Source organism: Triturus cristatus, chromosome 7 (assembly GCF_964204655.1).
Source record: "Triturus cristatus chromosome 7, aTriCri1.1, whole genome shotgun sequence".
NCBI classification, from domain to species: domain Eukaryota; kingdom Metazoa; phylum Chordata; class Amphibia; order Caudata; family Salamandridae; genus Triturus; species Triturus cristatus.
Window position 1 is genome coordinate 1,048,006,880 of NC_140590.1, and position 576,716 is coordinate 1,048,583,595.

At 45.9% G+C, this 576,716-nt stretch overlaps 2 protein-coding genes and 2 non-coding genes across 4 annotated transcripts; 2 read left to right on the forward strand and 2 right to left on the reverse strand.

Moving 5' to 3' along the window:
• Window positions 1–8,522: 8,522 nt before the first annotated feature.
• On the forward strand, window positions 8,523–82,910 carry GRXCR2 (glutaredoxin and cysteine rich domain containing 2). Its single transcript, XM_085614488.1, has 3 exons — window positions 8,523–8,880; window positions 68,782–69,003; window positions 81,694–82,910. Exons 1-3 carry the CDS (start codon window positions 8,542–8,544, stop codon window positions 81,871–81,873), a joined length of 741 nt encoding a protein of 246 aa, XP_085470614.1. The 5' UTR covers window positions 8,523–8,541; the 3' UTR covers window positions 81,874–82,910.
• Window positions 66,078–66,149, reverse strand: LOC146811075 (small nucleolar RNA SNORD2). Its single transcript, XR_014967137.1, has one exon. It is a non-coding gene; the product is annotated as a small nucleolar RNA SNORD2 (small nucleolar RNA).
• On the reverse strand, window positions 66,529–66,599 carry LOC146811076 (small nucleolar RNA SNORD2). Its single transcript, XR_014967138.1, has one exon. It is a non-coding gene; the product is annotated as a small nucleolar RNA SNORD2 (small nucleolar RNA).
• A 13,639-nt stretch (window positions 82,911–96,549) lies between the features above and the next one.
• PRELID2 (PRELI domain containing 2) lies at window positions 96,550–470,854 on the forward strand. The gene is made up of 6 exons (XM_085618122.1): window positions 96,550–96,795; window positions 218,535–218,592; window positions 239,214–239,287; window positions 368,245–368,405; window positions 438,463–438,568; window positions 467,220–470,854. Exons 1-6 carry the CDS (start codon window positions 96,721–96,723, stop codon window positions 467,274–467,276), a joined length of 531 nt encoding a protein of 176 aa, XP_085474248.1. The 5' UTR covers window positions 96,550–96,720; the 3' UTR covers window positions 467,277–470,854.
• The last annotated feature ends 105,862 nt before the right edge of the window (window positions 470,855–576,716 follow it).

A 576,716-nucleotide genomic window follows, 5' to 3' on the forward strand; every position in this document is an offset into this window, starting at 1 on the left:
TATTCCAACATCCAGTGCCCCCCCTCTGCAAGTCGTTACGACCGAGTTGTAATTCCCTGCGGGGAAAAAGACTGCGGGATAACGAGGCATATTCGGTTGGCACGGATCGGAAGTGGCGGGCCAAAGGCTGGGGGTGAAGCGGTTTAAAATAAAACAAGAAAAAAACCTTATCTTCATGCCGCTTCCTCATTGCGTTTCTCCTCCTTAGTCCCTCGCTCCGGCCGGAACAAGAAGCACACCCAGGCTCCCAAAAGCCAACCACAACGCTACAATGCAGCATTGTGATTGGTCTGAGTGCCATGGTTCGATGCTCAGACAGGCAGTGGATGCCTGGAAATGTTCCCCACCCAGGCTGTAATACAGCCTGGGTGGAGAACATACAAAGTCTGCATGAATGTTTGGCCGGCTCGTGACGGTCGGCCAAACATTCATGTGCACTTACAAAATGTGCTTATCACCCCCCTGCTCCTGTCACAAGACCAGCCCCGCCTGCCCTGCAAAGCTGCCACAGGAGGAGCAAGTAAAATGATAATGCCATTAAGTTAGTATCATTTTATTTTTCCTTTATTTCACTGCAAAAAAGCAGTGGGGCAACGCTACTCTGCCTGAGCGGAGGAGCCGCCACTGGAATGGATACATACATGTTTATTTGATAACCGATTTACAGCTTGATTCAAGCATGTAACTTTCAATAATCTGCTAATAAACCTCCAGGGTTTTAAACCACCCTCTCTGTCATTCTTGTGGAGCCAAAATGGTTTCACTGTAATTCGATTTGTGTTGCTGATGTTAACTCCTTTCATATGATGTCAGTCGATAATCAAAGGTCCATACGAGAAGTGACACCACTTGTTTGACAACTACACCAGAACCTACTGGTATACGAAATTGGCTTGATCAATCGCTACAGTTCTTCTGGGATTGTTCTTGAGTAGAGCCTATTCTGCTTCTAGATGGACTCATTCCTCTTTTCATATCTAATTAAATAGTCACCAGAATATGGTAGATTCGATACATTTGATAAAAATGTGACCCATCCCTGCTCTCATACCTGCTTGCACTCACCAAAAGATAGTAAATTTGATAAAGTGACCAAAATAGGTTTATGCAAATGAAACTCTATCCCTTACACATCTCTTTGCTAAACACCAGCTTAAACTGCAAGCCTGGAGGACAAGCCTGGAACACTGCTTTGTTATAGCTCCCATTATCTTGGCTAGCTCCCTTTCTTTCAAGGGCGGCAGACCTTCCAACTCAAACTGTGCCACAGTGTGTCACGCGATATCAGCTCCCTTCATGCGGTCACACAGTGAAAAGCCGATTTCACATGGTGTGCACACAATTAGCTGGAAACCACTGCTGAGAGCGGGTTTCCAGCTCACTGTGATGGTCATCCCGAGGTGTAAAACATTTCCAGGACATTAGTCCCTTTTTTTATGTTGGAGGATGTGAGTAAAAGTGCCTCACGCTTTGCTCAGCACAAAGCTCTGCCCACATTTCAGAAGTAGGCAGGAATGGGGTGGTGTAAAAACACTTGGCTAGCACACCCTTTCTTTCATGGGTGGTGCACATACAGATATAATTGTAGTAATTTGAGGATTGCCAACAGCCGCACGGTACCAGCCTGGACTGTGCTCAAAATATTCTTCCTATTTACTCCGTCCCTCTTTGAGGTTTCTCTGGCTTGGCACCACGCAGTCAGTCCTGGTAGGTATAGCGCCCCGCAACCGGCCCCTCTTGGCTTAGTTACATGACCTGTGACAAAGTCCAATACTTTTCTCACATAGGCCACCCTAAAGGCATTTTATCTCACCATTCATAAAATATATAAATGGAGTACCTGCTTACTCAATCATCCAAAAACTGCTTTGGACCTTGAAGAGTTAGGGAAAGTGCCGCACAAAAACAACACAATACAGATCTGTTTAAATGGACCAAGTCTATAAATGGTTTAAACGTTCTGGCAATAGAAATTGAAAATAAATCATCATCACTTTCTCTTTAATAAGGTAACCAGATAAGTATGTCACCTTCATAGTTTTTTTTACAGTCCTAGGCCTTTCTTCTGCAAATTATTGCAGTCTCCCTTTTTTAACCAGAAAATCCAAACTGCGGCAGGATAGCTCCATGCGTTGAACACATCGGGACTGATTTATTTATTGGTGGACGGGGTTAAATTGGTCAGGGCAATGGAGTATCTTACTCGGTTGCCCTGATGGAGTCCCTGACTGCCAAATTTAGAAATGACCAACAAGTCGCTGGTCATTTCTAAAGCATTGACAGGAGCTGTCGTCACAGGGTTCCTGTCAATGGTTTTCTAACTTTGACACATGGCTCAGTCAAAATGACAGCCGTCCATTAAACGTATTCTTGTTTCTTTTCAAAAAGAAATTCCCTTGGTACGGGACGCATTTTTAGTTTTTCACTGCCCTCTATCACGAGGGTTAGCCCAGTGGTGATGAGCAGTCCGTCTATCTAAATTGGGTGAGCAGACATGCAGCCAGTTCTCTGACAGCTTTTACTCCGTCGGGCCCTTGGTGAAGTTTGGCCACGGCAGAGACAGAGGAGTCTCAGCCGTGGCCAAACTATGGTCTGCCTGCATTTAGATCAGGCAGGGGGACTATCATGTTGCTGTAGTGACGGAGTTTCCTTACTGCCAACATACAACTCAGGCCCTTAATACTGAAACATCTACAAATCACAGTCCCAGCAAGGCTGACTCTGCCTTTCTTAGTGCCGGTCAGTGCTTGAAATGGAAAAATAGAAGTGTGGGTACTCTGTACCAGAGTACCTGCTTGTTTCTGAGAAGTGCCGGTACTCGCCAATTGAAATTATTACATGTTTCCTGAGAAGTACATGTACACTCCCTATCAAAATAAAAAAGTGCTGGTACTCAGTACCGGACAGTACCGGCCCATTTAAAGCACTGGGGTTGGTACTAAAATACCTGTTATTTACAGAGCTGAGAAATATAAACGGTGCAATACAAAGTGCTATCTAAAAGAGGTTATTATAGTTACAGAGCACACAACAAAGTGGCTTTGTGTGCTCATAGTTTCCAAAGGTAACTAATTGTCAGGGTGAGGGCTTTTGGGAGAGAATACCATGGTTCTGATCCGCTGCAATCTTAAAATCCCAAGGCCATTAAAAATCAGTACGGCGACCCAACACCTGAGTGTAATTACTGAAACCACACTTAACTGTTGTTGTTCTCACACATGCATAGTGTACAGCATCAAGGATGACCTGAGGGCTGGGCTTTGGGTGGATCACCTTCTCCACAAAAGAGTTGTTTACAATCAATATTAATCAATATAGTCTTTATTTCGATTTGTTTCAATCATAAAAGACAATATACATCTATAAAAATAATTTAAAATGATCGTAATACAATAATCGGCGACCATCAAGGCTTCAATCCATTAACATCATATAATGTTCACAAATTTAAAAACATTATCACAATAAAATCACAACAAAATAAAACATATGATAAAATAATTTGATTGAATTTAAAAAAAGCTAAAAACAAGAAGAAAATTACAACCACGTACAACTTATCTGGTACAAAAACTGCTCAGCCCAGAATTCTACAGAAAGCAGACCAGTAGTAACAACCTGTGGGAACTTGCCAGCCAATACAAGGAATAAAACTACCACACCGGAGCATAATTCTCATGACCTCCTATGAACGATCTGACAGGGCTAAAGTGCAATTAGTTTATTAGCTTGAATAACCCACATCCAACTCTAAAATTTGGCCACTGCAATCACAATGGGTTCCTCAGTGTTGGTCTTTAAGATCCTAAGTGCCACCAAAGCACATCTAGTGCCCAAATTCATACAAATTGGTTTAAGCCATTTATTCCTGGGTGACTTATAGGCTGGACATACAAACAGGATATGGGCAAGTGACTCAATTTGGGCTGGACAGAAGGAACATTTATCATCCGTCGGGGGCTGCCATCTACTGGTGAGAGCTTTAATTGGAAGCGAGCCCACTCTGAACTGATGGTATAACTTCCTATCGTTCGGTCTGGTGATAAGATCCCAATAGCACTCAAGCTTGGACTCGTCTTTGTGCTCCAAGAATTCTCTCGCCATAGTTGGCATCGCGACTGATCGAAGACGCTTGGTTTTAACCATATTCCAAAATGCTGCCTTACGGACTCTTTTAGATGGAAATAGGCTGTCCTCGGGGGCCACCCATAGAGAACTCATCCCCATATTGGTCAAGGTGGTGATTAGGTTGGTTAACCAAGATATCTTGCATGAACAGCCCAACGCCCTAACTTCAGTGAAAGCCTTAGCATATAATGACAGCTCTGGAGTTGTCCAAAGCCTTCTCCAATATGCAGTAGGTCTAAAGTGGGCTAGGTCCTCTATACTATGACAACCCAGATCTAGATATAAAGGTGTGAGTTGGGTGGATTGTGGGAGGCCTATTAAAGATCTGACAATTTTGTTCTGTGCTAGGGCCAGGGATGATAATTTCTCGTGAGCCCAAAGTTCAGCGCCATATAATATGGAGGAACTGATTTTGGAACTGTAGATCTTCAGAGCTGGGGCGATAGGTTTGGACTGTGAAAGCCTCTGTTCTTTTATTAAAACACCAGCCAGTTGATCATGTTTAAGGGACAGCATATCAATCTGCGGCTGCCAGTTCAGTCTCCTACCTAGCGTTATCCCCAGGTATCTGAATACATCTGTCTGTTCCAAGGGGATGTTGTTCCTGTACACTCTCCCTTTTATAACTTTATGTTTGTGAAGCCCCATAAACTTTGTTTTCTCCACATTTAGCACTAACTCATGATCTTGGCAGAACACCTCAAAGCGAGTAGGGCTGCTTGGAGACCCTTTTGGGTCTTGGATATCATTAGGGTGTCGTCCGCGAACATGAGTAGGGGTATCTTCATACCCGCTAACGTTGGAGCATCTGTGGGATAGTTGGTATAATATTGAACAACTCTGTTTACAAATAGAGATAACAAGGTTGGTGCTAGGATGCACCCTTGACTAACCCCCTTGTTGACAGCAAACCTCTCAGTGACTTTCCCCTGTGTTCCCCAGTGAACCTGCGCGTAGTTTGATTCGTGCAGTTTTACTAGGAAGGACAATAGTTCCAACGGCATCCCCATATCCATAAAAGATCTCCACATTTTGGTACGAGGGACTAGAGAAAATGCGGATTTGAGATCAACAAATGCCGCGTAGATTGAGCCCCCTCCAATAATAACTACCTTCCAGTAAATAAGCACAAACCTAAAAACCTGGTCTATAGTACTTGTGTGGGCTCGAAACCCCGCCTGCAATGGTGTTAAAATATCCATCTCTTCCATCCAGGCCTGGATTCTACCTAAAACCAACCTGGCCACTACCTTCTGAATTGAATCTATAAGGCTTATTGGCCTATAGTTGCCTGTTAGTGAGCGATCGCCCTTTTTATATATAGGTAGGATCTCTTCACCTGCCCAAGTGTCGGGAATAGGAGCACCACTGGCTATAGCGTTGGCAAGTAACTTTATATAGATAACTCAGTGTTCCCTGTCAAGTATGAACAGGTCCACAGGTATACAATCGAGACCTGGGGCCCTACCTCCCGGGATCGAACGAAGTACAGATTCTACCTCGGCACTGGTAAAGCATAAAGTGATACTTGGGATAGCCCATTGGAGTGGTTCATCGCTATAGTGAATGGTAGTGAATTGTCCCTCAAAGTGAGAAACCCACAGTTCGGGTGAGACATGATTGATAGGAGTTTGGTTTAGTTCGCCTTTGACAAGTTGCCAAAATTTGACCATATTTTTCCCTTTGCTGGCATGAAGCAAATCTTGCCAAGGTGTCTCATGCCAATCCTTCTTGGCTTGCAATTGGGTTGTCTTGTACCTGGCCCTGGCCATTTTAATATCGCCCATAGCTTTAGATTTGATGGCCCTTGATAATAACTTATAGGCCTCTCTGCAGGATTTATTATACCAGGAAGCTGCCTCAGCACAGAGATTTTTCCTAGGTTTATTAGTTTTTATAAAAATATTGTTTTAATTGGAAAAACAATTCATTGTGGGTCTGAACAATAGTCTGGTTGATGCCCTCCTGAGAGTCGCAACTATAAAGAATGTGTATAGAGCGAACTACCAATGCCTTCATCTGTTCCAATTCCCTAACATTATCGGAAATCCTAGCCCATCTAACTCTCCTCATGTCATTTGTGAGCCTGGTATCAGCTGTTACATACTCCACAGCATTATAATTACAACCACTTAGACCTGGCACCAATAAGTGAAGAACCAGCGGGTTATGATCGCTTTCTGTCCGCTCCTGCACCACCATATCTATGAGTGAGGACCAGAATTCGACGTTTAAAAATATATAATTTATACGGCTACTTCTCAGACCATTGTTAAAGGTATGTACGCCCTTTCTATCAGACTGTGACCTCTCATTCATTGATTTACATGATGTAATGTTATATTATGATGTTATGTTATCAGAGCAACAGGCATATTTACTGTAGGTTAGGTGAAATTAAGTCAAATTAGGTTAGGCTATGCAAGGTTAAGAGATTTGGATCAGTTAGATTAGGAGATAAAGGACTAAATTAGGTTCAGTCAATTGGTTGGATTAGGTAAGGTTAGTTGAGGCCAGGTTAGGTTATACAATTGGGCTAGGTTAAAATAGGCTAGGATAGCTTGGTTTTGGTTATGTCAGGCCAGAGTAGGTTAGGTAAATAATATTAGTAGGTTAGATTAGGGGAGATTAGGATAGGCTAGGTAACATTAATTAGTTAGATTGGGTTTGATTAGGTTGAATTAGGTTCATGCATTAGGATAGGTTAGTTTAGGTTATGTCAGTTTACATTAAATTTGGCTATGTTAGGTTAGTAGGCTGGATTCGGTCAGATTAGGTTAGCCTAGGTTAGTAAATTAGGACAGGGTTTGTTAGATTATGATAGGCTAGGTTAAGTTAATTGGTTAGATTAAGTCAAATAAGAATCAGATAGGTTAGGATATAGTAGCTTCAACTAGGTTAGTTTAGTTTAAAAGGCTATATTTGTTATGCCACATTAGGTTAGGATGGCTTATAATAGATGGGTAATCTAGACTCATTGCTCAGGTGGATACATTTCTATGTGAAATATAACTTTGTCTTTTCAGTACATACAATACAAAGAAAGATGCATTAGTCGCAGTTGGGAAGAAGGGGAAATAGCAATTGAAAACATGTGTAAATGGGGGCAATAGAGTAGCAGGATTATGGATAAAGGGTGGGAGGAGGATGTATCAGGGGAAGCACACGTGAGAAAGGATACTTCATTAGGTGTTTGTCAAAAGGTGACTGAAGTGCGGAGCATTACAGACAGGAAATGTGGCAGATGGCAGAGTTCATGTTGTGGCTGATGTGCTTGAGGACAGCATTTCCTCGTAGTTTGGTGACTTTTAAATTAGGCTATGTTGTGGTAAATTAGCCTATTGTGTTGCCTTAATTAAGGGTAACGTAAGTATTTACACTGTGTCAAAACCCAGATGTATCCAGGCCCTCATATTGTACAGTCACCACGGGTCGGTGTTCAGAAGCAAGAACTTAAGGAAGACTTCCGGGTCAAGGCACGTACTGACACTAGAATCACAGACGTGCTTTACCACATGTCATTTCTATGCTTCAGAACCACAATCCATATAGTAGTTGTGCAGCATACAATGGAATTGTCCGTTTAGTCGAAGATTAGAAAGGGGCAGACTGTCCGCACTAAAGCGCAACTGCCATCTTTTAATCTACAATTCAGACGGGCATACATGCGAGAGCAAGTTTTCAAGACAGGCGTGTTCAGTGCTTAATCTGTTAAAAATACATGCCAGGGCCAAGCGATTTACTCAGAAGCCCACGGCCGGCGCTGCTGTGTGTCGGAGTTGCCGAATACCAAGGCTGATTCCCCCTCATGCCTCTTTAATCCACCACCAGACACTCCCTGCCCCTTTACCTCACTCTTATAGTTTCTTTTTCACCGGTGTTCTTTCTTCGTCACTGTTTTTCCGTCTTTCACTTCCTCCTTCTTTTTCATATTTTCCTCTCTTGCTCTGCGGTCAATAGCTGATGAAGAAAAACAAGTGCTGGTCTCCAAAAATGACTGTGGGAGGGCTCCATCTGCAAACACCGACTCAAATTAAGTACTCAGTGTATTCCTGGTTACCTGTGAAAGAACAAAAAAGGGAAAATCACATTTTAGCACAAAAAAAAACCATATCTCCACCCATTAAATTCCACCTAGGCCAGTTTCATTCACTTTATTGTCCGTACTGTAAACTGACGCCTCTCCCTGTAATGGGAACAGGTTGCAGAGTTCTTTGCAGTGGGCCACTGTGGTGATAGTTCTTTTATTGGCGGCTATCAATATTTCATAAGTCGGTGTTGAATACCCGGCTGCCCAGGTGACTGGATGCTAGGCCTGAATTATGCATCACCCAGCGAAACAAACGAAGAGACAGACTCTTACTAGTTTCATTCAGCAAGAGAGTCTTTGGGGAGACACTGAACCTGGAATAGATGGATGAACTACCAAGGATGTTGAGTCAGAGATACGAGGCTAGACCTCGCAAAGTCCGATTTAAGGTGTCCTCGGCCTACAGCGGGCGAGTGCTGAAGCAGGTCTACGAAGACGGCCAAGAGCTGGAGTCTCCAGAAGAAGACTACCCACACAGCTTCATCCACAAGTGCTTTGAGCCAGGCGACCAATTCTTCAGCAGCAGAGACATCTCAGACCCCAGCTTCTACCCCTCAGTCAGCCTCACGGCCAAGAGGATCAGCGTCTTCAGGCAAGGAAGCTCCTATAGCCTGGCCGGTGGGGCGTCACTCTTCAACGACTACCAAGGGAATGACCAGAAGGTATGTTAGCTCTGCCTCTCCTTGCACATATTTTGTGGCCATTTCTTTGAGTGATTGGACATGCTGGGACCATTAACCTGAAGAATGCCCTGTGCACTCAATAAAATAGGTATTTTTTAACCATGTAGTAATGAACCTGCGTCAGCGAACCAGTTCTAAATTTAAATGCGAATCACATGAACTTCCTTACCAGCAAAGCATCAGTGCAGTGTATGGTGTCTGTGTCAGATAAGGGTTATGGAGGCTATCCGGAACATTATGGAGGCTATCCGGAACAGCTCAGAACCAATTGTGTGCTTAAAACCTCGCGAGAATGTCTGCAGTTTGGGAACAAATCTGTACAGTTTGTCTTGAACACAAAATGACATTATGTTCCATGTCATTTATTTAGGAGACAAACAATTTCGTTAGTATTTAGATCCCTTTACATGCAAGGCTCAACTCTCCTATACTCCCTCCACCTTCACTTGAGATGCAAAGAAGTGGTTTGTGAGAGGGATGAACAGTGCTCTCAGTGGCATGAAAAGGATTGGGTGGGAGGTTGTCTTTAATGACAGGGGCCTAAGAACTAGGGCCCGTTTATAAGTGTTGATGTCTATCAAACAAAGGGAGTGGCATTGTACATGTGGTTTGCAGTTCAACACCTCACACATTCATAAATAAACTCTTCTTTACAAGGACAATAACTAGGATCAGTAGCACCGCCCTATTCTCGGCCAATAGGCGCAGAGCATTTGGGACTTTTGACAAATGCACTCAAATGATAACATTCTGTATTCGGGTACCGCCTTTGAAATCAGGCCTCCAGCACCGCCCATGTGAAAGCAGGACACGCCCATGTTAATGGGCACAGTAAATGACAGGTGTTGCTTTTACCCACCTCATTATCACTCATTTTTATCAAACTGAGACGAATGAAAGGCTGTGTTGTCCTCAATACCATTTAAAACTCTGCCCTTCACTTTGCCTACTAATGCCCACAGCAGGGACGTTAATGATCATGTCTGCTACCCACACCTATTAGCTGGTAATAAAGTTCAGCACCTTATGTCACCAGCTGAAGGGATGGCTAGGCAGCAAGTGTCAGCTTCTACCAGTGCTGCAGTGCACTGGGGGTGATCAGTAGTTGCAGGCTGGAATGCTGTAATGTTGCTCAGTGGGTTGTTTTTGAGACTCAGGTGTAACAATCAGATACCAAGTTCCAGTGATGGTAAGATAGCTCAGTTAGTTATGAACATGATGCAAAGATTTACATGTGAAGATACATGTCCAAAACCCTCCCGCACTAACTCAAGCTTTCGTTCTCCTGAGCATTGAGTTTGGTGTTAGTTAATTCCTCTTGTGAAGGGAAAAGAAACAAAGGTTTCTGTTGTGAGCTATGTGCATGGTCATTATTAGAATGGCTATTCACCTAGACCTACAGCAATCTCATATAGGGCCAGATGTATCATAAGAAAACTTGCTGCATTGTGTAAAAGGGTTAGGAGAGGAATGTGCCATATTTGCTAATATATGGCACATTCCTGCTCTCTGCCTGTGCTGGTGCTACCTAGCGCCAACTCAGGCACCCTTGCACCACGGTGCAAGGGTGCCCGCATTGCAGGCAGGATTGTTTTTGTGCAGGAAGAGACACCTTCCTATGCTAAAACAATCCTTAGAGGCGTTTTCCTCTTTCCTTGTTGCGCCTTCCCTGGGACGGCACAACAAGGAGAAATATAAATATTTCTCCTCATTACACCGCCGCTGGGAAGGTGTAGCATTTTGACACATTCCCAGGTTTACCAGTCATGGGTAAACATTCCCAGGTTTACCAGTCATGGTAAATCTGGGAATGCGCTAATATCCAAGGGTGGATGAGTGGGAACACCGACACTCCACCCAAGGAGCACCAGAGTATTGTACAGCAGCGACTTGCACTGCCTTGCGTTACGCCAGATTTACCAAGCATGGAGGGCCATGCCATGTAAGGTGGATTTGCATTGCTTGATAAATCTGACTTAAGACCATACGTGACGCAAAGGCACTGCAACACAATAATAAATCTGGCCCTTATTGTCGCTTCATGAAACAACCTGTCTTTCCTCCTGCCTTGAAGGTCAGCACAACCCTGGACGCGCCACCAAGATGAAGTTCTAAAGATTGAGAGGCAGGGTGATGCATAGGACATCTGTGCCACAATCCCCACCCTCCTCCTTATACTGCAGAACGACAAGATATCTAGATATCCAAAATACAATTTAGAAAGGGCTTAGAGTGATTGTCAGTAGGTGAGCGATTACACAGAGTGCTCCTGGCCACCTTCCTTTGCCGCACATGATAGGGAAACTCCTCATCTTCACTCTTCGGCCACTCTGAATTGTTTTTTGTTTTGGTCTTGGGCAGAAATGGAGGGCCTGATCGGGACCGGTTTCAAGGCTTGCTTATTTTTACTGCCATGGAAGAAACCAGCCCAAATGAAGCCCAGCGATTTAAACCCCAGCTCTTGAGCTAAGCTTGGAGACATAATGCATTATTTTAACAATGAACTCAAGACTCTCCTAAATCCAGTCTTGGATCACACCTCTCTAACCACTATCTGTAATACTCTAAAGCCATTGGATTTAAGAGTGAACAGCATACAATATACTCTTTGCAATCAGTAATGTCCTTCACAAGTTCAGTTTTCTGTCCTTGTGTAATTGTTATTGTTATTGTTATTTGGGTATTTATAAAGCGCAACATTCGCTCCGGAAGGAGCATCTTGGCGCTGAGCATGCGTATAGGGGATAAGCGGTGAAAAGATCTAGATGGCTGCTAGCACATAGGTATCTGATTGCTGATAGACCCAGGTCTTCAGTTGTTTCCTAAAGAGACATTCGGACTCAATCAGTCTAAGATTTACAGGTAAATTATTCCAAGCTCTTGCTGCTAGGACTGTGAACGTTTTTCCGCCCCTAGTTTTGTATTTATGCCTCGGGACCTTAGCAAGATTGGCCCCTGAGGATCGTAGACAACGTACAGGATCATAGCGGATAAAACGTTTAACAAGGTATTTGGGACCTATATTTTTCAAGGATTTAAAAACTGTGAGCAGGAGTTTGAAAAGAATTCTCTTATGCAGTGGCAACCAGTGTAGAGAATTTAATGCAGTTGAGGCTGAAGATTTCCTAGGGAGTTTTAACACTAACCGTGCCGCCGCGTGCTGTACACTTTGCAATTTCTTCAAAGTGGACTAATCTAAAGGCCTTCTACTAGACTTGTCAGTCACACACCTGGCAATGGAGGGCAACAATGTGTCTATAATGACATCACTGTCTGTGGTTTGTCCTTGTTTCCTCTGCAGCTTGATGTTCAAAATGGATAGTTCAGTGGGCCCAAGCAACTGCAGCTGGGTTGTAGCCAAGACCCAACAGCCATCCATCCAAAAGCGACCTGGAAGCCAAAACCACAAAAATAGTGTGCTACGGTCTGGCAAATGGAAAAATGAAGGAGTCCGATTTAGAGTTTGGTGGGGTGGCCCATCTGTCTGCCATATTTAAAGATCACCACTGGTGATGGCTGTTCCTCTGAAGGCACTGCAAGCTTGATGCATGCCGCGCACTAAGTTTTGTTTTTCAAAAACAAACTCAAAGTTTGCTAATGAAAATCAAAAACTAATGACCCCCACAACCTGAGTGGAGGTCATTTTTCTTTTTGTCTTTATGCTACAGCTGTTGATGGACATATAAAAGCTTAAACCATCTGCTCTAAATATGGTGGGCAGTGTGATATTCTGGCTATTACAGTCCCTACTCCGTCGGAGTAAGCTGTCTGACAGCAGAGTGGTCGGGGGCACTACTCTCAGAAACTTGATGGCCCACCCGGCTCACAATAGAGTATCTCAATGAACCAGTGGCATAACGCAGGCCCCACAGCCCCCGCAGTGCGAGGTGCCCCACAAGTTCCAGGGGGCTCCCTCAGCACAAAACTCTGCCGATAGAGCTCCTTAATGAGTCTGGAGGAGGCCCCTCCAGCAGCCGCGGTCTGTGCAGGTAACAACAGTGGGGTGGTGGGGCCGGCTGTGGGGGGGGGGGGGGTTCGAGGAACGATGCAGAGGGAAAGTTAGATAATTAATAAATTTTCCCTCTACATCATCCCTCGAAATCCCCCCCACCCGGCCCCTCCACCCCACCACTGTTACCTGCACGGACCGCGGCTGCCCTCCACGTGTCTTGCAGGGGGGCCCCCTCAAGTTTCGTTACACCGGTGCAATTAGCTTGATTATCATGAATACTGAGTCCTCCAAACTCAGGTATATCTAACAGTGGTCGCAATCGCAATTCAGGGAACTAGTGGTAATTCTAAACGATTCCACACCTTGCACATTGTGCTTATGTTCAACGGGAGACAGATATGTTCATTGCGATTAGAACAGAACTGGTGCCAGAAGGTACAGGAATATGAATCTTGAAACTCTTGCTCGCATTTTTCTGGTGTGGGAGTCAGAATATGGCCATGGTCACCAAATGGACTGTCTGATATTGTGGATAATGAGGCTCTTGGTTTAGGCTGGGTACAAATTGATTCCCCAACCACAATATCGTAAGAACAGCATGATATAGAACTTTGCTTCTCACAATTCTAAGTTATGGACAGCTGGGTCAATCCAATGGAACATGGCGCTAGGACAAAAGGGGATGAAACTTAAGGTTCCTCTAATGCTCAGTGATTGGTCAATAGAGGCCCACACAAGGTCAAGGGGGGGGTTCAGTGACCATATGTAGGTACCACTGCTATCAAACACATACGGTTATCCCAGATTCTCACATCCACCCAGTTAATCAGGTGCCCACAACATGAACTAAATGTGCAAGTGCAGACTCACCAGTAGGCCAAGCCATTGAGTGTCTCCCACACACAGTAAACCCTCCCACGATGCAGAAGTTGCAGAGATGTTTCAGATTCAATTCAGGCAACTGGAATTGCAGGCCCTTGGGCTCCTCCAGAGCAGGATCACTGCAAGAGGCTTCCTCCATTCAGACCGTAGTCCTCTGGAAATTGGTATGGGCCCTGAGGTCAGGGCCTGGTCTACATTAAATAGTACAGTGCCTCTTCTTCCAAGCCGGGCACAATGGCAGGAACTTTGCCTCTTGATCTATGATTGTTTGTATCCATTGTGGGGATCACCAACCCAAAGTTCTGGTGCAGATCCATCTTCCTCCTCTCAGCTGATGGCTTAGATATGCCAATACCAAACAATAATTCACCTCAAACCAGTTTCCACTACAGTAAATGACAAAAATACTGAGACATAATAAGAAGTCCTATTGTTAGATGCTCTTCTTTGCATAGGATATCTTGGATACAGATGCATTTGGGAGCTTGTTCTAGGATCAGAATGGAAGTCAGAATTGTTGCCTCTTGATGCCTAGAAATTCCACATATTATTTACGAATCTGAATGCCCTTCTTTATTTTTTCTTGGTCTTTCTCTTCATTGAATATTTTTAAGGAATAATAACAAAAGGACTATAAATGCAGCCTTAAATTGTATGTTTGTGCTATCTACACTAAATAGTTCATGTTTTAATTCCTTCCTAGAGACGCATTAAATAACCATATTTTAGTGTTTATTATATAGGCTTTGTAAAAAAATGATTGTAATTTTGTGAGCTGTGATGAGAATAAAATAAATCTGAATTTTGCTCCGCTCAGTAGTTGCTGTAAAACGGTTCAAAGTCAAGGTGAATTTAACGACAAGCTAGGAAGGAAACCGGCTCACTCACAGAAAGATAGGCTCAACAAAAAGGACTACCACCTTCAACTTTTCTGCGCTGGTTGGAAGAAAATGGACTGCTAAGTCTTTTTTTGCTGGACATATCAGAGGGCTAGGCTGCCCAGGCAGCCTAACCTGTTTCAATCACTGATGGTTTCAGATAGATCTTCAAGCATAGCAGGCTGTGGGTGTTTCTGCCCCAACCACACTCCCTTGAGCCCAAAGACCAGCAATAGGAATTCCAAAGAACAGTTTTATGCATATTGTCAATTCCTTAGACCAAAGCCATCATGAGGTGTTTAGTTCTATTCACCTACACCATCTACTCAACCAGCACAATGACTCCCAACACATACACTCAAGCACAGCCGCAGTGCTGAAACTCAGGGGGCGACCAGCACAATGACTCCCAACACATACACTCAAGCACAGCCGCAGTGCTGAAACTCAGGGGGCGACCAGCACAATGACTTCCAACACATACACTCAAGCACAGCCGCAGTGCTGAAACTCAGGGGGCGACCAGCACAATGACTCCCAACACATACACTCAAGCACAGCCGCAGTGCTGAAACTCAGGGCGCTCTAGTTATTGGAGACAAAGGATGTCCATTGTATACCACCAGACCCTTTCCAATGTGCCCTGTGAATAAAGACCTGTCCGATTGCAGCACAAATTAACCTCTGCCACCCGTCCTTTGCATGGTGAGGCATCTTCCTTTATAGGTTGCTGAATATGCAGCTTGCATGCACTCCCTGTCCAGCAAAGTCTTGTGCTTGTACATCTGTTCACATAGTGTGGGACTTTTGTTCCTGCACAGATCCATGCTATGATCATGCAGTGCTGGATTTAGATTACACTAGGGGGCATTCCCTGGGATTTGTCAGGCTAGTTGATTAGCATATGGGAGTCAAGTGAAGATAATTGTTATTCATTCAAATATTGCACAGCACTACTTACCCTACACATTTCTGTACAGACTTACTAATCAAATGGGAACGTGCCCCTCATGGTAACCAGATGTGCACTGCTGCCCGCAAGTACGCAAGATGCATGTAAAACTGGTATTTTGTTTGCCTCCAGAACACACAAAACCCTATGTGCAAGCTGAGGCCGGCCTGGCTCTAAGATGATGGGGCACCAAAAACGTAGTCTTTAGTGGACATTAGACTACCGTCTGTGTCAATTGGGACATGCACTGTGAGCAGTGGTGGCAGTATACCATTTTTTACTCCATAATGTTGGACAGGGCTTTTTACCTCCTCAAAGTTAGCATGAAAGGCCTCCAGATGTGTTCATGTAAAGATCCACTTGCACTTTATGTCCAGACCATGATCTGACATCCATGTATGTATGTCAAGTGCTTGTCTATGCATGCTGAATGACAGCAGGACTCAAAGGAAAACAATCAGGGCTGGGTGGACCTGGTTGGGTCGTACGATATCCTCTGTTTGCAGGAAACGTGGTGTACCAGTAAACCTAGTGTTGATGGCTTTGCCTGTTATAGCTTGGAAGCCATAGAATCGAGACATGGTAGAGCAAAGGGCGGTTTGCTTTTTCTGTTGTCCGTGGATTTATCACTCACAGTTGTTAAACATATAACTGTAGGAACACACTCACAAATTCTGTGGGTTAGAGAAAAGGACGGACACGAGGTGGTGTTATACATTTTTACAATAACATTTTTAATAATACCCGACATCTAGTTATTGAGGAACTAGAAAGGGCACTCATGAAGCTTGTTACCGAAGCAAAATGTTCTTTTAACTTCATCTGGTTAGGTGATTTTAATCTTACCATTTGTCCTTTGTCATTTTTTAGGGCTTGTGGAGTGTTAGACAATAGTGATAATTATATTTCACATTTTCCCCATAATGCATATGGTGACGCAATTAACAATCTCATGGCAACTTATGATTTAGAGCTACTGCAACCTGGGAAGGATGCAGATGGCCAACCTATTCCCACTTATACGAGAAGGAACTTTAATTCCCTCATTGATCATGTTATGGTGTCATCATTTATTGTGCCCAATTTTCAGACATCAGTAATACAGGACCCTACACTTAGTGATCATAATCGTATTGTAATGGTAACTGAGATATGGAAGTGTAGCAGACAACAGGTGACCAAAAGCCTGTGTAACGTTGAGCCGCATAGGCGAAATGGAACCCGGTTAAGATGGAAGGGGGAAAAATCGGCAGTTGTCATGGGCATGATCGTATCTAAATCCTTGGTTGAAATTGAAGGCATTCTGAATATGTATAGTACATCTACTGTCATCATGAATAACTTTATCAAAATCAATAAAACTATTGAGGGTGTCTTCACCACTAGTAGGATGGCCAAGTCCCATCAGGGAAAGGGTTGGTTCGATCATACATGTACCTCTATCTCAGCCCGACTGAAACAGGCCCTAGGAGCTAGGCCTAGGGATAAAACCCTAGTTGCCTATCTAAGATCTGAATATAAATTGGCATTGTTTAGAAGGAAGAAGGATTTACAACAAGAAGCGTGGGATAACCTATCGCAGGCGGCTGAAACTTCAGATAACTGCCTGTTCTGGTCCACGGTAAATTCTCCTTTTCTCAGGGATGATAAAGTACCATACCTTGTATCTAATGTTGGTAGCGAGGCCTGGATTTCAAGGAACAGGCCCTATTGATGTTGAACCAAGAATTTGGCCCATAGTCCCTCTAGACATTACTCTGTCAGAAGTTGAGAATAGTATTAAGTCTAGTAAGGGGGGGAAGGCGCAGGGCCCAGATGGAGTACCCATTGATGTTTATAAGACAGTACCACTGATGTGGGGACCCATACTCACCCTGGCACTGAATGCTGCCGTAACAACCCTGATTCCACCTACATGGGGAGATTCGATCATTGTCCCTATTTATAAGAAAGGGGACAAGGCGGTAGCTAGTAATTATCGTCCGATCAGTCTGCTTGACTCCTCAGTAAAAATTATGAGCAGAGTATTGTTATTTAGGCTGGAAGAGTGGGCGGAAGCAAATGAGATCCTGGCAAGCTCGCCATATGGGTTTAGAAAGGGACGTGGAACACTAGATCAATGCCTGAACTTAGACTTAATTATCGGAAAGTATACCAGGGCCAAGCCAGGCACATTATATCTTTGCTTTGCCGATCTAAGCAGCGCGTTTGACCTATTGGACCATTCCATCTTATGGCCAGTCCTGTTGGAACTTGGCGCACCAGAGGCTATCATTTTTTTCTTAGCAAGATTATATGATAGAATGCAAACATGTGTGCGTTTCGGGGTAGGAGGGGAGTGTACCCCAAATTTTGACGTAAAACGTGGGATAAGACAGGGCTGTGTCCTAGCCCCCTTTCTGTTTACTCTATTTATTAATGCGGTCGATTCGGTCCTGAAAACAGTTAAAGCAGATGCTCCCCAGATTGGTGGAACAGGCGTCCCAGTTCTGCTTTATGCGGACGATGCTGTGCTCCTGTCCTGGACCCCGATAGGTCTGCAGCGACTAATGGACCAGTTTTCAGACTTTATCAGTAAACGGAGGCTAGTCATTAATAAGAGTAAAACTCACACTATGGTTTGTGGTACTAGAGGTAAAAAAAATCATGCCTTTTTTATCGATGGGGTGAAAGTTCAGGACGTGGATAAATTCTGTTATTAGGGTGTTATCTTTTCTCATGATGGTAGTTGGTCCCATGATTTAATGAATGTTAGGTTCAAAATGAAGAAAAGTGCCTATGGTATTTTTAAATTTGCCACTAAGATCGGCGACAGAAGAATCAGTGACATGATCCAAATATATAATGCCAGAAGTGTTTCCATCGCATTATATGGGGCTGGGTTGTGGGGCCATACTAATGTTGACTCCTTGCAAAGGGAAGAAAACTGTTTTGTCAAAAAATTGCTTTGTGTCCCCACCTCAGCCTCCACTGATTTAATCCATAGAGAAGTTGGGGTCACCCACTTAAGTGACCTGATTTTGTTAAGGCCACTAATGGTATGGCGTGCAATCTGGACTAAGGAGGAGAGAGTTTTTAACCAGTCTGTCATTGAGGACTGCCTTAAACTGGGCTATTTTTCGAATATACCATGGCTCAACTATATTGTGGATAGCTTTGATACTATATTTGGACTCGATATAGCGGCAGATCCTGGTTCTACTGGCAACCTTTCAAAGTTAGATATGAAAATTATTTTCATGACGTATCGAGCCCAAAAACGTGCAGTTTTAAGCGGACGCCTCACTTCAGTTATTCTGTACAATAAATATATGCATAGTGATGGCTTCCAACTGTATTTGAGCCTGGTAACCAAACCTGCTCATAGGTTTGTTCTGACTAGACTCAGACTTGGGATGGCCCACGGGTTGGTGGCTTTTCCACAACTAAAGAAACAGCCAGTTGGACCGTGCCCATGTGATGGTCACTTGAAACAGAGCACCCTGCACTTTATGCTAATTTGCACTCTTTTCTTGAACATGAGGATTGTTTATCTAAAACCAATTTTTTAAAAATATGCGTTTTCTAATGTGGAGGATGCTATGAAATTGATTTATGAACTGAATTCTCCGGACAAATGTTTCTTTATTGCTACGTTTTTATGTAAGTCTATTCAGCTCAGGAAAAGCATGATTTTTTAATCTTTTATGTGTTTTGCTTATGTGCTTTTATGGTCATTGTTTCTTTGAATGCACCGAATAAAGCTTCATGAAATGAAATGAAAATGACAGCAGGACTCGATGTTGTTTGCAAATTTGGGAAGGCTGAAGCCAGCGGGGGGACCCAGTGAGATCCATTTTAGATCTCCCCTGGTTTGACATGCACAAAACGAAGGCTGTAATACAGCCTCCCAGGACAACGGACGTGTATTGCCTGCATTCCTAAGCTCGAGACTATAATCCTAGGCACTGATGTTTGGAGAGACTCAAGGCTACCTTTAGAAATTCTATGGTAACCTCTTTAGTAGGGGATTGTTTATTAGTCCTTCCAGAGCATTGCCGTTTGGTTATTGTTGGGGAATAGGGGTGAGCCAGTAGGTTCCGTTGTTAGAGAGATAGTAGTTTCTAGGCATGATTTGGTCCATTTGCCTTCGCTATCAGTGGCCCATGCAGGGAGGCTGATGACAGCCAGCTATCCGCAGAGCTTTACCATTATTGTGCTCATAATGTGGGTGCTCATGCTTGGATCCTGCCTCATCAGTACTTTCTGGGAGATCCATCACATACAGGGAATCTATAAGAACACAAAGTATGTGTCTGCACTGAACTCAGAAACTAAAGTATTAAAGGCACCCACACCTAACCTGTTCCTGTACTTTAGAGAGTGGATCCACATCCCCTGTCGGCAAATTGTGTTTAAAATTGGGACTCAAATGTTCCCACTTCAGTCCAGTTCCAGGCTCCTTCACTCAGTAATATCAGGGGTACTCTGCAGAGGTGCTGTGGTCCGGCACTCGTATCGCTGATAGTTAGTCTCAGTCTCACAGAGATGAGGGGACATCACCTCAAGATTATGCATCGCACTGGAGCCTGATACCTGGGAGCTTGCGCCTAGTGAGAGGCGAGATTCAGTGACTTGTCACTCCGGAGTTGTCTGCTCGAGAAGCAGAAGGCCAGCCACTGAGTCCAGAGAGGGGAGTGGCCAAGGTGTAGTTAACTGACATGGGATTGTGCCCGAAGTTGACCTAAGTGTGCCTCGGGGGTTGCCAGCCTCCCTAGGAGCCCAAGAACCTGCCATTCCCCAATGTGCCCACTTCAGCAACCGCCGCAAGAAAGACCAGGGGACACAGGCGGACTCTGCCTTTGCTGCCCGGAGGACCACAGCCCGGTGTCACAGACAAGAGGAAGGATCTCCTACCCAGGAGTGGCGGATCTGCCCGCTCGGTGTGCCTTCACCCATGCCGCTGCAGCTTCCCTTGGACCAGGAAGAAGGAAAACTGAACAGTGATGTCTTGTGTCCTAAAAAAAGTTCCCCTTTGGCAGCAGGTCCATCACCACTCCCTCCCACACATACACTGCACATGCGAAATCAGGGCAACATTGAAAGTGACCAGTACCTTCTATTTACTAATGGTTTGCATAACCTGCTCTGCATTCCTGCTGGTAGACTCTGGAGTGATATTGCAGCACAGAAGTCTCTTGCCATCTTCCTCCTCCCTTCCTTTCTGCTGGTGGAGATCCGCCTGAAATGCCCAATGGAGGAGATGTCACTGTATGGAATATGATTGCAATTATGAAGGAATGGATCCCACATTCCAACTGCAGCATTCACAGCAACACACACTGAATGGAGAAGCGACAGGATCTCGACCTCCCAGCTGGAGGGTGTGCAGTCGCAGTTGTCCTGCTGCAGTTTGAGAGGCCCTGTGCCCTCAAGTTGCCTATCGAGATTCTGGATTGGCAATATGCTGTTGGCCACAGGCCTTCATAGAGCTACACCGGTACACATCTTCCACTCTGAATGGACCCCGCAAAAGGTTTACTGGCTCCTGGTTGCAAACTCTTATTGCTTTCTCCTCCTCAAGGTGACTGCCAGCAGTGAAATCCGATTCCCAAGGGAGACAAGCCTCTAAATAGATCGAGGTACAGGTTCCCATTGTCAGAGTCTTCTGGAGAAACACAGTGATGTCAGGAGATCACCTGATTTCCGGATCAGTTGCCTTGCCCCATTTCCTTCTCCAGTAGTTTCTTGAGGAGGCCTATCCTAGCTCTGTTTCTCTGCCACTGCAAAGGCTCATGTATGTGTTTCTTCAGCCTGTGGAGTGGGAAGAGGACGGCTTCCTTTGAGGACAGTGACCAAAGCTGCACCAGCTCACTCCGATATGTGGGTTGTCCTCTGGGCTACTCCATGCCTTTCCATTTTGAGAAGGAGGGTAGATCTGGCCTCCCATCCAGATCTTTGAATGGTGTGTCTGGCATAATGAGCCGGACATCAACCAGCCCTGTCCTCCTGACTCAGCAATGGTCGATGGTCAAAACCCCACTGTGCTTTGTGTGCAGCCTACAAGTGGAATATTTACTTGAGCAGGAAGGAATCAGAGGTTCAAAGAGTGAGGCAAGGAGATAGAGCTGGGAAGCTAGAGACCCTTGCTCCACTGGAAAGGTAAGGTACAAATGATCCTAAGTTACTCTGGGCAGGGGCTCACCCTGGCACCACTCATCAGATCAGGGCCGGCTCTAGGGCAGTGCGACTGGTGCGACCGCACCGGGCTCCTGCTTCGGTGGGATGTCGTATTTGGAAGTATTCTTGGGTTTTAAAAGCAACTGCTGCCGCATTCCTGTCCTCCAGAAATGTACAGGTACAAATATAAATGTCAAGATAACTCTGGTGATTAATGTGCTTCTTAGAGAGAGATCGGAAGTTTGTCTTTTGGAAGTTTTGACTTGTGGTAAGGTAGCGCAGAGGGTTAATGTGCCTGCTGCAAAGAACGTGCACCATTCAGATCACAAAGCGTATATAATACAAATAGGTCAGTGGGTTACTGTTTTTATCCGGAGAGATCCTTTTGTGATTTGCAGTTTATAAATTATTATCCTACCATAAAACAATGAGCTATTAACTGTTACCAAAGAGCTGCATAAAAACTGCAAAGCATAGATTAGAACGTCATGATCTTATCCCGTCTTTCATTATCCTAATGTTGGAAAAACAGGTTCATTTGGATAGAAATCAATTCTGATTATTAAAAAGAACCCCCCAACCATGGTGTTAAGTTTTAAATTAAGAGTTTGAGCTTCTCCAGGTCAAGGTCTGTTAAACTATACTGTCTACCAGAATGGATGACCTGACACCTTTACCATGTAGTATTTCCTATACACTAATCTACACACCTATGATTGATTGTCTCTGTGTAGTGTGTGTGATGTAAAGTGCTCTGAAACCCTACACTAGTATAAGTGGCAACGGCGCTATAAAATGAATTAAACACATCTGAGAGAGAGTGGTTATGGAGACTTGAGGGGCACTGTTGAAGGGTGGCAGTGACGGAATCCGGAATGGAGGTGGTTATTGGGGGGCACCAACAAACATTGTTGCACAGGGCACCACCAACACTAAAGCCGGCCCTGCATCAGATGAAGTGCTCACGGACAGATGCCATTAAGAGAAATTTGAAACAGGTTGAAGGTTCACCATGTACAGAGTCCCAGTGGTCTTTGTACCACATAGAACACAGAGACCCAAAGTTGACCCTCGGGAAGTAAAAGAAGCTTCTCAACTCTACCTTTTATCCTTTTTCTTTGCATTCTGCAGTTTGAAAATCCGCTTTTTTCCATGGGTAGACTGGGATGCCACCTGCATCGCAGGTTACCTGAGGCTGCAGTCCACTTTTATAACTCATAATATACAGCTCTCCATAGGTGCCCCTGTGAACACTACTGTGCCCGCATGGTATGTCAACAAAGCTAGAGAATTTCAGTCCAAATGATCCATGATTTATTTCTGAAGTCATAGTTGACTTTTCCTAGCTGACTGTCCTTTAAACGATCGCCAGTAACTTAGTTGTGTCCACTGGCAGTCCACTGAAGAAGCAGGCATGGACTATGGACTGTATTGTACGAATGAGTAGCGCAGAAGATCCATTGTTCACCTAGAAATATTATCCACAAGTTTGCTTTGGCAAAGCTTGAAATCTTTACTCCTGCTCATAATGTATTACCTCACTTCTGCACTTCTGAGGACGTTGGTCATTAGCTTGATGGGGCGATGAGGGTGGGTGGTGACCACATGCAATGATGCAGCTTGGAATCAGCAGATGACCAGCCCTGGAGGCTCTGATGCAGCTACTGCTGCATGGTGCAGTACAAAATCCCTCCCTCCGTCACAGACCAAAGATCTCACAAACATACACTTATCCATACATTCGCTGGTGGGGCCCATAACACCCTCATTCACTCACCATCAATCTGTGTTTCTCGAGAGGCGATTATCTTCCAAACGCTGACATGAAAGGAATTACCTCTTAACCCTAATGAGCAACAAATCTACACAACCTTCTGATACTCATTAGGCCCTGAACTTCACACTTAGTATTCCTCTCATAAATCGGGATGGATCAGTTAGTTGCAGGTTTAGGTTGACTTCCAATTCTCTAATTTACCTTTAAATTAATACAATTTCAATGAATAAACAACCCAACTCATACTGTAGTTAATCAAATCAATTCAATCTTTATCTAATTAATGCAAATTAAATCATTCATTTATTCAAGTCGCCAATCGTCATATTTACCTATTCTGGCTAATTGTCGTCCTCGAAGTCAAATCCGGTAGTCTCGCAAATCTATGCCCATCAAATTTAGTAATTTCAGTTCATCAGGAGTTTGGGCATTAATTTAGTCCATCAAAGATTCAGGGAAACAGCTGTCCTGCAGCGTCACCCTCCTCTCCGTCAGCATAACGTCAGGAAATCGAGAAAGCCAAAAACAAACCAGCACCAACCTCTCTATTCTACCATAATTTATAGTAAAATCATTGACAAAATGTAACAAATAATGGTTTCCAGCTCCTCTGATTGGACAATCGAAGATCGTCTGACAGGGTTCTCACGAAATAATGTCTCTTAGATCATCAGTCTTGCTTGTTCCGGTTTTAAGAGGCGTCTTATTGTTCTTTTTGAAAAGCTGGCTTGCTTCCCAGGGCGACCTTGGTGGGTACAGTCTGGTTAGGGTCATGACGAGGCCACTGTAGCTGGCGTTAGCGCAGGCGCACTTCACCCAAAACCTCGTGTAGCGTCGACAGTCAAGTTAGGTACCGGAGGCAGCCATTTTGTGGCAGGCCCAAATGGTCAACTGAAGCAAAAGAAACACAAAACGCAATTAATACATAGAAATAACTAATAAAATGTTATTCCCTCGCTAATACCCATATGTGTATGTATTTATCTAGCAATAAGCAACACTCAAGCGGTTTATACTTACTGAATAAAGCACAAATACATCACAAAAGCGACATATATCATGCAATATTCTAATTGTCTATCATTAGTATGCGTACATAATTTAGTTTACAAATTAATAAAGTCATGCAAAGCAATCCCACGTGTATTTCAGTTATTAATAAGATTGATTATTAATTTCCACTTCAATCCATTAGTTCGATTATAATTGAGTAATTAATTTAATTAGCATAAACATGCAAAAATGGGGAGGGTATACAACATTTTTGCATTACCCGCTCCAGCAATCCCCCCTTTGGTGATTTTATCACCATACCAACCAAAAATTTTGTTCTGTCTTTTACGGAATCTTAAATGTTTTCTTGCTCTTAATCATAATTCAGTCTCACCCACATCTCCTTTTTTTGCTGATTCATACATACTTTCCTTCCACTCCTCCAATTCTATCTCCTCAAATTCTCTTTCTTGTTTCTTGTCTTTTCTTCTTAATTTTTCGCTTTTTACTCTTTTCTTATTTTTATTATTTTCACAGCAAATACAACCTAATCTTATCACTAATATTATAAAAATCACACATGTTAATGGAAACAATATTTTACCTATAAATGTACTACCAAGCTTTACTAGTAAATCTTTAATAGCAGCAATTATCTTTCCGATCTTTTCCCAAACACCTTCAACCTCCACTGGTACAATTTCATCATGCAATTCAGTAATATTCCTAATATAAATTTTCAGATCTTTACTTTCGTCAGGAATGTAAGTACAACAATGTTGAACTTTCAGCATTCCACAGACTCCACCCTCTTTTGCCAATAATATATCAGGGGCAAGTCGATTTTGCATTACCATAGCACGCATGGCAACCATTTCAGTGTCTACCAATAAAAATCCTCCAGCGGTGCTTGTTGACAAGTGATCCACTACTGTTGAAAGTCTTCTAATTTTTTTTGCATTCAGAGATAGTCCCACTGCTGGTATCAATGCTCCAAAAATGTCACCTACAATTTCTGTCCAAGATTCTCTCTTACTACGTACTAAATGATTACTTAAACTATTTACACCATCTTCTCCTCTATCCATATGAAAACTTTTCGGAAGAACCAGGCCTACGTAACATGTGCCATACCAATGGTCTGGCAAACGATAATATGTCCTGTTTCCACAAATAAAATATAATCCAGGAAAGACTGGATCTTTTCCGCCTTTAAATCCCCATCCACCCATGATTTGATATGTATCATGGCACTCACTATTACCTAGAAAGTAATTATCATACACAGTTTGATTCCTTTGAATACAAAATTTCCCTTTCTGAGGCCAATCTAAAGCTATAGTTGGACTAGCTTCTCCTTTCAAGTGTTTTTCTCTTTCTACATCCCAGACTGTTTTCTCCACTTTCCCTTCTGCTGCCTTTCTTTGCATTTTCAGTCTGCTTTCTTCAACCATGTCTAAGAATGTCCTTTCCTCTTTCTTCAAACTGCTCGTTAAATTGTTTCTAAAAATATATTCTAATGTTAGTTCTTCAGTTTCTAAGAAAAATACCCTAGCAGGTTTTACCTTGTTTAGTTTGTTAAAGGCAGGCACTTGCGCAAAAATGTTATCTACATCTGAAAAATAATATTCTAATTTTCCTGTTTGATAAAATAAACTAGCTATTACTCTACATGTTATTCCATACATTGCTGGGAGGTGATGATAAGTCACTCCTTCAGAAACAGAGGCAGGTAACTGCATGCATACGTAGCAGTCCCTTACATCCATTGTCTTTACATATTCATACAATAATTTTGAAAACACATTATTAGAAAAATCTGTTATTGACCTGTCTTTATGTAAATAATTGTTATCTATTCTAGTTGGAACTACCTTTTGAATCTTCCCTATATTAGTTTTGTTCTCACTATGTCCTTCTAATGTATCTATAGTGACTTTAAAAGAAATAAGAAGAGCAAGGATGCTCCATAAAAGCATTAATAATCCTGTACAACAACAACACATTTTACACCATCTTTTCATGAATGTACATCTACCTTTGCTACTATCTATGTTAGCCATCTTTGTTAAAAATGGACCGTGTCTTTTGACTTAGCCTCTTTCACTTCACAACTAATTTTCTAACCTAAGGCTCAAACACCTCTTTGGTTCTACCAGTATCTATCTTTTGACTTAATTTCTTATTTTCTTCATCAACAGCTTCCTTGATCTATTCAGTTTGGCATCTCATCGTTCTTCACTTTCCTCTCGTCATCCAAATACAAAATTTCCTGAACGTCCGTTTCTTCTTCTCCAATGTTGGACAAGAGAACTCTCAGGATTTCCGATTCTTCCTCTTCTTCAACCACTTTCAGTACAGCCTCCTCTGGATTTCCTTGACTATCTGCCTCTTCTCCCTTTTCAGGCAGAGCCACGTACGTCCATTCCGGTGACTTATACTTCTGGTTAGGTTTCCTTGTTCTTTTACTTTCTTTATTCTCAGTTGTTTCGTCTTCTTTTGATTTTTCTTGACTTGTTACTTCATTCACCTGTTCAGTTCTTGGTGAATTCACTCGTGTCAGTCGATATCTCAATTTCTTTATTTTATTGGGCCAAATGTCATCCTTTGCAACTCTTTTTACTTTACTTCCTTTGTCGTTCTTTTCATTCCTCCAAGCTCTCTTTCTTAGAACTCGACCTTCAGGTATTTCATTTTCACTCTCTTCAGACTCTGTCTCAACTTGCTTTGTCTTTTCAACAATTTCCTCTTCCACCACTTGTTTTGTTTTCCATACTTCTGTCCCTCCTCAGGTCTCCCACATGCAATCTTCCTGCTGGCTACTTGTCCCTTCACCTAACTGGATGTTGCAGTTCCCTACACCTCCTCGGGGGTCTTCCGCAGAAATCTGTCCCTCTCTCTCTGTACCTGTCCCTTGTTCACTTTAATTTGTTATTTCCGGTGGAATTTCTCTCAGTCTCTCATCTGGTACTTCCTTTTCATGAATTTCTTTTATTGTTTCTTCAGTATTTTTCCCTCTTTTCTTTCTGTGTTCTTTTCTAGAACGTTGCGTTTCTTGTTCGTTTCCAGAATCACTGGATTCAGAAATCTGCAATCTTCTTCTCAGAGAGCTACTTCTGGGAACTAAAGTTAGACTTGGTTCTGTTTCCCCCCTTTCAGAGTTTTCTCGTGTTTTTACTCTTCATCATCTGACTCAGTAATTGATTCTGATTCATCAAAATATTATTTTTCTGTGATATCCACTGGATTTGGAATTCTCAATGTGTGACTTGCATGGATCCAGTTTTTCAGACCAGCACACTTCACAGCTGTTGTCGTGGTCGGAATGACTTGTCTTGGCTTTCCCCACCTTGGAACTAAACAATTTCTTCTTCTGTGGACCTTTATCCTTACCCAGTCACCTGGGCTCAGATCATGGGCTTGCTTCTTTTCAAGGGTGGTGGCATCCGCTCCAACCTGATGAAACACAGAATGAACTGCGCCAGCCAGGCTTTTACAGTATTCCAACACCATGTCATCAGTTATAGTCATCCGCTTGTTGACTGGTATAAATACGTGTCTCATGGCTCGTCCCATGATTATTTCATGAGGACTTAATCCTGTAGTTCTGTCTGGAATTGATCTAATAGTCATGAGTACCAGAGACAAGACATCAGGCCATTTCACACCTGTGGGTAAACACATTTTCCCTATTCTATTTTTGATAGTACCATTCATCTGTTCAACCACACCAGAAGCCTCTGGTCGGTAGGCACAATGTAGTTTCTGTTGTACATTCAATGCTTCACAAATTAATTTTACAATCTCATTATGAAAATGTCCTCCTCGGTCTGATTCAATTGTCACTGGGAACCAAAACCTAGGGATGAACTCTCTCTGCAGTAGCTTGGCTACTGTCATCCCATCGTTTCTCCTTGTTGGGAATGCTTCCACCCACCTAGAGAAAAGGCAGACCACAACCAAAACATACCTCAGTCTGTTACAGGGAGGCATCTCAATGAAATCTACTTGCATTCTGGTGAAAGGCACTCCTTCTCGACCTATTGTTCCTAGACTCACTACTGTCTTTCTCCCAGGATTGTATTGCTGACATATTAGGCATCTTTAACAAAGACTTTCTGCTACAAGTCTAAATTTTGCATTGTACCAGGTCTGCTTAAATGACCTGATCATGGCGTCTCTCCCTATGTGTCCCTGGCAATGATACATCCGTGCCATGGTAGACATCATGCTATCAGGCATAACTGGTCTTCCATCTCGATAGACCCACACATGATCCTTCTCTCTTGGGGCACATCCTGCTTTTACCCACCGTTTCATTTCCTTCTTGCAACTGTCTTACCTCTTCCCAAGTTCCTACAATGTTAGTAAACATCAATGAGCAAGAAGACATTTCTCTTTCCTTAGCCCGATTGACCGAATTCTGATTACGTAAACAATACTGTGCCATGTCATTGGCATATCTGTTTCCTGTGGCAATATAATCACCACCTTGACTATGAGCAGCACATTTTACAACAGCCAATTGTCTAGGCAGCTGTATCGCCTCAAGCAATTTTCCAACCACTTCAGCATTCTTAATAGGAGTTCCACTCGAGGTTAGGAAACCTCTTTGTAGCCATAGTTGGCCAAAGTCGTGGACAACTCTAAAGCCATACTGGCTGTCAGTTATAACAGTCACTCTCACACTTTTCCCAATCTTGCATGCTCTAGTCAAAGCCACAAGCTCTGCTACTTGAGCCGATTTTACTCCTTTCAGACAGGATGCTTCTATGACTGCTGCGACTGTGCACACTGCATACACTGCACTCAGCACTCCTTCATCTGTTCTCAAACATGACCCATCAACAAACATCACAAAATCACTTTCTGGCAAAGGTACATCTTTTATATCTGGTCGTGGTTTTGTACAAAAATCATGTACATCCAAACAATCATGATCTGCTTCATCTCTTACTTCCAAATTCTCAGCATCAGGCAACAATGTTGCGGGATTTACATTCAAACATCTTGCAAGACTCACATTAGTTGCGCCTAATATGACCTTTTCATAATTAGTCAGCCGACTGTGTGTCATGTACTGAGTATGACTCCTTGTTAACAGGATCGCTACATCATGAGGTACAAACACTTTCAATGGATATCCCATCACAATTCATTCACTCTGCTCCAAACTTCGGCAAGTTGCAGCTATCGCTTTCAAACATCCAGGTAAAGCTACAGCTACTGGATCAAGCATTGATGAAAAATATGCAATTGGTCTCCTCAATTTTCCATGCTTCTGTATTAACACAGAAAGTGCACATCCATTTCTCTCACTGCAATTCAACTCAAATTCTTTCTCATATGCAGGTGCTTCACACAAACCATCTCTCAATTTTCTAAATGCTGCCAATTCCTCCTTGTTCAACTCAATGGGATCTCTCACATCACTTCTCGTCAGTCGTACCAAAGGTTTTGCAATCAAAGAAAAATTGCTGATCCACTGACAACAGTATCCAACCATTCCCAAGAACATTCTCACCTCTCTTTCAGTCATGGGAGCTCTCATTCCTTTTATAATTCTGATTCTGTCTATTGTTATTTTTCTTAGTCCTTTCTCAATGTTATGTCCTAAGTACTGTACTTCCTTTTTGCAAAACTGTAACTTTGATGGTGACACTTTAAGTCCTCCAATGATTTAGCAAGGCTATCGTGTCTACCTCACAAGCTTCACGTGTTTTTGACGCCACCAAAAGGTCGTTAATGTATTGAACTAACACTGAATTCTCAGGCATTTCTAGACTCTCCAAAGACTTCTTCAATAACTGATTAAATATTGAGGGGCTTTCTGTATACCCCTGTGGGATTCAACACCATGCCAAAATACGCTCTCGCCAAAACGAAATGCAAAAATGGACTGACTGTCGTGGTGCAATGGAATGGAAAAGAAAGCATGACACAGATCACTCACTGTATACCATTCTGCATCATGGGGAATCTGATATAGGATCACTGATGGATTCGGTACAATGGGGCAACATGATACCACAATTTTATTCACCTTTCTCAGATCTTGCACTATCCTGAATTTCCCATTAGGCTTTTTCAGTCCCATTAATGGTGAATTACATGGACTACTCATTATTACTTCAAAATTCCTTGCCTGATCATTTTCTCTGTTACAGGAGTTACTACTTCAATTATCTCAGGTGTCAATTTATATTGCGGGACATTTGGGTATGTTACTCCTTCCTTTACTGTTATTTTTATTGGATCTACATTTCTCATTAGTCCTACATCTTCTCCAGTGAAATCCCAAACTTCCGCTTTTAATTCTTTAGGTAATTCATAAGGGTTGAATACAGCATATGTTTCAGTAACCTCATTTTCTCTGTTAGCTATGGTCATCTTATACAGTACATCATCATCCGGTGTTTCAAAAGCTATTCCATCCGGAGTACAGAATATAGTGCAATTCATTTTGCACAACAGGTCCCTACCTAATAAATTCACAGGACTGGTGTCACACACCACAAAGCGGTGCATTTCTGAAAATTTCCCTATGCTAACTTTCACTGGTTCTGTAAGGTACGTTTTAATCTGTCTGTTGGACACACCAACTACTTGGATCGTTTCATCCGAGAGAGGAAGATTCTTAATATCAGCTGATCTAACAGTTGATCGAGTACCACCAGTATCCACTAGGAATGTATATTTTCATCATTAACCTTCCCATCTACAAATGATCCTGTCTGGTCTACTTCTAGAGTTGCACCAAGTACGCACTCTCCTTCCTCCCTTCGGCATCGTCAATAGCTTTCTTCTGAGTCACTTTCATCGCGTTGCAGCCAATACTGCGAAACAGCGCTAGCGCGTGGCAGCTTATTTACCTGTTCTTCATTGTAGAATCCCGATTCACTACTATACTTCTGTGAGTTTCTGCTCTGTGGAAAAGGCGGTTTTGGCACCTGATTCTGTGGGGTAACAACTTGCTGCTGTTGCTGCAGTTGACCACTCACCTCATGCTGCACCTGTGGGTTCAATGATGGATTTTCATTATTAGTACTTGGGGGAAATTTACACTCGGATTTCCAATGCCCTATCCTACCGCAATTATGACACGGAAATTTCTTTTTAGCTTCCTCAATATTCCCTTTATTTTTACCAGGATTAAATTTCGGCTTTGACCCTGCTTGTTCGACTAATTGTGCTTCTTGTCTCTCGGCTACTTTTACCTGCGCCCACATTGCCTTCTCTTATAACTTTCGCTGTTTTGCTTCAATTTCATCACTGAAATAATTAGCATGTCTCAATACTTCGTCTATTTTCTTGTTTTGCCAATCTACCGTATGCTGTTTAATCATTTCACCAATTTCTGGACGTAAACCATATACAAATCTGTATACAAAATGACTCAAATCCTTTTCACTCAGATTCTCATCTCCACTAAACTGCTTAAAAGCTAGTATTAGCCTCTCATAATATGCATGTACTGACTCTTTACTTTATTGATGTGTTCGATCAATTTTTACCCAATCTGTCTCTTTAGGGGGCACTTGGTTTTTCAAAAATACCATAACCTGTTCATATTTCTTCATTACCTCGGGGTCTGGAGCTCCTGTTTTAGGATCCCTAGGATATTCCTGAGTTGGCCAATTTATCATGAGCTTGCACTCTGTCCATCAATCTGCTGGTACAATTATGTCAAATAGACTATTCAAATAAATCCATAGCACTTTAGTCAATTTTACAAATCTGTCTACCTGCCTGTACCACTCGACGGGCTTCTCGCGCAGTCGAGGGAAATCATTCGTAAAAGACAAAATATCCTGCCTCGTCCATGGGACATGTACATATCCTCCTCCTGGAATCTCTCTCATAGGGCATTCTGTCACTACCTTTTCCTTTTCTCTTACAGGAAATGCTGAAAATGTCTTATCTGAGGCATCATCACGTTTTCTATACCACCTGCTTCTCCATTTATCCACATCTCCCCATTTTCTCAATAAAATAATTATGTCCTTAATCTGACCTATTCGTCCTGTGGTGTTCATGTTTTCAATATCTTTTTCAGTGAAATCTACTCAATATGGTTTCTGCAAGGCTTTTACCTTTTCAATATCAATACCCATCTCATTTGCCACTTCTTCTAACCTTTCATGTAAGTTTTTCGCTCTCCAGGTCACACTTTTGCACAAAAATAGTAATTCTTCATCCTGATAAGTTTTCAATTTTTCTGTTGGGATAGTCCCTACTATTAATTATTCCAATACCATTCATAACTTAGCCACATCAATTGATTGGGATTCTTTGTCTTTTCTCTCCAAGCTTCTTAACCATTCACTTAACTCATCTGTTGATGGTCCTACTGGCTTCTCTACATTTCCTTGTCCAAAATCTTTTTGTGTTTCTGACATTGTCTCTATCATTGTCATACGTCTCTCTGCACAGTTCTGACCTACAAACGGGTTATTTAAAAAATTCGGTTCAACTATACTCATAGTCTGTCTCCATGGATTCTCATTCTGACTCACTCTTGGTTGTTCAACCGGTTTATTACTTTTATAAGGGACTGTTAAACAATGCTCACTGTCTTTTTGTTTGTCAAAAATAGGCATTACTGGACCTATCGTTACTGGAACAGTTACTGCTTCTAGATTCTTAGTCAATTCTCTTATTTTCTCTGTTAATTCTAGGGTCGTTTTTGCTAATTCTTCAGAATTCTCTCCATCTGTTTTCTCTTCCGACCTCTTTTCTATCTCTCTAATGGCATTGTTTTTACGCAAACTTTGGAACTCTGGTTCCGATTTTATAATTCGTACTGTTTCTTTCATTGGGGCACTTGAAGTTAATATTTCTGGTTCTGGTCGATACGGTGGTGGATTCTTATAGAACATAGCATCAAGAACATCATCCCCAGACTCATTCACTCCATACCCTCTCGATTCCACATTATGTCTCTTTTCTACACACTTTCGTCCTTCATTCTCTCCAACAGTTCTTACAGGGAATACACCCTCAGTCATACTCGCATCCCGCCATCTTCTCATTCGATCATTATGCGTTTCATGTCCGTATGGTTTACCAAACAGGTACCTATATCCTCTACCATTTCTTTGTCTCTCTCGTTCATGCATTTCGTCTTCCCATTCCGTCAAAGCCTCAAACTGTGTCGGTCTAGGTCTTGGTTCCAAATTCATCATTTTCTCTCTCAAATTTCTCAAAACTGCCAAATTAAATGAACCATGTTCTGGAAAAGCGAATGCTCCGTCCTCTTTTGTATATCTCACCCAATTGTCTAACCAAATACAAGTATGATACCCATATTTCGCAATCATAAAGGATGCGGGGGTTTTCGGTGGATGAAGTAACCGTCCTTCCCTAGTTTTGACCGGTTTGTCCTTCTTAAACCGCTTCTTGATTCTTCCAAACCATGACTTTTTGTCCTTTTCTGGTGGATCGTAATACATTTTCTTGTCTTTCGTGTATCACTAATCTCTCTTTACAACTGTCCCGTTATTCTATCCAAACACAACGCACCAATTCAGAGCGTCTACGTCACTGTCACAATCCTCAAATCCCAGCGCGACTCATGCTAACGCACCAATAAGGAGCGTCTACGTCACCCTGTATTTCTCCACTCCTAGCGCGGCGTACACTAACGCACCAATCCGGAGCGTTTCACAGTTCTGACCGAATGTCCAATCCCAGCGCGGTCGTTCTGCCATCAGCAGCCGCTGCGGCAGCTCTTGCTCCTGTCTACCCCTCCTTTACAAATCTGCTCAGTACGTTTTTTGTTTCAATTTCTACACTTCTGTTAGTAACAACATAGAAACGTCTCCATTGTCCGCTTCGCTAACCAAAGAACAGCAAAAGACCTTTCTCACGAGAATTCCGTCTTTCCCGAGAGCAGCGCTTACCTCTGGCCTACCACGGAATCGTTACTTCCGTTGATAAAGTAGCACATCCCTCTACTTCACCCTTCTAACAAGCATTAGCTAATTGTTTCTCTAGTATTTAAGACACATAGTTGGAGACCCAATGCTCCTGAGAAATAAACCCAGAGTTTCGCAATTAACCCAAATGCTATTTCATTCACGCACTTTCACACTAGAAAATGTAGTACATTCATACAGAATCCTGTCTTTCCCGAGAACAGCGAACAGTCTGTCCTACTACAGAATTATGACATACGTTAACAAAGCAGCGCTTCTCTCTACTTTGTCCTTCTAACAAGCTTAGAGAGTACCTATTACCTTTCCAGTGATAAGCGTTATCGGAATGCCAGTTGGATCCCTGGTACTTAAGACCAGAACTTCACAGGTAACATTCGCTATCATACACTCTTCTCTCACACTATAAATGTCTCTAATGGCAACACACTACGATGCTACCGTATCGAACCCAGACAATGCGTCATGCAACTTCAATCGTTACACGTTTTCCCTGTGTACCTACAGGGCAAGAACAATTCCGTCTTTCCCGAGAGCAGCGCTTACCTCTGCTCTACTGCGGAACTGTTACAAACTTCCGACTTCCTACATCCCAGAAGCCGTGCTAACGACATAGAACTCGACGCAACTTAACATAGAATGTTAGTACATAAATCAACACCAATCAATAATCAATAATCAATAAGCAATGTACAAGCAAGAATCACCAAACCAAAACAATAACAACCATCATTCTGCTACCAGAAAAACTGCTGCAGCATGGAGTACAAAATCCCTCCCTCCGTCACAGACCAAAGATCTCACAAACATACACTATCCATACATTCGCTGGTGAGGCCCATAACACCAACATTCACTCACCATCAATCTGTGTTTCTCGGGAGGCGATTATCTTCCAAACGCTGACATGAAAGGAATTACCTCTTAACCCTAATGAGCAACAAATCTACACAACCTTCTGATACTCATTAGGCCCTGAACTTCACACTTAGTATTCCTCTCATAAATCGGGATGGATCAGTTAGTTGCAGGTTTAGGTTGACTTCCAATTCTCTAATTTACCTTTAAATTAATACAATTTCAATGAATAAACAACCCAACTTATACTGTAGTTAATCAAATCAATTCAATCTTTATCTAATTAATGCAAATTAAATCATTCATTTATTCAAGTCGCCAATCGTCATATTTACCTATTCTGGCTAATTGTCGTCCTCGAAGTCAAATCCGGTAGTCTCGCAAATCTATGCCCATCAAATTTAGTAATTTCAGTTCATCAGGAGTTTGGGCATTAATTTAGTCCATCAAAGATTCAGGGAAACAGCTGTCCTGCAGCGTCACCCTCCTCTCCGTCAGCATAACGTCAGGAAATCGAGAAAGCCAAAAACGAACCAGCACCAACCTCTCTATTCTACCATAATTTATAGTAAAATCATTGACAAAATGTAACAAATAATGGTTTCCAGCTCCTCTGATTGGACAATCGAAGATCGTCTGACAGGGTTCTCACGAAATAATGTCTCTTAGATCATCAGTCTTGCTTGTTACCTATCATGGATCCTCAGGTGATCATGCCATGGCTTAGCCCAATTGTTGTTCTGCTTTCATGCAGCATGACAGACATATTTTTCTTAAATTGTACACTTGTACATATTATGTTACAGATGGGTGAGGAATATTGTGTTTTAATAAAGGACTAAAAATGCGTAAAGTAAGCTGTGACTAACCTGTTCCTGAAGGGCCAGTCTTAGAGCAAGATATTGTCTCCTCACTTAGCTGAAATGTGATGTAAAACAGAGGGTTTCCCTTCTGAAAACTTTTGTGGAACATCTTCTTTATGCAAGACCAATACAATGCTGTTCACTGCCGCCATTTTAAAATTTTACAAAGTTGCCCACTTGATTTGAAAAAATGCTTGTTTCACTCTCCTCACATATCTTGTGAGGGTTCACGCTTCTACTCGCATCATGAATTAAAACAAGCATTGGCAAAGTGGATAATTTTTTCCTTTTGTGGAGTGGAAAGTGTTATACCAAGCTTCACAATAAAGGTACAACATGGGACACTGGAGCTCAACCTTCCCCAATGTGAATAAGTTAAGGACAGGTGGCAGCAGCAGAAGTAACATCACACGATTTCCTCACACATGTAGGACAGGTAGCTAATACACTAAAGAGTGAGTGAGAGGCATTAAAGGATTTTTGTATAATTAACCGATATAAACATACAAGAAGTACAAAACTCCTGCATGAGGGGGCATGGCCAAGCAGCGAAGCGCGATGGCCGCTTGATCCATCAGCTCCGCCGACTCTCTCTCCTAATCGGCTATCCGACACACTGATCCGGCTCCCAGAAGGGGTTCAATGCTCCAGAACGCAAGCGGCGCTGACTCCAGAAACCCCCGAGGCTGCGGACCGCGCATGATGGAAGTTAAGAGCCCCGTTCTCCTGCGGTCTGTGTGTGCGTTGCAGCCGGGGACTAAAGTGCTGACCTGACCCACCGAGGCGGCCGGGAGATGCGGCCTCGCCCAGCGAAAGATCTGAGGTCTCATCTGTGAAATAGACTGCTGGCATCGCTTGTCCCCATAGCGACTGCGGGATGTTCAACGAGAGGGGACAGGCTGCTGCCATGTGCAGACGGCGCTGTGGGTGGCGGCAGAGTGCGTCCTGATTACTGCGAGATACACGAGGATTCTGGCCTACCAGAGAAGGTAATCAACTGACTTTGTGCTGGGAACTACAGTGCTGCTCCCCCCCCCCCTGACCTCGCAGTTCTACTGGGGAACAACGCACTGGTGGCAGCGAGTGGGTGGTGAGTGCCCCACTCCCTTGTGGGCGGGACCCCACAGTCTATACCAAGGCCCCTGGTGGATTGATGGTGACAACGGGGACATCTGGCCTATTTAATGCTGAACATTGGAGAGTGCACACGTGGTGAAACTACCTGCGTCACAGGGCCTGGCAGCGCAGAGGGTTGTGGAGCACTGCGACTATCGTCTCAAATTGCCTATCAAACAAGGAACTATGTATTTGAAGCTGTGGTGGAGATACCCTCCTCCCATACCGCGTCTACAGCTCACTGTTCCGTCAGGACTGGGCTTTAAGTTAACGCCACACTATGTGGCAATTCACCGTGCACTACGAAGGGTAGCAGTTTGGGTGCGGCGATCTAGACCCTCACAGGAACATAATGGACAAGCCTAAATCTGCAGGGGCGAAAGGGATCAAGACAATCCAATCGAATAAATTGGATCGCTACACCCTTTCCGGGGATGCTCTACGGGACCTCCATATTTAAAACAAATCTGCAGCTGACCCCGGTGGGGAGAGCCAGGAACTGACTTTAAAGGACATCATGGATGCAATATATGGTATTAAAACTACAATGGAGTGCCCCCCCATGTCCGATGTTGGTGAGAGTCCTAAACTTCCGAGATAGGGACGTGATCCTCCGAAACGCACGGAAAGGTCCCCTGCTTCGCAGAAGCGGAGATGGACATTCCTAGAGGTCAAGAAGAAACTCCGGGAAGGCGGCTTCAAATATGCAATGCTGTTCCCGGCAAAACTTCGTGTGGAGGCTGATGGCAGGGCCTGGTTTTTCCAGCAACCGGAGTGACTGGCTGGAGAGCCGGCTAGTTCAGCATCTCAACGACCGGGACAGTGGCGAGGATTCATCCCCCCGAAACAGGAAGTGAGCAGCCCTAACGGTACGAAGGGACTCCAACAGATTTGGGCAGATCTACAGCTACATTGGGACAGGTACCCGGGGCACCCCTGGAGAAACAGCCGGGTGGGGGTACTCATTCAATTGTGTTAAATTGACCATGGAGCGAGACTCTACCTGGGGAACACACTGCTGCTATTGAAGGGGACTGGGCGGTGGAGTGGAACACCCCACATGGTTCTTTTTTTAGTGACATTTAGGGCAACAGGCACTCTGCTAGTTATTCATGGGCAGTTCGAAGCCCAGAGGGCAGGGAGGAGGTTTGTTGGATTGGGGGGTTAGATTTGTTTTCCGTTGAAGTTTTTTCATCGACCAGCTATGTAGAAGGCGTGACTGAGGCTATGAAGATTTTAATCAGTTCTAATGCATACACAGTGGGATAAGAGTGCTAGAATATTGAGTTGGAATGTTCACGGGCTTGGAGATAAAATCAAACGCAGTATAGTCCTCCAGTATATTAAGAAACAGGCCCCTGATAGTGTCCTTCTCCAGGAGACGCACTTGGTAGGAAACTCATGTAAAGCAATGTGCAGATGGGGATACAAACTGGTGGCGCATGCAGGGTTCACAACTAGTTCGAGGGGGGGATTGTGCTGAAAAACATGTTCCCCCTTAGTGTGACATCCACTTGGGCTGATGACAAGGGCCGCTACATAGGTATCACGGGTTCCTGGGAGGGGCGTACTATAACACTTCTGTCTACTTATGTGCCACCTGGCCACCAAGCTACTACATTCCAGGACTTAAGCACTATTCTCCTTTTACTGTCGGATAGTCTCTTGTTACTGGGGGATGATTTCAATTCAGTGGTCTCGGGTAAACTGGACCGCCATCCCCCACGTGAAATGGGGCATCCTCTAGATGGCTGCCAGACTTCCTTGAAGCCCTGGGGCTGGCAGACGGCTGGCGTACGTACAGCCCTGACAAAATACAACACATTTCCACTCTGGGGCCCACCACAGCCTTTCCCGACTAGACTATATTTTGGTCCCCAGCCCGCAAATATCACATATTCATGAAATCAGACACCTAGCTAGGGGCATTTCCGATCACTCATCGGTATGGGTATGTATACTCCTTGATCAGGTAAAAGTGGGAAGAATTGTCCCAATCAATCCCTGGTATCTCTGGGAACCCAAAATCCGTAGGGATCTCATCAAAATGATGGATAACTATTTTTGGGAAAACGAAGGCACAGTAGACTCATTCCAGACACTCTGGGAAGCCTTTAAGTCAGTAATCAGGGGGGAGGCTTTATCCCTCATATCTGGACAGAAGAAAGAACAACAAAAGGAGATATCTGACGTAGAAGACGAGATCTATCGCCTAGAAAGGGAAATGGAAACAGTGACCATACCAGAATCGCTCCACTTGCTGCGTCTTAAACAGGATAAATATAGGACACTGGTGATGGAAAAGGCTAAACGCTAGAGGATAGGGTACTGGATGGCCACCTCCCCGAGAAAACCATCTCACTAATATATAAAAAATGAATACATAATATGGATGACCCTCTTCAAGTTTTATGGAATAAATGGGTGGCAGATGGTATAGAAATGGACGATGAGGAATGGCAGTAGGCGGTCTCCTCTCCCAGAGTGGTAGCAATCCCGGCACGACTTAGGCTGGTGAAGCTCAAAATCCTACATAGAGTTTATGTCCCGGGACCCCGATTGGTACAGATGGGAAGGGCGAGCGAAGGGGAATGTCGGAGAAGATGCGGACAACAAGGCACCTTTATGCCCATCATATGGGAATGAGAACATATCCAATCATACTGGACAGAAATAAGTGAGGTAATAGGGGCCGTACTTGCAGTTGTTATTCGCCCGGAAGCACTTACATGTCTCCTGAACATATGGGAACTTACTGATTTGAGCACACACCAAACACAATGGGCCACTCTGGGGTTTATGCTAGCCAAAAGAAACATTGCTCAGGTCTGGAGAGCAGCGTCACGGCCCACAGTAGAGACATGGGAGGCAAATCTTGATTGGTGCATGTACAGGGAAAAGACAGTGTATGTGGCCCGAGGTTGCCCTAAAAAGTGGTCTCGTATATGGAGCCCGTGGAACTCGTATCGAGGAGACATATGTCTTCCCCCACGTAGTATTGACCTAGATGACCTGCTCACTCCATGATCTGTCCTTACTGTGTACAACTGTGAATGATGATTGTTTTATCCCGTCATGCCCCTAATGATGTTGATTTCTTTGTATGACTTGCTCTAAGTCGATGACTGTTAATAAAAAGATTTATAATAAAAAAAAACTCCTGCATGAAATAGCCAGACCTTTTACAGAGTTATCATTCCTTCATGTACTCATATAGGATGAACTCTCACCTATTTCGTGTAGTATGCTTTATCAGAGAGTTCCATGTCTTGAACTGGGATGCATTCGAGTACTAGGGTTCCCTGATCGTACAGTCTGCTAGTTATTAAGTCCCATAGTTTAGGTGAGGTGATGTTACTTATGTCAAAAACCAAAAGAAATGATGGACGGAGTGTTGAACATTGCAAGCACTCACCCCCAGTCAACTGAGCTGGGTTTAATCCATCACCGTTCTTTAGCCCACTTCACAGGGTCAGACTGATTTGCATATGGCCATGTCTGAACTGGGGTGGCAGAGTGGGCTAAAGAACGGTGATGGATTAAACCCAGATCAGTTGACTGGGGGTGAGTGCTTGCAATCTTCAACACTCCGTCCATCATTTCCTTTGGTTTTTGCTATGTTACTTATATCACCATTTATTTTTTTCATTTGTTAAACTATTACATCTATACTAAAATTCTAGCTGGATAAGCATAAAATGTTTTTTACAAGTGTCTCCGTACCACGAGATTAACAACAGGAGGCCAAGCAACAAACACTTCTGTTTTCCATTGACTTGTTTTGATGTTTGAATATTGGCCCTGTGGGGCCATGTGTCTTTCCCAGAAATATAGGTCTATCACATCAAATATTGTGAAACCACCCTGGCTTTATAGGGCATGTTCACCAACGGCAAAAGAGGGAGGAGTGATGGGGCAGGCTTCACAACAGGCTATTTGTGAGGTTGTCACTATGCAGCTCGTTTCCCAGGAGTAGTCATTGTAATCGCAGCCTGCACTCTGAAACAGATCGTGGCCAAATTGTCAAGCCTCACTCACAACAAACTGGGTGTGGGCAGCAGGAGTGCATAAGGCTTGAGACCGCACACTATATGCCGCATACCAAAGCATCTCTTGCCTCTCTGCTGCTGAGTCTCATAATTCTCTGCAGCCCTATCTGTGCCGCATCCGATCTGAAAAAGCAGTGCTACGGAGGATTAAAGGAACAGCTCTTATGGACCTGAACCTCCTGCTCTTCTGCAAATGTCAGTGAATGCCACTTTATAGGTGAGGTCGTAACGTTTGCATTAAAAGAGTGTATTGGATTGTTTCCCTTTAGAGCCTTCCTTAGATTATATCTCCACTCTGAGAGGCCTTTATTTAAATTAGTGGACCACACTCTTTCTGCTGTGACAATTTTAACAATAACTCAAAAGGCAAACCTGTTGTCTTGTTTCTTCAATATCATCCTTTTATTTTTAGGGATGAAACAACGTTATGGTCTATTCAACCATACACAAGAGAGGTTGTTGTACAGTGTGCATGCTGAAATATTTGAAGGTGCTCTCAAATGTGGCGCTCAAGGAAAGAGAGGGTCACTAGAGAAAAGTAATTGCTAGGGTCACAATCAGGGCCGGACTGGGAACAGCCCTGGCAGATTGCTGCTCGACTGGCCCTGGAGGGGAGGGGGCGCTAGTAAGATGCACTGCTCCTCCTGTTGTACAGGGGGCCGATATTGCAGCATTGCCCCCAAGTTACAAAACCAGCCCCACTGCCACACATTGTCCCCCACCCCTCCGGCCCCCCAGGGAAACGCCCAGTGCCCTCTACGGCCAGTCCGGCACTGGTCACAATATTTGGTCAAGCTTAGAAGCTGGGATGGAAACCAGATTTCCTGATTAGATATTGTGTAATTCAGATCCTGGATGGATATTGCATTTGTTCCCCCTTCTCCAATGATGAATATTGTATCAATGACCCAAGAGGCAAGTTAGTTGTCTAATGACTCCTGTACAAAGTCCTTAATTTCGCAACATTATGGTCTACTAAACCATATTCAAGAGAGGTTTTTATGCAGTGCAAATCCTAAACTGAATTACTTCAAGTTGCTCTCAAATTTTATGATCACTGACAGGCAGAGTGAAGAAAAGGAATTGCCCCGTGGCACACAGTCTGGCCAAGCTGGAAAGTTGTGATTGAAACCATGGTCTCTGGGTCAGGACCCAGGACCTAGTGTTGCCCTGGCTCCAATAACAATTTCTAACTGGCCAGGGCATGTTATGCAAGTGCAGTCAATAGTGTTGGTTTTTTCATAAGACATCAGCACTGGAAGAACCCCACTTCGTATAACAGCTCACCTTGGGCAGAAACAGGGAAGCATCTATTCTGCAGAGGACAGGTGCAGCTACGGTAGCATTAGCATAAGCAGTTACAAAATGGGTTACAGCAGTGCAAGCTTTAGTTCCTCACAGAAACAGCACGGCAAGCTTCTCTGTCTCACAGAAGGCAATAAGTGCAATCTTTAATTTCCTTAGAACGGCATTGCAGAGTTGGACATGCTTTCTTCACTCACAGAACATGAACGGTTAAGGCGTGAGTGATATGTAAGTTACAGACAGATGTCTGGAACAGCTGCTTAACTCACTGAGAGGAATGTATAGGCAGATGACTTAGTGAATATGCAAGCTCTGACTCCATTCTCACTTAAATGATAACCCATGTGAGCACCGTGAAAGTCCTGCTGCTGTCACTCTGAAACCTGTTTTTATTGACTCCATTTTTTCTCACCTATTGAGAAATTGCAGTAACCTAGTAGGTCGTTGCTTTTTTCGGAACAGGCTCAGCACATACTAAATAACTATGCTATAAACAGGCACACAGATGGCAATGGCAACCTCTTCTGAAATGTTTTAAATGCACGTGCATCAGGCTGTGAGCAATCCCGCCTCGGTGCTGCACCTGTTAAAATGCTGAAGGCCGCCAGTGCTTTCCCTACATTTATTTTCGTTCCTGAAACGTTTTGTGTTGAGACAGCCACAGACAGGTTTCATATGTTGTAGGACGGAGCAGGCTCCTGGTCTACAAACACGTGCAGTTTAGTAGCCTGCAGCAGCAGCACAATGTTACTTTAGACTTGTCAACAGTGCCCTCCTCAGGGCTTTGGTGGAATTTCAAGGAAGCAAATAAAAGAGGTCAATGAATTAATTGCTCTACTTCACGCAAGCTCTACATAAAGCCTTTGGCTACTCCAGGGATCATCGCGACACTGTGTCACACAGAACTGCAAAAACAAAAGCCCATTGTTATAAGTCACGGCAAGCAGAGTGCGTGGTTCGTCATGCGCATTGTTCATAGAGTACTCGGACATTACCTGCTTTTCATAGGACAGATCATACAGTTTATAAGTGGCGTAAAAAACAGGAGTTAGTATTACCCAATTTAATGGCACAGTGTAAGAAACTAAAGCTCTTCCAAAGTTTAACATTTGCTATTTTATAGTTTTATATTCTTTGGAACGTTTCCTTCTATTGTAATCATGTGTGTGGAAGGATTTGAACCACATGAACGTTAAGAACGATATATCAATGTAGCGTCTAATGTTTCCAACACTTGTTCTCAACTAAATTACTGACGGGGGCCAGTGTATCCATAATGGTGGGACTTAACTACCTCTCTTTGGTTTCCTGTATGCCCTGTTCCCATACGACAACTCACCAGACAACATATATACAACAGATTTTATAATGACACTAATCCACTTAACCCCAGTCATTGAGAGTTCCCTGAACCTATACATGACCCTACACCAACAGTACACAATAAACACACCCCTGGAATTCAAAGGAGTATCAAGGCCCAACCCCACATAGATGGGCAGGCCTCTGTCACCTTAACAACAAACCCATATCAAGTTATACTTCTGCCTTGCACCACAGATGTGGTACACGTTAGCTACACCGCATGCACCAGCAAGAGCACACCTTGGTTCCAATACATACTGTTGGCAAAGTGTTGCTGACACCTCATTAAGCACAATTATGTCAAGATATACCTATAGTTCCTCCTCCAACAACAATACATAGGTAAAGCCCTCCCACCATCATATGTACAATATATCTCACAACACGGCTTCAAGCCTAATAGCTGGCCCAGCGTTTGCCCACAGCACATCCATATTAAGTTATGCTCATACATCATTCTAGATCCACAACACACATTAGACACAACCTCCGACACCACCACACACAGACAACACGATTCTAATCCACATAATTAGCTAAGTGTGTGCCACCTCATCAGCACATCCATCAAAACTATATTCCTTCTTCACTTCACACCAAGAGTACTCACGAGAGACCACTCCAGCACCATGACCCACACAACAAAGCTACCAACCGTATAGTGGGTTAAGCATTTGCCACAACAACGCATCAGTGTCTACTGACCAATCTACACATCAACCAATTATAGAAGAAGATAACATAAATTTACCTCACCTGCAAGCACATTGCATGTCAAAAGCATAATTGTCAAAGATGGCTCACACACAGCAGACACCATAACCCAGTAACAGGCAATGGTAAACTCCAACAGAACAGAACAAACAGCAATGTTCTTCAGCATGCATACTGATGCACTGCATGTTCCACAAAGATCCATTACAGAAGATACCAATGACTATCCAGTCCATCAGAACATAAAAAATGAGTTCTGTTTTAACCTCACTGGCCACTACCCAAAATGACTCGCCGCTAGGCAATACGAAACCCAGCCAAACACAGCATCAGTGGTCTACTTTAAGCCCAAACCAAAACAGAAAGTCCCTAAATAGTATCTAAGTCACGTAGGTTATAAATAATGTTGTACACAGTGCTAGTAGTAAGGTATAATCAAAACAGGTCCATATAATTATACAATTTTAAATAATAACAAATCAGAGCAACACAGAGAAATAATACCAGACTTAATAAAAATGAGGATCTATAAAATGTATTCATTAATAATACACAATCAAAGTTTAAAAAGAGCATTTCATATTAAAATACATAAATCACAATATCATTAGAAAACAAAGAGTCGACGCTGTGTTTTGGGGAGTCGATAAATGATCACCTTCTTCAGGACAGTTTTCTAAACATTTAAGAAGTTGCTTGAATACGGTTTGTAGAAATAATATTCTTAAAGTAAGGGACTGAGATTATCCCATCTATTAAAAACCTCTTTAAATAAGGAATCTGATAATGGAGGTTGTGTTTGTTGTGGCCACCATAATGTATATTGTTCTTCAGGAGGTCCAAAGGCTCTAAAATTAATTGATATGGCAGTACCAATAGCTGATTAGCCACGATAGGAGGCACTGTATCTACAGTCCAAGTCTTTATCGTTGTTTTAAAACATTCTGGTGAGTAGATTATTCCGATTATTATGATGAGATGGTCATGTAATCGAAGAAAAAATTAAAAACCTGATAAAACCAATATGGCCTCCTTGCCAGCAAACAAACATTCAGCCATTGATTATTCCAGAATTGTAAAGGGAGTCAAGATTCCCACATCCCTACAGGACCATCCAAATGGGAGCAACAGTATATACAGGTGGCAATAAGCTTGTAGGCCAAATTCAGATCATAGGTCTTTTATGCGGATCTCATTATGATGAAATAACATCTTATACCTTCCTTCAAAGCTTTTTCAGTTGTTGTGGCCTTCAAAAAGCTGCTAAGCATTTAAAAGCCTGAGAGCAAACCAAATGTTGGCAGAAGAGGCTGATAGTTTATTGTAAGTAACTTAACATTTAAATCCGTTAAGTCGACATAGAAAACTACTGAGTACAATTCTTTTAAATAGAGCAATGCTCGTATGTATATCAAAAGCACAAGGAGGCTGAAGAGTCATTGAATATACGTTGCTTAAAAGGAACCGGATAGGACGGCCACCCATAGTGGGTCCTTGATCACCATGGTAATGCAAGGATGCAAAAAAACAAAAAAAAGACTTAAAAAAATAGTATTTTGGTGATATGTGTTGATATAAGCCAGTTCTACCTCGCAGGCCAATTACACTATTTTTTCTCAAGATTTTAAACTTACATGCAATCTCTCCTGACCAAGAGATATGTGTGCATTTATCAGGTCTCACCTTTCAAGATTGGCAAATTAGTTCAGGTGGTGAATGTCAGTGTTGATGTGCAATCCAGAGTTAAAGTGCAGGTCCTAGATTCCGTTCCTGATAAGATAGTTCATGGACTATGCACCTGCTGCAAAGATCTTCATGTATTGCACATGGCATCTATTTGAATCTCTGCTGGGCTGACTGAGACTTTCATTCTTCTGAGTGATATGCTGAGTACTACTAAATTGAGTTAAAAAAGCATCCATGATTAAGGAGCAGGACACAATTTTCTTTTGTGTACTATATAATGGCCATTGTTGTATATTTCGTCACTGCAATACATTGTTGTATTGTTATGTTCCTTGCTTACCCGCACAACAGGATGCAGTTTATTTTCAGCAATTTTTGCTCTGTTGTTGTTATATCCACACTTTGTTAAATATCATGTGGAAGATCAGTGGTCTTTTCAGAAAGCTTGAACATGTTTATGTCGCTATCACTTCAACTTTCTGATGTGTGAATTGATGCTCATTTTTTTCTCTGCTTATAGCGGCATCCCCTCTGTCCTGTCCCTTTGACCTCTCACATTTTTAACGATCCAAAGTAAAGTTGACAACGGATGTGATCTGCTCAGCGATTACAGAGAGGGCGGGGCGCCATTTTTTAGGTCGAAGCTTACCAGACAATGTCAAGCTTTTATAAATGAAATGCTTATACTTTAGGACTACACCGCCTCTGATATGTGACATGTCTCCCACTGGAGACAAAAGCCCCCCCCCCCCCCGCCCCAGGCACTCATGTTTGCTAGCGGGCTGGAAATTAGGCATTCAGGAGGCGTACACCCATCAAAGGCTAGCCATACCTCTAGGGTGGGCTAGGGGGTCTGTAAGGCCGAGGATGGTCCATGACATCTTGAAAACTCCTAAACCTAGTGGGTTCTGGGTAGTTTGGTGACAGACACCCCCCAGATGTGGTCACCTCAGGGGCAAGATTAGCCACAGGATTAGTAGCCTATTGACTTCTAGCCCTCAAACCCCTAAACACCCCTTAAATCCAGGATTAAAGGGACACCCCTGACACCAGAACTCCAGATCTGCTCTGAAGAAGAAGAAGACAAAGAGAAGCTGTGTCAGCACACGGCAGGACTCCATGAAGAAGAGGCATAAAGTACTGCACCTGTGGCAGCCCCCTGCACCTGCCAGACTACGACTTGTTTAGGACCAGAGACTGGTTCCAAAAGGAAGGTGTACCCCTCTGCAAGCCAAATACTTCATCAGGACTCCCCAGGGCTGGAGGGACAAGGCCCCTGCAGTCGGCAGGCACAAACCGCACTTCCACATTCTGAAGAAGCACTGACCCCCGGGCTCTGTTGTGTACTAGCCCAGAACTAACTGATCAGGTACCTTCTGGGAAGCGTAGTCCTGATCCTCACTGAGTGTCAGCCATCTACAGTGTTCTCAGGACCTCTGGTAGAAGATTGACACAGTCATGACCTTTGCCAGGACCAAGGCTTGTTGGTGGTCAAGCTGACTACCAACTGCTTCACTCGTTGCCCCATGCGGAGGGAACCTTCTCAATTGTCCCCACTCCACTTCTGTGGCACAGTTGTCGAGTTCTTGCATCCCAAAGAGAGCTTCGTTGGCACGCCTGGTAAAGTCAACATTCGAAGTTCCATTCAGCACCATGGATGACAGGTACACCTTAGCACCCGAGACTCCTGAGCTAGGCAGAGCTGTTCTGCCTGGTTATCCTGGTCCAGGGCCCCCTCCAAGCTTCACCGCATAAGGGGCTCTTCTGCAGTCGCGGCTGGCATGACTCGTGGGTGAGGGGGCGGGGGGTCACGCGGGGAGGAGGGATAATTTAATTTTAAAAAACACAAAATTAACATACCATCTCCTCCGGTCCTGTGTTTCCTCTCTCCTCTCCATACAGGAAGCAGGCAGTCTCTCTCCCCTCCCCTAAGCCAATCACAACGCTGCAATGGTAGCGTTGTGATTGGCTAGTACGCCGACCCCATAGGCGTCTCTGGGGAGGCCATTTTCTCTATATGGGCTGCATGCAGGAGGAGCCGCCCCCTGCTCTTCTGAACTCAACCAGCAAGCATCGCTTTGTCAACTGTTGTTTTTGACAGCTTCTACAGGTCCCGTTCAGCACCAAGGACAGCCAAGTTACCTCTGCACCTGGACTCCGTGGGCAAGGTAAGATTGTTCTGACTGTTGCAGCTTGGTCTGTGAACCAACAAGACCTGAACTCTTAGGGGGTTCTGCTGAACACACCCTGCAAGTGACCGAGTGCCATCTCGGATTTTCCCCATTGACCGCAATGGTAAAGTTTGACAGCTCTGCAAAGTACTGATTTCTGGAACACTTTAAAATTGATAACTCTGTTATCTGCCTTGTATTGACTTCATTTATGGTGTCTTAATGTATATAAAAATAAGCTCTATTTTTATATAAATTTAGGCAGGTCGCTCCCCACGCCGCACAGCACCACCTGTGTGCCCGTGCCCTTAGCCCAGCTGCCGCTGCTGCTGACGGTGTTCGAGGCCCTCCTCCACCCGCAGGCTACCACCTGCGCCTCATCCCTGGTGGCCAGTGGTAGGCCGAAGGTTTGCTCTTGCTCGTGTTCTCTGTATTTTGTTTTTATTTGTTTTATTGTCTTATTTTGTTTTTCCTTCTTCCCTCTTGTGCCATTACAGTGCCTTTTTGCCTTCTGTACCTCTCGCTGTTCCTCACTCTCGTTTTCCCGCCGCTGCGTCCCCTGCGGCCCTGCCCCCCCGCTCTCCCATTCGTCTGCTCCCACCTCCCAGTTGCTCCTCCCTCCCACCTCCCCTTCTTAAGGCGGCCGCGCGCTCTAAGGCACGCCCGTCTGCACCCGTCCGTGCCTCGACCGTGCCCAGCACCAGAACCCCTGGCCCTCGTGACCGCCACGACCCCGGTCTCAACTACGACGCCAACACCCTCCACGCACTCAACACCGGACGAGCACACACCTGTTTTCTGGCTGCCCCAAAGTGCACCAAAGGACCCTTCTCCTGCCGGAGCTGCAGCTTTACCAGTCTCCGAGCCGCCAACCCACCCTCCAGGACAGGATGCAACCACCTCAGATGCATACTACTGAACACCCGCTCCTCACGCAAACACGCCGTCGAACTCTGGGACCTGCTCGACACATCCTCCCCAGACGTCGCCTTCCTGACAGACACCTGGATGAACGATTCCTCGGCACTGGACATCGCCATAGCCATCCCGGATGGCTACAAGATCACCCACAGAGAACGCACCAACGGAATAGGAGGGGGAATCGCCATCATCCACAAGTCCACTCTCAAGGTCTCGACCAACTCCGACGACACCCTCAGCACAGCCGAACACCTGCACTTCCAGATCCACACTGATCCCAGCACCACCCTCAGAGGAACTCGGATCTACAGACCCTTCGGACCCCGGCCTCAGTTCAGCGACTCCATCGCCGACTTTGTCAGCACACACACCATGACCGCCACAGACTACATCCTCCTTGGAGACCTGAACTTCCACCTCGAGAACAACAACGACACCAACTCCACCACCCTGATCGCCAACCTCGCCAACCTCGGACTCCGACAGCTCTTCACAACATCCACCCACTCTGCCGGCCACACGCTTGACCCCATCTTCTCCGCAAGCTCCCACGTCTCCTTCAGCCACACCACCGAACTCCACTGGACCGACCATCGCTGCTGCCACTTCACCTTCCAGAAACCCACCACGCACCACCGCACCCAACAGATCCCCTGCCGCTGCTGGAGCAAAATCACCGAAGACCAGCTAAACACCGCCCTCGCCCGAAGCCCACCCGCCGACCCCACAGACCCCGACGCGGCCGCCAGCTACCTCAGACGCTGGATCGACAACTGCACCAACACCCTCGCTCTGATCAAGAAACCCTCCAACAGATACACCAACAAGAATGCCAGCTGTTTCTACGCGGACCTGCAGACCTCCAAACAAACCTGCCAAAGAATAGAGAAGAAATGGCACCGCGAACAGACACCGGAAACCCACATAGCCCTCAAGAACGCCATGCGCCAACACCCTCACCTCATCAGATCCGCCAAAAGGACCTCCTTCAAGTACCGCCTCGACAACAATGCACACAACAGCAAAGAGCTCTTCAACGTTGTGAAGGAACTCTCCAACCCCAGCTGCAACACCAACAACATCCCACCATCGCAAGACCTGTGCAACTCCCTGGCCACCTTCTTCCATCGCAAGATCACAGACATCCACAACAGCTTCGACAACCAGACCATCACGACAGCCAACGGCACCTCAGACCCCACGACCACCACCCACAACGACCACCTGCTCACCTGGACTAACATCAACGACGACGACACCATCAAAATCATGAACACCATCCACTCCGGCTCCCCGTCAGACCCGTGCCCACACCACATCTTCAACAAAGCCAGCGCCACCATCGCACCCCATCTCCGTAAGGCCATCAACATCTCCTTTGAGACCGCGACCTTACCGGAGAGCTGGAAGCACGCTGAGATCAACGCCTTGCTCAAGAAACCCAAGGCAGATCCGAGGGACCTTAAGAACTTCCGGACCATCTCCCTGCTCTCGTTCCCAGCAAAGGTCATCGAGAAAACCGTCACAAGCAGCTGACCCGCTACCTCGAGGAGAACAACATCCTGGACCCGTCCCAGTCCGGGTTCCGCAGCAACCACAGCACCGAAACTGCCCTTATCGCCGCCACGGATGACATCAGGGCCCTGCTGGACAACGGCGAAACCGCAGTCCTCATCCTCCTGGACCTATCAGACACCTTCGACACGGTCTGCCACCGCCCCCTAGGCACACGCCTCCACAATGCAGGGATCCGAGACAAGGCTCTGGAATGGACCACCTCCTTCCTCTCCGGCAGAACCCAGAGCGTCCGACTCCCCCCTATCCGTTCCAAATCCTCCAAGATCATCTGCGGCATACCCCAAGGACCATCCCTCAGCCTGACATTGTTCAACATCTACATGGCCCCGCTCGCCCACGTCGCCAGACCGCACGACCTCAACATCATCTCCTACGCCGACGACACACAGCTGATCCTCTCTCTCACCAAGGACCCCCTCACTGCCAAGACCAACCTCCACGAAGGAATGAAAGCCGTCGCAGACTGGATAAAGCTGAAGTCAGACAAGACGGAGGTCCTCATCCTCTGCTCCACCCCCTCAGCCTAGGATGACTCCTGGTGGCCGACCGCCCTGGGAGCAGCACCAATGCCCACCGACCACGCACGCAACCTGGGGTTCGTCATCAACTCAACACTCTCCATGAACAAGCAAGTCAACGCCGTCTCATCCTCCTGCTTCAACACCCTCTGCATGCTCCTCAAGATCCACAGGTGGATCCCCACCGACACAAGAAAAACGGGCACCCAGGCCCTCATCAGCAGCAGGCAGGACTACGGATACGCCCTCGGGAGCCCCGGCCAAACTGCTGAAACGACTACAACGCATACAGAACGCCTCGGCCCGCCTGATCCTCGACATCCCTCGACACAGCCACATCACACCCCACCTGAGAGACCTGTACTGGCTGCCCGTCAACAAGATGATCACCTTCAAGCTCCTCACCCATGCACACAAGGCACTCCACGACACCAGACCAGCATACCTCAACAGACGACTCACCTTCTACACCCCGAACCGCCAGCTCCGCTCCGCCGACCGCACCCTTGCCACCATCCCCCGCATCCAAAGAGCGACATCCGGCCGCAGATCGTTCTCCTACCTCACCACCAAGACCTGGAACACCCTCCCGATTCTCCTACGGCAGACCCAAAACCTACTAACTTTCAGGAGGCTACTCAAGACCTGGCTGTTAGAGCAGTAGCAACCCCCCCCAGCGCCTTGAGACCCTCACGGGTGAGTAGTGCGCACAAATTCCTTGATTGATTGGATTTCTTTCGAGTCGTGCCAATTACTTATCGTCACTGATGGCACTGTAAAATGCCTTGCACATGTTCCTCTAAGCCTGTCTGCTCTTTGCCACTCTACCAGGCTTGAGAGAAGAATTACTAGTGTGACTCCGAGGTCCACTTTTGGATATCATGTCAATATTACATGGAAAGGCCTCCCAGCCATACCACATAATATTATCACCTTGCTACAACTGTACTTCTATTAATTATTCACAAACTGCATTTTTCTAGTAACTTAAACTTCTGTAGTATCTTACACTTTTGTAGTAAGCCCATTGTTACACATGGCCAACCACTGATTGCACCCTTCCATACAAAATAATTAATGTAGGGACTTAAAGTAAAAACTCATAGGACATGATGATAAATTAAAGTACTTAAAATAGTTAAACATATATTTAAATTAAAGTTACAAAATATATAAAATTAGTAAATATTTATGTAATGTTAAATTAAAATAGTTAAACTATAAATAAGTATAAATTAATGTAAAACAATATACACAATTAGTACATATTGGCTATTTAATTATAACATATTTATCCCTATTTCGAAACTGAAAAATTATGTAAGATTATTGTTACATTCTTTTTTAAATTCGAAATAGATTAATATTCATATATTAAATGAAAATGTATTAATAATATGGAATAATCTAACAGTGATGCTATATTATGTTTTAAGTTCAAAATAGGTTAAAAACCGTTTTCTAATTGAGTAATAAATATGTACTCATTTTATTTATTTTTTAACATTAATGTACATTCATTTTAATTTTATTGATCCTGCACGCTCCAACTAACCACTTTGGCTTCTTGTGTTAAGAGACCCAGGGGGCTGCCTGTGTACCAGGGGCCTATGCAGCCATTTGGGCACTATACTGTGCCTCTCTACCTGTGTGGCAGAAAGGAGAAACATGAGATATGGCAGGGTGTATCTGGAGTGGACCCTATGTCCCAGAATTCATCACTTAATGCTGACGTGTTGTGTCACTTCCACCCTGAAAAGAAAACCTGGAAGAGGCCGTGGTCATTCTATTTCTCCTCACAAAAGAATTCAACCCCCGAGAACACTGCTATTCAATAGTATTCAATAGTATTCCTTGAGCGTGGCTCCTGATTCGATTCACTTTCCTGCTGGTCGATTCCTTGGTGTTTCCTGCACTTTCAGGTTTCAGGTTATCATGCAGGATCCTGATTAGGAGCTAGAATTTTACTACTGGTGTGCAGCTACATTATTTGCTGCTGGCTTCACTTTTAGACCTTGCCTACCTACCCGTGAGGATCTCAAGGCGCTGGGGTGGAGGATGGGGGGGGGGGGGGGGGGTGTGCAGTTCCGGGTCAGTTGAAGAGCCAGGTCTTGAGGCTCTTCCTGAAGGTGCTGAGTGGGGGGGCTTCTGATGTTAACTGGGAGATCGTTCCAGGTCTTCTGCCTGCTCTCGTTCTGTGGATGCGTGGGGTCTCCGCCATTATGTATGTAGAACACAAATATTTACAGAGGGCTTTGGATAAGGTAAGCTGATTGCTTATCATTGGTTGGCCTTCTTGTCAATTTCATTTGCTTGCTTCTTATGCAATGGGTTGTATTCCTCTTCTTGTGTTTGACCCTCCTCTTAAGCATAGATTCTTAAGAATCCTTTTGATTGGATCACTTACAATAACTGCTTACATTCAGGGTCCTACTTTTTTCTTTTTGTTCCTCCATTGCTTCCCCACATCTCCCTCTAAATACTTCCTCGAGCCATGCTGCTCAGCAGTAATCTGTTGCTCCCCCTCCGTTGCTCCCCGACGTCTCCTGTTCCATTTAATATTTCACTTTTTTTGAAGGGCAAGCAAGCTGCAATTTACTACCGGTCTACTTCTTTCTGAATAATGCAATCGTACTTACTTTTTATATTTTTTTTAATCCATGAACTAATGTGGAATATTAAATTAAAAAGAAAAAGAAATAGCTGCTGCAGTGTCAAGATACCTGTGGGCGTCCACAACTTAATGCATGTACGCGTATACGGCATCACACTAAGGCCCACCATAGCATTATGATGCACACATGTAAATGCATGATGACATGTTCAAGTACACATCATCATTGTAGGGCTTCTTTATTTTTTTGCTGCTACTCTTCTGCAATGTCAATTACCATTTGTTTTTATTTTGCTGATGCTAAACAGCAGCAGCAAAAAGCTTTTGCAAAGCAAAAAATGCAAGACTTATTGGCTTTGGCAATGCATGTTGAACCTTCTTTTTAGTGCTCCTTGGGACATCTTGGGTATTTCTTGTTTGGTTTTATCTCCATTCCATCCCTCTGCCAATTGCTACTAACTTTTTAGGTAGACATATTTACTTTTGCTAAGTAGTTTCGATTGTTTTTGTATCCTTAGTTATGGAGAAATGTAGTTGCACTTAGTGACGTAACCAGATTAGCTCTCTATTGAAGTGTGGTACCCTGCTTGTACCTGCTCCTTGGCCAATTTTCCATACCAGGAAAATGCAATGGTTCTTTTCCTTACATACGTGGTTTTACATGACATTACTTCTCCCTCTTATTGTACTCCGCCTCTTCTACTTCCAGACACTGACTGGAAGCAGAGGATTCTTGTTTATGTCCATGGCCCACTCTCCCCCTAGCAATGTCACCAACATGCTGCATGGTTACAATATTTATAGGGATTGTGGATCCATGAGTCTATGGGTAGAAGTCTTTCACTGATAAAGAACCAACATTTACACCAAGTACAGTCGTCGGCCCCTAACCCTGGCAGGCTGCCCTGAAGCCCTTGCGCATGAAAGGCGAATCAATCATTAGTCACAGGGTTGGTACCAGCAGCTTGGAAGAAAGCATTAGTCACACCATTACCATTATCCAATCTCTCAGCTCCCATATCTGGTCAAGATCGCTAAAAAAACATGCCAATAAAATACTGGCAAATTCATTATAATCTAACAAAAAATTTGAACCAGAACAGATGGGCTTTATCCCATGGCATGGAATCAGCCTTCATCAAGGCAACAGACGAGTTGAGGATGAGGGTTGACGGTGGACAGACTGCAGTCCTGATTTTGCTAGATCTGTCAGCAGCGATTAACACCGTCAGCCACCAGATCCTACTCAACATATTAAAGGAGATAGAGGAATAAGGCACTTTCTTAAAGTGGATTGAATCCTGCCTAACAGAGAGATGTCAAGCAATTTATCTTCCCCTTTTAGATCAGAATATAAAGACATCTAGCATGGAGTGCCACAGGGCTCTGCCCTAAGCCCAATTCTGTTCAATGTATACCTAAGCCCCCTGCTGACACAAATCAAATCATTTTGGCTGTCCTTCATAAACTATGCAGATCACACCCAACTAATAATATCTCTGGATAATGATGACCCTAGCCACCTGGATGAATTCCCCGATTGCATAACAGAGATGGCAATTTGGCTCAGCAATAATACAACAAAATTTAAAGGAAGTAAAACAGAGTTCTTCCTGTGCTGTTCCCCCAGCAAAGTACCATGCCAACTTCCAAATAACTTCTGACCATGGACAAATGTTACAGACTTAATTACAGCTCAGTTAGTGGGAAGTCTAGGAGTCCAGATAGATATAAAAACTCTCCATGGAAGTTTAGGTCAATAGGACAGTAGCCACATGCCATGGACTTATGGGGACTTTGAGAAAAACTGTTCCCTTACTTTCACAGCCAGCAATAAAGATGGTTGTACCGAGTACAATATAGTAAGTAGGATTCTCTACTGTAATGCCCTCTTACTGAGAATTCCAGATTTTCTGCTTAAAAATCTTCATAGCATACAAGTAACAGCGACCAAACTAGCACTTAATAAATCAAGGTTTGATTCCGCAAAAATATCCTAAAAGAACTCCACTGGCTACCAGTGAAAGAGAGAGGATTTTCAAAGCCTTGTGCATAGTCCACAAAGCCTTAAATGGCTCAGGGCCAAGACTCCTACAGGATAAATTTACCTATTACAAACCTGTGAGGAGGTTAAGATCATCTACAGATAACCTAGTTTGTGTACCCAGATTTAAGAAAACTAGGGTAGGAGGTGGTCTTTCCAGTCAAGGCAGCACAACTCTGGAATAATCTATCTATCTCCTTCAGAATACATAGAAATGTAGTAAGTTTTAGGAAGAGCCTAAAAATCTGGATCTTTCCTAAATAAGTTAGGGTGGTGCCTGCCTCCTTTAAAAAAATAATATTGGTCTCCCCCACTTAATCTTACTATTAATCGCTGATAGCGCTAACATGCCACCAGCATAACATGTAGGTAAAATGTAAATCATACTAAATACATTACTCCACTAAAGTACTATGACCCACTATTTCACTCTAAATGATGATATACATCTGTATTCTACCCAAATCTTGCATTAAAATAAATTTGACAAGTGGCCCTTACAAGAGCTTGAAGTAATGAAATACTGTTAAGAAAATAACTTTACAACATTCTTTCAATGGGTGTATCCAGGAAGGCCTTCTCTCGCTAGACTTTTTAAAAGAACAGAAAAGTTTTCTAGCATGTTCTGGTTACCTAATATTGATTGAATCATAAAGTCATCTGCGTAGGGTTTTTTCACTATATTAATTATCTTAAATATACACCTATGGATATGTGCACATGCTTTAGATTACAAGCTTGCCACCTGGTTTATGGTATTTATTTAAACATTCTGTGTTTTTAGCCATATTTATTTTTGGGCCATCTAATCAGCATTCATTCATATTTAGCTAGTATTTTTGGCTTAACTCGCGTATTTGCACATCTAGCTGATACATATGCACGCATACCGTGATGCCTGTTGAGTTTTACCACTTAAAGTAGCCAAATATAATTTTTAAAAAGCCCACACGAAAATTTTAGCAATATAGCAAATATTTTGAGATATGCAATTATTTAAGGAAATCTTAAACTTTTTTAGGTCTTACCTGCGTGAGCATGCGCTGCGAGACTCTTGTATTCTATAATGGGCTTTGAACCACACCATTACTTACCATTCGCTTGCAACGCTCTCACTCTTCTTTGCTGCCTTTTAATTGGGCAGCACTTGCCATGCGTCACTTCCTTTTCTTTCGGTGGTGCATGGACTTAGCACAGATTAAATAAACGTAATTAGTGTCCTTCTGCTGGCCATCTGCTGCTCGCACTGTGATTCAGCTAATATATCTTTTTTTTTAATGAAGACGCTATGACACTGTCAACTCTGGCTGCATCATAGTGCTTTTTTTTAACCTTCCACCACCTGCCCCTTTCCTGGTTCTTCTCCCATCCAGCCCCTGATTCTACTGTTCTCTAACAATCTCCCTCCCGTCTGTGTTTCTTTCCTCCTGCGCAGAAGTAAAAGAAATGCTATGTCATGGCAAACGCTGGCTGCTTCATAGCGCTTTTTTTAACTGTCCTGTTACCCACCTGTGCCCCCTATTACCCACCCCACCAGATTGCCAAAGCCAATAGGTAACCCATAGGCAAGAACTATTAGCTTTGCTAATGCTTGTTTAACTTCCCATGCTGTCAATCTGAAAACCTATTGTCCTGGAATTCATAAATGCCAGCTTGGAGAGTCACTCAAAAGAAGTCCAATTTTCTGTATTTTTTTCCCTTTTAGAACTAAAGACTGACACAAATTGCATTGTTTTCTCTCTATATCCTTGAAAATCTGTATAAACTGTAAACTAGAAACCTTCATTATAAGGCATTCAAAAAGCTCAATGAGTTAATCCATCTCTCGTAAAAATCTTTGGGCATCCTGAAGTATTTTGGTGGGAATTCTAGAAGTAGTTAATAATAACATGTGTTAATTACAGTGCTACAAAACTGCCTCTACCTGCATTTTACGTTTGTTGCCAAAAGACTACTGCATTACATGTAATAGTCTTTTGATAACAAAGGGGGAGATTTACGAAATTTCCATGCAACGCAACGCACCCTCCCGCGAGCTTTGAATTGCGCGACAGGAAAGGAGCAGGATAGCGCCATATTTTCAAAGATATGGCTCTCTCCTCCCCTTTCCCTTGCGCCGGCACTGATTACAGCTGCCGTGCACCACGCACCTCCTTAGCGCCCTAGCTCTAGGGTGTGTGTGTGAGTCTAGCATAGGTTTTGTACAGGAAGGGTATCCTTCCTGTACAAAATACTATGCCTAGACACGAGGGAACGCTTTTCCCACTTTGTATGCGTGCTGCACAGTGCAGTATGAATGCAAAGTCGGAAATGGAGGGAAAAATGAAAGCATTTATCCTTCCTTGTGCCTAGTTTAAAAGGGCGCAGGTTTCTCACGCTAAACCCAATCGACTGTATTTAGTAAATTGGGTTTAGCATGAGAAACCTTGGGTGGTTGCATGGGAACGCCCATGCACCACCCTTGACATGCCCCCATGGCGCAAAGTAATGCGAAGCAGCGCTATGCTTGTTTAGCGCTGGACAGTAAATTCGAAAAACCCGATTTTGCGCCATTTTGCGCCACTTTTGTGATACAAACATGGCGCAAAATCTTAGTAAATCTCCCCCTGAAAATGCAGCTTTCCCATTGTAATGTTTCCCAGGTTCTTCGCCAACTATTAGTGGCTTCACACTATGCTTGAGAGGCTGTGATTTATGGTGCGAGATGGCCACATCACTCAGTTCACGCAGTGATTCATACCCTGCAGTATGAACTGCTTGGTCTCTCTCTGCCAATCAGAGGCTTGTTTCTTACTGCAATCACAAATAAATATCAAATCAATCGTGACAAGAGAGTTATTTTTTAGGTCTCGCCTGACCCAGCGCATGCGCTGGTCTGGCGAGACTTATTGAGAGGGCTCCAAAAAGTGCTACCAGACCAGCCTACAGTGCATGTGCATGGCTAAACACTTATAAGGTCCCAAAGGCGGGACCTATTGGCTATGCCAATGCTTGTTAAATTCCTGACATCAGGCTCAGCAATGTTTAGGCTCAGCAATGCTAATCTTTAGACCTGGCCTTCTAGGATGTCACTTTCAAAGTGAGCAGAATCTGTTGGGACATTGGTGGTAATAAGGGGGTATTTAAAGTGATGATAAATAGGATCAGAGTATAGAATAAGAGGAGAAAAAGCAGAACACATGAACACCGACTGGATAAGACTTTTCTATTCAAATTCAGACTTTACTATTTTTGGGGGTGCTTCGCCAATTCAAGTGTATGCATACGTCTGTCTTTCTGTGGGTTTAGGAGTATTCAATATAAATCTAACATATATTCTAAGTGACATAAAAACTGAGAGTTTGCCAATTCGAACATGCCATCCAGTGAGTAAAAGTTGAGCCATGTAAATAATTCCAATTCAAGAAATGCGCCACCTACGTATAAGTGGCTGTGGCAGCCCCATGTATGCATAGACCGAGTAAGTGAGCTATTGGGAAGGACACTCTGATTATTTCCCACTTGTCATTTTGATGAGTCTGCTGGCTCCCTCAAGATGTAGGAGATGGGGCTTCCCCTCAGAACTCTACACAATGCTGTTTTTCACTCTGAATCAAAGGCTGCAGTCATGGAGCAGTTGCAGATCGATGCCATTCAGGGGGCCTTTAAAGACTATACGGGGGATCTGTATCTCAGAACACTTTGGAGTACTGGAGTCATTAAGACGTTGTCCCTGAGGCCACTACCTGCTCCTTAGAGAAGCAATAAGCAAACTCCCAGGAGAGTACAGAACTCCATGATATTACCATTCTGCTCCTTCTATTTAGGGAAATAGCAAACCGCGAGATTAAATGTCTTGGCAAATATGGGGCAGCTAGAGTATATGTGAAGAAGGGCATCCGAGTGTGACTCTGGGCAGACTAATGCGACCACCATAAGGTCCTGGTGACATATTAGGTATGAGGAGTGAGGAAGATGCATGGTCCTATGATCCAAAGTGTAACCGTGCAGCCCATATATACCAAATCTGTACTCATTGAGACCAGCGGGCTCTGACAGCGCAATAGCAGAATGCTTGAAATGGATTACTTTGGCATGGCTATAAGACAGTGATAGTGAGCCACTTATGGACCCCATAACTGTTGTTATGAGTTGCAACTCTATTGTCAAGCATGCTTGGTTCATGCGCTGGGTACGACGGGCTCAATGACTTCAATAAACAATACATTAATATACTCACTTCTCACCAGCTTTCTTTATATGAAGAGGCAAAGATTAATTACTCTGTACCCTCTACTTGTTACATCACTGAAGCTTGATGAGTCTTACAGGCCTCTGATTTTATTTAACACCAGAAACAAAATATTAGCAAAGATCCTTGCTGATAAGCTCCTCTCAGTCATGCCCTGTGTTATTCATGCAGACAAAGTGGATTTTGTTCTTGACTGCTCCACATCACATGCTCTTTGTGCCATAATCGCATTATTGCACCTTCTGCATTAGCAAGTGCCAGCATGGCTGTGTTCCTGGATGTGAAAAACACCTTTGACTCCCTGGAGTGAGCCATTATGTTTGCCACTTTACAGAGGATTGAGCTGGGTCTGAACTCATAATCTGAAATAAGGTGTTCAATGATAACCCTGTGGTCCACAGCAGTGTCAACCAGTTACTATTGAGTCAGAATTAGATATCGCGGAGAGCTCACAAATTTCCCTCTTATTCCAGTTTGCATTCCTATAGCCGTGGGTACTGCAGTCTCTATATATATTGATGAGATTTTGTTATAAGTATGCGACTCTGCTCTAAATTTGTCCCTGATAATATGTAAAGAAATTCTCTTTTGCGGCATCTCATATCTGTCCATTAATTTGATTAGTTCCATTGTTTCCCACTTATGTCGGCCAAACACGGTATCAATTCTCTCCTTAAGAGCAAGATTGACTTCTTCGATGGCAGGAGTCCTCTGTTTGTTATAGGGACTTGCAAATATATAGGGATCTGGTTATAGTGCTTAGTGGCAACCATAACATATACATCAGCAAGAATATGAGCCTGGTGGATTGTTGGACCTCGCTTACACTTTACTTGGAAGACAACATCATTCTCATGAAAATGATGGTTCTCATCTTTACTACCATTCCAATTCTACTGCTGAATACTTTCTTTACAGTCCTACAGGCATTGATGATAGTGTGGCGTGGTTCGACAAACAATCCTGCCAGGGTAGGAAAATTCTGACTATACCTTAGTGCAAAAGGGGTTTCTCTCTCTTTGATTTTGAACCAATTTTTAGCTCACCAGGCATATTTTAGCACATTTGTGCTCCATCCACAGCCACATCTTCCTCATCTGATAATAGAGAAGCATGTTGTATTGCCAGACCCTCTCGCACCTGTACTGGTGAAACCATTACGCAAACATCAAGTAGGTTGCCTGAACTGCATGGGGTTGGCTTGGCGTCATCTGGTCTAATACATGGCTACTAAAACACTTTGTTCCACAAATCTTCACTGGGGTAATAACCCTCTGCTTTCACTTGCTTTGGAACTTAAGGCACATATCGTGTATAAAAGACATTTTTCCAGATAGCCATTTTTAGACCACTCTCCAGTTCAGAGCTAAAGAGGGTGTCACCATCTGGATATATGTTTCTATTTCAGGTTGAATTGTGAAAACAAGCTTACAGCTGGTTCTCCTAGAATTACAGTAGCTTCAGGCTCTTTCCTAGGTGACCCTTCACCTGGACCCCTGACATTTAGTGTCTGGCACTTACAATGGCACTATCCTAGCCTGAAACTCCATTGGGTGAGGGGACAGTGAAGTAGAGATCGAAGATCACCGCTGCCATGAGCAATGGACATATTGCTGTGTGCAGACAAAGGCTATCTCTCTGGACGGTAGACAAAAGTGACTACAGTGTAAGTTTCAGCAAAGAATATACTATGCACCAATGGGCATTAAGGCCTTCAGACTGGAGGTTGATGCTAGCAGTAGGAGACCAGAGGCAGACTTCCTGTATCTGGCTTGGTCCTGTCAGGTGACTTCTTACGACAGGATGTATGTGCTAATATAAGTGCAATAATAGGTTACAAAGTCCAACCAACCCCACTTACTCTGCTCCTGGATTGTGTTTTTGATCTCAAGCTCATTCCATGAATACACAAATCTGCTGCTGCTGTGGGGTCTAGAGACCAATGATATGGGCAAAAGCCCTGCCCTAATGACCGCGGATGACGGACACTGTTTCCTGTAATGACATGGTGCTACCTCCTATCGGTAAACTCAGGGATATATGGTGTCCAGGCGTGCAGCAGAGAGAGTAAGCCTCACCCAATCTCCATTACATACAGAAAGACTATCGCTGAGGCCATGACAATTAGAATGGTTAGTGATTGTTGTATGACCAGTGGTATCGCAGGGATTAAGGCCTCTGGGAAATGTGCCCCCCTTATGTACCGCCAAAGGTTCTCTGACACATAATCCTCTACATTTCTGCCCTTTTATTTCCTACAGTGTGACTGTTCAGAAATGATTTGTGCTGTCTGCACCTGCTGAAGCTATATGCTGTGTTTTTGCTATAGTTGTTCTAACTATACTTTACAAAAGTGAATAAGGTTGAAAAAAGTGTGGCAGGTCAAAACCGTATCAGGAGTTCGGTTGACCCATCTATGTCTTGAGCCTAGTACGTATCAAGAGGTCTTATTAGAAACAATGCAGGTTTTTGTCACAGTGTCATGCATCCCATTAACAAGGTGCAGAAAAAGTAAAAATAAAAAGTGCAAACAATAACTGCCACTAAATGATTCCCCTCAAAGTTTCTCTTTACACATATTATCTCTCCATTGTGTAGACAATTTAGTCATTCTAGTTTATAAACCCACTCTGATTCCGAGTGAATGCGCAAGATCAGTACTGCTAGAGTAATAGATTTCAAATTAATACAGAGAAAATCAAAATTAAGATATTTGGGAGAAGGCCTGATAAATCTTTAAGGTGGCTGGATGGAAAAAACTGGAAAAAGTAGATAATTAAACAAGCATTGGCATAGCCAATAGGTCTTGCCTTTGAGACCTTATAAGTGTTTTGCCAGACTTATTGGCTTTGCTAATGTGTTTAGGCTATGTTGAAAAGCATTGTACCTGCTGTGCAGCATGTTGAGAAGTCATAATAAAGTAATAATAATTGTTGCCTTTTATGGCTATCCTGTGAATGATGTCACAATAGGTCTCAGACCCATGACAGACATAATCAGACATTGTTGGCGATTGCTGGATATGTAGTGCCAGTACTAGGTAAAGAGAACTGTTTTTCCCTTCCCTGGATGACCCCTTTTAAGTGCTAATGAGGCTAATCTTTTCCCAGGCAGTAGTTATTGTCAGAGATATTGTTTTTAGTAAAGCACTTTCACTCACCCCCTGGGCCTTTTGTGTGCATTTAAAGAAACCTCTTAAATATAAACATAGATGCACAGATAGACACACACAAACGTGCAAGCACAGAAACATAGAAACATCCATGCACAGACAGACATGTTACGAAATCAAAGCAGCATGTATCATGTTTGAGAACAAGTGTTTTGCTAAAGGGGAAGTAGCAGCAGCAGATGGAAGTAAATAGGACAAATATTGTTCAAGTGAGGCTACAAAGAGCTGTGCTACCTTATGAAATATTTACGCCCACTATTAGCAACTGGGATTTTACCCATGAGTAATATCTCCACGACAGGCTTGGAGAAGGTCCGCTATTTAGTCACTACAACAAAATTACCAAACACACAAAGCTCGTTTAAAGGATATTCCGAGGCGCTAAAGAGCCAATTATAAATTGCGTTGCTACACACCATATACACAGTATTAAGAATGTGCCAATTTTGGAGCTGGCCTCAAATGTCTAGTCTAGGTGAAGGAGCTAGCGAGATTGAAGAGCTAAACACTGCCCCCTTATTTAAACTATGTGTAAAACCTAGGGATGGGGTTCAATTTAATAAACCAAGCTTGTGTGGCTGCTGCAGATCCGGGATGAACAGTTTAACTGCGCTGGTACCATTAAGCAACTACTTTAAATTAGGCTCAGTTCACCTTCGGAAAACTACAACTCCCCATAATGTAATGGGGTTCAATTTCACACTTTTCCATGAATTATTAACTTTGGAGGTTTGCCAATGCTATTCACATTTAGGTCAATACAGGGCACAGTGACTCAGGGCTGGCTTTAGGGCTGGATTTAGGGCGGTGCGACCAGTGCCACTGCACCGGGCGTCAAGCTAGGGGAGGCGCAATGTGTGCTCATAAATCCACACCATTCGCATCGCCCAAAAGCTTGCAGTGCGCACCATTATCGCTCTTTCATTTCCGCAACGTGAGTCCTCGTAGAAATAAAAGAAAGACAACTGTGTTCATGCGTGCCATCATATATTAAGTCAATTTACCACCAGACCCCGCCGTTACTGCTCTGTATTCTCAGAACAAATGCTTGGAGCCGTCCGGGAGACAAAGAAAGCTGCGTTCCTTTTCGTGGATTAGCACTAGCTTTGTTCTTGGTATTGCATTAAAGGTCAGTTTCCTCACATTAATTGTTCCACCAAAGTGTTTTACGTGACGTTCACCTGTTTCGTTTTAAAAATTTGCAATTGGAATTCAGCTAGAAAAAAGCCATATAGTAAGTAACATTTTACATGGTACGGTGTTTAAAAGCTATACAGAAAGCAACATTCAGCTTGGTGCAGTGTTTCAGATTTGCTGCATGCTGTAAAAGGTTAGACCAGTGAATTAAAGTCACACAGAACGCGAAGATTGCAATTACATAATTGAATTAAAAACATTAGCTTTTCTGTCTTGATAAATGGTATGGCGACATCAAGTTTTGCATTCCTTACTTTCAAAAACATTTCACTAAATATGAACTACCAAACACCAATGAAAGTTTGCTTCCTAAAGTTTATATTTGCTAGCCACAAGACAGGAAAATATGCCTGCTGCAAAGAACCATACAATGCAGATTCCCAAATTGTATTTAAGGTATATCGCTCAGTGTGTTACTGCTTTTGTCACAGAGATCATTTTGTTACTTGCAGTTCATAGGTTACAATCCTAATAAAGCACAGTGACCAATGAACTGTCGTCTAGAGCTGCGTGGTATAGGTTAGAACATTGTTTTTTCCACCAGTCTTTTATTATTCTAATGTTGCTGAAAAGGGTTCGTTTTGGTAGAAATATATTCTTATTAGTGAAGCCAACCCCAACCACTGTGTTATGTTTTAAATCTCTAGACCAAATGATCTTAAAATATGCTGCTTACTGGTATGGATCACATGTGATTCCTACATCTTGTAATCCTCATTGTGTTATGCAACGTTTCCTATAGTCTGAATTCCTCACATATGATTCATTGTCTCTATATAATGTGTGTGTGTGATCTAAAGTGCTGTGACACCCTACACTGGTATGAGGAGTGCTATAAAAATAAATGTATGTAAAAGAGGGGCTATGGAGAGAAGAGGGTAAATGTTGAAGGGTGGTAGGGCGAGAATCTGTAAAGCAGGTGGTTGGGGGGGCACCAAAAAAGGCTGTCGCACCAGGCGCCACCAGCGCTAAAGCCAGCCCTGCAGTGACTGGTGTAGCCAGAGAAGACTATATTCATCAGAAGTATGAAATACCGACAGCGCCAAGTTTATGAACCACTGAGGCAAGCACCAGAGAGGTCCATGGTACTCTCCATAAGACATCAGTTTGCCCCCGCCCCCACACTAAATTCTTCACTCAGAATGCATTGCTCACGTGAAATGCCCTAGAAATACCTAATTCACCACCACTCATACTTACGACATGCTCGGTATGATGGGTTGCCTGGAAAAAGGGGGGAGGCCCAAAGTGAACAGCGTTCCATTTTATCATCATTTGGTTGTCAGTCCCGAAAGATGTTAAAGCCATCATTTCACTTTGCCCTGCCTTCACGTGTTGTACCACCCTGTAGTTCAGTTTGCCGTAAACGTTCCCATTTCAAGTTTTATTGTGTGGTATGTAATTAAACTACCACGTGTCACAGGCCATGCGACATGTAGAGACACTACAGCTGTGCTCAATACCACTTTTATTTATACTTTCTGGGTCAGGTCCATTTGACATATTTTGGCATCAGTGGACAAGCTTTGCATCAGGGCTGGCAATCCTCCCACCTCCCCTATGAAGAGTTAGGAAATACCTGAATTTTCAGCTTTCACTGATGTGCCGCTTTGCCCAAAAATCTAACCTTGCAGGAGAAAAAAATCCGCCATTAAACCCGGGTTTTAACAAAGACACGAGCAACGCAAGTCCGTTTTAAGTGATCACCGTGAGGTTTTATCATCAATTGGTTACTGTCCCGAAAGATGTTAAAGACATTATTTCACTTCACCCTCCTGGCGGAACGCAGCATTTCTCGAGTCACCGCATAATAGAAGGCGCGTGAATAAACTTAATTCAGACTGCCAAAAATGCGTATTTACCAGAGACCAATGTTGAGGGCTGTTCTATGCTCCATACAAGTTAACCCTCGACACTTCCTTCAAAAAACAACAAGAAAAAGCGAAAGCACGTGACCAAGGGGGAATGCAGCTGCCAGCCTGCTCGCTCCCGAGAGCAAAACGCCATGGGAGTGAACATTTTAAGAAGAGTAGGGACATGCACCCGCCTTTGGCCAATTGCGTGCTTTCATTTTTTGAAAGCCACAAGCAAAGGCCAATAGAATGTGACAACCACACGCGAAAGCTTTCTGAATGTCTGGAGTGATTCCAAGAGACCCTCTCCTAAGGAAGCGCATGCGCGCTGCGCTAGGCTCGACCTAAAAAATATCTGGGGATGATATGTTCCAATAATTTATCCTGGAAACTATAATGGTAACATACCATTTCCTGTACCTCATCTGGGATTCACCAAAATATATGTTGACTTTTCTATCAATCCGTTGTTTAAATAATTGGCAAAATAATTCCAATGGTCTTGCTTAGAAATTAAGCTGTGTTAAGTGACGTGAAGTAAAACTTTGAGTTATTAGAAGACAAATGTTTAAAATTTAGTCTTAAGCCTTCCAAAAACTCTATGATTGATCTAGGACTTTTTCCCCTGAAACTATTAGCAACTATTAGCTAGTAGTTCCTGATATTAGAGTTGAAATTTGAGAGTTATGATTTACATACAAGTTCCAATGCTACTTGCCAAGACTTAAAAGATGATCTATAAACTCAAGCTCAGCGATACTTTGAAGAAACTGGACGAATGTGTGCCAGCGTTTAAATCATGCTATGGTAAAGTCTGAAGAAAGTTATTTGAAGGGCTGTTTTGAAGTCAATGAGTAGTTTGTTAGTACTTTAAAAGATCTTCACTTCTTTGATAGGTTTAATTAGTAAAAATGACTATTCCACCTCTTGGGCAGAAAAATTCTTGTCATTGCCTACAGAACCTGCCAAATTCCTCTGAATTAAATTAGTTGAATGAAGTGCTGAAGTGAAGAATTGGTATTGATCCCGAATGGAAGACAGCAGGCTACATTTGGATACACATGCATGCAATCTGAATGTAAGCTATAAAATAGACCACCTGCTACCCCTAGAGAATGATTTTAGATCCAATATTCATCTGGCATTTCATTTTAACAAGACAGAGTGCCATTTTCCTAAAGATAGAGTTGTCTTAGGTAGTAATGGCTGAGGGTCTTTTATTAAAAACCCCAAAGATTTTTTTAATGAATTATGTATTTTTAAAAACTGTTAAGATCTCTTTGTAATTGTTCTGCTTATGTTTTTGTAAACCTGACTTTATGTGCTATGTTGTAAGTGTTTAATAACATAAGTCTTTATATTCATAGACAAAAAACCGTTCACTTCTATTTAGCTCTTTATGTGTCACAATACAATTCAAATAACACAATTTTATGTAAACTATTTTTGACAGAGGTCATAATCATGAAATTGAGTTGTTAATTGTGGAAAACTACTATAAACGGGTGCTGTGAATACATACCTTTCTAAATTCTTGGTATACCCCCCCCCACCCCCCACCCCATCCAAATCGCCCCCAGGGAGGAGACATACTCTAAGGCAGGCTGCAGTGATGTGTGTTTGGGCATGATTTAAATCCAAATGGTAACAAAATAAAAATGTTTTTCCATTTTTGAGACGGACATGTTAAACCCAGGGACGTTAGGGTAAAAGGTATTATTGCATCTGACACTACCACAAATTCGTCATTTTCTCACCAAATCAGAGGATTCATTTGTTACCACCACATCGAACATAAGGCACCTAGTTTAAATATCCGCTGATCCTCAGCAGGGAAGGCTCTATACCACAACCTGCAGATGTTCTTCATTGAGAATTGCCAGATACCTGTGCAATGGATTCTCCTAAATAGGATTGTCCTCTCCAGTGCTGAACATAAGCACCAGTAGGTCAAGTGGAGTTGCAAAATAAATAAATACATTTTTGTGCCATTTAAATCTGAAGTAAAGATGCATTGTACTGTGAATGATGCTCACAGCCTTTATATTTATAACCTTAATTGTATTCTAAACACCATCTTCTTTTTTTATTACAAAGCATTCCGACATTTTAGATTTTGGCAAAATTATCATATACACCCGAAATCTGAAGATTGTTCGCACACCGACAGAAAAGAAAGACAGGCAGAATTCAAAAAATCACGAAGACACAAAAGACGGGGAGCTTCTGTATGGAGCTGAAAGCAATGGAGATGGGGTTGAAGGTCACAGGCCATTGGAGGAAGCTCAAAGTCAATATGAGCAAAACCGATACATGACAGTAAGTGAACAATCCCCCCTCCTGTGCCCAACTGCTTTCTGTCTATGGTTTTAAGTGTCAATAAAGAATAGGGCACAGTACTAACAACCAATGATGAGTCCACCAACATCCCATTAAGTGTAACGTGTGAGTACACAGATTTTTCATTTCAACCTTTTCCTAGAAGATGTACCCTTGCAGATTATTCCCATTCATAGTGCCTTCACTATTGCATGGAACTAGAGAAACCCATAACACATGTTGTCTATAAATCCATCCTTATTTTAGCTGACACTATATAATAGCGTATCTTTCATCTATCTATCTTTTTATCTATCTATCTATCTATCTATCTATCTATCTATCTATCTATCTATCTATCTATCTATCTATCTATCTATCTATCTATCTATCTATCTATCTATCTATCTATCTATCTATCTATCTATCTATCTATCTATCTATCTATCTATCTATCTATCTAAATATTGTATTGTATTGTATTGTATTGCTGCATTTATGTACCACTTCATACCACTGATGAGGCAGCAAAGTGCTTCGACTGCAACTGGAATTTCTGAGCGCCCTTTTAAGTGTGTTGTTGGAAAAGGGTTGGATGTGTATAACATCATGTGTGGCAAATGTTGGGTGCAGTGCATAAGGTTCAAAGACATGCTTCAAACACAGATCAGAATATGTTGCATTAGCATGAAGTGTTGCAGTGTGACCTTAGACATATTCATGCATACCTACTTACCAACTGCATATAGATCATCATCTGTATCTCATCCTTATACAGAAGGGAAGATTCATGTTTTAGTGCTTTCAAGAACTCAAAGTATTTGTCCGCTTTTATTTGCCAGGCATACAGTTCCAAGGTTTTGCTGTCTGATTGGAGAAAGAGCTTGCATCAGTTAGATACTTTTAGAAGTGCAGCACAATCCATAGGAGTGCAGAGGTCTTGTTTGCCAATAGGTGAGATAATTTTATTGACGGAATTGTGGTGGAGTCCAGTGGCTTGCTCGATGAGCAATGTACATTGCTTTAAAGGTGATCCGTCAAGCTACTGCCATCTAGTGTAGGGATATGTTACTCAGGTAGATATGGATCCACATAGGTAGAGACAGACACTGTCCGGCCACTGCATTCTCGATTCTCTTTAATGTCCGTAGTATTAATTCAGGCACTTCAATCTGTAGTCCATCAGCAAAGCTAAGATAGAAGAATACTTAGGTAATGGAAGCATGAACTTTTGTGGGGAGGCTGGGGATAAGAAAATCTGTCAAAGACATCTCATAATGTGGAAGCTGTGTTTGCCCACTTGATTTGACGGAGGTCTATGTGATAAATTGGAGTCCATAATTAGCACCCGGTTCCACAATTCGGTGTCATTGATACTGGGGCTCCCAGTTTCTGAGGTCAAATGGTTGAAGGGTGATAGTTTGTCTATTTACCACATGCTAGTGTTTCAATTTTACTTAAAGTGGTTGGCTAATGCTTTGTGGTCAATTTCTTGTATTTACTATCCAACGGAGCAGGAGTCAAGGTCCGCAGAATTTTCAAGCTATAGGGTTATTTGCCTGTCACTGGCATAGTGATGGAAGCTGAGGCTGAATGAGGTGATAACATTAGATAGTGTACTTATGAAGACATTGAACAGGAGTGGGGCATTGGTTGAGATTTGTAGAGCATCATATGTGTAGTTGAACGGTTCAGAGGAAAAGGGATGAGGTGGAATGATGAGTGATCTTGCATATAGAATTAGTACCTAAATATATTGTCTGCTGCAGTACATCCCCTGTGGCTTCCTCCACATCTAAGTAGCCGCTAATTAATTTCCTTGAGCCACTATTGTGTTACTAAAGCCACAGCTGTGTCACTGCTGCACCATTAATTCACTCTTCCTTGTTCCTAGCACTTTAATCACTGTGACCCGTGACAGCTCACTCAATAGTCCGTCTGCATTTCGTACTAAAGAATACATGTTTAAACAGCCACATGCTAAGCCTTCAAGATAGAGTCTCCCAGCATATCCTTCCTGGCAATATGGTTCCGAATACCTTGAATTCAGGGGTGGTGCTCAGTAGCTGCTTTTTCACACCACCACACATGGCCACAGGATGGCAGCAAAGGGCATTCAGATTTTCTTTTTGCTAGTGGAGAGGGAGCACTCAAGTGGCAAAAAGCCATTCTACTTAGGATTTCCCAAATTCACGCAGCACAGCTGCCTGAACTAATACACCCTATCCTTTTATGCCCTTTTCTTCATTGTTAATGGGTACACTATGTCCTATTTGGAGCTAATTCCCTCTAGAACCTCTATGGGAATTAGACTAACGATATGACACATACAACAACCTTTTGCCACCCATCCCACAACAATGATTTGGTGTTTGCATCTTGTAGGGCAATTTAATAAACTCTCTTGGTAGTACTCTTGGAATCCACCTTAAATTTCCTCTTCAAAGAACCATTGCTTATTAAAAATCTGATTATCTTACACACACATTTGCTCTAAAGATTACGGCCATCCATGTTTCTTTCTGACACTTTCTCACAACTCTAGGACGTCTACTTTTTAAGTAAGGCTCTCTGTTTTCCGTTTTAACTGATTTTTACAGATAAATACAGAGATAAAACCATTTATTTTCTTGTCTGTATTTATTTTTAAATGTAGATAATAACGGAAATTGGATGCTTTTTGAGCGATTCTAAATACACTTTGCCATGACTGCCAGGCCAATAACTGTGTGGACTGATAGGTAACAGGGTTAAAAAAAGAAAGGCATTTTAGTAAAGAGGCTTGAACTGCAGTAGATATGCGTAAGGCTGAAACAGAAATGTGCATATTTTCATATAAGTGCATTGATTTATCTTCTGGGGGTGTTCATATTACTGAAACCTGGCAGACATTCAAGTCAAGACTCCATATTTATTGCTTAAATAAATGTGAAAATATACCCGTTTCAGCTTTATTTTTTCACATAACCCATTATAAATATGGATAAATACAGATAAAGATGACATAAAATAAATATGGATAAATACAGACAGAAATGTCAAAAAAATAAATACCATAAAACCGGGAGCCCTATTTTTAAATCTCTGGCAATCGCTACCATACACCCAGATACCAAGTTCCTAGCAATACCGCCAATTACCTTTTCTAAGCTATCATCCTGAAGTGTAGGCCATCATCCCAATTGTTACATGCACACCTTAATACCACCCAAACCAGTTATGTGGCACATAGATGTTGTTCCTCACAGCCACGGGCTCACAATTTAGTTATAGGAATGGTGTCTTCCACTTGGCAAAACCTTGGTCAAATTTCCAAGTCTTCTTCTTCAAGACGAGGGGGGTCTGAGTGGCAAAAAATACAAAGCATCTCATTCAGAAGTACTTCACTTTTCTTATTTTTATGGAATGAATCTCGTTAGTTTCCACACAAAGAGAACATGAAGGGCAGCTCCATCACAAGCTCTACAAACACCCTCTCTCAATCGTACCTCACATCCACTCTTGTGACACACCTTCTCCCACGGATCCAACAGAGGTCACTATGTGTCCCGCTTACTACACTTTCTTGCACGTTGGTAAATGACACTGTCTTTGGCACCACAGGTGTTAAGGATCCTTCACAAATCAATTGCTTTATTTTCTGTAGTTTAACCTTTTTGCCCTTCATCGAGACCCTCACCAGCAAATAGGAGTCTGTTGCTGGTGTAAGGTTGGGCAATGCTAGTGGTCAAAGTGTCCTAATGCCACTTCCGGCACCCGTGGCATTTTTATGAATTTATACTCTTGCCTCTTATTCCATTGGCCTACTGCCTGTAACATTCTCTGCACCTGGCCTTCTTCCTGTACAAAGGGCACCCTGGTCAAACCAGTTTTATCCAGCTAAAACCAACTCTTAGACACAAATGACCTTCCTACCAGAGGCACAACTCAGCCAGTCTTCAAACTCTACTAAGGCCACACTGCAGATTAAACACTTCCACTACAACATGTATTCTACAATATAGCTAATGGGTATGGCCTGGGACTACCGAACTTCCTCCTCCCCCGCCTTGTGTATAAACCACATCTATTAATGATGGACATGAGAGGGGAGTTTCTTTGGAGGCGGGGGTCGAACAACCCCTGGCCGTATTTCTTAAAACATGAAAACAAAACAAAATTGGATTAAACAATATTTACACAATTTACGCAGAAACGTAGCATGGCATTTGATTACAATTCATATGCACAGATATCAGATGGCTAACCTTAACATATTTCTAATACAGAGTATTTCCTATCCGAATCTAACATCTGGATCATAATCATACATTAATTACTTTCTGCGTATCCTATTTGGGCCTACGGCAAGGTCGCTAACCGGTGTCAGATCCTTATCAATTAGCCAAGCCCTCCCATAGGAGTGCGCCTGCGCAGAGGGTCCGTTTATCGAGAGGGTACTTCCCCCCCGGTTACCCCCATACGCTCCCTGAACTCCATTAAAAATGGGGGCTCTTGCACTCTGTGCCATTTTAGTGACGTCATCATGCCAGTGCAGGGTGGCCAACCAGCCTAAAGAAAGCGTGACTCCCCCCTTCCTCGCACCCATCCAGCCAACCGGATGTTCCACCCCTGGAGTTATAGGAGAGACCCCTTGTCCCTCCCCCTGGGCGACCCCATCCAAGAATGGCGCCGCCCCCTAAGGACCTTAAATTTACTGCTCACCAGTCATGACCTTACCGCCACAGGCCAGCGTAGTTGCCCGACTATCTGGCCCCCCCCTCCTCCTGCCCTGAAAGGTCATGCCCCGCCCTTACACTCCTTAGCCAAGCTATGATATTTTCCAGCATCATTTCATTACCTATCCTAGTCAGGTGGACTCCGTCTTTTAAGAAGCACGATTCTCCTCTGACACACCCATGTGCAATGTTTTGTAACTGAGGGGACCTGAACAATTTTCTAATTTTATTGTTGATCCTCCTTACCGAGTGATTCAACGCTTTCCCCGAATTTCCCCCCCTCCATTTGGATCTGGGAATCATCTGCGACCAAACTATGGTGCAGCCCTGGCACGCCTTAGCTAACCAGCCTACATTGGAAATTATGTCCTCCATCAATACCCTTCTCCCCAGTTTTACCAGGTCATTCCCACCTAAATGCAAGATAACTATTGTGAGTGGGGGGCTGTGTCTATTCAAAAGATCTGTCAGATAACCCCTAAGCTGATTGAGGCAGAGACCCCCTTTACCATGGAAAGAAACTTTAAAACCATCCTGCTCAGCTCTTTGTCTGTAATTACCTGAAAGGAAAACAGATTTCATACGCCGTACATAAGAATGACCAATGACCCATACATCCTGTGCTCCTTTGTCCCGTGATTGTGGCCGCCGTTGTGAAGAATCCTGGTGTTGTGCCGACGGCAGTTTCCCCCCTGCGTGACAGGTTCGAGAAACTGAAAGCAAACAAACAAAACAGGACAGGCATCAGTCTACCATTGTATGGCACCCTCACAACATGTGCAGCCGCACATAGCGCTTGTAACTATTAGAAGCCCATCGTCCAATCTTCTTTACACTGTTGCTATGCAATCCCCTAGCTGTTGCCTCTATGGCAGCCCCTATTCTGAATTAATGCGTCCCAAAGTCCTTTGGGTTCAAACCTGTCCTGCCGATCGCCATGGCCAATACCCTTTTAAATTGGAACATGGTAAGTGGGGTACCGTCCGCATGCAGTAACAATGTCCCGCCTACCACACTATTCCTCTGACGGAGGTAAGCTTCTAGGTGCATCACTGGGCAGCATGGATTGCTTTGTGCCCGGTGAAGTACCACCCCTTCGCCCCGTGCTTCCTGATCGGTTTGAGATTTTTTAATGGTTATTAGCAAAGCGTCTCCCTGTATCTTCACATGCTCCAGCAGTAGCCCACCTTGTACATCCTGTTTGTTGCGGGCCACAAGTTCCCCCACCCTAAATGCCCCATAAAAAGCTAGTGCAACGGCAGCCCTGAAAAGTAATGTCTCCCCTATTGAACTGCACATGGCACCCAAGGTTGTTAGCAGTGTAGTCAGCCGCTCCCAACCAATCGGCTGCCTGGTATCAGAAGCAGCCCCCTGAAGGCGCCGCCACCCCTTCAATGCCTTTCTTACAATGAAACTATTCGTGGGGCCTTCTGTGTCCCTGATCTGTGCAAAGAAAGAAACCGCTGCAACATGTCGCCGCGGAGAGCCCCTCCCTATTCAAAGTGTCTAAATACAAGATGAATGCCCCTGACTTATGCCAGCTATCCGCCCACTCACGCCCCAAATAAGTGCAGTAAGACCAAAACGCCCCTTCGTAAGCTTTCCTTGTCCTGGGTGTTAGGCTAGCTGCCACGAGGTTATGTAGCTGGGGGCACAAATCGGCCAGAGTACCTCCAGGAAGTGTGTTGGTGTTGCCTCTGCAGATGGTAAGTGTTCCCTGAAAACCTGCATCTTGAAGCGAGAGAGTGCGTCAGCAGCATTATTCAGCACCCCCGGGAAATGTTTAGCCTTAAACTGTATGTTCAGTTTCATACACAACAGCACTATCTCTTTCAACAGGCGGAGAATCATTTTGCACCGTGCAGCCTGTTGGTTGATGCATTCCACCACTGTCATGTTGTCTGACCAAAAAATCACGATTGATTTCGCAGATGATGCGGCCAAACAGTCAATGCCACCCAAATGGGAAAAAGTTCCAGGAAACCTATGTTGGCTGTCAGACCACTCCCCACCCACCAAGCCGGCCAATGTTGCGCCACCCACTCGTTCCCGAGTATGGCACCAAATCCCACACTGCCCGCAGCGTCAGTCCATAAACCTAACTCCGCGGAAGTAGTGGGGGGACCGGGCCACACTACCCTGCCGTTGAAACCCTCCAGAAATGCGATCCAAATCCGCATGTCCTGGCGAACCTCAGACGACAGTCTCGTGTGATGATGCTTTTCCTGCAGGACTGTCATGGCCTGTGAGATGGAACGGGAGAATGGTCGGGCCATAGGTATTACCCGTACTGCACAGTTCAACTGGCCCACCACCTGTTGTAGCTGGTGTAAGGTCACTTTATCTTTTGATAAACATTTTTGGAGTACTGCTCTAAATTTCATTACTTTTTCTTCCGGTAACCTAAAGCATCCCTGTACAGAGTCCAATTCAATGCCTAAAAATTCAATTGTGGATGCTGGACCCACTGCCTTCCCTGGTGCGAGAGGAACCCCAAAAGTACGCATGAGTACGCAAAATTCCTGCAATGCCACTGCGCATTCCTGGGAGCCCGCCGACCCCAGGAAGCGAAAGTCATCAAGATAATGCCCAAATACCCATTCCAAAAATGAACTGAATTTTTCAAAGTAACCGCAAGAAACAGAACAACCCATGGGCATGCACATATCCATGTAGAATTTCCCTTGAAATAAAAAACCTAACAGGTGGTGATCTAAAGGATGAACCGGCAGCAGCCGGAAGGCGGATTGAACATCTGATTTGGCTAGCAAGGCCCCTGGTCCCAAAACCCTTAGCATATCCACTGCCTGATCAAAAGAGGCATATTTTATGCTACAGAGTTCCTCACTGATGGCGTCATTTAATGAGTTGCCTCTAGGGGCTGATAGATTATGAATCAACCTGAACTCCCCCTCATCTTTCTTTTGGGACCACCCCCAGGGGCGAGCAGACAAAGTTGGGCACAGGGATGTGGTGAAATGGACCCGCTATTCTACCAAGGTGCAATTCTTTAGTAATTTTTTCTGTTGCTACCCCTGGGTTGGACCTTACCGACAGCTGATTTTTACACTCAGGTGTCCCTGTATAGTCGACAACTGGAATCCTAAAACCATACAAAAACCCCTCCTGCAACATCCTAGCCGTGGCATGGTCTGGGTACCTATTTAACCAGGGAGTCATAGCCAGTACGTCGATGGGTGAATGCGTTACCATTTTTTCCTTTTCGTTATTCTTGTTTCTTCCTCCCTCTATTACCTGAGAATGCATTCCCTTTCTTGAGGCATTTTGATTCTGGGTGAGAGGGGTGATTACATATGGAGCATGCATGTCTAAATTTACAAGTGCCTTGGGCTCTGGTGCATGTCTTTCTATTAAAATCCCAGCATACTCCTCTTCGACCCCCCCCCCCCATTCCCTGCACCCAGGGCCGTGCCCCCAGTTTGTGGTGGCCGAAAGGGCTGAGGTGCTTGAGAAGTGTGATTCTTTTGCCCTGCATTGCCCGGCTGCCCTGGGCCAAACTGATCAAAACCATGAGATTGAATCAACCCGGTCCCATGTAATTGATGGGTCAAATTCCTTCGCCTTCCTGAAATTCATGTCATATTCTCTCCAACCTACACCCCCATATTTATCATGCGTCATAGGAATCCTGCTCTGGTAAAACGCCTTTTCCGCTTGCAGATTAGGTGACCGCTCAGCTATTATGGACATAAACACTGAGAAAGCCCTTATCCAATTGGTCAGGGTCTCTTCCACCCTGAATCTCGACATTTCAACCCGCCATTCACTGGGAAGCATCCAATCCTTTTGCCTCTTGGCATACTCCATTTCCCTGTTGTCCACAAGTAAAGAAAAAATATTGACATACGCACCGGACCATATCAATTCCCTCACCTCCTGTGTTACATGCCTTGCTAAATGTTCCTTCCTAGAGGGTAGCACCCCCGCGCCCAGCAATGGCAGTGGAACCTCCTTACTTATTTGCCCAACTCCAGCTAGCTCCGCCATCTTGTCTTTTTCAATGTCGCTCTCTTGTTGCCAGGGCCGTTTCTAGGTGCTTTGACGCCCTAGGTGAGAATGGAAAAATTCCACTCACTCCCTTTTACTACCATCACTCTCTCCCCCTGTCATCCAGGCTTGAAGAATTAATGCATTAGATATTCCCAAACTCATGTTTTTTGCCGCCCTCCCCCTTTTGCTGCCCTAGGCGGCCGCCTAGCCTTGCCTAATGGTAGAAACGGCCCTGCTTGTTGCGCTGTTTGGGGTTGATTAGTATTACTCGGGCCTGGGCTCGGCAACCCGCTTGGGGCTGCCATAATCTTCGCACCATCCTTCGCGCCTCTGCTAACGGGTCCTCCCCTACTTCTTTGGCGCCCACAGAGGGTGGTAACATACCCCCTTTCCTAACCAAGGAAGGACTGCCGCTATCTGCGCTGCCAACTCCGGCGGGACCTGACTAACCTCTGCTGGCGCAAAAACCGGGATGGGGGCCACTGGAGTCAGGACCGGAACCCTTGGGGATGGCGTGGGCACTACTGGGATTATCATTGGTACCACCGGGGTAGCTGGGGGGACCGAACTTGGTGCAGGCACAGGCGCGAAAGGCACTGGGGTCAACGGGGCACTTGGCGCTAAATCTGGTATAGCTATAGGGCTCTCTGGTGTGACAGGAAAGCCTGAGGGACCCTTCCCCGAAGGAATTTCCCCTAAAGGTTGCCTTAGTGTGGGATCTTGGTTCTTCCCCTTCCTGTTTCTAACTCGCTTGGGGAGTGATTCTAATTCCCCTTTGGGTTCTGGGGGCACTATTGTTCGTGTAGGCCTGCCCGATGGGCCACCCTGGTTCTCAACCTTCTGTCTGAGCTCCGCTAGGCTATGCCCCATTTGCTCTACCTTTCCCCATCTCCTATCCATTGTCGCCATCCTGCGCATCATAGATTCCAACATGTGTTCCATGCGGAAACGCTTTGCACCCCGTTTACTAGCCATTTTTTGAGAGCCAACAATTGCCCGGTGACCCACACACTGATCAGCAATTACACCTCCGAGTACAATGCTATTTGTCACCTAAATGGGACCTCTCCAGGTCCTTACCTGTACGTTGGGGGTACACAAACTGGCCGTAAGCACCATGCAACTGGGACCGCGCCACACCAGCTAGTCTGGGCGGTAGGCGAGCGAACTCTAGCCCGGCGGCCCACAGAAACAGTGAAGTGCAGGCCTGTCTGTGTCCCCTTACAGGGATACCCTCTGTCTTGCCTCCTTTTGAGCTATATGGAGAGCAACCACTCCTATGATGAAAAAACAGGTTAGCATCAGCAACCGGTACTACAATAAATTTGTTACTTTTAAAAAATGACCACTGCACACAGTTGCTATAGATTTTGGCCATGAGAGATGACCTTGCCACCACTGCTGAGGAGTCAACCCCTTCTTTTTAAGGCCCTTGCCTTTTATGTACTTAAAACCCCAAAAACCGACGATGTGTCTCTAACTGATCAGTAACAATATAGATCAACTGTTAAGGCCCTTGCAAAGAATCAATGAATTGAACCTGCAACCTTGAGAGTAAGACTTTCAGACCTCAGCAGACACACGACAGTGCCTTTATTTCACTTGTAACAAAACGATCTATTTGACTGAATCAAATGTTAAAAAAAACCAAAAAAACCTTTTCCCAACCTTATTGAAGGAAGTACCGCTGCCTACGCTTTAAACTGAACAGACAGTGACTTTGCAATACCAGGGATTGAACGTCTAACCTTCACCTTAAGAATCTAGAACCTTAATCATTAGGCCAGAGAGATTCTGTCAGGCCACGCACAATGCTCCCCCCACTCCTCGAATGACCGACGTTCACAATTCCTTCTAGCCGGCTTCGAACCTGAGGGGGCCTGAACGTACCTAGGAGGCGCGTGCGCGCGCCTTACTCAAACCCCCGGTGACCGCTCGACCCTTTGCCCGGGAACCTGCTTCGACCCGGTAACTGCCGCTCCGTCGTTGCTCCCGCTCCGTGAGCCAACAATCCGCCGCAATCCTCCCAACAACGATCCGCTGCGATCTTCCGGGCGACAACGATCCGCTGCAATCTTCCGGGCGACCACGATCCGTCGCAGAAACGAAAGGGCAGGAACCGCCGGCAACACCTTCGAGCAAAAGACCTGAAAAACAAAAAGACAAAAAGGTTGACAGCCTCCTAGAGGCTGGGTGTGGCAGACCTGGGAGCGCGGGACAAAGAGACCGACTGCCGCGCTCCCCGGCCTTTTAACATGGATTACTGGGCAGGCCGGTTCTAACCGGCCTGCCCCCTGCTCCCCCTTGCCCCGGAAGCACCTCAATCGCTTCCGGGTCAAGGTGGAGCCCCCTCAAGCCAATCCCTGCTGCGACGCGTCCACCGTGTCATAATGACGCGGTGGAGCGCGCCGCACCAGGGAGAGCAGGCGAGGGGGGAGGGGGTCGGTGCCCCGCCATACTTGCGGCAGGGCCGATTCCGGCCCCGCCTTTTTCAGAGCTCCCTGGGCTTAATGCTTTCCGATGGCAAATGTGGTGATCTGAAGGTCACAAGTTTGAAACCCGGGAGTACGAACTCAGCTTAACACCCTCAGAGAGCAGTGTTTTAGGAACCATTAATTTGCTTTATTCACACATCGTACTTACTAAAGCTAGAAACAACAGTATATTGGAATGAAACACTAGATGGAAATGAGTTATCATAATTAATCTATAACCAAAAGCATCCTCGTGCGATAAATATTCATAATACCTGGCTACGCACTTTATTATGCCAGCATTATGTTCGAAACTTTTCAGATGTATGAAATCTTCATGGATGGTGTGGCTCTGTGGGGACGCAGGGCCCTATGAAATCTGGATTCGAGTGGCATGTCCAAATATTGGTGGATTGGGGACGGTTTTAACCGCAAAGTCTTTGAGGTTATGTGTCCCTTGAGATAAGTTTCAAAATAACATTTCAAAACAGTCCGTAAGAAAGGACTGAATCCAAAAAGGAAAATCAAGATTAAAATTTAGTAAAAACCATGGAGATGTATTACAAAATTTAAAGTACAATGCAGTAAATAGTATTTTCAGATGAAGCAATAAACTCCTTGAATTCCACAGAACTCATTTGCCATGAAGGCTATTAAATTCAGAATAATACAAGAATGGGCTAAATTCCGATAAGTGCTAAGTCTCAAATGTGCAGCAAAATCAGTAAGAAATCGGACAGCGTCCCTAGAGGCTCATGAAAGGTCTCTGTCTTACCCACAAACTGAAGGGTTTAAATGCAGTTTTCATGTATTGAAATTACTTACTAAATACTGCAAAATCAGCATGGTAAGATAATGGGTCCAACAAATCACATTTTCACAATTTAAACGTCACATAACCCTATCACCTTAGCAGTAACCCACTACATGAATATTGATTTGCCCCTTCTGACCTAATGGCATCCGCGGTGTTAGAACAAACTGGGTACATAAACAGTGAATCATTGTGAATGAACGAAATACAGCATGCAAGCGGAAAAACCTTGGATAATGTTGCAAAGGGTTTTCTTCTAGCAGGCTCTTCAAGAACAAACAGAAACAAACAGTGTTCGTCTTCCTTCACGTAGTGTCATGCAAGACATATAAAACACAGACTGAACATCGTAGTATGGCATCCATTTTGAACAACTGTGGCTACATAGCCCATGCCAACAAGACACACTTTAACACATCGTAATGATTTTGTTTCAATTGCATTAACTCCATGTCAGTATACAGCGGAATTGAAGTGCAGAATGACTAATATTAATGCACATTTTAGCTTAAACGTCCAAAGCTCCCTCAGTTCTCAAACAAAAATGTTAATATGCCACTACTAAAGCACTAAATTTAGATTGTAACTCTTTGGCGAACGTTGAATGAAGAATGCATCTGTAGTAAAATCTATAAATGATTAACAACACTTTTTTCTCTTTTGGTTGTTTCAGGGAGATGAATCGAGCCAGAGGTGTGTCCACTGCCTGGGATCAGGCTGTGCTCCCTGTTCTTTGTGTCACGGTAGCAAGTTTTCCATGTTGGCCAACAGATTTAAGGAGTCATACCGGGCCTTGAGATGTCCGGCCTGCAACGAAAATGGCCTGCAGCCCTGCCAGACATGCACTGTGTAATAGTGGACTTGATTCCTAAATGTCACGTTCAACAACCTTTCCAGCTGGCATTACATTCTTTTGATTACAAGCTCTTCAGCTTTGGTTGGTCTTTGTAATACTGCAGAAAAAAATAAAAATTAGGGAATGAAATGTGCCTAGAGTAGTTAGCATTGGTTCATTTGCATCCATCCCATTTTTGCTATCGCCACGCTTGTCCTTAGTGGAATGGGTACGGCGCACTGTTGGTCCCAAAATGAAGGTTTCATAGGGATTCAAGCAGCAACTCACTCATGACGCACAAAAAATCAAAAACATCTCATGGGTTACTTCAGAGGACACATAGAATGCCAGTTCGATTCAACTGCTCCTTTTAGAAATGGGAAAAACTAATTTTCATCTCAGTGGCTCCTCTCATTAATGGCATAAAATGAGCTAAAAACGATGCAACGAAATGGAACCACTGAGTTAGAACGATTCCCAGACACCATAAATAAATATGGATAACCATGGATAAAATAAGCAAAATATATTTGGCTACATAAAGATGCAAATGTAAAAAAAATAAAAAAATACAGAAAAAACCTACAGCACTAATTAAGAAAAAGGTGCATTTTCTATTCAATTAATGAATTGTTTGGTCTAATTTTATTCACCATGACATAGAAGCTGTTGAATCAATGAAGGGCAATGCAATGCTATTCCAACTATTTTCTGGCACCACTAAATTTTACACACCCAATGAAGCATATCCAAGAGAAAATTGGTTGCGGAACACATATTGATTCCCTCAAGTTCTTTTATTAGCTTGTTGTGTTTTTGATAGCAAAACCAATTGCTATCTTTATATTCTGAGCTCACTTCTCCAATTAACCTGTGTGAAACAATAAAGCCTTCTGTTTATAGTTGGCGTTTTAAGTATCTACGGAGTGTAAATTCCTGATGAATTGCTGGTCTCCTATGCAGAATAGTTCCTAATATCGGAAGATTGTTACTGGTGCACAAAAGCAGGCTGAATTAAGGAACCCACAAAATATGTCTCGTTTAAGAAAATGCAGTCTCAGTGAAATGTAATGTTTATTTCTAGATGTTTAAGTAACAGAATAATATTTAGTGACGACATTTTTAATAAAGTTTGGACAATCGTCGAATCCTATATTTACTGAATTGAACATTGGGAAGCCATACGCTTTTCCTGGAACAACTGCACTGTGGACAGCTAGATCTGGACCACTGACGCGGTGGGGCTGAATCTACGTGGTTTAAGTTATTATTTTCTTTTGAGTGACTATGCAAATAGCTTAAGCTTTTATTTAGTGACAACATTCTTAGGAATCTTTGTTGCTATATAACACAGGCACAGGACCAGTGGCAAGAGTAGTGCAAACTTCCACAACATAAAGAAAAGGTACAGGCCTGGTACCAATGTAAACCGCAGCAGTGCCTGGTTCTCTCTGTCTGACACAGAGCAGATACCATACATTTAGTAGCAGTGTGTGCATACATGTGCGCGTGCAAACATACACCAACATAAGAGGTTAAGCACATGCCTCAGCCTTGCATGCTTCCCCAATACACAACAAATTTGGGGCACAGACTTGCAAAGTACATTTTCTCTCTTTCTCTCTCTCTCTCTCTCACACACGCACACAAACACATACACACACAACATCGCAGAAAGTGTTGCAACAATTCAAGCTTCTCTTCCAAACACAGAACAGACAGCAGTGCACGTCTGTTAACATACACTGAAGGCTTAAATCATGCCCGTCAGTAGTGCAAGTTTCAGTGTGTTTGTGTGATGGTGCAGGAGTGTATGTGAGAAATTGTAAATTAAAATTGATACTTGTATAGCACACTACTCACCCGCAAGGGTCTCAAGGTGCTTGTATGAATACCGCTGTGGAACCCATCCTGGCTTTCCCTGTGAGGCGTCCACTCCTGGGCACCCCCAAGGTGGAGGCCAGGCATCCTTAGCGTTGTGGGGGCCGTTGTGGAGATTAAGCAAGCTATTGCCCAGAGTTGCAGAGTGGGACTCCATTATTGGAATGGCAGCGAGGCGAGAATTATCAGGTCCGTGGAATTTTTGAGCCCAAGACCCGCCGAGGCGGGGAATTGAACCCTAGTCCCGGGCTAGACCTCTGCATCAGGGTCTGCCGCTCTAATCATTGAGCCACACTTCTCCTGTGAGAGGGTGCTTGCGTGTGATGTGTCAGTTAAGCAACTAATAGTGTATCAGCTTTTGAGTGATAATGTGTTGTCCACCACAGGCCTTGTATATCGAGCGTGCCATGAAGCATCAACTTTTTCAGGCTATGATAAAAATGTTATTAACTGACTATAGAGAGCAAACACATCACCTCGGTTGCCTATTCTATATGTCAGACACATCTCATAATGTCAGGTAAGTTAATGTTGCAAAGAACAAATGATTCATGTGCAGAGTCATGGAAGTTCTACGCACGTGGGTGGGTTTTAAATCCGCATTGCAGTTCATTTGCACATTGATGAAGGATATTTTTTCAGATTCCAGGATGCGTCTTCACTGCTCTTCGATGGCATTAGTTGGATGAGGGCTTGGTTGGTGTCACCAACTACATTCACGACGTTGGCTAAGGGATTAAAGGAGCCTTTCAGAACTGTTACAGAAGGCCTGTACATGTGAAATGTGACATGATGTGACATGACGTGCTGCTTGATTCAAGGAGAATCCATAACCTGCAGCAATACATTGAAATGCTAGGTGTGAGAACCATGTGCTAGGGCAAGCATATGTTAATTAGGCCCGGGCATCTTTTAATTATGCTGACGTAATCTAAGTAATTCTGGAAATTCCCAGTTAATCTTGGATGTGTAATTACAGATAAAAATGTGATTACGCCTGCTCAAGTAATTAAGAATAATTAGGTGGTAAACAATTCTACCACAAGAGAACATTTAGCGACCGCAAACAGCCGCTCGCTATTTGTATTCTGCTGTATTTATCGTTATTTCTTAACGTCCCCATGTCCATTTTGGACGCCAGGGTGCATTTTGCACTGAGAAAATGCTTCTAGATGCCAGGAGTAAATTAGGGGAAAATTCTACCCCAACAGCACACTTAGCGCAATTTCTTAGCGCTAAAATGCCTTCTCTCGCCCATTTTGGACATGAGGGGGCATTTTGCGATAAGAATATAGCACGAAATGCGAGGAGTAAATTGGGTGAAAATCCTACCCCAAGAGCGCATTTTGCAAGCGCGAGCAGATGCTTGTGCTTGCCATTCTTGTTCTATTACATTTAGCACTATTTCTTAGCGCAAAATGCATTTTCGTCCCCATTTTGGACGCAAGGAGCATTTTTGCACTAAGAAATAGCTCTATACGCAGAATTAATCATCTTGTATAATTATGCATAACCTCGCAGAATCTTTGGGTACTTGCAGATGATTACGCTACACTGAATTAGGCGAGTTATGCCCACCCCTAATGTTAATAAGCATCATTGGAAAAGTAACATAAAACTGCAATCAGCTTCACAACTGGTGACATGGGCGACCTAATACCTATAATAGGTGCAAAGTCTTGGTCAAAGAGGGCCAATATCAACATGATGTTGTTAGTTTTGAATGTGTGTGCCATGATGATGTGCGCTGCACTCATGCTGTTGCTCTCTAAACTTTCCGCCCATCTCCTCCTCTTTATCTTTTGCAGTATCCTCTGCTTCTCAAAACCCTTCTGTGATGCAAAGAATACGGTAGAGTATTCACATATGCCGATTCTGTCGGACAAGCTTTTTATTACATTGACACCCTTTAAAGAGAAGTACTTCAAGATGTGGATTGCGACTACTTAGTGCAGGCAAATAACCACATCGTTTTTGGTTGCCTTTTACCAGCGACACAGGGGCTATCTGTTGAAGCCTTTTTGTATTGTAAGAAGATCAGAGAGGAAAAGGAATCCTTTTCTTGTTCAGCAGAAAAATCGGGGTGCCTTCCACACACTGTCCTGAGGAAGACCCACACAGATATTATAATAGCACACTATAATTAACAGGTCAAAACGTCAATGGATCATAAGCGAAACCTTGCACCACATTATAACATTGGAATAGTAACTAAGGAATATGGGGGCACATGCATCAAACCATTTTGCGATCGGAAATAGTGTGAATCGCAAAATTCAGCCATTTGCGATCACTAATTGGCCTTTTGAAATGCATGTACCTTTTTTGCAATCCGCAATTAAGGAAATCGCAATTTTTTGCGATTACCTTAATTGCGAATGCAGTTAGGGAATCGCAAATTGTGATCCCCTAAATGCAATGCATTATGCAGTCGCAAATTACGTTTTCGCAATTTAGAATAGCAAATTACCATTAACTTCAAGTTGATGGTAATTTGCAATTCCTTTGGAAATGCAAATAAATGCATTTTTCAATTCGCATTTTGGTGCACACACATGCCCTTAGGGGGCATACTTACCTTTTTTGGGACCCTTGCGTCCTTCAAATTGCATGCGCAATTTGCGAGTACCTATTTGGTACTAGCAAATTGCACATGCAATCTTATTCATTCCTATGGGCCTCTAGGCCCATAGGAATGAATGGGAAGCCATTCCTTCATTGCAAATCGCAATTTGCAAATCGCAATTAAGAAATGTGTAGGAATCATTAATATTATAGCGAAACCTACATGCACAGGCAATTGCGATTCCTAAATTGCGATTCCTTACAAATCGCAATTTAGCATTCGCAATTCCTTACTTTGATGCATGTGGCCCATGGTTACCTGTCCAACTGAATGAACTGAAACATTCTGTAGCTTAGCCACAACTTCAATCGTTTTCGATTCCTAGTTGATAGTTTTTTACCTCTGTATACTGTCACATGCTGCACAAGCACTATTGTCACTGCACACGAAGCTCAATGTGAGAAATTTATTTTTAGCATCAATTAAGCTAACTATTGTAAGAAATATATTCCATGAAACTGAGCAGCATTTGAGACTTATATTTTGAATTTGGAATGTTTTATTAATTCAACTAGTGAGGATTGCTGGATAACCTCTCCATAAAAGGCATAAATGTCATAAATAGCAAATCTGACAGAAACATTATATGTGAACAATGTAACAGACCCGCGCTCTGAGGAACACAGGGTAACCCCATTGATTATTATGGCTTGTAGAAAATAGCAGCGTGGACACATACCTCTACCCAGTAGAAAATAACTCAAACAAACCCATGTAATTCAAGCCACCCTTCGTCCAATGTTCGTCAGGTACTTCCATAGGTTTCTAAGGAGCTGTTTTCACCCCTCTGGACTTGTCATTAGTCACACACTGGATACAATCCCTGACAAAAACTTCCATGTATTTATCTACTGTAACCCATCAGTATTGTTCCATTACTCTAGTTTTGGCTAGATTGCTTCCTAAATGCCCTTGTGGCCAAAGTTTAGGATCTTTTCGCTAAGCTCTACTGCTGGTACTAACTGGTCACCACTGAATAGTCCTTCCACAGCAATTCTCTGCTCATTTTTCATATCTTCTCAAGATCAGACAAGTCGGCAAAGTTTGCCATCCTTCCTCTACATACCACATAACTTGTTGGCACACCTCATACTGGTCTGCCTCATGATCCTATTCTTTCAGACAGAGAGCCATTTTGTTGACCCACCTTCTTATTAGTTCTTCATCCAATATCACAGATGCATTCATGGGCATTCTAGACAGATAATCTGTGACTGCTTTCTTAGTACACAGGAGGTTATCTATATGAAAATTGAATTCCAATCCATTAAATCATCCATCCGCTTCTTAATTAGACTGAAAGGGTCATTTTCTTGCCCACCCTTGCAAGTAAAAAAAAGTAAAATCTAGACCAGAGGCCTATGATCACATCTCACCACAAATGTGGCCCCAGGGGAAGATTTTAAAATAGTGAACTGCTCATGCACAGGCAAGGGATTCTCAGTCAATTCCAGAATACCACTCTTCTGCTCCCTTGAATGAATGTGAGGCAAATGCAATCACCTTCTCTTCCCTGGCCACCAACTGGGGTCAAAACGACCCTATGCCCTTCATGCTGGCATCGTTGGTCAATATAGTATTCCTCGTAACATCAAAATTCCCAAAGGTTGTTAGGCATTTTGCTATTTCAAAATGTAGTCCCCTTTTTCAACGACCATCTCTGTGGTTGCGCTACACTAGCACAATTGCATATGAACTTGGAGTAGTACTCCAATAGGCCTAGAAAAGACCTGACACGATCTTAGTCTCTGGGAGTGAGTACCTTCACAATGGAGTCTGCCAAGACCAACTTCGCACTAAACCCTTCACCTGACACAGTATGGTCTAAATAAGACACCACCCCCACCCTGAATTTGTACTTCTCCGTAAGGCCTCTTTCCTTCAGTCTGTTCAAATCCTGCCATGCGATCTGATCATGGCTTGCCCTATCACTGCCATACATAAGAATATCGTCCTTAAAGAACATCACACAATTAATTCCTGCCTGGATCTTCTTCATCATACTCTGCACGTATATACTTGTGAAGGTCGAAACAAATGGTATCCTAACAAATCTATAGGGTTCTAGTTGTGTGACAAACAATGTTAATCCTCATGCAGGAATAGCTGGTGGTACGCAGCAGCAAGAGTAATCACTCATCCTAGCCTGGTTGCTCAGTGGACTAATGTGTCCACTGCAGGGGCCTGTGTTCAACCTCATGGTCACAGCAGTGGAGTAACAAAACTTGCCCCCCCCCGCACAGTACGTGGAGGGGCCCCCTCCGGGCTCAATCAGGAGCTCTTCGGCTGGAGTACTGTGCTGAGGGGTCCCCCTGAAGCTTGGGACCCCTCCACACTGTGGGGGCTGCGGGGGCCTTGTGATAAAGTAGAATCGGTGCACACCGGATGATGTTGACAGGAAGGTTATTTATTCAAGGTTGAGCATCTACAAGGAGAAACGTTCTACCCACGCAGCGCCAGCAGCAATCGAATCAGGAGTGTTCTAGAGCAACTCAAACTAGATGGAAACTCTAGAATGAGGAACTCTTAGACTCACAATGTAGTACATGGAAGAGCATGCCACGCAGGTCATTACACACCTTTCCCCTTTACATAAAACAAAGGAAAGAAAAAGACAGTGATATAAGAGTGTAAAAGTGCATTAATGCAAAACAAAATTACATAACATTGCTGGAAACGTTCCAGTGGGAGAACTCCTATGCAGTGTTGGCACGCTTTCGGAAGGTTTATTTTTGACTACTAACTTGGTTTGAGGATTAGTGTGCATGGGAGCAATCCTATTTAAGTTCCAAATACGACCATCATTTAATGTCACAGCATTTTGAAAGAGTTTTTTTTTACAACAAAAGGTGCGGAGAAGCTTGACACCCCACCGGACATCTGGGGAAGGCTTACTCTCACTCTGTCACCCACTCATACACGTGTGTGGGAGACAGCGTGCCTGGCATCGAAATACTCCTTCCTTTTGGCTATCTTCAAGTTCTGACTTTCTTGCCAGGACACCACACCAGAGTCTGCATTAGAGGGCATCACACTCGGATCTGCATTTAAACCCACACTTGCACCTTTGTCTCTCATCCATGCTTGGAACATGTGGGTGTTAGGACACAGTCCACGAAACAGGTCAAAGGGAACCTTACTCGTGGTGGAGTGAGGCGTGAGATGGTAAACCATCACACGTCCCACTATTTCTGACTTCCAGTCCTTGTTCTGGGCATTTGTCAGTTGAATGGACTCCTTCAAGACACGGTTAAACGTCTCCACCATTCCGTTGGTTTCGGGATGGTAGAGGGCGCAACGCTTGTGTCTAATCCCCCTTTTTGCCAGGTACTCCTCCATCTCGCTCGAGACGAATTGGACCCCATTGTCAGTCAGGAGACAGTCCAGGAGTCCTTCTCTTGAGAAGACTTTGTCAAGGAATTTGACAACATCTTTAGTTTCAGTGTTGTGTGTGATCTTAATTTCTGGCCACCTAGAGAACTTGTCTATTAGTACCAAGACATAGGACTGGTCAGAACTGCTCGTAATGGCACCCAGAAGGTCTAAAGCTACCTCTTGCCAACAGCGAGTAGGGACGTCACCCACAACCATGGGTTGGACTCTGGTATTACAGACCTTGTCACATGCACTACATTCTATGCAATCTCTCACCATGTGCTCGACAAGGAGATCAATGCCAGGTCACCAGAAGTGCAAGTGAATTCTCTCTTTGGTTTTTGAGATCCCTTGATGTCCCTGTTGAGCTTGGTGAACAATTCTTGACCTGACGGACAGCGGAGGAACCAGCTTTGTGCCCCTCCAAAGTAAACCAGAGCAGACAGACAGACAACTCATGATGCACTTTCCACAACTTGCGTGTTTCCTCATGCAGACCCCTTATGCCTCCCCACCCTCTAGTCACCAGTTTGCTGACTTCAAGGATCGTGGGGTCACCTTCTATGGATAACTTCCACTCTTCCTCACTCAGGGCCTCTGTCATGACCTTACACACTTTGTAATTGTCATCCTCCCACGAGTGGCTTGAGCCATTAGGCTCGGCATTTGGATTGGTCAGGACAAGGCGGGAAAGGCAATCTGAAACTTTATTCTGAGCACCAGGTATATAGCTTCGCACAAAGACATAGTCTTGGAATGCAACTTTCCACCTAGAGATATTTGAAGAAACAGCTTCTAAACTTTTTTTTTGTGAATAGGTCTTTCAATGGTTTGAAGTCGGAATGTACTACAAATGAACTTCCCCAAAGGAACTTTTGAGTTTCTTAATTGCCCAAAAGATACACAGGGTTTCCTTCTTTATGACAGAATATTGTGCTTCCGGCCCTACCAGCGCCCTCGAGAGGAACATAATGGTTATCTCTTTTCCATCCTTCACCTGCTTAAGGACTGCACCCAGGCCTTTGGAGCTAGCATCGGGGATGAGGATGGAATGAGCAGCAGTGTCGAAACTCTGGAGGGAAGGTGCCCCACTCAATGCATTTTTAATGTCATTAAATTCTAGTTGGCACTGGGGCGACCAGGTAAATCTCGCACCTTTCTTTAGCAGCGACCTTAGGTTGAAAGTGCGAGAAGCAAATTGTGGGACAAATTTATTGTAATATTCGGCCATACCCAGAAAGGTAACTAAATCATCTCTGGATTGTGGCATGGGAAGATTGTCAACGGTCTTAACTAGATGGTCCCTTGGTTTAACACCCTCCTTCGACAACTTGTGCCCCAAATAATCAATTTCAGAGAGGTTAAACTTACACTTATTTTCACGTAAAGTCAAACCACGTGGCCTAGACCTCTATAAAACAGCTGTTAGCCTCTCATCATGCAGCTTTTGGGAAGAGCCATGTACAAGCACGTAGTCTTGGTATATTTTAACCCCAGATAACCCACGTAGGACGTTCTCCATAGCTCGCTGGAAGATGGAAGCTGCAGAATTCAAGCCAAAGGGAAGCCTTGTATACTTATATGTCCCAAATGGCGTATAAACGCAGTCAGGTTCATGGAATCGGCATCAATCCTGATTTGGTGGAATGCGGCCCTAAGGTCTAATGTTGAGACGACCTTAGCGCCGTCCAGTTGCGTCAGCATCTCTGTAATATTGGGAAGGGGGTACTTGTCGGCAATGACGGCACGGTTGAGGAAACGCAATTCCACACATAGTCTCATCTCGCCAGAAGCCTTGCGGGCGAGAACCACGGGAGCCAGCCAATCGCTTGCCTCAGTCTCGACAATAATCCCTTCATTCTCCAACTTTTGTAGCTCATTGCGCATGGACTCCCTTAGCGCTAAGGGCACGCTATGCACCTTGCATGTGACAGGGGTGGCACCAGGCCTCAGGGTGATTCTATGTGTGTAGTCAGACAAGCAACCATATTTCTCACTTAAGACCTGTTCGAACTCAGTGCGCAAATCATTCACCTGATCAACATTGGCAGTCTCAGGCCCAGCAGTGCTGTTAGGGAATGATGATGGGAGGTCATCCTTTAGGACAATACATGGATCCCCACCAGGAATTAGCATTACTCCGAGATCAGCCTGATGGATACAGCTTACAATACTTACACCTCTTGAAGAGATGTAGATCTTTGCAGCGGTGAGTCTACCTCTGTATTCTGTGTCACCCTCAAAATAGCCAAATAACTTAATGGGTCGGCCTCCGTAAGCAAGAGGTCTGATATCTGGTTTGAAAACCTTGACTTTGCGCAATAAAGAAGTGTTGTAAAAGCTTTTTGGGATCAAAGTGATTTTTGCTCAAGAATCAAAAATCATTTTAACAGAGCGGCCATTTACTTGAACATTGTCAACGTGACTCCTACATTTACCCTGACAGACCCGAGCTAAGACCTCACCACAATGCAACTCATCAGAATCAGAATTGGACTTGTTTTATATCCAAACTTCTTTCACACGCTTGTTCTATTTGCATTTCAATGCTCTACACGCTTTCGCCTCATGGCCAACTTTCCCACACTTAAGACATTTTGAGTTCAAAGCAGGACATGACTTATCATTGGCCAGGTGACCAAGCATGTCACAGCGGAAACATTTCCTGAATAGGTGTTTTTAGTCTTCGAAGGATGAGGTTCAATTTGTGTGAATACTTTGGTCTTCGTTACAGTTTGTACCTTATCACTAGTAGTGCCATTATCTTTTTTCATGACCTTAACACAAGCAAGGGAGGGCTCGATGCGCTTGGCAATTAAGATGACCTCATCTAATTTGGGGTCATGCTTTTGCCATAGTTCATCCTTGACCTTCTCTATGTTACAACCCAACGTAAACTGGTCGCTAATGCATTCCTCAAGTGCGCCCTCAAATTTACAGGTGGAAGCCAGTTTGCGCAAGTGACTCACATATACCTCGACAGACTCTTCAGTTTGTTGTACACGCTTCCCAAAGTGATAACATTCTAAGATGGTACTGACTTTAGGGAGATAATACTTATCTAGTTCCTTCAAACAAATCTCAAATTTGTTGAGGCTATCAGATTCTGTGTCGTTAAGGTCCAGTAAGTGTTCAAAAACTTCTTGCCCCTCTGAGCCTAGCAGTGTAAAAGTAAAGTGGACTTCCTCTCAGCACTCAGTGATACTCCGCACACCCTTGCATAATTGATGAAGACCTTTTTCCACTTTGACCAGTGAATGGAAGGCTCACCTGGATTGGGTAGGAAAAAAGGGGGTGATGTGACGTTTTGCATTCTAGAAACAGAAGATGTCAGATAGTAACGTGATTTGCCTGTCACCGTAGAAAGGTTAAAATGGTCAAAACACTTATAGAAGTAGAGTGCTTATCACTGTAGCAGATCAAGTGAAGGCACATGAGAAAGTGACAAATATGGTGTGCCTGTCAACGTAGACAAGTAAGGGTGGTGAAAGCACTTTAAGTAGAAGTGTGCTTATCACTGTAGTAGGAACATGAGAAGATGTTAAACGTGGTGTGTCTGTCACCGTAGAAAACCAAAGAGAAACTTCCAAAAGAGTTTATGGGGTGTCTGTTGACAGACAGAATAGGCAGACACAGTGGAAGTACTCAAGTAACAGTGTGCTTGTCGCCGTTGAAAGTATAAGGACAGATCCGATGAGATGGCTTCCAAGTGGTTGTGCATATCAGTAAAGAAGGCAGAAGAGGAGATGAGAAGTTCTTAAACGCTGACAACAGTTGTGCCTATCAGCGAAGAAATGATGAGAAAGAGTTACTGTCTGTGTGAGGCACGGCAGAGGGCAATGCTTCGCTGATTGCGCGAGTGACACTTGTTCTCCATTGCTAGGAAAAGTAACGCGCTGTCTGTAGCCCGTATCTTTATTGAAGGAACAAAGGGGAGCGTCCTCTGTTGTCTGGTAACGTGACGCGCAGGAGCGTATAACCCGTATCTGTGTTAGAATACCAATGCGTCTTTGGTTGCCAGGCTAAGTGCCGTTGCCTGGGAGACACAGCAGGAGTGCGTCGGCAAGGAGGCAGAGCAGTAGCGAGGAATGGTTGTTGGGATGACAACAGGTTTACGCGAGGTAGTTGATGCGCGAGGGGTGCGCAAGGAGCAACGGTAATTCTTGAAGAAATTAAACTTTAAAAAAGCGAGTTTTGACAGAAAGTTAAACGAGGGGCTGGCGCAGTGCGCAAACAGTACCTTTAGTGCTTAGATGAGATGAGATTTTGTCATCGTGCAGATCGTTGTATTTGTCATCGTGTAGATCGTTGTGTTAGGACGTTTGTCGTGAAGGAAGTAGATGTGTGTGGGTCCCTTTTAAGCTTGTCGCCAGTGTGATAAAGTAGAGTCGGTGCACAGCATATGATGTTGACAGGAAGGTTATTTATTCAAGGTTGAGCATCTACAAGGAGAAACGTCCTACCCACGCAGCGCCAGCAGCAACTGAATCAGGAGGGTTCTAGAGCAACTCAAACTAGATGGAAACTCTAGAATGAGGAACTCTTAGACTCACAATGTAGTACATGGAAGACCATGACATGCAGTTCATTACAGGCTTGTGTTATGCCCCTGGGTCACAGGTTCAAATCCTGGTGGGTCCACTCAGCCTTTCATCCATCTGAGGTCTATAAAATGAGTACGATTGAGCTGGGTAACAATAAACATCTGTTAATCAGTGCCAAGATACCTACAGGTGAACCTGTTATGTTATACTGAACAGATTTACACCACCTAGTGTGGAGAGTGCCACCAAGATATTGGGTAAAGGCTGTCAATCATTCTAAATGCATAGATTTCGATCATGGAAGTTCATGCACATCCTTATCTGGGTGTCTCTATCTTTAGTCAAGACAAAACAATTTGTTCAAGTCCTAGCTCAATGGTTGCATGAGGTGAGGAAGTGTAAGGACGGATATCTAGTGGGAGTCAATTTTCGCTTCACCAAATATATTTACCAAATTCTTGTCATCCATGAAAGTAAATGGCTCAGCAAAGTTAGCCAATGCTATCGCAGTTTTACTTCCAACTTTAATTTCACATTCTGGTCTGGACAGGCACCCATCAGGTTTATTGGTTCCATCATCAAGCTGCAAGCACAGCAGTACCTGACTTTAACTCGCTAGAACCCCTAGCATACAGTAACTTATGGTTATGAATGACATAACCATTCCATGTTCCCTCACTTCCAGAAATTCTGATTAGCAAAGACGACCGTCATACTTCTTGAGTTCTCTCTGCGGTGGTAAAAAAACAGAACATTTAGCAAATAGCCTAAATTGCCCATGGTGTAAAAAATGTTGCAGTAATGTAGTTACTGCTGGTTTGTCCATGTACCAGCCAATCTAAGACCTACATTTAGCAGTGGTGACTAAACCTGTATAAATACTGCCAAAGTTGTAATCACTATGAGCGTGCAGTATAATTTCGGAGTTAGAATGTTTGGGTATGAATGCGAAAGAACCTGCAGAATTACCATTTGCCACGTTTAAAAACATTTACTTGTGCAGAATACCCAAAGCAATAAGCTGGTGGACCACTTGAATTTTTTTTTTCAAGCTGTCAAGTTCTCAAGTTTCCCAAATTATTGCAAAATAAAGTCATCTAGTTTATGCTTTTTGTGCATTTTTATTTCAGTCCTCGTAATTCCATTCTATATTAAGAATTGGGAGTACCAGAGTGCCAAGATAAAGAATGTACTTGAGAATAGAACCGGGAAACCTGAGAACTGAGAATTTCACGTAGTGTGTTGCGTTTCTGCTCGTGTTATTCTGTGTACATTTCTTATGTGTGTATGTCACAGTACTTGGTTTTAAAACGAACATTGAAGATTTGGCCAGCTGGAGTTGGACCAAGCTGGGTGTAGACGAGTGGTTTTAGAGCTTCGAGTGCTCCATTAAATGTTGTGTACTTATCTTTGATGGACTGTTGTTCTACCCAGGGAACACCACAGCCTATTGCATATGTGAATGTACACGATATGGGTTAACTAAGTAACTAAGCTTTTCTTTACTTTGCCCCCACGAAACAACTGGTAAGTCGGGTTTAACACACAACATAATAAATTACGCTTAGTGTTTTCTAAAATTACGTTAGACTTAGTAAACGCAGGCGCCACTAAAACTGTAGAAATTATTTAGTTGTTTGGAATTCTTGCTCTGCAGCCTACATTTTGTGTCAATAATATGAGAGTTCTACCGTTTGAAACAACAAGGACTATTTTTAGAGGAAGGCGGTTTTTGCGAACGATGCCCAAATTCTTTAAATATAACTTTACAATAGATTTAAACTACGTTTTACATTTGGTTTTCTTTTAAAGCAAGATTTGCCTCCGTACTAGCGCCACCGAGTGGGTTCCTTTCGTTTGTAAATATGGTGAGTCGAAATAGAAATAGACGAAGGAAAAGATTAGCAACTCTCCTCGGTGCGCCCGCTGAAGGACAGCTTCAATAAGGTCGCCATCTTGAAAAGGATTCAGTTCCTGGTTGAAAGTGGAAATATTCCCACTATAACACAGGAAAACTAATACTTTGAATCGGAAAACCACAAATTGTCAATTTTTTTAATATAAAGAGAACATATGTGAGAAATTAGAAGGATAAAACACAAAAAATATCATTTACTTGATGCGTTTTTTTCACATCTTTAATAGACTACAAAACGTTCTGCATAATTATGTAACGCATTTAAAAACATTACATTTACTTGGCTGCTCTGTAACTGGCTGTAATGTCCCTGTTGGAAATTCAGGCCCTATTGACACAATTCGGTCTTTGCACTCGTTTGTCTTCCATGTCTATGATCGCCCTGCGAGGTGGTCTCTCAGTTGGCAGCGAGAGGTGTGGAGGAGGCAGTACAGTAGCTGGACTTCTTCTGACTACTGCTGGACTAACAGCGTACACCAGGCCAAGTGGACAGCGGGAGCTCACTGTGCTCACCCGCAGCAATGGGCATTACAGTGGACTTGAAAACGATTTATCCATATCCGTTCGAACACGTGGTGAACAGCTACCTGAACAAGGTACAGAATAAAAGGGGCGTGCCAGTGTCTGAGACACAGCGGAAGAGACAGGGTGGTACAAGCTAGTGTGGGTTATAAGAGAGCAGCTGGAGAACGAAAGAATAGCACTGTAGGGAAAGAAGGGAACACCCAGTATGGTAACTTTTGAAGGAACAAGCACAGAAATTAAAACGAATGGCGTGATCGTGGAAATGAGTGTTAAATCAAGGGACCCGCAGGGACAGATTAGAACGAGTTTAATTGAACAACAACCACACCAGAAGGAAGTCTGAGGGGCTATGCTGGAAATGGGGGGAATAGTATTCTGGGAACCCTAAAATATGGGGCTCAAGGTGTGGCAGTGGAAAGGGTATGGAGTTACGAGAGGCAGATTCTCAATTTATACTTTATCTTTTTTTTAAAAAAACTCCTGCAAAGAAATGTGACGATCTGTTCTGGTTTACTTAATTTGTCACGAAGAGGTTGAATTTTAAGATATCTTACTGGGTTAAGGCACTTACTGCCGAGATGTTTGTGTGACAGCAATTTTCAAGGAATAATTCTGCTAAGCTAACCCTGGTGGTTAATGCCCATGCTGCAGAGCTTTGTGTCACAGTTCTGACTCTTAAAGTAGCCTAGACGATTACTGTGCCTGCTGCGAAGCACATTGTGTAACATGCAGATCACAGATGTGGATAAGTAAGTGGGTTATAACTTTTGACAAGGAGGGCCTATTGTTTCTTGCAGTTCACATGTTTCAGTCCTTCTAACTTAGCCCAATGAACTGTGGTCCAGCACCAAGGAGCTGCATGAAAGCTGCAAGGCATGGTTTAGAACCTTATTCTTTTTTTATCCCCTTAATATGTCATTATTTTAAGGTTGCTAAAATGGTTCCTTTGGGTAGTAATACATTCTTATTGGCACAGACAATCCCAACTACTGGGTTATGTTTTTAATCTTAAAAGTGATAGAAACAGTATGTAAACTGAGGGGAGCACTAAGAACGGAATGGTAATAATAAAACCCTGTTTTATTTTTCATTACTTTATTCTTCCCACTGATTTTACATTTTAAAAGAGTTGTATTTACTGGATGTTCATGCCAGCCGATTTTGTTATATTTATCGACCTGGTAGGATAAAAGGTATGAGATGGCAAATACTAGGCCATACCCATTGTCGGTAGCAAGTGCTTAAGTCACTGAGTCCAAATGTGAGGTGTTGAACTCAGCACAAACTAACGGATGCACCGAGGTCACAGGAAGGGGCAGCTGTGGAAGCCGAGGTAACCAACATACAAGCTGAATGGTACAGTAGGGTAGAGAACAGCAGGGAAACCAGATGGAAATGGAATGGAAAGTCAGGAAAACTGAAAGGAACGGCAGTGAGAATAAGAATATTTTTACTTCCTTTTATTGATGTCAGAAACTAACCCCCATGTGGCGATTCTCCACTCCCTCAAATTTAGGACTTCAATTGTGTTTTAAAAAAAATCCTAGTTCTATAGTATGATCTCGCATGATCATGTAACAACACATTGTTTTTATATCAATTTATATTACCTCCGTTCTGTTGCTTGGACATTAGAACACCAGAGAAACACTAAAGTTTAATATTTTACTACTCTTCATAACTATACAACCTTGCATTCAAACAAATAAGCATAAACTGGCCTCTTAAAACTCAGGGTTAAACAGAGTGGATTGCATTCTTTAAAGAGAGGTTGCGTGTTAGGAATACAAAACAAAAGTCACATTTGATTTGTCAAGGAAACGCAACAATGGATTGATTCCAGTGACACAATGAAATATAAGGGGTACATTATATAAGTGTACTATTAAACGGTTACATGCTTGGACTGAGTTTAAATTCGTTTTAAAAATAACCACTTATAAAAATTAAAAAAGTATCTTTTTGGTTTACATAAGGCTTCCCGCTAATATGATCTTCAAGTTTAAAAAAACACTCGGCTGTGCTTCAGAAACACTGGCCACATTTCTGCTGCATTATGTGGCTTGGCTTCTGCTTTTTAAGCCAAGGGTCAATTTCAGGCCCTGTGCACGTGACTTGATGCTTACGGTTGTTCTTCTGTTACTGCCTTTCGCAACTTCCTTCAAAATTGATGTGTTTAGGGTGAGGGTCTGTGCGCCCTCTTGGTTATTTCGTGGAACAATTAACTTTTGCATCTATGTGAGTGAGACACACTAAAGGAAATACTGCATGTATTTGAAAACCTACCACATTAGTCCGGAATGTTGTCTAGACTTGGCATAAGGCCTTTGGGGGGGGTATTCTTCAGTTCCCTTTTGTTCCCTTGTTCAAAAACATTAGACAATACATTATGGGTTGATTATATTAACTCATCTCTCGATGATTTTGTCCTCTGAAGTGCTGGATAGTGTTTTAGACATAACACTAAAAGATTCAGTCTGAGATACACTGTATGCACTGACTTGCATAGGACAAACATTGCTACAAAGTAATACAGCACAACACATTCAAAGTAATGTTGCAATAAGTCAAGGGTGTGCTTGTTGCCAAGAACCAGCAGGCCAAGTAAGTGCTCAGAGGAGACACTTTGTTGCATCCAGTAACTGAATTTACTCAGCGATGTTGTGTGGTTTGAAGAATGGGGTCTTGGGCTCTCTGGTGAAATAGAGGGAGGAAGGTGTCGTTGAGACTCAACTGATATGGAGGTCTTATCAGCCGAGATCAATCCCGAAAGGCATGTTGCCTTGTGCTATTATTTCCGCACATACTGATTTCCTAATCTGGCAAAGAGGCTGCACCTGTGAGTTTTACAGCACCTTCTGGATGTCTGGTGGGAGGAATTCTAATGCAGCATTTAACAAGTTGATACAGGAAAGGACAGGGAGCCAATATAGTTATTGGTGTTCCACCCCCTGCAGCACAAACCCTTTGGCTGCCAGTTTACAGCAGCAGCACAGTCATGATCTGTCAAAGAAATGGATGTATGAAAAGGATTGTGTCCAGCGGTGTCACTAGGGTTGGTGTCACCCAGTGCGGTAACTCATGGTGACGTGCGGTCCGCACCCCCCTAGTGATGCCACTGCCCCCCCCCAAGGGTTTGGCTCGTTCAGTGCATGGGTGTGTGTTTCATTGCGCCCCTGTTCTCCACGCACACAGACGTGTCTACCTGAACGTAGTGGGGAGGGAGGTATATTTTATTTACATGCTGTCTTTGTGCAAACACAGTCTGTTTTTTACTGTCGTTATAAAGCAGGCCAGCTGCAAATCTGAAGGTGGAATTAGTTTGTGCGTCCCAAAAAGCCTACGATGTAACAGGATTCTGGCTGTCTCCCCGAATTTACCTCAAATGGCTCTGCTTCCGGGGTGAGGGCAGGCATGTGCGGTCTGTGTCATGTCATTTTCTGCCCATTGGGATATGTTCGCCGGGTGTCGTTCTGTGTAGGGGTTGTTTGTCTGCCTGTGGCTGCACCTGGTTGCCTGCTGGGTGTCTGCCTGTCATTCACCCTGTCTGGGGGCTCCGCAGCCAGAGTCTCCGCCTGACTGCTTTTCTGTCACCCCGTCTTTCTGGGAAGCAGATTGTATGTGACCCTGTCTGCATCTCTGTGACCCTTCCACTGCCTGTCTGTGTGTCTGTCTGCGAGTGTCTCCTAGTGTGGGCCTGTGGAACTGTCACTGTGTCTGCTTGCTTTGGTGTTACGGTGTCACCCCATGTGATGGTGTCACCCGATGCGGTCGGCACCCCCCGCACCCGCCTAGTGACACCACTGATTGTGTCTCATTAAGGCAAGACTTGTAGCAATAGGATTACATTGTTCAAACGTGTGTTTGTGAATATTTTGTGTCAGGTCTTTACTATAAGGACGAGTGGGCTAATGAAGTGCTGTGAGCTCAGTTGACATTACTGACAGTGGTTCCAGTAGTAAAATGTGTTCACGTTTGCTAGATTTAACAATTTGAGTCTACTTATAATGCTCCCAAATTGCTCCATGATTATATGCGAATACACACAGAAGCCCGAAGTAAGATTGTTGATCATTTGCCATCATAATAATAAGTATATATAAAAAGTTGGCAGCTTTGAAAAAGAGTAATGTTAAATTGCTGTGTAGCTTGAGATATAGTTTCTCCCATGACATTGTTTAGTAAGCATTATTTTCATTATAAGCAATGTGAAAATAAATTAGGGCCCCAATTTTTAAAGAAAGGTACAAAAGTACACTTGCCAAGTCCTTGTACTGGTGCTGAATTACGAATTTCAGGAATTCACAAGAGTTTACATCCTGGAGACCATACTCCTAGCAAACATTTATTAAGAAGTGATTCTAATGGAAGTACTGGGTAGAATCCTGTGGATAATGCTGCTCAATATTGGCCTAATATTTTAACATACTGCTGTGCTTGATGTAGTGGGCAATGCCCATACACCCACAATGACAGATTCAGTTAAAGGAAGAGTTGAGCAGACAGTGGATTAGGTAAGTAGAATCGTTTAAAAAAAGGTACGTCTATGATACTCCGTGATACAGTAAGGCTTATATTTTACATTGTGAACATTCTGGAAGGCAAGAAGTCACTGGTCTGGCAGGAGGCATGCATTAATGATGATCAGACATGGCGTTAATGCAGCCTTGGCAATCTCCATCCCAGCTGATGACAGAATGATGCCTTTCTTCATGCAATACAGCCTTCAGGGATTACAGTTGAATCATCTGGTCAGAAGACGGGTATAGAAGGTAGACTATTTTGATGCTTTGGGTTGTGTGATCATTCCGAGGATGCTAGGCGTGGGTATGGTTTTCAGATCATATCTTCCTTGCCTCGAAAGTTTTTGAAGTTATTGATGGTTAAACCTTTCTTCTTGAAGAGAGTGGATGGGCGACGCAATGCGTTATTGATGCAGTTAATGCAGCACTTGATGGCTGTGAAGAGTTTGCTCTGTGTGTTGGAGGTCTTGGTCATGAAATGTTTTGTAGCAGTTTTGCCGTTGATGAGTTCCTGGGTTTATAATGGTGCAGATGGTTTGGGTTTTGCTTAGCAGTGGCTCAATGGGGTGTTATCTACTGTAGTAAGAAGAGGGTTGTCAACGTTTTGTAGCAGGGTCTTGATGTGCGTGCTAGGACTGAAGAAGCTAACATAGCTGTCGGGTCTTCATGGAGAAGATCTTGAAGGATTTTCCTGATTGATCAGCTAACTATCTTTTTGGCTGTGGGTTAGTTTCAATATATTGTGGTAGTGTTGGGAATATTTAGTTCTAGTGCGTTGCATGTTTTTGGGGTGTGTCATGTTATGGCTAGCTCCTGTTGCTCCAATTGATTTGCTGACATGACCATCACTAAACAACAAAATGATAGATGGAATGCGTGTATTAATCTCTGACACTGGTGGTCGCTTGGGACCACATTCCATTGACTTGAATCACACAAGGTGTTGGGCACTTTTTGTAACAGTCACTGTCCATTGAGATGTAGGATGGCTTTACATGTGTGGGCATTAAATAATTTGCATATAATTGTAGCGCCCATATGTGAGATTGGCGACAGTGTTGTCCTCGAGTAGATTAGGCAATGTGTCCCTAAAGGCAAGATTCAAAACTGCATTTTAAAATACAATCAGTAAGTTAAAATTGACTCAAAAAAGGGAATTTGAGATCAGTCATTAAAAAATGAAGGTTTCATGAAGTATTAAAGTTCAATACAGTAAGGTAAAAAATATCAATCTCAATAGCTTCAATCAAAGGACACAGAATCCAATTGCCATGAAGGCTGTCAGAGTATAAATCTGCAAAATAGCCTGAGTCAAAAATGTGTAGCAAATTGACAGAGAGTCTGGCAGCATCCTTAGTAAAGACCTAAATAGATGTGGCTCACCCCCTAATCAAGGGTCTTTTATAGTACATTTAAGCATGGTGTGAGCAAAAGTATCAGCATGACAACAAATCATTTTTCAGCATCAAAACGTGATTTAATCCCACTATCCTAGCACTATCCCAGCGCTATCTCACTACATGAACATTGATTTCCCCTCTTCATCACGTCTCATAACAAACTAGTTAAGTAAACATTGAAAAGACTCCTAAATAAACACAAAGCATATACGAATAGAAAGAGCCTTAAAAAGAATCTAAATTCTTTTTCCAGTTTTCTTCAAGAACAACATGTCATTAGAAAATACTCCATTCACGTTTAGGTGTGTGCGGTGTCCAATGAGAAATATAAACACATGAGGATTATTGGGAAACCTCAGACATTACATTTTAAAATGGAGTTGAGGCATAGTTGACCTATGCCAGGAAAATATAGTTCTTTATGCCTTAGCTTTATCATTTAAATTGCAAATGTCTACTGTTGATAAGCACATATAATTCTAGACAGAAAACAATTGCCACACATCTCTAAGTGAACGGGTACCCTTTCTGTGAGTAGTATCATTGCATGTTGTGACTGTTTGCCAAACATGTTCTTCCAATGTAGTTACATCAGAGATTTATCACAGAAGTCTTTTCTACTTGGGTAGTTTAATATGATGTGTGATTTGTAATGACTGTCAGTGTAGATTTGAGAGATGCTGGCAAATGTTATATTACATGTTGCACAGATTCAGTCTGTTTAATGTTTAGGGGTAAATTGCATATTTGCATCATGTGACTGATTTCTGTTGAGAGCTGCTCTAGGGGCTAGTTTTTCGGTGGGGGAACCTGAGATCCACCTTCTGATCTCGGCTACCCCACTTGATCAAGACCCACAAATAAACCCTTTTTATCGCCCTTGGCTTCTGATACTGTATCTACCATAGGCAAACTACCAGCATTAAGCGCTACTTAAAAAAAAAAAAAAAAAACACTGGCAATGTGTTATGGGATCACAGGAAAGTCCATAATCAAACCTTAAGTGGCCCTGAAACAGTGTTTGTAATTCTATTTAGACTTTAATCCTCTTACTTCGGTTACATTCCGCTCAGTACCCCTGGAGCCACTACTCTAAGTGGAATAAAAGCTGAGCTTCTTTGATTGTTGGTTACTGTTTTCACTCCAGTCCCAGACATTTCTTTATGTGAACTGATGAAGATCAGGCATGCCTTGGCTTAGACAGTTGCCAAGGAGAAATGTACTGAGTGCCAATTAGGAGCAAGGAGACTTTGACAGCCGTAGTCCTGCTGCTGTCTCACTGAAACCTCATCCTCTGCCCTTGGTTCATCTGAGTATATGTGACAAATAGCGCCCATTCATGTTACCGGTTTTAGTTGTTGCCTGTTAAATAATGACACATTTGCTTTTATCTGTATGTCCATTAAGGATACAAACCTATCTAGTTTGCTCCTTTCTCTGTCTGCTGTAAAAGTGTTGTGGCTCCCGGCTCTGTCTTTGGTCTTGCAATAGGTAGGTTTGTGTTCTTCTGTGACCAGACAAAAAAATGTACATCGTCCATGCTGTCATCTCTTGCAAGTGTCACCTCCCAAATGAGTAAGGTGGATATTATATATCACAGTGTCAGCTGCCACTGGGTAGTTAAAGTTAGGTCACTGTTTCTATAGGAAATGCATTTTTTGTGTTGCTTATAACATTGGCACCGTTTGACAAATCTGCACAAAATCTTCCCAAAAAGTGTTCTTTTTTGCCTAGTTTGTGCTTGGAAAGTTTCATTGTGCTCTGTCTAGCAATGGCCGAGAAAAATGTTGGTACCAAAATACAAAATCCCCATGCATTTTCTGTAGACGCTATGGCAAAAACTGCTGAACTGAATTACATCAGATATGTCATCAGTGATGTCATTTGAAATGTCATCAGTGATGTAATAAATGATGTCATTGAGAGTGTCATGAGTGATGTAATATGTGAGGTCATAAGCAGTGTGTGGTGGGGGCGCCAGTTATAGTTAGATCTTATAACTATAACTGGTGTTTTTTAATATTTCAAAAAGTTAATATTATTATCAACATATTCACCTAACTATAAGAAAAATCCTGCGATTACTGCAGAAAAGACGAGCCACTCCGGTTTGCAGTTGTGAATTTTGCGGGTTTAATCAGCAGACAAACGACGTGCTTCGATCTCAACCGAGATCTTGGTCACATGACCTCAAGTGAGTTCCACACATACTTAAAGGTGCAGTGTAGAGGCACGGCGCAGCTTGCACAACAGCATAAAAGAAATACTTTAAATGTGGCATCAAGTGTTGTTCAATTGAAATTATAAATAAAGTTCAAAACAAATGTTATTTTCACAATTGTTGCTCTTAGTTAACTAGTGCACTGTACAAATTAAAAAATGAATTTAGGAATGATTCTGTTGCAGGGGAAGAAATCAATGTATAGTACATTTTCCCTGCTGCCTTTATACAGTAGGGGCTTATGTGTCTATGGGTTGCTAGGTACTGTATCCAAACAAAAGGGGGGGGACCAGGAGCTGGTTAATGGTCCAGTGCCTGTGCTCCGGGAAGTCAATAGGGTAATTACTAGAAGGCACTGTTCCAGGGTCGGTATGGTTGAAAGTCAACCAAAACCGTACCTCAACAAAGGGAAAGTAAAGAGAAGGGTCTATGTGTTAGAGGTCTAGGATGGGGTACTCAGGATAGGGGGGAGACAGCATAAGTGTCTCTTGTTGCCCTCACACACCCCGAGGGATGTCATGCTTCATCATCGGGCGGTGCTCCTCGTCGGGCCGGCGGTGCACAGCCCTACGGGTCCCCCGAAGGGTCTCTTTAGCGGAGATCTTTTAAGAGAGCTGCCGATTGGTGCATGCGGGTATGTGGAGGGGGAGTACCAGGGTCGGTGGTGGCTGTAGTGTGTGCAGGAATAAAAATACCTAAGGGTTACCTGGGAAACAAATTTAATAAGAAGGCACCCTTGGTACACTAAAATACGTGGAAAAAATGTTACTAATCAAAACGTGATGTGTTTAGTAGTAACTGAAAGTACAGGTCAAATGGTCGACATGTTTCGCGCCTATTAGTGGTCAAAACGATCCATGGCGCTTCATCAGGACCAGCAGAGGTGAAGAGTGTGGGGAAAGATGCCCAGACTATGTGTGGTGGGAGGGGTAAAATATCACCCTCTCACTCGGCAAATAAAGGGGGGGGGGGGGAGAGTAAAGTGTCTCCTAAATAGGTAGTGTGTGCAGAGAGGAGTCTGTTGTGCCCCCTTTATGTTAGACCTAGACCAAAAGAAAGATAAAACAAAGAAAATACAGACGTTAAAATACATATGCGGACATGCCTTGTCGATCCGCACAAGTACACAGTGATCCGAGAAATCACATTTATACAATGAGACAGTCATAATGTAATGCACCCGGAGGTGCAGGTCACTCTCAAAGTTCTGAAAGAGCGGGCAGGTGTGGGTGTGGTCCCGTGCCAGTCAAAAGGTGGTAGGTCCCGGGTCCCGGTGGCGGTCACAGAACCCAGCTAGAGACTCGCTAGGTAAACTGCTGTACCCCGCGGGGCCCGGACAACTCCACTAGGCTGTGCAGCGGGCTCACCAGGCGTGTCGTCTACTGGGACAGTCAAATAGACACGTGTATTGTGTATCTAACTCGATTCGTAGGTTCAACACGCATGAAGTGCACTTAGAGTCGTCTTACCTAAGATCAGAGCTGGAATTGCTCCTTGAGTTAAAAAGCGGCGTAGGAGGCCCACACCATCTAGGGCTGTAAATCGGAAATAGTGCGTAACAGCAGGGAATACCCACAGGGTAAAGAGAGCAAAACAAAACAAAACAAAAGTGGAGCGTTAGATTTACTTACATCATTGCCAGATGTACAGCAGGAGAATGCTTACGTAGTGATCTGGGTAGCTGGATCGCCTCAAATCATACTCACGGGTTGCTCAGGTGACGGCACTGGAAACCTGCCCTGTCCAGACGCCTGCTCGAAGGTAATTGACTTTGCCTCGCCCATGATATTTAAAGACCGAGCCCCGTGATTGAAGGAGGTACCTGTTTCCGGTTTCGTGGCAAACTCGGTCGTAGGAGACCGGAGCTGCGCATGCGCGGTGAAACAGAATGTTTCAGTGTTCTCTTGTGCATGCGTGACAAGGTGTTTATAGCGCATGCGTGGTGTCTGTGAGGTGTGTTTCTATGCGCGTGCGTTGAGTGCTTGCGATGTGTTACTACAGGAATAATAGACTAGACCACATAAGTGGGTGTGTCATTGTCAGCCAATGGCCTGTTTATCCCGCATGTTTGACAAGTTTGATGGTGTGGCGGTGTAAGGGCGGGGCCATGTGGGAACTAGCTAATGTATGCTGGAGATGTAGAAAACACCAACTATTGCTGGATAATGTTTTTGATATAGCAGTATCTCCGTATAGTTGGAGTGGCCCAAAAAGGGGGCCCGGGAGGAATACTACAGAGCTGTCGAGACGAGCGCTGGTCTAATTATTCAGTTGTTTTGCTCCTAGCCGGAGGGACGATGTCCGAAGGATTACACATTATACACGCACCCAAAGGTGTCAGTTTTAGAGCTCTGTCCATGGGATATCATCGTTGAGCCCCTGGGTGTCTGTGTGCAGGCGGTGCACCCAGCGTTGTTCACGCCTAAAGAGCGACTCGCTAGTCCAGTTAGTATTGGATTCCAGGATGGTCCATTGGATCGCTTCACAGGCGTGCCCTTTTTCCAGAAAATGGTTCGTCAATTTAGTGGCTGCGCGGGCTCGCCTGATGGTGCTTTTGTGTTCGCTGATCCTAGTTTTGATGGGTCTGGTGGTCATGCCTACGTAGTAGAGATCGCATGGGCACGAGATCAAGTATACACAATTTGTGGTGTTGCAGTTCGTGTGCTTCCTTTGTTCCCATTTCAGTTCACCAATTTCCAAGACTTTCGTGTGTCGAGTCGTGGTGCAAGCACTACATGAGCCACACGGGTAATGTCCCTTCACTGCTGGCAGATCCCAGAGAGTGTTCTCTCTTCTCGCTTGTTTCTGGCGTGGCCGTGTATTGATCAGTTGGTCTCTTAGGTTACTGGTTCTTTTAAAGGCAAAGCGAGGTGCTGGGATGTTTAGTGCATCACTGTTGATGATCTTCCAGTTACGGTTAATAATTCTTTTGATTTTGTTGGAGAGGGGGGTAAAGGTTGTGACGCAGGTGATCACGTTATTGGTCTCGGGCTCTCTCGTTTCCAGGAGGCCTTCACGAGTGTTGTTCCTGGCCCGTTTTTTAGCTTGGTTAATCACTTTCACTGGATAGTGCCTCTTCGCCAGGTTCTCAGATAGGGTGTTGGCTTGTCTGTCAAAATCCTGTAGTTTGCTGCAATTGCGCCTGATCCTGAGAAATTGGCCATAGGGTAAGTTTTCCCGTAGAGCCTTTGGGTGATGGCTCTTAAAACTCAGGAGGCTGTTGCAGTCAGTCTCTTTTTTGTACGTGCTGGTGTGAAGTATCCCATTTTCTAGTTGGATTAATAAATCCAGGAAAGGGATTTTCTCGTCACTGGAGGTCATGGTAAAGCGTAAGTGGGGGTCCCGATTGTTGATCCACTCGAAGAATTCCAGTGTCTTAGATGCCTGTCCTCTCCATAGGATCAGCACATCGTCTATGTACCGTTTCCAGGTGACCAGATGTTGATGAAATGGGTTGGCGTCTGTGAAGATGTGGTTGGCCTCAAAATGTGACATGTATAGTCCAGCCAAGCTCGGCGCAAAGGTGCTCCCCATGCTGGTGCCTTGTACCTGGTGGTAGATGGAGGTTTTGTACATAAAATAGTTGTTGGTGAGAGCAAGGGCAATGAGGGCCGAGATGAAGCTTGCCGGTGTAGACGTTGGAAGTTCCGAGTTTTGTAACAAGTTGCTAACCACTTCAATGGTTGCCTCCTGCGGGATATTCGTGTAGAGTGCTTCCACGTCCAGTGTGAGCAGTAAGTTGATTTCCTCGGTGTTTTCATCATTGATGGTTCGGATGAAGTTGAGCACATCTCTGGTGTCTTTGAGGTAGGCTGGAGTAGCCTGGACCAGAGGGCGCAAAAAGAAATCACTGAACTGGCTCAAAGGTTCCAGAAGGGAGCCTATCCCAGAGACGATCGGACGGCCAGGGCACGGGGTAACCCCCTTGTGGATCTTGGGTAGAAGATAGAAGTAGGGCATCCTAGGAGATGGATTCACCAGAAAGGCTGCTTCTTTAGATGTAATCCATCCCTCTGTTGCTGCTTCGTTGACCAAGGTTCTGATCTGGTTCAGTAGCCTTGAGGTTGGATCGGTCTCTAGAATCTCATAGTACTCAGTGTTGTTTAGTTGGCGCAGGCACTCCTTCTCATAATCCTGTATGTCGAGGATCACAGTGGCACCCCCTTTGTCCGCCGGTTTTATTACGATGGAGTCATCATTCTGAAGGGTGGTAACCGCCCTCCGTAGTTTTTGGGGAAAGTTGTTGTAGGCGTTGGGAGGTACTAATCGGTTAACCTCCTTGAGGACAGCTTTTTCGAAACTACGGAGGGCGGTTACCACCCTTCAGAATGATGACTCCATCGTAATAAAACCGGCGGACAAAGGGGGTGCCACTGTGATCCTCGACATACAGGATTATGAGAAGGAGTGCCTGCGCCAACTAAACAACACTGAGTACTATGAGATTCTAGAGACCGATCCAACCTCAAGGCTACTGAACCAGATCAGAACCTTGGTCAACGAAGCAGCAACAGAGGGATGGATTACATCTAAAGAAGCAGCCTTTCTGGTGAATCCATCTCCTAGGATGCCCTACTTCTATCTTCTACCTAAGATCCACAAGGGGGTTACCCCGTGCCCTGGCCGTCCGATCGTCTCTGGGATAGGCTCCCTTCTGGAACCTTTGAGCCAGTTCAGTGATTTCTTTTTGCGCCCTCTGGTCCAGGCTACTCCAGCCTACCTCAAAGACACCAGAGATGTGCTCAACTTCATCCGAACCATCAATGATGAAAACACCGAGGAAATCAACTTACTGCTCACACTGGACGTGGAAGCACTCTACACGAATATCCCGCAGGAGGCAACCATTGAAGTGGTTAGCAACTTGTTACAAAACTCGGAACTTCCAATGTCTACACCGGCAAGCTTCATCTCGGCCCTCATTGCCCTTGCTCTCACCAACAACTATTTTATGTACAAAACCTCCATCTACCACCAGGTACAAGGCACCAGCATGGGGAGCACCTTTGCGCCGAGCTTGGCTGGACTATACATGTCACATTTTGAGGCCAACCACATCTTCACAGACGCCAACCCATTTCATCAACATCTGGTCACCTGGAAACGGTACATAGACGATGTGCTGATCCTATGGAGAGGACAGGCATCTAAGACACTGGAATTCTTCGAGTGGATCAACAATCGGGACCCCCACTTACGCTTTACCATGACCTCCAGTGACGAGAAAATCCCTTTCCTGGATTTATTAATCCAACTAGAAAATGGGATACTTCACACCAGCACGTACAAAAAAGAGACTGACTGCAACAGCCTCCTGAGTTTTAAGAGCCATCACCCAAAGGCTCTACGGGAAAACTTACCCTATGGCCAATTTCTCAGGATCAGGCGCAATTGCAGCAAACTACAGGATTTTGACAGACAAGCCAACACCCTATCTGAGAACCTGGCGAAGAGGCACTATCCAGTGAAAGTGATTAACCAAGCTAAAAAACGGGCCAGGAACAACACTCGTGAAGGCCTCCTGGAAACGAGAGAGCCCGAGACCAATAACGTGATCACCTGCGTCACAACCTTTACCCCCCTCTCCAACAAAATCAAAAGAATTATTAACCGTAACTGGAAGATCATCAACAGTGATGCACTAAACATCCCAGCACCTCGCTTTGCCTTTAAAAGAACCAGTAACCTAAGAGACCAACTGATCAATACACGGCCACGCCAGAAACAAGCGAGAAGAGAGAACACTCTCTGGGATCTGCCAGCAGTGAAGGGACATTACCCGTGTGGCTCATGTAGTGCTTGCACCACGACTCGACACACGAAAGTCTTGGAAATTGGTGAACTGAAATGGGAACAAAGGAAGCACACGAACTGCAACACCACAAATTGTGTATACTTGATCTCGTGCCCATGCGATCTCTACTACGTAGGCATGACCACCAGACCCATCAAAACTAGGATCAGCGAACACAAAAGCACCATCAGGCGAGCCCGCGCAGCCACTAAATTGACGAACCATTTTCTGGAAAAAGGGCACGCCTGTGAAGCGATCCAATGGACCATCCTGGAATCCAATACTAACTGGACTAGCGAGTCGCTCTTTAGGCGTGAACAACGCTGGGTGCACCGCCTGCACACAGACACCCAGGGGCTCAACGATGATATCCCATGGACAGAGCTCTAAAACTGACACCTTTGGGTGCGTGTATAATGTGTAATCCTTCGGACATCGTCCCTCCGGCTAGGAGCAAAACAACTGAATAATTAGACCAGCGCTCGTCTCGACAGCTCTGTAGTATTCCTCCCGGGCCCCCTTTTTGGGCCACTCCAACTATACGGAGATACTGCTATATCAAAAACATTATCCAGCAATAGTTGGTGTTTTCTACATCTCCAGCATACATTAGCTAGTTCCCACATGGCCCCGCCCTTACACCGCCACACCATCAAACTTGTCAAACATGCGGGATAAACAGGCCATTGGCTGACAATGACACACCCACTTATGTGGTCTAGTCTATTATTCCTGTAGTAACACATCGCAAGCACTCAACGCACGCGCATAGAAACACACCTCACAGACACCACGCATGCGCTATAAACACCTTGTCACGCATGCACAAGAGAACACTGAAACATTCTGTTTCACCGCGCATGCGCAGCTCCGGTCTCCTACGACCGAGTTTGCCACGAAACCGGAAACAGGTACCTCCTTCAATCACGGGGCTCGGTCTTTAAATATCATGGGCGAGGCAAAGTCAATTACCTTCGAGCAGGCGTCTGGACAGGGCAGGTTTCCAGTGCCGTCACCTGAGCAACCCGTGAGTATGATTTGAGGCGATCCAGCTACCCAGATCACTACGTAAGCATTCTCCTGCTGTACATCTGGCAATGATGTAAGTAAATCTAACGCTCCACTTTTGTTTTGTTTTGTTTTGCTCTCTTTACCCTGTGGGTATTCCCTGCTGTTACGCACTATTTCCGATTTACAGCCCTAGATGGTGTGGGCCTCCTACGCCGCTTTTTAACTCAAGGAGCAATTCCAGCTCTGATCTTAGGTAAGACGACTCTAAGTGCACTTCATGCGTGTTGAACCTACGAATCGAGTTAGATACACAATACACGTGTCTATTTGACTGTCCCAGTAGACGACACGCCTGGTGAGCCCGCTGCACAGCCTAGTGGAGTTGTCCGGGCCCCGCGGGGTACAGCAGTTTACCTAGCGAGTCTCTAGCTGGGTTCTGTGACCGCCACCGGGACCCGGGACCTACCACCTTTTGACTGGCACGGGACCACACCCACACCTGCCCGCTCTTTCAGAACTTTGAGAGTGACCTGCACCTCCGGGTGCATTACATTATGACTGTCTCATTGTATAAATGTGATTTCTCGGATCACTGTGTACTTGTGCGGATCGACAAGGCATGTCCGCATATGTATTTTAACGTCTGTATTTTCTTTGTTTTATCTTTCTTTTGGTCTAGGTCTAACATAAAGGGGGCACAACAGACTCCTCTCTGCACACACTACCTATTTAGGAGACACTTTACTCTCCCCCCCCCCCTTTATTTGCCGAGTGAGAGGGTGATATTTTACCCCTCCCACCACACATAGTCTGGGCATCTTTCCCCACACTCTTCACCTCTGCTGGTCCTGATGAAGCGCCATGGATCGTTTTGACCACTAATAGGCGCGAAACATGTCGACCATTTGACCTGTACTTTCAGTTACTACTAAACACATCACGTTTTGATTAGTAACATTTTTTCCACGTATTTTAGTGTACCAAGGGTGCCTTCTTATTAAATTTGTTTCCCAGGTAACCCTTAGGTATTTTTATTCCTGCACACACTACAGCCACCACCGACCCTGGTACTCCCCCTCCACATACCCGCATGCACCAATCGGCAGCTCTCTTAAAAGATCTCCGCTAAAGAGACCCTTCGGGGGACCCGTAGGGCATTGCACCGCCGGCCCGACGAGGAGCACCGCCCGATGATGAAGCATGACATCCCTCGGGGTGTGTGAGGGCAACAAGAGACACTTATGCTGTCTCCCCCCTATCCTGAGTACCCCATCCTAGACCTCTAACACATAGACCCTTCTCTTTACTTTCCCTTTGTTGAGGTACGGTTTTGGTTGACTTTCAACCATACCGACCCTGGAACAGTGCCTTCTAGTAATTACCCTATGGGTTGCTAGGTGCCATGTGACTAAAGAGATGATGGAGAATTAGGGGTGTAGTACCCTGTGATCCGTCCCATTCTGATGCTTCATGGGTTGGTTAAGGATCTAAAGTGCAAGTGAGGTGATGTCACTAGTGGTATTAATCAAAGTAGGGGGACTGTAACGCTCAAAGTACAAAAAAGGGGAGTGCTGTAGAGACGACAGTTCATATGAACATGCTGGATCTCATGTGCTCTTAACCATAATTCAGTGGCTATTCTTCTCTCGTATTGCGTTACCAATCTGTCAAAAAATAAAGTTACAAATCATTAAAAACTTTGTCAATAATTGGTACCTTACCTATATACATATCAACTTCCATCGACATTAATCACGAGGCAATTCAGTATAAAGCATTTAGACATTCAGAAATGTTTCCTGTGTTATATCACAACAGTGCACTACTGTTACATTAGTCAATTGGCAATATCAAGTGTATTGAGTATCCACAAAAAAAGCTGAACAACACAAAATAAAACCAAAATTAATAAGACAAGTGAGTTTAAAAGTTATTTTGAAGCTCAAATAGTTATCAAAAAAAGCTGGGAACTCGTGAATTGGTTGGCAGGAAGCATCTAGATGTTTATAAATGCACATATAATTCTTCATCATTATTCATGCCTGTAGGGGACATGCTACCGGCCAGCAAAATCAGTCTTGACTCGAGTCGGCGTAGGGCCTGAACTGTTTCCTCCTCTGGGATGTCTGGGGATAGTTGCTAGACCAAAGTACTTGCCCTTGGTCCAGTCACCCTCATGTGCCTCATTGAAGTGTCTCGATGTACTGTAACTGAAGTCGCGGTTGGTGACCGCCCTCCAGTGTTCCAGAATTCTTTTTTTTCCTGGAAATGTGATTGACCCCACATACCACTTGTCACACGGACAGGTGATTGCATAGACTACGAAGTCAATCCCACATGTAATGGGTTTACTGATCCTCCATTTCCTTTTTGACCTCCGCAGCGTAACTTCCCCTTACATTTACACTGTGGCTGCAGGCTTTGCATTTATAGAAGCCTCCCCTTTGTTCCAGCCAAGTTTTTTTGTTGGTCTGCGGGTGACTATTCACTAGTATGTCCTTAAGCGATGAGGTCTTTCTATATGTTACTGCCGGTGACTGCCCTAGCTTTGCCTCAAAGAGAGGATCTTGTGTGAGGATATGCCATCTTTTTTTCAGGATATGTCTGAGCTCATCTGCCTGTGTGCTGTAGGTGGTAATAAATCTGACTGGTGTGTCGGTGTCATCTGTTCTGTTGAGTGTGTTGGGAGGAGAGAAGAGGGCATCATTATGGCTGATAGTCCGCTTTAGTGGCGCCTCTCCGTAGCATCTTCGTAGGGTATCCCCTATTCTTAAATCTCACAACCATGTCTTGTTTGTTTCTCTCGTATGATGCTTCTGTGCTGCAGTTCCTTTTAGCTCTCAAGAACTCACCGTTGGAACACTCCATCTAAAATTGGGCGGGTGGCAGCTAGCTGAATTGAGGATGGAATTTCCTGTTGTTTTTTTTCCTGTATAGGTCTGTGGTCAATTTGCCCTCTTCTATTGTCAGCCTGATGTCAAGGAAGTCAATGCTCTGTTGGTTATGTTGCATCTTGAATTTCAAATTCATAGTATTACAATTCAAATAGTCCACAAATTCAAGAAGATCACATTCATTGCCTTCCCACACATAGAATACATAGTCTATAAAACTTGGCTCAACTAACTATAACGGGCAAATTTCTCTGGTTTTAAATGTGCAATAAACTATAACGTCCCTGAAACCTACGGTCTTTTTCAGTGAATTTGTAAGGTTTTTTAAATGCTAATTTCTAACTATAACATTCTTAAAACCTATGGTTTTTTCAGTGGGAAAAAAATAAAATATATATATATACGCACTGTTCCAGCCCCGCTGAATGCAGTCACAAGACTGGGATTTGTCTGGCGAGGACCTCTTAGCGAACATCCACGACATAATCGAGTGCAGGTGCATATTTATTCGGCAATGTAAAATCCAGGAAATTAATCGGACATAGTGCCCGCCATTGACGCGTTTCGCTCGCTTGATCACATGACACGCTTAGGGACGGGAAGTGCTAAATAACAAAAAATGCACTCTTTCCTGTAGAGAAGTGACTACTTCATGCACAACCATGGAAAACAGACTTAAAATGCGGTAAAATGCAGAGAAACTACCAACAGTTCAGATATTCATTGTAAGCGGTTTCAAAGGTATATAAAAATCATATTAATGTCACTTGATCAACATGGATGATGTAACAGCAAGCACTAAACATTTTTTAAGAACAAAGTGCATATTGTCCAAAATCATATGTTCATGATGGAGGTACCCAATTCGAATCCTTATTGTTCAAATAAAACAACCATTATTTAGCTCATCGTTAATGTCAATAAAGAGAACACTCACATATACAAATATATGTGGATCCTGTGACAATGCAAGTTACACATAAATACATTAATTGTAATGACCAAAGTCACACATTTATAACAGATGAGCATAAAGATGGCTAATGTGCAAGTGCAAGAACAGTTATTGAAATACTCAATGTCCAATAAGAACCATTGAAAAAAAAGGCAAGTGCCTTAATAATGCTCAAGAGAAAACTAACAACTACCGTTGAATAAAGTGCACGTGCAATTTGAAGGGGACGCCACTAACTCTTGCCTCCGGTGGGGACTACCTGTTCCAGCAGCAACCTGTGTATCCAGCCCCTCCTCCAGGAGGGCGGAGCTTCCTGACTGCAGCACTAAATAGCGCGAGCCCACAACGCGGCGCGGGACGCCACTAACTCTTGCCTCCGGTGGGGACTACCTGTTCCAGCAGCAACCTGTGTATCCAGCACCTCCTCCAGGAGGGTGGAGCTTCCTGACTGCAGCGCTAAATAGCACAAACCCATAACGCGGCATGGGACGCCACTAACTCTTGACTCCGGTGGGGACTACCTGTTCAAGCAGCAACCTGTGTATCCAGTGCCTCCTCCAGGAGGGCGGAGTTTCCTGACTGCAGTGCTAAATAGCGCGAGCCCACAAGGCGGCGCGGGACGCGCGCGGGCGAAGCCTGGGCCAAGGGCGGGCCCGTCCTTGCCCATCACCACCCGGAAGAGGCTGGGCTGGGCCAGGGCTCTTGGTTGGTATCTAGCGGCACCTGAGGTGAGCCTTTGATCAGTCGACTAGTCACTATAGCTTTGTGGCTAGTTGCTGCTTTAGGGGTGATTTCCTCATATGGTTGGATTAGTCCTCTTTATATGTTGACTTCAGCTGACAATTGCGCTTGTTGCTACAGACCCGATTGGTGTATCAAGAGACTTGTGGACGGAGTACAGCTCTATCGACACAGCGAGGTGTGACCCTTTTACCGCTGCTGTAAAACATTGGTGGGTTGAGGTCCCAGGGGTTAAAGGCCGGCAGCAATTTATTGTCATTTTTTCCGACACCCTGGGATAGGATTTAAACCCCCTGAGTATCCCCCGACTATTTCAGCTGACGTAAGTGAGAGGGAGGTGTGCCTCTTTCGTCGCGGCGTAGGTTGCTGCTCGGCGGTAGCTCGGAAGAGACTGAGCTAGGTATCTTACTAGGTGGGGCAGTTTAGCTTCATTCCCGGGTCATCATGCCCCCAGTCGGGGTTAGTCTCTTGGGGAAACGAAAATCGGGTGTAGGGGGCGGAGTGGTTGGAACCCTTGATGCGTTTCTAACTAGGGTTGAATCCGCGCTCATGCACGAGATCCAACTTACGGAGCGTAGGCTATCGTTGGAACCCCAGCCACCAATAAGTCAAGGTAACTCTGCCCCTTCGATCCTGCCAACCCAAACCAACGCCCCTATAGATGCTCCTATAGGCTTGCCGAGACAGGTCACTCCCGTCCCATCGGTGCCACCTGATTCCACCCCAGTTAGTCCAGATATTTCTCACATAGTCTCTCCTGTTACTACTAGGGGTCGTAAAGCTAAACAATCTAAGCTGGGGATGGTGGGAGTAGGGGGAGAACCTCTACCAAAGAAAAAGAAAGCTCGTGCCCTAGTGAAACACAATCTTACCAGACTGGAGGTATAACTCGGAAGGCTCCCACTAAGGGGGCTGGGGTGTGCCAGCAACCCCCTAGTTGTGGTAAATTTTAATTACCTAGACTTAATTTATGCGGTAAAATACAATACGAATAACTCAGTAAAAATAAGAGGCAGAATCCGTGGTATTCGAGGGTATAATAGGGTATTTATTCCTTACAAAGGAATGATGATGATGATGGTTCGAACCAGGCAATCGAGTTCCGTCACCACGAAGGTTCAGGAAGGGATCAGCAATACATTATTGACAAGTTGTCATATTTATATTGAAGTGCATTACAGTAAAGACAGATACAGGAGGCGTAACAGTTGATAAGAATACACATACGTAATGAAAAGGCGTTTACAATAGGCGTGCATAGAGGCGTATACTAAAAACGTCATTATGATGATGACACAAGTGGGTGGATCCATAAGAGAATCCTGCAAAGTCAGCGGAAATACATGGCAGAGATGCGCGCGCAGCCGCATGACGTGTGATTGACGTGTAACTAGAGGGTGAAGGGAACTTGACATTTAGCCCTACATGAGGAGACAGAAGTCTGGGGTGTCAGGACAACCTAGTCCTAAATCATATCTAATATCTTGTGTTTAAGGAACTATATTATCTGGAAGGAAATGTCTTCTCGGACAGATCCTATTCTATACTGACTGCTAGTGCGTGTACAAGCGTCTAAGTGTCTACATGAGATGCGAGGGGGCATGGGCCTACCATGGTAACGAGAGTCATGAATTACTTGCACGGAGACAGTAAGGCCGGGCCCTTTGCTCTGCAGCTAGAGGGATGTTTACCTAAGCTACTTAGACAGGAATGCATTTCTTGAGGAGCGGAACAGATAACTTGAAGGCTGAATACAGTTTTGGCAGGCAACAGGCCGGGCTAGGCACCGTTAGCCGCGCAGGAAGTAAGACAAAGTTCATGGATACAGATGCAGGTCCAGGCTGGAGCATTCAGAGGCAGAAGCAGGAAAAGGCTCGATGGCAGTATTCAGGGCCTACCTTGCCAGAGCTGGAAAACGTGAAAAGTATACCATATAAAGACGGTGGCAAGGCATACTTAGGAACGGAATATCTGACCCATTCATGGCAGATATGAAAGAGTACATATTAACGTTGGACACAATTGTATTTGCGTCTTCATAGCTTGAAGTGGAGGGAACATACATGTACTTGTAGCATGTACATGGAGCCATTGGGGTCTAGATAGGGGACACAATTGACCATAAAAATTCATATTTCCTCATTCCCTCCTTGTCCCCTACGGACCCTCATGAAATATCGATCTTCAGGAATCCATCAATCTGTTCATTTAACATCATTTGCTCTTCTTTCTTCTTCCGGGATCTTGAATGAAAACTTGAACGTGGAATACACGATGTGGCACACAGGCCGCAAATCGCTGGTCCACATTGTAGACATAGGCAACAACTGAATACTATGAGAAAGCCAATACCTAGGAAGGATAGGACTTTCCATCCCCAGGCTGACAATACACTCCAGAACCAACCGGACCATGTCCAGGTGGCTGCATTCTGATGTATTTGGTTAGCAATCTTGTGAAGACGAGTTATGGCTTTATATACGGATGGCGCGTTTTCTGGGATGAAAACACAGCAACTTGATCCGATGACCCTACAAGCTCCGCCCCTATCTGCTAGGATGACGTCAAGGACAAGACGATTTTGGAGAACAACAATCCGCATCGCAGACTGCTCCTCCGTTAAGTTGCCTAGGGCAGAGGTAGTTTCATTCACTACTGCTTCAAGGGTTCTGGTTAATCTACGTATCAGTTTACTGTTTGAGACAACACCTATGTAAGGAAAGAAACCTTTATTGAAGTCTGTATATTGTTCCCATGCGGTTTCAGTGTAGTCAACAATCGGGATATCTCTCTGGGGTCTATGGTGTACTAGATTGGTATTTCTATGATAATCAGGAGGGGCTAGGAAAACAGGTGGCAGAAGGAATGCAATGTAACAGGTACCATCCCAGTCTGGAGGTAGACGTATATATGCGGTATGACCACATATGAAGTAGGAATGACGGGAAGCTCTAAATGTAGACTTGCCTTTATCACTGAATTCGATCACAGTAGTACATTTACTATGACCCAGGGGTACTGAACCGTTCTTTCTTACACAGAATTCACCTTTGACTAGTAATACGGACATAGCAGGCAAGACTAGTGTAGCTTCAGATTCAACATTTAGAATCATGAGGTTAAGTGTAAAATTACCTAATCCATACACTTCATTTTCTAGGTCCGTTCCTGTTCTTTTGGGTAGTCCCTCCTTGTTAGGATGACAGGCTTTAAGCAAAACTAAGTTCAGGTTGCTCTGGTATACTACAGTGTTTGAGTCTAAAGAGTTAATCAAACTAAACCATGCTCCACAGGAACCATTGTGTGTAAATGGGTACGGAAAGAGAGGCAGAACTCCTTTGTATTTCTGATAGGGAGGGAGTCGGCCACATATCCAACAATTTGTAGCATTGCTAGTTTGATGGGAATGATGTAACATACTAATGAATGTGTTGTTGCGCAGCGCAAATCTGTAGGACAACTCATGTGGAGGTAGTTCACTAAAAGAATGTTCGGCAGTGACATTGTAAGCACGCTTGAAAATAGGATAGTACATATGTAACAGTATGCTTGCAGCAATAATAAAAAGACTTGGAAAAAACATAATCAACAATGTCACTATACAGTGACTATGAAGTGATTTACAGTATGCATGTTTCTTGAGCTGTTTCTGTCTATTTTTCTCTCTAATTCGGTCTAGAGGATACATGTCAAAGACTTAATTCAACCGCTTCACCTTGGAGAGGACTTAAACAATCGAATTGTCTGACTTGCTAGACCTTAGTTTCAGTTTGTATTCCTGTGTTTCGGTCTGTTCGACCAGGGGGAGTTTTGAATCAGTCTCTGGAAGGGGGCAGGGCTGAGAGTTCAGTTCAGATGGTAGTCCATGAAATTTCTTGATATGACTCGAGTGTAACCAACCCTTGCGACCCTCGACCTTCACTGCTGTCCTCGTCGTTAGAAGAACGAGCTTTGGTTGTTGCCAACGAGGCTCCAGCGGGCTCCTCCTGTCGAAGTTTCTCACGAGAACTAGATCTCCAGGAACCACTTCATGGGGCTTTACCTCGGTGTTGTCGGGAAAGGCTGCAGCTACCTGTGAACGGCAAGATTGTAGTGCAGACATCAAGGAAGCAAGGTAATCTGTCAGCATATTACAATCAACATCAGTTATTTTACGAGGTATAGGCGTCCCCCACATATTTGGCGGCCTACCGAAGACCACCTCGTACGGGGATAGCCCTGTGCGAGAATGTGCTACCATTCTCATGTAGAATAGTGCAACTGGTAAGGCTACTATCCAGTCGACGCCTTTCTCTCTACATATTTTAGAGAGTCGTATTTTCAGGGTCTGATTATGACGTTCCACGAGACCTGCTGCCTCGGGATGTCGGACACAGTGGAATTTCCATTGATAGCCTAACAAGAGTGAAATGTGTTTCATTAGCTCGGATGAGAACGGCTGGCCATTATCTGAATACACGATACGGGGCAAACCGTACCGTGGGAAGAATTCACAAACTAATTGTTTGGCAGTAGTCGGGGCAGTGTAATCTGAGACGGGATATGCCTCTGTCCAACGGGAAAGAGTGCATACAACTACGAGGACGTATTTGAATCCTCGACATCGTTCCATCTGGATATAATCCATCTGGAGGACTTCAAAAGGGTGATCGGGAGGTTGAAATCCACCCTGTTCTACAGGTACGCCTTTACCTGGATTGAACTGACAACATATCATACAAGTTCGGACTTTCTGTTTGGCTGCAGCTCGTAAGTGTTTGTTGAACCAAATGTGTTGAATACTGTCTAACATAGCTTTTTCTCCTAGATGTGCTGGACTATGTATTGTGTTAATGATAACTTGAACCATTGAGTCGGGGAGAAACCATATAGATTTTCCCTTCGTCATCCATCCCTGATCTGTTTGGATCCCCCCTAATTCAGTCCATTTCTTTATTTCCTCTGGTGTAGCATGTGTCTGTATGTCAATTACATCAAGAGCGGGATCCTTAACTGCCATGCAGTGTGTCGGCGTCGGAACTATTGTTTTTGTCAAGTCAGTTGCATGAGTCTGATTCTGTGCTGTTTGCTTAGCCGTTCGGTGTGCTAGGTCGTTACCCTGGGAAATAATATCGATGATCTTTGTATGAGCTTTACACTTCATGATGGATATTGAAGTAGGTAGATGTATTGCATCTAATAGAGCTTGAATGAGGAGACCGTGTTGAATGTTGGCACCGTGAGAAGTCAAATAACCTCTCTCTCGCCAAAGGACTCCGAAGTCGTGTACAACTCCGAAAGCATAACGTGAATCTGTGTATATGTTAACTTTTCTATTCTTGGCTTGAATACAGGCTTGTGTCAGAGCAATAAGCTCTGCTGCTTGAGCTGATAATGTGTCGATACAATTTGTTTCAATGACTTCGGTGTCCGTCGTGACTGCATAGGCGGCCACTAACTTTCCTGTACTTGTTCTCATACATGAACCATCTACATAAAGCGTCAGGTCCGGATCTGGTAATGGGACATCTGTCAAATCTTGTCTGGGTTTCGTCGTAATAGTAATGACTTCAATACAATCATGTGCCAGTGGGTCTGTTCCACTTAATGGCAAAAGTGTGGCAGGATTTAATGTACTACAACGTCTGATTTCTATATGTGGCTGGAACAATGTGAGTTCGTAACCTGTCAGTCGTGCTATAGTCAAGTGTTGTGTCTGTGTCCGGTTCAAGAGAACCTCTACTGCGTGTGGTACTTGTACTGTCAATTGATGTCCTAATACTATGGAATCGCTTTGTCTGATCGCTAAAGCTGTCGCTGCAACTGATTTCAGACACGCAGAAAGAGCCTGAGCTACGGGATCTAATGTGCTAGAAAAGTAAGCACATGGCTTGTGTGATCCTGCTTGTTCCTGCGTGAGTACTGACAAAGCAGTACCTTCACGTTCTGTAACAAAGAGTGTAAAAGGCTTACTGTAACATGGTGTCGCTAAGACAGGTGCTTGGCATAAAGCTTTCTTTAAGCTTTCAAAAGCTTGTGTATGTTCTGGAGTCCAAGGGAGGACAGTCGATGTCGCTGTCTCCTGGGTTGTCAACTTAATGAGTGGTTTAGCTAAAAATGCATATTGGGGAATCCACTGCCTGCAGTACGAAGTGAGGCCTATGAAGGCCCGTACCTCCTTTTGTGTCTTGGGTGGTGGCATGTTTACAATTAACTGGATGCGGTCAGGTGTGAGCTGTCTTCCCCCTTTGGACAGCAAGTGCCCTAGGTACACAACTTGTTGGGCACAAAATTGCAGCTTTGAAGGGGACACCTTGTGCCCCTTGTCGGCTAAGAAATGTAAAACCGTCAGTGATGCTTTTTCACATTCGGGTTCGCTTCGGGCGGTGATCAGCAGATCATCGACATACTGAAGCAGTGCAGTGTTAACAGGCATGTGGATACTGTCAAGTTGTCTTTTCAGTGCTTGACTGTAGATGCTAGGACTTTCTGTAAATCCTTGAGGTGCACGTGTGAATTTAAAACTTCGTCCATTTAAACTGAATCCGAACAAATATTGGCTTTCCGGATCGATTGGGACGCTGAAGAAGGCGTTCTTGAGGTCAATTACAGTAAAGAACGTTGCCTCTGAATCAATAGCTGTCAGTAATGAAGAAATATCCGGGACCACGGGATATTGTGGTACAATGCATTTATTTAATTCGCGCAGATCAATAACTAATCGATATACTGGGGGTGCTTTTGGGTCGGTTCGTTTAAGAATCGGAATAATCGGAGAATTACATATATTGGAGTCGGTTTCTACAACCACTCCTTGTGCAATGAGCTCGTCAATGATTTGCAGTAAAGCCACTACAGCATCTGGCGGTAACTTGTATTGTCGCATTCGTGGTAATACCACTCCTGCTTTGAGTGTAACTCGATATGGGGTAATGTGCATACAACCTACATCAGTGGGGCCTTTTGCCCATAAATGTGCAGGTAGATTCTGTAACCGGTGATCCATGTCTCTCGACACGTAGTGACCTTTAAAGTCGCGCAAAAATAGTCGTACTCCGTCCGGAGAACAACATATTATAGCTCCTAGAGCTTTCAATGTTTTAATACCTAACAAGTTTTCTGGACATGATTTCGTAAGCAATAGATCTGTAGTCCGTGTTAATGGACCGACTGTGAATGCAAGTGGTTGCGATACTTCGTTAATAGTGGGCTTTCCTGAAAAACCAAGGGAAATATTTTGTGAGCCTGAGAGGGGTGCCCCTGGAACTTCATCGTGACTTATAGTTGTTCTGCTTGCCCCTGTATCGAGTAGAAACTTTCTGTCTTTCCCTTATACTTGACTCTGTACATAAGGACCCTCTTGATCTACAGGAACCTCAATAAGGGGTAAGCCAACTTCCCTCTCTAGGCTATTTCATGTGTATCGCTGATACTCTGGATAGTCATTTTGTGCGTACTGGTACATCTGTTGTGTCGTGTTCTGTGTTGCGGCAAGAGGCTGTGGCTGTGGTACCGCTATGGTCTGTTGTGCAGCTTGCATAGGCTGTACATTCTGAGGTACTTGTTGTTGGATCTGATCCTGTCTAGGCAGACGTGGTCTCTCCTTGGTTTTACCCGTAGAGATATTATGTTTCAGAACTGCACAATCGTTTATATAATGACCTGGCTGTTTACAATAGTTGCATGTCCCTTTAACGGGAACTGCTGAATTACTGGACTGTGTCGCACCCTTTTTATGACCGTCAGCTGGAACTGACTGAGCGACGAGCATTTTCATTTTCGTGTCTTTCATACGTCTTTGTTAGTGTTCTTGTTCTTCTCTAATTCTATTCTGGTGATACTGTAACATTTGTAACATTTGTGAAGGGGTGTTAGCTTGCCAAGTGCTCTCAACTTTCATTACTCTGTTTTTAACCTGTGGCAGGGAATTCTTGACTAGTTTTGTTACAAAAAGGTGTGGATATGACTCACTATTTGCTTTCAGGCCGCTATTAATACCAAAACATTTTTCAAAACGGGAATAAAAATCAATAGTGTCTTCATCGGGTTTCTGTTTACAAGCTGAGATTGCTCCCCAATCTTCCTTTTTCGTAGTTAATAAACGTGGCAATACTTGTACTAATAGACCTGGCAATGCTTTTGTTTTGTCCCCAAGCCCTACGCCTGCAGTTCGGTTATTTTCTTCAGTTTCTAATGTGGTCCAATCAATCTTTTGGTCTCCCACCTCCCATTCTTTTTCCTTGAGTTTCTCATAAATACCGGCAGGCAATAATACTTTCAATATTTTCATAATGTCAGGATAGGTATAATCACCCATGAGTAACATGTCCTTTAGTTCACGGTGGAAACCTGCTGGATCTTTGTCATGGCTGGGCACTAATTTTTTCATTTCCAATAGTTCTATTTTAGTTATGGGCGTGTACACGAATACGCGTCTAAACGTATTATCATCATTCCTGACTGGGTGTACTTCGCGTAAGGGATTCTGTCTGTCTATGTAATACGGGTTTCTTTCCATGGAAGGAGCTGGATCATGTTCTGGGCACAAAAAGGCACTATATCTATGTCTGTATTCTAGAATTACTTTAATTAGATTGGTACCTAAACCTCTCCATTTATTCATGAGTAGTTCTATCAATATATCAGGTAGGGGACCAGGATCGGAGTGTTGGCCTTTATATAATATAAGGAGATATTGTATCATGTATATACTAGCTAAACGCTGTTCGTCTGGGGCGAGATTCAGAAACGTGTGTGCTAGCGCATCATCACTGTATTTCTCAGAGCTGTCAGCCCATTGTACTGCTGACCTGGCTAATTCTTGTTCATCCATAGAATCGAGCACATGGTACCCCCTTCGTTCTCGAAGTAATTTATCAGTAGCCTGGAATAAGTGTTCAGGGGTCCTTGGATTTGAGATAACTGTTTGAAAAATTTTGTTACATTCTGGACGTATCGGACGTATTGTTTTATTAAAGGATCTTCCTTTTCCAACATAAGCTATCGTTTGTCTAGCTGGTAATTCTAATTGTCCTGTGCTCATTTCTGACTGTTCCTCCTCCTCTTCCTCTGATTCAGTTTTGTCTGCTTCTACTCTGGTTTCATGTATTCGTTCTACTTCTTTTCTGATCCTTCGGCACATGGCTGCTATACACTTCTGTTTATCATGTCTCCCGTCTGTTATATTCTGACCCCATTTGGTAAGTGCTTGCATTTCCTCCGAATCTACCTCAGGCCTGTCTCTATTTCTGATCAAACAATTTATAAAAAAGCGTAACAGTAATTTTTGTATGTCCACTTTCTGGTATTCCATGGCTTCGGCAATACTTTCAGGACCTTGCCCTGATTGGATAAAGCGATATATTTTGTCTAGATGTTCAACCATTCCTGGTAACGTCATTAAATAGTTCGCAGCTCGTCGCAAACGTACTGAAGACAGCAACATTCTGTCGTGTCTTCCTGGCACTGGATCATATCTACAATCGGAAAGAGGCTCATTTAATATATTGTCATTAGCTCTTTGAGGTGTGCGTTGGTATGCTAAATCCCTATAAGTCAATCTAGTTGCTGGCGGTGGCGTGGAAAAACCTCCTGTCGCACCTCCCGAGGTGCCAAGTCCAAAAGGGTTTGTTGGGGGTAGGGTAGAGAGTGTGGGTGCAGGAAGGACTGTGGAAACAGATGGAATGGTTAGGACTTGAGTAGGAGTTTGTTGCTGCGGAGGTGGGTGCAGCTGTTCTTGGAGTTGTGCGTCGTCAACAGGTGGTGTGCGTGGCTGCGCACCATTAGTATATTCGGGGGCTGCATCATCTAAATAGGAAGAGAGGAAAATGTCCTTTGCGGTCTTGGGATGTACTTTAATCGGGAGTAATGGAGGTGGCAGATCCTTTGGTACCTCCAAAGTGGCCTTAGGCAAACCCTCGGCCAGAAGAGGATACATACCATTCATAAGAGTGTTCCGTTGTCTGTCTACTTGTTCTGTTTTTGCTCGGATACCTTCGCCAATTAATATGTTTTCTCGGGCCTTTTCTGAATCTTCCCTACTTTTCTCTTCCTTTCTGAGCGCTTTCTCTGTGCGCCTATGCGATTCTTTACGCCATAGTTCAATGGCATCTTTCTGTGACTGTCTGGCTTTCTTTTTCCATAACGCTTCTTCTATTCTCATGATGCAATCTGCATCCCATGTTCCAGCAGCGGGCCATCTCTGACTCTCTGCCAAATCCTTGGTGTAGTCCACCCATAGATCAAGATATAATACGGCATCTAGGCCATGTTTATGGTACATAAAGTACCCTGGAGTGTCCCTAGGTGGGATAGGAACAGCTTCCTCGAGTATCCCTTTTCTAGTTTTTATCTGTCTTAATTTTGAAAATAACGGCATCTTGAACCTTGTTACTTAATTCTTACTCGGTTTTGAACACAATAATTACAATAAACACAATAATGAAGGTCGAACAATCACTCACACCACGACATTTAAAACATATCAAAATATTTTAGAACGAACAATAATAATTAGAATAAAACAAGTTAACTGCATAATACTAAATATACTGTATATACTGCTAAACAGTACAGATACACTGCTAAAACAGTGCAGACCAGGTCTGTGTACCCAGACCCGTCTTGACCGGCACAAACTAATGTGCACGTCTAGATGCGTCCTCAGCAACGGTACTCACCGGGAAGCACGGAACGGAAGGCCTCGGAAGTCTGGACTGGACTAGACCAAACTGGACTCGACTCGTGACTTAGATACTTCGGAACTTCGGAATCTGGTGGGCCTCTGTATACCTCGGATCTTGCTCTCTCAGCTAGGCTCTGGTCGGGATTCTCCGCACTCCTCACCGCCTCGTCTGGGTGTTGATCGCAGCCTCAGTCGCCCCCGTTGGCCTGAGGGAGATACAGGAAATCCTGCAGGTACGCGTAATTGTCCGTACGGCTGTGGCAGGAGACCGGGTCTGCAACGCACCTCCGGCGCGTGGGGTGTGAGAGGAGTCCCTGTTCGGGCGCCAATTATGTGGTAAATTTTAATTACCTAGACTTAATTTATGCGGTAAAATACAATACGAATAACTCAGTAAAAATAAGAGGCAGAATCCGTGGTATTCGAGGGTATAATAGGGTATTTATTCCTTACAAAGGAATGATGATGATGATGGTTCGAACCAGGCAATCGAGTTCCGTCACCACGAAGGTTCAGGACGGGATCAGCAATACATTATTGACAAGTTGTCATATTTATATTGAAGTGCATTACAGTAAAGACAGATACAGGAGGCGTAACAGTTGATAAGAATACACATACGTAATGAAAAGGCATTTACAATAGGCGTGCATAGAGGCGTATACTAAAAACGTCATTATGATGATGACACAAGTGGGTGGATCCATAAGAGAATCCTGCAAAGTCAGCGGAAATACATGGCAGAGATGCGCGCGCAGCCGCATGACGTGTGATTGACGTGTAACTAGAGGGTGAAGGGAACTTGACATTTAGCCCTACATGAGGAGACAGAAGTCTGGGGTGTCAGGACAACCTAGTCCTAAATCATATCTAATATCTTGTGTTTAAGGAACTATATTATCTGGAAGGAAAGGTCTTCTCGGACAGATCCTATTCTATACTGACTGCTAGTGCGTGTACAAGCGTCTAAGTGTCTACATGAGATGCGAGGGGGCATGGGCCTACCATGGTAACGAGAGTCATGAATTACTTGCACGGAGACAGTAAGGCCGGGCCCTTTGCTCTGCAGCTAGAGGGATGTTTACCTAAGCTACTTAGACAGGAATGCATTTCTTGAGGAGCGGAACAGATAACTTGAAGGCTGAATACAGTTTTGGCAGGCAACAGGCCGGGCTAGGCACCGTTAGCCGCGCAGGAAGTAAGACAAAGTTCATGGATACAGATGCAGGTCCAGGCTGGAGCATTCAGAGGCAGAAGCAGGAAAAGGCTCGATGGCAGTATTCAGGGCCTACCTTGCCAGAGCTGGAAAACGTGAAAAGTATACCATATAAAGACGGTGGCAAGGCATACTTAGGAACGGAATATCTGACCCATTCATGGCAGATATGAAAGAGTACATATTAACGTTGGACACAATTGTATTTGCGTCTTCATAGCTTGAAGTGGAGGGAACATACATGTACTTGTAGCATGTACATGGAGCCATTGGGGTCTAGATAGGGGACACAATTGACCATAAAAATTCATATTTCCTCATAGTGATTGTTCCATTGCTGACGCTACTTCCGACCCAGAATACTGTAGTAAGGAAGATTTTAGCAAATTACTATTGCAGAAAATGTCTTTTCTAATTGATCCTGTGTTGATGAAATTGGCTTTAATTGAAGACAGACTCACTAAAATAGAGCAAGGGTTCCTTAGAAATCCCCCATCAAACCACATTACACTACCAAGCCATAATGTCCAACCAGGTGATGGGCGGGTGGACTATAATCGACTGGGGGGGTGCAAGCAAAGAGAGTGGCTTGCAAATACTTTAACTAATTCTTCCACTGAATCCTTCGCTAATAACCATTCAAACCCCCCAATTGTAGGTGGTCCTGACCCACATGGTGTCCCCCTAGCCCCACCGGCTCAGAGATTGGGTAGATTGCAATCATTCCACCTTTCGCCAACAGAGACACTCTACCCACCAACTTCTCTACACCTACCACCGGAGGCCACCCCTCATACTCTTGTTTTGGGGAATGTCCTGGAGCTCGTACCACAGGCAAGGGAAAACTGGTCCACCCTACGCAACAAGGCCCTACACTTTCTTAGCTTAAGAACTGGGCTAACAACAGATTTGTTTACCGAATTTAAAATGGTGCGCAGGGTTCCTTGGGTGGGGAAATCTCAGAAAATGTTTAGGGGGAATTGTGTGGTCTTGAGTTTTAGATCACCAAGCCTGGTACAATACATCTTGTCGAGGGCAGGGCATCGCGTTGTAAGGGATTCCATTTCCGTATTACCATTAGGCTTCTTTTACCAACCCACCATTGAACCTAGTGGTGTCAATACGAGAGGGGCTCCTCAATTACACGGGTTGTTTGAACATTTAGTGCCCGTGAGTAATCGATTCGATGCCCTCTCTACTCTGGATAGTAATGATTGACTCGGCTGTGAGGGGGGTCCTTTAACAACTATAGCAACCCCAACAGAGGGGGACGGGGGATTCGAACAAGGTTCCCCAACCAGAGATTTTTTTGATAGGCATGTATTACGGCCTATGCAGGCAGACTGGGCTGTGGTCCTTTCATTGGGCTCCTGGAACATCGCGAGGCTTTTGCCCAAAACTGAATCCAGTGACTGGTCAACTTTCATTGATTAGCATGATATCTGGGTATTTCAGGAGACATGGGCCATGGATCAAGTCCATCACCCTGGGTTTCTCAACTTTTTTAAACCAGCACTAGGGGGGCGAAAGGGGAGGCCTTCGGGCGGTTTAACATGCTGGGTGAGACAACAAGCGAGCTACACTGTCAAGGATGTATTTATTGACAGGCCCGACATCTTGGCCCTTTGTTTATGCTCGGGCCATGCTAGGGATATTTTGCTAATCAACATCTATGCAAGAGGCCAACCGGGGGGCAGGCGATCTGAGACTGTTGAAATCCTCGCTAGGTTTCTGGACAGTTGGAAAGTGGGGCACCATTTGATCATAGCGGGGGATTTTAATTGTTGTTTTGAACCCCTTGGCTTTGAGGATGGTAATCTCACCTCCGACGAGGACTCCCAATGGAAGATCCCCTCCTTAGAACTCAGACCAATTAAAAAAAGGGGATGTGTCTGGAGAAGGGAGTAAGGGCAGCAAACGGAAGGACCCAGTCGGATCGTAGGGGTGCACCTCCTTATAATAGCGGCCTAAGATCAAGTAGGATAGATTACATCCTTCTTAGTGTCGATTTTTGGGTTCACTTATATGACATGACAGTCGTTGAGTGGGCCGAAAGTGATCATGACCCACAAGTACCATCTTTATTGGCATCAAGCTTAATAGTCAATCCCAATATGGCTGAGACACACAACCTAGTGGAAGCCGCTGTCACAAATGATGAAAGAAGAGTTAGATGGGCCAGGCTTATCGAAAGAGAGGGGGATCTCGACGAGATAAAGTCTATGGTTGGTCACTCGGTTGCTGTTCTTAATAGTTGTCACTCTCAGGAGGCCATGAATCGCACTGCACCGATTGTACATAGGGAACTATTTACTAGTTTAAAACCATTTTTTATCAAATGTAACTCTAGGAAAAGCAATCCAAGTGCCAAGATGTCTACCTGGTATAATAAGACTTGTAGAGAGTCATATCGGGAGTTAACAAAAACTATTAGATCAAGAAATGTGGGCATGGTAAGATTGGCTAGGTCCAGGTACAAAGCAGCTCTAAAAGTGGCTAAGAAGGATTGGGATGAAAAACGTTGGCTCGACCTATTTGATGCTAGTCTCGAGAGAGACATAACTAAATTTTGGCAGTTAGTCAAGTGGGGTAGTAACGGGACACCACATATACCGGTGAACCATGTAGCACCTGACTCGTGGGTTGAGTTCTTTAAAGCCCAATTCTCTATTGCAAATACTGTTGATATTTACCAGCTACCAGGCTTAACGCCTAACACCTTACTGTTTGACAACCTCGAGGTTGAGAAGGTGCTCTCTTTGTTGCCTAAAGGGAGGGCTCCTGGTCCGGACTGTATACCGGCTGATTGATGGCAGTATGACAAAGAGAATTGGGTCAAATATATTACATACATAGCCAATGCCATAGCCGGTGGTGCACCTCTCCCTGATACCTGGTCTGGAGCTATTATATTACCGATATACAAAAAGGGTGATCGCTCATCTCCTGCCAACTATAGGCCGATTAGCCTTATTGACTCTGCAGAAAATAATCGCTAGATTGGTCCTTTGTCTAATCCAAGCGTGGATTGAGGGGAATGAGATTTTGTCACAGTTGCAGGCAGGCTTTCACCCTTTTACCAGCACCATTGACCAGGTTTTTAGGTTCACTATGATTTACTGGAAGGTAGTCATTATAGGAGGAGGGTCCCTATATGCAGCCTTTATTGACCTTAAGTCTGCTTTTGATCTGGTGCCTCGTAACAAGATGTGGCACGCCTTTTTGGAAGTAGGGATGCTCCTGGAGCTATTAGCCTTGATAATCAAGTTGCACAATATGAATTATGCTCGGGTGCGATGGGGCTCAAAGGGAGAGATTACAGCTAGTTTCCCCGTCCTAAAGGGTGTGCGCCAAGGATGCGTCCTGGCGCCGACACTGTTCTCCCTGTTTATTAACAGGGTGGTTCAATACTATTCCACATATCACACAGACGCCCCTAGCTTGGGGGGGGCTTAGGATGCCTCTGCTCATGTTCGCGGATGATACCCTGATCCTATCCAAGATACAGAAGGAACTACAGGCTGCATTGTCTAGGTACGAGGAGTTCTGCCGCGATCATGGGCTTGTGGTTAATGTGGACAAGACCAAGTTTATGGTCTTTCACCATCATAAGACCATTCAAAGCTCTGTATTTATGAAAAATGCCCTTTTAGAACAGACCGAAGCTTTTGCATACCTGGGGATTACTCTGGCTAAAAAACTTAGCTGGAAACCACATATTGATCTCTTAGCTTTGAAACATGCCCAGCTGGCAGGAGCCCTTGTTAAAGAACACAAGCTTTCATTTACCAAGCCTATGGCCCCTGTTTTAAAGTTATATAATACCAAGGTTATTACCTCAATTCTATATGGAGCGGAATTATGGGGTTTCGAGAACATTTCCACCTTGGCACTAGCCCAGAATAAATTTGTCAGAGCTATCACAAGTCTCCCGCAATCCACTCCACTATTGCCACTCTTTTTGGATCTGGGTTGCTTTCGAATCGAGGATTTAGCTCGCTTTAGACCAATAGCGTTTTGGTGGCGTCTTTGGGTTACTCCTGAGCTTTCCCAATTTGCGAAATGCCTTATGGATTTCAGGGGGGTTGGCTGTACTGGGAAGATTAAATGGTTACAGGATGTAAAAAACTCCCTGTGTGGGATGGGGATTAGTGGCCTGTGGAAACTATACCACCAGTTTCGGGTTGGTTCTCTCCCAATCAACGCCTTTACTTCCAATTGGCGGTCGAATGGGTCTGACCATTGTCCCTTCTGTCCAGCCTCGTTGGAATCCATATCCTGTTGGCGAGCCCGGCTTACAAATCCCCCAGGCTCAAATGGCTCAAACCAATTTGTATGAACATGGGTACTAGATCGACCATGGTGGCATTAAGGATTTTGCGGACATCTATTGATGTTCCTATAGTTGTAGCTGTGGCAAAATTCCTGAGATGGGCATGGCTTATTCGCTGCAAAAAACTAGGAGAAAAGCAGGCCCAGCTGTGGCCACAACAATGTGATATAACTTCAGTACGTTTTTTTTTTTTTAATTACTTTATTTTTAGCTACATGATTAATTGGTTTTACACTGTATTTTTGTATTTACATGGTTTTATAGTGGTCCTTGGATGTTGATTATTTTCATCTGATATACACACTGTATTAATTACTGATTTGTTATTTGTTTTTGATTATTCATATGGCACTGTGTTTTTACTCAAAAAGTTTCTTTTTAGCTTTTTTGTATGAATTGTCTTTCATGATTATTTTAATCGAAATAAAGACCTAATGAAATGAAATTTGAATGGTAACATTTTAACTGTGAAGTTAATGTATTGGAACTATTTGAATATTCCACAAAAAATTGGTATTGTCATATACGTTAGATGCTCAGTTGATAATGTGCAAAATTACACAAATTATAAAACGGCATCATAAGGGTTCTTTGTCATGTTATGACAAGTATAACAATGTTCAAATTAGCTTTTTGGTTGAAAATGTGCAAAATGTCGCAAGGTATATAGCAGCAAAAAAATTGATTCAAGTCATGAAATAATGTGCAAAATAGCTATTTGATCAATAATGTGCAGAATAGCTCAAGATATATAGCAGCAAAAAAACAAAAGAGGTCTAAGAGAGAGCTGTCTGGTCTATCATTCCGCATAAATACCTAAAAGAGGCTGTAAAGTGATCTAGTGCTTATATGTGCATAAAGAATAGTGCAAAAACATCTAACACATAATATATTTCTTAAAGGAAGCAGCTGGTAATGTCTGTTCAAGCCTGAACAGACATACCTAAGGGTGCACTCATTAGACATATTCATGATGGATACACGGTTATATAAAGTCTGATACATCACACAGTAATTAAAATCAGTACTGAGTCAGTGATTAAGTAAGCAACCCTCATATTGTGAGACACACAAAGCATGTGATAGAAAGTTGTATAGGTCCTCGCTGTTATTGAGGCCATTCGGCATTTTAGTGTCTAGGGACAAGATGAAATGAGTCTCCAACTGACGAAGAGTTTTTTCGCGATTACCACCTCTTCCAGAAATGGGAACGGCCCCTAGAACGGTGTATTGAAGATCCTTAAGTTTGTTATTATGGACCAGCTTAAAATGCCTAGCCACTGGGTAATTGGGGTCCGAGTTGACAATCGCCCTCACATGCTGTAAAATGCGCTTATGTACAGGGAGTTTTGTACTCTAAATATATTCAAGACCACAAGTGCAGCGAAGTTTATAGATTGCAAATTCTGTACGGCATGTTAAGAAATCCCTAATAGGAATTCTTTTATTGTTAAATGCCGTGATATAGTCAGTGCTGTTGATAGCAAAAGTGCACGCGCGGCAAGAATTACACTTGAAAAGCCCTTTTTAGTCAACCAAGTTGTATTTGGGGTATTTTCTGTGCTTAATTTAACAAGAGCATCCCTCATAGAGGCTGCCCTTCTAAATGTAATTGCCGGTATTTCTGGCAAAATAAATTTAAGTGTAATATCAGTTAACACAATAGGCCACTGTGAATATATCATGTTGCGTATCTTTTTTTTCTTGCTAACTAAAAGTGGTGATGAATCTCACATTAATTGTATCTGCCTCAGAATTATGTTGAACAAGAGGCATCGCTTGATCTTTTGTGGCAGTCAAAAGGTCTTCCCTGGGCGACAAATTAGCTTTAGTTAGGGCTGTGTTTAGAATCTCTCTAGTGTAACCTCGCTCAAGAAAACGGGCAAAGGCTTCTTGTTGACCTGTCATGCATTCTAATTCCTCACTGCAGATACGGCGAATTCCTCCGTATGTAAAATAGAATTCCCTGTGGTAACCTTCCGATGTAATTTGGTATGCAGCTTCCCCGCACTGACATACAGAGACACATCAAGAAATTCAACATTGGCATCATCAATATTTGCAGTGAGTTTCAAATTTAAGTCGTTAGTATTGATCGAGTCAACAAATTCACTGGCCAGCTGTCTACTGCCCTTCCATATCATACAGATGTCATCAATGTAACGGCCAAAAGTACATCACATTGTTGGCCCATTCAGTTTGGTAGTTGGCCCTGAGGACATGCTCCTCCCACCAGCCCACATGTAAACATGAATAGCTGGGGGAGAAGCATGCACCCATCGCCACACCTCTCAACTGCTGGTAAACCTCAGTGCCAAAACGAAACGGTTGTTATGAAGACACAGTTCAATCATCTTCAGCAACATTGTGTTATGTTGTTCTCTCATGCCAATGCCCCTTTCTGATAGATAGTATTTAGCTGCTGACAGACCATCTGAGTGATTAATACTAGTGTATAACGATTCTATATCCATTACAACTAGTAGGTAGTAGGTAGTCAGGCTGCCATACTACTATATATATATTGCAGAGAAGAGGTTCCTTCCGGGATCGAGCCCACAGTCAGGTGGTGCGTAGTGCCGGTGGAACCACCGCCGGACGTCACAATCCAAAAGTACTCCAATTAAGGACGCACACTCAAAAGTCCGTTGCAAAAGCAGAAAGCATTTTAATCCTCAACCGTTACGTGTTTCGACAACCTAATGTCCTGATCACACGTTGAGTTGTTGGGAATACGTCCATATTTATATATATATATGTGTACACAGTTTTTTTCAGTGAGAAACCGTACAAATATTTGTGCGGTTTTCGTTCATAATTATTCTTGGATATGAATTCTCAGAAAACCATGACACAAAGGGCTCTTCTTAACCTAGGGAAATTGCTGTTGAAGATGCCCCATTTGCCTATTCAGTAGTACACTTTTAGCTAAGTAGCATAGAGCTGCACGTTTGATATACTCCTGTTATAGTAATAATAACATTCAGCAGAATTACATAATCAAGCGCTAAGCTGTTTTGATATAAACCCTTACCATGAAAAATTCAAAAAATAATTTTCTTCAATTTGCTGATTACAACCTTGGAAATTCAGTTTAAAAATAAGACCTTCCTCCATGATGAGATGTACGTATACAAAAATAGTTAAGCCTGACGTTGCCAGCTTTAATGCAGACGTGTGTGTGGGCTGTAGAAGCCATTTGTTTGTGCAAGCGTGGATATAAACAACGTTCTGTGTTTTTTAATGGACCATTGGCAGGTTTCTTTGTTTGCTTATTGTTGACATGCCTTAATGAAGAGAATACGTTTAACATTTTTTTGACAGCCTTTGATTTTTTTGATAAAGTGTCTAATTCCCCATTGAGAAAACAAATGGGTGAATGGATTTTGTTGAAGGACGAAGAAAGATGACCGTTTCCAAATTTAAGTTGAGGGGTATGCTCATTAGTGGTTTGTATAAAATATATTTTTGTGTATGCCTGCATATTAAAAGCGGTGTTTTTCTTGAAAATGTTTGTTCTCTTGAGTAAGCCTTAGTCATATGTGGCCAGTAGCTCTTGTTTTGTGGGTTTGATATTAGTGCTCCTGTGGAGGTACATTCATTTCAAAGTATATACTGGTATTTGTTTTGTGAAGAGGACATGGAAACCATGCTAAAGTGGGTTTTATCTGTGCAGTTGTAGTTCCTATGGTTGCACCATGCCCAGCGGGTATTGATGGTCAACGGAGAGACGACTTTCTGGGGTGGGTGAGGAATATTGGAGGGCAGAGAATGAAAGTGATATTACTGCAGAAGATTATAGGTAAGAATTCGGGCCTTATTGCACCAGCAGCTCGAGTTGCACTGCAAAATGAACACACAATTCTCATCAGCATTTTTTCTTTGCACCTTTAGAAGGTAAAACATTGTGTAGGGAAAAAGAAGGCTTAAACACTGCAGGCAGAGTTTCGCAGCTATTACGGGGGAAACATGCCGCATTACTGTGTTACTGGTCATTCTGACTTGAGAAACTCCTAATAGAGCTATTATCTCCCAGGGAAATACTGCACCGTGCGAAATCGGTGTTTGCTGGGTGTGGTATTACCTTCCTAAGTCCTGGGCACTACCAATGAGGCCCATTGTAGTTTATTCCAGCTGAAGGTTACCGCTCTACTGCAGTTAGTACCAAAGAAGCATTCTAAATCCCTCCTTGTTACAACAGATAATTCCACCTACACCCAGCAGCCACACACAGAATAATTAGGGTTGTTTTTACAGAGAGGAAAGGGACCAGGGATACAGAAGTAAAGACTGCCTTTTGCTGATCTGCAATGCATTTGTTTGGGTTTAAATCTTTCTTTCTTTTAGGATGTATTCCCGTCTACTGAAATAATTTAACACATCTTTTGTTATCTGTGTATGCATTCTGTATCCTCATTACTCAATGTTAAAGTGATTCCTCTATTTAAATCTTGTGAGGGCTGAATTACAGAAACAAGCATTGGCAAAGCCAATAGGTGTCGGCTGTGTTTCAGAGCTTTTGGTTCAGGTTATTTTAGCTGTGTTGTAGAGCACTGTGGTTGTTGAGTATGTTTAAAATTGTATTCTAAATTGCTGTGAAACTGCCATTATTCTTTGGTTATTTATTAATGCGTGAGGGATGGTATGAGCTTCGAATTAAAATGTGAAATGGAAGGTAAGTAGCAATACAAACAACTTGTATAAAAAGGACACGGAAGCACACACTCTGCCGTTTCACTGCAATCCCTGATAAGAAAGTCCAATATGGGCATAGATGATATTAAATTCTTTTTTTTATTCACAACCTGGTTCTGTACATCTTATGACTGGTTTCTTCAACAAGAAGCAGCCAACACGTGTTTCATCCCTGGACATTTTCAAGGTGGCAAAACTATAAATTCCAATTAAAAACAGTTTGATTGTGTAAACCTGTAGCACACATCCAGTCCTTGTGCCACCGTGAGGAGAGAGCCCCAGAAATTGAAACCGGTTTAAAGTAAGGCACTATCCCACCATGTGCCTACTCAATAAAGATGTGCAAAGTAGTCCAATCTTCAGATAATACCATGTGCATCCCCCTAATAGAAAAGATCACCAGTGCAAGATCACAAATTGTGAAAAACAAAACGTGCAAAAAACCATGCCAGAAGGAATTCAGGAATTACCTAAATTTATGTCCAATAGATAGTATGTACCACAAACTGCGTCACCATGATACGTCTTATCCCAAATGTGCAGGCACTTTATATAATATAGTTTCCAAACAAAGCCTGCTGACATAAAGAGTAAGTACATATCTTTTAACCAGGGACACCAAAGTCTGTAAAGTCTGACCAACACTCACTGCTATATTTTAAATCAAAATTATACAGGTCCACTCACCCCCAAAAGTTAGTAACAACCTTGGAAATCTAAAGAGCAACCATCCCTTAGTAATTCAATGTAAAACCAAGCTGAATCAGGCAGCTCGTTATTTCTGCAGGATCATAAGCGTGCGTAAAAATCAATGGTTCGACAACATTCAGGGCAAATATATTTAGAAGTAGGTATAAATCTGAAACGAATTTGCATGCTGCAAAGTCTGCTACTCTCTTACCTGGCATTCGTCAGTGGCCCAAGAACGACTATATCGAAAAGCGGTAATGACAAGGGCGCATGCATACGAGTAATGGCAATACTAGGCATCTAAAAAGGATAATGTCGGTCATAAATATGGCACCACTCTTTTAGAAGAGTGAAAATTCTCATCAAGGGTAGAAGTGCGATCTGTCCTGTAAGCTATTTACCGAAATGTCTGTAAAATATGCAAAAATGAAATGTATCCATTACTCGCCCTTTGGCGTTTTGAGACCAAACAAGCCCTTATTGGAAAGGACAAATCATACAGTCAAGCTAGTTCAAGTTAAAGCAGCCAAGACTAAAAAATATCAAACTGACTGTCTTTGGATAAAGTGCTATGTTCAAAAATTTGTTCATGGGACCTTAAGGGTATTCCACTGTTCTGAGCCTCAGAACGAGTGTATTCATAGTCCATACAATGAAATGGCAAAAATAACCAATATAATCTCGCAAATAAGAGCAATCCGAAGTCCATTATCAGATGATGGGAATCGCAATGAAGACAGTTCGTCGCTCAGTTACTGATCAAGACACCAGAGTCGCTGTCATTGTAATGTTTAGTGAGGCGCACCACCACCCATGCGTGTCAGTGTACCTCTATTTTTCACCAAGTTTAGATAGAGCATGTATTTTTCAATGTGGTACTGTGGGTTTCAGTAGATCATTCACTTTAGGGATATGGATTGTGAGACAATCCATTATTCCGTTCGTTCATATTTATGTACATGCAAGTATTTAACTCATTGATGCGATAATTGTATAAATTACAATCCATAGCCTGTTCAGACTAGAACCAAGAGCAGATGCATCCTCGGTTGTTATAGACATTACCAAAGGAATAGATGCTTTGGCCACACGTGCCATCTGGTAATCTCTTCATTCTAATAACAGAATCATAAAGTCCACATAATGCATAACATATACATTTTGCAAGAATGAAAGCCCAGTGGTTATAAAAACAGGTGTAATTCCTTATCCAAGTTCAAACCCTAGTTTTACTGCCCTCCATTTCATGATCCATTTATTTTCCAATTGTCTGAGTAAGAGGGTTCTATCTCCTCCCCTAGGCAGACGACCGACCAATCCCATGAAAGCAAATGTTAACCTGTTCATTGGTCTTAGGCATAGTGTTAAATTGTGTAGCCACTAGATAATGTGCAGTATTGTTTCTAATGGCCCTCACTTGCTCTTGTATTCGTTATTTTGGTGGTCTTGCAGTACTCCCAATGCAGATCTGATTACATGTGCATCAAACACAATATACTACATATTTTGTGTTACAATAGATGAAACTGCGTATCTTGTGAGTCGTTTTGGTACTGTACATGAATGTGGTGGTTTTGTCCAAGGCAAAGCAGCAAATGTGCCACATTTGTAGAAGCCTCTATGTGGAGATGGTAGCCAAGTACCCCTAACACTGGGAGGTATGTAACTCGGGTGAAGATGTTGTCTGAGTGTTTTGCCTCTACCATGTGTATGCATAGGTTTGTCCCCAATGGCTTCTTTTAAAATGGGATTTAGAGTTAGTAGATGCCAGTGCTTAGTTAAGATACTATACACCTCTGAACTGTGTACCGAATAAGGGTTAATGAGGGCTATGTTTCTCTTTTTCTCTTTCTGTTGGTGATAACTCACAAACTCTCACGCTTGACATTAACCAGTTTGCGTCGTACTGTAGTTAGTACCTCTTTGGCAAACCCTCTCTTGATGAATCTGTTTTTCACTTATCCAGTTCCTGATTCAATTTATCTGCATCACTACAATTCCCTTTTGTTCTTAACATTTCACTGTAGGGAATTGTTTGTGGCTACGAAGCATGATGGGCACTAGTGGCATGTAATACCGAATTACATACAGTTGGTTTTCTGAATAAATGAGTCCCCAACCTATAACCGTCGATCCGGATGGTCACATCGAGAAAATGCGCTTCTTGGTTACTTTGTTCTTTTAAGCAAAAAATCTATTGAGACCGTTGTTAATTCCTGACCAAAACATAACATGATAATCCATGTAACGCCCCCAGGACAGTATATGTTCCAAGAATTCACCGGGAGGCTTTATCCAAATATGTACTTGTTCAAACAGACCCATATACAGATTAGCAAACAAGGGTGAAAATCTAGCACCCTTGGCCATGCCCTGAATTTGGTGATACCATTCACCATTGTGTGTGAAAATGTTATAGTATAAAACCAGACGTATCAAATCCAATAGCATTTTAATGTGTTCGTACAAAACTGCAGTTTTTGTGTCTAGAAAACGTTGTATTGCTATGATACCCTGTTCCATAGGAATACACGTGTGTAATGCACATACATGTAGGGATGCACACCTTAACAAATGTTCTTGCAGAAAGGGATGCACACCTTAACAAACACGTTTATGGGGAGGTTATGGAGCAAGAAAGAAGTGCAAGGCCACATGTCAAACCGAAATATTTAGATGATTTTGTGCAACATTACAGATGTAATTTTAGAGATTGTTTTTGTTTTATTGTGTTATCGGGTGGGAGATGTGTGGTATTCTGTATACTATATTTAACATGCCATTTTATCCATTGTAATATATCTATTTGTGATTCCTGCTTTAACATTGCAGCTGTGACATCAGAACCCTGGAATCTTGTAGTTACCAAGCTTCACTGTGGAATGTATTGTTTTGATTCAGTGAACAGTCCATTCATTCATTTAAATCTTTATTCGATCTAATTACATCAAGATCATAAAAGCACAAATTTATCATGTCAGACCATTAAAACCATAAAAACAATTTACAATCATATTTGCTTTTGGGTATTCTTTACAGTAATTCAAAACAGAGTGCCCATCAGCTTTCTTTTTCTTGTGCAAGCCCACAAAAAGGATGCTACCGAGAAGCAAACATACAGATTAGGTAAAGACTTTAAAAAGTACAGTGCCATCCTTTATTGTTCGAGGTTTTGGCATCTTAAAATAGGTCAAATAAAAGCTTCTCTTTCACTGTGATAAAATGTACAGAACAATACCAAATGTAGATCAGTTTGGGGGGAAACATTGTCGCAGGGACACAGGGTGAGGTCAGCATGCTTAAAATTCCACTCAGAAAACCCAAGCATCAAGGGGATGAAATTAAAACGAAAACGCACCAGGATTAATCTGTGTTGAGCCATGGTGATACGTGAAAGATCAAAATAATGATCGCCCGCAATTCTAAGCGGGACAAGGGCATAAGCGTTGAGCGCTTTTTGGTGGCAGTTCTTTTCCCTACGGATGAAACCAGCCCTCTGCATGTATAAATCAGTCAGTTTCTGTTTGGAGACATTCCTGCAGGAAGCTGGGACCCTGAAAAACTCCTCCTGCCTGATGGCACTTAGCTCCGCTTCCACGTAGCTATGCCAACCGATCCTGCTGCCACCCTCCATCTTCAGGCAGTCACCAATTATGCGTTGGGTTAAATTAACCGTCGACCTTCACCAGATGGAGAGCCACAGCAGGATCGGTGCCAGTCTAATGCAGTCAGACAAGTAGGGAAGCCCTAATTCGAGGTGTAAGACAGAGTTAGATGCTGTAGGTGGTAGTGAGACCCTAGACTTGAAAAAACTATCTTCCATTCTCTGCAATTGCTCAATATGGACCATCCCCCAGACTCCTGCCCCATAGGTTTCCGCCGCCTTTTTTTGGCTAAATGAATAGTTTTAACTGTGTCCACAGGACTAGCCCCCAGCTTCTTGGTGAATCCTTTTATAGCTAGTAGGCTTCTTTCCATGCCCAGGGCTCTGGCAGCCACCAGTTTCGACCAGGTTTGTTTACTGTTGAACAGAACACCCAGGTATGCAAAGGAGTCGACCACTTGAATTTTCTTGGAGGCCAGATGGAAATGAGGCACTTTTGCACCTCTGGCAGCACTAGCTATGATAATGTAGGATTTGGCTTCATTGACACAGAGGTCTAGAGAGGCCATGAATGAGGCATATGCAGTTGAAAGGCTCTGGAGAGCTACCCCTGGCTAATAGCACTACATCATCAGCATAGGCCAATAATGGTAAAGAGGAGTCATCGAATCTGGGCGTGTCAGGAGTTGAGTCAGACAGGGCCGCCTCCACCCCGTTAGTATAGATGGAAAAATGGAACGGGGCTAGGACACAACCCTGCCTGACCCCCTTCTCGATTTTAAACACGCATTTGCATTCCCATTTCGGGCGTACCTCACAGAGGCCGTAGCTTTCGCATATAGCTGATGGATAAAGTGGATAATTAGTGGGTCAATCCCCATTTCCGCCATCATGGGCCACAACGTCTGGTGGGACACTCAGTCAAACGCGGCTGACAAGTCCATAAAGGCCATGTATAGCTTTCCGCCCTTGACACTTGTGTACTTGTCTATGCATAGCGAGTGGTTTACACATTGTTCTACTGTCCCCTTCCCTTTCCGGAAGCCATATTGTGCCTGCATTAAAATGTTTTGTTCCAGTGCCCATTCCTCCAGCCTGGCTAATAATAGCCAACCCATTGATTTTGCCGTTGTATCAAGAAGGGAGATGGGTCTATAGTTTTTCGGACAGGCCCTATCTCCCTTCTTGAAAATGGGGACTAGAATACTGTGTTTCCAGGATGGGGGGCCCTCTATGGCTATGCTATTAAATACGTTTGTTATAAGTGGGACCCACATGTCTCCATTAGCCTGAAAGAGATCAATCAATGGGGATCCCGTCTGGTCCTGGGGCCTTTCCTGGAACACAGGCTTCCAACCCATTCTTACTTCGTGGAGCGAAAAGGTCAAGAAACTGTTGGGGTGGGGTACTGGGACGGGTTGCGTGGGCTCTGTTGTGGATTTTAAGTTTAAAATGCCCTCAAAGTGCCTTATCCATGCCTCTTCCTCTACGTGCGTATCCAGGGACGGGTCTTTTGTGTCTTTAAAATAGGAGGTATTTATGATTTTCCAGAACTCCCTGCTGTTTCCAAACCTGGCAGCTTGTTCAAGGTCCTCCCATGCCTTCTCCCTTATGTCCTTTATTCGTTTAGATCTCGCCTGCTTGTACTCACTTCTCAATATTCTTACTAGTACCAAGTCTCTAGGGTTATATTTTAGAGCACTTACTAGGGATCTCTTAGCTTTGGAGCATACTGTATCAAACCAGCGGCTCAAATAGAGATCTCTGGCTGGTTTGGGACAAGTAAGTGCAGCTTTTACTTTTAATAATAGTGCTCTAAACTGTATAATTATTTGAGAAGGAGACGAGTCCTCCACCAGACAATGTATAATATTGTCTTTTGCTTGGCCTATTATGCAATCAATCAGATTCAGTTTTACAACCTGTGTCCGTTTTAGTTGGTAACCTTTTTTTCTGGCTACTGCGATATCGTCCGCTACCTGCTGATCTCTTTTCGTTTTATAAGGGAGGACTAGATGGGAGTATAAAATAGCATGATCACTGTGAAATGTGAACAAGATAGCCAAGTGATCTACTCTGTCTTGTGTGGCCAAGGAAACTAAAACAAAGTCAATTATTGACTCTGTGTTTCTCCCGAAAGTGCACTCTATCTGACCAGTCCTTAAGCTATTGATTACGGTCAGCTGCCTCAAGTAAAGCAATCTGTTAAGAGTATCACCATATTCAGTATGTGAGAAGTGGCAAAGGGGATTTCCCTGATGATCGTCCAGCTCACACACCCTGGCCTCATTATACTTACACAAATGTATATTAAAATCTCCCATCCAGATTAAGGTGCAGCGGGGCTTGTGAGTGCGTGCGTTGAGGCGGTCCAGCTCTTTGTCCAAATCAACTACTATTCTTTACTATACTTTAGAAAGAAGCTCAAAACTCGGCTTTTCGGCATGTAAGTCCTCCTCTCTGTTGAAGCTTTGTGGTCTAGGGTCTGTCAGCGCCGGGACACTCTGTCTGAGTAGCTGAGCGCTTAACAAAACTCTGGATAACATAACATAACATTCTCTTCATGTTACCCCCAAACTCATTATTATAAAAATTTATTAAAATCCAATGATCATCCTTTATGAGCTCTAATCGAAATATTTGGAAATGATTATTCGGTGTGCCTATCTGCTTTATTTGGATCGGTAAGGTGTTAGAGATAAGGGTTAATAAGCCCCCCTTTCGCTCTACCTGACGCAGAGGGCACAGCCGATGTGTGAAAAGTACAGTACCCATCAAAATACACTGGGTCCTTAGCCCATTTCTCTTGAAAGCAAATGATATGCAGCTTTGACCAATAAATTTGCCACTCAACATTGCCTACCTTAGCAGGCAATCCCTGCCACATTCCAAAATGCCAATTTTATCTTGTTTCCATCCACCAGCCCCTGTAATAAAGGTGGCCCTGGAATTGCCTGTGGGGCAGGGATTAGGGACTCTGATATGATCTTGTCTCGCCGTGCTGAACAATTCCTGGCAAAGAACCCTGCTTACCACTCTGCCTGTAAAAATACTCCAATTCCAGAGGAATTATCTGCGTGCTCCTAAGAGATGTTTTATATAGATTTTTAAGAAGCGCGCTGCCAAAGTGCACTTGATTAAAATGTATTATCACGCAGTCTCCTGCAAAGGATTTGTTCGAATTGCCGACTTAACCCACTCTTCTTGCCATAATGATCTTATTGGCTACCTGATGACACCCCATGACCTGGTCTATAAGGTGATTAGATAACCAATGCAAGCATTTGTCCATTAGTTGCATGGTTGATTCGCGTTGCTGGTCCCGGAGAGGGGGAACATTTGCCAGGACCAACACAAGGGGTGAGGCTGCCGGAGGAAGATGAAGAGGTTGGTATTGGTGGATGTCCCCCACTTCCCGGGAAGGGGCTTGGGTTGCTAGTGAAATAGGTCTCGGACTTGTTTTGCCCGGTTCTTTTCGTGCCCGTTGATAATTTCTGCCTGTACCCAAAGGATTTGGGGGACATGCCTCCAATTGATCAATAGGAAGTGCACAGGCTAGGGGAGCAGGTGGCCGTGTTGGAATATCCAAAGGCGGTGGAAGGCTTGCGACACAACTAGGGGGCAAAGTAGATTTAGACTTGTCCGTTACTTTTGAAGAGTAGTCAACATTGTGGGTCACCATTGTTGGAGGGGCTCATGAATTTTGACCTTTAAGCCGGCTAGTCTCTCCTTGATTTGGCCCCACTTTAACATGATAGGATCAAGTAAAGTGGACATAAGCTCGGTTGCTTCCAGCCAAAAACCTTTATCCAAGGCTGCAACACGAGGCGGGGCATTAATCGGCGAAGGCAGGGCTGTTGTAGAACTATTTGTAGTGATCGTCTTAGCGCGAGCTGCCATTGGTTTTTTGGTGCGGGTCACTTTGGATACTTTGGTCTTCTCGCCTCCACGGCCCTTGGGTTGACTTGTAGGTGGTTCAGCAGCAAGGTTAGCGGGGTTAAAATGATACAACAGTCCTGCCGTTAAGAACAGGGGACGGTTGGTTGGATGGTGAATGCAATCGTTGACCAGGCGGAAGATCGCTGGTGAAGCCGATGAAGTTGGTGAGGGCTGCAATATGTTTTCTGGGGTGCTCAATAGGGGTGACCTGTTGGGATGTGGTAAGGGTTCAATCGATAAGCGTCTCTCTGTCATTTCAATCTCATGAGGGAGAACGCTTGCAGCTATTGACAGGAACGCATCGAGAGTTGTAACTACCTTCTCGCCCCCTTCCTTCTCCACCGGGGCTTTCCGTCTCCCCATAATATCAAGATATGGTGGTGATATAGATGTTTAGAAGGGGGCGGTTACCTTAGATCCGGAAGGAAGATGTTATGGGGAGGCCCAGCCCAGCCTCCTCCGGGCTACGACGGGCCTGCCCTTGGCCCGGCCTTAGCCCGTTCAAGTCCCACGGTGCGGGTGCCCAGGGCGGTTTTAAAGCGCCACCAGGCACGGTGATGACGCTGCGTGCGAATCCTGTCGCAGGGCGCTCTGAACCTTGATGTCCTCCAGGCAGGGAAAAGTGCGGTGTGCAGGGTTCAACAAAGGCTGTGGCTTCCAAGGGCTACAGTTACTCGGGACCCAGCACTGTAGCTGAAACTAGCAGGCTGGGGTGTGAAGTCCAAATTAAATAAAAAGGTGGTATCTACAAAACTTTGGATGTCTGCAGTATCTTTACAATGGCGACGAGGATGGGTCTTCTTATTTTCATGAAAGTTAGCGTTGGGGTGAGCCGATAAGTCCAAGATGGGTTCTTTCAATGTGTCCAAGATGGGTTCTTTCAGCTCATCGCCATTGTAAAGATCCCGCAGACACCCAAAGTTTTGTAGATAACACTTTTTATTCAAGTTGGACTTGACCCCCCAGCCTGCTAGTTTCAGCTACAGCGCTGGCTCCAGAGTAACTGTTCACTGAATCAAAACAATACATTCCACAGTGAAGCTTGGTAACTACAAGATTCCAGGGCTCTGATGTCACAGCTGCAATGCTGAAGCAGGAATCACAAGTAGATATATTGCAATGGCTAAAATGACATGTTAAATATAGTATACAGAATTCCACAGTGCCCAGTTGGTGTCCTTTCACCCATTCAATATCTGCAATCTTACTCATTAAATCATGAGCATATTTTTAAAACAAGCATTGGCATAGCCAGTAGGTCTCGCCTTTGGGACCTTATAAGTGTGTAGCCATGCAACGGTTGATGATGTTGCACCAAGGATATTGTGCTGTATAACTAAATACTTATAAGGTCACAAAAGCTAGACCTATTGGCTATGCCAATGCTTGTTTTAGAGTGAGTAGCAGGCTTGTGAGTGTTGCTTCTGTGTGTAGGTGTAATACTCTGGGTAACTGTGTCCCCATGTGCCCTTTGTGTGCTTGTGTAGTGGCAGCTGCTTGGTTAAGCTGTTTCCTAGTGTGTTTTTATGAGTACGTGTTTGTGTTGTATGTATTGTAGGCCTGTGTGTCTAGCATCTGTCGGTGGGTGCCACGTCGCTGCCTTCCAGTGTGTTTATTTGTGTAGTGTAACATGCTTGGTGAATCTGTCTTTCCTGTGCGTTGTGTGGTGCGTCTGTCAGTCGATGTGTGGGTGTGTTGCTGTTAGATGCTCTCTCTCAGTTTGTGGGTGTGTGGTTGTGTCAGGGGCCACAACAGTGGGCAGATGGCTGCTCTTAGTAGAGGGCTCGTTGGCGTGGCACCACCTGACTCGGTGTCGCGGGCGCATGTGCACAGCACAGCACACACGCACATTACAAACACCTACCCAAAGCCCTCCAGTTATAATTAATTTGTATTTGTGTCTGAGTCAAACTGGTGTTATGAGTTTTCCGGCGTATGAGAGGCGCAGCTTCCTGGCATTGGCGCTTGTAGTCTGAGGGGCTCTGGCGACGTGCAGCAGGTACAATGAGTAACACAGAGCAGCAAAACAACAGGGCACAACGTACGCACACAACTAATGCACCGCAACACACATCACCAGCCTGATTCAGGGGCAGTATCGGGGGGGGGCTAAATCTTCCACCAATAGGCAGAGTGCAGATGCAGGGGTTCTTAGAAGGGGTGAAAAAACAACTAAGCCTCATTAACATGCGAATGGTCTATTAAAGACCTGTAAAGAACTGGGGTGCGGCGGTGTGTGTGCCCGGGAAGCTCTGTCAGCCCGGGCTGCCACACACGACAGGGAAGGGGGGGGGGAGGCTGAAGCGACTGGCTACTTGTGCCCTGCTACAATGGGGCGCCCACCAAAAGTGCCCCACAAAGCTTACACGAGGGCGGATACTCCCCCATCAAATCAGGCTCCTAAACTATGGAGGCGGTGACAAAGGCTTGCAGTTTTAGAGCTACGGGCTGGTTTACATACACCCCTAACGGTGTTGCGCGAAAGTAATTAAATAACTAAACATGCACGTTAGAGGTGAACTGCGCAGAAAATGAAAGCACACTGCTATAGTGCTGCGAAACTCTACGTTTTGCCCTGCGTGGCAAATTAAATAAATAAATGTGTCCGAGGCGGACCGCGCAGTTAACCAGCTGCAGCACATATGGAGAGGAGAGCGGGCAAGGAGAATGAGAAAGAAAAATGCAGTCGGAAAATCTGAGGAGAGGGCGACGGGAAGAAAAACCAGCAGCAGCGACCCCGGGCAGCAAATGCTAAATTACAACAAGCGCGGCCGTGGAAGTTAAAGCGACGCGCACTCTTGTGGAGGTGTGGTTGAGGGGACGTGCTTGGGGACCAGACTCACACAGTTTCCCTTGCGGGAGCGAGCAGCGGCATCATCTGTTTTGAAGATAATTACTAACCGATAGTGGCGCTGCTCGTTTCTGCAAGGGAAACGCCAAACGTCCACGCGTAGCAATACAAAGCAACGCAAAACGTGCACGCATTTAGGCAAAAGTGGTGATCAACTGCTAAAGGTCCCCTCCTAAGAAGCGCTTGCGCGCTGCGTAGGCAAGACCTAAATTAGTGTAAGTTGCTGACAAACTGCTGACGGTTACATCATTGTACTCAGAGAGCCTCTCAGTGGGAGACCCCAAACCTGAGATTAGTGGTCTGCCTGGTGGAACTCCCCTCTCCTCCCCATGTATTTTAGGAAGGACATAAACAGATGGGCATGTTGGAGTACTGTTGTAAAGATATCTGAATTCCATATGGGCGATTAGGCGTAAATCCCTAATGTTTATGTGTGGTTTCCACTCTCATGTTTGTATCCTTCACTGGATTGCTATCCAGCTTTGGTAGGCTGAGGTATTTGACAATTGCCTATCGTTTTCCCTCCGATGGTCCACTTTATTCATGAGTATAACATTACCTTTGTCAGCCTATCTGATGACCAATGAATGGTCATTTGTCAACATGCCAAGTTCTTTTCTTTCTTCCAGGGATATGTTATATTTGAAGTGTCTGGCATTTGGGGTGTGTTTGTCCTCAGGTTTATGCTAGCCCGTACTGACTTCTTGTAAAAAATGTCAATCGAGTTATCAGCAAGTAGGCACAGAATAAATTCCGATCTATTTTTAAGCCCACCGTCACTCTCCAAGCATGATTCAGCGTTCAAATATGCCATTAATTCCTGCACTGTGGGGGGAATCTGTCTGGTCCTCCACGGATAACCGTATTTGTGAAGCCTTGAGATCCCCTCTTTATGTCCGCAAGCTTTGTTTGGACACTATTATACAAAGCACCTGTACATTTGGGATAGGACGTGGTGGCGAGGTTTGTGGTACATACTATCTATTTTTTTATATTTTCTGAATTACTTTTGGCATTATTTTTTGCATGTTTTGTTGTTCACGATGTGTGAGCTTGCATTGTTTTTTTTTTTTTTGTTTAATTTTTTTATTGAGCAGAGCAAAAAGGTACATACATATTTTTCGAGAGCAACATTTGAAACACCACAATTAAACCAATCAATGATGATGATTTGTGATAGGCTACTTACTAAGCAAAGTGCGGAATGCGATGCAATTTCATAATTTATAGATAGTCACATATAATTTCATTGTCTGTTGACAAGTTGAAAAATAAAGTGCAAATACAAAATATTGCCATAGGTTAACTTATAACTCCGCTAAGACACAAGACAGACACAAAATTCACTCAAGACAAGAATTAAAATCCCGATTAAAGTGCCCAGTGCGATAGCAGCCGCAGTTAATCTTGGCAAATACAGTACTCTTAGCATCACGAATAAAGTGCAAATGCAACATTTGAAACGCCAAAATTAGACCCACCATGATGTTGATTGTTGATAGACTACTTACTAAACAAAAAAGAGAATGCTATGCATTTTCATATTTTGTAGGCAGTCACATATCATTCCATTGTGAATGACAAGTTGGCAAATAAAGTGCAAATGCAAAATCTAACTACAAATTAACTTATAACTCAGCTGAGGCATAAGATTCATCTTAATCATTGAAATAGATTAAAGTGCCCAGTGCAATAGCAGTCAGAGTTAACCTTGACAACTACAGTACTCTTAGTATCAGATAAAACTATAGACGAATAAAGTGAAAATGCAAGATAAAACTACAGAGTTGCATATAACTCAACTCATCTTAGAGCTCTAAGGACCTAATTTGGTTCTAAATTAAGGTGTCGATGCATAAGCAACCAAAATCTGCCTTGTTAGAATACAGTATTATTAACATTATTACTGTTTAAAGTGCAGTTGTGCTAGCAGCAAAACTTAGTCGTAAAATACAAAATATCAGCCAACGGGGTGAAGTGCAAATACTGAGGACAACCATTTAAAAGCTGCTAAAGTCACATAAAAAGGAGAGCAACATTAACATCATTGACCCCAAAAAATTGTACGCTTTGAGTAGTGTAAAACTTATACAATTAGAAAATCATTGCCCCAATCCATTTGGGGATCAATGATAATTTAATAATCAAGACTGCACTACTCTTTAACAATTAGAGAGTCCGCGCCATCTCTAAGACTTATCCTTGAGTAGGAGTAATTCTTCAAATTTTTTCCAGTTTTTCTTATATTTCCTTATGCTCCCTACTCTTTTGGCATATGCCTCTTCGAATTTCCAAATCCTTTTCATTTTATTAAACCAATTTAGATGATTCGGAATCTCCTTAGATTTCCAATTTTGAAGTATCAAGGAACGCGCCACCATACAAGATATGGCTACAAAAACCCTGTCGGAGCTAGATAAATTGGCCTCGTCCCTTGAATACCCGAATAATGCAGTTTTACCTGGGGAAAAACACTCATGCCTATAACGGCTCCCAAATCGTTGAAAATCTCACCCCAGAACTGTACCAGTTGTGGGCAGGAAAAAAAGATGTGTAGCCATCCTCCTTCCTCCTCCTGATGACAGCGGAAACACCTATTAGGATGGTCCGGATATCGTTTGTGAATCATAGATGGGGTCCAATAAGCGAGCCATCTTGATAGAAAGGACATCCTTTTAAAATTAGCGGCTCGTAGAGACCTATGTCCTAGAAGGCATATTTTTTCCCATTCCCTAGGGCTAAATCTGCAACCAGTATCCCTTGCTATTTTTTCGATATGGGAGACTATCCCCTTTGTCTGTTCATCCTTCCGCAATACAGAATACCATTTCCCCAGTCCCGAAAGTTTGAAGTCATAGAGTTCTGCCATGGTATAATGCGGAGTATTCAAAATACCCTCAATATTGGAAATAAAATGAACTATCCGCATATATTCAAGAAATGTGGGCTTTTTACTACCTTCTGCCCTATCCATTATTTCTTGCCAGGATATTATTTTGTTATGGGCGATGAAGTGTTTAAGTTGTGAAAACCCACAATCGCTCCAAATCTCAATGTATCTTAGTTGTAAATATAGGCCTAGACTGTTGCATTCTCCCAGACCCAAAAATTGAAAGCCAGAGGAGTTATTTTTTTTAAAGACTGCTTGAAGCCTAGACTGAACTTCTCGTAGAGACTTGTAGCGAGTCCTCTTGGGTAATTTAGCAGTTTTTAAAAAGGCGGGCATTTGCGTTCCCCCTTCTATCATTTTATCAATAAAAAAACTATCATAGATGCACTTATAAAATGTTAGATCAACCACTAAGTTCAATAGGGCAGCCTGATAATATGTTCGTATCTGCGGAAGTGCTAGACCTCCTTGCTTTGTGGGCAGCTGTACTGTAGTTAATTTTACTCTGGAAACCTTTTTTGCCCATATAAATTCCCTGAACAGAGTATCCAATTCATTGAAATAGATTTGATTAAGGCGAATAGGGACGTTTAAGAACAAAAAGATTAATAGAGGAAGAATGGACATTTTAATCAAAGAGACTCTCCCTATAATTGTAAGGGGAAGTATTGACCATTGCTCGAAAAGGCTCTTAATCTTCTGTTTAGTTCTAAGATAGTTTAGTTCAAATAATTTCTGATACTGATTAGTGACGTAGATACCCAAATATCTAATTGGGTCAGTTTTCATGGCTTGGATTCTCAAATTATCAGGTAGAACATTTGGATCAATATTAAGAGCCAGTATCTCGGTCTTTTTTTCATTTATTTTATATCCACCGATTTGTTGAAACAAAGAAAATTCTTTAAAGGCAAGCTCTAGATTTTCTTTAGTGGGGGTTAAATACAAAATGATGTCGTCAGCGAACAACTTAACTTTTGACATCCCTGGTATAGGAGAAGAAATAGCAGCATTATTGCGCATTTTTAAAACCAAGGGTTCAATAAAAAAGGTAAAAAGTAGCGGGGAGAGCGGGCAACCCTGCCTAGTTCCCCGTTTTATTATAATTTCCCCTAATTGTTCCTGATTAATAACCACCTTAGCGCTTGCACCATAATAGATATTTTTTAACATTTTAATAACCTGTTGTGAAAAACCAATACTCCTTAACGTTAAAAACAATGTTTGCCAATTCACAAGATCAAAGGCTTTTTCAGCGTCAACCATGATTATTGCAGCAGGGATTTCATTTATGTTAAAGAAATCTAAGGCATGAATTAAAAATTGAGTATTAGTGGCCATAGATCGACCTGCTATAAAACCTGTCTGATCCTTATGTATTATTTCTTGAGCAGCAGGAAGGAAGCGCTGAGCCCATACTTTCATTAAAATCTTGTAATCAGAATTAAGTAAACTGATTGGCCGGAAGGAGTTCACATCTAAAGGGTTCTTATCTTTTTTCACGAAAGATATTATTATAGATTCCTTGAATTCAGTAGATATAGTTGCACCCTTTCTAATGTCGTTGAAAAGTCGCTTTAAAGGAGATGCTAATTCTTTGATAAAGACCTTATAAAATTCGATTGGGAATCCATCCTGACCACATGCCTTTTCCCCTGCAATAGACTTGATTGCATTTATGATTTCTTCTTCCATTATTTCATTATCTAGTTTTTTAATTCTGTCCTGTGAGAGTCTAGGAAGATCAATGTCCATCAAATACTTTAAAATGTGTTCATTATTAACCGGGTACTCAGTTGAATATAGCTGTCCGTAGTGGTGGAGGAAGACCTGTGAAACACTCTCCCTATCTGATACCACTAATTCCGTAACAGGGTCCCTGATGGAAGTGATTAGAGAGGATTCCATTTTTTTTCTGGTGGAATTAGCTAACAGCTTCCCCATTAACTGACTCTCTTCATATATTTTTTGCTGATATATTTTGGAGTTGCATATTTCCTCCAAGATAAAAAAATCTCTTAATTCCCGACTAGCTTTGTTGAAGGAATTGGGGGAATGATGTAACATTAAGGCATATTCTTGATCCGCCTTGTTTTGAAGGTTCTCAATTTGAGACTTCCGAGTTTTGGACTGACCGGCCATAACAGCTATTACTTGGGCCCGAGCTGCAGCCTTAAAACCTCTCCAGATAGCAAAGGGGGTGGCGGTGTTATCATTGATCTCAAAATAATGAACAATCCACTCCCTAAATCCCAAAATCCAATCTTCATTTTGCAGAAGGAGACGATCCATCTGCCACCTAGATCGTTCCTTGTCTCTCCCCCCCCAAAAGCAACGAGACCCCAACCAGTGCGTGATCGGAGAAAGAATTACTATGGATCCACGCCTTTGTCACCTGTATAGATCTAGATGTTAATAGATAATCTAGTCGGGAGGCTGAAGAGAAACGATTGGAGTAAAAGGTAAAGGATTCCGTTTCTTGATGGAGCTCCCACCAAGAATCAACTAACCCAAACTGTTCCATAATTGTCGCCATCGTTTTTTTGGTATTGGGCTTCGACTGTCTTTTATTTTTATTAGTGGTATCCTTCCTAATATCCATAATATAATTAAAATCCCCCCCTAGGACAATCTGTCCAGGAGAACTAATCAGCTTTTCGTGGATCTGGGTCAGGGGTAATACATTATCGGATAATGGGCCATAGTAGTTAATAAAGTTTATTATCCGACCCCTAATTTTAGTTGTTACCCAGATCCATCTCCCTAAAATGTCTCGATGTACTTGAAGAAACTCCCAATTCATTTTGCTCGAGAAATAAATTGCTACCCCCCTCATTGCTGCCCCCGAAGAAGAAAAAAAGGCCTTGGAGAATTTTTTAGGGATAAACAAGTTGGGGGAATTGGACTTAAGATGAGTTTCCTGTAGAAACAGAACATGGGGATCCAGAAAAGCGGCCCATCTTATAAGGGCACCATATTTCTTCTTATTTAGTATCCCATTGGTATTCAATGACAAAATCTTACAGCTACCAGTTGCCATGCTTCTTTACTTTGTAAATCATTCCAAGCCTTCTTGCTACTGCTCTTTTTCCTGATAACACCCAACCCCCCACCACCCTAGAAGTAACCCCTCCCCTGGAGATGTGGAACTCACCCCCCTACACCACGCAGGCCACATCTCCCACCTCCCATACTTATACCTGGGTGTCATGTTGTTACACCCCATAGGGCGATCATGGTCACACCCCTCCTCCCACACCAAATTAGAACAAACCAAGGAAAAACATATTTTTTTTTTTTGTCACGGATATCCCGCATCAACTTAAATACAGCCAGAAAATCACACTTGACCTGAGGAGCCTGATATCCCCTTTAAACAAGTCTGGGCCTCCTCAATATCTGAAAACATGAAAAACCTCCCCTTCACCAGTACTTTTAGTTTTGATTGCTGAACGATAGAGGCCTGAGCCCCATGTGCCTTGAAGAGATGTAGCATCTTAACAAATTCTTTTCTTCTTCGAGCTGCAACAGCTGTCATATCGGAAAAAATTCTACATTTCTGTGTCTCGTTGAGGGGGAATTGACGTTGTTGAATAGCCTTTGCCAATACTTTTTCTTTAACTCTATAATCAGCAAAGTTTAGAAGAATTGTTCTTGGATAAGGAGAATTTGGAAAGGGTTGGGCTGGGATTCGATGTGCCCTGGTGATTTACAAATCTCCTTCATAGTCAGGCAGAACTTGCTGTTTTATGAACGTATTAACCCAAAGGAGAGTCTGAGCACCTTCAATCCCTTCAGGCACCCCCACAAGGCGCAGATTAGACCTCCTGGAATGACTTTCCAGCTCCTCTACCTTGTTCTCAAGATATCTTTTCTTCTTGTCCGCTTCTTTTGTCGCGGTCATCACCGTCACCAATTGATCTTCAATGGTGGAAATTCTGGCCTCTACCTCAGAGAATCTGGTGGGGAGACCCATAATAGCTTCTTCGATTTTATCTAGGCGCTGGTTGAGGGTATTGATCTCGATTTGCTGAAGCTTTTTCATTTCCCTTATCTCTCCTAAAATTAAATTCAGCATATCACGGATGTCAATTTGAAAGTTTTCAGACTTCTCCGAGCCAAGTTTCGGTAGGATTCCAGCGTTGGATGGTGGTAAAGTTAAAAGTAGTTCATGAGATTTTGGACAGAGATCCAATAATTGCGGCTGAGGAGCTTGTGGACCTCCTGGAGTTTGATTTAGCTCAGATTGATCTGACGAAACTGGCAAATCCTGGACCAAAACAGGAGTATCTACCTGCACACCTAGTGTTGATGGGACCAAGTTAGGGTGGTCGGTGTCTCGTCCCCCGACTGTAGGCGCTGATCCAGTTGCTGGAGAAGACATGCCGAAATCAATAGACTGTAGAGATGCAGGGGAATGGGGAGGTGGTAAAACTTGTTTTTTAGTGAATAAAGGGAATTTTTTCACCTCCTTTTGCACCTCCTTTTGCACATTACCACCGGTGCAGACATCTTGGCTCTCCCCTTCCAGGCTAGCATTAAGTTGAACCACCAACGTCTCCTGTTGCAAGGTCTGATTAACGGCCACCATGGTGAAGGATGTATCCTCATCTGAGGTAATAGGTGAGCTGCGACTATCTGGTGAGGAAGGGACAGCCCCTATGTCGCTTTTTTGACCTGCTAGGCGTACTGACTTGGCGAGAGCGCGACGGCTTTTCTTCACTTTCTGCGCCTCAATTCTAGCCGTTTTATGGTTAGCGATACCCTCCCTCTGAGGTCTCACCATTTTCAACAATTAGGGAGGTAGGGTTCCCCCCCCCCGACGAACTCACCAACTCGAGGGAACTGGAAGTAATACCCCAGTATAATTGTTTATCTATTTAACGGTTTAAAACAACCCAGTCCATGCCAATAACCAGCAACCCCCTTTAATTCTCCTTACGTCTGGTGCAGACTCAAGGTGTGTAGAGCTGCCTTCAACGTAGTCGAAGCGGGACTGTGGAACTGCAGGTTTTGTATTTCTGCCAGATGGCATAATCAAATGATTCTCCTCCGTTTTCCTCCGTTTCACTCAATCCCCCATAAAAACGGCAGCTGAATGCACGGAACTCCTGCTCATATCATCTTGAGCGAGTTCGCATTAGCAAAGCGTTAACCTCGTTGTCCTCCCTTCGTTCGTTCAACGACTTCAATCAGCCATCAGCGCGGCGCCCGCGCGCTGCGTTTCGGCGAGGTAAGGAGGAGGAGGGGCCATGGACGCGCCTAGCAGCGTAGAGGCGTGGTTCTCCGCTGCATTCTTCTGATGTCCGTGAGCTTGCATTGGTAATCTTCTTTTTCCTTAGAGAGATGCACATGGCATTATCTGAAGATTGGACTACTTTGCACAGCATGAAATGTTTGAGTAGGCACATGGTGGGATAGTGCCTTCCTATAAATCGGTATCTTTTTCTGGTGCTCTTTCATCACGGTGGCACTTGGACACATGGACTGGAAGTGTGCTCTAGGTTTACACAATCAAATTGTTTTTAATTGTGAATTATGGTTTTGCAGCCTTGAAAAAGTCTGGGAAACGAACATGTGTTGGCTGCTTCTTGGTGGTGAAACCAATCATTAAATTTTACAGAACCTGGTTGTTAATAAAAAAAGAATTCAATATCATCTATGCCACTTTGAACTTTATCAGGGACTCGCAGTGAAACAGCAGTGTGTGCTACACTGTAATTTCTAGGTCTTGCCTAGGCAGCAATTGCGCTGTCTCTTCGAGACATGCTGTATTTCGGATATGGCACAATGTTTATTAACACCATACGGCCATCAATCTCCAGCAGTTTTCAAAACGCAACATCCGCTTGAATCCAATGTGTTCGAGTATTTATCTTTTGTTTTATTTTATATACTTTTTCGAAAAGGTATATTCATTTTAGATCAGTCTCTTCGTCTGCAGTCCAAAATACATTACAAATATAAACAACATATAGTACAATATACAGACAATTCATAACACTACATAAACATAAATGATTGTTGAAAAAGAAATTTCACAACAATTCAAATAGCTTCTTATGCAAAATCCAAAATGCTTAAAGTTCATGGGGTTGTACAGTGTCCAAGCAATATTTTTGAAACGCTACAATCAATGTGTTACCCTTCTGGGGATAGAGGTGTAATCCTGTGATTCCTTCTCTATTTGACCCAACCAATTATTTATGTTCAGATCACATGAACAGCTCTCGGGTATCAACACATGATACACTTAATTTAAATGTAGAGGAGGTTCCCAGTCTTCTTCCCCAGAACAAATGCCAACACATTTCGTCCTCTGTCTTTGTGGGGTATACATGAACTATTATTACAAGGTCATCATCAGGGCACTACATTCAATTAAAAATATCTGTTGAAAAATCTCACATAGATCTCACGAAGCTGAACAATTTTTTGTGCAAATCAAAGTATACTTTTCAATTTCGGCAGTCGAAGAAATAAAATCCCACCCAGCTCAAAAAAATACTGGGGGCTAAAAATATCAAGTCCTGCTGGTGTAGAGCCAACCTTTATTTAGGATATGGGCATTAAGCTCCGCCCATGTGCCACCCATCTTTACTATTGGCTCCTCTTCCTGTGTTTTATAAACAATGGCTTAGTAGTCCCTCCTTAGTAACTCCCTCTCTCCTGTTACCTCCCATAAGGTCAGCCCCTCTTACATGTGCCTTACTCTGTAGCTTTCATTAGCAGTTAGGGAGAAATGTTTGCTTAATGTCTTGCAGGAGCAGGCACGACATACTGTGCTGAGCATAGCAAAGGCGGACCCTTCTTTTATATCCAGCCCGACTCAGCACTGTCTCTTTAGCGTGGCGCACCCCCCCACTCAGAATTTAAATAATCATGTTTTTATTCATGTTCCCTACCCTCCCACTCCATGGCCGGCATGTACATGATATGTTTGTATTTTTTGTTAAGCAGCGCGGCACCCTCTCTTTAGCAGTGGCGGCTGCCCCCTTTCTTTTGTTATGCGCGGCTCGCCAGACTTTAAAAAACAATTTTTTTTTTCATGCAGCGCGGTATGCCTTAAAAAATGGCGGCCGTGTGCCTTTCTTTTCCTTTGCAAGGCTCGCCAAACACTTTAAAAAATATAGATATATTTCTTTATTGCTGTAATCTGAGCTTGATCTTTAAAAATACCAGCTGTGCGCCTTTCTTTCCTTTAAGGCAGCGGCTCATCCAAATTTTATGTGGCCGGCTAAGGGCGGATGAGCATTAAGTAGTCTAGTGTTTCTGCTACTCCCGTCCCACGTGACCTCTCTGTGTGGCTCCACTCCCCATCTGGAAAGGGGGCCATCCTTGCAATGACGCTTCTGCGGGTCATATTGTAGCTTAGTTATGCAGCAATTTCATTAGATAAGAATGACCGCTTTTCTCTTTCATACCCCTGCACCATAATGTTTGACCACAGGCATGTTAGATTATGAAACATCCCCTCAGTATCCAATAGCAGTGCAATAAAAGCACTCTTTTGGCAAAGCATACACGCTCTGCCCAATCTAATGCTGTCCTCGTGTCCATCATTATGTGGATAGAGTGAAAGCCCATCTCTTAAAGCTCTTTTTTTTCAGGTTATATACATAATGTATAACAGTTGTCAAGCCAGACCTAAATCGTCCGCCAGCAACAGAAATGCAAGTAGCATTGTCTCTATGGATCCTTCGGTGCTGACGTAATGCTGGTGCGCGAAGGCTCTGTTACTGACAATAGGAAAGGAGGCGGAACCCGGAGGAAGGAGTCGCAGCTTCCAGGAGGCTGCTGCTAGCAAGATGAAGAAGCAGATTGGTCCAGGGTCAAGAGTGGCCGCGGAGTGGCTCAGCGTGGCAGAATCAACTTGCCTGGTTGTTGCCAGTGCCGCTACTGAAGTTGAGCCTGCTGTGATCATGTGATAAAACGCTTGCAACCATGGATTGGACTGAGAGTGACAGGGTTTCTCAATAACTTGATTAAAGATATAAATGATGGACAGTCTCCCTCCCTGTCTTAAACAAGCATTTACAATGCAATAAGAACCACATTTGCGAGAGTTTGAACTATTGCCATTGTAAATGACAATGCCTTTTAATTGTGTTTTCAAAACCTGCAAGCAGTGCGTAAACGCACACTTTGTACTTGTAGTAGTTGCTTACGAGTAGCAAGGCTGGCAGTAACGGCGCCTCTTTGACTGCCAGCCTTGATTCTCATAAGCAAGACTATAAGTACAAAGTGCATGTTTACACACGCTTGCAGATTTTCAAATCATAAATTAATTAATTTATTAATTAAATTGGGAGAGGATGTAGCCTTATGGCTAGAGCAGTCGACCTCGAAGCTGGGGAACCGGGATCGAGTCTCGGCAGGGACTCTCAACTTGCTGTGATTCTGGGCAAATCACTTATTCTCCCTGCGCCTAACAAAAAATGAATGTCCATCTGTAATGAAACTGGTGCTCATGTAAAGCGCTCTGATCCCGGATATCTTAGGGTCGAGTTCGCTCTATATAAAACTCTAAAATAAAATAAAAAATGTGCGCATGTAAAAATAAATGTGAAGGAAATTTCCCACGTAAGCATTGCAAGTGAAGAGAGGAGGAAAGTATATTTTTTCCCAAAGAAAACGGAATGCAACTGTGCGTACAACAGGCAAGCAGTTCCTTGAATGTGATAGTGTGTGCTTAAGGTAAGAATGAATATTTGTTTTTAAAAGCACAGCAAAAGTGTATCCTTGAAGCTCTTTTTTTTGGCATAGTAAAGTTGAAAATACAACTTAGGTTGTGGGTAAGGTGCAGTCGCAAATATTGAATAATGGTGTCTTAACTAAAAAAATGAAAGGCAGAATTGTCGAAGGTGTAAGAAAGGTAAAATTAAAGCTAAATGTAAATGTTGCCCTCTTGGATGTCTTTTGGATACCTACGAGCTAAAATAAATGAAGGGTAACATTTTCCAGTATACCATGCACACATTCCCCGTTTTTGCAGTCACAACTATTGTTTAAAGCTGTCTAACCTAAGAACTGAAAGGCAGCATTGTCATTGGGAATAAAACTTACGTTGTAAATATTGTTTAAAGCGGTCTAATTTAACAAATTGAAAGCACACTTTCCAAGATAGAATATAGGGAAATTTAAAGCTAAATGTAAATGTTGCCTTGTTCGCTTTTTGGGCACCCATAAGCTAAAATATGTGAAGGGTAACATTTTCTCTTGTAGCTTGCACACATCCAGGGTTTTTGGAATAGCAACTATTATTTAAAGTTGGGGGCAGAGCTCGCCTTGTCTTGAAGATGGCCGCCTTCTAGGTGAGCGCCTTCGGCCGCTTTTAATATCCTTCATATTCCTGTGCCACAAAAGCAGCCGGTGCTGCCTTAAATGCCACCCTGCCTGCTGCACCTGATGATGCGACTGATCCTGCTGAAATTCCGCTGTAAAACAGCGCCCGGGACCCTGTAGCCGCCCATTGCCGTCTACCACGCTGCTGGGACTAAGCGCGGGCCGCGGGGCCTATTGCAGAGTGTACGTATTTGAACGGTGCCTCGCCTGCAATTCCCTAGAGCCCCCTTGCCTGAAAAGGGAGCTCTGCATTCCTAACTATTCTCTCCTGTCACGAACTGCACTCCTGTTAACGGGGCTGCAGGGTGCTGTGGGGGCAGATGCGGCCTCGACCGGGCCTCTCATTGCAGGGGGTGCCATAGGACACAACCCTTGTTCGACCTAGCCGTGAGGATAGCGCGGTGCTGGCTATTAATGATGAACAGGGTGTGCCTCTTCATGCAGCTGATCAGGTGGTGGATTGGTTCCGCAGTTACTATTCTGACCTCTATACCTTGCAGATCGCTTATGACGAGCAGGCCACGGCTGACTGCCTGTCCCATATCTCCATAAACGGCTGACAGTGGCACATAGGAAGCATCTCATTACAGCGCTCTCTGCCCTTCAGAGATCGACGTGGCGCTGAAAGATATACCAGGTGAAAAGGGGCCGGGTACGGACGGGCTAATGGTGACCTTTATAAGCCCTATCAGGAGAAAAATCTTTACAATGGCGGCGAGGATGGGTCTTCTTATTTTCATGAAAGTTAGCGTTGGGGTGAGCCGATAAGTCCAAGATGGGTTCTTTCAATATGTCCAAGATGGGTTCTTTCAGCTCATCGCCATTGTAAAGATCCTGCAGACACCCAAAGTTTTGTAGATAACACTTTTTATTCAAGTTGGACTTGACACCCCAGCCTGCTAGTTTCAGCTACAGCGCTGGCTCCAGAGTAACTGTTCACTGAATCAAAACAATACATTCCACAGTGAAGCTTGGCAACTACAAGATTCCGGGGCTCTGATGTCACAGCTGCAATGCTGAAGCAGGAATCACAAGTAGATATTTTGCAATGGCTAAAATGACATGTTAAATATAGTATACAGAATTCCACAGTGCCCAGTTGGTGTCCTTTCACCCATTCAATATCTGCAATCTTACTCATTAAATCATGAGCATATTTTTAAAACAAGCATTGGCATAGCCAGTAGGTCTCGCCTTTGGGACCTTATAAGTGTGTAGCCATGCAACGGTTGATGATGTTGCACCAAGGATATTGTGCTGCATAACTAAATACTTATAAGGTCACAAAAGCTAGACCTATTGGCTATGCCAATGCTTGTTTTAGAGTGAGTAGCAGGCTTGTGAGTGTTGCTTCTGTGTGTAGGTGTAATACTCTGGGTAACTGTGTCCCCATGTGCCCTTTGTGTGCTTGTGTAGTGGCAGCTGCTTGGTTAAGCTGTTTCCTAGTGTGTTTTTATGAGTACGTGTTTGTGTTGTATGTATTGTAGGCCTGTGTGTGTAGCATCTGTCGGTGGGTGCCACGTCACTGCCTTCCAGTGTGTTTATTTGTGTAGTGTAACAGGCTTGGTGAATCTGTCTTTCCTGTGCGTTGTGTGGTGCGTCTATGTCAGTCGATGTGTGGGTGTGTTGCTGTTAGATGCTCTCTCTCAGTTTGTGGGTGTGTGGTTGTGTCAGGGGCCACAACAGTGGGCAGATGGCTGCTCTTAGTAGAGGGCTCGTTGGCGTGGCACCACCTGACTCGGTGTCGCGGGCGCATGTGCACAGCACAGCACACACGCACATTACAAACACCTACCCAAAGCCCTCCAGTTATAATTAATTTGTATTTGTGGCTGAGTCAAACTGGTGTTATGAGTTTTCCGGCGTATGAGAGGCGCAGCTTCCTGGCATTGGCGCTTGTAGTCTGAGGGGCTCTGGCGACGTGCAGCAGGTACAATGAGTAACACAGAGCAGCAAAACAACAGGGCACAACGTACGCACACAACTAATGCACCGCAACACACATCACCAGCCTGATTCAGGGGCAGTATCGGGGGGGGCTAAATCTTCCACCAATAGGCAGAGTGCAGATGCAGGGGTTCTTAGAAGGGGTGAAAAAACAACTAAGCCTCATTAACATGCGAATGGTCTATTAAAGACCTGTAAAGAACTGGGGTGCGGCTGTGTGTGTGCCCGGGAAGCTCTGTCAGCCCGGGCTGCCACACACGACAGGGAAGGGGGGGGGGAGGCTGAAGCGACTGGCTACTTGTGCCCTGCTTCAATGGGGCGCCCACCAAAAGTGCCCCACAAAGCTTACACGAGGGCGGATACTCCCCCATCAAATCAGGCTCCTAAACTATGGAGGCGGTGACAAAGGCTTGCAGTTTTAGAGCTACGGGCTGGTTTACATACACCCCTAACGGTGTTGCGCGAAAGTAATTAAATAACTAAACATGCACGTTAGAGGTGGACTGCGCAGAAAATGAAAGCACACTGCTATAGTGCTGCAAAACTCTACGTTTTGCCCTGCGTGGCAAATTAAATAAATAAATGTGTCCGAGGCGGACCGCGCAGTTAACCAGCTGCAGCACATATGGAGAGGAGAGCGGGCAAGGAGAATGAGATAGAAAAATGCAGTCGGAAAATCTGAGGAGAGGGCGACGGGAAGAAAAACCAGCAGCGGCGACGCCGGGCAGCAAATGCTAAATTACAACAAGCGCGGCCGTGAAAGTTAAAGCGACGCGCACTCTTGTGGAGGTGGGGTTGAGGGGACGTGCTTGGGGACCAGACTCACACAGTTTCCCTTGCGGGAGCGAGCAGCGGCATCATCTGTTTTGAAGATAATTACTAACCGATGGTGGCGCTGCTCGTTTCTGCAAGGGAAACGCCAAACGTCCACGCGTAGCAATACAAAGCAACGCAAAACGTGCACGCATTTAGGCAAAACTGCTAAAGGTCCCCTCCTAAGAAGCGCTTGCGCGCTGCGTAGGCAAGACCTAAATTAGTGTAAGTTGCTGACAAACTGCTGACGGTATACATCATTGTACTCAGAGAACCTCTCAGTGGGAGACCCCAAACCTGAGATTAGTGGTCTGCCTGGTGGAACTCTCCTCTCCTCCCCATGTATTTTAGGCAGGACATAAACAGATGGGCATGTTGGAGTACTGTTGTAAAGATATCTGAATTCCATATGGGCGATTAGGCATAAATCCCTAATGTTTATGTGTGGTTTCCACTCTCATGTTTGTATCCTTCACTGGATTGCTATCCAGCTTTGGTAGGCTGAGGTATTTGACAATTGCCTTTCGTTTTCCCTCAGATAGTCCACTTTATTCATGAGTATAACATTACCTTTGTCAGCCTATCTGATGACCAATGAATGGTCATTTGTCAACATGCCAAGTTCTTTTCTTTCTTCCAGGGATATGTTATATTTGAAGTGTCTGCCATTTGGGGTGTGTTTGTCCTCAGGTTTATGCTAGCCCGTACTGACTTCTTGTAAAAAGATGTCAATCGAGTTATCAGCAAGTAGGCACAGAATAAATTCCGATCTATTTTTAAGCCCACCGTCACTCTCCAAGCATGATTCAGCGTTCAAATATGCCATTAATTCCTGCACTGTGGGGGGAATCTGTCTGGTCCTCCACGGATAACCGTATTTGTGAAGCCCTGAGATCCCCTCTTTATGTCCGCAAGCTTTGTTTGGACACTATTATACAAAGCACCTGTACATTTGGGATAGGACGTGGTGGCGAGGTTTGTGGTACATACTATCTATTTTTTTATATTTTCTGAATTACTTTTGGCATGATTTTTTGCATGTTTTGTTGTTCACGATGTGTGAGCTTGCATTGGTGATCTTCTTTTTCCTTAGAGAGATGCACATGGCATTATCTGAAGATTGGACTACTTTGCACAGCATGAAATGTTTATTGAGTAGGCACATGGTGGGATAGTGCCTTCCTTTAAATCGGTATCTTTTTCTGGTGCTCTTTCATCACGGTGGCACTTGGACACATGGACTGGATGTGTGCTCTAGGTTTACACAATCAAATTGTTTTTAATTGTGAATTATAGTTTTGCAGCCTTGAAAAAGTCTGGGAAACGAACATGTGTTGGCTGCTTCTTGGTGGTGAAACCGATCATTAAATTTTACAGAACCTGGTTGTTAATAAAAAAAGAATTCAATATCATCTATGCCACTTTGAACTTTATCAGGGACTGCAGTGAAACAGCAGAGTGTGTGCTACGCTGTAATTTCTAGGTCTTGCCTAGGCAGCAATTGCGCTGTCTCTTCGAGACATGCTGTATTTCGGATATGGCACAATGTATATTAACACCATATGGCCATCAATCTCCAGCAGTTTTCAAAACACAACATTCGCTTGAATCCAATGTGTTCGAGTATTTATCTTTTGTTTTATTTTATATACTTTTTTGAAAAGGTATATTCATTTTAGATCAGTCTCTTCGTCTGCAGTCCAAAATACATTACAAATATAAACAACTAATAGTACAATATACAGACCATTCATAACACTACATAAACATAAATGATTGTTGAAAAAGAAATTTCACAACAATTCAAATAGCTTCTTATACAAAATCCAAAATGCTTAAAGTTCGTGGGGTTGTACAGTGTCCAAGCAATATTTTTGAAACGCTACAATCAATGTGTTACCCTTCTGGGGATAGAGATGTAAGTAATCCTGTGATTCCTTCTCTATTTGACCCAACCAATTATTTATGTTCCGATCACATGAACAGCTCTCGGGTATCAACACATGATACACTTAATTTAAATGTAGAGGAGGTTCCCAGTCTTCTTCCCCAGAACAAATGCCAACACATTTCGTCCTCTGTCTTTGTGGGGTATACATGAACTATTATTACAAGGTCATCATCAGGGCGCTACATTCAATTAAAAACATCTGTTGAAGAATCTCACATAGATCTCACGAAGCTGAACAATTTTTTTGTGCAATTCAAAATATACTTTTCAATTTCGGCAGTCGAAGAAATAAAAGCCCACCCGGCTCAAAAATATTCTGGGGGGCTAAAAATATCAAGTCCTGCTGGTGTAGAGCCAACCTTTTTTTAGGATATGGGCATTAAGCTCCGCCCATGTGCCACCCAGCTTTACAATTGGCTCCTCTTCCTGTGTTTTATAAACAATGGCTTAGTAGTCCCTCCTTAGTAACTCCCTCTCTCCTGTTACCTCCCATAAGGTCAGCCCCTCTTACATGTGCCTTACTCTGTAGCTTTCATTAGCAGTTGGGGAGAACTATTTGCTTAATGTCTTGCAGGAGCAGGCACGACATTCTGTGCTGAGCATAGCAAAGGTGGCCCCTTCTTTTATATCCAGCCCGACTCAGCACTGTCTCTTTAGCGTGGCGCACCCCCCCCCACTCAGATTTTAAATAATCATGTTTTTATTCATGTTCCCTACCCTCCCACTCCATGGCCGGCATGTACATGATATGTTTGTATTTTTTTTTAACCAGCGCGGCACCCTCTCTTTAGCTGCCCCATTTCTTTTGTTATGCGCGGCTCGCCAGACTTCAAAAAACAATTTTTTTTTTTCATGCAGTGCGGTATGCCTTAAAAAATGGCGGCCGTGTGCCTTTCTTTTCCTTTGCAAGGCTCGCCAAACACTTTAAAAAATATATATATATATTTCTTTAATGCTGTAATCTGCGCTTGATCTTTAAAAATACTAGCTCTGCGCCTTTCTTTCCGTTAAGGCAGCGGCTCATCCAAATTTTATGTGGCCAGCTAAGGGCGGATGAGCATTGAGCAGTCTAGTGTTTCTGCTACTCCCATCCCACGTGATCTCTCTGTGTGGCTCCACTCCCCATCTGGAAAGGGGGCCATCCTTGCAATGACGCTTCTGCGGGTCATATTGTAGCTCAGTCATGCAGCAATTTCATTAGATAAGAATGACCGCTTTTCTCTTTCATACCCCTGCACCATAATGTTTGACCACAGGCATGTTCGATTATGAAACATCCCCTCAGTATCCAATAGCAGTGCAATAAAAGCACTCTTTTGACAAAGCATACACGCTCTGCCCAATCTAATGCAGTCCTCGTGTCCATCATTATGTGGATGGAGCGAAAGCCCATCTCTTAAAGCTCTTTTTTTTCAGGTTATATACATAATGTATAACAGTTGTCAAGCCAGACCTAAATCGTCCGCCAGCAACAGAAATGCAAGTAGCATTGTCTCTATGGATCCTTCGGTGCTGACGTAATGCTGGTGCGCGAAGGCTCTGTTACTGATAATAGGAAAGGAGGCGGAACCCGGAGGAAGGAGTCACAGCTTCCAGGAGGCTGCTGCTAGCAAGATGAAGAAGCAGATTGGTCCAGGGTCAACAGTGGCTGCGGACTGGCTCAGCGGGGCAGAATCAACTCACCTGGTTATTGCCAGTGCCGCTACTGAAGTTGAGCCTGCTGTGATAACGTGATAAAACGCTTGCAACCATGGATTGGACTGAGAGTGACAGGGTTTCTCAATAACTTGATTAAAGATATAAATGATGGACAGTCTCCCTCCCTGTCTTAAACAAGCATTTACAATGCAATAAGAACCACATTTGCGAGAGTTTGAGCTATTGCCATTGTAAATGACAATGCCTTTTAATTGTGTTTTCAAAACCTGCAAGCAGTGCGTAAACACACACTTTGTACTTGTAGTAGTTGCTTACTGGAAGCAAGGCTGGCAGTAACGGCGCCTCTTTCTGATGGATACATCTGCCAGTGGATTTCTCACCTTGTGAATATCGCCTGCGCCAGCAACATTCGGAAACTTTTGTAGCAGTCCACGCCTATGGGGTCGAAGGCGACGTCGCAGAGACATGGCTTCGCTCGCGACTCCGCTGACGTCACCGGCTCCATAAGAAGACCTCGTCGGCGTGATGATGTCAGTTCCCTTTTTTCCGCGCCGACGACGCCAACGGATTTCGGGAATCGTTACTAGTAGCTTTACTTGTTACTTTGTGTATTTTCTGGAATTTATCTGTCTTTCTTCGAGAAGATGTCGACAAGGAAGTCGGGTTTCAAGCCCTGTCGAGAATGTGGCAAGCACATGTCTATTACCGACCCACACGAAGATTGTGTTTGGTGTCTTTCATCCGACCACGATGTGGATGGTTGTTCCAGCTGCCGCAAGAAGAGCTCGAAGGCTCTTAAAGAAAGAGAGGCGAAGCTCTTCATCGCTCGGATGAAGAAGAAGGAAAAAAGAGGAAGAAGGAAGTCTGGATCCAGGTCGAGGTCGGCGTCCAAATCGACTTCGGGGCATGCTTCGAAAAGTAAGAAGCATAAGAAGAAGAGGAGGCATTCTTCACATCATCACTCCGATAAAGGTTCGGCTCCGAAGTCGAAGTCGCCTACTCGACGTTGGAGAGAGTCAGTGTCTCCTTCTCCAGTCCTGACTTCACCTCCAGCTCCTTCTTCTCCCGTGACTTCGCCGGTTCCGGCTGGGTCTCCGGTGCCGGTGTCATCCCCGACGCCGGTTCCATCTCCGGCTCCAGCTTATTCTCCGGCTCCATCTCCGTCTCCGGGCCCGGTTGAGGATCTTCAAGCACCAGGTGAGACTGTGACGCCGCTTGTACCACCGTCGGCGGCGGCAGGCCCGAGTCCGGTGATGCCTGACCAGTATCCTGCATTCCCTGGTCCAGGTCAGGACCCCACGCATTATCTAAATGCCATGTACGGGGTGTTTTCAAGGGCCATGTATACCTCTGGTGCACCTGTGGGTCCGATGGGTCCGATGGCTTTCAATTTGGGAGTGCCGCAGGTCTACCCTCAAGCTCCATTCATGCCTTTCTTTCCGGCGACGCCGTCTTGGCAGCTACCGGCGCCGAGAACATCGACGCCGCTTCCCTCTTCACCGGCGCCGACTCGACTTCGTTCGACGCCGGCTGCTCCTGCAGATCCGCGTTCGACGCCGGCGCTGTCTGATTCAAACACGGTGCCGCCGGCGCCGCTGGTACGGATTCGTTCCAGAAGGGAAGCACAGAGAGTGGTGGATGAGAGACGCTTTCATTTGGAAGAGGCTGAAGAGGGAGAGTTAGTTGAATCTGATGAGGTGTTTGAAGAGCTCAAAGAGGCGAGTGGACTGGATTTGTCTCCAGAGTGGGAAATCACTCCACCATCAGATGAGCCCTCTAAAGATGCAGCGCCGTATCATGCGTCTTCAGAAAAGCTGCGGAGTTGTTGGACCTTCAGTTACCAACCACGGAGTTCAGGTCTAACATTCTTACTGAGGTGCTGCATTCGCCTACTGCAGTCTCGGAGCCTTTGTTACCCTTTAATGAGGCTATTATGGAACCTGTGCTAGAGGTATGGCGCAAGCCTTTTTCAGCTCCTGCGGTCTCCAGGGCAGTCGCAAGGAGATATAGAGTGGCTCCAGGGGATCCTGAATTTTTAACTTCGCATCCTTCGCCTGAGAGCTTGGTAGTTCAGGCAGCTTGTTCGGGGAGGTCAAAGGGGGCCTTTCCTCAGGTTCCAGGAGACAGAGAGGCCAAAAAGGTGGACCAATCGGCCAAAAAGGTCTTTTCATCGGCCAGTATGGCTCTTAAGTCGACAAACGCGACGTGTTTGTTGGGGCGCTATATCCACGCGCTCATGGACTCAGCGAAGAAGTTGGCACCAAAGCTGTCGGAGGAGGATAGGGCCGGCTTCAATGAAGTTCTCACTGATGCCCAGGCGGCTGCTCGCCAAGTCATTCAAAGTGGACTGGACACAGCAGACTCAGTTGCCAGGGTCATGGGGTCTTCTGTCGCCACCAGGAGGGGTGCATGGCTAAAGTCCTCTGAATTCTCCTCGGATGTGCTGTCGACTTTATTGGACTTTGCTTTTGATGGGTCTGGTTTGTTCGGGAAGAAGGCGGATGCTGCTCTCGAACGCTTCAAGGAGAGTAAGGCTACAGCTAGGTCGTTGGGCCTTCAATCCCAGCCGAGAGGATCTTTCAAAAGATACAGGGGCTTTGGAAGGGCGACTTTTCGCTCTTATAGACCGACCCAGCAGCAGCAGCAGCAGCAGCAGCAACAACAGCAAGGCTCTTTGTCCAAGGGATACAGAGGAAGAATTAGGGGTCGCTCACGTGGCCGTCAACTCTCCTCCTCCTCCTCCTCCTCCTCTTCCTCTTCCGCAGCCCCTCCCACCACCGCAAAGCAGCCCTAGATTCGACATTCCGGATCATGCTGGTCCTGTGGGGGGCCGGCTTACCCATTTTCTACAAGATTGGGAGTCTGTATCTACGGATCTCTGGGTTCTGGATCTTGTAGAAAATGGGTACGCCCTTCCCTTTCGGGAATTCCCTCCAAATTACCCTCCTTGCCAAGGAGCTTGCTCGGAGGACCACCGTCTTCTCCTGCAGGAGGAAGTCCTGAAGTTATTTCAGAAAGGTGCGATAGAGGTGGTTCCAGAGCAGGAGAGGGGTCAGGGATGCTACTCCCGGTATTTCCTGATTCCGAAAAAGGACGGAAGGTTACGTCCGATACTGGACCTCAGAATTCTGAACTTTTACCTGAAACAGGAGAAGTTCAAGATGCTCACCCTTGCGCAGGTTCTTCAGGCGCTGAATCAGGAGGACTGGATGATGTCGCTAGACTTGCAGGATGCGTATTTTCACATCCCCATCCTGAAGTCGCACAGGAAGTATCTCCGGTTTACGGTAGGGTCGCAACATTATCAGTTTGCGGTCCTCCCGTTTGGTCTTACTTCGGCACCTCGGGTCTTCACGAAGGTGATGGCGGTGGTGGCAGCCCATCTCAGAAGGTCGGGGGTCTCGGTTTTCCCTTATTTAGACGACTGGCTGATCAAGGCGGAGTCGTCGGAGAAGGTGCTGCGTCCTCTGCAGGATACAACTCGGCTGTTGTACAAATTGGGTTTTTCGATCAACGTGCCAAAATCTCACCTGGTGCCCTCTCAGCGCAACCTGTTCATAGGTGCGGTACTGGATACTACTGTTTGTCGAGCATTCCCTCCTCCTCAAAGGATTCTCGACATACAGGAAATGATTCCTTTATTGTACAATGGAGCGGTCGTTCCAGTTCTGAAGGTCCTTCGTCTGCTCGGTCTGTTCGCCTCCTGCATCCTGTTGGTCAACCATGCACGCTGGCAAATGAGGGCGCTCCAGTGGTGTCTCCGCAGGCAGTGGTATCAGCACAAAGGGGATCTTCAGAGAAGCTGCAGCGGAGCTATCTTGGTGGAGCGTGGAGGGCAATCTGTCCCAAGGGAAGCCCTTCCATCTACCTCCATCGGTGGCCACGGTGATAACGGATGCATCCACTTTAGGGTGGGGTGCTCATCTGGATGATCTGGAGATCAAGGGTCTTTGGTCTTCAGAGGAAAGGTTGTTTCATATCAACCTTCTGGAGTTAATGGTGATACGTTTGTCGCTCAAGGCCTTCCTCCCTTCTCTTCGCGGTCAGTCTGTTCAAGTCCTGACGGACAACACGACCGCGATGTGGTATATAAACAAACAGGGAGGAGTGGGGCCTCTTTGTCTCTGCAGAGACGCCCTGCGTCTATGGTCCTGGGCTCAGGACCATCGGATTTGTCTGATGGCAAATCATCTGGCCGGGATTCTGAACGTACGTGCGGACAGTCTCAGTCGGCAGTTCACCGCCGACCACGAGTGGAGGCTTCATCCGGAGGTGGTTCGTCACGGCTTCCGGATGTGGGGAACTCCTCGGGTGGACCTGTTCGCTACTCACGAGAATGCTCACTGCCCGTCATTCTGCAGTCTCCAGTATCCGATGCAGGGAGCGTTGGGGGACGCGTTTCAGTTGAGTTGGGGATCACGACTCCTTTACGCGTTTCCTCCCATACCCTTGATTCCTCGGGTTCTGAGGAAGATTCGCCAAGACCGGGCCCAAGTCATATTGATCGCCCCGGATTGGCCAAGAAGGGTGTGGTATACAGATCTTCTCCACCTCTCCTCATGCCCTCCGCTCTGTCTCCCTCTGAGGGCAGACCTCCTCTCGCAGTCGGAGGGGCAGGTTCTACACCCCCACCTCCAGAGCTTACACCTTCATGCCTGGAGATTGAACGGGGCAACCTGAATTCTTTCTCTCTCCCGCCAGATGTGGTGGATGTTATTTTATCGGCCAGGCGACACTCCACCAAATCTATATACTCATATAGGTGGTCTAAATTTGTGCTTTGGTGCGGAGAGAGGTCCATTGATCCCTTGAAGGCTCGTTTGTCTAACATTCTACAGTTTGCCCTTTCACTTGCTCAGCAAGGCTTTGCTGTGGCTACTGTGAAAGGATACTTATCGGCTTTGTCGGCTTTCCTTTGTTTTCCGGATCAGCCGTCATTATTCAAGTCACCTATTGTTCTTCGTTTTATAAAGGGCCTTACAAACAAGTTTCCTCCAACTCCCTTTATTATGCCTCAATGGGACTTAAACCTTGTATTAACTTATCTTATGGGTTCTCCCTTCGAGCCCTTACACAAATGTCCCTTGACGCTGTTGTCCTTTAAGACGGTATTCCTTATTGCAATCACCTCGGCAAGGAGGGTAAGTGAGCTTCAAGCTCTTAGTTCAAAACCCCCATTTTTGACTGTGCATGCTGAACGAATGGTACTTAGGACCAGGGCTGCGTTTTTGCCTAAGGTGGTAACTCCTTTCCATCCGGGGCAATCCATTACCCTCCCTACTTTTTATCCTCCCCCTCACCCTTCCAAGGAGGAGGAGAGACTTCACCGTTTGGACCCTAAGAGGGCGGTGAGCTTTTACCTGGACAGGACAAAGGACATCAGAGTTGATGACCAGCTCTTCGTGGACTTTGCTGGCTGCAGGAAAGGTCGAGCGGTGCACAAGCGCACCCTTTCCAGGTGGATTGTCTTGTGCATCAAGATTTGCTACTCCCTGGCTGGTAAGGAACCTCCGGAGGGTCTGAGGGCTCATTCCACTAGAGCAGTCTTCCACTTCTGCTTTGTCTAGGGGTGTTCCTGTGGAGGACATTTGTAGGGCGGCAACTTGGGCCTCCCTCCACACCTTCGCGAAACATTATTGCTTAGACACTGAGGTGAGGAGGGACAGACACTTTGCTCGTTCCGTCCTTCAGGATTTTCTGGTATAGAAGGGTGGACACCCTCCTCCGGGAGTGGGGACTGCTGTGGAATCTATTCACAAGGTGAGGAATCCACTGGCAGATGTATCCATCAGAAGAACAAGTTACTTACCTTCGGCAACGCTTTTTCTGGTGGATACAGTATCTGCCTGTGGATTCCTCACTGACCCACCCGCCTCCCCGTTGTCCGTCCTTCTATACCTGTAATTCTATGCCTGTAATTCTATTGATGGGTTTCAAATGTGTTTATCACCGTCAAAGGCATTATGTTATTTCTTGTGCTTTGTTATTTATTTTACACGCTGGGTGTGTTGATATGCATATTGTGTACTGTGTATACTGTGTATATATATTGCTGTCAGTCTGTCCGTGTGCCTCGAAGGCACGGAAAAAAGGGGCGGAACTGACGTCATCACGCCGACGAGGTCTTCTTATGGAGCCGGTGACGTCAGCGGAGTCGCGAGCGGAGCCGTGTCTCTGTGACGTCGCCTTCGACCCCATCGGCGTGGACTGCTACAAAAGTTTCCGAATGTTGCTGGCGCAGGGGATATTCACAAGGTGAGGAATCCACAGGCAGATACTGTATCCACCAGAAAAGGCGTTGCCGAAGGTAAGTAACTTGTTCTTTACTGCCGGCCTTGATTCTCGTAAGCAAGACTAGAAGTACAAAGTGCATGTTTACACACGCTTGCAGATTTTCAAAACATTAATTAATTAATTAATTAATTAAATTGGGAGATGATGTAGCCTTATGGCTAGAGCAGTCGACCTCGAAGCTGGGGAACCGGGATCGAGTCTCGGCAGGGACTCTCAACTTGCTGTGATTCTGGGCAAATCACTTATTCTCCCTGCGCCTAACAAAAAATGAATGTCCATCTGTAATGAAACTGGTGCTCATGTAAAGCGCTCTGATCCCGGATATCTTAGGGTCGAGTTCGCTCTATATAAAACTCTAAAATAAAATAAAAAATGTGCACATGTAAAAAAAATGTGAAGGAAATTTCCCACGTAAGCATTGCAAGTGAAGAGAGGAGGAAAGCACATTTTTTCCCAAAGAAAACGGAATGCAACTGTGCGTACAACAGGCAAGCAGTTCCTTGAATGTGATAGTGTGTGCTTAAGGTAAGAATGAATATTTGTTTTTAAAAGCACAGCAAAAGTGTATCCTTGAAGCTCTTTTTTGGCATAGTAAAGTTGAAAATACAACTTAGGTTGTGGTTAAGGTGCAGTCGCAAATATTGAATAATGGTGTCTATCTTAAAAAATGAAAGGCAAAATTGTCCAAGGTGTAAGAAAAAGGTTCAATTAAATCTAAATGTAAATGTTGCCCTCTTGGATGTCTTTTGGATACCTATGAGCTAAAATAAGTGAAGGGTAAAATGTTCCAATATACCATGCACACATTCCATGTTTTTGCAGTCACAACTATTGTTTAAAGCTGTCTAACCTAAGAACTGAAAGGCAGCATTGTCATTGGGAATAAAACTTACGTTGTGGTTGAGGTGCAGTCGTAAATATTGTTTAAAGCTGTCTAATTTAACAAATTGAAAGCAGCACTATCCAAGATAGAATATAGGTAAATTTAAAGCTAAATGTAAATGTTGCCTTCTTGTTCGCTTTTTGGGCACCTGTGGTAAATAATTTAATTACCGGGACTTAATTTGATACAGAAACATAATAAAATAGCTCAGTAAATAAGAGGCAGAATCCGTGGTATTAGAGGTTCGGAATGGGCTTTATTCCAATGGTCGATTATAATCGGTTGCTCCAGGTTCCATCACCACGAAGGTTCAGGAAGTGAAGTACATACATTATTGATAATTATTCACTTTTATACAATAGGCATTACAGTGAAGTAAATGCGAGAGGCGTAACAATTGATAGCAAAGATAACATTTCACATGCGTAGCTGAAAAAGGCGTAATTGGGAGTAACAAGGAAAACGTCATTGGTTATGATGTCACATATGGGTGGACCCATGAAATAATTTCGCAATGTCAGCAGAAATACTTGGCAGAGATGCGCACGCAGCAGCATGACGTGTGATTGACGTGCAACTAGGGGGTGAAGGGGACTTGACATTTAGCTCTACATGTGGCGACAGAAGTCTAGAGGGTCAAGTCAACCTAATCCCAAATCATATCTAACATCCTATGTTTAAAGAACTATGTTATCCAAAAGAGAGGTCTCTTAGAGTAGAATCTTATTCTATACTGACTATACTGACTGTTAGTGCGTGTACAAGCGTCTAAGTGTCTACACTAGATGCGAGGGCAGGAATCTTCCATAGTAACAGGGCTATGAATTACTTGCATGAAGACAGAGAAGCCGGGCCTTTGCTCGGTAGCTGGAAGAATGTTTACTGAAACTACTAGACAGGAATGCATTGGGCAGGGATCGGAGCAGATAATTTCGAAGGTGAAATACAGTTCTTGGCAGGCAGCAAGCTGATGTCAGGCATCGTGAGCCGCGCAGGGAATGAGACAAAGTTCATGGTCACAGATGCAGGCTCGGACTGGAGCTTCAGAGACAGAAAGAAGGAAAAGCTTGATGACAGAATCAGGGCCTACTTGCCTGGACTGAAAAATAGCATAAGTGAACCATATAAAGGCGGTGGCCTTTTGTACTTAGGAATGGAATATCCGGCCCATTCATGGCTGATCTGAAAGAGGACATGTTAACGGTGGACGCACATGTATTTGCGTCTTCATAACTGGAACTGGAGGGAACATACATGTACTTGTAACATGCACATAGAACCGTTGGGGTCCAAGATAGGGGACATAACTGACCAGAAAAATCCATATTTCCACATTCCCTCCTTGTCCCCTACTTGCCCGTCAAGAGACATCAATCTTCATCAATCCATTGATCTGTTCATATAGCATCATTTGTTCTTCTTTCTTCTTCCGGGATCTTGAACGAAAATCTTGATGTGGAATGCACGATGTGGCACACAGACCACAAATCGCTGGTCCACATTGCAGGCATAAGCAGCAACTGAATAGTATGAGAAGGCCAATACCTAGGAAAGATAGGACCTTCCATCCAAAGGTAGATAATACACTCCAAAACCAACCGGACCAAGTCCAGGTGCCTGGATTCTGGTGTATCTGGCTTACAATCTTATGAAGGCGGGTTATGGCTTTATATACAGATGGCGAATTTTCTGGTATGAATACACAGCAGCTTGATCCGATGACCCTACAAGCTCCGCCCCTATCGGCCAGGATGACGTCAAGGACAAGACGATTTTGAAGCACAACAATCCGCATAGCAGACTGCTCTTCTGTTAAATTGCCTAAGGCGGAAATAGTTTCGTTCACTACTGCTTCAAGGGTTCTAGTTAATCTACGTATCAGTTTACTATTAGTAACGGTACCTATATAGGGAAAGAGACCTTTATTGAAATCTGTGTATTTTTCCCATGCTGTTTCAGTGTAATCGACTATTGGGAGATCTCTCCTTACTCTATTATATACTAAATGAGTATTTCTGTGATAATCAGGAGGAGCTAGGAAAACAGGTGGCAAAAGAAATCCAATGTAGCAGGTACCATCCCAATCTAGAGGCAAACGTACATAGGCCGTCTGACCACATATGAAATAGGAATGGCGGGAAGCTCTAAATGTAGACTTGCCTCGATCACTAAATTCTACTACAGTGGTGCATCTACTATGGCCCATATGTATGGAACCATTCTTTCTTACACATAATTCACCTTTTACTGGAAATATTGACATAGCGGGCAAAATTGGAGTAACTTCGGATTCGACATTTAGGATCATAAGATTAAGCGTAAAATTACCTAATCCATACACTTCATTTTCGAGATCAGTTCCTGTTCTCTGGGGAAATCCCTCCTTGTTAGGATAGCAGACATTAAGTAAAACTAAATTCAAATTTCCCCATACCCAGTTATCTTGATAAACTGCAGAATTCGAATCTAGGGAATTGATTAAGCTAAACCATGCTCCACAGGAGCCGTTGTGTGTGAACGGGTATGGAAAGAGAGGTAGAATTCCTTTATAATTCTGATAGGGAGGGAGTCGGCCACATATCCAACAATTTGTAGCATTGTTAACCTGATGGGAATGATGTAACATACTGATAAAAGTGTTATTGCGCAGCGCAAATCTGTATGACAATTCATGCGGAGGTAATTCACTAAAAGAATGTTCAGCAGTGATATTATGAACATGTCTAAAAATAGGATAATATATATGCAACAATATACTTGCAGTAATTATTAAAAGACTTAAGGAAAACAAAATTAATAACGTCACTGTGCAATGACTACGCAGTGATTTACAGTACGCCTGTCGTTTCAACATTTTTCGGGTGCTTTCTCTATTCAGGTCCAAGGGATACATGTCAGAGACAATTCAACCGCTTCACCTTGGAGAGGACTTAAACAATCAAATTGCTTGACTGATTGGGCCTGAGTTTTAGTTTATAATGTTCGGAATTACTCCTTTCAACAAGAGGAAGTTTTGAGTCAATGGGTGAAGACACACGAGGTGTGGTATTCACATCTGATTGTAGTCCATGAAATTTCTTGATATGACTTGAGTGAATCCAGCCTTTTCTGCCCTCGATCTTCACGGCTGTCCTTGTGGTGAGCAACACCAGCTGAGGCGACTTCCACCTAGGATCCAGCTGAGTCTTTCGATCAAAGTTCCTCACTAAAACGAGATCCCCCGGAATTACGTCATGGGGTTTCACCTCAGTGTTGTCAGGAAAAGCTGCAGCTACCTGTGAACGACAAGATTGTAGTGCAGACATCAAGGAAGCCAAATAATCTGTCAGCATATTACAGTCAATATCAGTTATTTTACGTGGTATAGGCGTCCCCCACATATTTGGTGGTCTGCCGAAGATCACTTCATACGGGGATAGCCCTGTTCGAGAGTGTGCTACCATTCTTGTGTAAAAGAGTGCAACTGGTAACGCTACTACCCAGTCGACACCTTTCTCTCTGCATATTTTGGACAATCTAATTTTCAGGGTCTGATTATGTCTTTCTACGAGACCTGCTGCTTCGGGGTGTCGGACACAGTGGAATTTCCACTGATAGCCTAACAAGAGTGAGACGTGTTTCATTAATTCGGATGAGAACGGCTGGCCGTTATCTGAGTAGACAGCACGTGGTAAACCGTATCGTGGGAAGAATTCTCGAACTAGCTGTTTGGCAGTAGTCGGGGCAGTGTAATCTGAAACCGGGTATGCCTCCGTCCAACGGGAAAGAGCACAAACAACTACGAGAACATATTTGAATCCTCGACATCGTTCCATCTGGATATAATCCATCTGGAGGATTTCAAAAGGGTGATCAGGAGGCTGAAATCCACCCTGCTCTACGGGGATGCTTTTTCCTGGGTTGAACTGGCAACAGATCATACAGGTACGAACTTTTTGTTTGGCTGCTGCTCGTAAATGTTTATTGAACCAAATGTGTTGAATGCTGTCTAGCATAGCTTTTTCTCCTAGATGTGCTGGACTATGTACAGTGTTAATTATAACCTGGACCATTGAATCAGGAAGGAACCACACAGACTTTTCCTTCATCATCCATCCTTGATCCGTTTGGATCCCTCCTAATTCAGTCCATTTCTTTATTTCCTCTGGTGTAGCATGTGTCTGTATGTCAATTACGTCAAGAGCGGGATCTTTAATTGTCATACAATGTGTTGGCGTCGGGACTATTGTCTTTGTCATGTCGGATGTTTGAGTTTGAGCAGTCTGTTTAGCTGTTCTGTCAGCTAGATCATTGCCTTGAGAAATGATATCAGTAATTTTCGTATGAGCTTTACATTTCATAATTGATATTGCAGTTGGTAGATGTATTGCATCTAATAAGGCATGAATGAGGGGTCCGTGCTGAATGTGGGCACCGTGAGAAGTTAAATAACCTCTCTCTCGCCACAGCACGCCGAAGTCATGTACAACTCCGAATGCATAACGTGAATCAGTGTATATGTTGACTTTTTTATTTGTGGCTTGAATACAGGCTTGTGTCAGAGCGATGAGCTCTGCGGCTTGAGCTGACAAGGTATTTATGCAATTTGTTTCAATGATTTCAGTGTCTGTTGTGACTGCGTAAGCGGCCACTAGTTCTCCTGTACCTTTTCTCATACATGAACCATCTACATACAACGTCAGGTCTGGGTCTGATAATGGGACATCGGTTAAATCTTGTCTGGGTTTCGTCGTGATTGTAATAACTTCAATACAGTCATGGGCTAGTGGGTCTGTTCCATTTATAGGTAAAAGTGTGGCAGGATTCAATGTGTTACAACGTCTGATTTCTATATGTGGCTGAAACAGTGTTAGTTCGTACCCTGTAAGTCTTGCTATAGTCAAATGTTGTGTTTGCGTTCGATTCACAAGAACCTCCACTGCATGTGGTACTTGTACTGTCAATGGATGTCCTAACACTATGGCATCGCTTTGTCTGATTGCTAAAGCTGTCGCTGCCACTGATTTCAGGCACGCAGGCAGAGCCTGAGCTACGGGATCTAATGTACTAGAAAAATAAGCACACGGTTTGTGTGATCCTGCTTGTTCCTGTGTGAGTACTGACAAAGCAGTACCTTCTCGTTCTGTAACAAAGAGTGTAAAATGTTTTCTGTAACATGGTGTTGCTAAAACAGGTGCTTGGCATAGAGCTTTCTTTAAGCTTTCAAAAGCTTGTGTATGTTCCTGAGTCCAAGGGAGAACAGTCGATGTGGCTGCCTCCTGTGTTGTCAACTGAATGAGTGGTTTTGCTAGAAATGCATACTGAGGGATCCACTGCCTACAATATGAAGTGAGGCCTATGAAAGCCCGCACCTCCTTTTGTGTCTTGGGTATTGGCATGTTAGCTATTAACTGAATGCGATCGGGTGTAAGCTGCCTTCCCTCCTTGGACAGCGAGTGTCCAAGATAAACAACTCGCTGGACACAGAATTGCAGCTTAGAAGGGGACACCTTGTGCCCCTTTTCGGCTAGAAATCGTAAAACTGTCAGTGATGCTTTCTCACATTCGGGTTCGCTTCTAGCGGTGATCAGCAGATCATCGACATATTGAAGCAAGGCAGTGTTAACTGGCATGTGGATACTGTCGAGTTCTCGTTTCAGTGCTTGGCTATAGATGCTGGGGCTTTCTGTAAATCCTTGAGGTGCGCGTGAGAATTTGAAGCTACGTCCATTTAAACTAAATCCGAACAAATATTGGCTTTCCGGATCTATTGGGACGCTGAAAAAGGCATTTTTGAGATCAATTACAGTAAAGAATGTTGCTTCGGAATCAATAGCTGTCAGTAATGACGAGATATCTGGGACCACAGGGATTTGTGGCACAATGCATTTGTTCAATTCGCGCAAATCAATAACCAATCGATATACTGGCGGGGCCTTCGGATCTGTTCGTTTAAGAATCGGAATTATCGGTGAATTACATACATTGGAGTCTGTTTCTACAACCACTCCTTGGGCAATGAGCTCGTCAATGATTTGTAGTAAAGCCACTACAGCATCTGGTGGTAACTTGTATTGTCGCATTCGTGGTAGTACCACTCCTGCTTTCAGTGTAACTCGATATGGTGTAATATTCATGCAACCAACATCAGTAGGGCCTTGTGCCCATAGATGTGTAGGTAAAGTCTGCAGTCGGGGATCCATGTCTCTAGACACATAGTGACCTTTGAAATCATGTAAAAACAATCTTACTCCTTCCGGAGAACAACATATTATAGCTCCTAGAGCTTTCAGTGTTTTTATACCTAACAAGTTTTCTGGACATGATTTAGTAAGCAATAAATCTGTAGTTCTGGTCAAGGGTCCTATCGTACGTGGAAGAGGCTGTGATACTTCATTGACAATAGGTTTTCCTGAAAAACCAAGGGAAATATTCTGTGAGCCTGAGAGGGGTGCCCCTGGAACTTCACTACGTTTTATGGTTGTTCGACTTGCCCCTGTATCAAGTAAAAATTTTCTATCTTGACCTAATAATTCACTATGTACATAAGGTCCTTCTTGGTCTACAGGGACCTCGATAAGGGGTAAGTCAACTTCCTTCTCTAGGCTGTTTCATGCATATCGTTGGTAATCAGGATAGTCATACTGTGCGGTCTGGTACAGCTGTCGTGTCGTGGTTTGCGTGGCAGCAGCGGGCAGCGCAGGTGCAGCTGGCACAAACTGTATAGACTGTTGTGGAGCTGGCATGGACTGTGCATGCTGCAAGGCTCCTTGTTCATTCTGATCCTGTCTAAGTGGCCGTGGTCTTTCTTTTGTAATACCTGTGGCGATATTACGCTTCAGAACTGGGCAATCGTGTATGTAATGTCCTGGCTGTTTACAATAGTTGCATGTCCCTTTTACAGGTCCTGCTGAATCACCGGAATGTGTCGTACCCTTTTTATGTCCTTCAGCTGGAACTGTCTGGGAGACGAGCATTTTCATTTTCGTGTCTTTCATGCGTCTTTGTTCATGTTCTTGTTCTTCTCTAATTCTATTGTAATGGTACTGTAACATTTGTAACATTTGTGATGGGGTATTACCTTGCCAGGTACTCTCGAATTTTAATACTCTATTCTTCACTTGGGGCAAAGAATTTTCAACTAATTTTGTCACAAACAGATGTGGGTATGACTCGCTACTTGCTTTTATACCACTATTTATACCAAAACATTTTTCGAATCGGGCATAGAAATCACTAGTGTCTTCATCTTGCTTTTGTTTACAGGCTGAGATTGCACCCCAGTCTTCCTTTTTCGTGGTTAATAAACGTGGCAGTACCTGTACTAATAAACCTGGTAGTGCTTTAGTTTTGTCCCCAAGCCCCGAACCTGGACCTCGGGCCTTTTCTTCATTTTCTAATGCTGTCCAATCTATCTTTTGGTCTCCCACTTCCCACTCTTTTTCCTTGAGTTTTTCATAAATGCCAGCAGGCATCAATACCTTTAATATGGTCATAATGTCGGGATAGGTATACTCTCCCATGAGTAACATGTCTTTAATTTCTCGGTGAAAACCCGCTGGGTCTTTGTCATGACTGGGTACCACTTTCTTCATTTCTAACAATTCTATTTTCGATATGGGCGTATATACAAATACGCGTTTAAACTCATTGTCCTCGCCTTTTATTGGGTGTACTTCTCGTAAGGGATTCTGTCTGTCCATGTAATACGTGGTTCTTTCCTTAATGGGCAGTGAGACATGTTCTGGGCATATAAAAAGAATGTACTGCTTTCTTGATTCTAGTATTTCTTTAATTAACTTAGTACCTGAACCTCTCCATCTATTCGTGAGTAATTCAGTCAATATATCAGGTAAGGGACCAGGATCTGAATGTTGGCTTTTATATAGTATAAGAAGTTGTTGAATCATATAAATCCCAGCTAAACGCTGTTCATCTGGGGTGAGATTCAAAAATGTGTGTGCTACTGTATCATCATCATACTTTCCGGGACTGTCAACCCAACGAACGGCTGACCTGGCTAATTCTTGTTCATCCATAGAATCGAGAAAATGATAACCCCTTCGTTCTCGCAGTAATTTGTCAGCGGCTTGGAACGAATGCTCGGGGGACCTCATATTTATTATAGGTGTTTGGAAATTCCTGTTATTATCTGGACATATCGGACGTATCGGGTCAGTAAAGTATCTAGTACTATTACAAGATCTTCCTCTACCTACATAGGCTATGGTTTCTGACTGTCCTGTGGACAGTCCTGATCCTTCCTCCTCCTCATTTTGTTCAAACTGGTCTACCGCTAATCTTTCTTCGTGTAGGCGTTCTATTTCTTTACGGATCTTTCGGCACATGGCTATTATACAATTTTGCTTATCATGTCTCCCTTCTGATATATTCTGGCTCCATCTGGTAAGAATTTGCATTGCTTCCGGGTCTACCCCCGGTCGGTCTTGATTTCTGATCACACAATTTATGAGGAAACGTAACAGTTCCCCCTGTATCTCCACTTTCTGGTATTCCATAGCTCTGTTAATACTTTCAGAATCTCGCCCTGTTTGGACAAAATGATATATATTATCTAGATGCATAGTCATTCCTGGTAACTTCCCTAAATACACCGCGGCTCGTCTGATACGTAATGATGCCAGGATCATTTCGTCCTCTTTGCCGGGCACAGGGTCATATCTACAATCTACAAGAAGTTCCTTAAGCGTGCGGGAATTTATGAGTTTGGGGGTACGTGGATGTGCTGACTCTTGAAAGGTAAGTTTATTTATTCTGGGTGGCGTAGAAAAAATGTTGGTAGCACCTCCCGTAGCCCCATCTGGGGTATCGGGCGTGAAAGGATTCGTTGAACGCGATACAGCAACTATAGGTGTGGACATAGCTATAGAAGTAGCTGTAGGAACAGATGAGGAAACAGATGTGCTTGCCGGAACTTGTGTCAGGATTTGTTGTTGTAGAGATACAGATACAGGATCTTGGCGTTGAACCTCCCCGGCCGACGGTCTGTGTGGGGCGGGGTTAGCATACTCGGGAGCTGCGTCATCTAAATATGAGGAAAGAAAAACATCTTCTGCGGTTCTAGGATGCCCCTTGGGATGTACTTTTATTGGAAATAATGGGGGTGGCAAGTCTTTTGGTATCCCCGGAGTAGCCTTAGGTAATCCTTCGGCCAGAAGGGGATACATACCCTTCATAAGGGCATGTCTTTGTCTGTCTACTTGTTCTGATTTCACTCGTGCACCTTCTTCAATTAATAGATTTTCTCGGACTTCATTTGAATTCTCTTTACTCTTCTCTTCCTGTCTACGTGCTTTTTCTGTACGTCTATACGATTCTTTACGCCATAATTCAATGGCGTCTTTCTGTGATTGTCTAGCTTTCTTTTTCCATAATTCTTCCTCTACTTTCACGATGCACTCTGCATCCCAGGTCCCAGCTGCGGGCCACCTCTGACTTTCTGGTAATTCCTTAGTGTAGTCTACCCATAAATCAAGAAATAATATAGCGTCTAAGCCGTGTTTATGATACATGAAGTACCCTGGAGTGTCCCTAGGAGGAATAGGAACAGCTTCTTCGAGTACCCCTTTTCTAGTTGTGATCTGTCTTAATTTCGAAAAGAGCGGCATATTGAGAACTGATCTGATACTTGATCTTGAACAAACTTAATACAGTAATCACAATAATGAACAGTCATTCATACCACAATATGCAGAACGTACTAAAAACATTTAACATTTAACATTTAACTGAGCAACAATGATGATGACGATCTAAGGAAAACTTAATCACTAAACATAATACTCGACTTGAACTGAATTATTCTGAATTTATATACTTGATATACTAGATATACTGCTAAACAGTACAGATACACTGCTGAAACAGTGCAGACCGGATTTGTGTACCCAAACCCGTCTGGACCGGCACAACTTATGTGCACGCCAGAACGCCTCCCCAGTAATGGTACTCACCGGGTAGCTCGGAACGGAAGGCCTCGGAAACTGAACTGAACTTGAACCGGACTGGACTCGACTCGACTCGAAAACTTCGGACACGTCAGGACATCGGAAACCTGGTGGGCCTCTGTATACCTCGGATCTTGCTCTCTCAGCTAGGCTCTGGTCGGGATACTTCGCACTTCTCACCGCCTCGTCTGGGTGTTGATCGCAGCCTCAGTCGCCCCCGCTTGACCGGAGGGAGATACAGGAAATCCTGCTGGTACGCGTTGTTGTCCGTCCAGCTGTGGCAGGAGACCGGGCCTGCAACGCACCGCCGGCGCGTGAGATGAGAAAGTGTCCCTATTCGGGCGCCATTCATGTGGTAAATAATTTAATTACCGGGACTTAATTTGATACAGAAACATAATAAAATAGCTCAGTAAGTAAGAGGCAGAATCCGTGGTATTAGAGGTTCGGAATGGGCTTTATTCCAATGGTCGATTATAATCGGTTGCTCCAGGTTCCATCACCACGAAGGTTCAGGAAGTGAAGTACATACATTATTGATAATTATTCACTTTTATACAATAGGCATTACAGTGAAGTAAATGCGAGAGGCGTAACAATTGATAGCAAAGATAACATTTCACATGCGTAGCTGAAAAAGGCGTAATTGGGAGTAACAAGGAAAACGTCATTGGTTATGATGTCACATATGGGTGGACCCATGAAATAATTTCGCAATGTCAGCAGAAATACTTGGCAGAGATGCGCACGCAGCAGCATGACGTGTGATTGACGTGCAACTAGGGGGTGAAGGGGACTTGACATTTAGCTCTACATGTGGCGACAGAAGTCTGGAGGGTCAAGTCAACCTAATCCCAAATCATATCTAACATCCTATGTTTAAAGAACTATGTTATCCAAAAGAGAGGTCTCTTAGAGTAGAATCTTATTCTATACTGACTATACTGACTGTTAGTGCGTGTACAAGCGTCTAAGTGTCTACACTAGATGCGAGGGCAGGAATCTTCCATAGTAACAGGGCTATGAATTACTTGCATGAAGACAGAGAAGCCGGGCCTTTGCTCGGTAGCTGGAAGAATGTTTACTGAAACTACTAGACAGGAATGCATTGGGCAGGGATCGGAGCAGATAATTTCGAAGGTGAAATACAGTTCTTGGCAGGCAGCAAGCTGATGTCAGGCATCGTGAGCCGCGCAGGGAATGAGACAAAGTTCATGGTCACAGATGCAGGCTCGGACTGGAGCTTCAGAGACAGAAAGAAGGAAAAGCTTGATGACAGAATCAGGGCCTACTTGCCTGGACTGAAAAATAGCATAAGTGAACCATATAAAGGCGGTGGCCTTTTGTACTTAGGAATGGAATATCCGGCCCATTCATGGCGGATCTGAAAGAGGACATGTTAATGGTGGACGCACATGTATTTGCGTCTTCATAACTGGAACTGGAGGGAACATACATGTACTTGTAACATGCACATAGAACCGTTGGGGTCCAAGATAGGGGACATAACTGACCAGAAAAATCCATATTTCCACACACCCATAAACTAAAATATGTGAAGGGTAACATTTTCTCTTGTAGCTTGCACACGTCCAGGGTTTTTGGAATAGCAACTATTGCTTAAAGTTGAGGGCGGAGTTCGCCTTGTCCTGAAGATGACCGCCTTCGGCCGCTTTTAATATCCTTCATATTCCTGTGCCACAAAAGCAGCGGGTGCTGCCTTAAATGCCACCCTGCCTGCTGCACCTGATGATGCGACTGATCCTGCTGAAATTCCGCTGTAAAACAGCGTCTGGGACCCTGTAGCCGCCCATTGCCGTCTACCACGCTGCTGGGACTAAGAGCGGGCCGCGGGGCCTATTGCAGAGTGTACATGCTTGAACGGTGCCTCGCCTGCAATTCCCTAGAGCCCCCTTGCCTGAAAAGGGAGCTCTGCATTCCTAACTATTCTCTCCTGTCACGAACTGCACTCCTGTTAACGGGGCTGCAGGGTGCTGTGGGGGCAGATGCGGCCTCGACCGGGCCTCTCATTGCAGGGGGTGCCATAGGACACAACCCTTGTTTGACCTAGCCGTGAGGATAGCGCGGTGCTGGCTATTAACGATGAACGGGATGTGCCTCTTCATGCAGCTGATCTGGCGGTGGATTGGTTCTGCTGTTACTATTCTGACCTCTATACCTTGCAGATCGCTTATGACGAGCAGGCCACGGCTGACTGCCTGTCCCATATCTCCATAAACGGCTGACAGTGGCACATAGGAAGCATCTCACTACAGCGCTCTGCCCTTCAGAGATCGACGTGGCGCTGAAAGATATACCAGGTGAAAAGGGGCCGGGTACGGACGGGCTAATGGTGACCTTTATAAGCCCTATCAGGAGAAACTCGTGCCACATTTTGTCAACTTCTTCAAGGAGATGATGAAGTATGGTCATATGCCCCCAATGATGCGAGAGGCAATTATTAGTTGCCTTGCTCAAACCGGGTAAGCTATCTGACCACTGCTTGTCTTATCGACCACTGTCACTATGGAATACTGACACAAAAATCTTTGTGAAAATCCTTGAGAACCACTCAGCGCCTTTACTACCAGGAGTTATAGGTCCTGAGCAGGCACGCTTAATACCTGGTAGATCTCCAGCCTGGTGTTTTGGCAGTCCAGCCCCTCGCCCATGTGATCCAGCCTGCTCGTGAGGGTGCCAAAGCGGGCATCTATAGACTGGAATCAAGCACAAAGTTCCCCCATAATTGCTGCGGTGTTGTCTGCAGCCCCGGATGCAGTATCTCCAGTAGAGACCTACTCGGCATCAGAGAGGGAGTGCTGACGCCGTGCTGCCTTGTGTTGTTGAAATAGGAAGTTAAGCTGCTTAGGAGCAGGAGGTCGCAATTCGCTAGTAAAGTAATGTTATGTTAAGTACTCTTATAACGCGCAACAGCTACTCCGAGGAGTGTCCCGGCGCGAATCCAAGAGGAGTCCCTGAACTACACCACCCTCAATTACAGAAAACAGGTACGTTTTTAAAAGTTTCTTGAAGGCTAGCGGATCATGAGTATTGCGCAGCAAAAACGGAAGGGCATTCCAAGCCTGGGCAGCCTTAACAGCCAGGGAGCAACCGCCCATCTTGTGATGGATGAAGCGGGGCACCCTAGCTTGACGGAGGGCTGAAGAGCGCAGTTGTCTCAGCGGGACATAGAAAGAGAACCGCTTCTGTAAATAGGCAGGCCCACGACCATAGAGGGCTCGATGAGCAATGACCAGGGATTTGAATTTAACCCGATCTGCCACGGGAAGCCAGTGGAGTACACGGAGATGTTCCCGCACGCTGCACTTCTTAGCGATTCCCAAGAGGAGTCTGGCGGCCGCATTCTGAATGACCTGGAGTCTATTCAGAGAATATCCAGGGATGCCTATGTACAACGCATTAGCGTAGTCCAATCGAGAAAGCAGCACTCTTGTGTGCAATGCTTTGTATCAATTCCCAGTCCCAGCCCCCGGCGGGGCCACCAGGAATGTGGCTCGTTACCAGGCGCTCTAGAGTTTGCCAGTGGTACGAGCTATTGGGTGGGTGGCCCTCTAACTATGCAACTTTTCCGTTCCCAACACATGGGGCATCGGTGTGCACCCACTTCCCTAGGCCTACAGCCTCTGCTAGGCAGGACACGCCAGGGTGGGGGGGGGAGGGGGCACTCATTTTCAGAGCAAACGGTTTGTTGCGCCCCACCCCTCGTTGATTCCAATCCCTGGTGGAGTGCAGGCACCCAGGCAACTGCAGTCTCTCAGGCCTACCCCAGTCACAAAGTTTTAACCCGCAGGATTATTTGTAGTAGGCTGACCCAGCAGTGGCGTAACACAGCAGGCATTTTTGAGCAGTGTTCAAGCAGCCCCTGAATCTCTTCCTGGCCCCCAGTCACAGAATCCCTGGGCTCACTTGTAGGCCGCAGGTCGCCTTGGCCCAGGGTTCAGAGGTCCGAGCACTCCGTCTTCACTTGTGTCGCTTCAGCATTCCAGCCCGCATCTGTCTTGCAAACAAAAGGAGATGATGGACGGAGCGCTGAAACTTTTCAGACACTCACCCCCAGTCACAGATCTGGGTTGAATCCACCATTGTTCTTTAGCTCACTTCGCCACCCCAGTTCAGACACAGCTATATGCAAATCAGTCTTGTTCCTGTGCCTCATGGGAACAGTCCAGCCGAATTGCCAAGCCATGTCTTCCCTGGACCAGAAACAAGCATCCTGGAACGGGTTTCGGGCTATCAGCCCTCATCAGCCAGGCTAGCTTGAATCCAGTGGCAAAGTGAGCAAGGGACCCACGTCTGGGCAAGAATGGTTGCTGATTGGACAGACCAGCGAGGCTTGGCAGCCTCTGCCTTAGGCTAAATCGAGCCCCCTGTCGCCGTGGGGCCTCCAAGGACTGTGCTGGACTGCTCCGACTGCATTGTTTAGCTAGCTACCGCCAGAATCACAGCGCTCCAGTCAGGAGTCTCCATCGGGCTGCAGCAGGTTAGGACAGCTGGCCCGACATCACCGATGGGTCTTCCTGGGTGGTAGGCTCCGAAGCCCGGTATAAAGAAGCCACAGGTGCCGGAGCTTCCCAGCCAGATGACCATCTTGGTCTCTGTGGTGGTCACGTCCCCAACAAAAACTATATTTTATTCTTACTATTATTTTCGTTGTTGGAAGAGTTTATGCAGGGCATCAATCATATTAACAAGCATTGGCATAGCCAATAGGTCTCGCCTTTGGGACCTTATAAGTGTTTAGCCATGCAACAGTTGCATAACTAAATACTTATATGGTCCCAAAGCGTGACCTATTGGCTATGCCAAGCGGACGTGAGGCCGCGAAAGTGATCGCGATCAAACATCAAAGCGGCCATGTTGCTGCGAAAGTGAAAGTAATCGCGGTAAAAGCGTTGCACGCGCCCGCGCACATGCACTGTAGCTCTAGGTTGGCCTGGTAGCACTTTTTGGAGCCCTCTCAATAAGTCTCGCCAGATCAGCGCATGCGCTGGGTCAGGCGAGACCTAAAAATATAGAGAAAAACTACTTTTAGCAGAATTTACAATGAAGGAAAAGAACTATACATATTCCAATCTCTGCAGTAATGAGTCGGAACAGGAGCCGTTCGATCGTGGCGTCCGTGCAGCTGCAAGCCATCTCAAAGTGCATTGCAGAGTGGGAGGTTAGGGAGGGGTTACCTAGTGGCCAGGCTAATGGGCTGCCTGCTTATGGGCTGCCTGCTGCCACCGGCAGCGTGGCCATTCTTCTCCCGGCCCACAGTCAGAGGAGCCCCGGACTCACTTGTAGGCCGCAGGTCGCCTCTGCCCCGGATTCAGAGAGCACAGCGCTCCGTCTCCGGTAGTGCAGCGGACCGCCTTAGCTTTCCGGCGCGCATCTGTCTCACCCGCGGCCTCAGTCGGGCCTCTGAGGACCATGCTGGGCTGCTCCGACTGGATTGTTCGGCCATCCACAGGCATTAGGCTGCAGTCAGGGGGCCCAATCAGGACTGCAGCAGGTTAGGACAGCTTCCCCAACATCACCAATGGCTCCTGATGGATGGTAGGCCCGAAGCCCAGTATAAACGAGCCGTTGGTGCCGGAACTTCACAGTCAAGGCGGACATATTAGTGGCTGTTGTGGCCACACCCCCCAACATCAGCTAGATTATTCCCATCCCTAGGCCTTTCCCTCCAAATAGGTTGAGGCTGGATGTTCTAGGAAGGCGAAAGGCCTTCATTGCTTTGACTTCGGGTGCCATTGCATCAGTGTAAACAAGGTGCTACAAGTCTGACTCTGTATACCTGTACATACGTGCAGTTTGGAGGTGCTATTCTCCACTCATCTGCTTGACCTCAGTGGTTTAATCATATTGTAAATGTAATACGTACACATGTAACATGTTTATTTGCTTTGAGTTCCCATGATATCAGTGTGTTTTTCAGTTTCATGTCCGGTCCATAGTTGTAAATGGCCAACAAGTCAGATTAATTATTCAGTGGAAATATTCATTCATCCATTTTGTGTATCTTTTGTGTGTTAGTAAACATCTACTTACACTGTGTTTATTGTAGTTGTTCTCGGCATGTAAATAAAACTTGCACTGCTCATGCTTGCTCTGTACCTTTTCTGTGTGTGTATGTAAATATGTGCTGCTGTTGCTTTCATGTGTGGGTAGTGCTTGCCCTCGTGCCTTTCAGGAAGCGTTTTACCTGCATTTGCTGTACATGCTCTGTATGAGGGAACCATGCACTATTTCTGACCGAGTTCTGCCGGTTCAGTGTGTCATTGAAATCCTCGCCCCAATTCTCATTTATCCCCCTTTTGCTGATTTAGCTGATGACGCTTGCCTGTTTGTTTTCGGATTTCCTTTCTGTTGGTTGAGACAAACAAAAGGAGATGGGTGACAATGCTTGAATCCACCTCTCTGACTAGTTATCAGCTGGGCAGGTTCCATTCCATAGGTTCTTTGCTTGTTTGACCTTATAGAAGCAACCATATACAAATAAGCCTGGGCCCCACTTAAAGGCTTGAGTGAAGAACACATGCATCCTAGACATGTTGTGTTCTTATTTGGCCTAATTCCTGAGGTACAACCTGAGTCAGTAGATGAAGCGGTTACAGTTTACTCGCTAATCTTTGAGAAAAAGAGGTTAGGGAAGCTCGCGCTCCTGCCAGCGCCATGGTGGGCTTGCTGGGGGTTCTGGATTTCCAATTGGCAGCTTGTTCCTAGAGTTACGTCTTCTCTCGATGCCAAAGAGTCATAATAACAAAATTAAGTTCTGTGGGTCAATGATTGTGCTGTAACCAGAAAGGTGCGTTTGTTTGGACTTTTACAGAGTTGACAGACCTTTCAGCTTTCTAGAGTAAATTGAATGAGTGCAATGAAGTGTGTGGGAATAGTAACATTGTTACCTACAGTGCTACAAAGTCATAAAGCGGTGTCTGCAGGCACTATAACCAAAACAAATTTAAAAACGGAAGAACTTCTAAGAAGTATTTCTGTCACTTCAACAGTGAAACTCTGGATATCTAGAGCTATGTTTTCTGATAAATTCTCATTGCTAAATAGTGCAGTTGTCATGTTAGTACTAGGGATGCTTTAAATAAGCAAAGTGGATTTTTGCTAACTTAATGCATATTGCTAACGGCCCATATGTCTAAAAAGGGGAATTGAACACTTATGCCAAAAGTAAGATTTTTAAGGGGGGGGGAGGGGGGGCTGAACTTAGTTTTTTCATAACAATTCTCTTGCACAATTTTTGTGTTCGGAAAAACACCCGCAGAATATTTTACGGTGAAGTGCAGAGAAAGTGACCAATTTAGCACTTTCCTGAAATTGTGAAGCTTGTCAACTTTGCAGCCATGATAATGCTTTAGCCAAACCCTGGGTAGCGCCGCGTTTGCACTACAATCGCCTCTGGGGGTGTGTTAATAGTGGGCTCAGCCGCGTGGGTTTAGCAGCACAGCAGCATGTTATCGGTGACAGCCAGCTACGTGCCATCTGTCGGTGATAAAGGCCTAGTTCAAGCCAAGGTGAAGTTAAATTTAAAAGAACAGGATTTCTTGGTAAATTCTGGTCTAAGGCGGCGCTCCCGTTTTGTGCACACTCCTTTAAAAAGCGATGTATCCTTAATGGCGCACATTCCCTTGGACGCAATTTAGGGGTAGGGGTCGCAGCGACCCCTAGCGTGCCCTTCGCTACCCCAGCAATGCTTTTGTAAACCTGGCCTCGGAGTTGACAAATTCAGTGTCAGGAACATGAGGGGAGGTGGGGCGTCACCCTCTTTATTTTCTGTCAATTTCTTATTACACTAATAGTGAATAAATAAAATATATCATTCACTAGAAATGGAGGACAATAAGTTGGAATATGCCGTTCCATGGCAGCTGTGGTGAGAAAAAAATGCATTTATGTCATGTGAATGCTTGCGGATGAGAGTGTTTGTGTGAGAGAGTGTAAATGTGTCAATTTGTGTGTGTGAGTGAAAGTGGAGGTCAAAGGGCATGTGATGTCACTTCCGCTACCCCTGGCTTTTTGGTGAATTGATGTCCATGCACATTCCCTTGGTTTATCATTTTAGTTAGTTGTAGTCCTGCTGTACACATCACCCTCGCAGCCTTGTACTTAAAGGAGCTGGTCTGCACCAAACGTCACTCTTTCCTGCATGCCGGTGGAGGGTTGGCAGTGGGCCTTGCACCCTCGTGCTATTCTAGCAGGTGCCAATGCACTGATACCTACAATTGGCTGATCTTATTCCAATAGCTACTGGAATTACGCAGCAATGGCAGACTAAATGATATGGTAGGATTGATTAAATTATGTGGCAAGAAAGGGCAAATTATGTGAACATGCAGCAGATTCAGTAACTATTGTGTAATTTGAACACCTCATAATACCGGTTCTACAAAAGTTTCACCTAATTAGAACCAGTCTAGCACTTGAACAAGGCAATCACGAACTGAAATGTAACCAGGTAACCATTTGAAAGGGTCGATCTTTGAAATGCCCGTTTTCTGGAAACCCGGAAAAATCAGACCATGAGATGGTGGCTTCTGCATGACGGCTGCTTAGTAGTAGGATGAATTACTGAAACAGTTTTGTTAACTCTATGCTCACATTAGGTTCATGAAATATATAAACGCTCACCTACTCCTTAACCTGTCTCATTCACATAGACCCGTGTTTTACAGTGCCAGAAAGCCACTTGTGGTAACCAGTCGTCTTCAGGGGTAAGAGACATCCCGTCTGACCCTGGAGGTCACAGGATGCTAGCCCAAGTCACCGCCACTGAGAGTGGCACATGGATGTCTGAAGCAAAATACAGATATTGAGTTTGAGGTGCCATGCTCTGCACTTGCTGGAGTCTCCTAGACCGACAAGAGGGCAACTTTACATATAGGTGGTTTGATAGCTATACATAAATGCATTAGCTTGTGCCCTTAGCCAAAAGAAATGGAGTTTAGCTACAGTGCACTTTAAAATGTAAACCCAATTTAACCGTTTTAGATAACTTGGTGCCCGTGTTTAAGCCACAGTTGCACATAAGTAACTTTATACTATATGCTTATAGAAAGCATACATATTTTTGGTTGCACCATTCTTTATGCCACTCTTGTAGTGAACTCTTGCCTGACCAGTTTGGCATTTATTTGAGAAGCGGAGAAGCATGCCCATTAATTTGTCCTACGTCCAAATGTTGTTGTCATGTGATATTGTGCCTTAGAGGTATCCTCCAGGCAGGGAGCCACTCTCTAAGGCACCTCAAAGGTTTCCTGGATTTTTTATTTGTGTAGTTATGGAGCATGAAAGCAAGCCGCAGAAGGTGCGTGGGCTATATATATGCTGTTGGGAGGATTTAAACATAACATTTATAGGAGAAATGGGGAGGGGTTTAAAGAATGTATTTTTTTTTTTTTTTTTTGCTTTTGCAGGGCTGAGAAGCTGGCTAACCCATATTTCAAACTTTTGACTTCTGGGAACCGAAGTTGTTTGACATGGTAGTTTACCCTTTTGGTGCCCTTTGCATTTGGCCCTTTAAGTACGTAGCCTTGTGGGTTATATTGGAACCAAACGGCTATTTTCAAATGTGCTGAGGCACTCCATATCCATTTATCTTTTATCCCTAGAATTGTTTTAGATTTCAATATCAGCTCCAAGGTTTCTGTCTATGGAAGTGAGTTTTGGTGCTGCTACCAAGAAACCAATGCATCGGCTCTAAAGCGTCTTTTCTGAACCGGCGCATCCCGCGAAATCGACACATCACTGCTGCCCGCACCGAAGCCCTGGTCACCGCTCGCCGAGTGCGAGACTTAATCAACCTTGACTTACAGCACAGCCCGACTTTGCCGCAGCACCCCAGAAGAAACTCCACTGCGTGAGTTTCGAACACCGCCTCACCAAAGTCTGTGACATACCTTTCCAACTCAGACACAGTCCTGGCCCTTCGTGGCTCCCAACTGACACTACGCCTCCAGCCCAGTGGTTCGACATGAATGCCGTGGAATTGAATTATTGTGCTATTGACATCTGTGCATCATCAATGCTGTGTCACCTTCAGGAACAGAGGCCTCACACCAGCAACCTACACATCACCTTCTTTGGCCTTTGCATTGTCCCTGAGCGTTAAATCTTCAGTAACCTTGCACCGCCTCAAGGAACCGACTCATCACCTGCATCTGCGACGCCTCACCTCCTCTGCACACATCATTGTTTTCGATTTACAGAGCATCCAAGGTACTGTCAGCAGGTCTGCGTGACTCTTGTATCTGGCCTGCTCTCTATCGAGGCTGGACTGACCTTTTGGATTTGTCCTGGTCGTTTTGGTCTTGTTTTAATCAGATAAACATTGATTATTTTTTCTAAACTGGTGTGCGGTACTTTTGTGGTGTTTTCACTGTGTTACTGTGAGTGTGTGCACAAATACTTTGCACATTACCTCTTTAGTTTAGCCTGACTGCTCTGTGCAAAGCTACCAGAGGGTGGGAAAATCATTTTAGTGTGTTCTGCACTTTCCATTACTAGGATTGTGGTTTCACCTTGGACAGGGTACATACCTCTTCCAACCAGAAACTCAGTTTCTAACAGGCATTCAGAGCCAAAGATGCACAATAGGGGTATTGCATGCCTCGAAGATGTATGCACTTCTGCAGCTCAGGTTCTCCAACTTCCACATTGTGGTACAAGTGGTGGCATGTAATAGATTGCATTGTAGAAAAGCACAGGATCTGCCCATCTAGCAACCAATCAAAGTGTTTCACTGCCTGCTACCGACCAGTTATGTAGCCTAATATGCTAGTGTGGAATGTTTGGCTCTTTATTGCATAAGCGTGACACAAGTTGCTTTCAGGTCATTCCTGGATTGGAAAATGTACTAGTAGACAGAGTGCCTATAAATGTCTTTTTTTTTTTCCTCCAATTTTCTTCATGACGATTGCAGGTATGTATTTTGAGGTTTATAAAGCGCATATATACACCATCAGTTTTGTTGGTGCTGTTTTGCTGTTCACGATAACATAAATTATATGATAAAATAGGCTAATTTGATTGGTGTCACTAAAGCATAGAGATCAAAAAGTATCAAATGTAACAAGTTGTGGCATGTGCTTTCCGTTTAGCACACACTGAGGATTTTTTTCTGTGAGTTTGACCAGAAATGATTATCCCATTTAACCACATTCAACAAAACAAAATGTCTGAATAAATGAACAAATAATTTTTGGGGCGGGACATGCACATTACAACCCGTTTCAAAGCATAGCAAATGAAAGCCGGTGACTGTTTTAATTAAAAAATATATAAAAGCATTGACAAGGCATGGCTTTGTTGTGCCAACGCTTGTAATCACCAGCATTCACAAATGCTGAGTAGATATGTTGGATTACACAAATGCTGTTCCACATGTTAAAGCCCGCCCCAGTGGCTATACCAATTTTGGGAAAAGTAACAGAAATGGACGGTTTTCTGTACAGAATACATTTAGATGATGGTAAAGAATTTAATGTGAGAAACTGTGTGAGGATTTCACATTGTATAATATCCCTATTGTATAATATCCCTGAATTCCAATGAAAGCCCTTCCTGGAAGGTAAAACGATATGTGAAGTAGCCAACAGCATTTTGTGAGAGGGTATTATTTATTTGGTTGAAGCCAAAGCGCACTAGCTATTTTAAAGATTTGGTAACAGTGCGTCAAAATGACAGGTGAGCTGTCAAGCCAGACCTACAACAGCTCTGCAGGTGACCCTTCTTGCTGCAGAGAGATGTTTAATCTGCGTGACAAATCTTTCAATCTTGACTAGTCTGTATTATCTTTTTATCCTTCTGTCACTTTTCAAATTTAGTACCACTGATTTAGGTAATAGTAATTCAGGTCATCAGAGTGCTGAGAGGAAATGTAATTTGACGTGCATATGCACTTGGTTACTGTATTGAATAAATAGATCACTTACCGATGGTCTTCATTACCTTTAAAATAGTCCTCCTCGTCATAGCCATGACGCATTGTACCTTCTTGCTTCCTGACAGAGTAATTCTACCCAAGCTTTCATTTATTTCTATTAAATTGAACCCGCCAATCGGGTAAAAGGCGCCTACCCATAACCACTTCCTTTATTGCGTTAAGCCGCATAGAAGTGTCTCTCGGGGACGGGTTGCTGCTATGACAAGCAGGACCATCCTAAGAGTAATGAAGATCTTCAGTTAGTAATCTATTCATTACCCCCAGGTATGTCCTCCTCGTCATAGTCATGACCCATAAGAATTTACCAAAGCTATAAATAACAGAAACAATTATACGATATAGAAATATGTATTTACAGAACTTAATGCACTGCTGATTTCAGCTCAGAAAAAAACTGATTCGCGTCTGAAGGAAATATGTCAATTTATAATGAGAAAAACAAGTATGTTGTGTAGCCTAGGTGGCTGCTTGACAAATTTCCTGCAGGGTAACTCCACCTGCTTCAGCCAATGAAGCCGCTACTGCTCTAGTATAGCTGGCCAAAACGTTTCACTGTAGCGTCACACCTAGAGTTTCATAAGCCTTTGCTATGGCCTGGCAGACCTATCTACTGATGGTAGTCGAAGAAGCTTTTTTCCCTTTTGCAGCCAACCCATAAGAGACAAATAGGGAACAGGAGGATCTGAAAGGTTTAGTCCTCTCCAAATAAATTAGTAAGGCCCTTTTCACATCCAGTGCTGATAGAACATCCTGATCAGAAATAAAGACAGGAAGAATTATGCACTGATCTGTGTGGAAAACCGATAGGATTTTTGGCTTAAATGCTGGATCCAGACGTAACACAACCTTGTCTGGAAATAATTTTAAGTATGCGTAAGTAACTCACCCCAACTTGCAGCTGAAGTAAGTGCCAATAAAAAGACTACTTCCGCAGACATCCAGGGCATTTCAGCTTACTCTAATGGTTCAAAAGGTTCTTTGTTTAATTCTTCTAAAACCACCGAAAGATCCCAGGAAGACATAGGAGGGGACTTGAACGGTTTTCTTCTGGAGGAGGAATATCGACAACATTTCCCCTAGTTTCTCTGCAGGATTTTATGGCGGCCAATTGGGAGGCTAAGGTAGAAGAAGAAAAACCTTTTTCTAACCCATCTCTGAGAAAGTCCATTATTTTAAATGGATCTCCTTACACTGGATCTAGACCTATTCGAGAACACCAGGAAGAATGTATTTCCCAGTGTTTTGCATTTGATTTCAATGTGGAATCTCTTTTTGCTGAAGGACTATCACATGCTACTTTTCTAGATCAACCAAGATTTTGCAACCCAGACCTATCCACTTCCAAGCTGTCAAATATATCTTATGGATTTGAGTTAATTTGAGGTCCGGGAACTGAAGAGGATTCGAGGACAAAGGAAGGTGAAGGCAAGGTTTTACAGCAAACTGTGTCAGAATCTGAAACCATGGGCGTTGTGGCCATAACAGAGCCACAAGATGGGCTGTGACTGTCTCCCTCCAATCCTCTGAAGCAGCCTCTGGAGGTGGGACAATGGAAGAAAGGTGTACAGGAGTCCCTGTGGCCATGGGAGAATCAGAGCATCTGTGCCCTAAGCCTGTGGGCATGGGTTCTCTGTGCAAAACAGCCTGAGAAGAGCATTTAATGGGGATGCAAAGAGGTCCAAGACAGGAAGACTGAACTGGTTTGTCACCAGCTGGAGGACTAGCGAGATAGATGAAAGTCTATGGAGGATGGAATATTCCTACTGAGACTGTCTGCTCGGATATTGGGCGACCTTGGAATGTACACTGCTTTGATAGAGTACAGACTCTTCTCTGCCCAGGTAAGGATTTCCCAGGCCAAAGATGCAAGAGTCAGGCACCATCTTCCTCCCTGTCTGTGTATATAAGCCTTTGCCACTTGGTTGTCTATTCTGACTAAGACAGGTTACCTCATCAGAACATTTGCAAAAGCTAACAACGCTCACCCTATTGCTGCTAACTCCCTCTTGTTCGAGGAACTGAGTCTTTCTGACTCCAACCACTTCCCTCGTACCTCCTGAGAATCAGGATGTGTAAATAGACGTTGTGTAAGCCTATGGTGGCTATTTAATCTCCCTGTGATGTAACCGGGAGGATCTGCTGCAGTGCCACCATTTTGAATGAAAGGTACAGTACCAAGGGTGGAGCTGTTTCAAATCTAGGACAGGCCGTAAGCTTCTGTTCTGTTTTGGCACCAGAAAGAGAGTGGAATAGTACCCTTGCCGACGTTGGTGGAATTGTAATGTGCTTGTCCCACCCACACAAAAAAATGTTTTGTTTATGCGTGCATTTTGTTTTGTTAAATGTGGGTAAATGGGATAATCAGTTTTTGTCGGACTCACAGAAACAAATCCTCAGTGTGTGCTAGATGGAAGAAAGCACACACCACGACTTATTGCATTTGAACCCTTTTGTTTTCTATGCTTTAGTGACACCGCTCATATTAGCCTATATTATCATACAAATCATATTATCCTGAATAGCAATACAGCGACAACAAAACTGAATCTAAATAAAGGAAAGCTTGGGTAGCATTTCCCTGTCAGGAGGAGAGACTACCTCATGGCTTTGACGAGGAGGACATAGGTGGGGTAATGATGCAAGTTCCACTTCACAGTTCGAAATGGAATGATAAAAATATTTTTTTTTGTAAAGGGGTGGGTTATTTTGTTTCTTATTGCCCTTTCAATTAAAATGAAGTTGCATTGCAGAGGAGTGAGAACAAATGAACATACATTTCTCTGCAGGTTGGTGGGCTGTGCAGTCCACGTTCTTTGGAAGCTCTTAGCAGTTTTGACTGACTGGCTACGAGTCATTTCTTTTTTGGAATGAAAAACGTTCTCCATCCAAACATTTACCGGCTTAACCGCTTTTAGTCCACCCTTGGATGCCTGATTACCAGGGCACGTTTAATCTTGCGTGAAAGTGTAGCACCAAGACGGAAGCCCCAGCCAATGGCGCAGCAAGAAAAAAATCGAATCACTGCCTTGTGGATACAGCGGAAGATTGGCCTGTATCCCTCCGCCGGCCAGTCGTAGAGCTCTGCAGACGAGCTGAATTAAGGAAATGGGCACATGAATTATTTCATCCTACCCGCCTGGTACCTCCTCGAGCCAGTCAAATGCATAAATGACAGACTAGAGGCAACGTTATAATCCTTTAAAAGCAACTATTCCATTCAAAAATGCAATTTCCGTCTCTCATTTGGCTATTAAAGAGTGTGATTACTCTTGTACCGCTTGCAGTGGTTTTATACAACAGTCATATTAGCGTGCTTTGAAATTTATTTTTATTTGTGATGCCACGTTTATCCATGAATTATGTGAGCCATTTAACCATGCAATAGTTAGGTCTCCGCTGCTGAAAAAGCTGGGAAGCAAGCCTCTGTGCCATACTGCAAAAACGAACTCCTCTCCACATGACACTCGAGAAGTGCCAGCACGTTGTCCTTTTAAAGCTTAACCTATCAGTAGTGCACGATGCAACGCGCCAAGGGATTTACCTTAAAGGTAACAGCAATGGACAGGGGTGTTAAAAGCAACCTTAGAGTGGACCTCCTCCTTCCCCCTCATCATTCACCGCCAACAGGTGTGGCTTGATCCACAGCTTGTCAAAATGAAGTACTTCTTTTTATATCAACCGAAGAGTAAGGATTGTTTGTTGGTGTCTTTTTTAATGAATAACCTGGTCAGTGACACTGGACAATGATCCCTATGTCCAGGATGTTCTTGGCTCGGACATGACGGTGGACGAGTTATCCATTCCACTCGATTGGAGCTCCTGAGTTGGCTGAAGCGCTCTCTGTAGGCCATACTGACATTGCAAAGCCTTTAATTCTAGGCTGACTAGATTCTAGTGATGAAGGAAACTCTGCATCTCAAAATGTAGGTCCACCAAAGGACAGGAACACAGAAATCCTAATACTGTAAACGACCAAATTCTTGTGACCTGTTGGATGTACAAGGTTCGTACAATGTTGCTGAACCCTTGACTTGCAAATCACTGATTTGCAGTCTTGCAACTGCACCACCCCCATTTCACAGAGGACTAGTCTTTCCTGTTTTGGTTTGCCATTTAGTAATGCTTTGTAATCTTTCACATTACTTACTTCCAGGAGGGAAAACTTTGAGTCCTGGTATCGTCGAGGCTAATGGTCATCCCAGATCTAGAATAACCCATATCGCTGGTGACCAAAAGCCATTCCCTTATGATGATGATTTCAGGGTCACTTTTTCACTCTAAGCAGGTGGAAAGGCCCCTACTCCCGGTGTTAGATGTAGAATTGCACAAGAACATTCGCTGGCAAGATGGTTGAGTGAATTAAACACTCCCACCTGACTCCTGCCAAGATCTGCAGGTCAAAAATTCAGATTAAGGGTGACAAAGCTATGTAGTCGATAAATACCTCCATTACAGCACTAGACTCCCACTGTCCGGCAATGAATGCGCACTGTGACTCTAAGTAAGTAACAGGCGAGTTAGGATCACTCTTTAACTTCCCAACGCAAAGTCTACCTCGGCGCATATGGGCAGTGATTCAGTGGATTCGTCTTTATAGGAGTGTAGAGCCTGCCCTGTCTTTCCTTCTAAGCGCCATGCAGAAGAGACAGAGGCGTTCCCTCATAAGCAAGGACTAATCAGATATCCATTCACAGGAGTGCCCACAACATGGATCGGGCACAGCAGCTCACTGTCATTGTTTCAGGAACTGCGTAAATGTACATTTCTGTTACTCGTTTCAAATCTGGTCAGAATTAATGATGTTTAACTCCAGCTATCAACCAGTTTCAGTTTATCAAATTTTATGTTCATTCTAGTAACCTTTCAACATCTGAGACGTGATTGGTTACGTTCTACCCATTCAGCCCCGGGAAAGAGGCTGGTTGACATTGTAGCTTCAACAGGGTTAATTAAAGAATGTATTTTTTTCTCCAGCCCTCCACGACTGGTCCAATAATTATAATATACTATTGTGCCGTGCATCTGTGGATTTAAAGGTTCACCACAAACCATAAACACTCAAACTATTAGTATAATCCAGACTTTCCATACTATTTCAAATTACGGTTGTATGCTTTGTGCAAGCCTTGTATATTGCCTGAAGCCTACACCCTGACTCTTTGGGGGTGTGTGGCCTTAGATTAATTTCGCAGACCTTCATATATAAGAAACACGTTCTAGGTGTCTCAGTTAAGTTGAAGATATATGTGAACTTTAACCATAAAAAATGTTTGTGGATATCTCTGTGCCCATCGTAATAAATAACTTGTTTCCGGCAGTATCCCTGCAGACAAAATGAGATGTTCTCACTGATGACGCTGTCTCCTTAATATATCTCAATCTGTCTGGTAAACTTTCCTTTCGGAAGGCTGCAATTATACCCAGTGAGACTCATCCTGTTTCTATACTTTGGGGCTTGGTGTATCCGGCATAGTATGGGAACAGTTACCACTTGTCTTATATTCATTCATACAATCCTACTTGCGGTTTCATCTGTCAGCATCTGGGAATCACCTTCTGTTAATCCGGCCAGCAATCAGGTGCGGCTCCTCCGCATTGGCGGTGGAGCGTCGCCCCACTGCTTTTTGCAGTGCGAGAGGAAAAACATAAAATGGTAATAACTTTTAGTTATTACCATTTCATGTTTGCTTTGCAGGCGGGCAAGTGGGCGGGGCTGCTCTGCTCTCTGACCAGGGGAGGAGTGGTTTTACCATCCCCGACAGCGCGAAGACCAATCATGCGCACTTTGCCCTCTCCATGCAGGCTGCAATACAACATGGGGAGGGAGCCTGGTTGCCTGCTTCCTGTTCCTGTCGGAGGCAGGAGAGCAGGAGCAGAGAATACGCGGAACCCGCTCCCGGTGACCTCCCCAATTACACCTTCTCTGACCCCCGATGCACTCCCACCCTCCCCCCAACAATGCTGGCTGCAACTGCCAGCAATCAATTAGCCAGAGCTCCGCCTCGTGCTAGTCATTAGAGGAGCCTCAAGTTGGTTTTCAAATCCAGTCACAGATCTGGATTGACTCTATCATCGTTATTTAGACAACTTCGCCACCCCAGTTCAGACCCAGCTATATGCAAACCATTCTTGACCCTGTGCTTCATAGGAACAGTCCAGACCAAACTGCCAGGCCAGGTCTTCCCTGAACCGGAAACAATAATCCTGGGACCGGTTTCAGAGCATCACCCCTCATCAGACAGGCTAGCTGTAATCCAGTGGCAAGGTGAGCAAGGAACCCACGTCTGGACATACCCTGCCGATTTAGGGCGAATTTACAGAGACAGCCCAGGATATAAAAATAATACCTCGAAAGAATAGTAATCAGTAACGTGCCGTGCATCGCATTATATGAAAAAATATATATTTAACACGCGCATTGCTGATCTATCAACAAGGCCTTAAAAACTCTCTCAGAGCGGTATTTAGATTCTTGCCTTGCGAATGGTTTTGATCATTACTAGCGTGACGATATCGCAAAATACATGCTTAAGAGGGCAACATTACGAAGTATTTAAACTAACAATAAATCGTGTTTGTGTGGTTTAAAAAGTGAATGTTATCCACTTATGTTAGTTAGTGTTTATCTCCTTACCCGTGTCTTTCTCCTCTGACCCAGTAAACGTATGGAAGAAAGTTAGTCCGCCTTTCTTGTAATCTACACATCTCTTGGGTTTGAGTCTCATGGTAGCAGATAGAGGGCAGTTTCGACGTCCAGCGCAGTAACTCATGAGGCCACAAGGTGGCAGCCAAACCTTTCATTCGGAGCGAAGGACTAGCGCTAATCAGATGCTGATCGTCTACTCTTCAGTTTAATTTGGAAGCTTTCTCTTTGCCTTGTTTTACCCTCATTTCCGCGGCTCGTGATGCTAAAAGGTAGTTAAGCACGGGCAACACTGCCCATCTGTTACTGGACTTAAACCAGAAGTGTGCCACGTATTTTCCGCCGTTGAGGCGAACGAGTGTGCAAATGACATCTACATCTAAGAGTATACTGTATGTGGAACTGTGCACATCAAAGGAGGGGTCAGAAGATATTATGGACAGAACGAACCGCGGGGCTCACTGCAGAATTAACAGCCCCTTGGGCATTGCGCAGCTTTGGTTGACAACTTGACCAAGACGTGAATTTGTTGACTACGCGTCATCAAGGCTGGCCTTCTCAACTCCGAATAAGGAATCGAATGAAAAATAGTACGATCTTGTCTCGCCTGTGACCCCCCCCCTACTTCTGTTTGTTTTTTTGTACGCACACTATCACTAGTAATGTAACCACATCAGTGTCTGTGGTACCGCTGCCTCCCGAGGACCATGCACACGAGTGCCTCCAGTCCACGGTGCAGCTAGCGAATGTCAAGTCAAGTCATAAGATTTGTATAGCGCACTACGTACCCAGAGGGTTTCAAGGCGCTTAGGAAGGGGAGGAGGATTATTTGTCAAATATCCACGTTTTAAGCTGCTTTCTGAATGTCGGCTGCTCGGGTGGCTGCTCGGGTGGCTGCTCGGGTGGCGTTTAGGAGAGACGTTGTTAGGTCAGGCTTGAGTGGATGACTTTGGGTCCTGGATGAGGCCACCTTTCAATTACCTATGGGGGCGTTAAAAACCAAGAACTGTTTGAATGACTGACCTCTCGGCTCTATTTTGCTATTTTAAACGGTTTCCTGCATTGAAAATTACATTTTTGAAGTACTTTTAAAATGTTTTCCAACAGCTTTAAGCTCAGTTGTCCGGGTAACCGAGTTTTCCTTGCAATCGCTTAATGCTCAGTTGCCTGGGTAACGCAGCTTTCATAGCAAATAACGCCCTCAGATTCTGGGCCCCATACCAATGAGCGTGTAAGACGCTTTCCACCATCATGGTCAACTTTACTGGCGGTTTCGTGAATGCCTTGTAAAGTTGCACAGTACGCCCCCTACGCATGCAGAGTGGCAGTTTTTTTCTCTTCTGTTTGGGATTTACCGTTGAATTTATATAGCGCTTTATACCCACTATGAGGTGCATAAGCACTTTCAGTGGACGGGATACTTGGTACTCAGTACATTTTGGGCCATGGCATGAGTGAGTTCTTGATGGGGTGAATATGGACTTTCATTCTCTGTCCAGTCGGTTCAAAGCAAAGTATCACACTGTAAAACCCTGCACACAACTGGAGGCAGTGGGTGCGAATGTAATTCAGTACCCCGTGGCATCCCTTTGGTGCACAAAAAGTTTCTATGACAATTTCGGACAAAGTTTATTGCATATTGTCCTGGAGGATCGATGTTTGGGGTGTTGGAGCTCCCACAACCCCGGCGTGTGTTGGAGGTGCCCCTCTAGGGTTAAAGGTGGCAAGACCGCATCGCTTAGTACCTCCCTGTCATCGCTGGGAGGATCAGCAGACATGAGGGCAGGCCAGGGGATGGAAGAGGAAGCTGGTAACATTGTGTCAATAAAGATAACGGGATTTTCCATGGATGTAGGTACCTGCTTTTTTCCACCCTTACTAACATCCTGCGGGGTTCCCCCCCAGCGGAGGAAGTTTAGCCAGTAGCAGCATGGGCGGTGACGGGGTCTCACAGAGCTGCAGATCTGCCCACACATAGGGTGCCACCGGGTGTCAAACCGTATCAGTGCTCGGTGCCCGACCTATTGCCGTTATGCCACACTGAACACCGGGCGATGTGGAACCCCCTTCACAGAGCTGGTTTTTCTCGTTCATTTGTGAAAGCTGTCCAAAGATGCAGCCCATTACCGTTCCCGGAGCAGCACCTAAAGCCCCATGTCCCAGGGTTGCTGCATCAGAAGCCTTTTTTTTGTTTTCGGGGTGGGATGTAGGCCAGAGGTCTTCAAACTTTTTTGCTCTGAGCCCCCCTAAGCAAAATGTTTTGAGGTTGGGGCCCCCCTCCAAAACTTAATGGTAAGGATTGGGGAGCAGGGGGGAGATGGTTGCATGCAAGTGGCAGGTCTTATGTGTTGATTTCAGGAGTACTTTTTCTATAGCTTATAAACTGCACTAAATATGAGACTAATAAAACAGCAAATGCATCAAACAAAAACATGCATTACCCCAAACATACATATCCCCTATAATTGCGGTGATGTGAGCCTCTCACACTCTTGGACCCCAAAGCTACTACACCTGCTGCGCTAATGATAACTGTAGTTCTGAGTAGCAGGCTACTCCTCTGCATCTTTTACCCCTTCCCCACCATGACAGACCATCACCTCGGACCTAATGCTAGAAAGGAAAATAAGCTGCCATGCCACCTTTTTTAAGGTAGACGGTCATAATTGTGATGCAGTGGGCCCCCCAAACCCCTGGGCCCAGTCCTGCTTAATCTGCTTCCTTAATGATAACCAGCAGTGACCACTTATACTCCTGGCAGCAGCGCCAGCTTCACTAATGAATGAACATTTAAAAAATAAATTTTAAAAACACTTATGTTGTCCCCTTCTTTGGGGTATATCTCTGAAGAAGCTGTCTCTGGCCATTTGTAAACATAAAAATTAGTCCCCATACAGTGCTCCCTATTCTGGGCCTTCTGTTTGACAATTCCTATGAATCTCGCTCCTTTCCTCTGTCTTCTGGACCATTGCTGTGAGGCCCCCAGGGATCGAGAGGATTCGGGCTCTGGATCTGAATGCAATCCTGCTGGCCTTCTACCTGCCACCCCCTGGACTCAACCTTCACCCAAAAACTGCCCCTGAATGGTTAATGTTGGCTCTGAGGAGCCTCTGCCTGAAAGTGAAAGGTGTGGTGGTAGTGCAGAAAGTTAAAAAAGAAACCAGCCGTTAATTGATTGGGTCGCTTAAAGCAAGGGCCACTGGAATTATTGGTTTCTGCAGCAGCAGCGTTTTCCACATAATTGAGTTTACCGCATTTGCTACATAATTCATAATCTGCAGATTCCAACAAAAGCAACTTGATTCTACCTCACATGGAACACAATTTACTTAAAACGTGGCAAAGTGCTCTGGAGCAGTGGAAGGCCCTTTGCAAAGATTGACTCGTAATCTTGTAGTTGCTTACTGCTGTATTTGGGTGTTTTATAGATTTGACAAATAATCCACCATCTGCTGCTTCATCTGCTGATATTACCCACAATAAAAAAATGGTTCTAGGTCAAACGGTTCCAAAGTTAGGCAAAATGCTATGACACATGGTGCCGTGCGGTGAAAGGCACTTTGCAAAGCTGGCCTGTCTTCTTTCTGTTGCTTATAGTTATATTTCGGTATTAAACTGGTCCTAATGAGGTGCAATCAATGCCCAGACAGTGTTACCAAGTTTTCAAATGAAAAAACAATGAAGCAATATTATTTAAAAAACGTGCAGCATAATTTGCCGCATCATTTACTCAACTCTGTCTCATAATTTGGCCCTCTTCTGTCGCATAATTCCAGTAGCCTTGCTTATACCCTGAACCTCAAGCTAAGCATTCTAGGTTTGTGTGAGGTACAGGCGCTTCCCAAGTCTAGAACTAGGCCTGGTAGCTCTCGGGCACCTATGACATGCCTACCGAATGTTAGAACTACCCACTCTTTGATGTGCGCATTTTAAATGTTAATAAAGTTTTTGAAACAAAAAAATTATTACCTCTTCATCCCATAATATAATATGACAACCGTGAACCGAGACAAGTGAAAGCCGCCGTCCCTCCTTATGCTCAAAACCAAGACCCAGACCAGCAAAACTCATCCTTGTGAAACACAACCAAAAGCATCAAAAAATAAACGATGGAAAACGCAAAGTACAAAAGTTGTATTTATTACTGCACAGTTAAAACGCATATTCAAACAAACTCTCAAACAAATATAATTTTCGCCAGGACAAACACACCACGAACTGATTTCACATTAAGTATTTGTGCAGCCTTTACTTATTGAAACATAGAGAAAATACATGTTTCAGGCAAAATAAGCCTGTCCATTCATAATTACACAAATTGCAAACAACGCAAAATTGGTTCCTCTGTTTTTGTTGAGGGTCGTTCATTGACCAGAGCTTCTTTGATAATATATCTATAACTCACTTAAAATTATGTACAGGGATCCATAAACATGCTCATGCGGTTTCAGACCCGTTTCTTCATTTCACCCTGGTGCAAAAACCTTTATGTAACATGGATTCATGAATGCCTCTTCATCTATGCAGCAGTAGGTGAGCAGAAAGAGGAGCAATGGTGAAGGTAGATTTGACATGTTTCTGCACCAGTGAAAATGTTCCGTGTCCCAGCCCCTGTTGGGTTTCATTTGCGTTGTGCTTAATACAATGCTATTCCAATTGGGGACATTTATGTGCACCCGAGAGTTCTTCTACTACGTCTGTTTAATAAAACAAATGCATTATTTCAAGGGAGTTTCAAAGTCTATTCACAAACGGTCTTTAAAGGCTAATTGTGAACAGTAAGCGCTGCAACGCCCAGGTTTCCTGGCGACACCCTCCTTTGCAGCATCAATCATAGCCCACCCCCAACCAAGTAACTGCTTATTTAAGTAAACCTGAATTGCAATTAGTGGCGTGAATAATAGATGAAATCTCAAAGTGAAGAAATAACGAGCAGTTGCAATGCAATAGGTCTCTCATTTATGCGATTTTGAGTACTGCCATTGTAAATGGCATTGCCTTTTATTTATGTTTTGGTTTTTAAAACATAAATAAAAGGCATTGTCATTTACAATGCCAGTAGCTTAAATTTCAGCAAATACAAGACCTATTGCATCCCAAATGCTTGTTAGTAATCTCTTTGGCCCTGCCAGCCACACTCAGTGACCCCTGCCCCCAGGGCACTCAAATCATGGCTCTGAATAAATGAAGAGAACCTGGAAATGCAGCAAATAAACATCGCTCGCACTTCCAGGCCATCTTCATTTACATATACTTGCAGACGCATTCGCGCCCCCCTGGGAACCCATCCACGCCCCCCAGGGGGGCGCGCCCCACAGTTTGAAGACCCCTGATGTAGGCAGTGCTTTAAATGGGCCGGTACTGTCCGGTATGGAGTACCAGCACTTTTTTATTTTGAGAGGGAGAGTACCTACTGCTCAAGAAAACATAATACTTTTAATTGGAGACTACCAGCACTTCTCAGAAACAAGCAGGACCTCTGCCACCGAGTACCTGCACTTCTATCTCTCTATTTGAAGCACTGGATGTAGGTAGTAGTGGGTCATGAGGCTGGGCTTGAAATCAAACTGTAGCAAGCCACCCGACCACTACCCTACAGTGTATCCACGTGCACGTGGAGGGCCGAGCATGACCCATAGGTTTAAATAAAGGCGCCGAAGCCCGCGCAAAGCTATTGTACATACCGTGAGTGAGTGTCCTGCCTCATCTGTGTCTGCCTAGTCTATGGGGTCTCAAGTGAGGCTCGCGCAGAGTAGTCACCAACACCACACAAACCCACATCCTCTCTCTGGTCCCACTCCCAAAACGCTTCTTAGTCAATGACTGGCCCTGTCGCCTTCTCAAAGGCCACTCATTCTCCTCATACAGGAAATTGGTTTTAAAGGTTGGCAGATCTGCACCTGGACTACTTTCTATATAAATTGTGGGTCTAGCTTTGCCTGTCCGGGTGTCTAGCCACTGGGACTATTCAGCCCGTCCGCAGGAAGCACAGCTGTGAAACTGGCCTATTTGTGACCAATGGGAATTCCCCATATTCTGGTCTTGTTCCTCAGATCCATTTTTAGAAATCTAAAATATCCGAACTAGGTTATAAACTGCGGATGTATCAGTCTACGGTATTTGATCACAAAATGCAAAGCTGTACATATTTGAAGCAGTAATGACAGACTGGTAATGCAGAAATAAAAATAACCGTATTAGACATCTACCTGTTATATATTCTCTCTCTCTCTATATATATTCATATATTTATATTAGAGAAGGAGGGGAGAGACCAACCCAGAGGTAGGCACTGCGAACCCGCAGGAGGGATCGATAGCCTAATTTGTCACATTGTTTAGTTTTCATCTTTACTGAAAGTTTACTCCCCACATCCCCTTTTTGTAGATGATTAGTAGTCTGTTTGGCTTTTGTGTCAAAAGTGCTGCTCTTGAAATACAAAAAAATGAGGTCTGCCACCTGCCCTTGTTTTGATTGACAGGTCTGTATTTCTATTGATGGTTTTGATTTTCTCTTTCAGCTGTGTTTTTTTTTCTCTTTCCTCCCGCGGGACTTCAGAATGAGATTGAAGTGTTTTGAGCTGTGAAACAGAGACGGGAACTCTCTAGAAAGCACCTCACATGGAGGGCCACCGGCAATGCCTTCTGCCGTAGAGTTGTCTTGGGAAGGGAGCATATTTCAGAATACAGAGGGGGCCCAGCCGGACACTGTCACTCCTTTCAGCATATCTCCAGAACTAGAAAGGCTTCAAGAGAAATATAGCGAGGAGAAACCAGGATTACATCTGTAGGCGCTATTCACGTGCAGTTTGGGCTAGCGTGGTCTTCTTGCTCCATGTCATCAAAAACATAATGTTTCCAGTCCTGGATATTTTGGGCACATACACATAGATCTATTCATTGTGTGTGAATAAGGACACTGCAACAGTGCGAGTCACTATTCTGCGGGTTTTAAGTGTGGATTTTGCATTATCAAACCTTTATTTTCATTCCCTGGTGGTCTGTTACTTGTACATTGAGAAGTCATTGGGTTGTCCTGATGGTATTGTCTCCCTGACAGTTTAATGCTGTCCTGCGGGTTATTGGTTGAGGCATTCTATCGGGGTCTCTCGCACCCATCCTCATCGTGAACGGAGCAGATGCACCCAATGGTGGTCCTCTCTACTAAATAAAAACTACCTCGAGGGTTCCTTTTTAAATACGAGACTCTGCAGTTGTGTCCAATCAGAACCGCATACCTCTTCTTAATCTCACCTTTTGGGCGAAGTGAACATCTTAAATCTGCCATTAATCAGAAGCTGCCCTCTGTCCCCCGTAGGACCTGCAGTTGTTGCCTGTCACTGAAGTTGAAGGTCACGCTGCGGAAATCTGCTAAATGTCAGGGTGCCACTCTGTGCCACACAGTGTGTGCTCTCTTCACAAGGCCTTATCAGTGCAGGGACATTGGTATGTGGTGAACCACAAGGGGAGCTCAGAAGCTCATTTGTGGAAGCTCTGTACAGCTGAAGTCCAGTACATATTTTGAAGCCTCCCAAAACATGGGGCGACACATCTCATACCTTTGTGCCTTTAGCAGGACAATCGTGGCTGCTCAGGCAGTGCTGGAGCTCCTAATCTCTGCCCCGCTAGGGCGCAGTTCCATCCATGGCCCCTCCTCTCCCGTAGGCTCAGATGGTGGAAATAATTCAATGTTCGACAGGTCTGAGAACAGGGAAGCCTACATGGTAACATGTTAAAGAAGTTATATGACAAGGAAAGCCTTTGAATGTGCCTACCTTATTTTGTTATGGGATATGTTGAAGGAAGTAAGCACTGTTGGATATGTATTGCCTTGCAAGGCTACATCAATGTAGGTAGACATTATTGAGAGGGAAGCGAGATCCATCTAGCGACATTTTTAAATGAATGACTGCCATATAGTTTTGTGTCTTTTCTGTTTTTGTCAAATAGTGTATTGCTGTATGAAGACACCTTCCCTGTAATTGCGCGCTATGCAAAATACATTTACTTTACATTACAAGAGAGTTTTGTGTTTAGCATGTGATTCCTATTCCCCACACACACAAGTTGATTGAATTTGGCCATACTTCTGCTGTGATCCTCCTGGATGGTTAGTTTGCCCACCACATATGAGTGTGTTTTAAGGTTAATTCAATTGTCTCCCACCTGCCCTCTCTTCTATTCCCTCCCCGCTGCACAGCAACCTGCACCCTCACAAGTAAGTGAACTGACAAGTACACATTTCCTAATTTCTTTTCTGAAGTTTAATGCAGAATTGTGTTTGTGTTATATGACCGTATATGTGCTTCCTTTTTAGGTTGTGCCTACTACACAGTGCGTGCACTGTCTGTTGCGAGGCATAATGTGGCATACCAAGAATATAGGAGGGCTTGGAGCCCACCATTGCTTACCATTGACCGGCTTTCCTTGTCACTCTAATTTGCCTGCTTCGTATTCGTGTACCAGCTTGTCAATCTTGTGTTTGTTCCTCCCGTGCAGGATTGCTTCCTTACGATGTCTCTGATTGGCTAGCTTTGCTGCTTCCAGTGCGTGCTTTTCAGGCACTACTTTTTAGGTCTCGCCTACGCAGTGCGCAAGTGCTGCATAGGAGGGGACCTCTTGCAATCGATCACCACTTTTGCCTAAACACGTGCACGTTTTGCATTGCTTTGTATTACAACTCGTGCACGTTTGGCGTTTCTCTTGCGGGAGTGAACAGAGGCGCTATCTGTTAGCAATTATTGCCCTGCTGCTGCTTGCTCCTGTAAGGTAAACACCAAACGTGCACGAGTGGCAAAACAACCCAATGCAAAACATGCACGCGTTTAAGCAAAAGTAAACGCTGTGCGTGTCTGGTCCCTGTTACCATGCAGAGACTGCTTGTTACTTTTCTTTGTGAGCCACTCTCACTGCAGGCCCGATGTGTTTTTTTTTTATTAACGGAGAATTGCCCTTTAATGCGCTTTAAATTTTAAATACAGTACTGGGCTTTACAGAGCCCTCATTGCTGTGCGTGCCCTACATGAACGGATATTTGTTTGTTGTGTGGTGTGCAGTACTGTGCTGTACAGAGCCCTCATTGCTGTGCGTGCGCTACATGAACGGATATAATAGGCTATTGCTCTACAAGGTCTGCTGGCTGTTTGTTTAGCAAATTCATACAGCGCAAACTGAACTCAAGAGTAGTAGAGACCTTTACAAGACACCCAGTTACATTACATGAGCCACTCTCACTGCAGGCACGACGTGTTTTTTTTTATTAACGGAGCATTGCATTTTAATGCGCTTTACATTTTAAATGCAGTACTGGGCTGTACAGAGCGATCATCATGCGTGATTAATCCATTAATCTCCCCATAGTCCCCCTGTTTACTTAAAATGGAGTGCTAAGGAACATTCACATGCACTATAAGAAGGGACCACCCCATTAAATCTGTTTTGTGTTCTATCTACTCGCCATTTTTTGTTTCTAATATTCGGCCTCTTTCTGCTCTCCCATGTGCCCCCTTCGAGATCCTCTTCTCCTTCCGCATTCTGCCAGCACTCTCCTACCCAAAAGCCGTCCACCACCACGTCCACCACCACGTCCACCACCACCACCACGTCCACCACCACCACATGCACCACCACATGCACCACCACATCCACCCCCACCACGTCCACGTCCACCCCACCACGTCCACCCCCACCACGTCCACCCCCACCACGTCCACCCCCACCACGTCCACCCCCACCACGTCCACCCCACCACGTCCACCCCCACCACGTCCACCCCCACCACGTCCACCCCCACCACGTCCACCCCCACCACGTCCACCCCCAACACGTCCACCACCACATCCACCACCACATCCACCACCACCACCACCAACACGTCCACCACCAACAAGTCCAGTTCCCGCTCGTGCCATTTTGTAGATGCAACCATGCATGATGAAGTGCTATCTTAAAGAGACATGTGGTATATACTTTGTGGGCTTCAGTCAGCCCATATGCTTCCAATTTGTTGGCTTCATTGTTGCTCTCCTAATCTTTCTCCCCATTTGTCCATGGCATGCATGTGTCATGCCTCTTGCTGTGTATAGCCTTCTCTGAGAGCAGGGACCAATTACTATATCAATCCACTGGTCACCATTTTACCACCTGTTTTAGGAACTACTTTGTTTGTTTTGAGCTCTTAACACGAGCGCTCATGTTTTCAGTCACTTGGAGCTCCAACTGCACTGTAAATCTTGTTTTTAAAGCGTTCAGAATAGCTGCTTTCAGATCTCACTGTCACAGGTGGGAAGGGGAAAAGACTGACGTTCTCCTGCCCTCCTTCCAGTTCCTGGGAGAAACATTTTAAGCTTCAGGAGAACGCCTTCTCCTTCTTTCATCTGATTAGCTTTTAGGTTTTTTGAATGCGGATTCCGGAGTTTGGGGGCTTTTTTTCATGCTTAAAGCTGTGGCACATGCGAGAATAGGTGCTGGTTCTCTTCTGCTGTTTTGACCCCTGGTGTTCGCAAAATCTGGTTTCTTTGTGCATAAAAATAAAGGAATATGGAGAAGAGCAGCGAGCATCAAAATCTCTGGTGAGTTGCCCGATAATCAAAAATAATTTTTTCCTCCTCAGCAGTACAACCCCTCTTGAAGGAATCTCATCTGTTTTTTTGTTTTACAACAATGCTTCAAATCCAAAACTGCAGTCATTTTCCTTGCCCCTGCTTTAAATTAATGGGCATTGTTGCAAAGTCATCCTGTGCCCTGGGCACCCCCAAACGTTTTGCTGACTGGTACTGGTGGTAACTGACTCTGACTGACCCTGGGCTCTGTCTAACCAGGCTCAGGGTCAGTGCCAAGCTGAAAGTAACACATTAGAATACAGTTAAAACACCCAACATACACTAGGGTACACTATGGTCTGGTGGAGTACCCCTGTAATTGGCATGACCTACCCCATAAGCCCCTAGTATATAATAGGGCAGGGGATTGAAACTACCTAGAAGTCCCCAGTACCCTGGGGCATGGCAGTTTAGAGGCCAGCAGCTTTTTCTTCACTTGCATGTGTGTACTGCAGAAGCCTGAGGTCAGTTTAAAAACAGCCCTGGGTGCCAGGACTGCTTTGAAAAAGTAAATTGTGCCCAAACTTGGTGGTAGGGGCGCTTAAAAATGGATAACCTACAATGTTTTGGCATATTAGGGACCCCCAGAGTCTCCCCTAGGTATCCCAGCGGTGGGTCATATATATATATATATATATAAGGTACACCCTTATAAAATGAGTTTTTATATCCCTGGGTAAAGTGAAATTTCACATTTCACTCCCCACATTGTGGTAAAGTGCTGTTCAAATTCAACTTTGATGCTAGAAGGACTGTGGAAGGAGGATCTGCAATATTTCTGCAGATTCAGAACCCCGAAAGTCTCCCCTAGTTGCACAGGGGGGTGGGGGTCCTGTAGAAATTAGGGAAATACTTATAAAATATGTTTTTGTAAGCCCTGGTGCTAGACAACTGGCCCAAGTCATTTTCCCATTGCAAATCCCATGCCCTATAGGTTTACATTGCAGGAAGTTATTAAATAATAACTCCTGATAGGAAGGAGATAGGGCCACCATTCAAAGACTTCTCAGAATAGTATTGCTAAATCCAACAATATCAGATTGTTGAATTTCTCCTAAAGTGCACATACAAGAAGTTATAAGATTTTCTTGTTTGTAAGTCCAAATTCAGCCTTCCAGTGGTCTGCCCTGATTGGTCAGGGTTAAGTGGATTAGCCAGGCCGCTTTGAAGAGGTGATAAAGAGCCCCTGGGGTTACCAACTCTGCTGGGAGGGCAGTGTGCTGTTCCATAGGAATGCCAGGGGGTAGAGTCGTAAACCATGCTCTTCAAAGGCAGAGGGGAGGCCTGGGTGTCAGTTACACTTTTACACTCTTAGCCCAGAGTCAGGGCTAGGCTTAAGGAAGGTATGTGCAGATGGTAGTGGGAGAGTCTAGAGAAATAAGCCATCCCTGGAGGTGTGTTTAGCCAGGTCTTCACTCTCTGCTGGAAAATCAGCCATTATGGATTTGGAGGATTTGATGCACTCTGGGACAAAATAATGCCACACTCTGCAGGATGTGGTCATCGCCTTGAGGAGTTACCCTGCTCTTATTGGTCAGGAATGACCTGCTGCTTGACCCAGAGAATTTCGAATTAGTATCTGAGAGGGGCAGAGCCCTCCAGATCTGCTGCTTGAAACTTACTGAAGCAAGAAGTGCCCTGCTGAGATGATTTTGCTGTGCAAAGAATTCCTGACCTCTGAAGACTGCACCATTTGAAACTGCAGCCCTGTGGATTACCTTTCTGCAAAAGAACTAAAGAGTGGACTCCCTGAAAGCTACAGGTGAAAAGAGCTCAACTGGAACATCACCAACTAAATCTACACCTTGGAAACCCATCAGTGGATTTGTAAAGGTTTTGTACCAGTGGGTTGTGGGAACTGACCTCAACTTTCAAGGACCATCTTGGAGCTTCCAGACCCTTGGAGTAAGTTTGAGACACGTTGGGACCCCTTCAGGAAGAAGTTCAAGAAGTTTGGAGAACTTTGGAGCACCTTTGGAAAAAAAGCTCCCTAGAGAAACCGACTCAACCTGGTCAGCCAGGCCGCTTGCCTTCAACCGCAAGCCTGCCAAGCCATCCAGGTTCGTCCCGCTAAAAGCTCTATCGCATTGACTTCCAGAGATTGACCAGGACTAGAGAAAATCTGAAGCCGGCGAACCCTCATCGGATCCGGCTACATGAGGAGCATCGAGAGACCCCGCGAGAAAAAGCTCCAGAAAAGTTTCTAAGTCTGCTCGTAGAAAAGTCGACCGGCAGCAACCACGAGAGCTAAGCTGCCTGCCTTGCATCCCGCCTGCCTGGATTCTTGGGTTGTCCCGCTGAAGCCAACTTGAAATATTTTCTAAGTCCGCTCCAGGGAAGTTCACTGGGACCTCATCACAAGGCAAGCTGGCGAACCCTCACCGGATCTGGACTGACTGGGAGCTTCGAGGGGCCTCGCGAGAAAAAGCTCCAGAAAAGTTTCTAAGTGTGAAGGTAAAAATTCTGACCGGGACCTGCCGGGAGCTGTAGTCGCTCATGGCTCCATCGCGCCCGGCCTGAAACTTTTACTTTGCCCCGGTCTATCGCGAGCAAGTATCACAGTATGGTGCTATAATCTTCTAAGTGCTATATTTTATTAAAACTTTAAAAATTCATATCTCCGGTTCCCTACATTGGATTTTTGTCATTATGGTGTCATTTTAAAGATAAAAATATTTCCTATTTTTATAAATTGGTGTTGGATTTTGTGTTGTGTCCTAATTATTTACTGAAATTGTGTTTTTAAATGCTTTACATACCTGTCTTTGAAGTTAAGCCTGTCTGCTCGCAGCCACGTTACCAAGGGTTGAGCATAGGAATAATTTTCTAAGACCTATGCTGAGTCCTACTATGTCTTAGTGGCCTTATTGCCAGTGGCAGACCTACATTTGCCCCTACCAATAACCCACTTTCCAACAGGCATGCATTAAATAAGTTTGCATCTTTTTTTAGGGGTGCTTGTGTTTTCCTGATGTTGCCGCAATCCCTGCTAACTGTCTCCATTTCTTGTTGCTGCCGTCTCTCCCGACAAGTTGCTTGTTGACCCGTCTTGTTGCTTGTTTGTTCAGTTTTTCTGGAAAAGCTCACACACACACAGAGCGCCAGCCCTCTTCTCCACCCGCACTCCTTGAGTCTTTGTAACATGATACAAAAGGCTTACCTGGTGTCTGGGGAACTTGCACCTTGGGCAGCTCCATTACGGAGGGCAGGCACCCTCATCTCTAACCCCCACCTGGCTTAGTGCTAAACAAAGAAGGTCTTGAGCTAAACTATTTCAAACCTTATATTGGGGGAGAGTGTAATGCAGATAATGTGCAAAGTCAAATCTGCAACAGACCTATGCAAAGACTGGTTCATCATCCATCCTGATGAAAGTACGTTTCTACCTAGTCTATACATTTAGCGCTGCATTACTGCATCATTCTTCACAGAAGACTACTTTACGTGCTGCAAGATTCACAGGTAACAGAAATTCCTTTTCGGTGTATTTATTTATGTGTGGCGCTCAACTAAATCCAAACTAAAGTGAGGCTTGCATCCTGGAGTTTGATTCCCTGCGCTATTGCGACAGGCTTAAATGGTGCATAACAGAGTTGAGAGGTGTCCTGCTCGTGAACACGGAAGGGAGTTATGGTCAGCCTATAAGATAAAAACAACAGTGACCCACAAAACACCATGTAGTAAGAAGAGGGAATACATTTAATAAAGGATCCCTGAATTTGAATCTAGGCATGCAATGATCTCTGCATTTTGATGATTGTTGGCCGTGGTATTTCTAGCCAGTCGGCTAGCTCAGTTGGTTGAGTGCCTGCAGCATGCATGTGTGTGTAATATGGAAGTGGCAAGTATGAATTGTACTAACACAGATGGTGCCTCCAGTTCTTGAGAGATGAGCAAAATAAGTATCATGATTTTACAAGGTAATTTTGAGAGCACTTGTTAAAGGGAATTGTCACATTTTGTGTTGTGTTTTGCTTTTTATAAAATGGTAAATTTAATTTGGGATGTCTTGTTCATGTATGCACAAAGGCATAACACCATATCAGCTGTGGGTGCTTGGGTGCTGCATCTGCCTGGGTGACACTTACCATCTGGCCATGCATTGCTGAAGCATATTGACATTGACAAAGCCAATAGCTCTTGCATTGCAGAGAGGGATTGGCTTTGCCAATACTTGTTTTAATTTACAAAGACAAAAATTGATTGGATAAAAATTAGAAAAGTAATGCAAAGGTGTTATGTTTTTTTAGTGGGGGACTGGCAGCAATTTGCCACTAATAAATAAAAATGAGGCTGTGTTTGAGGGGAAACTGAGAAGCGGTTGGGAGGGAGGATTAAACTAGAAATAAAGGTATGTGTGAGGTAGGAAGGGAAAAAAGAAAAACACAGGTGGAGAAGCACTTAAGAGTGAGAAAAACACAAGGATGAGGGGAGAATCATATGAGGGAGAGAGCAACACTGGAGTTTGTCGGAAAGAGAAGCATAAGGATGAGATAGAGCAACAGAAAGGTTTTGGAGCAAAGGGATGGGAAACATGTGAGGGAGACGACTGGAAGGCACATGCACTCTCTTGAAGTGCTTGATCAAAAAGGGAGAAAGAATTACTTCAAGTGAGCAGTGGAAGGACAGAAGCCAGTCAATCAGAAAGATGGTAAAAAGGCTTGACTCCCAGGGAGGAAAAACATAGAATAGACAAGGCGGGATAAGGAAAGCCATTGAATAAGAAGCAAGCAAAATGAGAATGACAATAAAGCCAAACAATGGTGATCAAGGGGAGGGCTGTAACTCTCTAAGTTTTTGGGAAGTGCAATAGATCTTTTGCAACCAGGCAGCTCGAGGTGTCTGGTAGGCAAGGCCTAAAAAACATTTGCAAATCTTATAGGTGTCATGGGTGAGACCTATTGGTTTTGCCAGTTTTACTTATTTTACTGTGGCCAGCCTCATACTGATGTTAAAGTCACACATAGAATGTATGCTCACCATGCTCTTCATGCCACAATACAGCACTTTCTAGAAAATAGTTTTTTAGGCACTGTGGGGAATGTGCGGGGTGGTATCTTGGGAACCACATGCTGTAATACACTTTGTCGCATGACCTGATTTCTTTGTTTTTTTAAAAACTTGTCTTGTGCACCCCACCCTAATTTAGATTTGATGTGAATTGATTTCAGTGGAAGATTGTGGTTGGTTAATAGACATACCCCTGTTGTCTGCCTGGCAGAGCTCTATACCCTTTTAAAGGGTTTTAGAACGAGGATCACCTTGTGTGTATGTATGTGGGGTTCAGTCTCTTTATCCTTAACACCTCTGCTGCGGAATCTAACCCATGCACTGTCTTATTCTACCTAGTATCCCACACCCTTGGAGAAGCATGTCACTGCAATAAAGACCGTGGAGGAAAAAACAGGTCAGTGCTGAGACATCGAAGATCTAGTCCATCTCGTTGAATGTTGCAGAAAAGAGAGCTTTGGTGGTGATTTTCTTTGAATAATGATCTCTGGGGCACACTAATGTGAGGGAAAACATCATGCATTCTTAGTAATTAATTTTGCATAGGGTGTGGATTTAAAGGTGTCTGTCACAAATAGGTCACTGATTATCCCGTACAGGACAGTAGGGTGAACAAAGGCAGACTCTAGTGGCGAGGTACTTCACTGTGAACCAGAGACTTTAGGTCCTGAAGAAGGCCACTGACCCTTAGGCATTTTGAAGATGGCCAAAACATATTGATGTTAATATAGGATAATAGGGTGAATAGTATCTTTTGTTATCATCCACTTTTGATTGAAATACTTTCAGGACATCCAATAAAAAATTGATGTGTGAGCTGTAGATAGTTTTAACAGTATGTGTATCATTTCTCTGGTTGGATTGTGTGGGATGCAAATTCTATAAATAAGAAATAAAAATAAAAAACTGCTCCAACTTGCAGTGGTAGAGCACACCTTGGACTCAATTGGGTCCACAGTGTGGAAATTCTGATGAAGCATGCCACATTTTTATGTGGGTGAGGGCCTTGAACTTCCCAGGGATAGCTCTGTCTGAGGGAAATAGAGAGGAAACTATAAATAGTCGTATGTTTTGTATGTGTATTTGATTTTTTTTAAATTTCTTTTTCAAATAGAATATGTATTTCATGATAATTGGAGATATTATTAAATTCACTAGGTAAGGTGTACCATGATTCCTACTACTAAAAATTGGCGTCCAATTAAGATTAATATTTTGATCAGACAGTCAGAAATCGGGATGCAGAATAAGGAGAAAGGAAACAGCAGCACTAGTGAGAACGGTCTACTTATTTTTTAATGGCCCCAATCAGCAGTTCATGGAGGAAATAAAGTTTACAGTCAGTCCCCCGCCCTGCATTATTTTTAAGCTTTGTTCTCAAGATCATGTCGGCTTTGAAAATTCAAGTAGTACCGATGAGATGGTAATGTTTTTGCCTTTTTTACTTTACAAAACAGCCCTCTGGGGTTCTGTTGTTTTTAACACTCCTAACGCGAACCTAGACATAGTTAGAACGTCCCAGCCTAGGTTTTGCCTGCCACACTAAGATGTAGACAGTGAAGACCTTCAGGCTCTGACCATTGAGTGAGAAGGGTCTACTGCATCCTGCCAGCCCGAGTCCAGCTAAAGACATGGGGCCAGGTGTATCAACATTTTGCCTGCTCTGTACTGTTTATTTTTTGTGCCTGTTTTTCCTCCTCCTTTCATTCCCCCTGACTGTTGTGCCCGTTTTGCCTTTTGTTCTTCGCCGGTCCCGCTTTCCCGCCCCTGTGTCCCCTGCGGCCCCGCCCGCCCGCTCCTATTCGCCCTCTCCTATTCATCCGCTCCCCCCTCCCAGCTGCTCCCCCCTCCCAGCTGCTCCCCCCTCCCAGCTGCTCCTCCCTCCCACCTGCTCCTCCCTCCCACCTGCCCCTCCCTCCCACCTCCCCTTCTTAAGGCGGACGGTGCGCGGCTGCGCCGCTAGCGTGCCTAAGGCAAGCCCGTCTGCGCCCGTCCGGGCTTGGACCACGCCCAGCACCCCTGGCCCCCGCGATTGCCACGGCGCCCGTCTCTGCTACGACTCCAGCACCCTCCATGCACTTAATGCCGGACGATCACGCACCTGCTGACTGGCCGCCCGAAGCGTACCCAAACAGCAGCTTCACCAGCATCCGGCCCGCCAACTCACCTACCAAAGAACCCAACTTCCTCAGATGCATTCTTCTCAACACCCTCTTCGCCCGCAAATACATCGCTGAACTCTGGGACCTACTCGACTCCAACACCCCAGACGTCGCCTTCCTGACGGAGACCTGGCTGAACCCCTCCTCGGCACCCAACATCGCCATAGCCATCCCGGAAGGCTACAAGATCACCCACAGGGACCGCACCAACGGAGTAGGAGGAGGAATCGCCATCATCCACAGGAACACTCTCAAAGTCTCGACAAACACTGACGATACCCTCCGCACTGCCGAACACCTGCACTTCCAGATCCCCACCGACCCCAACACCACCCTCAGAGGAACCCTCGTCTACAGACCCCCCGGACCCCGACCACAATTCAGCGACTCTATCGCTGACTTCGTCAGCACACACGCCCTCGCCTCCACGGACTACATCCTCCTCGGGGACCTGAACTTCCACCTCGAGAACAACAACGACACCAACTCCACCACCCTCATCGACAACCTCGCCAACCTCAGACTCTGACAACTCGTCACAACACCCACCCACTTCGCCGGCCACACGCTTGACCCCATCTTCTCCGCAAGCCCCCATGTCTCCTTCAACCACACCACCGAACTCCACTGGACCGACCACCGGTGCATCCACTTCACCTTCCGGAAACCCGCCACGCACCACCACACCCAACAGATGCCCCGCCGCTGCTGGAGCAAAGTCACTGAAGACCAGCTATCCACCACCCTCGCCCAGAGCCCACCCGCAGACCCCACCGATCCTGCCGCCGCCGCCCGCAACCTCAGTCAGTGGATCGACGACTGCGCCAACCCCCTCGCCCCGCTCAAGAAACCCTCCAACAGCCACGCCAGCAAGAAAGCCAGCTGGTTCACTGAAGGCCTCTAAGCAAACCTGCCGAAAGCTAGAGAAGAACTGGCTCCGTGAATGAACACCGGACAGCTACGCAGCCCACAAGAACGCCACCCGCAGACACCACCATTTCATCAGAGCCGCCAAAAGGGCCTCCTTCAAAAACCACCTAGAGAACAATGCACACAACAGCAAAGAGCTCTTCAACATCGTGAAGGAACTCTCCAACCCCAGCTCCAACACCAATGACATCCCACCTTCGCAAGACCTGTGCGACTCACTGGCCACCTTCTTCCACCACAAGATAGCAGACATCCACGACAGCTTCAACGACATGACTGCCACAGCAACCACTGAGACCCCCTCCCCCACGCCCACCAACCACCTACTCTCCTGGAGCAACATTAACGACGACAACACCATCAAGATCATGAACACCATCCACTCCGGATCCCCGTCAGACCCATGCCCACACCACATCTTCAACAAAGCCAGCACCACTATCGCACCCCATCTCCGGAAAACCATCAACATCTCCTTCGAGACAGCAACCTTCCCGGAGAGCTCGAAGCACGCCGAGATCAACGCCTTACTCAAGAAACCCAAGGCGGACCCCAAGGACCTCAAGAACTTCCGGCCCATCTCCCTGCTCCGGTTCCCGGCGAAGGTCATCGAGAAGGCCGTCAACAAACAACTGACCAGCTACCTCGAAGAGAACAGCATCCTGGACCCGTCGCAGTCCGGGTTCCGCAGCAACCACAGCACCGAAACTGCCCTCATCGCCTCCACCGATAACATCAGGACCCTGCTAAACAACGGAGAAACAGCGGCCCTCATCCTCCTGGACCTGTCAGCCGCCTTCGACACGGTCTGCTACCGCACACTACGAACACGCCTCCACGACGCCGGGATCCAAGAGAGGGCCCTGGACTGGACCACCTCCTTCCTCTCCGACAGAACACAGAGCGTCCGCCTCTCTCCCTTCCGCTCCGAAGCCACCGAGATCATCTGCGGCGTACCCCAGGGCTCATCCCTCAGCCCAACGCTGTTCAACCTCTGCATGGCACCATTCGCCCACGTCGCCCGACTGCATGACTTCAACATCATCTCTTACGCCGACGACACCCAGCTGATCCTCTCCCTCACCAAGGACCCCCACACCGCAAAAAACAATCTCCACAAAGGAATGAAGGCCGTCGCCGAATGGATGAGGAACAGCCGACTGAAGCTGAACTCGGACAAGACAGAGGTCCTCATCCACGGATCCACCGCCTCGGCCTGGGACGACTCCTGGTGGCCGACTGCACTGGCAACAGCTCCAACACCCACCGACCACGCACGCAACCTAGGGGTCATCCTCGACCCCACCCTCTCCATGACGAAGCAGGTCAACGCCGTCTCTTCCTCCTGCTTCAACACCCTCCGCATGCTCCGCAGGATCTACAAGTGGATCCCCACTGAAACGAGAAGGACGGTCACCCAGGCCCTCGTCAGCAGCAGACTGGACTACGGAAATGCCCTCTATGCAGGAGCATCGGCCAAACTCCTGAAACGGCTCCAACGCATCCAGAATGCATCCGCACGCCTGATCCTCGACATCCCTCGCCATAGTGTGATACCCCACCTGAGAGACCTGCACTGGCTGCCCGTCAACAAGAGGATAACCTTCAAGCTCCTCACCCGTGCACACAAGGCACTCCACAACACCGGACCAGCGTACCTCAACAGCCGACTCAGCTTCTACACCCCCCACCCGCTAGCTCCGCTCCGCCGGCCACGCCCTCGCCACTGTCCCCCGCATCCGAAGAGTGACCGCCGGCGGCAGATCATTCTCCCACCTCGCCGCCAAGACATGGAACACCCTCCCCATCCGCCTACGGCAGACCAAAGACCTACTGACCTTCAGAAGACTCCTCAAGACCTGGCTTTTCGAACAGTAGCAGCATTCCCCACCCCTAGCGCCTTGAGACCCTCATGGGTAAGTAGTGCGCTTTACAAATGCTATGATTGATTGATTGATTGATGTATCAACATTAGGAACTGTGATTTCCAAATTGTGATTCCTATCGAATTGCAGTTAGGAAATTGCAATTCCTAATTATGGCATCTTTATTTTTAAAATAACGATTGGTAGTGTGTCGCAAATCGACATACCTCATAAATATTAATGAGGTAGGTCGCAGTTTGGGGACTACTTTCCCTATGTTTAAAATCTTACCCTTTCATTTTTGAAGGAGCCACCAGCTCGCCAAACACTGCATTGCGACCATCGCTCCTGATTGCAGTGTTCTGAATCCTGTACGTGCACTGCTGACTGACGCTACCTTGGAGAATGGCTTTCTCAACCATTGCAAGATGATTGCCCATGTGCCACGTGGGCAGCCATCACGCAAGTCAAAATATCCACCTGTTCCTGAGCATATGCACTCATGCGTTTGTTCACATGAGCGGCATGAGGAAATTATTTTGTAATAAAGTTTTACAAACATTTCAGATTCATTGGAGCAAAACTTAACTTCCTCTGCAACTAAAGCAAATTTTCTTCAGGAAATTGCTAAAAGCACACTTGTTCTGTTAAAGGTACGGGTGGCTCTGCTCAAAACAGGGAACCTTTCTTGATAACACGTTAAAACTAATCAAATCAAATAGATTTACATAACATAAAGCATTGAATAGGCCAGTACATCTGTGGCCAATGCCAGGCCTTTTGGGAAAGCCAATGCTTGTTAGTTTGTGTCCTTCATGGGTGATATAATCCATTTAGTCTATAAAGTATCTGCTGTCAGGAATTGTGTAAACTTCACCGTACCAGTCAAATAATAATTTCTCCGTGCCTGGGCTTACCATAGGACTTATTGACCAACTATTTTCGAAATCACAGAGGTTTTGATGGAAGATGGGATTTGCGAGATCTTGAAAGTTGATGTCATGGACCATCTTTGCTCTTCTTTTGTTAGTCTGAAAAGGGAATAGGGACATAGAACAAAGACTCCAGAATCTATTCTAGTAATCCACGTGTCTGCCTTTTAAGAAAATGTTTTATCCACTGATTCCTAGCTATACATCTACTGCCCTCCTTGGACAGAACTCTGAAATAATGTAATAAAAAAATGTTTAAATAAAATGGTCTTGTGCACACCCTTTGACTCACTAGCATGACTTTCAATGTCATGTTGCAGACCTATGCCATTCTGTTTCACTTTGGTGGGATGCCTTGCTGTAATGATGCAGTTTGATAGATCTGGAAGAAAAGTGCATGCTTAATTTTCAAGTGAAGGTCACTCCCACCTTACAGCATATAAGTCCCACATAATGCCCTCATAATGAGTGTCCTAATGTTATGGGCAGTCGTACCCGTGGAATCACACATTTGTCCACAATAGCCCTATATAAGATGAGGAATAACAGTGTATATGCAGTGAATCCCTGATATGAACCCGCGATTCTGGGCATTTTCAAGTATTATGAGTGGATTTATTCCCAGTAAAATATGCACGATTAATTTACCAGGAAAATTGGGTACAGGAACCAGGCACCATTTACAATTGTGCACACATTCCGTCCTATTTGTATTACTGGGTTTCTTGGAATGAGGGATTTACAATTTCCTGGAAATGAGGACATTCCTTGGAAAGGTTTTTTAAAGTACCTTTTAAACAAAAAACTTTTTTAACCATTTTGCAGCTGAATTTAAAGGGAAAGTTTTAAGATTTTGCCCAGGCAGAATTGCCTTGGTAGAATTTGTAATGCTGTCAGATTCAGGACCATTCCCACGGAGAATAGACACAAGCCAATGAGGACCAACTTAAGATTTGAGTGTATAAACGTGTAACAATTTAAATGGTATGTACATATGTAATTGATAGAGCATTGGGCCTTACAATGTAATCTCAGTCAAGTCGTCAAAGAATTTTCCCCAATGGTCGTATGGACCTTTGTTAGCTGACGTGAAGCATTGAAAGGTAGGGAAAAAACACTTCTAACTTTTGAAGCCAATGTAACTCCACAATAAGGACCAGGAATCGCCAAATATAGTTGAGGTTTTATTTTACAATAATGATCAATCCAGTATATAAGGAAATCAAAAATAAGTTCAGTAAATGCAGCAATACAATCTGGAAGCTGAAATATCTCCATGGGTTAAGGCGTGATAGAATGGCATAACCAATTGTGATAATCATAATTGTGTAAACGCAGATTAAAGCAAGCACGAGTTCCATAAAGAAGCTTCCCTTCTCTTTTCTAAACGTAGGTCAAATATAGAGTCATCTGTCAAGGGTCTAAAAAATGGGATCGTAGAAGGTGTTGTCTTTATCACACTCCAATAGAAGTCTTGGACGAAGGAAATAAGTGTTTAGCATAAAACTTCACACTTGCAAGAATAGTGCAAGCAGAGAGGTCTGTTCCTTTCCAAGTCTAAAGGAAATCTCTCCTAACTCTAACTGTGAGAACACCAATTTAAAAGTAACAGTAGATTCAGAAACGTTCTTATTTCCTTCACACCACCAGGAACCAATCAAGTCGCTACTTGAGTGCATCTACAACATTGCTTCAGGTTCACATCGCATCAAACTGAAACTTCGGTTCCCAACCTTGAACATCTTGCTATCCTGGTACATGATGACCAGAAGGCCTCTTTCGACCATTATTTTCCCACATTCATTGTCATGTTTCACTCCAGGCTTCTCAATCAGCAGTCTAATACAGACAATAAGCCTTTCTCTAGGTAACGAAAATCATGACACTAAACCTGCAAGGAAAAGGGAAAATATGCTAGCAAAGCAAAATGTATTTCAACTGAGGCTTGTAGTCAGTCTAACTTTAGTTAAGCATATAATATGCACTTAGAATACATGGTTGTACATGCACACATGTCACTTGAGAAATAAATGTAAAACGTGAGTAAAAGAGTACATGCTTACATATGCAAATACAATTTGAAGAGTACGTGTAAAACGTGACTAAGAATACATGACTTCATTGTTTTAAGCTGAGCGTTAGTGCACGTTTATAAATCTCTATTCTCTACAGTGAATACATTCATTAATGCGTTAAAATGCTTCACACATGTTAATAAAGTTAAGGCACATAGTGGATTTAATGTCCAATGTACATATATAAATGCATTTCTGTGACATGTAAGGGCTGAGTCTAAATTGCACTGCTCTACATTTAATGTCGGCATCATTATGGTCTAACACAACATTAGTACATTGATGTGCGCTGGGAATAATTTGGCTGCAAGCCTGTAAATTCAGTGGGTTTTTTTTGTTTTTTGAGTCCCACGGTTCTGGCGGTGACGGACAATTTTACTGTTTTCACATATAGCCAGTTGCATCCTGGCTCTTAGTTTTAAGAAATGTACTTGCATGAGCCTCTCCTTTATCCACAAAATCATCTTTCGTTTTCCTCCTGCCGTGCACTCTTGGGCAAAGCTTCTGCTTATTTTTAGGTAATGGCCCACTTGATGTCAAACCAAGAAGAGACTTCAGAACTGGTCCACAATTGCTCCTCTGTTGCAGGCGTCAGACGTGGGTTTCTGAAAGCACCATGCCCTTTTTAGTATCCTGGTGTCGCACATAAATGAAGACCTGGATGATTAAGCTCTCCATGTAGGACTCTGCTTTTTGGCTTCCGTATTCAGAAATTCAGACTCTCCTTTTCGCTTATCTGACTATCACATTGTTGTTTTTTGAAACTTCCAATGTCTTTGCTATTGCTCCCAACTTCTTCGGCCAGTACGTATTAGCTGCCTCTCAGTACAAACTATTTTCTGTGCCAAGTCGCAATGTACGCCGTACTTCACCATGTACTTGGAATGGGCTTTGGCTCAGCCCCTTGGTCATGACTGCATGGCTTTCTTGTCTGTCCCAGTTCCCTGCTCGTTATTGCATGGTGTTCCTCCCTATTCTTGTTGTGTATCCCTCTTTATGTTCAAACTTGTTCCAAGGGCTGTCCTTATTCTCTTTAGGTTTTTCTCTTTCAGCCCTCCAGGGGGAGTGTATTTTTTTTTTTGCTGTCTTTCCCCCAAGCGCTGCTGCCCTTTCAAATCCCTGTGCTCCCGTGCTCTTAGTGAGTGGTTTTTTTTTGGTGTGGGGGGGGGAGCAAACTCGAATGTATCAGAGCGCTTTACGTGAGCATTAGTTGTGTTACAAGCGGACATATTCTTTTTGTTAGGCACGGGGAGATCACGTGATTAGCCTAGAATCAAAGGATGTTGAGTCCTTGCCAAGACTCGAACCCAGTTCCCCAGATTCGAGGTCGACTGCTCTAGCCATTAGGCCACATCCTCCGCCAACAACAGGAGTGTCTTTCCTAATCCCTCTTGTATCATCTGTAAAAGCACAGCAACTTTGATATTTTTCCAGGTTTTACTATAGATCAGACTCTGTGTTGGTTTCCTCTCATTTCCTGCCTTCCACGTGTTGCACAGACTCCCAGGCTTTGGCACACAAATGCAGCATTAGTGGGGCTGGGGAGAGCTGGGTGTATGCACTCAGCCGGCATCTAAGGCGGGTTCAGAGGGATATGGTAGGAACTGTCACCTCTCTCAAAGGGTAACAGTAACACATCTGCTGCCTGGGCTGCTGCAGATTACACATCGCCAGTGTCTAGTTGTGTCGAAACTAAATGGCAATCGTTTTGCCTTAAATTCTGACACTTCCCCCGGCAGCAGTTATGTTAAGTCCTCTGCTACTTTTAAGCAGGGTCACAGGCAACAACAGGCTTTTTAAATTCTGTTCAGAGATCCCTGTGCAAATTTTAAAAAACACACAATGGTGAGACCTATTGGGTTTGCCAATGTTTGTTCTGGTTCTGCCTCTTACTATGTATGTGACGTGTCGCGTGCCTCCTGCAAGTGTCGGCCCCCCTCCGAGCCCCTCTCTGAGCCCGGAACGTGCGTCTGCGTTGTGCCGCTCTCCATCTGCCACGAGGATCACGTCTGCTCATAACTAATCGCAGCAATAAGGCGGCCTTTCATGCTTTTTAATTTTGTTCAACGACACGCGGAATTAATTGCCAATGGATGCAATGTTTACTCTTTCCATTGGACTGTGGCACTTTGCGTCCCTCGTGTTTTCTTGCTTCCATTAAGAAACATTTGCTTCAAATGCAAACATTGGCCCCAGCGGTACACTGTGTGTGTGTGTGTGTGTGCACAGACCCAACCTTTACAGGTGATTGGAAATGGAATGCGCCGGCTGCCCCTGTCACAGGAACGCCGCGCTCGCGTTCATCCTGTTCTGCTCCGCATGCCTGGAAATGTGTGCTTGAGCGAGTCTGTGCTATGAGGTTGTCATCATTGGACCGCAGTGTTTACTTCCAGAAACTATGACCTTCTGTCCGTTTGTTTCTTGCCCTTTGACCGTGGTATACATTAGGCGCCATGTTTCTTTACGCTCACGGGCACTCACCCCCCCCCCCCCCCCCCCAATTAGCATCCATTAGTTTGCCTAATGTCCCCTTTCTGTGGCGCTGCTGGTTCACCTTTTTGCTATCTACCCCGGTTGCTACGTAACTGTTGCTAAACCTATATTTAGTAACTGTGTGTAACTCCTTACGTTTAGCCGTTTCTGATCGAGGTTAGAGGATTCTTTTAAAAAAAAAATTATGAGGTTTTGCAGTTTTTAAGTGCGTTTCTGGTAAATCTTGCAGCAGTCGTCCGACCGCACAACCCCCTCATTCAACCACTGTCTCCTGAGCGATGTGACATCCTCAAGCACCAAGGTGCAGGGCCAGGCTGCCCCCGCGGCGCTGGTACGTCCCTGCGCCGCTTCCCTCTGGTGTATGTCTCGCTCTTGCCTCCGGTCCCTGCCCTTGTACTGGTGGCCACATCGATCTGGAAACAAGATGCTGTATGTTAATGCACACCACATCCATGGCATCATGGCGTTAACCTCAGAACTTGGATTTTCTTAATGGGTATAATTGTACATAGCCTCCTTCCCCCAGTTCTTGCAAACTGAGGTTCGCCTCTTGCTATCGTTATAATTTACTTATCATGAACAAAATAAACAAATTACAGTAAAACGCAGGCCTCTGGTCTTTAGACATAGATTCTGCAATGTCCCAGGGAAATGAGATACCACCCTTGTATTTTTTCTGCATTCTAATACAGACAGTGCCTGCATAACTCGGTAAGCTGGTTTGGCAGTTATCACTTTTTATACAAAACATGCTTTTCACATAATGGGACTGTAGGTGCCAGCACAGACAGGACCAGGCACATGGTGTTTGGGCTGCACGCTCAGTAGAGGCAGGTTAGTCCTGCACGGGCCTTCCTGTGGGCAGCTGTTTGGGTGTTGTGGTTTGGCCTGCTCCACAGGCCTCCGCTCCCTGGCCTTAAGATCACCTCATCCCAAAATGGCACTGTCTTGCGAGGCTGTATTGTATGTCTTTTTTGCTGCTTCTACCACATTTACAGCATGGGCTGCGTGCTTCAGCTCTGCAACAGCGCTCACTCCCCGAGTCATTGTGGTTTCAATGGCTGGACTTGTTTCCTAGTCCTCTGGAGGCTTCAGAGGTGTTGGGGTCATACCTTCTGCATGGACGCTGACCTGAGTTACGTCAGGTCTGGCCCATTTCTTGGTCCCCTCACTGTTCAGGACCCCTTTGGCCCTGGCAACTGACTGCCCAGTCACAGGGTGACCTCCTCCTTTCTACACAGCGAGTGGTTTGATCAAAGGTCTGTTCCGGAGATCGCTAATAAGTGGGAAATAAAGTTAGATTCGATGGGCGTGCTAGGTTTATTTTGTACAAGGTCAACACCCGTCTGTTTATATCAGGATGTACAGATGTGCACAGCGCTGGTGTCTCCCATCTCTTGGGCATCAAACGAGTGGATTCGGCACCTCTGGAAATGTGCTGCGTTTCCACGCAGTGGGACTCTGAGCTGGCAGAATGGCAGCAGTCACTCAAGGGGCCTGTACTAGCACTGCCTGCAAATATGCTAATGTTCCTGATTTATAATGGAGACTGACACTTTTTTTTTTAGCATATACGTTATGTACATATTTGTTCGCTTCTATATGACTTGTTCTTCCTTGGACCTCTGTTTTGGCATGAGTGTCTGTTTTATCTTAGCCAGCTGGGGTGGATCCCTTATTCCAGCTTCCCTCTGCTGCATGTCGCAGCTGTGCCCTGCTGCATTTTCAGCGAGGTCCTGATTGTGGCGTAGTGGTAGGAGTCTCTGTTTTTCTAATACAGAATATTTATTTAAATTATTGCCAAATATCACTCGCTTTTGCTGCAGCAGTGTTGTAAGAACACGATTAATGTTTGGCAAACCTCTGCTATTCTAGTTTTTCCCAATCTTGTTCATGTTGGTGGAATTCACTATCTGATTGTATCTTCCTGTTCGACCCTACGTGATGCAAGAGGTATTCTTGCTTGTATATACGTGCTAAAATAAAATCTAGGGAATATATTTTCCCCATTCACGTATACTGAAGCAAAGGCAAGTTAAGGCAGGAGACACCTAAAATAAAGCCATTTGTGGCTTCAAAAATGTTAAGTGAACTTGTCACAATGTATACTTGCATCACGCCATTGGTGCCCTTGCTGTTGCACATTGATTTTCGGCAGAGGTTCTATGAACTATACTGGGCATCCTGTGGCCGCCACGCTTTATTAGCACACAGATATCTAAGCTACCTGTAGAAGTCCCCGTGCCTTTTCCGGCACGATCATGCTTGTGGATTCTGCCCGCTCCTAGGCTGTAGCTCCCTTGCATGCCTATGGGCTGTGAAGTCTGGTACTCTCTTCTCTTCGGCATCACCTGGTCTTTATTCCAACTAGGTCGATTTTCCAAGAACTTGTACCACAGTTGCCTTGCGTGGGAGCCTCACTGCTGTCACTGCCAGGGTGATCTCAGATTGAGATCCATGGAGGTCTGTTTGCCGATGGGTCTGATCTACTGCTGGTCTCATCGTCAACTAGGTGCTGTTCCACGATTTCAAGGTCTGCAGTGTGGTCGTGTACTCGTCCATGCTCCCCCGATCCCAATTTGTGACCTCTGCCTGTCTTACCTGGGCCATGCCAGTCACCATCTCCCTTGCTTTCTTCTAGAGTGCCTCTTTTTCCGATGAAGGGGTTCTCAGGGTGGTGAGGTTGGCTTCCGGTCTCCATCCTCTTGCTGCCTCTATAGAGTGATGATGTTTGATTCCGCTTTAGGGGACATCAATGTCTGTCCTGGGACAGAACAAAGGTCTCGTCTGCTGCTTCATCAGTTGCCTTCATGTTTTTTAGGTCTCACCTGACCCAGTGCATGTGCTGGACTGGCAAGACTTTTTGTGAGGGCTCAAAAAATGCTACCATGGCGAGCCTAGAGCTACAGTGCATGTGCGCGGGCGCTCACTTAGGAGCAGAGGCTGGCAAACTTCGTCATGCTCATTAAGCGCCTGTGATCACTTTCACTTTCGCCCACGATCACTTTCACGGTACCCCTTTGATGTTCTCGTTCAAAGAACATCAAACATCAAAGAACATGTTGTGTTAATGCTTTGCTGCGCCTGTTTGACTTACAATGTGCTTTCTCTTTCCACAAACTCGATGTTTGTGTTCCTTTATTTTGAGATGCTTTTATGTTTTGTGACTTAAAGAACATTAAGGAAATGTTACTGTGAAACTGGACAACGTTCACAGTGTTTATTTCTGATCGCAGCGGCTGCTTCATGTCCATTGCACCATTCAGGGAGTCCTTTCATTGGCGCTTTCATGAGAACATGAGGAGGAATCCGGAAACTTTTGGCACATTCTCTTTAAAAGCACAGCATGTTTGCGACTGGTTAATCGATAAGACCTATGTAGTGCTTTAGATCTCAAAGCGCTATGATGGGTGCAGCAGTTACAACTCATGAAATATGGGGTGCAACTCACAAGGAGGGGGCAGGTTTGAGTGCACATTGGCTGCAATCAAACTCTTAAGATGATGGGCTGTGTTTATCCATTATCAGCACTCAGCCTTCGCTAAGTGATCTTGTTTGTTTTGTTGTTGTGTTAATGCTTTGCTGTGCCTGTTTGACTTACAACGTGCTTTCTCTTTCCACAAACTCGATGTTTGTGTTCCTTTATTTTGAGATGCTTTTAGTATTACTGTCACACACACAACCACACACACACAACCACACACAACCCCACACATAACCACACAACCACACACACAACCACACACACAACCACACACACACCACACACACAACCACACACAACCACACCCAACCACACATCCACACACACACCCACAACTGCACCCAAACACACAACCACACACACACACAACCACATACACAACCACACACACACAATTATTATATATTATTATTATTAAATTTATAAGGCGCGACAGCTACCCAAAAAGGGTTTCCCGGCCCCAAGACGGCAGTGAAACAGACTAATGAGGTACACGGGAAAGATTATTGGTCGAAAAGCCAGGTCTTTATGGATCTTCGGAAACAGGAATAGTTAGTTTCTTTGTGAATGGTGAGTGGCAAGGAGTTCCAGAGGGAAGGGCCAAGGTAGGAAAAGGATCTGCCACCCATCCTGGCAAGACGAAAGCGAGGGATCGTGAATTTCTCCTGCGTGGAGGAGCGAAGGTGACGTATGGGAATGTAAGGGCTAACAAGAGAACGCAGATACGGAGGCGCTAAGCCCTGTCTTATCTTAAACATAAAACTTAATGCTTTAAATTTTATGCGACTAGCCACTCCGAGCCAGTGCAAATCACGAATGTAACCAGAAATGTGCGAACTTCTAGGAATTTTACATAGAAGTCTAACTGCAGCATTTTGCACAAGCTGCAGCTTACGGGTTACAGTCTTATTTGCACCAAGTAACAAGATGTTTCCGTAGTCCAGCCTTGAGGTTATGAGGGCATGGATCACGATTTTTTGAGTGGTAGGGGGTAGCATCCAAATGATTTTACGCAGCCATCTCAGGATGGCAAAACATGTTGCTGCGACCCTGACGGCCTGTTGGTGCCAAGACAGAGTGTCGTCAATGTAGACGCCCAGGTTACGCACATGACTAGAGGGTGTCGGTGGGGTACCCATCTCAGTAGGCCAATGAGAGGGACCCCAAAGGTCTTTCTCCTTACCAAGTATTAGAACCTCTGTCTTGTCACCATTAAGTTTAAGATGGTGTTTAGCCATCCATGCGGCGATATTAGTCAGGCCATGTTGAAGGTTAGGTGTTGAATGGGAATCCGAGGCAGAGAGGGAGAAGATGATTTGTGAATCATCTGCATAGGAAAAAAGAGTGAGGCCAGCTTGATCGGCTTTATCTGCAAGAGGTCTTACATAAAGATTAAAAAGCAGAGGACTAAGTATTGAGCCCTGAGGGACCCCATGGGGGAAGAGTGAGTGTCAGAGTTGTTAGTGGCTGAGAAAATTTGGAAAGTACGACCACTCAGAAAAGAGATGATCCAATCAAGAGCAGAGCCTGCTAGGCCCAAAGATTTTAAGGTTTTAATAAGTGTAGAATGTAGTATGGTGTCGAACGCTGCGCTGAGGTCGAGTGAAACAAGCGCCATTGTTTCTCCACAGTCAAGATGGTGGCGGATCTTCTCTGTGACGCCTAGGAGGGTAGTTTCCGTGGAGAAGTTGGGCCTAAAGCCGGATTGGGAAGGATGAAAGATATTATTTTGTTCGACGAAATGGGCAAAATGAGAGTGAATGTGTTTCTCTAAAATCTTGGGAAAAAATGGCAAAAGTGAAATTGGGCGGTAGTTGGACAGAATGAGGGGATCAGCAGATGGCTTTTTCAATAAAGGAGTCACCATAGCATGCTTCCAAAGAGTTGGAACTACGGATTCACTGAGAGATGCATTAAGAACATTCAGGACAATATGCATATGGGAAGACTCTAACTGTTGAAGAATAGAGGGAGGTAGAGGGTCGTTGGGTGAACCGGATTTTATTTCTGTTAGAATTAGATTGAGGGATTCCATATTCAAAAGGGGCCAGGTGTCAAGACAAGGAGCCATAGTAGTAGGCGCAATCGGTGACCCGATAGTAGGCTGTTCCTGGGTATCTTGATGCAAGGAGTTCTGAGCAGTAGTAAAAAATGGTATAGTAGAAAGGCTGCTATCAGATTGGGAATTCTCAATAGCAAGGTGGATTTTCTCAATCTTTTGTTAAAAAAATTGAGCAAGATCCTCGCATTGGTCACTTCCCAAAGGGGGAGGAACAGCTAAGTTTTCAGATCCGGCGAGCTTTTTGACCATGCTAAAAAGTGTCTTAGAACAGTTTGTAGCCGAGGTGATAGAGTTTGAAACAAATATAGCCTTGGTTGATTTACATAATTTGTGATGGAGTTTTTTTGCTTCAATGTATGCTGTCTTAAGTTCTGGCAGATAGTCTCTCCTCCATTTGCGTTCTAGAGACTTACATTTAGACTTTTCAATTTTTAAAATATCATTGAACCAAGGTGCCGGAGGACGATGGTTAGTGAATTTTTTCTGAGTGGGAGGGAGGCAGGAGTCAATGGCATTTGAAATCCAGTTATGAACATTATTGGAAAATGATTCAATATTAGAATCTGGTAAAGGACTATTCAAACGTAGGGCGTCGTTAAAAGCATTCATGTCAAGTTTTTTCCAATCTCTTTTGGTGGTCTTCAAAGAATGAGATAGAGATATGGATGAAGAGGGAGCTTGGATAGTGAATGATAATAGAAAGTGGTCAGACCAATGAATGGGTAGCGCTGGGTCACAATGAAGACTAGGAAGGTTGGAAAAGATGGGGTCGAGGAGATGACCAGCTTTATGAGTAGGACCTGAGTTACATAGAAAGATATTCATAGCGGCAAGATCAGAAATAAAATTGCTACAGGTGACATTGGCAAGATTTTCTAAATGCAAGTTAAAATCGCCGAGCATTGAAAAGTTGTTAGCATTCATGATCAGAGGGGTGAGGTAGTCCGGAAAAGATGTGGCCCAAGAGTTAGGCGGTCCAGGAGGACGATAAATAAGAAGGCCAGAAAAAGTAAAATGGGGGGTAAGGTTAAGCTTGAATAAGGCGGCTTCACATTGAGGAATGTCTACCGTAGTAAATTTACATTGAAAATTAGTTTTGTGGATAATGGCGATGCCGCCACCTGGGGAAGTCAATCTATCTTTTCTAGAAATAACATAATTGGAAGGTAAGGCTGCTGCGACATCTGGATCTGAGCTATCATGGAGCCAGGTCTCCGTGAGGAATAAGGCATCAGGCTTGACATCATAAAGGAGGTCAAAGATGTCGAGTTGATGTTTTGGAAGAGAGCGACAATTCACACTAAGGACGGAGAAGGCTGTCATAGTATTCCTGCGCGCGGAGCAACCAGTAACAGAGAAATAGCGTCCGGGACAGATATCTATTGTATCGTTCATCACTGAGCAGCAGGTGCAGTCAGGTTTCTTAGTAGTACGAAGGGCTAGCAATTGTTCTGAGGTAAAAGTTCGTTTTTTCGGTGCGTGCAAGGGGTGAGGGCCAGGGTTTATGGCCCTTGGTCCCGGTCGGGCGCAGACGGGCTTGCCTTTGGCGCGCCTTCGGCGCGCCCGCTGCACGTGTCCGCTGCGCGAAGTAGCTGCCATGCAAATAAGCCCTTAGTCAGGTGACCGAGGTCACGTGATGTGCCCCGCCTCCCCTCGCCTCTAGCCCGGAAATGGAAGAAATGTCACCGCGATCTCCCTCCACAACAACCGGGAGCACCCGTGGTGGAACGGGGAGGATGCTGTATAAGAGGGGCATCAGAGGTAGAGAGGTAGGTAAAAAATAGCGTTATGTATAAAGATAGAGTGCAAATTTCTATGTTAAGAGGCAGAGATTCTATCAGTGCAAACAGCAAAAATACAGTACATAATTGATTAAAAATTTAGATTCGTATTTAAAAATGCGGTACCAGCAGAAAGTCTGTCAGTTGAGGCTAGATTCACAATGTGCGTACACACAACCCCCCCCCCCACACACACACACAACCCCCCACACACAACCACACAACCACACACAAACACACAACCACACACACACAAACACACAACCACAAACACACAACCACACACACACAACCCCACACACACACACACAAACACAAACACACAACCACAAACACACAACCACAAACACAAAACCACTCACAACCACACACACACAACCACTCACACACAACCACTCACAACCACACACAACCACACAAACACACAGAATCACACACACAAACAACCACACACACACAACCACGCACACAACCACACACCCACCCACCCACAACTGCACACACAACCACAACCACACACACAACCCCCCACACACACACCCCCCCCCACACACACAACCCCCCCCCCACACACACACACAACCACACACACACACAACCACACACACACAACCACACACACACAACCACACACACACAACCACACACACACACAACCACACACACACACACAACCACACACACACACACAACCACACACACACACACAACCACACACACACACACACACAACCACACACACACAACCACACACACACACAACCACACACACACACACACACACAACCACACACACACACACACACAACCACACACACACACACACACAACCACACACACACACACACACACACACACACACAACCACACACACACACAACCACACACACACACAACCACACACACACACAACCACACACACACAACCACACACACACAACCAACCACACACACACAACCACGCACACACACACAACCACGCACACACACACAACCACACACAACCACAAACCACACACACACACACACACACACACACAACCACACACACACAACCACACCAAGCATTGGCATAGCCAATAGGTCTCACCTTTGGGACCTTATAAGTGTTTACCCACGCAACAGTTGATGTGGTTGCACCAAGGATATTGTGCTGCGTAACTAAATAGTTAGAAGGTCCCAAAAGCGAGACCTATTGGCTATGCCAATGCTTGTTATAACTTGTATTGCCCTCCTTGGGTCATCACACCCCAGCAGGCTCAATGACATATAGAGTGACGCTACAGATACTGATATCGCCGGGACTGATGTCTCAGCCCCATGATACCCCTCACTTTATTATCAATCAGCGTATTTATCGAGTCTAATGTAACCCGTTGCTGTGTGCGTTAGATGTGAATGTAAATGTGTATATATAGTTTATATTCATATCTAAACCACACATTCACTCTGTATACTTGTAATGTCTATAACTGCAAGCAAGTGAATGTTTTAAAACGTACATGAATTTACATTTAAAGGGTAAAGAGTGAGTTAACAAATACATAGTCATTTGCTTAGTGGGAAATAATTAAGGTGCACACCTGCCGTGCAATTAAACATTAAAGCAGTATATTTATTACTCTATTTAAGAGCTCCGCACTCCTAAAACGTTATCATTCACATTTCAGACTGATAAACTGAATAGCAGCGATGAGTAATAAAGCTGAATCTAATTATTTCTAACACATTTAAAAATGCTCCATGAGGTGTGTGATCATGGTCTGTATTAATTAACACTCAGAAGTAACCTAACAGTAGGCACAATATAGTTAAAAAATACGCGCTGTTTTACGATTCATTCTACTTTTGGTAAATAAAGTACGTCAACAAATAAAAGATAATTGAGCTTAGATATTAAATGTCTCAAAGCGACCATCTGTGTACAGAAATCACCATTCTTTGTAGTTAGCTGCTTCAAAAGGGGTCTGTGAGGAAGGCTAAAGGTACACTATTACTTGTAAACAGCGACCCGACAGAGACTCGGAACGCACCTGGTTGCGAATCCCCATAACCAACCAAACGTACTTTGTAGTTCGTTTTTAATTTTGTTAGTTTTTATTCAGCAACAAAGAGATATTTTGTTGTTACTGCATTTATATCCTGCAGTTAAATGTTTGCAGTTCCCTTTGCAGGGAAAAGCTCCAACAATCTTTCTAATAAGAGCAAAGATGCTGCCAGGAGGATAAGACGCCTTGTGACTCCACGCTGTTGGTGCGGTCGAGTCTGCTTGAGCACATGGACCTAACTTCCTATCAACCTTAATTCTGCTCTCAAAATAGTGGACTGTCATCAGAGAGGGAAACACATCATCCTCGTACCTACGCTAGGGATAATAGTCTGTTCTGTGCCTAAAGAAAACTAGGTTTTTAAACTGTAGAGTTCTGCAACTTGTTTTTCAACGAACATGCTTTTTTTAACAGTTTTTCGGCCATCAATTCATTTTGAAGAAATAATTTTCCAAAGATTAATTTTGAACAAGTTTGGGAATACCTCCTAGTTAATAACCCAACTTATGAGCTACTTTTATTTACGTCTTAAAAACCAGGGGAAGGGAGATGTGGAAACAGAAGTGCTCAGATGTATACTGCAAACAACACAATGTTCCTGGAGAAATTATTTATAGATTTCTTTTATGTTGGTCATTTGATCCTAATGTACTCTCAATAAATGCAAACAAAAGCAGGAGCGTACTGTTTCACAAAAAATATTGGTATATTGCATAGAACCAAAAAAATCAATCAATCAATGCACAAGCATTAATCAACTCTAACGCCCCAACCCCACAAACAAGATCATCCAATAGCATAATTCAAATGTCTTAAGGCGTAGACTCCCCTTAACTTGAACAGGTTCTTAACTCCACAGTCCCAATTATAAGTCAATTTTTTTTCAGAATATTAGGGACTCATCAGCAATATAATGACATTAGTACTGTTAAAGAGAAGGAACAGTCAACGTTTCGGTCTCAAGAGGCCACCAGTTCTGCGAGATTTGCTTGCTTTCGAAAAGTGGATGTGTTTATAGGCAATGAGGCCATGAAATTCTTGCATGGTGGTCTACAGTCCTAGTTTACTTTCTGCGTTGGGATTTTTGTTATATTATTTTTGACGAAAATTTAATAAATATATAAAAAAAAGTTTTCATCTTCAAACCAATCCTTCATCAGGTGACTGGTGTGTTTTCCTCCTTCAGATGTGTCCACTGGTGTCATCTACAGAAAGAGGATCGCCACCTGTAATAATGTTATTCCTGAATTTCTCAGAAAGGTAAATTTGTTGTCTGTTTCTTCGGGGGTTGTGTGGAAAGAAACAGAGCACTTGGGTGTGAGCATTTGAAATGCTTTGCTACTTTCTCTTTAAATGCTACTTTCAATAGCTGAAAAACAGGAAGCCAAGGTAAGACACGAAAATGTGTTATCAGACTTTTATTGATTCACAGCAGACTGGATTCCAAATGCAGTGACCGGCAAATTTAATTCTAGTGTACATTGTTTTATCATACATTAAAGTAATGCACCCGGATACCAGTGGGAACTATGATTGGACAGTCTCTTGGGGTAACCTGTTAGTGGCCGAACCATGTCCTTGTCTGATGGTGGCTTTGAACCTCTTTAAGGACTTCTGCGCCCTCAAAGCCACCTTTGACTGAACAGTGCGCCTGCAGAGTTGGGCAAGGCCCTAGATTGTGAAGGTGAAATTTGATCATACAGTCACCGCCCTGGGTTCACTGTTGTGAATTAACTGCAGCCTTTTTATGAGATACTTGGATCACTGCAGAAACGCGGTGGTGCATACGCCTAGCTTAGCCAATCTGAGATCCCTTGCTACTGACATACATTCTGCGTTTCTCAGTGAGTGCTGTATCCCCTCGAAATAGGGAATCAAGAATGAATGCCTTGCCCAATGTCACCCAGGTACCATATGCAGAGCTCCAAGATAAACAATTGTGTGTGTGATTTTTGGCTTCTATTTAGTGATATATCTTTAGTAATATGAGCTGATCATTTATCACCAAGAAGAATTCGGTTACATGGGTCCATGTGCATCCATTCAGACTCCTCCTTGCAGGGTCGTACAAGTTAGGGGACTTGGTCTCTGCAGTTGTATCCTTGTAGCACTAAAAACTATTTGGTGTGGTCAGTGGGGATCAGAAGCTGTGCTGTAAAGAAAACCCATCAATGTTTTTTTCTGTGCTGTAGAATGGTTCTTTCATGTGAAATGTTGAAGGTGAATGTTAGGGCCGGTGGAAGTGGAGGTTGATTGCAGAGGTTTCCCTGCTCTTAGTGGGCATATTACATGTGACTGGACCATGCCTTCTTTTTGTCGCCTGGCAGTTCTGGACAGCAGGGTCGATATGAGTTGCATAAGGCTGGCCTTTGTCTAAAGTGGCATGGTGGGTGAAAACAATGTACTGGAACGCGTCCTCAGAGTTCCATTGGCTGAAATTAATTCAAGCATTCTATCCATTATCTTATTGTTGTTGCAGTTGGCATGCTAAGTGAGATGGGTATTTCCAGACCTGGATCCCATGCTCACAAGTTACACCCTGCTGATGAGCCCCATGTAGGGCGAAACCTGTATGGGTTTGCTTGTGGTCCCTTCTTGGGGTGGCCTAATGAGCAAGTCAGGACAGATTGTTCATTTCTTTGTGGTGCTGGGTAGGTACTGATTTGCATAACGGGCCTTTGTCTAGAGTGGCACGGCCGGTGAAAAATGGATTGGAATGCGGCTGCGAGCAATTGCCAGTGGTTGAGATTAATTCAACTATTCCATCTATCATCTTGTTGCTGTTTTGTATCCGAGCACATGTATGCGGCTACTTCATTTGGTGAGAAGCAGAACCCGACTTGCTTCTGGATACAAGACACGAACAGAGGACTGTTGGTCCCACCAGTCTCATGGCAGTTTCAGGGCAGCAGTTCTTTGAAGACCAGGAAAAAAGCTTCTCTGAGGCACATTTTTAGCCGCTGAGTGGGAAGTGTCCAAGGAGCTGCCCGAGGAAAAATCACATCCTTGCCTATAGGAAAGTTCTGGGAGCAAAACAAATGCGAGGGAAAGAGGAACAAATAAGAGAGACTGAGCTCTCTCCCTCTCCGAATTGCTTCTGATGATTATTTTGTGGACAGGAGCTCGGCATGGGCAGTGATTCCGTGTTACCTCCTGAATATATGCAATTATGTGTGTAGAGTCTGTGTTATCAGCTGACAGTATCTAATTGTGTATGGATGTAAAGGTGCTCATAGAGATAGGCTACACTTTGTTACACTAACGGTGTGCCTAGAGTGTTATTTGCCTGTGATTACCTTGAAGCTTCAGCTGGTAATTGCCTGTTATCGAATTTGATTTGATCTGAATGTGTTTGCCCTTTGGGTAATCCTGCATGGGATACTGATTTCCGAATCGATTCCCAATGTTCTTTTATGTAGATGGTGTTTGGTTGTCGGCAGTGCATCTCTTATTTCCTTTGGGTGTGTGTATAAGTTTGGCCATTTATGCAGAAGGTCAGTCTCCCTTCAGCCATGGGTATGATGCACATACCAAGCTTGGTCCCATGTTTTTACACAGTTGCTGGCACCTGGCAAATGCTGCCAAGGGCCAATGCAGTTTGCATATGCTCTGTGATGGTGACACTAGTAACATGTGGACTTTTGTGCACCGCTGATTCTCAAGCTGTGATATTGTGTATCAGACTGGCATCCTTTATCTGGTAGTGGCTGTTGAAAATTGCGGGGTGTGCACCTCTGCGAGGAGAAATGCACTGTGCTTGTGCCAGTACCTATTGATCCAGCGCAAAGGGGTACATTTACATATTCTGCTTATGTCACAGATTCTTATTCATAAAAGGTTCATTCATACATTCATTGGTGGGGCCCATAACACCAACACACGTCACATTCACACTAACTCACCTGAATCTGTACACAGGAGGAGGGCTGCTGGACAAGTGGGTACCTTATTACCTATCAGGATTAACTTCTTACTACTTTATGTACACATTTTATACAGTTTCCGAAATCCTGACCTTATCATCACTGTTTGGTCGATGGACCAACTAGTTGGACTGGTTGATGGTGAATTAGAACTAGCTAAAACATTTGATATTTCCAATAATTGATTTAAGAACCACAAACTCCTTTATTATCTCAGTTTTGTTTATCTAAACATTAATCGAACTTTTAAATCTTGCATTTACTGACTACAGCTCTTTATTTATTTAAACTTTTATATTTATTAAAGAGAAAATAAACATTTAGAAATTACTCTTAGACATAGATTTAAGAAAAATTCAGTGTCCTTTACCCATAGACAGATGACGATAGCTTCAGCAGAAATTCAGCAAAGTCCATACATCAATCCGGACTACGGATCAAATCCCACACTCAGACTGATAGCATAGAATAAAATTTGTATTTTTGAAAAAGGAACAACCAACCAACAAGAACTCCTTCTTAAAGAAAATTTAACACAAAGACAAACGCAACCACGAAGTTATTTCCCCTTATTCAACGCCAACTGCGACACTAACTGCAACCCCAGCTCCAACACAAGCGCCCAATAATGACCGATGAGAGTTTCTTTATACCCTTTTTCCCCTTACTTCATACAAGATATGGCAACTTTAGGGGCAGACCAAATGTTCTGATTGGACAGTTTGTGGTTATCAATAGTTCATTACACTTTTCCTAGTGCAAACTGGTTCTCCATGGTGACTTGGCACAAGGGTTCACAAATTAAAAGTTATTTTTCAGTTTTCTCAGGCTAGAACGGCAAATGTATCTTTTCAAGGGAAAAGGGTCCTATTGACAGGTTCAGGTCTTTTCCCAAGTTCCCATTCGAACATCTCCTGGCTGGCGGTCAAATCCCCAACACATTGTCCTTGGCAGGGAACACAATGTCAGGAGTTCAGGTCACCACATGATCTCAAGAGCCGTCTGGGCATGCGCAGAAATCATCACGCGCACATGGTGGCATCTGCTTCAGAGAACGCCATGTTGGTACTGCGGCCTAGTAGGCCTGAATGTTAACTTAAGCAAAAATAAACATAACAATTAAAATGTAGAAGTGAAAGTTCTAATGTTTAAAACCCACACTAATCCCAATAAATATTAGTATTTCCCTAGCTGCAGCAACATTTAAAGAGATAATACTTACCATAGAATAACTTTAAGCCACCAGACAATCGCAAAGCAATATAAACCATGCAATTTCACTATTTTAACACAATCTAAGGTTAGTTCGCGTACCATTGTTAATTATTTAACTTTGGCATGCAATTAGCAATTTAGTCCCATGTGTATTTATGGTTATCAAGGTGTAAAAGTTGATTAGTAACACGTTCACTTCAAACAGGTTAGGTAAATTCATTTTTAGTATGATTATGTAATTAATTTCATGCAAATTAGAGGAGGTATACACAATTCTGTTTTCCCTGCTCCATCACTATCATATGCTTCATGTACCTCTCATGCAAATAATAGTAAAAAGCATTGCATAAGAGAACACAGCTGTTTACAATTATTTCAAATTGATTTTTTACTTCAAACTGTGTTCTTTCCGCTGGTGAATTAAAAAAAAAAAATCTCAAGCATACAACACACGCACACTGAAGCATTCCCTTGAGACAAATAATCATATTCCCTTGTGATAAATAATCGTTCTTTGATCCCAGCAGCATGAATTACCGAAAGAATTTCAGGTTCATATTTAAGATCGAAACCAATACAAGTAAAAGAAAGAGAGATTGGGGTAAAAGAGCAATCCAGTTAGGGGGGTTAAAATAACACAAATTGAAACCTTAGAGATACACTAATGGAAAAAAAAAGGTTTGATTAAAGAGATGATATTTTCCCTAGCAAAATCAAAATTTTATTTATTCCGGGCACAATTTTATTGATTGCAGATTTAACAAGTGAAGTGTTGCATACCTTTACAAAAATAAAAACATAACATGTCCAGTCATTTTGCTGTTGCTCTTGCAACTTCATTAAATCTTTTTGGAACTGATCTATACTTAATGTCTCGAAACCCGCTTGCAAACTCAACAGAATTAACGGTACAACTTTTCCTGTTCAGCTGTGAATAGCAACTCTTTCCATCATCCAGAAGCCTGCCTGTCTGTCTCCCAGCCACAGTTCCTGGACCTTCAAAACATGGATCATAACTTCTTTACAGTGTTGGTCATTACAAGAGTTCCTTCGTCCATACTCCTTTTATGCTTCTCGTTCCTTAACACCCGCTTCATGTTAGTTGACTCAATATGTCGGCCCCTAGGCCCAATGATGCACATTAGAACGTTTTGCTTCACCTGATAGCCTAAAAGGCCAAAGTAAAGGAGTTTGAAGGGTTGAAACTTGACTATTTGCATCATCGCTTCTTTCTGTTAATGGCTCACCTATGCTCCATGGCATTGACACTGCTCTGTGGGGCAGATGCACCTTTTCTGATATCAGGCAACTGAATGACTGAAGGAATCTTTTGAGACTCCCATTCCATAGTGAGGTGCATGGACCAGATCACAAGAGGTTGATGCAAGAAGTGATTTCAAGGGGTACTAGAAGGAGCTTTTGACTTCGCATATGCACCTTGCTGTAATGGTAACCAAATTACTCTGACTGTAGTACGCTTTCTAGTGAGGCTGAGATGTCTTGTGGGCACTGTAATAAACAGTTCATAGGGGATAATTATTACAAGGTGGCCACATTCAGATTTATGTGAAACCGTTCACATATGCCCAGTGGTATAGATAAGATGGATTGATCATTCCCCCCTACGAGCTTTATAGCATACCTAAATACTCTTTATTCTTATGAAGTTAATAAAGACTTGCAGACATATATTCTACACTTGTACCACAATATCAACAGTGCATGCATCATCACTGGTGTAGGTAGGGCTCCAAACACACATCTCCCAAAGCACTGCACAGATCCCTCTTTGTGAAAACAGGGAACACCATGCACAGAAAACTATCCCTCTATGAAAGGTCACAACATCAGAAAGGTGCCATGCCCTATAAACCTCGGCCACCTTACTCAGCACAAAACATATCTACTACTCAAACAAGAAAAACAAACCTTAAAAACAAGAACTAGAAAAGCCTTCCACCATACAAGAAACAGCAGTTCATCCTTGAGATAACTCTAAGCTAAATCATCAAACTGTAAAGTCAGCACAGCCAACATCCTGTCAGGCCGACCGAGGTGAAGCACAGGCCGGATACACCAAGGGGGTTAGCCTGGTCAAATTCTTTACTTTCCAACTTGGTCTCCAACTCCTCGGAAATGTTTTTGTAGTCAGCCCTGCAGCTTTGGAATCAGGAGTGCTTCTCCTTCTTTAGTTCCTGATGCAGGTAAATAGGAGGTCAACCACATGACCCTTGAAGAGCAGTTCCAATCCCTGGGTGCCAGCAGGATTCAGGAGATCTCGAGTCCTTGTGTGAGCCCTCTCCTTTCATCTGGAGTCATGGGGTCGGGAGTCAGGAGTCCAAAATCTTCTTCCAGCAGGGATGACTTCTTCAAATGGAATCTTTCTGGGGCCTGGAATGAGAAGGTGGTGCAGGTACGAGATTTATCATATGCATTAGCCAATGGCTGGATACATTCTAGCATTCATTCCTTTTGTGTTGTATTTTTTTTTATTTAAGTAAAAGCGTACAACAGGATTTCAATGCAATACATTTAGTAGTGAACAACATTGAATGGCACAGTTGCATATAAATGGGGGGAGGGGTGGGAAGGGAAGAAGGAAGGGATGGCGAGGGAGCGTCGGGAGTGCAAGAGGGAGGCGCAGGTCATTAGCGAAGACAGAATATCTGACCTTTCACCCTATTGCTGTGTGCCGGACCCCAGGCGACACCGTAGTGTAGTGGGCATAGGCATTTCTCCCATTACAATCCGCATTGAGGCCCATGTGCCGTGATGCCTTTGGAGGTGGGGGGTGGAGGGAGAAAGGAGTGAGTGTCCGGGGGTGTCCGTGCAGGGCCGGTGGAGGGGGAAGAGGGCAGGTTGAGGGGGAAGAGGGCAGGTTGGGAAGGGGGAAGGCCTTTGTCTATGCCTCAAGGTGGGGTGGACCACAGGCCCCGAAACAATGAAGAAAATGCTGCAGAAGGGGGGGGGGGGGTTACCAGTGGGGGTGCTCAGGGGGTCTGGGGAGTGGACCAGGGGAGGAAAGGGGGGTCCTAAGCCACCGGTTTGTTGGTGTGTACAGTGTTCTTGAAACAGAGGGGGAGCGCATGAGGGTGCGGATGTACAATGTCTGGGATCCCTGCAGAGGGGGAAGTATCCGTACATCAGCATGCCCAGCAGGGAGGGGGAGGAGAAGGGGGAGGCAGAGGGATAAGGATAGGGATAGAGGAGGGGACACTGAGAGGAAGGTAGGGGAAACGGGCCGGAGCGGTGGAAAGGGGGGGAGGAGGGAAGAGAGGGAGGCTGGGACGGGTGTGGGGACCGGGATCCCAACCAGGGAGGAAGGGAGAAGCCTAAACCACTGTACTAGCATCCATTCCTAACGATTTTCTCTCAGTCCAACCAGCATTTACTGTTTGCTCTGCTGTAAAAGTACTAAGGAGCCCCTGTTTCAAGATGCTGCGACCCAGCTGCCACTAGGCAGACCTGTCTTCAGCTTCTTAGCTACTCCCTTACGTGACCGGATAAAAACTAGATTTCCCTTTTATTGTCCCTGGGTCTGATTGTTTAGGAGGGTTCTGGGTATGAATATGAGAAACCCTCCATGGCATTTTCAAGTTTGATGGGATAGTAATAAAGCTGCCCTTTGCTCTGTCAAATTTTCTGGCTTACTCCCAGATAGGTAATCCCTGCTAAGTGGTCAGCGGTTAACATTTGTAGGCCTTTCCTGGGCAAAGAAGCAAGTCATTGTTCTCTGAGCCAGATTTGTTAAATCTCCCAGCCACGGATGTGTATTCCAACTCTGGAGGTGAGATAGGTTGCAGAACTTGCTTTTCTCCATACTGTGACTGAGGATGGGCATGCATTTAGATGAATTAACTTTTTGACAAAAGTTGTATGATGGTTACATACGGAAATAGTGAATAAGGATTTGCAATGCCAGTAGGTCTGGCTTACAACTGAAAAAGCAAGCTGTACATATTGCCTTCACCAAAGAATGGTTGTGGACTGTGACTACTGTCTGGGGGTAGGGAGACCTGTCAGACATGTTTATAAACAACTGCAATGGACCGCACTCCGCTAGCCCCTCCTCCGGGTCGCCCCAAGGGAAGCTGGTACATAAAGTTGTTGAGTGGTTCACCCCAGTGGGTGGAAGTAAGTACTTGTTGAACTGATGATCTCTGATGGAGTTCTTGAGTGGTTCACCCCAGTGGGTGCAAGTAAGTACTTGTTGAACTGATGATCTCTGATGGAGTTCTTGAGTGGTTCACCCCAGTGGGTGCAAGTAAGTACTTGTTGAACTGATGATCTCTGATGGAGTTCTTGAGTGGTTCACCCCAGTGGGTGCAAGTAAGTACTTGTTGACCTGATGATCTCTGATGGAGTTCTTGAGTGGTTCACCCCAGTGGGTGCAAGTAAGTACTTGTTGAACTGATGATCTCTAGACCCGATACATGTCCCGGGTTTTAAAATATCACCCGAGACATGGCTCGGGTTTCGGGATAACTTCCCTCCTCAGTAGAGAAAATAGTTAGGGGTGGAAGAGAGGGCCGCCAAGCAACCGTCAAGGGCCTCAGTGCCCGCACAGGCACGCAGGTGCGTCGTCCAGGAGCTCGTCAGCTCAAAGCTCGGGGGAGCCATTTTTATAAACAACCGCAATGGACCGCACTCTGCTAGCCCCTCCTCCCGGTCGCCCCAAGGGAAGTTGGTACATAAAGTTCTTGAGTGGTTCACCCCAGTGGGTGCAAGTAAGTACTTGTTGAACTGATGATCTCTGATGGAGTTCTTGAGTGGTTCACCCCAGTGGGTGCAAGTAAGTACTTGTTGAACTGATGATCTCTAGACCCGACACATGTCCCGGGTTTTAAAATATCGCCCGAGACATGGCTCGGGTTTCGGGATAACTTCCCTCCTCAGTAGAGACAATAGTTAGGGGTGGAAGAGAGGGCCGCCAAGCAACCGTCAAGGGCCTCAGTGCCCGCACAGGCACGCAGGTGCGTCGTCCAGGAGCTCATCAGCTCAAAGCTCGGGGGAGCCATTTTTATAAACAACCGCAATGGACCGCACTCCGCTAGCCCCTCCTCCCGGTCGCCCCAAGGGAAGTTGGTACATAAAGTTCTTGAGTGGTTCACCCCAGTGGGTGCAAGTAAGTACTTGTTGAACTGATGATCTCTGATGGAGTTCTTGAGTGGTTCACCCCAGTGGGTGCAAGTAAGTACTTGTTGAACTGATGATCTCTAGACCCGACACATGTCCCGGGTTTTAAAATATCGCCCGAGACATGGCTCGGGTTTCGGGATAACTTCCCTCCTCAGTAGAGACAATAGTTAGGGGTGGAAGAGAGGGCCACCAAGCAACCGTCAAGGGCCTCAGTGCCCGCACAGGCACGCAGGTGCGTCGTCCAGGAGCTCGTCAGCTCAAAGCTCGGGGGAGCCATTTTTATAAACAACCGCAATGGACCGCATTCCGCTAGCCCCTCCTCCGGGTCGCCCCAAGGGAAGCTGGTACATAAAGTTCTTGAGTGGTTCACCCCAGTGGGTGCAAGTAAGTACTTGTTGAACTGATGATCTCTGATGGAGTTCTTGAGTGGTTCACCCCAGTGGGTGCAAGTAAGTACTTGTTGAACTGATGATCTCTAGACCCGATACATGTCCCGGGTTTTAAAATATCGCCCGAGACATGGCTCCGGTTTCGGGATAACTTCCCTCCTTAGTAGAGAAAATAGTTAGGGGTGGAAGAGAGGGCCGCCAAGCAACCGTCAAGGGCCTCAGTGCCCGCACAGGCACGCAGGTGCGTCGTCCAGGAGCTCATCCGCTCAAAGCTCGGGGGAGCCATTTTTATAAACCACCGCAATGGACCGCACTCCGCTAGCCCCTCCTCCGGGTCGCCCCAAGGGAAGCTGGTACATAAAGTTCTTTAGTGGTTCACCCCAGTGGGTGCAAGTAAGTACTTGTTGAACTGATGATCTCTGATGGAGTTCTTGAGTGGTTCACCCAAGTGGGTGCAAGTAAGTACCTGTTGAACTGATGATCTCTAGACCCGATACATGTCCCGGGTTTTAAAATATCGCCCGAGACATGGCTCGGGTTTCGGGATAACTTCCCTCCTCAGTAGAGAAAATAGTTAGGGGTGGAAGAGAGGGCCGCCAAGCAACCGTCAAGGGCCTCAGTGCCCGCACAGGCACGCAGGTGCGTCGTCCAGGAGCTCGTCAGCTCAAAGCTCGGGGGAGCCATTTTTATAAACAACCGCAATGGACCGCACTCCGCTAGCCCCTCCTCCGGGTCGTACCAAAGGAAGCTGGTACATAAAGTTCTTGAGTGGTTCACCCTAGTGGGTGCAAGTAAGTACTTGTTGAACTGATGATCTCTGATGGAGTTCTTGAGTGATTCACCCCAGTGGGTGCAAGTAAGTACTTGTTGAACTGATGATCTCTGATGGAGTTCTTGAGTGGTTCACCCCAGTGGGTGCAAGTAAGTACTTGTTGAACTGATGATCTCTAGACCCGATACATGTCCCGGGTTTTAAAATATCGCCCGAGACATGGCTCGGGTTTCGGTATAACTTCCCTCCTCAGTAGAGAAAATAGTTAGGGGTGGAAGAGAGAGCCACCAAGCAACCGTCAAGGGCCTCAGTGCCCGCACAGGCATGCAGGTGCGTCGTCCAGGAGCTCGTCAGCTCGAAGCTCGGGGGAGCCATTTTTATAAACAACCGCAATGGACCGCACTCCGCTAGCCCCTCCTCCGGGTCACCCCAAGGGAAGCTGGTACATAAAGTTCTTGAGTGGTTCACCCCAGTGGGTGCAAGTAAGTACTTCTTGAACTGATGATCTCTGATGGAGTTCTTGAGTGGTTCACCCCAGTGGGTGCAAGTAAGTACTTGTTGAACTGATGATCTCTAGACCCGATACATGTCCCGGGTTTTAAAATATCGCCCGAGACATAGCTCGGGTTTCGGGATAACTTCCCTCCTCAGTAGAGAAAATAGTTAGGGGTGGAAGAGAGGGCCGCCAAGCAACCGTCAAGGGCCTCAGTGCACGCACAGGCACGCAGGTGCGTCGTCCAGGAGCTCGTCAGCTCAAAGCTCGGGGGAGCCATTTTTATAAACAACCGCAATGGACCGCACTCCGCTAGCCCCTCCTCCGGGTCGCCCCAAGGGAAGTTGGTACATAAAAATCTTGAGTGGTTCACCCCAGTGGGTGCAAGTAAGTACTTGTTGAACTGATGATCTCTGATGGAGTTCTTGAGTGGTTCACCCCAGTGGGTGCAAGTAAGTACTTGTTGAACTGATGATCTCTAGACCCGATACATGTCCCGGGTTTTAAAATATCGCCCGAGACATGGCTCGGGTTTCGGGATAACTTCCCTCCTCAGTAGAGAAAATAGTTAGGGGTGGAAGAGAGGGCCGCCAAGCAACCGTCAAGGGCCTCAGTGCCCGCACAGGCACGCAGGTGCGTCGTCCAGGAGCTCGTCAGCTCAAAGCTCGGGGGAGCCATTTTTATAAACAACCGCAATGGACCGCACTCCGCTAGCCCCTCCTCCGGGTCGCCCCAAAGGAAGCTGGTACATAAAGTTCTTGAGTGGTTCACCCTAGTGGGTGCAAGTAAGTACTTGTTGAACTGATGATCTCTGATGGAGTTCTTGAGTGATTCACCCCAGTGGGTGCAAGTAAGTACTTGTTGAACTGATGATCTCTGATGGAGTTCTTGAGTGGTTCACCCCAGTGGGTGCAAGTAAGTACTTGTTGAACTGATGATCTCTAGACCCGATACATGTCCCGGGTTTTAAAATATCGCCCGAGACATGGCTCGGGTTTCGGGATAACTTCCCTCCTCAGTAGAGAAAATAGTTAGGGGTGGAAGAGAGAGCCACCAAGCAACCGTCAAGGGCCTCAGTGCCCGCACAGGCACGCAGGTGCGTCGTCCAGGAGCTCGTCAGCTCAAAGCTCGGGGGAGCCATTTTTATAAACAACCGCAATGGACCGCACTCCGCTAGCCCCTCCTCCGGGTCACCCCAAGGGAAGCTGGTACATAAAGTTCTTGAGTGGGTCACCCCAGTGGGTGCAAGTAAGTACTTCTTGAACTGATGATCTCTGATGGAGTTCTTGAGTGGTTCACCCCAGTGGGTGCAAGTAAGTACTTGTTGAACTGATGATCTCTAGACCCGATACATGTCCCGGGTTTTAAAATATCGCCCGAGACATAGCTCGGGTTTCGGGATAACTTCCCTCCTCAGTAGAGAAAATAGTTAGGGGTGGAAGAGAGGGCCGCCAAGCAACCGTCAAGGGCCTCAGTGCCCGCACAGGCACGCAGGTGCGTCGTCCAGGAGCTCGTCAGCTCAAAGCTCGGGGGAGCCATTTTTATAAACAACCGCAATGGACCGCACTCCGCTAGCCCCTCCTCCGGGTCGCCCCAAGGGAAGTTGGTACATAAAAATCTTGAGTGGTTCACCCCAGTGGGTGCAAGTAAGTACTTTTTGAACTGATGATCTCTGATGGAGTTCTTGAGTGGTTCACCCCAGTGGGTGCAAGTAAGTACTTGTTGAACTGATGATCTCTAGACCCGATACATGTCCCGGGTTTTAAAATATCGCCCGAGACATGGCTCGGGTTTCGGGATAACTTCCCTCCTCAGTAGAGAAAATAGTTAGGGGTGGAAGAGGGGGCCGCCAAGCAACCGTCAAGGGCCTCAGTGCCCGCACAGGCACGCAGGTGCGTCGTACAGGAGCTCGTCAGCTCAAAGCTCGGGGGAGCCATTTTTATAAACCGCAATGGACCGCACTCCGCTAGCCCCTCCTCCGGGTCGCCCCAAGGGAAGCTGGTACATAAAGTTCTTGAGTGGTTCACCCTAGTGGGTGCAAGTAAGTACTTGTTGAACTGATGATCTCTGATGGAGTTCTTGAGTGGTTCACCCCAGTGGGTGCAAGTAAGTACTTGTTGAACTGATGATCTCTAGACCCGATACATGTCCCGGGTTTTAAAATATCGCCCGAGACATAGCTCGGGTTTCGGGATAACTCACTCCTCAGTAGAGAAAATAGTTAGGGGTGGAAGAGAGGGCCGCCAAGCAACCGTCAAGGGCCTCAGTGCCCGCACAGGCACGCAGGTGCGTCGTCCAGGAGCTCGTCAGCTCAAAGCTCGGGGGAGCCATTTTTATAAACAACCGCAATGGACCGCACTCCGCTAGCCCCTCCTCCGGGTCGCCCCAAGGGAAGTTGGTACATAAAAATCTTGAGTGGTTCACCCCAGTGGGTGCAAGTAAGTACTTGTTGAACTGATGATCTCTGATGGAGTTCTTGAGTGGTTCACCCCAGTGGGTGCAAGTAAGTACTTGTTGACCTGATGATCTCTGATGGAGTTCTTGAGTGGTTCACCCCAGTGGGTGCAAGTAAGTACTTGTTGAACTGATGATCTCTAGACCCGATACATGTCCCGGGTTTTAAAATATCACCCGAGACATGGCTCGGGTTTCGGGATAACTTCCCTCCTCAGTAGAGAAAATAGTTAGGGGTGGGAGAGAGGGCCGCCAAGCAACCGTCAAGGGCCTCAGTGCCCGCACAGGCACGCAGCTGCGTCGTCCAGGAGCTCGTCAGCTCAAAGCTCGGAGGAGCCATTTTTATAAACAACCGCAATGGACCGCACTCCGCTAGCCCCTCCTCCCGGTCGCCCCAAGGGAAGTTGGTACATAAAGTTCTTGAGTGGTTCACCCCAGTGGGTGCAAGTAAGTACTTGTTGAACTGATGATCTCTGATGGAGTTCTCGAGTGGTTCACCCCAGTGGGTGCAAGTAAGTACTTGTTGAACTGATGATCTCTAGACCCGACACATGTCCCGGGTTTTAAAATATCGCCCGAGACATGGCTCGGGTTTCGGGATAACTTCCCTCCTCAGTAGAGACAATAGTTAGGGGTGGAAGAGAGGGCCGCCAAGCAACCGTCAAGGGCCTCAGTGCCCGCACAGGCACGCAGGTGCGTCGTCCAGGAGCTCGTCAGCTCAAAGCTCGGGGGAGCCATTTTTATAAACAACCGCAATGGACCGCACTCCGCTAGCCCCTCCTCCCGGTCGCCCCAAGGGAAGTTGGTACATAAAGTTCTTGAGTGGTTCACCCCAGTGGGTGCAAGTAAGTACTTGTTGAACTGATGATCTCTGATGGAGTTCTTGAGTGGTTCACCCCAGTGGGTGCAAGTAAGTACTTGTTGAACTGATGATCTCTAGACCCGATACATGTCCCGGGTTTTAAAATATCGCCCGAGACATGGCTCGGGTTTCGGGATAACTTCCCTCCTCAGTAGAGAAAATAGTTAGGGGTGGAAGAGAGGGCCGCCAAGCAACCGTCAAGGGCCTCAGTGCCCGCACAGGCACGCAGGTGCGTCGTCCAGGAGCTCGTCAGCTCAAAGCTCGGGGGAGCCATTTTTATAAACAACCGCAATGGACCGCACTCCGCTAGCCCCTCCTCCGGTTCGCCCCAAGGGAAGCTGGTACATAAAGTTCTTGAGTGGTTCACCCCAGTGGGTGCAAGTAAGTACTTGTTGAACTGATGATCTCTGATGGAGTTCTTGAGTGGTTCACCCCAGTGGGTGCAAGTAAGTACCTGTTGAACTGATGATCTCTAGACCCGATACATGTCCCGGGTTTTAAAATATCGCCCGAGACATGGCTCGGGTTTCGGGATAACTTCCCTCCTCAGTAGAGAAAATAGTTAGGGGTGGAAGAGAGGGCCGCCAAGCAACCGTCAAGGGCCTCAGTGCCCGCACAGGCACGCAGGTGCGTCATCCTGGAGCTCGTCAGCTCAAAGCTCGGGGGAGCCATTTTTATAAACAACCGCAATGAACCGCACTCCGCTAGCCCCTCCTCCGGGTCGCCCCAAGGGAAGCTGGTACATAAAGTTCTTGAGTGGTTCACCCCAGTGGGTGCAAGTAAGTACTTTTTGAACTGATGATCTCTGATGTAGTTCTTGAGTGGTTCACCCCAGTGGGTGCAAGTAAGTACTTGTTGAACTGATGATCTCTAGACCCGATACATGTCCCGGGTTTTAAAATATCGCCCGAGACATGGCTCGGGTTTCGGGATAACTTCCCTCCTCAGTAGAGAAAATAGTTAGGGGTGGAAGAGGGGGCCGCCAAGCAACCGTCAAGGGCCTCAGTGCCCGCACAGGCACGCAGGTGCGTCGTACAGGAGCTCGTCAGCTCAAAGCTCGGGGGAGCCATTTTTATAAACCACCGCAATGGACCGCACTCCGCTAGCCCCTCCTCCGGGTCGCCCCAAGGGAAGCTGGTACATAAAGTTCTTGAGTGGTTCACCCTAGTGGGTGCAAGTAAGTACTTGTTGAACTGATGATCTCTGATGGAGTTCTTGAGTGGTTCACCCCAGTGGGTGCAAGTAAGTACTTGTTGAACTGATGATCTCTAGACCCGATACATGTCCCGGGTTTTAAAATATCGCCCGAGACATAGCTCGGGTTTCGGGATAACTCACTCCTCAGTAGAGAAAATAGTTAGGGGTGGAAGAGAGGGCCGCCAAGCAACCGTCAAGGGCCACAGTGCCCGCACAGGCACGCAGGTGCGTCGTCCAGGAGCTCGTCAGCTCAAAGCTCGGGGGAGCCATTTTTATAAACAACCGCAATGGACCGCACTCCGCTAGCCCCTCCTCCGGGTCGCCCCAAGGGAAGTTGGTACATAAAAATCTTGAGTGGTTCACCCCAGTGGGTGCAAGTAAGTACTTTTTGAACTGATGATCTCTGATGGAGTTCTTGAGTGGTTCACCCCAGTGGGTGCAAGTAAGTACTTGTTGAACTGATGATCTCTAGACCCGATACATGTCCCGGGTTTTAAAATATCGCCCGAGACATGGCTCGGGTTTCGGGATAACTTCCCTCCTCAGTAGAGAAAATAGTTAGGGGTGGAAGAGGGGGCCGCCAAGCAACCGTCAAGGGCCTCAGTGCCCGCACAGGCACGCAGGTGCGTCGTACAGGAGCTCGTCAGCTCAAAGCTCGGGGGAGCCATTTTTATAAACCGCAATGGACCGCACTCCGCTAGCCCCTCCTCCGGGTCGCCCCAAGGGAAGCTGGTACATAAAGTTCTTGAGTGGTTCACCCTAGTGGGTGCAAGTAAGTACTTGTTGAACTGATGATCTCTGATGGAGTTCTTGAGTGGTTCACCCCAGTGGGTGCAAGTAAGTACTTGTTGAACTGATGATCTCTAGACCCGATACATGTCCCGGGTTTTAAAATATCGCCCGAGACATAGCTCGGGTTTCGGGATAACTCACTCCTCAGTAGAGAAAATAGTTAGGGGTGGAAGAGAGGGCCGCCAAGCAACCGTCAAGGGCCTCAGTGCCCGCACAGGCACGCAGGTGCGTCGTCCAGGAGCTCGTCAGCTCAAAGCTCGGGGGAGCCATTTTTATAAACAACCGCAATGGACCGCACTCCGCTAGCCCCTCCTCCGGGTCGCCCCAAGGGAAGTTGGTACATAAAAATCTTGAGTGGTTCACCCCAGTGGGTGCAAGTAAGTACTTGTTGAACTGATGATCTCTGATGGAGTTCTTGAGTGGTTCACCCCAGTGGGTGCAAGTAAGTACTTGTTGACCTGATGATCTCTGATGGAGTTCTTGAGTGGTTCACCCCAGTGGGTGCAAGTAAGTACTTGTTGAACTGATGATCTCTAGACCCGATACATGTCCCGGGTTTTAAAATATCACCCGAGACATGGCTCGGGTTTCGGGATAACTTCCCTCCTCAGTAGAGAAAATAGTTAGGGGTGGAAGAGAGGGCCGCCAAGCAACCGTCAAGGGCCTCAGTGCCCGCACAGGCACGCAGGTGCGTCGTCCAGGAGCTCGTCAGCTCAAAGCTCGGGGGAGCCATTTTTATAAACAACCGCAATGGACCGCACTCCGCTAGCCCCTCCTCCCGGTCGCCCCAAGGGAAGTTGGTACATAAAGTTCTTGAGTGGTTCACCCCAGTGGGTGCAAGTAAGTACTTGTTGAACTGATGATCTCTGATGGAGTTCTCGAGTGGTTCACCCCAGTGGGTGCAAGTAAGTACTTGTTGAACTGATGATCTCTAGACCCGACACATGTCCCGGGTTTTAAAATATCGCCCGAGACATGGCTCGGGTTTCGGGATAACTTCCCTCCTCAGTAGAGACAATAGTTAGGGGTGGAAGAGAGGGCCGCCAAGCAACCGTCAAGGGCCTCAGTGCCCGCACAGGCACGCAGGTGCGTCGTCCAGGAGCTCGTCAGCTCAAAGCTCGGGGGAGCCATTTTTATAAACAACCGCAATGGACCGCACTCCGCTAGCCCCTCCTCCCGGTCGCCCCAAGGGAAGTTGGTACATAAAGTTCTTGAGTGGTTCACCCCAGTGGGTGCAAGTAAGTACTTGTTGAACTGATGATCTCTGATGGAGTTCTTGAGTGGTTCACCCCAGTGGGTGCAAGTAAGTACTTGTTGAACTGATGATCTCTAGACCCGATACATGTCCCGGGTTTTAAAATATCGCCCGAGACATGGCTCGGGTTTCGGGATAACTTCCCTCCTCAGTAGAGAAAATAGTTAGGGGTGGAAGAGAGGGCCGCCAAGCAACCGTCAAGGGCCTCAGTGCCCGCACAGGCACGCAGGTGCGTCGTCCAGGAGCTCGTCAGCTCAAAGCTCGGGGGAGCCATTTTTATAAACAACCGCAATGGACCGCACTCCGCTAGCCCCTCCTCCGGTTCGCCCCAAGGGAAGCTGGTACATAAAGTTCTTGAGTGGTTCACCCCAGTGGGTGCAAGTAAGTACTTGTTGAACTGATGATCTCTGATGGAGTTCTTGAGTGGTTCACCCCAGTGGGTGCAAGTAAGTACCTGTTGAACTGATGATCTCTAGACCCGATACATGTCCCGGGTTTTAAAATATCGCCCGAGACATGGCTCGGGTTTCGGGATAACTTCCCTCCTCAGTAGAGAAAATAGTTAGGGGTGGAAGAGAGGGCCGCCAAGCAACCGTCAAGGGCCTCAGTGCCCGCACAGGCACGCAGGTGCGTCATCCTGGAGCTCGTCAGCTCAAAGCTCGGGGGAGCCATTTTTATAAACAACCGCAATGAACCGCACTCCGCTAGCCCCTCCTCCGGGTCGCCCCAAGGGAAGCTGGTACATAAAGTTCTTGAGTGGTTCACCCCAGTGGGTGCAAGTAAGTACTTTTTGAACTGATGATCTCTGATGGAGTTCTTGAGTGGTTCACCCCAGTGGGTGCAAGTAAGTACTTGTTGAACTGATGATCTCTAGACCCGATACATGTCCCGGGTTTTAAAATATCGCCCGAGACATGGCTCGGGTTTCGGGATAACTTCCCTCCTCAGTAGAGAAAATAGTTAGGGGTGGAAGAGGGGGCCGCCAAGCAACCGTCAAGGGCCTCAGTGCCCGCACAGGCACGCAGGTGCGTCGTACAGGAGCTCGTCAGCTCAAAGCTCGGGGGAGCCATTTTTATAAACCACCGCAATGGACCGCACTCCGCTAGCCCCTCCTCCGGGTCGCCCCAAGGGAAGCTGGTACATAAAGTTCTTGAGTGGTTCACCCTAGTGGGTGCAAGTAAGTACTTGTTGAACTGATGATCTCTGATGGAGTTCTTGAGTGGTTCACCCCAGTGGGTGCAAGTAAGTACTTGTTGAACTGATGATCTCTAGACCCGATACATGTCCCGGGTTTTAAAATATCGCCCGAGACATAGCTCGGGTTTCGGGATAACTCACTCCTCAGTAGAGAAAATAGTTAGGGGTGGAAGAGAGGGCCGCCAAGCAACCGTCAAGGGCCACAGTGCCCGCACAGGCACGCAGGTGCGTCGTCCAGGAGCTCGTCAGCTCAAAGCTCGGGGGAGCCATTTTTATAAACAACCGCAATGGACCGCACTCCGCTAGCCCCTCCTCCGGGTCGCCCCAAGGGAAGCTGGTACATAAAGTTCTTGAGTGGTTGACCCCAGTGGGTGCAAGTAAGTACTTGTTGAACTGATGATCTCTGATGGAGTTCTTGAGTGGTTCACCCCAGTGGGTGCAAGTAAGTACTTGTTGACCTGATGATCTCTGATGGAGTTCTTGAGTGGTTCACCCCAGTGGGTGCAAGTAAGTACTTGTTGAACTGATGATCTCTAGACCCGATACATGTCCCGGGTTTTAAAATATCACCCGAGACATGGCTCGGGTTTCGGGATAACTTCCCTCCTCAGTAGAGAAAATAGTTAGGGGTGGAAGAGAGGGCCGCCAAGCAACCGTCAAGGGCCTCAGTGCCCGCACAGGCACGCAGGTGCGTCGTCCAGGAGCTCGTCAGCTCAAAGCTCGGGGGAGCCATTTTTATAAACAACCGCAATGGACCGCACTCCGCTAGCCCCTCCTCCCGGTCGCCCCAAGGGAAGTTGGTACATAAAGTTCTTGAGTGGTTCACCCCAGTGGGTGCAAGTAAGTACTTGTTGAACTGATGATCTCTGATGGAGTTCTTGAGTGGTTCACCCCAGTGGGTGCAAGTAAGTACTTGTTGAACTGATGATCTCTAGACCCGACACATGTCCCGGGTTTTAAAATATCGCCCGAGACATGGCTCGGGTTTCGGGATAACTTCCCTCCTCAGTAGAGACAATAGTTAGGGGTGGAAGAGAGGGCCGCCAAGCAACCGTCAAGGGCCTCAGTGCCCGCACAGGCACGCAGGTGCGTCGTCCAGGAGCTCGTCAGCTCAAAGCTTGGGGGAGCCATTTTTATAAACAACCGCAATGGACCGCATTCCGCTAGCCCCTCCTCCGGGTCGCCCCAAGGGAAGCTGGTACATAAAGTTCTTGAGTGGTTCACCCCAGTGGGTGCAAGTAAGTACTTGTTGAACTGATGATCTCTGATGGAGTTCTTGAGTGGTTCACCCCAGTGGGTGCAAGTAAGTACTTGTTGAACTGATGATCTCTGATGGAGTTCTTGAGTGGTTCACCCCAGTGGGTGCAAGTAAGTACTTGTTGAACTGATGATCTCTAGACCCGATACATGTCCCGGGTTTTAAAATATCGCCCGAGACATAGCTCGGGTTTCGGGATAACTTCCCTCCTCAGTAGAGAAAATAGTTAGGGGTGGAAGAGAGGGCCGCCAAGCAACCGTCAAGGGCCTCAGTGCCCGCACAGGCACGCAGGTGCGTCGTCCAGGAGCTCGTCAGCTCAAAGCTCGGGGGAGCCATTTTTATAAACAACCGCAATGGACCGCACTCGCTAGCCCCTCCTCCGGGTCGCCCCAAGGGAAGTTGGTACATAAAAATCTTGAGTGGTTCACCCCAGTGGGTGCAAGTAAGTACTTGTTGAACTGATGATCTCTGATGGAGTTCTTGAGTGGTTCACCCCAGTGGGTGCAAGTAAGTACTTGTTGAACTGATGATCTCTAGACCCGATACATGTCCCGGGTTTTAAAATATCGCCCGAGACATGGCTCGGGTTTCGGGATAACTTCCCTCCTCAGTAGAGAAAATAGTTAGGGGTGGAAGAGAGGGCCGCCAAGCAACCGTCAAGGGCCTCAGTGCCCGCACAGGCACGCAGGTGCGTAGTCCTGGAGCTCGTCAGCTCAAAGCTCGGGGGAGCCATTTTTATAAACAACCGCAATGGACCGCACTCCGCTAGCCCCTCCTCCGAGTCGCCCCAAGGGAAGCGGGTACATAAAGTTCTTGAGTGGTTCACCCTAGTGGGTGCAAGTAAGTACTTGTTGAACTGATGATCTCTGATGGAGTTCTTGAGTGGTTCACCCCAGTGGGTGCAAGTAAGTACTTGTTGAACTGATGATCTCTAGACCCGATACATGTCCCGGGTTTTAAAATATCGCCCGAGACATAGCTCGGGTTTCGGGATAACTTCCCTCCTCAGTAGAGAAAATAGTTAGGGGTGGAAGAGAGGGCCGCCAAGCAACCGTCAAGGGCCTCAGTGCCCGCACAGGCACGCAGGTGCGTCGTCCAGGAGCTCGTCAGCTCAAAGCTCGGGGGAGCCATTTTTATAAACAACCGCAATGGACCGCACTCCGCTAGCCCATCCTCCGGGTCGCCCCAAGGGAAGCTGGTACATAAAGTTCTTGAGTGGTTCACCCCAGTGGGTGCAAGTAAGTACTTGTTGAACTGATGATCTCTGATGGAGTTCTTGAGTGGTTCACCCCAGTGGGTGCAAGTAAGTACTTGTTGACCTGATGATCTCTGATGGAGTTCTTGAGTGGTTCACCCCAGTGGGTGCAAGTAAGTACTTGTTGAACTGATGATCTCTAGACCCGATACATGTCCCGGGTTTTAAAATATCACCCGAGACATGGCTCGGGTTTCGGGATAACTTCCCTCCTCAGTAGAGAAAATAGTTAGGGGTGGAAGAGAGGGCCGCCAAGCAACCGTCAAGGGCCTCAGTGCCCGCACAGGCACGCAGGTGCGTCGTCCAGGAGCTCGTCAGCTCAAAGCTCGGGGGAGCCATTTTTATAAACAACCGCAATGGACCGCACTCCGCTAGCCCCTCCTCCCGGTCGCCCCAAGGGAAGTTGGTACATAAAGTTCTTGAGTGGTTCACCCCAGTGGGTGCAAGTAAGTACTTGTTGAAATGATGATCTCTGATGGAGTTCTTGAGTGGTTCACCCCAGTGGGTGCAAGTAAGTACTTGTTGAACTGATGATCTCTAGACCCGACACATGTCCCGGGTTTTAAAATATCGCCCGAGACATGGCTCGGGTTTCGGGATAACTTCCCTCCTCAGTAGAGACAATAGTTAGGGGTGGAAGAGAGGGCCGCCAAGCAACCGTCAAGGGCCTCAGTGCCCGCACAGGCACGCAGGTGCGTCGTCCAGGAGCTCGTCAGCTCAAAGCTTGGGGGAGCCATTTTTATAAACAACCGCAATGGACCGCATTCCGCTAGCCCCTCCTCCGGGTCGCCCCAAGGGAAGCTGGTACATAAAGTTCTTGAGTGGTTCACCCCAGTGGGTGCAAGTAAGTACTTGTTGAACTGATGATCTCTGATGGAGTTCTTGAGTGGTTCACCCCAGTGGGTGCAAGTAAGTACTTGTTGAACTGATGATCTCTAGACCCGATACATGTCCCGGGTTTTAAAATATCGCCCGAGACATGGCTCGGGTTTCGGGATAACTTCCCTCCTCAGTAGAGAAAATAGTTAGGGGTGGAAGAGAGGGCCGCCAAGCAACCGTCAACGGCCTCAGTGCCCGAACAAGCACGCAGGTGCGTCGTACAGGAGGTCGTCAGCTCAAAGCTCGAGGGAGCCATTTTTATAAACAACCGCAATGGACCGCACTCCGCTAGCCCCTCCTCCGGGTCCCCCCAAGGGAAGCTGGTACATAAAGTTCTTGAGTGGTTCACCCCAGTGGGTGCAAGTAAGTACTTGTTGAACTGATGATCTCGGATGGAGCTCTTGAGTGGTTCACCCAAGTGGGTGCAAGTAAGTACCTGTTCAACTGATGATCTCTAGACCCGATACATGTCCCGGGTTTTAAAATATCGCCCGAGACATGGCTCGGGTTTCGGGATAACTTCCCTCCTCAGTAGAGAAAATAGTTAGGGGTGGAAGAGAGGGCCGCCAAGCAACCGTCAAGGGCCTCAGTGCCCGCACAGGCACGCAGGTGCGTCGTCCAGGAGCTCGTCAGCTCAAAGCTCGGGGGAGCCATTTTTATAAACAACCGCAATGGACCGCACTCCGCTAGCCCCTCCTCCCGGTCGCCCCAAGGGAAGTTGGTACATAAAGTTCTTGAGTGGTTCACCCCAGTGGGTGCAAGTAAGTACTTGTTGAACTGATGATCTCTGATGGAGTTCTCGAGTGGTTCACCCCAGTGGGTGCAAGTAAGTACTTGTTGAACTGATGATCTCTAGACCCGACACATGTCCCGGGTTTTAAAATATCGCCCGAGACATGGCTCGGGTTTCGGGATAACTTCCCTCCTCAGTAGAGACAATAGTTAGGGGTGGAAGAGAGGGCCGCCAAGCAACCGTCAAGGGCCTCAGTGCCCGCACAGGCACGCAGGTGCGTCGTCCAGGAGCTCGTCAGCTCAAAGCTCGGGGGAGCCATTTTTATAAACAACCGCAATGGACCGCACTCCGCTAGCCCCTCCTCCCGGTCGCCCCAAGGGAAGTTGGTACATAAAGTTCTTGAGTGGTTCACCCCAGTGGGTGCAAGTAAGTACTTGTTGAACTGATGATCTCTGATGGAGTTCTTGAGTGGTTCACCCCAGTGGGTGCAAGTAAGTACTTGTTGAACTGATGATCTCTGATGGAGTTCTTGAGTGGTTCACCCCAGTGGGTGCAAGTAAGTACTTGTTGAACTGATGATCTCTAGACCCGATACATGTCCCGGGTTTTAAAATATCACCCGAGACATGGCTCGGGTTTCGGGATAACTTCCCTCCTCAGTAGAGAAAATAGTTAGGGGTGGAAGAGAGGGCCGCCAAGCAACCGTCAAGGGCCTCAGTGCCCGCACAGGCACGCAGGTGCGTCGTCCAGGAGCTCGTCAGCTCAAAGCTCGGGGGAGCCATTTTTATAAACAACCGCAATGGACCGCACTCCGCTAGCCCCTCCTCCCGGTCGCCCCAAGGGAAGTTGGTACATAAAGTTCTTGAGTGGTTCACCCCAGTGGGTGCAAGTAAGTACTTGTTGACCTGATGATCTCTGATGGAGTTCTTGAGTGGTTCACCCCAGTGGGTGCAAGTAAGTACTTGTTGAACTGATGATCTCTAGACCCGATACATGTCCCGGGTTTTAAAATATCGCCCGAGACATAGCTCGGGTTTCGGGATAACTCACTCCTCAGTAGAGAAAATAGTTAGGGGTGGAAGAGAGGGCCGCCAAGCAACCGTCAAGGGCCTCAGTGCCCGCACAGGCATGCAGGTGCGTCGTCCAGGAGCTCGTCAGCTCAAAGCTCGGGGGAGCCATTTTTATAAACAACCGCAATGGACCGCACTCCGCTAGCCCCTCCTCCGGGTCGCCCCAAGGGAAGTTGGTACATAAAAATCTTGAGTGGTTCACCCCAGTGGGTGCAAGTAAGTACTTGTTGAACTGATGATCTCTGATGGAGTTCTTGAGTGGTTCACCCCAGTGGGTGCAAGTAAGTACTTGTTGAACTGATGATCTCTAGACCCGATATATGTCCCGGGTTTTAAAATATCGCCCGAGCCATAGCTCGGGTTTCGGGATAACTTCCCTCCTCAGTAGAGAAAATAGTTAGGGGTGGAAGAGAGGGCCGCCAAGCAACCGTCAAGGGCCTCAGTGCCCGCACAGGCACGCAGGTGCGTCGTCCAGGAGCTCGTCAGCTCAAAGCTCGGGGGAGCCATTTTTATAAACAACCGCAATGGACCGCACTCCGCTAGCCCCTCCTCCGGGTCGCCCCCAGGGAAGCTGGTACATAAAGTTCTTGAGTGGTTCACCCCAGTGGGTGCAAGTAAGTACTTGTTGAACTGATGATCTCTGATGGAGTTCTTGAGTGGTTCACCCCAGTGGGTGCAAGTAAGTACTTGTTGACCTGATGATCTCTGATGGAGTTCTTGAGTGGTTCACCCCAGTGGGTGCAAGTAAGTACTTGTTGAACTGATGATCTCTAGACCCGATACATGTCCCGGGTTTTAAAATATCACCCGAGACATGGCTCGGGTTTCGGGATAACTTCCCTCCTCAGTAGAGAAAATAGTTAGGGGTGGAAGAGAGGGCCGCCAAGCAACCGTCAAGGGCCTCAGTGCCCGCACAGGCACGCAGGTGCGTCGTCCAGGAGCTCGTCAGCTCAAAGCTCGGGGGAGCCATTTTTATAAACAACCGCAATGGACCGCACTCCGCTAGCCCCTCCTCCCGGTCGCCCCAAGGGAAGTTGGTACATAAAGTTCTTGAGTGGTTCACCCCAGTGGGTGCAAGTAAGTACTTGTTGAACTGATGATCTCTGATGGAGTTCTTGAGTGGTTCACCCCAGTGGGTGCAAGTAAGTACTTGTTGAACTGATGATCTCTAGACCCGACACATGTCCCGGGTTTTAAAATATCGCCCGAGACATGGCTCGGGTTTCGGGATAACTTCCCTCCTCAGTAGAGACAATAGTTAGGGGTGGAAGAGAGGGCCGCCAAGCAACCGTCAAGGGCCTCAGTGCCCGCACAGGCACGCAGGTGCGTCGTCCAGGAGCTCGTCAGCTCAAAGCTTGGGGGAGCCATTTTTATAAACAACCGCAATGGACCGCATTCCGCTAGCCCCTCCTCCGGGTCGCCCCAAGGGAAGCTGGTACATAAAGTTCTTGAGTGGTTCACCCCAGTGGGTGCAAGTAAGTACTTGTTGAACTGATGATCTCTGATGGAGTTCTTGAGTGGTTCACCCCAGTGGGTGCAAGTAAGTACTTGTTGAACTGATGATCTCTGATGGAGTTCTTGAGTGGTTCACCCCAGTGGGTGCAAGTAAGTACTTGTTGAACTGATGATCTCTAGACCCGATACATGTCCCGGGTTTTAAAATATCGCCCGAGACATAGCTCGGGTTTCGGGATAACTTCCCTCCTCAGTAGAGAAAATAGTTAGGGGTGGAAGAGAGGGCCGCCAAGCAACCGTCAAGGGCCTCAGTGCCCGCACAGGCACGCAGGTGCGTCGTCCAGGAGCTCGTCAGCTCAAAGCTCGGGGGAGCCATTTTTATAAACAACCGCAATGGACCGCACTCGCTAGCCCCTCCTCCGGGTCGCCCCAAGGGAAGTTGGTACATAAAAATGTTGAGTGGTTCACCCCAGTGGGTGCAAGTAAGTACTTGTTGAACTGATGATCTCTGATGGAGTTCTTGAGTGGTTCACCCCAGTGGGTGCAAGTAAGTACTTGTTGAACTGATGATCTCTAGACCCGATACATGTCCCGGGTTTTAAAATATCGCCCGAGACATGGCTCGGGTTTCGGGATAACTTCCCTCCTCAGTAGAGAAAATAGTTAGGGGTGGAAGAGAGGGCCGCCAAGCAACCGTCAAGGGCCTCAGTGCCCGCACAGGCACGCAGGTGCGTAGTCCTGGAGCTCGTCAGCTCAAAGCTCGGGGGAGCCATTTTTATAAACAACCGCAATGGACCGCACTCCGCTAGCCCCTCCTCCGAGTCGCCAAAGGGAAGCTGATACATAAAGTTCTTGAGTGGTTCACCCTAGTGGGTGCAAGTAAGTACTTGTTGAACTGATGATCTCTGATGGAGTTCTTGAGTGGTTCACCCCAGTGGGTGCAAGTAAGTACTTGTTGAACTGATGATCTCTAGACCCGATACATGTCCCGGGTTTTAAAATATCGCCCGAGACATAGCTCGGGTTTCGGGATAACTTCCCTCCTCAGTAGAGAAAATAGTTAGGGGTGGAAGAGAGGGCCGCCAAGCAACCGTCAAGGGCCTCAGTGCCCGCACAGGCACGCAGGTGCGTCGTCCAGGAGCTCGTCAGCTCAAAGCTCGGGGGAGCCATTTTTATAAACAACCGCAATGGACCGCACTCCGCTAGCCCCTCCTCCGGGTCGCCCCAAGGGAAGCTGGTACATAAAGTTCTTGAGTGGTTCACCCCAGTGGGTGCAAGTAAGTACTTGTTGAACTGATGATCTCTGATGGAGTTCTTGAGTGGTTCACCCCAGTGGGTGCAAGTAAGTACTTGTTGACCTGATGATCTCTGATGGAGTTCTTGAGTGGTTCACCCCAGTGGGTGCAAGTAAGTACTTGTTGAACTGATGATCTCTAGACCCGATACATGTCCCGGGTTTTAAAATATCACCCGAGACATGGCTCGGGTTTCGGGATAACTTCCCTCCTCAGTAGAGAAAATAGTTAGGGGTGGAAGAGAGGGCCGCCAAGCAACCGTCAAGGGCCTCAGTGCCCGCACAGGCACGCAGGTGCGTCGTCCAGGAGCTCGTCAGCTCAAAGCTCGGGGGAGCCATTTTTATAAACAACCGCAATGGACCGCACTCCGCTAGCCCCTCCTCCCGGTCGCCCCAAGGGAAGTTGGTACATAAAGTTCTTGAGTGGTTCACCCCAGTGGGTGCAAGTAAGTACTTGTTGAACTGATGATCTCTGATGGAGTTCTTGAGTGGTTCACCCCAGTGGGTGCAAGTAAGTACTTGTTGAACTGATGATCTCTAGACCCGACACATGTCCCGGGTTTTAAAATATCGCCCGAGACATGGCTCGGGTTTCGGGATAACTTCCCTCCTCAGTAGAGACAATAGTTAGGGGTGGAAGAGAGGGCCGCCAAGCAACCGTCAAGGGCCTCAGTGCCCGCACAGGCACGCAGGTGCGTCGTCCAGGAGCTCGTCAGCTCAAAGCTTGGGGGAGCCATTTTTATAAACAACCGCAATGGACCGCATTCCGCTAGCCCCTCCTCCGGGTCGCCCCAAGGGAAGCTGGTACATAAAGTTCTTGAGTGGTTCACCCCAGTGGGTGCAAGTAAGTACTTGTTGAACTGATGATCTCTGATGGAGTTCTTGAGTGGTTCACCCCAGTGGGTGCAAGTAAGTACTTGTTGAACTGATGATCTCTAGACCCGATACATGTCCCGGGTTTTAAAATATCGCCCGAGACATGGCTCGGGTTTCGGGATAACTTCCCTCCTCAGTAGAGAAAATAGTTAGGGGTGGAAGAGAGGGCCGCCAAGCAACCGTCAACGGCCTCAGTGCCCGAACAAGCACGCAGGTGCGTCGTACAGGAGGTCGTCAGCTCAAAGCTCGAGGGAGCCATTTTTATAAACAACCGCAATGGACCGCACTCCGCTAGCCCCTCCTCCGGGTCCCCCCAAGGGAAGCTGGTACATAAAGTTCTTGAGTGGTTCACCCCAGTGGGTGCAAGTAAGTACTTGTTGAACTGATGATCTCGGATGGAGCTCTTGAGTGGTTCACCCAAGTGGGTGCAAGTAAGTACCTGTTCAACTGATGATCTCTAGACCCGATACATGTCCCGGGTTTTAAAATATCGCCCGAGACATGGCTCGGGTTTCGGGATAACTTCCCTCCTCAGTAGAGAAAATAGTTAGGGGTGGAAGAGAGGGCCGCCAAGCAACCGTCAAGGGCCTCAGTGCCCGCACAGGCACGCAGGTGCGTCGTCCAGGAGCTCGTCAGCTCAAAGCTCGGGGGAGCCATTTTTATAAACAACCGCACTCCGCTAGCCCCTCCTCCGGGTCGCCCCAAAGGAAGCTGGTACATAAAGTTCTTGAGTGGTTCACCCCAGTGGGTGCAAGTAAGTACTTGTTGAACTGATGATCTCTGATGGAGTTCTTGAGTGATTCACCCCAGTGGGTGCAAGTAAGTACTTGTTGAACTGATGATCTCTGATGGAGTTCTTGAGTGGTTCACCCCAGTGGGTGCAAGTAAGTACTTGTTGAACTGATGATCTCTAGACCCGATACATGTCCCGGGTTTTAAAATATCGCCCGAGACATGGCTCGGGTTTCGGGATAACTTCCCTCCTCAGTAGAGAAAATAGTTAGGGGTGGAAGAGAGAGCCACCAAGCAACCGTCAAGGGCCTCAGTGCCCGCACAGGCACGCAGGTGCGTCGTCCAGGAGCTCGTCAGCTCAAAGCTCGGGGGAGCCATTTTTATAAACAACCGCAATGGACCGCACTCCGCTAGCCCCTCCTCCGGGTCACCCCAAGGGAAGCTGGTACATAAAGTTCTTGAGTGGTTCACCCCAGTGGGTGCAAGTAAGTACTTTTTGAACTGATGATCTCTGATGGAGTTCTTGAGTGGTTCACCCCAGTGGGTGCAAGTAAGTACTTGTTGAACTGATGATCTCTAGACCCGATACATGTCCCGGGTTTTAAAATATCGCCCGAGACATGGCTCGGGTTTCGGGATAACTTCCCTCCTCAGTAGAGAAAATAGTTAGGGGTGGAAGAGGGGGCCGCCAAGCAACCGTCAAGGGCCTCAGTGCCCGCACAGGCACGCAGGTGCGTCGTACAGGAGCTCGTCAGCTCAAAGCTCGGGGGAGCCATTTTTATAAACCGCAATGGACCGCACTCCGCTAGCCCCTCCTCCGGGTCGCCCCAAGGGAAGCTGGTACATAAAGTTCTTGAGTGGTTCACCCTAGTGGGTGCAAGTAAGTACTTGTTGAACTGATGATCTCTGATGGAGTTCTTGAGTGGTTCACCCCAGTGGGTGCAAGTAAGTACTTGTTGAACTGATGATCTCTAGACCCGATACATGTCCCGGGTTTTAAAATATCGCCCGAGACATAGCTCGGGTTTCGGGATAACTCACTCCTCAGTAGAGAAAATAGTTAGGGGTGGAAGAGAGGGCCGCCAAGCAACCGTCAAGGGCCTCAGTGCCCGCACAGGCACGCAGGTGCGTCGTCCAGGAGCTCGTCAGCTCAAAGCTCGGGGGAGCCATTTTTATAAACAACCGCAATGGACCGCACTCCGCTAGCCCCTCCTCCGGGTCGCCCCAAGGGAAGTTGGTACATAAAAATCTTGAGTGGTTCACCCCAGTGGGTGCAAGTAAGTACTTGTTGAACTGATGATCTCTGATGGAGTTCTTGAGTGGTTCACCCCAGTGGGTGCAAGTAAGTACTTGTTGACCTGATGATCTCTGATGGAGTTCTTGAGTGGTTCACCCCAGTGGGTGCAAGTAAGTACTTGTTGAACTGATGATCTCTAGACCCGATACATGTCCCGGGTTTTAAAATATCACCCGAGACATGGCTCGGGTTTCGGGATAACTTCCCTCCTCAGTAGAGAAAATAGTTAGGGGTGGGAGAGAGGGCCGCCAAGCAACCGTCAAGGGCCTCAGTGCCCGCACAGGCACGCAGCTGCGTCGTCCAGGAGCTCGTCAGCTCAAAGCTCGGAGGAGCCATTTTTATAAACAACCGCAATGGACCGCACTCCGCTAGCCCCTCCTCCCGGTCGCCCCAAGGGAAGTTGGTACATAAAGTTCTTGAGTGGTTCACCCCAGTGGGTGCAAGTAAGTACTTGTTGAACTGATGATCTCTGATGGAGTTCTCGAGTGGTTCACCCCAGTGGGTGCAAGTAAGTACTTGTTGAACTGATGATCTCTAGACCCGACACATGTCCCGGGTTTTAAAATATCGCCCGAGACATGGCTCGGGTTTCGGGATAACTTCCCTCCTCAGTAGAGACAATAGTTAGGGGTGGAAGAGAGGGCCGCCAAGCAACCGTCAAGGGCCTCAGTGCCCGCACAGGCACGCAGGTGCGTCGTCCAGGAGCTCGTCAGCTCAAAGCTCGGGGGAGCCATTTTTATAAACAACCGCAATGGACCGCACTCCGCTAGCCCCTCCTCCCGGTCGCCCCAAGGGAAGTTGGTACATAAAGTTCTTGAGTGGTTCACCCCAGTGGGTGCAAGTAAGTACTTGTTGAACTGATGATCTCTGATGGAGTTCTTGAGTGGTTCACCCCAGTGGGTGCAAGTAAGTACTTGTTGAACTGATGATCTCTAGACCCGATACATGTCCCGGGTTTTAAAATATCGCCCGAGACATGGCTCGGGTTTCGGGATAACTTCCCTCCTCAGTAGAGAAAATAGTTAGGGGTGGAAGAGAGGGCCGCCAAGCAACCGTCAAGGGCCTCAGTGCCCGCACAGGCACGCAGGTGCGTCGTCCAGGAGCTCGTCAGCTCAAAGCTCGGGGGAGCCATTTTTATAAACAACCGCAATGGACCGCACTCCGCTAGCCCCTCCTCCGGTTCGCCCCAAGGGAAGCTGGTACATAAAGTTCTTGAGTGGTTCACCCCAGTGGGTGCAAGTAAGTACTTGTTGAACTGATGATCTCTGATGGAGTTCTTGAGTGGTTCACCCCAGTGGGTGCAAGTAAGTACCTGTTGAACTGATGATCTCTAGACCCGATACATGTCCCGGGTTTTAAAATATCGCCCGAGACATGGCTCGGGTTTCGGGATAACTTCCCTCCTCAGTAGAGAAAATAGTTAGGGGTGGAAGAGAGGGCCGCCAAGCAACCGTCAAGGGCCTCAGTGCCCGCACAGGCACGCAGGTGCGTCATCCTGGAGCTCGTCAGCTCAAAGCTCGGGGGAGCCATTTTTATAAACAACCGCAATGAACCGCACTCCGCTAGCCCCTCCTCCGGGTCGCCCCAAGGGAAGCTGGTACATAAAGTTCTTGAGTGGTTCACCCCAGTGGGTGCAAGTAAGTACTTTTTGAACTGATGATCTCTGATGTAGTTCTTGAGTGGTTCACCCCAGTGGGTGCAAGTAAGTACTTGTTGAACTGATGATCTCTAGACCCGATACATGTCCCGGGTTTTAAAATATCGCCCGAGACATGGCTCGGGTTTCGGGATAACTTCCCTCCTCAGTAGAGAAAATAGTTAGGGGTGGAAGAGGGGGCCGCCAAGCAACCGTCAAGGGCCTCAGTGCCCGCACAGGCACGCAGGTGCGTCGTACAGGAGCTCGTCAGCTCAAAGCTCGGGGGAGCCATTTTTATAAACCACCGCAATGGACCGCACTCCGCTAGCCCCTCCTCCGGGTCGCCCCAAGGGAAGCTGGTACATAAAGTTCTTGAGTGGTTCACCCTAGTGGGTGCAAGTAAGTACTTGTTGAACTGATGATCTCTGATGGAGTTCTTGAGTGGTTCACCCCAGTGGGTGCAAGTAAGTACTTGTTGAACTGATGATCTCTAGACCCGATACATGTCCCGGGTTTTAAAATATCGCCCGAGACATGGCTCGGGTTTCGGGATAACTTCCCTCCTCAGTAGAGAAAATAGTTAGGGGTGGAAGAGAGGGCCGCCAAGCAACCGTCAAGGGCCTCAGTGCCCGCACAGGCACGCAGGTGCGTAGTCCTGGAGCTCGTCAGCTCAAAGCTCGGGGGAGCCATTTTTATAAACAACCGCAATGGACCGCACTCCGCTAGCCCCTCCTCCGAGTCGCCAAAGGGAAGCTGATACATAAAGTTCTTGAGTGGTTCACCCTAGTGGGTGCAAGTAAGTACTTGTTGAACTGATGATCTCTGATGGAGTTCTTGAGTGGTTCACCCCAGTGGGTGCAAGTAAGTACTTGTTGAACTGATGATCTCTAGACCCGATACATGTCCCGGGTTTTAAAATATCGCCCGAGACATAGCTCGGGTTTCGGGATAACTTCCCTCCTCAGTAGAGAAAATAGTTAGGGGTGGAAGAGAGGGCCGCCAAGCAACCGTCAAGGGCCTCAGTGCCCGCACAGGCACGCAGGTGCGTCGTCCAGGAGCTCGTCAGCTCAAAGCTCGGGGGAGCCATTTTTATAAACAACCGCAATGGACCGCACTCCGCTAGCCCCTCCTCCGGGTCGCCCCAAGGGAAGCTGGTACATAAAGTTCTTGAGTGGTTCACCCCAGTGGGTGCAAGTAAGTACTTGTTGAACTGATGATCTCTGATGGAGTTCTTGAGTGGTTCACCCCAGTGGGTGCAAGTAAGTACTTGTTGACCTGATGATCTCTGATGGAGTTCTTGAGTGGTTCACCCCAGTGGGTGCAAGTAAGTACTTGTTGAACTGATGATCTCTAGACCCGATACATGTCCCGGGTTTTAAAATATCACCCGAGACATGGCTCGGGTTTCGGGATAACTTCCCTCCTCAGTAGAGAAAATAGTTAGGGGTGGAAGAGAGGGCCGCCAAGCAACCGTCAAGGGCCTCAGTGCCCGCACAGGCACGCAGGTGCGTCGTCCAGGAGCTCGTCAGCTCAAAGCTCGGGGGAGCCATTTTTATAAACAACCGCAATGGACCGCACTCCGCTAGCCCCTCCTCCCGGTCGCCCCAAGGGAAGTTGGTACATAAAGTTCTTGAGTGGTTCACCCCAGTGGGTGCAAGTAAGTACTTGTTGAACTGATGATCTCTGATGGAGTTCTTGAGTGGTTCACCCCAGTGGGTGCAAGTAAGTACTTGTTGAACTGATGATCTCTAGACCCGACACATGTCCCGGGTTTTAAAATATCGCCCGAGACATGGCTCGGGTTTCGGGATAACTTCCCTCCTCAGTAGAGACAATAGTTAGGGGTGGAAGAGAGGGCCGCCAAGCAACCGTCAAGGGCCTCAGTGCCCGCACAGGCACGCAGGTGCGTCGTCCAGGAGCTCGTCAGCTCAAAGCTTGGGGGAGCCATTTTTATAAACAACCGCAATGGACCGCATTCCGCTAGCCCCTCCTCCGGGTCGCCCCAAGGGAAGCTGGTACATAAAGTTCTTGAGTGGTTCACCCCAGTGGGTGCAAGTAAGTACTTGTTGAACTGATGATCTCTGATGGAGTTCTTGAGTGGTTCACCCCAGTGGGTGCAAGTAAGTACTTGTTGAACTGATGATCTCTAGACCCGATACATGTCCCGGGTTTTAAAATATCGCCCGAGACATGGCTCGGGTTTCGGGATAACTTCCCTCCTCAGTAGAGAAAATAGTTAGGGGTGGAAGAGAGGGCCGCCAAGCAACCGTCAACGGCCTCAGTGCCCGAACAAGCACGCAGGTGCGTCGTACAGGAGGTCGTCAGCTCAAAGCTCGAGGGAGCCATTTTTATAAACAACCGCAATGGACCGCACTCCGCTAGCCCCTCCTCCGGGTCCCCCCAAGGGAAGCTGGTACATAAAGTTCTTGAGTGGTTCACCCCAGTGGGTGCAAGTAAGTACTTGTTGAACTGATGATCTCGGATGGAGCTCTTGAGTGGTTCACCCAAGTGGGTGCAAGTAAGTACCTGTTCAACTGATGATCTCTAGACCCGATACATGTCCCGGGTTTTAAAATATCGCCCGAGACATGGCTCGGGTTTCGGGATAACTTCCCTCCTCAGTAGAGAAAATAGTTAGGGGTGGAAGAGAGGGCCGCCAAGCAACCGTCAAGGGCCTCAGTGCCCGCACAGGCACGCAGGTGCGTCGTCCAGGAGCTCGTCAGCTCAAAGCTCGGGGGAGCCATTTTTATAAACAACCGCACTCCGCTAGCCCCTCCTCCGGGTCGCCCCAAAGGAAGCTGGTACATAAAGTTCTTGAGTGGTTCACCCCAGTGGGTGCAAGTAAGTACTTGTTGAACTGATGATCTCTGATGGAGTTCTTGAGTGATTCACCCCAGTGGGTGCAAGTAAGTACTTGTTGAACTGATGATCTCTGATGGAGTTCTTGAGTGGTTCACCCCAGTGGGTGCAAGTAAGTACTTGTTGAACTGATGATCTCTAGACCCGATACATGTCCCGGGTTTTAAAATATCGCCCGAGACATGGCTCGGGTTTCGGGATAACTTCCCTCCTCAGTAGAGAAAATAGTTAGGGGTGGAAGAGAGAGCCACCAAGCAACCGTCAAGGGCCTCAGTGCCCGCACAGGCACGCAGGTGCGTCGTCCAGGAGCTCGTCAGCTCAAAGCTCGGGGGAGCCATTTTTATAAACAACCGCAATGGACCGCACTCCGCTAGCCCCTCCTCCGGGTCACCCCAAGGGAAGCTGGTACATAAAGTTCTTGAGTGGTTCACCCCAGTGGGTGCAAGTAAGTACTTTTTGAACTGATGATCTCTGATGGAGTTCTTGAGTGGTTCACCCCAGTGGGTGCAAGTAAGTACTTGTTGAACTGATGATCTCTAGACCCGATACATGTCCCGGGTTTTAAAATATCGCCCGAGACATGGCTCGGGTTTCGGGATAACTTCCCTCCTCAGTAGAGAAAATAGTTAGGGGTGGAAGAGGGGGCCGCCAAGCAACCGTCAAGGGCCTCAGTGCCCGCACAGGCACGCAGGTGCGTCGTACAGGAGCTCGTCAGCTCAAAGCTCGGGGGAGCCATTTTTATAAACCGCAATGGACCGCACTCCGCTAGCCCCTCCTCCGGGTCGCCCCAAGGGAAGCTGGTACATAAAGTTCTTGAGTGGTTCACCCTAGTGGGTGCAAGTAAGTACTTGTTGAACTGATGATCTCTGATGGAGTTCTTGAGTGGTTCACCCCAGTGGGTGCAAGTAAGTACTTGTTGAACTGATGATCTCTAGACCCGATACATGTCCCGGGTTTTAAAATATCGCCCGAGACATAGATCGGGTTTCGGGATAACTCACTCCTCAGTAGAGAAAATAGTTAGGGGTGGAAGAGAGGGCCGCCAAGCAACCGTCAAGGGCCTCAGTGCCCGCACAGGCACGCAGGTGCGTCGTCCAGGAGCTCGTCAGCTCAAAGCTCGGGGGAGCCATTTTTATAAACAACCGCAATGGACCGCACTCCGCTAGCCCCTCCTCCGGGTCGCCCCAAGGGAAGTTGGTACATAAAAATCTTGAGTGGTTCACCCCAGTGGGTGCAAGTAAGTACTTGTTGAACTGATGATCTCTGATGGAGTTCTTGAGTGGTTCACCCCAGTGGGTGCAAGTAAGTACTTGTTGAACTGATGATCTCTGATAGAGTTCTTGAGTGGCTCACCCCAGTGGGTGCAAGTAAGTACTTGTTGAACTGATGATCTCTAGACCCGATATATGTCCCGGGTTTTAAAATATCGCCCGAGCCATAGCTCGGGTTTCGGGATAACTTCCCTCCTCAGTAGAGAAAATAGTTAGGGGTGGAAGAGAGGGCCGCCAAGCAACCGTCAAGGGCCTCAGTGCCCGCACAGGCACGCAGGTGCGTCGTCCAGGAGCTCGTCAGCTCAAAGCTCGGGGGAGCCATTTTTATAAACAACCGCAATGGACCGCACTCCGCTAGCCCCTCCTCCGGGTCGCCCCAAGGGAAGCTGGTACATAAAGTTCTTGAGTGGTTCACCCCAGTGGGTGCAAGTAAGTACTTGTTGAACTGATGATCTCTGATGGAGTTCTTGAGTGGTTCACCCCAGTGGGTGCAAGTAAGTACTTGTTGACCTGATGATCTCTGATGGAGTTCTTGAGTGGTTCACCCCAGTGGGTGCAAGTAAGTACTTGTTGAACTGATGATCTCTAGACCCGATACATGTCCCGGGTTTTAAAATATCACCCGAGACATGGCTCGGGTTTCGGGATAACTTCCCTCCTCAGTAGAGAAAATAGTTAGGGGTGGAAGAGAGGGCCGCCAAGCAACCGTCAAGGGCCTCAGTGCCCGCACAGGCACGCAGGTGCGTCGTCCAGGAGCTCGTCAGCTCAAAGCTCGGGGGAGCCATTTTTATAAACAACCGCAATGGACCGCACTCCGCTAGCCCCTCCTCCCGGTCGCCCCAAGGGAAGTTGGTACATAAAGTTCTTGAGTGGTTCACCCCAGTGGGTGCAAGTAAGTACTTGTTGAACTGATGATCTCTGATGGAGTTCTTGAGTGGTTCACCCCAGTGGGTGCAAGTAAGTACTTGTTGAACTGATGATCTCTAGACCCGACACATGTCCCGGGTTTTAAAATATCGCCCGAGACATGGCTCGGGTTTCGGGATAACTTCCCTCCTCAGTAGAGACAATAGTTAGGGGTGGAAGAGAGGGCCGCCAAGCAACCGTCAAGGGCCTCAGTGCCCGCACAGGCACGCAGGTGCGTCGTCCAGGAGCTCGTCAGCTCAAAGCTTGGGGGAGCCATTTTTATAAACAACCGCAATGGACCGCATTCCGCTAGCCCCTCCTCCGGGTCGCCCCAAGGGAAGCTGGTACATAAAGTTCTTGAGTGGTTCACCCCAGTGGGTGCAAGTAAGTACTTGTTGAACTGATGATCTCTGATGGAGTTCTTGAGTGGTTCACCCCAGTGGGTGCAAGTAAGTACTTGTTGAACTGATGATCTCTAGACCCGATACATGTCCCGGGTTTTAAAATATCGCCCGAGACATAGATCGGGTTTCGGGATAACTCACTCCTCAGTAGAGAAAATAGTTAGGGGTGGAAGAGAGGGCCGCCAAGCAACCGTCAAGGGCCTCAGTGCCCGCACAGGCACGCAGGTGCGTCGTCCAGGAGCTCGTCAGCTCAAAGCTCGGGGGAGCCATTTTTATAAACAACCGCACTCCGCTAGCCCCTCCTCCGGGTCGCCCCAAAGGAAGCTGGTACATAAAGTTCTTGAGTGGTTCACCCCAGTGGGTGCAAGTAAGTACTTGTTGAACTGATGATCTCTGATGGAGTTCTTGAGTGATTCACCCCAGTGGGTGCAAGTAAGTAGTTGTTGAACTGATGATCTCTGATGGAGTTCTTGAGTGGTTCACCCCAGTGGGTGCAAGTAAGTACTTGTTGAACTGATGATCTCTAGACCCGATACATGTCCCGGGTTTTAAAATATCGCCCGAGACATGGCTCGGGTTTCGGGATAACTTCCCTCCTCAGTAGAGAAAATAGTTAGGGGTGGAAGAGAGAGCCACCAAGCAACCGTCAAGGGCCTCAGTGCCCGCACAGGCACGCAGGTGCGTCGTCCAGGAGCTCGTCAGCTCAAAGCTCGGGGGAGCCATTTTTATAAACAACCGCAATGGACCGCACTCCGCTAGCCCCTCCTCCGGGTCACCCCAAGGGAAGCTGGTACATAAAGTTCTTGAGTGGTTCACCCCAGTGGGTGCAAGTAAGTACTTGTTGAACTGATGATCTCTGATGGAGTTCTTGAGTGGTTCACCCCAGTGGGTGCAAGTAAGTACTTGTTGAACTGATGATCTCTGATAGAGTTCTTGAGTGGTTCACCCCAGTGGGTGCAAGTAAGTACTTGTTGAACTGATGATCTCTAGACCCGATACATGTCCCGGGTTTTAAAATATCACCCGAGACATGGCTCGGGTTTCGGGATAACTTCCCTCCTCAGTAGAGAAAATAGTTAGGGGTGGAAGAGAGGGCCGCCAAGCAACCGTCAAGGGCCTCAGTGCCCGCACAGGCACGCAGGTGCGTCGTCCAGGAGCTCGTCAGCTCAAAGCTCGGGGGAGCCATTTTTATAAACAACCGCAATGGACCGCACTCCGCTAGCCCCTCCTCCCGGTCGCCCCAAGGGAAGTTGGTACATAAAGTTCTTGAGTGGTTCACCCCAGTGGGTGCAAGTAAGTACTTGTTGAACTGATGATCTCTGATGGAGTTCTTGAGTGGTTCACCCCAGTGGGTGCAAGTAAGTACTTGTTGAACTGATGATCTCTAGACCCGACAAATGTCCCGGGTTTTAAAATATCGCCCGAGACATGGCTCGGGTTTCGGGATAACTTCCCTCCTCAGTAGAGACAATAGTTAGGGGTGGAAGAGAGGGCCGCCAAGCAACCGTCAAAGGCCTCAGTGCCCGCACAGGCACGCAGGTGCGTCGTCCAGGAGCTCGTCAGCTCAAAGCTTGGGGGAGCCATTTTTATAAACAACCGCAATGGACCGCATTCCGCTAGCCCCTCCTCCGGGTCGCCCCAAGGGAAGCTGGTACATAAAGTTCTTGAGTGGTTCACCCCAGTGGGTGCAAGTAAGTACTTGTTGAACTGATGATCTCTGATGGAGTTCTTGAGTGGTTCACCCCAGTGGGTGCAAGTAAGTACTTGTTGAACTGATGATCTCTAGACCCGATACATGTCCCGGGTTTTAAAATATCGCCCGAGACATAGCTCGGGTTTCGGGATAACTTCCCTCCTAAGTAGAGAAAATAGTTAGGGGTGGAAGAGAGGGCCGCCAAGCAACCGTCAAGGGCCTCAGTGCCCGCACAGGCACGCAGGTGCGTCGTCCAGGAGCTCGTCAGCTCAAAGCTCGGGGGAGCCATTTTTATAAACAACCGCAATGGACCGCACTCCGCTAGCCCCTCCTCCGGGTCGCCCCAAGGGAAGTTGGTACATAAAAATCTTGAGTGGTTCACCCCAGTGGGTGCAAGTAAGTACTTGTTGAACTGATGATCTCTGATGGAGTTCTTGAGTGGTTCACCCCAGTGGGTGCAAGTAAGTACTTGTTGAACTGATGATCTCTAGACCCGATACATGTCCCGGGTTTTAAAATATCGCCCGAGACATGGCTCGGGTTTCGGGATAACTTCCCTCCTCAGTAGAGAAAATAGTTAGGGGTGGAAGAGAGGGCCGCCAAGCAACCGTCAAGGGCCTCAGTGCCCGCACAGGCACGCAGGTGCGTAGTCCTGGAGCTCGTCAGCTCAAAGCTCGGGGGAGCCATTTTTATAAACAACCGCAATGGACCGCACTCCGCTAGCCCCTCCTCCGAGTCGCCCCAAGGGAAGCTGGTACATAAAGTTCTTGAGTGGTTCACCCTAGTGGGTGCAAGTAAGTACTTGTTGAACTGATGATCTCTGATGGAGTTCTTGAGTGGTTCACCCCAGTGGGTGCAAGTAAGTACTTGTTGAACTGATGATCTCTAGACCCGATACATGTCCCGGGTTTTAAAATATCGCCCGAGACATAGCTCGGGTTTCGGGATAACTTCCCTCCTCAGTAGAGAAAATAGTTAGGGGTGGAAGAGAGGGCCGCCAAGCAACCGTCAAGGGCCTCAGTGCCCGCACAGGCACGCAGGTGCGTCGTCCAGGAGCTCGTCAGCTCAAAGCTCGGGGGAGCCATTTTTATAAACAACCGCAATGGACCGCACTCCGCTAGCCCCTCCTCCGGGTCGCCCCAAGGGAAGCTGGTACATAAAGTTCTTGAGTGGTTCACCCCAGTGGGTGCAAGTAAGTACTTGTTGAACTGATGATCTCTGATGGAGTTCTTGAGTGGTTCACCCCAGTGGGTGCAAGTAAGTACTTGTTGACCTGATGATCTCTGATGGAGTTCTTGAGTGGTTCACCCCAGTGGGTGCAAGTAAGTACTTGTTGAACTGATGATCTCTAGACCCGATACATGTCCCGGGTTTTAAAATATCACCCGAGACATGGCTCGGGTTTCGGGATAACTTCCCTCCTCAGTAGAGAAAATAGTTAGGGGTGGAAGAGAGGGCCGCCAAGCAACCGTCAAGGGCCTCAGTGCCCGCACAGGCACGCAGGTGCGTCGTCCAGGAGCTCGTCAGCTCAAAGCTCGGGGGAGCCATTTTTATAAACAACCGCAATGGACCGCACTCCGCTAGCCCCTCCTCCCGGTCGCCCCAAGGGAAGTTGGTACATAAAGTTCTTGAGTGGTTCACCCCAGTGGGTGCAAGTAAGTACTTGTTGAACTGATGATCTCTGATGGAGTTCTTGAGTGGTTCACCCCAGTGGGTGCAAGTAAGTACTTGTTGAACTGATGATCTCTAGACCCGACACATGTCCCGGGTTTTAAAATATCGCCCGAGACATGGCTCGGGTTTCGGGATAACTTCCCTCCTCAGTAGAGACAATAGTTAGGGGTGGAAGAGAGGGCCGCCAAGCAACCGTCAAGGGCCTCAGTGCCCGCACAGGCACGCAGGTGCGTCGTCCAGGAGCTCGTCAGCTCAAAGCTTGGGGGAGCCATTTTTATAAACAACCGCAATGGACCGCATTCCGCTAGCCCCTCCTCCGGGTCGCCCCAAGGGAAGCTGGTACATAAAGTTCTTGAGTGGTTCACCCCAGTGGGTGCAAGTAAGTACTTGTTGAACTGATGATCTCTGATGGAGTTCTTGAGTGGTTCACCCCAGTGGGTGCAAGTAAGTACTTGTTGAACTGATGATCTCTAGACCCGATACATGTCCCGGGTTTTAAAATATCGCCCGAGACATGGCTCGGGTTTCGGGATAACTTCCCTCCTCAGTAGAGAAAATAGTTAGGGGTGGAAGAGAGGGCCGCCAAGCAACCGTCAACGGCCTCAGTGCCCGAACAAGCACGCAGGTGCGTCGTACAGGAGGTCGTCAGCTCAAAGCTCGAGGGAGCCATTTTTATAAACAACCGCAATGGACCGCACTCCGCTAGCCCCTCCTCCGGGTCCCCCCAAGGGAAGCTGGTACATAAAGTTCTTGAGTGGTTCACCCCAGTGGGTGCAAGTAAGTACTTGTTGAACTGATGATCTCGGATGGAGCTCTTGAGTGGTTCACCCAAGTGGGTGCAAGTAAGTACCTGTTCAACTGATGATCTCTAGACCCGATACATGTCCCGGGTTTTAAAATATCGCCCGAGACATGGCTCGGGTTTCGGGATAACTTCCCTCCTCAGTAGAGAAAATAGTTAGGGGTGGAAGAGAGGGCCGCCAAGCAACCGTCAAGGGCCTCAGTGCCCGCACAGGCACGCAGGTGCGTCGTCCAGGAGCTCGTCAGCTCAAAGCTCGGGGGAGCCATTTTTATAAACAACCGCACTCCGCTAGCCCCTCCTCCGGGTCGCCCCAAAGGAAGCTGGTACATAAAGTTCTTGAGTGGTTCACCCCAGTGGGTGCAAGTAAGTACTTGTTGAACTGATGATCTCTGATGGAGTTCTTGAGTGATTCACCCCAGTGGGTGCAAGTAAGTACTTGTTGAACTGATGATCTCTGATGGAGTTCTTGAGTGGTTCACCCCAGTGGGTGCAAGTAAGTACTTGTTGAACTGATGATCTCTAGACCCGATACATGTCCCGGGTTTTAAAATATCGCCCGAGACATGGCTCGGGTTTCGGGATAACTTCCCTCCTCAGTAGAGAAAATAGTTAGGGGTGGAAGAGAGAGCCACCAAGCAACCGTCAAGGGCCTCAGTGCCCGCACAGGCACGCAGGTGCGTCGTCCAGGAGCTCGTCAGCTCAAAGCTCGGGGGAGCCATTTTTATAAACCACCGCAATGGACCGCACTCCGCTAGCCCCTCCTCCGGGTCACCCCAAGGGAAGCTGGTACATAAAGTTCTTGAGTGGTTCACCCCAGTGGGTGCAAGTAAGTACTTCTTGAACTGATGATCTCTGATGGAGTTCTTGAGTGGTTCACCCCAGTGGGTGCAAGTAAGTACTTGTTGAACTGATGATCTCTAGACCCGATACATGTCCCGGGTTTTAAAATATCGCCCGAGACATAGCTCGGGTTTCGGGATAACTTCCCTCCTCAGTAGAGAAAATAGTTAGGGGTGGAAGAGAGGGCCGCCAAGCAACCGTCAAGGGCCTCAGTGCCCGCACAGGCACGCAGGTGCGTCGTCCAGGAGCTCGTCAGCTCAAAGCTCGGGGGAGCCATTTTTATAAACAACCGCAATGGACCGCACTCCGCTAGCCCCTCCTCCGGGTCGCCCCAAGGGAAGTTGGTACATAAAAATCTTGAGTGGTTCACCCCAGTGGGTGCAAGTAAGTACTTGTTGAACTGATGATCTCTGATGGAGTTCTTGAGTGGTTCACCCCAGTGGGTGCAAGTAAGTACTTGTTGAACTGATGATCTCTAGACCCGATACATGTCCCGGGTTTTAAAATATCGCCCGAGACATGGCTCGGGTTTCGGGATAACTTCCCTCCTCAGTAGAGAAAATAGTTAGGGGTGGAAGAGAGGGCCGCCAAGCAACCGTCAAGGGCCTCAGTGCCCGCACAGGCACGCAGGTGCGTAGTCCTGGAGCTCGTCAGCTCAAAGCTCGGGGGAGCCATTTGTATAAACAACCGCAATGAACCGCACTCCGCTAGCCCCTCCTCCAGGTCGCCCCAAGGGAAGCTGGTACATAAAGTTCTTGAGTGGTTCACCCCAGTGGGTGCAAGTAAGTACTTGTTGAACTGATGATCTCTGATGGAGTTCTTGAGTGGTTCACCCCAGTGGGTGCAAGTAAGTACTTGTTGAACTGATGATCTCTAGACCCGATACATGTCCCGGGTTTTAAAATATCGCCCGAGACATGGCTCGGGTTTCGGTATAACTTCCCTCCTCAGTAGAGAAAATAGTTAGGGGTGGAAGAGAGGGCCGCCAAGCAACCGTCAAGGGCCTCAGTGCCCGCACAGGCACGCAGGTGCGTCGTCCAGGAGCTCGTCAGCTCAAAGCTCGGGGGAGCCATTTTTATAAACAACCGCAATGGACCGCACTCCGCTAGCCCCTCCTCCGGTTCGCCCCAAGGGAAGCTGGTACATAAAGTTCTTGAGTGGTTCACCCCAGTGGGTGCAAGTAAGTACTTTTTGAACTGATGATCTCTGATGGAGTTCTTGAGTGGTTCACCCCAGTGGGTGCAAGTAAGTACTTGTTGAACTGATGATCTCTAGACCCGATACATGTCCCGGGTTTTAAAATATCGCCCGAGACATGGCTCGGGTTTCGGGATAACTTCCCTCCTCAGTAGAGAAAATAGTTAGGGGTGGAAGAGGGGGCCGCCAAGCAACCGTCAAGGGCCTCAGTGCCCGCACAGGCACGCAGGTGCGTCGTACAGGAGCTAGTCAGCTCAAAGCTCGGGGGAGCCATTTTTATAAACAACCGCAATGGACCGCACTCCGCTAGCCCCTCCTCCGGGTCGCCCCAAGGGAAGTTGGTACATAAAAATCTTGAGTGGTTCACCCCAGTGGGTGCAAGTAAGTACTTGTTGAACTGATGATCTCTGATGGAGTTCTTGAGTGGTTCACCCCAGTGGGTGCAAGTAAGTACTTGTTGAACTGATGATCTCTAGACCCGATACATGTCCCGGGTTTTAAAATATCGCCCGAGACATAGCTCGGGTTTCGGGATAACTCACTCCTCAGTAGAGAAAATAGTTAGGGGTGGAAGAGAGGGCCGCCAAGCAACCGTCAAGGGCCTCAGTGCCCGCACAGGCACGCAGGTGCGTCGTCCAGGAGCTCGTCAGCTCAAAGCTCGGGGGAGCCATTTTTATAAACAACCGCAATGGACCGCACTCCGCTAGCCCCTCCTCCGGGTCGCCCCAAGGGAAGTTGGTACATAAAAATCTTGAGTGGTTCACCCCAGTGGGTGCAAGTAAGTACTTGTTGAACTGATGATCTCTGATGGAGTTCTTGAGTGGTTCACCCCAGTGGGTGCAAGTAAGTACTTGTTGAACTGATGATCTCTGATGGAGTTCTTGAGTGGTTCACCCCAGTGGGTGCAAGTAAGTACTTGTTGAACTGATGATCTCTAGACCCGATACATGTCCCGGGTTTTAAAATATCACCCGAGACATGGCTCGGGTTTCGGGATAACTTCCCTCCTCAGTAGAGAAAATAGTTAGGGGTGGAAGAGAGGGCCGCCAAGCAACCGTCAAGGGCCTCAGTGCCCGCACAGGCACGCAGGTGCGTCGTCCAGGAGCTCGTCAGCTCAAAGCTCGGGGGAGCCATTTTTATAAACAACCGCAATGGACCGCACTCCGCTAGCCCCTCCTCCCGGTCGCCCCAAGGGAAGTTGGTACATAAAGTTCTTGAGTGGTTCACCCCAGTGGGTGCAAGTAAGTACTTGTTGAACTGATGATCTCTGATGGAGTTCTTGAGTGGTTCACCCCAGTGGGTGCAAGTAAGTACTTGTTGAACTGATGATCTCTAGACCCGACACATGTCCCGGGTTTTAAAATATCGCCCGAGACATGGCTCGGGTTTCGGGATAACTTCCCTCCTCAGTAGAGACAATAGTTAGGGGTGGAAGAGAGGGCCGCCAAGCAACCGTCAAGGGCCTCAGTGCCCGCACAGGCACGCAGGTGCGTCGTCCAGGAGCTCGTCAGCTCAAAGCTCGGGGGAGCCATTTTTATAAACAACCGCAATGGACCGCACTCCGCTAGCCCCTCCTCCCGGTCGCCCCAAGGGAAGTTGGTACATAAAGTTCTTGAGTGGTTCACCCCAGTGGGTGCAAGTAAGTACTTGTTGAACTGATGATCTCTGATGGAGTTCTTGAGTGGTTCACCCCAGTGGGTGCAAGTAAGTACTTGTTGAACTGATGATCTCTAGACCCGATACATGTCCCGGGTTTTAAAATATCGCCCGAGACATGGCTCGGGTTTCGGGATAACTTTCCTCCTCAGTAGAGAAAATAGTTAGGGGTGGAAGAGAGGGCCGCCAAGCAACCGTCAAGGGCCTCAGTGCCCGCACAGGCACGCAGGTGCGTCGTCCAGGAGCTCGTCAGCTCAAAGCTCGGGGGAGCCATTTTTATAAACAACCGCAATGGACCGCACTCCGCTAGCCCCTCCTCCGGTTCGCCCCAAGGGAAGCTGGTACATAAAGTTCTTGAGTGGTTCACCCCAGTGGGTGCAAGTAAGTACTTGTTGAACTGATGATCTCTGATGGAGTTCTTGAGTGGTTCACCCCAGTGGGTGCAAGTAAGTACCTGTTGAACTGATGATCTCTAGACCCGATACATGTCCCGGGTTTTAAAATATCGCCCGAGACATGGCTCGGGTTTCGGGATAACTTCCCTCCTCAGTAGAGAAAATAGTTAGGGGTGGAAGAGAGGGCCGCCAAGCAACCGTCAAGGGCCTCAGTGCCCGCACAGGCACGCAGGTGCGTCGTCCTGGAGCTCGTCAGCTCAAAGCTCGGGGGAGCCATTTTTATAAACAACCGCAATGAACCGCACTCCGCTAGCCCCTCTTCCGGGTCGCCCCAAGGGAAGCTGGTACATAAAGTTCTTGAGTGGTTCACCCCAGTGGGTGCAAGTAAGTACTTTTTGAACTGATGATCTCTGATGGAGTTCTTGAGTGGTTCACCCCAGTGGGTGCAAGTAAGTACTTGTTGAACTGATGATCTCTAGACCCGATACATGTCCCGGGTTTTAAAATATTGCCCGAGACATGGCTCGGGTTTCGGGATAACTTCCCTCCTCAGTAGAGAAAATAGTTAGGGGTGGAAGAGGGGGCCGCCAAGCAACCGTCAAGGGCCTCAGTGCCCGCACAGGCACGCAGGTGCGTCGTACAGGAGCTCGTCAGCTCAAAGCTCGGGGGAGCCATTTTTATAAACAACCGCAATGGACCGCACTCCGCTAGCCCCTCCTCCGGGTCGCCCCAAGGGAACCTGGTACATAAAGTTCTTGAGTGGTTCACCCTAGTGGGTGCAAGTAAGTACTTGTTGAACTGATGATCTCTGATGGAGTTCTTGAGTGGTTCACCCCAGTGGGTGCAAGTAAGTACTTGTTGAACTGATGATCTCTAGACCCGATACATGTCCCGGGTTTTAAAATATCGCCCGAGACATAGCTCGGGTTTCGGGATAACTCACTCCTCAGTAGAGAAAATAGTTAGGGGTGGAAGAGAGGGCCGCCAAGCAACCGTCAAGGGCCTCAGTGCCCGCACAGGCACGCAGGTGCGTCGTCCAGGAGCTCGTCAGCTCAAAGCTCGGGGGAGCCATTTTTATAAACAACCGCAATGGACCGCACTCCGCTAGCCCCTCCTCCGGGTCGCCCCAAGGGAAGCTGGTACATAAAGTTCTTGAGTGGTTCACCCCAGTGGGTGCAAGTAAGTACTTGTTGAACTGATGATCTCTGATGGAGTTCTTGAGTGGTTCACCCCAGTGGGTGCAAGTAAGTACTTGTTGACCTGATGATCTCTGATGGAGTTCTTGAGTGGTTCACCCCAGTGGGTGCAAGTAAGTACTTGTTGAACTGATGATCTCTAGACCCGATACATGTCCCGGGTTTTAAAATATCACCCGAGACATGGCTCGGGTTTCGGGATAACTTCCCTCCTCAGTAGAGAAAATAGTTAGGGGTGGAAGAGAGGGCCGCCAAGCAACCGTCAAGGGCCTCAGTGCCCGCACAGGCACGCAGGTGCGTAGTCCAGGAGCTCGTCAGCTCAAAGCTCGGGGGAGCCATTTTTATAAACAACCGCAATGGACCGCACTCCGCTAGCCCCTCCTCCCGGTCGCCCCAAGGGAAGTTGGTACATAAAGTTCTTGAGTGGTTCACCCCAGTGGGTGCAAGTAAGTACTTGTTGAACTGATGATCTCTGATGGAGTTCTTGAGTGGTTCACCCCAGTGGGTGCAAGTAAGTACTTGTTGAACTGATGATCTCTAGACCCGACACATGTCCCGGGTTTTAAAATATCGCCCGAGACATGGCTCGGGTTTCGGGATAACTTCCCTCCTCAGTAGAGACAATAGTTAGGGGTGGAAGAGAGGGCCGCCAAGCAACCGTCAAGGGCCTCAGTGCCCGCACAGGCACGCAGGTGCGTCGTCCAGGAGCTCGTCAGCTCAAAGCTTGGGGGAGCCATTTTTATAAACAACCGCAATGGACCGCATTCCGCTAGCCCCTCCTCCGGGTCGCCCCAAGGGAAGCTGGTACATAAAGTTCTTGAGTGGTTCACCCCAGTGGGTGCAAGTAAGTACTTGTTGAACTGATGATCTCTGATGGAGTTCTTGAGTGGTTCACCCCAGTGGGTGCAAGTAAGTACTTGTTGAACTGATGATCTCTAGACCCGATACATGTCCCGGGTTTTAAAATATCGCCCGAGACATGGCTCGGGTTTCGGGATAACTTCCCTCCTCAGTAGAGAAAATAGTTAGGGGTGGAAGAGAGGGCCGCCAAGCAACCGTCAAGGGCCTCAGTGCCCGCACAGGCACGCAGGTGCGTCGTCCAGGAGCTCGTCAGCTCAAAGCTCGAGGGAGCCATTTTTATAAACAACCGCAATGGACCGCACTCCGCTAGCCCCTCCTCCGGGTCCCCCCAAGGGAAGCTGGTACATAAAGTTCTTGAGTGGTTCACCCCAGTGGGTGCAAGTAAGTACTTGTTGAACTGATGATCTCGGATGGAGCTCTTGAGTGGTTCACCCAAGTGGGTGCAAGTAAGTACCTGTTCAACTGATGATCTCTAGACCCGATACATGTCCCGGGTTTTAAAATATCGCCCGAGACATGGCTCGGGTTTCGGGATAACTTCCCTCCTCAGTAGAGAAAATAGTTAGGGGTGGAAGAGAGGGCCGCCAAGCAACCGTCAAGGGCCTCAGTGCCCGCACAGGCACGCAGGTGCGTCGTCCAGGAGCTCGTCAGCTCAAAGCTCGGGGGAGCCATTTTTATAAACAACCGCACTCCGCTAGCCCCTCCTCCGGGTCGCCCCAAAGGAAGCTGGTACATAAAGTTCTTGAGTGGTTCACCCCAGTGGGTGCAAGTAAGTACTTGTTGAACTGATGATCTCTGATGGAGTTCTTGAGTGATTCACCCCAGTGGGTGCAAGTAAGTACTTGTTGAACTGATGATCTCTGATGGAGTTCTTGAGTGGTTCACCCCAGTGGGTGCAAGTAAGTACTTGTTGAACTGATGATCTCTAGACCCGATACATGTCCCGGGTTTTAAAATATCGCCCGAGACATGGCTCGGGTTTCGGGATAACTTCCCTCCTCAGTAGAGAAAATAGTTAGGGGTGGAAGAGAGAGCCACCAAGCAACCGTCAAGGGCCTCAGTGCCCGCACAGGCACGCAGGTGCGTCGTCCAGGAGCTCGTCAGCTCAAAGCTCGGGGGAGCCATTTTTATAAACAACCGCAATGGACCGCACTCCGCTAGCCCCTCCTCCGGGTCACCCCAAGGGAAGCTGGTACATAAAGTTCTTGAGTGGTTCACCCCAGTGGGTGCAAGTAAGTACTTCTTGAACTGATGATCTCTGATGGAGTTCTTGAGTGGTTCACCCCAGTGGGTGCAAGTAAGTACTTTTTGAACTGATGATCTCTAGACCCGATACATGTCCCGGGTTTTAAAATATCGCCCGAGACATAGCTCGGGTTTCAGGATAACTTCCCTCCTCAGTAGAGAAAATAGTTAGGGGTGGAAGAGAGGGCCGCCAAGCAACCGTCAAGGGCCTCAGTGCCCGCACAGGCACGCAGGTGCGTCGTCCAGGAGCTCGTCAGCTCAAAGCTCGGGGGAGCCATTTTTATAAACAACCGCAATGGACCGCACTCCGCTAGCCCCTCCTCCGGGTCGCCCCAAGGGAAGTTGGTACATAAAAATCTTGAGTGGTTCACCCCAGTGGGTGCAAGTAAGTACTTGTTGAACTGATGATCTCTGATGGAGTTCTTGAGTGGTTCACCCCAGTGGGTGCAAGTAAGTACTTGTTGAACTGATGATCTCTAGACCCGATACATGTCCCGGGTTTTAAAATATCGCCCGAGACATGGCTCGGGTTTCGGGATAACTTCCCTCCTCAGTAGAGAAAATAGTTAGGGGTGGAAGAGAGGGCCGCCAAGCAACCGTCAAGGGCCTCAGTGCCCGCACAGGCACGCAGGTGCGTAGTCCTGGAGCTCGTCAGCTCAAAGCTCGGGGGAGCCATTTTTATAAACAACCGCAATGAACCGCACTCCGCTAGCCCCTCCTCCAGGTCGCCCCAAGGGAAGCTGGTACATAAAGTTCTTGAGTGGTTCACCCCAGTGGGTGCAAGTAAGTACTTGTTGAACTGATGATCTCTGATGGAGTTCTTGAGTGGTTCACCCCAGTGGGTGCAAGTAAGTACTTGTTGAACTGATGATCTCTAGACCCGATACATGTCCCGGGTTTTAAAATATCGCCCGAGACATGGCTCGGGTTTCGGTATAACTTCCCTCCTCAGTAGAGAAAATAGTTAGGGGTGGAAGAGAGGGCCGCCAAGCAACCGTCAAGGGCCTCAGTGCCCGCACAGGCACGCAGGTGCGTCGTCCAGGAGCTCGTCAGCTCAAAGCTCGGGGGAGCCATTTTTATAAACAACCGCAATGGACCGCACTCCGCTAGCCCCTCCTCCGGTTCGCCCCAAGGGAAGCTGGTACATAAAGTTCTTGAGTGGTTCACCCCAGTGGGTGCAAGTAAGTACTTTTTGAACTGATGATCTCTGATGGAGTTCTTGAGTGGTTCACCCCAGTGGGTGCAAGTAAGTACTTGTTGAACTGATGATCTCTAGACCCGATACATGTCCCGGGTTTTAAAATATCGCCCGAGACATGGCTCGGGTTTCGGGATAACTTCCCTCCTCAGTAGAGAAAATAGTTAGGGGTGGAAGAGGGGGCCGCCAAGCAACCGTCAAGGGCCTCAGTGCCCGCACAGGCACGCAGGTGCGTCGTACAGGAGCTAGTCAGCTCAAAGCTCGGGGGAGCCATTTTTATAAACAACCGCAATGGACCGCACTCCGCTAGCCCCTCCTCCGGGTCGCCCCAAGGGAAGCTGGTACATAAAGTTCTTGAGTGGTTCACCCTAGTGGGTGCAAGTAAGTACTTGTTGAACTGATGATCTCTGATGGAGTTCTTGAGTGGTTCACCCCAGTGGGTGCAAGTAAGTACTTGTTGAACTGATGATCTCTAGACCCGATACATGTCCCGGGTTTTAAAATATCGCCCGAGACATAGATCGGGTTTCGGGATAACTCACTCCTCAGTAGAGAAAATAGTTAGGGGTGGAAGAGAGGGCCGCCAAGCAACCGTCAAGGGCCTCAGTGCCCGCACAGGCACGCAGGTGCGTCGTCCAGGAGCTCGTCAGCTCAAAGCTCGGGGGAGCCATTTTTATAAACAACCGCAATGGACCGCACTCCGCTAGCCCCTCCTCCGGGTCGCCCCAAGGGAAGTTGGTACATAAAAATCTTGAGTGGTTCACCCCAGTGGGTGCAAGTAAGTACTTGTTGAACTGATGATCTCTGATGGAGTTCTTGAGTGGTTCACCCCAGTGGGTGCAAGTAAGTACTTGTTGAACTGATGATCTCTGATAGAGTTCTTGAGTGGTTCACCCCAGTGGGTGCAAGTAAGTACTTGTTGAACTGATGATCTCTAGACCCGATATATGTCCCGGGTTTTAAAATATCGCCCGAGCCATAGCTCGGGTTTCGGGATAACTTCCCTCCTCAGTAGAGAAAATAGTTAGGGGTGGAAGAGAGGGCCGCCAAGCAACCGTCAAGGGCCTCAGTGCCCGCACAGGCACGCAGGTGCGTCGTCCAGGAGCTCGTCAGCTCAAAGCTCGGGGGAGCCATTTTTATAAACAACCGCAATGGACCGCACTCCGCTAGCCCCTCCTCCGGGTCGCCCCAAGGGAAGCTGGTACATAAAGTTCTTGAGTGGTTCACCCCAGTGGGTGCAAGTAAGTACTTGTTGAACTGATGATCTCTGATGGAGTTCTTGAGTGGTTCACCCCAGTGGGTGCAAGTAAGTACTTGTTGACCTGATGATCTCTGATGGAGTTCTTGAGTGGTTCACCCCAGTGGGTGCAAGTAAGTACTTGTTGAACTGATGATCTCTAGACCCGATACATGTCCCGGGTTTTAAAATATCACCCGAGACATGGCTCGGGTTTCGGGATAACTTCCCTCCTCAGTAGAGAAAATAGTTAGGGGTGGAAGAGAGGGCCGCCAAGCAACCGTCAAGGGCCTCAGTGCCCGCACAGGCACGCAGGTGCGTCGTCCAGGAGCTCGTCAGCTCAAAGCTCGGGGGAGCCATTTTTATAAACAACCGCAATGGACCGCACTCCGCTAGCCCCTCCTCCGGGTCACCCCAAGGGAAGCTGGTACATAAAGTTCTTGAGTGGTTCACCCCAGTGGGTGCAAGTAAGTACTTCTTGAACTGATGATCTCTGATGGAGTTCTTGAGTGGTTCACCCCAGTGGGTGCAAGTAAGTACTTGTTGAACTGATGATCTCTAGACCCGATACATGTCCCGGGTTTTAAAATATCGCCCGAGACATAGCTCGGGTTTCAGGATAACTTCCCTCCTCAGTAGAGAAAATAGTTAGGGGTGGAAGAGAGGGCCGCCAAGCAACCGTCAAGGGCCTCAGTGCCCGCACAGGCACGCAGGTGCGTCGTCCAGGAGCTCGTCAGCTCAAAGCTCGGGGGAGCCATTTTTATAAACAACCGCAATGGACCGCACTCCGCTAGCCCCTCCTCCGGGTCGCCCCAAGGGAAGTTGGTACATAAAAATCTTGAGTGGTTCACCCCAGTGGGTGCAAGTAAGTACTTGTTGAACTGATGATCTCTGATGGAGTTCTTGAGTGGTTCACCCCAGTGGGTGCAAGTAAGTACTTGTTGAACTGATGATCTCTAGACCCGATACATGTCCTGGGTTTTAAAATATCGCCCGAGACATGGCTCGGGTTTCGGGATAACTTCCCTCCTCAGTAGAGAAAATAGTTAGGGGTGGAAGAGAGGGCCGCCAAGCAACCGTCAAGGGCCTCAGTGCCCGCACAGGCACGCAGGTGCGTAGTCCTGGAGCTCGTCAGCTCAAAGCTCGGGGGAGCCATTTTTATAAACAACCGCAATGAACCGCACTCCGCTAGCCCCTCCTCCAGGTCGCCCCAAGGGAAGCTGGTACATAAAGTTCTTGAGTGGTTCACCCCAGTGGGTGCAAGTAAGTACTTGTTGAACTGATGATCTCTGATGGAGTTCTTGAGTGGTTCACCCCAGTGGGTGCAAGTAAGTACTTGTTGAACTGATGATCTCTAGACCCGATACATGTCCCGGGTTTTAAAATATCGCCCGAGACATGGCTCGGGTTTCGGTATAACTTCCCTCCTCAGTAGAGAAAATAGTTAGGGGTGGAAGAGAGGGCCGCCAAGCAACCGTCAAGGGCCTCAGTGCCCGCACAGGCACGCAGGTGCGTCGTCCAGGAGCTCGTCAGCTCAAAGCTCGGGGGAGCCATTTTTATAAACAACCGCAATGGACCGCACTCCGCTAGCCCCTCCTCCGGTTCACCCCAAGGGAAGCTGGTACATAAAGTTCTTGAGTGGTTCACCCCAGTGGGTGCAAGTAAGTACTTTTTGAACTGATGATCTCTGATGGAGTTCTTGAGTGGTTCACCCCAGTGGGTGCAAGTAAGTACTTGTTGAACTGATGATCTCTAGACCCGATACATGTCCCGGGTTTTAAAATATCGCCCGAGACATGGCTCGGGTTTCGGGATAACTTCCCTCCTCAGTAGAGAAAATAGTTAGGGGTGGAAGAGGGGGCCGCCAAGCAACCGTCAAGGGCCTCAGTGCCCGCACAGGCACGCAGGTGCGTCGTACAGGAGCTAGTCAGCTCAAAGCTCGGGGGAGCCATTTTTATAAACAACCGCAATGGACCGCACTCCGCTAGCCCCTCCTCCGGGTCGCCCCAAGGGAAGCTGGTACATAAAGTTCTTGAGTGGTTCACCCTAGTGGGTGCAAGTAAGTACTTGTTGAACTGATGATCTCTGATGGAGTTCTTGAGTGGTTCACCCCAGTGGGTGCAAGTAAGTACTTGTTGAACTGATGATCTCTAGACCCGATACATGTCCCGGGTTTTAAAATATCGCCCGAGACATAGATCGGGTTTCGGGATAACTCACTCCTCAGTAGAGAAAATAGTTAGGGGTGGAAGAGAGGGCCGCCAAGCAACCGTCAAGGGCCTCAGTGCCCGCACAGGCACGCAGGTGCGTCGTCCAGGAGCTCGTCAGCTCAAAGCTCGGGGGAGCCATTTTTATAAACAACCGCAATGGACCGCACTCCGCTAGCCCCTCCTCCGGGTCGCCCCAAGGGAAGTTGGTACATAAAAATCTTGAGTGGTTCACCCCAGTGGGTGCAAGTAAGTACTTGTTGAACTGATGATCTCTGATGGAGTTCTTGAGTGGTTCACCCCAGTGGGTGCAAGTAAGTACTTGTTGAACTGATGATCTCTGATAGAGTTCTTGAGTGGTTCACCCCAGTGGGTGCAAGTAAGTACTTGTTGAACTGATGATCTCTAGACCCGATATATGTCCCGGGTTTTAAAATATCGCCCGAGCCATAGCTCGGGTTTCGGGATAACTTCCCTCCTCAGTAGAGAAAATAGTTAGGGGTGGAAGAGAGGGCCGCCAAGCAACCGTCAAGGGCCTCAGTGCCCGCACAGGCACGCAGGTGCGTCGTCCAGGAGCTCGTCAGCTCAAAGCTCGGGGGAGCCATTTTTATAAACAACCGCAATGGACCGCACTCCGCTAGCCCCTCCTCCGGGTCGCCCCAAGGGAAGCTGGTACATAAAGTTCTTGAGTGGTTCACCCCAGTGGGTGCAAGTAAGTACTTGTTGAACTGATGATCTCTGATGGAGTTCTTGAGTGGTTCACCCCAGTGGGTGCAAGTAAGTACTTGTTGACCTGATGATCTCTGATGGAGTTCTTGAGTGGTTCACCCCAGTGGGTGCAAGTAAGTACTTGTTGAACTGATGATCTCTAGACCCGATACATGTCCCGGGTTTTAAAATATCACCCGAGACATGGCTCGGGTTTCGGGATAACTTCCCTCCTCAGTAGAGAAAATAGTTAGGGGTGGAAGAGAGGGCCGCCAAGCAACCGTCAAGGGCCTCAGTGCCCGCACAGGCACGCAGGTGCGTCGTCCAGGAGCTCGTCAGCTCAAAGCTCGGGGGAGCCATTTTTATAAACAACCGCAATGGACCGCACTCCGCTAGCCCCTCCTCCCGGTCGCCCCAAGGGAAGTTGGTACATAAAAATCTTGAGTGGTTCACCCCAGTGGGTGCAAGTAAGTACTTGTTGAACTGATGATCTCTGATGGAGTTCTTGAGTGGTTCACCCCAGTGGGTGCAAGTAAGTACTTGTTGAACTGATGATCTCTAGACCCGATACATGTCCCGGGTTTTAAAATATCGCCCGAGACATGGCTCGGGTTTCGGGATAACTTCCCTCCTCAGTAGAGAAAATAGTTAGGGGTGGAAGAGAGGGCCGCCAAGCAACCGTCAAGGGCCTCAGTGCCCGCACAGGCACGCAGGTGCGTAGTCCTGGAGCTCGTCAGCTCAAAGCTCGGGGGAGCCATTTTTATAAACAACCGCAATGGACCGCACTCCGCTAGCCCCTCCTCCGAGTCGCCCCAAGGGAAGCTGGTACATAAAGTTCTTGAGTGGTTCACCCTAGTGGGTGCAAGTAAGTACTTGTTGAACTGATGATCTCTGATGGAGTTCTTGAGTGGTTCACCCCAGTGGGTGCAAGTAAGTACTTGTTGAACTGATGATCTCTAGACCCGATACATGTCCCGGGTTTTAAAATATCGCCCGAGACATAGCTCGGGTTTCGGGATAACTTCCCTCCTCAGTAGAGAAAATAGTTAGGGGTGGAAGAGAGGGCCGCCAAGCAACCGTCAAGGGCCTCAGTGCCCGCACAGGCACGCAGGTGCGTCGTCCAGGAGCTCGTCAGCTCAAAGCTCGGGGGAGCCATTTTTATAAACAACCGCAATGGACCGCACTCCGCTAGCCCCTCCTCCGGGTCGCCCCAAGGGAAGCTGGTACATAAAGTTCTTGAGTGGTTCACCCCAGTGGGTGCAAGTAAGTACTTGTTGAACTGATGATCTCTGATGGAGTTCTTGAGTGGTTCACCCCAGTGGGTGCAAGTAAGTACTTGTTGACCTGATGATCTCTGATGGAGTTTTTGAGTGGTTCACCCCAGTGGGTGCAAGTAAGTACTTGTTGAACTGATGATCTCTAGACCCGATACATGTCCCGGGTTTTAAAATATCACCCGAGACATGGCTCGGGTTTCGGGATAACTTCCCTCCTCAGTAGAGAAAATAGTTAGGGGTGGAAGAGAGGGCCGCCAAGCAACCGTCAAGGGCCTCAGTGCCCGCACAGGCACGCAGGTGCGTCGTCCAGGAGCTCGTCAGCTCAAAGCTCGGGGGAGCCATTTTTATAAACAACCGCAATGGACCGCACTCCGCTAGCCCCTCCTCCCGGTCGCCCCAAGGGAAGTTGGTACATAAAGTTCTTGAGTGGTTCACCCCAGTGGGTGCAAGTAAGTACTTGTTGAACTGATGATCTCTGATGGAGTTCTTGAGTGGTTCACCCCAGTGGGTGCAAGTAAGTACTTGTTGAACTGATGATCTCTAGACCCGACACATGTCCCGGGTTTTAAAATATCGCCCGAGACATGGCTCGGGTTTCGGGATAACTTCCCTCCTCAGTAGAGACAATAGTTAGGGGTGGAAGAGAGGGCCGCCAAGCAACCGTCAAGGGCCTCAGTGCCCGCACAGGCACGCAGGTGCGTCGTCCAGGAGCTCGTCAGCTCAAAGCTTGGGGGAGCCATTTTTATAAACAACCGCAATGGACCGCATTCCGCTAGCCCCTCCTCCGGGTCGCCCCAAGGGAAGCTGGTACATAAAGTTCTTGAGTGGTTCACCCCAGTGGGTGCAAGTAAGTACTTGTTGAACTGATGATCTCTGATGGAGTTCTTGAGTGGTTCACCCCAGTGGGTGCAAGTAAGTACTTGTTGAACTGATGATCTCTAGACCCGATACATGTCCCGGGTTTTAAAATATCGCCCGAGACATGGCTCGGGTTTCGGGATAACTTCCCTCCTCAGTAGAGAAAATAGTTAGGGGTGGAAGAGAGGGCCGCCAAGCAACCGTCAACGGCCTCAGTGCCCGAACAAGCACGCAGGTGCGTCGTACAGGAGGTCGTCAGCTCAAAGCTCGAGGGAGCCATTTTTATAAACAACCGCAATGGACCGCACTCCGCTAGCCCCTCCTCCGGGTCCCCCCAAGGGAAGCTGGTACATAAAGTTCTTGAGTGGTTCACCCCAGTGGGTGCAAGTAAGTACTTGTTGAACTGATGATCTCGGATGGAGCTCTTGAGTGGTTCACCCAAGTGGGTGCAAGTAAGTACCTGTTCAACTGATGATCTCTAGACCCGATACATGTCCCGTGTTTTAAAATATCGCCCGAGACATGGCTCGGGTTTCGGGATAACTTCCCTCCTCAGTAGAGAAAATAGTTAGGGGTGGAAGAGAGGGCCGCCAAGCAACCGTCAAGGGCCTCAGTGCCCGCACAGGCACGCAGGTGCGTCGTCCAGGAGCTCGTCAGCTCAAAGCTCGGGGGAGCCATTTTTATAAACAACCGCACTCCGCTAGCCCCTCCTCCGGGTCGCCCCAAAGGAAGCTGGTACATAAAGTTCTTGAGTGGTTCACCCCAGTGGGTGCAAGTAAGTACTTGTTGAACTGATGATCTCTGATGGAGTTCTTGAGTGATTCACCCCAGTGGGTGCAAGTAAGTACTTGTTGAACTGATGATCTCTGATGGAGTTCTTGAGTGGTTCACCCCAGTGGGTGCAAGTAAGTACTTGTTGAACTGATGATCTCTAGACCCGATACATGTCCCGGGTTTTAAAATATCGCCCGAGACATGGCTCGGGTTTCGGGATAACTTCCCTCCTCAGTAGAGAAAATAGTTAGGGGTGGAAGAGAGAGCCACCAAGCAACCGTCAAGGGCCTCAGTGCCCGCACAGGCACGCAGGTGCGTCGTCCAGGAGCTCGTCAGCTCAAAGCTCGGGGGAGCCATTTTTATAAACAACCGCAATGGACCGCACTCCGCTAGCCCCTCCTCCGGGTCACCCCAAGGGAAGCTGGTACATAAAGTTCTTGAGTGGTTCACCCCAGTGGGTGCAAGTAAGTACTTCTTGAACTGATGATCTCTGATGGAGTTCTTGAGTGGTTCACCCCAGTGGGTGCAAGTAAGTACTTGTTGAACTGATGATCTCTAGACCCGATACATGTCCCGGGTTTTAAAATATCGCCCGAGACATAGCTCGGGTTTCGGGATAACTTCCCTCCTCAGTAGAGAAAATAGTTAGGGGTGGAAGAGAGGGCCGCCAAGCAACCGTCAAGGGCCTCAGTGCCCGCACAGGCACGCAGGTGCGTCGTCCAGGAGCTCGTCAGCTCAAAGCTCGGGGGAGCCATTTTTATAAACAACCGCAATGGACCGCACTCCGCTAGCCCCTCCTCCGGGTCGCCCCAAGGGAAGTTGGTACATAAAAATCTTGAGTGGTTCACCCCAGTGGGTGCAAGTAAGTACTTGTTGAACTGATGATCTCTGATGGAGTTCTTGAGTGGTTCACCCCAGTGGGTGCAAGTAAGTACTTGTTGAACTGATGATCTCTAGACCCGATACATGTCCCGGGTTTTAAAATATCGCCCGAGACATGGCTCGGGTTTCGGGATAACTTCCCTCCTCAGTAGAGAAAATAGTTAGGGGTGGAAGAGAGGGCCGCCAAGCATCCGTCAAGGGCCTCAGTGCCCGCACAGGCACGCAGGTGTGTAGTCCTGGAGCTCGTCAGCTCAAAGCTCGGGGGAGCCATTTTTATAAACAACCGCAATGAACCGCACTCCGCTAGCCCCTCCTCCAGGTCGCCCCAAGGGAAGCTGGTACATAAAGTTCTTGAGTGGTTCACCCCAGTGGGTGCAAGTAAATACTTGTTGAACTGATGATCTCTGATGGAGTTCTTGAGTGGTTCACCCCAGTGGGTGCAAGTAAGTACTTGTTGAACTGATGATCTCTAGACCCGATACATGTCCCGGGTTTTAAAATATCGCCCGAGACATGGCTCGGGTTTCGGTATAACTTCCCTCCTCAGTAGAGAAAATAGTTAGGGGTGGAAGAGAGGGCCGCCAAGCAACCGTCAAGGGCCTCAGTGCCCGCACAGGCACGCAGGTGCGTCGTCCAGGAGCTCGTCAGCTCAAAGCTCGGGGGAGCCATTTTTATAAACAACCGCAATGGACCGCACTCCGCTAGCCCCTCCTCCGGTTCTCCCCAAGGGAAGCTGGTACATAAAGTTCTTGAGTGGTTCACCCCAGTGGGTGCAAGTAAGTACTTTTTGAACTGATGATCTCTGATGGAGTTCTTGAGTGGTTCACCCCAGTGGGTGCAAGTAAGTACATGTTGAACTGATGATCTCTAGACCCGATACATGTCCCGGGTTTTAAAATATCGCCCGAGACATGGCTCGGGTTTCGGGATAACTTCCCTCCTCAGTAGAGAAAATAGTTAGGGGTGGAAGAGGGGACCGCCAAGCAACCGTCAAGGGCCTCAGTGCCCGCACAGGCACGCAGGTGCGTCGTACAGGAGCTAGTCAGCTCAAAGCTCGGGGGAGCCATTTTTATAAACAACCGCAATGGACCGCACTCCGCTAGCCCCTCCTCCGGGTCGCCCCAAGGGAAGCTGGTACATAAAGTTCTTGAGTGGTTCACCCCAGTGGGTGCAAGTAAGTACTTGTTGAACTGATGATCTCTGATGGAGTTCTTGAGTGGTTCACCCCAGTGGGTGCAAGTAAGTACTTGTTGAACTGATGATCTCTAGACCCGATACATGTCCCGGGTTTTAAAATATCGCCCGAGACATAGCTCGGGTTTCGGGATAACTCACTCCTCAGTAGAGAAAATAGTTAGGGGTGGAAGAGAGGGCCGCCAAGCAACCGTCAAGGGCCTCAGTGCCCGCACAGGCACGCAGGTGCGTCGTCCAGGAGCTCGTCAGCTCAAAGCTCGGGGGAGCCATTTTTATAAACAACCGCAATGGACCGCACTCCGCTAGCCCCTCCTCCGGGTCGCCCCAAGGGAAGTTGGTACATAAAAATCTTGAGTGGTTCACCCCAGTGGGTGCAAGTAAGTACTTGTTGAACTGATGATCTCTGATGGAGTTCTTGAGTGGTTCACCCCAGTGGGTGCAAGTAAGTACTTGTTGAACTGATGATCTCTGATGGAGTTCTTGAGTGGTTCACCCCAGTGGGTGCAAGTAAGTACTTGTTGAACTGATGATCTCTAGACCCGATACATGTCCCGGGTTTTAAAATATCACCCGAGACATGGCTCGGGTTTCGGGATAACTTCCCTCCTCAGTAGAGAAAATAGTTAGGGGTGGAAGAGAGGGCCGCCAAGCAACCGTCAAGGGCCTCAGTGCCCGCACAGGCACGCAGGTGCGTCGTCCAGGAGCTCGTCAGCTCAAAGCTCGGGGGAGCCATTTTTATAAACAACCGCAATGGACCGCACTCCGCTAGCCCCTCCTCCCGGTCGCCCCAAGGGAAGTTGGTACATAAAGTTCTTGAGTGGTTCACCCCAGTGGGTGCAAGTAAGTACTTGTTGAACTGATGATCTCTGATGGAGTTCTTGAGTGGTTCACCCCAGTGGGTGCAAGTAAGTACTTGTTGAACTGATGATCTCTAGACCCGACACATGTCCCGGGTTTTAAAATATCGCCCGAGACATGGCTCGGGTTTCGGGATAACTTCCCTCCTCAGTAGAGACAATAGTTAGGGGTGGAAGAGAGGGCCGCCAAGCAACCGTCAAGGGCCTCAGTGCCCGCACAGGCACGCAGGTGCGTCGTCCAGGAGCTCGTCAGCTCAAAGCTCGGGGGAGCCATTTTTATAAACAACCGCAATGGACCGCACTCCGCTAGCCCCTCCTCCGGTTCGCCCCAAGGGAAGCTGGTACATAAAGTTCTTGAGTGGTTCACCCCAGTGAGTGCAAGTAAGTACTTGTTGAACTGATGATCTCTGATGGAGTTCTTGAGTGGTTCACCCCAGTGGGTGCAAGTAAGTACCTGTTGAACTGATGATCTCTAGACCCGATACATGTCCCGGGTTTTAAAATATCGCCCGAGACATGGCTCGGGTTTCGGGATAACTTCCCTCCTCAGTAGAGAAAATAGTTAGGGGTGGAAGAGAGGGCCGCCAAGCAACCGTCAAGGGCCTCAGTGCCCGCACAGGCACGCAGGTGCGTCGTCCTGGAGCTCGTCAGCTCAAAGCTCGGGGGAGCCATTTTTATAAACAACCGCAATGAACCGCACTCCGCTAGCCCCTCTTCCGGGTCGCCCCAAGGGAAGCTGGTACATAAAGTTCTTGAGTGGTTCACCCCAGTGGGTGCAAGTAAGTACTTTTTGAACTGATGATCTCTGATGGAGTTCTTGAGTGGTTCACCCCAGTGGGTGCAAGTAAGTACTTGTTGAACTGATGATCTCTAGACCCGATACTTGTCCCGGGTTTTAAAATATTGCCCGAGACATGGCTCGGGTTTCGGGATAACTTCCCTCCTCAGTAGAGAAAATAGTTAGGGGTGGAAGAGGGGGCCGCCAAGCAACCGTCAAGGGCCTCAGTGCCCGCACAGGCACGCAGGTGCGTCGTACAGGAGCTCGTCAGCTCAAAGCTCGGGGGAGCCATTTTTATAAACAACCGCAATGGACCGCACTCCGCTAGCCCCTCCTCCGGGTCACCCCAAGGGAAGCTGGTACATAAAGTTCTTGAGTGGTTCACCCCAGTGGGTGCAAGTAAGTACTTCTTGAACTGATGATCTCTGATGGAGTTCTTGAGTGGTTCACCCCAGTGGGTGCAAGTAAGTACTTGTTGAACTGATGATCTCTAGACCCGATACATGTCCCGGGTTTTAAAATATCGCCCGAGACATAGCTCGGGTTTCAGGATAACTTCCCTCCTCAGTAGAGAAAATAGTTAGGGGTGGAAGAGAGGGCCGCCAAGCAACCGTCAAGGGCCTCAGTGCCCGCACAGGCACGCAGGTGCGTCGTCCAGGAGCTCGTCAGCTCAAAGCTCGGGGGAGCCATTTTTATAAACAACCGCAATGGACCGCACTCCGCTAGCCCCTCCTCCGGGTCGCCCCAAGGGAAGTTGGTACATAAAAATCTTGAGTGGTTCACCCCAGTGGGTGCAAGTAAGTACTTGTTGAACTGATGATCTCTGATGGAGTTCTTGAGTGGTTCACCCCAGTGGGTGCAAGTAAGTACTTGTTGAACTGATGATCTCTAGACCCGATACATGTCCCGGGTTTTAAAATATCGCCCGAGACATGGCTCGGGTTTCGGGATAACTTCCCTCCTCAGTAGAGAAAATAGTTAGGGGTGGAAGAGAGGGCCGCCAAGCAACCGTCAAGGGCCTCAGTGCCCGCACAGGCACGCAGGTGCGTAGTCCTGGAGCTCGTCAGCTCAAAGCTCGGGGGAGCCATTTTTATAAACAACCGCAATGAACCGCACTCCGCTAGCCCCTCCTCCAGGTCGCCCCAAGGGAAGCTGGTACATAAAGTTCTTGAGTGGTTCACCCCAGTGGGTGCAAGTAAGTACTTGTTGAACTGATGATCTCTGATGGAGTTCTTGAGTGGTTCACCCCAGTGGGTGCAAGTAAGTACTTGTTGAACTGATGATCTCTAGACCCGATACATGTCCCGGGTTTTAAAATATCGCCCGAGACATGGCTCGGGTTTCGGTATAACTTCCCTCCTCAGTAGAGAAAATAGTTAGGGGTGGAAGAGAGGGCCGCCAAGCAACCGTCAAGGGCCTCAGTGCCCGCACAGGCACGCAGGTGCGTCGTCCAGGAGCTCGTCAGCTCAAAGCTCGGGGGAGCCATTTTTATAAACAACCGCAATGGACCGCACTCCGCTAGCCCCTCCTCCGGTTCGCCCCAAGGGAAGCTGGTACATAAAGTTCTTGAGTGGTTCACCCCAGTGGGTGCAAGTAAGTACTTTTTGAACTGATGATCTCTGATGGAGTTCTTGAGTGGTTCACCCCAGTGGGTGCAAGTAAGTACTTGTTGAACTGATGATCTCTAGACCCGATACATGTCCCGGGTTTTAAAATATCGCCCGAGACATGGCTCGGGTTTCGGGATAACTTCCCTCCTCAGTAGAGAAAATAGTTAGGGGTGGAAGAGGGGGCCGCCAAGCAACCGTCAAGGGCCTCAGTGCCCGCACAGGCACGCAGGTGCGTCGTACAGGAGCTAGTCAGCTCAAAGCTCGGGGGAGCCATTTTTATAAACAACCGCAATGGACCGCACTCCGCTAGCCCCTCCTCCGGGTCGCCCCAAGGGAAGCTGGTACATAAAGTTCTTGAGTGGTTCACCCTAGTGGGTGCAAGTAAGTACTTGTTGAACTGATGATCTCTGATGGAGTTCTTGAGTGGTTCACCCCAGTGGGTGCAAGTAAGTACTTGTTGAACTGATGATCTCTAGACCCGATACATGTCCCGGGTTTTAAAATATCGCCCGAGACATAGATCGGGTTTCGGGATAACTCACTCCTCAGTAGAGAAAATAGTTAGGGGTGGAAGAGAGGGCCGCCAAGCAACCGTCAAGGGCCTCAGTGCCCGCACAGGCACGCAGGTGCGTCGTCCAGGAGCTCGTCAGCTCAAAGCTCGGGGGAGCCATTTTTATAAACAACCGCAATGGACCGCTCTCCGCTAGCCCCTCCTCCGGGTCGCCCCAAGGGAAGTTGGTACATAAAAATCTTGAGTGGTTCACCCCAGTGGGTGCAAGTAAGTACTTGTTGAACTGATGATCTCTGATGGAGTTCTTGAGTGGTTCACCCCAGTGGGTGCAAGTAAGTACTTGTTGAACTGATGATCTCTAGACCCGATATATGTCCCGGGTTTTAAAATATCGCCCGAGCCATAGCTCGGGTTTCGGGATAACTTCCCTCCTCAGTAGAGAAAATAGTTAGGGGTGGAAGAGAGGGCCGCCAAGCAACCGTCAAGGGCCTCAGTGCCCGCACAGGCACGCAGGTGCGTCGTCCAGGAGCTCGTCAGCTCAAAGCTCGGGGGAGCCATTTTTATAAACAACCGCAATGGACCGCACTCCGCTAGCCCCTCCTCCGGGTCGCCCCAAGGGAAGCTGGTACATAAAGTTCTTGAGTGGTTCACCCCAGTGGGTGCAAGTAATAACTTGTTGAACTGATGATCTCTGATGGAGTTCTTGAGTGGTTCACCCCAGTGGGTGCAAGTAAGTACTTGTTGACCTGATGATCTCTGATGGAGTTCTTGAGTGGTTCACCCCAGTGGGTGCAAGTAAGTACTTGTTGAACTGATGATCTCTAGACCCGATACATGTCCCGGGTTTTAAAATATCACCCGAGACATGGCTCGGGTTTCGGGATAACTTCCCTCCTCAGTAGAGAAAATAGTTAGGGGTGGAAGAGAGGGCCGCCAAGCAACCGTCAAGGGCCTCAGTGCCCGCACAGGCACGCAGGTGCGTCGTCCAGGAGCTCGTCAGCTCAAAGCTCGGGGGAGCCATTTTTATAAACAACCGCAATGGACCGCACTCCGCTAGCCCCTCCTCCCGGTCGCCCCAAGGGAAGTTGGTACATAAAGTTCTTGAGTGGTTCACCCCAGTGGGTGCAAGTAAGTACTTGTTGAACTGATGATCTCTGATGGAGTTCTTGAGTGGTTCACCCCAGTGGGTGCAAGTAAGTACTTGTTGAACTGATGATCTCTGATGGAGTTCTTGAGTGGTTCACCCCAGTGGGTGCAAGTAAGTACTTGTTGAACTGATGATCTCTAGACCCGATACATGTCCCGGGTTTTAAAATATCGCCCGAGACATAGCTCGGGTTTCGGGATAACTTCCCTCCTCAGTAGAGAAAATAGTTAGGGGTGGAAGAGAGGGCCGCCAAGCAACCGTCAAGGGCCTCAGTGCCCGCACAGGCACGCAGGTGCGTCGTCCAGGAGCTCGTCAGCTCAAAGCTCGGGGGAGCCATTTTTATAAACAACCGCAATGGACCGCACTCCGCTAGCCCCTCCTCCGGGTCGCCCCAAGGGAAGTTGGTACATAAAAATCTTGAGTGGTTCACCCCAGTGGGTGCAAGTAAGTACTTGTTGAACTGATGATCTCTGATGGAGTTCTTGAGTGGTTCACCCCAGTGGGTGCAAGTAAGTACTTGTTGAACTGATGATCTCTAGACCCGATACATGTCCCGGGTTTTAAAATATCGCCCGAGACATGGCTCGGGTTTCGGGATAACTTCCCTCCTCAGTAGAGAAAATAGTTAGGGGTGGAAGAGAGGGCCGCCAAGCAACCGTCAAGGGCCTCAGTGCCCGCACAGGCACGCAGGTGCGTAGTCCTGGAGCTCGTCAGCTCAAAGCTCGGGGGAGCCATTTTTATAAACAACCGCAATGGACCGCACTCCGCTAGCCCCTCCTCCGAGTCGCCCCAAGGGAAGCTGGTACATAAAGTTCTTGAGTGGTTCACCCTAGTGGGTGCAAGTAAGTACTTGTTGAACTGATGATCTCTGATGGAGTTCTTGAGTGGTTCACCCCAGTGGGTGCAAGTAAGTACTTGTTGAACTGATGATCTCTAGACCCGATACATGTCCCGGGTTTTAAAATATCGCCCGAGACATAGCTCGGGTTTCGGGATAACTTCCCTCCTCAGTAGAGAAAATAGTTAGGGGTGGAAGAGAGGGCCGCCAAGCAACCGTCAAGGGCCTCAGTGCCCGCACAGGCACGCAGGTGCGTCGTCCAGGAGCTCGTCAGCTCAAAGCTCGGGGGAGCCATTTTTATAAACAACCGCAATGGACCGCACTCCGCTAGCCCCTCCTCCGGGTCGCCCCAAGGGAAGCTGGTACATAAAGTTCTTGAGTGGTTCACCCCAGTGGGTGCAAGTAAGTACTTGTTGAACTGATGATCTCTGATGGAGTTCTTGAGTGGTTCACCCCAGTGGGTGCAAGTAAGTACTTGTTGACCTGATGATCTCTGATGGAGTTTTTGAGTGGTTCACCCCAGTGGGTGCAAGTAAGTACTTGTTGAACTGATGATCTCTAGACCCGATACATGTCCCGGGTTTTAAAATATCACCCGAGACATGGCTCGGGTTTCGGGATAACTTCCCTCCTCAGTAGAGAAAATAGTTAGGGGTGGAAGAGAGGGCAGCCAAGCAACCGTCAAGGGCCTCAGTGCCCGCACAGGCACGCAGGTGCGTCGTCCAGGAGCTCGTCAGCTCAAAGCTCGGGGGAGCCATTTTTATAAACAACCGCAATGGACCGCACTCCGCTAGCCCCTCCTCCCGGTCGCCCCAAGGGAAGTTGGTACATAAAGTTCTTGAGTGGTTCACCCCAGTGGGTGCAAGTAAGTACTTGTTGAACTGATGATCTCTGATGGAGTTCTTGAGTGGTTCACCCCAGTGGGTGCAAGTAAGTACTTGTTGAACTGATGATCTCTAGACCCGACACATGTCCCGGGTTTTAAAATATCGCCCGAGACATGGCTCGGGTTTCGGGATAACTTCCCTCCTCAGTAGAGACAATAGTTAGGGGTGGAAGAGAGGGCCGCCAAGCAACCGTCAAGGGCCTCAGTGCCCGCACAGGCACGCAGGTGCGTCGTCCAGGAGCTCGTCAGCTCAAAGCTTGGGGGAGCCATTTTTATAAACAACCGCAATGGACCGCATTCCGCTAGCCCCTCCTCCGGGTCGCCCCAAGGGAAGCTGGTACATAAAGTTCTTGAGTGGTTCACCCCAGTGGGTGCAAGTAAGTACTTGTTGAACTGATGATCTCTGATGGAGTTCTTGAGTGGTTCACCCCAGTGGGTGCAAGTAAGTACTTGTTGAACTGATGATCTCTAGACCCGATACATGTCCCGGGTTTTAAAATATCGCCCGAGACATGGCTCGGGTTTCGGGATAACTTCCCTCCTCAGTAGAGAAAATAGTTAGGGGTGGAAGAGAGGGCCGCCAAGCAACCGTCAACGGCCTCAGTGCCCGAACAAGCATGCAGGTGCGTCGTACAGGAGGTCGTCAGCTCAAAGCTCGAGGGAGCCATTTTTATAAACAACCGCAATGGACCGCACTCCGCTAGCCCCTCCTCCGGGTCCCCCCAAGGGAAGCTGGTACATAAAGTTCTTGAGTGGTTCACCCCAGTGGGTGCAAGTAAGTACTTGTTGAACTGATGATCTCGGATGGAGCTCTTGAGTGGTTCACCCAAGTGGGTGCAAGTAAGTACCTGTTCAACTGATGATCTCTAGACCCGATACATGTCCCGTGTTTTAAAATATCGCCCGAGACATGGCTCGGGTTTCGGGATAACTTCCCTCCTCAGTAGAGAAAATAGTTAGGGGTGGAAGAGAGGGCCGCCAAGCAACCGTCAAGGGCCTCAGTGCCCGCACAGGCACGCAGGTGCGTCGTCCAGGAGCTCGTCAGCTCAAAGCTCGGGGGAGCCATTTTTATAAACAACCGCACTCCGCTAGCCCCTCCTCCGGGTCGCCCCAAAGGAAGCTGGTACATAAAGTTCTTGAGTGGTTCACCCCAGTGGGTGCAAGTAAGTACTTGTTGAACTGATGATCTCTGATGGAGTTCTTGAGTGATTCACCCCAGTGGGTGCAAGTAAGTACTTGTTGAAATGATGATCTCTGATGGAGTTCTTGAGTGGTTCACCCCAGTGGGTGCAAGTAAGTACTTGTTGAACCGATGATCTCTAGACCCGATACATGTCCCGGGTTTTAAAATATCGCCCGAGACATGGCTCGGGTTTCGGGATAACTTCCCTCCTCAGTAGAGAAAATAGTTAGGGGTGGAAGAGAGAGCCACCAAGCAACCGTCAAGGGCCTCAGTGCCCGCACAGGCACGCAGGTGCGTCGTCCAGGAGCTCGTCAGCTCAAAGCTCGGGGGAGCCATTTTTATAAACAACCGCAATGGACCGCACTCCGCTAGCCCCTCCTCCGGGTCACCCCAAGGGAAGCTGGTACATAAAGTTCTTGAGTGGTTCACCCCAGTGGGTGCAAGTAAGTACTTCTTGAACTGATGATCTCTGATGGAGTTCTTGAGTGGTTCACCCCAGTGGGTGCAAGTAAGTACTTGTTGAACTGATGATCTCTAGACCCGATACATGTCCCGGGTTTTAAAATATCGCCCGAGACATAGCTCGGGTTTCGGGATAACTTCCCTCCTCAGTAGAGAAAATAGTTAGGGGTGGAAGAGAGGGCCGCCAAGCAACCGTCAAGGGCCTCAGTGCCCGCACAGGCACGCAGGTGCGTCGTCCAGGAGCTCGTCAGCTCAAAGCTCGGGGGAGCCATTTTTATAAACAACCGCAATGGACCGCACTCCGCTAGCCCCTCCTCCGGGTCGCCCCAAGGGAAGTTGGTACATAAAAATCTTGAGTGGTTCACCCCAGTGGGTGCAAGTAAGTACTTGTTGAACTGATGATCTCTGATGGAGTTCTTGAGTGGTTCACCCCAGTGGGTGCAAGTAAGTACTTGTTGAACTGATGATCTCTAGACCCGATACATGTCCCGGGTTTTAAAATATCGCCCGAGACATGGCTCGGGTTTCGGGATAACTTCCCTCCTCAGTAGAGAAAATAGTTAGGGGTGGAAGAGAGGGCCGCCAAGCAACCGTCAAGGGCCTCACTGCCCGCACAGGCACGCAGGTGTGTAGTCCTGGAGCTCGTCAGCTCAAAGCTCGGGGGAGCCATTTTTATAAACAACCGCAATGAACCGCACTCCGCTAGCCCCTCCTCCAGGTCGCCCCAAGGGAAGCTGGTACATAAAGTTCTTGAGTGGTTCACCCCAGTGGGTGCAAGTAAGTACTTGTTGAACTGATGATCTCTGATGGAGTTCTTGAGTGGTTCACCCCAGTGGGTGCAAGTAAGTACTTGTTGAACTGATGATCTCTAGACCCGATACATGTCCCGGGTTTTAAAATATCGCCCGAGACATGGCTCGGGTTTCGGTATAACTTCCCTCCTCAGTAGAGAAAATAGTTAGGGGTGGAAGAGAGGGCCGCCAAGCAACCGTCAAGGGCCTCAGTGCCCGCACAGGCACGCAGGTGCGTCGTCCAGGAGCTCGTCAGCTCAAAGCTCGGGGGAGCCATTTTTATAAACAACCGCAATGGACCGCACTCCGCTAGCCCCTCCTCCGGTTCGCCCCAAGGGAAGCTGGTACATAAAGTTCTTGAGTGGTTCACCCCAGTGGGTGCAAGTAAGTACTTTTTGAACTGATGATCTCTGATGGAGTTCTTGAGTGGTTCACCCCAGTGGGTGCAAGTAAGTACATGTTGAACTGATGATCTCTAGACCCGATACATGTCCCGGGTTTTAAAATATCGCCCGAGACATGGCTCGGGTTTCGGGATAACTTCCCTCCTCAGTAGAGAAAATAGTTAGGGGTGGAAGAGGGGGCCGCCAAGCAACCGTCAAGGGCCTCAGTGCCCGCACAGGCACGCAGGTGCGTCGTACAGGAGCTAGTCAGCTCAAAGCTCGGGGGAGCCATTTTTATAAACAACCGCAATGGACCGCACTCCGCTAGCCCCTCCTCCGGGTCGCCCCAAGGGAAGCTGGTACATAAAGTTCTTGAGTGGTTCACCCCAGTGGGTGCAAGTAAGTACTTGTTGAACTGATGATCTCTGATGGAGTTCTTGAGTGGTTCACCCCAGTGGGTGCAAGTAAGTACTTGTTGAACTGATGATCTCTAGACCCGATACATGTCCCGGGTTTTAAAATATCGCCCGAGACATAGCTCGGGTTTCGGGATAACTCACTCCTCAGTAGAGAAAATAGTTAGGGGTGGAAGAGAGGGCCACCAAGCAACCGTCAAGGGCCTCAGTGCCCGCACAGGCACGCAGGTGCGTCGTCCAGGAGCTCGTCAGCTCAAAGCTCGGGGGAGCCATTTTTATAAACAACCGCAATGGACCGCACTCCGCTAGCCCCTCCTCCGGGTCGCCCCAAGGGAAGTTGGTACATAAAAATCTTGAGTGGTTCACCCCAGTGGGTGCAAGTAAGTACTTGTTGAACTGATGATCTCTGATGGAGTTCTTGAGTGGTTCACCCCAGTGGGTGCAAGTAAGTACTTGTTGAACTGATGATCTCTGATGGAGTTCTTGAGTGGTTCACCCCAGTGGGTGCAAGTAAGTACTTGTTGAACTGATGATCTCTAGACCCGATACATGTCCCGGGTTTTAAAATATCACCCGAGACATGGCTCGGGTTTCGGGATAACTTCCCTCCTCAGTAGAGACAATAGTTAGGGGTGGAAGAGAGGGCCGCCAAGCAACCGTCAAGGGCCTCAGTGCCCGCACAGGCACGCAGGTGCGTCGTCCAGGAGCTCGTCAGCTCAAAGCTCGGGGGAGCCATTTTTATAAACAACCGCAATGGACCGCACTCCGCTAGCCCCTCCTCCCGGTCGCCCCAAGGGAAGTTGGTACATAAAGTTCTTGAGTGGTTCACCCCAGTGGGTGCAAGTAAGTACTTGTTGAACTGATGATCTCTGATGGAGTTCTTGAGTGGTTCACCCCAGTGGGTGCAAGTAAGTACTTGTTGAACTGATGATCTCTAGACCCGATACATGTCCCGGGTTTTAAAATATCGCCCGAGACATGGCTCGGGTTTCGGGATAACTTTCCTCCTCAGTAGAGAAAATAGTTAGGGGTGGAAGAGAGGGCCGCCAAGCAACCGTCAAGGGCCTCAGTGCCCGCACAGGCACGCAGGTGCGTCGTCCAGGAGCTCGTCAGCTCAAAGCTCGGGGGAGCCATTTTTATAAACAACCGCAATGGACCGCACTCCGCTAGCCCCTCCTCCGGTTCGCCCCAAGGGAAGCTGGTACATAAAGTTCTTGAGTGGTTCACCCCAGTGGGTGCAAGTAAGTACTTGTTGAACTGATGATCTCTGATGGAGTTCTTGAGTGGTTCACCCCAGTGGGTGCAAGTAAGTACCTGTTGAACTGATGATCTCTAGACCCGATACATGTCCCGGGTTTTAAAATATCGCCCGAGACATGGCTCGGGTTTCGGGATAACTTCCCTCCTCAGTAGAGAAAATAGTTAGGGGTGGAAGAGAGGGCCGCCAAGCAACCGTCAAGGGCCTCAGTGCCCGCACAGGCACGCAGGTGCGTCGTCCTGGAGCTCGTCAGCTCAAAGCTCGGGGGAGCCATTTTTATAAACAACCGCAATGAACCGCACTCCGCTAGCCCCTCTTCCGGGTCGCCCCAAGGGAAGCTGGTACATAAAGTTCTTGAGTGGTTCACCCCAGTGGGTGCAAGTAAGTACTTTTTGAACTGATGATCTCTGATGGAGTTCTTGAGTGGTTCACCCCAGTGGGTGCAAGTAAGTACTTGTTGAACTGATGATCTCTAGACCCGATACATGTCCCGGGTTTTAAAATATTGCCCGAGACATGGCTCGGGTTTCGGGATAACTTCCCTCCTCAGTAGAGAAAATAGTTAGGGGTGGAAGAGGGGGCCGCCAAGCAACCGTCAAGGGCCTCAGTGCCCGCACAGGCACGCAGGTGCGTCGTACAGGAGCTCGTCCGCTCAAAGCTCGGGGGAGCCATTTTTATAAACAACCGCAATGGACCGCACTCCGCTAGCCCCTCCTCCGGGTCGCCCCAAGGGAAGCTGGTACATAAAGTTCTTGAGTGGTTCACCCTAGTGGGTGCAAGTAAGTACTTGTTGAACTGATGATCTCTGATGGAGTTCTTGAGTGGTTCACCCCAGTGGGTGCAAGTAAGTACTTGTTGAACTGATGATCTCTAGACCCGATACATGTCCCGGGTTTTAAAATATCGCCCGAGACATAGCTCGGGTTTCGGGATAACTCACTCCTCAGTAGAGAAAATAGTTAGGGGTGGAAGAGAGGGCCGCCAAGCAACCGTCAAGGGCCTCAGTGCCCGCACAGGCAAGCAGGTGCGTCGTCCAGGAGCTCGTCAGCTCAAAGCTCGGGGGAGCCATTTTTATAAACAACCGCAATGGACCGCACTCCGCTAGCCCCTCCTCCGGGTCGCCCCAAGGGAAGTTGGTACATAAAAATCTTGAGTGGTTCACCCCAGTGGGTGCAAGTAAGTACTTGTTGAACTGATGATCTCTGATGGAGTTCTTGAGTGGTTCACCCCAGTGGGTGCAAGTAAGTACTTGTTGAACTGATGATCTCTGATAGAGTTCTTGAGTGGTTCACCCCAGTGGGTGCAAGTAAGTACTTGTTGAACTGATGATCTCTAGACCCGATATATGTCCCGGGTTTTAAAATATCGCCCGAGCCATAGCTCGGGTTTCGGGATAACTTCCCTCCTCAGTAGAGAAAATAGTTAGGGGTGGAAGAGAGGGCCGCCAAGCAACCGTCAAGGGCCTCAGTGCCCGCACAGGCACGCAGGTGCGTCGTCCAGGAGCTCGTCAGCTCAAAGCTCGGGGGAGCCATTTTTATAAACAACCGCAATGGACCGCACTCCGCTAGCCCCTCCTCCGGGTCTCCCCAAGGGAAGCTGGTACATAAAGTTCTTGAGTGGTTCACCCCAGTGGGTGCAAGTAAGTACTTGTTGAACTGATGATCTCTGATGGAGTTCTTGAGTGGTTCACCCCAGTGGGTGCAAGTAAGTACTTGTTGACCTGATGATCTCTGATGGAGTTCTTGAGTGGTTCACCCCAGTGGGTGCAAGTAAGTACTTGTTGAACTGATGATCTCTAGACCCGATACATGTCCCGGGTTTTAAAATATCACCCGAGACATGGCTCGGGTTTCGGGATAACTTCCCTCCTCAGTAGAGAAAATAGTTAGGGGTGGAAGAGAGGGCCGCCAAGCAACCGTCAAGGGCCTCAGTGCCCGCACAGGCACGCAGGTGCGTCGTCCAGGAGCTCGTCAGCTCAAAGCTTGGGGGAGCCATTTTTATAAACAACCGCAATGGACCGCATTCCGCTAGCCCCTCCTCCGGGTCGCCCCAAGGGAAGCTGGTACATAAAGTTCTTGAGTGGTTCACCCCAGTGGGTGCAAGTAAGTACTTGTTGAACTGATGATCTCTGATGGAGTTCTTGAGTGGTTCACCCCAGTGGGTGCAAGTAAGTACTTGTTGAACTGATGATCTCTGATGGAGTTCTTGAGTGGTTCACCCCAGTGGGTGCAAGTAAGTACTTGTTGAACTGATGATCTCTAGACCCGATACATGTCCCGGGTTTTAAAATATCGCCCGAGACATAGCTCGGGTTTCGGGATAACTTCCCTCCTCAGTAGAGAAAATAGTTAGGGGTGGTAGAGAGGGCCGCCAAGCAACCGTCAAGGGCCTCAGTGCCCGCACAGGCACGCAGGTGCGTCGTCCAGGAGCTCGTCAGCTCAAAGCTCGGGGGAGCCATTTTTATAAACAACCGCAATGGACCGCACTCCGCTAGCCCCTCCTCCGGGTCGCCCCAAGGGAAGTTGGTACATAAAAATCTTGAGTGGTTCACCCCAGTGGGTGCAAGTAAGTACTTGTTGAACTGATGATCTCTGATGGAGTTCTTGAGTGGTTCACCCCAGTGGGTGCAAGTAAGTACTTGTTGAACTGATGATCTCTAGACCCGATACATGTCCCGGGTTTTAAAATATCGCCCGAGACATGGCTCGGGTTTCGGGATAACTTCCCTCCTCAGTAGAGAAAATAGTTAGGGGTGGAAGATAGGGCCGCCAAGCAACCGTCAAGGGCCTCAGTGCCCGCACAGGCACGCAGGTGCGTAGTCCTGGAGCTCGTCAGCTCAAAGCTCGGGGGAGCCATTTTTATAAACAACCGCAATGGACCGCACTCCGCTAGCCCCTCCTCCGGGTCGCCCCAAGGGAAGCTGGTACATAAAGTTCTTGAGTGGTTCACCCTAGTGGGTGCAAGTAAGTACTTGTTGAACTGATGATCTCTGATGGAGTTCTTGAGTGGTTCACCCCAGTGGGTGCAAGTAAGTACTTGTTGAACTGATGATCTCTAGACCCGATACATGACCCGGGTTTTAAAATATCGCCCGAGACATAGCTCGGGTTTCGGGATAACTTCCCTCCTCAGTAGCTAAAATAGTTAGGGGTGGAAGAGAGGGCCGCCAAGCAACCGTCAAGGGCCTCAGTGCCCGCACAGGCACGCAGGTGCGTCGTCCAGGAGCTCGTCAGCTCAAAGCTCGGGGGAGCCATTTTTATAAACAACCGCAATGGACCGCACTCCGCTAGCCCCTCCTCCGGGTCGCCCCAAGGGAAGCTGGTACATAAAGTTCTTGAGTGGTTCACCCCAGTGGGTGCAAGTAAGTACTTGTTGAACTGATGATCTCTGATGGAGTTCTTGAGTGGTTCACCCCAGTGGGTGCAAGTAAGTACTTGTTGACCTGATGATCTCTGATGGAGTTCTTGAGTGGTTCACCCCAGTGGGTGCAAGTAAGTACTTGTTGAACTGATGATCTCTAGACCCGATACATGTCCCGGGTTTTAAAATATCACCCGAGACATGGCTCGGGTTTCGGGATAACTTCCCTCCTCAGTAGAGAAAATAGTTAGGGGTGGAAGAGAGGGCCGCCAAGCAACCGTCAAGGGCCTCAGTGCCCGCACAGGCACGCAGGTGCGTAGTCCAGGAGCTCGTCAGCTCAAAGCTCGGGGGAGCCATTTTTATAAACAACCGCAATGGACCGCACTCCGCTAGCCCCTCCTCCCGGTCGCCCCAAGGGAAGTTGGTACATAAAGTTCTTGAGTGGTTCACCCCAGTGGGTGCAAGTAAGTACTTGTTGAACTGATGATCTCTGATGGAGTTCTTGAGTGGTTCACCCCAGTGGGTGCAAGTAAGTACTTGTTGAACTGATGATCTCTAGACCCGACACATGTCCCGGGTTTTAAAATATCGCCCGAGACATGGCTCGGGTTTCGGGATAACTTCCCTCCTCAGTAGAGACAATAGTTAGGGGTGGAAGAGAGGGCCGCCAAGCAACCGTCAAGGGCCTCAGTGCCCGCACAGGCACGCAGGTGCGTCGTCCAGGAGCTCGTCAGCTCAAAGCTTGGGGGAGCCATTTTTATAAACAACCGCAATGGACCGCATTCCGCTAGCCCCTCCTCCGGGTCGCCCCAAGGGAAGCTGGTACATAAAGTTCTTGAGTGGTTCACCCCAGTGGGTGCAAGTAAGTACTTGTTGAACTGATGATCTCTGATGGAGTTCTTGAGTGGTTCACCCCAGTGGGTGCAAGTAAGTACTTGTTGAACTGATGATCTCTAGACCCGATACATGTCCCGGGTTTTAAAATATCGCCCGAGACATGGCTCGGGTTTCGGGATAACTTCCCTCCTCAGTAGAGAAAATAGTTAGGGGTGGAAGAGAGGGCCGCCAAGCAACCGTCAACGGCCTCAGTGCCCGAACAAGCACGCAGGTGCGTCGTACAGGAGGTCCTCAGCTCAAAGCTCGAGGGAGCCATTTTTATAAACAACCGCAATGGACAGCACTCCGCTAGCCCCTCCTCCGGGTCCCCCCAAGGGAAGCTGGTACATAAAGTTCTTGAGTGGTTCACCCCAGTGGGTGCAAGTAAGTACTTGTTGAACTGATGATCTTTAGACCAGATACATGTCCCGGGTTTTAAAATATCGCCCGAGACATGGCTCGGGTTTCGGGATAACTTCCCTCCTTAGTAGAGAAAATAGTTAGGGGTGGAAGAGAGGGCCGCCAAGCAACTGTCAAGGGCCTCAGTGCCCGCACAGGCACGCAGGTGCGTCGTCCAGGAGCTCATCCGCTCAAAGCTCGGGGGAGCCATTTTTATAAACAACCGCAATGGACCGCACTCCGCTAGCCCCTCCTCCGGGTCGCCCCAAGGGAAGCTGGTACATAAAGGTTTTGAGTGGTTCACCCCAGTGGGTGCAAGTAAGTACTTGTTGAACTGATGATCTCTGATGGAGTTCTTGAGTGGTTCACCCCAGTGGGTGCAAGTAAGTACTTGTTGACCTGATGATCTCTGATGGAGTTCTTGAGTGGTTCACCCCAGTGGGTGCAAGTAAGTACTTGTTGAACTGATGATCTCTAGACCCGATACATGTCCCGGGTTTTAAAATATCACCCGAGACATGGCTCGGGTTTCGGGATAACTTCCCTCCTCAGTAGAGAAAATAGTTAGGGGTGGAAGAGAGGGCCGCCAAGCAACCGTCAAGGGCCTCAGTGCCCGCACAGGCACGCAGGTGCGTAGTCCAGGAGCTCGTCAGCTCAAAGCTCGGGGGAGCCATTTTTATAAACAACCGCAATGGACCGCACTCCGCTAGCCCCTCCTCCCGGTCGCCCCAAGGGAAGTTGGTACATAAAGTTCTTGAGTGGTTCACCCCAGTGGGTGCAAGTAAGTACTTGTTGAACTGATGATCTCTGATGGAGTTCTTGAGTGGTTCACCCCAGTGGGTGCAAGTAAGTACTTGTTGAACTGATGATCTCTAGACCCGACACATGTCCCGGGTTTTAAAATATCGCCCGAGACATGGCTCGGGTTTCGGGATAACTTCCCTCCTCAGTAGAGACAATAGTTAGGGGTGGAAGAGAGGGCCGCCAAGCAACCGTCAAGGGCCTCAGTGCCCGCACAGGCACGCAGGTGCGTCGTCCAGGAGCTCGTCAGCTCAAAGCTTGGGGGAGCCATTTTTATAAACAACCGCAATGGACCGCATTCCGCTAGCCCCTCCTCCGGGTCGCCCCAAGGGAAGCTGGTACATAAAGTTCTTGAGTGGTTCACCCCAGTGGGTGCAAGTAAGTACTTGTTGAACTGATGATCTCTGATGGAGTTCTTGAGTGGTTCACCCCAGTGGGTGCAAGTAAGTACTTGTTGAACTGATGATCTCTAGACCCGATACATGTCCCGGGTTTTAAAATATCGCCCGAGACATGGCTCGGGTTTCGGGATAACTTCCCTCCTCAGTAGAGAAAATAGTTAGGGGTGGAAGAGAGGGCCGCCAAGCAACCGTCAACGGCCTCAGTGCCCGAACAAGCACGCAGGTGCGTCGTACAGGAGGTCGTCAGCTCAAAGCTCGAGGGAGCCATTTTTATAAACAACCGCAATGGACAGCACTCCGCTAGCCCCTCCTCCGGGTCCCCCCAAGGGAAGCTGGTACATAAAGTTCTTGAGTGGTTCACCCCAGTGGGTGCAAGTAAGTACTTGTTGAACTGATGATCTTTAGACCAGATACATGTCCCGGGTTTTAAAATATCGCCCGAGACATGGCTCGGGTTTCGGGATAACTTCCCTCCTTAGTAGAGAAAATAGTTAGGGGTGGAAGAGAGGGCCGCCAAGCAACTGTCAAGGGCCTCAGTGCCCGCACAGGCACGCAGGTGCGTCGTCCAGGAGCTCATCCGCTCAAAGCTCGGGGGAGCCATTTTTATAAACAACCGCAATGGACCGCACTCCGCTAGCCCCTCCTCCGGGTCGCCCCAAGGGAAGCTGGTACATAAAGTTCTTGAGTGGTTCACCCCAGTGGGTGCAAGTAAGTACTTGTTGAACTGATGATCTCGGATGGAGTTCTTGAGTGGTTCACCCAAGTGGGTGCAAGTAAGTACCTGTTCAACTGATGATCTCTAGACCCGATACATGTCCCGGGTTTTAAAATATCGCCCGAGACATGGCTCGGGTTTCGGGATAACTTCCCTCCTCAGTAGAGAAAATAGTTAGGGGTGGAAGAGAGGGCCGCCAAGCAACCGTCAAGGGCCTCAGTGCCCGCACAGGCACGCAGGTGCGTCGTCCAGGAGCTCGTCAGCTCAAAGCTCGGGGGAGCCATTTTTATAAACAACCGCAATGGACCGCACTCCGCTAGCCCCTCCTCCGGGTCGCCCCAAAGGAAGCTGGTACATAAAGTTCTTGAGTGGTTCACCCCAGTGGGTGCAAGTAAGTACTTGTTGAACTGATGATCTCTGATGGAGTTCTTGAGTGATTCACCCCAGTGGGTGCAAGTAAGTACTTGTTGAACTGATGATCTCTGATGGAGTTCTTGAGTGGTTCACCCCAGTGGGTGCAAGTAAGTACTTGTTGAACTGATGATCTCTAGACCCGATACATGTCCCGGGTTTTAAAATATCGCCCGAGACATGGCTCGGGTTTCGGGATAACTTCCCTCCTCAGTAGAGAAAATAGTTAGGGGTGGAAGAGAGGGCCGCCAAGCAACCGTCAACGGCCTCAGTGCCCGAACAAGCATGCAGGTGCGTCGTACAGGAGGTCGTCAGCTCAAAGCTCGAGGGAGCCATTTTTATAAACAACCGCAATGGACCGCACTCCGCTAGCCCCTCCTCCGGGTCCCCCCAAGGGAAGCTGGTACATAAAGTTCTTGAGTGGTTCACCCCAGTGGGTGCAAGTAAGTACTTGTTGAACTGATGATCTCGGATGGAGCTCTTGAGTGGTTCACCCAAGTGGGTGCAAGTAAGTACCTGTTCAACTGATGATCTCTAGACCCGATACATGTCCCGTGTTTTAAAATATCGCCCGAGACATGGCTCGGGTTTCGGGATAACTTCCCTCCTCAGTAGAGAAAATAGTTAGGGGTGGAAGAGAGGGCCGCCAAGCAACCGTCAAGGGCCTCAGTGCCCGCACAGGCACGCAGGTGCGTCGTCCAGGAGCTCGTCAGCTCAAAGCTCGGGGGAGCCATTTTTATAAACAACCGCACTCCGCTAGCCCCTCCTCCGGGTCGCCCCAAAGGAAGCTGGTACATAAAGTTCTTGAGTGGTTCACCCCAGTGGGTGCAAGTAAGTACTTGTTGAACTGATGATCTCTGATGGAGTTCTTGAGTGATTCACCCCAGTGGGTGCAAGTAAGTACTTGTTGAACTGATGATCTCTGATGGAGTTCTTGAGTGGTTCACCCCAGTGGGTGCAAGTAAGTACTTGTTGAACTGATGATCTCTAGACCCGATACATGTCCCGGGTTTTAAAATATCGCCCGAGACATGGCTCGGGTTTCGGGATAACTTCCCTCCTCAGTAGAGAAAATAGTTAGGGGTGGAAGAGAGAGCCACCAAGCAACCGTCAAGGGCCTCAGTGCCCGCACAGGCACGCAGGTGCGTCGTCCAGGAGCTCGTCAGCTCAAAGCTCGGGGGAGCCATTTTTATAAACAACCGCAATGGACCGCACTCCGCTAGCCCCTCCTCCGGGTCACCCCAAGGGAAGCTGGTACATAAAGTTCTTGAGTGGTTCACCCCAGTGGGTGCAAGTAAGTACTTCTTGAACTGATGATCTCTGATGGAGTTCTTGAGTGGTTCACCCCAGTGGGTGCAAGTAAGTACTTGTTGAACTGATGATCTCTAGACCCGATACATGTCCCGGGTTTTAAAATATCGCCCGAGACATAGCTCGGGTTTCGGGATAACTTCCCTCCTCAGTAGAGAAAATAGTTAGGGGTGGAAGAGAGGGCCGCCAAGCAACCGTCAAGGGCCTCAGTGCCCGCACAGGCACGCAGGTGCGTCGTCCAGGAGCTCGTCAGCTCAAAGCTCGGGGGAGCCATTTTTATAAACAACCGCAATGGACCGCACTCCGCTAGCCCCTCCTCCGGGTCGCCCCAAGGGAAGTTGGTACATAAAAATCTTGAGTGGTTCACCCCAGTGGGTGCAAGTAAGTACTTGTTGAACTGATGATCTCTGATGGAGTTCTTGAGTGGTTCACCCCAGTGGGTGCAAGTAAGTACTTGTTGAACTGATGATCTCTAGACCCGATACATGTCCCGGGTTTTAAAATATCGCCCGAGACATGGCTCGGGTTTCGGGATAACTTCCCTCCTCAGTAGAGAAAATAGTTAGGGGTGGAAGAGAGGGCCGCCAAGCAACCGTCAAGGGCCTCAGTGCCCGCACAGGCACGCAGGTGTGTAGTCCTGGAGCTCGTCAGCTCAAAGCTCGGGGGAGCCATTTTTATAAACAACCGCAATGAACCGCACTCCGCTAGCCCCTCCTCCAGGTCGCCCCAAGGGAAGCTGGTACATAAAGTTCTTGAGTGGTTCACCCCAGTGGGTGCAAGTAAGTACTTGTTGAACTGATGATCTCTGATGGAGTTCTTGAGTGGTTCACCCCAGTGGGTGCAAGTAAGTACTTGTTGAACTGATGATCTCTAGACCCGATACATGTCCCGGGTTTTAAAATATCGCCCGAGACATGGCTCGGGTTTCGGTATAACTTCCCTCCTCAGTAGAGAAAATAGTTAGGGGTGGAAGAGAGGGCCGCCAAGCAACCGTCAAGGGCCTCAGTGCCCGCACAGGCACGCAGGTGCGTCGTCCAGGAGCTCGTCAGCTCAAAGCTCGGGGGAGCCATTTTTATAAACAACCGCAATGGACCGCACTCCGCTAGCCCCTCCTCCGGTTCGCCCCAAGGGAAGCTGGTACATAAAGTTCTTGAGTGGTTCACCCCAGTGGGTGCAAGTAAGTACTTTTTGAACTGATGATCTCTGATGGAGTTCTTGAGTGGTTCACCCCAGTGGGTGCAAGTAAGTACATGTTGAACTGATGATCTCTAGACCCGATACATGTCCCGGGTTTTAAAATATCGCCCGAGACATGGCTCGGGTTTCGGGATAACTTCCCTCCTCAGTAGAGAAAATAGTTAGGGGTGGAAGAGGGGGCCGCCAAGCAACCGTCAAGGGCCTCAGTGCCCGCACAGGCACGCAGGTGCGTCGTACAGGAGCTAGTCAGCTCAAAGCTCGGGGGAGCCATTTTTATAAACAACCGCAATGGACCGCACTCCGCTAGCCCCTCCTCCGGGTCGCCCCAAGGGAAGCTGGTACATAAAGTTCTTGAGTGGTTCACCCCAGTGGGTGCAAGTAAGTACTTGTTGAACTGATGATCTCTGATGGAGTTCTTGAGTGGTTCACCCCAGTGGGTGCAAGTAAGTACTTGTTGAACTGATGATCTCTAGACCCGATACATGTCCCGGGTTTTAAAATATCGCCCGAGACATAGCTCGGGTTTCGGGATAACTCACTCCTCAGTAGAGAAAATAGTTAGGGGTGGAAGAGAGGGCCGCCAAGCAACCGTCAAGGGCCTCAGTGCCCGCACAGGCACGCAGGTGCGTCGTCCAGGAGCTCGTCAGCTCAAAGCTCGGGGGAGCCATTTTTATAAACAACCGCAATGGACCGCACTCCGCTAGCCCCTCCTCCGGGTCGCCCCAAGGGAAGTTGGTACATAAAAATCTTGAGTGGTTCACCCCAGTGGGTGCAAGTAAGTACTTGTTGAACTGATGATCTCTGATGGAGTTCTTGAGTGGTTCACCCCAGTGGGTGCAAGTAAGTACTTGTTGAACTGATGATCTCTGATGGAGTTCTTGAGTGGTTCACCCCAGTGGGTGCAAGTAAGTACTTGTTGAACTGATGATCTCTAGACCCGATACATGTCCCGGGTTTTAAAATATCACCCGAGACATGGCTCGGGTTTCGGGATAACTTCCCTCCTCAGTAGAGAAAATAGTTAGGGGTGGAAGAGAGGGCCGCCAAGCAACCGTCAAGGGCCTCAGTGCCCGCACAGGCACGCAGGTGCGTCGTCCAGGAGCTCGTCAGCTCAAAGCTCGGGGGAGCCATTTTTATAAACAACCGCAATGGACCGCACTCCGCTAGCCCCTCCTCCCGGTCGCCCCAAGGGAAGTTGGTACATAAAGTTCTTGAGTGGTTCACCCCAGTGGGTGCAAGTAAGTACTTGTTGAACTGATGATCTCTGATGGAGTTCTTGAGTGGTTCACCCCAGTGGGTGCAAGTAAGTACTTGTTGAACTGATGATCTCTAGACCCGACACATGTCCCGGGTTTTAAAATATCGCCCGAGACATGGCTCGGGTTTCGGGATAACTTCCCTCCTCAGTAGAGACAATAGTTAGGGGTGGAAGAGAGGGCCGCCAAGCAACCGTCAAGGGCCTCAGTGCCCGCACAGGCACGCAGGTGCGTCGTCCAGGAGCTCGTCAGCTCAAAGCTCGGGGGAGCCATTTTTATAAACAACCGCAATGGACCGTACTCCGCTAGCCCCTCCTCCCGGTCGCCCCAAGGGAAGTTGGTACATAAAGTTCTTGAGTGGTTCACCCCAGTGGGTGCAAGTAAGTACTTGTTGAACTGATGATCTCTGATGGAGTTCTTGAGTGGTTCACCCCAGTGGGTGCAAGTAAGTACTTGTTGAACTGATGATCTCTAGACCCGATACATGTCCCGGGTTTTAAAATATCGCCCGAGACATGGCTCGGGTTTCGGGATAACTTTCCTCCTCAGTAGAGAAAATAGTTAGGGGTGGAAGAGAGGGCCGCCAAGCAACCGTCAAGGGCCTCAGTGCCCGCACAGGCACGCAGGTGCGTCGTCCAGGAGCTCGTCAGCTCAAAGCTCGGGGGAGCCATTTTTATAAACAACCGCAATGGACCGCACTCCGCTAGCCCCTCCTCTGGTTCGCCCCAAGGGAAGCTGGTACATAAAGTTCTTGAGTGGTTCACCCCAGTGGGTGCAAGTAAGTACTTGTTGAACTGATGATCTCTGATGGAGTTCTTGAGTGGTTCACCCCAGTGGGTGCAAGTAAGTACCTGTTGAACTGATGATCTCTAGACCCGATACATGTCCCGGGTTTTAAAATATCGCCCGAGACATGGCTCGGGTTTCGGGATAACTTCCCTCCTCAGTAGAGAAAATAGTTAGGGGTGGAAGAGAGGGCCGCCAAGCAACCGTCAAGGGCCTCAGTGCCCGCACAGGCACGCAGGTGCGTCGTCCTGGAGCTCGTCAGCTCAAAGCTCGGGGGAGCCATTTTTATAAACAACCGCAATGAACCGCACTCCGCTAGCCCCTCTTCCGGGTCGCCCCAAGGGAAGCTGGTACATAAAGTTCTTGAGTGGTTCACCCCAGTGGGTGCAAGTAAGTACTTTTTGAACTGATGATCTCTGATGGAGTTCTTGAGTGGTTCACCCCAGTGGGTGCAAGTAAGTACTTGTTGAACTGATGATCTCTAGACCCGATACATGTCCCGGGTTTTAAAATATTGCCCGAGACATGGCTCGGGTTTCGGGATAACTTCCCTCCTCAGTAGAGAAAATAGTTAGGGGTGGAAGAGGGGGCCGCCAAGCAACCGTCAAGGGCCTCAGTGCCCGCACAGGCACGCAGGTGCGTCGTACAGGAGCTCGTCCGCTCAAAGCTCGGGGGAGCCATTTTTATAAACAACCGCAATGGACCGCACTCCGCTAGCCCCTCCTCCGGGTCGCCCCAAGGGAAGCTGGTACATAAAGTTCTTGAGTGGTTCACCCTAGTGGGTGCAAGTAAGTACTTGTTGAACTGATGATCTCTGATGGAGTTCTTGAGTGGTTCACCCCAGTGGGTGCAAGTAAGTACTTGTTGAACTGATGATCTCTAGACCCGATACATGTCCCGGGTTTTAAAATATCGCCCGAGACATAGCTCGGGTTTCGGGATAACTCACTCCTCAGTAGAGAAAATAGTTAGGGGTGGAAGAGAGGGCCGCCAAGCAACCGTCAAGGGCCTCAGTGCCCGCACAGGCACGCAGGTGCGTCGTCCAGGAGCTCGTCAGCTCAAAGCTCGGGGGAGCCATTTTTATAAACAACCGCAATGGACCGCACTCCGCTAGCCCCTCCTCCGGGTCGCCCCAAGGGAAGTTGGTACATAAAAATCTTGAGTGGTTCACCCCAGTGGGTGCAAGTAAGTACTTGTTGAACTGATGATCTCTGATGGAGTTCTTGAGTGGTTCACCCCAGTGGGTGCAAGTAAGTACTTGTTGAACTGATGATCTCTGATAGAGTTCTTGAGTGGTTCACCCCAGTGGGTGCAAGTAAGTACTTGTTGAACTGATGATCTCTAGACCCGATATATGTCCCGGGTTTTAAAATATCGCCCGAGCCATAGCTCGGGTTTCGGGATAACTTCCCTCCTCAGTAGAGAAAATAGTTAGGGGTGGAAGAGAGGGCCGCCAAGCAACCGTCAAGGGCCTCAGTGCCCGCACAGGCACGCAGGTGCGTCGTCCAGGAGCTCGTCAGCTCAAAGCTCGGGGGAGCCATTTTTATAAACAACCGCAATGGACCGCACTCCGCTAGCCCCTCCTCCGGGTCGCCCCAAGGGAAGCTGGTACATAAAGTTCTTGAGTGGTTCACCCCAGTGGGTGCAAGTAAGTACTTGTTGAACTGATGATCTCTGATGGAGTTCTTGAGTGGTTCACCCCAGTGGGTGCAAGTAAGTACTTGTTGACCTGATGATCTCTGATGGAGTTCTTGAGTGGTTCACCCCAGTGGGTGCAAGTAAGTACTTGTTGAACTGATGATCTCTAGACCCGATACATGTCCCGGGTTTTAAAATATCACCCGAGACATGGCTCGGGTTTCGGGATAACTTCCCTCCTCAGTAGAGAAAATAGTTAGGGGTGGAAGAGAGGGCCGCCAAGCAACCGTCAAGGGCCTCAGTGCCCGCACAGGCACGCAGGTGCGTCGTCCAGGAGCTCGTCAGCTCAAAGCTCGGGGGAGCCATTTTTATAAACAACCGCAATGGACCGCACTCCGCTAGCCACTCCTCCCGGTCGCCCCAAGGGAAGTTGGTACATAAAGTTCTTGAGTGGTTCACCCCAGTGGGTGCAAGTAAGTACTTGTTGAACTGATGATCTCTGATGGAGTTCTTGAGTGGTTCACCCCAGTGGGTGCAAGTAAGTACTTGTTGAACTGATGATCTCTAGACCCGACACATGTCCCGGGTTTTAAAATATCGCCCGAGACATGGCTCGGGTTTCGGGATAACTTCCCTCCTCAGTAGAGACAATAGTTAGGGGTGGAAGAGAGGGCCGCCAAGCAACCGTCAAGGGCCTCAGTGCCCGCACAGGCACGCAGGTGCGTCGTCCAGGAGCTCGTCAGCTCAAAGCTTGGGGGAGCCATTTTTATAAACAACCGCAATGGACCGCATTCCGCTAGCCCCTCCTCCGGGTCGCCCCAAGGGAAGCTGGTACATAAAGTTCTTGAGTGGTTCACCCCAGTGGGTGCAAGTAAGTACTTGTTGAACTGATGATCTCTGATGGAGTTCTTGAGTGGTTCACCCCAGTGGGTGCAAGTAAGTACTTGTTGAACTGATGATCTCTGATGGAGTTCTTGAGTGGTTCACCCCAGTGGGTGCAAGTAAGTACTTGTTGAACTGATGATCTCTAGACCCGATACATGTCCCGGGTTTTAAAATATCGCCCGAGACATAGCTCGGGTTTCGGGATAACTTCCCTCCTCAGTAGAGAAAATAGTTAGGGGTGGTAGAGAGGGCCGCCAAGCAACCGTCAAGGGCCTCAGTGCCCGCACAGGCACGCAGGTGCGTCGTCCAGGAGCTCGTCAGCTCAAAGCTCGGGGGAGCCATTTTTATAAACAACCGCAATGGACCGCACTCCGCTAGCCCCTCCTCCGGGTCGCCCCAAGGGAAGTTGGTACATAAAAATCTTGAGTGGTTCACCCCAGTGGGTGCAAGTAAGTACTTGTTGAACTGATGATCTCTGATGGAGTTCTTGAGTGGTTCACCCCAGTGGGTGCAAGTAAGTACTTGTTGAACTGATGATCTCTAGACCCGATACATGTCCCGGGTTTTAAAATATCGCCCGAGACATGGCTCGGGTTTCGGGATAACTTCCCTCCTCAGTAGAGAAAATAGTTAGGGGTGGAAGAGAGGGCCGCCAAGCAACCGTCAAGGGCCTCAGTGCCCACGCAGGTGCGTAGTCCTGGAGCTCGTCAGCTCAAAGCTCGGGGGAGCCATTTTTATAAACAACCGCAATGGACCGCACTCCGCTAGCCCCTCCTCCGGGTCGCCCCAAGGGAAGCTGGTACATAAAGTTCTTGAGTGGTTCACCCTAGTGGGTGCAAGTAAGTACTTGTTGAACTGATGATCTCTGATGGAGTTCTTGAGTGGTTCACCCCAGTGGGTGCAAGTAAGTACTTGTTGAACTGATGATCTCTAGACCCGATACATGTCCCGGGTTTTAAAATATCGCCCGAGACATAGCTCGGGTTTCGGGATAACTTCCCTCCTCAGTAGCTAAAATAGTTAGGGGTGGAAGAGAGGGCCGCCAAGCAACCGTCAAGGGCCTCAGTGCCCGCACAGGCACGCAGGTGCGTCGTCCAGGAGCTCGTCAGCTCAAAGCTCGGGGGAGCCATTTTTATAAACAACCGCAATGGACGGCACTCCGCTAGCCCCTCCTCCGGGTCGCCCCAAGGGAAGCTGGTACATAAAGTTCTTGAGTGGTTCACCCCAGTGGGTGCAAGTAAGTACTTGTTGAACTGATGATCTCTGATGGAGTTCTTGAGTGGTTCACCCCAGTGGGTGCAAGTAAGTACTTGTTGACCTGATGAGCTCTGATGGAGTTCTTGAGTGGTTCACCCCAGTGGGTGCAAGTAAGTACTTGTTGAACTGATGATCTCTAGACCCGATACATGTCCCGGGTTTTAAAATATCACCCGAGACATGGCTCGGGTTTCGGGATAACTTCCCTCCTCAGTAGAGAAAATAGTTAGGGGTGGAAGAGAGGGCCGCCAAGCAACCGTCAAGGGCCTCAGTGCCCGCACAGGCACGCAGGTGCGTAGTCCAGGAGCTCGTCAGCTCAAAGCTCGGGGGAGCCATTTTTATAAACAACCGCAATGGACCGCACTCCGCTAGCCCCTCCTCCCGGTCGCCCCAAGGGAAGTTGGTACATAAAGTTCTTGAGTGGTTCACCCCAGTGGGTGCAAGTAAGTACTTGTTGAACTGATGATCTCTGATGGAGTTCTTGAGTGGTTCACCCCAGTGGGTGCAAGTAAGTACTTGTTGAACTGATGATCTCTAGACCCGACACATGTCCCGGGTTTTAAAATATCGCCCGAGACATGGCTCGGGTTTCGGGATAACTTCCCTCCTCAGTAGAGACAATAGTTAGGGGTGGAAGAGAGGGCCGCCAAGCAACCGTCAAGGGCCTCAGTGCCCGCACAGGCACGCAGGTGCGTCGTCCAGGAGCTCGTCAGCTCAAAGCTTGGGGGAGCCATTTTTATAAACAACCGCAATGGACCGCATTCCGCTAGCCCCTCCTCCGGGTCGCCCCAAGGGAAGCTGGTACATAAAGTTCTTGAGTGGTTCACCCCAGTGGGTGCAAGTAAGTACTTGTTGAACTGATGATCTCTGATGGAGTTCTTGAGTGGTTCACCCCAGTGGGTGCAAGTAAGTACTTGTTGAACTGATGATCTCTAGACCCGATACATGTCCCGGGTTTTAAAATATCGCCCGAGACATGGCTCGGGTTTCGGGATAACTTCCCTCCTCAGTAGAGAAAATAGTTAGGGGTGGAAGAGAGGGCCGCCAAGCAACCGTCAACGGCCTCAGTGCCCGAACAAGCACGCAGGTGCGTCGTACAGGAGGTCGTCAGCTCAAAGCTCGAGGGAGCCATTTTTATAAACAACCGCAATGGACAGCACTCCGCTAGCCCCTCCTCCGGGTCCCCCCAAGGGAAGCTGGTACATAAAGTTCTTGAGTGGTTCACCCCAGTGGGTGCAAGTAAGTACTTGTTGAACTGATGATCTTTAGACCAGATACATGTCCCGGGTTTTAAAATATCGCCCGAGACATGGCTCGGGTTTCGGGATAACTTCCCTCCTTAGTAGAGAAAATAGTTAGGGGTGGAAGAGAGGGCCGCCAAGCAACTGTCAAGGGCCTCAGTGCCCGCACAGGCACGCAGGTGCGTCGTCCAGGAGCTCATCCGCTCAAAGCTCGGGGGAGCCATTTTTATAAACAACCGCAATGGACCGCACTCCGCTAGCCCCTCCTCCGGGTCGCCCCAAGGGAAGCTGGTACATAAAGTTCTTGAGTGGTTCACCCCAGTGGGTGCAAGTAAGTACTTGTTGAACTGATGATCTCGGATGGAGTTCTTGAGTGGTTCACCCAAGTGGGTGCAAGTAAGTACCTGTTCAACTGATGATCTCTAGACCCGATACATGTCCCGGGTTTTAAAATATCGCCCGAGACATGGCTCGGGTTTCGGGATAACTTCCCTCCTCAGTAGAGAAAATAGTTAGGGGTGGAAGAGAGGGCCGCCAAGCAACCGTCAAGGGCCTCAGTGCCCGCACAGGCACGCAGGTGCGTCGTCCAGGAGCTCGTCAGCTCAAAGCTCGGGGGAGCCATTTTTATAAACAACCGCAATGGACCGCACTCCGCTAGCCCCTCCTCCGGGTCGCCCCAAAGGAAGCTGGTACATAAAGTTCTTGAGTGGTTCACCCCAGTGGGTGCAAGTAAGTACTTGTTGAACTGATGATCTCTGATGGAGTTCTTGAGTGATTCACCCCAGTGGGTGCAAGTAAGTACTTGTTGAACTGATGATCTCTGATGGAGTTCTTGAGTGGTTCACCCCAGTGGGTGCAAGTAAGTACTTGTTGAACTGATGATCTCTAGACCCGATACATGTCCCGGGTTTTAAAATATCGCCCGAGACATGGCTCGGGTTTCGGGATAACTTCCCTCCTCAGTAGAGAAAATAGTTAGGGGTGGAAGAGAGAGCCACCAAGCAACCGTCAAGGGCCTCAGTGCCCGCACAGGCACGCAGGTGCGTCGTCCAGGAGCTCGTCAGCTCAAAGCTCGGGGGAGCCATTTTTATAAACAACCGCAATGGACCGCACTCCGCTAGCCCCTCCTCCGGGTCACCCCAAGGGAAGCTGGTACATAAAGTTCTTGAGTGGTTCACCCCAGTGGGTGCAAGTAAGTACTTCTTGAACTGATGATCTCTGATGGAGTTCTTTAGTGGTTCACCCCAGTGGGTGCAAGTAAGTACTTGTTGAGCTGATGATCTCTAGACCCGATACATGTCCCGGGTTTTAAAATATCGCCCGAGACATAGCTCGGGTTTCGGGATAACTTCCCTCCTCAGTAGAGAAAATAGTTAGGGGTGGAAGAGAGGGCCGCCAAGCAACCGTCAAGGGCCTCAGTGCCCGCACAGGCACGCAGGTGCGTCGTCCAGGAGCTCGTCAGCTCAAAGCTCGGGGGAGCCATTTTTATAAACAACCGCAATGGACCGCACTCCGCTAGCCCCTCCTCCGGGTCGCCCCAAGGGAAGTTGGTACATAAAAATCTTGAGTGGTTCACCCCAGTGGGTGCAAGTAAGTACTTGTTGAACTGATGATCTCTGATGGAGTTCTTGAGTGGTTCACCCCAGTGGGTGCAAGTAAGTACTTGTTGAACTGATGATCTCTAGACCCGATACATGTCCCGGGTTTTAAAATATCGCCCGAGACATGGCTCGGGTTTCGGGATAACTTCCCTCCTCAGTAGAGAAAATAGTTAGGGGTGGAAGAGAGGGCCGCCAAGCAACCGTCAAGGGCCTCAGTGCCCGCACAGGCACGCAGGTGCGTAGTCCTGGAGCTCGTCAGCTCAAAGCTCGGGGGAGCCATTTTTATAAACAACCGCAATGAACCGCACTCCGCTAGCCCCTCCTCCGGGTCGCCCCAAGGGAAGCTGGTACATAAAGTTCTTGAGTGGTTCACCCCAGTGGGTGCAAGTAAGTACTTGTTGAACTGATGATCTCTGATGGAGTTCTTGAGTGGTTCACCCCAGTGGGTGCAAGTAAGTACTTGTTGAACTGATGATCTCTAGACCCGATACATGTCCCGGGTTTTAAAATATCGCCCGAGACATGGCTCGGGTTTCGGGATAACTTCCCTCCTCAGTAGAGAAAATAGTTAGGGGTGGAAGAGAGGGCCGCCAAGCAACCGTCAAGGGCCTCAGTGCCCGCACAGGCACGCAGGTGCGTCGTCCAGGAGCTCGTCAGCTCAAAGCTCGGGGGAGCCATTTTTATAAACAACCGCAATGGACCGCACTCCGCTAGCCCCTCCTCCGGTTCGCCCCAAGGGAAGCTGGTACATAAAGTTCTTGAGTGGTTCACCCCAGTGGGTGCAAGTAAGTACTTTTTGAACTGATGATCTCTGATGGAGTTCTTGAGTGGTTCACCCCAGTGGGTGCAAGTAAGTACTTGTTGAACTGATGATCTCTAGACCCGATACATGTCCCGGGTTTTAAAATATCGCCCGAGACATGGCTCGGGTTTCGGGATAACTTCCCTCCTCAGTAGAGAAAATAGTTCTGGGTGGAAGAGGGGGCCGCCAAGCAACCGTCAAGGGCCTCAGTGCCCGCACAGGCACGCAGGTGCGTCGTACAGGAGCTCGTCAGCTCAAAGCTCGGGGGAGCCATTTTTATAAACAACCGCAATGGACCGCACTCCGCTAGCCCCTCCTCCGGGTCGCCCCAAGGGAAGCTGGTACATAAAGTTCTTGAGTGGTTCACCCCAGTGGGTGCAAGTAAGTACTTGTTGAACTGATGATCTCTGATGGAGTTCTTGAGTGGTTCACCCCAGTGGGTGCAAGTAAGTACTTGTTGAACTGATGATCTCTAGACCCGATACATGTCCCGGGTTTTAAAATATCGCCCGAGACATAGCTCGGGTTTCGGGATAACTCACTCCTCAGTAGAGAAAATAGTTAGGGGTGGAAGAGAGGGCCGCCAAGCAACCGTCAAGGGCCTCAGTGCCCGCACAGGCACGCAGGTGCGTCGTCCAGGAGCTCGTCAGCTCAAAGCTCGGGGGAGCCATTTTTATAAACAACCGCAATGGACCGCACTCCGCTAGCCCCTCCTCCGGGTCGCCCCAAGGGAAGTTGGTACATAAAAATCTTGAGTGGTTCACCCCAGTGGGTGCAAGTAAGTACTTGTTGAACTGATGATCTCTGATGGAGTTCTTGAGTGGTTCACCCCAGTGGGTGCAAGTAAGTACTTGTTGAACTGATGATCTCTGATGGAGTTCTTGAGTGGTTCACCCCAGTGGGTGCAAGTAAGTACTTGTTGAACTGATGATCTCTAGACCCGATACATGTCCCGGGTTTTAAAATATCGCCCGAGACATAGCTCGGGTTTCGGGATAACTTCCCTCCTCAGTAGAGAAAATAGTTAGGGGTGGAAGAGAGGGCCGCCAAGCAACCGTCAAGGGCCTCAGTGCCCGCACAGGCACGCAGGTGCGTCGTCCAGGAGCTCGTCAGCTCAAAGCTCGGGGGAGCCATTTTTATAAACAACCGCAATGGACCGCACTCCGCTAGCCCCTCCTCCAGGTCGCCCCAAGGGAAGCTGGTACATAAAGTTCTTGAGTGGTTCACCCCAGTGGGTGCAAGTAAGTACTTGTTGAACTGATGATCTCTGATGGAGTTCTTGAGTGATTCACCCCAGTGGGTGCAAGTAAGTACTTGTTGAACTGATGATCTCTGATGGAGTTCTTGAGTGGTTCACCCCAGTGGGTGCAAGTAAGTACTTGTTGAACTGATGATCTCTAGACCCGATACATGTCCCGAGTTTTAAAATATCGCCCGAGACATGGCTCGGGTTTCGGGATAACTTCCCTCCTCAGTAGAGAAAATAGTTAGGGGTGGAAGAGAGGGCTGCCAAGCAACCGTCAAGGGCCTCAGTGCCCGCACAGGCACGCAGGTGCGTCGTCCAGGAGCTCGTCAGCTCAAAGCTCGGGGGAGCCATTTTTATAAACAACCGCAATGGACCGCACTCCGCTAGCCCCTCCTCCGGGTCGCCCCAAGGGAAGTTGGTACATAAAAATCTTGAGTGGTTCACCCCAGTGGGTGCAAGTAAGTACTTGTTGAACTGATGATCTCTGATGGAGTTCTTGAGTGGTTCACCCCAGTGGGTGCAAGTAAGTACTTGTTGAACTGATGATCTCTGATGGAGTTCTTGAGTGGTTCACCCCAGTGGGTGCAAGTAAGTACTTGTTGAACTGATGATCTCTAGACCCGATACATGTCCCGGGTTTTAAAATATCGCCCGAGACATAGCTCGGGTTTCGGGATAACTTCCCTCCTCAGTAGAGAAAATAGTTAGGGGTGGAAGAGAGGGCCGCCAAGCAACCGTCAAGGGCCTCAGTGCCCGCACAGGCACGCAGGTGCGTCGTCCAGGAGCTCGTCAGCTCAAAGCTCGGGGGAGCCATTTTTATAAACAACCGCAATGGACCGCACTCCGCTAGCCCCTCCTCCAGGTCGCCCCAAGGGAAGCTGGTACATAAAGTTCTTGAGTGGTTCACCCCAGTGGGTGCAAGTAAGTACTTGTTGAACTGATGATCTCTGATGGAGTTCTTGAGTGATTCACCCCAGTGGGTGCAAGTAAGTACTTGTTGAACTGATGATCTCTGATGGAGTTCTTGAGTGGTTCACCCCAGTGGGTGCAAGTAAGTACTTGTTGAACTGATGATCTCTAGACCCGATACATGTCCCGAGTTTTAAAATATCGCCCGAGACATGGCTCGGGTTTCGGGATAACTTCCCTCCTCAGTAGAGAAAATAGTTAGGGGTGGAAGAGAGGGCTGCCAAGCAACCGTCAAGGGCCTCAGTGCCCGTACAGGCACGCAGGTGCGTCGTCCAGGAGCTTGTCAGCTCAAAGCTCGGGGGAGCCATTTTTATAAACAACCGCAATGGACCGCACTCCGCTAGCCCCTCCTCCGGGTCGCCACAAGGGAAGCTGGTACATAAAGTTCTTGAGTGGTTCACCCCAGTGGGTGCAAGTAAGTACTTGTTGAACTGATGATCTCTAGACCCGATACATGTCCCGGGTTTTAAAATATCGCCCGAGACATGGCTCGGGTTTCGGGATAACTTCCCTCCTCAGTAGAGAAAATAGTTAGGGGTGGAAGAGAGGGCCGCCAAGCAACCGTCAAGGGCCTCAGTGCCCGCACAGGCACGCAGGTGCGTCGTCCAGGAGCTCGTCAGCTCAAAGCTCGGGGGAGCCATTTTTATAAACAACCGCAATGGACCGCACTCCGCTAGCCCCCCCCTCCTCCTCCTGTCAGGCATGTTTGCTGTTATTCTCACCGAGCATTTTTAGGTTTGGCTGTAGAACTGATCTTTGATGGTGCTTCTGATCCTGTGTGACTGCTACTCTGATTGGTGAGGTAATACTGTTGATATAGTGATATTGCTAGTATTTGAGGAGTATTTGAATGCTCCTGGTATTGTGTGACAGCTAATCTGTGAGTGGGCAAGTCTTATGTATTAAATAGCACTGCCGTAATTGATCCTAAACCAGAAGTCCTCCTTCTCCGCTTGCAATGAGTTGAGGAACAAGATCAACTAGGACGCAGGGCCTGAGACCCTCTCACACAACCAGTTTTGAAGCATTTATTGCGATTTTTATAAACTGTAACAAACAGCTGCAATGTCAAGCCAGATCCAAAAAATGGTACGTTGGTTATTTGAGCTCATGGGTGAGAAAATAAATTGTCTCCTGAAAGCAGAGCATAGATTAGTTCAGTATGGATATAGTTTACAAAATTTGTAGAAATTTGACAAAATGTCTTTGAAGAATTATAGATGCTTTTTCTGATCAGAAGTTCAACTATTATCAGAATATAGTCAGTATGGCTTGGAACCATACAGTACAGTATAAAAATGAAATCCTAACCAATTTTCCCATATATCTTCTGCTAATTTTGTTGACTGTTCAAATTTTATAGACCCTAACGCTTCACAATGAAATATAAAATGTAGAGGACAGCAATGAACAGGCATAGTGTATAGGGAATGGCAATTTGTTTAACCTTATTTGGTACAAATATAATTTCAATAATTACCACTTTATTTCTCTTTCTTCTCATGACCCTTAATCCTTCATGGTGACCCGGTTTGAGAGTGGCACCTTTTGCATAAATAAACTTCTATATTTTAACTCCTCTGCCCAGGAGGGTATAATTGGGTGCATCCTCTTTAGCTCATCTTCTTGTTCCTTCTTCCCTGCAGGACAGGTGACTCATCCGTGTTCCTCTAGTGAGTCAGGTATGCATTGATATATGTGTTGTTTTATCTCCTTTTTACGTGGGTTCTCTCATGATCGATCCGTGTTAGCTCCACCAGGGTGAGAATGGGAAATACCTTTTTGGGCCCTTCTCTGCATGGATGGTGAAGCCACCCTACTGAGGCTGAGTTGACCGATGTTCAGTGCTAAACTTAACTGGTGTTGCCACCTTGCCCACAACATTTAAGAGCAAAGCTTCCAGCTTCCATCTTATCACTGAAAATACTTTACTGTGGGCTGGCACTTCATCAGGACAAGAGATCTATCAAATTGGTGGATCATGAAAAGGTCTCGGAACCCTGGCATCTTCTCCAGTAGTTCCAGGTTGACTTCCTTGAATGATTCCTTCTTGCTGAGCTTTACTGCATGCAGGAATTTAGTTCAAAGAATGTGTTCAGATAAGCAGTTGGGGGAAATCTGCTCTCAAGTAAACCTTTGAAGCTTCTGCATTCATTCTTAGTTCTGACACAGACATTCCTTTTGTAACTTATCCCATCTTGAGGGATTTCCAGACTCTTTGGGATGCTCTGAACTAGGGCTGGGCGGAACTTGCGGAGTCGCGCTACGCAAAGCTCTGCGAAACGGTACAAAATCTCCGCGAACACGAGGAAATTCCGCGAACACGCGGAAATGCTTGTTTGCGATGCTTTTTTCCTGTTCACGATCGCGGTTTGCGTGCTCTGGGGGAAATATCTTGCGAACATGCATTTTGACAACGCGAACAAGCAAAAAATTCCGCAAAGCCGCGGAACGCAGATTTTTGGGCAACTCCGCGTTCTCCGCAAATTCCAAACTCAAATTCCGCAAAATTCCGTTAGCGGAACGGAATTTACCGCCCAGGCCTACTCTGAACACATCCTCAGATTCTGGTAATTTTCTAGGTCTTGTTGGGAAACAGATATATTTGGTTTCTGACTTGAGATTTTTGATGTGTCAAAGGTTAAGGAAAAAACTGGATGTGGACGTAGATAGGGACTCTTAACAAAAGTCAAAATCGATGAATCTGCCCTTTCTGGAGCAGCAACTGTTTTGTACCCACTTGGTCAAACTGTTAAATCGTGCTGCAAAGGATGACAAGCTTTAAATCTCTTTCTTCCCAAAGTTACTCACGACCATTGCAAAAGCACATTCCCCTGTACCTTTACCCTAAGAGCCTCCTGTTGCAATCCAAGATTCCAGACTTGGTAAAGGAATGAGGTACGATTCTTATGGGGAGCATAGAGTAGAGTCTTATCTGCTTCGGCTCTGCTTGCATTAAAAAAGATTCCATCTGAAGTGTTCATCTTTCCTACCTTTCTTGTTTGTCTCTAGACAAGGCAAGACAATGTCTCCTGGTGTCTTGCTGTTTAATGTAATATCTGGAAATTCGCCTATCAAATTATGTCACATACTCTGGGGTTCCACGGACAGAGGTCCAAGATCCAGACAAAGTACTGGCCTGGCAGTCCAGCATTTACCCACTTCCTAGTAGTGGAGCTATGGCCCTGATTCCCCAGTGAGTGTAGGAATTGACACATTCTCCATTCCTTTCTGATTTTAGCTAGGAAGCCTCAAGAGTTTAGTACTATGCTCACATAACCAATCGAAAATGGGTGACCGACTTCTTAAAAAATATTGTCTTTTGCCTTGTAGTCCTTTATCAGAGACTGGTATCCTTAGGAGACTCCTTGTGCCCCGATGGCCTGAGCAATGCTTATTCCATGTGTTTGTCCGTCTGACTCTTCATCAGTTTATGTGGTTTGCTGTTTAATTAGGATAGTACCAGTTCCTGGAATTCGAAGCGTTATCATTTGGTCTGAAATCTGATCCAACTCTTTTTACCCAGGTAATCTCTTCTGCTGGAACTACTACATGCCGGAGGCATATTGATCCATCCCTATGTCACCACCTGGCTGGTTAATGCAGGTACAGTACAATTCCTCAAAAGACACTGGTGGCTCTTAAACCTTCAGAAATCCTGCCTACTTCCCAGCGGGTACAGGGAGCTGTGTGGCCCTACCCAATGGGCTTTGCAAATTGGTGCATTTTTTCAATGCTTTCTTGACTACCAGGCTGCTCCTGCTTGCACTAACTCCACAGTTGCATCGCTTCCTCCGTGTCTGCAGTCCCAGAGCCTTGGGACCTACTGACACAAAAAATCGTAGCTTTTTTGCACCACTGGAGCCAGGCATCCTGCGACTAATATTTCTGCATGCCTAATAGACTTGCAGTTTGGTAGTGATCTTCAGTGGTGGCTGAATACCCTGCATCTGGCCCATCGGCCTCCATTATTGTATAGCATCCTAAGGGAACTGTGGCAGCATGTGGGTGCCAGTTGCCTTGAGGTCTGTCGACAATTGCAGAGGCAGCCCACGCCTCCAATAAGAGGGATCTGTCAGCCATGTACATAGCACTGTTTGAATTCAGAGACCATATGAGGGTTTGTCTGATGCTTCTAGTATAATCAGTTTCCCAGGCCTGTGTCAACTAGCAGGAAGAGTACCGGATCCAGGCCCCTGCATGACATCTCCTGCATATTCAGGATTCCATGAATAGAAATTGTGGAAAGGTAACAGAAGTTGCCTATCAGGGAATTAAGATGCAAGCAAATACCTACTGCATTGTGTCTTCTTTGTCAACCAAGTTCTTCCTGAGTCTGCACTGATTTTTCTAAATCTGGTGGAAGTTTGGAACCGAGCGCATGAAAATCTTCATCCAGTATTTCCAGTGCCTTCCTACCCACCTATTGCTCTATTACCACTGATCTATTGACTTGAAGGAATTGATAATCATTTCCTACCCTAGTCAGTAGGCCTCCTGTTTCTCATTCCACTTGTTCCTTTGACTCAGAGGGTCCTCAGCAGACACAGGAGTTAGGGAGCAAAACTGATTTTGGTTGTCCCTTGGTGGCTGAGTAAAATTGTTTTTCGCTTCTTCAGCAGATGGCAGCTATCCCAGAATGCATCTGACAGCTTGATCTCCGAACAGATTGGCTTGCAGCCGAAACAGATTTCAGGTTTTGTGGCTCCTTTTCTTCAGAAGACTGGGAGTCCTTCTACTCTTGAAGCCTATGCTGACACTGTGGCCCTTTTGTACCTGCAGCACTGTATCCTTCTTATGATTTATCTTTTTCTTCCTTAATCATGCTTCTCACTGGGCCTTTGCTTGCCGTTCCTAAGATGCTTTCAGGATAGCGTGGGCTTCATGTGTGGACCTGAATAACAATGAGGGATATGCCCCTAACTTGCTTCGCAGCTTTGAATCTGGTTTGGTCCCATGTCCATTCTAAGGATTCTCCCAGGGACCTCCAGCGAGCATCCCTTCAGCTCCCTAAAAAGATCTCCTTGAATTTTCTAACATTCAAGGTTATTTTCTTGGTGGTGAAGACACATCTGCATGGCATCAACCTCTGACCCTCGTGTGATATTTCCACTTACAACCTGAGGAGCCCATCCTCAGACAAGCTCTAGATTTTTTTCCCTAAGGGCTTGCCTGGTTTCTTCCTTCATCTGGAGGTGGTTCTGTCTGCTTTCAGCCTTAGCCCAATTCAGGCTCATGGATTCTGTCTTTGCCATGCCACATTAATGACAGCAGGGATGTATTAGAAGCAGTCGTCCTCCACCTTGAGTTGGAGGATCTAGTCAACCATCTCCATGGCTTATACCCAGGCACAGGCCTTCATCCATTCAGAGAAGGTCAACGAGAGGTATGGTGGCTTCTTAGGGTGAATGCAGCCCCATGGCACATTTATTTCTCACTTTAGTTGCTTGTGTACCCTCTCACATCATCCTTGGTCTAAATGCTTGGGCCAGCAATTATGTAATCGCTTGCTATGTTTTCTTTTGATAAATGCATGTGTTTCAGTCAGCTCGGTGTTTTGCTAGATCAAAGGCGTGTTTTGGTTTGTACATTTGCAGAAACACGAGTTGACTGATCACCCTTCAGTCTGATCGCCGTGACATTCTGGACACAAGTGCCGTACATGGCTTTTTCCTGGAACCTATCACCTCTCCTTGATGTGAAGGAGTACCTGATTTCGGAACGACTGCTAAGTACCACACTGTTAGACGAATCATATGTTTGGCTCTTATCCGAACCTGCGTATTCAGCCCTAAGATTATAATATCTCGAGTGGGAGACACCCTCTGAAGTGACACCTCGCACCCCAATATTCTGTTGGGTGGTGTTCACAATTCCCTGATGAAGCCCTGTTTAGGGAGAAATGCGTTGGCTGCAAGTGCACCGGATTGAAACCAATAAAGAACTCTTTTTACTGAAGACTCAAGAACATTTCTTTGGCTACTTAACTGCAGCCTCTCTTTTCTTTATGTTTTGTATAACCTAATTGTATGGTCTAGAAGCAGCAGACCTTCCAGGTGGGCAATAGCGTTACATGTGAATCTTCTGTTTCTATGTTAATTCAAGTGACTCTCTGGGCTGTGCGGCTTTAATCATCCCTAGCTGCTTGTGTTTGGAATTTAAAAAGTGTTATACATCAATAGTTACCTGGTTACAGCAGGGCAAGTCAAATAAGCAATACAAAGTCCGTTATTTAAAGGCATAAGTAAAAGTGAATGAAGATTCAGTTCACCTTAAGGGAAATTCCCAAGGTTAATCTAAAGTGACATTTAAAGTGAGGGTCTTCATAAACGGTAGGTGTCATTTATTTGGTATAGAATCTTAAATAGAACAAAATGAAGGTTCCAGCCAGTACTTAATTTGTAAAACATTAATTGCCGGTGCCCTCGTCAAGGGGTTACTGCAGCTTCCACCACCCATTGCCCTTGCCAGCGCTGCCAATTACAGTACTAACACAACTACTGCCATTTCACACTCACAATTGTGACAACTGAGACTATTCCAGGCCCCCAACGATATAAGAATGGCTTGGGCAACAGATATCAGTAATTTTGAATGCATATTTAATTAATTTACAACTGTTGTGGTGCTAATCTCTATATTAGACAAATGGCGCCACCATGTGGCAGACTGTCATAAGTGCCGGTTTTGGCAATTAAGTGCCAGTGTCTAGCACCGGAAAACACCGGCTCAAATTAAGCACTGGTTCCAACCAAGAACGGGGAAATGCACTTGCTCTAGAAACTAAGTCTGTGAGCTGAAATATGAGTAGTATTGGGACTCAAAAGAGAGCAAGAGAACGTTGCCTGCTACAGTGGGCAGGGGCAAGTGAGCTGACTAACTCATTTCACACAGTTAAAACATGAAATTAAGTCAAAGCGATACATTCCACAGGTTCCCATCAAATAAGAACTAATCAAATAAGTGTTCCTGCTGTTCTTGGTGTCCGCCTTGTAATACAGTGGCAGCTTTTTCCATCATTGGGTCCTTAACGGTATCTCACAAATAAGTGTTCACCTCCTCTGTCTCTCATCCCATAAAGGTGCTCAGTATCATCATCTAAAACTGTTAATTGCTAAACTTTGTCCTTCAAACTGTGAATTTACAAATGATAACATTACTAACGAAAACATGATTAGTGGTGCTTGAAACAGAAATGAGATGTCAGCAAGCAAAAATACAAAGTTTATTTTAAATGTAGTTAGGTGCCTCGGCCTAGTCTTGTTAATGTTACGATGCACATTTTCGAACTATTGTTATTAAACAAAAACTGAGGTTCTCTCAGTTTAATAAATGTAAAAATAAAGTGTAAAATAATGTGCGCGTACATGTCAATAATGGTTACGCATGTTACTGGTTAACATATCATTAAGCGCAAATAAATGATGGGGACACTGCGTCATCACCAGGCACCTTAACGGTCAGATTATTCCCCTGCATTTCGACCTCTTTAATCGTACTCAGTAGTGACAAGAATACAAAACTGTGAGATATTAGCTCGTTTTATTCTCTTTTGCACTGGTTTCCTATTCTGTGTTTGGCAGGATCCCTCGCTATTATTTCACAGAAAGTAGGACCAGAACGCGCTCTACTTTAAAATAAGTTGTAGCCCCCATTGGTTAAATGCCATAAACCAACTTGAGGAGGGGACCTGTGATGGAGCATGCCAACTACTTAAGGAAATGTACACATTTTTGGAATGTTGAATTCCCCATAAGGGCATCAGCGTTAGGATATGGGTTGTAATGCACACTATCACATGCCCCCTGCCCCAGAGTACTTGCTATTTGTGTAGTTACAGGAGGGAGTATGTACTCTTGGATCAGGTTTCCTCCTTTCTTCCCCGTAGTAGTTGGTGTACTCAAAACACAAAGACAACTACCATTAATTTCAACACTTCCCTTCTGTCATTAGTACACCAAACTAGGCTACATAACTTAAACGCTAAGGAATCAATAACACTGAGAAGAAATAGAAATACAATGCACCCAGAGATAATATCCACCGAATTTTATTGGGAATTTTAACAAAGTTCGTGTGTTTAGTCCGAAAATATTTCCATTACTTTTAGCCATCAATAAATGAAACCAACTGGTGTATGTGAGCTCCATAAAAGTTTAGGTGTTTGTTTGCACTTAAAAATGATTTTCTCAAAGACAGACATTTGTGTAATGCAGAGAATTTTCAGTGACATATTAGGCAAAGCCAATATTTTGCAGCTTATAGGTCAAAAAAGCAATTTACAAACTCAAAAAGGAGACATATCTAGGCTTGAGTGGCTCACATTGTAACTTTGTAGTTAAGGATCATACGTCACTGCTTGTAAATGTAAATGTGTATAGCACACTGCCACTCCCAACGGGGGTATCCTGGTACTTTTACTCATACCGCTGTGGAACCCTTCCTGGCCTTTCCCTGTGAAATGTCCACTCCTGGGCACCCCCATGGTGAAGCCAGGCATCCCAGCGCTGCTGGGGCCGTTGTGGAGATTAAGAAAGCTATTGCCCAGAGTTGCAGCGTGGGACCCATGATTAGAATAGGCACCGAGGTCCGAGGAAATTGAATCCAAGACCCGCCGAGGCGGGGGATTGAACTCTGGTCCCGGGCCAGAACTCTGCATCAGGGTCTGCCGCTCTAACCATTGAGCCACACTTCTCCACTGCTTCCAGTGGCAGATAAGTTTATGCTTGAATAGCTCGGTTATGTGCAAGGGCAAATAACCAGTGCATAAGTTAAAATTCCTTGTGACAAGGTGTACATAGAAGAATCCACACAGAAAGTGAAAATATACAACAGCAAAATCGGACTGAGAAACTTTAAAACACCGGTAATAAAACATAAGCAGGGTGGGGTTTCCAACAAGGTGTCATTATGTTCTGTGGTGCATCTTTACCTCCTCATAACTGTTCAGAGTGAACAGGGCTATCTTCAGGGTAAAACTGCTTCAGACGCACCAGGGAGCTGGTGTTTGCACGAGAAGGAAGCTCAGTCTTACTGATGGTTTGCACCCAACTGATGGTTGGCACCCAACACTTCCTCGTGGCTGGCATGGTATTCCTCTCAAGAGGACACACTCCCTGGGGTCTGGCACAGTAATCTTCTTTATGGTTGCCACCCGACTCCCTCGTGGACCGTGTGGGGCTATGCTGTAGAATGTCCTATACAAACACTTGGAAGACCTGGCAAAACAGCAATGAAGGTTTCTTGAACATGCTACGGTTACATACACCTTAACTCTGAATATAGTATGTGTTCTTTGAGAATATACTAAGGGCCACTGGAATTATGCAATTGTGCAGCTGTGGCTAATTTCGCATAATTATAGATTTGCCGCATTTGCCACATAATGCATCATCTGCCACATAATGTGCAGATCCTAAAACAAAATAGTTTGCAGCTCAAATGGTTCAAAAGTTACTAAGAATGCAGCGATGTGTTGTGCGCAGTGGAAGGCCCTTTGCAAACCAGGACTCGTCGCCTTTCTGTTGCTGGCTGCTATATTTGGGTGCTAAACTGGTACAAATGAGGTGCAACCAAAGTCCATACAGTGTTACCAAGTTTAAAAATGACAAAATAATTACGTAATACTATTGCAAGCTGTGCCGCATTTTACAGCATAGTTTGCATTTTTTTGCTGCACCATTTACTCAACCCTGCCGCATAATATGGTCCTCTTCTGTCTCATAATTCCAGTGGCCCTGAACAGACTCGAAGAGTCTATGCAGTTTAAGATTGTATTAAGCTACAGGTATAGCATTTTGTTTTCTTGGGATGCTGCCATTTGCAAGGAAAAATAAATTCTTAGCCTCTGCTCCGTTTATAGGGTGCTGCCTCGGAGAGGGCTGTAAGCAGCAAGATACCTTTTCAGGGCCGGACTGGCCAACAGGGCAATGAGTCAGTGCCCGAAGGCTGCTGGGTCTGATAGGTCAGTATGTGGGCCATTTTTAGAGGTTTATGGGTCTGTTTTATGGTCTGGTGGGCCGAGTTTTCCTGTTGATTTCCTTAATATTACCACACACATTGCCTGTAGCAAGCACATGTGCATGTAGTCTCCCATTCCTTGCAAATCATCTATCGAACTGTAATCATAAATTCAAAACTACTTTTTTTTTTCTCCGAATGTGGGCCATTTTTTTTTTTTTAACGATCTGATCTGCTAATGAAGGGGCCACTTTTATTTTGGTGCCCGGGTATATTTTCTGTCCTAGTCCGACCTTGTACCTGTATTCCCTTTTTTAGAAAAAATAACAAGTGCCTGGCTGTCTGGAGTCCCCACGGGCTTCACTTTCCTCTAAGGCAGCTGAAAAAGGCAGCATCACAGACTCGGCAGATAGGGAACTTGACAGCATGTCAGCTGCTGAAATCTACCCAAAGCGCAGCCCTGCAGAGAGCACAGACGCCTCCCTGAGAGCGCTGTACAAATCGTTAATGGCGTCTCTTGGGAGAATCGGCTCCCTTCTGCTGCGATCTCGTGACTTATGAGTGCAAATCACTCGGGCGCCTGTGATCTGCTTTACGCAGGTGGTTGCTTGGGGCAGTAATACCGTTGCCATATTGCTTGGATTGGTGTATTATAATATTTAGGTTTCCGTGTGGAGTAGGCAGTAGGGTTTTCATCAACCGGAACCAATGCCTTTATATACAACGAGTAGAACACTTTTTCCTGATAAAACACAAAAGCCAGGGAGCAGAGTTGAGTCTAGCCCTAACCCTCAGAGACAAATTCTACCTCAGCATGTGTGTATATTATGAGGTAATTGCTCATACATGCCAACATTTTCATATTGGGACGCAGGAGATGGGGGATGTATTTTTGCCACTGGTTTGTTTGGAGACGTAGACAATTTTAGGCAGGAGACACCTAAAGTAAAGACAATTTTTGCTTCAAAATTCGGGTGTCTCTCGCCTTAATCGGGTCTTGAGCCATGTATGATTGCTTCAAACACTATATAAATGATTTTGGTCCTTGAAAGTGACAAGAAAGGCCCATCCAAATACCGACGCATACAAACAACTAACTTATGATGGCCACAGTTATGCCTGGACCAGAGCCTGTTTCTAGAGATCAATAGTGCTGCACTTCTGCTACTACCATGATCTGTTTCATGCAGTCTTTATTGCAGCCTTCATGATGGAAAACTTTTTTATTTTTTTATTTTTTTATTTTTTATTTTTTGAAAACCTTTATTCGTGCATATTAAAAGAACAAATACGGGCCTACAACCTTCAGGCCGGCCACGATACGGTTAAGCACTGATACAAACATTACGGCCCCTGTGCTTCAACGGCCAAGATTAGCAACGATTTATGAATTATACACTGGAGAGATCCTTGACACCAGGGGTAGGAGAAGTGAAGGTTAATTTTAAAGTGTTTCAAAATAATTTTATCAGGAAAAAAGTCAGTGAAGAGTAAGAACCAAGGAGATTCGAGTCCGCACGATATCTTCACCACACGGGAGAGCAGCAGCATCATTAAAACAGCAATGGAAGTAAAATCTCAGGCAGTGGGGCAATGCAGTTATATAACAGGATAGTCACATGAGCAATTACGCACCCCTCCAGTGCCGCCCCCACTCAGTCAACCCCACACCCGAACCCAGAATCGAAACAAGTATAGCGCAGAAACATAAAAAGAAAAAAGGGCCCATAGAACTAATTAAAAACAGTAAATTACCCCCCCACCCTACACCAATGCGGAGGCTACGGCCTGCCCCCCCCCCAGCATAGTGCCTGTCGCCCAATAAACCCGAAATATAGACGAGAAAGAGAGTAAGAATAGAGTAAAGAAAGATAAGAAAAACATTACACCTATGATAAAGGGGGTAAGAAAAGAAGAGAACTATTCTAATCTAAACTCCCAAAAAGAAGAAAGTGGGGAGGAGCCTACGTATCATCAGAGCGCCCTAAACCATCGGCCATCTATGGCCTCCACACACTGAGAACCCACTACACCAAAAGCGGTCGTGTGAAAATGAATTGTCACAACAATTTAAATGAAGGAAGACAGATCGCGACGAGTGCGCACAACATATACATACAGTTCCAGTCCCAGTCCAGCCCATCCGTGAAACCATGGCGATATAAATCAGTCTAGCCCTGGCCCGATCGCGGGCTTGAGATTAAGCCAGCCCCTACATGAAGGCCCCGCATCCCGTGCAGACAAAGACAATATGGCCGCTTGGGAGAAGATGGTGAAGTAGAATCACAAAATGGCCGCCGACCATCTGTAGAGGTCCCTTTGTGCACCACATAAAGTCCAGACATGGCATGTAAAGTACAGGAGTTCCACAGAAAAGAAGCAGTAGGCCACCGTGAACAATTCCTCGAGGATGTTAGGTGTTGCTCAGCTGGATACTCTTGCAGACGCGGTGAGGCAGGCAACAATGAAGCCGGCAGCAATGAACGGGGAAACAAAGTATCCGCTGTTGAGCTGGAGAGCAATTGATCCTGGGTGCCGGGAAAGCCAGTTGCAGGCACCAGTGTAGCACGATCACACACAGCCGTTGCGTCCCCGCAAGAGGACAAAAGCACTGGCAGACCCACGCCGTGTTGATGACAAACGGAGCGCTCACGACCCGCAGCCGACAGCATGGAGTCAAACTGCTCACTCAGCGCCTGCAAGCCAGCACACATTTGTAGACAAAAGTCCCGCAGGACAGCCAGAACGGAGCCGCATGTCAGCGGAAGCTGCACCCCCACATCGGCAGCAATCCGGGACGGCACTGTGGAGCTGGTGTCTGGTGGAGGGAGGGCGAAGCGGGCAGCGGGCAAGACCGGAGTATCACCCCCCAGCCGCGAGCAGGCAAACAACGCCATGTTTTACCGCCGGACGGTACAATGGCCAGGGGGGGGGGTCGTAGCAAGGAGTCAGTTCCCCTCAGGTCTGCGCCGCAACAGGGAAAGCCAACAGTCGCCTCTCTTCCCTCGGGTTCTCTTTGCAGCCGACTAGGCAATGGAAGAAGGGGGTCGGCAGCCTCCCACAGCGCGGTCCACAGATCGGGGCAGGAGACCCGCCGCACCGGGGCTTACCTTACGGACCCAGCCCTTCGGGCGCAGGGTGCAGGAGGTGTCTGGCCGTCCCTCCCCAGGCTCAGCTGGCGACAGTCTGTGGTGTGAGGTGAGGTCGGGACCGCGCGGCTCGGGTTTGCGCTAGTGGGTCCGGTGACTGCGGAGCCTCCAGGTGGCCGGCAAAGGCAACAATGGAGCAGGGGTCCAGGGCGGAAAACAAAAGCACCAAGAACTCCGGCGTCCGGGCGGGCTGAGACTTCGGGGAAGCGGCGGCGTGGACAGCGCGTCGTCGCACACGTTTCACCTCGAAAATCGGCGAGGATAGGAATCAGGATGATAGTCCGAGGCCAAGGGCCGACGGAGCCGGGCACTCAAGCGTCTGCTCCGGTCGCCATCTTGGCTCCTCCCCCGATGGAAAACTTTTAAAGGTGTTTTGTATTACTTACATTTGCTGTGCCAATTTTTGTGGGATATGTTTTTATTTACCACAAACAAAATGGTTTTGCATAAGTTATACTGCACTGAAACCAGTTTGTGTTCATCTCCTACGCAATGCCATTGTGCATATAAAAGCTCTTAAAAGAGATAATATACAGAGAAAGAATTCAGACATTTACTATTGTGCAAAAAAGATCCACACACCTCTGCATAGCTTTTACAGCTTCGTTGGATTTGATTAGAGTAAAATAAAATCTCACAATATTGTTAAAATGATCACTGTGCAACAAAAATAATTATGCCAACTTTTCTGTGATCATAGCAATACATTTTCTCTTTCATTGGATTTGAATGCTAGTTTGCCTAGTTGCAAGGAGTGCACTGGAGTTTGATTATTGCTCTGCAGCTGAGATCCAGAATGCCTGGCAACTGTGTTTGTGAGATATTTATCTAGTCAGAAGAGTGGCATGCTGGCACAGGTGGACTTTAAAAAAAGAAAATCTCCTCCAGCAAATCTAATATCCGGGGTGAGTTCTTTAGGAGACGTTGGGAGTTGGTTAGAGTTTGGTGCACTCAATATTTGACCAAACTGTCTGTTTGCCACACTCTTTAGAGTGGCAAACAGACATGTTTATGCCGGCAGAGCCAATCTTAGACTAACAGCCCCACAGACATCAAGTTGTCAGTCTTAGTACTTTGGACCATCTACCCTACTTAGGGCGTATTATCAGATGGCCCTTTTTTTCCTGTTTGGAACCACCAGAAATCTGCCAGGTTGTTGGAGCCATTCGTTTTTTTTTCAAAGACAAACTTACACGTTTTGTTAGTTTGTTTTTTAAAAAGAAATGCTTGCTGAGTGGCCGCTTGAAAGCGGATGCTCAAAAAAGTTATAGTGCCTTCAGCAAAGCCAAACGTGGTGGCCTCTCCTCTGAAGACACAATGATCTTTATATGATGAGTGGTCATCCACCATGGTGGCGGAGGTTAGTGACTCACTATACTCCCTATGAACTTGATCACATCCGGGTAATGTTGTACTGATACTGGGCATTATATTTTCTTCTTTAAGGGCATGAGACATAATGGCAGTGATACTCAAAGTACGACTCGGACGCCGCATGCGGCTCCCTGGGCAACAGCAGCACTAGCTGTTTCCTCGACTCAGCACTAACATTAAAAAATTGTTAATATATAACCACCAAGCACTTATTTAAAAGTTAATTGCTGTTAAGGAAAGAAAGTAAAGTAGCTCTTAAATTTAGGAACAACTTCATTTTGAAAGACTGCAACATAAAAAAATATGATAGTCTTTTAAAAATTCTAAACATGATTTTTATTCACCTGTAGAATCGTTTCACCTTAGTAAATCAGATTATAGCTGTGCAATCAGAAGCATTTTTTTTGCAAGTGATAGTTTTCAAACATGAATTCAGACATGTCCATGCCCCCCGACTTACAACAATACCATTAGTGATTAAATCAAAACACAGGAGAAGGTTTTGTACAGTGCGCATACTGGAGACATGTATTTCTAGGTCCTCTTATATGTGATAATGAAGACAAAGGAGGGAAATTGAAATAAAACAATTGCCCAGGATCACACAATTAGGTCAAGTGGGGAAGCCGGGATCCATCTCAAATTTTCTGGTTCCACATTGTGCATTTCAGTTCGCCAGTAGATAGAACAGAGTCCAAACTTCAAGCTTTCCTACCTCCCCGTTCTCTCATAGACAAATTCACAGTTTAAACACTCATATTGTTGATTCCACATATCTGATTTTAGATGCCTTGTAGCAGCTAAACAATACCCCAAGACCTCTGATACTGGTGATTGGTGTGGGCAGGGGAAAAGTAAGTTTAATTCCTCAGTGGTTCATGTGTGCCTTCAGGTTGCTTACACCTTTACCAAGTCCATCCAGACCTTTTTACATGAATTATGGTACATGGCCACAACATTAGGCAACACTTTATATGTGTATGCTATCTTATATTTTGCCTAAATAACAAATGATAAGCTCTGTTACAATTCCCAAAACATCCTCCAGAAATAATTTGAATGGCTCTTTTTGGTTAAGTGTGATGGAGCGTGGGTCACCAGCTCGGGTTACACACACATATACCTAATACTCACCTGGGCCCAAACCATTCACACAGATAAGCTAGTATACCCCGCTGACATAAATATTGAGTTTTACCTGTAACTTGATTTTTCACCTTTACCAAGTCTTACCAATTTGATCTCCTTAATTAATTCCTTTACTCAATGAATCAGGTTGCTGAGATAGTTTAAGGTAGAATTTAACTCTAAACTTGAAATAACCACAAACACAAAAGTTTTAAAATCTTTATCTAAATCAATAATTTTGTGCGTCAGAATCAACTACAGTTTAAACACATTCTTTCAAGAGGCAAATTAAAGTCATATATATCAGTCATAATAATGATCAATGAAACGGTACCTGTAAAAAGGAAAACAGAGAGCGAGTGAGAGCAGGTACAAAGACAGGTCTCGCAGAATTATATTTACCTAAAGTGATAGATGAACCCAACTCCTTGAAGATGGGCCAGATAGAATCTCCAAAGACAGGATGTAGACGGAGGATCGGTCAGATTCAGACCTGGGAAGGTGACCTCTTCTAAAGTGCATAGCCAGCGTCGCACCCCTCTCTGGCACTACTCGCCTCGGGCGTCCCTCTTCCAATATCCCCTTCTAGATAATTAGATTATCGATCAGTATCTCGTTTCTCAAGCAGAGTTTCCTGCAGCAGCAAGGTCTGAGACAGCGTCTCGGACAGGATCTGTAGCAGCATACGTGTTGGGTCGATGACGAGTCGGAATGACGGATCTGACAAGTCTGACAAAATCTCTATCTAACTTGCCACAATTATACTATTCTGTATTTGTGTACCACTTCCAAAGTTTCAACATTCGTGTTTTCCCCTATTCTGATTGGTCTGGGCGAGGAGGCGAGTTCATCATACCATACTAAAAGTAATATTTTCTGTTTGGGCCATTGTTCTATGTTTCCGCCCCTTAATTTACTTTCCCTAAGCTTTATTCCCACCCGCATTTCACATTATGATCAATACAGATTATACATTTTATTCAAAATTGTTGCTCTTGTCCGGGTCATTAGTTTGCTTTCCCAGGCGTCTTCGTCCAATGTGGCCTTGGCTGTGATTCAAGTGTGCCATCATAGTTTCCGGTAAGTTTCTATGCACATGTGCTCGGATCAGGTTAGGTAAAGATTTCAGTCACCCTCCGAGGCCCAAATATGAACTAATAATAAAGTCAGAAAAAGACACGTTAGAATGTGACACTAAATGATTTCACTGTATACCACTTATCTCTACTCTATCCCCATTTACTTATTTTAATCTTTTGCATTAGTGCTTAGTAGAACTTATTGGTTTTAGTTTAAGCGATAGCATGTGCATTATTATGTGAGTTTCAAGCAGCTATATTTAAAGCTATTGCGCAGCTGCAAAGTTTTCTCCCAAGCACAAAAGGCTTCATACTACGTAGGTGCAGTAGACGCATGCGCAGTGAAGTTCCCGCGTTTTTGGTGGCCATCTTAAGACACTCAAGTTACTTGTTAGTTATACACGTAGAAAAGCTTTCCCTAGATACAGTATGTTTGTATGTAATGCAATATTAGTATTTTACAAGACTTGTTGGTTACGTGGTTACATGTTATTTGAGAGGATTGCATACAAGCAAGCTTCTTAAATGCGAAACTTTGCTCCATCAAGTGTGCTTCATGTTCAAAAAACACATCATGGTAGTAGAGCTTTCTGTTTCCAGGAGCACACCATCTGAAAAGCCATTCCTTTGTTCATATACAATTGAGCTGATTTGACCTTATTTAGAAAATGGTTTTAAACATATTTCTTTAGGTCTGTAGAGTTATATGTTGTTTGTGAAAGCAGGTCATTCTCCATTTTCTACTATAAATATAACATAACCTAAGTTAACAGTACTTATGTGGATAATGCTTTCAGTTCCGGTTTCTCAGGTAATGGACCATATTCCTTAAAAAAATATTCCTCTAAAACATTTGGCTTCTTTTTGAATGTGTCTGTGAAGCAGTAAACTCCTCCCAACTTTCCCCTTCTTCCACAAAAAACACAAAAGGTACAAAAACGTCACCATGGGCCCGAGCGCTCTCCAAAGATGTGTTCCTCCAGCCAGCCAATGTCATGAGCCCTCACTTTGATGCAACACTTGTGGTGTAGTCAGCAAATGTAATCCTCTTTTTTTGTCAGTGCTCGAATCTCTCTTTATTTCTTAACCTTTGAATAAATGTCATTTAGAATGCTGATTCCCTGGAGTTCTGTCGCTGAGAGATAACAAACATAACATGTACTTTTGTATAGCGCACGTATCACCCGAAAGTCTCAAGGCGCTGAATAACAGATGTATATTGTTACCCAACTCAATGGTACTCATTTTATCGACCTCAGATGGATGAAAGGCTGAGTGGACCCGCCAGGATTAGAACCTGTGACCATGAGGTCGAAACACAGGCCCCAACAGTGGATGCATTTGTCCACTGCGCCACCAGAGATGTAACTTAAATGACCCCGTATAGTGGCAATTTGAGTTGAGTGCTCATTCAGCACAGCCACTTGTGATCATTTCATTTTTAGCTTTCTTTTCTAGCTTTTCTTTTCTTTTCAACTTTGCTCCCTCTTCAATTCTTCAAACATGTAGAGGCCTTTTCAAATAAGGAACAGCTTCTCTGTTAGAAATACACTACAGGAAAAGTTGTGGCTGTTCTTCTTTTGCCCAAGGTTGGCATTAAACCAGTCCAGAAGAGAGCTGAAAAAGATGCTGTGTTAGAGGCAATTGATACAAATGCAAAATTCCTTTCAAGTCCAGAATCCATATAATAGAAATTGTTATTGTAGACAATCAGGTGAGGGATTTGGTGGTTATTTTATTCAGCTATAAGGCAAATGTAGGTTGTTTGGGTGAACGAGGTTTATGGTGCATAGTAAGTTGTGCTACATAATTGTTTCTAACCACAACCGGAGTATTGTCCAGATCTAGAAGCAACATTACTAGACGGTTTGGAGACGGCAGAGGCACACTACCAAGATGAATTAATGACATTCACAAAGCGCATGGCTACTCCCAACAGGAGTGTCCCAGCACTAATCAGTCCACAAAACTCCCCACAAATCGCAGCAGCTCAGAACCAAGGCTGACCTTTCTAAAATGCCAAGTTTCAAGGCTCTTTCGGAAAAAAGATCTGAATCGGCTAGTTTCAACTGACGCGAAAGAGTTCCTCACCTTCAGTATGAGGGAGCCAAACCCCCCCCCCCCCCCCCCTGATCTGAACTCATTTCACTCTGGGAACCTACGCTAATAAATCATCAGAGAACCTAAGACATCTAGAAGGAGAATAGGGAGAAATTAGAGAATGCAAGTAAACTGCACCTGTCTTCCTAAAAATCCTGTAACAAAAGACCAGGGTTTTAAAAAAAAGCCGTTTCTTCACCAGAAGCCAATGAAGTGTAGCAAAGTCTGCACCTCAAATCTAATCCTCTATTTTCTGCCCTCTCAGGTGATATTGTGATCTATACCAACAGACCAGCCATATTGGGTTGTGAACTGAATAGTGATTAACTGCATGAATTGACTGATGGCATACTAGAAAAGGAAGAAGTAGCTGCCATAATATAGAGTTGCCTAAATATCTAGAAATTTAGCTACAATTAGACAATTATGTTATGAACCAATATTTAAATATTGTTTCATTAACAAAAAAATGTGAGAAATCGATTGTTCCCTATTTTTTATGCTTACTTAGGTCATTACCCTTATTTACCACCTGACAGTTTTTTTGAGGCCTTGATTCTTACATATCGTCTGTTACATGATACTATCAGGAACAATCCTAGCATAGTCTCAAATTTTAACTGTGTGTTAGTTGAGAATGGATCTTTCCAGAATTTAAAATTTTGATATTGAACTGTTTTGAATTATGGGTGTATGTTAAGCAATAGTATGTTCAACTTTTAATTTTCTTAACCTTAGACTTGGCAGGAATTCCCAAAGAAATGTATCAGTGTTTTATTCTTTAAGATGGTGAGTTGTACACTTGTGCAACCATTTTGTGGGATCCGGACAAACACTACATTGGGATTTCTATGGCTTGACCTCTGTTAACAATAACCCACTGCTTCTATTTTTAGGTCTCGGCTAGCGAAGGCTGCGCTTGCGCAGTCTCGCTTGCGAGATTTAATGACTTGGAGAAGAGGGGCTTGAACCCGCCCCTCTTCTCCCCTGTTCTCCATTGGCTGGCCTCTTGAATGCTGGCCAGCCATTGGAGAAGAGGTCAGTCATTCCGATTAGGCCCCGTCCTTTTCGGATCGGGGGGCGTGTTTTTTGCAAGAAGTCTCATTATCTCCTCCAGCCAATGGCTGGAGGAGAGAAAAGACAAACACGCCCCCGAATCTGAAAATGCCGCTGCCTTTCTCCGAGGCATTTCTGCTCTGCCTCGGAGAAAGGCGGTGGTGTCCAGCATCAGGTTCGTGCAGCTCGCAGCTTCCTCCTTGTTCATTTTATTTTCTGTCAGTCTAATGCTTCCTTATTCTCCCTAAATTCGGACTCGGGTCTCAGTCTTACTCACTCGCTCTCTGTCCTGACTCTGAGGCCCTAAACCCCCCCTCCCTCTCCCCGTTTCTGGGAGTTCGGCGCTTGCTTCCTGTTTTCCGTGCTGTGTCGGTCTGACCCCACTCCCCTCCCCTCACCCCCATTTCCTTGTTGTTTCTATTTGTCATTTTGTGTGCCTTTTAAACTGTCCTAGTAGTGATTGGTTAATAGTGTCTTGAAGTCCCTCCTTTTCGACTGCCGGGCACGCCTGTGGCTATTGGCCCCTTTACTTGTATACATTCGGCGTTGTTGCTGTATGCTGCTGTTGTCGGACTTTTATGTTTAATTTGGGTTTTTGAAGTAATGCGATCGCTTACTCTAATGTGGGAATGTTACAGAACGTGTACTTTTGTTCCTTTATTTTTTTTGTTAGCTTTGTTTATTGTTTGAGGTGTTTTGAATTAGGGGACAAATTAAGGATGTGATGAAAAATCTCCACATGCTCCACTGGTATTGCTCCCAGCATTGATACAGTGACTGACTCAAACATACGGCACGTTTCTATCAACATACGGCTGGGTTAATGGCGGAAGGGTAGGACCCACTGTTCTGCTCCGCCTTTCAACCGCCGCCACAGAGAGCATTCGCCGCAGTTCCTCGACCCTAGAGAGGAGGCTGTGGTGACGAGTCTTTACTGAAAAGACCGCTGAGGGGACGCCCGTTTCTATCAACATATGGCTGGGTTAATGGCGGCTGGGTAGGACGCACAGTTCTGCTCCTCCTTTCAACCGCCGCCACAGAGAGCATTCGCCGCAGTTCCTCGACCCTAGAGAGGAGGCTGTGGTGACGAGTCTTTACTGAAAAGACCGTTGAGGGGACGCCCGTTTCTATCAACATATGGCTGGGTTAATGGCGGCTGGGTAGGACGCACAGTTCTGCTCCTCCTTTCAACCGCTGCCACAGAGAGCATTCGCTGCAGTTCCTCGGCCCTAGGGAGGAGGCTGTGATGATGAGTCCTTACTGAACTGAAAAGACCACTGAGGGGACGCACCAGGTGGACTGACAGACAGAGAACAGGCACCGCATAGAGCCGGGATTGCCAACCGCCCTTAACGAGATGGCGTCGACCGCATGAAAAAGGGCCGCAAACTGACCCTAGCTGTGCCCTGGATGAGCGACTCCCCGGGGAGCACACAAGACCCAGACAGCGTCCACTTTGCCTGCAACGGAGGGGCCCTAGTCAAGGTACGGCGCAATAGAGGATGGGGCCCGTACATAAAGCAGTGCTCCAGGGAACTGAGGGCCCAGTGGTAATGAGGTGAACTGCCCCGAGGCCGAGCTCTCTGGCAACCTTCAGTGCACTCAGCGGCCGCAGCAGAGAGATAAGTGAGCAGGGATCAGCCAGCGGCAGGGTGGTCTACAGCATGTGGGTCAGGGAGACATCGCAACAGCACGAGACAGAGCTCTCTGGCAGACTTCGGTGCACTCAGCGGAAGGCTGCAGACGGGCACCAATGCATTCCCCTTGAGTTTTTTGCTCGCGGTGTCTGGGTACACCCTGTCGCTGGTTTTATGATGCCCATCCCTGCCACACTTGAGTGCCCCTCTCCGGCCTATTCCGTGACTCGCATTTAATGCCCATGCCTACAGGTAGCCCCACTGAAACTCCTCTGTGGACTTCAGGGCGCACACTGTGGATGGCTTAAGACTGCTCCTCCAAGGGCTGCGTCCTCTTAGTATTCTCATATTCACTGTGGTTTAAATCGCGCGGTGCCCATCTATGCACAACTGTGCACCTGCATGAATGCACAAGCAGGGCTCTTCTCACACTGTTGCAATGACAGGCATATGAGCGCGGCCACAGGAATTATGCGGTATTGGTGGCTAAATTGTGCCACAAGAAAAGGACAATTATGTGGTATAAGTTGGCGCTTTTTTATAGTATGACTTACTTTGTAATTTTTACACATGATAATACTACCTGGACAAGGATTTCACCCCATTAATGCCAGTTTAACAACAATATACAAAAATAAGCGACACAGATGATCAGTTAAACTTTTTGGGAAGGGCCTTCCTCTGCGTGCAAACCGGTCACCACGTTTGTTGTAACGTTTGATGTTTAAGCTACATTTTGTTTCGAAAGTCTGCAGTTTATGCAGCAGATGATGGAATATGTGGCAAATAATTATGTAAATAAGAAACCACGATGCAGAATAGCATAATTGCAGTGGTCATGAGTATACTTTAAACTTTCCTGAGACACAAGTAAATACATGTCCATGGGTTATGTCAGTGGGCGTGGTTTTGGGAGTGAAAGTTCTATATTTTTTGTTCAGTGCTTGCTTCTGTAGTTTTGGTGCATCGTGGCGCTGTAATGATGGGTATTGCTCTGCCTTCATAGGAGTCCAGGTATCCAACTTGATCCCTGTTCACATTACAACCTAGGCATTGCACGTCACTCAAAGATATCCCAGACGCACTCTAACTTCACTGGGCCTGTAGTCAGGTTCTGAGCTGGGATGGTGCAGTGAGCTAAAAAACGGTGATGGATTAAAACCATGATCTCTTGACTTGGTAAGAGTATTCTGCATTATTCAGAAACTCTGTCCATCACCACCCCCTTTTTCCCAAATCGATTTTATCCACACTCAGTGTGGGAGGGTATGCTCAGACGTGAGTCCCTTGCTCATTGCGCCATCAGGATTCAGGCAAGCCGGGCCGACGAAGGCTGTGATGCCAGAAACCGGTCCCCGGAAGCTTGTTTCCTTCCCAGTATAAGAATTGGCTTGGTAGTTTGGTTTGCCCTGTTCCCATCATGCACTGGGACAGGTACAGACTAATTTGCATGTAGTCAGGTTCTGAGCTGGGATGGTGCAGTGAGCTAAAAAACGGTGATGGATTAAAACCATGATCTCTTGACTTGGTAAGAGTATTCTGCATCATTCAGAAACTCTGTCCATCACCACCCCCTTTTTCCCAAATCGATTTTATCCACACTCAGTGTGGGAGGGTATGCTCAGACGTGAGTCCCTTGCTCATTGCGCCATCAGGATTCAGGCAAGCCGGGCCGACGAAGGCTGTGATGCCAGAAACCGGTCCCCGGAAGCTTGTTTCCTTCCCAGTATAAGAATTGGCTTGGTAGTTTGGTTTGCCCTGTTCCCATCATGCACTGGGACAGGTACAGACTAATTTGCATGTAGTCAGGTTCTGAGCTGGGATGGTGCAGTGAGCTAAAAAACGGTGATGGATTAAAACCATGATCTCTTGACTTGGTAAGAGTATTCTGCATCATTCAGAAACTCTGTCCATCACCACCCCCTTTTTCCCAAATCGATTTTATCCACACTCAGTGTGGGAGGGTATGCTCAGACGTGAGTCCCTTGCTCATTGCGCCATCAGGATTCAGGCAAGCCGGGCCGACGAAGGCTGTGATGCCAGAAACCGGTCCCCGGAAGCTTGTTTCCTTCCCAGTATAAGAATTGGCTTGGTAGTTTGGTTTGCCCTGTTCCCATCATGCACTGGGACTGGTACAGACTAATTTGCATGTAGTCAGGTTCTGAGCTGGGATGGTGCAGTGAGCTAAAAAACGGTGATGGATTAAAACCATGATCTCTTGACTTGGTAAGAGTACTCTGCATCATTCAGAAACTCTGTCCATCACCACCCCCTTTTTCCCAAATCGATTTTATCCACACTCAGTGTGGGAGGGTATGCTCAGACGTGAGTCCCTTGCTCATTGCGCCATCAGGATTCAGGCAAGCCGGGCCGACGAAGGCTGTGATGCCAGAAACCGGTCCCCGGAAGCTTGTTTCCTTCCCAGTACAAGAATTGGCTTGGTAGTTTGGTTTGCCCTGTTCCCATCATGCACTGGGACAGGTACAGACTAATTTGCATGTAGTCAGGTTCTGAGCTGGGATGGTGCAGTGAGCTAAAAAACGGTGATGGATTAAAACCATGATCTCTTGACTTGGTAAGAGTATTCTGCATCATTCAGAAACTCTGTCCATCACCACCCCCTTTTTCCCAAATCGATTTTATCCACACTCAGTGTGGGAGGGTATGCTCAGACGTGAGTCCCTTGCTCATTGCGCCATCAGGATTCAGGCAAGCCGGGCCGACGAAGGCTGTGATGCCAGAAACCGGTCCCCGGAAGCTTGTTTCCTTCCCAGTATAAGAATTGGCTTGGTAGTTTGGTTTGCCCTGTTCCCATCATGCACTGGGACAGGTACAGACTAATTTGCATGTAGTCAGGTTCTGAGCTGGGATGGTGCAGTGAGCTAAAAAACGGTGATGGATTAAAACCATGATCTCTTGACTTGGTAAGAGTATTCTGCATCATTCAGAAACTCTGTCCATCACCACCCCCTTTTTCCCAAATCTGGCTCAGAGTGGGCTAATGTTCAACTCGGCCTCAAACAATGTAGAGCTGACGTCACACCGGGCGCTGAGAATGGACGCCCCGAATCTAGATTTGAACCTATGTACCTAGATGTGGAAGGCTGAACTCCTTACTGACGACCAACTACCTGTAACCCACACAGCTTACAACTCAGACCTCGGCATGAGGGGAGCAAGCTGACCCTTTACATTGCAACGGTCTCGGCATTGTTAAAGTTAGAGCTATTGGAATTGCTCATGACATTATTTGTGTTTGTTTTTAAAACATGTAAAGAAACGGCATTGTTATTTACAATGTCAATAGCTTAATCTGTGTGTGGGTGCAAATGCAATAGGTCTCGCATTTGAGAGTGATTAAGCTATTGACATTGTAAATAACAATGCCGTTTCTTTAAATGTTTTAAAAACAAAAACATAAACAAAAATAATGTCATGAGCAATGCCAATAGCTCTAACTTTACCAATGCTGAGACCATTGCATTGTAAATGCTTGTTTTTTAAATGGGACTGAGCACCAGAACATGCTGCAGGGAAAGTTTGTAAATCCTGGGAGATCCAATCTTTTGTTTAGATTGAAAAAGATTTCTCAGTACTATCCACCGGCTGAGGAAAATTCTCCAGATAAGGGATTTTCAGCTTTCTGTAATGTACAATGCTACTGATCTCTGTGGTACTGGATATCACATCCTTAAAGGGCTTTATGTGCAAAATGTTCATTGAGGTAAAATGTGCAGTCTATATTAGGTTTTTGTTGGGTGATGAATCTGAATCTAGCACAGGCTCCTCCAAGGAGTAGCTTGTGAGCTACTGGTAGCTCTCCAGCTTCCTGTAAGGAGCTCTCCTGTGTGCAGTTTTGAGTGGCTGAATATATATATGTATACCAGTATTGAAACGTGTGTCTTCCAGATGAAATTGTGCGTATTATAAGAACTCGTAAGCTAATGTCTTCAGATGTTATGTTATGTTATGTTATCATGATTTCTAAAGCGCACTGTTACCCTGGGGTGTCCTGGCGCTGTGCGCTACCTATCTAAGAAAGCAGAGGGCCGAGAATTCACGAGAAGAGCCAGGTTTTCAGGCCCTTTCTAAATGGGAGTAATCCAGGGGAGTTCCTGAGATAGGTGGGAAGGCTATTCCAGGCCTTAACGGCACAGTGGCAGAAACTTCTGCCGCCCCATCTCAGTTTGTAATAGCGGGGGAGAATAGCGCGTTTGGATGTCAAAGATCTCAGTGTTCTCCCTGGCACATACCACTGGATGGAATGTTTAAGGAATTCAGGGCCAATGCCATTGAGGGCTTTGAAGACTAGACATAGGGCTTTGAATTGAATTCGAGCTGCAACCGGTAACCAGTGTAGGGATCTAAGCCCTGCCCTTACTGATGTGAACCTGGGTATACCGGTGAGTAATCTGGCTGCGGCGTTTTGCACGGTCTGAAGTCTCGATAACTGTTTTGTTTGAATGTTGATGTAGAGGCTGTTGCAATAATCCAACCGTGATAGGATTAGTGCCGTTACTGCGATTTTTAGGCAATCTTCTGGAAGGAGGGATCTGATTTTGCGTAGGAGCTTAAGAGTAAAGGCGCAGGAAGATACCACCCTACTGATCTGATCTTCGTACGAGAGTTTGACATCAATGAGCACCCCCAGATTTTTTGCCTTTGATACTGGGATAGGAGGTCTGCCCATAGAGGACGGCCACCAGTCTGTCGTCCAAAGGTTGGTAGTATTACCAAAAAGAATGACCTCGGTCTTTCCAGCGTTTAACTTAAGGCAATTTGCTGCCATCCAGGTAGCTATCGCCTTCATGCAGTCGTGACACTTAGAGGCTGTTTCTGCCTCTGCCCCCTTTTTGACCGACAGCACAATTTGAGTGTCGTCGGCGTATGAAGACAGTTGAAAGCCGAAAGATCTGACCAAAGTGGACAGTGGGGTGACATAGACATTAAACAATGTGGGGCTAAGCGACGACCCCTGTGGAACCCCACATGGCAGAACAAAGGGCTTAGAACTGTTCTTACCTAGGTCCACCGTTTGTGATCTATTACTCAAAAAGGATTTCAGCAGATCCCAGGCCTTATCTCCGACCCCGACCGCTGTGAGACGGTCCATCAAGACATCATGATGGACCGTATCAAATGCGGCCTCCCTAATCTCTTCAGTGGATTTTAAAAGTGCCAGCTCAGTGCTGTGCTCTGCACGGAACCCGAATTGCGTGGAATCAAGAGAAGCATTCGTTTGCAGGAATTGGCTGAGTTGGGTATTCATAGCTCTCTCAATCATCTTGGCAGGGAGGGGAAGACGCGAGATTGGCCTATAGTTGTTCGGGTCGCTGGCATCCAAATTGGGTTTTTTTAAAAGAGGGAGAATTGAGGCGATTTTCCAGAGGACAGGAAAGCAACCAGCTTCAAAAATGGAGCAGAATAGTGGGGTAAGAACTTTCCCAATGATTTCTGGGACCATCTTCAAAACAGAAGCTGGGCAGGGGTCCTGTGGGGAGCCGGAGCGAATTTCAGAGAGGAGTTTTATGACTCCCGGCTGTTCCAAAGGAATAAAATGATTGAGATAAATGATGAATTTCCGAAGTATATTTTAAGCTGATATTTAAGTGATAAATCATGTGCTATTGGGGAGACATACTCCCAACATTATTACTTTAGTATCAGGGGTATTGCAGCTTCCTAAGTCGAGCTCAGTGACCACTTTGCTTCCTAAATTGCACTGGCTTCCTGTGGATAAACACGTCCAGTTTAAGGCTTTATGTGTGGCGCATAAAATTCTATTGGGTCAGGCCCCTTTTGGCTTGGCCAACTTACTTAAGCCTTATACTCCACGGCGCCTCTTAAGATCGGCTGGCTGTGCCCTGGTCTGTACTCCTTGCGTCTTCAAAGCCAGAGCAGGTGGCCGTTCCTTTCGGAATTTAGCCGCCAAACTTTGGAACTCTTTACCGGTTTCAATCAGAACTATTCAGAAGCACTTGGCCTTCCGCAAAGCTATAAAAACCTGGCTCTTTTCTGGGCCTTCCAAACCCTCATATGTTTAGCTGTTTTCTTGCGTCTGTCTCCCCGGTATTGGTCTCGGTCAGGATTCGCGCTGGGACGCCCCGTTGCTGGGGCAGCCATGCACGCTATAAATCGGTATAATAATAATAATGGTTATGTATTATGTATGTACGGCATTCCAAATGAGCAAAGTCTTTTTTATATTGCTGCTGGTAATCCTGCCTAATGCACCAATGTGATTATTGTTGGTAAATGTACCCAGGTGGCCACTAATATACTGGTCTGATGTGGTAACTGTTATAACACTAATAATGTTATGCTGTTCAACATCTACATGACTTCTCTTGCTGACGGCTTACGGGCTCAAAACGCCAACAACATTCAACTGATATTTCCCCTCTCAGACAAAACTCCCAACACCAGGAACAGGTTCAATCATGCATGTGGTGAAGAGGCCACCTAGATGAAATCCAACCGCCTCAAACTGAACTCGGACAAGACTACAGTAGTGGTCTTCATGAAAGAAGCCTTGCACCACTTGACCCACACACCTCAGACTCGCCCCCACGCCTTGCTCACAAGCTAGAAACCTTAGAATCATCATAGACAATAAACTGGACATGACCGCCCAAGTCAGTGCAGGGTTCTAGTCCTGCTTCGATGCCTTACGGATGCTGAAGAAAATCTTCATGTAGCTACTGGACAACACCAGGAAAACAATCACCCAATCCCTTATCACCAGCGGACTAGATTATGGGATCACCCTGTACGCAGAGATAGCCAACCAGCTCACAAGAAGACTGTAGACCATCCAAAACGCAGCACCCAGACTAATCCTCAACCTCATACATAGACTCCACATCACACCACACCCTGGGTAACTCCAATGCCACTCGATCCAAAAGTGAGCATGCTTCAAACACCTTGCCTACAAAGCACTCCATGACACAGACCCAGTGTACCTGAATAGCTGCATCCATTTCCACCAATGTTCCAAACATCTCCACTCACATCTCTCACTAGCACACACCCCAGGCATACACAAATGCAGAGCAGGGAGCTGCGCCTTCTCATACCTGGCTCCTAAAGCCTGGAACGACCTCCTACAGCACATCAGAGCCTCCTCCTCTCTTCTTAACTTTCGCAAGAAGCTGAAGACCTGCTTTTTCGAGTAAGCCCTCCAAGGCTGGTCTCACACACCGGCTACGGTGCCTGGATACCCTTAATGGGTGATTAGCTTGCTATAAAAACACCTATAACATAACGGCAGCTCAAGATTTTTAATGAACTTAACAGAAAAGCGAGTTTGTAATTTAGATTCAGTTAACATAAAAATCATACATAGAAACATCAATTTCTAGTTGGATCTAAAGTTAACACAAGCATTGGTAAAGCTCATCCATCCGGCACCTGGTGCCAGTCTTTTGGCTTCGTCAATGCTTGGCTTGTTTTGTTTTGCGATGGTTTTTACAAAAACATTGCTGTGGGAGATGCCGGTCCCTCACCAAAATTAAAAATAATACATTGGAGAAAAGCAAAAATATTTGTGTAGGTCTCAAAAAACAATGCCATACTAGTCGCTGGAACTGAAGGGAACTACTTTGTGTGCTGCTGTGGTCCTTGTGAAAGAGCAGAATACCATCACTCACAGTGAAATTAGTCAATAGCTGAAGTGGGATGATCCATTGTCCCTTGCTCGATGCTGCCTTGGATGGAAGAAAAAGGATGAAAGAAACAGCAGATCAATGGAGGAAGAGGACTGGCTGAAAGCCCCTATATCAGTCTTATAGTTATACACTTTTACTAAAAGCAAAAGGTCTTGCCTACCACCAGACCTAAAGAGTGGGTGATTATCCAGCATTAAAAGTTGTTGAGTGCTAAAAATGATGAGGAAACTAGAGAGCTTAACACCTTCCCAGGTTGAGATATGACACCCAAACATTAAAATATAGCTTTTATCATCAAGTGGTTTAATCAGTTTAACAATAGACTTTACTGGCAACATTGTACTACTGGGAAGTATGGCAAAGAATAAGGCAACCTGTAGATCATTTCGGTCACGTTGTGCTTTCTGTAAATTTCATTATCTGCTCTCTAGTCAGCAGGATTGTGATGCTAGAAAAGGTAGTTTCAATCTCCTTTTGCAGTTTATACTAGTTTCTTAGGCTCCAAGGCCTCTAGGAATATAGCTCGGAGGTTCTGTTCAGAGGGTCTAAATTAAAATTTCTGGTCCCAAACTAAAAAAATGTAACATGGCATCGTTGGTAGTTTTACGGGGAGTAAACATGCAAATTACCAGCAATCCGCCAGATTTTAGATTACCAATTACTTCTTTATCAAACCCCACGTTTGTACGCTCTTTAGTTCTTGATTGACAGCACAGCTGACCTATTATTTCCAGGTATTTAAAATATACATAGAGTTGGCTTTGGCTCCAACAAACTAGTATTTCTCTTTCTCTTAAAGCAATTTTTTGCATCATTCTGCAAATTATAGAGGGCTTGCATTGTTATAAATGAGGTACAGTTGTGCCTCTCAAAAGTGCACTGAATTATTACAAATTCAATTATCTCATAGCTAGATTATATACTGAAGGCAACTGTGTTTTGCTTTTCTCACTGTAGAAGGCGTCTTTAATGTGCAAGGCAGACTTGTTTGCTGTGCCAATGCTTGTTTGTGAGTCTGCAGCTGCTTCGCTCCTAATTGGGCTGCTGAATGAGAATGGTTCATAATGTAGTTTGTTTTCACCTGGTTTAAAGCAGATTGTATTCAAGCCTCGGTGTGCATACCCCAGTTGCTAAGCTTCATTAATGTGCTTTCCCCCTTCCACAGGCCTGAGATCTTTTTCCGGATGGCTCAAAAGTGGAAAGGGAAATAGGCTGTTTACAGCTCAAAACTTTGCAAATTGACGTCTTTTTTCCCCTTTGCCAATTATCTTTCTGTTTGCATTTTCCATGCCTCATCTCTGCAGGAAAACATGACTTCGAAGGTACATTGGGAGCCCGAAAGGAAATGAGCGCGTTGGCTGATTGTGTTTTGCGAGCAACAGTCTGCAAATGGAGCCTATTAAAATCCATCAATTTAAATAGTCCATAACCAGCTGGAAGTAGCCAGAAATGAAACATGAAATAGCTAGATAATTTACTTAGCATTTAGAAGCAAAAGAAATCTGGCTGGGGACCAAAGAGTCTGCATAAATCTATGATCATTTGCTTGACCTCCCCAGCATCCATTAAGGTCACTCCTTGCATATGAATTACAAGGGCTGCAGAAGTGGATTTTCTGTGGTAATTACTTCACTATTAATACTCAAGACTAATTATGGTAAGCGGAGACCGAGGTTGGGGCAGCGGGGGAGGGGAGGGTCAGCAGGACTCTGGGCGGGAAATAAATCCGAATACCGAAAAATCTGAAGCAGATTCCTTGAGCCCATGGCACGATCACCCTTTACCTCCATCCGTACTTGTCTGTACAGATCTACTACTAGACCACAGCGCACAGTGTGCGGGTGTTAACCCCTTCGCAAAGTAAAAAATATAATCTAGAGATTCATTAAAAACTCTTTTAATCCTCCCTAACTCTTGAATGATTTGATACTCTTTCAAACTAAGCAGCTTTGCGGCTGCCATGTTCATGTCTGTAGTCTGCAGGCTTCATTTTGTCTCTGAGCTCTGTTTAAGTAGTTCTATGGTTGGCAACCATAACCCTGTCCTAGTTGGTATTGGTTTTGGAGGAGTGATGCACATGGATGCCAACAGACTGCAATCTCCATCATGCCTCACTCAAGTAGAACTGAAGAGCAGTCCATTGATGGATCTTCGTTGCCTGCGGTCCACTCTAACGTGACTCCATTGTCAGTAAACCCCTTCCCAAGTGCTTCAGTCGCTTTCTCTGGAAAGCAGAAGGTAGAGAGTTGTTGGGTTGGTCTAATACTGGACGCGTGAGAGAAGATCAAGGAATCTGTTCCTTCTCCTCTGTAGTGATTGCACCTTGGGCAACCCGATATTCCTTAAGGAGCGTGGGCATTGACTTGTATCGAAAGCATTGGTCCCGAAAGATGATCCATAAGATTGCCTTTCTTTGTTATGCTATTTTGCACAATCTGTATGCATTTGTGTAGTGCAATCTGTAAATCAGATTTGAATACAATCTAAACGTAGAATGGTCTGAACTAATAGTGATTTTATTTGGTATAGGTGGAGAACAGAGGTTTTGGTGAACAGCTCAGGAGTGCAATAACAAAAACTGTCATATGGACTAGTACAATATATTCAGGGTGGAGCCCAAATGCAGTGCTGCAGAGAAGGTATCGGGGCAAAGTACGGGTAAAGCAGGAAACGCTGACGATCAACACTGCCTGAAGCAATCACGTTTCAGCTCTGTATCAAATGTGAGGCCGGCCGTCATCAGTACAATGATTAGAAACAATGCCACGACTTTGGGGATAAATATAGTCCTCTTTTCTAGGGGAAACACAGACCACAGATGACCTGCAACATTGTAGTCAAAGCAAAACGTTCATCTCTAAACTTAAACCCGATTCCATGTCCATTCATCACCTTGTGAGGTTGGTTCGTTGGGTGCTTTTCCTCCTAGACAGCGCCTTGAAATGGATTGATAATAAGTTAGAACAAGCATTTGCAATGCAAATTGGTCTCGCCTTTGTGAGAGTTAAAGGTATTGGCGTAAAAGAGGATGTCTTTTACCCATGTGTTTTGGATTGGAGCGGATGCATGTGGTGTGGAGTGGATTTATGTGCCTTGGAATTGTTAGTTGTGGAATTGTGTGTGGTGGAATTGTGGGGAGTGGATTTGTGTAGTGGAATTATGTGGCATGGTGTGTAATGGAAATATGTGGATAGTAATTATGTGGTTTTGAGTGCACTGTAATTATGTGGAGTGGGATTGTGTGTCAGAGTGTACTGATGTAGAATGGCATTTTGTGTGGTGGAGTGGTATTTTGTGGAGTTTAATTATGTGGTGTGCTGTTGAATTATGTGGCATGATGTGGAATTTTGTGGTGTGGATTGGATGTATGTGGTGTGTTGTGTAATTGTGTTGTGTTGAAAAAGTGGTGTGGAATGGAAATGTCTAGAATTGAATTGTGTGGCGTGGAAGTGTGTGGTGCTGAGTGAAATATTGCTGATTGGAATTATATGGCATTGATGGAGCAAGGACTCGTAGAAAGGAAACTTGCTCGAAAGCAATCTGCTCCTTTAATTTACTAACAAGTTATTAACGTTGTTTCGTGTAAAACTAATGCGCACCACACGAATACGCGGGTTAGTGAAGCTTGCTTATGTGTTTACTAACGTGAATAACATGAACGAAGGACTAAAACCGCTTTAAATGGGAAATCTTTACTGCACGTGTGTCAACTACATCTACGTAGGATGACGAGCTGTCGCTTGGAGGGAAATTCTTGCGCATGAGCAGAAGCTTTAAAAATGGCGTCTTGAGGGCTCACATGCATGGCACCTGCTTAGCTGAAATGAAAACGAGCTATTTTACTAATGCAAATGCGGGAAAAGTATTAATTAATGAAAGGGGATAGAGTAGAGATGGGTGGTATACAGTACGACCACTTTATTTGAGAAATTAATATTTGTCTTTCTGACTTTATCACTAGTGCACATTTGGGCCTCTCTTGTATAACTGAATGAGGTTGAGTAATGAGAAGACTGCGCATGTCCTCTGAAAGTTAACCCGGAATGATGACTTGGATGTTGAATGGGAGCCAAGGACACAAGTGTTACACCCTGGGAACGGATGGTGAAGAGTTCAACGATGGGAACTCGCATTTGAATGTTATTAAAATGTTTCAAAGTAGTGTGAAAGGCATATGAGAGCTAATAAAATGAATAACAATTAAGGGGATGGGTTAGCGAACAATAGTTGAACTGATTCTAATGACAAGTAAGCATGGTGTGATGATGATTTCCTCTTGCCAAACCAATCAAATCCCACATTTTTACGATATTGAAACTTTATTGGGTGGGACATGAAGAAAAAACCCTATCATTAGATAGATTTAGTAAGTTAGTTAGCAGAGCAGAGAGCATGAAGCAGAGCTCAATGCTGAATACTGAACGAATGAAGAGCGAAGACTGTCGTGATGGCTGAGGTGCTGACGCAGAGCTGAAGAAGCGCAGAAGCTGGGGAAGGGGAGCTGGAGAGCTGAAGACTGCGGAAGAATCTCGAGGAGGAAGAGTGTCAGAGAGGGGTGCAGCGCAGCTAGAGAGGTCCACTACCCTGTCCCGATTTCTGTCCTGAAGCCTTTGTCTCCTGTCCTATCCCAGGGGACCCTCACCAGCCCTTTGGCCAGGGGTTGGTCTTCACACCATTCTTGGTAAATATAATTTTCTTGTGATTTAGTTATGTCCTTATCTCTCTATCCTCTCTTTTCCTTAGACCGTATTCATTGAGTAAGTCCGTATTATAATTGTTTGATGATTGATTCTTTTTCTACTGAATGATGGCGATTGTACTATGTATTTGAGATGGTTCACATGCGTTTGAAATGTAGATAAAGCATTGAAATTTACACCAGAGTCTGCGGTTATCTGTTTTAAAAGGCACAATAAGTTAGTTTGATTATATATGCCATCAACTAGCTAAACTAATGGTCCATCGACCAGAGGAAAGAACTTGTTGATCAGCGAGGGGTTAGTTGGAGACGAACAATGATATTTTAACTAATTCTGGTAAGTTGCGATGAATATAAAACTGAACAAATCAAAGGATTATGTCCGGCGGTTTCGCTGCATGGTGTGAGTTTGTTTGATGGGCCCAGGTGAGTATATGGTAGAGGAGTATCTGTTGTTGTGGTTGAACCGCTGGATCAGCATAGTGTGGAGTGTATGTGTGTGGATTGTCTTACCAGTTATTAATATAAGCCAACTGAATTGTGGTTCTATCGACCTTAAAGAGTTGACTTGGACACAGTGTGATTCTAGTCAGGGACCGTAAAGTTAAAGATGTCCCAAGAAGGCTTATCAATCCGCTGAACTCCCTGTGACCAATCGGAGAGCGCCTCTCATTCCTTAGGTGTTACCTCATTCAATTCAAAGACCGCACTCCACCCCGTGAAGATGAAAGGCCACACCAGCCCTGGTGAGGCTTCATTAGAAGCTGCGTCAGGCTCTACCTTTCATTTCACCTGGGAGTCACGTGTCTGAATCATTTTCACCTGTCACCTTTTTGTAGCAGCTTCGCATGCGAGACAAAGTTTTAGCAGGAGACTTCCGTTTTTTGTTTTTATTGCATTACCCGTATTACATCTCAGTCTTCTGTTTTAATTTTTATATATAGAATGGACTGGATAAGCATTGATTAATTGACATACTGCTATTATTCATAGGCTGTGACATACGTCACTGTTTTCCAGTCTGTGAACCTGTGAGCAGCATGCTGCAAAACTAACTCCGCAAATTGAACTTTTGTTCCTTATGGAAAGTGTGGGTCGGCCGGTCTTGAGTTTACACCCCGGTATAACCCATTCTGCCTTCTGTCCTCAATATGGTCGCCCCTTCATAAGCCCCTTGAATTAGAACCAGTAGTAAAAGTTCCCCACTACAGCCTCATGACTTGACTCTACGGCTTGTAAAGTCCCTGGGCTGAGGAAACTCTGCAGCACGCGCTATATGAACAACCATCGGTATCCACACAGACTGTACACTAATGCAGACATACACTATTAGTAAACATCGGAGCTTGTACTGCCAACTCAGCCGTGTAGCAGCTAGAGGGATGTCAGGAAGGAAGTCTGCCTCTCCTCTAAGAAAAGACCTAAAGGCGATGTAAGGCCTGCATTTACAACACGCATGTGCCACACTGCACACACAAGCACAGACGCTACTCTTCTCTCTACAGTTTGCGTGGCAGGCTGTGCACATCTGGACAATAACCCTGGCCAACACTTCTTAGAATTTAAAAACTTTGGAGCCTATTTACAAAAACATTCTGGAGTAGCTAAACGTACTATTGTGTACTCTTTAAAACATCAGACTTTTAAACAACTGACTTCCTATTTGTGCCCCTTCTTGTGCTCTGCCGCCCGAGGCTCTGAAATGTAAAGTGATAGTTGCCAGTAATGACCGGAAGCCATTTTAGGCACCCTGCTTTATTTGCGCTTGAAAGTAATGTATAAACGAGTGGTGCGCGCGCGCCACTGCGAGCCATGGCCTATTGGTGTCTATTACGCTCACCAAGTGCGTAATAGACACCAATAGGCCATGGGAGGAGCTATGCGCGTGCCTCGGGCCAATTGCGTGCAGTCTTTTACAATAAGACTCACGCAAAGGCCAATGGGGGAGCTCAAAAGGAAACGCACACGCACGAGCGTGTGCGATTCCTAGGTCAGCTCACATTCCCCGTTTTTCACATACAAAATGGCTCGCGCAGTGCACCGCCAGGCGTGAGACCTGAAAAGCTCAATCGCTACAGCACATTTAAAGATCGAAACAGAAGGGAAATACAACATAGTTCCTGTATCAGCTTCCGTTATATCATTTTTAACCCTTTCAGTGAATGTTTGCGCCTGAATAAAACAAGTTACAGAGAACAACTCAACTAGTCTGCAGCTACACCATTAATACTAGAGTTTGAAGGTCAAATTTAACGTTATTGCCATACAGAACCAAAATAGTTGTAGAAATCACCACTTACTGCGTCACAGGTTCAATGTTATATTCAGCTTACTGACACAAAGAACTGGGCATTCCATTGCATGGGTTTATCAATGAGATTTCTTCTCACCGCACAGATGTATCGTCTTGTGTTCTGGCTCTGTTGCTTGGTTTAATGTCTTTATTAGCAACTTCTACACATGACAAAAATAGCACCTCATAGACCATATCTGCAGACCTACTCTGAGTAATATGTCATTTATTAACTTTGTTGACGGTAGAAAGGAACATCATGACCCACACATGCTTCGGCCTCTCATAAGTCATGGTCCCCTGATACATGTAACAATATTACTAGCATGACATTTGCTTAAGTTTCGTATGTGTCTGTGTATATGTATTTATATGCGTTTGTTTACCAATGTGTGCCCCTGTTCAGATATTTTGCCTCACTCAGTTAAAATAAGGTGATTCCGGCCACCTAGGGTGAGGGCAGTACCACAAACAGGAGTGACTTGCATGCACCAACCTCTGTCAGTACAGACCTACGTAGCTGTCTACATGGTTTTTTCATCTTTCTTCCATCGGGTTCCCAAAACCTGGTCATGTGAAGAAGGCTGACCTCTGAAGTTACCACGGTAAGTAAGTACCTTTCTGTTTTTCGGCTTGGGGCACTGGAGACGACAACTGTGTAAGATTCTTTAGTTTCTTCGGAAGGTGGAGGGAGCAGAGACGTCTTAAGGCATGGGCAAAGTGGGCAATTGCCCAGGGCCCCACCTTCCATGGGCACCCCTGGGAAAGCAAACTTTCTCTTTAACTTGCTTGCTTTTGTCTATTTCCATATCTCAGACTCTCTCCCCTCTACCTAATTCTACCTTTCACTGCTCTCTCTCTCTTTGCCCAGTGGCATCTGAAGGTTTTTTGGGAGCCTTGAAAAGACGCATTTCAGGCCCCCTTCCTAAATATTTGTTTGGCATCATGCCCTGTTCAATTAGCAGAAAAATTATGAACTGGGGACCCCAAAGTATGTCTTGCCTAGGGTGCCAAAAATCCCTAAGACAACACTGAGAGTGAGGTTCACTGTGTATTGTATGGTAGCATTAATATAGGACGTCATATCCCTATTAGTGTCCTGAACAGCCATGTTGTGTAGCTGTGCGCCTTATAAAATTAAATAACATAACATAACAGCCATGTCCGTCCTTTTTTGATGCTTTGATTTAAAGGGTGTTGGGTGTAGTCTGCAGTAGGTTTGAAGACTTGTTGTGGCAGTGCCGTTGCAGGAAATGCTGCTGTGAATGTCAGAATAGGCACAGTTTTCGCAAAAGAGTAGTTACCATCTCATTTGTAGAAAGAATGCTAATGGAAACACAATCCACAAAAGTAACTAGCATTTACAATGCAACAGGTCTCGCATTCACGCGAGACCTATTGCATAGTAAATGGTTGTTATCACGGAGGGAGGGAGGGAGGGAGGGGAGACGGCACGGACAACGGGAGGGAGGGTGGGGGGCAGGCGGAGAAGGCACGGTCAACGGGAGGGAGGGGGTTGAGGGTGGAGAAGGCACAGACAACGGGACGGCGGTGGGGGGAGACGGCACCAAAGCATGTCTTGCCTGAGGAGGAGAACCTCCTTAAAGAAAATAGTGCTCACAGTGTAAAATATCTCAAACCCTGTAACAAATTATGGAAAGGGGCCAGTCGCCATGAGAGGTGACAAATGAAGAGGAGGCAGTACTAAGGAGGGACTAACCAGTGGATTGACGAATCTGAAGCCAGCATTTAGGACAGACAATGACACAAGCCAATGCAAACATGGGCGGAGAGTGGGCGGGGCTTCTATTCCCTATTTGTTAGGTCCAGCATATACAAGAAGTCTCACAGAGCAGCTCATGCGCACAGACTCGCGCTCGACCTAAAAAGGGTTTCTGACCATGAGTGAGGGCGACTGGACCATGGTTTTATAGTAAATGCAGTGGTCATAGCTGCAAAAGACGAAAATAGATAATCTCTTATGTTTGCATCAGCAAGTCATTTATAATTATGAGTGCAATATTTCCCATGACTGAAAATGCTTTTTGCATCTGCTGTGTGTTTTCACTGCCCAGTGTGTTTCAAGAGTTCGACTGTATTTTTCGGGCAGATTGATTTTTTTTGTGGTCTGTATTGAAATGTTTATGGCAAAGAAGTGGATAGGGGTGTGTACTTTGAATCCTGTATGTATTTTGTATTTGCAGTACCCTGCCATCCGGCGTGGCCTTTCTTTAGTTTTTTTCTGTCAAACATCGCTGCCTGGCTTCTGACTTGTGATGCTTGTGTTTAACAGAGCAGCATGCTTAAGGTGCCGAATATCTACATGCAGGAGGAGTCCTGGCTGAACCTGCAGGCTAGGATCATGACCATGAAAAGCCACTGCATGACCTGGACACAATACGCCTCTCTAAGTGAAGAGTCGGTCTTCAGGGAAAGCGCGGACAATCCAAATTGGTAAGGTTTGATTGTCATGGTGCAGGGGGTGCCTGAGTGTCGGCTAAAGCACATGTGGTGTCTGGTGGGGGGTAGATATGTCTAAGGTGAAATCTGATGGCAATTCCATGCTACTTAGAAACGATTATTTCACTTGACATACATTTTTAAGATAGCTCAGTGCTTTCACTAATACACCAGGAATTTTGCATATGGTGCCCGGATTATGTTCATCGAAATTATCAAACTGCAGAGATTTGTAAAACCCTTTCATTTTCCATAAATTGGACCAAATTCTTTCTCGGCAACAAGAAAATCAGCTCTCATATTGGCATCAGCAAGATCTTTTGACCTAGGAGTATACTATATAGTCTAATGTAGGCATGCTGCCACCTGGACATTTCTACGGAAGTTCCACATTACTTCGGGTTACTATCACCACAATATTCCCTGGCTGATGCTAACTCTAGATTTATCTCTCCTCTTTTATTCTGATAGTTTTTTTGTATTTCTTTTAAATTGGTTACGAACAATTTTTTTAATCTCTGAATGTGTATGTTTGAGGTTTATAACTTAAAATGTTAGAAAGTTCGATTGTTTGTTGTTTGGATCCGCACATAGGAGACAATAGCTTCCAGTGTAATGTTTGAACCCTTTAAACTAAATTTATATTTGACCTGAAGCTGGATTATCTAGCAGTTGCTTAATTATCTGGCTAGCTAATTTTTTAGTTATTACCGCAGCTTCATCATTTCGGTTGACCAGATTACGGTGCTAATTTTACACCGGTTTATAGCGCAATATGGCTCGGTTTGCAGTGGTGGTACTATATGCATAGCTGACATAGACGTTGGTCACGGAAGGCCTGGGCTACCACCTGATCTACAGTGGCCCCCTACAAATTGCATCAATGATGTGAGATTGTTTTTTCATTCTTGAGTTATCTTGATGGTTGACCTAAACACAGCTGACGCTAAGTCAGTATCTCCTGCCAGATTTGGCTTTGGTGCTGATCGAATGTGTAGCTCCAATTGAACGTTTTTTGCTCTTTTTTGCCAGTGGACAAGAGCAAAGCCATTCTTTGCAAACCAGTGGTGTGGCGCAACTAAACAAGATATAAACAGAAACAATTCAGGAATAGCAGGGAAGATGCACAAAACTTGCAATTAAAAACTGCATTAAGGATTACTAAATGTAAAACTTTCGAATTGTAATGGATTTATAAAATGAATAAATGATTACCAGGACTCCTCAAAAGACATGTTTGGGGGTGAAGGCTTAAATAAAACTGGGTGAAAGGTCTAGAATAACTCCATCGACTACAGCAGACTTGAAAGCATTTGTGTGTTAGCTCTGTAAAGCTAGTTATTGAGGAAAAAGTCAGAACCAAAGAACCAAGACTGGGGATGGGCTGGATGTCTCAAACTCATTGTTTTAGATCTGCATTCCTAGCCGTTGATGCACCTTGGCCAGCAGCAGTGTCTGGCTCCTCCAACTGCTAAGTTTGACATCAGCTGGACTGTTCATTGGTACAAAGGAAACATCAGCTTCTTGAATTTCTGTGCAAAATATCCTCTGTGCATCAGTTGGGTGCAGGCCACTGGCCTCTGTAACCAGCCTGTTTAACTTATATGGCAAAACAGTTTTGAGTAGTCCTGTTAAAAGGGCTTGTTGTCCCTCTGGTGGTTGTTTAATAACAAGCCTCAGCAGTGGAGAGAAAGTCAAAGAAGGATCCCCTAACCAGGCCTGAGCATACAGAAGAGGGCACAAATGCCACCTCCTTTGACCCTTGTCACTGCTCAGTTTTTCGGAACCTTTGTCTCCTAAGCTCTGTCCTCCACTCCAAGCCTAGTGAGCTTACTCTAGATCTTGTGTACTCATTTTTTAGATCTGCTGTTCCGCAGGACCAGCAGAAAGGGTCTCTCACACCTCCACCAGACCATTCCCCGGGGAGACTGATGGATGCTTATCTGGACATCTCTCGTGCAAAGAATAAAACTAATGGACATCTTGAAAGCCAAAAGCAGCACTCTGTTCCGGTCAAAGTAGATGTCAAGTGACTAAAATTCAGGGGCCAGTCTTAAGTCAGCTTGTGGGCTGGCCATTTGGTAAAGAGAGTTCATCCAGCTTTTTAAAAATCATTTTTTTTTCTTTGTGTCACATTAGGTTGTATCCTCTACTGGGGCGTAAGACCTGCAAACTAAGCTTTAGCCCTTGCTTACTGTATGTAAAATGACATTTCCTTCACTTGAAATTCAACTCTTGGGTTGTGGGCATGGTCCAACAGGAATTCAGAGCACTAGGCTGGAAGGTGTAAAATGTGTAATACCCATCCTCTCATAAGGTAACAGTAGATGTTCATATTACTAGTACATTTACATGGCTGGACATGAGGTCATTGTTGATATTATGCTTTTATTTGTCCTAAACCTGAAATATTTGTGACATAGTACGTCCGAAAGCAAGCTGACAGCCTGAAATATTGTGTTCCCATGCCAAATAAATGAAAACCACAAAACCAAATATTCAACGGTGGCAGCTCCTAGTTGCTTTTCACTACCTGGCTGTAGCTTCATCTGACTAGAACAAACATCCTAAGAGATTTAAAATCTGTTTCGGGGTTTTACCTATGGTAGATTGCTTTTTGCATACTTTACCATGCCAGGAGGTCAATTACGTGAACAAACCCCAAGGCTGCTGGTAAAATGGGTTAGCTACTGCCGAGAGAGCCTGCTGGGATCGGCCAGCAGTTGATAGATCAAAGACTGTACAGGACAAAGGGCAGGAGGAAGGAGTGGGGTGGTTAGAGGATTACTTTCCACTCCTTAGGCGTGTGGCTACTCAAGAGCTACTGTTCTTCCCACATACTCTTCTCAGACTCTGGCTGGTGTATCTGAAGGGGAAGTCACCAGTTTGCTTCCTCAAACACATTTAGAATACTTTTATTCCTTTGGGTGGAACATTGTAGGCTGTGGAAGTCGTTTATTATTAGAGGTCGATCTTTCGCGTGGAATATCTGTCAAACTACCCGGAGCAAGGGCAGCTTTTAATTGGTTACTTTAAAGGATTTTGACACAAGTCTAATGAAGTTATAATATAGAAATCTGTTAGGGAGAAACCAGTATGTCCACATTACTGCATGCACTCATGGATAAACACAATGTCTTTACTTTGCTCTGTTTGGAGTTTATTTTGGAATTGAAACTTTTGTTTTGATCGGGTCCTTGAGCGAATGGTACATGACCCTTAGAACTCGGATAGTTTTTAATCCGTTTAGGTTTGTCCCACTAAACATTTTCTTTCAAAATGTGAAGATAAAATCCTTTATCCGGGCAACTCCCCGCTTCTGTATTCAACGGTTTTTGGAAAATCGAGAACTGGGGGTGCTTTGGCCCCCGTCACCTTTTCAACTTTATGGAAGGCAAAACTTTTAATTAAAACAGTTTTAGCTTTACACTCTTCTTTTAAGATAATGATTCTTGCTAATGATTTTCATTAGGTGTTATTTTAATTGAGTTTTTTTCAACTTATTTTTTTAATGTAACATTTTTACTTTTAGTCTTATTTACATTTTACTTTCCGTCTTTTCATCATATTTTTGTGCAACCCTTTAAGCCGTTGATTTTCACTGGTGGCATTTTTAATTACTTGTAGATTGCCACTAATTCTGAGTATGGTCCTTTACCACTGAATGCTTATGAGAAATTCTTTCTTTTGTCATAACCTTTAAAACAATTGTCTATTCTTCATTTTTGTTTGAACTATCTTACGTTTTCTTTTTTTACTTAACTATCTTTGAATGTTCTCTATTTCTTAAGCAGTATTAGCTTGTAATGTTAAACTTTTATGCGCACTTTCTCTTAGGATTGCTGTGGCGTTCAGGCTAACCTACCAAAGTGAGCCATAGTTGTATTTGTCTATACCTGGTTACCTCTTGGGATTTGATGACTGGATAGCCCAAAATAACCATTTTCTTAGAGTATTGGACGCATATGAAACTTATCAATCAGAAACTGCCAGATTATGTAAGGCAGAGAAGGTGTTAGATCATTGGATCTTAAACAATCCAGGGAGTACAATGGCATGGCCATCTCAACTGGACGTAATCAAAATAAGGCACTGTTCCGTAGTGAGTGTTGTCAAAAGACAACCTACACTACAAAAAGATAAGAAGTGAGACAGAAGGAGATACTAGGTCAGGGACTTAGTGATTGGGGTAGGGAGAGACACAAATTTTCTCTTGTAGTCCTCACACATCCCGAAGGATGTCATACTTCATCATCTGGCGGTTGCTCCTCGTCGGGCCGGTGGTACAATGCCCTACGGGTCCCCCGAAGGGTCTCTTTAGCGGAGATCTTTTAGAGAACTGCCGATGGGTGCATGTGGGTGTGTGGATCTAAGTACTCTGTGAGAGGTGAGGGTAGTGCGTGCAGTGTAAGTTAAAATTACCCAAGGGTTTCCAAAAAAGAAGGTCGTTTTTAATAAAGAGGTACCCTGGGTAGACTAAAAAACCCGTAGGTTAAGAGTTACCAATAGAGACGCAATGTGTCCGGGTAACTATGCTATGGTCGACATGTTTCACGCCTGGAGTGGTCAGGAGGATCCTTGGCTTTTCATCAGGACCGGGGGTGATGGTGATGTGAAGTGGGTGCACGAACGTATTAGTGCGAGTAGGGTACCATTAGCCCTCTCACAGATCCAACAGTGAAGTCGCCTCCTACACTAATTGTGAGTGGCTCTTAAATAAGTTGTGCCCCCTTTGGTCAAGACCTAGAAAAGTGGGGTAAAAGAACAACACAAAAATGAAGAATTTAAAAACAAAATACACCGCTCATAGTAGTTCATGTAGAGCGTATGTGCATTGGCCTCCTGAACAAGTAACCAAAAGACAGTTGGTCCAAACAGGAGGTGAGGCATGATAATAATAAGGTCAGTTCGGTTCCTCCATGAATGGTGTGGCCTGTTCCAGCACCAGGCAGGGGCACCAAAGGGAAGGCGCCATCACACTCAGCTCAAGAATTCCGAGTGAGTTCGATAGGCGTCCCAACCCGTGTACCCCCCAGCCGATGCTAAGACAACAGGTCATCACCAAGTACGGCTGGTAACGGTGTTGAAAGCACAGACTCCCCCCTGTTGCAAAATAGCGAGGTGGGAGCGTTGCGTTAGTGCTTACCTAACAGAGGAGTCAGTTTTACATGAGTTTAGCGGCGTTGGGTGCCCACACCTTCTTGGGGGTTTGCTCGGGTGTCGGCTCTAGAAACCTGCCCCATCCAGACGCCAGCTCGTAGGTTGAGTGAAAAGGGGATCTGGCCGTAATTTAAGTGTAGCTCACTGGTTAGAGGAGGCATACCCTGAAGCAGAGATCAGGCCCGGGACCTGGGTTCGATTCCCGACGCGGCAGGGTCCAGAACCCAATTGTCCACGGACTCGATAATTCTCGCTTCGGTGCCCACTCTAAGCATGAGTTCACACTATGCAGCTCTGGGCAACAAGCCTGCTTAATCTCCACAACGGCCCCCCGCGGCGGGATGCCTGGCTTTCACCTTGGGGATACCCAGTACGGGTTATCTTACAGGGAAAAACCAGGACGGGTTCCCAATGCAAGCGCCAAGATGCCCGTAGGGTGATAGTTGCGCTCTATAAGTACCTCAATCAATCAATCAATTAAAGTGTGGCAGAAAGGGGCGTGTGAGGAGGTTCCTATTTCCGGTGGAGCATGTCATGCTTCGTCATCGTGGAGAGGAGTGCGCATTCGTTTAGCTAGCCCCGTTGGAATGCTCATGCGCGCATGCGTATAGTATATCGTGCTGGTAGTGCGCATGCGTAGCAGAGACAATGGTGAGCTAATGTCGGGCGAAAGTAATGCAACACTGTAATGCACTCACTAAATAGCTGGAAATGTGCAAAAAGATGAAAAATAATGCCCGAATAGGGATGTATCGAGCACGTGAATGGCAAGCGCCTCCTCTGCTGATGTGTGGTGAGCGGGCAATTCGGGTTCACTGCGTGTTAAATATCAGGTGAGTATGTGTGAAAATGGCTCAAAAGTCTCAACCTGACACGTTATATCAGGTGTGCCCAAATGTCTCCTCTACCACCACTGAGGCACGGAAGTGGATATAGATGTGACAGAGTGGGGGGCACGAGTAGTGCTGTCAATTTCCCTGGTAGTAGGGGTTGGAGATAGTACAAGAGTGCACAAATCTCAAGGTACTAGGGTGTGGGAGAGAGGTCACCCAGCAGCAGGGTCAGTCTGCAGTAATGTCATTAATAGTCTGAAGCAGCGACTAGATCAGCCAGGTCATAAGGGATGTTGGTTTTCACTAGCCCACAAATGAAGGGTGATGGAAAAATCTACAGTTCTGACCACGGGATTTCATCGTTCAGGCTCTGTGTGTCAGTGTGGAGGCGATGGACCCAACGTTGTTTGCGTCTAAAGAGAGAGTCGCTATTCCAGCATGAATTAGCCTCTAGGATGGTCCACTGGATGGCTTCACATGGGTGGCCTTTCTCCAAGAAGTGGTTAGTCAGTTTGGTAGCTGAGCGTGCTCGTCTCACTGTGCTCTTATGCTCGCTTATCCTTTTCTTAATAGCTCTGGTTGTCATCCCAACGTACTGGAGAGTGCACGGGCATGTGATGAGATATACACAGTTCGTTGTGTTGTAATTAGTGTGTTTGCGTTGTTCCCATTTCAAGTTCCCCAGTTGAAAAATTTTGTGTATCGCGTAGAAGAGCATGCCCCACATGTGCCACAAGGATAGTGTCCTGTGACAGCTGGGAGGTCCCACAGGGTGGTTTCTTTGATCATCTGTGGAACTCGTGGTCGTGTGTTGATCAACTGGTCACGTAGGTTTTCCGTCCTTTTGAAGGCAAACCGGGGGGTCGGAATGTCCAGAGTATCACTGTTGAGGATCCTCCAGTTCCGGTTGATTATTTTTTTGATTTGGTTTGATAGAGGGGTGAAGGTCGTGACGCAGGTGATGAGACCGTTAGTTTTGGGTTCCCTTGTTTCCAGGAGACATTCACGTGTGTTGTTCCTGGCCCGCTTTCTAGCTCTTCTGATCACCTGTCCTGGGTAATGTCTCTGAGCGAGGTTGTCTGCCAGGTGGTTGGCTTGGAGCTCAAAGTCATGTATTTTGCTGCAATTGTGTCTGATTCTCAAGAATTGGCCGTAGGGTAGGTTCTCTCTCAAAGCTTTGGGGTGGTAGCTCTTACAAGTAAGGAGGCTATTACAGTCCGTACTCTTCCTGTACGTGGTGGTATGTAGTATACCGTTTTCGAGGCTGATGGAAAGATCCAGGAAGGGGATCTTCTCCTTGCTGGTCGTCATGGTAAATCGAAGGTGCGGGTCCCGATTATTAATCCATTCCTGGAATGCCATGGCCAAGGTTTCAGGCCCCCTCCAAAGGATCAGAATATCATCAATGTAACGTTTCGAGGTTACAAGATGCTCATGGAAGGGGTTGGTATCGGAAAAGATATGGGTAGTCTCAAAGTGGGCCATGTACAGCCCTGCCAGGCTCGGCGCAAAGGTGCTACCCATACTGATACCTTGTACCTGGTGGTATATGGTGGTTTTGTACATGAAGAAGTTGTTGGTGAGTGCCAATGCGATAAGTGCTGAGATGAACCCTTCCGGGGTTTGGGTAGGGAGTTCTGATTCTCGTAGGGCGTTGCTGATAACTTCGATGGTAGCATCCTGGGGTATGTTCATGTAAAGTGCTCCTACATCGAGTGTGAGCAGTAGGTTGATGTCCTCCGTGTTCTCCTCGTTGATAACCTGAATCAAGTTAAGGACATCAGGGGTATCCTTCAGGTATGCTGGCTTTGATTGGACCAGAGGACGTAGGAAAAAATAGCTGAATTGGCTGAGGGGTTCCAACAGTGAGCCGATTCCTGATACGATGGGGCGACCAGGGCAAGGGGTGACACCCTTGTGGATCTTGGGGAGAAGGTAGAAATAGGGCATCCTAGGTGTCTCATTGACTAGGAAAGCCTCTTCTTTAGGTGTGATCCAGCCTTCTATTGAAGCTTCATTCATCATGATGCGGATCTGTCCAAGTAGAGTCGTGGTGGGGTCAGTCTCCAGTATCTCATAATACTCCGTATTGTTGAGTTGGCGGGTGCTTTCCTGTTCATAGTCCTCTGTGTTAAGAATTACAGTGGCGCCCCCTTTATCTGCTGGTTTGATCACTATTGTGGCATCATTTTTAAGGGAGGTCACCGCGTTCCGTAGTTTGTTGGACAAGTTGTTGTAGGGACTGGGAGGTTTCAGGAGATTGGCCTCCTTAAGGACTGCCTTCTCGAAGGTGAGGACCTCATGAGGGACCATGCCGGCCGTGGGTGTAAACCTGGAGGGTGGTCTAAGTCCTGTGTCATCCTGTTCTGGTGCGATGGTATCCTTGAAGAAGGCCCTCAGTCTCACTTTACGGAAGAGTTGATGTAATTCTTCATCAAGCCTGAAGTTGTCCTCTTTTGGGGTAGGTACGAATCCAAGTCCTAGTTCAAGAGCTGTAGTCTCGTCTGGATTAAGGGTTCTAGATGAAAGGTTGACGATCAGTTTCTTAGGTGTGTCATGCTCCTTGTTGTTCTCTGTTGGTTTTCTGAGTCCTGCCATTGGACCTGCTTGTTCCCTCTTCTTCTTCCTCTGCCTCTGCCCCTGCCTCTGTTCTGAAAAGGAGGAAGAGGGTTATGGAAAAAAGGTTGTTGGAACCCCGGTTGGGGTAAATTATATGGAGGGTACCACATAGGTCCTGGTTGTGGATAGGGTTGGACTGGATAACCATATAGTGGTGGCATTCCGGGGGGTGGTAGAAGACCTTGTTGATTGGAGCGTCGACCCCAGCTCTGGTTGCTCGAGTTGCTAATGGAAGAATGGCCCGATTGATTGGATGTGGATGAGCCATCGTCTGAAGTCGCATCAGTGTCAGTCGGTTGAAAATCTTCTTTGATGTATGGATAGATTTTCTCCCTATCGAATCTCTTGAGATCCTTTTGCAATTTTGTGATTTTCTGATTGATAACTTAGTCATGATGGTCAGTTATTTCTGTGTTAATCTCTGCCAGGCGGGTTTTGTATGCTGATAGGCTGATGCCTGTTTTGAGGTCGTTCACTGCTATATTGATTTTAATTATGAGTGCTTCAGAGAGTCGTTTCGCGGTACTGATTATCAGGACAATCCAGTCGCGGGTGCATTTCCATGCTATTTGGCTCCATTCCCGCCTGAAGATGAGATCTTCCAAGAAGATCCTAGGTGCCGTTCGTACCAGTAAGCCATTAGGTGCTGTGTTAGCTCTGAGATATTCAGTCATAACCGACCCGTGAAGGGCGATTTTAACTTGTAGTTTTTTTAAGTGAGGCTAGCGAGTTCCAGTCGCCCTGCGCGCTAGTACTGGCTGTGTTACCATCACTATCGAGCAGTGATGGAGTCCTCTGAATTTCTGCCACAATGTCTTCACCAAAACTGAGGCCTATATTGTCTCCCATAGTGGAGGTAGTCATGTCTCAGGGAGGAAGGAGGAGGTGAAAAGAAAAGAAAATGGAAAAAGGGTCCCTCGGCTGAGCCGCCGTGCTAGATACTAAAAATAGGAGAGAGGGGGGGGGGACCAGGAGCTAGTTAATGGTCCAGTGCCTGTGCGCCGCAAAGTCAATGAGGTAATCTCAACTGGACCTCACCTTAGCCATCCCTCCTATTCTTTAAACTCTGACCACAAATGACCATATTGGGGAAAAATCAACACATCAGTAGTTCTGTTGATCCTTCTCTACCCGATATGGGTTCTCCCAACAATGACTGTTCTGCTTGTACACCAGCTAACATTGAGACTAGCTGCAAATGTCTGATAACTTGGTAAGCAGTGAACCTCATTGAGGTTCAAATTCCCAGATGGCTCTTGAATGGATTCTGGTCTCCTTGTAGCAGCTGGGCTAAACAAACGCATTGCTTAGTTACGTGGGATTGGTAGATTAAAGATTGAGGCTTTGCACACTGTCACCATATTGCCGAGAACAAATTCTAGACTTTACTGACCTACAGTATTACTGGCCTCGAAAAATCTACTCGGTATGGCGAGTCCGATTTTTACCAAGGCGAGCTTATTTATAGGGCCTGCTGGTCAAATATCGCAAGTAAACAAACTGGAAAGGAACAGGTGTTCTGTTCATTCGGATAATGAATGAGCAATAACGACTCCTTTAAATCTTGTTTTTGTCTTGACACATTTACTGTCTTTTCAAGGACAGATGTCAAATGCCATTTTGGTATTTTGCTAGTTGCTACTTATTTTATCCTGGACAATAGTGTTTACGTCTTTCTCTTTTTACTGCTAGAGCTTTTTGTCAAGTGATCTATCTGACAATCATTGAGAAACAAAAAACTGTTAAGATGTCAGGTTTGTTCTAACACACAACATTTAAACAGCTTGTTAATGAATAGTTTAAATATTTCAAAATATATAGGGAATTCCGAAAGCACATTTTATTTGTAAATCAGAAGTGTGATGCAAACAAAGACTTAAATAGGAGCAAAACAGTTCCGAACCCTTTCTTGGTGATGTGCAAATGACAAATCTGCTGATTGCAAATAAGTGTGCTACCTCTTCATGCTTTAGGTATGTATTTATTAAAAGTGATAGTTTTTAAATATGATTTGAGAAACATTCCTGCCCCTGCCCTGATGACAATGCTGTTACCGAACTAAAGGGCAAGTCAGCGGTCATGTATATTGTATATGTGGCTTGGCTAAATTTGTATTATATATGGCACAAAAGTGTAGTCTATTAAACCAAACAAAAGTGTTTTTTGTACTGCAGACATGCTGAACTTGCGTATTTGAAGGTTCTTCCCTATGTGAAAAAGAAGAAAATGGTCGCTCAGTGAATTAAGATATTTGTCCAGGATCACATATTTTGAAACCAGTTGATGGGTCAAGAGCATTGTAATTAGGTCGAGTAGATTATTTAAGTCACTAGACCTGCAGGTCTAGTAACATTTTAATGATTTTTCGAGGCCTGTATTCTACTCTGTCAGTATGCACCATCTGTTCCTGGGGCAAGTGAGCAACTTTCGCTCGTATGTCAGGTAAACTGAAGTCTGCAGGCTGCTGTAGCCAATAAAGATAACATCTAGTGAAGGGCAGAGTCCATAGAAGGACGATTAAGGAAGACACTTCTTTGCTGTTTAAAATTAAAGTGCACTTTCCCTACAATTTGTTTTGCTTTTTTTAGTCCTTCGCTGTGAGTTGTCCTCCCCTGGTTCCTGCAGTTGCTTACCTGTTGGCCAGGTTGGAACTTGATGGGGGCGTGTTCTAGTATTTAAAAAATGCTTGTTTGTTACTACATGCGTCTCTAGCATCTCGCTCTTCACGTTTGGCATTACTCCCAAGAACCATCTAATGTTGCCTCAATGCGACACCCTTACCTGAAGAGGCTAATCCTTTCTGAATTTTGAAGCCCCTATTTATTGAAGATACCAATGTAACATTACCTAAACCATGCAATGTTTGCATTGTGCTGCCATAGAAGGTATAAAATGTGGAAATTGTTTAATTTGAGCCCGTGGTTGCCGGTGGGTGTCACAGGGACTCATTTTTGGAGACCAGCACATATTTTTCTGCATTAGACATTTAGGGAGCGCAAGTGTAGGAAAAACAAACAAAGTGGGAAGACTGAGGAAGAGAAAGACGAAACCCATCACAAAGGAAGACAGCAGGAACCCTCAAGAATGAGATAAACGGGCAGGAAGTGTCTGTAGTGGATTAAAGAGGCATGTGGTGGATGGAAGATTATGCAGACTTGGTATTGGGCGTGCTGACATTTAATTGCACCAGCGATGGTCTTCTGAGCAGAGCTTTGGGCACCAGCACTTATTCTTTTAGAAACTAAGCAGCGACTGTTGAGACATTGTTAACAGAAGAGGAGTGGGTGTAGTTTAAATTATTTTCTTATTAATTGTGACAGATATTTGTGCATGAATCCTATCTACCTTTGCTCTTCGGGCATGTGACACAGGTGCTCTTGTATGGTGAAGCACTTGATGACTTTGTAACAGTGCTTCATTTGTAAAATAATAAATGACTGGACACAAAGTTTTGCTCAGAAGCTGGTGGCCGGTGCTACCGAATGCTGGTGCGCAAATTCCAATGCTGTGTAGTTATTCCATTTCATGCCGCTTTCATCCCCCACCAGACATTCCGACCCCTTTATCTCACTCCTGCAGGTTCTGTTTCAGTCCGTCTTTCTCCCTTTGACACTATTCGTCCGTCTTTCTCTTTCTTTTGCCCATTTTATGTCTTTTTCTTTTCCAAGCCCTCCCCTTGGCGTCTTCAGCTACGACCGCTAGAAAAAATCTTCACTGGCTCCCTGTTCAGTATAGAATCACTTTCAAGATTCTCTGTCTTACTTACAGAGCTCTTTTGGCTGGCTCCAACGATGCATTGGGGTCTCTGCTGACTCGTTATATCCCTTCCAGATCACTTCGGTCGGCTGGACTATTTCAATTGGTAGTGCCTCGTACAAGATTAGCCAGATGGGGAGCGAGAGCTTTTTCTGTAGTCGCCCCCAAGCTCTGGAACTCCCTTCCAATTGAGGTTAAAACCCTTCCCTCAATTGATCTGTTTAAAAAGGCCCTGAAGACGTGGTATTTTACTATGGCTTACCAATGAGAGATTGCTGGTTTTGATTTGCGAGCTGCATTACTTTGATTTAGGCGCCTTGACGCCCATTGGGCTAAGTTGCGCGTGATAAAACCTATTTCATTCATTCATTCCACTGGGTCAAAGACTAATCAGGAAAAAAAAGTGCCGGTCCCCAAAAAGGTTTTCCAGTGGACCCCACCGTCAACAACTGGCTCAAATCAAGCACTGCACGGCGCACTGTTTTACACCTGAAAACTATAACACACTGTTTTTCACATTCAATTATTTATCTCCCATATTCCAATTCTGTTGAAAGCACTTGTTTTTTTGCAACTTTCCGGAGCATTAGCAAAGCCAAGAGCACTGACTTAATGTGATAGTCGTAATTTGTGACTGTAACGCATGTAAAAAGATTTTGTGAATACCTTTGTTGTAATTTTAAAGTCAGACCCATTGGCTTTGCCAATGCTTGCTTTAACTAGAATTACAGTAATACCCACCTTGTACCCCTGTCACACCTTAGCAAGGTCTTGTATATTTAAAGCTTTACCTCCTCCACTTTCCTCTTCACCGTCATCACTTCCACATCATCTTCTTCCTCTCTAAATATGAGGTGTGACAAGACAGCAGGTTTTATTTTCTGCACCTACTTCAGTAAACCCATCAGTAAGGCAGGATTAACAGAACGAGTTGTGCAGCTTGGTGCGCTGAAATGCCGTGGATGGAACCAATGGTCTGTTCCACACAGAAGCATGTTTTCCTCAGTATAGATGTTTGCTGTTTGAATATTCGGCTGTTTGGAGGACTCCCTCTTTGATTCTTGAATAGTATGGATTTAACATGATGAAGTGAAGCTATTCTGGTGGCATCTGGCAAGTGTTGAGGTCCATTTTCAAAAGTCCTAGATGGAGTGGAATCTGACATATATAGGAAAGATTGGTGAAGGCCTCAGACCTCTTGAAAAGATCAAAAAAGGCGAGGATCAGCTTCTGATCGTTGAGAATTACAGGTCAAGCGTTCCTTAGATCTGGTGTTCAGCAACGTACGCAGGGGCTCGAGAGGATTGTAAGGAAGCCCTTTGACGGAAGGAAACTCCTGGCCACAAAATGGACTGCGGTGCCAAGAAAAATCGAGTAAGCAGCGTGTATGTTGAGGAAATCACATACCTGATTGTTCTGAGCTGAGAAGGGTCTAATCTAAATAGTACCCACTTGCTGCGCATTTGGCGATGGGCACTGCGCCACATGTAGCTTTCCAGAATATTATCCTTGGTTTCCAGAATTGTTTTGCTGAAAGTACTCTGGTCCCATACCCAGCAGGGAATCCAATTAATCGCACCAAAGTGAGGCTCTAATACTGGGGCCGGATCACAAAACATTTTTGACTGGTGCTAATTCATGTCCTTGGTGTTATGCTAAGGCAGTGCTTGCTCCTAACACCTTTTACCACTGTATTATGAAAACGGGATTCTGAAGGTGGCAATGTTTGACAAGAATGTTTGCACATGTTTGTTGTGTTGTATTTATTTGGAGTGGTGATGTGTTCTATTGTGTTTTTTGTCCAGCTCTGTTTTGTGCTGAATTATTGTGTGATTTTATTGTGTTCCTCTTTGATTCTAGATGCATTCTGATTTGACTAGTTTGTTGTAAAGTGTATTGCTATGTTTAATTGTGTTGCTTGGTGTATGTCATGGTATTATGTTCTGTTGTTAACTTTAGACATGACTAATCCTGCCACATTTCTAGCCAAAAACAGCTGATGCAGCAGTGGCCGGTAGATGAGGGCGAGGGAGCGGCACCCTGTCTGTTTCCTGGGTTTCTGACAAAGTCAAACAAATTCTGGCACATTAAAAAAACATTCAATTTCAAATGAGCGTCTTACTATTTTCATGGTCTAATCTGACCCTCTCTTCGAGGATCAGGCAACCAGGCACAGTCAGGAGGTGAAGTGCGCAGGTGTGAATCTTCACATATTTTATGCTGGGCTTTGCCGTAAACAGGGCTGGGTACCTCACTCACAGTCAGTTCAGACATAGAGTGGCACCTATGATCTCACTGTAGCTTGCAACTTGGGCGCATTAGGTTACAGCCCGTTCCGAGGCTGTACCTAAGTGGGTCACCGTAACTGCGCCTGCAACGTCCTGACGTTGCTCACACTGAGCATTTTGTCTTGGCTACAAACTGAAAGGGTGCACGGAGCCTTCTTTAAATATCAGCAGTCGGCGCTGGATAGGGAACAATAGGACATCTAGAACATCTTCTGCGCCTCGTTCTCCTCCCATCTCATCTCAAGTAATGTAACTGTGAGCCCAGCAACGGGGAGCAAATATCTCGACAGAAGCACCTTTGAGAACTTTCTGTTCCACCTGAAACCCAGGTAAGAGCAACATACACATACGTGTTACGCTTGCATACATTGATTTTACAGGATTTCAAAGAGAAGGAGATGCCCCATTTAGCAAGACATAGACAAAGTCGTTCATGGTCTGTTGTTTCTGCAGTGCCTACAGTGACATGTGAACATGTTCTGCATCATGTTACACGTTTACTATTGTAAATGGCAGTGTTGATCTATTTTTAAGGGTACTCATTGAGTCCCCGTATACACCTTGGAAGCATGAATGTCTGTGTAGGCCATGCCGAGTACCGACTCATGACAGTAGACTATAGCCAGGAGTCAGCTAAAGCCACCTAACTCACCTAGCCACATACCTAGGTTTCATGCAGTTACAATGCTTCATTGCATGCAATACATACTGATATAATCTTGTGCCCCTGCCATTTTCAAACTTCACGAGCCGCCACTGAGCACATGCCCTTAAAGTCCGGATGACTAGCACCCCTTTACCACTGAGTACATAGGTAAAATAGCTTTGCTCCATGTCTGCAACTAGCTGAGATACCAGTCAGCCCCAAAACTGTTGCAGAGATTGACTTAACTTTGCATTTCCAGTGCTCACATTTTTGTATGATACTTCCCTCAGTATATTAGTCATGGCTGTTAAAATCACTTACTTTCATAGCCCGAATATTATAATCCAGTAAAATATATAGTCTTCTGGGATTTGACATAGTCAGCTGATCTGTTATGGTGAGTGACTCAATGCTGTGCCATACGTTATTGTCAGGGCCACTGGAATTACACGATTGTGCGGCATCAGTGTTTTTTTGCATAATTATGGATTTGTCCCAATGGCCCCCTAATAAACTGCATAATCTGCAGATTTTAACAAAAAATGTGTTTGAGGCATATGAGCTGTAGATCATATGCGTGCATAGATCGCCATCTAGTGTTGGGTCCGGATGTTTGCACTTCGTTTTTTTCCGAAGAAGTCTTTTCCAGTCACGAGGTAGGTGACTCCTTTCGGTGATAGTGCGCATGGGTATCGACTCCATTCTTAGATCGTTTTTTTCCGCCATTAGGTTCGGATGTGAATTGTTGCGCTCCGTTTCGGCACCGTTCTTCGGGCCCCCTTCCACGCGCTATCCACTACCCTCGACGGTATTGTTTATCAATCGTGCTTCCCATTCTCTGTGTTTATACTCGAAAACCTTTGATTGGAAGATTCGCGGAAGTCCGTTGGGCCTACCCGCGCCGGGGTCGGTAGCAGTCGATGGAACGGACTCCATTCAAGTTATGTCCAGGGTGTCAAGCTAAGTTTCCGCGCACCGACTTGCACAAAGTGGGCAACCTTTACCTATCCCTGGAACACGACGAGAAGGACTGCGACGCATGTTGGTCGTTTAGCTCCAAGAAGTCGCTCCGTGACCGTCGGGCTAGATGTCACGAAATGTACCAGCAAAGTGGCTCCGCGCTGGATCTCCTCGAAGACGAGTCAGAACACGAAGAATCACAAGTGCAGGAAGCCGAAATGGCGGAGCATCACATCTCCGTGTCTGAAGCCGACTCCGATGCCGAAGACCTCACACAGGGACAACGGATCGTGAGTAAAGAGACTATCTTACCCTACCATCTCCTCCATAAAAAGGCTCCGGTCCCTCCTCTGCCTTCGGGCCAAGGTCGGCACCGAGAAAAAGTTTTGAGTGCCCCGTCTTTGGGTTCGGCACCGAAACATGAAACAGCCTTCCTGCTCGGGCTCTACTTGGCCCCACGCCGGTGCTGACCTGAAACCTTCGGCGTTGAAATCCAAACACCTTCTGGTTTCCGTGCCACTGGTGCATAAGGCTAAATCTTCGGAGCCGAAAATTTAGGGGCCAAAACTTTTGACACCAAAACCGGCGTCTAAAGAAAGTACTTCAACTACAGAGCCTCGGACTGATATTCCACCGGATCTGAAACCGAAGAAGATTGTGATTCATCCAGAAACTGGACATATTAATGCCAAACTTCCTGAAAAGAGGAAAATGGGCTTACAAGAAGACTACCACATTCCTCTAAAAAGGAAAAATGTGGGTACTAACCCTTCTCCACCATACATTCCACCTTCTCCACCCATTGATCCAAATGTACTCATTGCACCTTCACATACTCCTCCACCACCATCATCCGATCCACAGTATACAGGGGGATGGTGATATAGATGACTACACACCACAGGATACTGACCCATGGGATAATTATAATGCGGATCCTCAACCAGATAACGACCCCGACGTATATCCATCCAGACCTTCTCCTCCAGATGATAATATTGGATATATTGAGCTTGTTAACAGAGCTGCACAATATCATGGAGTAGAGCTGCATACAGAGACTTTAGAGAAGGGTTTTTTGTTTGACACACTAAGTTCATCTCAAAGGGCTACACAAACACTACCAATGTTTAAGGGTATGCTCACACATACCGATGACATCTTTAAAGACCCTGTAAGAGCTAGAATGATCACTCCCAGGGTAGAGAAATGTACAAATCTGCACCTAATGACCCTGTATATATCAAAGGACAGTTACCCTTGGACTCTCTGGTAGTTTCCAACGCTTGTAAAAGAGCTAATTCGTAAACAGGTGAAGCTTCTTCTCCTGATCAAGGACAAAACGGTAGCGTCACAAGCAGCTAATCATTGGCGCATTGCCAGTGCTCAAGCACCATTGGCAAAGTATGATAGAGCTCATTATGATGAGCTCGAAAAGCTCATTGAATTTCTTCCTGAGGAGCATAAGTGTACAAGTAATGCCCTGATTCGAGAGGGTAAATTAATAACTAATACCTCTATCATGTGTGCTCTAGATCAAGCGTACACATTAGCTCGGGCAGTAAACACTAGTGTACTGCTCGGTAGACATGCTTGGTTAACAATTTCAGGATTTAAGCCGGAGGTGCAAGCCTATATTCTTAATCAACCCTTTGACAAAGAACACCTCTTTAGTCCAGCTGTCGATACATTACTAGAAAAGATTCAATTCAATTCAGCTTTATTCGGAGCAAGTTAATGTCCATAAAAGCAATCACAGTCATAATCACAAATACAAAACATGAATACTTATAGCAGACATAATCACATTTCATATACATATTAATCATTAAAAACTTAATACGTCTTAAAATTACATATCTACATCTAAAAAACACATACTTTTCCTCAGGTTAATGCATTTGTTTAAAAAGGAAGCTATATAAAAACAAATATCAGCAGATTGTAAGTTAAAAATCAATTTCATAGCATGCTCCACCGTCCGTGTACCATATTTAACAAACATGGGCTTTAGCAGAATAACACGGAGGTTGGAGTACAGTTTACAAAATAATATAAAGTGCATTGTGCTCTGCTTGGAAAAACCGTCACATCTACAAGGGCCTATAGGGTATTTTCTCATAACAGGATGTGCCACCAGGTGATGCACTATTCCAAATCTCAGCCTGGTTAGTACAAATTTATGTGTTGGTCTGGTGACAAAAGTTAGATAGACGGGAAATCCATCCATGGCCAAATATCTGTTATAAAACATAACAGTGGACAAAGAACCTGCAATTACTCTTCTTTTCCTCTCGGCAAAGGCTAGAAAAATCCTTTTCAGCTCAGTCTTGGGGATTAATAAAACAGCATTTGGATCAGTTACAATATTCAGGTTGAAAATATCCGAAAAACACATGATAATGTATTTAATCCAGGGGATTGCCTTTACTTTATCTAATCGCATACAATCCTGGATTATAGACCTAGTGAAAGATTTTTCTTCGTTCAACCAGATTGATCTCCACAACATTAAAGGTCTAAGTGACAAAAGATCGGATAAATAATTAACATTTAGTTCATAGTGACATAATGCATTAGAGGCCGAAGTGGGTAAACACAATACCTTTTTTAGGAAAGAATTCTGTTCCAGTTGCACCTCATGTGCGCTACTGTAGCCCCAAATTCCAGCTCCATATAATGCAATCGAAACGCATCTAGCCTGATAAATTTTTACCATGTCTCTGGTCCTACGATCCCCAATTTTCTGTGCAAATCTAAAAATTCCATGTGCATTTCTAGCCATTTTATTGCGAATATTATTAAATTCATGTGTCCAATTTTTATCCTCAGCGAAGGTTATACCTAAATAACAGAATTTGTCCACCTGCTGCACTTTTATTTTATCTATAAAAAACCCTTTCGCTGCATGTTTAATTTTCTTTGGGCCACAGATCATTGTATAAGTTTTGCTTTTGTTGATAACTAATTTTTTATCTTTAATAAAAGATACAAAACTGTCCATTAATCGTTGTAACCCTATCGGAGTTCTTGACAACAATACAGCATCATCGGCGTATAATAACACCGGAACGGGGGTACCGTTAATCACTGGGGCATCTGCAGGTACCTTTTTTAAAATAGCATCAACATTATTTATAAATAAAATGAATAAAAGAGGAGCTAAAACACAACCCTGCCTTATACCGCGTTTAACGCTAAAGTTCCTAGTGCATTCACCCTTCCTACCAAAACGTACACATGTTTTTAATCTCTCGTACATTCTGGCAAGAAAATAAATTATGCCCTTTGGCGCCCCTAATTCTAACAGGGTCCTCCACAAAATAGAGTGGTCGACCATGTCGAAGGCGCTACTTAAATCAGCAAAGCACATATAAATATGGCCAGATTTGGCTTCGCTGTATTTCCCGATCAATAATTCTAAATTAATGCATTGATCGAGTGTACCCCTACCTTTCCTAAAACCATATTGGCTATCTGTCAGAATATGATCCTGTTCTACCCATTCTTCCAGTCTAACCAGCATAATCCTACTCATTACTTTTACTGAGGCATCCAATAATGAGACTGGTCGATAATTTTTCGCATCGGACCTAGATCCCTTCTTGTATATAGGTACAATTATAGACTCCTCCCAGGTTTGTGGAGGGCCTATACACACTGCGGCATTAAAAACAGCAGCCAACAACGGACCCCATACTTCTGGCGTCTCCTTATATACATCACTTGGGACCCCATCCGGGCCTTGGGCCTTTCCTCCCTTACTTGCTCTTATCCCACTTTCCACTTCTTCCACAGTAATATCAAGTGGTATGATAGGCCATCTTTCTGGCCCAACATTACTATTTTTATTTGAGTCAAAAATACTAGAGAAATGGGTAATCCATCCTTCACAGGAAACATTTGCTGTTAACTCAGGGATATTTGTTTCCTTGAGGAACGGAGAATTAATTGTTGTCCAAAATAAAACAGAATTCGATAATTCTGCCGCCTGATTAAGAGATTCCCACGCTTGTAGCTGCAAATCCTTCTTCCTTTCTTTAATAGCCTTTTTGTATTCTAGCCTCAAAGTAGTTATTAGTTTTTTATCCCTAGGTCTTATTGCTAGGGCTTGCTTAAGGTCGGTCAGGGCAGCCGAACAAATTTTATCAAACCAAACGAAGCCAGGCTTCTTACTGCCCCTACTACCACTTGTGAACTTGTCGTTAATGGCATTGTTGATACCTTTAAAACTAGATAAGACCCGCTCATGATCTAATCTATTTTCTAAAATAAAGACAATGTCTGCTAAATTCTTCATGATAATAGACTTGGTTAATTCAGATGCTTTAGCACCTATCCATCTCAGCCTTACCCCGTTAACCCTGTGTGCTTCAATGTTTTCAACTGTAGCCCCTGCCTCTACATCATTCTCCTCCCACAAAGTCATGGGGACGATAATACAATTATGATCACTGGTATCCATTATTTCAATTTCAAGTGGGCCAAAACAATCGGCAATACTGGACGAAACCAACACATGGTCAATTACAGAATTGGCACGCCAATTCCTAAATGTGGGGATAGGCGAACCATTACTATCCCTGCAACAATCCAAAATTTCCAGGTCAAGGCTCCCCATTAATGCATTCACTTTTTCCCCGTACATATCATGCCCAAAATGTGGGGCTTCCCATCCAGCATTATTTGTAACCCCACAAGCTTTAGTGGATAGTAATTCACATAATGAAACATTAAAATCCCCACACCAAATGATATCAAATACTTCGTGAGAAATCGAACTTAGGTTCTCAATAGCATTGTTCAGATCAGTAACAATTCTACCCCTGGTACTATCAAAAATGTTATTATAATAGTTGATCAGAAGGATATTACGACTTTTACCTTCTTGGATCCAAATCATCTGTATTAGATTTCCTACCGGCACATATTTTATCACCGTCATCTGTCGATGGACCGATACAAGGGTGAGTAAACCCCCCTTTGCTCTACCCGGTCCATCTCCATATGCTGGCAGGTTATATGAAACGAATCCCTCATAATCAATATTATCTTTGCACCAGGTTTCCTGAAAACATAGGATATCATACCTGTTAATAAAGGAGTTCCAACCCGGGTCCCTACATTTAGATTTCAGACCAGCTACGTTCCAGCACACCAATCTGGAACATATACCTGCTCTGATCGTATTCCCTCTAGTAGTACCTTGTATATCACCCTCCATAATGCCAGCCTCAGCAATTTGGCCCAAATCACCAGAATTCATACAACCATCTGGTATGGTCTCAACCTCATCCTGCTCAGGCATCAGTCTGGGGGTCAGTGTTGTTATACCAGAGATTACAGATATACAATCATCTCTATGATCCACCAAGGTCACTTCCTCTTCCCTTCCCGCACATATCTCCGTCTCCTTTATACGTCAATCATTAGAGTCCAGAGTGCTAAGTGCAAGAAATCTATTCTGGGTTGGGATATCAAAATGGGGTTTGCAAATAGGTGGATAAGTAGAATTTCTATTGTTGGCCCTCCCTTCAACATTAAGGTGATTATAAAAGTATCCTAGCGCTCGTGCGCATACATTACCATCTAAGATTGGGAGAGATGCCGCTCTTAGGAGGACAGTAGAGACGTGCTGCGGATATTTAAAGTTAATAATTACACAGTCCCCTTTTAGTCTTTTCCTATCACTCCCAATCCAGTTAACTCTTCTGGTTGTCAGAATATTGTCAGAAAGATTCAGTGGGAAACCACATTGCCTATTTAACCACGACAAACATTTGTTTTTTAAAGAATCGTGAGTCTCTTGGAGAACCTTATTGTCTAGCGGTGGCACATTTGTAAGTACCACCACATAGGGAGCACACTCAGGTGGGAGGTTAACAGCACCCTTCATTTTGTTTCCCTCCCCGTTGTTTATATTATCTAAAACAGGCAAATTACTTCCTGATGGAGTGGTGCCTATTTGTGGTATTACCAGAGTAGCACTATCGTTCACTTTGATCCCTGTGGCTTTCTTAGTAGGGTCTCCCTGTCCTTGATTCTTACTTTGGGTATTAGTAGTGGTGTCGGCTACCACCTCTATAACCGGAGTAGCAGCAGACACTTCTCCCAGTTTACCCAATGCCTTATTTAGCAGACCGCTCAATCTGGCAACTTCTTCCGTTAACTCCTCTATTTTAAAAACCAGCGGATCTATTATATCCTTGATCTTAGTACCAATAATCTCCTCGATGTTACTAACAGTATTATCCCCTATTCCCACCTTATTAGCTGAGCTCAAGGCAGTATTCCCAATATCTTTATATGATTGGTCTGCAGATTTCTTTCCATTATATAATGTCCCCTTTTTAGACTGGGTTTTCCTGCATGTTCTTACTGATCGTTTTTTTGGGGGAGGTGAACATTGTTCCACCCTTACATGGGAGTCATCTATTATTAACTCATTGGGGCTATCTTGTACAGAATCGAGATGCCCCAGCTCCGTTAACTCAACCACCTCCGAGGTGGTAGTATCAAAAGGATTGTTTACATCCTCCATGCCGGAGGTTGATAAACCTCCTGTAGGACTTGCTCCGGGAGGGGTACCAACTTTCCCCAATGACTGTCGTCTTTCAGAATTTATCTTATTAACCCTCTGAACCAAATAGTTATCCATTGTACGTGGCCCCGAAGAGGCTTTAGATCTAGACATATTGTAAACAGTCTCACCCTCGTTACAAGCCTGCTGAATTGATAGAACGTTGTGTCCGTTAGTAATTACTTAAATATCAGTTTTTAAAAAACACTAGCAATGATTAGCAAATCCTCAATATCACCCCCGCTGCCTCTTACAGATCTTGTGGCCAGGACCAGCGTCTCTGGCCCAGTCCAGTCTCCTCAGGCCTCTGAGGGCCACAGAGGGCCCGCCCTTTGCCCGGGCTTAGCCCGGCGCCGCCCGCGCGCGTCCCGCGACGCGGAGGGAGCCTCGCAGTTATAAGCGCCTCAGGGCGCGCAGGGAAGCGGAAGCGGAAGATACCGCTAGGGACTCTGGGGGCTGTAGTCCCTTTCGCGGCGTCCAGCGCGGTCTCAGCGCGGTGTCACAGCCTCCGACCCCCGGGCAATGCAGAGTGCGCAGCGGAGCGTCCTTCCACCAGGTAGGTTTGTAGTCAATGCCCCCCGCTCCACCGAGGGAGCCTCGCAGTTATAAGCGCCTCAGGGCGCGCAGGGAAGCGGAAGCGGAAGCGGAAGATACCGCTAGGGACTCTGGGGGCTGTAGTCCCTTTCGCGGCGTCCAGCGCGGTCTCAGCGCGGTGTCACAGCCTCCGACCCCCGGGCAATGCAGAGTGCGCAGCGGAGCGTCCTTCCACCAGGTAGGTTTGTAGTCAATGCCCCCCCTAGAAAAGATGAAAAATGATACTGAAGTTGCTAAGTCCATGGGGGCCTTACAGTCACCTTTCAACAGAGCATCCTTTAGTCGCTTACATGGCCGGCTCCTAAAATGTGTCTACAGACAGTTCCTCCTCCTCTTACAAGGGCAACAATCAGTCGCTCTTATAGGAGAGTAGGATCTGCTTCTTATAGTTACCCCCACTTTTTGCTGATGTTTCACTGTTTTTCGACTTTAGTCTGGCTGGGGCCCTGCTAACCAGGACCCCAGCCTAGCAGCTTCCTCTCTAAATTGATTACCAGTACTTTAGGTACACTCCAGATTGGATTCTGGGGTACCCTTATAAGTCCCTAGTATATAGTATACTATGTACCCAGGGCATAGGTTCCCCAGAGGCCTACCAGGGGCTGCAGCATGTATTATGCCACCCTTGGGAAGCCTTCCAAAATGACACCACAGGACTGCTACTGCAGCCTGGGTAAGGTGGTGCATGCACCCCTTAGTAAGATATGGGTTCACTATATCTCTCCATATCACTGCACATATAAATCAGTCACCCCTATGGCAGGCCTTCCCAATCCTGAAGGCAGGGTGCTGGGTTTTATCGGAGAGGATGCCCATGCATGAGCAGAGCCCCTCTGCAGCCTTTGGAACCTTTATTCCGGGGTTGTTTGTGATGCAGCCAAACCATATACTCTTAAGTGCGTTATAACCAAACGGTAAATGCTAACTTTGGGATGGCTGCATGGTGTCAAACACCTTCGAATCATACCCCCACACCAGTAACTGGTATGAGAGTATGATCCCACCCTTCTAGAGGGAGAGACATGACAGCACCGGTATACCCGGTACCAGCTAACAGAGCCCTGGCATCACAAAATGGATGTTGCCAGCCACAGACACGCGTCTGCCCTCCTGCTGCTGGACGAAACTCCGGCAGGGGAGGCCTGGACAATAGGTTTCCTGTCACAGGGAGGTGTCACCACCTCCCAGACAGGCTTAAGTGTATTGGGGCTGGGTGGGTGCACTTCAAGAGTGCTTTGAAGTCAGCACTGGGGGCACATTTGATGTCCCTGTGCATAGTCCAGCTCAAACCGGTTGCAGGGGCTACCAGCCCCTGCTCTGGCGGGAACCTGGATAAAGGAAATGGGTGTAGCCACCCCTCTTTCCTGATCCTCCCATAGGTGGGTCCCTAGAGTTTGTCCCACCCCTTCCTTGGGTATAAGATAGGAACCGCTGGCTACAGGACTTTAGATTACACCTGGACGAAACTCTGATACTGAATTCTGGAACTTCGACGATCTACATTGAACTAGATGACTGAAGAATCTCCCTTGGAGTAAAGGTGCAAGGCAGGCACCAAAGATGCATTTGACCGGTTTGCATCTCCGAAGCTCCTGAGGACTCCGAAGAACTTTGCAACACAGGAGGTGGGTTGCCATAGTCTTAGAGGTCAATCAGTGCCCACATCAAGTCTGAGGCCCGTATCCCTCGTGGCGACCGTGCAACCCGAACCCCTGGACACGTGTCACTTTGCAGAAGCATCCGCTTTCCAACAATTCCTGCAGCTGAGCATTGGGTTACTTGTAGCCCTGACCCCAAGCAGCATTTGCACAGAAGATTGCTCGCCTACACTCCACAAGTGTTCCTTGAGCCGGCTCTTTGTGATTTCTCTCGCGGTCCCTTCGCGATCCCTAGTCCGTCGATTGGTGGGTCCCTGAGAAGGCAACTTTAACTTTACTTGGGCTTACCTGGTTGCTTCAGACGTGCCCTGACTCTCCATCGCTTGGGGAGTTCCCAGGACCTTGCTGGGCCGCACCAAAGCATCTTTTCTCTTCCTGCGTGGGGTGCTGTTGCCAAGGCTTGTTGTGTTCAATCCGAGCACCGACACCACAGCACTTGACATCCTTCATGGGACAGCTTGAATGCATCTCCTGGTCATTGTCGATGCCTCCTGGTCCTCTTGGCTGCAGAGTCACGCTTCACCTCTTCGCACCTGAATCACCCGACATCGGTGGGCATTCGTCTATCATACCCCTGGTCACTGGCAAGTGACCCAGACTCTGTCCCCTCTGCTTTCAGGTTCTTCTGAACTTTGATCCAGGCTTGGATCACACCTGACACTTTTCTTCTTCCCGGCAGCAGCACTTTGCAGCAGATCGCCATAGAAATCAACGACGATTCCCGACACCATTTGACACCTATGCACCTGGCTTCCCTGGGTGAGGTAATTTGAGTACTCCAGTGCTCCTGTGGGTGCTGGTCCTAGAAGCCCCTAAGTCCAAATGGGTTTGCTCAAAGTCCTCTCCTAAGTGTCCTTAACTTCTAAAATTCCAACCGCAACTTTCCCATAGAATAGTACAGGGCTTGTGCCTGTGTTCTCACACTGCAAACGTCCCCCGTGGGTCTCCTGTGTCTACCTTGGGTAGTTCCTTGGGGTCCCAGCGATTCTACGTGCTCTAGGCACTGTGTCTAGGCAAGTCGTGGTTCTTATACCACTTTCTTAATATATGGTTTGGTCCGCCCCTAGGGCCCATTGTATATTGTGCTATTTACTGCCGTTTTAGAACTGTATTATTGAGTATCTTGGACTCTAATCTCATAAAGAGATTAGTAGTGAGTGTTTAGAAATAAATACATATATTTTATATATACCTTGTGTGGTTCTCCTTTCATTTAGTGATTCAAGAGGTTATAATCTGGTAAACCAAGCTGCTTTACACTCCTTCAAGACTTAGCCTGAAGGCTGCTCTCCATAGCTACCACTAGAATAGCTTTCAATAAAGGTTGTCTTTAAACCTATCATCAATAAGGGTTGTTTGGACTGGTACAAGGTGCCCACTATAACTAGTGGACAGCATATACCAGGACAACTTCTCACCCTCATCAAGAGGTTATTTTAGAGGTGGATATAGAAGAAACAACGGCAAGGGAAGAGGCAGAGGTAACTCAACATGCTCTTCCCTTGCAAATACCGAACAGTGGCTTTCTTTCCATACCCCCAACCATTCTACTCCTGTCGGGGGACGTCTTCCCCAATTTCTACCCATTTGGACTATGATTACATCCGACAAATGGGTTCTACAAATTATCCAATCTGGTTATTGTCTGGAGCTTACAAGCACTTCACCGAACATTCCTCCAAGGTCACACCTCATGTCACAAGAACATCTCACCCTTCTAAAGCAAGAGGTTCTCTCTTTGTTACAGAAAGGTGCAATAGAACCAGTCCCTTTACCATACCAGGGAGAGGGGTATACTTCAGCTACATTTTAATTCCCAAAAAGGACGGCTCTCTCAGGCCTATATTAGACCTCAGAGAACTAAATAAATACTTTCAGTCGGACCATATTTATATGGTAACACTCCAACAAGTGCTTCCCCTTCGTCAGCAAGGCAACTTTCTCTCCACTCTGGATTTAAAGGACGCTTACTTTCATATTACAATACACCCTGCGCACTGCAAATACCTCAGGTTTGTAGTAGTAGGTCAGCACTATCAATTCAAAGTCCTCCCATTCGGAGTAACAACCGCACCCAGGGTTTTCACAAAATTCTTGGCAGTAGTTGCAGCCCATCTAAGAAGACGACATATTCTGGTCTTCCCATACTTAGACGACTGGCTCATAAAGACCAGCTCGCAGAACAGCTGTCTACGCCACACACAAAAAACTGTGCAATTACTCCACGAGCTAGGATTCACAGTAAATCTATCCAAATCCCAACTCCAACCATCCACGTCTCCAGCATATCTAGGAGCTACTATAGACACACAAAAAGCTCTTGCATACCCAACTCCAGCCAGAGTCCGGAATATACAAACCCTGATGTCTCCGTTTCAGCCTCAACACTCCTTACCCGCTCGAGTGTTCATGCAGTTTATGGGAATGATGATGTCTTGCATTTTTATAGTCCCCTAGGCAAGATGTCAAATGCGTCCCCTACAGGAATGCTTAGCACACCAGTGGAACCAAGCTCACCGTCAATTATCAAATCTAGTGTTGGTAGACAGCCACACCCATCGATCTCTCCAATGGTGGAACACACAAAACCTTTTAAAAGCGCGGCCCTTCAGCGACCCGGTTCCACAGATAGTACTGACAGCAGATGCATCACTGACAGGTTGGGGAGCGCATCTCCAAACCCACACAATTCAGGGCATTTGGAGCTTGCAGCAGAAACCGCTTCATGTAAATCATCTACAGCTGCTAGCGATTTTTCTGGCGCTCAAAGCATTTCATGTTCAGCTAGTACGCAAAACTGTGCAATTCGTACAGACCACAGCAAAGTGGAAGCGGTTTGTGATATACTGTAATAACCACCTCAACCCGCTTGATGCTTCTGTACAAAACATTATATGTTATTTGTTACATCTACAATGTTCCAATTTAGCGTACACGTCCAACCCGCTTGATGCTTCTGTACAAAACATTATATGTTATTTGTTACATCTACAATGTTCCAATTTAGCGTACACGTCCATATGCGTACATTTAGCTGCAATAGCTGCATACCTCCAGAATAGACAACATCTATCTCTTTTTAGAGTGCCCGTTATCAAAGCCTTTATGGAGGGACTCAAAAGAGTAATTCCCAGAGACATCCACCTGCTTCAGTGTGTAATCTCAACATTGTCGTCACCAGACTAATGGGTCCACCACTTGAACCAGTGCAAAAATGAGAACTCCAATTTCTCACATGGAAAGGTGCTTTCCTCGTTGCTATCACATCACTCAGAAGAGTGGGTGAGCTTCAGGCATTAACTAAAGAAGAACCATTTTTACAAATGCCCCAAAATAAAGTGGTTCTCAGGACTAATACTAATTTCCTTCCTAAATTCGTTTCTGCTTTTTATATCAATCAATCTGTTGAGTTACCTGTGTTCTTCCCTCAACCAGATTCAGTGGCAGAACGTGCCCTACACACATTAGATGTGAAGAGAGCATTGCTTTATTACATAGAAATAACAAAACCTTTCCGTAACACAAACCAACTATTTGTCGCTTTTGCTCCACCACACAAAGGCAATCCCATATCAAAATCAGGTATTGCAAGGTGGATAGTCAAGTGCATTCAAATATACTATGCAAAAGCAAAACGAAAGTTAACAGTTCCCCTTAGAGCACACGCTACACGCAAACTGGGAGCTTCTATGGCATTCTTAGGAAATATACCCATAGATGACATATGCAAAGCTGCAACATGGTCTACACCTCACACATTCACAAAACACTATTGTGTAAATGTGTTAGCAAGACAACAAGCTAGAGTGGCCCAGGCAGTTTTACGTGCACTATTTCAAACCACTGCAACAGATACAGGTTAGCCAGCGCTTTGGGAGATAACTGCTATGTAATATATGCACAGCATATGATCTACAGCTCATATGCCTCAAACGGAAAATGCTACTTATCCAGTATGCATCTGTTCTTGGCTTATAGAGCTGTAAAGTGAAATGCGCCCACCCGCCTCTCCGGATACCTATACCTGTTGCAGTAACATCTTACTTAGATACATGCATTTGTGGACATCTCCTTTTACTACTCTTACTAACTCCATTATCACCCTCTGCGGGAAAAGAATCTAACAATGGAGTCGATGCCCATGCACACGATCACCGAAAGGAGGAGTCTCCTACCTTGTGATTGGAAAAGACTTCTTTGAAGAAAAACAAAGTGCAGACATCCGGACCCAACACTAGATGGCGATCTATGCACAGCATATGACTACATCTCTATATGCTAAGAACAGATGCATACTGGGTAAGTAGCATTTTCCTTCTAGATCTAACAGTTCAAAAGTTACTAAAGTGCTGTGACGTGGTGCTATGCCGTGGAAGGCCATTATGCAAAGGTTGACTGGTCAGCCTAGTGTTTATTATTGCTACATTTGGGTGCAGACTGGTAGTAATGAGGCGCAATTTCCACTCAGACAGTGTTAACAAGTGTAAACATATTAAAATAGTAAAGTAATACCATCACAAAATGTGTTGCATTACGCCATATAATTTGCCTTTTCTTGCAGCATAATTTAGTAACACCCTCCCTCCTCCCCCCCCCCCCACACACTTCTAGTAGCCCTGGTTATAGTGCTTTGCGTTTTTAAGGCAGAGCCGTCAGAATATTGTACAATACATATTAGTTACGCCTGCCTAAGCAATCTTCTTGCATGGAAGCAATGAAAGAGTCTTTATGTTAAAATGGGACTAGGTATAATAAGCGCCAATCATGCGAGTCGGAAAATCCACATTTTTGTAGGGGAGTAAATAATGGGGGTGCGCCGAATAGCGTGTGCTCGGGAGCCTAGTCCAACATGTACAAGCTGCAGATTGAATTTTAGGTTTTCACAATCCAATTTCAGCTCAACTGAGTGAATTCCAGGCAGCTGCAGAAAATCACATATTATCTATGATCCATTTCATTGTTGGAAGAACCTAAAAAGATGATGAGAGGTGTACTTTGAAACTGCTATCATTTCTGAATAATATAATTTTTGTATTAAAGATCAATGGCTAATGTATTGTAGCGTTTTACCTAAAAATGCAGTGATCTATTTAGTACTTTGCGAGAGAACCACTTTCCTATCACGATGCTCTCCCACACACATTTCTTATATTGTTTATTGTGATGGTGCAATTCCAGAGTTGTTAAGGCTGTGTCGAATGCGACATTTTATCATCTGGAGTTGAAATGCTGTAGTTGGCAGGTAATGAGCTTGGGTAATAGTTCTCATTCTGAGGAGGAGGGCGACACTTTACAGTATCGAGAAGAGCCGTTGATGGTTCTCCTATTAATATAGTGAATGGGTTTTGAAAACTAGTCTTGTTCCTGCTTCCTATAAATATTTGGATATGTAACTGTGTACAGTTCGAAATCAGCTTGGAAAATGAGGCTGACATTCATCAATTCGAATAGTTTCTTTTCTAGTGGGACATTGGGAATTTCACAATTCTGGAATTTCGCTGATCGAATGAGACCTGCTCTGGAGGGTTTTAGGGTCCAGAGGCACCACGTTGCTTTGACCAGTACAGATTGTGTAAAGGCGCAAGAAAAAATTATTGACGAAATGTTCATGCATTTTTCTAAAGTTAGTTTGTGTTCTGTCTTCCTTTCCGCTTAAAAGTTGTTTGTTTTTGTATGCTTTTTATTGAGTTTTGATCTTAAGGTGTGGAAAGGGAAGCATGTTTTTAATCTGTGCCACTCAAATCGGGGTTATTGACCTATATTTATATTGGTTTAGTGAGTAGTTTGGTTAACTTTTAATTATTCCCCAAACTCCTGCTTTCCCTAGTAATATGGACTTTATAGTTTGGCAGAGGTCATCGGTGGGTTATGTAGTCCTTAAGCTGCAACAAATCCACAGCTACTTAAGTGGCACAGTAATGATGCAGGTTAACGCTGAAAACCTGTTTGCTTTTGAAGAGTTATGTAGAGTCCAGAGAATAAAATAAAAGATCTGCCTAACCAAATAAAATGCTGCCCAAATATACAGTACATGACGAGACATCACTGTACATCTTATCGCACCCTCTGCGCAACACCAACCGGCCAACAACTGCTTTTCCATTAGATCACAGTCTTGAAATGTCCTTTGAACCGCACTCTTGAGGTACACCTTTAGCAAAATAAAAATCAACATGAGGGCTGAATTGAAAGATGGAATATGAACAATTGGGCTAGACTGGATACTCCGATGGCATATATCTGACCCATGTTGAAGAATAATTCTGAACGGCCAGATGAAGCTAAGCAACAGTTCTCATCAATGAAAGATGTTGACGAGGCTGTCTACAGTACTGTACCAGTGATAAACACTCCAGGTAAAAGTGAGAATTAAGAGGGGAATCTGTGATGCAGCAACAGATTTATTGGATTACTGAGATACTAGTAACAAGTAACACAAAAAACAAAGATAGCTGCTGTGTCAGTGCCATATTTGTTCTAGTGCAACTGCATGTATTTAAATTCCTTGAGCTTTCATTTCAAAGTGATTGCACGACCAAGACTTTGACACCCATCCTTGCGTTTTTGACACAATCTTCCAAATCAGAGATATAGGATTATGATTGTCTCACACATCATCTGCCAAGTTCAAGCAGCTCATAGGTGCTTTGAAGTAGAAAATAAATAAATACGCCTCGGGGAATGCATGATAAAATAAGCAATACTGGTCCACAGTAATTGTGCATCTACTACAACAGGGGAATGTAATGTTGGACTCTCTCATTAAGGATGTTAAACTTATAGAGAGAAATTGTAGTTGCAAAAGCAGCCCAAAAAGACAGACTGCTATTGCTCTTCAATTGTCTTATTTTGTTCATTAATATGTGTTTCTTGATGTCCACTATCTTCTCTTCTTCTTTATAGTTTCCATCGTTTTCTTCTATTGTTACAGCTTTTAGTAACATTGCCATCTTTTGGGTGCATGAGTTTCTGGAAATCAGTAAGATATAATTGTAGTGTTGGTAACTGTGTTCCCAAATTACACACAGCATTTACACAATCTTCTTAGATTTCAAAGTATCTGAAGATGGGGCCACTTGTCCAGATGTTTTATATCTCTTAACTTCCACTTAAGATTTATAAGGTTTATTGTTATTATATTAATTTCAGTATTTTTTATTAAATAAAGCACTGTCTAGAGGTGTTATTTCTTGCTCCACCAAAGGAATGCTATATATTTATTGTATAATCCGGCATCCACACCAAGATTACTCATAGAGAAAAGGAAGTTTAACCCTTACAAGCTGCCACAACCTTTGCGTTTGTGAGGCCCTCAGACAACCTATTGGTGTGATACGCTATCATCGGGACTCATCCTGGTCCCTAAAAACAAGGATGGGCTCACCATATTCCAGGGAGCACTTCGGATATTATCTTGTTGGGGTTTTGCGATAAAAGTACCTCACAACACCTAGGTATCTCTATATTAGTGGTGTTCCTCGTATGATTAAAATTATGTTAAAAATGGTGGCATGTCTATGAAGACAATATTCCTACACACCATATGAGTCAACATGTTTCAGCCGCAAACTATAATGGCCATAGGGTCCAGGGCTTTCGCGAGGACATGTGAACCAATCATCCAACTTCTTTCTGGACTATTAGATAATATCTATACATTTGTGAATACCCATCCAAGAACAACTTGTGCCCAATATTACTGTATATTGATCAGTGTGTAAACCTTTCCCCCCCACATATAATACTATTTGCAGTATGTATGTTGCTTCTCATCATGTGGGTTTGCATTGCACGCATTCACCTTGTGATGTACCTTGGAATCAGAAAATAAAATATTTACTGTATTTGGACTCAATTGTTATTTTACTGATTTTTGGAAGGATGATAGACTGACTGGATTAGGGCCAGCTCTGGGATTTGTGGGGCCTTGGGTATAATAGAAGCATGTGAGGCCCCTGTAAAATGTAACATCACATCAAGATGTAACATCACAGAAAGTGACAACAGTTGACCATTCATTTTCTGGCATTATTGAAGCAGCTTTGCAAGAAGCTGCTTACCTAGAGTGACTATCACTAAATAGCTAAAATATACATAATGATCCTAATAAATTAAGTACATATATTTAAATCTGTATTAAGTAGAAATACATTACCTTAATCAAACTGGATGTAAACGCTAGGCCTAAATCTCTCCAAAACTGATAGGATTACTCCGATGTTCAGTAATTGCTTCCAGATTAGTGCATGATTAAAATTCCACAACAGATTGTACCTGAGCTATACACTAGGACTTCAAGTAACTCCTCAACCTTTCCTTTACACCAGTGAAGATCAAGGCAAGGCATTTGGGTTTCTGCAGGCATGGGGGATCAAAACTGCTGAAGCAATCAACAGAGCATAGATTGCAAATGATGAGGAGACCGCACAAATGTCACACACAGGTGAGATGGCTGACATGTTAGCAAGAAGAAGCAGCAGAAGCTGACCCACAACTGCACACTGAGCACATAAGCACAGCAATCACTCTCATACTCCATCTTGAACAAATGGGAAGAGCTGAAGTAACTTAAAGATACACAGAAGAGACTGCTAAAAAGAGAACGATGTGTTTACAGGAAACAATGGCTGCCAAAAGCTACACTGGGAGCCACTGATTAAAGAGACAAGTAGTATTTTAAAGTAACAAAAAAATAAGGACTCACTATAGTACACTCTGTGCAGTTTACATCTATAAGGGAAGGAAATGTAGCAACGTGGGATAGGTAGGTTGGCGAGGTGGTGTGTGACTTGCAAAATAAATCTAAAGTAATTCCATAGATTTGAAGTTTGGAAAATATTAAGTCATAAGTCTCTAATATCTGAGAGGGCACTTGCCAAATTTGCACAGGGCCCAGGACCTTGCATCTCAGCTCATATTTAGCCTAAGAGTATTTACCAGATTGATCCTGCCTCCGGTAAATTTATTGGATCTTGGTTAAAGAGATAATTGAATGCAAGACCCTTTTAAAATTTCCATCATCCACAGCCACTCCAATCACACCCTAGGTTACCTAACTAAACATGTTTGCAGCAATTCAAGATCTGCCTTTCTCTACATACTGGCTACATACTCACGTAGGCTCAATGACTGGCATTTCACTCCATGTACTTTGATGTACTTTATGGCATTGCCCCCCTCGCCCTTCAGCAGCCCCCCTCCACAGCCTTCTTCTTTTGTACCCTCCCTCTTCTTCTCCTATCCTCACTGTTGCTGAAATGCAATGCCCACAGGAGCGCAATTCTAACTGTGCTCCTGAAATTTCCACAGGCCTCGCTTTCACTCCCTGAGGTTTGGTATTATTTATTTTAGAGGCAGGAGGTGCAAATCATACTATGCTTGCCAAGGCCGGCCCATTGTCATTCTACACATAACAATGAGCCCCCTAGCTTTGTGAGCACAGTTAGACTGACTCTGGGCTCACCAAGCCCAAGGCTGCAGCAAAATATGGATTGTGCACCAAAGGTTAAGCAAGCCCAATCAGGGAGCCCGGTTTATCCACTGTAATAAAGAGAATTGACCCCCAGGTCGATAGTAGATTATTTGCCTTTCCTACCTGAGCCTAGCCCCTTCGCTGGACCTCACAGCACTTCAGTCTTGCAGGGTGTCCATTATCACTTTGGAAATCACTTTGCGCACTCAGTCATCGAAAAGCGTTTGTTGGGTATTGGGGATCTAGTAGTTACAACAATTTTTTTAGTGTTTTATTGCTTAACCACATTCTCTAAATTACTCCTTTTTAAATGACATAGCTAAGTTGGCTGGATATGGTGCTAATCAGGTATGACTAATGTGACTTACTATGTTTGTTGAGTTCCAATACCTTTACACCTCCTGGAGTAAGCATTGATTGCTCACTATTGCCATCTTTGGAGAGACAAATTTCCAAAAGGAATATCTTTTATTCAAATGAAATGAAATACGTTCTAAAACAGCAATCGTAAACAACCGTATCCAGCACAGAAGCTGCCCATTGTACCTGACCCCCCAAAAAGTTTCATAATATACTTCTGTCTATTTCCTATTACACAAAAATATTGAGGGATTTTCGAGAGAGAGTAGCAAAGAGATGACTGAAGAGGTGTAGCATTTTTGAGCCTGCTGTAGGTTCTTTAGCAGAGGATCGATCAGTTTCCCCCAGTTTTTTACACTGGTAGGAATCGTTGATGCAGCACCTGAGACATTGCAAAGGAAGATCAGGGCAGGAGCTGTGTTCCCTAGAGCTCTGGCCTGAACATGAGCAGAAAAGGGCCCCACTGGAAGCAAGATTTAAAAGAAAGGTCAAGAGGAGCAATAGAGAACACAGAGGGCAGGCTGAAATTCCGCAAACATACTGCGAGATTGTTTCAAGATCACAACACTTTGGGAAGGACGACACATGCATCTCAAAACGAAGACACTTGTATTTTTTTTTCAAATGAAAAAGAAATAAAGAATTGCAAATTTAAGCAAAAGGCTAAGCGGACTTAGCAGTGCACACTGGTTGAAAAATATTTTTACCTCTTTTCCAGCCTCCTACTTTTTATTTTTGCTGATTCTGCCCACTTGCATCCACCTCTCTGCTTTAGTTTTCATCTCCTCTCTCACCCGCCCTATTACCTACTCTTGCTGGTTCAGCCACTCTTCTATCCTCCCTGCATTACCCCACTCCACCTCTCCTCTCTCCCCAAGCATCTTACCTTCTCTCTCAGATTCTGCCACTCTTGTATTCATCTTTCCTCTCTAGTCTTTACCTCTTATCTTTCCACCTAGCCTTTGGCCTTGTCTTGTTGGTCCTGCCCCTCTTGCATCCTCTTAACTCCCCACCCAGCCTTTTATCCTCTCTGCTGATTCTGCCGTCCTAAATCCACCTATCACATTTCCTTCTCCCCTTTCCATTTTTGTTCTCTCAATTCTTCTGCCCCCGTTACATAGAACTCCCCTCTTCCTCCTTACCTTCTCTTGCTGATTGTGCTCCTCTTATATTGACCTCTACATTCCTGATCTACTCTTCATCTTTCACCAAGTCTTTAACTTCCTCTTGCTGTTTCTGCCTGTCTAAGTTCCACCTCTCCCCTACTCACTGTCTCTCCCTGCTAAAATCGTACCATATCTTGATTGTTCTGCCCTCATCTATCTGCGTCTTTTTCTCCACTCTGCTTATGTTCCCTTGTTGGTTCTGGCTCTCATATTCATGTCTCTTAACCTTGCACTGCCATTACCTTTCATCTTCTCCCACAGCCTCTTAACTTGTTAACCAGTTCTGCCCCATTTGCGTCCACCTCTGCATTTTCATCCATCTCTCCATTTTCATCCTCCGGAAGCTTCTTATCTTGACTCTCTGATTCTGCTCTTTTGTACTCCTCGCTACCCTCCATGCTCTACTCCTCTCATCTCTCTCCAGCCTCTAACCTCATCTTGTGGTTTATGTTGGTCTTACATCCATCTCTCCTAGCTTTGTCCGATCTTTCTGGTTCTGTCGCTCTTATATCTACCTCTCCTTCATGTTCCTTCCCGCTTACACCCATCTCTCAACACTCCCTCGCCTGCCACTTACATTTTCCTGATAGTTCTGCTTCTCTTGTATCTGCCTCTACTATCCATTCACTACTTATTGTCTTTCCCACCAGCCTCAATTTGTTTGCTGGTTCTGCCACCTTTAGATCAATCCCTTTTCTTCTTACTGGTTCTGCTCCTCTTAAATCCACATTTCCCCTCCATGATCTACTCTTTACGTTTCAACTCTCTCCTGCCTCTACCCTCCTTTTGCTGATCAGACCCTCCAACATCCACCCTTCATGCGCCACTGTTCACCAGTCTTCTCCATTCAGCCTGTTAACTTCTTTCAGCTGTTCTCTTCCTTTACATCTGCCTCTTCTTCCCCTTCCATTCTCTGAAAGCCTCTTGCATTTTTGCATGGATTCTGCCCCTCTTAACATTTCTCTCTTTTGCATGCTATTAGGTTTGGCAAGCCACTGAAAGCTCAAGTCAGAGCTCATCTCAAGATTCTCGTGGAGCCGCAAAAGCAAAATGAGCACCTTTCACTGGAGGTCATTTGGCCAAATAGGTACAGCTGCCGACCATGTATCATGGGGATCCAGGCTCAAATCCTGGCCTCGGCTCAGCATCCTGTGAATCCAGGCAAATCTTGCTGTGCCAGAAAAAGAAACATTGCACGTAGTCTGTGTCTGTTGTGAAATGTTCGTATGTCAATGGGCAAAATTCACATTTGGTGAAATGGCCAAAAAGACAATGTGGACCCTACCTGTCACTCGCACTCTATTCTCATTTTTCAAGAATTTAAGACCAAGCAATAAGCTATAATGTCATAAAGAGGTATCCTTCCAGTGGCTGTATTGCACTGTGAGAAACTAGAAAATCTAGGATCCTTCCTGGCTTCCTTACTTGACCACATTGACTTATCCTAGGCAAATGCTTTATTTCACGGATCATCCTCTTTGTTCGTTATCACACATCAGAGCACTTTTCAAATACATTCAGGATGTGCGCTTTACAGACAGCTATTGGTTTTGATGTAATATGCTCTCATTTTGCTCCGTATATAATAAGAACCTAGCACACATACAGGGTACACATGAACCCTGATGTACCTCTCAGTTCACTAATACCCTTATCAGGGGGAGGGAAGGAAAGTTTTTTAGTTCATTTTTAAAAACTACTACTTTTTATAAATGTATCTCAATTCAGTAATATAATCTGATGTACTAAGGTGAAACACTTCCATGTGTTAAAGAAATATGCTTTTTTAAATTTTGATGATTCCCTATCATATTCTAAAATTGTTTAATGCATGAATTGCATGCCAAATTATTTTCAAGTCTTTACTTGGAAAAGGGCTTTTAGACTTAGCTAGGCTCTGGCTTGGCTCTGTCTGTTAATTTTTTTGTCTTTCCCACCTCTACAAACTATACCTTTCACCTCTTCTATCTCTGAGGGGGTATATTTAGAAATATATTCCACAACCCAGAACAGCAACCATAAATGCTGTATAGCTTTTTTTGAGAGGGAAAGAACGGGACTGAGCCATATTTACAGAGATATGGTGCTGTACTGCGCACTGCCCAGTGCTGGCACACAATCCGGTTGCCAGTGCCACACACTCATCTTTGCAAGTGTATGCTTAAACTAAGTTGTAGACTTTTTCTACTTTATATGTGTTCTGTACAGTGGAGCACACATGCAAAGTCAGAAAAGATTGAAAAAATAAAAGCATTTGTCCTTGATAATGACATTGTCAAAACTGTGTTACTTTTTTATTGTCTACAAAATAGGGTTTTGCATTCAAAAACATTGGTGGTTGCTAGAGAACGTCCATGTACCACCCATGGAACGCCGCTTTGTTGCTTAGTAATTCAAAACCGTAGGTGCTTCTTTACGTTAATTTCAGGTGACTTACAAAGTACATTTCGAATAAACATGCAGCGCCATTTTGTGTCACTTTTGTGCTCAGTGCAACATGTTTATAAATATACCCCTTCTCTCACTGATTCTTCCTGTCTCATGCAGTGCTCCTGTTCCCTGGTCAGTTTCCTTCAGCGTCTTGCTCTTTGTTGGTCTTCTTCTCTCATTACATTAATCTGTCACCTCTCTGCTGTACTTTTCCTCTATCATCAGTCCCCCACCTCTTTATTTCTTTCCTTTGTCTCACCCCATTCATTCTCATTGCACCTCCATTCTCTGCGCTTCACCCTTTTCCTTCATCCTAGGTGAGCAATGCGTATTGTGTGTGATGCAAGTTCTTTTTTTGTGCGCCCTAAAGGGCAACCTTCACATCTAAGGGCACTTCAAGTACCCATCTAATCACTGGTATCATGCAGATGCAGCGGTTAGATTACCGAAGCCTTTTTAGGTCTCGGCTGGCTTGGGCTGCACACATGCGCAGTCTCGCTGGCGAGATTTAATGATTTAGAGGGAATGCTGTGAAGGGCTTAAAGCCCCGCCCCTCTTTCCCATTGGCCGGCGTCACCGTTTTATGCTAAACGGTGGCCAGCCATTGGGAAAGAGCACTTTGTGACGTAGACTTTCCCATTTTTCGTCTAGCCCACTTGGACGGGCTCGTCCACTTTCCGGCTGAAGTAAAAGGTTTCTTATCTTTATGGGGCCAAACACATGGCCCCATAAAGATAAGAAAAATTTTACTTCAGAAGGAAAGCAGGCGAGCCCGTCCAAGTGGGCCGTCTATAAAAGAGAAAAATCTACGTCATAACCGCGGCTGCCTGGGTCACGCGAGAACATCAATGGTATTTTTTGTACATGTTTGAGAACATCGATGGTATTTTTTGTACATGCGATGACTCTGTTTAGTGCAAAGACAGGCCTGACGTGTGAACGACGGAGTCCTGGTTCTGAGACATAAACCACAGATGTGACTGTCTTTCCTCCGCCTATCTCCAGCGATTTCACATTGTGTTAAGGGCAAGAAATTATAACTTGAATGAAAAAATACAAATATTGGTAAATATAAACTAACTGTGTGGTTGTGAATATCCCATAATAATTATTTTAGAGTTATCGCCATACTACCCAGCATCGAGAATAATCTGTATAGATAAAAGAGCTGCTCGTATGAATCAGCCTTTTCCTTCGTCCTGTGACGTTTCCTGGTGTCGCATTGTAGATATCGTATTTGCATACCAATTATTCAGGGCGTGACTACCTGAGCGCGCGTGCGCTCTCTCACTATAGGCGTGGGTGCCGGTCTGTCCATGCGCATGCTGAATCGAAGGGTACTGTGGAAGCAAGCAAGTGACAGCCGCAGTCATCTAAGCAGCAGCGAGTAGCTATGGCCGCTTACAAGCTAGTACTGGTTCGACATGGAGAGAGTTCTTGGAATCAAGAGAACCGTTTCTGCGGCTGGTTCGATGCCGACCTAAGCCCTTGTGGGCAGCAGGAGGCGGAGAGAGGAGAGCAGGCATTGAAAGGTATCGAGAGATATACATGATACACTGTTCCTCCACAAGGTTCACCAGGAAGATCTTTTTGTTTTGTTTTTTGTGATCTGCTTTATCGTGGCATAGTTTTCACCTGTCGTTTGCTGATAAATAATCCTTATTACATCTCAGCCTACCTGGTCAACGGAACAACTCTAAAAGTCCAACACATATACACTTATGCCATGGCTAGTATCTGTTTTTCTTTGTAAACATTCCTCTTTGAGAATTGACTACCAAAGGTCTGAACTAACACGCTGTGGCAGTGTTTTTTTCTGCATATCGGCAAAGAAAAAAATACAACAAATCCCCAGCAGGGCGCAAAGAGACCAGGTGTCCTAAAATGGCTTCCTTCGCACTGCGCCCCCAGACTTGTCCACCGACCTCTTCCCACTGCCACAAATCCACAGCATGCCACCCGCAGCCATGTCCACCTCTCACCACCACTACAAACCCCCAAGCAAACAGGCACGGCACAAACACAACAGGATGCCGAAAACAGCTTCTGTCAGCTGTGTTGCTCCATCGATCAGGCTTAGGTGCATTGTGCGGGCCTTTGTCTTCGAGTGCTGCCCTCACGGGGCCCCTGCGTGGCGAGCACTCAAGCCTAGAAAGAACCCGAGGGAAGGTGAGGCACAGGGCAGATGCGGGCGCTGTATTCATGGCACAGAGCGGAGGCGCTTCGGTGAGAAATGGCTGGTCACTTCATTGCCTGCAGACGGTCACCCCCACTCATACCACACCTCTGTCCTCTCACCTTGTCCACACCTTTCTCTTTGACCCCTAGCAGTAGGGCATTAAGTGGGATGAAAAAAACTGTGGGGTCTCTCAAAGGGGCGTGGCTAATGTAATTAACAGCGTGGCTTAAAAATACACAAGTTAACAATCTGTGTTTAGCATAGTGTGCCCTCCGACTTGTATTTTGCTGTTTGTCATTGCATCCAGATATACGATACAAGTAACATCATACCTGCAACAATTCAGGACTATTGGCTTTGTCAATGGTTGTTTGTATAAGATAAATAAGCAGCAACTATGGCGTGTATATAATATTGAATAAGCATTAAAAATGCAACAGGTCTCGCCTTTCATTAAGTTAAAACCATTTGCTTTGCTACACAATACCATTAGCAAAGCAAATGGCTTTAACTTAATTAAAGGCGAGACCTGTTGCATTTTCAATGCTTGTTAGCCTATGGCTGCGAGGCCTATTGGATGGGGCCCCATCCCTTGGGCCTCGCAGCATTGCACCACGCTGCCACCTAAGCATCGTAATCAAATCTTTTAAAAGGTACTGCTGCGAGGCCCCAGTTTCATGTGAGCAGACACAGCGCCCTGGGCAACTGCCCAGCACCAGCCAGGACTGGATCCACTGTGATTTCAACCTGTGAACATGAGGTCAAACTGAGTCCTGTGGTGGATCCATTAGTCTGCTGATCTAATAATATCTACCCTGTAATGGCATTTGTTGTTTTGTATATGCTGTGCCACAATTTGGACAGATATCAGACTATAAAATGAATCCAGGTAAACTGAAAGTGAGTCTTGGCATATATCTGTTCCTTCATAAAATATGTGGGCTACTCATCCAAGAACCGTGATACATTACATGACAATGTTTGGCAATCTTGCATGAAACAACTAAACTATTGGGGACAGTTGTCAAAATGTTCTGCTATCTAGAATAGAGTGCTTATTTGCATTCTAACACTGACATTCATGTTCCAACATACATTAAAGTATATTATGTTTTTTAAGAAGGTTAAATGTCTCTTATCTTAAACTTCTTTCTCTGTGATAGAAAGATGCCTGAATGCCCTATAAAATGTCAATGAGTACATCAAATACACATTTCGGTATTGATTCACTTTCATTTTTTTGCAACAATTCATAAGCCATCCTCTTCGTCTTCCTATTTTTCCTGTCAAGCCTGAGGGTTTTTCGCCTCATTTATAGTTTAAGACTGCAAGACATGTGTGTAATCAGGCATAACATGAAGAATCCCACAAGAAGCTTCTCGATACAAGATATGCTTTGATTCAAATTAACTTTGGCTATTGAGAATTCTTCCAAGTGTATGACTGTAATAAAAGGACCTCTTCAGTCTGTCTCCTGGGTTGCTGCTTAATTCAGATGCGTCCTGTATCCCAGGTTAGCAACTTTAAGAACTTAACAGAAAGCCGCATCCAATTTCTTCTAAATTCATTATGGTTTCAGGATATCTGTTTTATCTGTAGTAGATCACCCTGAAAATGGTACATTCTACCTAAAAATGTTTTCATGTACCATTGTTTTACAAGTTTATAATCTACTGTTGCATAACAAAAAGCTTAGCTAACAGAAGCCAGACCTTCCAACTTATAAATAAATTTCACCATGTGAAATGGGGCGGGGTCTCGTTCAGAGAGCTAACTAAGGGTCACTTTCCCTCTCACCAAGCACCCACCATCCTCTGAAATAATGGGCGCCGCTGAGGCTGTCCCTGATACAACTTAATGGACATCGGCTGCTCAGAAAGATGAGCTGGAAAGCCACTTCATGCACTGACTTCCAGCTTGTTTTCTGTACCCCCTTGAGATGTCGGTTCCTCACCAGAGAACCTTGCTAAGGGAGCTGAAATTGTGTGGCACACAGTGGCACTGTTTGAGTTGGCAGGTCTGAGAAGTTATTAGTTAAATGGTAACTTGATGCTCTGGATTACAAGCTAAATTCCATAAAGATATCTATATTCAATTATGTATTTTGTGACAACGATTTTTTTTTTAGACAATTAATTTACGGTGTGGTGATTTATGCCCAGAAAGAACAGTGCAAGGATGTTAGGTGCTCCAGGTACAATGGAATTTTGTCAGTTAGAGGGCTCCCACTTCTCATTTTTTCGCTAATTTGGCCAGGATGTGCCCCACCACCTTTTGTAGGCTCACCAGCCATTATTCTCAGTTACTTTAAATGCCTATGAAGTGAGGAAGGTTTTTGTCCCGGATGCTTACCTGTCACTGCTAAATATGTATGCAATGTGTAGATTTACAGAAATAAGAGATTCAAATCTTTTGTTCTAGCTCTTGGAAATTAGTACCAAAATTGAACTTAAAACTGTGACTATCATGAATGTCAGTTGAGCAATGAATACCCTGATGGCTACTGATATTAAATGTATTGTCTGTGCAGTGAACATTGAACTATGCTCTTTTCCTGACTTTAATGAGACCTAAAGCTACCAGCTTTCCAGAACCGGTTTGGTTCAGCTTTGGTCCCTGTGTTCTATAAGATCAAGATTTCAGAATAGGCCCTCACGAAAGAAGAGAGCCTTGTCCTTAGATTGCCGTCAAGACCTGGAACGACCTACCTCTGAACAGCACCCTCTCTGGCAGACTTCAGGAAGAGACTCAAGATATGGCTCTTCAACAGAGACCTGGCACCGGATTGATTGACTTCTTAACTGAAGCTGACGAGTGTGAAATTGATTTGTTAATCCACACACAATATTGCATATGGTATTCTGTGAAGTACCCACTTAACCCCTGCTGTTTTAACAGCTATATATTTTTTGGTACAGGTCTTGGAATAGCATATGGTACACTTTCAAATGTATGCTTGAAACACCCAATTCTTTATTTATGTGTAGAAGTACCATGAATTCCAGAATAAATTACCAAATGTCTGCATCACATATATCCCGGATGCACGAAAATGCCCTTGTTTCAAAGATTCTTGTGCCTGGCGAAGCACACCTAGAAATGATCCCCTTCTACTGACTATCAAATCTAGGAACCTTGCTAGTCCTAGCAAGAGAAGCAAACTTCTGGTTGTTCTGCGTGACATCAGCTTGCCAGTCACATACCAAGTCAACACTTTTGGGGACAGACTTCAGTGTGCAGTTATTCATGCCCCACAAGATTCTCCCTCTGCTCCTTATGGATCACCAGGTGTACCTTGCAAGAGATTTAGTGATGGTGTTTTGAATTACTGCAGCATGACCTATACAGGATTTTTTTTTGCAAACAAAACTCACTGACTACATGCAGTGACTACAGAACTGGGCAGTGCCGACTCTCTGCAAACTCAATCACATAAAATCATTTCTGAAAGTGCTCCACTGCCTCCCAATAGAACTGACAATCGGCTTCAAAATTCTGTCCACTGTCCTAAAAGTGTACTAAATGATAGGCCCGAGGTGCATGCAGAAAATTGCACCAACCCACACAAGGGGTGAAATCTGAGTTGCAAATAACTGGCAGAATATCTGGGAGTCCAGGCTCAAAACACTGCGGTCACGATTTACAAAGGTCCTACTCACTCGAGGCAGAGGTCTCACAGTTGTGGAGGGGGCCCTCACTTGTGGTGGGACCTCCACAATAAGAAACTGCAGTTTGGAGGTCTCACCAAGACTGCGGGCCTCCGCCACGAGTGCTGAGGCACCTTGTATATCGGGCCCTGAAAGCGCCTGAATCTAACACTGAAAGCATTTTCCCATAGAAACAGAATGGGGAGAGCACATTGATACATCAGGCCCTATCTACTATTCATAAACGTTCTGTAAATAGAGTTTTTCTAACAAACATTTTACAAAAGCCTGATTTACACAATGGAAGAAATAGTCTAATACCACATAGGGGTTGCCCCTCGCATCTGGTTCCACTCCTGTTACCCAAAAAAATCTCCCCCAGATCTCTATAGTAAACATTTACAACTCTTTGAAGTGACTGAAAAGTGACCTACTGCAATATATTTATGAACCTGTTCAGTATCCCTATGAAGAATAGTTAAGACCCTTCTCATCTTCCTACTTTATTTGAGATCATCTGGTGGATCTTCCTTGTATGTGGTCTGCCGTGTAAACTAACCAGTTTTACTGGTTACGTTTCTTTCCTGCCTTTTTTCTTTGTGGAGTATTATTTTCTCTGGATAATGGTGAAGTCATCTTTGAATCCTGCAATAAATGTACTTACTTTATGTAATCCTGGCTAGGGTACTGTGGGTCTCTCTCCATCCGCTTCACCCATGGCCCCTCCATCCTAGTCCTGTTCCTTCCTCTGTTTAGTTATCAGGCCCCAGCCTGGTGCTGCCAGAATTCTGTGTCCCTTGGATATTGCCGTAGCCTGCCGTCTTCCGGTGGAGGAACTCATGGGAGGGTTGGTCTTGGGAATACTTGAAGGTCCTCAGAGCAAGGGAGGCAGAAAAATTAAAAATAAACACTTTGAACAATAACCTGGATGTAATCAGCAGGTGAAATGAGAAAACCTTGTCTTATGTAGGAGGGATTGTGCAAAACCATGAAATTTCAGGGGAAAAAATAATAGGATGCATTTTATATGGCTTCTATCCATTCTGACATCCTGCCTTCTATCTTCCCCTTCACTTTTCCGGCCCTCTAGCTTCCTTTTGTTTCATTCCTGGATATCAAATTTCCTTCCATTTTTCTTTCCAGTTTTCCTTCCCTTGTGACATCCTTCCTTTCATCCTTTTAATTGTCCCATCTTTCTTACATGCTTTCATCTAGCCTTTCATTGTTTCATCTTTACTTTCATCTATCGCCTCAGTGGTGTAACGCAAAATGGTGTATCCCACCTACAGAATGTGATGAGTGCTCCTCCCGAACCTCTCGTATCTTGCTTTTGTGAAATTTTCGAAAAATTCTACAGGCACTTATCTGCACAGCGATTGCATCACCAGTTAAAAGTGCAGCAGGTGGAGAGGCACTGGATCCGACGGTTGTGAGGCGCCCACTTCACCCCAGTTAGTGGTTATGTTTTTTACTACAAAATGAGGTGATGGGAGGCGAGTTTCCTTGCTTCCATATGGGCCCATGCCATCCTTTCTATGCCCTCGTCACCAAGGGACTTGAAATCGTCTTTCATAGGTGTGTAGTTTAAGCATCCCGCCAAGGATCTGTTGCTGGGGGAAGTAGGGTGGTAGGGTTGTGTTAGTGCCTTTGGTTCACTCTGTTAATTCTTCAGAATGCAGCCTGTTCATGAATGGCGTCCCTTCCAACAATGAGGTGCGGGGATGAGGTACTATTTGCATTTGAATAAAGCGATGAGCTCTATGAAAGAAGAAAATAATGTTAATGCTGTGCTAACCATTCTAAATCCTTTTTGAAAAGTGCAGGAATGTTTTCACGAGATAAAGATATTCCTGTTCAATTCTTTTTCCTGTCGTTGCGTGTTTTACTTGGTGTGCACTGCTGTGGCACTCTGTGCACAGAAGTGCCCTTCTGGCGGAAGGCCGCATTGCATTGTGTGCACGCCCTGCGTACTTCAGCTTTTCAGGCTGCTGGGCTTTCAGTGGCCAAGACATTGGAAGATATCCTGAAGAGGGTTGCTGTTTGGGCACGCCTTGTGTGCACGTGTTCATCGAGATGGCAGCTTCCTGCCCTTAGGTCTCCTTTTGATTTCTTGTTTAATGCACGCCCGGCAGAAAAAGAATTGCCTTTTGCCACTTCAATACTGTATATCAATATGATCAAACACAAGGTAGGCATTTTATCAACCGAGAAAAGGATGAATGGGGTCCCCCTGCTCTGAATGTGCTTTAGTCCTGCATATTGTGCAGACATCTCTTCAGGAAGAGTTGAACCCACTGAGCTATCGTGCAGACAACTCTGAGGCCTTTCTGTGGAGTGGACACATGGACCCCAAGTGATGACGGGCACTCACTGTACCCTAGTGTCGGCTGTGGTGGAATCTGGCGGTTTTCCATAGACCACTGCGATTGGAATGTGGCATGTAGGAAGTGGCCTTGTGTGAAAACAAGAAAGGGCACAGAATGCATGTGGCTCCACCTGGATCTAAGTAGAGCACTGGCAGGGTGCCATGCATGCTTCTTCCTGGTTCTGCCCATGTGTTGATGTCCCCCTGTCATCAGTGGCCTTTGCACAACTATTGCTTACAGAGAAGCCTCCCTACTTCTGTGGCAGGAGCACTGATCAAAAGTTGTAGTTTCTTGGTGCCTTTATGAGTAACAGGTTATTTGTAATGCAAGAAACCCGTTTTCTGGCTTGTATCAAATGCTTCAAGTATTTTGTAACTTCTCTAAACGCTCTTGAAATAATAGCCATTTTGACCTGGATGATTCTCAGTGTAACATTATGCGAGACACTGTTTGGATGGCTATAAGACATACGATTCGTGTCTGTAACCTGTGGTTAAGTCTTTAGTTGATTTCATGGAAGGACAGTTTTATGCTGTGCAATAGTAACATGATGATTGTTGCAACCTTGCCACAAATTCTGCATCAGGCTTAGTAATCCGATAAGCTATCTCACTGATTATGCAAACAAACAATAAGTAAAAATAGAAGTTAAATGAAGACGTTAAAAATAGTTTTTCTTCGAGGCCAAACACATATACCAGAGATCTCTAATGTCCTTGATCCAGAGACCGTAAGCTGTCCCATGACCTTTGTGGGCAGTTTCTCTTGCCTCTATCTCTCCACATGCCCCTTGTCAGGCGTTAGCGGCTTACCAAGCTCAGAGATATCAAAGTGTTGCATGTCTGACATGAATAGCTAAACTTGTCTTGAGATCTCAGGTTGTCTGTGTGAGATGTCAGGAGTTAATTTTTATTTCAGAATAACATGAATGCACAGGAGCCCAACAGGTGTGAATGATATTATTAGCAAACGTCCATGCGACCAGTGCAACCATCCATTTGGAAAACCTTGAAAACTCACATCACTAGACATTCCTTATACACAAAGTCACAAAGGTAACTAACTTTCAGAATCTCCAGCCCTGCTCCTTTGCAGTATATTTGTAAAACTGCTGCTATGGCTCATTAAACCACCGAGCATGCTCTCCCACTTCCATGTAAACAACCAACACATTTATTCCAATATAAATTCTCCCAATTTGAATCCGTCTATCCTACCTGGCAAGCTTTCAAAAATCTTGCTTCTGATCTATACACTTGCAACCAAGCTCTGCCAACATAGCCCCAGACATTTACATTGTCAATTAGTCAATCATCTTCCATCCAAAGACCAATAACCGGAGCACTGTCATTGGTTCCAGCACGATATAGGATACCAAGGTTGGGGGTATTACTCTGCTACTGTGACTATGAACTGTGGCTCCGTGGCCTACTGTACCTGTCCCCGCCGCTGACCAATTGGTCATTGTTAATTCAGTCTTCCACTCAGGACTGGACTGGATACATACCATTTTGTTATCTGCTGTTTGTTAATGTAAACATCACTATATTATTATTTATTCATATAACATGTGCCTTTTTCTGCACCATTTTTAATAAGTTATTTTTAATCCCTTATTTCATTGTTTGATGTTCTTTACCAAAACTCCCTTCATCCTTAGACTCTCCACCACTAAATTCTTCACCCTGAAGGTCTTCTCCCAAAACGCATTGCCTTTCACCCTTCACCATTAATCCATAAAATGCTACCTCCTTTTGCCCTAAGCACTTCACCCTGAAACAATGCACAATTAAATTGTTCACTCCTGAAAACGTCACCATTCCCTCTATTGATTTCACCATTAAACCATTCAACTGTAAACCCATCACCATTAAACCCTTCACCCACCACCTCTAAAACATTCACTCTTCAACCCTTTATTCTTAAACCCCTGCCTATCACGCGTCGCTCCTAAACCCATCACTATTATATTATATTACACTATTCACCCCATCACTCTTGAACCCTTCAGTCTTCAACCTTAAACCTTCACTATTCCCCATAACTCTTCACCCCTAAACTCTTCACCCTAAAACCCTTCACCCTTAAATCCTGGATTCCTAAACCGTTTATCCTTCAGCCCTAAATCCTTCACCGTAAACCTTTTCCATAACCCCCATCGTAAAATTATTATGCATCTAATGTTTTTTTTACCTGTGACACTTAAAATCGACTAAATACAAATTAGATGGTCTAGAATTGAAAAGTAAATTCCAGATTGGACTCTGTCCACTCGCTTGGCTTTCTAAACACCCAGAGGTGGGCAGTGTACCGCAGGCTACCCTTAATGGATGCATCGTTCATAGACTCGAACATTACAGAAACAAGGGCTGTGTCCTCAGCTCCGGCTCAAACACAGACAGGTCAGTCCTGCATTGAGGAGAGCACACCAGTAAAAGACATTCACAGTTTGAAACCACAACTCCCTCTTTCATTGTAAACAGGCCCGGCTTCATTTTGTCTTGGCTATTAGCACGTCTAGATGCATTGTTAGCTTGCAGTGGGTTTAGAGCCCACCCATTGCTTACCATTGATTGGCTTCACTGTCATTCTCATTTGCTTGCTACGTTTACAGTAGCATGTGTGAACTTTCTTTCCTCTTTTTGTGCTTGACCCTCCCCTGGAATATGGATGCATTACTGTGTCCATATGCTGCTCGCTTTTTCTGGTGGCATTTTTTTCTTTTTGTTTAAACCCTCAGCAAGAGTGCATGTGATTTCGAGCTGTCTCCCTGGTGTGCTTCTCTTTTTCTATCTGTGTTGCACTGTGTCACCCGTGTAGTTCTCCCCTGCTCCACTTGTGATGTGCTTGCCCTCGTGTGCTCCCTTGCCCCCATTGCTTTTTCACCCATGTGCTTCTCCCTCCTCCCAGGTCCACATTGCTCTCTCACCTGTTTGCTTTTCTCCCCTGCTGTCCATGCCCTTCTTCTCTCCCTCTTGCCTGTTTGATCCCTCTTTCACCCTCTGTGTTGCATCCACTGTACAGTCTGTGTTGCTTTCCACTCTCCCGCACCCTCTATTTTAGCAAAGGCCACCACGGAAGGGGGCCTCGAGGGCCGGCGCCATAACGGCTGCCAGAGCCCTTAAGGAACGGATCCGGTTTGTGCTGGTTTGCACCACCTGGAAATGGCACGCCGCGAGAGGAAAGGGGGTAGGGGGGATATAAAGCGACGCTTCCCCTGGGCAGCTCACCTTTACACCAGGAGCTGGGGAGCGGCGCCAACGAAGGGGGGGAGCCACAGGAAGACGAAAGCCTCCCTGGCGGCGTGGCAGAAACAAAAGGTGTATTGGTTTGGTTATGGAAAGACACAGACGGGGCGGTGTGTAGAAGGAAGGCCACTCAGTCTGGGATGCCTCACGGCAGGGTGAGTATGCCAAAATCGGGGTATCAAACGAAGACGGCACTCGCAGCCCAGCCCCCGCCAGACGGTGGGGCACAAAAGAGACTAGCATGGTAGCGAGTTGGGGCCTAACTCTGAGGGAAAGGCTACCCCCACACGCAAGGGGAGTGAAAAACAACAAAGAACAATCTACGAGCTGTCAGGGTGATTTACAACCCTAGGAGATGCAAATGAGCAAAAGACAAACCAGCGATTTATGGCCAGTCGATGATTTATGGCTGAAGATTTATGATGCCCATGCAGAATGATTTATGACAACAAAATGGTGACAGATTTGTGACAGAATGATTTATGACATCCCGATGATTTATGGCTGATGATTTATGATGCCCATGCAGAATGATTTATGACAACAAAATGATTAAAGATTTGTGACAGAATGATTTATGACACCCTGATGATTTATGGCCCATGATTTATGATGTCCTAATGACATTGAGTTATACCCAATTCGTGATAATGTATGATATTGATTTATGACCCCGGCCCCAAGAAGGTGTCCAGGGGAGTTGTACAAATACGACGTATGTAAGGTGTAATAAAACTGTGGCCAACAACCACCACAAAAATACAATGACTGTTGGCCGTGTGTAGTAAGGCAGATACACAAGTATGGCACGGTTCCTGGAATGGGCACAGTGAGACTGTTATGATTTGGGCACCCTGTGTTGCTTCAGCCTCATTGGGCCCCCACAATTGTTCTACACTTACCTGTCTTGCTTCCCCCAGCCTGCTTTGATTGTTTGTTGCTTCCATGTCTGCTGGCTGTGTTGCTTCCCCATCTATTTAAAAAAACAAAAAAAACTTCTGCACATTTTTTTTCTTTTCATTTGCCAATCCGAGTTGAAAAGTAAAAAAGAAGGAAAAAAAAGCATTTGTGTCCTTTTGTAGGAGCCCACATGCAAGATGCGCTTACCGACAACATGGCCAAATATTGTTTTTCCCTTTTTAGCTATACTGCTCAACATGGCTAAAAGCTATAAGCAAAGTCAATAGTTTCCAAAGGTGAGACCTATTGGCTCTGCTAATGTTTTTTTTTTTTTTTTTTTAAAGAGGATGCGAGGATCTCCCTGCTGGCGGCTCCAGAGTGCGACTAAGGTCCCTCTCACTGATGTGCTCCCTTCCCAAAGGACACATTAGTAGGGCATCCTGACTGTGCCACCTCCTATGTGGCGTGCAAACCGTGCACTTCCAAATGTCTTGTTTGCACTTGTGTTCGCCACCGTGTTCCGGCGCAGACTCAAGGGCCGAGGCAAGGCCTTGTTTGTACGGGGCCATTCCTAATCCCTTGTGAGGATCACACCAGCACAGTCCATATTTGAGAAAGGGGCTTCACCAGTGTCTGCGGCTTCGTCTGTGATACCAAATTGCCCTCTGGTGCAAAAAAGCCGTGCAGAAATCCACTGCACTGCCTGGGCATGATATGCCATACAGCTAGCGAAGGATGCAGCCAGCATTTCAAGCCTGTAATGTCGACCTGCCAAGCTTTTGTGTCCTAAATATAGACTACCGCAATATTGAGAAGGTAATATATGTAGGTAAGTATAGATTTAATATCTTTAACTCCACACATATATACTTTGAAAATATACATATCTTCAAAACCCCTGTGCACGTCCCCCTATATATCAAAATATTAATTGAGTTAATATACAGGTGCCCAATCATGTTGAAAACACTGACTTTACATGCTAAATGTTGCAATTAACTAGACCTTGAAATATTTGACTGCTGAGAAAATACTCCGAAATTATACCAACAGCTTTTCAGAAAATGGCTGCCCGTGGTTTATCACAGTCAGCAAAAAAGCAAACGAAAAAAAACACAACTCGAATGAAAGCCAGAGCAATTTCACACACTTCATCAAGCAAAAACACTTCAGATCTGATGAATTCTATTAGGCTGAGGCACCACACGCTGTCACTTCTGCCTGTGTGTGGGGCTCATCAGTGGCCTTACTGACAGGCCGTGTCACAAATGTCCCTGTGAGTGATTACAAAAATGAGGCTTTGGAGTCAAGAAATTGCAGCTTACATGGAAGGCCGCAGAGAATTATGCAGCCTCCTTGGGAATCGACCGGATCCGTGATGTCGCCTCAGACCTGGCTGATGGGAGATGGCTCCATGACAGGTGGTGTTATCGCTCTACATGGATGGACTGCGTTAAACAATGTTTTTTGTTGGAGTGACGATTGAAAGTGGCTTTCTGCTGTAATTTTCACTCATCCTTCTTAAATAGTTGTTTAACTATTGTTCTTGGGCCGTGTTTTTGTAGTTTTAGGTCTACACAATTAAAATTATAAATCTTTTTGAAGATAGGGCCACACATTTAAACTTCCCAGACTGTAGGGCCTGATGTAGCAAGAGGCAAGTCGCCTGAAGTTGAAATTGCGAACTGACTTTTTGCATTTTGCATCCTGTCACCAATTTTGAGATTCGACCTGTGTACTAATAGGTTGCATTGCAAAATCTCCAGTGCATGAGGGTGTTACAAAATGGTCTGCCTCATACATTTTAATTTGGGTGGTTGCTATTTGTAACTCCCTGTGATTGGCTGCCAACAGAGGGATGGTGACCTCAAGGAACTGCAGACCCCTATACCTTTGTTTCCATTCCTGAAAGGAAAACTTTTATCTTTCCTTAAAGAATCGAGTGCTGCTTTCCAGAAAGAAAACCTGTTTCCTGTTTGGCACTACCTTGTGCGGAGCAGGCAGTGGTCCGAGCCTGTGCATTCCGATGTCACCTGACAGAATTCAGTCATTTTGTAAACAAGTTACAACCGCCTTTGAGGTGTCAGTAACTGACCGATGGTTTGTAAGTGCGTTCGCAGATCATTAATACATACCTTTGCAACTCACAATTAGGAGGGGACGCCTCTTTCACTCCCAACCTACAACCCTCTGCCCCCCATCTTGCGAAGAAGTGTGGGTTTCAAAAGTCATTTTGCGAGTTGGAAAAGATTCATTTTACTAGATAGGAAAAAAAAGCCATTTTGCAGTTGCAAGTCCTGTGATTTTGCAAACTACAGGAGTTGCGATTGCAAAATGACTTTGAACATCAAGCCCATATTTCAGACATGGCAGGTCTGGTGTTAACATTATTGGCATCCATTGCTCCAACAGGCTCTGTGGAATGTCTCACTTTTCAATTCTATTCCTGAAGCATCACGTGTGAGGAATGACGTTTATGTCTTTGGCGTTACAGATACTGCATTTGATGTATTTATAGGTGCAGTGATCGACACCACTCCAGTCTCAACCGAAATTATTGCCTTATGGTATCCAGGTTCAACAAAACTCTTATCTGTAAATAGTTGTATTGCATTCATTTATTGTGTTGGACCCCTGAAGCTTTTAACAACTATGAAAAGGTGTTAGAGAACCACAATAAATGAAAATAAGTGACATAATTACTCAGGACACCCTTTTTGTAAGATCATATGAGACTGCAAACAGCAGATAGCGTTTTAAACCAGCAAAGCCAGATACTTTGGCAGAATGTTTATTTATAAAGCGCACTGTTGTTTCCTTGGCACTGATTACAGGGGCGGCTCCTGCGTAATGGCGGAGGAGCGTTGCCCCACTGCTAGCAGATGATAATAAAGCATTGTTATTATCTTTTCATTTATTTGTCTGCGCTGATTAGGTAGGAGTGGGAGGGGTGGGACCGGGCCATGGCAGGGAGGAGTAGTATGCACTTATAAGTGCATGTCAGTTTGGCTGGCCATCTTAGGCTGGCCAAACTGACATGCGAACTCCTGTTTCTCCAACCCGGCTGTGTTTCACAGCCAGGTTGGAGGAACGCACAGGCTCTGAGGCCCTCCCTGAGCGTCAAACGAGGCAACTGAGACCAATCCTTGCGAGCAGTGACTGGATTGGGTGGGGAGCCTGTGCTTTCAGGCCCATCCACTTCCAGAGGAGGAGAGGAGCAGGAGCAACGCGGTTGGCCGGGAACGAAGCAGCATGTTTAACAAGGGTTTATTGATGCTCAAGTCAATTTTATGAAATTAAATTGTCATCCATATAAAGAGTAAATGTATATTTGTCTGTTTTCTTTTCATCCAACTTATGCTTTGCTGGCAAGTGATCCCTCTCATGTGAGGCACTAAACCGGCTCTCTCTTTTAGTCAACAGAACTATGCATTCTGGGTTGTGTAGTTTTGCTCTTACCATTTTAACTCTCTTTATAATTATCCCAGCATGCAAGTGCTGCTGACCAAAAGCCCAGGATTGACAGGCGGTGTCATGCTCTGGGACCACGTGCAGCTGTGTACATGTATTTACATTTGTACTAACTGTGTTTAACAAAGTAAACATTGGTAAAGTCAAAATGGTGGTTAATTAGCGCCTGACGTATTGTATTTGCTAATTTTGTATTTGAATTCTGGCACCTCTAGCCCTGCATTTATAATTGGAAAATGTTAAGTGGCAAAATGTAACACACAAGCATTGGCAAAGCCACTAGATCTCGCCGGTACGAGAGCTACTAGTTTGGTCAAAATATTTTAACAATGTTGTACTGTAGTGTAGTGGCTGTGCAGAATGGCTAAAAGTTAAGTGGGAAAAAAGCATTATGACGTGACCAGCGCTGGATGCATCATTATCACTTTTTTCTGGTGGGAGAGTGCAGGGGCTGCAAGGGACAGAAACAGGAGAAATGGGGCAAGCAACGGGAGGGAGATGTGGAATGGGGGAGCAATGATGGGGTAGATGGAGAATGGGGCACGCAACAATGGGGACAGGGGAAGCAATGATATGGGGAGAGGGACAGGGGGACCAGGGAAGCAACAACATGTGGAAGGGGGCAAGAGAATGGGTTAAGCAATGCTGGTGAGTGGCATGGGCCAAGCAACAACGATGGGGCAACAATAAGGGAGGGACGGATGGAACGTGAGGTTCAAAGTTAGGAAAAAGCTAAAATTTAGGGGAAAAGTGCTATGGAGGAGGGCCTTAGAGAATGTAGCAAGCAGTGACTGAGCGGAGAGGGGTAGGGGTACAGGGGAATCATCAAGAGGGTAGGATGGAGGAGGAAACAGGTAAAGCAGCAATGATGGGACAAAAACAAAGGTCACATGGTGGTGGGGAAGCGACAACAGGAAGGAGGAGAATGGGTCAAGTAACAACACTGAGTTGGGAGTAGGACAGGGTAAGCAACAAAAACAGGGCAACACCGCAGGTGTAAATGGGGGTACAGGGCAAGCAACAGCACAGTGTGGTATGAGGGGAGAGGAGACAGACTGCAAACACATGCATTCTTAGTGAGTTCTGAAAGTAGATGAAAAAAGTAGCCTGGCCCAGCAAGTGGGAGCAGTGGAAGGAAGAAAAGAAGCAGTACTTGGGCCATGCTTCAGGGTAAGGAGAAACACACAAACAGGAAGTGAAGCCGACATGGCAAATCTATTTTCCTTTTTCTTTTTTTTTAAGCCCCGTCCTGCGAAGATTAAGAAAATGTAAATTTGGACCATCTCTAAATATATACAACTCACTTTTTTGGTAATGAATTAATTTATAGGTGCAGAAAATATTTTAAAACTAGTTCTAGTCCATGTCCAATCCCTCCATAAATGAGTAATCTGATTTTGCCTAAATCACAGTTCCCACGTTTTCATTTGAAGCGTATTATGCAAGCAGCTTAAACAATTTGTGAAATAAAATAGTCACGTTTCTCCTGGTATAAATGTATGCTTTTTTCTCAAATTCACAAACAGCAAAATGGTGCATGAGTGCACACATCCTTTAAAAAGCCCCCCTAGCCTGAATGAGCTGCTCACACTTCAGATGGGACAACGTGAGACTTCTCTTGCAATGCAGTGTGCTCACCTTTTGCTCATTGGCGGTTGCCGCCATTGTGCATCGCCATGTGCTTCTTGCTTCATATCCACCCGAATCGACATCATGATGCCCATAATGCACACAGACCTGTGTCTCTGAACTGCGCATCATTCTGCCCTCCTCTGACGCCCATCACCCAGTACTCTCCTGAGGTTCATCACTAGTGCTCTCAGGGAGCGAATCACCATCTGCCCCTGCTGGGTTTTAGCTTTTGCTCCGCTGGTGCACACCACCATGTGTCCCCTCTAGTGTTGGGTTACGCATGACTGTTGACCTCTGTGCACAAATGCCTATATGTGTTTGTCTGTGTTTATTAGTGCATGCTGGAATTTGTGAACATGGGTGTTTTTTGCTGTGCGTTCTCATACGTCCATATATTATGCTTGGGCATGTGCAGTATACACAAGCCAATTCAATTGCCATTATCAAACTGCTTTCTTTTCTGTGCATCTTCTCCAAGGTGACCCATCCCCCCACTGCCTGTTCCCCTGGCTGAATGACGTCAGAGCTACAAACAGTATATATACTATTTTATTCCCCTATTCTGACAGATTCCTTGTCTCGTTAGCCACGTTTATGTCCTAGCCTGGTAATAGCACAGAATAACACCAGAGTGCATCCAGTCATTACCCCGTATCCTTAGCCAGGTGTGTAGCCTGTTTGCACTTTGCCTGCTCTGTTTAAGATCTAGTTAATATAAAGGGTTTACAGAAATGAGGCTCCAAGCCACAGAGGGCACTAGAGCGCCATACACAAAAATTAGAAATAGATCTCTACATCGTACATTCACTAACATCATAATTCCACGAACATCCAGTTGAATCAATTCATCAGAAATGGGAAATGTATTTAGAATATATATCATCTATATTTCTAAATAGTGAAAAGCAGAAATGTTTATTGACTAACAATAAACTGAAATAGCAGACACTGGAAGAGCCAGGTTGCCAGATTGCTCCATGCGGATGCAGCGTTGTTTCCATTTCTGGGCTTTCTTTTATTCAAATCTTTGTCATTCGGTAGGTTAGTCCAGCTGAAGTAAACGAAGACTCAGAATGCACTTATCTCTTGAATGAAGTCCCAGCTTTGGAAACATGGTGCCCTGCAGACATGCTGTGATGCTTAACACCGCATGTGGGACTGCACATTTCCTGTTATTTCACAGGGGCGACTCCTTACAGAAGACTGGGTGGTCAATGCCCACGTCTTCAAACTCGTTAAAAAACCTACTGTTTTAGAGAAGGCCACTCGATGACAGGGTGAGGTACAAGTTGTGCATCTGTATGAAAGATCGCATTACAAAAGTGTTGTTAGAGGTAAGTAACTTGTTTTTTTTTTATTACAGAAGAAGGTGTTCTTTAGTTTCGGAGGGGCATTTGAAAATTCGTACTACAGTGTCCGACATTTCCAAAGTTGAAATATCAAGGAGGATACATTATGCAGAGAGACCAAGGTTGCTTCATTAAAGGACATGTTTTTTCAGTGATAAGTTGTGTTTTTGTTTGAAGAAAACTGTTAACCTCGTGAGGCAAGCTGCCTTAAATAGGCCATGAAGTTGTCGCTCTTCTGGTGTTGGGAAATCTCATTGAATGATAATCATGGCATGTGCTGGTTGGCCATAATTCTACCATTGTGTGGGATTTGGAAACACTTTCACTGACATGCCTTCCGAGTTAGGGAAGTTAAGGAGATGGCGCAGTGAGCTCGACTGTATGTGCTCCCTTTTCATGTCTCTGGAAGAATAAGAGTTGGAGGATGAAGATGATTTAACCTATTCCATTCTCTTTCATTTCTATTGCCACTTGGAATCTGGATTCCGTCGATTTTCTGCATGTTTTACACTTGTTTGGGGACACTTTCTAAATAAATTGCATCTACCCTGCTGACTTGTATATAAAAATCTATATGTACAGTTCCTAGACTAGAACACCCTCCATAACGAGCCAAAATGTGTGTTTGGCCTTTCAACGCCCCAGAACCCCTCACAGACGTGTGACTTCCCCCCCCCTCCTCTTCTGCTGCACATTGCATCCTCCCCCTCCTCCAAATCACTGGGGGGCGGGCAACAGTTTATGGTGCATAAAGGCCTCCGTTTATTATACAAAACATGGATCATACATTTTGCAACTTACTGGCTGGAGTGGTCAGTCGAAAATCCATGTTTGCTTGCTACACATTACATTTGTCAATCAAAACATTGTCCCAGTTGTTGACCTTCATAACCAGCTGACAGCACTAACCCTGTGTGATGGCCTCTTTCGCAGGTGTCTCAGTGTTCTGCGGATTCTAGGCTTCCCTTGCTACCGATCTTGTGGGTGGCCGTCAGACCTAACCTGGGCTGCAAGTGCCATTCCGCTTGCCCTGCACTCTTGCTGACCACTCGCCTGCTCCCAGTGTCTGTGCCGTGTGGCATCTCAAGGACACTGTCTGAGCACTCTTCTATCCTGGCTGTCATTGTGTGCTGTCACCTGCTCTCAGTGACCCTGCCGTGTGGCATCCCAAGGATACTGTTTGAGCAGCTCTTCTACCTAGGTTACTCTTTTCTCTAGGTATCTTTCTGTGCTGCCTCCTCCTTACCCTCTTCCTCTGTCCTTAAGGCTGCGACAACTGCAATTTTTGGGTGTGGGTGGGCCCAGTGGCGATGGTCAGTCATGGTCCAACGGGGCCCATGTCCTACCGTTTGACCCCTTTTACTCGTCCCATCCCTCCTTCTACCATTGGGTGGTTTGAGCTTTTCAAAACCTGCGCCCCATTTGCTGCGCGTCTTTTTCGTGGTCCTTCTGCCTCATGCTTTGGGTGTGCCCAATGGCGATGGTCAGTCATGGTCCAACGGCCCATGCCCTACCTTTTGACCCCTTTTACTCGCCCCATCCCTCCTTCTACCATTGGGAGGTTTGAGGTTTTCAAAACCTGCGCCCCATTTGCTGCGCGTCTTTTTTGTGGTCATTCTGCCTCACGCTTCTGGTGTTCCCGCCGACGGTAGGGGCTCCCTGCAGGCCATTATCTAGTCTGGCTTTGCCTCCCCTTCCCGCGTCATGATGCTTTGGTTATAAAACAGTTACTAAAGACTAACACCAAGAGATATGTTGCCAGTGGACTTTTAGCTGTGGATCCTCAGTCTGCGACTAGAGTGATCTCAACTGCAAATAGTTACTCTGCTGTTCCACGTCCCTTGACGCTATGTTGTTGGAAGTTCTAATTGCCTCTGTAGGTTTATTTAGCGTATGGGCTTGAAGAAAATCTTATAAAATAATTTTTTTTTGCATATAAGGAGCAGACGATTGCACACTTTCCAGGCCCACTGAGCTTGCTGCCTTTCCAACGGTTCAGCAGAGAGTACTTGATGCATTCAGGATCCCCTTGACAAAGCACATTATTCCTACCGTTTCAGTTCTTAGCTTCATTCAATTTTCAGTTGCTTGAGCTGGATTATTTTTTGCAACCTTTAACGTCATTCTTTCTAAATGACCTAGCTACATTTTAAGCTAGCTCCCCTTACATGAGAAAATGCTCAGCTACCTGTATGCATGACATATGCTTTTCTGTCCCGGCCTATAGAGGTTTTATCCAGGCTTCTCCAGTAAGTGCTTCGAACAGGGCAAGTTTCATAGGATACTTCATCTACAGGAGCTCAGGCTTTGAGAATAGCCAACATTGCCACGATCCGATGATGTTATAACAAAAGTTGGAAGGAGGAAAATACATTACTCCCACAAGATAAACTAGACCAGAGTGGTTGAGATGAAGCATAACTATATAGGTGAATTCCAGATCTGGGGCCTCAGATGTCATCTTAACTAAGCTGACATCAATTATTTTCATTCAGAGACGCAGAGTCCATTTCTCCCACTTTATTAGCCCCTATTGCAATCCCTACAAATCCCGCTGACTGCTCTGCCCTATGTGTTCCTCTTTAAACTGACAACCGTGAGGCAGGGTTAATCACCCTGACACTTCCCTTCATTATTGACTTCCATTTTTTTCCCATTCATGTAATTGCTCCCATAATTTTGTGCATGGACATATTAAACTTCCAAATAGAGTTGATAGGCTTTTAAAATGTAAGGCAAGGAATTCTCTGGCTTGCTCTCAAAGTGAACTCAAGCCGCTTTCAACACAGTAGTGAGATTATGACCTCACAAGATGACCTTATTTCCTTCCTTGCTGTCAGCTGGCAGAGCTTGGGAACATTGCAGGGAGTAGCATTATAAAGCCAAGTTTGGGGTATCGGATTGCTGAAGTAGATTCAGGCCCAGAAGACCACAAATGCCTCCGGCACAGTCTGTTGCGCAGTGTCCACGAGGAAGAGACCCACATTCGGGAAGGAAGTCTGTCTTCTGAAGATGTTCCCTGATAATTACTTTAGGGCGTGTGGATTGTGAGATATTGTGTAGAGCTGGTGATATGTTTGGATACATCTGGGATTGTCACATAGCTCATTGTCACCAGAACTCCATGGTTCCAGCCCTTGGCCTGTCTGCTGTAGGTCATTGTTATCAAGTGTGGTAGCACATTGGAACTGCAACTCCCAGAGCTGCTACAGTTTTTCAGTGACACTTTTTTCATACTTCATGACTGAAATGATGGGACGTACGCGGTTTCAGGTAAATGATTTCTGAGTTTATTCTTCAACTCCACCCAACACACGGAGCGTCCTCCCAGGGCAGACAACGAACGGCAACTGAGTTACCGACATCGAATCCCCACCAGTGAACGCTCCATGTGCCAGACTACATTCAAATGAACACAGGCTACTATTACATTCGTGAGCATCGCGCGCTAACCACGCGATGCTCCACATGTCCACCACTACAATGACATTTTCACAAAGTTTTCTGGTATAAGTTTGCCTTTTCCTTGCTAAGTTATTTAGCATATTTTGAGAGCATTCTTTGTGTACTGTGAGTAGCTATTGTAATTCTAATCAAAACAAGGCAATATGGAAAAAATTTGCAGACTTTTTCACTGCAATGTTTTCAGTTCGTGGAGTTTTTCTTTAAATAATGGCTGTATATGTAGAGTTCTTTTTTGCGAGTTTCATTTTTGTGATGCCAGTTGTTACTAATATTATTTTCAAGAAATTGTTAGCAAGCATAAAACTATGTGCTGCTTTATAAGTTTTTTCATGAAAATTTCGGAAATACCTCCCCCAGCACCGTCGGATTTTCTTATTAAATCCCCAAACTAGAAACTTGGGGCCCCGTGTACAAAGGTGTTTTGTGGTTGCAGAGCCAGCAATTTCGCAGAAACAAAGGGCTTTGGGAATCATGTAGGTGCCTTGGAAGTAGAAGCCACATCTACCTGATGTGCTCCAAAATGAGAAGAGGTTTTTTTTTTTTTTTTTAAATCGGCAATCTTGTTTAATGGACAAGGGTTGTTAAAAAAAAAAAAATCTCAGTCTGGGAATTTAAGTATAGTGACAAGGTCTGCTGTCTGTTATACCTGCTGCTCAGCCAGTGTGACTGTGGTGACAGAAAGTTGATGAGTGGAATGTTGGTGAGTGGAATGTTGGTGAGTGGAATGTTGGTGAGTGTGTGAGTCATTTGGTGGATGGGCTGAGCAGCAGGAAGGCTGCTCCTGGTGGAGCTCTGCTTAACATCATATCCTGAATAAATATACTTGGAAGAAGCTACATAGATTTGACCATCTTTTATTCACTACATTTTGGTGACAATTTTGAAAGATCTACATGTGCAAGTGGACTGGAACAAGAAATTTAAATGAACTGAACCTACATGAAACAAAGCTGAGGAATCTACTGAGAGAAGAAAATAAATGTACGGATCCTTTGAACTTGAAGTCCTGAAAAGACAGTTTGCCCTCTAGCCCCACCAGTGTCATAACTCACCGGACAGCCTAACAACCAGGGCCTGCTGAAACTATTTACATCCTAACATGTGCTACAAGTGCTGATGCCGCGTGCTCTGATCTACTGAACAGTCTTCTACAAGTGGATGAAGCACACATGGCAGATTCTGCCATGTTTTCCTAAATTTTTCGAGTGAACCTGTGGTTTCCCCCTGTGACTTTTGGACCGGCCTGCCACAACTGCGGTGTGAGGACTTGCCGTGTGTGTGTGTCTCTTATTATTACCAGTGTCCTTTGCCAACTGTATGGGCATGCTGCAACTTAATACAAGGATAGCTGCAGTTATTATGCGTCCACATGCACCTCCTGGATAGCGGTATGTAAGGATTTATTCTGCTGATTCGTTACCTACGTACTGGCATTGTCAGTGGTTTGGGTGACATTGATCTTTGAAACCGAGGAATAGGACGACCGACGCAATGGGGTCTGGGCTCCCATTGCTTCGTTTGTATTTTTTTGACTATGTGAGCAAGTTACCGGCGGCAGGAGCAGGACACTTGGTGGGATCATTATTATTTTTTTTCCTATTTGTTGCCCTCACAAGGTTTTTCTCAGTTAAACCGCGACGCTGCAGTTTGAAAATGTTTGGTATGAGCTGTCCCAAGCGCGCAGGCTTACCTGTTCCATGGGCTCGCGGGGTGTGCGGCAGGGACATTTGCGTCCCCATGGTTGCAAGGTGGCAAGTCTATTTGTTATGGGATGTCTTTGTTCACGTTTCCACCGTCAGCCACCCGGTGCTACTCATGTCAACGTGCCTCCATTTTGTTTTGCAGTGTACCAACTACAAGGAGCAATTTCAGTCTCCACTGCCTGAGAGATGTCCCCACAGCATGTCTGTGTGCATAGACTTGGGTACTCCTTGTTGCGGCGCTATGTGTAAGCTGAAAGCGTTATCAGCAGTCCTCATTACAGCTTGAGCCTGGATATGAGGTGGGATTTATTGTTTTTGTTTGCCTGGCGTTTCAATCCCATCAAACTGCAGCGTAAGGGATATTATTTTGAACAAGCTGTGGGACACGTTTCATTAAACGCCCGGTGCTGGATTTTCACTTTCTCTCACCTTTGCTTGGGAGTTTGATGCCGCAATCTAACTTGACTTGCTTGTTTTTGTTGTTGTTAAAGCGACTTTGCTGCCTGCTGTCAAATTCAAGACTGCACGTTTTATTTCTTGGGCATTGTTCCCTGTTCATTCTTTATTACTCTATCCGCGTCCTGCATTGCCTGTATGACCAGTATGAAGGTACAATGTCTGCTGTACATGGGATGCACATGTTGTGAGTGTCCAGACTAATACTTCGGATGAGAGGTCGCTCACCGGTGGTTTCCACGTGTCCTTACTCAGTGTTACATAATTCTTGTGTTCAAATGCCTTTATTTTCCCTCTAGTGCATATGTTCATCTTATTGTTGATGCATGATTCTCTAAGGTACAATGCTTTATTGTTGGTTTCTCTTATGTTTTGCAGAGGTTTTGAGTGTGCTTTGCCTGCGCAGATTCTGTTGTGTGCTCGCTTTATACTGTCATGGCTTTGAGATGTTTTCTTCATGACTACTTGTATCATCATTTCTTTTAACAGTGAGATGGTTGTTTGGATGGTGCAGTATTACCACACACTCTTTTGTTTGTGTTGGTGCCTCCCACTTTTACGTGGTTGTGTGTTGGTGCTGAGATACCACCCATCGTAGTGCAGATTTTGAAGACTGACTGTTTTCTTTCTGATTGCTGTTCTTACATTTTATTGTGTGTTGTGCATTTTCACATGTTCCGTGTGGAGCGCCTTTCCACACGTACCGCCCTTACTTCGGGTTTGGGTGAAGGGCTGAGTTGAAGCCAGATTGTTGAAGAGTGAGTATTGTTCCTAGTGAGTGCTGTTTTCCTTCATTACATGTTTGAGTGTAGTTGTGCACCCTTACGTGTTCTGTGTGGAGCGTCCTTCCACACGTACCACTGTAACTTTGGGTTAGGGTGAAGGGCTGATTTGAAGCCAGATTTTCATTAGTGTATGTTTTGTTTCCAGTTATTGCTGTTTCTCATCCCATTGGCTTGGTGTAGAGTGTACACTTTTGCAGGTTCCGTGTGGAGCGTCTTTCCACACTTTCCACCCATGCTTCGGCTTGGGTGAATTTTAGTTGTTGTTGGTTCGTTTTCTTCTACATCTTGTGGTTGGCACCCAATTTACTTTTCTTATGTTTGCCTGGCCAGCCAGCATGTTTTAGGTATCTGGGTTGGTTTGTATGTAGTTTGTGGTGTGGTAGTGCTTGTTTTTTTTCTGGTAGAAAGGGAGATGGTGCATGAGTGTATTCTTATTTTATTTCTAGTGTTCCTTTTCCTCTCTCTCTTTTTAATTTCTTGTGCATGATATTTTCCACCTATTATCTTCATGCTGAGGTTTCAGATCGTTGCTATGTTGCTTATGTGTGGCATTGGTTCTGATATCATTCTGTTGCATGCTATTGTTCCTATGTCATCCTTAACTTGCATCAGACTTCATTGTTATTTATTTCGGAGTTCTTCTGTATTAAATATAAAGAAAGGAGATGTGTTATACTTGCTGCTCAGCCAGTGTGACTGTTGTTGATGAGTGGAATGTTGGTGAGTTTGTGAGTCATTTGGTGGATGGGCTGAGCAGCAGGAAGGCTGCTCCTGGTGGAGCTCTGCTTAACATCATATCCTGAATAAATATTCTTGGAAGAAACTACATGGATTGGACCATCTTTTATTCACTACACTGTCCTTTGCAGTCCTCCATTCCGGCATTTGTAGCCAATCCCTGGGTGGTTTGGGGGATGCACATTTCCACCTGTATAGCGTATATGCTTTGGGGAGATCCTTTTGCGATACCTTCAGAAAGTATTGTTTGCTATTCGGCCTTTTAGTACAGCACCTCAAGCCTATGGCTGGAACAGGGTGGCAGCTAAGGGATTAGACTGGGAGGAAATTTCATACAAAGTTGCACTGCAATAATTCACCCAGAAGAGGAGAAAGGGTAATGAATAAAACTGCAGCGGTGTAAAATAACAGAATTCATCATATCGTTCCAAACATAAGGTCTACTGTCTGGAGGAGCTCGAGCTGCCTGGTGCGGAAAGGGCCCGTTAAAAGGCACTCAGGCAAAGGTTCCGACACACTCCCCGAGCTGACACAGTGCCGGTCTTTTATATCAAAGACACTTTAATTAAACTACCATCCGGAAAACAATTAGGCCAAATCTGCTCTACTTAACCAGTCAATAATTTAGTAGCCGAGACCCATTAATACACTTCTCCCCACAGCGGAGTCATCGGAACATGGCCGGCGCGCAACTTTATGCTGCAAAAAAATCGATCGCTGATCAATATTTTCCATGAGCTTTTCCTCTTTCACCTCTCCGAAAAATAACGAACCTAGACATTGCAGCGGCTGCAGTAGACTGCATTTGATGAAGTGTTATTACCACAAGTAATACTGTGTATTTTTTTCGCTTTCAGTGGTCCTTAAAACAGTTTGCTTGTATTTGTACATTTTGTGCTGCCGCAGTTGCAGGTATGGTATGCAGGAGGGCTGTGCTCATGGGGGACCAGGACTTGGGTTTGATCATCAAACTTTGACCCAAAGCAAGCAATAGAAAGGTAGGAAAGGGGGAAGAACAGTGACAAGGAAAGAAGCAGGGATGAAGAATAATCTGCTGGACTGAGAGTCACAGGAAATGTAGGGGGAAGTGGAATCAGAAAGAGGCATGGCATGAGATCAAAATGAGCAGCCTTTGTATTTGCCAACCCTGGCACTTCCTGCAGCGGAATAAGAAGTCGCTGGTTGTCGGTGTGTGTCTGTACCTTCGGTGGGTTGAGCCTGGATGCTGACATTGAAGACTGCTCCTTGGTGGGTGTCCAGAAAGTGTAAATTAGTGTACTTTCTGCATATTTGCTTGCGAACCTGGCTTTAAACCTTGCATATGCTACAACAGTTTGAGGTTTCTGCTGCTAAGCGACATCTTTACAGGGTAAAAATCATGTGAATTGACATGCATTTTAAAGGTGACATCCAGTGACTGTCACAATACATCTCAAAACCCAAGCTGACCTCATCAAACAGAGCAACATTCAACAGTGCTTGCTGTTGGTGATTGTTAGAGATGCATGCCGGACAAAGAGAGCTGTTTGTTCTCAGCACTTGTTGGCCCCTTTAAAGTGCTCATTCTTTTTTGCATTCTCTGTGCATATAAGTGTGAGCCTTTATATTTAGAGTCATATCCGAGTATAGTAGTGGATGGTGGCATAGTGGTGATTTGGAAAAGTTGGTGGCGAATTTGAGTTAGTCAGTGATTGAGCATGATTGACAGAAGGATGTTTCTGGGAGTTCTCGCCCAATAAATTTTGATAAAAATGCTGCCTACTTGTGTATTTTAAAACAAATTTTGTTTAATAATTTGGTTAAAAAAATAAGGATTGTAAGGCAGTTCTGAAGCTGTAGTCTGTTACTATTTTCCCCAGCGCATCGCTATATCCCTTTTCGCAGTCATTAGCGCTAGCAAGCATTATGTCAGTTTTCTTTCATAACTTTATTTCGCTTTGCACCAGAATGTTTGGACTGAGCTGCATCCCCATATTTTATGTATGAATGTCCCCTCTTTCATCTTTCGTCAGTCGTGTATCATGCACCACCAGCCCCATCTTGAATAGTTTAGTCCTATAGTCCCAGTATGCCCCGTGAAGTATTTTTAGCTGGATAAGGTGGAGCCTTGCTCGGATTGCTACCTCTCTGGGGTACGTTAATGCTGCTTCTTTTGTAATTTTCCTATTCATTCAGTGGAATCAATGGCCTCTTTCCCCGCCTCAGTCACTTCTCTTGTGGTCCCCAGGAGTGCAGATGCGCTCGACCCCTTGTAAAGGTAGTGAATGTATGTTTTGTCCCCATAGCTATTTTGTCCAAGCTAATGGATGGAATTCCCATCGATGTATGCATCTATTCATTCAGTATCAACAGTTCGGATGCCCAGGAATATGTGTGAATATTTGGCAGCCTGAAATAATGAAGGAAAGAAAAACAGACTGTAGGAAGCTGGAAAGGCAATGGCATAGATATTATTCAGATAAAGGTCACAACTGAAAATGGCATTAAACAACTATAAAAAGGAAATTAGGAAAGCTAAAGAAAGCTACTATACGAGAACCATCACTGAAGCTTTTAAGAGATCAAAAAAAGTATTTGATATAGTGAAAGAGGTTGCAAACCCAGAATGTTTGAAGCAAACAGTACAACCATCACAAGAATTGTGCGACAATCTATCAGATTATTTCCATAATAAAATTTACTTGATCCTAAGTAACATAAATAGGGACAGCAACCCTCATCAGGGAAAGGAACCTAAGAACGATGGTGCACCAATGAGCCTTACTGAAATGTAATGTACTGTACTGATGGCACGCAACAAGTGAAATTGCTGAAAGATGAAGAGTTTAGAACACTAGCTATGTCACTCTCATCCAGCTCCCTACTAGGTCAAATTCCCCCTAGGATCTGCAAAGATAGAGCAGCCAAACTCTACCCAGACCTATTAAACATTTGTAACCAATCCCTGGCCACAAGAAAGATGCGATCTGCTTGGATGAAAGCGCTATTCACAGCTTTATTGAAAAAACCTCTGACCGATGTTAGGTACCCTAATAACTCCTGCCCAATATCTAAGCTTTCGTACTCGGTCAAGGCTGTAGAAAAATATGCCAGTAAAATGTTAGCAGCCTTTTTAGAACACCATGAACTACTGAACTACTAAAACCAGAGCAAATGGGCTTTAGACCAGCCCATGGCATGTAAACAGTGTTAATCCTGGCAAAAGATAAACTGAGGATGAGGGATGAGAGTGGTCAGGTTGCAGTCCTGAACTTATTAGACCTATCGTCTGCTTTTGGCACTTTCAACCATCAGATCTTACTTAGTAGAGACTAAAGGAGATAGGGGTGGAAGGTTTTGAACTGGGTCAATTTCTACTTATCCGGGAGATGTCAAGCAATCTCTCTTCCTCCTATTTGGTTAGGTTGCAAAGAAATTTCACATGGGGTGCCACAGAGATCACCGGTAAGCCCTATTTTTTTAATGTTTACCTATGCCCATTGCTCACCTGGATTCAATAATTTGGGTTGTCATTTATAAACTATGCAGACACCCAATTAATAGTGTCCCTAAATAACAACTGCCCCACCCAGCTAGAAAAACAGCACTGTTGCCTAACTGAGATGGCAAACTGACTCAATAGGAGCACGCTTAAATTTAACGAAAGTAAGACAGAGTTTTTGTGCTGCTTCCCTGGCAAAGTACCGTACCAGCTTCAACGCAAATTCTGGCGCGAGCGCGGTGTGCCACAATGTATGGTGCAGAACTGTGGGGGCATTGCCCTAGCACTAGTCTGAACAAAGTGGAGAATAATTTCATGAGATAGCTACTAGGTCTTCCACCCATCACACCCCTCACTCCTTTGCGACTGGACCTGGGTATTAGGCCTATCAACGAAGAGCTGGCTCTCAGACCTCTGATGTTTTGGCGCCGTCTTTGGGTAACCCCAGAATTGACCACTTATCGTTCCGAGCTCTTGAGCATCCCTGGCTCTACCAAAATACCCTGGTTTAAGCACATTGGGGATCTCTGTACTCAGCTGGGGAAAGCGGACCTATGGAGATCACCTGAGGAGTCTTATCTCCTAGTCCCAAGGTTGGAATTGGTAAGAGCCTATAGATCTCATAGGCTCTCTGCCATCCATGAAAATCAATATTGTGGCCGACTAACAACAGTATTTTTACTGATAAAGGATGAATATAAACTGGAATCTTTTCTGTATGATATCCAACCAACCTTGGCTAGGAAATTGTACATGCAGCTCAGATTAGGGACCTTGCCTCACCATGCCAACACAACCAAATGGTCCAAGACTTATTCCAGTGAATGCCCCGCCTGCAACTCAAAGGAGGAAACTGAGCTACACGTTATTTTCTTTTGTCCTGCATATGCACTATCTCGCCGGCTTTGGCTCATTCAACTTTGCAAGAACCTGGGCTTTGTGCATTGTGCCGAAGCATATAGAGTACTAAAATACGAGTCCCACGCACCATTTGTTTTTGCCGTTTGCCGTTTTCTCAATTCTATGTGGCACGTGCAGAGGACTATTTTAACTTAGCGACGTTTTAACAAGGTAATAGTCTACCCCTTCCATTCTCATCTTCAGTCATTTTAGCGGTTTTAACTATTAATTACAAACATTTGCACTGTAAGGAAGTTTGAAGATTGATGCTTTTAGAGACTACTGTAAAGCATTGCAGATTTGCACTAGGATTTGGCCCCTTGATAATTCACTGTTTCCTTATACCATGGGTTGTGGGGTCCCCTGGAAGTGATTTGCCTACACTGCAATGCGGAATCATGTCCTCGGTTGTGCAATATATATGGAGAAATTGTATATATTTTATTGTGTGTTTTGATATGTGCTTTTATGGTCTTTGTGACTGAAATAAAGTAGATAGGAATGGAAAGGATTTGGTCTCATTTACACTGGATATAGATGGCTGTATTGAACCTTTATGTCGTAATGAGAATAACTAATTTAAACTAGCTTTTGAATCTATCCCTTTTAATCTTTTTTTTCTTCTATAAGCATTTCATCCTTCCTTCTCAATCTTCGTTTTTTCTATATCTTTGTTTTTTATTTTCTTCTTTAACTGTGTACATAAATGATGATGTTCATAATGAAGAATTCATGTATTGCTCACTCTGAATTTGGGGAAAATGTAATATATATATTTTTTTAATAAATACCGCAGAGGTCTATAAATGCTTTAGCCTAAATGTTATTGTGTGTCGCAAGTTGATGGCTCTTTGGGACCAAAGATTTCCTTGTGGGAATTTAAGTTTTCAAGTTCAAATGTAGTATAAATGTAAGTCCTGCCTTTTGGTGCATAACATATTCTGCTCGGTCCTAGTGTCCTCAACTTTTATTTGATAATAAGATGCCAATTTAGACTCCTAGTTATTCAAGTTTCTACGAAGGCAAATCCACAATTGCATGACAGTAATGATTATATTTCTTCTTGACAACATCTGTTTTAGCAAACCTATTGATCATTCTATGAGTAATTTTGTGCAATGCCCGGATGCCTGCTAGCAATAGGTTACACTCCCTATAAATGTAACACGAGGAAATAAAAATTCTCCCTCATTATGTTCTTTATTGCAGGACAGAATTTAAGCAGACGGGCACTGTAGCCGTGCACGGGGCGGGGATTCTTAACCGTGTTTTTGAAGCTTTTGCTCAAGCTTTTCTAAACCAAGGAGTCAAGAAGGTAGGTTGTGAACGCTTTCTGTCAATCGCTTGTACGTTTCCTAGCCTCAACGCACTTATCATTCTCAGCCTTCCAGGGCTGGGCATTAACACCATTATTTGCATTACCTTTGATGTACTCTACACTGTCATATAGGCCTGTACACAAATCTGCTTATCCCACTCATTTCCTGCATATTCCTTCCACTGCAAAGGCTTTCCCTGAAATTCTGTGGGCAGCTCACGCTGGCAGACTGTATTGGTTCCAACAACTGTGGAAGGGATCGTTTCCTTAGGTCTGACATTAGCTGAAACCTCTGGTTCCTTGAAAAAATACTAAAAAATACATATACTGAAGTACTCAGAGGAACTTTGTCAGCGCTCTTCATCCACCTGTGTGTTGTGATGTCATTCACATTTTGCTTCTGGCCACCACAGCATGCAGCTTAGGGCAGTAGATCATCCCACTTGTGCAATTATGATCCTTTTATTGTGATTGATTGCTTTTATCTTGTATACAATGTACATGCACACCATAAAAGTCTTCTCTTTCAGTGCAAGGAGCTCAAAGGCTAATGTGTATTTTTTCATTATTTTTTGGGGGTGATGTCCTAGTCGGGTCCGCAGACATTATTACTGGGGAGGCCCCACTTGCAATATGCTGCAGGTGGAGACAAGTTTTGAATGTCCTTACATTAATCAAAGATAGCTGCTGCCTGTGTGTATAATCTTGCGCACACATGGGTCTCCAACTTATTGATGGTTTCTAGCAAATTATAGCTTAAACCAATGCAAAGTGGTGAGTCGTGCGTTGGCACGCATGCGTGGTCATCGTTGAATAGTTTTTATTCTATTTTAACAAAAGTATTCAAAGAAAACCAGCATTGCCAAAGTCAATAGCACCACACCAAAGCCAGAACTATGGACTTTGCCACTGCTTGTTTTGTTTAAGTGAGCTCTCTGTATTATCTGATTATTTTTCTCCCTGCGTTATCACAGAATGTAGCGGTTGATAAGTGTTTGAAGGTAGAAAAATACAGAGGTAAACTCGAAAGATACTGAGCAACAAATAAAGGAGATGGCTTCACTCGGATCTGAAAACTGAAATCTTCAGGAGCTTCCTTTACTCCTGGCCCAAAACTTGATAATTGCACAATATTTAGATAAAGTGGCATGAAAATGTTCTAAACTTTCCTGAGCACATTAGAGCTTGGAGCACGAACGTTCAGTGCAGATGGACAGTGCAGTGAGCAGGGTTGAGGTTCTAAGCTATTTAAAAGGGAGATAAAGGGCATAGAATGAACCACGTTGAAGGGTTTCGTGAATGCTGCTGCCCTTGAACTACATGTTCATGCAAATCAAAGTGCAATATCTGCTGTGATGTGTCATTGTGTAAATAGAAAGGAAGAGGATACAATATTAGTAGGATGTGATTTTCTGAGGGTGCAGGGTCCTTGTTTTGGCTTAGAGATTTTGGTGAGTTGAGGCTACATATATTAATGCAAAATGTCAAAGAAATCTGCTGACAAGCCTGCATGAGTCTGAAAATATTTATTAGCAAAAATAAAAATAAATGTATGATTCACAGAAACGATAGACAAGAGGGTCCCCTAGCACCCATTGACCATAAAGTTAAATGATACCAGTGCACTAGATCAATTTATTGTTTTTCCTACAGAGAGACTATATAGCGTTCATATGGTTGAAACTGAATCAGAGATGGTGCTAGTGAGTGCCTAGACGGGACATGAGTAGGGGTGGACGGAATTTGCCTAGTCGCGTTACGCAAAGTTCCGCGAAACGGTAAAAAATCTCCGCAAGCTACGCAGAATTCGGTGAGGATGTAAAATTACTTGTTCTGCCCGTTTGCGATGCGTTTTTCCTGTTCGGGGATGCTGTTTGCGTGCTCGGGGGAAATATCTTGCGAACTCGCCCATGCTGTCGCCAATTGGCGCGGCCATCTTGCTTTACTTGTTCCGCCCGCGATGCGTGTTTCCTTTTCCCGACCGCGGATGTCCGATGGCGCGCCCGAATGACGTGTTCGCGTTCGCGCACACTCGCGGGATCGGGCGGACGGCTACCAAAATCTCGTGGCGCACGTGAACGGCTGGCAAAACTCGACGGCAAACGCAGGGATCCCGGTAAGTCGCTACCGCGCGCTCGGCATGCGACCACGCATTTTGAAAGCGCAAACAAGGAAAACATTTCGCTACGCTGCAGATAGTGGAATTTTCGGCAATTCCGCGTTCTCCGCTGAACGCAGAATTGCCAAAATTCCGTAAATTACGTGAGCGGAGCGGAATTTACCACCCAGGCCTAGACATGAGACTGTAGTCATTCGACCTTCCAAAATATACAAAAAATTTAACTTGCGAATTAAGCAAGTATTTCTCACTTACTATGCCAGACCTAAGAGTGAGTCAGTACAAGTCAAATGCTGAAGTGTTGTAACTTGGTTAACATTTGCAAGAAAATAGCAGCTACAATTTTGTTGAGGTAGATCGAAATCATTTCACACAATCTTGGGTCACAAGGTGAAGGATATGTTTGATTCTATTATGAGCACCAAGGTTATATGATTCAGACTTGCAAGAAGGGCAAAAGACAGAAGTGATTATGTTTGCAAGTGAACTCTAGTGCCTTGAAGTTCTGCTCTTGGTTTAGTGCTACCTCTGAGCTAGTGACGCAATATGATGGTTGTTCCTCTAAAAGTGTGCATCTAAGGGGGCTGTTTCCAGTGGTGAAAGTTCATTAAGAAGTTTTGGAACTGTGATCTCAGACTCCTAAGCCATGAAGTTTTTGTTGTCACTATGAAGCTTCAAATGACTCCCATCAATTAAAGCGCCATGCAGGCTTCCAGGAAACCCTTACATTTGGTGATTAACCTATTTGCACTTGTAGGAAGCACACACCCTTCAGAATAGGCTTTCTTTCTTTCTTCTTCTTTAGCTGTCTAATCATCCCCTCATGATGCTTTTTTTTTTTACTTTACAAAAAGTATGGGTACTGTTTCTGCAAAAATAGAAGCATTGGAACAGGGGGGCATGGCCTGGTTAGCCAAGATGGTGGGTGTCTCTTATTGAGTTCCCCGGATGAGACCCCGTCCCCATCCTGCAGCCGGCACCGACTCGCTGTATTCTCTGAGGGCTGGCTCTTCGTTACAATCACGCGAGAATCAGCGGATGCCATTCTTATCTCTTTCTGGCTGTGGCAGTGCAGCATTTGCCTCGTGTCCTGGGGTATGGCCTAGAGGGACTCTGGAGTTGCAGAGCGCAACCTCCACACCTGGTCCTTTGACCCTGGAGAGGCCCACCAGGGTGTAGTAGGGGGGTGCAGAGCCACAGGCCCTCGACAGTTGACTCCCTGTGCCCCAGGTTTCTTGACAGCTGGGTGGGTGTGGGCCGCAGGGATGAGCCTGCTACAGCCCTCGCTTACTTCAGCTGCGGGTTCCTGCGTAGTGGGGGGCCGCCCACTGTGGGGCTCTGTGCCCCCAGTTATGCTGCTGCTTTGACTGAGACACCCACAGACAGCAGGACCTCTGCAACACGGTCTGGGAGTGCCCCAACTGATGGCGCACAATGCTGGGCTGGACCTGGGGACACATTGGGCAGTGTCGGGCTTCTCCTCTGCCAGCAGCGACTGGACTGGCCTAGTGGGACTCGACTCTGCATTTTCTGCCTTCCACAGCTCTCATTCTGGACACCTCCTGTACTGACTGCTTTGAGCCGTGTTGCTCCTCTCTCCCTAGTGGACTGGGGCCCTCCGACTACCCCTGTGGAGCTTTACCCCACATGACACCACATGCTTTGGCTGGTTGGGGGGACCTGACAGCTCGTGCTGCCAGGGTGGAAACTTCCCCATGCGCAAGTGGGTCAGGGCTTTTCTCCCGCCCTTTTCCCTATCCTATGCCCCCACCACACATCAGAGGCCTACACCTTCACCCTGGCTGTTCCTCCCTGTGTCTCTTCCAAGAGGTGGCTCTGTGGATTGTAAGCCCGGCCCCTGTGACTATACTGTCTCATGGTTCCATTATGAGGGAAGGGGCCCTCACCCTGCACAGGCGCAATCAAAAATAGACACATTCATGGTTCGGTAGACCCCTGTCGCAAAACAAGACTCTGCTGAGGCACCTCTCTCTCTCTCCACAGGCAGGACAACCCAACACTACTGACATTCTTCTTGCCTCTCGTTCTGCTCTGGAGTCCAGGATTGGGGAGGTTTGTGTGGATGTCGCACTTCTATGTCAGGAGATCTGCAATATTTCTGAGTGCGTCGCTGGCACAGAGGGCCAGATACCAGACTTGGGAGAATGTGTCAACCTTGAGGCGAGGTAACTCGCCTGACCAAGAGGGCTTGGAGTCTGTAGATCCGTGCTGAAGATGTGGAGAACCAGGCCCGACGGAACAACCTCTGGTTCTTGAGCTTCCCTACAGGGGTAGAGGGAGCGGCGCCGGAGGACTTCCTTAAGAAATGGATCCTGTCATGGGTCCCCGAGGGGCACCTTTTGTTGTGTTTCATGGTAGAATGGGCCACACAGTCCTTGGCTCCTCCTCGGGGGTCCCCCCAATGTCCAATCATTGCGAAGATACTGAACATCAAAGATAGAGACACATTTCTTCGCTCGGCCCGTGACCTGGCCCACACACACACACACTTTCAGTCAACTCGGATTCTGGTATTTCCTGATTAGACACGCCTGGTGCAGTGCCAATGGAAGTCCTTCGAAGCTGTCAAGCAGAAGCTGTGAGCAATGAACTTGCGATACATGCTCTTCTTCCTGTCCCTCCTCCGGGTGATTGACGCCGCAAATCCTCTTCTTTGACAATCCCGAGGCATCCTAGGACCACTGTGCACAAACTCACCTCCTCCGTAGTGGGAGGGGGAAGTTTGGATCACAGGTAGTCCGCAGAGGGTGCTACCTGCTGCAGCAGTCGTGGTGTGCGAGACGGCTCCAGCTAGCGCAGCGCCCAGGCCGAGCGGTCCACTGCCTCTTCCACCACAGATGCACCTAGCCCCATGAGGAAGGCGCTGGGGAGGGGGCAACTGACATGAAGAGCCCACCCCACCCCCGCAGACTTGGTAGACTTCCCGTCTTCGTCGCCTGAGGAAGCAGATGGAGCCAGGACCTGAAAGAGTTTACTTGATGGCCCTTGGACTTTCCTATATTCCTGAGTCAGCAGCACTGTATCATTATCAATGAGTGATTCTGAGGGGGGAGGTGGGTTGTGTTGCTCCAACCGTTGGTTTTCTTTTGTGTGCGATCTTTGTATTTGGGGCGACAGATGCTTCTGGAGTGGAAGTGTGGAGTAGGGGGATGGCTGGGGGTGTGTGTGGGGTGGTTCAGCCTGTTAGGCCCTATGTTTGGTTTCACTTCAGGTAGGCTGTGACCCTTGTTCCCTTTTATTTACTGGAGGCTCTAAGGGTAATACTTGGACCCTAGAATGTTGTATGAAGTCTGATGGTATGTCGCTTTTGAGAGAGTGATCAATGGGCAGCCCCATATCTTTGAGTGTCTACAGTCCTCACAAACTGCCCAGCCCTATGTTGGCAGTGGTGCAACAGGTCATGGCAGGGTTTCCCCGGAGGGGTTACCATTGTGGGTGAGGACTTCTATATGATGTTGTCTTCCAGAGCTGTTAACTCTAGGATCCAGACCAGGCCCCATCCCTCGCGCTACTGCTTTGAGGACTGGACAGCCGGCCTCGGTCTTTGTGATGTATGGTGCACCTGGCACCCCCGTACTTGAGCCTTTACTCACACATTAATCAGAATACACTGTTAATGGTGTAGCGTTGTTGTGCCATAAACAACGTACCTGGTACATTCACATTGAGTAATATCGCCTATATGAAATAAATGCACCCACATCATTTTGATTAGAAGAAATAACTGTCACTAGTTTATGAAGCATAGGTTGGTTGACTACAAGATGTTCTGATTAAGTGGCGCTATCCACACTGATTGCCCACCTGAGTTATGATATGGCAGCAGTACCATATCGACCGTACACTTACTCTAAATTTCCTTCTGTCTTGAAGCAATATAGAGCCCTGTTGTGCTCATGTGTAACTTTGCAGTGTCTCAAAACCAATACTGGGTTTCTTGCTTCTCAGTGTTGCTTTGGGATCGCCCTGTTACCCCACCAAGCCTTGGTTGGCTCTTGCCTCCTGTGGGACATACCACCCTCTTTTTTTACTACACATTTTGCCATTTCAAGGGTATTCCGAATGACCAACATGAGCCCATGAATGTCCGTGTCGAAAAGGTGATGCCGTCTCTAGCAAAGAAGTCTCCTTTGACCTATGTGTTGCTCAGGTTGCTTATAATAAAGCTGAATCGAAGGTTTATTGTGTCCTTTACATGATCAAATAAACCTTTGTTGGGGAGATTTCACTAGCACTTGTATATCTTGCACTGTGCCTCTTTGTACATGGGATGGCCCCTCAACCCACAATCTCACATGTCTGCCTAATTCTGCTCAACGCAACCAATGAGTCCTTCATTGCGTGTTGGAGTGGGCATAATCAATGGTGGTAAAGACACGTTCCATCCCAAATGGCTTGCTGGAATATCTGGTGGATCTGTGACTAAACGCTGTTTGGCTCTAATGATCAGGATGGCTCAGCGCATGCCTGGAAAGCCCAGCCATGTGATTTTTCTGTTAATGAAACCATGTCTCGTTCTTCACTTAAACCTGTCTGACTGCACTTGCTATTAAGAAACGGGCAACCGTCTGAGCCCTCCTCCTTTCTAGTATAAAGCTGAAGGTGTTTTGTATACACTTTGAATGAAAGAGTTTGCTAAAAAAAAAGGCTGTTTTATGAAGCCCCTCTCCCTTTTTTAAACGCTTTAAATCTAAGCACTACATTCAAGCTTTCCTTTCACCTAAACATAAATGTATTTATTATTTTCTCTTACTTGAACATCCATTAACCTTGGCACATATGAACAGATATTGCAGTTCATTTGTTATCGCAAATTAAATATAAACCTGCCAGAGCATCGTCCCAATGCCCATTTGCCGGAGGACTTAGAACCTTCCTTGAAGTTTGTGGTCTGCAGCAAATTTCTTGTAGAACGCGCTGAAAACTATTGGCTATCACATTGGAATCTTGAATGCCAACTGCATAATCCTTTGAATATGAAGAAGGTTCAATATCCTTGTGGCATAGTAAAAGTTCAGCAGTTAGATGGCAGGCCGCTAATTCAACCTTTGGTAAGGCTAGGGGCCGTTGTCTAGCACTGATTGACTTAGTTACCTTTCCTACTTCTCTCCAGTACATCTTGTAGATGTGGTTGTTAGTACAGCCTTCTTGAAAGTGGAATGTTACACGCTTTGGACCTTCTAGTGTCTGGTTTAACTCTAGTCACCAACTTGCTAGACCTCCTAGCCACAAAAATATCAATGAAATGGCAGCTTAAACAATGCAGCCTCTGGTACAGAGCTGATAGCTTAGTAAGTATGGTCCCACATCCGTATTGTCCGAAATTCAAGAGGGGCTTTGCTGTCTGGCCCTATGTGGCCCGAGATTACCTTCCCTTTCAGCATAACCTCAAGTGGATTGAATTAGTATAATTATGGCTACCGTATAATTTTTAATAATAAACCATTGCTGCTTAATGTCTGCTAATCCATGCACAGCGTTTACATTATAGCAATGAATACACCCTCTGAGATTAGAATGTTCCATTAAACGGCAAGAAATAGAAAGGCAAACATTGGAATGCTGAAGTGTAAGGACTATACAACCTATTTTTAGGTCCTGCCTGTTATGACCTATTGTGGGGAATTAAAAAAAAATACACTGATCTGTGTGTCACCCAGTTGCTTAACAGTGGTTTGATTACTTGCTTCTTATTCAATGATTTTTCTTCCTCTTCTTGTGTTTGTCCCTGTCCTGGAACGGAGCCTAGCTTCTTTACCATCCTCTTGCAGGGATGATTTGTTCCTTCCACTCCTCAGTTTTCCTGCTACCTTCCACTGAAGTGCATGGGTTTTCTTGCTTGCTTCCTCGTGTGCTTCTTCTTCCCCCACCCCTCCCTGCCTGTCTTTTTGTATTTTTATTTCGTTTTATTTTTCCTCCTCTGCCCCCAAGGTCCTCCATTACTCCCTCTTTCTTCCTAATGCTCCCCGACACTTGTGCTACTTTGTTCCACTCCCAATCCTCCATTGCTCTGCCAGCTCTCTCGTCAGTCTTCGTGGTTTTATTTTTTTAAATATAGCAGCTATTTGCTAAAGCACAGGGCCACTGCTTTCACTTTGTTAAATAAGCATTTAGAAATCCATTAGGTTGCGCGATTATGCGGGCTATTCGCTTTGCCAATCTCTTTTAACCATGTTGTACAGCAGCGTGGCTGCTGTTTTCCATGGCTAAAGGTTGGTAGCTTGACACAGAGTAGAGTGATGTGGAGTGGCATAAGGTAAAGTAGCGTAGAGCACAGTGGCATGAAGTGGTGAATGGTTGGGTGGAGTGGCACAGAACAGAATGGAGTGGCGCAGAGTGGAGTGGCATTGTAAACCCATTGAATTATAAACAGTATGTCCTGCAGCACAGCACATTCGCTGTGTAGGCAAGACCTAAAATTAGCTTTTTAGGTTTCGCCTGCACAACGCTTACGCTTTGCTTGAGAAACCTATTGTTTTTAATACAAACAATAGTCCTAAAAGGGACTTGCATCCTGCCTCCTCACTTTCCTGGCTTCTCATTGGTTCCTGGGCGTGGCACTTACCTTTCCTCCATTTCTATTGGCTGTAGCATATTTCCTGCATTTACCAATGCTAGTTCCTCGTCTTCTTCTCTGATCAGTTTCCCGCAGCCGAAATACTGTTAACATCCGATTTGGTGGAACTATATTTTTATAAAGTTTTACCTTTTACTCTTGCAGTATATGTATATAACAGTTTATCACCCGGAGAGATTAAGTGATTTGCATAGAATATCAGGATGTTGGGCTGTGCTGCCAAGACTCGAACCGGTGATCCCCAGCTCTCGAGTCAGCAGCTCAGGCCGCCGTGCCACATGCTCTCTACTCTTGTGTTATCTGTCAGGCACCTCTTTCCTTCTGCCGGACGAAGATTGATGAAAACAGCACTTTATTTATTACACAGGCGAAACCGATGCATTACCAATGCTTGTTTTCTTTTTGCTGGTGGAACAGTATCGGCAAAAAGTACTGTCAAAGATTGCACCATTGAAAAGTGAGTCCTGTTGGCTATGCCAGTGTTTGTTATCCCTTGGCCACTTTAATGCCGACATAGGAACTCTCAAAATTCTGGTCTTCTAATGGTGTTACCCCACAGCATTACACCATGTACTCTCCCTGCTAAAGGTTGAGTTGGACTGTATTTTGTACATATCTTTCGGTTGAGATTTTAGTTTTGCTTTCACTTTCAAAATCCAACCACTTAAAACTTCAGATTGTAACACATCTCCCTCCATCTTTCCTGAAACCTTGCATGTTTTTGTGCCTGTGAAGATAACATCACAGATGAGTCGCACAAGTCTAAACTAAATGGAAAAGCACTTAAGAACTCATTTTTTTTTCTTAACATGTGCTTAAAATTCAGATTCCCTGAGGAGATGTTAAAATGTCCTACCCAAAGAACGTCTTCACTGACGTGTTCTTCCAGCAAGCCGATCTCGCTGGAGTCCCAGGTGCATTCATTCAGTATTTTATCAAGTTTTGAATTTAGTTTCAACACTAGTGCCTAAAAATATGATTGTGATGTAGTGTATATCACCCTGCACCTATGTGATGACTAAAAACGCGTTCATGTACCCTGACATGGCGACAGGTTATAAAGGTGACCTGAGCAAAAGGTTCAGCTGACACAAGAAGCAGAGCAGATGTCTTTAAATTCCTGTGCTATAGCTTACACCAGTCCATGTTGGCAACGTGCCAAAGATGTGGCCTAAGGGCTTGAGAGGTCGACCTCGAAGCTGGGGAATCGGGTTCCTCGAGTCTCGGCAGGGACCTTCAACTTCCTGTGATACGCAACTGGTGCTCATGTAAAGCGCTCTGATACCTTCAGATTGAGTTCGCGCTGTATAAAACTGCAAAAACAAAACAACGATGCAGGTGAGAGCTGTCCTACGTCTTGAGTTGTTGGTGCGCTGACGATGCCCAGAAGGTTTCTCCCCTGGCACGGCGGGCGCTGTAGTGTAGCCCTCAGTGCAGCTACAGTAGAGATCTAGGAGGCTGCAGTGGGTGAGATTTGAGTGCGCTCCCCGCCCTGCCATGACAGCTGCTACCTGCCCACCAACTCCTGTTTGTTTAGGGCATGCGAGGAGCGTTGCTATGCCCCTTCCCTAGGCAAACTCTGGCCTCGCCACATTCATGGACGAACAAACAAGTAGGAAGGAGTGCCTATCAACCCGCCACCATTCTTAAGCAATGTAAATGCTCCATAAGGCTTTGAACAGTGGCAGACTCCCCTGCCACACCCATACCAGCCATACACACCTGTAGTGCCTTGTAGGCAGCAAGGATCCCATGAGAGAATAGAGTGGACATTGCCTTAAATCCGGACACCGACAGTGCATCGAGGCAGACCCGTGCACCATCCCGGCTGCCTTTCAGCAGCTACATCGGTGGAGAGGTCTGCTGGGGTGGTTAAGAATCTGCAATAATAACCGCGCTGGATTGAACAATTCACTGGGAGATGCCCCAGCCCTCAGCTTGATGACCTGATTATCCTGAACCAGGGGCACAGTGCTGCCCAGTTCACCTGGATGGGGAAAAGCACATCGACTCCCACCTTTAAAATAACTGATATTGCTGGTAACAACTGCAGCCAGGTGGCATGTTTGTGTCCATAAAACTATTTAAAGCTACAAAGGAAACCAGTGGAGAAGACAAACTGTCCATACTACTTAATAGCGTACAAAAAGATATTTGCAAGTTGTTCCACGTCCTCTCAAACACAGGTGGTGAAGATCATTATGCAAAGGCAATAACAGCCCTGAGTATTGACTTTGAACGAATCCAGATGCGACAGGCCCAACAAAAAGAGGGTGAGTCTTGTAAGTGAAGCCAAGAGAGCTGGTGGCCACTTACCAATCCTAACAAGGAGGTGCAGGCTCAAATAAAGGCTGGTGTGCAGAAAAGGTGCCTCACCCCCACCACTGATGACCTAAACAGTGACCTAAACCTCCCTATTTTCTAAACTTGACTGCAACCACCACTGGTTATCACCAACAGATGCTGAATAACGTGTCCAGGTACATTACTTTCTTCTTGACCGCTGTAAGTCCAAGGCTGTGCAAAATGGTACCCCTGAGGCATTTGGTCAGTGGTGAACTTTTTTTTTTTTTAAGAGATACATAATCCAGGTTGTGGAAAGTCTTAAATGTCAATGATGATATTCCAGTTTACACACGCAGCATTACTGAAAAGCGTAAGTGCCTTAGAGCAACCCTGCATTTTAAGGAACAATGGTCCCATTCACAAAAAGTAGGTAAAGTATCACAATTAATACAATGGGAAATTGGAATTATTCAAGTGGTCAATGCAAAGAATAATAATAAATTCAATGTAATTGTGTTTCAGAAGCTAGTAATAAGCAAAACGGTGAGTGAGCTAACTGTGACGGGGTAAAAGGGAAATCAGCCGATTTCCTAAACCCAGGCAGGTGACTTAAATGGTGACTTTTTGGTGCGTGAAAATTAGCAATTACAGAAAAGTCAGATCAGCATCTCATACTCAAACATTCAGATAACAAATACAATATAGAGTTTAGAGACGGAAGTCGATGATGTTTCGATCCCCATGAGAATAGTGGGATTTCTTCAGGACAAAACGATAACAGGAATGCCTGGGAAGTTAGCCTGGGTAGGTGTAAGTAAAGAGGTAAGAGAGGGTAGGGGGAGAAAAGGGAGGGGGGAAAGGGGGGAGGAAGTGGGATAAAATTAGTTAAGGGTCACAACCCAGATGCCGAGAAAAAGGTACATATAAGGTGATGTACACGAAGGAAAATAGAAGTTAAGAGGCGTAGGGTTAGCGGAAGAGGTATACCCAAAATGGAAGAGAAGGAGATAAAAAGTGCTATGTGAAGGAGCACTGTGAGCGGAAATCAGTCAATAAGGGAGGGGGAGAGAGAGAAAAATGATACAATCAGGGATATTTCAAATGGAAGACAGAGTAAAGTTCAATAAGTGAGGGCAGTGTAGTCTGAGAGAAGAAATAGGAGTTTAGGAGGCAGTAGAGCAATGCCGAAAATGGAAGGAGGGGAAATAAAAAGTGCTGTTGGGAAAGCACTGTGATCGGAAGTAAGACAAGGGGAGGGGGAACTGTGAATGAGGGGGGAGAGGGAAAAATTACAGTGAGATGTGTACCAAGTGGGAGGCAATGTAAGGGTTCAAAAAAGCGAGAGCAGTAAAGTCAAAGACAGAGTGTGAGAGTAAGAAAGATGGTAGGAGGAATAAAAAGCCAAGGCGGTCGATGGCGGAGTAAGGGAAGCGACTTACGAGGTAGAGTAACAGGAGTGACCTATGGCCGTGAGCGACGAAATTTAATTTTCTAAAGACGAAAGTACAGAACACATCAATGTCTCCATCTTCTCGGAGGCTGGTGTCAAGGTCGACTAACAGAAATGATCAGACATCCCCCAATCAGCAGCTGAAGTGAGAAGTTTCCTAGTGATAACCTACTGTGGTAGGTCGATCCCCAATCTGGCCAAGCTGACTGAGGCCCTGAGCCTGCTGATAAAGGCCACATGATCTGGAGGTGGGGGATGCAAAACAACCAGCTTTTCAGTCCATCAAATATTCCATCCTGCATGACATGATTTTGGGCTACTTTCATCCGACCAAATACACTAAACTCATTATAAGTGTCAGCCCGGTAAGTCTATGAGCAGTTCTGATGCAGAACCAAGGAGGTGTCAGTGGAAACTCATTGCCTTTCTCAGCAGGACCCTCAAAAGAATGGAGACCGAGATATTCTCAAATTCAAAAAGAAACATTGGCCATCAAGTCGGGCGGCAGCCATTTACATTTCTATGTGTATTGACACCACTACATGGTGGTCACTGACCAAACACCCCTCCAACTTATTTTTCCTAACATGCCACCACATCTACCTCCCTGCATTGCAGAATGGATATTCAAGGTACAAAGGTAATCATTTTGGCTGTCACATGGCTGGGTGCAGAAACACAAATAACTATCTGTCACAACACACATGCCACAACGCACTACAAAGACCTGTACATGTCACAGATGAAGATATAATTCTGGTGGCTTAAATTACATGCTCAAAGTGCTTGCCGGCAGCCACAGTGGCGATAGTGTCAGATTCGGGTATGTCATTCCTTTTAGAAAACCATGATAAAGATGAACTGAGCCAGATGCACCTTTGGATACTGTCGCAGTGAACTCAGTGCCTCAGAAGATGCCATCTTTTTTTCTGAGGGGATTTATTTGCAGTCCCACAGTCCCTCCGACATAGTTTGATTCATCTGGTACTCCAAGGACTCAAAAGCGTAGCAAAGACTAAATCCAGGCTAAGGGAGGTCTGGTTCTCACAAATGAACTCCATTGTGGTACCAGGTAGTAAGTTAATGCAGATGCTGCCAAGCCATGGTGATCATGAATGTCTGACTCCCTTCCACCCATCATAATCACTAAGTGGGACCCATGGCAGGAAATTAGCTCTGATTTTGGGACTCTACCAAGTGGAAAATACCTATTGATTATAATAGATGCATACACAAACTTTTCAGCCGTGAAAGTACTGCCAACGACTGCATGTGGGCCAGTACAACGAAAACTAGAAAAAACCTAGTGACTTTTTGTTTACCCACAACTATCTAGACAGACAATTGCCTGCCCTTTTTTAAGACCCTAGTAATAGACTGATTACCCTACGGTGAATGGAGAAGTCAAACGAATGATGACTCAATAAGTCTATATCCTGATAAGCATGGAACAAAAATGTGAATTGGAACTAGCAATACATAACATTTTGTGAATATATTGTAACACCCCTTATTGCACGACTCACTGAGCTCCAGCAACAATGATTTCACCCATCTGCCCCCCCCCCCATCCCCAGCCCCACACCTCGCTCCTCTGTCAACAGAGGCAGGTAAAGGACTGTGAAGCAGCCGGCGGGGCACAAGGAGCCAACTCAGTGATACACATCGTGCTGACTTGATGCTGCAGTAATGCAGCCCATTCGGAAAGCACCATGAGAGCGAGGCGTGTGCTGTGACAGCCAAGATAAGCACCGTGGTGACTGACTGGAGGTGCAGGTTGTCAGTGAACCGCAACCAGGGCCAGACTGGGAACCAAAACCGGCCCTGGCAAAGTGCTTGGCCGGCCCCCCTGGGGGTTGGGGGTGCTGCCGAGCTGTTTGCCAGGGCCGGTTTCGGACGATTTTGTTACAGGGGCCGATATTGCAGCTAAGCTGCAAAAAAGGCACTGTAACAAAAACAGCTCCCCAGGGGCCCAAAACCCGCCCCAACCTGGCGGCCCACCGGGGAAATGCCCAGTGCCTGCTTTGGCCAGTCCGTCCCTGTCCGCAACATACCCTTCATCAAAGTGGCAAAGACTGACTTGAGAAAGGAATCCTGGATTTCAGGGTTTGATCTTGTCGTGGGCACCTGGCAAAAGGAGGCTGCCCCAACACTAGCGACCCACCGTTCAGAAACCATGCACATGCTCGAGGTCTGATCCAGATTCCTGCAGTCGGAATCTATTTGGACTCTGCTAAGCATACCTTCTCAGCAGAATGAGCTCTGCGGCCCTCCCAACAGCTGCGTCATTACGCAGGGTAACTTGAAAAGACATGAAGAACTTTGTGCTGTAATGTTTTCCAAGGCGATGTTGGGGAGCAATGTAGTCGGGGTGTAACACAGACCCCTGCATTGCATGGGTACCCCATGTCCTTCAGGAGCCCCCTATTCAGCCCAAGGCCAATGAATATCAGGGAGAAATGGAAATCTCAGGGCCACTCATCCCATTCTGCGGGGGGCATAATTTCCATTAGGCCACTGAATGTAGTGTGCCATCCGACACCTACATGACGAAGGAGCAGGGGAGTCAGAAAGCACGAGGACCGGAGCAAGCTGTCTACGTGGTTCCTGTGCTGCAGGCCTCGGGAGTCTACAGTCTGTGTTTTGTTCTGTTTGTTGAACGCAGCCTTTCAGTCGTGGAAGCAAAAGGGATTTGGTGTCGTTTGTGGCGACGATTGGACCGGACCCGATAGAGAATGTCTCATGAAGATGTGGAGGATCAGGAATGATCTGAGTGTAACCCAAGGAGGGATTTTGCTACGAGGGTCCCGAATCGTCATACCAACAGCCCTACAACATCAGGCAACCAGCTGTCTCACGGGGGCCACCAGGGCGTGGAGAAGATGAAAGCCCGGATGCGTGAAAAGGTGTGGTTTCCGGGTCTCGAGACTCAGGTAAAAGAAACCGTAGAAGATGCCCAGCTTGCCAGCTAACCAGTGCCTCAGAGAGACCAGCACCCGTCCAGACGGAAGAGCATGGGAAGGCCCTGTGGGAGAAAGTGAGCATCGACTTCGGGAGTTTCCCTGATGGACGGACGACTGTAGTCATCATTGACAGTTACTCCAAATACCCCCTGGTGGAGGTTGTTAGCTCCACGGCCTTCTCCCGAGTTGCCCCTGTGCTCGAGAAAACCTTTGCAATGTTCGGGTGCCTGGACGAGATTAAGAGCGACAACGGGCCTCCATTCCAAGGAAAAGAATTCCATGACTTCATGCAGCATCACGACATCGCAGCATCACCCCGCAGTGGCCACAAGCTAACGGAGAGGTTGGGAGGTTCATGAGGACCCTCAACAAAACCCTTCAGATCACTGTGGCAGAAAACACAGACCCCGATCAGCACCTACAACTATTCCTCTGAGAATATAGCAGCACCCCCTACAGGACCACCCGCTGTACGCCGTGGTCGCTGATGTTCAATGGGGCCAGCCGGGACACCCTCCCTCCCTGTCTGCCCAGGGTGGACCCCGCCTCCATACTGGGAGGAAGACGCCTTCGAGCAGAGGGAGAGGTAAAACCTGGCAGCCAGCCGGGCCAGGAGGGTGACGCTGAGTGAGGTGCAAAGAGGGGACACAGTTATAATGAAGGACAAGGGACTAGGAGGTAAATTCCGAACCAGGCATGAACCAGGCCACTGGACCGTGGTCGGTGTGAAGGGTACAATGATAACTGTACAGAAAGGAGGATAGATGGTAACGCGGAACATCTCCTGGTTTAAAAGGGTGCCCGAAACTTCCCCCAGTTTAGAAGCAGAGGGGAGTCAAGATGCAGGAGAGAATAGCGGAACACAACAGGAAGAAACCCCCGTGAACGCCTTGCCGCCAGTGAGCCCTGCGGCATATGACGGATTGGGCCAGGAAGCAGAACCACCAGCGCCAGGGGCCCGTGAGGCAACAAGTACAACAGATGGGCCTTCAGAACCCCGAGTCATTGCTAGGGGTGACCATCCCAGGTATAGACTGAGAGACAACCCGCGACCTAGTTCCCGCCTGAAAGACTGTCCATGCCACGTCGGGAGACGGCAGTAAAAGAAAAAGAGACTAAGTTGGGATGGGATGTAATGAGTGCGCGGTCTAGTGGACCACCCGGCAGAGGCCGGATATGGCGCACCCACACGCTCATGCCAGGAGGCGGAGTGCGCAATAATAAATGAGGGTGGGGGCGTGCTTGAGTGTGGACAGACCACGCCGAAACATATATCTGAGTGGTGCATTATCCTTTCATGAGCCTGCTGTTTTGCTTGCCCTGGGCCTCGCTCACAGCAGGCCTACAGGTTACAGCCTAGAAAGGCCGATGTGAAGGACTGTTTTATCTTTGCAGAGCACCCCAGACTTTATGGGCTTAAGGAGATGTAGCTGCCTTATTGGATCACTGACATGTACGCCTCTGTACTGCGGCCCTGTTTTACTTCTGGGAATTAACAGACCCATGTCACTTTTCAAACATGTAAAAAAACAGGTTTATCGTGCAATGTTTGGTGACATACTTGTGGACATTTAACTAAGTGGGCAGCCACAGTTTCAAAGGTAAAATAATTAGCTATTTCAGGGCCTGTTTTAGTTCGCCAAGGTGCTGTAATGTGGCTCACTGCACAGATTCGATCCATTTTACTCGAGTCTGTGGTTAATGACTGCTAAGCAGCACTGTATGTGGCATGGGTGTGCATACTTTAAAAGAAAATGTTATAGCTGAAGCCAATCACTTTTCTCACCTCTTTGCTGGTCAACTTTAGGTATCCAATCAGTTACCGCTGCGTGGATGATCTCCAGACTGACAAGGTGCTTCTAGGGTGTGCAAATCAACTCCTCTTGTTATCAGAACAGAAGCACCCCTAGCCAGCGGCAGGGAAACTCTCCCTCCTTAAATAACCTGCTCCGAAAAGCGTGATGCTTATTTTGTAAGCGACCTAAGTACTAATATATCTATTTGCAAAATAAGGAATCAGAGGGGGTGACAGAATGACATTCCTAATTAATATTCAGTAGGGAGATTGCACATTCCAATTCTCTTGGTTTGGCTACCTTCACAGGCAGTGCTTTAAATGTGAAAAAATAAGTGCAGGTGCTCATTAAAATGAGCTAAAGGTGTAGTGAGTGGGCGGGGCTAGGGGCGGGGCTAAGGACAAGACATAATGATACTTAACAACTTCCATTATAGTTGCAGCACACACCAAAACACATGATAAATGTGTTTATATAAACAAAGCAGGTTAACTCATTACACAAAATTAAAGAGAAATGCGATAATATGTTAACATTTCCTTTTTTTGCAATAGTTGCACCTTCTTAATGCCATACTGTTAATTGATGTTGTTTGGCACAATACTTTATATTTTTGAGCACGTGAGTAAGAAGAAACTGAAAATACCCGCACTTCAAACCAAAGCTCTTATGGCACCAAGCAAATGAAGCAAATCATCATGACCCTCCCCAGAAGATATCTCTTCCATCGATCTATCCATTCATCCTTTCATCCTACCATTTACCTGCTGATCTCCATCATTTACCCTTTACATTCTGTCGTCTATTCAGTTTTTCATCCATCATTCAGTTTTTCACCATTCTGTCTGTCCACTCTTCATATCCAAACCTATCCATCCATCTTTGAACCTATCCATTCATCCTTTCACTCATCCATCTCTTTATCCACCCTTTCACTCATTCATCAATCCTTTTGCTTATCTATCCATCAACCCTATCACTCCTTTATACCATCCACCCTTTCATTCCATCCACCCTTTCACTCAGTCCCTCCTTTCACTCATCCATCCTCCCTCCCTTTCATTCATCCATCCAATCTTTCACTTATCCACCCATCATCCGCCCTTTTATCCAATTGTCCACCCTCTTTCACCCATACATCCATTCACTCATCCATCCAGTCACTCATCCATCCATTCATCCATCTATACATCCACCCTTTCTCACTCCTCCATCCATTAACTCACCCACCAATCCTCCCTACTACGTTATTCATGAACCTTTGTCACCGCAGACATGTACACACAAAGTGCCACCCATTATCTTTAAAATACCTCCTGAGAGTGTCTTGATTCTCTCTCTTGCTTTTTTCTTACACAAAACAGGCATACAAATGCAGGCAAACACACAAACCTAAGCAGACGCACAAAAGACTCTGATATGTTAAAAGCCATGTTATACTCTTCACCATGGCTTTTTTAATTGCCACTGACAAGTGACTGCCATGATTCCTGTGTTTGCGCAAATGCAGAGGATATTGTGAATGTGGTTGACAGCAGAGGGCCTGAATGGACCCCAGAGCTGCCTAGGTTTCAGATTGCTATGTGTGACATTTTCATGTTTTCATTGTAATTATGAGTGACATTTCAACGACTATGAGTGACACTTTCCTACGAGCAAAATTAAGCAAAGAAGACGAGGGAATCATATACATATCAGAAATGGCACTCATTTGAGTTTAGCTGCTAATGTTTCAGATTGCTAATGTGTGACATTTTCATAGATTCAGTGGATTTACGAGAGTCGGGCAACAAGTAGATGTGTAACACTTAGAGTGGCACTTTCTTGCTACCAAAATCATCGAATGAAGTCAATGGAAATAGACAAATATCAGAAATCACACTAATTTGAGCAACAAGGATGTCAAACTCTGCAGCAGGTGCTTTTGAAGCTATTATTTAATTTTTTTTTTAAATCAGCACCCTCCACCCTAACCTCAGCTTCAGGTGCGGCCAAACCACACGTAACAAAGGGATCTCTGTGACAAAAACAGCCACTCACTGAGCTATCCACATACAATGCAGTACACTACAATATGCTTTTTTGAAGGAGGCATATTAACCCTCTACCCTACTTAATGATTAGTGAAAACTGCCAGTAGAGAAAATTCTGACCTCTCTACAGCGGGAACAATAATCACATGACTTATCTCTAACTTGGCAACTCTAAATGTGCTGAGAAATAAAGGGATGTTAAACACTTTGCGCTACTAATAAATCAGCAGAACTGCTAGTTTAGACAGAACATAGCGCATTTTCAGCACAGACAGACAACTCTAGTGTGCCCATTTGCAAGGCTCTCTGCCGTGCTGGAGCCCCCTAATCAGTTCCGTAACAAACATTTTAAATGTCAGCAGCAGGAAAATATTAAATTAATATCTGACCTAGCTGAATATCTTTACAGCTGTCAGAACGATCCACCGAGGAGCTGCTGGCCGGCACCGCGGGGCTCTCTAGCCTGTCTCTTCTTCAGAGTCAGACAGCGAGCCCTGCTGCAGTGTCTCATCAAAAAAGCCTATGTACAGACAGGGTCATTGAGGCTTTTGGCGTTAGGAAGGTAGGTGCCAGTGCAGAAAGCAGTTGGATTAGCGCTCCAGGGGCCTCTTCGATCGCATTGTCTGGGCATTAACCCTCTGATCGAGAGAAAGTACGGGAAGTGTGAGAATCCGCCGCCCTTGCCCCTGATAACATTTCTATGATTAAAGTATTACCCTGCACAGACTTTTCACTACCTGAAGTGCTGCGCTTTGAAAATCACACGCGCACACTAGCAGGTAAAATGAATTTCGACCCTGCTCTGTCAAGCACAGGGTGACGGTGAGCACCGGACATTATTCAGATGAGCCCTGCTGAATAGTACAGCTGGGGCTACAGAATCGGCCCCTTGGCTGCCAGACAGTTCCACTCCTGCTCATTAGCACTCTCAGCCAGTGAGCCTACCTCCAGTGGCGGCTGGTGGCATTTGAAAGTGGTGCGGCGTAAACGTTTGCGACGAGTGCCTTGTGGTTAGCGAGGGGGGGGGGGGGGGGGAGGGTTCTCCTCTCCCTAGAGAAAATTTGGAAAAAGAATGGACAAAGGGTGCATTTTCTAACAAATTTGAGAAAGCACGATTCTACCATCTCCCGCCCTCCTGGCCAGTTTAAACCCCTTCTATCTTCCTTTTCTGCTGAGAAAGAGATCTCCGGGGCTCTGTCTTCGTTGAATAAACTCACCAATGAGAAGCTGCGAGTTTGAGGCAAAGAGGTTAAAGAATGTCGCTATAAGTCACTATTAACGACGGGTTTGTGGTTTAGTATGAACGGCTCAGTGGGCTCAAGCACGCGTTGCAGGGGTCTGTGTGAGCCCACAAGATCACAATTTGGAATCCTGGGGTCCACTCAGCCTTTCATCTTCCTGTGTGCACTCCAATGAAACGTTAACCAACCAATCAGTCATATAGCGCCCAGAGCCCCATGGAGATGAATGCGCGCTTTACGGCGCAGGTTATGTTTTATGCAGCGCCCCTGTAACGAACTCTAGCCATGTGATTAATAAGCATATATGAACCATACATTTTATATCACCATTATCAGAGCACGACTGACGTCCCAGAGGAAGAAACTTCATAGGAACAAAAGTGTTAAAGAGACATTGTGCAAAGGAGCAACATTTCACCAGGCGTGCAAGAAGCAAAGTGACATATTTGCCGATGTATACCGATGTGTTTCATGGCGGTATTTATTGTTAATAATTGCAAAAGGCGGGAGCCGCCTCCGGCCCTCCTTTTCAGCCTCTCCCCTGCTGCCAGGCGTGTCCACAACGCCCATACGGATGGCATGGGATGTGGTGAACAGTGACAGGGTAACTAACTGCAGAGGGCACCAGGGTTGGTGATGACGTGCTCAAGTTTTCAACTTAGTTTAATCATTTGCACAATAAAACTCTACAAAAAATAGAAGTGCGCATCCACATTTATGAATTAAATACATATGGTAATAAAACAGTTGCACCTTCGTTTTTTCGTCTACCAAACAGTACAAATAAGAACAGACAAATAAATATGGATTAACACAGATGGGAAAAATAAAACATGCATTCTATAATTGTGAAGACATAAAAAAAGAGCATAACGAGGAACACGGAAAGTAATCCCGAGAGGCAGGCAGGGCTGGAGAAAGTCAATCACATGTCAGCCTAGATCTTCTGAGAGACTTGCAAGGCTAGGTAAGGCACATGTCAGCCCAGTGCATTTGAAAGGCTGGCAGAGCTGGGGCCGAGTCAGTTAGATGTCAGGCCCATGTTTTGAAGCCTTCGTAGGACCTGGTGAATGACATGTCGGGCTGGACCGTGATGGAGACAGTCATATGTCAAGATGGCGCCTGGGAAAGGGTGATGTGGCTCGAAGCGAATCAATACAATGTCAGTGCTGACTTACAGAGCTGGGGCTGGGTCAGTCACATATCGACAAGTACCACCCCGTTGAACTGGAGGTCCAGCCTCGACCCTCCCCTTCCCCGTCCCTAGTTGTAGTGAGTAAGGTGGTAGGAGAGTGCACTCACGCCCTGTGCTCAGGCACTCCCAGTGACAGCAGAGACTCCAAAGGCAGGCGGGGGCTCCGGCTCCTCAGTTTACCGCAGACCTTGGTAGAGGGGCAGCTCGGAATACGCCATCTCTTCCTCCCCTCACTGCAGTAGTGGTGTCTACAGGCTGTGCCTAATTTTTAGAAGAATATTCTGTGTCTGGCCCACATTCTCACAGAAGCCTACTGGTGCGATGCCTAATGTCGGGCGCTGCCAAACATTATTAAGGTCATATTTCACCTCTGCCTCTTTCTTCCACCGACATACTCTCCCTGCCCCTTTATGTCATTGACTTGTTTTCATCCCTGTTTTTTGTCAGTTTTATATTGCCTGATCTGGACCCAACGTTATCGGAGCGCTTCACTCAAGCACCCTGTACATTACACAAGCCAGGAGGAATGGGGGGGAGGCGGGAGAGGTTTAATTAAAAAAAAATATATATTATAACTTACCGTCCGACTCCCGCGCCACCGCTTCTTCTGGATGCTTCGACTCCCGCCGTCCTGCGTTTTCGAATTCCAGAAGCTCTCGTCATCAGGAAAGGCAGCCTCCCTTCCTCTCCTCCGCCAATCACAATAGGTGAGGCGCAGCGGAGAGCGCCCCACCGGCGGGCCATTTTCTCCACATAGCTCAAAACAGAGAGTGGGCGGTCCTGCTCGACGGCAGGGGGGGGAGTGGCTTGCTCACTGTTGTGGGTATTGACTGTTTGTTCGGCCCTGGGTCCGAACAAACAGTCAATACCCACAACAGTGAGCAAGCCACTCCCCCCCCCCTGCCGTCGAGCAGGACCGCCCACCCTCCCGACCCCAGCCAGGCTCTTCTGCTCTCTCGCAGTGCGAGAAGCAGAAACATAAAATGGTAGTTTTTACCATTTATGTTTCTGCATTCTCGCACCGCGAGAAAGCAGTGGGGCGACGCCCCCACGCCCCAATGGGGGAGCCGCCACTGCCTACCTCTCATGAGTACCGGTACTCTCCTGGGCAGTAGAGAAGTGCCGGTACTCAAAGTGACAAATCTAAGAAGTGCCGGTACTCAGTACCGGTGAGTACCAGCCCATTTAAAGCACTGTTCACAGGGATGGTGGCCTGCGAGGGAGAAAAGACCATTAGGGTGTGCGAATTTTGCTTCATTTGCTTATGTGTAATTACAAGAAATTTAGGAAAGATTACTCGAAATGCAAAACTGGCATTTAGAGCTATATTTTAGTATGAAATGTATCTTCATTTCCATTTTGGGCAAAAGGACATTTTGCTGTTAAAAATACTGCAAAAAACTACAAGTGCTGCAAACAGCAGTCGTCACTCACATTCTTGTTACTCTTGTTGTTCCCATGCGCCAGCACTAAATGTTTCTCGCAAACTGCATAGAATTACGTACTGTGAAGTAATAGCATAATTTCTGGTATTTTGAGTAGCAAGCATAACATAAAATTACAGAAATTATGTTATACTGCACCTGCATAGCAAATTTTAACCACCACCCCTGTGAAAGCAGTTCAAAATTGATTTCTTTTTTCAAAGCAGCCCGAGTTTTCAATTTTGAAATGCTTCTGTGAGAGTGTGCCTAGACCCATGCCTACAGCTCCTGAAATAGCCACCTGATTCACAAAGGGGAGAGGGAGCTCAAAGGGATCCAACGGGGGTGACCCTTTGCTTTACAAATCAGTTACCTTGATTTGGGAGTCAGTAACTTGTCATAAGTTTGTGACCAGAATTAGTGTTGCAAAGTATTGATACCTAGGTTACTGATTCGCAGTTTGGAATGGATGCTTCAAAACCCACACCTTTAAAATCTCAAATCTCTAATCATTCCTAAAAAAAATTCTAAACCGCTAAATAGGTTTAGCACATTAGAAAAATATTTTTACCAGATACAATGCCTCTAATTTAGTGAAATGGGGGTGCTCTCAACCGTAAAAACCTTTATATATCTGGCCCATAATGCCTTTAAAAATATGGATACCAAATATGTGATTTTAAAAGCATATGAGCAGCTTCTAGTCCCCATATCAGACATTGATTCTACCCACCCTTTTCCATTTGACATGTATGGTTTTATTGATGTCTGTAAAATGTGATTTACTTCAGCATTAAGATTGTGGAAGAAGTGCTATGTAACAGTGTAATTTCAGTGTGAATAACAAAATCCAGAATTCCCCTGATATCACAGGTCCAGGAGTACAGTATAACTGGCATACCAGTAAATAGGTAAATATTTATACCCTTTAAATTAAACTTTCCTCTTCCTAATCTGTTTAGGTGTTCTTCAACCCACTCGTGAGTCAAAATTAGTAATTTAAAATAGGCCTGTGGATATTTTTGGTCTCTTATTACAGTTGATGTCGAGGAGTCCAGTGCAGGTAGATATTTTAAATAAAACTATGTCTAATCTTAGTCGCACTTGTGCTACGCTAGGCTTTTCCAATCAGTGTAGACATTCCGGGCATGAACTTTCCCTGCCATGAGTCGTAGAACCTAAATCATGGCCAGAAACTGGAAAACTAGCAACCGGACTCAATACGGATATTTCCCCAATGAAAGAAGGACCCAACTGTATGTAGGGAAAAAGCATTCTAGTACATTACACTGCCATCAAGATGATGGTAACTTGTGGGTGAACAAAAAGGGAAAGGGCGACTAGCTGTTCAGTAAGTGGCATAAACACTCCTTTCTGAACTTGTCAGACACTCTCCCATCCCCACTTCACCTGTCCAGGGTGAATCCCCTGTAACGACTCCTGTTAGGCACTGCCAATTTCTGTTCTTTCACCGGGTTCGGTGTGTAACCTTAAAGGGTGCTACTTTTGTAAAGCAGTCTTACCCCTCTTTAAAAAACTAAAAACTTGAAGTGCGCCCTCAAAAATGTTAACCCATGGTCTTTCCAGAAGCCTGCTTTGTCTCTGATTGGCATTACTGAACATGAGCTCCAAACCCCATCCATGTGGCTGCAGGACTTTCAGGTCTCTTTTCAAAGCCATGCTCTTAACACCATCAGATTGGGAAAAGAAAATGCGAAATACTTTTTTTCATCATAACCAGAGTAGGATGATGCTACAAAACCCAACACACCCTTCCCCCTCCACAGACGTATTGTCTGTTGCTGTTCAGAGGGATCATTGTGCTATGTAGAAGGATGATTTTAGAATAGTGCTGCATTATCGGGGCAGTGGCACAATTGATGATGATAAATAAATAAGTGGTGGTATGATACCGGAGAACCCAGCTTATGCATCGAATAATGAACCAGGCAGTGGACACCGCTTCTCCTTCTCCTATATGGAGGGATTTCTTCTCCTTCTCTTCCACCTGCTACTAGAGTGGCCCTCGGACATGGTACGATACAACCAAAGACCTGGGGTGGAAACATAAACTTACCAAAGAAGCATCTTTATGGGCCGGAGATTGGCTCCGACAACTGGTGGAACTTTGGGGGTTCTGACAATGGGACACCATAGGGATCTCCAAACTGGCAATGTCATGGCCAGGACATTTATGAAATCCTTTGCGACACTACAGGAAGAATTTGAACAACATTGCTCCCAATTTTTCAAATTCTTACTTTTGTGACATGCCCTGTGGCTCTGCATTAGAAGCATGGACGTCATTTATAGGGCGGCAGGTATTGCTGCTGTGACCACTAGCTTGCCCCTTGCGACCCCTGCCACTGCCTTTGTGCACCCCAGGGGTGGTAAAATCAGTGCCAGGAACGCAGGGGCAGCTTGTCTTTATGGGCGTCGGTTGGGGCTCCACTCTCCTTGAGTTCGAATAGCTGTTATATGACAGCTGAGGTAATTAAAACAACATTCTTTTTAAATGTATGTTGTGTACTTGCTTGCGGGCAAGTGTGTTTATGTGAGAGTGAGAGTGTGTGTATTGTTGAATGTGTTTGTATGTGTAAGAAGAGTGTGTTTATAAATGGTGTTTATAAATGTGTGTGAGTGAAAGTGGTGGTCAAAGGGAATGTGATGTCACATCCGCTACCCCTGGCATGTTGGTAAATTGGCATCCATGGTTAGGGGCGAAATGATGACCTCCATTACTTTGGCCCTTTCGAAGCTGAACACCTGACTGAAGAGTTCTAGACGCATACAGTCTTAAAAATCTATAGAACATTAGTGAATACCTTTCTTGACACTTCCCCACCTCCATGAGGGGAGGGAGAGAGATCTATGTTCGCTCTTGGAAGGTGATTGGAGGGAGGCATGTGCTTCCCTGGGAATCTGTCTTCACATCACATTTTAGGATCATCCAACTAAATTACTTTCATTGTACATACCTTACCCAAAAGAAATTGTGGGAAATGGGTCTGATGAGTTCCCCTCATAGGCACACATGGGGATTTTATACATAGGGTCTGGGGTTGTGGGGTGGTTGCTGCTGTCGACGCTTGAATAGGTTTTGGGCTGGTTGCATCCCAGGTACCCTAATTTCGATTGATCTAGATAGAAACTGTTACAAACTCGGACTGTTACTGATTGGTCTCTTGGTTGCGAAGATGGACTTTTCTCAAGACTGAACATATGTTGGCCCTCCTTCATTGGATCATTATTCCATGAATCTGGAAAGGCAAGTCTATAGGGCCAGGGGGTGTCCCCAAAAACACCCCAAAGTCTGTAATGAATGGGCTTCTTATAAAGGAAGTGGACTGGGATCCCTGCCCACAACACGGCAGACACCTGTATGTTGAAATTCATACGTTTGGGAAGATCAGTGATCTCCTAGTAAAGTTCGAGAGGGAAGATTCAGAGTGAGAGGATGGGGTGTGGAATGTTATTGCACTTTTTTTTCCGAATGCAACATTTATGAATTCAGATATGTTATACTTGTTACGCTTTTGTTACTACCAAAAATCAATCAAATGTGTTAAAAACATTTAAAAGAATAGTGCTGCCCCTGCATCCAAATTATGTTTTGCCGAGAGCAGCAGCTTTCCATTGTTTTGCTGTGCCCATGCACGATGCCAAAGTCTTTCTGCTTTGTCACTTGTGACGGTTTTCCTTGTCCTCCCATAATAAGTCTGCTAGCATAAAGTCGCAATGAATGTATTTTCTCAGTGCGTTTGGTGTTAGCTAACAACCATGTAAACAAGTGCCCTGAACAGACGGCATCAAAACAAACTTTGGTATTTAAAGCTTGAATTACGTTGCATTTTGCTAATTGTAGTCCTGGCTTTCTTTAGGTAATTAGCCGTCTAGCAAATCCCTTGCTATTGTAATGGGAACTTAAAACCAGTCAGCGTGCAAGTATGAAGCCTGTGGGCTGTGCAGTTTTGTTTTACTGAAGGCCCATAAACAGGGGTTTAACGCAACCTGGGCATGCCCGCTGCTGTGGAGGGCCCCGCCTGGCACTCAGACGGGCTCTCAATTTGAAGGTGGCAGATCTTTGATGTGCCCTTGCACCACAGGGCATGCAGGGCCCTGTGTCACTTTTCATCCCACAACTCTAAGAGCAGGACTACTTTCATCGTGCACTTACACCAGGGTCATTTATGATCTGCATCAAGCCTTGTGTTTTTTTCCCCTGCAGTATCCATGAGGGAGGTGAAGAGGGCTATGGGTAAAAGGCTTACAGTTCTGCTAGAGTGTTAAAAAAGAAAACCTTGCCCCTATAACTGCAAGAAGAAACGATATTGTCCTAGAGGAGAAAATCATAATAGTTCTGATGAAGAAATCATAGTGCTCTGCTGTTACCGTCAATCTCGGGAAAAGCTTTTAAGCTGCCGCTGTAGAGGTGGACAGCTTAATGGGAAGGCAATGTTTGTTCTTTATTTCCAGCGCATCGTTGCTTGGTAAGTAGTGTAAATTAAGCCCCTTTAAGCCTGATCTCCTGGGGCTGTGCTTTAAGTGTTTGAACCTTTTGCAGAAAAGATTATATTGATCAGTCTTTGATTTTGCTGTTCCCTTCTGAAAAGGTACTTGGTGATGACGAGCACCTGCCCTCCCGTTCTCTTTCTTTTGTGGGTTGCGGTTTTCTCAATGCAGTGCAATTTAGGGGCTGTCTGAATATTGGAAAAAAAGACCTGGGTAGCAGCAGGGGAGAAAACATTCACAACATCAACAACATACACTGAAAGCATATTTGGAAACATGGATTTCATGTACAATTGTAAAGTTCCTTTTTTAAATGTATAGCAATAAATAGTAGCCTTTTGGTTGGGTTTCGGGTCAGTTCAGTGTGATGCTTCTGCTGTCTGCACGTGGGATGTTAACTTTGAATTTTGAAACCTGCTTTTTTTTTTACAGCAGATGGTAATCACAGAGAAGAGTCCTGTAAATCTTCCAGGTCCATCACCCTCCCATCCCTCCTCCCCACCGGGCTCCAATGCATCGGAGAACTGGTGGCACCCATTTTAATTCTAAGCTCTTGGTCAATATTATCTCTCCACCCCTTACTGATTTACCCGCTTGCCTGTCATTTTTCCCCTTACCTTCCATTACTGGAGCTCCTCTGCTACCCCATCCATGTTGATCCTTTTCTCTGTCACTGTCTTGATCACACCCTCTTTTAGGATTTCTGCAGCATAATACAACGGTGGTTCGTCGTCGGTCCTTTTTCCAAGCAATATTAGTGCTGCCCTCCTGAGACTCTAGCCACTTCCATTCGGCCCTCCCCACCTTCCATCTTGCGCTCAGTGTGAACTCCATGCTTACACTCACAGCGGGCGTTTCCCATTTCAAGGGATCTGTGTTAAATTACATGAGAACCTATCCTCCAATCTCAGTATGCTTACTTCGCAACCAAACCACCTTATTTATATACTTAATGACTTAAACTGTTTCTCACGCTTAATTTATTTGTTTGCTTCACTCTCCATAAAAAAATCTTTTTTTATTTTTTATAGAGTGTTCAGATAATGGAAACGATACTGCAAGAGCGGTGCGGCTGCCCATTCTCCTAATAAACAATTGATGCTGGAACACTCAGAAGTATTCAAGATAATCAAGAATTTGGAGAAAGCCTTGAGTGTTCTGGTAGGAAGCTTGCAATGAGGGAGTCCAACTGTGAATGTTTCTACTGGGTCGCATTTTCAGGACTGGTTACTTCTACCTTCCCAAGGATTTCTGCCGAGTTGGTTCTACAGAGAAGTCCTTCCTTCTGGAAGACATCCTTCAGAGAAGCTGTGTTGACCAGTGTCTGGAAGAGCTCATGAGCTGCCTTTTGGAAGGAGCAAAGGCCAGGGAATTCCATAGCTAATGCAAGCGGAAATGTCTATCTGCTATATTGATATGGGTTGTGAGTCTGCAAAACGAGAGAAGATATGTTGACTAATTTCAACTGAGCATCCACCTTGCCTGGTATTGGATCCACTGTGGCATAAGCCAGCCATAGTGCAGTCTTGCAGTCCATGCTGACTTTGACTGTGGACGCAGTTGGATTTTCAAGTCAACGAGCCCTGCCGTTATTGTTCTGGACTCAGTCATTGCATGCATACAGGTCAGGTTGACCTTCTTTACAGTGCAGTATACTCTGGACCTGAGTCCACCCATTTCCATGCTCATTTGCGATGTGCCATGCAGGTCACTGTCCTACGTCAGACTTTGCGTGATGCCTACCCCCAGCTTGTGATTATTAAGACTGCTTGTAATCATGTCATTTTCACCTTAATTACAGCGAGGGGGATTTCCTTCAAAATTGTTAAAACAAATTAATTTAAAAATGCTATTGTACTTTCTTTCAGCTATATGGAATAAGACTGCCCATAACACAAACCTCACCTTGAACACACATTTTGCTGGCTAAAACTGAAAGTATGCCCCACTCAAAATATTAGCTGACCGATATTGTCATAGGAGCATTGATTTCAAACGTGGTTATTTCCATAATGGGAAGCCAGTGATGACAATTGTTCTTGTTCTGCAGTCACTAGTAGTGTACTTTTGAATGGAGTTGGGCACAGACATTTTTTGCAAAAAGGACCACAGAACATCGCGAGGTGGGTTGTGTTCACCACGCACACCGGCGTTCTGTTCAAGATAGTATTTGTACTAGTACTGATCTCTCATGTAGCTTCCCTTTAGTCTGGTGATGCATTGATGTGCTGCCACGTGCAAACACCTGGTACTGTTTACCGGATTTTAAAGGCCGCAAACGTGATTTTTCACAGCATCAGAGCCTTTTAATCCATTCAGAGTTTTGAAATCTAAGGGTTTGATATTTAATGACCTTTTTAAATTTCAAGAAACCTTCCGCTATTTACAACTTGACACTGCACAGAAGAAGGCGGAGAATGCTACTTTTGGGGCTTTTCATTGTGCAGAAATTGCATGCCCACCAGTAGACGACACCGGAAATAACATGATAGCCAAAGCACCCAAGGAAGGACTTCTGAGATGGACTAGGTAAATGATAAAAGTCTTTCATTGGGCATCTTTTCTAATATTGAGGAAATTTGCAAATGAGGGATCCACCAATGTTTAACCAGTGTACAAATCACATGACTGTGGAACCTTCTTTTAATGATATCTGGAGTTTTACTCCGGTTTTTGTCCTTCTCGTCTAGTAATGTTCAGTTATCCACTGTGGGCCTCTTTGTTTCATAGCTTCGGTGTGTCTCTTGGATTCACACTGCACTGGACATCATTACAGTGGCACCCAATCAGAATTCCAAGTACAAAATGTGCAATTACATGCATTTTTATCCCTCACAAATTTTGGCAGGAATTACGGTGGAAATTGCCTAGGAGCACAAAACAAGATTCTGACTTGTGTAGCTCGGAATGGAGAAAAAATCTGGTGTTACAACATTGACTTCACCTTTCTGCCCTGAAGAATCCTGAGCAGGGAATAATATGCTGAGGGAAAAAGCAAACCCTGCAATGTCGATATTTCCCCTGGCAGTATCGCCACGTCCAAATACTAGGCCAGTTGTAATGAGGGCCTGAGTGTGTAACTTAATGCCTTATTTAATATTTGGTGGATGGGAACTCCGTCACTAACTTGACGAGTGTCCTGAAGGTCACTATGCTGCCTCCAGTCACAGCCCAGCATGCCACAATGCAGAATGGGCACTCATTTTTTCTCTCCTCTCTCTGTCCTTAGTCTTGAGTTCATTTATTCAAACTGAAGGTTGGAAAGGGATGAGAGCTTTGGAGTGCTATACTCAGAGTGAAACTCCATGGGTATTCTGTGAAAAGATGAAAAATTGGAATATATTGGTTCGCCAATGAGGGTGGCCATTAGTAGTCACCTTGACTTTTTACAATGAACGTACCTCTAATAATTTGCTTTCCTGGTCATCTTTATATCAGCTAGCTTCTCTGAATCATGTGTGTTGCTTCTGATCTGCTGTGCCGTCACGTAGCTTTGTTACCGAAAGCAGGTTATTCCCTGCAATGAATTACACAACCGCCCATGCAGAAGTAAGAAGTCTTCGGTGCTTAATCACTAGATCAATTTCCTTACTTCATAGGGTGTTGTGAGAATTTGTTTCCTTCCAGAAAATAACTCAGCGTTGGTTAGCCTTCTAGAGAAGTACCCAATTATTTTAGTTGTGCTTACGTTTTTAGTATTCTGTGTATCACAAACTGCATTACTCACGCTATTCTCAGCTTGACGTGTACCCTTACTTTTCTCAAAAAGAAAAAAATCCAAACTATTCTAATGTTTCCTTGTTCGGGAATCAGGCAATGGACTGTGAGTGATCTGACTATTCAGAATATTCCTCCAAACAGAAAAGGGTAAATCGGCAAGTCCTGATATGCTAAAGGTCAGAAGTTATGGACTGACTGCATTATATATGGTGGAAGTGGTTGCCCTGCAATTATAGGTCACTTATGGGTTGATGGAATTGTTGATTCTGATAACAATAGCCTACCTGGGCAAAAGAAAATTGAATGGCTGCTGCTTTCTTGAACTGCTTTATTACTGTTAAAACTGATATATTTTTTAATTCATGTTGGCCATAACATTTCCATGCTTGTGAACAACAAAATATTCGTGTTGTTGTGTATAGCCTTCTTAAGAGCGACCTCTAGAGTTTGAGTAGTTCTGTTTATCGATACACATCACCTCAGGAGCAATGTGGTGTCACTGAACAATCCAGCAAAGACACAACCACTGCATTTTCAATTCATGACTGAATCTGTCCTGGAGTTTCAACTCAATGCAATCGTTTGCTTTCCTATTTTTAACAGTTCAGGAACTGACAGAACCATTTCAAATGTTACCTTCTCCTCTACATGCTGCATGTTTCTTTAGACCTTTTCCTTGCCTGTCCCTGCTCTATGGGAGAGTCTGTCTCAGTTTTAGAAAAACACTCAGGTTTTTATTCCATTCAAGTGTTTTGAAATGGGCTCTAATCATGCAATGGGGATTACAACACATTGTTGATTCTTTGTGTTTTGTTTGCAAACCTCATCAGGAATATGAAGTGCCATGCAAATGGCATCCTAAGATTTTCCTTCTTTTTGTCACTTTTGTAACTTTTTACAGCCTTTGCTCTCATTTGAGGACAATAATAAATCTCTTTTCTCAAAACCCTTTTTATTGATCATATTGGTTTTTTATAATTGTGTCTTAAATTTGCCTTCACAGGGAGAGACCTCACAGCTTTGTGTCAGAACATTGGTAGTTTTTGAGTTGGTGGGTTTATTATGAAGATTTTTAGCACCGTTTGTTTGAGATGATGAAAGATCAGATGAGACGTATAGAAGCTCTTTCAACTCACAAGGAAGCCTCCCACGAGTTAGGGATTTCAGGATAAGCAGCTGTCACATTACAAGAACTGCACATGGTTGGCTGTGGCGGGCCAAAAAAGTGCAAATTGAGAAAAAATAAATGTGTTAAATGGAAAAAAAACTTAGCACAAATTAGAATGTAGGGTACAGGTGAGAAAAGTGCCTGTTTGCCTTTGTTTTATAGTTGACGTGTCACACCTCTCACTTCCAAATTTGTACTTTGCATTTCCTCTTAACCTTTGTCCCACATTGGCATTTACACAACCACGCCATGGTCATGGACACTACAGTGCCTGGCTACTTATCACCAAAGGCAGCTGCCCTTCTGCATCAGTGTGGTAATAGGAAGATTTTGACTGTGGAGCACTGTATATCACAACATGCAATGGCTGTCATTGGGTGTCATGGAAAGTGGGACACCAACAAGGGTCAATTATTTAATGCAGCCAAAGCAGCCATGCAGACACCATGAAGTAGACTATTTGGTAAGCTTGTTGATTACTTTTCTGTTCCTGGCTCAAACTCGCACTGGAATTAAGCTCTGATTTTGTCACATTTGTGGTTATGTTATCGCATTTATAAAGCACAATGGTTTCTCCAACGGAGTGTCCCCGTACTAAGATTCCACACTTCAACAGTGACAAGAGCAGAGATCCTCGACCTGGCGAGAGTTCAACAGTTTTGTGGCTCAATAGCTGAGGGAGCGACCTCCGATGCGCGCTCTGGTTATCCTAGGGACTATAAATGCAAATAGAACAATTGATGAACATAATGCAGAACAATGTCATTCATTCACCCCAGTACAGAGATCTGGATCTAAATCCATTGTTTTTGGCTCACCATGCCATTCCAGTTTGGACCCAGCCATATGCAAATCAGTCTTGAACCTGCGCCCAATGGGAACAGTCCAGCCCGAACTGCCAGGCCAGGTCCTCCCTATCCTAGGGACTATAGCCAGTGCAGCACCCGATATTCTCAAACAGCGATTAGGATGGTAGGGTTTGATCAGAGGGTTTAGGTAACAGTGGCCCCTCGAGTTCATAATGCTGTGGCAGAAGCAAAGTGCTTTAAAAGAGATTCTTTCGTTCATTGGGAGCCAGTGTAGGTATCTCAGTGCAGAACCCGTAGGGGAGAACCTAGGGATGTTCAGCACAATTTCTAGCTCCAGCATTCTGAACACGGAGTGCTCTCATACTGCCTTGGGTAGCACTAAGGTATAGCACATTGCAGTAGTCCAATCTGGACACCAGTAAAGCTTGGACCACTGTCTTTTTGGCTGCGTCCGGAGTAATCCTAGAATCCTATGAAGCATCTTTAGAATGCCAAAACGGACCCCTATTGGGTTGACTATCTGATGATCAAAAGCAAGAATATTGTCAAAACAAAATCTGAAGTTCTCGATCTTAGGTTTCGGAGTTGGGATAGGTCCCATTGCATGTGGCCACCGTGCGGTTGACCAGATAGAGGGCAGATTCCCCACAATCAGCACCTCTGTCTTTTCAGCATTAAGTTTAAGGCAGCTGTGGTCCAACCAATCCACTAAACTTACCAAGCCGATCCTAAAATTGGCTGCAGAGAGGCCCTAATCCTGACATAAGGAGATGATTAACTCGGTATCGTCGGCATAAGACACAATTATGACACCGAAACACTCCACCACATCCGCAAGAGGGTGCATGTATAAATTAAACAGGGTGGGACTGAGTGCCAAATCCTGTGGCACCCCCACCCATAATGAAAAGATCTCTGAAGCAAAAGGCTGTTTGATTGCCTGAAAAGTGCAATTTTGGAGAAATGTGGCCATCCAGCTTAAGGCTAAACTCTCAACACTGAAACCCCAAAGCTGTTCAAGAAGGCGGCTGTGAGACATGGTGTCGAAGACAGCACTGAAATGTAACAAGACCAGGGCGTAGGCGTGACTTAGCCGGCTGCAAGATGGCCGCACTCTGAGTGGGCTCTATCGGCCAAGCTGATAACCCAATCACAATCCTGCGGACATCCACAGTGCTGTCAACCAACACCACGCTATACTGACTCACCTTACTCTGGAGCGTTGATTGCTGCCTTCCTGGGACCCCGCCGGAGCCGACACGCTGAGATATGCTGCTGGGGCCTTGCGCTGCATCTGGGCCGTGCGACTGGTGCTAGGCCCGTGCCGTGGCGGCGCTACTGACCCGCTGCTTCATCCAAATGGACTCCTGGGGGCTGGATCATCGCACCGGAGCCGGCCTGTCGTCCTGTTCCCCCGGACCCAGTGAGTCTCTTCGCCGTGTGGGCGCCTCGCGGCGAGGTAAGGGGTGCACGGGCCGTACCACCGGGCCTACGCTCCACGCGGGCGCCATGCTCTCATTCCTGGCACCTGCTGCCTCGGCCTGCTCGCTCTGGGCCCTGCGACGTGGGCGGCGTGGCTCCCATGACTCCCTGCTGCTCTGAGCCCCCGCTGGCACAGACTCCCGGCTGCACCTCCTGATTGCTGACCGCCGGAGCCGGGCTTGGGTCCACCCCGGCTTCTACCCTGATTGGGCGGCCCCCGCCAGGTTTGGGTCCCGCGGCGGGTGACCTAGTTGGCGCTCCGGCCACCTACTCCGCCCACCTTCTGGACACTCTGGCCTACATAACTGCCCCCTGGGCCAACAGTAGCTGCTAACCTGCCGGGTTTGGTGCCTCCTCTTGCTGGCCATCCTCTACCTCCTCTACCAGGGAACATACCTGGGTTACTGGAACCTGGCACAGGCCTGTCTCCTGGGGCCTGGTGCTCACTCACTGGTGCATTGGTGTTGCCTCTCCTCCCCCCCAGGTCTCCCATCTCCGACCCGGCCTAGCTTCCTTCCTGGAGACCTTGCAGACACCCGCCGCTTCTGCAACAGCTCATGCCCACCCTGCGAATCCGGGCAGACTTCTCTCTCCCCACCGGGCTTTCCTGCTTGTCTGGTGCTGTGATCGGACGCCACCCCCCCTGGCCAGCTCGGCGGGCCGCTTGGCTCCTCACCTTCTTCTGCCTCTCCGTTGTGCCTGAAGACTACCGCCTCCTTCGGCACTCATCCTTTGCCACAGCCTCTCTTGCCAGCCCCTGCCTCCTCGCACGCCACTCACCTGCTTCCCGGTCCCTGGCAGCGCGATCTGCTAGTTTGTGTGGTGCACAGGTGCCCAACTATGGGGCGGACAAACCCCAGGCAGCCGAAGCTTGCGTTTGATCAACGCAAGTCGCCGCGACAGGAGGGAGCGGTCATGGACACTGCCGAGCCCATTACTCAGCCCGAAACTGGCCCAACCCGTGAGGACGACCTCAAGACCATTGTGCTGGATGTGAAAACCACGGTTACTGGCATCGCTGCCCAGCTTCACCAGCTCTCCGCCCACCTGGACACGGTTAAGGCTTGGGTGGACTCCCACGACACGCGGCTAACCCAAGGTGAGGCGAGGGTGTCCGATGCAGAGGACGCTGCAACCTGGGATCACCATACAATCCTACAGATGGATAAGGTCCTGAAACTCATAAAAAATAAGAATGAGAATTTGGAGGCGCCCTCCAACAGAAGCAACCTTCGTATCACGGGTGTGCCCGAATCCTCCTACATAGCCAAAATGGAGGACTTTGTTGAGCAGATGATTCGCTACTTATTTGGAGAGGTTCTCTCCCCGGTATTCATCGTCGAGCGTGCCCATCGCTCTCTGGGGCCTCGGCCCGCTCCCGGCCTCCCTGCTCGACCTATTATTGCCAAGCTACTGAATTTCCGAGACCGTGATGCGGTGCTCCGAGCTGCCAAGGACAAGGGAGAAATTTGTCATCAGGGGATCTTAATATCCTTCTACCCTGATTATACAATGGCGGTCCAGGCTGCCCGCCGCAAATTTCTCCTGGCCAATCATCTGCTGCTAAAACATGACATCTCCTACTCTGTGGCGTACCCGGCCAAGCTGCGTGCCTGGCACGGCTCGCAGGTCCACACCTTCATAGAACCAAAAGCAGCACTGGCCTACGCAAAAAAACTGGATAAATGACAGCGTTCCACCCCTTCCAGCTCTCAAATGGTGGCTGACAGCGCTCTGAGTGACAATGACTGATGGAAACCCTCGCTAATGAACTCCGATTTCATGCGCCTAGGGACACAAGCTTGCCTTTCCTTGCCCTAGTTCCTGTTGTTCACCCATCACTCCTGCATCGGCCCGCATTTGCCGCCCTCAAGTTCTCTAGCTCATGGGCCTGGCGGATCTTTTAAGTTGCTGAGACATTTACTGCTCTCAACTCCTTAGCCCCACACTCCTCTTTCTTTTATACAGCAATGATACTCTCCTGCTCTGTATTTGTAACTTGTGCGTATGGTGGGCCCCGGGGCACGAGACGTGCCCCCTATTTTGGTCTCCTTCTCCCACAGTCCACTCTTACCCACGGCTTAGCCACCCTGTCCTATCGGCAGGGGTGTTCGCTGAGCCGAGCTACGTCTCTGTGGGATACTTCCCTTTATCTTTCACTTGGTTTTTCCCCTTTGCTGTTGGGGTTTCTTGGGTGGGTATGGATGGTCTCTCAACCTGATTGGGGGGTTGGTATAGGTGGTGGGGGGTATTTCTGGGTTATGTTGCCTCTCCTCCGAGGCCTGTTGGTTCTGTTTTATGATCTCATTTGTACTGTGTTGTTTGATACACTGCCTTTCGCACTGCACATCTCGTCTCCAGTATTTCTGGCTTCCACTCCATATACGTTTCCATCCGGCACTGACCTTTCTGCCATAGCATTATGACGGCCACCACACTCTGGACTTGAAATGTTTGCGGTCTCAATGATCACCGAAAGGCCCGCCTTGTACATGCACCTCATTTGCCATAAGGTTGACATCTGTTTCCTTCAAGAATACCGCCTCCAGGCTTCATTCTAGGCATTGGGACAAGATCCATTCCTCCTATTCTTGCTACTCCCGCAGGGTGTCTATCCTTTTACGCAGAGGGCTCCCCTGGCACACCACTAAAGTCATTGTTGATCCCGAGGGGGCGCTTCGGCATCCTGCTTGGCACCCTCTTGGCTCAGCCCCTGATTCTCACAGCGATTTATGGCCCGAACTCTGATGACCCCGACTTCCTTGCGCAGGTATGGTGACATATATCCTCCCTGGGTCCTGCTGCTTTGCTGCGTGGGGGTGATTTCAATAGTACACCTTCATCTACTCTGGATCGCTCTGGGCCCCGCGCTCTGCACCCGCTCTCCACTTCCTTCTTGCGTTCCATCCTAGCCGACAATTCCCTGTTGGATGCATGGTGCCACACCCACCCAGATGCGCTCGAGGGCACCTGCGTTACGGGTTCATCGGGCTGCTAGTCCCGCTTGGACCTCTGGATCACCACTCACGACGCTTTTGCATGGGTCACTTTGGTCGAGCATATTGCGTGTTCTCTCTCCGATCACGCTCCCGTTAGCCCCCGCATACCCCTAAGCGCATGTTTTCCTGGTGCCTGCCTCCCAACGCGATTCGCAACCCAGTGTTTTGTGTCGAGATTCGAACTGCAATAGAGAATTATTTCAAACTTAATACCGGCTCCGTGGATTCCCCCTCTACACTTTGGGAGGGATTCAAGGTGGTGGTTCTGGGGAATGTATCTCCAAGCAGTCAGGTGTTCTACGCTCTATTCGTGGTGCCCTTGAGAGCCTGCAAGGAGAAATTAAGACCCTCGAGTCTTTGCATTCTCTCAGCCCCAATCCCCACACCCTCGCACAGCTCCGAGGCAAACTTTCCGAATTTGAGCAGGAAGCCGACAGGGAGCTTTCCTTTTTGGGTAGGGAAGCGAGGGCACACCACTATGGCGAAGGTGACCACCCGGGGAAGACTTTAGCCAATCTTATGTGATGGCCTCACGCTGCCTCCTACATCACAACGCTCCAAGACGGGGGTCAAGAACGCACTACCTCTCCTACCGAGGTAATATCACGGGTCACCGCCTTTAATACTCAACTCTACACCGCGGGGATCACCCCCTCGCATGACATCCTGGACCAGTACTTTGACACTCTCGAGCTCCTCTGGCTATGGCCATCGGGAATACCTCGATGAACCTTCCTCTACGGAAGAGATTCTAGCAGCCATTAAGAGTCTTCCTGTGGACAAGGCGCCCGGCTCCGACGGCCTGCCAGCATCCTTCTAAAAGACCTTTGCGCCCATCCTCATCCCGCACCTTGCCGCTATGTACAATGACTCCTTTGAATCGGGCATATCCCCCCCCCCCCATCACTTTGCGAGGCCCTGCTAACACTGCTCTTGAAGCTGGACAAGTCCCCTGAACTTCTGGATTCATATCGCCCCATTATCACTTATCAACACCGATAATAAGATTTTCGCTAAGCTTTTGGCTTCCCGCCTTTTACCCCTCATGCCCATGATTGCACGCCCGGACCAGTCCGGTTTTATTCCCGGGCGTGCAACGTCACATAACCTCCGCACGATATTTGCCGTACTCCACCAGATCAACCCCGCTCTTCCGGCCGTGGCAGCTCTTTTAGACGCCACCAAGGCCTTTGACACTCTCGAGTGGCCCTTCCTTTTTACCTTCTTCCTCGCCTTGACTTTAGCCCGGTTTGTCTGCGCAAAGTTCATCTCCTCTACACCCTCCCTGTTGCTCGCATTCGGATCAATGGCCAGATATTGGAGCGCATTCCTGTTTCAAGGGGTACAAGGCAGGGGTGCCCACTTTCGCCCATGCTATTCGCTGTAGCTATGGAGCCCCCTGCCGCAAGACTCCGGCAGCATCACACCCAGAGAGGTCTGGGATTTGCGGCCCGAGCCCTGGTCCTCTCTATGTACGCGGACGATGTCACACTCTATGTCCACCACCCTCAGGAGAACCTCGACCCCATTGTCCGCGAGGTGGTGCGATTCGGGGGTTTGTCTCGCATTCAGGTCAATTGGAGTAAGTCCATTCTCTTTCCTTTGACGGATGCCACTGTCCCCTTCACTCTGGACTATCCTTTTGCGTGGGCATCAGGGCCCACCAGATATCTGGGCGTTTGGCTCAGTAGGAATGTGGATGAACTCTGGAAAGCCAATTTCGGCTGGGCGGTCGACTGGCTGGAGACCAAGATACCCCTTTGGCGGCACTTACCTCTATCCTTGGTGGGGCACATTGCCATTTATATCTGTTCCTGAATGTTCCCATTCCTCTTGCGGCTCATTTCTTCTGCACGCTCCGCTCCCTCATCATCTCCCTCGTCTGGGCTGGGCATCAGCCTAGAATTGCATATGATATCCTCATGCTTCCCCTCGTGTGCGGTGGGATGGGTGCCCGGACTTCAAATTATACGCCATCAGTGTCCAGGCCAGCTTCCTTCACTTCTGGCTGCATGCGACGCCATTTCAGCCCCACGGGCCGGTGGAAGCGGACCATGCGGGCACCTTACCCCTACAGACCGCTATCTTTGCCCCTGCAAAACCACTGCGCGGGGAGATTGACGCGGTGGAGACCCTGCGCTTTGCCTGGGACGGTCTTAAAAAATATTCAGGCTCCAGCTTGCTCTCCGCTGGTTCCATACCTGTCGTATACCACCCGGCTTTTCCCTCACTGCACACGGCCGGGATGGTTAAACGCGCGGCTGGCCTGGGCCTGGCCACTTTATCAGACCTCTACCCCAACTGCGATTTCTTTTCGCTTCCGGCCGAGTCTGGCCCAATGGACACTTTGCTCTATTATCAACTTAGAGCGTCCTGCCGGAAGTTGCACCCCACATTCCCGATGCCCCCCCTGTCAATGGTCACCCTAGATTTGACATACACTTCCACCTGCCCTCGCAAACTGGTCTCAAGGCTCTATGCCACCACGTTAGCGGCATCCTCAATATCTGCTGATCACGCCCGCATTGCCTGGAGCGAGGATCTTGGTATTGATCTTTCTCACGAGGACTGGCTGTATTGTTGTAAGCAGACCAAACGCTTATCTCCCAATTACCGGCTAATCCTTATACATTTTAAATATTTGCACAGGCTGTACCGCTCCCCCGCTCAGCTGTACAGGATGGGCCTCATCTCTACTGGTAGATGTCTCCGGTGCTCGTCCCCTGCAGCGGACTTTTCTCATCTTGCCTGGCTGTGCCCCTTGGTTTCTGCATACTGGCGCGACGTGTGTTCCGTCATTACTGAGATTACCTCCTCGCCATCCTCGCCAGATCCATTGACCTACCTACTAGGCTTGGTGAAGCACTGTCCTGATGCCTCCCGTCGGCTCACGGCTATGCTGCTTGTCCTCGCGCGTCGCAGAGCTTCCATGCATTGGGGTCGGAGGCCCGCACCCAAGGTCAGTGCTTGGCTCGAAGATGCTACGCGTTGCCAGACCCTTGTGTCAGAATTTTGGGAGCTAACGCCGGCTACTGGTCAGCCACGTGATATTTGGGGCCCTCTTGTCTCGTACCTCCTCTCTTGTAATGCCTCTCCCTCTGTGACCTCTCCCGCACTCCCTGCGGGCACTCCGCCTGCGGCGCCCGCCGGTGCTGGTCCGCAGAGATCCACCTCCCTCTCGATTTCTCGCGCCCCTTCCGCTGGCACCCTGCCCCGTCTGATGGCCCTCCCTGCCCTTTCATGTTTCATATCCTGCCTTTCCTCCTTACACTCATGGTGTGCCGCTGCTGTACCACTGCCTTTATGATGTTTATAACTGATGTGGTTTTTCTATTTCTTCTTGTTATTTGCGGAAGCTCTGCTTGATTACCTTGTAACATGATGTTCAAGAATTTCAATATAGGTCTTTGAAAGAAAAAAAAATCTAACAAGACCAGGGCAGCTGTCCTACCCTCAGGAGTGCTGATTCAGTGCTGTGATAAGTTTGAAACCCAGATTGGGTCTTGTGTAGAATCTTTTCCTTCTCCGTATATTCCATCATTTTCTGATTGATATGCTTCTCAGCTATTTTAGCAAAAAATGGACACAGAGAAATAGGTCTAAAATGTTCAGGCTTGGCCCAATTTAAGGAAGGTTTTTTAATAGGGTTACCACTGCTGTATGCTTCCACTGAAAGGGAAACGGGCCAGTTGTAAGAGATTAATTAAGCAATTCACACTGAACAGGTAGAATAACTTCCATATCTAATTGGTGGAACAGGATCCAAAGGGGAACTTGATTTGGTTTATTTATTTGAGAAAAATTCTCCAGAGAGTCAGAAGAGGAAGACCATTAAATACACGGTAAAGCATCGCTAACTTCTTTTGGAAAGGAGGTATAGATCTTTTCTATTTTATCAGAGAAGAACTGAGCAAACTGATTGCAAGTTTCCACAGAAGGAGTAGTAACCTAGACGCTCTCCAGAGAGGAAAGCTATTTCACTAATCAAAAAATCTCACGTGGAGAGTTTTTGGAGAGCTCAAGCTTTTGAACAAAGAGCTGACTTAGTGTATGTCGGATTAAGACCTGGTATTCTTTTGAAGCTTTGCGATAAGTATCTTTATCTGTAGCGTTGTCGTTTTTACGGCATAGGCGTTCAAGACGTTTACAAGATTTCTTCTTAAGATGTGGCTCCTCACTGTACCACTCAGCCGAGGGTTTTGAGCGAGATCTACTGCCCTTTTTTTCAGGCAAAATTTAGTCCAGAGCCTGGGGAATCCAAGTATCTACCTGCAAATTTGCTAGGTGGGTCTCCTCTGTGAGCGAGGGATATTTGGATTACAGAGCTGCTGTAAAAGCAGTTTTAGACACCTTAGCCCAATTCGTCCTTTTGTGGAACAGGTCTGCCACCAAGGTGGTAACCGGAAACACCATGGAAACATGGAAGGGTATAGCGGAATGATCTGACCAGATCACTGGCACCTGAAGGGCGCTACGCTGATATGAATACAATAAAAAAAAAAAAATAGGATCTGACCTTTGTTTCCCTGGGATTGGTGGTTGCGAAGAAGGACAGTGCTAGGAAATGGGGTGTGGCTGATAAGCCTACTATTCAGGAATGGGCATGGACATGTATATGATAGCCGAACAGACCTCATATCGCAGCAGAGGGTGCCCCAAAAAATTCATAGCATCTGGAACCCCCTGGAGACAACACTTTGGACTTGATATGGGGAGGGATACACAACAGTCCGCGGTACACCCTACCCAAGAGTCCCTGACCCAGGGGCCTGATGACGTGGTACTCTTGTGATCACTGGAAAGGTCCAGATGTTAATCTCTCTGGCCTCCAGGTGTAGAAATAAGACCGCTGTGTACTAGCAGATGCAGGAAGTATTGGTATAAAGGACTCTGGGGAAAGGGGAAGAGACGACCTGGTGTGGGTGGGAAAATGTACTCATTGATGTGGGACCCTGTTTTGTGGGGATTTTATGCACTGACTTGTGCACATGTCTTGTGGAGCTCTTACTTGAATTTGTACTGCGCTGTTTGTTCAGTTTTGAAAAAAAAAAAAAAATTTAAAAAGAAAATAGGATCAAGAATATGATCGCATATGTGCGTAGAGGTCTGAACCAATTGAAAACACTGAAGCATCCTTAGATCTTCATCACATCACTGCCACATGACATGTGGGGTCTTCAAGGTGCAAATTAAGATCGCCTAGAAAAAAGAAATTAGATTAGGATAGGGAATAAACCGGCACATAATCTGCCAGGGCCGTAGCAAAAGTTGCCGCAGGGCCATGTGGGCGATAAATCAATAGACCGCCTGGCATGCATTAACTAGAAAGAGTCAACGAAAAGAAGGCTGCCTCACAGACAGTATTTTCCACTTCTAACAAAGTGCAAGGAAGATGTCAATTAAAAACTACTCCCCCTCCCCCCCCCCCCACTCCTATTTGCAGCTCTATCCCTTCTCAAATTCGCATAGTTTTCTGAATTGGCCTCCAAAATATATCTGGGGCCAATGTAGTCGTAAGTCATGTTTCAACCAGGAACAATACCTCTTGTTTTGATAAACTATGAAACCATTAATTTCTAATCTATGATTAGAAAGTGAACTGCAGTTAAACAGGTAACACTGAGCAGAGCTAGAAGGGCAAGGAGGAGAGCAGATGTTATTAGTTAGCGTAGTGAAACGGGCTGGGGTTGTAAACACAAAACAACACTTACTGTTGCCCTTATCAGCCTCCGAAGGGTGGATAGAGTGTTTACAGCATTCATCGGTGTTAGGAGCCAGTTGGATAAGTTTCTGCCATATAATGCAAGATCGCTGGTTTCAAACCAGCAGGGGGAACGGCCCTTGGCGCCATTCAGTTGTGGATGGGCACAGACGGGCTTGCCTTTGACGCACCAGCAGCTGCCAGGGTTAAATACCCCACCTCCTAGAGGGAGTGGCTGATGAACAGAAATAGAGGAAGGGCAACCAAAATGAACCAGAGCCCTGTGGCTGCCCATCGACCTGGCAAGCAACCCTCCTAGGTGGAGGTCTAGGAAAATAAACAATCAGATAACTAAAACAAATAAGACAAAGTAACAGTGAGCAAAAGAAAATATTAAACGATTAAAAACCTGCGGGACCTGTCCCTAAAATGGGCGTCAACAGGGACCGGGAGCAAGGCACCTCCCAGAGCCTAATGCGCTTACAAGGAACACAACAGATAAGGTTAGAAGCGCAGTGAGAACCACGCAGTTCACCTTGTGGTGAAGAATCTGATTGTCCGCATAGTTGCCAGGGTTAAAAAGCCCGCCTCCCAGAGGGAGTGGCTGACGAACAGAAACAGAGGAAGGGCAACCAAAAGGAACCAGAGCCACATGGCTTCCCACCGACCTGGTAGGCAACCCTCCCAGGTGGAGGTCCATGAAAATAAACAATCAGATAACTAAAACAAATAAGACAAAGTAACAGTGAGCAAAAGAAAATATAAAACGATTAAAAGACTGCGGGGCCTGTCCCTAAAATGGTCATCAACAGGGAAAGGGAGCCAGGCACCTCCCAGCGCAGGGAGGAAGGACAACCAGCTTCTAGTCTGTTTTTTTTCTCTTCCTCAAAAAGTGACCACTTGTATGTATCTATCCACTTCCCTTTTGCAAAGTTCGCACTGGAATGACATGGGGTTCATTTTACTCTTTTTAGTTTTCTGCTGTAATCTTTCAAAACAATGCATTCCTATTAATGGTTCAGATTAGCCTATGCAATCCCTACCAGCCCGACAAAACACAGCTGCCGGAACCCCGCTCTCTATTTTCTAGCTGTCTGTGTACTTCTTTTACTGTGTTTTGTTTGGATATGTTATATTTTTTTTATATCGTTCCCTGCTTTGATTGTTGGTTCTGGAGATCTTGGTTAGTTTTAGTGCCTTATTTTGAATTCTATCTTCAATCTTTATTTGTTCCTGCCACTTTTCCTTTGTGGGCTTCGTGACAGCACTACAGCAGTATTTCATTGTTGATTCATGTTAAATTATATAGCTTTCACCACATGATGTTCTGCTTTTGACCAGAATGGTTTTCTCTAGGTTTCTAAAAGCTTTGAAACAAAGGCAGTGGTTTAGTCCTCTACAAATAATTTTATCTGAGATCACGAACACATAATTTATTTCAAATGTGTATTTGTTTTGTTGAGTAACCTAATTGCTTGTTCACCCCTGTAGGTAGCTGGCTCTTTAAATAGTGGACCAAAATGAGGTACACTGTGTAAATAGTCCAGGCAACCATTATTGGTTTACAGAGGCAAAATGATAACACTAAATGCTCTCTTTTGTAGTAGTGTTTATCAGAGGGTAGTTCTAAGCTTTTGTTGTACTCACAGAGGCAACAAATGAGACACACTCAAGAATGAATCCGGGAACAATTTAGAAAAATAAGTCGTATTTTTATATACATTTTGATACCAAGAACTTCGTTATCAAGTAAGAACTTTTTTTTAAATATTGCATTTCACAGATAAGTAAAATAGTTCACTTAAATGCGTCTTCACGGAGCAATGCTTTCCTATGGGGAAAAAGGCTAATGTTGCATACGGTTATTTACGGTCGGTTTCTGGTGGTCTTCTTCGGGACTTAGGGTCGTAGGGGGCCGAGGTCCAAAGTACCACCCACAGTTACTCGTTACTTGCCCGGGGGCATTCAGTTGCTGAGGTGGTAACCGGGTTGGTAGCTTTGCGTGCTATGCCAGAGGAAAGAAGAGAGGCTACCTAGAAACAGGCTGCAGAGGGGTCTTGGGGACAAGTCCAGGAGATCCCAACGAGGAGCTGGCGTCATAAGGGTCCTTGGAGCAAGGGGGCACAACAGGTTCGTCGGTCTTTGGGCCCCATGCTCTGGTGTGGACTGGATAGATTGGTAAGGCTCTGTGCATCCTAGTTCCTTGCGGTGGTCGGTTTCGCCAGTTGAGAGTGCAGAAATCAGAACAGCTAGGCCAGTCTGGAAGTGAGGCTCTGCGGTGTTGACATCCCTCAATGGCTGCTTGGTCTTGGAGCTGTTAGAGTTCCGACTGGACTTAAACAGGCCTTGGTTGCTGCAAGGGGTCCGGTACCCCGGGTATTGGTGCCGGTCGGTCCTGGTGTCCTCTCACTCGGTGGGGGAACAGATCTGACCTTCAGGAGCACAGGTACCTCTTCCTTGGGGGTTACTGCGTTGGGCTGGCCGGGGAGCAGCAACAAGATAAGCCAGACTCTGCTTCTTCAGTGCCTGCGGACTGCAGGTGAGTAGCTACTCTACTTCAAGGGAGATGGCCGACAATTTGTGATGGGCTGAGATTCTACCAGGGTTCTTGGTAGTTGTTTAGCTGCAGGATAAGTCACTGATTCACGATTGTCGAGTCTGGTGCAGGCAGGGTTTGGCACCAAAATTCCACAGTAATCTTCAGTTCTAGTTGTCTCATGGCTCTTCTTTGTCCTCTTCTTCTGGATCTATCGAATCTGAGTTCCTGGCATCAGGGGTGCCTCCTAAATACTCAGTTTAGGGGGGTTAATGGAAGTGACAGGCAGTAGCCAATGGGCTACTTACCTTTAGGGCAACTTGCTGTGGGAAGTGGGCATAACCCTGACCCAGTGACCCTAATTTCACCACAAGCCAAGATGGTGGAATTGTAGTGTTCGTGTTTACATCAGTAGTCCTCTTTAGGGGTAGAACTAGCCTGATGGGGAACACGCCTCCTCACTAGCTCATTTTCCCGCCTGTCCTGGTGCCAATTGGGCCCGTGGCAGGGGGTGGCATTCCCTTGTTTGAGGTAAGTCTGGGTTGCATATCAAAGGCAGCAGATGCCTTTAAAGCCTCCTGCCTTGATATGCTGATTACGTAGCCATCCAGCTTGGAGAAGATGACCATACCTCCGGCTGGAGCAGGCATTGTTTCTACCCTCAGAGAGCATGAGCTCTCACCTGCAGGGGGTCAGAAACCTGTCTGTGGTGATAGGCTGGTCTACACCAGTCAGCCAGTACACTAGAAGTCTGTAGATTTTCAGGGGGCACCTCTAAGGTGCCCTCTGGGTGCATGTATTATTAAATCCATGACTGGAATTAGTGTGGGCTTATTAATATGAGATGTTTGATACCAAACATCTCTAGTTTCAGTGAAGCCATCATGTAGCTGGGAAACTCATAATTACCAGTATCCAGCACATGTACTTACAATGTCTTCCCTGTTCACTTGTAATATCTAAGAATCAACTTAGACATCACAGGGGCATATCATGCAGAAACATTCCCACATGTAGTATAGTGCACCCTGCCTTAGGGTTGTAAGCCTGCTGCATGGTTGAATACTGCATGCAGTGTCTGCAGGCATGGTTTATAGGGGGTGTGCCATGTCGTGTCTTCGCTTTTCTCTGCACCATGTCACGCAGCCTGCAATGGCAGTTTGAATGTGTGTTCTGAGGGGTCCTCTTAGGTTGGCACAATACATGCTGCAGTGCTTAGGGACCCTCTTCAGCCTCCATGGGTATCATTCACTAGGGACCTATAGGGGTTGCTAAAGTTATTGTCAATTGAGTGAACAACTGTATAGTTTTAGGGAAAGAGATGTGGCACTGAGGACCTGAATAGCACGAACTCAATGCACTTCTGTCAAAATTGCATCAAATGCCAGGCAAAAATGGGGGTGACCATGTAAAAAAGGGACACTTTCCTACAACCCCAATGTCGTAATCCTGAGCTAATACATTTGTGTATATTTTATCACTGAGCCTCACTCTGCTAAAAAAAAAATATAAAAAAACAAAGGAAGAAAAAAAGAAACAAAATCAACACTACAGGCAGGAACTGTACTGATCTGAACTTAACATAATGAATTCACCATGTGACATACACTATTACTAAGCATGAGGAGACTGATAAAGTGTATACTGATGAAAGATGCAATAATGAATGCTTAAAGGCGAGCCCACTAGAAAGGGGATGTTGGACTTGGCCCTTTTTGCAGGATCATCCCTGAAGTTTTTGCCTTCCTCCTACCCTTTTTTTTCCTGACATGGTGTAGGTGGTTTTAGGACTCTGGGCACTTTAGCACTGCTGTTCAGTGTAAAGTGCGTGTGCTCTCTGTGGTAAACTTGGTAAGATTGGTCTACACCTGTTTAGCGTATTTAATTTACCTGTCAGTCCCTTGTAAAGTGGTATCTCAGATACCCAAGGCCAGTAAATAAATTGCTACTGGTGGGCTTGCAGCGCTGATTGCGACACCCACCAAAGTAGCCTTTCAAACCTGTCTCAGGCCTCTGCTATTCCAGGTCCTGTGCTTGCAGGGTACTGCCACTGTGACGTGACACCTAAAGTGTGTGCCATGTCTGTGAACCCCCTTTTTCTGCATGTCAGTCACCCCTAAGGTAGGCCCTAGCTAGCCCTATGGACAGGGTGCATTGTAGGTAAAAGGTAGGACATGTACCTTAAGTGTGTGACATGTCCTGGTAGTCACAAACAACCATTTTGGTTTCTCACTGCTGTGAGGCTGCCCTCTCATAGGAGTGCATTAGGGATTCCCTGATAAGTGTTTCAGTGGTAATTCCTGATATGAGAGGAGAAGAGGGTCAAGTTTGGTATATTTGGAATAGTAATAATAAATGCTGCGCAATAGCGTGTGCAGATTTATTATCACTATTTTAGAAATGCCACTTTTAGAATTTGGCATTTCTGTGTGCTATGTGTCTGCCTGCCTGATGTGGATTGCATGTCTGGCTCTGGAGTGACAGGGGCTGGTGAGGTGTGTGTGGCTCCAGGGAGGGCAGGGTGAGTCAGCGCTAGGCTGAATAAGAGATCTGCATTTGGAGTAGTGGTAGGAGTAGTCCCCTGACCCTGAATAGGTCTGTGCCTGCCTAGGTGAATGCTGGCTCCGCCCCCCTGTGGTGTGTCTGAGGACCGAGCCCCCATCTGACAAAGTGGGTGGAAGAGGAGCCCTGTCAACAGAGTGCTCCAATTCTCCCCAGAACCAGTTAAGACTGGTTCCTCCAAGCCCTGTGCCAGGGCAGACAAAGAAATGTGGTATAAATATTGGGGCTGTGACCCCATGTTTGATGTGCTTCCATGTGCTTTTGGGGGACTGTCTGTTGCTGGGCTCCAGGAGGTACCGCTACGAGGGACTGCCTCCCTGCTGGAGACTCCTGTGAGCCGGCCTGCCTGGGCCCAGCCTTGTGCCCCAAAAACTTTGCCTGAGCGCTATATATCTCTCCCAGGACAGGGAGAGTGCTGGGACTTTGCAGAGCTGAGCTGTGACATATTTGGAGGGAATCCCGACGTGGGGATTCCCCTGCATTGATGCTGTGGAGACGGGAGCCCACCTCGCATTGGTGTCACTGAAGGTGGGAGCCTACCCCGCTGTTTGTGTTCCTGAAAGCGGGAGCCTACCCCGTTGCCAGTGTGCTCCTGTTGGCGGGAGCTCACCCCGCAATTGTCAGCCTCAAGAAGTGGGAGACCACCCCGCACCGGTGAAACCATCGCCGAGAGCGAGGGTCGTGAAAACCGGAAGTCAGGCGGATCACCTGGCCAAGGGAGGAGCCAGCCCCCAGGAAGACCTGTGGTGGGTTGCCGAGCGCCGTAAGTCAGGCATTACAGAAGCCTGCTTGTAGGCAGGGCTCCCGTGTGACGGTGGGAGCCCCGCCAGTCTTTTCTTGCCAGGAGAGACACTCGCGTTGGAGGAGTCCCAAGGCGGAGAACGGAGATGGGGCTAGTCGAGGCACATTTTCGGTGCCTGCCCCACCATATGAGAAGCACCCGGAGAAGCCCCAGTGACCGGAGAAGTCCAGGTGAGTGGGGCAGAGTGAAGCTGTGTTGGCACTCCCTGAGGCACTAGTAGTGCCAGTGCGAAGTTCTCTTTGGAGACAATATTGCTTGTAGAGTCCTCGAGCGGGGCTCCAGAGGCACGGTAGTGCCAGTGCCTGTTTCTGGTTTACAGCTGCATCGCGAGAGAGCCGGGCAGCTGCAACGTGGGGCCATTTCCTTTTGCTTCATGATGAGGAGGGGGTGAGTTGCACCCCACGCCCCAGCGCATTGCACACTGTGTTTTCGCTGCCAAGATAGCCCAAGGGGCCAGAGGAAGGCCCCAGTTACACCCTGTCATTTTGGACAAAGGGCATTCGAGCCCCAGAGAAAGGCCAATCAGCCTGGGGTCAGGTTTGGTACCTGTGTGTGCCAGGTTGGCGCAAGGCCCTAAAAGAAAGGTGATGTATGCACCTGGGGAGTGTCACTAAGGTGCCCTCCTAATCGTGATTTATGCATAATGTGTTTTATGCCTAATGTGAAGCAGACATAATGCGGTTATGTTCCTAGTGCTTATGCTGAGTACAGTATTTTACCGGTAGTTACTGGTTGTATTATTTTTACTACTTGTGCTTTGCGATGGTTCTGACAGTGGCCCGATTGGCCCCGTCATGTATATAATCCCCTGTGAATATTATTTAGTGCCAGTTTTCACAGTGTATATGTGTGATTATGATTCTAATGTGTTTTGGATAATACAAAGGCTTTTTTTTTCTATGCCCTTGTGTGGAGTTTCTTTTGTGGTGTGCCTAGTGTGTTGCTGCTGTGTGTGTGTGTTGCGCAAATGCTTTACACATTGCTTCTGGGATAAGCCTGACTGCTCGCGCCAGGCTACCAAGGGGGTGAGTAGGGGTTATCTTCAGCGTGTAACTGCCTTGCCCTGACTAGAGTGGTGGCTTCTGCCTGGCTTAGGCGCAAGCCCTAGCCAACCAGAAATCCCATTTCTAACAGGGGATTTATAATTTACTCAGTGCTACAGAGTGGAAAAAAGCAACTGTTAGGCTTCTCTGACATGCTAACTCCTTCCAAGGATACTAGGACACATGCTGTTGATTTAAAGAACCACCAACCTGTGTATCTACATGCAAACCTTCACTGAATGAGTCGGAGCTAAAAAGAAGCAGTCACATTCCACCTGCCCCAAAACACCCTCTGCCCCCCAGACAGAAGCATCATACTCAGCCACTTGGATCAAGAGCACAGACACCAAAATTGGCATTTCCTACAATTACCCATCAAAAGCCTATCACATGATTCCAGTGGCGGCTGCCTCGGTACGAGGGGGCGGCATTAAAAAAATTACCTTACTTCGCCACCTCACGTCTCTCCTCTGTCCTTGCTCTCTGTCACCGGAAGCACCCGGGCTCCTGGACTCTCCCAGCCAATCACGAGATTGGTCTGAGTGGCCTGTTTGGCCGCTCAGGCATTACCTAGTTTTTTTTACTGAGCGGTGCAACACAGCCCAGTGGAGAACATGCAAAGGGCCAGCCAAGCTGTCATGCACACTTAGGGAGGAAGTGCAAACCACTCCTGCTCCCTCTGACGGCAGCAAGCCCAGACCTGGGAGGAGTCCCCCAAAGAAAATTGCACTGCTAAACGAGCAGTGGGGTGGCGCTCCTCCCCTTAGCGGAGGAGCCGCCACTGCATGATTCCCACACCATTATATTATTTTGTCAGTGAGCCAAGACCCTAGACCAACTTTTCAGACTTATAAGTTTGCTAGGTGGTGCACGACATACAGGCAGCTCTCTTGGGCAGTGTGGCTTGTTACTGCAGCTAACAACAAGACAGGGCCATCATTCGTACACTTTCCCTACCCTTCTGTCTTATCCCATCACCACTGTAGTAACCTCTTTTTGTGCTTCATTGAGCACTACCTCAGAAGGGCAGGGTAGATTTGTGCTCCAACTTTCATGTGATTCTAAAATACCTGCTGCGGGAAAGGAGAGCAGATAATCGGAAAAAAGAAAACCTAAAAGTCGGTGAGGCAAGAGACAAACTCATCCAATGAAATATAGGCTCCTACATTGCTATAAATGTCCTACAACCACCGTTCCATTTAAGGCGCGCGCGCGCACCTTCCCTGACGCCAGCCCGCACTGCCGGATGTGGAGCGCGCACAACGCAACCAGGACGTCCCGCAGGAGAGGGGCAGAGGCGCCGCCGCTTTAAGAAGCGGGCGGCGCGAAAAGCAGGCACTTTTGCACTGGTGCCGGAGAGGAGTCGTCAAGAGTGCAGGTAAGGGGGCTTGTGGGGGCTTGTGGGGGCTTGAGGGCTTGTGGGCTTGTGGCGGCTTGGGGCATGTGGCTGCAGAGCGCGGGGCTGATTGTGGCCTTTTGTTTACGTATTGATGGTAATCACAGCCTGTGAAGGGGCTCTGATTACCATCAATACTTAAACAAAAGGCCACAATCGTCCCCGCGCTTTACTAACAAAAGAGTAGAGTCAGTTTAAAAACACAGCGTGTACCAAAGTACACGCTGTGTTTTTAAACTAGCTCTAATGTTTTCTTCAGTGATCACTATCCAATTGTTTTCAATCTTAAAATTAGAACGGTTCAGGAGACCCCTGTAGATATAACTAATTACCATCTCAATATAAATTTAGCCACAAAAAATGGCTATTCTATAAAATGGGACAGGGTTGACCCTGCCGCTCTTCTACGTACCCTAATGGGAACTAGCCTACCCGATATATTAGCCTGTCTAACAGAAACAGAGGAGTCATCAGTACTTTTGACTCCCTTTTTAAAAATTCAATCTGAACTGAAAAAATTATTAACCAAAGAGCGTCAACCTAACACTAAAATAGGCCATGGTTGGTTTGACAAAAATTGCACTAAAGCTCTTCAAAACCTAAAAAGGGCCTTGAATGACATTATCAGATCACCGGCTGAGATTAGTAAAGCAAGAAAACTGTATTATCTGGCCATAAAAACCAGGAAACAGATTTTAAAGAAAGAGGCCTGGTCGGCCTTAATTGCTGCATCCAAATCTAGGGACAATACAGCTTTCTGGAAGGTGGTTAACGCTCCTTATTTACAGCAAAATCAGACCGATGTCATGGACATGGCTATAAATGGGGAAATCTGGGTAGATCACTTTAAAAACTTATATGACAACTCAGGAAACCTTAATTATGGCTACCCCCTGATTGACGGAGTCATTATTCAACCACTCACAATTTCACCGATTATATTCCCAATAGGGATTTCCTTCAATTGCATGGAGATTACTAAAGCAATTAAAGACAGTCCTTCAGGTAAAGCCCCAGGCCCCGACGGCGTCCCGATGGATGTCTACAAGGCAGAAATTGACCTTTGGGCTCCCATGTTAACGAATGTTTTAAATAATTTTAATCAACATGGGCTCCCACCATCCTGGTCTGAAGCTATAGTCGTCCCTATTTTTAAAAAAGGAGACAGAAATGTCCCAACCTGCTACCGCCCAATCTCACTTTTAGACGCTTTAATGAAGGTAGCAGCGAGGGCAATTTTAAATAGAATTCAACTTTGGGCAGAGGAAAATAATGTATTATCCCATTTACAGTATGGTTTTAGTCCAGGAAAAGGGACTGTAGAACAGAGTTTAAACTTGGCCTTAGTTTTATCTAAATATACGGAGGCAAAAAAGGGAAACCTCTTTGTTACATTCGTGGACCTGAGTTCCGCATTTGATTGCGTGAATCATGAGCTACTATGGTCCATATTATTTGAAATGGGCCTAGATTCTAACATCCTAGTATTCATAAAAACTCTGTATCGTGATGCAGGCGCTAGAGTCCGTTATGGAAATAAAGGCGAGTGTTCTGACAAATTCTCTATCAAGAGAGGGGTACGACAGGGGTGCATTTTAGCCCCCCTTCTTTTTACCCTATACATAAACTCTATTGGGCAATATTTAATAGAAACACAGCATGACTATCCAAAAATTTTAGGAGCTTCGACCCCAATACTCCTCTATGCTGATGATGCCGCCATTATGTCTCGGAATAAGATTGGCCTACAGAGGGCCGTCTTGAAGTTTGCAACTTATATGAATGAACGAGGGTTAAAAATTTATATTGCAAAAACTTACACGATGGCATGTGGTCCAGGTACAAAGAAATTGCCCTGCTCTATCTTTTTAGATAACAGCAGAATCGAGACCACGGACAACTTCTCCTACCTAGGAATACATTTTGACCGGAGGGGAAATTGGCACACAGCGATAAACGCTAGAAATTTGGCCCTCACCCGAGCTATTGGCGCGCTAAAACAGTTCTCAGCTAAACTAGGTGGCAGACCAATCAAAGAGCTGATTGTTCTTTATAAGGCCAAATGTATTTCTACTGCCACCTATGGAGCTGGTCTCTGGGGTATTGCAAACGCACAACTATTACAAAAAACTGAAAATCAATTCTTGTGCTACTTATTAGGAGTTTCAAAATCTACATCGACTTTTTTTATACACATCGAATTGGGCCTGCTGTATCTATTAGACACTATTAAAATTGCGCCTCTACTTCTGTGGCATAAGATTTGGACTACTCCGGAGACCAAATTTAACAGAGACTTGATTACTGATTGTCTCAATCTCGACGGAGTAACCAATATTAAATGGCTCACATATGTAAAAAATATGATGATTGACCTTGGCCACCCTGAGTTTTTCATGGAGCCTTCAACCATGGAATCGGTCTCTAGAAAGACCTTAAGAGAGCTGGCTTTAAACCATCTTATAACTAAGAGATGGAACCTGGAAAAAATAAAAAATTCAGTCCTCAATTACCAAAAAATAACCATGCAAGAAGGTCTCCAAAACTATTTATTAACTCAGCCTTCTTGTTATGCCCGAATGCTTCTCACTCGCCTTAGATTTGGAAGTTTTTATCGTATGATTGCTTTCCCTCTCTGCAACTCCTGGTCGAATGAACTCCCACCCTGCCCCTGTGATGATACCTCTGCTCAATCTAACATCCATTGTGTCCTCTTTTGTAAATTCTATCATTTGCCCAGGGGGGCTTTTCTGAAACCACTTCTAAAGTCTTGGGGATTACGTACTTGTAGGTTGGCCATGATCAGGTTACTACAGCTGGATAATGAATGTACTACCATCGCATTAACAAGCTTTTTAAAGCTGGCTGTTAAGTTTCGGAACTCAATGTATTAATTTTAACTAGATTCCTTTGTAAACTCGATGAACTTTTCATTAACATGGGACTATACTGATTGACTTTGATTATGTATAATCAAATCTTTTTTAGAATTTTTATCTTTATATATTTATGTATGAATATTCTGATGTACGCTTTTATGATTTTAACTTCAAAATCGAATAAAGCTTTCTTGATTAATTTTTTTGATTAAACTAGCTCTACTCTTTTGTTAGTAAAGCGCGGTGCGGGGACGATTGAGGCCTCTTGTTTAAGTATTGATGGTAATCACAACCCGTGAAGGGGCTCTGATTACCATCAATACTTAAACAAAAGGCCACAATCGTCCCCGCACCGCGCTTTACTAACAAAAGAGTAAAGCCAGTTTAAAAACACAGCGTGTACTTTCAGAAAGTACACGCTGTATTTTGAAACTGGCTCTACTCTTTTTGTTAGTAAAGCGCGGTGCGGGGACTATTTCAGGCATGAACTTTGGGCTGAACTTTGGGGCCAGAGTTCGAGCCTCGAGGTCGCGTCCACATCCTGTGATTGTGAGCAAATCACTTAATCTCCCTGTGCCTGAATATGTAATGTAAAGACGGTGCTCATGTAAAGCGCTCCAATACCTTCGGGTCAAGTTCGCGCTATCTAAAAGATGCAAAAAAAAAGCAGTGAGACAGTAACAGAAAGTAAGTGGGGGCGGAGGGGTAGACGGACAAATGGGGAGGTATAGGGCAGGTTTCAATTATCTAATGTAGCACAGAGGGTTAAAATGCCTGCTGCAAAGAACGCATACCATGTATTTTACAAAAACAGTATTTTATGTGCATAGGTCAGTTGGTTACTGCTTTTGTCACATAGATTCTTTTGTAACTCTACAGCTCATAATCTAGCACAGTGACCTATAAACTGTCATCAAAGATCTGCTTACACGTTGCATGGTACAAATTAGTAACTTATGTTTTTCCCTGTCTTTCATTATCCTGATGCTGCTAAAGGGGTTTATTTGGGTGGAAATACATTTTTATTGTTAAAGTCAATGCTAACCACTGTGTTATGTTCCGAATCCTGAATTTGTGCTTTTCCAGACAAGCACTCTTTAAAAATGCCTACCAGTATGAATGACATGTGACTCCTACACCTTGTAGTCCCCTTTGTATGTAGCATTTTCTCTACACTGATTTACACACATGATTCATTGTCTCTGTGTGTGTGATGTAAAGTGCTCTGACATCCAACTGGGGTCCACGGACCCTCAGGGGTCCGTGACACATTCCCAGGGGGGTCCGCAGGCAGCAGTTTTAAAAGCAATGCAAAGTTCCTTGTATAAACAGCAGTTTTTGGGCAGCAATAAAAGGGTCAAGATAACTCCAGTGATTAATGTACCTGCTGCAGAGAGATAGGGGGTTTGTCCAGTGGCAGCTTTGAGTCATCTCAGGAAGCCCAGATGGTTAATATGCCTGCTACAAAAAATGTCTACCACGCATTTTTTTTTTAAAAACAGTATTTTGTTTTGTGCATAGCTCAGTCAGTTCCTGCTTTTGCTACAGAGACTCTTTTGTTATTCTGCAGTTCACAAGTTCCAATTGCATTTAGCACAGTGAGCTATGAACTGACATCAAAGAGCAGCAAGCAAACTGCATGGTACAAGTTAGTAAGTTATGCTTTTTCCCAGTCTTTTAACCCGATGCTGCTAAAAAGGTTTGTTTGGGTAGAAATAAATCCATATTATTAAAGTCAATGCTAACCCCTGTGTTATGTTCTGAATCCTGAGTTTGTGCTCTCCAGACCAAGCACTCTTAAAAAATGCCTACCAGTATGGATGACTTGTGAATCCTACACCTTGTAGTCCCCTTTGCCTTATGTAACATTTTCTAGTCACTGATTTACAGACGTATGATTCATTGTCTCTGTATGTGTGTGATGTAAAGTGCTCTGACACCCTACAGTGATATGAAAGGTGCTATAAAACAAATTAAATACATGTGACAGTGGGGCTTTGGAGAGATGAGAGGCACTGTTGGAGGGTAGTAGTGAGGGAATCAATGAAGATTGACAAAAGACTGTTGTATGCTGGTGCATAGTAAGGTCCTTATTTCAATTCAATATATAATGACAAATGTGTTGTAAAATGCACAATTTCCTAAACTTGAAGTGTACTTGCCTGTGTAACCAATTCATGTTATGGCGTGTTTATCCAATTTGGAAACTGCCCTTAAGACACTTATTGTGGCACTGTATGTGTGAAAATGCACCATCGTTTCACTTTTTAAAGTAAACGTTTTGAGTGACATTTGGCGCCGCGCACACGCGCGGTCTGGTTCCTGGCGCACATAGCCATGGTTGCAGCGCAAAGAGACCCTCCACTGCCGCACACAGAGGAAAGAAATTAGAGGGAACATTGCCTACAACCCCTATGTAGTTGGCAAAACGAAGCACTTGTTCCTAAGACAAATAATTCCAATTGATGCACAGTAATTGTGGATCATGAATATCTCATCTTCCCTAATAAACACAGAATGTAATGTAATGAATGCAATATGATATTCAATTAATGTGACATCAACATAATAACTAGTGGAATTTAACACATACCTAACACTGTATCAGAGTTATGGATCCTGGGAGGAAGTGACCCTATAGTAAGACCTTATTTGAAGGACCTTTAGGAAGTCTAGAGATTAGTACTCTCTATGCCAAAATTCTAAAAGCTGTAAAACTAATCCTATCAGAAAACTGTACTGCAAAAAGCCCTACTAAGAGCACTGGGATTGATGAGTATACCTCCACAGAAATAGCCATAAAATCAAGAGGCAAGACATGACAGAGCAGAGGCCGCAAGTGGACGTTATCTCTTTCATTCCTTTTATACACTTGGTTAACTCGGACACAGGATTACAATAAATTAAATCCCAAATGTAAAATTATAGGGAAGTAGGACAAGCCATAAGAGAGAGGCACAGCTCATCGGTCACTGCAAGACGAAGAACCCTTAAAACCTCATCAGACGAGAAAACTGTCAATTGCGATTATATTACCTCAAACATAAGTGAAGGAATTAAACATGAACATAAAAACAATATCAACAAATCCCACTAAGAAAATATCCATTGTAGGGAAAGATATTGAAACTAATGGTATTAATGCCTTGGACACTGAACAAAAGGGCCCCAAGATAAATTTGAGAAAGATATAAGAGAGAAGGAAGCCATAATGACATGTGTACCCCTAAATTCCAATCATTTGAGAGCTTCTTGGAAGAAAAACAAAGGCGGCAAATGGTAGAAGGCCCTAAGAGGGGTCCAGGTGCTCTTGGCAGACAGCAAACATAAGTCCTATCTGAACAGTACAAAAAGATACAGAGCCCACAAAACTGCAAGGCAATGGCTTGAACAGAAGTAAACAGTACCTTTACCAGCTGCCTGACGAAAGGCCAACAATGTTAATACAGTAACACATCCAATCCAATAGATTCCACATGAAAGAGCATATCTTTGGCAAACCTCACCCAAACAATTATGAACCATCAATTTACAATTTGCTGCACCCTTGACACTATTGACTTATTTTGCGGGGCTATTGGGACCAGTGTCGCCATATGTAGACATGCAAGGATGCAGTCCACTGATTTTTTTTCTGATGACTTCCAGTCAAGCTTCATGGATATGCTCTTTGACAGTTTAACTTTTCGGTGACAAGGCAGATTTTGCACTGGAGCACTTCAAGGAAAGGAGGGCCAAAGCCCATTCTCTGTCTGCTGTACCAAGCCAGCCGTTCTCCCACTTACACCTTCTCCGTGGTTCTGCTAGGGGGCTTTAACATCGCCAGCAGATGCTACTGGCTCAGTAGGCAGCCCAGCTCTTTTGTGCCTGTGGCTGGAGTTCCCATTGATAATGTGGTCAACAGGGGCTGTGTGCCATCCAGCTTTCTGCACCTCTGGCTGCTGCAGCCCCCTAGACTCCTTAATGTGTCCTTTGTGACACACAGCCCCCCTGTCTGCGACCATCACTTGGGACAAGTGGATGTTATAGATAGTTCAGCAGGGTTATGCTCTTCCATTCCTGGACACCCTGCCGCCCTTGCCTCTGTCTCAAGAATGGCGGATGGAGGGGGCGTGGCTAGCGGCTGGCAAAGATGGTTGCAGGCTGATCGAGCTGCGGTAGCTGCCAGCCTAAAACCCCACAGACATCCGTCATAATCTGTCCCAATTAGTGGAGCTGATTGTCGACAGCGGCGGAGGATCGTTGTGTCCCTCTGGACAGGAGAGATTTGACCCCGGTGGCAGGCTGCGCAAGGGAATGACACAGTGAAGCCGAAGACAATATGGCAGCTCCCGCGCACTGACGAAGGAAGGAACGGCCAGGGAGACACGTCCAAAGCAGAGCAGACGACCGCAGCGCGGCAGCAGTGGCTGTGCTCCCGGTGGTCGAGGAGGATGCTTTGGGGGGGGGGGCCTATCCCTTCATTGATTACCTGAAGACCCAAGGTGCGTCCCAGGCGAGATCGGCATTAAGGACACCGCTGGGCGAAGAGAGCGGCATCTTCTCCCCCCCCACATACATAGCTGGAGTGTGAGCGGCAGTATATGGAGGTATGAAGGAGCGGGGTGCTGTGTGGTGGGATACGCCCCATGAGTGATCGTGATCTGGGGCACAGCTGTAGAGAAGCGACCCAACAAGAGAGACGGCTGGCAGTAATGCACACCCCGGCACAGTGAATATATCGCCGGCCCTGTGTGGGCGCCCTGGTTGTTGATCTGTGACCCCCTGAGCTGAGTGCAGCAGGCCCGCGCCGACACTGCGCAGCGCTCACCGGGGCTGGAAGTGGGCCTACATGACAGATCGCGGTGTTGCGCATGGACCTAGGCAACAGTATAGGCCATAGACGAGGTGGTTGGATAGTCGGGCTTGGGGACCAGTCGGCCGGCTGAGACGCAGGCCTCCTGCCGTGACGCTGAGCAAATACGAAAATCCCGGCGGGGGTTGCCAGATGTAAATCCTAGGCAACAACCAAAGCAGCATTGCAAGGCCTTCTGGGGCAGGACGTATCTTCTGACCGCGGTGACAAAGAGAGTGGCCTCCCTAGACTGGGGGCCGCGCTTTGAGAGGTGGTGGCGACCTAAAGGGAACATCTCCCAGAAGAGCTGTGTGGACACCGTGGCCGTGGTGCAAATCAAGGCACACAGTGGAGGTGAGCAGCAATCCCCCCGGGAAGAAGACCTTGTGATATTCGCGAAGCAAAACACCTAGAGGGGAGGTGGTCAATATAATCTGGAACTACCCCCCAGGAAATTCAGAGCCCTACAAAGCAAAGAAAATGGTGCGGCCTAAACGGAGTGGAGCCAGTCAATCGAACCAAATAGACAAATACAGAGCCACAATGAGCCGGGGACAGAGTACCACCGGGGCGGAAGCACCACAGAGAGAAGAGGAGCCTTCTCTGAGAGACATTATGTTGGCAATCAAGGAGCTGCGGGGCACGCTAGAACCAAAATTAGACTCCGTGACCGAGGAGGTAAATCTGCTCCGAGCTGACTTAAGGAAGCTAGCGGACAAGGTGAGCACCGCAGAGGCAAGTGTGGGGAATTTGCAATAAAAAATTAAGCGCCTATTAGACCAGGTGGCCGTGCTAACCAAAAACCAGGCAGACATCCTGGCCGAAATGGAGTATAAGGAGAGCAGAGCGTGCCGCAATATCCGCGTGGTGGGGGTCCCAGAAGGAATGGAGGGACCATCCTTAGAACTTTTCCTGGAGGATCTCATCCTGAATAAGCTCAAGCCGAAGCCTCTGTCCACGTTCTTTTCAGTGGAGCGATCGCACAGGGTGTTGGGGCCACGACCACGCCCTGGGGATCCCACCCGAACAATTATTGCGAAGGGGACCTACACCACGAGAATGCCTGTATTTGTTTCTTTCCAGAATTCACGCTACAAGTCCAGTGCACCTTCAACGCAGTAAAAAGAGCTCTATAGGCACAAAATGTGAAATACATGATGCTGTTCCCAGCTAAGCTAAAGATCCTGGACGGAGAAAAGGCCTGCGTCTTCATGTCGCCGGAAGAGGCGAGTGACTGATTGGAGGGCTGGCGGAAAGTGGGTCAGAAGCGCAGTGCGTCTCGAATACCCACGGCAACAGGCTTTGACTCGGAGCAGTGGGAATCAACCCTTGAGCCCGACAGTATCACCCAACGTCAGAGATCAGATAAGTGACTAAAGAAATTTCCGCTGCTGCCAGCAGCACACAAACTGTACGGGGGGCATGAACCTCAGATGGGGAGTATATATGCAGACGTGATGTAGATAGCAAAAGGCATAATGTTAAGACTTGATTGATTCAGAGGGTAACAGGAACAAGTGAAGCACGGGCGGGGCATGCAGGCCTGCCTTCCTAAGGTAAGAATACGAGAAGCTCCCACCCTAGTTGCGGGGTTAGAAATGTTAGAGATGCAATGATTCGACAAATGCTGGGGCTGGCATCCGCTCCCTCACTAACTGTTTTCATTACCCATTTAGGGTGACAGGCACTCTGCATGTTGGGGAGGTTGGGGGTTAACTACTCACCTAGGAGGGTCACAGGCAGGGGGGTGTTGGGTGATATGTTTGCATTTTTTGCTGATTTGTATGTTGTTGCTCAAGATTAATACAGTTGATGCATGACATGTCAGTAACAGACAGATTGGGATTAGAGGGCGACATGGGGCCAAACGTCGCAGGAATGACAGGATCAGGTAGTGAAGCTAACATCTGGGCCTGGACCTGGAATGTTAATGTTTGGGGAACAAGATAAAAAGGATATTGATCCTCCAGTATATAAAGCGACACGCCCCAGATATAGTAATGATACAGGAGACACATCTCAAGGGTAGCCATTTTAAGGCCCTGGACGGTTTTGGATACCGCTTGATAGCACATTCGGGATACACATCTGATGCCAGGGGAGTGGGAATTCTGATGCGAAACACATCGCCCTATACGATTGAGAACATCTGCTCAGACAACGGAGGCTGCTGTGTGGCATAGGTAGATAGGAGGGGCGAACCATGGTGCTGTGCTCGTTCAATGTCCCTCTGAGACTGCAGGTGGTGGTCTTCCCCAAGATAAGCGCCATTCTGGTGGGGCTTCCCACAGGCACTCTTCTAATGGGGGGAGACGCCAACACAGTCTTGGACCCGGACATTGGTCGATCCAGTTTGCAGATGGGTCAAAGGGGCGAATGGGCTCTCACGGTATTCGCAACGACCATGGGTCTGACTGACCTCTGGTGGACGCACAATCCCCAGGCTGGACAATATACTTTCTATTCAGCTAGACATGCATCCTTCTTAAGAATCGACTATTATGTTTACTCACGTGGACAGTGTGAGCAGTTTCGCCTCACTAGCGATTATGTCTAGGGGCATATCCAATCACTCCCCAGTGAACATCCTGATCCGAAGGCCAATGACTAATCGAGCGCAATTCCCTAAGATAGACCCCTGGCAATTGCGAGACCCCCAAACCAAAGATAAACTATGAGAGCACACAGATTTGTACTTCTGTGAAAATACTGGCTCAATGGAGTCTCATCAGATACTGTGGGAGGCCTACAAAACTATAACTAGGGAGCATGCTCAGGCAATTATAGGGGGCAAGAAAAAAGAGGAAGCCTTGCAAATGACGACGCTGGAAGGAGAAATAAGGCGTATAGAGGGGGAGGCCACGTTTGAGAGGAATCTAGACAGGCAGGCTGAATTGGCCCTAAGCCAAAGAGAACTGCGGGGATTGGCAGACGGAGAGGCGAAAGCTTACGCTTTTGCGACACAGCACCGGTTATATGATGTGGGCGATAAGGCCACTAAACTGCTAGCCTGGCTCAACAAGAGGGACAGAGAAATGTCGTGGGTGGTCAGCATACGCGATGAAGTCTGGTCATTGCACACATCCAATCTAGAGATAGAGGAAACCTTTGCTTCGTACTATAAGAACCTGTACGCACCAGTATGCACAAGATCGGAGAAGGACTGTGACGAATTGTTGCGGGACTTTAAGCTGCAAACTCTTTCGGAGGAATCGAGGGAGGCCTTAGACGCAGACTATAAAACAGAAGAGTTGTCTGAGGCGCTAGATGCCCTAAAATCAGGGAAGGCTGCGGGCCCAAATGGTCTCCCAGTCAAACTGTATAAATGCCTCTCTTCCAAAAGAAGAACACCACTGCATAACATGTTAGCAGAGGCGCGAGAGGAGGGGCAACTACCCATTGATCAGTGAGCTGCCACCATTACAGTCATACACAAGGCGGGTAAGCTGCTGGATAAATGCAGCTCATACAGGCCAATCTCTCTGCTTAACGTGGAGGCCAAAGTCCTGGCCAAAGCTCTAGCCCGGCGGTTGGTGCCCATTATAACAACTATCGTACACGTAGATCAATCCGGCTTCATGCCACATAGAAGCACTCGCCACAACCTGCATAGGTTGTATGGCGTGCTCCATTTGACTAAAGATCCAGCATTGCAACAGACAGCGCTGATGGTGCTTGATGCCTCCATGGCCTTTGACTGGATTGAATGGCCGTACTTATTTGCGGTACTCACTAAATTGGGTTTCGGTCCCGTTTTCTGCAGCTGGGTGAAACTATTATATCACGACCCGGTGGCCCGAGTTCGGGGCAATGGAGTATTGTCCAGGCATTTCCAAGTCAGAAGAGGCATGAAACAGGGTTGCCCTCTGTCACCACTATTGTTTGCTTTGACTCTGGAGCCGTTGGCGAATTGGCTCAAAGAGGACCCGATGATATGGGGCATAGTAACACCGAGTGGTTGGGAGGAACGGATATGGTTATACGCTGCAGATATAATCCTATATCTCTCACGGCCGTAGTATTCTATAGCGCTGATATTACATATATTCGAATTATTCAGCAACTACTAGGCGTTCTCGATAAACTGGGCTAAGTCAGTGATCTTCCCTCTGTCGGGTCTCCCCCAACGACTGCCGGCGAAATGCGGGGCCTCGATAGTGACAGATGGCTTTAAATACTTAGGAGTGTACATAACCCGGGACCGCCAGACCTTTCAGGTGAGGAATCTCACTCCCCAACTGGAGAGACTCCATACAGATGTACAACATTGGAAGGCCCTGCCATTGTCCCTGATGGGCAGAGCGGCACTATACAAGATGATGGCTCTGCCGCGTCTCCTGTATATCATGCAGAATTCCCCGTATCCAATTCCCTTGACAGTCTTTGCACGGGTGGCACAAGACGTCTGGATACTACTGTGGCATGGGGTACTCCTAGAATAGTGCCAGGCAAGTTGCAAAGAGGAGCATATGAGGGGGATCTTGCGTTCCCGGACATGAAATTATACTACTTAGCCTCGCAGCTGGTGTCATAAATGACTTGGCATTTTCCGACAGAAGTGAACCAGCCTATAGAGTTGATAGAGAGGCAATGGTAGGAGAGAGCTGTTAATCGCTTCTCTATGCCGGAAAGGTGTGCCCTACATGGCCTAGCCACACCGCAACAGTAGTGGTATGCTGGAAGGAATCAAACAAAATATTGGGATGGCGGGGCAGATTAACAAGCATGAGGCCCCTGTGGGTAGGGGATAAGCTAAAGGAAGTGGCGACATTGAGGGGCTTCATAAACTGGCGACCAATAGGAATAGAGAGGTTGGGAGATGTGTGGTGAAACGAAGCACCTTTGCCATTTGAGGGCTTGCAGAAGGAGTACTGCCTGGCACTGACTCAAAGGCTTCCGTATTTGAGACTCACTCACGCCTTGCGAAGCCATATACAGCGAGGCCCTTCCAGATATTTCCCCCTAGAGGATAGACACCTTGCTGATCCCATCCCTGAGAAAGCAACATCCACAATTTATCGTAAACTCACAAATAACATGCCAGACCTTCTGAGTACCCTAAGGGCAGCTTGGGTTAACAATCTCGGTAATATAGATGACGAGGAGTGGTCAGAGGCACTCCAGGGCCCTAGAGAAATAGAAATAAGATCAAGATTCCGGTTGGTGCAGCTTAAGGTGCTCCACCGTACATATTATCCCCGCACAAGGTTGTTCAAATGGGGGAGTGCGCTGTCGCCACTGTGCATCAGGAGATGTCAACAAGAGGGTACCTTTCACATCTTGTGGGAGTGTCCCAAGATCATGCCCTTCTGGTAGAAAGTTACGGGCATAATGGCAAAGGTATTTAATACGGAGGTTGCACTGGGGGCAAAGGGGCTAATACTGGTGATCAAGGGAGACGCAGACAGACCTAGATATACCAGTATTTGGTTGGCATTAGCGGCTGGCGTTGCAAAGTGAAATATTGCTAAATACTGGGTGGGCGCCGCAGCTGCCAGGGGTGTCCGAATGGGAAAAAAACTTAGATTGGTGCCAGAGAGCAGAAGAAACAGTCTACAAGAGCAGGGGCTGCACCAAGAAATGGGAGAAGATTTGGTCGCCATGGCGCAAGTACAGAGGGAGATGAGACGTTTAGAACGTGCATGTCATAGATAGATATACACAAATTAACTGGCTCGTTTTAATAAATGTGTGATTTCTGTGCTACGAGCATAAGCCCTCGCCATGGACCACGGAGTGTATTGAGGACGTAGATCAGCGCCCGGACATTGAACAAACGCATTGCTGATGTATTGAATGTGTCGACATGCATGCATTATTACGAAAGTATGTACTAATCTTGAGCTTGTTTAATAAAAAGATTTTTTTTTAAAAAGAATGGCAGGTGGAATACCAACTGCCCCTTTGAGGCAGGAAGTGCAGGCTCTTTTGGGCAAAGGAGCCATCTAGAGAGTGTCGGCGTCAGAAAGAGGATGTGGTAGTTATTCCCGTTACTTTCTGATGCCGAAAATGCTGGAGACCCCCGATCCGTATTGGATCTTAGCTCTCTCAATGTCTTCCTGAGGAAGGACAAATGTAAGATGCTCACCTTGGCCTTGGTCCAGTCTGCCCTCGACCCCATAGACTGGATGGAAGCGCTAGACCTTTAGGACACATATTTCCACATTTCCTGCCGGCAGGCCCACAGGTGCTATCTGCGGTTCACAGTGGGTCAGGAGCATTTCTAGTTTCCATGCTCCCATTTGGCCTCTCCAGCCCCCCTCGTGTGTTCATGAAGGTGATTGCTGTAGTCGCAGCTCACATTTAGAGGTCATGAGTCCCAGTCTTCCCCCACCTCGAGGACTGACTGCTGAAGGCAGCCTCTTTACAGGCAGTCATCAACCACATTCAGACTACGGCGACCCACTTACCATCACTGGGGTTGATGGTCACACCTGACTCTTCACAGACTCCCCCTGTCAACTGAGCCATTCTGGACATAGTGCAATTTTACATCTTCCCCAGAATGGAGAGTCCAGGACATTCAGGCTATGATCCCAATTGTTCCGTCCTTGATTTTAGTGAGGATGATGCTAAGACTTCTGGGACTGATGGCCTCCTTCACCCTGCTGGTCAAGCACCCAAGGTGTCATATGTTGGCTTTGCAGTGGGATCTGAAGTACCACTGGGCACACCACCAGGGCCAGGGGGATCTCTCAGAGTTAGTCCAGATTTCAGAGGAGACTGCAAAAGAGCTCCAGTGGTGGCTACTGGACCTCCATTCGGTCAGTGGTGGACTCTGCTCCCTTCAACACCCAGAGTTGAGAGTGGTAACTGATGCTTCGTTTCTGGAATGGGGCAGCCAGCTGGAAGAGTTGGAAATCAAAGGTATCTTGAATCCAGTCACCGACCTTTTGGAGAATCATGCCATCCATTTGGTATTGAAAGCTTTCCTCCCATCCTTCAAAGGGAGACTGGTTCAGGTGTTCACAGACAATACTACCTCCACGTGGTACTGAAACAAGATGGATGAGGTTGTGGACTCACCTTGCGACATGGCTAGAATTCCAGGGCATTTTCCTGGTGGTGCATCACTTGGCTGGATCGTGAAAGCCAGGGTGGTTGAACTCAGTCGTTGGTGCATTGCCGATCATAAATGGTGGTTACATCGGGAGGTGGGGAAATGTCTCTTTTGTGGAAGCTGAGAACCTTGGCTTGATGTATTTGCCACTGCTGAGAATGCACAATGTTAGCACTTCTGCACATTGGAGTATCCAAGGCGGCTCTCGTTCTGAGACTCCTCTCGATTAGAATGTACCTCAGAACTCCCATATGCCATCACGCTGATCCTCTTCAGCCCCAAGTTCTGAGGATGATCACGACTGACCAGGCCCCAGTCATCCTAGGAACTCCAGATTGGGCACAGAGAGTATGGTATCCAGAACTCCTGGGCTTGAGTCTCTCTCCTCCAATCTGGATGCCCCTCAGGGAGGAAGTCCTGTTGCAGCAGCAGGGTAGGGTCATGCACCCCAACCTGAGCATGCTCCACCTCCATGCTTGGAGATAGAGCAGCAGCAGTTGAGTGCCTTTGACGTGCCTCCTGAGGTCATAGATGTCATTCTGGCACCCAAACATCCCTCAACCAAGTACCTATATGCCTGCGGTTGGACAAATATATGGCCTGGTGTGCTACCAAGCAGGTAGACCCACTCCCTTCTAAAATGTCCAAGGGTTCATTGTATGGGTTGTGCTTTGAGCACTGTTAAAGGGTATCTTTCAGCTATTCTGGCTGTTTTTCATTTGCCGGACTAGTCTTCTTTGTTCAAATCACCAGTTGTGATGAGGTTTCTTAAAGGGTTACAACATTTGTTTCAACCTTCTCCTTTTCTCAAGCCCCAGTGGGACTTGAATTTAGTTTTCACTTTTTTATGTGTTCTCCTTTTGAACCTATGCACAGCTGCCCTCTCAAGTTAGTCACCACCAAGACAGCTTTCCTAGATACTGTAATGTCAGAACAGAGGGTGAGTAAGCTTCATGGTTTTCTCATTTAACTCCACCTATACTACTTTCTACCTAGACAATCTGGTTCTTCAACCTTGTGCCTCCTTTTTGCAAAAGATGGTGACTCCATTACCATTGAACAGACTATCGTCGGCCTGACATTTTTTGCTCCACCTAATCCCTCAGAGGAGGCGGAGGGACAACATTGGCAGGATCTGAGAAGGGCTATCAGCTTCTACTTCGATCTTACCAAAGACCACCAAGTGGATGATCAACTGTTCATTGGATTTAGTGGAGCTAATCAATCAAGTACATTTGTATAATGCTCAGCTACTTCAGCAGCGTCCCAGCATTCAAAGCAGCGACTGAGAATGTACCAGACTATCAGACCTAATCTTGGTTAAAGAGCCAGATTTTAAGCACTTTTCTGAAGCACTACTTTGACTGGGTCATGCGAAGTTTGAATGGTAAGGTGTTCCAAAGCTTCCCTGTCAATACCATGAATGACCCGCCTCTATGCCGAATTTTAGCACATCTGGGAATATGCATAAGCCAGAGGTTGTGGGATCTCGAGGATCTCACCTATTAGTGTAGGCCAAGTCTGTTTCTTAAATAGAGAGGACCTTTGCCCTCAAGGTCTCTGAAAGCCAGTGTGAGGGCCTTGATCCTTTTCACCACCGGAAGCCGATGTAGCTTCTTCAAGTGGTACGAAATGTATTGGCGAAAAGGCACCCACCGAATCAGCTAACTGCCGCATCTGAGTGATCTGAAGTTTGAGGGTCAGAAAAGCGGGTAGACCGAGCTAGAGGCTGTTGGCGTAGTCAAGACGTGATGTCACAAGTTCATGGACCACAATTTTTCAGGGTTTCTCTGGAAGCAGGTGTAGCAGCTTCCTAACTGATCTAAGCTTCATGAAGCAAATCAATGAGATCTGTTTGATTTGGTTCATGAAGAAAAGGTTGGAGTCAAACAGGATAACCAGATTCCTCACCAAAGAAGGCGACGATGGGAGCAGTTTAAGTTTTGCAAGCCACCTGAAGTTTCCGGGGGTGAGGACTTCTGCCTGAAGAAGAGAACCTCTGTTTTATCTGCATCTAATTTAAAAAAGTTTTACTTCATCCAGTTAGCTACTCCTTTCAAAAACTCTTTGAATTTGAGGAAGGCTGCTTCTGCATGTTCCCGGAACAAGAACAACAGTTGCGTTTCATCTGCATAGAAGACTAACTTTATTCACCAGGTTTCGATCAGGCTGGCAAGTGGGACCAAATAGAGGCTGGAAAGCAGTGGACGCAGGGCAGAGACCTGAGGCACCCCACAGACCAGCAGTTTGGGGGAGGAAGAGAAAGCATGGAGAAAAACCCACTGTGAACGTTCTACCAAGAAGGATTTAAGCCAGGAAAGAACTGTGCCCTGATAGCCAAATTGGCGTTATCTATTCAACAAGGTGGCATGCAAAACCGTGTTGAAAGTTACAGACAGGTTTAAAAGTACAACCATAGGAGAAGCACCCTCATCCAGAGTTTCTCTTATGGACTCTGGCACTTCCAATAATGCTCAAACACACAAATGGTGATGCACCTCTAGATTAAAGTCCATTTATATGCAAGTCCAATCACAATAGCATATGGTTCAATATGTCTTTATTTTCTTTGGTGCTATGATACAAACAGCCAACGCGTTTCGTTCACCACATGTGAACTTCATCAGGGCAAATGATGTTGTGCATCCATCGGCTGTAATCTTCACTCAGTGCAAGTTTCAATTCCTTAATTGCAACATATCCTCATTTCTCCTGCTGATGTCCATAATTCAGTCAGGGTAGCCTAATAGGCCTCCATTTCAGACACCTAAGTTTAAGTCCTACACCACCCAAAAAATTTGGCGCAACTCTGCTAGTTTGTACATCACATCCAGCACGGAGTGGCAGGCGCCACCCTCTGGCGCACAGAGGTACCACTTCAAAGTTTTCCAGATCCAGTCTGACACCTAGGGACCATTTCTTAGGTAAGAAATCTGTGGTTAGATGTAGTTTCCACCAGAAACAGCATTGCTGGGAAATCTGAGAAAATGTTAATTGAAACATCTCCTACTTAGGATACATTTTCATGTATTTGTGACCTGCTGGCACTTATGAAAAATGCCAAGTATAAAATGTAAAATTACCAAGTACAGTGGAGTTTATGAATTTTGTAAATTGTTACAAGAGGTCATTAATTTCTTGTTCGTTTTTAGTCCTGTAACTCACACTCAAAATATCTTTTAAAATAATATGCTAGTTCAGCAACCCAGACAGTGTGATCTGCTACGTAGCCCCTTCTCACAATTCCTGCAACACAATGACCAATCACTTCACAAACAAAATCCACCCTTCGCATGAGCTCGCCCTCAAGCTTCTTGAGACACATCAAGCCTCAAACTACTCTTCTACTTACCAAGGCAACTCTCAACTAGTTTGATCCAGTGGATTTGTGAACTTCCATTAAACTTCTGGTATTCAGCTCTTTTCTTAGACCTATTGACACTCCGGTGTGTCAGAGTGACCTTTCGAGGCCTCTTCAATAACTCCCTAAAACAAGGGAAAGTCCCACATAAATTGAAACAAGACCAGATTAAACATGTTCTCAAAACTCCTCACTAACTTTTAGCCTGAGCGCCACTACAGCTTGACTATTCTATCCCCTTTGTTTAGAGTATGGGGGTTGTTTTGTTACAACTGCTCCCACTGTGGGAGGGACCAGGGCCTCAATGTCATGGCATCATCAGCTCTCGGCTTTGCCACATCCCCTCCTTCCTGGCACATTTTTCACTGTATATGCCACTCACCATGTGTCACTTGTCACCATATCTTACCATTGTATTCCACATGCCCCTTTCACGATCGGCAGTGTTAACTAAATTAGTACTCAAGCCATTCTCTTCATTACATCTGTTGAGTGACACCCGGTCCCCCCTACCAGTGAGAGAGCATCCACATGATTTGCAGGTTCTTGATAGTCAGCAGCACCTGTAAGATGATGACGAGATGCACCCCCCCCCTTTCCAACGCCCAAATTATAATGATGGGGACAAATCACAAGGCCCAGGCATGTTTGTTTGTGTGAGAGTAATCTTGCAAAAATCCTCATTTTTGGGCTCTGCATATTTCGCATAATTTCTGCTTTTTTATATTATGCATATGGTTTTCACCCAATGTAATCTTACAAGAGACTTGGTTAAAAAAATGCTTTCTAGAACTGTAAAGCTGGGTGTTTGTCCTGACCCCCATGTTTTTTGTTAACGGCATTCGGTGCATGACTTTAGAAACTATATGGACAATACACTGAGCTGGTGTCTCGCATGTCTCTTGTATGCTAGGGCATAGATTGCATGCAATTTTTCACCTGGACGTCGCTCTAAGCATAACACAAGTAAGATTCAACGATTTCCGGAGATGTTTGCACCTTAAGCTTGGATTTTTTTTTAGCTGAGGCCTAAAAGTACTACCCGAGGATAAATCGCTGTAAATGGTTTTCACACTAATTCGAAAAAGAGTATTGGAATCACATTAAAAGGTGCAAAGATGAGCACCGGGAAAAGGAGTATGAATTTATATTGGCTTTTGTAAAGGTCTATAAATCCAGGAAAATATTGTTGCTGATTCTTAAAATCTTTAATTGGTCATGTCTGAGCATTACTTGTGCTTACATAGGCCCGCTTCTAGAGGGTAGGCGAGGCCCTGTCCGGGTAGCCCTGCAGCTCTCCCAAGGCACATTCTCAAGTAGAAAACAGTGGAGGTTGGTGGCCCACAAAAATGTCGACATCAATACTACTAAAACGACGATATAAATCCAATAAAAAGAAGCTATGCAAATAAACATTTAGAAATGAAAAATAAACTTTCACTTACCTTAGCCTGCAGCACTTCCTCAGTGTTCTCCAGCCTCGGATCCCGACTCCTCTAAGCGCAACGTCCCACGGGTCCTTATCCAATCCAGACCCTGCTCTCATGCTGCATGAGAGAAGTGTCTGGATTGGCTGGAGCGGGCTGTTTTAGTGCTCTAAAGAACAATGAATGCCTGTTCCTGCTCTCCAACCCGGCTGTCTATGACAACAGGGTTGGGGAGGTTGAATTGCGCATGTGTGTTTGCCCGTAATGTAGCCAGACAAACCGACATGCGTAATTCATACTGAATGGACTACTCATTATTGCCGGCAATCATCAGCAATGACACACTGGCCCCGCCCTGCCTTCTCTGTTAGGCAGAAAGCCAGACAAATAAAATGGTGATAAAATCCTTTTCTTACCATTTCATTTTTCCAGCTTTCTGCGCAGCAGTGTGGAGTGGGAGGGGCGGCGCTCTTCCACTCCCATGGAGGAACGGCCGCTGGTAGAAAAGCATTTTTTGCTCTTATTCTTAATGATGCATGAGGGTTTCTTAGCCTGATCGTTTAACTTTTTTGAAAAACACCAATGCCTTGGGCTGCATGAAGTGCCTGGCAACAGGTCTGATGTTACTGTGGATATCTGTTTTTTGCGCATGTGAAAAGCAGGGGTATCCGTGATGCTCCCACCATATCAACAGCCCTGCACGCTTCCATCACAGTGTACTTCAGGGATAGCATATGGCAGAAACAATATGGTAGGGTTTTGCAACCCCAAGGAAAGTAATTAATTGAAAATGTCCAATCAAGATATATATCTTTGTAGGGGTTTGTTTTAATTTTCTTTTTGCTTTGACGCTCTTCTTAACTTGCGGCTCTATATGAAACCACCGCCATTCCCATGTTTTGACTTATCTGAACTGAAGACTTTTGCCACGTTTCAGTACCACAACATAGGCATAGCATAGGCAGGAGCAGTACAAGTTCTCATTGTGCAGAGAAGCTCTCCTGTGACAGCACTGGTAATGTGCTGCCACTGACTTGCCTACTACCACTCTCCAGAGGTCCTCACTGAAGGCGGAGTCTGCTAATCTAATTAAAAGAGACTTAATACACAAACATCTCTCTTTAGGGTGGTGTTTTGTTATCCCAAGAAGTACTCTTTTTATGCCACATGAGTAGGAAGAAATAAATGATTGCCCTGCTATTGATTAACTTACAGCTATGGTACGGGTGCCCCTTACCCCCTCTCCTACTCGCGCTAGTCATTGAACCCCTTGCCTGTAAGGCACAGGCATGAGCTTAGTCAAAGGTCATGAACACATTATTTCTCTGTGCGGATGATCTCCTACTTTACCTGGCAGATGGGCCTTGCGGTCTGGTCAATGGAGCTGGACCTCTGAAGGGAATTCAAGAGGGTCTCTGGGTCGATAAGACCAAGACTCCCATATTTCCTGGGTCCCCAGATGCCAGCATCCCCTAGACCTTCCTCCAGACCTAACATGGACCCAGTCCTCCTTCCGGTATTTGGTCATACAGATATTTAATTCCTTGGAGGATCTGCGCGAGGGTAATCTCTGGTGAGCCCTTCGATCCTGTGTTCCCTTCCAAAGCTCTCGTAAATTTCTTTATTAACCTCCTGGTTAGGGTGCTGACCCCTGGCTTCAGCAGCTCAATGCTCTAATGCGAGAACTGATATGGGATGAGGGCACTAAAAGGTATCACTGGAGAAGCTCCGGCGCCCACCGGATGAGGGGGCCCTGGAGCGCCGGATTTTGAACTGTGCTTTCTGTTGGGCGATGAGAATTCCGCGCCCGCGTGTATATTTTCTGCGGCGTTGCACTGCTGTAAACACTACGTGGTGAAGACAGCAGGTGTACCACTCTACACCCTAGCACTACCTCTGGTGGGCCTGCCTCACAGTGACCCCTTATCCTTCTTTACAACTGGACAGCTGTTGACCTGGACAATTGCTGGGCTGGTGGCAGTAGGTGATTGCTACCAGCTGGGCTCCCTGTTCCCTCTAGAAGATCTGGTGGCCGATTATGATTTGCCCACTGGGCAGTTGCTCTTATACGAGGCATTGACTCATACTTTCAGGGACTCATGGGTCGGGAGGGGTGCGAGGAAGCAAAGACCCATGCAGTGCTGTGGCTGTTAATATCTTTGGGCACTACAAGACACCTAGTGATGTGGTCCTACAGATCATTATCTGAATTGACCCATAAACCTTTGCTGATGTTGTGACGTCAGTGGGGAGAGGTACTTGAGTTGGATGCTACGGACTCAGAGTGGTGCAAGTTTCTGGCTTATCCCAAAAAGGTTTCAAGAAACATGAGGCTGAAATGTACGCATTTTAATTATGTTCGCATGAACTATATAACCCTCCCCGCCCCAGACTCGAGGTAGTCTACAGCAGTGAATCGAGCAGCTGCTCCAGATGTAAATATTTGGATGCAATCTTTATACATATGACTTGGTGGGGCTGTCTTGAACTGCATCCCTTCTGAACGTGCTAGATACTACATTGGGAAGCTCCCTGACGCCCTCCAGAGAGGTCTGCTTACTAGAACTGTTCCCTAAACGTTGGGACCAGATTCCTAGATATGGCCCTAATTTTGGCCAAACAGTGTATAGAAATGGCCTGGAGATCCACGGTGGGACCAGTATGGGAACGTGGACGAAAGACGTTACTCAGTGGGCTAGAGCTGAAAAAAGGGCACAGCTCAGGGAGGAGGCGTGGGGGTGTGGAGACATTCAGTAGGAGGGTTACGGACTGAAAAATTAGAAGTTTGGGAACACCCGGAGAGAGACTTTGCAGAAGTGGCTGATGACCAGGGGAGTCTAGACTCTAGGAAACATTACTGGGAGAGAGGATGCACACTGACTGGAGGTGAGGCCACTGGGGACTCATGTCATCCAAGTTGCAGAACAGGAAATATCACACTGCTGCTTCACTCTCGGGTTTCAGCATGTCACTCCTGCCGCGGGGGACATCTCTTCGTGCACCAAGTGGCGAACATCGGGCAGAACCCTCCCTCACCGCTTTCTCTTAAACACTATTTAAATTTGTCCTGAAATGCCTGATTCAAGCAATCCCTGCACTGGTTTGACTGTTTTGATCTTTTGTTTTCCCTTCCCCCTTTTTCACATTTGAAGTATTTGTGCATTAGATATCCTAGCTACTTTCATTATGGCTTACATTGTAAAAATCTAACGGACACCACGATAACCCAAGATCAAGAGGAAATACTGAACAAAGGACTAGGTTTCGTCCCCACCCCCCCTTTAGACTTATTCAAAGTCAAGTGCGAACTCTCAGAATTCTGTAGAAAAATAAAACTGAAAGCTTTTTTCAAAAACAAACAGCACGATACACCAACAAGTGACACCGGCCTCAGACCAAAATCCAATTTTTGTCCACCAAACCATCTGGTCCCCATAGAAGTATTAGCCTTCGAACAAGCTATCCTCAAAGGAGTGGACAATATCAAACCCTCATCCCAAAGGCCATTTATGAACATCACCAAGCGAGAGAGACTGGCAATAAAAGAACTAAACAACAATGAAGACATAGTTGTTAAACCTGCGGATAAAGGGGGAGGAATCGTCCTCTTGAACAAATCAGGATACGATACCCAATGCCAAAACCTACTATCAGACCACAAATTCTATGAAAAGATTACCACTGACCCAACAAAAAGACTGCAAAGTACCATTAAATCCATGATAGAAGAAGCTGAGACGAACCAGTGGATATCAAAACACGAGGCAGATTTCCTTATGACCAAATCACCAAGAATACCATATTTCTATTCCCTACCAAAAACACACAAGAATAGATCCCCACCACCAGGACGACCAATTGTCTCAGGAATTGGATCAGTGCTGGAACCTCTTTCACAATTTGCCGATCATTTCCTCAAACCTCTTGTACAACGAACACCAACGTACCTGAAGGACACACGTGACCTCCTCAACCAACTGGACAACCAGGTATATAATGAGAACACCATGTACCTGGTGGGATTAGACGTGGAGAGCTTATACACCAGTCTCCCCCAACAGAAGACACTAGACACACTTGAAAATGTGCTATTCTCGGAACCTTGGACCAACTCAACACCGAGACACTTCATACTTCAGTGTTGCAAATTAGCTCTAACTGAAAACTTTTTTGAGTACGATGGCACCCTCTATAGACAATGTCACGGTACATCGATGGGCAGTACTTTTGCTCCCAGTGTGGCGGGCCTGTATGTCAGTGACTTTGAGCAAAAATATATTCACAACCCTGACAATCCGTACCTGACCAAAGTAAAATTCTGGAAACGTTACATAGATGACGTCATAATGATTTGGGAAGATACTGCTGAATCTTTAGGAGACTTCCTCACATGGATCAACTCCAGAGACGAGTGTTTAAAATTCACCTGCACTTTTGACAGACACAAACTTGACTTCCTAGATATAACTATCTATTCAGAGAATAATCTTCTCCAAACCAAGACGTACCACAAACCAACAGCAAAGAACAGCTTGCTGTCTTACAATAGCTTCCACCCGCGTCCTCTCAGAGACAATCTACCATTCAGTCAGTTCCTTAGACTCAAGAGGAACTGTAGCAATCTCCAAACTTATAAAACTCAAGCAAAAGAATTGGGTGAGAAACTAATCAAAAGGGACTATCTAGTAAAAATCATAAGGAAGTGTCAGAAAAGAGCATTGTACCAACCGAGAGAAAACCTTTTACAGACTTCAACACGGGCAGAACCAGATGACCTACTAACGTGTGTCACCACTTATAATACTATGTCCAACACAGTGAAAAAGATTGTGAACAAAAATTGGAGAATTCTAACCTCTGACACCTTACAATGGCCTAAACCAAGGTTTGCCAACAAAAGAACAAAGAACATAAAAGATCTTCTAGTACATACCAGACCTGCTCTACAAACAAGTACAGGAACCATAACAGCAGCACGGAATTTGGCACCAATCACAGGACACTATCCTTGCGGGACGTGCTCAGTCTGCAGTCTAACAAAAGTGACCAAAACCATCCAACTCCTTCCTAACCTTACGTGGACATTGCGAACGCACACTAACTGCAACACTACCCACGTAATTTACATGATCACCTGCCCATGTGACCTCAAATATATCGGAATGACTTGTCGAAAAATAAAATTGAGAATCACAGAACATAAAAGCAACGTGAACTGCAAAAGAGCTACCACCAAAATGAGTAGACACTTCATAGAGCACAACCATGCCACCAGTGACCTCAAATGGGTAGTCCTAGAAAGTTTAAGAACTGTCAACTACAATGCCGAAGGTATCTTGTATGAAAAAGAACAACGTTGGATTGATCGCTTGTCCACGGACAAACAAGGCCTCAACGATAATATACCATGGTATACCTTAGCTACGTGAACATCCCATTACAAGAATTTTTTGTAACAAACAAGAATGTAAGATCAGATCTAATCATTCACCAAGGCACGCTCACAACGCACAACGCATTCTCATCCCACCATTTTTTTGAATTTTTTTGAATTATAAAAATATCGTAGTTCCTCTACCAACACATTCTAAATCAATCGTGATAGTTTGACCAGGCAAGATAATACACTAACCTAATGCATTTGTAAATCACGTACAACAATGTCTCGCCTCCTTTAGTGAATACCATAAAAATAACCTACATTCACTTAACTGGTTCGAACACACGTTTGTACCGTGCCAACCACGGCACCTTGCCAATCTTTACCGTAAAACGTGAAGTCTTTCTTTGACCTTCACTACGTCCTCGCCTCTTAACGGTGATTCTAACCGGACGAATCTGATTGGGTGTACCGCGAGAAGAGGCAGATGCAGACACTAAACGTGCGAGAATCGGTAAGCTCCGATGGCCTCCGCAGTGCTGGTACAACTTCCAAACTCAAGTAAGGTCTTTCTAATTTACCTCTCTGTCCTTATTTTGAATACAGAAATGAATTCTCGTCTTGCCTCCGGGCATCCACGTATGAATGTTACCAATCCAGCTTGAGGTAAATACGCATTGACATATTACTGCAACGTGCTGTTCAGAAACACGAACGATTGTTTTGTTCACAAGTAATATAGTCTATCTCACTCACGTAGCAGTAAGCGGCAAATCGTTATTGATGATACTAGTGTCAACAATTAGAGTCCATTGCTTACAAACACACTTTAGATATTATCTACATGGCTTTACAATCCTTTAACCACAACGTCTTGTTATGAACCAAGCAATGTCCCACAGTGTTTTTAATTTCATCTCGCCGAGATCACGATCTCGTTACCTCACGTAACTGTCCCTAACTTCCGCCTAGTTGTTTTGCTTTTACACACTATCCTCACTTACCTCCCCACACATAAGTAGTTGCCCTAGACGACCGCATGAAGCAACAAATCACGACCATTGATTAAGAAAATTGTGGTGAATGTAACCATTTCTTCCCTCTTATAGGTACAGATACTATTGATCTGACCCCTTTAATCAAAACAAGTGACAAGTGTTCTCACTTTAGGAGCGACAAAGAGCCTTCCTAAAAACCACGGTCCTGATGAAAGCCTTTAGACCCTTGCAGAAGGCTGAAACATGTTGACCCCTATATCTTGACGAGTACGGAAGACTAGTAACCCCGTCTCACCCCGCACTCCTTTCTTTTAACTCTCTGATCAAGCTTTCAAGAATAAAGTCACTATGGAAACAATGACCAAGAGATTTTAACCCACTAAATGCGAACCCTCTCACATTTTTTGTTTTTCATGTCTGGACACTACTGTTGAACCAGAAGGTCTTCCTCCGGGTGGAGGGCAGCGTACACTCAAAAAAGACCCGATGATGATGCTGCACTTTTACACTTAAGCGGTAACCTAGTTCATGCCGCCTCTGGTACCTGTGTATAGTTATGAGGGTTCTTTTACGAAGGAAAGAACAGTAAACAAGACCCTGGCTACACAGGACAAGTGGTCCACTCCCTTTTGATTTTTTGTGTTACATTGTATATCTTTATATCCTGAAATGCATAAGGACTCAATTTGGACAACGATGCTCGCTGGGACTCTATGTACTTTATGTATGAAATAATATTTCCTTTTTGACAGTCAATTGTTTGGTGTGAGGGTAATGCATGACATAAAGTAGAGAAGAGGTAAAGATGTTGTGAGAGGTGGTTGAAGGGGGATGAAAGATGAGTCTGAAGATGTAGGACAATGGAGCAGGAGGATGATGAACAAATTTGGTGATGGGAGAATGGTGATTGCAGCCTTGTACTGAGAAGGTGCTATAAAAAGGGAGTGGAGGAAGAGGGGTAGGGAATGGTGACAGTGGAAGATGAGGCTGATCGAGGATGGTAGTGATGAGAAAGGAAGGTTATCGGAGAGGTGGGGCAAATGATATGTTGTAGGGGAAGAGAAGGAGCGTTAAGAGGAGAGCAGAGGAAGAGAAAGGAGAGGAGAGGGATGAGTGGTGAGAATGATGTGAAAAAGATATTAGAGGGAGAAAGAGAAAGGGTAAGAGGAGAAAACATTACTTACTTATACCTACTACCCCTCTTGGGGAATTGGTCATCAACCAGGACTCTAGCCATTTCTATTCTGGGCTTTTCTTTCAATCTGACTCCAGGTGTAACTCATATCCTTGCAGTCAGCCTTGAGGCCTCAATGCCAGGTGTTTCTAGGCTTTCCTCTAGTCCTTGTCAGGTCTTGCCTAGTGGTGTTTGATGCAGGCTTGCAGAGCATGTGGCCTATCCTGCCCCAGCATCGTTTTATGATTTCTTCATGAGCAAGTAGTTGGAAAGTCTGCTGCCATAGGTTGTAGCTGATGGTGTTTGGATAGCGGATTTGGCGGATGTTCCTCAGACAGGTGTTGATGAATGTCTGGACTTTGGTGGTAGTGGTGACTGTTGTCCTCCATGTTTCTACTCTATACAGAAGGACCAATTTTACATTGATGTTACGAAGCCTGATCTTGGTTTGCAGCGTTAGGTCCTTGGAGCTCCAGATCTTTTTTAGCTGAATGAATGCAGCCCTTTCTGTGCAGATTCTTGCCTTGAGGTCGGCGACTTTGCTGCCCTGCTTGTCTATAACACTGCCCAGGTAGGTGAAGGCCTCAACCTCTTGGTGACTGCAGTTGTGCTGGCAGTGCTAGCCTTCAGCATCTTGGAATTTCCCCTGCGGTTGTTGAGGCCAAGTTGTGCTGATTTGGCTGCCACTTTGCCGGTCTTCTCTTGCATCTGCAGATGGGTATATGAGAGTAGGGCCAGGTCGTCTGCAAAGTCCAAGTCATTCAGATACGTCCAAGGTGTCCACTGGATCCCATTTCTCTTGCCGTGGATGTCTTCACGATCCAGTCTATGTCCAGCAGGAAGAGAAAAGGCGAGAGCAAACAACCCTGGTGGACTCTGGTCCTTACTTGGAAGGCTTCAGTGAGTTGTCCTCCATAGGCTATCTTGTAGGTAATTCTGTTAAGAATTCTTGATGATTCTTATGAGTTTATCTGGCACACCGTAGTGGCAGAGGAGTTTTCAAAAGGTCTCTCTTTCCCCGCTGTCGAATGCATTCCCATAGTCGATGAAGTTGTCATAAAGGGGGGAGGTCCATTTCATCAACTGTTCTTTACAATCTGGTCCGTCCAGGATCTATCTTTGCGAAAGCAAGCTTGCTGGTCTCATAACTGAGTTTTGACTTGTTCCTTCATTCTGCTCAGGATGACAATGTTGAACACTTTGCCTGGGGTTGATAGAAGAGTTTTCCCTCTGTAGTTTGCACATGTACTCATGTCACACTTCTTGGGGATCTCCCTCCTTCCAGTCTGATGGCACCTTTTTCACTTCCCAGATTATTACTAACATTGAGTAAGGCATGTATACTTATGTTTCAATGTCTGCCTTCAGCTCCTCTTAGGAATGTTGTCAGGTCCTGCTGCCTTCCCATTTCTCAGATGTTTGATGGCTTGCCATATTTTTACCTTGGTTGGTGTGCTGCAGTCGATTGGTAAGTCCTTGTCAGATGGCTGTATGTCTGATGGAGGCTGTGGCACAGGCTGGTTCCGCGGTTCTACAAAGTTGCATTAATTTTAAATGGAGGCTATACTCCTGTTTGAATGAATGTGTTTACTTTGTTATGCCTGCCTGGCTACTGGCTTCAACATGTTCTCTTCCAGCTGTGATCAGGAGGATGCGCTAGTTCATTTAAGACGCACTCCAAGTGCTTGATGAAAACAAACATCCACTGCCTGTTGTTTGGGGGGATTGCATCTCATTCTCGAACAAACTTGTTAGTCGCGCTGTGGGTAAGGGTTTTCCCCCTGGGTGGCATGCTTGAATGATGCACCCCAGCGCATCTCCCAGCTGTTCCACGTCCCCCTTCTTTCTAACTTTTCTGCCTTTCCCTCTCATGCTCAAAATCTGACAATCAAAAAAGGTCCCAGTGCCCAAAATTAAGTACCGATTCCCACCACCTGTGTAAATAAAGCACGCCGTTTTGCTTAAGGAGTATTTATTGTCAACTTGCCCAAGTTAAGGCCTCCATTACCTCCATCCACAACGGAGCAGCAACCGATTTTACTGTAATTACATTGACGTGGACTTTATTAGGTCACTTGTCCTGCCAGAGTGGCATCTGTGACCTTTCCTAATGGGGAAAACATTTTTCCATGCCCTGCAAAGTACATGGCCGTAATTATTATTTTTTTTGCTCTGCACTCATTAGCGGCTTTTCGATATGTCATTTTCAATAAGAAATCCATAGTAATTTGAGTCTGCACGGAATTAGTGCCTAAATAATTGCTAGGATAGGAAATTGAATTACCAACTTGAAACACAGCCATGATTCAAATAGTCGTGCGGCTTGATGAATATTTATGAAGGTTTGCAAGCAGCAACCAATAGCCTGCAATCTTTGGAATGCTTATATGAAAATAGCAGAGAATACATAATGCAGCTCTTTGATGTATGGTTCCTCTGAGTTCCTTGATCATAAATAGATTTGTTTTGTGAGTCAGCTGAATCATTTAGAGTCTATATTCATGATAATGTTTAAAAAGAAGATGACAATTTTATGATGGGTCCTGAGCAATGAGGTCGATGTATGTGTACATCTAAGTTTTATACGTCTTGAAAACCAATTTACGATGCAAGTCATTAGGTATAATTGGAGCATTGTGTTTTTTTGCCTGCCTCTATATCATCTGCATGAATTCAAGAATCCACCGTTTGGCGGAGCTGACTTCAGTAATCACCGTTGTATTTACTGTATATTATGTTTAGGGCTATTCACAATCTTTATTACACGCATATTCTCGCATAGATGCTAAATATTGGGCAACACATACCAGGAGTGAATTTCTATTTTTCTTACACATTTGCTGATTGCATAATTTTCTCGCGACTTGTTCAGGAGCGGAAATGGTGCGCGAGCACTCAAACACCAGTAGCAGCTGCTACCGGACGGGGGTGGTGGGGCAGGGGCGGGTTTTAATTAGCAAACAAATAAACACACCTTGGAACGGCTGGCTGGCTGCTGCCTCCCCTACATCCTCTTCCTTACTGCAGTCTGGTCGGCAAAAGGAAGCACCTGGCACACAGGCTCCCCTGATCCAATCACAATTCTGCAATGCAGCATTGTGATTGGTCAGAGGCCGTGGATCGGTGCTCAGACTGGAGCAGGGAGCCTGTGCATGTTCCTGACCAGACTGTGTAATGCAGCCCGGTAGGAACATGCAAAGTGCACATGAACTGTTTGGTCGGCCCAAGAAGGCCAGGAAAACAGTTCATGCGCACTTAGGGAGTGTACAATACTCCTCCCCTGCTCTGACCAGCCCCGCCCCGCCCCACACTGTACACATGCCATTGACTGCATACAATCGGAAAAATAAAATGACAATAACGATACTTTATTGTCATTTTATTTTTCCTTTTTGCACAGTGGGGCAAAGCTCCTCCGCCTTAGCGGAGGAGTCGACCACTGTCAAACACAGGATGTGTTCCCCATCTTGTTTTCGGTGGCGAGCCTAGGTAGCATACATGCGCTCAGGGGTGTAGATTCAAAGGGGTGTTTGGGGTGTTACACCCTTCCAATATGTATTTTAAGTTGACTAGTTGGGTACAGGTGCTTTCAGTCGGTTTCTGGGGGATTTCACCTCTGATTTTTGCATACGCACACTGACAAAAACACACACACACACACTCTCTCTCATATCTGTTTTGAAAGGCCTAAAAAATATTCATTTTACAAAACATTGTGTTTCTTTCATTTAGTACTCCTATTGATCCACATTCCTCTTCCTTTCCACTGCATCTTACGTCCCTTTCATGCACCCTGATTGTCATATAATGTATTTTAACATTATATGCCAGCATGATGGCCGGGAAATCTGATGCTCACCCCACCCCCCGCCCCACAATCTTACTGACCAAGCCACGCCTCTGGGTGCGCTTTATGCAGACCGTCCAGACCTCTTGTGTGTACCACCTGTAATAATCAAAGTGAGAATTTCACACGCTAAGAAACTGCTCTCAGCATCTGTAAAGCGCTTCTTCCATTGGTAGGGCTCGGAAGCAGTTTCCTACTCTTGATGCCCACTTCATACAGTTCTGGGATTTCCTTGCACTGGTTGTGCGTGTCACTTTAGCTCTGTTACAGGAGCATTTGATTGTAAACATGAGACTGTGTTTGTAGAGAAATATTTAGTGAAGGGAATAGATTCGAGAAACCTAAGTGCGATGTGGAGGAGGCCTAAGACCAATGCCCAGCAGAGAGAGTACACTGAACAGCTGTTATTGTACCTTCTACACATGCACATAGCTATCATATTACGTACTTGTTCATTTCCTCATGAAATGTACTACCTATGTTGATGCCTTTTCACCTCGCCATAGTTGCGATATAGATTCAGCCAGCCCAAAACTTACCCTATGTAGGGAGTGACATTAACCCTGGCTCTTCTAAAAAAAATTATGTTTGAGAAAAGTATCCTGGGCGCGTTGGCCAGAGGGGGTCTTTCCTGCTGTAAGAATGTGACCCAGAGATAACTAGCAATCATGGCTGGGCTTTGTGCTGCACGGCCCCTGTTCCCACTTCCCCTTTCTACACCTTGGTAATGGTATGCAACATGGAGAGCTCCACATAGGGTCGAGGAGGTAACTCGCAGACAAGCAATGGGAGGTTTTCCTTAATAAGTCTTATGTGGGCCTCCAGCCGGTAGGGCAGCCAGCGTTTGGAGCCCCAATCTATACTCTCTCCGATATCTGATGATGTACAGGCTCTTGTCTGTAGCTTCAAGCTGGGAACTGTGTTCAAACTGGCTAAACCTTCCTTTACTCTCTCTGGGAACTTTTATTTTGTCCTATTCCTTAAGCAAGCCTACTTGCGCATTTTAGTCAAACAGTCTTATCAGAGGTTTCTGAAGTTTGGTAGAGGAATAGCACTGACATATTGCAGTCCTTCCCCCAGTGCACAAGTCCACACCTCTAGTGTTCATCAAAGTCTTCGCCAAATACCCATTCATCCCTACTTGAAGGATCTTGCTAATTCACTCTCTGTTCTTGATCTGTTCAGTCAGTGCCACAGAATCTTTATTTCCTCGTCAACCACTTCAGGTCAGTCTTATCCACAAACAAAACTTCATTATTATTTTGATACATTTTGTGACTTGAGTTGATTCAGTCTTCCTTCCTGATATAAAGAAATGAAATCTGAAACTACATCTATCAAGGCTGTGGCAGAACTATGCAGTTTTGGTCAAGAGTTCATTGAATGGAATCAACCATTATATAGACGGCAATTGGCAAGAGTGAAAACAAATGCCATGATTTTCGATACATGGGAATTGGAATGGCACATGACAGGGGTGCTCCCTGTCTCCGCTGTTATTTGCTTTGATAACAGACCCATTGCTTGTGAATATATGGATTGAATTTGGATCAGTATTCAGATTGTAGGTCAACAAAGCTAAATCATTAATATTCCCATTAGGGCACTTGTAACTGAGATGCTTATAACTTAGCAGAATTGCCTCTTCCATGGGGTAGAGTATCCTTCGGATAGTTAGACAGTCATATAACACATACTGGGGACTTACTTGCACAAAATAAATACATATAGAATAACTACTGATTTAAATAAGAGTTTGAATTTGTATGCCCTTTAACTCTAAGGCAGGCTGGTATTACCTAGGTGCCTATAAGCAGGGTCACTGGAATTATGCGGCAGACGAGGGTCAAATTATGCGTCCGTGTTGAGTAAATTATGTGGCAAGAAAAGGCAAATTATGCAGCCCATTTTGTGATAGTATTACTTCATTATTTCGTAATTTGTAAACTTGTTGACACTGTCTGGGCATTAGGTGTACCTCATAATTACCAGTTTAACACCCAACTATAGCAATAAGCTACAGGAAGGTGACCAGTCATCCTTTGCAAAGGTCCTCTCACTGCATGGCAACAAGTGCCACTGCGTTTTTACTAATGCTTAGGCCATTTGAGCTAGAAACAATTTTTTGTTTGTTTGTTAAAATCTGCAGATTATGCAGCAGATGATGGATTGATTATGTGACAAATGTGGCAAATATAAATGTAGCGTGCCCTAATAGGGTCCGTCCCCCTAGGCACTGCCAGACCCCCAATTTCCGGGGTTGGTTATATTCCAATGTTGCACATAAATGAAACACCAACAGTTAGAACTTCTCTGCTAGTTCTAACTATCCCCTGACAGAGGGCTCGATCCCCGAAATGCATTGGGATGGAGAAAAAGGACAGAGGATTGTATCTGAGAATGTAATGGATTTACATAACATTGCTGAAACTAAGCAATGATTTGTGAATATCAATAACAGATAACGATTAAAACATTGTCTACTTACTTAAAAACATTTGGTGTTTCATTTATGTGCAACATTGGAATATAACCAACCGTGGTAAATTGGGGGTCTGACAGTGCCTAGGGGGACGGAACCTATCAGGGTACGCTAAATTTACATTGGACATTACACTCTTTGGTCAGAGTTGATACCCCGTGAGCACACTACAAACTGAGTACTTTGATTACCACGGATAAAAGGTTGTGCGTTGTCTCCCATTTATCAATGTGACAAATATATCATCAAGCAAAAATAGCCATGGTCACACAGTCGCCAGGCAATCCCAAAATTTCTCATGCCCTGCCTATACATTTTAGCTTGTATGTACGCTATAACTCAGAGTTTTAAAGAACTGAGTTTTATACGTTCAATAGTACTATGGACTTCGGATAGAAATATAATTAATCTAGACACGCTCACGTTGTGGTTTTGATAGGGATCAACAGGTAACTTGGAGTGTCATAACCTGGCAGCATAAATATGATTTGTGGAGAGATGAATTTCTGAGCAATGTGGCCAGACACGAAACTTTTGAAAAAATGGTAGCTGTGCTGTTAATGTTTCTCACCAGATGAACCACATCTAATTCAGATGGCAGTACAACAATGGAGGAGCGTTGTGACATTACACAGGTTTAGGGCTCTTTATGTGTCACAGGCATTGTTGTGGCTACTGAATTCATTCAAATTTGGAAAGTCTTGGATGTGTTAAAGTGGGTGGAGGGGAGCTGTGTGAGAATGGAGGATATATGTATGGGGATAAATATACAGCATCCACTGAAGCACAAGAGTTACCCAAGTTGCCCTGAACAGAATTCTTACACTAGAGTAGCATTTGTGAGGGCTGCTAAGAAAATGTGGTCCATAGGTGGGCAAACCCCAACACCATCTGGAACATTGGTAGTGTTAGTAGATGTCCCTTTGTGCAAGGAAGACATAGCAGTGTTGTGTACAGGAATCAGAATTGACATCCTCAAAATAGAATTGCATATTAAAGATTAAAATAATGGAGGGGGTGAGTGATTGTGGGAAATCCCTGATGTCTAGAAGATGGGCGAAAGTATGGACGGCATCTAGTAATGTTAGATTCCAGCTTATACACTTCAATGTCTTAGGTAGAACATATAAAACACTGCACGTAGTACATATTATGGAACCAAGCAAAAAATCCAGATGCCCTTAATGTGGAGCAGGGAAGGCTATGTTCAGTCGTATTATAGGGGCTTGTCCATCTGTTTAATACAACTAGAGAAAGACATAGGCCATCATTATAAGTGGAATATAAATTCCTATCGGCCTGACAAAGGAAGGTACGGGCCCATGGGAATTACAGGGTGAAGGTGGGTCAAGGTTTTTATCAGGCTTCTTTCTTTAGTCATCCTTGACTGATAAACGTCAGTGATTTTGTGACCGGGGCTAGTTTAACAGTGAAGTGTTGCTTTATTCCTGGAATAGCATGTTCTTCATTAGTTTCAGTGTTAGAGTCTGTATAAGGAATTTCTTTTGCTTGGTGTGTTCCACTGATATTTTGCTTCTTCACCTTGTTTTTCTTTTTTACACTTACAGCAGCTTTGGTCCCTCTGAACAGGCCGCTGGCCCATGTGCTCTGCTAAAATATTATGCTTTCTTTACAAATTCGTCTTCCGGTATGGTTGCATAGTTCCCTGGTTTTTCACCTTTCCTCTGTTTACAAGCTCTTATTTTTTCCAGTTTCGGTTTGTCCATCATCACTTTCTTTTCTCTTTTCAATACTAGCATACGTTATCATTCACATGCCACACTATGTCTACCATTATCTTCTCTTTATTCCTGTCATTAGCTGTCTTTGGCCATCCAAACTCTTGATTATGAATAGTTACATAATGGCTGATATCAACTTTTCCTAGGTCACTATATATGGGAGTCTTTTGAAGTATTTTGAGCCTTCATGCTTTTCCACCATCCTTGTTGATACGTCCTAATATCTTGAAAATATTTCAAGATATGTTAAAAATTGGAAGACACTCAAGGCACTGCTGCAAATTCTCTACTTTGAGATGTGGGTCCTGGTATTTTTTTCTAAGGGGCATCATAGTGATATTTTATTATTCAATATTTGACTTGGAGCTCAAGTCACAGTGAGACTATTTATTCCAATAAATGGCCTAATATAGGTTTCACCAACGTAATTAATCAATTGACATATCTTCTTTTTCTAACACTGAAGCATTACCTAAAGGATCTGTTCATACATATTCCCTTAACAACTGCTCCTATTTCTCAGACTTTTTATTTCTCAGACTTTTTATTATTTTCTGTTTTCTCTATTATTTTCGCCTTTGCCGCCTGTGCCTTCAGTCCTAGTTTGAATGGATATATATTCTGTATAGGTGCCTGTATCGTTGGAGGAGATTGATTTTAAGAAGAATTTTTAGGTTTTTTTTGTGTTGAAGAATGTCACTCTGTCCATCTTCTGATCAAACTAGTAGAATCTGGCACCACAGTTTGCCCAGTGTTCATATTATCACTATTCCTTCAGTGTGCCCCTCCGACTCTGGCTACATGAAGTGGGGGACAATAGTTATTCACCAACTCTTGATTTTTATTTAACAATTCATAACTAATTATATTTGGATACATAGTCACAAGCTGGTTTACTGTCTTTTTTAATTTACTGTTTTCCTTCCTTACTATGTCTAAACTGCTTCCAGTCCCTTTGGTTTATGTTCTGAGGTTCTAGTTGAATCTTCATTCTACTTTTTTATAAAATACTGTCTATTTATTTTTATCTTTCACCCTAATCTTAAAGAATAATCTTTATATAGGATAATTTTTAAAACTCACATGTATGTCTGGTGGAAAGTTGTCAGTTGATGTTTCCTTTATTATTTTTGATATTTTTTTCCAAATAATGACTGGTCTCTTATCAATATGTATCCCACATACAACTAGTCGGCCCTCCTTTTTCACATTGTGTGGAACTGCCTCAAACTTCTTTTTAGTCGTTCCTCCCATTGTTATTAAGGGAGGAGTCCTTATTTACAGTTTCCCTTATTATATATCAGTTGCCCCCAAAACCTCAAAGCAGGTCGCCAGCACTCTTTTTTTAATATTTTTTACAAATAACCATTTTTGTATCCACCTCTATTTAATATGTACAATCACAGTATCACCAAGCACTTTATGAAAATGAATGTAAGAACGTGACCTTAGAGGAGAATACCGACAGCTCTGGGGCAAGTGACCTTAGAACATTGTCTTACCCCGTTGGGGCACTGTGGGGCTTTTGTCTCACACTGGTCTGGCCTCTGCGACTCCTTCTGGTTTGCCAATCATTTCTTGATTATGCACACTTTCTCCACCAATTTCTCAAATCAAAATAATTCTGAAAACCATAGGATGACTTGTAAATGCTCTACCCTTGGCAGTGGGTGTGGTGTCGTCACTCTGTATAACCGGACAAGTGGTTGATGGTCAGTGACCACTGAATGGTCTCCCACAGAGGTACAGGTGGAAATGCCCACAGACCTATTTGATAGCGAGGGCTTCCCTTTCTATGTGGGCATAATGTGCTTCAGTCTGTGTTAGTGCTTTACTAGTGAATGCTAAGAGTGCTAACCTCCCTGGCTCTACTTCCTGGGTGAGCACAGCCGAGGCCTACTAGGCTTGTATTAACGAGCAGCTTAGTCTGCTTCTTTAGGTCGAAGTTGGCCATCGTTGTCTTGCTCCATAAGTCATCTTTTATCTTCTGGAATGCATCATCCTTGCATTGGCCCCAAATCCAGGGGGCCTCAATCTTGGTTATGGCTCTCAGTGGCTCTGCGTTAGTTGTAAGGATACGAATGAATCTGCCACAATAAGTGGCCATGCCCAGGACGCTGTGTACTTCAGAAATGGTGGTCGGTGTAGAGGCCTGTTTGACAGCCTGCAATTTGTGGGGATCAACTTGCACTAACTCTATAGATGTTTGAAAGAAAGAAATATTTTCTCTGTGCAGGGTGATGCTGTGCTCCCATAAGCGTTTTAGGGTTGTTCGCAGGTGTTTGTGGTGCTTTTCAGTGGTCGTGGAGAAGATCAGGATGTCATCGCTCATATTCATGACGCCCTGAAGTCCTGACAGCGTCTTCTGTATGGCATCTTGAAATACCTCAGCTACTGAGGAGATTACGAAATTCAGTCCCTGTATCGGCATTGCCCAAGGTGCATGGAGAAGGTTGCTATGTATCTGCTCTCTTCTGAGAGAAGATGCTGGTGGTAACTGGCATTCAAGTCCAGTTCGGAGAACCACCTTGATCACTGAGATCGGCAATTATATCATCCTTTGTGGGCATGATGCGCGCCTCCTGCTTGATTGAGGAGGCACATATCAGTGCACAGGCGTACTTTCCCTGGTAGCTTTGGTTTTTCCACTGTAACCATGGGAGACACCCAGGGGGTCGGGCCAGACACCTTTTCAATCACTCTCAGGTTTTCCAGCTTGTCCATTTCTTGTTCCACCAGTGGCCTCAGGTGAATCCGCACACGACAATGGCTTGACTGACTTATCAATGTGTAGCGTGATTGGTGGGCCTTTTAGGCACGCAAAGTCAGTGAATAGCCTCGGAAAATGGTTCAGGAGTTCAACAGTCTGATAGGCTTGTACATTCCATGCAAAGGACACAAGGCCCAGATCTTCAGGCTTCCTAACAGGTTGTTGGCTTCTTTGTCGGCCACGTGGAACTTCGTCATGATTTCTTGGCCGTTGGACTTTTCACTCCCGATCATACGCCCTTTTCAGGAGCAGCGAGGTCTGGCTCCCATGAATAAAGACTTTGGTGTTCGACAGGATTAGTGGAGGTTTGGGCCTGAGACGTTGGTACTGTTGAATGCCCATCACGTTTACCCATGCACCAGTGTCAAGGTGGGCCTTAGCTTCCAACCCGCTGATCTCCACCACACACGAGGGTTGTGGCCTTCTGTGCCTTTTCAGGTCGCTTGTGAATGAGATGAGGAAGTCTTCCTCCTCGTCTTTCGGTGGCGAGTCTACACGCCGGTGTCTGGAGCATGGTGGCTGTTTGGCAGCCCCAAAAGGTTCTGGTTTATCAAGGGACAGCTTTCATATAGCTCTGGATTGGGTCTGTCTTCCTCTGGCGCCTCTCCCTCTCGATCCCCTTCTGCATACTGTTGCAACAATTCAAGCATGTGCAGACCTGCGAAGTCATCTAGGGAGTGTTTGTCGCAGCCGCAGTACCTGCAGCGAGACCCAGTGGGAGGAGAAGCTGGTGTTCTCGGCTTACTTGCCTTCCCTCTAGTATACACTGCATACGTTCTCTCTGTTTTCACCCGGGTGCCTTTTCGGGTGGCTGGTTAATGGTGACGTCCATTTTGGTGGCTCTTGCAGCCGACAGGTCATGGGTCCTTGCTATGATAAGGATGTCATCGAGGCTGATGCTCGGCTGCTGCAGAATGAGTCCTCTCAGTTACATGTTTTGGCACCCCTGGATGATCTGTGCTTTTATTTAATTTGGCTGGTCATCTGCTGTGTATGTGCTAGATAATTTGTGTAGGTGGGTGTAAAAAGTGTCTATGGACTCGCCATCTTTTTGGCGGGCCTGGTGGAGTTTGAAACACTCAAAGTCCGGATTTAACTGCTCATCAAAATGTGCGTTGAAGGCTCTCACTGCTGTGTCATAGTTGCTCGCTGCTCCAGTGTTAGGGGAGTGTTCAAAGAAATGGCAGATTTCCTCTATGTAATAGAGTAGGATGGAGTGCTTGATGGCCCTGTAATTCTCAAGGGTGGCGACAAAGTAGTTTTCCAGCCTCCCTACCCATGTCTTCCAGTGGGGTGAATCTGTCGCTGGATCAACGAGCTCGCTGAATGGTTGTAGTGCCCCTACTAGTGCATGTTGTGAGGGAAACTGTCTGGGTGGGCATTTGCATTATCGGTCATGGCTGGGCTGAGTGATGTTTGAGGCAGGGGCTGGAGCCCTGTGTCTTGTATCTCCTGCATTTCTACTGCCCATTGTTGAACTGTCTATGAATGTCTTATGGCCCATGCACCCCTGTGGCATGTGCTGTAATTTGTTAATCCTATATTTAATCCTCATTTGTTGTGTGTTTTTTTCTTCTTTCTTTTTTTTTTAATGTTTTTGCCAACCAAGTCTTTTCAGCAGTATAGTGAGGCAATTGCTGTGTAGCAAAATTCCAGCCTAGCCCACCAGAAGGACAGAGCCTTAGTTGCTTCAGCGCACACCTGTATACCTTACAGCAGAAGAAATCCGGGCTCTGGCTTCCGTGCCATGATAGGTCCATGAGCAGGCAGCAGGGCGTGGTGCGTGCAGTCCCTGGTCAGTGCGATGAGGCTAAGACACCAGCCTCAGGCAGAGTGTGTCGTGCGGCCGCCAGCCAAGGCAGTCGAGGGTCACAGGCCATCAATGGGAACCTGCAGGAAGCAGCAAGCATCGATAGAGACAAATTGCATCATCTGCCGCGTGGACAGGTTGTGGCTCCTTTCACAGGGTGGGGAATCAGTGCGAGCTGCTTGGTGCTGCAGCAGCGTGCAGGCGGAGGCAGGGCCGCAGAGGCACCAGCACGGCTCAGTGTGGAGCAGCCCACTGGATCCCTTAGCCCGCAGACTTGAGGAGGCACACGTGGTAGACCCTATCGCCAGTGTAGCGGGGCTTCCCGGTGTTATAGGGGGTACCCTGCGAAGCACGGCCTGGTCTTTGCAGCAATGATGACCCACGTACACACACTCACAGTCAGGGCCGGCTTTAGCGCTGGTAGCGCCCGGTGCGACAATCATTTTTGGCACCCCTGCACCCTATGACAGCCTCCTCGGTTTATCTCACTACCATCAGGCAAAAGTGCCCCTCATCACTCCAATCATAAGCTATTGTTAAACACAGCGCCCCCTCCCCCCCTCAGGTCGGTGCCCCCTCCACAGGTCAGCGCCCAATGCAGCCGCACTGCCCTAAAGACGGCCCTGTACACAGTGAGAGTAGGGGCAGAAGGCCACATGTGGTCTATGTCCCTTTAGTATATAGCCTCTGGCCAGAGGATGTTACAGGGTGTGTTTCGGGGGCTGTGAGCTACCACAGGGGGAGGTCACGTGGCTCAATATAGTGACCAGACCCTCGACATGCAGTATTGCAAGGACTTTTCTGTATCCCTTTCCTTAAACTTTCTGCAGCAATCTGTAAAGTGAAAATAAACGTGCGCCTTTGTACAGTGTGCGCTTACCTCTATATCAACATGAGTCAAATGCAGGCGGTAGAGGCGGCGGAAATAATTAAGACTTCACAAATACCAGCTGAATCGGTTCCTTTTGTCCCATTCTCAGGGTTTCGCGCTCCGCCTATGGCACATGAAAGTGAATAAAGGCCCATCGTTGCCAGGTCAAAAAGGCCCAGCGGGGTGTCCCCCGACTGCGCAAGCAGAGCTGGACATGTGAGGCACGACAAAGGCCCCTGATGGAGCACATAACAAAAGATGAGCTACAGGACAAGAGGGCTGTTTGGAGACAGACGATTTGTCGTTGGCATAACAGATCCGGATGGACATTACGCCGAATTTAAAAGTACATTTTAAAGGGAGCCAGCGTCTCACTTATTGTCTGTTTCGAAGTCGCCCGGGAACACACGTGACGTGTGCACAGAAGGATGGAACTAAACAGGTACGTAGTCAGCGCGTGTTTCCTCACTGCCTCACGTGCCCTGCCCGGAGACAATTCGGACTATTTCAGGCCCCCAAAGCTATAAGAATGACTTGGGCGGAAGGTAATAGTCACTTGAATGTATATTGAATTAATAATTAACTGTTGTTGTGGTCATCACTAAATTAGCCAGACCGTGCCACCTCGTGACAGACTGTCATAAGCACCTGTGTTGACAGTGCTGAGCACCGGAAGCCACACGCTCAAATTAAGCACTGTGAAGGGCAGGAAAAAGAGAGCAGGCGTGCAGACTTGCTTAGCAAATTATATCTGCTCCCGCTGCCCAAAGTGTAGATACCTCTCTTGCTCCAAAATGATAAGGGTTAACGTCTGACCCATTAGTGGAAACGAATATATGCCTCATGTCGTACTCTTAATATGGTGCCGTTTTTAATGGCAAGGGTTACATGGGTGGCGTCGCTCCTGAAAAACTCTAACTCATGAATTTTACAAATAAACAGGATTTGTGAAGATCCAATGTGTACCTTAATTTCTATAACGGCAATATGAATGTGGCATAATTTGTTCTGGTTAAGCGTTTTTAAAAGCTTCTATTTTTGTGCAACAAATAATATTAAGTATTAATGATCTTTGTGTCGGATCCAATATGCAAAATACTGAATTAATATGATTGTAGTTGAAACAAGTTTAATATAAGATATAAAAGTGTGTTAACTAACATGATTTAGGTATGTCACATTTTGATGAAAAACTAAATTTTGGATATAACTGATGATTCTATTGTCTCTGTTCTCGCTCCTTTATTCACCCTCCCATTAGCAGCGATGTAGATTCAGAGGTGGTGTTTGGGATTTTCCACCCACCTAATAAATGTTTTTCTGGTATATAGTTTGGTTCGGTTGCTTTCAGTTGGTTATGGTGAGGTTTCTGTTGGATTTCACCAGGAACTTTTACAAACACACAGGCAGAAAAGTGCACACTTTCTCCCTTTCTGTTTAGAAAGTCTTCAAAAATGCTGATTGTTTTACAAAATATTGTTTCCTCTCACTTAGTACCCCTACCAATCCGCATTCCTCTCCGTTTCCACTTCCCCATAAGCTCTTCTCATGAGCCCTGCTTGTTGTATAATGTATTTTAACATAATAGCCAGCGTGATTGTTGGAAAATCTGAAGCTCCCGCCCCAATCTTACTATCAAGCTATGCTCCTGCCCATCAGTTTCCCCTGCACACTGTGCTTTAAATGCAAATATAGAAGTGCAGGTACTCATTGTTTTGAGTACCTACTTAATTCAGTGCTGAGTAGTGCATGTAGTCTACCTTTCAAATTAAAGAAGTGCAGGTACTCCGAACCGGACCGCACCTCCCCTTTTAAGACACTCCCTGCGCATCTTCTCTCCTGATAGCTTTACAGAAAGAAGACAGGTTAATGTAATTTACCGGTTGCGCTCTAAATGAACTTTCTATTGTTTCTAACACTAAAAGATGCTTGGGTCAAGTGTGGCAGAAATGGTGAATTTTCCAAGAAAAGAGAGTTACCCAGGTTAAACCAAAAGGGACTGGGTTACATAACACAGTTAAAAATAAAAAAATCCTCTTTCTGTTATTCACTACTACAATAATATTTAGTCTATAATCAGTCTGCACTGAACCAAAAGAAAAATACTTAATTAATTTCACCAATATAGCACAACGTAAACAAACCTTATATTCTCGTCATTTTATTATTTGCATCCATATCAAGAAATACAAATTATATTTACCATAAAACACATTAATCACACATCCTTGTACATATTCATTTTCAAAACAATTACAGATATTTAGAAGTTTGTATAATATATTTTTATATTCTGATGATCCTTTCAACAGTTGTTGACATTGTCCATACAATTCATATACAGTTCTAAGTATAATGTATTCTACTACAATATTAAAAACATCTATTCATATTAAAAACAGATTTCATATGTCCTTTTGTCAACGCGTTTCGGTGTATCTTGTAGTTTGTAAACACCTTCTTCAGGACTCACATTATAAAAACAAGGTATTTTTCTTTAAAACCAGACCAATAAATCTAAAAATAAATAAATAGTACATACAGTTAGATGCATGACATTACGTGTGCGCAAGCCTATAATTTCTTTGGTTCGATGCATACCATAAGTCATAACTCTATTTCAAAGCTAAAATAGTATTCTCACTTATATACTTATTTTACAAATAAATGAGACCACTTAAAGAGCTTTTGCTTCTAAGTATCTAGTGTGCTCCATTGTTACATGAGGAGCTTTTGCCAAAATTAGATCACAACCCAGACCCTCGCTTACCCTTGGTGGGAATCGGAAATGGTGAATTGACAGCTTTCAAATGTAGAAAGGAGTGTGACAGGGCTGCGGACTAACTCACAATCTTTTATCACTATACTTAAATGATTTAATGAATTATCTGGAAATCCCGGGAAATGATGCACCAAAAACTGGGGCACTTAAAGTCTATCCGTGGACAATACTTATATCTAAAACCATGTCAGGTTTGCAGGTCCTGGTGGACCATTTTCTATTATTCTGTGCCAAAAGGGGCTTGAAACTGAATATCAAAAAGACAAAATGTATTTCCTTTAATCCCTACCCATCTAGGAGGTAAAGTATCCGGGCGCAAAGTGAACTGCTCAAACAAGCCAAAGACTTTGATTACTTGGGGGTTAGACTCACTAATAAGCTAGCCTGGCCTTTGTAGTAAGAGAAGAGTGCACTTAAGCTACAGCTCCAGGGTGATCCTCCTGATGGTAAAGAAGACCAAGACTAGATCACTTTCTAGAGCAGTTGAGATATATAATGCCAAGGCCAAAGGAATTTGTCCTTTATGGTGCAGAGCTTTGGGACCATGAAATGTTAAAGAATCTCACAGCAGTAGAAAACAAATTTATAAGGGCATTGCTGAATTTGCCTAAAAGCACTCCACGTTTACCGCAGTTTATAGATGAAGGTATTCTTCCAGTAGCTCTAGTATACAAACTCATATCTTTGCTGTATTGGCAACGATGGTGGTCCAAAAAAGAACTGGCTCCATATAGGCTCCTTCTTGTTGAATTAATGTGCCCAAATATTTGCTGGAAAATTCCTTAGGTAAGGTTTGTCAAGGAAATTATATTATGCTTGATTTAGCCGCTCTTGGGAACTCTCCTGTTGATGCTGGCTCTATCCCTAAATCTGTGGTAGAGATAGATTAAATTCCTTCTTATAGAAAAAGGAATTGAGAAAATACAACCAGGGCAGCAGCTAAGACAGTGTCCTAGATTTTAAAGTGGCTCAATCTTTCGAGCCCTTTTTAGACAAGATTACTTGTCCCTTAGCTAAGCAGTTGTTTACATGATTCAGATATGGAACGCTACCCATTAATAGTTTCTGCCTCTGCTGGAAACCTAACTATTGCTCCAGCACTTTATGCCCTACTTGTAATCTAGAGGAGGAAACTTTTCATCATTTCTTCTTTTTTTGCAAAGCTTATGTAACCCCCCCCCCCACCCCCCTCCCCAAGAAGTGGGTTAAACCAATGTATCTCTTGCTAGGTATTAGGAGAATAGAACATGCACTGAAGATAATATGATAGTATACGCAGAGGCGGCTCCTCCGCTAAGGCGGAGGAGAGTCGCCCCACTTCCTTGATGCAGTTGCAGTAAAAGATAGGAAAAAATAAAATGATAATAACGTAATGTTATTATAATTTTTCTTTGTCCTCTTGCTGCAGCAGCTTGCGTGAGGGGGCGGGGCTGAAGAGCAGGGAAGGAGGATACAACCCCCCACACTAAGTGCGCAATGACTGTTTGGTCGGCCCGCTCGGACCTCCAAAACCAGTCACAAGCACTTTCCCTGTTCTCCGTGCAGGCTGCATTAGAACCTGCATGGAGAACATGCCCACCACTCCAGCCCCTGGCTGAGCGCCATGTCACGGTGCTCAGACTAATCACAACGCTGCATTGCAGCATTGTAATTGGCTGTGGGGAGTGTGGGAGCCTTGGCCTTCCTGATTCCTGTTTCTCCAAAGAAGGAAGAGGACGCAGGAGAGGCTGCCGGCCGGGAGGTAAGTGATGTTTTTTTTTTTACCTGATCCTCCCTCTTCCCCCATCCACCTCCCCCCCTACGCACCCCACTGCGGGAGGGAGGTAGCAGCCACGACTGAGGATACGGATGAGAAGATTTATATAATTGTCCCCAAGTTCTTATTCTCAGCATAGACAATTCGCAAGAAAGTTCTTGCGTCAAGGTTGACTAGCATTTTACGATGATTATATTGGTAATTCGAGAACCTTTGGAATGAAATGTTGTTTTGCATAATGTAGGTTCAGTTTTATTTGTCTTTTGGTGCTATTAATGGTCTGCTCCAACGCATTTGCACTCTACAAGATTCTTATACCATTTTACCATGACTACTTGTATATTTTGTCACTTGGAAATGATTTCCCAGTGTAGTGATGATTTATGTTATTATATTTGATATGCCCTATGTATTGCTCTATGCTATTTTTTCATTGCTGATTTGATTTTAATTATAACGATTTTTACTTGTGTGTTTTTACTATGATGTATGTTGTTTTTAAGGATTTTTGAATCCGAAAGAAACTTTCTAATTTACTTTTATATTGAGTTCAGAAAATTGGCATTACATATAAGGTAGAATTAAGCAACAAATAATACAATTTCCAATAAAATATGGTGCCATGCAGAAACTTCCAGAAATGTTTTTTTGTGTTTTTTTGGGGGTGTTTTACATAGCGCGAACTAGACCCGATCAAGGTATCAGAGCGCTTTACATGAGCACCAGTTTCGTTACAGATGGACACATTCATTTTTGGTAGGCATGGGGAGATTAACTGATTTTCCCAGAATCACAGGATGTTGAGCGTCGTTGCCGAGACTCAAACCTGGTTTCCCAACTTCGAGGTCGACCGCTCTAGCCATAAGGCTACATCCTCTCCCAGCTTGCTTTAATTGTTACTAAATCATATTGACAACTATTATGCAAAAAGTGCTTAGTCTAGATGTTCTCACACAGTGAAAAATAAGACACAGTCCTTTACTCATTGGATGTAACAACTCCAGGACGAGATCGCAGCTCAAGGCAAGTATCCGGACAGGATCTGATAAGTAAACCATAACTGGAATGAAGGAGATGGTAAAGGTACTACCAGAGAACTGGTGCTCTCAAATAAAGATGAGTACTTGGAGTTTTTCCAAACTGCTTTGTGGTAAACAATGGCCCTTCGAAAGTCTCACTCAATGGTACTATTTGGGATATTATGCTTCTACCTTTCCCACAGCTCGGAAAGATCCAGGGCAACTATATATTGGGCTTGATATTTGCCCTACTCTTTTATGCTGGTTAAGATTTTCTGATGATCTTGGGAAGTACTGGCAAAAAAATACATTGGGGTCACGTAAGTGGTTGTTTACAGAAGAGAACCCTTGGTGGTGCCTAATAAAAGATACGCAAGCATACCTCCCTTGACTGGACATTGGCCATTCAGAGTTTGGAGAAAAGAAGATTGTTCAATTTCTGGAGGAAAGCCAAAATAGATAGTAAAATCTATGGATACATTTCTTCCACCTTATCAATGAATTGAATTCTTTATTGTGAGTTTCATCCACAGATTGGAAGATTTTAAGTTTCCTCCAAACTTAAAAAGAGGCCCTGAGTCGTCTGCCCAATATTGGAGGGAGTGAAGGGAGTCATTGATGAAGACAAACACCCATCTAAGATAATAAGGATTCAATAGCTATTGAAATATCTGATGACGCACACACATCAGGAGGATCTTTGTTCAGAATACAGGGCCTGTTGTATCAAATGGTTTTATCCATTCTGTGTCTATGGGTAAATGAACTGAAACATAAGAGCAACAGTTCTACCACACATCTCTGGTGGGTGTAATGTAATTCTCAGTTTGGCTATTCCATTGGAAGGCTCTGCCGAAAGGTCACAAATGACCAGGGCTTATAAAGAAGCCCACAAAGCATTACTCTCCCTTGTGGAATCATTAGCCCCCCGTACCCGATAATAATGAAAAAGTTGACATTTAATACAGGAATTCTCTAGCAGGAAACATGCACCATCTCAACTCAGCCAGCACCTTCATGTCAATCAACACCTGCATCTATGCCTGCACAGAAGCCTGCTCCCACGCTGACACTAGTAAGCAAAAATCAGCCAATCAATGCAGTGAAAATTGCAACCACACCGACAAGGGTTGCTAACCAGCTTTCGAACAAACACATGTGACACCAACTATGAGGCATGCTCATGGGACCCTTGGACATATAATGTGCTGCAGTAACTCTGGCCACTTAAATTGGTCCATAGAAACACATACACAAGCACTAATAACCGAATGTACAGTCATAAACGGATACTAGTGAAAAATTAGCACTTGCTCCCATACTCCTGATGTTGTACCAACATTTCTGAGACTCGGCCCAAAACTTAGAGATTCCAAGAATAGTTATTAGTCGTGAAAGATACAGTGGGATAATCCTGGAATCAGCAGCTGAAGTGAATGATGCCCTCCTCCTGCATAATGTGATGAGGGGCCCCTGAGTACCCAATTTCTCACAGATATTCATTGATCTTGGGCTGTATGCGGCCCCTTAAAAGGTTGGGGGGGCCTCTGCAGTGTTAGGGGCCCCCAGTCCCGCAGGGGCTGCTTTATGCCGCTGGCTCAAACTTTGTAGATGAGTGTGGGTTTCCATTAGAAAGTTACATAATGCTCTGCTTAGACAACAAACAAGGGTGCCATTTTCGTGACATTCCTGGTGGGAGTTTGTGCATAATGGGGCATGACAGACTTCGAATTTTCACATATGTTGCCAGTTGAGCGCCCGGGATATGAGGGCCATTCAGTGGCGTATGCTTCTAGTGTGGGGAGGAGGTGGGGCTGGAGGAGAGAAGGGGAGTACGAAAAGACTGATGGTAAGAACTTACCAACAGTAGCGGCTGCTCTTCATTACAAGTGGTGGGGCAGGGGGTGAGGGTAAATAGCACCAAAAAAAAAGCCCTTACCTGCCGCTGCCGTCTTGGGGTTCTTCTGCTGTGGACCCGACTCCAACTCCCCATGGGCTGGTGCACGCTGCGCAGGCTTCTAAATGCCAATCAAAATGCTGCTCTCATACTGGTAATACAACATAAGAGCAGCACCGTGATTGGCCTGAGCGGGCTGGTTTTACCCTCGCTCAGGTCCAAGGAGCCTGTGCTTCTTTTCCACCGGCTGTGCAGCACAGAGCTCGTGTGGAGAGAGATCTAAATGCGTATGATGGTTTAGCCGGCCTTAGACAGCCGGCCAACTCATCATGCGCTCTTCTACTCTCCTATCATCTTGGCCCCGCCTCGCCCAGACTTGGTTGCCTCTAGCGAGCGCGGAAAGCAGAATATAACGGTTTTATTATCATTTTATTTTTCCCCTTTCCCCTCAGCAGGCTCTCAGCAGGGAGGCGACACGCCTCCACCATAGCAGACGAGCACCCGTTGCAACCACCCTCCGAAAAACACCTGGATCTTTTATTTTGATTTTAGGGATTGTCCCTTGCCATTTCAAACCATTTCCAGCTTCTGAGCACAATAATGCAATTATACGCTTTTTACGACATAGCAATGAGGAACGCATGATAGGAAAATTATGCCCTTTTCTTGTTGAGTTTGAGCAAAGCGCACTTTGAGGTGCCTGTGGAAGTTGATTGTGGTTAAAAAATGGAGCGATTATCCTTCCTGAATACTGTAATCTTCCTTGAAGGGATTTGTGAAACATTTAGCAGTTGCAGATTATATTGGCAACTTCCTTTTTATAGTCGGAGAGGCGTGCTCAGAGACGTTTTAATGCAGGGGCAAAGTGGGCTCTGGCCCAGGGCCCCAGCCTTTCAGGGGGCCCCCTGACAGAGTCAGCTCCATTCTCCAGAGTTTTGCCCTAATGACCTTGATTATTTCTTAAACGGATTGTTTTAAATACTATTTTCCTTTAATTTATGTTTTATGTGCCTGATGTGTGAGAGTCTAGTACAGCCATTTTGCTGCGAATGTTGTGTTTATGTTTCATGCAGTATACAGAAAAAAAGTTTCTTTTAGATCAAAACAAGGCCTAACATATAAGAAATGGGATGGCATCACAGAGATTATTTTCAGTAATATTGGTGAGCTGCTGCTGTGTTACAATATTGAAAACACACATACCTATCCCTGAATATTAGATGTAAACACATTTAGGGCCTTATTTATGAGAAGTGATGCATTGCTGTGTGAAAACAGGGATGCGTTACTTCTTAGTGCACCCTCCTTGCGACATGACGGATGCGTCATATTTACTGTATGTCGCATCATGTCGCATGGAGTTAAAGATACGTCAGTATTTCTTGCGTATCTGTAGGCGCAAAATTGATGCATTGCTGGGGTGTGTCTGAAAATAGACACAAGTCCAGCAATGTGTCCTTTCACATGGGGGAAGCCCCATGTGAAAGGGCCTGCATCAGTCTTACACCTGGTGTGAGGCAGGTGTAAGATATTGACGCAATGGCCTCCTAGAAGTGGCGCACTGAGTTTTCATAGATTTCAATGTGCCACTTCTACGAGGCTTTTTGCGGGGGAACACCCACCCTGCATACATTATACCTGGCGCAGGTATAATGTGGTGCAGGGGTTTACAAAGTGACGCATCTGCCTAGATGCGTCACTTTGCCAATAGGGCGCAACATGGCACATTTTTGTCGCTGCCGGTGAGTCACAAAAAGTGACACACCGGCTTCATAAAAGTGAAACAAGGCCTCATAAATAAGGCCCTTAGAACTTGGACGAGTGTTCCTTTGCACTGTCAGGGACCTAATGAAATGAAATTAAATAATGTATTTAATAAAGTGCGCAGCCACTCAGACTAGAGTGTCCTGGCACATGACAGCGGGAGGAAAACGTGCGTAGAAGACCCATCAGTTATTAAAAAGCCAGGTTTTTAAGTTCTTCCTGAAAGAGAGTAGGTCTGTGGTTAGTCTCAGAGACTCAGGGAGTCTATTCCACAATTTTGCGCCTAGAAAGCAGAGGGATCTGCCTCCAGTGCGGGCACGGCATATTTTCGGCATATTTTAGGCACGATGGCCAGGTAGGCATTGGAAGATCTTAGGGGTCTAGATGTTGTGCAGTGATTAACGCGCTTATTTAGGTAGCCGGCTCCTAAGCCGTGGAAAGCTTAAAAGAAGATGGTCATCGCTTTGAAGTTGATCCGTTCTTTTATGCAGAGCCAGTGTAGAGACTTAAGAATAGGGTTCATACTAGGTCTGGGTTTAGGTCTCAGGATGGCTCTGGCCGCGTTTTGTACTACTTGTAGGCGCTGGAAAAGGGCTTTGGGAAGACCGAGGTACAAGCTGTTGATATAGTCAAGCTTTGATGTCACCAGAGCCTGCACCACGATCTTTCTACTCTCATGCGGTAACATTGGCAGGAATTTTTTTAGCATCCGGAGTATGCCAAAGCAAGCGCCAGTTAGATTTTGGATTGGAAAACGCATGGAGAGTGTCTTGTCTATGACAATTCCTACGTTTTTGACTTTCTCCTTTTCCGTGGGCGGGGGCAGCAGATCTTTTGGCCACCAAGAGCTCCAGTCAGGCGTTTCTGGATTACCAAAGAATATAACTTCAGTTTTGTCAGGATTGCACTTCAGCTGATTGATCTTAAGCCAGTTAAAAACCTTTGTGAGGCAAGACCTGATCATTGCACCATCAAATTCAGTTCCTTTTTCACATGTAAAAATCAGCTGAGTGTCATCAGCATAGGAACCAATTTTGGCGCTCTCTTCCTCTACCAGAAATGCAAGGGGGGTAGATATATATTAAAAAGGGTAGGACTGAGAATGGAGCCCTGAGGGACACCTACATTCATGGCCGGAACTGGGGATGAGAAAGGTGGGAGCCAGATGTCCTGAGATCTATTTGCCAAGAAGGATGACATCCATGTTAAGGCGCCCTCCCAGGTCGATGTCAGCAAGTCTCTCCAGGAGCCTCTCATGTGGGACCGTATCGAAGGCCGCCGACAGATCGAGCACTATCAGAACAGCCTTGCCTCCCTGGTCCAGCTTACCCTTGAGAAATTCAGTCACATCCAGGAGAGCGGACTCCGTACTGTAGTTAGCCCTAAAACCGGATTGGGACTCATGAAGGAGCTTCCCATCATCAATGTATTTTTGGAGGACCTTGTTTACATGCTTTTCTAATACTTTGGAGAGGGCACGAAGAAGGGAGATTGGCCTGTAGTTGGCAGGGTCCGTCAGTTTGGCGTTAGCCTTTTTCATCAGTGGAAGAATCTTAGCATTCTTCCATAATCTCGGCATGTTGCCTGAGGGGAGGGAAGCATTAAAGAGCTGGTTTACCGTGGGGTTTATGGTGGGAGCTAATAGGTTCAGGATATTCGCTGGACATGGGTCGGTAGGAGAGCCAGACTTAATGCTTTGGAGAAGGGTCAGTGACTCTTCAAGCTAAAACTCAGGGAAACTAGTAAAGATGGAGGATCCAAGAGGTGAAAGTTGCTATTGGAACTAAGGTAGAAGGTCAGTTCTTCCTCTGAGATGTTACTGAAGGCTTGTTAGATCACAGAGATCTTTTTGTGGAAGAATTGAGCTATTTGCTTAAACCATTCTTCCGTACATGGCCCTTCCTTTGTGCCTGCTTTCGGGACAGTAAAGGATTTAACTACGCTAAAGATTTCCTTACTCTTATTTTGGGCATTTTCTATTTTGGTTTGAAAGAAGTTTTTCTTGGCTGCCTTCACAAGAATGTAATGAGCTTTTAAGGTGTCTTTATACACCTTCCTGTCCTCAGGTAGATAGGATTTACGCCATTTCCGTTCCATTTTTCTACAATTTCTTTTGCTAGATCTGAGGGAACTGTTAAACCACGGAGCTGGTGAGGCCGACCTCTTTGAGGAGCGGGAAACAACTGGTACCACTGTACCAATGTTGGTACGGAGCTATGAATCTATTGAGAGGGTGTCCGAGTCGGGGCAGCCAGACAGCTCCAGTGAGGAACAACCGAGGGCATCTGCTAACATCGGGATGGATATTTTATGGAACGTCCTGTAATTAGGGACCCTCTGCCCTGTGTTAGCCCGAGGGGCTGTGGCAGAGTTGGGAATGACACATTTTAATAGGAGGTGGTCAGACCAGGTAATGGGAAGAGGAAGGCTTGCTTATATGTCAACATTGTGAAAGATTTGGTCTAGGGTAGGGCCCTTCTCATGGGTGGCCGAAGAAATAGATGAAAACATGTTGCAGGCCTGCAGCGTCCCCAACAAGGAAATTGTTTGAGGGTCTTTTCCATTGTCCATAAACATATTGAATTCTCCCAGAATAAGGCAGTTGTTGTATTTTAAGGCCAGGGAGGTGGTGGCTGTATTAAGCATAGTAATAACACTTCCAATTGCACCGAGAGGTCTGTAAATCAGAAAAACAGCTATGCTATGATGGGGGGATAAGGTACAGCAGAAGCCTAAGGACTCTGCACCCTCGATGTTTTCCATTGGTATGGGAGAGCAGTCTAGTTTTTAATTGTAAATTATGGTGACACCGCCCCCCTTCCCACTTTGTTGGTCTATTCTAAAGATTTTATAACCCGTAGGGATGGCCAAGGTGATAGTAGGGTTGGAGGCTACAGACAGCCAGGTCTCAGTGAGAAATAAAAGATCAGGCTGTTCGTCTAAAAGTAGGTCATAAATGTGTGGTTCATGCTCTTGCGTAGAACGACAATTTAAAAGGGTGGCCTTTAAGTCCTCTGTTTTCTTATTGTTTTTACACTTATTGTTACGTGGGAGGATCTTGGATGCGAGTTTCCTAGGCTGGAGGAGAGACCAGTTGCACTTATTAAATCGAAAGTCTACCTCCAAGCTCGGATCAGCGGCTGTACACTGACATAATGTAGCCGCCAAAGGCTAAGCAGTTTTTCCCTATTGTAATATAGTGGAAGAAACTCACCGGAGGGGAACTCGGCAGCATGGCCAGAGCCAGACGCCTCCGGGATGCTGACGGGCGCAGAGGGCCTTGCCTTTGGCACACCAGCGGCGCGCCGAAGGCACATGTCCGTTTGCATCGGGAATATATAGGCTAATGCCTTTGATGAAACTGGACCGCTAATGCAGCTGAGGAAGCGGAAAATACGTGGGCGGAAGTGAGGAGCCCGATAGCAGCCCCAGCCCTCCGCACAATCGGCGTATCAGCCACGGCGGACCAGGACTGGAGAAAAAGCGAGATGGGAATCGGAGCAGCTAAGGAGGTGCAGGCAATCAGAATCAAGTAAAGTGCAAGTGCGCGCAGGTAGAAGAAATTGTTAAAAAGCACAGAGTAATTAAAACACAATATACAATTAAAAAAGTATTAAAAACCTAGTAGCCGGGCTGGAAACACTAAGGGCCTCATGTAGGTAGCCAAATACCGGTCGTTAACGGCCGATTTTCGGTAATTATACCATTACCGACCTGTATTTAGGCTTTTGGTATGTAGGGGGACAATTTCTGTATTCGGAATTTACCGAATCGGTAAAATTACCGAATCGGTAATTTTACCGATTCGGTAAATTCCGAATACAGAAATGAGATGTAGGGGGAGTGTGTGGGTGATGTTTGGAGTCGGTATTTACCACCAACTAATAGTTGGTGGTAAATATAGAATGGATGTGGAAATGCATTTCAGAGCGCCTAGAAGTGTGCAATGTGGCAGACATACATGCCCTTAGGGCATGTATGTGTGCCACATGTGCACACATGGCCTTTTCAGGGGTGCAACAGGGTGTCAATGTGACACCCTGCCACCCTTGCATGTGTTCCCCCCATTACCGAATCGGTATTTACCGATTCGGTAATGAGGCATACCTTCCCATCAATGGGAAGGTATGCCTCATTACCGAATCGGTAAATACCGATTCGGTAATTACCGACTCACTCCGATTCGGTAACATTTACCGAATTTTTACCTACATACACTTTACCGATTCTTAAATAGCGATTCGGTATGATTCGGTATTTTAGAATCGGTAAAGTGTATGCCACCTACATGAGGCCCTAAATCTTACCGCTGTCAGCTGCACACGTCTGTTTGCCTATGATGCAAACTGGACCGTTAATGCAGCTGAGGAAGCAGAAACTGCGTGGGAAACAGGGGCTCAAATTGGATCATAAATTCAAAGCTGTTCTGAACAGGGGCCCCCAAAATATGTTTGGCCCAGGGCCCCCAAAATCCTTAAGATGTCCCTGGGCGTGCTGCCTGAAACTGTAAAGCAAATGTAACTGGTAAAATCAAAACAAAAGAAACCGCATTAGGACGTAGTCTTGTACACCCTGTCAACTAGAGCTGGAGAGAGCGTGGGTGGCAAGCACCTCCCCCAAAATGTTTTTTTTGTGTGAGAGACTGGCACAAGTATTATTTTATCGCTCCGAAATTTGCTCCTGCGGCGCTTCTTTCACGTTTATAACAAATGTGGCATGCTTTTTGAATTCTCAAAGAATTTTAAAGATATTCGCATATAGCACTGCCAAAGGTGTACAGTTGATAAGTGAAAATGTGACACAAAAGTGATATTGTACTTTTTATAAACTTTCCTCCTCTACACCACAATGATTTTGTGGATACTGCTTCCGAATACCTACGTAACACACAAGCCCCCACTTGAAAGGGATACGTTTACAGGCATTTTAAGGATGGCAACCTACCTGCAAATTGCAATGATATTCCCACGAAAATATGAGCTTTTATGTTTTCACTGGGTTTTACTCAGTGGCGTAAGGAAACTCGAGGGGTGGGGGGCGCGCCTGCAAAGTGCATGAAGGGGGGTCCCACACGCTCCGAAGCTCTCGCCTGCCACTCGTGCACAGTGCCTGAGGGGGCCCCCTGTAGCCCGGGAGCACCCCCAGCACCACAGGGGCTGCGAGGGTTGTTGTTACGCCACTGGTTTTACTCAAGCAGGAACCCCCCACAAACCACCCCAGTACTTGGCCCAGCAGCACAAAATGTCCTCTATATAAGTGGAAAGATCTCAGCGGTATTCAGAAATATTGTGGGCCAAAATAGCGTGCCAAGAACATCGAGGACACAAATATCATGAAGGTGAGTTTCTATAGGTGAGCAAAGTTTTACTATATACAACTCCGCATGTATGTACCTTGACAATATATAGACGTAGATGTGGAGCTAAGAATAGTAAGTCTATACTTACCTATTTGCACTTACCTTCTCGATATTTTGGTCCCCAGTACTTTTGACATGATTATGTCCACACGAAATTTCTGTTTCCGACATTGTCAATGATCCCTCTTCAGCATAAACCTCTTTTGCGCTGGTAAAATCTCGCTATTCCTTATTTTGGGTCAGAAATGTTATTTAGTCTTCACAAGTTCCCTTTCATGTGCACCTAATTGGAACATAGGTGCACAAATGTGTTTAAGAATTAAGCCGTAAGACTCTAAACACAATCAAAAGTGTCTTAATCAGTTCACCTTCAGCATTGACAAAGCCAATCATTTGTACTTGTGTATAGTGAACAGGTATTGACAACAGGAGTATTGCAAGCTTCCCTCACAAAAGGGTCTAAATGGGATAATTGCTTAGGTTCATGTTTTTGGGAATAGAAGAACCTTCTTCCTGCATGACTGAAGGGCCCGTTCGTACAGAAAGGCAAGGAGGCAAACCGAGAAGGAGGGAATAGGTCACGTGGAGAAACAGGGCAAGAGGTTCAAATACGGTGAATGTTGGCACTCTGGATAAGGAGGCAGAAAAAAAGATGGAACAGATATTAGAAGTTGGAGAGGATTCACAGGGAAGATAAAGGGGTGAAGAGGCAGGGTGCCAGGGGAACATGAGTTGATGCAAGCAATGGAAACGCAGTAGGGCGCAAGGGCAGGGAGGTGCAGCAGTGATGGAGGCACAGGTCTCAATGATAGCATGAAGTGGAAAAGAGAAGCAATAGGAAGCCAGAGAGGGAATACAACAGGTTCAGATGGGACACTTATGCAAGGGTCACAACAGACAAAACAGAGTACAGTAAGCAGGGCCGTCTTAACAGCATTATAGGCCCTCGGACAAAGCAGTACACAGGGCCCTGCCTACACTACCACTCATAGGAATAAAAATGTTTAACTGAAAATTCTGGTCTGCATGGGGCCCCCATGCTTGTGGGCCCCAAGGGCAACTGTCCAACGTGCCCGTACTTTAAGACGCCACTGACAGTAAGCACAAGTGAGGTAGTGAACTCACAGGCATCATTGGAGGCACAGTGATGGCAGTCCCAGGTGCATGCAGGCTCTAGATTCCACAGAATAAAGTACATGTAGCAGTCTTTAATTTGAGCAGGTGGTTTCAGGTGGGGCCCACCGGCACTCAAATTTGGGACGGGCACTTATTTTTCCTCTTCATACTTTAACTATGTGCAAGAGACAGAAAAATACAAGAGGGAGAAAGAAGGAGGAACAAGAAAAAAGGAAAACAGTGCCAAAGAAAGATAAGACCAATGAAAAAGAACCTGAAAGAGTGAGATAAATGAACAGGAAGGGTCTGGTGGTTGAAGGGGGAGGCATGAGGTGCAATTCAGACCACACATCCCTGGCATTCAGTAGCCCGACCTTCAGATAGTGCAGGCCATGGGCTTTTGAACTAAACTTTGGGCACTGGCACGTATTATTTTACAAATAACTTGTAGAGGTGCACAAACACAGAAACTAAGCCACAATTGAGCTTAGATGCAGGTTCAAACAGGCAGCTGCACATCCTCATACAGTCACACTACTTACCACGGAGGTTAGGGGGTGCTCGTAGTACTCTGTCTGCTGCCATTACATTGGCAGAAGAGGGAGCCAGGAAGACAGTCCAACCTGGTTTGGAAAGGTAGGCTGAAATCTGCCAGGGATCAAGTCTAAAAAATAAACAGTCTACAAATTAATTATCATATGAACTTAACAATGGTGCAACACGCATTGACATCACAGGAAGTAGTGTCAAAGGAAGTGGTAGCGCATCCCTATAATATTCCTCGCTTAAAAGCGTTCAGTATATCTGCATGTCTGTGAATTGAAAACGGCAGATTTTTAAGAAAATAGTCAGGTCTGCATGTAAAACATGATCTATGCATTTGTAAACATTGTTATTTGTGATTTATGAAGTAATTGGTACTAATATCAGAGGAGCAAATAAGTATAAATTAATGAATGCAGAAATATAGAAGGTATGTGGTGTTAAAGTTGTCATTTATATATGGAACCAGTCAAGATGGTATCATGAAATTAAATCAATTATCTAATTATAATTGGGCACGAGGTTTGTGATCTTCGGGAGTGGCCTTCCGACTACATGTCCACTTTTAAAACAGAACAAATTAACATAATCACACAGAATTGTGAAAATATTTTGTATGTAATTGAGTCTAGAAATGACTGAAAGAGACATTTTAAACAGGCAGTAGAACTCTGTAATTCAATTCTGAGACTGAGATGACAAAGTTGATTACATTTCCTTGGTGTATTTTTTAAGGAGTTACCCTGTTGGTTTTAATATATTTAATTTCTAGTTGTGTTCTTCAACCAGCTTTTTGTTTTATTTATTAGTTTTTCAATGATAACACTTAAACGATCATTGAGAACATAGCGAGCCGCCACGGTAGATGACTTCAGTACCCTTCCCTCCAGGTAGGGTACAACAGTAATTGACTTCCGAGTAACAGTTCAGCATTTTCTCAATTCGATTACAGGGGTTTCGCACTAGGGTCCAGTACCCAGTTGGAGACATCGGGTTATGGGTGGCGCACTATACTCATCTTTGTCCCATTGCCTAGGGCTCTGCAGCCCCTCACATATCTTATTGTATTTATGGGGGCATCCCCTTCCCTAGTATACCATCTTCTCACATATTCTGCACATTTCCATGCCCTTCACCCAGTTCCGCAGGTGTGGGCTGCAGTCGCTTCTCCATTTTTTAGCAATTTTCCTTTTCTCCACGACATCTCCCAGATTGAATATTTTTGTGTGATAGTTTGTTGCACCTGAGCCCGCCCAAACACCCAACAATGCGAGGGGGGGCCTCAAGGTCAATTGTGACCCCAGTGGCCTCCATGAGGGTGTGCGTAACCGTGTTCCAGAGCGAGCAAGCTTGGGACACTCCCACAATGTATGCATGAAAGTGCCTCACTGTCCACAGCGCCTAAGGTATGACTCATTTTATGTAGGAGTGTATGGGTATAATACATTTTATGCAAGATTTTATTCTGAATGAGTCGATAGCTTCCCTTTATGGCCACCTCCTTGGGGAACTGTAGGGCATTCCTCCACTTTTTGTCATTCACTTCCCCCACTTTGCCCTGCCAACAGGCCCGGAGTTGGTACAAGTCACTCTGTGTGTTCCCCATCACCAGTGCATACGTAAGTTAATTAGCCTTGGAGGTCATATGGCCGTCTAGGATTTGGGATTCCAAGTAGGAGTTACTCCTTCATTTCATCCCTTCTTGGGATCCTTGAGTGTGAAGCATGTCGCAGTTGCAAATACCTTAAAATCTGTGGTGTACATTGCATATTCAGCCCGTTAGTGTTTAAATGCACCATTCCGTTTGTGTCCCCTAAATCATGTAACATGAAGTCCACTTGCTCAGTCACTGGGCCCAGCCACGTTCCTAGCAATAGATGGAGTTGGGGAGTGAGTCTCAATGGAGTCGAAGGCTTTGTTCATATTGAGTGATGCGATGGGCAGAGGTATTCCCATTGTGTCAGCCTCCATGATATTGTTATAGAGGTGGCATAGATTTAACCTAGTGCGTCAGCAGAGTATGAACCCATTCTGGTCCGAATGTACCAAATCAGAGATTACACTTTGCAGTCTGTTAGCTAGCATCTTCGCTAACACTTTAGTGCCTGATTTAATTGGTGAGATTGGACTGTAGAAATTTCACCTGTTTGGGGGTTTCTCAGGTTTAGGGATACGTGTGATTGTCTCCATGCATTGATCCCTGGGGAACTCGCCCCTTGAAAGTGTCTCCGTATACCTGTCAAACAGTGCGTTTACTACATTATTTGCCTTTCTCATATAGAATTTTGCTGGTAGACCGACTGGGCCTGGTGTTTTCCCTGACTTTAGCTATAAGGGTTCAGGGCTTATTTCGTCTGTTGTTAGGGGCCCCTCAAACTCCAGGACTTGCCCAAGCATCTGCAAGGGTAGTCTCAGATAAAGTTCAGAGGTTCTGGCATGTCCCTATAGGGCGCATAAGAGTCTGGCATATAGTCCACCATTACCGTCAATATCTCCTCACTGCCCGTAATGGGTGAGCCGTCTGGGATTTTTCCAATATGGTGCCTGTCTCGGTGTCTGTTACTAAGTCAGACCAGGAGTTTCTTGGCTTTGCTCCTCACCTTATACAGCTGTTTCTGTTTGAGCATGTGTGTTAGTCTAATTTCATCCATGTCTAGTATTCTACATTTCTCAGTCTTAAGGTGAATGTGCTGCAGTACAGCATTGGAAGGTGTTTAGACTTGGGGTTTCTGGTTGGCTAAGGTATGCACCTAGGCCAGGCAGAACTCACCACTCTAGTCAGGGTAAGGGAGTTACACACCCAAGATAACCCCTGCTCACCCCCTTGGTGGCTTGGCAGAGCAGTTAGGCTTCTCCCAGAGGCAATGTGTAAAGTGCTTGCGCAACGCACACACACACACACACACACACACACATCAGTGACGCACTAGGAGCACCACAAAAAAGAGACTCCACACATGGTTATATATAAAAAAAATTGTATTATACATAAAAACACATAAATCACTGTGCCACTAGGCACTTGTCATGATGTCACATAACTCATAAAATTACTTTGCCAACCAGGCAATAGTCACAAGATCACAAGGTAGTGCACTCAAGTAAATACTCATATGTTGCACATGTTAAAAAAAACGCCATCACTGCACATATAAGGTGATCCCTCAAGTAATTCCTGTTATCCTGATAAATGCAAGGTAAACTGACATACATTCATAATTGAGCACATATCCTGTGACAGTAATGGATAAACACATGAATCACCACATATTACATTTAAAACATATGGCACAGCACACCTGTGCTTCTGCTACGCTTTATACAGTAATTTAGGCACTAAGGGCAGCACACAGAGGCACCTGCATGCCTATTAGCCGCAATAGTGTAATTCCCAACACTTGGGGGGCAGGAACCTCTGCCCACCTCTCACAGGCATTATGGTAGTTGTCCCGGTGCTCCGAAAGAACCCATATACATTTTCACAATGGCCCTCGGGACCGAGAAGGCAGGCTGGTAAAGGGAGAGCCCAAGGTAGGCCAACCTCCTCCCTGTGACCCTTGAGCCGAGTGCACCTGTGTTCTAGTGAGGTGGCATCCTCTGGCTTACCGGGCGTACCCCACCTGTGGCCAACTTTCCTCAGCGTGCCTCCACTGAGGGTTTGCCTGGAATGGCACAACTTGGTGGTAACGGCCCCCGCATGCTTGGGCCTCACCCACCCGCAGTCCAAATACCCCAAAAGCTGCTGAGGCCTGCCAGGCCATGGGACGCAGTCTGATGCGGGACCAGTGTCCCAAGCATTGACCCAGTGGAGTTGGTCGCCCACACCTGGGTTTCCACCAAGGGGGCTCCTGTTGGGGAGAACACCCTCGTTGCGGCATGCCCGGCTGGACAGAGTATCCGTTTGTCTGCTCTCCTGGACTCCAGGGGGGACCGGCATCACTTGCTGCCCCCGGCCTTACTTGGCTGCTGCCGGCTCTCCCTCGCTGGGGAGGCGGAGCCAGCCCTGTAGCAGCTCTAGCGGCAACTTTCTCCTCCATCCCTCACACCGCCCACATTGGGGCTCCCTTCCAAAAGGGAGGGGGCCACACTGAAAGAGGATTTCGGTATGCGGCGCTGCAGCGAGCAGCCCGTGCTCTGGTGCAGAATGAGCCCAGGCCTCGGCCCACAGAATTGAAAGCGCACACCACACGCTTTATGCCAGTTTCTTTTCCTTTTCAAAAACAGAGACCCAAAGTGCTCCATTCACACTTTCTGCAGGCAGAAAGCACTTTTGCCAGGTTTCCTTTTTCAGGTAACGAAATGAAGCACCAGCGATAGGGAAAAACAGCCAGGAGCAGCCCACAGCGCTCACCTCACACTGATTCCTGGTCCTTATTGTGAAGCCAAATGGGTTACACTATTCATTGAAATTGTTTGATGAAATGCAAACTCTCCTCGCCTCTCAGGTGGGAAAGAAAAGATTAATCGGAGGACAAATGGTAAGAGGTTAGGCCCAGAGCGCTGCAGCACAACTGTTCATTTTGTGTGAACACTAGCACTCGCACACAATAACAATAAAACACAGTAGCACACATAAACACAGGTGGGACACACACTTATACACAACTACAAAGCAAGAATACACAATAGCACAGACATGTACACATGAGCAACAGCACAAACCCACTTGGAACATGCTGAAAAGGTAGGAAGCAAGTGCTGGGAACAGTGAGGCCATAGGGGTTGGCCTTTGTTTCCCAAAATTCCACCTGACACCCCTGAATTCTCAGTGTGCCTGCCCTCTTTGCCATCTTCCCAGGGCACGCCCACATGCAGCCACATTCCAGGCCTTGGAATTCACCATAAGTAGGCAGAACAGATTTGCCAATTTTGCAAGTTTCTGTGATTTGGAACAACTGGGAGCTTTCCCACTGCAACACCTTCCGCGCATGCAGCACCCATTGAAGCTAAAACGCATTTTGTGGGGATCCGCGGTCATGCAGGGGCTGCACTTGAGAGAGCACCAAAGCCTCCTCACAGCCGAGGGAATGAGCACCATAAAAAGATTGGATGTTGAGTGATAAAAAAAAGAACGAGAACAGATAAAAAGAGAGCTAACCAGAGAAAGGGGTGGCAAAGAAAAATAGACATAGAAACTGCGGAAGGTGAGATGGCGCGAGGGAGAGACATATTGATGGAGAAAGAGGAGTGAGATGGGATGGGGAGAGTTATAGGGATAGAGGGAGGAACAATCAACAGAGAGGGACGAGAGGCAAAAATAGAGATGAAAAGAGCTTAACAAGAAGAGCGGGAACTACAAGAATGACACAGGAAGTAGAGAAGAGAGTGTACAACGACGAACATGTTTATACGATCTGTCATTCACAATTTGAAGCCGTTTGGTAATATGTGATGGACTTCACAATTACCTCATTTACATCTGGACTGCACTTGCACTTCGGTTTTACGGTTTTATGGCACTGGACTGCGCTTTTCACTTCAGCTTCACTGTGTAATGGGAATGGACTGAGCTTTCATTTCAGTTTCACTGTTTTATGGCACTGGACTGGGCTTTCACTTCAGCTTCATTGTTTAATGGCACTGGACTGGACTTTCATTTCAGTTTCACTGTTTTATGGCACTGGACTGGACTTTCACTTCAATTTCACTGTTTTATGGCACTGGACTGGACTTTCACGTCAGTTTCACTGTTTTATGGCATTCCTTTTAGTTCTGTGCAGGGGTGCACCAACTGTGTTAGCAGCTAATATTGTAATGCTGTAGCTGCAGGAACTATATAATCTCAGTCACTCAAGCCAATGTGTGATGTCAATAAGACATGGCAAGGCAGTTGTTACTTGTTTTGAAAAAAGTGAGCTTGTTAAGAAATGGGAAGCGAAGTAGTAGGATGCACATGGCTGGGGTCCCATCAGGCTTTTTGGAGAAGCTTTCCTCATCTGAAGATATCCCAGGGTATGTCTTATTTAAAGTTCAACCTGGAGCCCATCTTGTGCTTAGCATGGGAAGTGATGCAGGCTCCTGGACTCATTAGCCAAGCCATTTGTTGTTTCACTGGTCACTGGTTACCAAAAGCAGTGGCAGCTGCTCTACTAAGATAGTTAAAAAAGGAAAAATAAAATGATAAAACAATGTTATTACCATTTTTTTCTGTACTTGCTCACTTCTAGGTGTAGGGCAGAGTGGGGATGGGCTGTGCAGAACAGGGGAAGGAGTGATGGGCACTCTCTAAGGGCGCATAACGGTTTGGCCGGCCGTCTTGGACCTGCCAAACAGTCATGCACACTTTTCATGTTCGCCACCAGGCTGCATTGCACAGCCTGGGTGGAGAACATGCACAGGGTCATAGCCCCCACCTGAGCACTGAACCATGATACTCAGACCAATCACAACGCTGCTGTCATGGTGACAGCAGCATTGGAATTGGCTTAAGGGAACCTGTGTGCTTCCTGCTTCGGACCGGGAGTCAGAAGAGACAAGTAGAGGTGGCGACCATACCCAGGTAAGTGATCTATATATGTTCATTCCTTCCCCTAACCCCGCTCCGCCCCACCCCACCACCCACATTCGGTAGGGGTCTCCACTGACAAAAAGATGTCAGACACAAATATTTTACGGGCAATGTCACCATATCTGGCATAACATTTTCGGGGCCCTGTGCTTGCAGTGCAGCTTTCTTTTCCATACCATCACAATTCCTGTTTTTGGTCCTTGGGCCTTGTCGTCCTTCCCGTGGCAGAAGACAGAGAGGCTAGACTTTTTTGTTCTCCGCTGCTGGCACCAGGCTGTGAAGTCTGGGTGGTGAACATGCTACTTACAATCTTAAGCATGTGCACTACTGTGGACCGAGCATACAGTCACTTAGACCAGTGCTTCCCAAAATAATTAGAACCACAAACCCAATTTTTAGAACGACAAACGTTTGCGACCCATCTGGCTTTAACCGACATTAGTCGAGTAATTTGTTTTTTTAATGCAACTATAGCACTGTGTGGAAGCACAGTGTCATTTCCAGACAACACATTTTCTATCTAAATGGCCACTAAATTTGCACAGACTTACAGTTTTGCTGAAAAAACTATATTGCACACAAATGATGGTATGTGGGAACCGGTTTTCTGTGAACATTTATCATTCATGCATCACCAAGTAAAGTGTCCTGATTTGTTTTGATCCTATTAAAATCTTGGATTCCATTACACTTCAGAAATACAAAGAAATTACTTTATTTTAGCTTTCCTAACTGCTGAATGTGTACAGTTAATTTACAGGTGTTTGCATTTCGTTGTGTTACAAAAATGGCACCTTACAGTCTTTACTTTCACCCCTGTACCCAGCAGGATTTTCACATAATCCACTCTACTTCTCTTTCTCTGACTGCAAAATGAGAAGAGTTTGTAAACACCAATCCCCATAAAAAATCAAATACAAGCAGCAATTTGACAGAAGACATAACCTGACATTTGACTTCTATGTTTGAAGTGCAGCAAACGTGGCATTATAAATACAGAATTTAAGGGCGTCTTTATTTATTGCTTGGACTTTCGATACCCACCAACAATCGGGTCGTGACCCACAGTTTGGGAGACACTGACTTAGACCATCATTGCTAGTTGGCTGGAGCAGTGCTCCCAAAAATACTGGGTACAGGAATACTGGGTCTGGGTTTACTTATTTAGGAGAACCCATGAGCCTTCAGGGCATGCTGAGGGATGCTCCAGCTGGCAGCCCCTCCATCTCCCTGGTCCCTGCCACCCTCAACACCAAATGCCTCAAGCAAAGCAACCCATTGTAGCCCCTGCTCGCTACCACCAACGGGGGATAATGTGAGCCTCAAAATCCTGTGGGTGTTCCCGCTAAATCAGGCTGTGCTCCATTCCAGGCACTCTGAATCAGAATGACCTGAAATAGGGGTGGAGACATCACCACTAATTGGTCATTCCAGCCCCGAACCCCGGGCAAATCAGAATGAAGCCCTAAGTAGTGTATACTGAGAACACACACTGTAGGCGGTGCACACTGCATGGAGTTTCAGATCTCCCAGTTGAGGGACACGAGCCAGGCGCCAACCTCAAATGCTGATACTGGACACTAAAGTGCCAGACAATTCATAAACTGTTGTCCCCTCAGAGTCGTAACTCTTACGCTATTTTATAGGCACTTGTTAAGCGCAAACATCTCACCTCATAAGGAGTATCGTGGTGCTATAGCCTCAAACCATGAAAGCCCTATTGCAGGTGGACAGGTCAAGCAGGCCACTAGCTCATATAGCCAGTTTTTAGCAGCTTCTTTAAAAGTGGTATAGCTGTGGCAGGTTATTCCAACTGTGATGTGCTGGATAAGAAAAAGAACACCCTCTACGTCAAGTGGTACGTATACGGCTAGGAATGGCCAACGCCATGTCAGATTATCTAAGTTTCCCACCTGGCTGGTGTAACCTGATCTTTGTACATACGTATACAGGGGCCTCCCCATACAGGGCTCTGTGAGGGTAGTCGAGGAGCTTCCTAACAGGTAGCCCTCCATCTCGACAGGTCCCAAGGGTTCTGCCCCATAATTTCATGCATGCTGCTATTAGGAAGGTACCTGAACACAGGTCCACCCCATTCCTTTTCTCTCATGTACAATTAGATGTTTCAGCACCAAGGACAGTGGCCACATGAGTTACTGTGGAACACAGCACACAAAGGCATGAAAACCAGGAGAACAGGTGGAGAGCCCCAGTGCCCCTCCCACCTTGGGCCCGAGTCCATGGTCTGTCCACAGGCCTCCTCTAGATCTCGAAGTGCCTGAGCAATTAAAATCCTTGAAGTGCCCGGCATTGCATTGTTATTGTTGCGCACGTGACCTTGCTCTCTATTGGAAGGCGTGGGAGGGAGATTGGTTGTCGGAAGGCTGGAAATGTTTAGCTGTCTTCGGAGTCACAAAGGCTTCAGGCTTCTGCAGAGAAATGTAATTAACATGTCAGCGGAAAACAGGGTTGAGAAGAAGGTCTTCAGTGTGTAATCAACCCAGCCCTAATCCCCTTTGATTCATTTGACATTGGGCTGCTTCCCTCCAGGCAGTGAAGGAGGATTCCCTAGATACTCGGAATATTTTATTTATTTTCTTATATGCTGTATGTATGTATACTGCAGACTCCAAACTCAGAGCGCTGCACAGTCAGAGTGGAAGCAGCAGACGCGCAGTATCCAAGACGGGAGAATAAAGGAGGGTAGACATGTCACAGGAAGCCCAATAGTCAGGGCCACAGGAATTATGTGACAGGAGGGGCCACTTTATGCGGTACATTGGATAAATTATGCGTCAAGATGCGGAATCTTTTGTGGCATAACGTGGCACCCATTTCTATTGTATTACTTCATTACTGTGCGCTTTTTACACTTCTTAACACTCTCTGAGCATTAGATGAACCTCACTCGTACCAGTTTAACAGTAACACCCAAATATAGCAATGACAAACAGAAAGGTGACCAGTCAGTCTTTGTGAAGGATCTTCCACTGCGCGACAATATAGTACCTTTTGAACCGTTTGAGGTTGAAACAAATGATTTTTTTTAGTTAATATTTATAGATTTTGCAGCAAATGATGGATTTTTTGGCAAACGCGGAAATTCTACAGTTAAGCGAAAAACGCCGCTGCCGCACAACCGCATAATTCTGGTGGCCCTGCTAATAGTAAATGACAGGCAAGGGCATCAAGGCACTTGAAGTTCAGATAAGTTAAGATATAACAACAGCTTCACACTGTCTCATTAAACCAATTACCAGATAATGAAACATGGTTACAAAACACTGAAATGTTAGAGTTAGCATTGCACAAAATCGTAGTGTTTTGAGCCTTTGGTGTAAAGGTAGCAAGTCAGTCCTTCAAGCATTAGGCAACAGAAAAAACAAGCTGACATTGGCACAATGCAGATCCAAATTAGGGTTAAGAATAAATAAGGACAGTCTATAGGGGTTAGAAGTAAAGTGGATAAGAAGGAGCTATAGCACTGCAGTAGTTGTCGGTTCCATTTTTTTTTTTTTTTTTAAATTCTTTTTATTTGCAGTTTTCAAAAACAAACTTAAAACAACATCACTCACTATTGTGTACATATGACAAGCAATGACGATACGCTTCCACATCGAGCAGCTCATCACAATTTGGGTACCATCACACGTACTCAGTGCTACATTATCAAGTGCGTGGCATACAGGAGCCGATCGTCCCATCCCGCCCGCATGCGGCATCATAAACCAGTTCAGCACCCAAAATAGTCCCCCCGAGAAGTACGGTCATCCCCATCTTGCGTCCGCCTTAGGGAATAGTATCGAGTCACAGCGCCTGCAGTGTAGCTTGCTCCAACCATTGTGTGAAAGGCCCCCAAATGTCCTTAGGTCGTGAACACAGCGGCATAAGCTCCCAGTACAGGGCAAGTTGTGTCTGACAATAGACTGCGCTCGTGACCCACGCACGAATGCTAGGTGACGTAGCAACTCCCCAGTGCATCGCAACTTGTCTTCTAGCTAATAACAATAGCATCGCTGGCAGCTTGCGGTGCTTGGGCTTAATCATGTGCAAAATACCAAGCAGCGCAGCCTGCGGGGTGCACGGGATCTGTAGGCCAGTGAGTTCGCATATAATCTCTACTACCCTTTCCCAGAATGACGACAATGTAGGGCAGTGCCATGCCATATGCAAAAAGGTGGCGCCATGAGTGTAGCAGCGCCAACATTCATCCGTGTCTCTTAAACCCATTCGGTGCAGTCGACTAGGGGTGCGGTAGGTCATGTGTATATATTTGAAGTGGATCAGGCGCAGCCTGTAGTTGGGGGACAAAATCTCAAGATTCTTACAGCACAAGTCCCAATGTTGTTCCGAAATATCCGTACCCAACTCCGCCTCCCACAAGCCCCGCGCCGCAGGAAGAACCACGGGATGGCAAGTCTGCATTTGCACATACAAGCGGGATATAAGTTTGCGCCCGGACTCCACAGCTAGTACATTTTCCAAGGCAAGCAGGGCCGGCGGCGGCGCCGGGAACGCAGGAGACAGCCTCCGGCACGAGTGACGGAGCTGATAGTAAAGAAGCGTGTCCAGCATCGTCGGAGCCTCTGCATTACACATCTGCTCCGTAGTTAGGAAGGTGTCTCCCGGAAACAAATCGCCCCCAGTGCGGAGACCCAGCTCTTCAGCGCGCTCCCCGGTCTGCATGCTGCGCAGCGGCGGCCACATCGGATTCCCGCGCAGGGGCACAGAAGGTGAATAAAGAAGGTCAAGTCCGGCCCTCCGCCGCAGCCCATCCCATGCCCACCTGAGTGCGTGTACCGGGTCTATGTCCGCGCATCTCCGGGTGTGTGGCACGTAAAGTGCCACATTCAGCGGCAGCGGTGCTACTCTGTCCGTCTCTATCGCCACATGTGGTTGAAACGGTGTGGGATGCGCCCAGTAATGCAGGAATTGAGCCTGTGCACAGTAAGCATATAAGGAGAAGTCCGGCGCTGCCAGGCCTCCCTGTCGCTGTGGGAGAGTCAGGGTCTCCCATGCCACCCTCGGTTGCTTACCCCCCCAGGCAAGCTCCACCATCTGCGAGCGTAGCCGCCGCAAAAAATGTGCAGTCAGGGGTAGAGGAATATTCCCAAACAGGTAGAGGAGTTTGGGCAGGATCACCATTTTGGCCACCGCAATTCTGCCAGCCAGCGAAAGGGGCAAGTGCTTCCAGCGGTCGACCCTCTCCTCCACCCAATTCATCACCCGTCCATAATTCTCCGTCCATATTTGCTGTTTATCCGTACTAATCCAAATCCCCAAGTATCGCACCGGGCCAGTGGCCCATTTCAGCGGGCAATCTGGAGTAAAGCGGGGAGTCCCGGACGTCAGGGGCATAATTACCGACTTCTCCCAATTTATATTCACCCCCGATAGTTGACCATAATGCATCAGTTCTCCCGTCAGAGGGGAGAGGTTCGTCTGAGGATCAGTGACATATAACGTGATATCATCAGCATATAGTGAGATCGTCAGTGCCCTCGACGAGAACCCAATGCCTCTAGCCGCGTGATGCTTCCTGATGCGAGCAGCCAGAGGCTCCGTGGCGATGGCAAAGAGCAGAGGCGATAGGGGACATCCCTGCCTGGTACCCCTCTGAATCGCAAAGGGTGCCGAGACGAGCCCGTTAACTCTCACCCTGGCAGTGATGCCAGTATAAAGCAGCCTAATGTAGCTAATGAAGGCTGCACTCACACCCATGCGCTGCAGCAGCGGAAACAGGAACCCCCATTCCAGGGAGTCGAACGCTTTGGTGGCGTCCAATAGCACCGCCGCAGCCTTAACATGTGGGGCCAAATAGTGTAGTACCCCAAAGAGGGTACGGAGGTTGTGAGAGGTCGATCTGCCCGGCACAAAGCCAGACTGGTCCGGACGGATCATGATGGGCAGCACCGGCTGTAGCCGAGTGGCCAGCATTTTCGCAAAAATCTTTGCGTCAGTGTTAATTAATGACAGTGGCCGGTAGGAGTCGCATTGTTGGCTATCCTTGTCCGGTTTCAGGAGGGTGACGATGACAGCCTCTCTAAGCGACCCAGGGAGCACACCCGACTCGAACGCCTCCGCATACTTCGCCAACAGCCGGGGGACCAGGAGATCTGCGTACTCCTTGTAGAACTGCGCCGGCAGTCCATCCGGGCCCGGCGCTTTTCCGGCCGCCAACGAGCCTATGGCCTCCCGCACATCATCAGCCTCAAAAGGCCGATCGAAATAGCCTTGTTGGTGCGCATTGAACCAGATAAGCTGTACAGTATCCAAATATTCAGCAAGCTCCACCGGCGTGCGGGCCACCCGCGACCTGTAGAGGTCTTTGTAGAAGGTCCGAAACGTATCCAGGATTTCAGGGGGAGTGCATACAGTGTCCCCTCCCTGTGTCATCACTGAGGATATGAAGGGAGATGGTCTTTGAGCGCGCAGGAGCAGGGCGAGCGTTCTACCCGGGCGGTCCCCCTCACCATATCTACGGGCCACAGCATGCTTAGTCAGGAACTTAAGTTCCCTGTCAGCCTCCTCCTGATATTCAGTGAGCGTTGTGCGAGTTTCGGCCAAAGTGGCCGTCGAGGGGTCCGAGCAGTATTGCACCTCTAAGGAATGTAGGCGATCCTCTAATCTGCCTAGCGAACACCTGATAGTCTTTAGGACCCTGGCCTGCCCCGCTATGCAGTGGCCTCTTATCACCACTTTAAAGGCGTCCCACAACGTGCCTAGAGAAGCGACAGATCCCTCATTCAGTTCAAAATAGTCAAGTATTTGCTGATGAATCTCTTCCCGAAACACCTGATCTGTCAGGGCAAGTGGTGGTAGCCGCCACGTGAAGGGCGTGATGTATGGTTTGGGGACAGTCAGAGTTAGTTCGACAGGAGAATGATCAGAGAGGGTACGTGCCCCGTGAGTGACTGCGGAGACCCATGCATGCACCTGCGGGGTTAAGAGCCAGTAGTCCAAGCGGGACCAGGCACCTCTGTGCGGGGTGAAGCAGGTGCCTTCCCGAACCGCGGGGTGCAGCACGCGCCATGTGTCTAATAGAGTGTAATCCGTCATTAGGCCCCGGATGATGCCAGCCGCTAGCGGATGATGTGTGCGTACCACCCCCTCCCTATCCAGCTCCAGTGAAAGTACAGCATTGAAATCACCACCCCACAAGCAAGCACCCCCACCCAGGGATTGCGCCAGGTGCCAGACATTCCGGAAAAAAACAGGGTCATCAGAGTTGGGGCCATACACATTAATCAAAGTGATCGGCATATGAAAGAGCTGTCCGAGTAATATGATGTATCGCCCATCCGAATCAGCTTGCACTTTGAACGTCTGCCAGGGAAGGCCTTTACGGATAAGAATGGCCACTCCACGGGAGTAGTTGGAGCAACCCGATGTGTGTACCTCTCCCCATCGTGCATGTCTGAGCTTGTCCCCGGCGGCACGGGTCAAGTGGGTTTCCTGTAGGAAACATATATCGATTTGGTGTCGCGTCAAATGTGCGTGGGTCAAGCGTATTTTGCGGTGATCGTTAAGACCACGGATATTCCAGGTAAGGCAGCGCAGTGCGGTCAGGGCGGCCTGTGCGTGCATTTCTCATGGAAGCGTGTGGTCACCGAGGGACCCAGAGGAAGGGCCCACCCGCAGGTATCCCGCCCTCCCGTCTTGTGAGTCTGCAACCACAGTAAGTCTGCCCGTGTCTGGACCGCATCGTCATGTAGTGGTGTAGCCAGAAAGTGTAGTGATGTAGAACCAACCAACAATAACCCCAACCCCCCCACCCACTCCAACCCCCCCACCCACTCCAACCCCCCAATCAGGTTGAGATAGCATCCCCCCCACCACCCCCCCCAACTGGAATTGTCTTTCAATAGTATCTCGGGAATCATCCCACAGGGGCGTGGGGTCACCGGCTCACTCCCCAGTCTATCAACGACCGGGTGGCCGGACATTTCCGCCTAGCATTTAAATCAGTATCTCAAGGTACAGCCTGGAAGTCCCTGCATGCTTCTCATCACAGGTTTCCGCACGGTACTAGTAGCGTTAATCGTGCATGAACAGCCCAGTCTCAGGGGCGGACCCATCACCCTTTGCAGGTCTCAGGAACACTCAGTGTTGGGCAGAGGGCGCGCGTGCCTTTGTATCATGTTATTCAATGTCACTTAGCTGTCCCATCGGCGGATTCTCATGGTCATCTCTCTTCTCCCGTTGCGAACGTTCCGTCTGTCTCGCAAACTTGATCGCGTCCGCCGCCGTAGTGAATACCATGGGCTTCCCTTTATGATGGATACGCAGCTTGGCCGGGTACAGCATTGCATACTTAGTCCCCACCTTCTGGAAGATTTTCTTGGCCGGTATGAATTCGCGCCGGGCGGCCTGCACAGCCTGCGTAAAATCCGGAAACAAGGAGATAGCCATGTTTTGAAAAGTTAGTTCCCCCTTTTCACGTGCCAACCGCAGGATGGTATCTCTGTCCCGGTAGTTAAGAACCCGGGCCAGGATTGGCCGCGGCGGAGCCCCCGGCACCGGCCGTGGCCCCAGCGTGCGATGTGCGCGTTCAACCAAGAACATGGCCGACAGTTCCTCTCCAAAAAGTTCACGGAACATTCCTTCAACAAATAGTTCCATATTGCCAATGTTAGTGGATTCGGCAACCCCAATAATTCGTACATTATTTCGGCGGGAGCGAGCTTCCAAATCTTCGTTGCGCCCACGTATCACCTCCAGGACCCTGTCCATGCGGAGCAACTTCTCCTGGGTGTCTCCGTGGCCTTCCTCGCAGTCCGCGATTCTCGCTTCCATCGCCGTGATACGCTCCTCATGTTTGTCGACCCTGTGCGACATGCCATCCAGCCGCTGGGCCATGGAGTCGAGTTTTCCGTCAATTTCCTTAAGGCAGCCCTTAAGGTCACGGAACATACTTTTGACATCATCGTCCGGTGTTGGGTCCAACTGTGTTTCAGGGACCACCGTCTGCGACTCCGGCACCGCATCGGTGCCGCGGGAAGGCTGTTTCTCGAAGGGGAGCTTCCTCTGCTTTGCGTCCGATTTCCCCATGGTTCTCCCCCGAGTGCCCGCCACCTATCAACAATGGCGGTGAGGGGTATCAAGCCACAAGCAGGCCACCAAGCGCAAGGTGGAATGGTAACCACACAGGCACCCCCTCCGCACGAGGAACACCGCCAAGTAGGGAAGACCAGGCCAGCATTCGTCCCATTCAGGGCGCGGGTCTGCGTTAGTCAGGGAACAATGGCGGCCTAACCGTCCACTCGCCCAGTAGGCCTCTCCAGCGCAGTGTCTCCCCGGCCTGCAGGCACACGATGGTTAGAGCAGGTCGTCGGCAGGTACCGGTAGCCGGATATCACCTTCTGCGGGCGGGGATCGGGCCCACCCAGCGGGCGCCACGGCTTACTTCTCCCAACTCCTCACTCCAGCAGGCCCATCGGCCCAGTCACCGGATCAGGGCGCAGCCACGCCGGGTAGGCCTAGTCATTCAGTCCGCCAGCTCGGCCCCCTCCAATCACCAGTTCTCCAACAGGGGCCAGGTCTCAGCACGTCCGGAAGCCACCGCAGCCGCTCGGGCGCCAGTCGCTGGGCTCACCACGTCTCAGTTGGGTCCACGATAGCCGCCTCGTATCTGCCCGATCTCGGCCTTCGACCAGGGCCTCGCGTATGAGAAGACTCCGCCCAGCTCGGCGCCCAAAAAGCCGCTCGGCCAGCCCGGCCGAGTAGCTCCGGATCTCCGAGGCCGATTTCAACCGCAGTGGCCCCACTAGGATCACCTGCACCAGGGCACTTCCCGCCGTGTAATTTGATGGTCAAAGAGCAAGGCAAAGGTCGGATTGTCTGACGGATTAGGTGTCCGGCCGGCAGAGCCCCGTTACACGGCGGCCATCTTGCAGCTCGGCTCGGCCACGCCCCTCGTTGTCGGTTCCATTTTTAAGACGGAGACAAAGCGTTTAGAATGAAAGAATAATGTGTAGAGGAAGTGAATGGAATGGGGCGAATGGGCCTTTCCTGAAAGTAGCGCGCAGAGAGCATCACTTAGAGGTACACAGGAGTCATGAGACAGACAAACAAATCCAAATGCCCCCCAAGCTCATTTAAAAATGATTTAAAATTGCAGAAAGAAGGACCATTCTTGACCTGTGGAGGGAGGATGGTCCTGATGTGACTATCATGCCTCCTCATCCTCTTTTTCTTTGTGTCCTTTCACTCTTCGCTCTCTTACTAGCGCGAACCGCACATGTACCTGTCAGTCCCATCCTTGACTACTTTGTACACCGCCCTGAACGTGAACTGTAAAAATACTACATGACTATGCTGTGCCTTATATGCCAATTGTCATGCCCAACATGGCTTGTTTTCATGATACTTGTGTTGTACTAATCATAAAACCCAATAAAACAGATTCACAAAAAAAAATGAGGAGGGAGGATGGTCCGCGCCCTGCCAGAGGAGAATCTGTTGAGCCGGCTCTTCTTTAAGGCTGGAGTGGAGAGAGATATTCTGCCTTAACATTGTGATGTGTGAGGGCCTCCAGGTGAGGATACCTTCTGGGGAAGATATATAAAAATTAAGTCATGCAGCACCAGTTCTACATAACACTGTAACAAATGCATTAGTTTACAGAGCATCCTTGCTGCTGGTAGTCTGTGTATCACCCAACTAACCAGTGACGTTAGCTACCCGTTTGAACTGAGTGACAGCTGTCAGTTTACATTAGACTCGCTCTTAAAATCCTTCTACACAGAAGAAATCTCACTAGGACCATACTCAGTTTGTCGCATATTTCTATTGACCGATTAAATACAACCTATTGATTGATAAATTAGAAACTATTACAACAGACAAAATACTTTGGTTAAAATGAAATCATAAAAGTCATGACCCTATAATTCGATAGCTTTACATCCACGGAGTCCATACATTGTGCAGTTATACATTGTACACAAGGAATATCACAGCGCAAGCCACAGTGGACAGCGTGCCTGCTTGTAGGAACGCTGCAAGTCAGTAGTAATGGGCGTGGCCAAATATTTCAGCTTTCAGAGAGATGGGATATTGGGTGATCTTGGGAGAATGTTATTATTACAAAATATTCAAACTCGCGATTTAATCTGAAAGGAGGCCCATTTGATTCTAAATTCGTCAATATGAACAAGAGCGAAGCTTAGCTGCAAGATGCTATGGCTAGCAGTATTCGGCAAACCCGTGGCTATAAAAGTTAGTATAGGAGGAAATACTGCACTGTGAGTGCTTTGTGAAGGCTGTGCCTACAAAAGATGTTGTCATAGATTCAACAGTTAATTGTCTCTCCAGTGCCTTCTCGAAGGCTTTGTGAGAAGTTGCCAACCCTCGGAGTTCTTCTCTCCAATGCGCCCAATTCACTTGTCAAAGTCCAGCCCTTGGGTGGCTGCTGAGATCCTCTTAGCCTCCTGGTGTGAACGGCTTTCCATAAAACCTTTCCCAATCACGTATCATATGGTGATGTGGTCTGCTGGCACAGTTTTAAGTAAATGGCTTTGACAGCAAAGGTTTGCATAACTGGGACTATCTCTACACTCACGTTGGGCTTATTGTTGCGTAAAGCTAAATACATTTGTACATGTTGAACAGCGCTGTTGATCCAAGCAAGCCCCAATATTTTTTTTAAAGGGCAAGTTGCTCATACATAAGGTAAAGAAGGAATGCGCGCAGCTCTAAAAACATCCAGTATTGAGCCCGCTGTAGAGCTTGCATCTTGGAAAGCGAGGAGCACGTGTCACTAAGACGTAAGGCCAAATAGTTAAAGTTGAAATGAATAGGTGTCTGGGTCCTCCTCACACACCAGGTGCCTTATGTCTTCTAACCTCTCCCTAGGATCACATTTGTTTTACTCACATTAACAAGCAGGCCGTGTACTCTATTTATCTGTGACAATGGTCTCTTCGAGCCAATGAGGATCTGTACAAGAATGACCAAATCATCCACATGTTGCAACATTTGGCCATGATAAATCCCCATGTGCAGTGGAAATGACCTGGCACTAAGACCTTTGCGCCTGTCCGGAGGGTGAGGCAGAGGGACCATTGTCCTCTAAGCCCTGTGGATTTCAGATCCCATGCTCATAAGCAAACTTGCTCTGTTTTCAGCAGATGGTCCCAGATGCTGGATCTGCAATGTTTTCTCTTTCCTGGCAGGACCTTTGGTTTTTAAACTTTGAAACAGGTCCTTATCCTGTGAAGGACTCTGCTTCAGTGTGTTAGTCAGATCCTTCAAGAACTTCTGACATGTCTGAAGAAGTATCGGCCCAAGATATGCTGCATCGAGGCTGAAGAGCAGTGGTGCCAATATGCACCCCTATTTTACGCCGTTGGTTGCAAAGCACTTGGATCCCCGGCCCAATGTCACCTGCACCCACGTCCTCTTATACATCGACTGAAGTGTCCCAGTAGTGACTATGACTACATTTTAGGGAATTTTGCCTAAAGAGAGTTCCACCATGCAATAGTATTTCCATCAGTCCATCATCACCCTAGACTTCTCCTAAAGAAGCCCATTGTCCAAGCCAAAACCTCATGCCTCACACAGTGTATTTAGGCCTTTATCGAGGGAGTCCCAATGGCTTATCTTCAGGCAAGATGGGGCAGTGTGAAAGTCCCTCCCGAGGGCACTTGGCTATTAGAACAGGTAATGAATGAGTGAATTAGGAACCCTGCAGAACAACAGCAAGTCTAATTAACCTGATATTTTTTTCATACACCACATTAGCAAAGTATTGTCTGACTCCGAAGTCAGAAATCGTTGACATTGGCTTATTCCATCAACTCAAATATATATGGAGGGAAAAGATTGGGAAATTAGGGCAATTCATCCAGGCATTGTGGCACTGAGTGGTGACTGCTGCCTAACAGTATCCAGCAGGGTTAGTGCTATCATTCTAACTTCTCTACATGCCAAGCGGCCACATTTTATTTTTCTAGGGGCAGTTTATCTTGTGGTGCCCTAAACAGCTGCCCAGCAAGGTCATGCTTTACAAATGACTCTGTTAGCTGCAGTAAAAAGCATCTCCATGAATCTCATTGCAATATTGGATACAAACAGTGCAGCAGCGAGAGCTGTGAGGACCATGGGAGTCCCTTGGGAGGACTGCTGTAAACCGGTGGAGTTCCCTATCAGGGTATCTTGTGAACCTCTAGTGAAAGCTCTGGGTTTCTGACAGTAGATCCTCTGCTTGCTTTGCCTTCAGAGACCTCTGACCTGATGACCCGTCTGCCAGAGGCAAAATTGAGACGCGCTGCTTGCGAGCCTGCGAAGAGTTGCACAGCCTTATACACATGTGTGATCCAAATATTTGTCATTTGTGAAGCAGGGGGTATAACGGGGAATGAGGGGGCCAAATGTTTTTGTTGGTGCATTCTGGGGCGGGGAGTGTGGGTTTAAAGGCATTATAATTAACACATGACACAAACGCACAGGTGGGGATAATCACGTGGGGTTTTAGAAAAAAGCCGCTTGGGTTGTTTCTAATGCTTTGAAGTCTGGCACGCAGAGAAGAAGGATGCGTGGGTGATTACTGCAGGTACGAAATACGAAATATATAGGCTTGCAACACTAGTTCAGTACATGAGAATACATTCGTAAACAGAGGCAACTCTTAGGGTTTATTTAGGTTGTGTTTGTGGTCAATGCATTGTGTTTTCACTTTGAGGGTATTTGAGGAGCGCAGGGGTTTATTTTTGAAGCCTGCTTTTGAAGAGAGGTTTGGTTATCAGGATGCAGGGAAGCAGGGACGAACACGTATGGTCAGAAGGGATTTGTGTTTGAAAATTTATATTATTGCCATGTTTAGTTTTGGGAGACAATGTTTTATTTAAATCTCTCGAGGTTTTAAGGTAGTAAAAGAAAGGGTAGATAATATTCTCCTTTTGAACATCATTTAACGTTTGGTTGACACACATCTTTTACATTATAGATACCCCTGACGAAGGTTCATAGACCGAAATGCATTGGGTGAATTTGCATATGACGAAGGAATCGAATGTTCCAGCAAGCTTGTGAATAGGCCTGGATGGGCAATTCTTGAGTGAATTAACATGCATGAATCTAATGGAACAGAGCACCTTTTGACGTGATGGCTAAACTATGAAAAATAATATGGAATAAAGAAGATGAATTTTGGAAATACATATGGTTTACGTGAAATATTTGAATCACACATGTGTATAAGGCTGTGCAACTCTTCGCAGGCTCGCAAGCAGCGCGTCTCAATTTTGTCTATGTAGTACCTGTGTGCACTGGGACGGAGCACACTAAGAGTGTATGCACGCCAATTTTGAAAAAATATTGGACTCTAAAAATGATTCTATTTATAAGGCAAGGGTGTGCTTCAGTTAAAAAATTGTTGAATGTATTACTTTCCGTCTGCCAGAGGGCCATCATAGTGAGAGCTGTCCTGCCCGAATATGAGCAGGGCAACTGTCCAAAGATTTTCATGCCTGACACCACAATTTTACTTTTTAAGAACAGATAGTTAACTCATTCAATTGAATGATTCATGCAGCAAATCAGGCAAGTGCTTTGTTGCAATTCCCATTCAGAACTCTTCACACCTTCATGAAGGTCCTTCATCGACGGTGATTCAGAATCCAAGTTTTTGATATAAGCATATAGTCACCAGCCAAAGAGACTCTTTGTTTTTGGCACATAAAATGCCCCAGGCCCAAGTGTGATAACAAATGCAGTAAATGTTTATTTTCAATGATGCACTCACTCACTCAGAAAATAAAAATAATGCTCCTGTGGGTGAACATTTGCTGCTGAAATATATTACAACACTATGGATAAGCAACACGGAGGAGCGAGTGCATCATATTATCAGGTTATTATTAAACCTATGCAGACTATGAAGAAATATTGTTGATGTACCATGCAGTGTGTTTTAAATACCTTCAACAAAGTATCATATGTCAGTAAAAAAACATAACAGTGATTGTTCTGTGAATTTCGAGAGTATTCTAAAAGGATGCATTGAATGTTGAAGGCTGTGAATTGTGATTAGTGACTCCTTGGGTTGAAAGCATGTGGTCCAGTGGGTAATGTGTATAATTTAGACTTGTAAGGCCTGTGTTTGAATCCCAGCTTTCCATTTTGGTCACATTGGTTGATTTTGAGCAAATCATTTAATTTGTTTTTGGGGAACTTTAGCCCAGAGATATCAGTGTACTTCCTTGCTGCCTGGCTCCAATGTTCATCTGTTTTTATTTACTATTCATGGCTCTGTTTAATACACTACTTATCAATCTTCATATAGGCTCATTATAATGCAGCAAACTTCACTCAATCATCATGTTTATCTCTATATAAGCATTTTATTATCTCCCACCCCACCAAAATTGTCCTTAGTTTGCACTTGCACATTTCTACTATATGCGCTATTGCATGTCCCAATGCACTGCCCGGCAAAGAGTTCTTCTTCAGGGGAAGTATTCACTGATGTAACCTTAACTGTTCATTGTCAAGCATCGTCTTTATTAATGGAGTGAAAAAAATCAATAAGGGAAATAAGGCATCTTACATCACAAATGGATTGTTAGCTGGACTTATCCCACAACTCAAAGGGACAAAGCAAGGTTGCTCACTCGCACCAGTGTTTGACTTGGTGCGGCGCTAGAACCTTAGCAATTGCCATCAGGCCAAGTGATGTCATTTCATGTGTTAACTTTGGTCTAAAAGAATATACATGCTTATTGTTTGCAGACAATATGTTTCTCACATTATTTTCTCTAAAGACATTTATAGGAACAATTGGGAAATCAAAATTAATGGAATTGGTAAACGAATTTGTCTCATTTTATGGTGGCTTTATAAAGTGGTTAACATCCACTATCATGCCAATTACCAAACCAGGAAAAAATAAATATACATGCTGGTTATACACTGGGAAACAAACATGTATTTCATCCATGTGTTCATATGCCCAAAGAGGTGCAGTCCAGTCTACTAATACAAAATTAAGAAATTATAACGGCCATATCAATAGATTTGGATCGTTGGAAAATATTAATTTAGATCTTTCTGGTAAAATCAGCACACTTAAAACGAATGTCCTCCTTAGGATTCTCTGTATATTTCAATACACTAATTTGTAAGGAAATGTTGCACCTTAAACTGAAAAATTACTAATTGTATTTGGATCTTGAACCAAACAAAAATAAGACAGAGAATTTCAAATGAACTGTGACATTCCTGAGAAAGCCTGACATAATTACCTAATTAACACCCCAATAACAGTTGTCAATATGTCAATCGTTTTAGTTAAAAAAAAAAATATACAGAGAGTTTACTAGACTCCATTCAAAATGGGTACATTTGGATTGCTAGACCGTGGGAAATGTTTGCAATTTCAGACCCTATAGGTGGATTTTATTCATGAGTTTCTTGACTATCTAACATTTTAGAATGCTGAAAAGAAGTTAATATTAGGTTATATCGAATCTTAACTTTCAAGTAAAAAGAAATCTTTTCAATGAGTCAAAAAAGCGGACATTACTGGGAAAGAGCAAACAACTATGGCGACATTGAAGTCTAATGGCGGTGAGATCGCTTTATTTTGTTAAAATTGAAGGCCACCAGAAAGCTACACATTGATACTTAGAGACTTGAGATTGTAAATCTAGAACAAATAGAAAACCATACTGGTTTCCTCTAGGGTAGAGTTGAATTGGTACTATTTAATCTAATTTAGGAAGATTTTCTAGATCTACATGACTATTAATGCCCCATCTTTATGTAAGGAAACCCATCTTAGAGATCTTTGTAATTAAAGATAGTTTTGAATGCTATCCATACAATAAATGGATCATAACCAGGGAACATTTAGGGAATTCTCTTATATTACAGTGTTGTGATACTTGAATGATTTTGTAGACTATAGAATCTTTATAGCTATTACCTGATCAATATGGTTCTCATTATTTTATATTTTTGCTTGTTACTTCACTGAGAATGTGAGACAGTTAATCTTCCTGTATTTTCATTTACTTTTTAAAATACATATTTGTATAATTTAACAAGTTTTTGATACACTGTGCTGCATGATGAAGAAAACACATGGGCCAACTGCTGAAGCTCTGAAAGTTTACCCTGCCTTAAGAAGCCATGAAATAGCGGCAGAAGCACTGACTGACAGATAAGCGGTCCAACCGAACAGGAAAAGAATGCAGGCAACAGTGATGCCTATAATCATGTTCAATGTCACTACTTGGTAGAGGGGGCAATACCTCATTAGGCCCTAAATATCTCGCCGACTGTATGTATTAGTGTGGTAATACGGTACACAGTGGTGCACATATTGCTGATGGGCAAGAAGAATGCATCACAAGAGGTAAAGCCACTGTAAAATTTATAAATGAACCACCACCTTTTCTGCCAACATCAGGTTTCTACCTTGGGCACTTTTTAGGCGACTATAACAAATTGTTTGGAATCCGAGTCCTTTAATCTTTCTTAGACTTTTAACAGAACCTTTTTTTTTACATTTACAGTTTTAAAAATATTTTAGCACTGCCGCACACTCCCTATGCTGTTTTTTTTGGCTGCGCGCTTATTTGAAGTATGTGGTAGCCCTGTGCCCCTGAGTTGCATGAATAAATACTATATGCCAAGAATTGAGGGTCCACTAATTAACTTCTCTTAAGACTTTCTTTCGAGTTAAATCCTTTCCTTTTATGCTCAGTGGGTCTCACAGACACCCAATTTTACAACATTTACGTCCTTCACTGAAGATCCACAACAATGGGTGGTGATGCGTATTGTAAATCCACCCTGTTTTGGTAGATTTACTCTTTTCGGCCCTCTCAAATTCAGGTGGTTAGTTTCTGCTCTAGTAATGCCTGCCACAGACTTGTGGTTAATAAGATGGCCTCATTGAACCCTAACTTACCATTTTCATCAACTTTTGATCTATGTAAGATTAAGTATGCCCTACAGTGATTTAACCCACTGACTTCCAGATTACACAAAAATCTCAGGAGCTGGTGGCTTAATCGACTGGGTTATTTTCCTGACAATAACACAAAAAGAAGGGTCCGAGGGAATTTAAAGACCCTGCACGGATTAAATCCCCCTATCCAATCAATCCAAAAAAATACATATAATCCGGGGTCTAATATGTTAGCTATTTATCCAAGTACATATAACAGAATGTGCAAAAAGTGTCCAACAAATGTGTCAAAGTGAGTGTCACCAAAGAAAAAACAAGAATTACCAGATGGAATGACCCTTCTTGATAACTGGATTCCCATCATACACCAACGTGATCATTGTCATCATTTGGGTTTCCAACCAACCTCCCATACACCCTCTTAATCATAGAGGGGTACTGGGTGGATTGTATCCTCTAATGGGTCATTCAGAGGAGAAGGAGCAGAAGAAAAGTAAGAAACGTATCTGCCCTCTAAGGGAATCCCCAACAAATGTGAATAAGTGCAGTGCAAAAAGTTAAAGGTGCGATTAAAAAAGGATTTGCAAAATAAAAGAGCTGCATATATTTAGAATATCAAAATGCAATCCTCATCAAAATCAGTGCAACAATGTGGCAGTATGAAAATATTACTGCTTCTAAATGGTCGACATGTTTCAGCCGGTTGGACAACCAGTCCGCGGCTTTCTTCAGGACCTAACTGCACAATTATATATTGCTACTGCATTCAGTCAATAAGATCAAGAATAATTTTATACATGAGGGTTGAACTTGATACAACCTCTGATGTCGTTAACTGATCCTCTGTATCTACGCGATGTATATGACATCCGTATAATACAAGGATTAGACCTCACCTCACCCGGCACCAGCTCTAGTCAATGAGGCCCCGCTCTGTCCATCGTTACCTCATGCTCCGACCGAGCTAGGAAGGGAGGTCTTAGGGGTGGGGACGGGGGTAACAGTACTGAAGAGGGAGTGGTGGGCACTCCCTTCACTGCGCATGAGGTTTTGGATGGCAATATCAGGCCGGCCAAACCCTCATGTGCACTGCTCTCTCCAGCCCCAGCAACGCAGCTGGGGCTGCAGAGAGCAGGCACAGGCTCCCACTCTGCCTGGGAGCGCAAGTTGACAGCGCTCAGGCCAATCCCGATGCTGTTTTCATGCAGCGTCAGGATTGGCCGCAGTGCAGTCTGGGAGACTGTGCCCAGAAGAAGAAGCCTGGAGGAGCACGATGCGGCGGTGTTTAGGTATGTTTTATTTTTTTTTATAGTTCTACCCCCCCTCACCCCGAAACCTTCACCCCTTTCTCCTCCGGCCCTCCCCACCACTTTGGCAAGGGACGGGCCGCTACTGTGTTCGAGAGGTGCAAGGGGCAGTTTTTTTTCTTATTGTTCTAAAGCACCTCAATAAACCGCTTGGTTCTGTTTCACGTGCAGTAAGATTAAGTTTCTTGTTTATGCAGAGAAGAATACAAGCCTTTTCTATAGTAAATATTTAGGCCTTGTCATTACTCTTTTTGGAGTGTACTTGTATTTGTCACATGGAAATATTATGACCTGCCAGCCATTAGCTTATGATTAAAAGATGACTGATTGGTCGGCTCCCTCAAGGAGATTTTAACAGTCATCAGATTGTATAAACAAGAGATGCAGTTTATCACAGAGGTGACTGGTGTACGTATTTTTCATGTTGCATATATTTTCAATTAGCAAACAACATCATTAGTCTTTACTCAAATTCGTTTAAAATGATAGACACTGATTTAAAACGGAAAGCACCAGGACTGGAATGTTGCTATATATTAAAACCTGATGCCGACTGAAAGGAGTTCATTGGCCTAGTAGCTAAAGTGAGGAATGGTAACAGGGCAGATCTATTAAAAGTGCAGCAGGTGCGGCGGCACCGATGCTTAGAGGCATGAGTGGTCAATTTTACCTCTATTAGAGTTGTTTTTACTACCAAAAACGGGATGAGGGGTCCATTTTCCTTGCTTATCTTAGGGCGTTGCTGCACCGCTGACTGTGAATGGTATAGGCGGGCACCTAAACAGGATTACTCTGCAAGCAGGGCTCAATTATTCACAGACAAGGATGGAGTCAAGCTCCTTCAAGGGTCCCTTGGCTACCCGTTGGGGAGCTTGTCAGGGTTAAAAGGTTAACTCTAGATGCGGAAAAACTACAAACATGCACCGGTGAGATATACATGAACAGTACAAGATTATATGTATGATTCGGGCGCTCCTCTTCCAATGGTCTACCGTTAAGACCAAATTATTCAAAAATGATGAAGATTCGTGGAAGGAGCGTCAGGTATTTTAGATCACAAGGCTGGTTATCGAGCAACAGCCCATCAAATAGGTGCAGGAGCCTTGGGTTACGATTCAGGATTGTTTACGCCAAGGCAGGATGTTGGTTGGTGGTGATTGTTATTGTGCGGAGTTGTAGTGCTCTCTGAAGGGCCTATTTTTCAGCTCCTCCCTGAACTGTAGAAGGGTTGAGGCATTTCTCATATGAATGGGGATTTTGGTCCAGATCCTGGAGAAAACAATGGAGAAGGCTTCTCTTTAGTTTTTTGTTTCGCTGATGTCCTGGCATCTGTTGTGGCACTGTACTGCTGACACAGTTAATTTCTCAAACACACAAAAGGTGATGGGAGGAATGCTTGCAATCTGTTCAACCACTGGAAGAGGTGTGGCGCAGCGGCCAGGGTGCCTGACTCCGGACTACGGGGTTTACGGTTCGATCGCCGGCGACATGTTAGCCCAGCACCATGTGACTCTGGGCAATAGCTCGCTTAATCTTCCCGAGGGCCCCCAGCGCCGGGACACCACTTCGGAGGTAGCTGTGTGCTTTACAAAATACTGGTATTACAAAATACTGGTATTACTGACAATTGCTCAAAGTAGCATCCCAATCCATTGACAAGATACCACTGGTAACAAACATTCTCAGCAGTTGACATGGCTGAAGAACTGGCATATGACAAGGACACACCCTTCTCAATTCTGTTAGCACCACCACTGATTAGTGATTTCACTCTTAACCCAGATGAGAGATGTGGACTTTGTCAATGGGATAATCTTAGAATGTCTTGTGACCAGTGGCGGCTGGTGACATTTGAAAGTGGTGGGGCGAAACATTATTCCCATATTGCACTATGACGAGCGAGCGTAGAATGACTGAGAAATTTCTGACTTTAACTTTTCGTTCAAAAAGGAACGCTTACATTTGGAAATTGCTTCTTTTTGCATATTTTTAAATCACATGCGCTAAAATCTTCTGAGTGCCCAATAGTACTTTGCATTAAAAATTTAATCCTAGTATCAAGACTCAAGCCTAAAATAAAGAAACTCAGGCATGCGCAGAGTATGGGAAATGCTTTAGCTTTAATGATTCTGAGCCAACACTTGGACTCACTGATGTTATGCACTTGGGCTTTGGGGGTTCATATGAGTGGTTTGTAGACGACCAAAGCTAAACATCCTCCTCCTTTGTGGGGTACCTTGTTGTCGAATTATTGGCCACATGCTGTGTGTTTTCCAAAATAGTTACAGACTGCTCTCTGAGCATTGTGAATGGCTGTCTCACCCTCAACAGTCTATTGTTTATGCTCAGATCAATGATTTCCTGTTTGATCTTTTCTTTGACATATCCAAGAGTAAAAGGAGTGATACCTCCTACTGACTGACCAGGCGATGAGCACTGATCTCCTGCAAATCCACTGCGGTAAAGCCACCCAGCGGCTCCTGTGTCAGCAGGAGATTTCTGAAGTTCCAAATAGAGCAGTTCTTCCTAGATGGATGACTGGCTGACAGTGTGCGAGCTCTTTGTTTTGAGACAGTACCTTTCAATGCTTATCCTTTGTGAATGCCTTTACCTGGAGACAAGCCAATTCCCATCAGTGTCACTCTGCAGAAACAGGGGACTTCATCGGAGCAGCTACCATTCACCATTTACCGAGCCTCCCTGCTCACAACTCCCAAGAGACGGCTCTTCAAAGAGGCACTCTGATTGTAATGCCTGTTCTAGAAGTGTGGCTGGCTCCACATGTCTTACAAACGTAAATGCAGTGTCAGCTCATATCGGGGCTGAGGGATGATGGCACACAAGACAAAGACAGACAATTGTGAAAAAGAGGGCTTTAGTTCTGCAAGAGGAGGGCAGGTTCCATCTGGACTTAGACATTCAAAGAAAGTAATGGATTTCTCAAAAGGAGGCAGGACTAAGAAAACAAATAAAAATGTATATTTTTTTACTCGTAATGAAGACTAAGGAGGATATTTACAACAAAATGGCGGAACATTGGTAACGCTGCACTCCGAGATATTTAAAATGCAGGGATGCGCCTTATTTACAAAAATGCGGTGCACCCCTGTGTTTCTCCTTGTGCTGGCAGTAATAAAGCTGCCTAGCGCCAGCGCAGGCATCCTTGCGCCATGTTGCAAGAGTGCCTACGTTGCTGGGGTGATTCCTGCACATAAACAATCTTGAAAGGCGATATGCTTTTTCTGTGTGTGCTGCAGAGTGCAGCACATATGGAAAGAGCAAAAAACGAGGAAAAATTAATAGTTTCTCCTAGTTTCGCCAGTTTAAGGGCAGGTATTACCCGGCCTTCGTTTTTGGCGCTGCCCCAGCCTTGTAAATTTGGGGGCAGCGTCAAAAAGCAATGGGTGTTGTGGCAGAATGCCCACTGCAACACCAATTGCACGACCCTTTCACACAAAGTGAAGCGTGAAAAGGGGCCTTACTTACAAGGTGGCGTCAAGCCACGTTAACGTCGCTTTGAAAATAAGAAGGGAATATTGCCACCAGAACATCTCTGACAATATCCCCTTGTAAATATGCCCCTAACTATCTTGCAGGGGAACAAGTAGAATGATGTGTAGTAGGGTGTGGAATGTGAACATACAATCCCATCTCACGTTTTCACAGCGGCCTTTAAAATATGGCAGCATCCTACAAAAAGGACT

Excerpts from the sequence above, each read along its gene's own strand:
- PRELID2 (XM_085618122.1), top strand. The coding sequence starts at position 96,721 with ATGGGCATTACAGTGGACTTGAAAACGATTTATCCATATCCGTTCGAA. Across the intron at positions 96,796-218,534 it reads TGAACAGCTACCTGAACAAG|TATCCCACACCCTTGGAGAA; the intron begins GTACAGAATAAA and ends TATTCTACCTAG. Across the intron at positions 368,406-438,462 it reads AGCGCGGACAATCCAAATTG|GACAGAATTTAAGCAGACGG; the intron begins GTAAGGTTTGAT and ends TCTTTATTGCAG.
- GRXCR2 (XM_085614488.1), top strand. The coding sequence starts at position 8,542 with ATGGATGAACTACCAAGGATGTTGAGTCAGAGATACGAGGCTAGACCT. Across the intron at positions 8,881-68,781 it reads ACCAAGGGAATGACCAGAAG|CATTCCGACATTTTAGATTT; the intron begins GTATGTTAGCTC and ends TTTATTACAAAG. Across the intron at positions 69,004-81,693 it reads AGCAAAACCGATACATGACA|GGAGATGAATCGAGCCAGAG; the intron begins GTAAGTGAACAA and ends TGGTTGTTTCAG.